This window comes from Takifugu flavidus, chromosome 13 (genome assembly GCF_003711565.1).
Source record: "Takifugu flavidus isolate HTHZ2018 chromosome 13, ASM371156v2, whole genome shotgun sequence".
Taxonomy (NCBI): domain Eukaryota; kingdom Metazoa; phylum Chordata; class Actinopteri; order Tetraodontiformes; family Tetraodontidae; genus Takifugu; species Takifugu flavidus.
Genome location: NC_079532.1, coordinates 3,316,248 through 3,786,641, shown reverse-complemented (window position 1 = coordinate 3,786,641; position 470,394 = coordinate 3,316,248). Strand labels below are relative to the sequence as shown.

At 45.1% G+C, this 470,394-nt stretch overlaps 35 protein-coding genes and 6 long non-coding RNA genes across 75 annotated transcripts; 19 read left to right on the top strand and 22 right to left on the bottom strand.

Moving 5' to 3' along the window:
• Nucleotides 1-221: 221 nt before the first annotated feature.
• On the bottom strand, nt 222-71,980 carry LOC130536350 (neural-cadherin-like). Its single transcript, XM_057052221.1, has 33 exons — nt 70,528-71,980; nt 50,687-50,884; nt 47,828-48,053; nt 46,803-47,007; nt 45,382-45,493; nt 43,663-43,912; nt 39,723-39,865; nt 38,285-38,457; nt 37,078-37,246; nt 36,098-36,268; nt 35,705-35,877; nt 33,479-33,646; nt 32,933-33,182; nt 32,393-32,520; nt 31,242-31,428; nt 30,093-30,236; nt 28,419-28,702; nt 26,479-28,087; nt 25,729-25,822; nt 24,847-25,031; nt 23,791-24,020; nt 23,172-23,449; nt 21,103-21,317; nt 16,967-17,097; nt 16,764-16,891; nt 15,110-15,233; nt 14,140-14,323; nt 13,743-13,909; nt 11,374-11,638; nt 9,919-10,102; nt 8,381-8,631; nt 1,562-1,716; nt 222-1,241 (listed from the first exon to the last, which is right to left on the bottom strand). Exons 1-33 carry the CDS (start codon nt 71,525-71,527, stop codon nt 678-680), a joined length of 8,745 nt encoding a protein of 2,914 aa, XP_056908201.1. The 5' UTR covers nt 71,528-71,980; the 3' UTR covers nt 222-677.
• A 3,888-nt stretch (nt 71,981-75,868) lies between these two features.
• Nucleotides 75,869-95,909, bottom strand: mtss1la (MTSS I-BAR domain containing 2a). 4 transcript variants are annotated; one of them, XM_057051393.1, is made up of 16 exons: nt 95,292-95,909; nt 92,759-92,820; nt 92,599-92,672; nt 83,197-83,281; nt 82,990-83,081; nt 82,815-82,889; nt 82,389-82,397; nt 81,587-81,744; nt 81,385-81,492; nt 81,131-81,228; nt 79,350-79,482; nt 78,754-78,828; nt 78,430-78,588; nt 77,917-78,081; nt 77,662-77,827; nt 75,869-77,304 (listed from the first exon to the last, which is right to left on the bottom strand). In XM_057051393.1, the coding sequence occupies exons 1-16, from the start codon at nt 95,358-95,360 to the stop codon at nt 76,499-76,501; spliced, it is 2,334 nt and encodes a 777-aa protein (XP_056907373.1). In that variant the 5' UTR covers nt 95,361-95,909; the 3' UTR covers nt 75,869-76,498. The 4 variants fall into 4 exon arrangements, with proteins under 4 accessions (XP_056907373.1, XP_056907374.1, XP_056907375.1 ...); XM_057051394.1 differs by lacking the exon at nt 82,389-82,397 and having other exon boundaries at nt 95,292-95,908; XM_057051395.1 differs by lacking the exon at nt 78,430-78,588 and having other exon boundaries at nt 95,292-95,902.
• Nucleotides 95,910-101,665: 5,756 nt separating this feature from the next.
• Nucleotides 101,666-105,538, bottom strand: mapk12a (mitogen-activated protein kinase 12a). The gene is made up of 12 exons (XM_057051398.1): nt 105,077-105,538; nt 104,206-104,335; nt 104,036-104,094; nt 103,820-103,931; nt 103,716-103,745; nt 103,314-103,361; nt 103,114-103,228; nt 102,964-103,035; nt 102,796-102,875; nt 102,640-102,718; nt 102,385-102,558; nt 101,666-102,290 (listed from the first exon to the last, which is right to left on the bottom strand). The coding sequence occupies exons 1-12, from the start codon at nt 105,193-105,195 to the stop codon at nt 102,223-102,225; spliced, it is 1,086 nt and encodes a 361-aa protein (XP_056907378.1). The 5' UTR covers nt 105,196-105,538; the 3' UTR covers nt 101,666-102,222.
• On the top strand, nt 105,113-108,480 carry LOC130535942 (uncharacterized). Its single transcript, XR_008953239.1, has 2 exons — nt 105,113-105,394; nt 105,534-108,480. It is a non-coding gene; the product is annotated as an uncharacterized LOC130535942 (long non-coding RNA).
• Nucleotides 105,823-110,409, bottom strand: selenoo1 (selenoprotein O1). The gene is made up of 9 exons (XM_057051397.1): nt 109,772-110,409; nt 109,308-109,511; nt 109,062-109,239; nt 108,739-108,869; nt 108,014-108,291; nt 107,765-107,933; nt 107,144-107,329; nt 106,778-106,934; nt 105,823-106,662 (listed from the first exon to the last, which is right to left on the bottom strand). Exons 1-9 carry the CDS (start codon nt 110,311-110,313, stop codon nt 106,435-106,437), a joined length of 2,073 nt encoding a protein of 690 aa, XP_056907377.1. The 5' UTR covers nt 110,314-110,409; the 3' UTR covers nt 105,823-106,434.
• A 261-nt stretch (nt 110,410-110,670) lies between these two features.
• On the bottom strand, nt 110,671-116,629 carry trabd (TraB domain containing). Its single transcript, XM_057051366.1, has 10 exons — nt 116,533-116,629; nt 116,019-116,052; nt 115,708-115,762; nt 115,200-115,366; nt 114,572-114,712; nt 114,212-114,322; nt 113,773-113,912; nt 113,405-113,577; nt 112,850-112,946; nt 110,671-112,735 (listed from the first exon to the last, which is right to left on the bottom strand). The coding sequence occupies exons 2-10, from the start codon at nt 116,040-116,042 to the stop codon at nt 112,564-112,566; spliced, it is 1,080 nt and encodes a 359-aa protein (XP_056907346.1). The 5' UTR covers nt 116,043-116,052; nt 116,533-116,629; the 3' UTR covers nt 110,671-112,563.
• A 23-nt stretch (nt 116,630-116,652) lies between these two features.
• Nucleotides 116,653-123,482, bottom strand: panx2 (pannexin 2). The gene is made up of 6 exons (XM_057051364.1): nt 123,349-123,482; nt 121,494-122,172; nt 119,709-120,814; nt 119,416-119,551; nt 119,132-119,317; nt 116,653-118,660 (listed from the first exon to the last, which is right to left on the bottom strand). The coding sequence occupies exons 2-6, from the start codon at nt 121,720-121,722 to the stop codon at nt 118,347-118,349; spliced, it is 1,971 nt and encodes a 656-aa protein (XP_056907344.1). The 5' UTR covers nt 121,723-122,172; nt 123,349-123,482; the 3' UTR covers nt 116,653-118,346.
• A 1,378-nt stretch (nt 123,483-124,860) lies between these two features.
• mlc1 (modulator of VRAC current 1) lies at nt 124,861-128,965 on the bottom strand. Its single transcript, XM_057051365.1, has 12 exons — nt 128,747-128,965; nt 127,942-128,199; nt 127,781-127,870; nt 127,639-127,692; nt 127,464-127,565; nt 127,264-127,365; nt 127,093-127,164; nt 126,908-127,024; nt 126,761-126,817; nt 126,307-126,429; nt 126,010-126,171; nt 124,861-125,913 (listed from the first exon to the last, which is right to left on the bottom strand). Exons 2-12 carry the CDS (start codon nt 128,167-128,169, stop codon nt 125,836-125,838), a joined length of 1,185 nt encoding a protein of 394 aa, XP_056907345.1. The 5' UTR covers nt 128,170-128,199; nt 128,747-128,965; the 3' UTR covers nt 124,861-125,835.
• Nucleotides 128,966-129,574: 609 nt separating this feature from the next.
• On the bottom strand, nt 129,575-175,418 carry btbd11b (BTB (POZ) domain containing 11b). 2 transcript variants are annotated; one of them, XM_057051362.1, is made up of 17 exons: nt 174,326-175,417; nt 146,886-147,038; nt 141,923-142,127; nt 139,456-139,608; nt 138,940-139,105; nt 138,232-138,321; nt 137,030-137,131; nt 136,004-136,097; nt 135,749-135,884; nt 135,220-135,440; nt 134,948-135,126; nt 133,232-133,337; nt 132,861-132,963; nt 132,328-132,409; nt 132,174-132,242; nt 131,954-132,067; nt 129,575-131,781 (listed from the first exon to the last, which is right to left on the bottom strand). In XM_057051362.1, the coding sequence occupies exons 1-17, from the start codon at nt 175,176-175,178 to the stop codon at nt 131,572-131,574; spliced, it is 3,036 nt and encodes a 1,011-aa protein (XP_056907342.1). In that variant the 5' UTR covers nt 175,179-175,417; the 3' UTR covers nt 129,575-131,571. The 2 variants fall into 2 exon arrangements, with proteins under 2 accessions (XP_056907342.1, XP_056907343.1); XM_057051363.1 differs by lacking the exon at nt 137,030-137,131 and having other exon boundaries at nt 174,326-175,418.
• On the top strand, nt 169,125-172,654 carry LOC130535929 (uncharacterized). Of its 3 annotated transcripts, none has more exons than XR_008953238.1 (4): nt 169,125-169,398; nt 170,220-170,370; nt 170,926-171,194; nt 171,844-172,654. It is a non-coding gene; the product is annotated as an uncharacterized LOC130535929 (long non-coding RNA). The 3 variants fall into 3 exon arrangements; XR_008953237.1 differs by having other exon boundaries at nt 170,215-170,370; nt 171,847-172,654; XR_008953236.1 differs by having other exon boundaries at nt 170,215-170,370.
• Nucleotides 175,419-179,268: 3,850 nt separating the features above from the next.
• zgc:153031 lies at nt 179,269-183,869 on the top strand. Of its 2 annotated transcripts, none has more exons than XM_057052141.1 (7): nt 179,269-179,740; nt 180,134-180,183; nt 180,281-180,386; nt 180,496-180,622; nt 180,705-180,820; nt 181,279-181,358; nt 183,669-183,869. In XM_057052141.1, exons 1-7 carry the CDS (start codon nt 179,436-179,438, stop codon nt 183,683-183,685), a joined length of 801 nt encoding a protein of 266 aa, XP_056908121.1. In that variant the 5' UTR covers nt 179,269-179,435; the 3' UTR covers nt 183,686-183,869. The 2 variants fall into 2 exon arrangements, with proteins under 2 accessions (XP_056908121.1, XP_056908120.1); XM_057052140.1 differs by lacking the exon at nt 183,669-183,869 and adding an exon at nt 181,592-181,739 and having other exon boundaries at nt 179,277-179,740.
• A 995-nt stretch (nt 183,870-184,864) lies between these two features.
• On the bottom strand, nt 184,865-186,984 carry mterf2 (mitochondrial transcription termination factor 2). Its single transcript, XM_057052139.1, has 2 exons — nt 186,915-186,984; nt 184,865-186,051 (listed from the first exon to the last, which is right to left on the bottom strand). Exons 1-2 carry the CDS (start codon nt 186,967-186,969, stop codon nt 184,898-184,900), a joined length of 1,209 nt encoding a protein of 402 aa, XP_056908119.1. The 5' UTR covers nt 186,970-186,984; the 3' UTR covers nt 184,865-184,897.
• Nucleotides 186,985-194,196: 7,212 nt separating this feature from the next.
• On the top strand, nt 194,197-204,830 carry si:ch73-62b13.1 (Carbohydrate sulfotransferase 1-like). Of its 2 annotated transcripts, XM_057052137.1 has the most exons (3): nt 194,202-194,470; nt 197,373-197,544; nt 198,021-204,830. In XM_057052137.1, the coding sequence occupies exons 1-3, from the start codon at nt 194,468-194,470 to the stop codon at nt 199,133-199,135; spliced, it is 1,290 nt and encodes a 429-aa protein (XP_056908117.1). In that variant the 5' UTR covers nt 194,202-194,467; the 3' UTR covers nt 199,136-204,830. The 2 variants fall into 2 exon arrangements, with proteins under 2 accessions (XP_056908118.1, XP_056908117.1); XM_057052138.1 differs by lacking the exon at nt 197,373-197,544 and having other exon boundaries at nt 194,197-194,470.
• A 7,175-nt stretch (nt 204,831-212,005) lies between these two features.
• On the top strand, nt 212,006-215,921 carry LOC130536814 (uncharacterized). 2 transcript variants are annotated; one of them, XR_008953474.1, is made up of 4 exons: nt 212,006-213,917; nt 214,346-214,411; nt 214,553-214,605; nt 214,711-215,921. It is a non-coding gene; the product is annotated as an uncharacterized LOC130536814 (long non-coding RNA). The 2 variants fall into 2 exon arrangements; XR_008953472.1 differs by having other exon boundaries at nt 214,553-215,921.
• A 5,752-nt stretch (nt 215,922-221,673) lies between these two features.
• Nucleotides 221,674-232,016, bottom strand: LOC130536348 (uncharacterized). The gene is made up of 3 exons (XM_057052217.1): nt 231,847-232,016; nt 222,235-225,743; nt 221,674-222,040 (listed from the first exon to the last, which is right to left on the bottom strand). The coding sequence occupies exons 2-3, from the start codon at nt 225,720-225,722 to the stop codon at nt 221,965-221,967; spliced, it is 3,564 nt and encodes a 1,187-aa protein (XP_056908197.1). The 5' UTR covers nt 225,723-225,743; nt 231,847-232,016; the 3' UTR covers nt 221,674-221,964.
• Nucleotides 232,017-233,940: 1,924 nt separating this feature from the next.
• On the bottom strand, nt 233,941-241,314 carry slc41a2a (solute carrier family 41 member 2a). 3 transcript variants are annotated; one of them, XM_057052218.1, is made up of 11 exons: nt 241,117-241,285; nt 240,900-241,007; nt 240,593-240,664; nt 240,164-240,308; nt 239,177-239,323; nt 238,339-238,486; nt 237,888-237,967; nt 237,688-237,810; nt 236,870-237,001; nt 236,656-236,804; nt 233,941-235,727 (listed from the first exon to the last, which is right to left on the bottom strand). In XM_057052218.1, exons 1-11 carry the CDS (start codon nt 241,195-241,197, stop codon nt 235,551-235,553), a joined length of 1,362 nt encoding a protein of 453 aa, XP_056908198.1. In that variant the 5' UTR covers nt 241,198-241,285; the 3' UTR covers nt 233,941-235,550. The 3 variants fall into 3 exon arrangements, with proteins under 3 accessions (XP_056908198.1, XP_056908199.1, XP_056908200.1); XM_057052219.1 differs by lacking the exon at nt 237,688-237,810 and having other exon boundaries at nt 241,117-241,314; XM_057052220.1 differs by lacking the exon at nt 241,117-241,285 and having other exon boundaries at nt 240,164-240,333; nt 240,900-240,968.
• Nucleotides 241,315-243,197: 1,883 nt separating this feature from the next.
• Nucleotides 243,198-258,196, top strand: washc4 (WASH complex subunit 4). Its single transcript, XM_057050799.1, has 33 exons — nt 243,198-243,371; nt 243,815-243,954; nt 244,068-244,121; nt 244,195-244,260; nt 246,590-246,635; nt 246,728-246,795; nt 246,929-247,008; nt 247,662-247,704; nt 248,464-248,567; nt 248,742-248,862; nt 249,052-249,169; nt 249,246-249,373; nt 249,476-249,636; nt 249,719-249,845; nt 249,986-250,111; nt 253,605-253,712; nt 253,786-253,932; nt 254,009-254,088; nt 254,220-254,325; nt 254,686-254,802; nt 254,915-255,083; nt 255,227-255,381; nt 255,467-255,541; nt 255,622-255,726; nt 255,796-255,930; nt 256,004-256,112; nt 256,190-256,256; nt 256,334-256,420; nt 256,617-256,764; nt 256,878-256,974; nt 257,058-257,254; nt 257,324-257,420; nt 257,552-258,196. Exons 1-33 carry the CDS (start codon nt 243,311-243,313, stop codon nt 257,611-257,613), a joined length of 3,504 nt encoding a protein of 1,167 aa, XP_056906779.1. The 5' UTR covers nt 243,198-243,310; the 3' UTR covers nt 257,614-258,196.
• On the top strand, nt 251,943-253,498 carry LOC130535670 (uncharacterized). Its single transcript, XR_008953188.1, has 2 exons — nt 251,943-252,187; nt 252,946-253,498. It is a non-coding gene; the product is annotated as an uncharacterized LOC130535670 (long non-coding RNA).
• Nucleotides 258,197-259,134: 938 nt separating the features above from the next.
• Nucleotides 259,135-263,927, bottom strand: cnot2 (CCR4-NOT transcription complex, subunit 2). Of its 3 annotated transcripts, none has more exons than XM_057050805.1 (15): nt 263,775-263,927; nt 262,785-262,912; nt 262,629-262,701; nt 262,391-262,538; nt 262,128-262,310; nt 261,953-262,020; nt 261,713-261,838; nt 261,444-261,568; nt 261,212-261,329; nt 260,825-260,981; nt 260,577-260,638; nt 260,420-260,469; nt 260,224-260,324; nt 259,971-260,115; nt 259,135-259,659 (listed from the first exon to the last, which is right to left on the bottom strand). In XM_057050805.1, exons 2-15 carry the CDS (start codon nt 262,899-262,901, stop codon nt 259,573-259,575), a joined length of 1,560 nt encoding a protein of 519 aa, XP_056906785.1. In that variant the 5' UTR covers nt 262,902-262,912; nt 263,775-263,927; the 3' UTR covers nt 259,135-259,572. The 3 variants fall into 3 exon arrangements, with proteins under 3 accessions (XP_056906785.1, XP_056906786.1, XP_056906787.1); XM_057050806.1 differs by having other exon boundaries at nt 261,959-262,020; XM_057050807.1 differs by lacking the exon at nt 263,775-263,927 and adding an exon at nt 263,347-263,351.
• Nucleotides 263,928-265,230: 1,303 nt separating this feature from the next.
• Nucleotides 265,231-267,615, top strand: lrrc10 (leucine rich repeat containing 10). Its single transcript, XM_057050809.1, has 2 exons — nt 265,231-265,635; nt 265,815-267,615. The coding sequence occupies exon 2, from the start codon at nt 265,959-265,961 to the stop codon at nt 266,787-266,789; it is 831 nt and encodes a 276-aa protein (XP_056906789.1). The 5' UTR covers nt 265,231-265,635; nt 265,815-265,958; the 3' UTR covers nt 266,790-267,615.
• Nucleotides 267,616-267,688: 73 nt separating this feature from the next.
• LOC130535667 (seipin-like) lies at nt 267,689-270,236 on the bottom strand. The gene has a single exon (XM_057050808.1). It carries the CDS (start codon nt 269,997-269,999, stop codon nt 268,734-268,736), a length of 1,266 nt encoding a protein of 421 aa, XP_056906788.1. The 5' UTR covers nt 270,000-270,236; the 3' UTR covers nt 267,689-268,733.
• An 18-nt stretch (nt 270,237-270,254) lies between these two features.
• fnbp4 (formin binding protein 4) lies at nt 270,255-276,559 on the top strand. 3 transcript variants are annotated; one of them, XM_057050804.1, is made up of 17 exons: nt 270,255-270,467; nt 270,907-270,984; nt 271,067-271,197; nt 271,443-271,614; nt 271,944-272,091; nt 272,186-272,291; nt 272,371-272,715; nt 272,815-273,007; nt 273,089-273,219; nt 273,293-273,397; nt 273,649-273,782; nt 274,714-274,880; nt 274,976-275,253; nt 275,380-275,497; nt 275,601-275,776; nt 275,853-276,010; nt 276,099-276,559. In XM_057050804.1, exons 1-17 carry the CDS (start codon nt 270,344-270,346, stop codon nt 276,181-276,183), a joined length of 2,649 nt encoding a protein of 882 aa, XP_056906784.1. In that variant the 5' UTR covers nt 270,255-270,343; the 3' UTR covers nt 276,184-276,559. The 3 variants fall into 3 exon arrangements, with proteins under 3 accessions (XP_056906784.1, XP_056906783.1, XP_056906782.1); XM_057050803.1 differs by having other exon boundaries at nt 275,598-275,776; XM_057050802.1 differs by having other exon boundaries at nt 275,583-275,776.
• Nucleotides 276,560-276,810: 251 nt separating this feature from the next.
• agbl2 (AGBL carboxypeptidase 2) lies at nt 276,811-283,180 on the top strand. Of its 2 annotated transcripts, none has more exons than XM_057050801.1 (21): nt 276,811-277,237; nt 277,632-277,758; nt 278,005-278,178; nt 278,267-278,374; nt 278,481-278,625; nt 278,840-279,095; nt 279,169-279,561; nt 279,674-279,816; nt 279,921-280,080; nt 280,180-280,294; nt 280,373-280,473; nt 280,563-280,669; nt 280,760-280,829; nt 280,944-281,063; nt 281,136-281,219; nt 281,302-281,388; nt 281,627-281,663; nt 281,771-281,923; nt 282,002-282,032; nt 282,103-282,363; nt 282,459-283,180. In XM_057050801.1, exons 1-21 carry the CDS (start codon nt 277,202-277,204, stop codon nt 282,664-282,666), a joined length of 2,916 nt encoding a protein of 971 aa, XP_056906781.1. In that variant the 5' UTR covers nt 276,811-277,201; the 3' UTR covers nt 282,667-283,180. The 2 variants fall into 2 exon arrangements, with proteins under 2 accessions (XP_056906781.1, XP_056906780.1); XM_057050800.1 differs by having other exon boundaries at nt 276,812-277,237; nt 280,168-280,294.
• On the bottom strand, nt 282,821-284,843 carry tmem17 (transmembrane protein 17). 2 transcript variants are annotated; one of them, XM_057050811.1, is made up of 5 exons: nt 284,665-284,843; nt 284,403-284,506; nt 283,851-283,997; nt 283,465-283,605; nt 282,821-283,356 (listed from the first exon to the last, which is right to left on the bottom strand). In XM_057050811.1, the coding sequence occupies exons 1-5, from the start codon at nt 284,771-284,773 to the stop codon at nt 283,276-283,278; spliced, it is 582 nt and encodes a 193-aa protein (XP_056906791.1). In that variant the 5' UTR covers nt 284,774-284,843; the 3' UTR covers nt 282,821-283,275. The 2 variants fall into 2 exon arrangements, with proteins under 2 accessions (XP_056906791.1, XP_056906792.1); XM_057050812.1 differs by having other exon boundaries at nt 283,884-283,997.
• A 928-nt stretch (nt 284,844-285,771) lies between these two features.
• On the top strand, nt 285,772-286,627 carry LOC130536563 (E3 ubiquitin/ISG15 ligase TRIM25-like). The gene is given in 4 exon segments (XM_057052604.1): nt 285,772-285,862; nt 285,865-285,994; nt 286,026-286,333; nt 286,514-286,627. Coding segments are annotated over 4 exon segments (627 nt in total). The 3' UTR covers nt 286,612-286,627.
• Nucleotides 286,628-286,741: 114 nt separating this feature from the next.
• On the bottom strand, nt 286,742-291,558 carry slc15a5 (solute carrier family 15 member 5). The gene is made up of 8 exons (XM_057051874.1): nt 289,301-291,558; nt 288,976-289,198; nt 288,716-288,885; nt 288,160-288,636; nt 287,805-287,993; nt 287,521-287,652; nt 287,130-287,238; nt 286,742-287,037 (listed from the first exon to the last, which is right to left on the bottom strand). Exons 1-8 carry the CDS (start codon nt 289,650-289,652, stop codon nt 286,893-286,895), a joined length of 1,797 nt encoding a protein of 598 aa, XP_056907854.1. The 5' UTR covers nt 289,653-291,558; the 3' UTR covers nt 286,742-286,892.
• An 8-nt stretch (nt 291,559-291,566) lies between these two features.
• Nucleotides 291,567-294,143, top strand: ccdc34 (coiled-coil domain containing 34). Of its 2 annotated transcripts, none has more exons than XM_057051879.1 (6): nt 291,567-291,817; nt 291,906-292,053; nt 292,160-292,267; nt 292,524-292,682; nt 292,797-292,923; nt 293,174-294,143. In XM_057051879.1, the coding sequence occupies exons 1-6, from the start codon at nt 291,567-291,569 to the stop codon at nt 293,371-293,373; spliced, it is 993 nt and encodes a 330-aa protein (XP_056907859.1). In that variant the 3' UTR covers nt 293,374-294,143. The 2 variants fall into 2 exon arrangements, with proteins under 2 accessions (XP_056907859.1, XP_056907858.1); XM_057051878.1 differs by having other exon boundaries at nt 292,797-292,926.
• Nucleotides 293,725-296,318, top strand: LOC130536180 (ras-related protein Rab-19). Its single transcript, XM_057051880.1, has 5 exons — nt 293,725-293,846; nt 294,269-294,356; nt 294,872-295,060; nt 295,437-295,620; nt 295,699-296,318. Exons 1-5 carry the CDS (start codon nt 293,725-293,727, stop codon nt 295,971-295,973), a joined length of 858 nt encoding a protein of 285 aa, XP_056907860.1. The 3' UTR covers nt 295,974-296,318.
• hdhd5 (haloacid dehalogenase like hydrolase domain containing 5) lies at nt 296,143-299,765 on the bottom strand. Of its 2 annotated transcripts, none has more exons than XM_057051876.1 (9): nt 299,606-299,765; nt 299,409-299,533; nt 298,840-299,043; nt 298,652-298,764; nt 298,306-298,399; nt 298,196-298,229; nt 297,955-298,129; nt 297,693-297,881; nt 296,143-297,163 (listed from the first exon to the last, which is right to left on the bottom strand). In XM_057051876.1, exons 2-9 carry the CDS (start codon nt 299,517-299,519, stop codon nt 296,764-296,766), a joined length of 1,320 nt encoding a protein of 439 aa, XP_056907856.1. In that variant the 5' UTR covers nt 299,520-299,533; nt 299,606-299,765; the 3' UTR covers nt 296,143-296,763. The 2 variants fall into 2 exon arrangements, with proteins under 2 accessions (XP_056907856.1, XP_056907857.1); XM_057051877.1 differs by having other exon boundaries at nt 299,409-299,530; nt 299,606-299,751.
• A 171-nt stretch (nt 299,766-299,936) lies between these two features.
• Nucleotides 299,937-304,396, bottom strand: ccdc77 (coiled-coil domain containing 77). Its single transcript, XM_057051875.1, has 12 exons — nt 304,293-304,396; nt 303,128-303,176; nt 302,545-302,731; nt 302,329-302,471; nt 302,156-302,252; nt 301,868-301,958; nt 301,628-301,716; nt 301,394-301,542; nt 301,036-301,267; nt 300,572-300,697; nt 300,336-300,488; nt 299,937-300,217 (listed from the first exon to the last, which is right to left on the bottom strand). Exons 2-12 carry the CDS (start codon nt 303,160-303,162, stop codon nt 300,071-300,073), a joined length of 1,449 nt encoding a protein of 482 aa, XP_056907855.1. The 5' UTR covers nt 303,163-303,176; nt 304,293-304,396; the 3' UTR covers nt 299,937-300,070.
• Nucleotides 304,397-304,650: 254 nt separating this feature from the next.
• ush1c (Usher syndrome 1C) lies at nt 304,651-316,870 on the top strand. Its single transcript, XM_057052501.1, has 20 exons — nt 304,651-304,784; nt 306,358-306,425; nt 307,046-307,189; nt 307,272-307,410; nt 308,113-308,221; nt 308,318-308,342; nt 308,426-308,483; nt 308,564-308,752; nt 308,849-308,908; nt 309,064-309,120; nt 309,317-309,459; nt 309,543-309,608; nt 309,679-309,827; nt 310,014-310,069; nt 314,104-314,145; nt 314,664-314,717; nt 314,800-314,899; nt 315,460-315,569; nt 315,639-315,694; nt 316,511-316,870. Exons 1-20 carry the CDS (start codon nt 304,749-304,751, stop codon nt 316,521-316,523), a joined length of 1,674 nt encoding a protein of 557 aa, XP_056908481.1. The 5' UTR covers nt 304,651-304,748; the 3' UTR covers nt 316,524-316,870.
• LOC130536504 (harmonin-like) lies at nt 310,159-313,223 on the top strand. 2 transcript variants are annotated; one of them, XR_008953364.1, is made up of 4 exons: nt 310,159-310,502; nt 310,680-310,844; nt 311,050-312,548; nt 312,640-313,223. XR_008953364.1 is itself a non-coding variant. In XM_057052502.1 (3 exons), exons 1-3 carry the CDS (start codon nt 310,272-310,274, stop codon nt 312,190-312,192), a joined length of 1,539 nt encoding a protein of 512 aa, XP_056908482.1. In that variant the 5' UTR covers nt 310,159-310,271; the 3' UTR covers nt 312,193-313,223. The 2 variants fall into 2 exon arrangements, 1 of the variants encoding a protein (XP_056908482.1); XM_057052502.1 differs by having other exon boundaries at nt 311,050-313,223.
• LOC130536508 (uncharacterized) lies at nt 314,517-319,539 on the bottom strand. The gene is made up of 3 exons (XR_008953365.1): nt 318,733-319,539; nt 318,232-318,288; nt 314,517-318,145 (listed from the first exon to the last, which is right to left on the bottom strand). It is a non-coding gene; the product is annotated as an uncharacterized LOC130536508 (long non-coding RNA).
• Nucleotides 316,958-343,773, top strand: abcc8 (ATP-binding cassette, sub-family C (CFTR/MRP), member 8). 4 transcript variants are annotated; one of them, XM_057052493.1, is made up of 40 exons: nt 316,958-317,720; nt 319,384-319,546; nt 321,470-321,611; nt 322,134-322,255; nt 322,892-323,058; nt 323,510-323,752; nt 325,390-325,578; nt 326,548-326,712; nt 326,782-326,937; nt 328,385-328,519; nt 328,616-328,778; nt 328,872-328,912; nt 329,097-329,242; nt 330,561-330,675; nt 330,977-331,096; nt 331,656-331,728; nt 331,830-331,935; nt 333,635-333,667; nt 334,342-334,380; nt 334,568-334,666; nt 335,998-336,082; nt 336,171-336,251; nt 336,470-336,607; nt 336,767-336,892; nt 337,028-337,124; nt 337,550-337,576; nt 338,084-338,331; nt 339,248-339,414; nt 339,678-339,905; nt 340,234-340,326; nt 340,423-340,525; nt 340,629-340,742; nt 340,919-341,039; nt 341,286-341,416; nt 341,477-341,555; nt 341,624-341,732; nt 341,990-342,093; nt 342,562-342,695; nt 343,357-343,419; nt 343,492-343,773. In XM_057052493.1, exons 1-40 carry the CDS (start codon nt 317,700-317,702, stop codon nt 343,627-343,629), a joined length of 4,824 nt encoding a protein of 1,607 aa, XP_056908473.1. In that variant the 5' UTR covers nt 316,958-317,699; the 3' UTR covers nt 343,630-343,773. The 4 variants fall into 4 exon arrangements, with proteins under 4 accessions (XP_056908473.1, XP_056908471.1, XP_056908474.1 ...); XM_057052491.1 differs by having other exon boundaries at nt 330,920-331,096; XM_057052494.1 differs by lacking the exon at nt 337,550-337,576.
• A 26-nt stretch (nt 343,774-343,799) lies between these two features.
• kcnj11 (potassium inwardly rectifying channel subfamily J member 11) lies at nt 343,800-346,163 on the top strand. Its single transcript, XM_057052503.1, has one exon. The coding sequence runs from the start codon at nt 344,559-344,561 to the stop codon at nt 345,711-345,713; it is 1,155 nt and encodes a 384-aa protein (XP_056908483.1). The 5' UTR covers nt 343,800-344,558; the 3' UTR covers nt 345,714-346,163.
• A 234-nt stretch (nt 346,164-346,397) lies between these two features.
• On the bottom strand, nt 346,398-381,222 carry mob2a (MOB kinase activator 2a). 5 transcript variants are annotated; one of them, XM_057052508.1, is made up of 5 exons: nt 380,699-381,222; nt 351,171-351,331; nt 350,242-350,335; nt 348,364-348,488; nt 346,398-348,179 (listed from the first exon to the last, which is right to left on the bottom strand). In XM_057052508.1, exons 1-5 carry the CDS (start codon nt 380,713-380,715, stop codon nt 347,866-347,868), a joined length of 711 nt encoding a protein of 236 aa, XP_056908488.1. In that variant the 5' UTR covers nt 380,716-381,222; the 3' UTR covers nt 346,398-347,865. The 5 variants fall into 5 exon arrangements, with proteins under 5 accessions (XP_056908488.1, XP_056908487.1, XP_056908486.1 ...); XM_057052507.1 differs by lacking the exon at nt 380,699-381,222 and adding an exon at nt 369,035-369,292; XM_057052506.1 differs by lacking the exon at nt 380,699-381,222 and adding an exon at nt 366,183-366,460.
• A 1,320-nt stretch (nt 381,223-382,542) lies between these two features.
• On the bottom strand, nt 382,543-387,743 carry LOC130536509 (uncharacterized). Its single transcript, XR_008953366.1, has 2 exons — nt 387,161-387,743; nt 382,543-385,622 (listed from the first exon to the last, which is right to left on the bottom strand). It is a non-coding gene; the product is annotated as an uncharacterized LOC130536509 (long non-coding RNA).
• Nucleotides 387,744-388,133: 390 nt separating this feature from the next.
• Nucleotides 388,134-418,867, bottom strand: dusp8a (dual specificity phosphatase 8a). Of its 5 annotated transcripts, none has more exons than XM_057052496.1 (7): nt 418,582-418,867; nt 413,504-413,899; nt 407,782-407,920; nt 392,313-392,479; nt 392,062-392,221; nt 391,731-391,854; nt 388,134-391,554 (listed from the first exon to the last, which is right to left on the bottom strand). In XM_057052496.1, exons 2-7 carry the CDS (start codon nt 413,738-413,740, stop codon nt 390,381-390,383), a joined length of 2,001 nt encoding a protein of 666 aa, XP_056908476.1. In that variant the 5' UTR covers nt 413,741-413,899; nt 418,582-418,867; the 3' UTR covers nt 388,134-390,380. The 5 variants fall into 5 exon arrangements, with proteins under 5 accessions (XP_056908476.1, XP_056908475.1, XP_056908478.1 ...); XM_057052495.1 differs by lacking the exon at nt 418,582-418,867 and adding an exon at nt 418,281-418,495; XM_057052498.1 differs by lacking the exon at nt 418,582-418,867 and adding an exon at nt 418,087-418,104.
• Nucleotides 418,868-419,756: 889 nt separating this feature from the next.
• Nucleotides 419,757-430,446, bottom strand: ptpn5 (protein tyrosine phosphatase non-receptor type 5). Of its 3 annotated transcripts, XM_057050924.1 has the most exons (15): nt 430,142-430,446; nt 429,580-429,699; nt 426,868-426,978; nt 425,804-426,080; nt 425,573-425,695; nt 425,398-425,493; nt 425,052-425,305; nt 424,736-424,928; nt 424,330-424,414; nt 423,665-423,744; nt 423,367-423,504; nt 423,167-423,277; nt 422,631-422,791; nt 422,432-422,545; nt 419,757-421,898 (listed from the first exon to the last, which is right to left on the bottom strand). In XM_057050924.1, the coding sequence occupies exons 4-15, from the start codon at nt 426,071-426,073 to the stop codon at nt 421,805-421,807; spliced, it is 1,719 nt and encodes a 572-aa protein (XP_056906904.1). In that variant the 5' UTR covers nt 426,074-426,080; nt 426,868-426,978; nt 429,580-429,699; nt 430,142-430,446; the 3' UTR covers nt 419,757-421,804. The 3 variants fall into 3 exon arrangements, with proteins under 3 accessions (XP_056906904.1, XP_056906903.1, XP_056906905.1); XM_057050923.1 differs by lacking the exon at nt 430,142-430,446 and having other exon boundaries at nt 429,580-429,900; XM_057050925.1 differs by lacking the exons at nt 429,580-429,699; nt 430,142-430,446 and adding an exon at nt 429,420-429,441.
• A 4,312-nt stretch (nt 430,447-434,758) lies between these two features.
• LOC130535716 (receptor-type tyrosine-protein phosphatase eta-like) lies at nt 434,759-451,896 on the top strand. Its single transcript, XM_057050920.1, has 29 exons — nt 434,759-434,960; nt 442,109-442,133; nt 442,271-442,447; nt 442,547-442,804; nt 442,974-443,234; nt 443,314-443,574; nt 443,733-444,005; nt 444,121-444,372; nt 444,460-444,723; nt 444,822-445,085; nt 445,195-445,449; nt 445,557-445,817; nt 445,921-446,184; nt 446,330-446,599; nt 446,694-446,957; nt 447,031-447,297; nt 447,381-447,530; nt 447,881-448,079; nt 448,198-448,310; nt 448,386-448,470; nt 448,550-448,594; nt 448,861-448,948; nt 449,034-449,124; nt 449,238-449,314; nt 449,502-449,636; nt 449,709-449,825; nt 450,510-450,670; nt 450,920-451,055; nt 451,126-451,896. The coding sequence occupies exons 1-29, from the start codon at nt 434,895-434,897 to the stop codon at nt 451,276-451,278; spliced, it is 5,232 nt and encodes a 1,743-aa protein (XP_056906900.1). The 5' UTR covers nt 434,759-434,894; the 3' UTR covers nt 451,279-451,896.
• A 1,032-nt stretch (nt 451,897-452,928) lies between these two features.
• Nucleotides 452,929-469,950, top strand: osbpl5 (oxysterol binding protein-like 5). 2 transcript variants are annotated; one of them, XM_057050921.1, is made up of 23 exons: nt 452,929-453,144; nt 457,478-457,539; nt 460,871-461,026; nt 461,211-461,284; nt 462,252-462,332; nt 462,606-462,707; nt 462,928-463,131; nt 463,453-463,537; nt 463,632-463,794; nt 465,202-465,412; nt 465,508-465,692; nt 465,782-465,863; nt 465,966-466,064; nt 466,164-466,260; nt 466,337-466,435; nt 466,685-466,782; nt 466,870-466,959; nt 467,188-467,324; nt 467,466-467,645; nt 467,731-467,854; nt 467,933-468,047; nt 468,134-468,236; nt 468,367-469,950. In XM_057050921.1, exons 3-23 carry the CDS (start codon nt 460,891-460,893, stop codon nt 468,500-468,502), a joined length of 2,601 nt encoding a protein of 866 aa, XP_056906901.1. In that variant the 5' UTR covers nt 452,929-453,144; nt 457,478-457,539; nt 460,871-460,890; the 3' UTR covers nt 468,503-469,950. The 2 variants fall into 2 exon arrangements, with proteins under 2 accessions (XP_056906901.1, XP_056906902.1); XM_057050922.1 differs by lacking the exon at nt 461,211-461,284.
• The last annotated feature ends 444 nt before the right edge of the window (nt 469,951-470,394 follow it).

Here is a 470,394-nt window from a genome sequence, read left to right as displayed (position 1 = left end):
GCTTCCCGCATTATTTTCCATCTAACACCGGCTTTATCACATCTAACACAGGGAAGTTAAATACAAGTCATTTGTCAGTGATAAGAATGATTTTACTGATTTTTTTGGACCATCACGTTTTTTTATTTTAATGATCAAAAAAGTTTGAACTAACAAAGCAAAAAAAATAGATTTTTATGATTCATGGAGCGACCTTGTGTTTGAAAAGATTAGACTTCAAATATTATCAAAGATAATAATTTATTTATTTTTTTAAAGAAATGGTTCTGAAACAAAATCAATTGTGTCACATAAATGATTTCATGAGTCATTACCAGCCCAAAGAATTCACTTATCTCAAAGGAATCTCATTTGCTGTCCTGCCTGCAAACATTTCTCTTACAACTTTTATGAAACTAATCTTCTTACACGCGGGGCCTCCGTAAAAGTGCCGTATGTGAAGTAAATACTGTACAGTGCAATGCCGAGTAAACAATACATCACATCGCATTCATCGGTAAACACGTTGTATATCAAAGAACATTAACGCGCAAAGGTTCGTTGATACAGTACATTTATAGCGGACTTCACGCAGCTCCTCACTCGCAGCTTCTCACATTTAATTATCTCCCTGTGGAATTCTTCACTCTGTTTCTGGAGATGCTGCAACCTGCAGTTCTGTTTCTTCGAGTGCAGCCTCACCCGCTCTTCTCACAGTTCAGCTGCCCTTTGCTCTCCTTCAGTTTATCTCTCTGGCTCTCCGGTGTTTTGGACTCGCCTCTCAGATCGCCGACCACGGCTCGGAGGGTTTTGAAGCGATCCAGGCGCGTGCCCTGGCTTGCCTGAGGCCTGGCCTCTGAACCTTGAGACGCGCTGAGGGAGCTGAGGGAGCGCACCGCCGCCAGCCGCCGCTCCTTACCGGAGGTGCGTCGCGGTGTGGTCATGGTCCCGAGCTGCTCCGGATGCTCCGTGTCCCTGATGACCTCGCAAAGGTAGAGGGCCAAGTCCTGGCTGGAGAAGGAGAGGCTTTTCTGTGAGCGGCGGAAGGTGAGAGGGGAGGGGAGGGTCTCTGTTTCGGAGGGGGGGATGGCCAGACGCAGGGCGATGGCTGAGCTTCCGTTCCAGTTGGTCGCCACCTTCTTGTTGTTCTTCGGAGGCTTAGTCTGCGGGTAGGAGATGATGCTCTGCGGGTAGCTGTACCGGAGTGATTGCGCGGGGCTTGGCTGGAGGGAGCGCTGCAGCTCCACCATATTGAAGGCGTTCTGAGAGAAACGGAGGCGGGAAAAGGAGGACAAAAGCACCCTGTGTAATCTTTTTCTGGAGATAATGAAAAACAACAGTGCACAGCTAAGTTAATGCCCCTGGGGGCAAATGAATCTGCTCCTAGGATTAAGAGTCACCATGATGTTCAAGTTGGAACCGCCATCACATTGATTAGTTGAGTAATTCATTATCTGTTTCCAGGATCCCACCATTATTAGAAGCACCGTTAAAGAGGAATTGACCAATTGTGTCTACTCAGCTAATTACTAACTTTTCTGGATCCCAAGAGGACTGAAGCAAACAGGAAGTGCTGCCTCACCTGGTCCTGCTCGCCGCCACCTTCCTCATCATAGTTGAGCACATTTTCGCGGATATCTTCCCACTCGCCGTGGTGCGCCGACACGTGGTACACACCCTCCTTCAGGCCCTTGTGCCTCCTCCAGCAGGAGTAGAGAAACAGGCCCAGCATCAGCACTGAGGGGTGCACAAGAACACAGCAGGGGCACGCTGATATAATTAAAGAACGATTTTAAAAGAGAAGGGAAAACATCCTGAGGAGCAAATGAATTTGACAATGGAAGAAAGAAGCAATTAGGTAGGAAAATAACAACAACAGCGGCTGCATGTTTTTAATCCGGTGTAAAATAGACAGCCGACGCCCCCGTCAGGTGCTAACAGAACCGTGAATGAATGTTCCAGTGCATAAGATTTGTCATGAAATATCAAACCGTCCGGTTCCGTGTTCTAATTCTCAGACAGGGTCCTCCAGTCTGCTTGGAAAGCTCTGTCCACGTCAGTAACGCTCCATTGGGCCGCCTCGCCCGTCTGTCCGTCTGCTCATTTCCCGCCCTGCCCTCGTGCATCTTCTCCTCTCAGGCGTGCTCCCCTGCAGTTGTTTCCCATGCCTGCGTAATATGCTCATGAGCACCTCGTACGCGAGCGCGGCGCCGGCGTTGGCTGCAGCGCTGAACGCTGATGATACCCATTTATAACCTGTTAGCAGCTGTCATGTTTCTCTGTGTAAAGCCTCATCAAAGCTGAACCAGAACTCACCCCATATTCTGTCCCCGCGCCCGTTCAGCATTTCAGCATTGATTAAAATGTCGCACGTGTGCGCGCCAGAGATTTAAAATAAGGCAATCACGGCGTGATTGAAGCGAAACAACTGAAATTAAATGGCTTTAACAGAAAGACTGCATGAGTGATTTAGGGATTATGGTGATTTCAGCATATGTTGGTGCCTTTCCAGCGCCTCAAAAATAACAGAACAAACTTGCACAATTATGAGTATTTGGATGTAATTTGGAAGGCGTCTGTCCTCCCTCCTTGTGTCCTCTACATACCCCTGCTGTAGGTCTCCCTGTCTTGAGTTCTGGCTTCAATGGATTTCAACAATTTCCCATTTATTTGCTCCGACAACATCTCGTGTTAGTTTTGCAATATTAATAAGGTCATTTTTCATCTTTGAGGCACCGGTTTTCGCAGCATTTGTCCGGATGGGAGGAGAAAGTCTACCTCCGACAGACGAAACATGATCGCGCCATTCTGACCACTCGATCACAGTGATTCCCAATAAATCTAGACTAATAATGGCATTGTGTGTGCTGAGATGCATGCTCCTCGGCTATTAATACTGCTGATTGCTCTAAAACCCCCATATAAATGATTCATAACATTATCCTGTCTAGGTAAATAGATGCATTTACATTTAACCCCCCCTTCAAGAATGACACATTTATGGCAGATTTAATGATCTATTTGGATGTGTAGAGGCTAGAACTGATTAGTTGTTAGAGTTCTGCTTGCTCAGGAAGTTGGCAGATCCGAGGCTTCACTAGTAAATCTTTTTCCTCTCAATCATTCCATCAGTTTTGGAGCTAATGGTCAGCTGAAATGCTATCAAAGCTAGATTGATTTATCAAATCAATCCCAGACTTTTGACCCATTTAACTCTGCCATCAGAAAGCAATAGATTGCATGTGGTCAGTGGAAAGTCAGGAAGTCGCCCAGTAACTTTAGAGTTGCAAAATGAACGCGCTGAGTGGACTGTCGAGGTCCTTCAACTGAGACTGAAAGTCTGTGCTTTAACCACGCCTTAATCGCTTCAGTTCCATTTTTTTTTTCAGAAACTGTCTAAATTACCTGAAAAGACTGAAAAGGGAGATATTAGAAATGATATACTAAACAGGGCTGCAGCCTCTGTTGAGATATTCAGTCCCGACTTGCTGAACCGAGACATTTAGACTGGGTCTCCCCCCCTCTGATAAAGGAAAGGTCGTCCTCTCTTTTATCTCCTGCAGACTCCACAGCTGCACTGCTCAGTTCTTGGGCACCAGCGGCTGGTGCATCCCACAACATCAGCTTACATGAAACACAGCAGCCGAGCCTTTCAACTCCTGCAGTGAGCAGAGTCAACGGCAGGCTCACGCTCTCTGACCTTCACGGCGCCAAGTTTTCAACAGAATTTATGTTTTTGGCAGTTTAGAACAGTTTCTGTCTGATTAACCTCCACGCGTCAGTGAAGCCGATGAGGATTTACCTGTCTGAAGTCCTCCGCTACGGAATTCCCAACCATTTGATCTCAGGTGAACTCATTATTCCCTCTTAAATCTCTTCCTAAGTCTCACTTTTATCCACCTCTCTTTGATGCCATTTTATCAAAGCCACAGGAACCATTTGATTTGCTTTATGTCCTCTCATATACTTTTATTGCTTATGTAATTCCGAAACACTTTGTTTTGGAAGCCTCAGTATAAAAGCCAATATTACTCTGACTTTTATTATTATCAAGGATTGCCGTTGCTTGAAAACCTAATTTGCGCTGCTCTCGGTTTGAACTTGCAGCCTCTGCCACTCGTCTGGGAGCTGGAGAGGAATGCTGCAGGAGCCGAGCAGCAAAGGTCCTAAAGCACACGCATCAATCACGGCTATTGTGTGCTGAATTATACAACATGCAGGACTGACCTTTAAAGTCCATTAATCTCAACCAATATTTTTCTCCCATCTGCCACCCCTCCTTCTGTTCCCCCCTTTCTAACTATCAGTAGTTACTATTGTTGCTATCCCACGATTCTTTATCTCCCTGCTCCCTTTATTGTCCCCCCTAGTCGAAACTTTCCCCCTCTCCTTCCTTTTCTGTCATTACGCTCCCCGTTGCTCCTTTATTCCCCGGTCCCTCTCCAGCCTCGGCTTTTATCCCCCGCAGTAGATGGAATCCATTCCGACGAGATGAGTTTACACAGTACGTTCTAAGTATCAGTTTAATTGGAAATCTTCGGAGAAATGCGAGGTAATCACATTAGTCTGGATTTTTAAAGTAATTGCTTGAAGGAGAATAATGCACCAATAGCTCTTCGGGGTCGCACTAACAGGCAGGTGTTCATAAACAAAGACGGAAAAGCAATTCCCAAAGGCAGATCTCCGCTATAAAAGCGTTGTCTCGATTAAAAAACGTCTATCTATCGCCTATTTAGCGCCCCAGATCATGTGCGCCACTGATGTTCTATTTATATACCCCTCTCATATCAGATATAAGAGCGGTTGTAAGCCCACACCGGCCTGCTCATCAGCCAGCTATGAGTGCGGTACGGTATTGACCACCTGACCTGGGGCGCCTGCACTACGGTGCGCTGGAGTGCCTTCATGGAAAAAAAAAGAAAAAAGGACTCCAGAATCTTGATGAGGCTCAGGCGCTCAGCAGACGTGCGGCTCCTTTTTACTTCCAGAATGATCCGCTCCGAGGTGCTGCCCCAACCTTGCAACACCAGCATCTGATATTCAGAGCTCTCGCCGAGTGACTATAGGGGAAGGGTTCGATGCTCGCTGCAAAGGTGTTAAAGCGCAACCTCTCATGCACACGTAATGAAAAAGAGAGAAACATGAGCACACGCAGACTCGCTGGCTTCATGCCTGCAGCCTCCTCTGACCACAGCTGTGCGTGTGAATGTGTGCAGAGCATTCCAGTCAGATCGATACCACTCAGGATAGAGACCAAACGTTGCCGTCTTTTGTCAGTGCGAGTTGCTGTGGTCTCCTTCGCCCTTTAACTGTTTTTATGAGCAGGCCACAATGATGCTAGCCTCCACCGGATGCTGCATTAGGAATGAGCGGGAGCCAGCGAAAACACCTGAAACCCTTCAACAAGGAGCATCGGCCGAGAAAGAGAAGCCAAACCTTCCTCAAAAACATGCAGGAGGAAATGAGACAGGTGAAAGGGGGTGATGGGGGAGGAATTAGGGGGAGTAAATGATTTATTTATACAGCGTTCAGGGGGGAGTACAAAAGAACAGGCACTTTACAAGATCACTTGGCATCCAGAACCCAAACGCAACTGTTTAAAACTGAATGTAGGATTGGATGATTCATGAAGGCTGGTCAAAAAGACTCTGATCACACAACACCTGCTCTGTCTGTGATGCCCTGAATGGTGGATCATTTCAGTTTTATAGGGTGCTGGAGCAAAGCTCAAGTCCCATTTTAATTTAGCACCCAGCTGGCAAGTACAAGTACTGCATTTATTTATGGTTGTGATTACTGTGTTCATAAGGGGCATCATTAAAGTATAGAACTGTAAATTAAACCACTGACCGCTAGATTCATTCTCTTTTCCCTTTCACGGCAGCCGATCACGGGTCTGCTTCTTCATTATGGTTTTGGTTAGACGGAGAATTAAACCTTTATCACTTTAAATAGCATCATCTGACACTCTTCCCCACAGCCTCAAGTGTTCTAGAGGACAGTCACGGGGGAACTTTTTAAACAATGTCAGAGGTTCTGATCTCTGAATAAAGATGCCTCATCGACAGCGGCAAGCCGGCTACTTCAACGCGCCGGTTCCTTCATTTACTGAGCGTGCCGGCGTCAAATGAATTCTCACGAATGATGCCAAGGCCGATGCGTTATCCTTCTTGAATTGATTATCAAATATTGAAGACTGCTTTATACTTTTCACTGTCAAGCGTCAGAATAATTGATGATCCAATACCAGCCACGTGCCCCGGAGGGAACGTTGAGCCGGTTATGGAGGCCGGGACACTGTATTAGATTGGCTGTGCATTTTATAAGCCCGTCGCTGTCAGAAAGACTCATAAACAGCGATGTGGCACTCCAGAGGGTGCTGAGTGCAGCCGCCACGCCTGCTCTCACACGTATGCATGTGTGACCTAATCACCCTGCAGAGAAAATCCGGAGATAATTAACTCGTCTCGTTCCTGCTTTTCCAGACATTAACAATGAAGTGATGGGACCGTTATAACAGTCAACAATGTGCATTTCCACACGAGGACGGCCGGTCAGGCGCCGCCGTCGGCTTCACAGAACGACACAGCACATATCCTGCTCGCGTCTCTTAATTTAATTAAAATATGGTAATGTGAAAATAAATAGAATAGCCTTGGGGAAATAAACATTCACCATTAGCTCTGTTTGGTTTTAACCTTTGATCCAGTGACATTCAATGATTTTACTGATTAGTTGATTTGCTGGTCCCCCTTCAAATAAATTCAAGATAAATTCTTAGGAAAGTTTAACGACAAAGTCTGAGTCATAATCCATGTTTTAACACATATAAAAGATGGGTGTTGACCACGGTCTTTGAACATCCATCGTGAGACACAAATCCATGCGGTAAATTAGACTTTTAAGAGATTAGCCATCTGTGAAAGGCTGATGATTGGCATTTTATGGTCATATTATATCAAGAATGAACAATTTATAAAAAAAAAACCAAGTTGATCGCAGGAAGCAGGAAAAGTATTGCAATTGTTGTTGGACTTTGTTGAACACCGTACACGCTTTTGTAAATTACCCCGATTCCCCCTGGTGTTTCTGGTATGACGCTCAAAAAGTGTTTTTGTGCCCCCTACTGTTTTCAGAAGTAGCATTTCTATGACAACCTGAAAGGACCAAAGTATAAATTAAAGGCATATGTAATCAGGCCTTCCAACTCATTAAAGTGCTTGATCACACTAAGCGCAGGGTAGCTGTGCTTTACTGTAGAGGTTCTTCCACTCATTGGTGAAGGAAGGGAAGGGAAAATTACCATAACATATACATCTAGACATTTTTTGCACCAATGAGCACTTGGTCCGTGTTAAGATCTTACTTCGAGCTTGATGCTTGGGAAACTCCTTTCTGCAGTGTGTATGTGTGGATCACTTCACGCTTACTCTCTCTGGGGTTTTTTTTTGTGCTTGAAACCCATCCAGAAGGCTAGTGGGTTCTTGTTCCATTTTCCACATCACTCTTTGAGGCTCTGCCCCCGCCACACCCTGCTGCCCAAAAGTAAGGGTTTGATATTTCACAAAAGCGATCACGCAGTCTTAGACATGTCGGACTGAACTCTTTAACATTGAATTGCACTTTCAACCTTGATTAGGAGAGATTGCATCTGGATTGTCAGTGATTGTAATCATTTTAACTAGCTAACCTTAACAGTGAGACAGATGAATGATTAACGCAGACCATAACCTAAATCTAAGTGGTGTTGAAATGTCTACTTAAGAAACAGATCATGATTAACTGTTATGTAGAAGGTTTTCTGGATGTAAGTGACCCCCAATCACAGAACAGAATGGCGAACATTACAAAATATGATTCAGATTGAACAGTGAAGAATATAGATGCATGCAGAAATACAAAAGCAAAGCAGAGGAAAGACATCAGGGGAGCAGAAATGAGTGTATGGAGGGATATAAAATAAGGATGAAAGTAAGGCTGAGAGTGAAATTGACTTCTGAAGTTAAGAGTGTAATATTAGAACAGACAGGGAACGTGAAAGTGGAAAGAAACACAGAAAACCACATAAAGAATATCCGAGAATCTCCCGAGACTTCATTTCTGTGAATCGCAGATTAAGACAACCTGTAGAATTTCCTCTCCCTCTCTGCATCAGCGGATATTGGTTTCATGTCTCTCCCACCTCCCATAGAGAAATCGCATTCTGCTTCAACTCCTGAGATCAATATGGTTACAACTGAGGATATCACAGAGGCAAAAGAGTGGAAAACAACCATGTTGCAGCGAGAGGCGATTAAATAGAGATGCAAAATGAGAGCGGCGAAAGTGTGAGAGGGAGGGTGAGAGATGCTGACGTCGTTCAGTCACCACAGATAGAAAAGGACATAGTCCACATAGCTACCTAGGAAAGCCATCACACAGATGCTGATCGCAAACATGGAGCTGAGGCTCAGGCTGTTGTTGTCCTCGTTATGGAACATCGCCAGCGTCACCTCGCAGTGGCGCCCACGGTAACCCTCGCTGCAGTGGCACGAGTAGCGGGAGGGGGAGTGAGCCACACAGGTGCCGTGGCGGCACGGCCGGCTGGCGCACAGCGTGTACACACACACCTTGCCTTGGGAGGTCTCTTTGGTCATGTGGCCTGGAGGGCACCTGAAACAAAAGAGGAAGTCGTAAAGAGCGAAGACCACCGACATTTGTAAAGCTGCAGGATGAAAGACTTCTACAAAGCCATGGGGCGTGCGCTGACGGCGTAAAGAGATAGCTGTCAGGAATCAGATATGCCCTTTGAGACTGGAAAAAAAAAGAAACTGAGACTTCGGCGTGGTCTCTCTTTAGTATTCCACCAAATATCCCTTGAATATCATCTCTGTCCTCTGTCCACTGAGGCTCTGGCTGTTTGTGTCCTGAGGCTACCCCACATGTACAGAATATGGATATCCAATACCAGTGAAGTGTCTCAGATGGGTACAGAATCTTGGAATCACAGTTTGAACACTTAGTGGTCCTGCAGACTCAAAAGGAGCAGCAGAGACTCCCACTGTCCCTGCGGTCATGCACAATTTTGTGGGGCTGACACACCATTAAACACGGTGTAACTGGGCAGGTTGGATGCATGCGTTTGGAGTGTAGAGGAGTGTGTGTGTGTGTGTGTGTGTCCTCACATTTACAGCTTATTTAGCAGTGAAATCGTCATTCTGCTAGCAAAGTGGGGCAATGTTTGCAAAGTGGGGCCGTCTTTCCGGACTCCACAATTTCAAAGGACTGTTTGAGGGTTTAGACTTAAAGTTGAGATGGATTTAGGGGGGTTAGGGTAAGAAGAGTGTGTCTGTATACATATTTACTCCAGGATCTAAAATATTCCTCCACACTGAATTAGATGTATGAGTTCACTGTTGTAAAACCTGAATAACATTCAAATGCACGATTTAGTACACTTAATCTCCACCAAAAAGTGTCACATTGCATAATAAAATCTTGAACAAAAAATTCAGGTCATTCTAATTATTTGCCATATCATTTAACATGTAGCCTTGGTTTTTCATATGAAACTGTAGAAGCTAAGAGAGGGAGAATAAGAAGGTGTTCAGTAGAGCTCCTGTGAGAGCAGTACAGACATCACCGTACAACTGAAGCTAGTAATGATTCACTGATGGTTGGAGATGTACAGTTAATACAGACACATTTAAGGTCTTGATTTGTTTTAATGGAAGCAGTCTCAAGTATTTCGAAGAGCCATGGTAACTGTAACATGACTCAGTCCAGGAGCCATTATTCACATGGAAAATTCTATCAGATGGCTGTGTTCCTTTGTTTGGGTAAAATGTCAATGATATTGTGCATCTACACGGCTCTATTTTCATCATTTCCTGGATGTTTTGGTATATGTCACATATTTTCCGTGAAGGTGGTTATGCCCACGCTGTGTTTTCACATCACCTGCACTCGTGGTGTCTCCAGAGGTCAACGCAGACCAGCGGAGGGGAGCACTGCTGCTTCCTGCAGGCCTCTGAAGAGCAGCCGCTGGAGACTCCCTGCGAAGTGACCACCTGCAGCCTGTCTGAAGGCTGCTCCTGGCCCAGAGGGACGGAGTGGCCATTAAACCTCAAATCTCTCATACAGCCTGGGTGGAAAATAGAGACAGAAGCTTAAAGCAGGCAACAAAACACACAGCACTCTATTTAACACTCAATTTGAAAGTGCGATGTGCAAATTTTCATTTTATATTCAAGGAGCGTCCGACACTGCCACTGGCAGCAGAGGTGTCCTGCTCAGCCGTGTCTCCCTGCACTCCCAGCACACGGTGAGATGTTCTTATCAGTCCCTCTATTCAATTATTTGTGGGGGGAAAATACAGAAATAACTCTTCTTCCCGTCTGACTCCACAGACACATAAACAGGATTATGTGTTTTGTAGTTTGAAAATCATATATGTGGATATTTCATTATCCAATAAATATCTAAACACACTCTCTAAAGATGCCCCACCTGACAGCTGGAGAGGGAGTTACAGAGTATGGTACTAGAGCAGAAAATAAACCTTCCTTCACCGTACAGGACGTGGTTGTGACTGATTCATGCACTAATACGTTGGCAGCTAATTTAGAGCCTTTCCATCTACTTCTATTCGGTTTAAATAGTTTCAATACCTTTCTGTTTGAAGCCACACATTTGGGGTGTGTCTGATCCCAAGTGCACATAATCCAGCTGTGCTGAGGCTTGTGTGTGCTTTAGTATGCTGTATTATGCCCAGATGTGCGCTGATTTCATCGCTGAGGCGAACAGATGTGCCAGATAACAGCTGCGCTCTACGCTTATTGAGCCCCAGCCACACACGTTCGGAACAGGTCCCGCAGAAATGATGTCTGTGTTGGATGTTAGATAAAAATGCTAACCGTGTCACCGGCGCACAAACTTTGCGCCTGGTGTGAAATGACTACCAGGAACCTCGACCTTGGAAAAGCATTTCAACGACGCGCGTTGAATGTAATTCCCCGACGTGCCACCTGACCAACGCACTTCTACATTCTCATGCATGAAAACACACAAACACCCGGAGGCTATGCTGTCAGCGTGGGCTTCTTTTTCATGTTTTTTTTCCCTCTCTCTTATGGATACTTTGCAGCTCTGGGCAGCGTGAGGTCTGACACATCATTTAAATACAGATAAGTCCCACTGAGTTACGCGTGCTTGGAACTGATGGATTGAAGCACTTGTTATGAACAGGTCCCCTTGTTTGTCCACTTTGTCTTTATGCAAATAACCGAACGTGCTGAACTTTATCAACACGTTTGATTATTTACAGCAATTATTCATGATTTTTAGACCGCGTCCCCGCGTTCATGGGTATTTTTCCGAGTCTCATTCCACAGATGGAGGTTAGCGGGTACCTACCGAGGAAGCTGTGGTTGTGTCCCGAGGGAAAAGAGTTCCCCAGCATCACCATGGTGGGGTCGATGATGATCTCCTGACCCTGTCCGCGGGATGCCATGACCTCTCTCCTCCCCCCGCCACCGTCAAGCCGCAGAGTGAACTCTCTGCCGTACCGGTCCAGCTCCACCTCATGCCAGTCGCCGTCGCTGAGATGCTGGTGCGGGAGGGTCAAGTTGTAGTCTCCATCTCCAAGGTTGTAGAAAACAGCAAGCAGACCCTGAACCACCTGAGAATGCACAGGAGAGCTTTTCAGCTTCAAAAAGCAGGCATTCAAACAAAGTGAAGCAAATAAATGTGTTTGAAGCATTCAAACGTGCATATGAAAGAGTTCGGCGATACTACAGTAAATCCAAACAGTCTGATTAAGTTCCTCATCGTTGTAAGCCCGTCTGGCTTTCAAAGCTTTTGAAAAGCTGCCTTTGAATAAAATTTAATGATGTAGCAAACTTTGCAAAAACTCAGATTGTGCTATATGGTGGAAAAACATCAGATCTTTGGCCAAATGACATTTTAAGAAGTAGGCCAGCTCCCCTGGAAAAGAAATAAAGTGAAGGATTGGGGCAGACGGAAACTGCCATAGCTTAGCTACCACGAAAATAGCGACAATGATGTGTTGTACAAGAAACAACTATTGTCCACAGCATTTATTGGGAGCAAACACAATAGACTCAACCAATGAGCAGCCACTATATCTACAGTATGTATACATCCAAAGGATAATTGGTATCAATGGGGCCAGATCATACACATTCAGCCCAGTATGCATTATCTAGTGGTCTCTCAGCATGGGCACCACACCAAATACAGACAGAGACACACACTGTCAGAGAGAGACAGAGAGACAAAGAGAGAGAGAGAGAGAGAAATAGAGGGAGAGATAGATGTGCAAAGCCAATACATTGACTTACATTCAATGTGGCTTCAGCCCAAACCCAAACCACAGCAGAATAGACTTTAAGCCTCATGAGATAACTAATGTCAAATACTCTCTCTCACACACACACACACACACACATGCACACACACACACAAGCTAAGCATTCCCCTTGACAAAGGACTCAATTTTTCCACTGCATTAAAGAAAGAAAGAAAGAAAGACTGACAGATTTTAATGCATTAAGAAGTTACTGTATAGTCTCAAAACTGCACTTCTCATCAAAAACCCTCCCAGACTGCATCAGATGTTTCCTTCACACACACCATGCTTGGATAGATGGTGCTCATACCCACATAGGCACTGGTAACCTTTGTGTGAGGCGCTGTTAATAATTCAGCATGCACTCTATTTCATATGTAACTTTAAGAAAGAGAAGGGAGAGAAGGCCCTTTAAATTAGCGTTTGTTGTTTGCGGAAGCGCCAGGCTTACGCTCAAGCGTTTGGGAGACCTCAGAGACGGCTGAGCATAAAATGCTTGAGCATGCTGCCAAAGGCAGCCATCAGGTATTTCAAACTATTCACAACAGCTCTCGAAAGGGTTTTTAAAGAGAGGAATCACGGTGAAGGCTAAAGCAAGGGCTGCAGCCTTTTTCCCTTTTTATCTCTTGTCACTTGAGGATGGCAACTATCTCCGTGTGGGACCCAAAACAGACCAAGAAATGACACCACGGATTCTAATGAAGCTGTCAAAGACAAAACAAAGCGAGAGAAAGAAAAAAAAGTCACAATGGGGGATGGGTTCACCCTTCCATTACCTGAAGGGGACAGAGCCGTGGCGGCCATGGCCTCGCGGTAAAACGAGACTAAAGACTTTGTCAACATCCACCTAAGATGGATCTATTCAGTCCTCTGCCAGACAGAAGCCTCAAGTTGTAGTGGAGTTTTGTCAGAGTGCAGCTGAGCTCACCCTTGAAGAAGAGCCATGTGAGTACCTCTTCAGCAGGAAGTGAGCAGCAGGAATACAGACATTATTCTGAGCTTGCCAATGGAAATAAGATGTGTGAAAACCTTCAAGCACAGAGTGGGAGATCTAACCTTCACTTAAGAACACCCTGCCCTCGAATTACACTGCACTAAGCTGCTTTCCTGACACACTGAATTGAGCTGGAAACATTAATTGCAGACAGACATATCCTTGGAAAAAGGGTGTCTAATTTTATTAAATAACAGCTTTCTGCAGCCTTATTGAAAATCCATCTCAGGAACATACATATGCCAATCACCGGCCCCTCTGGAACCGCCCACGTGTCTCCAAGCCGAAAATTAGTCAATCTTGGCCTGACAAGCATCCGCAGTGCTCATTGTTTGGCCCCAGTCAACAACTTGCAGGCTCACAAACAAGACAATCAAAGCTATCAAGGCTGGAGAGAAGTGACCAGCAGGCGTGACTCACCTCCAAACGCAGATATTCGTTTTGCTCCTGAGAGAGGAGGCTGAGGATCACTCCAGCGGGGGCACGTGTCCGCACTCCCACCTGCACCCTCGTCTGTCGTGCAGGCAGCGACCATAAGAGCTGGAACTGGATGTGACTGCGGCCATCAAAGGAGAACTCTGGGGCCGCTTGTCAATCAAAGACAGGGAACGGGTGTTCAATTAATTAAGCTGTCATGTGGGAAGCGTACGAGGATTTGACAGCGAGGCCGTTTCAACCGAGCCCTTTGTGCAAGGGGAGGTTTTGTATGTACCGCGCTGAATGTTGCCCGTAAGGACATCTTTGAATGTGAAATTACGCAACGATGTGATGTAAGAAACCAATGCAAGCTAAGGTAAAGGCTATTTTTAATGAATACCTCGATCGCACTGAGGTCCTGTAAATCCTGGTTGACACAGGCAGCTGTAGGAGCCCCACTGGCTGTGACAGTGCCCCCTCAATCCACAGGGAGGGCGCGGCTCCCCATTGGTGCAGTGGTCATCAATAAGGGTGCAGCCTGGTGCAGTGTTGGAGGCTTCAGCAGGGGAACCAAGGTCATAGAGCTGAGCAAAAGAGAACAGAGAGGACAACACTTAAAAGGAGGTACAATGACTTCTTGCTGTCACTCACTCCAGTAAAGGTGAAAATGATTGCACCTTGGGGGGATGGGGGGGTAGTCTAACCCTGTGATTCTGTTTTGTATATTCAAATGTCACATGAGGCACAAAGCACAGTAATTACTATGTCTGTGCTACTTCTTCTTCCTCAGCAACTGCAGTTTTACCCCTGTAATACCAGGTATTTTACCCCCGTTACAAAAGGGCAGGCACAGTCACCCCTCCTGTATTTTTTAAGGCTCTATTGTGTTTTGTCCGGCTTTTAGAAGAAAAAAAAAATCCTGAGAGAAACATTTCTTTATTTTGTGACATTTCAATGAAGAATGCAGAAGCTGCCTTGATCACTGGTCATTTTCATCACAGCTGTGGTTGCCAATTTTCTGTAAAAATGAGTTAAATAGAAAATAAAAGACATACCAAACAAAATACATCCATGCTGTCTTTTATATTAGAGAGACACAATGTGGGAGAAATCAGTGGAATAAGAGACATTAGCATTCTTCAGGCTTTCAACAGAGTAGCCTTGGGCTTAGATTTTCACTCTCATTGAATGGCTTATTCACATGCCCACAACATATGATACATTATACTAAAAGGGGAGAAACACACACACACACACACACACACACACACACACACACACACACACACACACACAACACACATATATATATATACTGTATATATTAATGCAATCCTCATGACAATGATAAACTCAACATCTCCACATACCTTGCTGTCCACAAGCAGGTTCCTGATGCAGCCAGTGAAGTGTTTGAACTGCAGCTGGGGGTATTCATACGATATATTTTCATTGACCCCCCCAAGTTGTAAAACATGGCTTCCATTCAGATACCTGGAAGCAAAAAGCAACCCTCAGTACACAAGCAAAAAATGCCAGAAAATGAACACAAGTCTGACACTCAGTTCATGTGATCTTCATGAAAGAGGGGAGAAACTTCACCCCCCCCCCCACCTACACTCACTCACTCACACACACACACACACACACACACACACACACACACACACACACACACACACACACCACACACACACACACATTTTCTCAGCAGCAAACAACAGCAAACGTCAGTAGTTATTTTCTAAGCTGCTCACACAATAAGAGTGATTTCCACAACATATTCCCTTTTCTAATGAAGTACCAAATCACCTCAAATTCCAATACTGTATTCACAACGAAATCTATTAAAATACCTGGTGAGCGTTTAAATAGATAACAATGACGCCTTCGCTCACATTGCTATTCGCTGGAAACTCATAGCCTAATTACACAACAAAACAACAAGCTTAGGGGCACTCAGCAGGGGAAAGAAACGCACTCCGCTCAGGCAAAGTATACCCAGCTAAGCACAGTCATTTTCAGCAAGAATAGATGGAATTTTGTATCAAGATTATTCATATTTTCCTCACAGTGGAAAAAACCGTTGTAGTATAATGAGCTAATTGAGCCTAAAATAGTTGAAATCATTAAACATTCAGCTGAGTCTGTTCAAACTTTAGCAACAACTGAGATAATGTTCACCAAAGGAACAGAGATTGTTTACCGGTACAAATGCGAGAGAATACAAATTCATTATAAACCTATAAATTCTTTCTATCTGAGGTTTAAATTCTCTCTAATATCTAATTCTTTATACCACGAGAGTCTATATTTCTTCAGTTTGAACAGCTGTCTTCCTAAAATAAGAACGGGGAAAGCTGGTTTAGCCGTTAGGAACGCAAAAAAACAGAACGCCAAATAATCATTAGCTGCTGCTTGTTCTGTCCTGGCGGGTTGGGGCGAGAAAACACACCGTTTGTATAAAAAATTTAGAGTGCCTGGAGCACTTTGGACAACGCTGTACCAGCAGTAGGAAAAAAACAAAAACCTTCACCAGCGGAATGTTCAATCTAATCAGACAGTGGGACAGAATTGGACTGTCCCCTAATTAGTACCACAGGCAGTACCACAGTACCACTACCATTAGTACCACAGGCAGCATGGCAGCCATACATGCCTTTAAAGCTGCAGGAGACTCGCACGTGTGGCACAAGGTGAAAACGCAAGGGCGGAAAGTTCATTCCATATTCCAGGAGTGTCCAGACAATGCTTGACAGAGCCTATATTGCTTTTAAAGCAGGCTTGAGCTGCAGGACTCAAACACCAAAATACCAGCACAATAAAGACACTTAATATGTTTATTGAAGCACTAACATTAGCTCATTAGACACACCCACGTGCCTCTTCTTGCTCTCTCTAAATAACTGTTTAAATTTGATGCTGCCGTAGGTGGGTTATGCTCACATTTCACACTCAGTAAACAAGCTTCCTGTAATAAGCTACTACATTTTGTTACATCACTAATTTAATAATTGATCTTACTTGTCCCTTTTGGGTGTGACCCCTCTGATTTCACATGAAGAGCGGTCCTCTGTCATTACCCATGAGTCCACACCTTCGGTCTCCATAATAATCGCACTGGAACATCGATCCAGAGTGAAGCGCACTTCCTTTGAACCAGAGAGCGAGAGAAGGTTAATCTTTTGTATTCTTTATGAATGTGTGTGCAATAGAAGTCATCTTACTTTGCTGTTGCTCCTCACATCCAGGCGGTGCCAACGTCGATCAGCCACCCCGATGTTGTTGTTGTTTAACCGGAGGACCAGGGTCCCAGAGCCGTGATTAATTTTCAGACTGGGTGTCCCACCGATTAGTTCTAAAGAAAAGACAAAGAAGAAATGCCAGATTATGTTTCTTTTTTTGCCAGATAATCGACGCCAAATCAATCTAATGGAAACCAGGGGTATTACTCTCTTCTGCTCATGGCGTCTGAAAACAGCACTTCTTCTTTCACTGACACTTGGTGGGTAGACATACATGCCAATGGAAGAAAAGTACGGCCCTGAAAACTCGTGTAGTGTCTATTGACGGACAGAGGGTGGTGCAGATGATTTAAGGGAAGTTTGATCCTCTTGTTTGTGTTCAGCAGCTTTCAGGTTTGCAGGATGCTGTTTTTAAATGTTTGAAGCGTCAGTGCCACAGAATGTTGTTTCCTTTCAAGTATTCTCTGTTCTCTGTCTTCATATTTCATGCATCCACATCAAGCATAAAATGTGGCAGCATGTGGCTGGTGGCAGCACAAACCCCACACGCATGGCGCGTTGGTTCCCTCACATGTGTGTCAGAAAATAAGCTACATATGTTTTGGTGAATTTGGCACGGGTACTAAAAAAACATGCCGTAGGGGGAATCTGCCAGATCCGCTACAGCAGATTTGAATGCAATGCGATGTGGGAACCTGTAAATCTTGCAGGAGATTAGCAAAATCTTGCTGGAATAGCTGTTTATGTTTGATGAAGGAACAAAATTCAAAGTAAACAAAGCAAAAACTGCAGATTCTGCGATGGATCTAACGAACCCAAGACCAAATTAGCAAAAAAATAAAAAATAAAAATCAGCCAGAACACAGACTTCTGCCAGATCCTGCAGGTCAGGCATTATCTTTGAAAAGCCTTTCCATCAGTTCATCCCTGAGTGTTACGCCCCCTATTGGCAATATGATGTAAAAGCATGTGTATTATATTGCAGGTTAATTGTATTTAACGGTTATCTACTGTAATCAATGGTAGATTTTTATGATAAAAGCAGTGGTTTGTAGCACAAAAGACTGATTTTGTGACATTACTGTGTCTGTGGTAAGTCATTCATATTTTTTCTTTTATTATTACTGTACAAAATAAAAAGAAAGCAGAAGAGCAACTTGTGATCAATAATGCACAAATGAAACAAAAACAACATCATCAAAGCAGTCAAAGCTGACAACATTCTGCAATATAAAAGAGTTGAAAAATCCCTACTTTCTCTGTATAATAACTGTTTGTAACTCATGTTAAAAAAAACCAGATTACTACCATATAAACACACTGATAGACTGGAACATTAACAATGACGTTTATGCATCTTTGTGTGCAGCAAAATATTGTGCTTCAGCTGTGAAAAGCAGGAAAAAATTGAACAGTTCCTCCCACTGTATGGGGGGGCTCCTGCCAACACACATGGGTGGAAGGCTGATGGGGGAGGGTCACAGCTGATTAAGCTCACCTTGGCCTACAAACGATGCCTCATTTGCATCTTTCTCCACTCTTTGAGTTGCTTTGTATGGAAGGTTTGATAGATTCTTTTGTTTTCACTTTTGTGTGCTCTCTTACCTGCAACCGTTCAGAACCGCCACTGGGCCGAGCTCTCCCTACATCTCAGATATCCATGAGGGAAACACAGACAATCACAGCCCGGTGTGTCGACACTTGACCCGGTGAACCCATGCCAAGTAATCAGCAGAATGTGAGGATATGAGGTCACACCAGAAGCTTAGACAGGAGCCAGCTCATGTGTCACCGCAATTGATTCATGTACACTGAAGAGATATGATCACATTTCCTGGACAGCTGAAGGAGACAAATATCCACTGTTTGTCTAATAGGAACTGTAACATCTAAACCTTGATGTATTCTTTAGGAATGTGAGTGGAACAGAGGGTGGTAGGCCTGAGCGATGCCGTACAGTGTCTTAAACACCAGGAAATCGATACACCTGTACTCCTTCATGGAGATGCCGCTAATGTGATAAAGTGCTGCCAATGGACATCACGTTGCCCCTGTTACCACAGCTTATGTGAGGAAAGCCCTTGCTTAAATTATTATTCCAGAGAGCAGCTCCGCCTGTTGGTATACGTCGAATTAGCATCACTGACAGGCTTCCAACATATCGATCGGGAGGGGAGAATCAGCAGCAATCCTAAAACTTAGAGGAGAATAATGTTTTGCATCGCTAAAGATCAAGAGAGGCATATTTTCAAAATGGCAATGGTTAAATTCAGATACATAGAATAATTCCTCGATATTCTGTCACTGGTACTGGCAATGCAGGCAAAATAATTGGTGTGGCTTCTAGACACACTTACCCGTATGAATACAAAGATTCAAAGCGCTCTCTTCACATCAGAGCAAGACGTGGACAGTGCAACAAAGGATTATTATGCAATCACCTCAGTTAGCAGTTAAACACACTCATTAAGGGTCCTTCGCTGACGGACTATCACAGTCTGTTACTGCCTATATTACTACAGGAAGCAGGATGACAACAAGGCCTGCACAACTACGTCAAGCACAAGCGTTATTGTAGGGAAATTCCCTCCTTTGGTAACAGCAGTCTTCATTTTCATTATGTTTTATAGACCTAGATTGCGAATCCTAATAGGTGACCAAGTGACAGTTTGAGTTTCTGCCTGAGACACCCAAAGAAATAACATGTTTTCATTTGTTGCGGAAATAAATTTGAACCGCATGCACAGGCAAATATGTGCAAAAACAGGGGTACAATGTACTGGAAAAAGTCATATGAAGCAAAGTGCATAAGACATATATTATTATTTCATGCTGGCTGGAAAGAAGCAACCTGAGGGATATAAGGGGAAAAAAACATTTCATATGAAGACAAGCACACTGTCTGCAGAAAAAAAGAGAATGACGGTGCATTATAAGAGCTGGTTTATTGCTGGGTCCTGGAAATACTCCAGAAAAAAATCAGGGAAAATAATTACACATGCTTGTGAAATAGGAAATAAATATTATCTGAAAGGCCTGCTCACCCAAATTACGGTGCTCAGTAAACTACGGCCTCATTCAGAAATGATGAGACCATTTCTGGCAACCAGGTGCTGCTGCAGGCACCTTCATTTAATTTTGTTTTTCAATAAGGTCAACTTTACTGATAAAATAAATTAAAAAAATTATGAAGTTATGAGCCACAAAAACAAAGGTTACAGATCACCAATTAATTAATGCTCAAAGTTGCATTTTGTGGAAATGAACCATCCCAGTTTACCTGGGGTTTACATATCTGTGCACACAGTAGAAAGAACCTAAGTACCCTAGTCTGGGAGGGTTTACTGCTAAGTTCCAGAACAGCTGGGAAATAAACCAGCACCTGAGAGTCTGAAGCCATCTTAGAGGGGGAAATGGTGGATTACCCGCTCAGGGTTGGAGAATATCTCGGGATTATTGTTCCAAAATGAGGGAGCCGCAAAGAGAGGTTATTGTGTTAAGAAGGTGAGCTGAAGCAGAAGGTGAAGCTCTTAATTTAATGCTCAATCTGTGTTCAAACCCTCAACTGAAGTCCTGAGCTGAGGGCAGTGAGAAAGAGAAAGAAGAGGACAGCAAATATAAGAGGATGAAATGATTTTTCTCTGTGGGGTGACCGGGCTCAGAGATAGGGTAAAGTCTGCCTGGGGATGTGATTAGTGCATGTCCAGCTGGGAGGGGACCCAAAGGTAGGCAAAGACATGCTGGTGGGAAAACATTTTCCTATCTAGCTCTGGAACTTATTGATGTTCTCCTGGAGGAGTTGGGGGAAGACTGGGAAGGACTTCCCTGCTGAAATTGGTTCCCACTGTCCCAAACTCAGCTGAACCAGAGAAGGAGAGATAAGACGATCATATACCATCCTAAATCTTGGTTGCTCAGGCTTTGGAAATGATAACCTTCCACCGGCTCACATGATAATAACTACTTGCAAATCTAACTTATCAATAATTATCAAAGGTGCTCATTTCTTTAGTGGGCATATTCAGGAATTATCGTATATAGCTCCATTAAAAAAAGAAGCTCACAGCACTTGTGAAGGCCCACGGAGACAAAAAACAGGTGTTAAAAAGCACAGTTACCTATGGCCATGTAGTCCTCCGTATCCCCAGGCAGCAGAGTCGCCAATGGACCAGCATACAGCAGCAGCCCGTCATCTCCGTCTGTCATAAACTCCAGTGAAAGATGGCTATCAAAGCACGGCCTTATGGGGGGAAGCCAAGCATAGCCGTTGCCAAGGAAACTAAGCCGAGTCTGCTGACAGTCTGGCCCATCAAACTGTGGGGGGCAGTGGCACCTGTAGCACCATGAGAGACAAAGAAGGGAAGTGAGGGAAAACTGATTTGGAGGGGAAGAAAAAAATCGCTGTTGTGTTTTGGGCTCCCAAGAATCTTTAAACCATCCAATCTCTGAGTGTGCACAGCGACTTTCCTGAGGTGGACGTGAAAGTCTTGGTAATTCCCATGGGCAGGAGTCCAACTTTAATATTCTGGCTGTCTGCAGACAGCAAAAAAACCAACAACCCTCCCAAACAATAAATCATTTTTATCAACGAATGGTTTGTCTTAGCCACAGCCCTGAATATTCAACTTAGATTGAAACCAATTAGGAATGACCATAGCATTTCTCCAGCCTGTTCTTTTCTGTGGCAGCCGGACCCTCTGGAGCCAACCCCCTCAAATCCACACCACATCTCCTTTTGTTAGGACATAATAAATTCTATTTCTCTCTTTTTTCTAAGCATCACATTGCTGATTTTCCAGACTTTCTCTGTCTAATTTGCACCCATCCAACCACTCATTCTTGAAGGAACATGATTTCTCCCCCTCTCCCATTCAGTCATTTGCTTCTTTCTCCTGGTTTCGATTTGCAGAGGACGCCCTTCATTTTTAGTGTGCGCGCCGTATTTTAGAACTTTGAGATAAACACTACCTGCAGGAGACTGAAAGCATGTTTTTCTTGAATGACGCTGCGGTGGAAAATATTGATAATCCCGCAAAATAATACAAGACACGCGGTGATGAAAAGCAGCCCCTTCCATCACTGTGATTGTAAGAATGGAAGGGGCCAGTTGATCCTGCCCCCACCACTGCAGGCGTGTGAGACAAGCTGGCTTTGCTGATAATGTCAAAGCCATCTATTTTCATGCAGTGACTGAGGAAAGCTGGGTGTACTGAGGCTGTTAGGGGCTGTTTTTCCTCATCGCTGTTTATTCTGCAGAGGAGCAACACATGTCAGGAATACTGATCTATACACAGCAGAAAGGGACAGCTTAGGCAGAAGTGAAGCCTCTTGCATACACAAGCACACACCTAACGCTGGACGTTCGTCAGACCCATCAGAGCAGATTGGCAATTCAAATAAAGAAGGGCCAACGTTTTTCTCACTTGAGGCTGACGATATCTGATCAGCGGCTGTCAGAGGTTGCCCGTTAAGCTCCTTCAACAGAGGATAGGACCAAAAAATTGGATTCTTTATGGCTGTTCGTATCACACATGAAGGAACATGCAGCACATATGGAGAGATATTCCTCTCACAGAGCGGGGCCTTTTCCCAGTTGTGAGCAGATCAACTGCAGCGGAGACAATTTAAAAAGATAAAAGTCAACTTGCTTATATCCTCTCTCAACAGACCATGCATATGACGAACTTACTGGTTGAAGTAAATGCTATTAAATGAGATTTTGAGAACTTGTGAGCGCAGAGGGGGGTGAGTTGCACTAATCTCTTTGCCCTATATTTATTTAATCTGGGCATTAGTGTGTGCATGAAATTAAATATGTGCTGTTCCCTCAGTAACACAGACTCACACAGAGACATACCATAAGTATGCGCTTTGTGCCGAATGGTGTTAAAATGACCCAAATTATTTATCAAATTAATGGCTTTTTTGTATTCTGGTATGGTTGGTGACATTCTGCAGCACTTTGTAATATTTTCCAAAATAGCTAGACTATAAATCCAAAGAACGAAACCTCAGCAACTTTGAAAAGATGTACAGTTTGTTGCTACAAAGCCAGCTGCTTCGTATTCAGCTGAAAGAACAAAGAGAAGCCAAAAAAGTTAAGCTGCAGGTGAAAGGGATTCCAACTCAAACTCTGTGTGTTCTCTGAAAGTTGCCCAAACTCCAGGCTAATAAACTGCAGACTCACCTGTACCCATTCTTGATGTCCGTGCAGGTTCCCCCATTAAGGCAAGGGTTACTGGGGTAGGATGCGCAGAGGCGGTGGGTCATGTCCCTGGCAGCACATCCACACACGGCCATGGCCGTCACCTTTACTGAGACCAGGGACAACGCACCTGAGTCCACCAGGCTGGGCGAGTTACTGATGCTCAACTGTGTAACGCAGCCACCAGATGCCCTACAGTCTGCATGCACGCACTCGTCTACATCCACCTGGCTCACGTTCACGCGCAGCAGGGACTGCAGCTACAGTACAGAGAGGGGGGGTGGGGGGTGGAAAACAGAGATGATCAGAGAAAATACAGTCAACAGTTGACATGAATTCATACATGTTTCTTCAGCCACTTATCATATGGATGACAGAGGAATCACAAGCAATGAAAAAAGGAAATATAGCATTGGGATATTTATGGTGGTGAGGAACATGTTGACGGGGCCAGAGTGAACAGACGGAAAGCTGTTGTGAAAAGAAAAGGTCAGATAAAAAGCTGTTATCTAGTTCCCTCCAGCTCCCAAGTGTATCATTTGAAAAATAATATAAAGAGCTGATTTTTATCTACCAGGCGCCATGAGACAAACGTACATACCTTCTTTTTGTGCGCAGCGAGGATGGCGTGCAGCTTCTCTGGGCGCAGGTAGCCATGATCAGCCAGCACGTAGAAGTGCACGTCCACCGTTTTCTCCTCTCTGTCTGCTACGCTGAAAATGTTGACACTCCCTGTCCTGACAGACAAGGTGTCAGACAAGAAGTCCCAGAACGTCTCCAGCTGGCTCTTCCCCTCGACGCGCGAGTCGATAAAATCCCTCGCTGTAAGGCCTTGGGGAGACAAGGAGAGTGCGGCTTAGGCATTAAGCACTGCTGTCTCTTCAGTGGCAACTACACAGTTGATCAAAATCGGCTATAGGCTCTGCTGCCAATATAGGAAGCCTCAGATCTCTAACTGCTGGTCAATTTTGCTTAGTGAATCGTCCATAAGGTGAACAAGTTGAGTGAAGAAATCGTTAATTCTCCGCTCAAAGTGCAGGTGTGTTGAAAAACTGCCCTGTACGTAACATTTCAAAGTGCAGGAGATCAATCACACTCGCGGTTCCACCTACCGATATTATTCAGAGAAGGCGAGCAGTCGTCGTTAATCTCAAAAAAATGATAACGACTTTGAGTCAGAGGCATCTATAAAAACATTTGACTCTGTCCTCTGACTGGCTTTTTAAATGTCAAGGACTTTACCTGACACTTCCAAAATTGACCTTTATAACTCCGAGAGATGCGTGCATAATACACCTGACATGCAAACTTCCAGGGGTTAAAGTAAAAGATAAAGGAGTACCATTTTCAATGGAAATGTAATAAATGCGAGCAGATATTAAAAAAAATATAATCAATCTATCTATTCTATTTCTATTCTAATCTATTTTTGCATTGACAATGTGATATTGGGTCCAATAAAAGGCAAAGGCAAATTGGAAACAATGACCCCTGCTGTTTGAATTGTGAGGGGAAAATGGACGCAGTGAAATAAGTTCAACTCTGTTAAATCTGATATTGCTTTTTCTTGTATATTATTTGGAGGTCAGGTCAGAACACCCAGATAAAGATGTTGAAGTCAAGAGTCATCGGCTGAGTCTGTTATCGCTGAAGTTACCTGTCAAACGCAGTGAGGCAGACGACAGGATGGCCTTTTCTTCCAGATCCCTGACGTGAACTCTGACGCCCGAGATCACATCCGGCCACACCCCGTCAGACACGCCGACCCTCAGCCAGTAGCTGCCTGCCGGAGTGTTCTGCCGGATGGTCAGCACTCCTGAGCTCTGGTTCAGGCTGAAGTACCTGCAGTCGGCAGAAGAGCTGTTATGTGGTAGAGACCAGCTCAAGTGGCAGAAGACAAGAACGAGGAGAAAGCCGAGTGGCTTCTTTCGCTTCTGAGCTCTTCATCAAAGCAAAAAAAAAAAAAAAGAATCAGCAGATGGTACAAAGACAAAGGCGAAACCTTAGACTGCTATAGTATCAAGTGAAGGAAAACAAACAGCCCACACGAAGAATAAAAGGGCACATTCTATGGCTCCTATACAGTTTAGGGGCTCCCATGGTAACAGTGGAAATTTATTCTGTGAATATTACAAATTAGCAGCTGGTATCAGCAAATCAGGGTGCGACTATTAAACAGATGCACAAGGTTGTTGGAGGTAGAAGACACGCGTATGGGCTGATTCAGGAACATCACAGAGGCAGCTGAAGAATGTTTATTTATACTTAAGCTGATAATCGTTGTTGTCTGGCTGGATAAAAGTGGAGAACGACAATTATGTTAGAAGGTGAAGACGGCTGAGATGTGAGCTGTGCATCTTCGCCATGTCTCAGACAGCCTCAGTGCTGAGGCTACACCCGCTTTTAGTTTTCAGATTCGACGCCGTTGGCACTCTTCTAGTCTCTAGTCCTGGCCTCAGCGCTTGTACTTGCTCTGCACATTTTAAGATCCGCACATTCAAAAAAAAAAAGGTTTTTGCATTAAACAGAAACCTCTTACTTGGCGGCACTTGTCTCCAGAGTGTAAGTCTTGTTGTCCCAGTCATCAGGATCTGGAGCATACACCTTCCCCAGTGCAGCATTTCCCACCCTTCCTGTAGCACACACACACACACACACACACACACACACACACACACACACACACACACACACACACACACACATTGATTTTGTCACAGCACAATCTGCTGATGCCATAGCTTATCTTTTTGTCCCCCTCTTCTCCTCATCCTGCATTTTTATATTCTGTGCTACTTACTACTCATAACCACGGAGGCTCACTGCTGGTATGAATATACGCTCGACCCTCCACTTCAGAAAGCGCGAGGCTTAAAGAAGCACTGCTACCTCAATATGGATTATGTTATTATCAACCTGAAATGCTACTGCATCTTGATAAACAATGGCAGCCTGGATAAATCGTTGTACCTTTGCTTTTCACAATTGCCAGCACTGCCATTGAGGATAAATAGGCACAAACAAGAATAGCTGAAAAGATTACTCCGGAGATAATAATACTGCTAATAGGAATAAACCATGGTCTTTATCATTGTGTGATTTTACATTCAGAGATTTAGTTGGGTTTGCAAGGCAGGTTTTTGCTACGGTTCTAAAGGTGGATTAAATAATGGTATTACCAGGAAAACAGCACAGTAGGATCAAATTCCACACTAAGAACATTCAGAAGTTTCCTGTCAATTTTTTTGTCATAAAGGAGTGTATGAGTGTGTGTAAGGGGCAGACTCACCCTTGCGGCTGTGCACATACACGTCCTTTTCCCCTGCCTGATGGGCATTATCATTCTGATCACCGATGGTGATGATGAGCATGTTTGTGGCCGTCACTGGCGGACTGCCGCTGTCAATCATAATCACGGGCAGATGGACTTCGCTCTGTCGTTCCCTGTCGAACATCCTCAGGGCAGTAAGTGTGGCGGAGCCATTGCCGTGGTCCTGTAGGTGGAAGTCAACACAGTAAACCGGGGGCAGGGACAGATAAAAAGGTGGGCCGTTTTCTGGGGAGTCTCTGTCCACGACGTGGAGCAGTGTAGAGCTCCGGTTGAGCCAGACCACTTGAGGAGCCGGGCTGTTCTCCCACAGCAGGGGAGCGTAGGCTGACTCCAGCTCTGGTCCATTGTCATTCATGTCCAGCAGCAGCAAGTGGACCGTGACACTCCCGGTCAGTGCGGGGATGCCCCGGTCTGTCGCCACGACAACCAGTTCATAGCCCGCCACCGCCTCTCTGTCCAGGGGTCTGGCGACTGTGACCAAACCGGCGCGACTCACAGCGAAATGTCCATGTGGGTCAGACTGAGGGAGGATGCTGTATAGAATTTCTCCATTCAGGCCAGAGTCGGTGTCAGTAGCCACCACCTGGATGATGCTCGTTCCCACAGGGGTGTCCTCGGGTAAAGGGGAAAGCAGGTGGGAGCTGGAAGCAAACTCAGGAGCATTATCATTCTCATCCTCTACCTGAATCGTACAGTGGATGACACTGGAGAAGTCCGAGTCCTCCACTTTAATAGTCAGGTTAAAGCCCTGCTCTGCCGGTTTCTCAAAATCCAGCTTCTCTCTCAGCCTCAGAATGCCTGTCTGCTCCTGTCTGTTGCTCACTATGTAGAACCTCTGCTCCAAGTCACCCGCCAACACGCTGAATGTCAGCTGTCCATATGTGCCAGTGTCAGGGTCCACAGCCCTCAACTCCAGAACTGAAGAATCTTTTTCCGTGTTCTCAGACACTCGAGCCCCACACCAGTCCTCTAGGAACTTTGGTGTGTGATCGTTGATGTCGGTTACTGCTATAGTGACTGTTGCTGTGCCTGTCATTCCCCCGCCATCGCTTGCCTCCACTACCACACGGTGTGTGTTGGCAAACTCCCGGTCCAAACCCTCTGCTGCCACAGATATCGTGCCAGTGCTGGAATCAATCGTAAAAAGATCTTCTTTGTGTATGTTGTGTGCATTCTCGGTAATCCGGTAGGTGAGGATCGCGTTCTGGCCTACGGCTGCATCATCCAGGTCTACCGCCGTCATCTCTACAACCAGCATCCCTGGGGCAGAGTTTTCGGCTACGCTGCTGTGGCAGTTATCAGGCGCACACGTGAAAGTGGGGGCATTATCATTGATGTCCCACACGTTAATGATGACATCGGTGAAGCCCGTTAGTCCTTCTCCCTCTTCGTCTGTCGCCATAACAACAAAGCGCCACACAGCACGCTCTTCTCGGTCCATCGTGCGCTGGGCGTACATTTCCCCCGTGATGTCGTTAATCACAAAATGTGACTCCGCCCCCTGGCCGTGAATAGAGTACCGTATGGCCCCCTGGTCTGCATCCTTGTCCGGGTCAGTAGCCGTAACCTGCAGAAATCAAGAAAATTCCTTAACAAAAAGGATATTCTTCCATTAACCCACTCAAATGACCTCCTCCTCTTATCAGTGTTCGGCCATCACACGGGGTCTCTTTGTGGTTGGATTTTCCAGACAGACCATTTAAGTGCAAGCACTTCTCCTAACCACCTAAATTAAACTAATGAACTCTCATCAGGCATGCTTCTTGTATATGGACCCTGAGCCCTGCTGGCTTTAACATTGATTCCCCCCCCCCCCCCCCCCTTCCCCCACACACACACACTCATTGAATACAAACAACAGAAGACAGGATTATACAACATGGTGCAGATGCATTTACCTGCAGTACAAACACAGGTGACCCATCAAGTTCCTCTGTGACTGATCCGTAGTACTCATTCATGGAGAACACGGGCGCTTCGTCATTCTTGTTAACCACGGTGACCACCACGGCCGCGTAGTCCTCCCATTTCCCGTCCGAGGCGAGGACCAGCAGCTTGAACCTCTTCTGCTGCTCGTAGTCCAGTGGCTGTGCAACAAAAATTGTCCCGACCTCTGGCTCGATGTCAAATACCCCACCTTTATTGCCAGATGTAATTTGGTAGCGAAGCTTGGCGTTGGCTCCTGCAGCAGCAGCAAACACAGATTCAGGGGCTATGAATTTAAAATCATTGATTCTATGCAAAGAAAAAAAATAAGGATGCAGATTTCACAATTGGTTGCGACTGGCATCAATTTCCTTTCAACCCATGCACACACAATACTTTCATCTTGTAGTTTTAATTCCACAGCCAATAGAATAACACCCACGGGGGTATTACACCTCATTTCCTTTGAGACCTGTGCATTAGTGAGTTTTAAAGTATCCCTTTCTTGTTTTGATTACTTAATTAAATGGAAACTTTGTACATCTTGTCCTCGAATTTAATCAGATGCTAATTAAAAAAAGAAGTGTAGAAGCAGAAGTAAAGCATGAGAGGGAATAAAAACAGCATACAGTAAAGCAGAAAGCGGCGTCTGTGGGGAATGAATTTTGGGTGGCTGAGAAAGAGCCGGCATTGTAGTTTTGAAAAGAGGATGTTGGTATGTGAACTTATCCACTACGTCTCCAAGGAGACCATTTGATTGAACCTTTTAACGGTGGAATAGATAAGATAATCTCCCGGGATGAAGAGTCTTCACTTTCAATCATCTGTTGGGGTTAAACTAGCCACAATCTCATGTACATACTCTAATCTTCACTATTAACACAAGCTTCACTGACAGAGCGCTCTGCACCTCCCACTGGGATCTGGCAGGCTTATGGCAGCCAGGCCCAGGTCGGGGTTTTTAAACAAGACCGTTTGAGTGGAGCCGCTCAGACATGAGGGCAAAAGTACTGCAACTTTAATGTTGGGGGCTGGTGATAAACCGCAGCTATCCATCATTAGTCCCGCAGCGTGGCCTAAGCTGCACCCACATTCCACGTGAATATTTGATTAACAGACCTAAACATGCCCGATAAAGAGATCTCATGGGGCCGCCGCACAGAGGATGAGCAACCGCTTGATTGGTTAAATCCTGCCCACCTACTGTGTGGGAGCGTGTCAGTCTTTTTGGAACATATGTTCCACAATGCATTACCAGCACTCAGATGACTGCTGCTAAATCTAGCACACTACATTATCTCAGCAAAGGGAAAAGACTACCCACAGGGTCACTTTATGCATAATCATAGAAATAAAGGCCATCCAGAATTTATTTTCTTAAACAAAAAAAGAAAAAGAAAGGTGCAGCCTTGGCACGCGGTTCAGTGTTTGAAACCAGGCTGATTCACTGCCAAAATATTTCTGCAATTTCAAGAAAGAAAGTCTGGCAACAAAGAGCTTGGGAAACTGCTGTGAAGTTTCATAGTGTCTCACAAGAACTTTTATATTGGTTCTGGTTGGCTACATTCTTTCACGTTTTATTTCCAGACGCGGCATCACTGAAACCTTCGGCGGACCTCCTGAGTCTGCTGCCTCATGAAGCGTACCTTCATCCTCGTCGGTGGCGCTAACGGTGACAACAGCCAGGCCAACATCTGCATTCTCATCCACACCCACTTCGTACAGCCGCTGAGCGAAGACCGGCTTGTTGTCGTTGACATCGCTGATGAACACCCTCACATATGCCGTGTCTGCAGGAACGGCACAGGATTAAATGACACACCACACACGGGCATACGGAATTCATCAAGTGCATTATGTGTGTATTCTTCCTCCATCTGTTTATTGGTTCTACAATTCATTGTCACTGCTTAGTAGGAAAGAGGCACTTAAGCCAACGCAATGTGCCAAAAAAAGAGGCAGAAACAAACAATTCTCACAAAGAATTTCTGTAAATTACATAAATTATTCATTTTTCCAAGTGTTTATAGTCTTTCCACGAGTAACTGCCTGCAACAGAGAGAGAAAAACAGTAAGAGGGAGGTTTTGAAAGGGAGTAGATAACGAATCCCACTACCGGGAAGGTTAAATATTCATAAGATAACAAGTGTTTGTGTGTTATCGGTGCCATCTTCATTACACTGTTTACTCTTTTAGCACCAGTAATTATCTGCTCATGTAACAAAAGGCTGAAGCGGTAATTTCCACTTGCTACAAGGTGACAGCAGCGTAAGGTCGATATCTTTGGTTTGGCTCTTCTCGTCGACTTCCTCCTGCAACGTCCCAGAGGTGAGGCAGCAAGACAGGTAACGTCTGCGGAGGAGATGAGCCTCTCTGGACGCAGGAGATTTGCAGCTAAGGCACATTGCAAATGCTAAGTGGGTCTGGCAACTCAGGAAAAAAGGCTTTTCTCCTCCAAAACATCACTAATACGTCCTTGAAAAACATTTGTCCTCCTGAATACATTCAAACAACTTCACATGAAGTTTGAAGATAGCCAGAACGACGGGACAAGCAAACAGATATACGGAGAATTACTTAAACATTTGAAAAAATAAGCAAGAGAGGACTGAAATCAAGCTGATTTAGCTGTTAGGTATATAGGACCACTGGGAATATACCAAAATAAAAGGTTTATCTTAAAGTTATTCTGTCGTAATCCATATTATTTGTCATGCTTCCGACGACCATTAAACCATTATAAAACGTTAATATGCCCTTATTTACGTATTACATAAACACTTAACCTCTCTAACCTGAGTTGGGCTGCTTATTCTTGCCGGGCCGTGCCGATTCCTGTCCGTCTTCTGACTGAACTTCCAGCAAATAGGAGCTCCGAGCCTCCCGATCGAACACAGCTTCAGTGTAGATGATCCCCATTTCCGGGTCAATGCGAAACAGACTATGATCCCCGCTGCTGTCACTCAGGAGCTTGTAAGTAATCTGTAGCGTGCAAAATATATTTAAAACAACATAACACATCCAAGCAACAACCTCGGAAAAACAAGGATTTCTGCACTGAATTCTTGAGGAATTCTTGAGCAAAACTGGATCAATACTGTAATACTCTAACCTGCTGCTACTGTCACAGTCAGGTGCACAGCAGAGTTCCCAGAACCATTTCATCACATCTGAACCACCCTGGTTCAAAACCTCACAGCCGGGTGGGATTGTGATTTGATGTTATACAACTTTACGTCTTGTTACACATGACAACATGAGCAAAAGACTGAAAATGTTATTTCATCATTGAACTTCCTAAAATCTTTAAGAGATGAAGGCAGCAGAGATATATTCCACAGTAAACTGGTGATGTTATTGGTAATTTGGTATCCTGCTGGCATCTGTGAGCTAAACTCTGCCCACGTCGACAACCGAAGTGTTGCTTTCAGGGTGAGTGTGTTTGCACAAGCGACAGGCAGCAGAGGATTGTGGGTTATGTTAATCCATATCTGAAGTCCTTATGTGCAGTCCTTATGTGAATATGGCGATGCACGGTGTGCGTGAGTGTAAGGTGAGTGAGTGGGCGATCGAGGTGACTGAGCAGCAGTGATGGTGGGGGCTGCTGCAGGAACAATGTTAAGGCAACAATAATACATTAGTTGTTTTTTTGTTTTTTTAAAAACATTCACTAAATCCTTCCTTTAATGATTGGTAAAAATTTGGAATTTAACTTTGGATTTTCAAGACTTTTAAAGGCTCTAATGGCTTTTGTTCAGGTCGATATTGGTCCATCCCTGCAGGCAAATTCTAAGTACAAAATACAGTATCGGCGCCTTTTCACCAAATGCATGCATTCATGAGTAAACATTGTGGCAAACCGGATCGATTCTAAATCAAAGTGAGACATAAAAAACTGAAACTGAGCTGATGGGTGAGGTTCAATCCACGGCAGAGGATTACAAACCTGTCCATTAAGACCCAGGTCTTTGTCATGGGCAGACACCTGGAGAACCGACATCCCAATCTGCGCTCCCTCGGTCACCGAGGCCTCGTAGATGGAGGAGGTGAAAAACGGGACGTTGTCGTTGACATCTGGGGGGGAGAAGCAAAGACACAGCAAGTATGTCACTCTGCCGCAGCCTGACTGAATGTGCACGTTTGTGTGAAGAAATAGCAGTTTAAAGAGAGAAAGCTGTTTTCTTAATTAAATGAAATGATTATTATCAAGCGTCACTTAAAGATTTGCTAAGCATCCTATTTGTTAAACATACATATGCAGTATAGGTTAATATAGAAATAAAAGAAACATCATTTATACTTTACATTCAGTGTTGATATTGACAATTTTATTACACAGAGGAAGTATTATAACTGTTTGCTTTTATACACTGTATAATACCATATATATGATAAAATCGTGTCAACAGCACTTTCTGTATTGAAAAAATATTTGATTTTTCTAAACAAACAGAAGCCTCTGGAGTAAATAGAGTGCAAATCAAACCTGTAATGTTGACATAAACGGTGGTGAAGGCTGCGAGAGGCACCGCGGCAACGTTCTGCGCTCTAACTCTCAGAGAGAAAAAGGACGTGGTTTCATAGTCCAGCGGCTCAGACACCAGAATGGACGCCGAGCCATCTTCCCGATTGGGAGAGAGGTAGAACCGGACCGGCATGTTGGTTTCGGGCACCATCCCGTCCTCCAAGTTATAGGTCACTCTGGGGTCGCCCAGCTGAGAGGTGGCCTTGACAGTCTGGACGGGAGGGGGAAGTTACAGCATTTGCACCGATGACTGAGTTTGCTCTAACGACTTAAAAATGAGCAGTAGCTGCTTCAGAACCCGTCCTCCTTCCCAGTGTTTCATGGTACCAACAAATTATTGTCTGGGACAGTTTCTGTTCTGTCATTTTCACAATTTATCATTAATGATTATTATTTTTGCTTGACAATCACGCAGTTATTCTTTTGTACCCAGCTAGTAGCTGATTTACACAGAACTTTCTCAGCTCATGACACACATGAGTAGTTTCAATAAAGTTGTGCACGTACGACTATGGGCGTGTCCCTGGCGGTGTTTTCTGCGATCACCACGCTGTAGTTCTCCTGTTCCCACTCCGGGGGCTGGTTCTTTACATTGGTGATGGTGACCGCCAGCTCCACGGACGTGCTTCTGTTTCCGCCGTCGGTCGCTACGATGTCCCGTGTAATGTAGGTCCTCTGTGGTCACATTAACAGTCCAGTCACAACTAATTCATGATGTCAGGGTGCACATGAAATGTTCCAGGTGTTCAATATAGTTTATTCGTATGAGGCATCCAAACAGAAATTTCAAATACTGAAATGTCGTCATTTCCAGATGGCTGTGTGCAGCTGAAAGCCGCAATAATGTGTGAACTTGGTCGTTTGAACTGACCTCCGTGTGCAGCTGATGTGCAGAGAGATGAGCTCATTGTCAGATGATTGGCAGTAATGACTTTGGAGTTCCTGACTGACCATAAACTTGCAAAAATTCCAGAGAGTATATCATTTAATTAGGCTGAGAGCAGAGGCAGCAGAGTGAGCCCGACGAAAAATGTATTAAGCCATAATTTGAGCTCTGCTTTGCGTTACAACTGGATCAGCAGGATGTGGGGGGCAAATCTGACTCTGAGGAGAACGCCGAGAAGTTTAAACCAACATTTCTCTAAAAACAGACTGTGAAGTACCTCTTTAGACACATTTAATCATTAACAGAAAACTATACTTCAAGCCAGAGTTTTATCAAAGTAGTAGAAACATGCTCATGTAACAATTCAATTATCATCTTCATTATTCTAGCACTGCAGAGCATGGCTGGGTAATTCTATTATGGTGCTGCAGCAGCCGGATGAGAAGAAATCCTACTTAACCACAGAATTACACTTGCTTTTCCCTCAGACGGTCCAGTTTGTGTTTGTGAACAAGTGTAGCTTCTCCAAAGCCTATTGCAAACATAGAGACCTTGTAGCAGCTATGGTAACCGGGGTTTGAAATTAGCATCGATAGTGTCAAAATGGCCATAAAATGAATGGATAGGGGTGAGCAAACCGTGTTCTTCACATTTCACAGCTACGCTCAAGGTCTGCAATGTGATGCATGAAGCAGGCAAATGGAGTTAATGATAAATCTTCTCGTAACGTAGCTTAGATAAACTGTCACCGCGCTCCATATTTAGCTTTCGTTTACCATCGAAAGTCCCGGCCTTAATTCTACTCTTCTGTTCTGAGAAGCCACGGAAGGAAAAATTGAACTTGAACATTTCACAAAGTGCTTTTGCAGCGTGTGTCGAAGAACCACAATGATTGAAATGGCTTTCAAAACCACTTTTAAATATGCAGAGGCTTTGTCCAGCAAGGTTTAGGGCTTAACTCTTTCAATTTTACATTAAGTCGCCGGCAAATCTTCCAAGTGGACTTGTGCGCCATAATGTGCACTGAATAATAAATGACACCGATAGATGCCTCCGTAGTGCTATATCAAACTTTTAGAAAGAAGACAACAACAGAGGAGGAGAAAAATAATTAAACTCAATATCACGATCGCATGAAAATGAATGGTATCCTGCTCAAACTGTTGCGGCTATTTTTCATAAAAATGTATCGGCTTTGACTCCTCCCTGCCGTGCAACAGCACTGTCGTCGTCCTCGTCGGGAGGCTGAATTTATTTCAGTCACGGTCGCCACATTTCCTCGGTACACATTTTCAAAACACTCTCAGCCATTCAGAAAGCATTTCTGCCACTGCATTCATTTTCAAATTGGTCGTTGAAACAAAATTCACTTTCATTTGGTATCTGCCTTCCAGCGGCTCTGTGGCTCACAGTATGATGCAAAAAGGAAGACTGTATAATAAACATGAGATCAAACCCTGATTGTTTTTTCTTAAAACCAGAAGCCACTCTTCAATCGCGACGGTGATGATTTTCATGCCCTTCTGTTGGAAATCCTTTAGCAGTGGAGCTGTGATCAGAACTGTGGGTGTCATCTCCCACCACTGGAACCGCAAGCTTGTTAAAATTTATTTTAATTAATTTGTTTAGCCTGAATTAGTCTCACAGCACGTTGTATCTCACTCGGCACCTCTGGGAGAACTTGCACTTCTGGCTGATGGTGTCAAAAAGATGCATTTTAAGGTGGATAACTCATTAACTTTCCTGACCCGCAGGCTAGTCATGTCATATAGCATGTCTGGGTGTGTGTGTGTGCCCATGTGTGGCTAACAGAGAGGCTGGTAATAACTGTCTGCCCACTGTCTCACCTGTGATATAGGCTGGTTGACGTAGACCCATCCAGTGACAGGGTTGACCCGCAGGTACTCAGGCTGGTCCAGGGACATGGAGTAAGTTATAGCCGCATTAGTGCCGAAGTCATCATCATGAGCTGCCACGCGGAGGAAGCTTGTACCCACCAAAGTGTCCTCTCTCAGGAAGTCTGCAGGCAATACAAATGATGCATGTGCACTCCAGTTGTAAGGCTGTTTTTTTAATTATTTAGATTTTTCCTATTATATCATTTTAATATTTTTCACTGTAACAATCGCGAACATCCTCCATTGAAGCAAATTACTGAGGTGAAGTCAAAACAATGTCCAAAAGTACCCCTCCACTCTTTCATTGTAACTGACAGGACATTGCTCTTCCCCATCACTTACATTCATAGCGCAGATTCTCAAACTTGGGGCTGTTATCATTCTGGTCCAGTATCTGGACGGTGAGCTGACAGATGCCGATGAGCGGCTCCTCGGCCCAATCGGTGGCCGTTACTGTAACCGAGTACTCTCTCTGTCGCTCCCTGTCGAACCTCCGGGCTGTCACAATCGCTCCTGCGAACACGACAGGAGTGCACTCATGAATGCACACATCCGTCCATCAGTCCATCCATCAGTCCGTCCGTCCGTCTGTCCATCCACCCATCCATCCATCCGTGAGTACTTCTCTTTACTTTTCACTGACTGGGGTCATTAAAGTGGAGCTCCGGCCTTTGAATAAACCCTTAAAAGTCATTACTGCTAACAAAAATGGCTAATTTTCTTTAAAAAAAAATCCTTTCATGGGGAGGCCCTGTGTAATCTGGAAATGGTAATTTTACAGTATGCCTTATTTAGTATGTGGGCATTTATTTCCATCCCTGCTCCGTCGCCTCAGGAGCTCTCTCACAACTGTTCCAAAATAGCCTGTTACACTGCACAAAGGGTTTATATTTATTTTTTTATTTTACTTTACGAGATTGCCTCCACTTCCACCTGTGAAACATCTTTCTTGGCTGGTTTGAGTTTCTTTACCCAGAATGTCAGGCGGATTGAGGAGACGAAGCTGCTTATTTCGGTGCTAATGTAAACATAAAAAATTCAATAGTCTTAATTTGAAAGAAAAGGGCATGTAAGACTTATTTTCTCTTTGTTTATTAGATAAAAACCTGATTTTTCACACCAACCTTACATATTGATTCTCACTAATTGTGGTCATATTCAAGGGCATTAAGACTTTCCCAATTTGAAAACAGGGATTTTTTCCTTAGCTGCCAGCCATAGTAGACAGTTCGAGAATTCAGCTGCTATTAAAAATGCAGAGTTGTCTGTCTACAGTAAAAATGTCTACTGGCGAGTCCTCGACAGTCCCTGACCGCCCCTACCTGTGTCTGGGTGAATCCTGAAGGCGGGCATGGCGCTGTCTCTGTGCATTAGGCCATATTTGACTTTTCCGTTGGCTCCCTCATCTGCATCCACCGCGCGCACTTGCAACACAAAAGTCCCCGTTGGCTGGTTTTCAAGCACCAGAGCCTGCTCACAATATTGCTGGCACTGAGATGCGGAGGAAAAGGAGACAAACAAACATGAGGAATAATTTACACTCATGCGGCCGAATGGTGAGTCTATTTCATTAATAAGGAAAGAGGGATCAAAGAAAACTACACTTATTATTTAGAAGGCCACTACAACATATCAAAGTCACAGATATATTGTCACATCCATAAGAATAGTAATTTAAAAACCTAAAAAAACCCATTATTTTCTTTTGAACAGCCAGCAGTGAACGTCTCTGCCAGAAATTCGACCATTCCCCCAATGAAGATGTGCCCCAGTTAAAGAGCTGTTCTCCGGAGCCTCACTTTTAAATCATAAATGCTCGCTGCTCTACCAAAAGCCCATTAAAATGCTTGTTAAACAGAGACATTTAGCTGAAAAAAAAAATTTCAAACAGGAGACCATGCTGGTGTAGATGGTTGTGAGATAGTTTGACTCCTGTAAACATGACCAGGTCCTTCAGCCCACCCGCTGGTATATTTACTGAAGCTCCAGCCATTCTATAATTATGGAGGAAGTCAATTAAGCAGGTACAGTCCATTACGATGATACTGCAATTTTCCCCCCCACAAATTAATTGAAATCCCAACGCAGCGCCTAAAGATAGAGCAAGTGTAAAGACTAATCAGAACTCTGGAGAATGGAGAGAGATGAAGGTCGGTGCAAATTTGAATGCTAAGACAAATATGTAGAGCCTGGGAGGAGAAAAGAAGGAAGACAGCCAGGTAGATGCAAATATATTTTCTATTTATATCAGGCATTTTTGTAGCACATCTTTCCACGGAGGTTCAGCTAGCAAGAACAAGTACGACATTGAAAAAAATTAATATCCTGTATGAAAAATACAGCATGTAATTGGAGGCAGCAAATTATTAGCATAGATTCCACACATATGCTTACAACACAGCTAATGACAAAGGCTCAAGCTAATGAAAAAAATGTTAAAATGATAATGGTAACTGCAGAAAATTGCCAAAGTATCGAAATTCGTCTCAAACAAATTCATCAATTAGCATAAATATAAGTGATCCTCACCTCTTCGAATACCGGTTTGTTGTTGTTGACATCATCCACGCCGACTATGACGCGTGCGGTGGAGAACAGGGGCTGTGGCCCTCCTGACGCGTTGTCATCGGTGGCTGTTACGTTCAAGACATACTCCAGGCCTTGAAGCTTGGGCAGGGGAGTGGAGCGGAGACGAATCAAGCCTGCGAAGAGCGCAGGCCCGTTAAATTAAAAGTTCTAAGAGATGGTCGTTCCCAACGCACTCATCGTTATCGTTCCATTAGTCATTAAGCAGAATGTTACTGCCACCGCGGCCTTGGATGAAGACAGATAGGCCATCAAAAACAGAGAAGACAACCGGCACGCTTAGACCTTCTAGAAATGGAGAAAAGACAGAAAATACAAAAACAAGGATGGTGGATTCTTTAATTATTGAGGAGTGATTTAGGAATTTAATCTTCTCTTCCAAATATATCCAGCTGGACCAAAACCAGTTTAGAAATGATCCGGGCTCAGCGGATGCCTATTACGCGTTCCTGCCCCGGTCCTTTGTCTGCGTTCACGTAACGGCGGAGATCAAAGCGGTGATAAAAGCATGCCACATCTGAATCAACATCTTCCCTGATAACAATGATCCAAAAAACATCAGAGGTTGGGAGATGAACCAATGGCCTGTGATGTGAGGGAACCTTAGTGAAATGAGAGCATCAGGAGGCTTTTCTGTCCCCTTTTTTGTGTTTCTGTTCATCTCTTTCAGTGCTCTTGATTAAAGACAACTCAGCATGCTGACACAGTGCCGGAATATGCTTCCTTTCAATTTTCTTGGCGTCCCAGCGGCTCGCAGCTGAGAGGAGCGCGCCGGCTCCTAATGACAATGCATGACGTTGAGAGCTCTGCACCCATACATTAAAATAAGTGAACTGTGGGGTGTGGGGTGTAATTTGTCCCACTTAAATGTCAACCTTGTTTACAAATGTGACCCAAGGTATTAAATGAGCCAACACTCTTCATAAACACGGATCTGCTAAATGGGAGCGTCCAAAGTGACTATCCACCCCCACCCCCACACCCCCCACCGGCTTAGAGGATAACAGACCTGCGTTTTCTCCCTCTGAGGATACGCAGAGAGGGTGGAAGGAATATAAAAAGATGGGACAAAAGGAAGTGGAGCTGACAGAGTGCAGCCTGAAGATTGTGAGCCGTGATAGAGCAGTTGTTGTGAAATTGAATTGAAAGGGTTGGGTGACAAATGTCACAGCGATTGCCTGGTTTCGGATCACGGGGTAAATAAAAAAGATAAACTGTGCAGTAACCACAACTGGAAAGCAATGAAAAACATGGATGGCATTCCTCTTTGTACTCCTGAAAAAACAAACAAAACAAACATTGTTTTGTGGGCTCTTAAAAACTGCTAAATGTGGCGCTAAAACTTATTACCCAAGCTCAAAATCCAAACCCGAGTAGTTACCTTTTTGGCTATCAATGACGAAGTTTCCCTCTTCGTTCCCAGCTGTGATGGAGTAGATTATACCATCTCCATCTGGGTCCTTGGCAAGGACTGTGGCAACGAGGGTGTTGGGACCAGCGTCCTCGGAGACGAATGTTCGGTATCTGCAGAGAAAGTTCAGTTTAACAAGCCTACGAGATGGACGATCCATACGGACGGCGGAGGCAAAATCGTTAATGCGGTCAAAAGCGTCAGCAGCCTGATTAGACTTATAGATGTGACGCTTGCTTGTCACCATGAGCTGACCTGTCCTCCCAGCTGCCTGGACAGCAGACAAATGATAACGTCTGCTGGGATGCTGAAGCCGCTGAACAAATGGCGCCTCCACAGTGGGCCATTTAATCAGCAGGGCCTTTTAAAATGTCAACAATGATTTGCTCGCTCTGAGATGGCGGGCAGGGAGATGCCCAACGAGACTGATACGCTGCGGTGGCACAGAGACCGGGGGTGGTGATGGACTGTGGACGTTGGAGGACAGGAAGATCAAAAATGGGGGAAAGAGCAGTCGAGGAAGAGGAAAAGGTGACAAAAAATAATGCTGGTGCAGAGTCTGAAGCACAAGATGATGTGCAGGAGAACGGCGGGAAAGAGTGGGAAGGAAAAGGAAGGCTGGTGGAGGAACAGGATGGAACATGGCGGCGGGGGGGGGGGGGGCACGTCCTCTCGGGCTGATTCGTCAGCACAACTCATCTGCTACAAGATATTTTGCGGCATCCTCTTCTAATGTGTAACTCTGCGAGTCTGTGGAGGTGGGTGCGGGAGGATGGGGGGTGTCTGTGGCGAGGAGTCAGAGGTGATTGATGGTTTACAGAAGAACGCTGATGGGTGATTCATCTCCACGAGCTGCGGCGGTCTCTGTGGCAACATGAGTGACCTGTAATCTGTCACCAGACTCAGAGGCCATCACTGGTGGGTACACACTCCCGCTGCTTCTCTTCCTCAAGCATCTGCCTTCATCTCACTCATCTATGAGTACAAGATACTGCTGCATTGCTGTCTGTTCACCACTTGTTTGCATTTTTCCACCTGTCTTACCACGACGTTAGCTTGTGTTTCAATTATTCCAACTCCTCTGCTACAGCGGGACTCTCCCGGTTGTCATGGCAGCTATCTCCGACTCGGTAAGCCCGTGATAAGATGCAAACTCTCTGGCAAAACCACGGAAATTCTAAACATCGCTGTGTTCTAGCAAGAGTATTTGTGCGATTTATTTTTTTGTTTGTTTATCTGCCTATCTGACTGGCTCTCGCTGTCTAGCTGTGCCTGTTTTTGCATTCTCCTCTTACTCAGCCTGCAGCCATGTTTGCTTGTGATTTTCTCTTAAGTGATATCTTTGTCAGTCTGCATCCGCAACTCACACCTGACAACGTAACAAAGGTATGCAGCAGCTTTTCGTGAAGGTCGTTGAACATGATTGACATGACAGCCAGCAGACTTGGTTGGGGGGAATAAATACGGTTGGAGCTGCAGTGACAGCTGCTGCCCACCCACACAGATCTTTGCCCAAAAAAAGGCGGTCAGGGACACACCGAAATCGGACCCATATGTCAGTCTCCAGTCCTTATGGAAAAGCCTAAAATAAAGCTCAGACAGTGCAACGCAAAAGTTCAGGAGTATCCATATTGAAAAAAACAGCAACGAAAAAAAAAAATCACAGTTTTGATGGAGATTTGAGGATTGCTTCTTCCTCTATTCTCCTCAAGTCAAATATCAGTGTCCTAATCTGGTCAGTGCACTGGCAGTCCCAGTATATCTATAATAGTATTCATTTATTCGTGATGGTTATCATCAAACTATATTGTAATATTTTCAAAGCGTGCTGTGAAGAGGGAAGTCATGCACACATCCAACATAAATAAGTCATTCACTAGGGGGCAGTAGAGGCTACATTCTTAGAGGCTCTGGGTTTAGTAGCTGTAGTAGAAGAAGATTTACAAACCAGTGTTAGCTTAGCCGCCAGCATGATGAACATGTTCACTATGACTTTTAGCTTCTTAATGTTTACTTGAGGTAAAATGTCACCACCCAAAAGCACCGAAGAGTTGACTTTATCACCAAGAAACTGCTGATAGTGAATTTCCAGCACATTTTTCTTTTTTTCACTGATCACCCTAGAGAAGAACCCTCTTCGATGGTGTGTGTTAGTCATGTAACAGCCTGCTTAGCAATTTGATACTTTCTTGAGAGAGAAACTGGAAGCTCAAAGATGTAAATTTTGACTGCTGCAGGATTCTGTGGTCCATGAGTGTGTTTGGTGCCAAGGGCAAAGGGTGATGGGGGGAGGGAGGGACAATGGAGATAATGCAAGATATCAGAATGTAAAAAGAATCTAAACTTTGATATTCAAGCAATTTAACTGTTACCGCAGCTAGTATATGTGATATCCAGGTTAGCAGGAGAATTCAATTAGAATCTTAATAGAATGTAACAGAAGAGCTTATTGAAACTGACAGGAATAGTAATAACATCTGCTGGCTCATTAGTTCATATTTTAGCTTTAAGTGCTTAAGTTTTCAGATCCTTTTTCCTCCAAAGAAATAAGACTGTGGATGCTGACAGAAGCTGAAAAGAACAAAAAAAGAAAAAAGAGAGAAAAACTGAGCAGATCAAAGTGAGCATAAATTTTGCACATATGGTAAGATGGCCGCACACAAGAGGGATAGCCTGTGTCAATTACCTCACACAGTTGTGCACTGTGAGTGTCAATTAGACGTTTTTCCCCCCTCCAAACATGTCCTGTCCTTAGCTGTGTTGCAGGCTTCCTAATCAGCAGAGCGAAAGACGGTCATTACCTTTCTGTTTTTCTGGGCATGCAAAGACTTGCTGACCTTCAACGTTACCGAGAAATGCCAATAGAAGCAGGGAAATCTCATCCTGGTGGCCAAAACAAGGAGGAGGGCTTTGCAGAAAATGTATATGTCTAAATGTGATTTAAGGTTGTTTCCTCCCCGAGCTGGACGTGCTGCTGCTGAAAACGTGGCTAAAGGGCAGCTTTGGTATTAATCCCATTTGTTTGTGCTGTCAGGTTATTTTTTTTAAACATGCACTATAGAAAGTGAACCAGCAAAAGGAAAAATCACTGGTGAATTCTCTCTGGGTTGATAATGTGACACATTAATATTAATCCCGTAACGCGATGTCTTTGTACACGTTTTCCATTTCCCACTTTACTACATTTGGATTCCAAGCATCCGCCTCCTCTCTTGCGGGCTCTCTTCTAGTCTTTTGGCTCTAAATCTGATTCCCACATCCAGTGCAATTGCTTAATTTCAGATTGTATAATGCTGTGACCTCAGCGTGCCTCTGTGAAGGTGCTGGCACGGAAATCTTTAAATTCCTGTTTCTCATTTCATCTATTTTACTTCCATGTGAGCAGAGAAGTGCAGAGAAATGCAACTCCTTCAAGGCAACACTTTAACAATTAAAGGACAACTTAACAACACATTTTGCGCCTTTCCTGAAGCTTATGAGCTGATTTGTAAGCGGGCATTGTCGTAGCTACCTACAGTCACAATCCAACTGTCTTGACTGCAGACGGATAGAATTTTTCATCCTTTTTATGGACTCACTGTGGCTGTATTGATGCACGTTGACGCCATGTCATGGCAGGACTCTGGCTATCAAATATTATTGAGGTGTGCAACTGACAGAAAGGCAGGTCTGTGATATGTGATGTAATGACATATGTATCTGTGATGCAACAATCTTGTCAGCTAAAAAAAAAGCTTGAACATTTTCACTACAGCAACAGTGGTAGATGAAAGGTGTTTACGTGGACAAAGCAACACAAAGAAAAAATTGCAAAAAACCCACTGATATCTGTTATCTGTCCTCACTTTTGTCAACAACAATGGCAGAAAAAAGCCAGCAGATCTGAAGGGTGGGTAACGACAGTACTCACACAGGCTGGGAAAACTCGGGGGCCTCGTCGTTGATGTTTGCCATCCTCACGCGAACCGTGGTGGTGCCAGAGTGCGGTTCGTTCCCACCATCTGTTGCCATCACCACAAACTCATAGAGATGGTTGGGCCTTTCGTAGTCCAGGCGGCCCGCGGGGAAGATGGTCCCATGTGGTGAGATGCTGAAGTCCGGGCTCAGGGTGTAATATGTGAGCTCAGCGTTTGACCCAGAGTCACAGTCCGTTGCCAACACTGTAGGGGGTGGTGGGGTGGGGGGGGTTGAGACATCATCACCATCAATTTACAGTTGGCTGAAAAGGAGCCAAGAGTTGATGAATATGTTGTCATTTGTGTAGATCATTATCTGTTTATGGCCTTGCTAACATGTAATAGATCATAGGTTCTGACAGCCACAATTACCAGCAAATAAACTGGTTTGGGCCCCACCAGGAGCAGCAATCATTTGTAAGAAATGAGCGAGCAGAACCCGAGAGGACCCCAGGAAGAAGATTGCTTTGAAATGACCTGATTTATATATAAATATAAATATGTGGAGAAAAAAAAGAAAAAGTTATAGAAAACTCAGAAGAAACGCCGCAGTTATGATTTTAGGTAGGTTTGGCTAAGCTAACTGTCTGCTTCGTACTTCTCTGCAGGCTGGCTGCTTCATTATACTCGCATAATTATTTGTTTTTGGTCAGTTCAGTGTTTTAAAGCCTGTGCACCTCCATCCTTCGTTTATTTGCAGTTTTATTTTTAAAAGGTTTCAAAGACACTTTTTCAAACTGGCCAATTTTCTATCAGCTCCAACACAGTCGCTGTTCCTTTCAACCTTGCTGCCACCAGCGCTGCGTCATTTTACCCGCCAGGCAATTTAAATCTTTTCTGCGGCTGACCTCAGATGATAGAGTTGCAGCTTTTGTTACTCGCCGGTATCAGAGCTGATGGGGTAATGGTAACTTCACACAATAGATGCCTTTACTCCCTGACATTTCTTTAATGAGTTATGTAGCCGGGCAAATTAAGAAACAGAATCTTTTTCCGTCTCTTTTTAATAGATTTTGGGTTATCCGAGGTTTCTGAAGTCGAATATTTGCCGGGCCATTCTCTCTGCGTTGGATAAATAAGAAACTTCCTCATCAGTTGACCTTGTAGAAGTCTCTCGCCTCCCTTTTAAACGTGACACTGCCGAGTCTTTATTTGTCAAAACAGAACCGAGTTTACTTTTCTTTCCCGTCCTCTGGTGCTACGTTTGATTGCATCGGCTGCCATTTTCTCTTGCCCTTGATTACGCTGTGCCAACAGTCGGTGCCACTCCGGGCTGCGTAACCCCATGTTTTCAGATTACATTTGTTCCATTTTTCTCACAAGGGAATCCGGCTCAATCACCCAGCAAGAGATTCACAACAAACAATCTATCGTGTAGTCACCCGTGGGGTTCAGAAATCCCTCAGGTGCTGCAACATTCCACAGAAACTCAAGCCTGAACACAATTATTTTGGCCTTGATTCACTTGGGGTTTTTTTTGTTAACGCGGAGTGCTTGTGAATTTAACAGACACCATTTAGACACCCGTCATTCTGAAACTCATATTAATAATTTGGAACAATAAATTTTATGCTTTTTTTGTGGTTGCAAATTCATTATCAATAATGGTAATGAAAAAGTGGTTTTGTTTGAGGTTTCTTCTTTCCTTGTCGCTTTGGGTGTCAGAATCTCACCCTGCAGAAGGGACGTGGCTGTCGTCACCGTCTCGGGAACGCCGTCCACGCTGTAGATGGACTGGAGGAATTCTGGGACACAATCGTTCTCATCTGTGATCAATACCTGAACCTGTGATGGTGGAGGAAAGAGCCAAACATGGGGACAAAATCAGTTTCGCTTGATTAACCCTCAAAACCATACATTGTCCATTCCGTGACATGAATCTGACCTCAGTTGTACCTTCTCATTTTTTAATATTGTCCCACACGTCTTTGCCTCGTGTCGGAAATAGAACATTTCATGAGAATGTGTGTTTTTCAACAATGGCCCTGAGCCGCCCTCCGCCCTGCACGCTCTCTGTCACCGCTGTGTGTAAAGTGTGAAGTGACAGCTGAGTAATAGTCTTGAAATAGCTGGGATAGGTTCCTACCTCCTTCTCTGCAACACACAGCTGAGCAAAGAGCGATTTTACCTTCTACAGTATAAGTCTGTGGTAAGAATTCAGTGTCAGACGTGATAATTGTGCAACAAAAATCTTTGAATCATTTATTTAAATTCTGAGTTCATGAATACTTCATTATGAGATATTCACTTTCAGATTTTGAAGTTCTCGGCTGCCTCAGACTCAGCGGATCTTTATTTAACTCATGATCATTCTCACTTCTGCAAAGTGGAGCACAGAAAGGAGAGGTGAGAAGTCGTCCTTGTTAACTTTTCAGGCCTTTTCCACTCCCCTCTGCCCATTATAAAGAAGGGATGTCTGTTATAGTCAGCACTGAAATCAGATCAGTGCTGTTAATTCAGACTCTGTCAGCCCGAGCGAGCCACACGTACTTCAACAGTGGTGAAAGCTGGTCAGTCTGACAGCTTTGGGGATGGCCAATGGGAATACGCAATGGAGCAAATGTCAGCAAAAAAGATGTTGTTTTGCACTTCCATTCAGCTCCGTAAGTAAAAGCCTATGTTTCTTGGGGGCCTGGTCTCTTTTCATATGAATTCTTGGCTTATTCAGTCCTCGGTTACATCCTATTGATGTCTTAGTCCATCCATAAAATTGCAGCTTCTTTGTGTATTCTGCACTAGGAATCATCTTCTTGAAGTCAGCTGTGGTCACCACAGCACCGCCTGGAGCTGCGGTCAGTCTCACTTGTTTTTATATTGGGTTTTCCAGAAGTTTTCTGTTAATTTGTGTGTTTAATTAGTTTCTCTTTACTGAGTTCAGGTAGTGATATCTTTACTTCCTGTCTGTTCTTGTCTTCCCTCGGGTGTGTTTCAGCGCCTGCCTGCCGTTTTTCCAGTTTAATTTTCAAATTCTCAATTAAGATGCAGACTGTGTTTGACTTTAAAGAAATAATTTTAAAATGTTGAGAGTCTTGTCCTAAAGATACAGTACTGTAATTAATGCTTGTTGCGGGTGTGACGCTGTCTTTAAACCGACCTCGGCTGCAGCGCTGAGGCTGCTCGAGTCCTCGCTGGCTCGCACCATCAGCAGGTACCGCCGCTGGTCACTCTCATAATCCAGCGTCCTGGTCAGGCTGATCTCCCCCGTCTCCGATCGGATGCTGAAAAGGCTGCTGGGATTGATCACTAGGCTGTAACTGATGGGCTGCTTCTGGAAAGAAATTGCGTACACCACCAGGAAGCTGCAGAACAAAATGGCCAAATCAGTGACTGTATGGCCCAATAATCTCATCCAATAGTCAGAAACTTTATTTTATTGTAATAATGTGTCCATTCTAGAACATATCTGTGTTTTAAAACATGCTGTACATTAATGTGAACATTAACGGGTCAGCCACGACCTCCTAGGAGACCAAACTCAGGAGAATTTGCAGCTCTATACTGGCCTGTTCTATAATGACAGATGATGCGGTGGAAACAGTTGCTCCTCACATCACCTCAGATGTATATAAATTATAAATAAATGAAAATGATGTCTTGTTTATCATCAACATATGCCGCATAATTATGCCCACTCATCTTGAATAAACCCTTCTGATTGTCACAGACATCAGTCTGTGTGCATAAATAAGGACAATATTGAATACAATTACTCCTGCACCCTTCACACACACACATACATACAAACAGATCCTTGTACCTCTGTGAGGATTTTCGTAATCATAGTAAATTCCCGGCTCCTTACTAACTGTAACCATCCCAACTCACTCCCTAAACCGTATCCAATTCTAAACCCTAAAACCATAACTTATCCCTCAAAAAGTCCTTTAAAGGTTTGGTGCCAAGCAAAATGGGCCCACTTCACAATCACGGGCCCACTTTGCTATTAAATTGAGGACTTTGGTACTCAATATGTATCAAATACAAGGACACACACACATCATTGATGACTGTTGCTGCTTAATCAATATCGAGGACCCGCTGTGACAGTCGTGGACTTGTGTCTGTGTCACATTCACGGCTGATTATGTATGTGAGTGTGGATGAGAGCGAGGCACTCACGGCTGTCCTTCAGGTGTGTTCTCTGGTATGGAAATAGCATAGCTGGCATTCGTAAATTGCGGCGCTCTGGCTCCGGCCACCACTGAGAGCATAGCGGGAGTGCTGCGGCCGCCCAGGCCATCCAGGGCCACCACGCTTAACAAGTACTCCCTGTCCCTCTGGAGCTCCAGCCCTGTGCTCACCACCTGGCCCGACTTCTTCTCCACTGAAAAGCAGCCGTCGCCGCCTGCAGGGAGATGTGAGGAAATTATATTCTAGCGACTGTTGCACAAGGTTGAAGAAGAAGGTTGTAATTTTGTCTGAGTTTATTCAGATTTCCTTTATTTGTCCCACAGGGAAATTCTACGGAGCAACAGCAGCAAAAACACACAGAGGAAAAGACATTCAGGAATGCAAGGATAGAAAAAAAAACAATAATAAGTAATACTAATAATAATAAATACATCATACAAAAAATGAAATACGAATAGAAAATATGTTAAAAATATATAATAATCCAAGATAAATGGATAATTTGTCTTTTTGTATACCAGAGAGGAGATTACTTGAAGATTATACATCATTAGAATATATAATATTATTGAAATGGATATATCTCTGTAAACTCAATACAGCATGTTAGTTCACTCATTTAAAGACATTCAAATGGAATTAAAGCAGGTGCTTTAATTAAGCCTCCTGATAGTTGAAGTGCAGCACATCGTTCTTCTTCTCATGCACTCCACTGTGACACACCCATTACCTTAAGGAAGCAAAAGTTTTAAAATGACTTTAATTTGCTTCTGTTTTATGACTCAGCACACTGGTAGTTATCAAATAATCCATTTAAGCAGGTCTGCAGTAATTCAGCCAGTAGATGCTCAAATCAGTGCAAAAACAGTAAAAACACAACACATCAAACAATTTTCAGCTCCACCTGACACAAGCAACTTGACATATTTGGATTGTGGAGGGTTTTTTTTTTACCTTTTCAAACTTGTACTTGGATTTTCCATAGTGCACTTAGTTATGAAAATTGCACCCTCTTTCAAACAAAAGTGAGTAATTACCACACCCACACGTGCTTCCTAATCCGGGAATTCAACACAACACAACTTATTTGTTTGGTGTTCAGTTGTATACATCTGATTTACTGAGTTAGACTGATATATTCTTGACATTATTTATCTTCCAAGATGGGGTTTTGTTCAAGGTTGAGAAAAGGGATATCAAATAAGTCAAAAAAATAATGTCAGTTCTCCAACCTCATTTTATTTCATTATTGTATGCCTAATACATGAGTTGGTAGTCGGTAGGTTTGGTAGTTTGACACCCCCAGAGCTCTATACATGCTTTGAAATAGAGTGGGTAGCTTACTTTTTTTTGAAAATTAATTGAATGATTTTTTGACGGGAACAATAAATTGCACATAGATTTCCATAATTATCAACCGCTACCACAACAAACTTATCCCTTCAAACTTAATTAGCATCACTAAGTCAGCATCTGGCTGAAGATTTATAATCACAGTCAGGCTGAGTTATACTGCAAACAATATTCCAGTAAATCTGACCTTTAAATGAATATTAATCAACTTCATCTTTTCTCTCTACTGGGCATTTCTATACATGTTTAGGAGCATTTTCTTATTAATTCTTGAGAAAATGGTTCAGGAGGTGAAACTGACCTGAGTTTTTGAACCAGGAGTACCTCTTTGAGTTCAGTTGGTCAAAGTTTTCCTGAGAGACCACCTTTCAGTAATGGAACACTCCCACAGACAGATGGTTGCCACAACAAAAATACATCAAAATTCCACCCACAGATATTGCATTAATATCTAAAGGGGCCCAAAATGATAAACACTAATACCCATTTGTCATGACTTTGTGATGCGATGCTTTCACTTTTACAGCGAAGCACGGTGCTGGCGGCATCCTGCTGTGAGAGGGAACAGACGCTGGACCTGAGATTCGTCCTCCGACAAGACAAACCAGAGCTCACAGTCAACACAGGAGCACTTTAAGAACAACTAAATCCTTGAATCCTTGACTAACCTTGAGCAGCCCAGCCAAACCCCTGACTCGAACCCAATCAAGCATCTCTAGAGGGACCTAAAGATTGCTCTCCACAGCATCCCCACTTAACCTGACAGAACCTTGGAAGAATGTCTACCTGTGCAAGGCATGCAAAGCCACAAGCTTTGCACTTTTGGTCTATATAGGGCATCATTAAATGCTATATTAGACTTTCCTAATGATCAGCTGTCAAACTTAAAGTAAAATATTTGAAATTCCACTTTACTGTTCAGAAAATTCCTCAGTATGGTCCCGTCAGGCATGGCTACCTTGTGGTAATAGTGATTTATCTCTCATAAGGGAGCTGTGCAATAGACTAATGTGAGTCAGAGGCAAGTGGGAAGTATTTTGCTAAGTCCCCTTGGCAGGATTAGCTCATACCCTCCCCTCTCTGACATACCAACAAAACCTCCATCCCCTCAACCACCGGGGGGTCGACTTTTCTGGCAGGCATCCAACGGTCCACTGTCTAAGTTTTAGTGTGTGAGCCGATGCTTGTGTGCATGAATCAGAAAGAAGCAGACAGATAGACAAGAGTGCATAAATAAATGTGAGAAGGCCCCTGGCTACGTGTGCGTGTGTGCAGGAGAGCGACGGGGTGACAGAGACAGAAACTAATGGACATCTAAAGAGTGTGTAACTGCATGAATAAATGTGCAAACACCTGCGGCAGTGTGTCTGCGGTGGTTATCCTGCTGTATTTATTGCCAAGGCTCTGAAGTGTAACAAAAACACAGGCTATTTTAATACCACCCTCCTTCTATATATACATTGAAGGTAGAGTATGGACAAAAAAAACACTCACCGTCAGATAAAAAAAATTCCACCTCTCCACTTCTGCCTTCATCTGCATCGTGAGCCTGCAGCTGGTAGACAAACGTTCCTGCAGGGGCCTCGTGGGAAACCACGGCCAGGTAAGGGTACGGCTTCATATCCCACTCGGGGATGTTGTCGTTTACATCAGTGATTTTCAGCCTCACCTTGTTCAGATACCAATCTGGACCTGTGGGATGATGCCGAGAGAGGACGAGAGGGAGAGAGAGACGGAATGCTAGTTAGTGAAAGTGACAGCTGTCTTGTAATGGTGTGTACGGAGGAGAGACAAGGCGGCCAGGGGAGTCTGGAGCCCTGACGAGTCAGAGTGCAGGTACACGGGAGATGAATCTTCTTTAGCAGGCGGCAAATCATAACCCTGCAATATTAGAGTGAATTTCTGTGATTTGTGTTTGTGCAATGTCAAAGCGATCTCAATAGCCTCTGCTAGTTCTAGTCAAAGTCAATTACCGCGCCACGCTTTTGCTTGACAACCTTTTGGCTTCCTCACAGCTTTTGGGCAGTGATATGAGTGGATGTCATTTGGTCGGTTCAGGCTCACAAAGTGACGTCCGTGTACACACGTCCCCATTACCTGATACCAAGATGTCACCCACACTCGCCATCAAATCTGAGACCATAACTATTCACACGCCATCATGGCTCAGAGCAGGTTTCCAGGCGCTCAAGGTTCCCACGGGATGCAGCATCAGCCACGTCTCATCTACCTAGCCTGTGAAAGGCTACCTTGATAGTTCTGCAGGGGCCGTAGGATGACGCCTCGCGGCTGCCGACTTTTTGTCGCCTGTGCACTGCATCACTGGAGTGAATAAGAAGATTCCGGGAATCCAATTATCAACTCAGTAACCCTGAGCCAGGCCAGACAGTGAAAGTGCACACAGCAACACCGACAGAGGAGCTCTGCGCAACTGCGGCACGGTGTCCGACAGAAGTGTGGCGTGATCTTCTGTAGGAGGTGATTGAATGGAATCCTTATCCACATTAAACACAGTGACACATTCTGGAAATAATAAGAACAAACATCAAAATCCCAATGCTGTCAGCCGGGGTCTGAGGCCCACTTTTTTATTTCTTTCTTGTTGCGCAGTAGCAGTAAGTCGCAACGAGCTACGGCAGCAGAGTACTGGCTTTGATATCACGTCAGCGTGGCATGAAGGGGTATCAGAAGTGCTGCCAACCAGTTCAGCGGGCTGCCATCCATGGAGACCATCTGCCTTTTCCCAGACAGGAGGAGCCCCCTGCCAGGGCAACACACACACACAAAAAAATAAAAAATACAGCACAATCGCAACAATTTGACAAACAGCAAGCCGTCCCGCTGCACCCAGTCCAAAAATACATTTGACATCACTGAAGTTACTGTATTGCTTTCTGCCACCGCAACCCCCACCTTCCACCTCCCCCTATCATAAATACACACCAGTGCACACTTAACACAAGGAGGTGAGTTACCCAAGGGCTGAACGTAACTATAGATTTCAAATCCCATTATGTAAAAGCTCCCCTGTGTGTGTCCAAAGGCTATAAATGTACTTTTTAATCCAAGACAAAGGCAGCAGGAGCCGGACGTTTCCCTCCACTGTAGCTGGACGCTGACTCAGCAGATGTGCTGTTTCTGGACTGATTTCTCTATAGAATGATCAAACTAATAAGCACCTCTATTATAAATCATTTTAAAATGTTATAAGGGCTACAAATTAACCAGAATGGAGGGGCATAAAAAATCTGAAGCCGTGAACAGAAGGCCATTTCGTTTTTCCTGAGCCGGCTTACAGTTGAAGGACCCGTTTTGATGGGAAACACAATGTGTTGCACCCCAGACCGGCTCTGGAGCGTGCACAACCGCAACACAATAGCTCTAAAGTGTGTGACACCTCCTAAAAGGATTGTTAGAGGGATCATAACAGAGGGGAGAAGAAGCTAGAGGGGGAGAATTAATCTAGCTTTCTCGCCCAGGCTTTAAAGTTGCTCTGCGGAGGAAAAAAGTTCCGACTCTCGTCTGACGACAGCTCGTTCCGGAATAAATAGCCGCTGCCGCGTTGGGGCAGAGAAACTAATCAATGTTCAGATGCTATCTCCGAAAATGTCAGCAGCAGCAGTTTATGCGGTTTAAGTCAGATCATCCTGCCCTGTAAGACTGAAGAATGCTTCCGTGATGAATAATAAGGAAGGATAAAGCCTCCGTTTTATCGCAGGGAGCTTTAGAAGGCACTTAATCCAAAAAGAAATCAGCATCCCAGCATTTAACATTTAGTTGACTATCAAACCTTAATGGGGAGCAGACACAATCCTTGCTTTTTTCCTGTTTGCGTCTCCCCCATCCGTGTCTCTGTGGTAATGCTAGTGATGATTTTACAAGGCTCCATCTAATTAGCTTGTTACAGAGAGACTAATCAGAAGTGAGGCAGATAATTAGAGCCCATCAGCTCTGGGATGATAATGAATGCACTGTACTGGAGCAGGCGTGTGCCCGTGAGGTGCACGAGGAAGCGAGGGTGCACAAAGGCATGTTCCAGATCTGCCAGCACATGTGATTTCCCTCTGATCTGGTGAGTTAAGAGCAGATTGGACCGTGATAGACACCCCCCGGGAGCATCAGGCTCGACTAACCTGCCTGAAAAAAGAGCTCACACCTCTGGGATGGGGGCTGGAACTCACAGGGCCTGGGTTCAAAAGGTCAAAAGTGGGCTGATGAGAAAATGCAGAGAGCTTAAACATTATTTTACAACACAATCTCAAGAGAATGGCGAGCAGCTGCTAAATGATTTGCATAATTATGCATTGTAGAAAAAGGTGGGCAATATTTTTTTTTGAAGAAGGGGGGGGGCAGTGCGTAGTTGCCCAGGGATCAGTGACTCCACCGAGCACAGTGTGTTTGCATGTGTGTGCATATCACTGCGAGCCATTCTGTTGATGTTTCCTGCTGTTAATCCTCTCCTTGGGGAGCTGCAATAATAAGCTGTTAAGTGGCTTGTCGGTATAGTGGGGAGTGGGGGGGGGGGGGTTGTCTCGAGTGCTCACATGCACATGTATGCTGTCCACAGTACAAGGACAGAGAGTGTGTGTGGGATGGGGATGAGAGGAGATGGAGTGCAGAAGAGGGGCGCGGATGCAGGACCGCAAATATCTACAGAGGGAGAAAGAGTCAGAGAAGAGGAAGAGGCAGGCGATGCAGAGGACGGATGAAAATCAGAGAGAGAAGAGCACAAGAGGAGCACAACAAACAGCAGAGCCAGAACAATGGAAGCACTGAGCATCCACGTTCCTACGGAAGGCATACAATAGCCGAGCACGGAGCGGGGAAATTAAGATAAAGCACACAGCATAATTAATATCAAAGGATGCTCTTATGGAGCCTTTGGTCCTCCCACACCCGAGGAGAGGGGATATTAAGACGCAACATATTTCAATGTGAAATTAAACAAAATGCGTCTGCAAGCAGAAATATCAATGGCCCGTGCGAGCCAAGCAACTTCGAGGGGGCTTTTCCAGCAGCCAGTGGATGGAAAGTGAGAATGGGCTCAATGGGGGAGTAATAAGGTACATTAGCCAAATGTTTGCAGTATTAAGGAGGCTCTATTATAAGCTGCCCTCCCTCCCTCTGCACAATCCCGGCACTTTAAGCAGAACGTGAGGCCATCGGCGGGAGATCAACACGTTAAAAGCACCTGGGACATAAATCTATTAACTCCTCGCTCCGCTCAGGCGCTGACGAGGCAAAGGCGCTCCAGGTGCACGTCTACAGAGCGCTGCCCTGGAGACGCAGACGTCAGCCGCACATGGTTCTCACTCAATGTGTCTGTGCATGTTAAGGGGCAGGACTGATTGGCTCTTTTTGGTTAGTTGCTCAGCAAATAGTCAGAAATTACAGAAAGGTTGGCCACAGATACACACGGTGAGCACTTGTGAGTGTGTGTGTGTGTGTGGGGGGGGGGGGGGTGTATACACACGTCTCTTGTAAAACTCGTTTTTGAAGCACATGAAACGCCAGTGTCAAGAAACCCGCATTTAGATGGTCGTGTGTACTGCTTTAAAGTGTTGCCATCTGTGGCTTAAAACCCAGTGAGGCTGGAGGCACTGCCCACACACACACACACACACACACACACACTTACACGCATGCTCACCCCATTCATATGAGAATCATCAGAGAAATACTGTTTAATACGGAAACGTGGCCTTTTGTGCTCTTCAACTGCAGCCTTTCGCCTCCATCTCAGCGGAGCCCTTAAATGTTGGTCCGGCTGAGATGTGAGAGCTGTGATGTTAGTGTAATTTCAGTCTAATGGCGCATATTCTAAGTGCTCTGCTGCAATGTGAATTAGAGAAGCTGCGAGAAGCTGCCCGGATGCATGCGCGGCGGAAGCAGCGGCGGTAAAACGGGGGCCATTGACCTTCGGCTCCTTCGGCTCAATGCAAAAATAACTGCGACTGTTTTCTTCGGATTCATTGTCCTGAACCAGGGTCACGTAACACACACTTAGAACACACACTTAGAACTAGTCGAGTGCGGCCGCTCATTTAACAGAAACTTTGTTTTCCTTTCCAATGTTTTGGTTTCCCATCATTCCAAGAAACAAAAGGCCACAATCCATAATGATTTCATTAGAGGGTAGCAGACTCAACTAAAAGGCTTTGAATAGAATAATATTACATAGAAGAATATACATTAAGAAGAAAATCTGTCAAGCACAATATAAAAATGCATTATATGTATTGTGCTTGACTGATTTTCTTCTTTTACAAGCTCTAACGTTCTGAGGCAATACGATGCTCAGACGTCATTTAAACCTGAACTGACAGATGAGCAGAGTAGCTAAAAGAATGTTTTTTCTTTTTTAAATGACTCATCTGACCATATTTCTAAAGGGCTCCTGTATTTCTCTATTATATGAAACTCAATCAGAGCACAGAGGTAATTTCTAAGGCAACTAATTAAATGCCTAATCACCATTCAATGGTGTCTGTTTGTGAGGATTGTCGGAGTCTGATGCAGGCAGAAGCGAAGAGAGATTTATCATTTTTAGTCCAGGCCAGTGACGCAGGCGCTGCAAAGTAAAACTCAAACAACTTTACATAAGTATCAAATAAGAAAAAGGATTTATATTGACAGCCCAAAACAGAGGACACAGCATTTAATAAGCATCTTGAAATAATATCTAAACACTGTTGATCAGGCGGGACATTTTTGTCAGTGTGTGTTAGTTAGATCTTTTAAGAGGTTTTATATTCTAGACGGGTCACACAAAAACACACACCATTTAGTCACACTGGCAAACACAACTCGTCCTTAAGAAGCTTCAAAAAAATGAGAAGTTCAACCTCTAAAGTTACAAAACTTTTGATTTTATTTTCATGCACTGTCTGCAAGTTTTTATGCCACCTTGCCGACCCTGAATAACAGCGTCTCAACTGGAGCCATCAGAAACGATGAGGGACTCTAGCGATTGGGGATATTACACCTTTTGCAGCCCTGTTATAAAAATATCTGTTTAGATTTTTAATGTATGAGTTGCACAGTCTTCATTTGAGTCTACATTCAAGTCAGCAGTTGTCAGCCGAGCTACTTCTGGCTTCCATCTTCAGAAAACGCTTGGCTTCCTCCCAGAAACACGCGAGTCATGCTGTCAGAGATCTTTTTAATCATGTATATTTGTTCTCCAGCACAACACGCACGGAGCGTGGCGTGATGAGAGGATCCGCTGCTCGTTACGGTCGGTTACTCGTCAACACGACCAAAGTGCCGCTTTTGGTGTCAAGATGCCGGAAAATGCTGTTGAGCCGCACGATCTGGGACAGAACACGGTGCCTTTGACTAAAGAGGTCGCGGGATTGATCCTTATCACCGACTCTGATGATCAATGGCGTTGGAGCCGATTCAAGGATTCAAGGACAGAGTTGCTGATGGAGTCAAGACACAACTCGCCAGAAACAAACCTCACTCTGACATCTCATTAACCCCAAACACAGAAGATCAATCGAGTAAAACGCGGCATTGTTTTCATAACCAGACCTTGGCAAGTTCAAGATCGCGCGCTACATTCCAGCGCAATCAAATGGAAGTATTTTACATCTCACGCTCAGGAGCAGGACGGAAGCTAATGTGAGGATTGTAACAACCTGGACAAATCTCCTAACTGAAGGAACTCGTGGTAGCCGCTCGTGCACTGGAAGATGTTCTTTGGTGCTCGAGGTGGAGATAAATAAAGGGGCTGCAAACCACGCAGGTGTTTTTATTGCTCAGCTAATTAAACCGCTGTTCAGACCGAGACGACAGGCGGAATTATGAAATAAGTTGAAGCGGCTGAACTAGTGGAGCAGCTCCTCTGGCTCGTCAGAGAAAGTACTCCGTGGGGCAATTAGAGGATCTGCCGTACATACTGTACATTAGGTCCTTACGGACACACTCTTCTAACTGAAAAGGCTGTGATACTGATGCAGATGTTGCTGTTTGCCACTGTCAGTCGCCTGCTAACAACATAACAAGCAACAGAAACACGCTAGCTAACAAGGCTCATTATTCCAGTACCCTCCTATTGTGACTGTATACAGGCCTGCAGCTTAAATAGTTTGGTTCCCTTAACCCACAAATTGGGTTGACAAAATGAGCCATTTTACTCTTTTTGTTTACTAGCATACACTGCTAACAAGGTGGTGCCGTGGGACCCCGCAGCTTTAATCTCTGAACATCTGTTAAAGAAATGGTTAATTATTGTTAATTTTTCATCTCTGATTGTTGTCTTTAAAGCCTGTGATGCATGAAGGAACCTCCAGTAAAATCGAACATGTCACAGTTTAAAAGCAGCAATTATTGATAGCATGTGAATGACTGATGTTGGTGCTTATCACTGAGTCTGCATTGAGTCAATCCGTTGCTAAGCAGACTCTGGACATCACATTACAAGTTCCAGACATTCTGCTGCCTGGCGACTGCTTTCTTTATCTCAAAATGACTGTATGGACTCGGCCGAACATGGAGTTTACCTCTAATCAGTCAAATCAGATCAGCGCCACAGGGAGGTGACAACGTTCAACACACATGACCACATTCTCACACTCAGGTTGGGACCATGCACAGACATTTTTCAACACGCAGGTGAGGTTCAATCATTTGTAAGACCTAATGTATACGCTAATTTTAGCATACAAGTAATCTTAATGGTCATTTTGTCCTCTGATGGAAGTAAATCAGTGCACAGAGGTTCGCCACGGTGACACAATAACAACAAGCTACACATCAGAGAGAAGCTATTACAAAGCAATTAGAGCCAGAGCAGATAGAGCACTCAGCATGAAATGTCTTTGATCCCAAAGAGAAATGGAGAGATGCGATCGCACGCGCCCACGGGAGGCGTATGCGGAGACGAGCGTCAGGGCGAGCTGGAAATTCAGATGGCTGTGCACACGCACGCACGTTACAATCGTGGCTTTTCTCCAGGTGCGAAAATGCAGCGCTGCCACTCAAAGAGCAGGAAAACTGTCTAACTGACAGTTGGGTCCCTCGTGCCAAGGTGAAATATACGACCAAGGCTTGGCAGAATATGAATGGAGGGCGTAACAGTGAGGCCTGGAATCTGGACTCCCAGGAGAGAAAAGTATCTGAAATATGAGACGCCCCAGTCTGTGGAAGACCCAAAGCACTGAGGCAGCGGCAGCTGAAGGGACTTGATTAATGTGCGTTCTTTTATCTGATGCTAATTCACGTGATTCCCCTATAATGTTTAATGAAATGCAACTATACGCGAAGAGGATCGTTTCAAAGGTGAAAACGATGCCTGCTTTTGTATTTTTGCGTCTTCATCTGATGGCCAATGAAAGGAAAACAGCAAACGCAGCCAAATTATCAGCACTTCTTCGCTGAAGGGAAGTTTTTTTGCTTTGAACACACTTTAAAAGCATTTTGCACAAGGTGAAGTAAATAGAACGTCTTTTTTTTAACCATCTGGGCATGGAATCCATTGGAACAGCGACGTTTTTAAGCTTAATATTAGAGTATTTGACAGGTTGAAAATCAGAATTATGGGCTAGCTTGGAATCTTCCCTCTATCACATGCGCTGGTCTTCATATGACAGGAATTACATTAACATAAGATGTATCTGCTGAGCATTAGTATTGATTTGGGTCTTCACTCTGTTGCCAGGTTACAGGCCACAAAAGTTGTAAAACTTATTACAGTTGGGGGCTGTAGGCTTTAAAATCAATATTAAAAATAAGAAAAGGACCTTCATTTTATGCTGTTTTGTGGTGTCTTTGCCACCATATTAGCTCATACTGGTGTCATTGTGCAACGCTGCACTTTTAAAGAGAAAAATCATTCGAAGATGCAATTAAGCTACCGTCGCTCAGATTTTCAGGATGGATGACAGGTCACAAAAGCAGCTGTTTCTTCTCATAGCATGCTGTCTGTGGCTCCTGTCTCTCTACAGTAAAATCATGTAATTTACAGTCAACCTTTTCTCTGCTGGAGCCTGATAATTGTCAATTATGTGCTGTCAGGTGGCCTTAAACATGCAAAGTCTTCATTCTCAACTCTGCTGTTTTCCTCTAGGAAGGTTAGACTAATGGCTTCTGCATCTTTGATTTTCTTAGATATTCTTTTCATACAACCCATGGCAGAAGCGGAATTATGCTTCCCGGGGGTTTCTTTTTGCAGCAAAGATGCACCAGACACACCCTCACGTAGAATAAGAAAGAAACTCAAAGAAAAAAAGAAAATCTGAAACCTTTTGACATGCTCCGCTCACATGTTGCCCTGCTTATCACTCTCAAAGTCAAGAGGGCCAAGCGACCCTACAGTAAATCAATATTAGTCCACCATCATAACAAGGGCACAGAAAGGGTGACTGGCTGTTGATGCAGGACCAGACAGGCTTCAGGTGCCTCTAAAAAAGACACAATATGGCTGTCAATGTTGACCCTGACCATAAAATCTCTTTTATTTAGCGATTTAAACTGTAAAATAGATAAAAGTGTGTCTTTGATAGGCATTCTTTGACATGATTGCTCTTTGGAAATCCAACGCTTCCTAACAGACAGCTTGTTTGTTCTGCACAAACAGGATCTTAAGGCTAAACAGGCGCGTGGAGCTAAAAAAAGGAACTGAGCTCTTCTTCTTATTTGTAAACGTTGCAGCTCTGTTTGCTTTGAGATGCTTTTTTTCCTACCACCCCCCCCCCCCCCCCCAAAAATCAACTTATTTTGTTCTATTCTTCTAAGAAAACAAATCCAGAAATAACCCAGGGATTTTCTGCAGCTTTAAGGAAACTGAGGAAAATCTATAAGCCACAGGGTTCGCTGACACGAGCGTCACTCTTGGAGTTGTGCGTCGTGCGGCTGGGTATGATTCCATCATGCATAATCCCATCTGGCTGCGAGGTGTGATTTTCCTCTGCCGCCGTTTTTGAGACACCGACGTCTGCTGTTCGTCCAGCACGTATAGATCACGTGCATGCAGCTGCATGTGCACATGCTGCCACTGCGCCGGGCAGCAGTGACGCTGCTGGGAGGCCTTCATCTGGATGTTGATGCAAGATGGAAAACTGCAGTGCAATTTGTCCGTGATGTGGAACACCGACGTGAATGAATGTATAAATGTCCCCCACCGGCACCTCAGGGGCACTGTGTGTGTGCATGTGTGTGTGTGTGAGAGTATGTGCTTACAATGCCCCTGCTTGTTGATGTCAGAGTATTGAAGTTAGATTAAATTCTACTTTTTTGTTGTGCACGCAATTATGTGCAGATGTAGGCTTTTTATACGTGTGAAATCGTATGTGCCTGCATGGATGTGACGCCAGTGTGCTGCATAGTTGTGTGGGAGGTGCGTGCGTGTGTGTGCCCGTGCACGTTCGTGCTTAGACTTATATTTGGCTTGGGTTTAATGGAAAGAGTACAGAGTTCCAGGCCTCTTGCTCCAGAAAAAACTGTAATCCTCAATGAATGAAGAGAGGAGAGGAGAGGAGAGGAGAGGAGAGGAGAGGAGAGGAGAGGAGAGGAGAGGAGAGGAGAGGAGAGGAGAGGAGAGGAGAGGAGAGGAGAGGAGAGGAGAGGAGAGGAGAGGAGCGAAATGACGATGGATGCGATGGTGCTTTCATTTTGGCCGTATCAGAAGCTTTCATTTGGTCATTAGTCTCTATCAGCACCTGTCTGTTAGTGTTAGCGTAGGTCACAGCGCTGTCTTCCTCTCCCTTCCTCATTTTCCGTGACTATTTCGGCTTTATGACTCAACGACTGCCGTGATCCGGTTGGGCTGGGAAACAGATGGAAGCATATACATGCTCAGTGTGCAGGGTGGGGTCCAGTTACCACTGAAGCCATGACTGAACGGGCTGCTAATGGGACGTAATGAGCACAACTGACACGCCCTTTCTGTAACTGCTCAGCATAACAATAGTAAAACTGACCAGAGTGAGACGGCGGCGCATGAGCGCCCCACGCTGCTGTGAGCTTGGCACCTTCTTCCTGGGATCTGAATGGTTTGTTAGCAAAGTTTACCACCTGCTGAGCTCCCCAGGAAGCAGGAGTAAATGTCATTTCGACATGTCACGTTAAATGACAAAGCCGTGGCGATGTCACCGAGGCCCGAAATCTGGTTCCGAAGCCATCTTCCTTACTGGAGTGTGAAATTATTTGAGCTCTGTGCTCATTATAGGATTTTAAAAATGCATTATAGTTAGGGCTTTTATGGTGTGCCGCGGCATTAATTCAATTTGCTCCATTCACGCTCTCTTATTATCGCACTCAGTTTGAGCTACAGGAGGAAGCTGCTCAGCACTGTTCCCCCATCCTTATCTCTAAAGAATATAGAGACTACCCGGCTCAATCAGAACCAGCTCCATCAGGGGCTGCTCCATCCATTCAGCCACTTTCCTCCCCTTCTCTTCATTTCTTCAAATGCTGCTTCCTGTGGCGACCTCCATCTCTCCCTCCATCCTCCGTGCCTCTCTAAATTTTCTTCCCGAGCTGGTGATTGATGGGGGTTCCTCTCGAAGCCCTTTCGATCTTTCCATAGCATACAGTATATAAGCGCGCACGCGGCCGCAGTCGGAGGCACAGACACACAGAGTGACAGAGGGAGCTACGCCATCTTAATAGGAAAACAAGGCACGGCATGGAGGTGAGACAACATTAATCTATCACTGAAAACTCAGAGCAGGCCTCTAGCACGAGAGAGAGAAAGGCATTCTGGGAAAACCATATCACTCCGTTATAATAAGTCGAAAACTGCAAATGTGTTCTTGTGGAAGTATAGAGGATTATTACTCGCCACAGCAAGAGCTCCCTGAATGTAAACATCTCACTCCTGCCTGAATTCACACTGGTGGAGCGGCACGTGTCCATTGTGCGAATTTGCACAGATGTGCGTGCACAAAAGATGCTCGACTAGTCACATGCATTAGACTGAAACTCAGCATGTGACTGCAGTCGAGCTTATTGGTAATGGGGAAAGAGGAAGAGGATGAGGATAAAGTCCTCATTTAGATATCTAATCCAGTGAGCAGTCTGCTCTGCGTGGACCATCATCTCCCGTCATTAACGGCCGGCCGGCAAGATTAAACACGATCGCTGTTTATCACCCACTGTGTGCGAGGAAAATCAAGTGTGAACCCCCACCGCATCATTACAGTTCGTCACAATATTCGCTATTAGCGCAACGCTAACAACAGAAATGCCCGATTATAACAGGGTAAAAGAGTGATAATCAAATTTAATGCCCCAAATCTGCGATAATATTAGCATGTGAGCTCACATTAAGGCACTTCATCAGAGGGATTTTGCCTTTTTAAACGGATGCTGATCTGGCGATCCATCCAAACTCAAAGACGAGCCGAACCGTCAGTTGCAGCCTGTTGCCAGTGAGAGATGTTCCTCAGAACCAAGACGCCCAGTCGAGCAATTAAGTATTGAAATGACTCCTTTAAACAGCCGCTGTGGTGGTGTCGGGGCAGGAAGGCCAGCGGCATTTATGACTTTGCATATAGGCTCTGGCCAGACAGCGAGAAAATGATCCAATCCTCCCTGTCTGCCTGGCTTTGAGGGCTCTGGGCTTAAGGTCACGACCCCTCGTGGGAGGCAGCGGTGCGTGTTTGTGCTTAAGCACAACGAGGGTCGACACTGCATCCACAGCAGTGCGTCCCATGGTCCTCAGCACATCATAAACCTGGAGACCATATGGTCAGAATTAAGCTCTGCGCTGTCGAGACAGCGCGAAGGATAGGAAAGTCTTGCACGCTCTCTTCTTCCAGAGAGAACAGCCGCAAATTGGATGCTGGAACACAGAGAAATAAAACATCTCTCTCTCTCTCCCACACACACACACACACACACGGCAGATGAGCGAAAGCCAAGTTTGGAGCTGCCATAACAGAAACGGCCCTGTACAGATGGGATGAACGCAACACGAGCCGAAAACAGGCTCGCCTCAGCACATCACGTAGAAAACGTGGCTCTAGTGTGTCAACCTGTGTGATATTTACATCCTGTTTACACAGCTACCTATATGTCTGCCCTTCTCCTCCCACTAGGTCCCGTTTGGAGAAGCTCCTCTAACAGCAGTTCATGCTCTTCCCCAGGGGCTCATCAGCCTTGAGAGGCACTACATGTTCTCTGAACCTAAGACACCTGTTATTGTAATCAGCCGTCCTCTGCCTGTAATGGACTTGCAGACTTTTAGTCTCCCCGTTTCCTGGAAAAGGCTTAAATAACCCAAGCGAGAGACGTGCACCACCTGGTTCCTCCTCTGAACCGCACTTACCTTCTGAGCCGTCTTTTCAATGAAAGTTGCAAATTGTGGCAGAACAATTAGGCCAATTTGACTGTTTTAAGCAAGAGTTCACGCTGTGTCAGTGCCCGTCAGCTGGCAGCTCGGTCAGCCGTGAGACTGGGCTTTTTCTCCTCACCGTTGAAACGCTTTCCTTGTCGAACCGGTCTCTGCTCCCCGTGTTTATCGCCGTCTCTTCGGGCCGGAGACAGCAGAGACACAACAATTGTTATTTTTAACCTAATTGGACCTCTGGGTACAAGAAGGTTGGGAAATTGAAGAACAAATAGATAAATAAGCACAAACGCTGAATTCCCATGACATGCCCTGGACTTCGTTCCAGCGTTGCCCCGCTGATTGTGGCCTGTGGGCAGGCTGGGCTGAAAGGCTGATTCATTAGAGTGCTTCAGGACAGTTCAACCAGACTCCATCACAAACACCTCTCCAGCACCAGAAACAGGCTGTCACGGCCCGCTCAGTGACGAATATAGTGGCGTGTAAAGGGATGGTTTGTGACTGGAAGCTAAACGGGTCCTGCTTGATCAATAGCGTAAAATCAGTCCATCTTCCCGAGGACGGGCGCTAACCCGCGTGCAGCGGTGAAAGCCCAGAGAAAAGTTAACAGGAAGTGTCAGCGTCTCCACGGCGGCAAACAGAGGAAACATAAGAGTAAAAAATTTCATTAAATTACTCAAACGTTAGACCCCTCGAAGGCTGGCGTGAGCGCATTACGGGGGGGGGGGGGGGGGAGTTGATAAAACGGAAACTTTCCGGTTGGTCGTAGTAAGTTCGTCGTGCAAAATGCCAGTTCGGCTCATTCATCACACAGGAAGACGCCAGAGGCATCCTGGGATTCTGTGCCGGCGGAGGTCAGCGAGACATTTACCTGACAGTGCCTGTCTCCGCGCAATGTCTGGAGATGACAATGTCTGCGGTAATGGGCATCAATAATGTAGACCCTTGGCCAATGAAAGAAGCCCCCGCCCGTCTGCTCCGCTACCTCCTGAGAGTCGCACAATGCGGGGAGTTCACATCGCTCTGCTTTTAATGCGGGATTCAGCACATCATTTATGTTAATATAATAAGAGGACTACCACAGGGGACTTATAATGAAAACACATTAACGCATCTTCATTTATTCATACGCGTTTTTGATAAATGTGTTATATCTCTGAGCCCCCCCCCCCCCCCCCCCCCCACTCCCACGCAGCCAGCCGGGTTCACTCCGTCACCCGAGGGTCTTTGGGACCCACATACTGACTCTGCAGGGAGGCCCAGCGTGACCAAATGGGCAAAATCCCAGTTACAGCCAGGGCTGCTTGATTTTCATGTCGGGAAAAGAAGAAGAAAATAGCTACACATCGAGTTGAGGAAATGAAATTCACCCTGCAAGACCGTTGAATTAAATATGGATGCTTTACATTTGGGTTTATGTTATGAGTTCTCAAGTCTAGCAAACAGGCCACATGAAGCATGCCAGCTTTCCAGACCTTATCTTTGCTAGCTTTAGGTGCGTGTCGGCGACAATGTCCTTCTCACAGGTCACACCTCAACAAAAATGAGTATTTCCTCTCTCTAAACATGGCTGCTCAGTGTCTGGCTACAGCTAAAAGCCCTTTCTCCGTCACATAAATCAAACCGCGGTGGCAGCAGTGATGTGCCGATCTAATCAAGGTCAATACGTGACCAATTTCCACCAAACACATTTTTCTCTCGTTCTCATTATAAAGTCATCACGGCATTTGGTATTTCTCCAATCATTCATACTCATTAAGATGTGTTTTAAGTTTCAGGCCCCTCGGTGATCCCTGGAGAGCATCCGTCATTATCGCTAATGCTAATGCGATGCATTTATGTGCATCTGAGCCACACTTGGAGTTGTTGGCAGAATTATCGCTCTTGCACATCAGGACCACACAAGAACCAGCAAACTGTTAATTGTTCTAAGTTTATCTTCACATCATATGTATTTTTTCATGTTTGGGGACTACTGGTGAAACACCGTGATTTATTTCATTTAGCACCTAATTTAGCTGAAGAATCCCTGAGCAGCAGAGCCGTTCCTCCAGGTTTCATGCATAATTCTGCTTCAGTGTTGTTTTGGCAGATTGCTGCCGTCCCTAAGTATCTTTTTCGCCTTCAGTCTTTGTGTCATTCAAAAGGGCATCCAGGTATTTCTCCCCATCCTCCCTCCATTTGCCCCACACTTTTCACACAAACACAACGGCGCGTTGCCCTTTTCATAGGTTTATGGAAGAGCTCCCCCGCCCTGACCCCCCCACCCCCCATCCACTCTCTGCCCTGCAGCAACCCATTTTGCACTACAGGCTAGCAAACATGCACACCTCATTCTCATCCTGCCACCGCAACAATTCCTCTCTTGTGCCCTCTAACCATGTGACAAATTATTTACTGAGGTGACCTCCTGCGTGTTACGGAGCAACTGGCTGCGTCTGATCTGGCTGCCCTTTGCTTATCTTCAGCAAAGCCTATAGGCGAGCGGGAGACAGAGGAGCGACACATGCACCAGTTCACACACCTCCACCTTTGTCTCACTTAAACTCCTTGATCTCGCCGCCTCTCTTTGACCCGGCTTCCTGCAGCATCACGCCGTCTCCTGACCTTTCGTATCCCTGACGGTAGCGTCTCGCGTTCTTAAACTTCCCTCCCGCCTCTTTAGAAGGGATGCTTTCCAGCATCTGATTAAGCCCATCTTTTAAATGAAGCTGTGGCAAACTAGACCCCCCCCCACACACACACACACACCACACACACACACACATACAAACAGGCCAGCAGAGGCGGCTGCGGCGCTGTTGCTCGGACACGTGCATTTGATATGGGATAAGCCCCAGACAAGAAATAATGCATTAGGGGCGTGAGGGAGCTCCACAGCAGCAGAAAAAACATGTGAGAGTCTCTGTGGTCGAGTCTCTAGAGGGACAATCGGAACACCTAAATGGAGGCCAGGGCACACAATTAGGAACGTGTGATATGTACAAATGCTCGTGCATCTACAGGCTTCAAATCTCTCCAAAGTAAACCAACATGATCACTGCTGGCGATTGTTCTTTGACTAAATGGAATAAATGGCGACGGCTTTTCATCACACTGTTTTCTATTCAAACAAACAAACCCCACGGTCACAAATTAAAAACAAACAGAAAAGAGCAATTCATTTCGCATCACATATGCAAATGTAATGGAAGCGGGGCAAAGAATAAGTGCGGAAATTGGATTAAAGACAGCAGGAGGCGCGCGAGATACTGACTCTGACACAAACTGGAGGGAAAAAAAGGAGTAGGACGGAGAGAAAGAAGGAGAGCAGGAGAATCCCAGAGAGATGAGCAGACGAGGCTGAGGGGAGGTGATTGTGAGGAGCTGAATGCCACCCTGCCCACGGACACCCAGCAGAGAGGGTGGGGGGACACAAAAAAAACCTACTCCGGCTTCCCCCCACTCAACTCACAATGGACTGCAGCACTTCTTCGACCCCCCCCCCCCTCCCCCCACCCCACCACACCCCACCTCCCACCCGTCAAATACCGTTAACGGACTCCCACTCAGGTGCGGCGAAAAAAAACGATTCTTCTGGAGGGACGAGCATAAAAAAAAAAAGAAAAATCTACACTGACATCCTCAGTGGGCCAGCCAAAACAAATCCTCCGCAGGAAGAGCTGGAGAAGTCCCTCAATGCCCCCCTCCCTCTCTGCCAAACCGCACCGCACAACCAGCGTGTGTGAGTCATGAGTCGTGGCCTACTTCCACCGCGTTTTTCCTCCTTGTACTGCTGGTTTGATGCGCGGAGGCTAAGTCAGGGGAAAAGGAAAACAAAAGCCCACTTTGCTTGGAATTCTTTGTGCACGGAATATCATTTTAAAAGGTAAATATCTCTCTAACATCAGAACCTCAGTGGGGGGGGGGACCATGGAGATGAGGGGTGTGCTTTAATGAGAAGAACTGAGTCTACTTACTATAGATGTGTGAGAGGTGGGAGGGGCTATGTCTGCATGACGGGGTGCGCTAATTACAACCCAACAACCCCCCACAGGTGCGACATGAACAATCCCGAGATTGTTGGGAAGTTACGCTACTTAATTGTCTCGTGCGGAAGAAAGTTTTGATTAATTGAGAGAGAAATTACCAAATGGTCGGAAGTCTTAATTGTTGGGGGGGGGATAATTAAAAAAAGTAAATAGAAGAGTAATGAGCGATGGGCCGATGGTAAATAGAAAACTATGGCAGTGTTGCTGCTGAAATGAGCAGGAGAAAATAACCATGGGGGGGGGGGGGGAGGGGGGAGGAATGGTCCAACAGTGACAGCATGTTGGAACAATCCTGAACATGATCGCAGCAGTGACTAATTGAATGGACTCCAGGTGATAGAGGCAGGGGAGTATTAATATAATGAAGTATTTTAATGGTATTCATGACCACGAGGTGAGGCTGCACTTTCCTGCACACGGGCACCTATATTTTTTTATGAATGCATTAAAAAAAATGATGGATCTGCATGGAACTGTCACGCCGCCTCTGACATGATTACTTTTAATATTCATTGGAGAAAAAAGCATGGCTGCGCAGGCTTCGACATATGTCTGGGAGTCACGACGAGGCTGGAAGGATGATACCTGATGAACAGAAAAGGCTCAGGCCCCGTATAGGGTCTAAGCCAGTGGCGCTGTTCCAGCTCTTATCTGCAGAGTGCCACAATAGTTTATCTAAAAATCTTGATGTGTCAAAACAGATTTAATCTGGGTAATAAAGAAAGCTCCTTCTGATAACTCTAATCACGATGTTGCACTTATAGCACACTGTAATTAGCATAAGAAAGCTCTGCTTTCATGGCTAGGGGTGTCTTGAGCCAAAATTAAGCTAATAGTTGAGAGTTAGAGAGAGCAAGAGAGAGAGAGAAGAGCGAGAGAGTCTTTATGCTCCAAGGAAGCAAAGACTGAGACAGTTCTACCTCTCCAGTAGTCAATCATGTTATGGTAAATATTTACACAAAGGCTAAATGGAGTATTTTGTGGTCTTATTAGCATTAGAATGCACCACAATGGACAGAATGAAAAGAAACTCGAAGGGTAATGTTCAACGCTATGATACATTTCTTGGTTCCAGTGCAGCGCCGATTTATTTTAGATGTGATGTGACATTCAGAAGCCCAAAGGTACCATCGTGCCTGTGCACTGGACATTTTCCAGCATGCAAGCACGTGAACAGACATGTGGACCCGTCATTTTTACTGTCTACTTATCAATTAAGGAAATGACACAATCCTGATGCATTATTGGATCTTTGATTGGATTCATATATGAGCCCTGAAGTACAATTGAATTCCATCCATCTTGATTTCTAGTGTCTGTTACAATCAGGATTGTCTCCACAAAACCCTGTAAAATATACATAAAAAAATAATAACATCAACCACTGAAGTGGATTTCTTTAAAGCTGCCTTTGTGGTTGTTGGAAGGACAACTTCAACTCTAGTTTGTCAGTCAGAACCATGAGATTACCATTGTTTTCCCGCAGCTTTTGCGTGTGAATAAAGATGGTTAGGATCTCTGAAAGCCACAAGACAGAAATCCTTTGAACTGCCTCCAGCCTGTCGCCCAGCACGTTTGTCTGCTTGACGTTCAGCAGGTGACTGTCAGCGGCGTGGACAACTCCGCGCTGCAGACGGCTCGCTGCTGAGATGTAAAAGGAGATGCTGCAACACTTGGGGCCCTATTAGAACTGTTGTTATCATACCTGCAGACAATTTTAATGCCATCACGCACAAATTACTGCCTACAAAGTGACGCGCATGCATACAAAGCATCTTACCGGGGCTGCTCTCTCCCACTAATGCCTCTCTAATTTACTACAACAGCCAAGCAAACCTACATGCAGTGAAAGAGTGAAAGAATCCATGTGGGACATGGTGTTAAAACCTCTAAAATAAGAGTAAAAGCGCATAAATGGACTGGCAGAAATGAGTTGGAAATGAGACATGTGGCGCCTACCCTGAGGATTCTGTCTGAGATGCGAGAGAATGATGAAGGCGTCGCCACTTTGATCGGGAAAGGAGAGTTTTCCAGGGGAGAGTGGTGGAATGGAAGTTCTCTGAGTGTCTGTCACGCCAGATCTGCCCAATCAGGCGGCAGGTAAATTTCAAATTAAACACCGCTCGCCGCCTCCCGCCAAGCTCCATTGCGAAGCAGGTCATTCGGGTCGCTCGCCGGCGTGTTGCTGCTGAGGTTGCCGCCGTAGAAAAGCTGCAAAAGGGGATCAAACTAACGACCGGTGCTTCTGATGGGCCGCGATGGGGCGAGACAGTGATTCCTCAAATCCTTGGGGCTAGAGTTAGAACGAGTGATGCAAGGATTAAAAGGGTAATGCCAGTAGATGAAAGAAAAGAATCAGAGGGAGAGTGTGTGTGTGTGTGTTGTGTGTGTGTGTGTGTGTGTGTGTGTGTGTTGGTGGGGGGGGGGGGTGAAGTGGTCTGCCACTCTGCAAGGATTAGTTCTTCACAGTTCCAAAATATGTCAGTCACAGTCACAATTTGATGATGCTCGGGAAAAAATAAACAACATTCATCCCTTTTTCTTTTCCTGGAGTTTATGTTGAACCAAGAGTGAGAGGTTCCAAAATCCCCTGACAGAACGCCTGACTCACGCAGGCTCACGTCTCCTGCAGGAGGCACACCTGTGGAACGATCCCCAACTACACCACAGCTATATGGCCTGCTAACAGGTGATGGATGTGAGGGATGATGGGTGTGTCAGGCCTAGTTGAGGGGCTGCACTCATTGTGTGTGTGTGTGTGTGTGTGTGTGTGTTGTGTGTGTGTGTGTGTGTGTGTGTGTGTGTGTGTGTGTGTGTGAAGGGGGGGGGGGGGTGTCCAGATGGCAACAGAGGGTTTTTTTTTTAACCATGTGGGGCTTTCAACTAAAATAGGGCATTGCTGCTACAATGCTAGTAATTCCCGATAGGGGGGCGTGTGTGTGTGTGTGTGTGTGTGTGTGTGCGCGCGCGCGCGTGTGTGCAGATTAATGGAGGAATACTCTACACACCTCGTTTGTCCTGAATCTTAACAGTCAGCTCCACGAAGGGCTCTGCCTCCCGGTCCAGACTTCTGGTTATGGTGAGCTCGCCGCTGTCGCGCCCCACGGACACCGGGGAGTTCTCTGACTCTGGGTAAATCAACTCGTAGCTGGGTGATTGAAACCGGGAGGGACCGAGGTTCGTGACAACCGAGCCGATCCCGGCGTCTTCGGACACGTTTAGCGAGATCAGGGCAGCGGGGTCAAGTAGCGCCCGCGGTGATCGTCCTCTCCCCCCTGAACCCGCCAGTCCAGAGGGGCTCCTGGACCAGCGCTGTGGCGCAACAGTAAACACGACAGCTTTACTGGTCAGGGGGGGCCATCCGTGGTCTCTGGCGAAGACTGAGAACTGGACTTGAGACGGAAGCCCTAAGATAGAGTCGACCAGCAAGACTTCCCCTGTTTTCGGTACCACATAGAAACTGCCATTTTTTGGCGCGGACGTGTACGTCAACACGGCGTTGTTGCCGCTGTCCGCGTCGTCGGCCTCCAGTCTGTATATCACACTCCGCAGAGCTGTGGTGTCGTTTAAAGTTATGTGGACGCGGTTCGCGACGCCAAAAGTCGGCTCGTGGTCGTTGGTGTCCAGGACGTCCACTTTTACCAACGCGACCGCGGAGACGCCGGACTCTGGCGCGCAGGTCTGGCAGCACAGAGCCACGCTCAGCAGGTATTCCGAGCGAGCCTCCCTGTCCAGAACCTTGGAAGTTTTCAGCAGCAGGTTTCCGTGCTTGTGGTGGGCGAAGGCGCGGAAATCCTCGCTGCCGTTTCCGTGCAGTTTGATGCGCGTCCCGGTGATCGGGCACCATATTTGCGCGTCGATGCGCCTCGCTGGAATGCTCAGACCGTTGACTTTAGAAGCCGCGGGAGAGTTCTCAAAAACATGTCCGTGGAAGAAAGGCAGTCTCTCCTGCATTTGTGATCCAACAGCCGGCGTCAGGAGGCAGCACAACACAAATCCCCAAATCATATTGCTGACAACTTATTCCCCTCCGCGCACCTCTGGTATTTGGTGAAAAATCATTCCAAAATAACTAAAAAAAAAAGCACCCAAGAACAATCTGCGGTGTTGAACGTTCCAGGAATGGGAATTCCTCCTGATTTAAGGGTCTGTCATCCCGGGATATCGGTCTCTTGGCTCCAGACGGTGCGCAGCGCTGTAGGCAGTTGGCTCTGCGAGCCGAGCGTTCAGCACCAGAGCGCCGGACAGCGCTATGCGCGGGGGCGGGGCGGCGCGCGGGGTCGGAGCTCCTCGGTGAACCCCACCCTGTGTGACGGTCAGGAGTGTCTCCGCACCCCCCCGGTCTTTAGCACGCGCAGCGGGACCCGCGCATTCGGTTCCCTAGCGTGGGGAAGAGAAACACGCACACGCTCCTTCTCCACATCGACGCTCTGCTCAGAAAACCAACCCATACTGGCACCAATGAGGCAATCCGAGATGCCTTGCTCACGAGCACCTCCACAGTCGTGCGTGGCACATGCGTTCATCCTGTCCTTGGGTCAACTCCGACTTCTGTTGACTTTGAACACGATCATTATTCAGTCTGTGTAAAGAGGAGGTTTTAAGGCGGCTGAGGTCTACCTGAGCTAACTGCTAACCGCACAAATGGTTCAATTCCCATTACCGCTCTGGCTGCTGGTCCCTAACTATACTGTCATTTCCCAGTCTAGATGTCCAATTCCCCTCCCCATGCAAGCATGATAAGCCACAAAAACGCCCAAAATGACAACGGAACCCCCTACATGGGGAACTTGTGAGTGGGAGACCACTCTCATCCCTGCACGCCTGCATGGATCACTATTCACACGAGTTTAAGGTGCAGAGTGTTCCCTGTGTGTGTAATTGAATCCCAGGCAGTGTTGCTCTGCTCATGCATCTGTATTCAGGATGAAAATTCATCAGAGCTCCTGCTGAAAGATCCTCATCAATTTGAAACTACAATCCATCACTGCAATTTCAGCTGGGCATGCTCTCCACAGTAAACTGGCAATAACTCTGGTAACTGGTGGCGAGCCCCCAGACAATTTCGAATCACAGCCCGCAGCTGGAGCGGCTGATATTAGGTGATTGCTGCGTTCCTTTTAAGTGGCGCAACTTCTGGGCCGTGTCACCGTGAAACATGACACATCCAACACTTCAGAACGTTCTTTTCCCAAACTCTGACCTGAGGGGAAGGGAGATAGGAACATGACTGAGAGGATAATAAACTGAAGTCCCACACAGACTTTGGCAAAAATCTTGATATCATCTTAAATGACAATGGCGGCGTCCGCCAGGACCCTCTGCTCTTAATTCTGCTCTGTAACTTCCCTTTGAACTCGCTAAGTGCTTCATGAATACAAATCAAATTCTGTCTTTTATCACATTGTCTCACATGGTGAAATCCACCATGACTGCCAGCATGGGAGATATCTGTAGCAGAGGCTAATTCAATCACAGAGGCCCAGGCCAGAGTGTGAGGGATAGTTTACGGGGGTGGCGGATGGGGTTGTTACAGCAGTTATCTGCCCAGATGAAACGTCAACATATGCTGCATATAAACAACAAAGCTGCAATGACTTAATTTTTTTTAATTTTTTTAAAAAGAAGACACCATGAAGCTCATCATCGCTCTCCTCCAACAGATAACTGAACGCTTCAGGGCACTGAAAGGGAAGACAGCACAAATGAAGAATGCCTCATGCTTACTCGATGAATAATTGACTATCCGGCCCCTTCAATCACGCAGGGCCGGATGTAGACTCTGCATTTAAAGGTTGCGACCCCCCCCCAAGCATTTGACACATTCTGCTGGCGTGTGTTTGGTGGGAGCGGCGTGCCGGGAATGGAGCATCTATGATCTTAAAGATGCACGTTTTCCTTTATGCTTCCTCCTGTTTCCAGGATGTGATGGATGCTTGGAAGCAGCACTGGAAGGCTTCGGCGTTAACATCAGCCAACAGGCCGTTCGCTCCTCAGAGCAACTCGTGTGTCACCATGACCGACCAGGACGTGCAAGTTCCTTGAAGATAAAGGTGAACGGCAAAGTAAAGCAGACGACTGAGCGTGCAGCGCTCTTCCTCCTCGTCTGTGGGTGCAGCAGTTGTGGAAAAAGCCACTTTCCTCCTCCCCGCCTGACAAAGCTGAGAAGAGCCATTTTTGGATGTGCAGTGTGAAACAACACCTGACGAGAAAAGCGGCATCAGCGTCGTTCCCCATCGCGTTCCCGAGAACTTGGTGGCCCACGAGATATTTCCCTCCATCAAAACCTGAGGGCAGAGAGCACTCAGATGAGCCGGGTGATTATAAAGACGTCTTGTTTCGCGTTCAGCTAATTAGATACTCTGTTACCCCCCTTGCGGCTCCTCTGGTGTCTGTGTGTGTGTGTTGTGCTTGAAATGTGGCTCTTCACTTTGGCAAATATAACCCAATGAAGGCACCATCAGCTTTTAATAATAAAAACAATGGTGCTAAAAGCAAATCCCATTACTGAGCACCATTTAGCCTTTTTTGTTTTGGATGCCACATCTCATAAATGCTGTTTTTCATTTAAGGCTCAGCCTGAGCAGCACGACAACAGGACAAAATTGGACTGATTCATTCACGGTCTGTCGTTCTGAGGGAAGCACAACAAGCATCTTTTGGACACATTTTTAAACTATTTTCTGTGATTAGTGGAGCCTGGGGTTACTATGGTGATGAGCACACTGAAGAACAAGCGCAGATTTGGACAATATCGGGTTATTCGCCCTCAATAATCACATCCTCCCTATCAGAGATCCCACTGGTGCCTTCACAAGATCAAAAGACAGAAGGAGGATGGCATTGAGGGAGGAAGGAAAATGAAAATCAGCTCATCTTCGTTTCTCTCTTGCTTTAACTGAGAGGTGAGATTTTGTGTTCTTTTCTGGCAGCGAGGCTGTTCTCTCTGCATTACGGAGTGAGGAACTGAATTCCCCAGTTCTTTTCTCAGTTAATTATCACGGCAAAGCCCGGCAATTAGGCGAGTTTTCATTACCCGACCAGTTCAGGGCTGTGAAGCGAGGCTGTAAATTCAATAATGTGCTATTTATGAAGCTGGAGAATTTAAGAATGACCCATATGGGGAATATAGACAAAATAATAGACAATAATAGACATTATAACCAAGAGAGGGCATATTTAACTTCATTTTCCACATTTTTGAAGGAAACCTGAGGTAAATAAAGGTAGGATTAATTTAATCTTTGTTTTTTTTTAGGTGTGGGAGACATTTTTTTTACCCCAGTTGAGCCAACATGGATGACTGTATTTGACCTGAATAACTTATTATCACTGGGAGCACCTGTGTTTACACTTTTATTTCCTGCCAAAATGCCTGCTGCCAAAAAGGCTCCATTATCCATGTCTAGACTTTGGAGCCATCTAATCTACATGACCACATCTTATTATGCTGCCATATTTTCTTTGCACATCGCTGGATTCATAGATTAGGCTCATTGTTTTCCCCCTCCTCTATAACCATATATAGAGGAGGAACATAACAACATATACAACACCTATTTTTTTTTCTCTCCCAGAGTTAAGTGACCTCTTAAAAGGAGCAGCTGCAAATCGACTGTTGCAGTGTCTGCCTTATCGAGCTAATAATCACGGTCGGCAGTGATGGAAGATGCTTTAGAGGCACATGAGCAGTTTTCCAGCAGGGCCCGTCATTGATGGCAACATCAGGAGGAGTTCTTCTGCTCCCGGGAGACATTCTACAGCCGCCCTAGAATCAGACCAACAAACGGACGGAAAGACTTTTAGTAATAGTGATAATAATGGAATAGTAATGATTTCATGAGTACATCATGCCTTGGACATTGGTGTCGCTCGTCTGTGATGTTGCAGAGCGTTTTTACCGTCTGTTTCTCTTTATCCTTCATATAATTTAAATCCCGGTCTATCAAATACCTTAACACTGGCAGTAATGTCGATTGATGTCTTCCATTACTGCTCACGCTGACGCTACGTTTTCGGTTAGGCTTCAGCGGAAAGTCTCTGGCGCCCTCCTCCGGCGCCCCTGAGAACAGCAGCGCAGCAGATCCTAAAGCCGAGGACAGTTTCATCTATAGTGCGTTTGAAATTGTTTCAAGTGAGACCAGCGCACAGAGACATATAAAACACCCGAAGAAGATCTATAATGTCATAAAATAATCTTTTTATATAAAGGAAAGTGTAATGAACAAATAAATCTTCGGGGTGGGGGAAGTGGGTACGAAAGCCAGGACAATAAACCTGCGTGTTGGCAACAGTACAATTTACTCTATAAATGTAGGATTTTGTCAGACAGAGAGATTTAAGCCAATCGACAGTAAAAAGCCCGTTTAATTGCAGAATATATTGACAGTACAGTACAGCAATAAAAACACTGCCATATTGCTCTTTTTTTTTTTTACATGACTTACACAGCTGCTGTTCAGCTCCTGAAACAAAACAGTAATACGGTACTTGTACAGTAGGGATGAGGAACACAACATACACACAGGCTCACAGAGCACTTTGCCAATCACTTTACAGGTGGCTGCGGCAGTTAAGAAATGCACAATATTATAATAATTATAAGAACAAGAACAGAGACACAGAGCATTCAATCCCTACGGCAGTGAATTGTCCGTCACTGGATCTAAAGGGACTAACTGGGCAGAAAGAACTGGGAGCAGAGATGCAGAGTCACAAAGCCCACAGACAAAAACAGAATTAAAACCAAAACAAATATGGATTACTATATACGTACGCAGTACATACATGACATGAAATGACTTGACGTTGTCGATGGTCATTAATCTAAACTGGCCTTCTCTCACCACACTTTACATCCTCTTTGTTACATGTACCTGGTCTTTATGAATCACGAGTGCTGTTGAATTTCACTACAAAGCTTCAGTTTTTACATAAGGGCACCACGGCTGCTTCCTCGCAGCCTCGATTGTCCTTGAGCTACCGCAGGATTCTGGGAGCCGACCTGTCGTCAGTCATCGTCTTGCGCAGCCTCACCCCACGCCGTATTAACACCAGCATATCCCTGCCCTCCTTAGTCGCAGCTGATGACTCCAGGGGGTCCAGGGATGCCGCATCTCCCGACTGTGAACCCCCAACGGGGAACTGACCTTCACCGAGGGCGTGGGCATTGGCCGCCAGTTCCCCGATCTTTTCCACCAGGCTGTGGCGGTTGGCGGCAAGCAGAGGGTCCTCCTCGGCGCTTCGGGCGGATGCGCCGGCGCCTTGGTGGGTGTCTACTAGCCTGTCTATTCCTCCTCCTACAAAGCCCCAAGAAGTCTCCGGGAGGCTCCTCCGTTTGGGTGACGCCCTGACGTAGTCACCAGCGGCTGCGTCGTCGCTGTACAGGAACTCCTCACTGCCCACGCAGTGGCGGGACGGGCTGGCGTATCCCGGAGAATCTGGCACCGTGGGGGTCTTCACTGGCACAATGGGGGGTCGGATTGGAATGGGGCCAGATGTGGACGGCGTGCGTCTCACTCCCGTCTTAGAGGATGGTGTTCGGCGTATGGTCGCCGTTCCGGACGAGATGGCTCCGGGGCTGCTTCCGCCTGCCCCGTTGGAGGACCCCTGCAGGGTCTTGCCCGCCGGCAGGCCCGCCGTGCTGGCAGGCCGTTTAGTTTGGATCATGCGCCGATAACTCTGAGCTATATTGCTGTGTCGCGGGATGGTGGAGGACTTGTCAAAGTCTGCCTGTCCATCATTGTCAGCATCCCCGTTGAGAGAGTAGCACTCATAATCAGAACCTGGAAGTGACAGGAAGTCGTAAAGAGTTTATTCTGGAGGAAAGATGATGAAAAATACAGGGGAAAAAAGTGGTACAGGAGTCATTTGCAGCTCATTGTGTATTCCCGTCGACAGCCAAAAACATGGAATAGCAGCTGCACTGTTGCACAGGAGGAAGCATTCCATTTTGGTGCATTTCAACTTTTTTTGATGATCTACAAATGTCTTTTTTGGGACAGAGTTTGATCTTGGATCTTAGCAGCCTGCCCTGTAATTCTAACTCACATGTCTTCCGTGTAGGAAGGGAGTCCTCAGAGGATTGCCGCAAGGTGTCCAGATGCTATAAATGTATTCCAACAACACAGGAGTCTCCCTACCTTGTGATGGGATGGTGTCTTCGGAGCAGGAGGGGGTGTTAGTCTGGGTGCTGTAGCCGCTGGAGTACTGCAGCGAGTCCCTGCTGCTCTTCTGCTGCTCCATACTCAAACCCCGGGTCAGAACCATAGCTAGGGTACTGGCTGCAGGGGAGAGCGGCTCACCATGCTGAGACAGAGAGTAAACACACAAAATAAGAGCGCATTTATACATTCCATTCACCACAGGTCTTGGAACGATTCAATGGTTACTCTCACCTTGGCTGCCATGCTCCCCAGGCCAACTCTCGCTCGGTGGGGATCATCGGGCTGCCCCTGCGGGCTGGGCGGAGCCTCCAGTTCTTTCATCTTATCTACAGACTCCCTCCTACGCTGCAGAGTGCTGGCCAAAGATGTCTCGCAGGAACCTGACTTGGCCCAGTCCTGCAGCAGCAGAAGCAAAACTAAAACTCCCAACTGTGAAATGCTAGTGTTCCTTGGCCAACATTCGCGCGGCACATAAAACACAGAAGCTGCAAATTTGGCTCATGAGCTTATGTAGACTGCATTTTGGCTGCGCGAGCGCTGTTAAATGAAAGGGTTACTCTCAGTTTAGCACATCTTTTTGAGAAAAGACTGGAAACTGAGCTTGATGAGCGGCAGCAAAGCGGTGACTGTGGCATCGACACGCTCATCAATGTGCATGAAGGCATCTCCAAAAAAAAAAAGAAGAAGCAACAAGCAAGTTGAACGAGAGCAAAGCCAAAAGTAAAATTGCAAATGAAAACAAACCTTCCAGCTAGGAACCTTTGATGTGGGTGAGGGGGTGTTGGATCCGGGGGAGTGTTTAAATGTGGGGGACGCAGGAAGTATAACAGAGAGAGGCCTGATGATGGTGCCAGTGTGAGAGAAAGCAGGGCGAAAGGTACCAAAGGATGAGCATGAGCCAAACTGCGGAATGGATAGACAAGTCTGAGTCAGAGTGCTCCACATCCGTGATGAGTTCTCACCAAGTGGAACCTACAGGCCTCTTTAGACCACAGGTAACAATGAGTAATGTAAGTACCAATGCGTGCATGTCTGCGAGTGTGCTTGTGCAGCACACCCTGTACTAACCGCTGTCGGAGAGCTGCACTCGCTGACAGACTGGCAGGTTTCTGAGGCCTCGGAGGAAGCCGAGCTGGTTGATTTCTGGGGAAGGGAAAAATGGGAGAGGAGGAAATGGAGAGAAGTAGACCAAAGAGCCACGGAGAAAGGGGGTGAGAAGAGTTGGAGAAGTGTTGATGAGTTTCAGGCAGGAGGTATTTTCATCTCTGTGGGGACCTATGTAGCCTCGATTGAAAGAAAAAAAAAAAAAAGAAGCTGCCTGTAAGATCATTTATTCTGACAGAAATGTTGCATCAGCTGGCCTGAGCCAGTCTGTTCTCTAAACCGGAATATGTTCAGACAGCGAGAGCCATGAGAGCCCGGTCCAGTGGGGGGCAAAATTCAGCATTGCCAACTGGCAAAGCACTATTGCAGCAAAAAAAGTGGCGCTTGGGCTATCAGGGTCTTACTGAGACAAATAGGTCTGAAATGTTAAAAGGCTAACATGCTAACAGAGCTGTACAATGAATGAATCAATACAGAGAATCATGATAACCCCCCTGGACCAAGAAGCTTAAGTTAATCCCTTATTTTACCCTGATCACATTAACTTTTTACACTTTTACCTGGCTGGTGATGTCAGAAGGCATGGGGGACGGTGGCTTGGAGTGTGTGTTGGCATCCTGGGAGACAAAGCCAGAGTCGTGGGAAGAGACGCTGCTGAGCCGATGGGCTCCGGCAGAGGGCATCTGCAGGAGACTGTCGGGAGGATGGCATGTCAGTATATATCCAACACCTAAGTATTTTCAGCAACAAATTATTTCAGACAGCATGTCAAACGCCATAATAGTCGCTTGGGTGCAAGACTGATTTCATCTGATGTAAAGTGAGATCAGATTACCAGATTATGACCTGTACGGGAGCACTGAGAATTCCCCATATTTTAAGGCATATAATGGCAACTGTTGAGCAGGACCGGTGTACTTTATCTTGTCCAGCAGAGAACAGCGTGGCGACCGTCTTTGCTGCTGGCAGCAGCTGTGACAGGCAGTTAACAACTTTTCAAATTAAAAAGGTTCCCTGTGGGAAAAAAACAGCCAGAGAGAAGTGACTGTTCTCACTCATAAATAAGGCTAACTGTTGCACCCCGCTGGCGTGTGCAAACGGCTCAGATGAAAGGATGTTTGTCAGAGTGCCATCAGTTCCCATCAGCAAGGACAGACCCTCCGCGAGGTCGTGGTGGCAGGCTACGATTGGTCAGTTTTCTGAATTACATTAAAGCAGGAATGGTGCGTTGCTGGGGAGGGGGGAGCTGCCCAACAACGCTTCATGGGGGTGTTTTAGCAGGTTGATGCTGCTCTCTGCTGGACAAAAGTGTTTTGGCATCAGGCGCTCCATTTGCCCACATTATTTATTAATCAGTATTTACCAACGATCCGTAAAAAGGAAATTTCGATAAAAAATTACGATTCATTTTCCTTTGAAATGTCTTTCAAAGAGAATCTTCTAATAAAACAACAGCAGGGTGAAAAACAAGCTTTCAATAAATCTCATTATTGCCCTCTAGGATTGTTGTAATTGTATTTCTGGGCCACTGTGAACACAGAGAATATAAATGAAATATTAATCACAAAAACGACAACATAAAAGCATCTTCGCGTGTTCAAGTAGTGCCATTCTTTGGTTCTGATACGTCACAGGGCATTAAAAAATATTTTCTTTGAATTTTCCTTCTTTGCTTCAAAGCTTAACAGCTGTCCTCACACTCTGTCTCCTGCCACTGTCAGTCTAATTAACTGTATTTCTCTGCTCTTCTATAGCGTTAATTAGCTACACTGCTGCGTAAAATGGGTCTCACCTTGAGCATGTGTTATTCTGCTCCCTCTCTAGAATATATATGAGTGAACATGCCACTAACTCTCCCGACCACCCAACCGAAGTTTAAAGGAAAATGCCAACAGAAACACGACAATCAACCATAAGTTATTCATGTCCCCTTCTCTCTCTCAGTGTGCCTGCTTTGATTGAATATGGGCCAGACGTTTGTCTCTAGAATCAGTTTTCACACACGTTCCTGCTGTCATTTTCACAGCTCAGGACCTAATCTGGCTGTAAGGAGCTTGAGGGCTGCAAATCTGCCAAGAGCGAATGTTAAGAGCCGTGTACTCCGTGATGACGGTCGGCGAGAGTCTGGCTCCACATACACGTGTGTGAGTGTGTGCCTGTATGTGTGCCGACAGTGTAAATGATTGTAGCTGATCATGTCACTGAAAATACGTGGGTAGAAATTAGGACCATGCATTTCTGTACACAAACAGCGTGAATTATAACCACCGTTAGCAAAATATTGCTACCATATGCGATAAATCCTGATAAGTGTGCGTGTGTGTGTGTGACTGGGGAGTACCTGCACATGCTGCTCTTCCTGGAACCAGTGCTGCTGGGGGAGGAAGGAGGGGTCTGGTAGGACCAGCTATAGTCGGAGCCTTTCAGGTCCCGGATCACCTGCAGAGACATGTGACAGTTACAGATGAGGAACTTTGGGCAAGCAGCAGGGAAAACTGAGCAGGATGAATAATTAAATAAGGCCATCCATCTCCACATATTTTTGTAATATTTAGGCATCGTGACTGGCAATATTATCAACCTGAAATGTGTTACCTGCTCACTGGCTGGCGGCAGCTTGTGCGGGTCTTCGGTCAGCACAGTGAGGTCATCAACAATAGCCTGTAAGTGTGTCACCTCTCCCAGCATGGCAATTTCTATGTTCTGGAGGGGCAAACAGGGCAGCTTAAATTAAACTGGGATCACTTAAATTGCAACAAAACAGAATATTTTGTTGTTAAAAGTTAATGTTCCCCACCACCACAGGCTGCAGCATGTTAATAAATGTACAGTAGCGCCCCCTTTCTTCCAGGAGGGCTCTCCGCACAGCCTGCTTCTCCGTCTCCTCCATCAGTAGATACAAGTCACTGACATCCTGCATAGCGCTGTCCAGCTGGGGGCGCAGGTTCCCACGGCCTGCGTGACCAGGGAGAGGCGGAGGAGGACGGGGCGGAGGGGAGCAGAGATACAGGACAGGAATGAGGAGAGACGAGGGGGCACGTTATAATTAGTGAAAGAATGTTTCACGGGGTGCAGGGAGGAGGGTAAAAAAATGAGATGATTGGAACATAATGACAGAACTGTGTGTACTGCAGGTCAATGCACTGATGAACACATAACCCAAATGGTGGGTGTATTTGGTGATGTGAGGACAGAGAACACATGTCATCATTTAGGAACTGAAGTAAGGCAGCTGGTGCTAAAGTGCAGGTCCTGAAAATGGATATAAATCAGCACGATGCACAATCTGAATTCACATAAAGCACAATGAAAGATGACTGCATAGATGATGGAAACGGTCCTCGCACAGACAGACTGCAGTAATTACTGTGTAATTAGAATTGATTGGAACAACCATTTTATACCAAAAGCGAGCACGGCTGAAGCAAAACAAGGTCAGTAGAGGTGGTACAACACAATGTGCAAATTCAGAAGAAAAAAAATGGGACTTCTAGTTTTTATATTCAAAAAATGCAAAGGTTTTTTTTTGACTGGCAGTTTATTCTGAGGATGCTTATGATGGATGAAGAAGATGTAAAGATCAAACACAAACAACATACCTAGAAGCTCTACAGCCATGGAAATAGCCAGAAAGAAAGATGGGAAGGGTGCAGGAACGGGAAAGGAGAGGAGACACAAGAACAGGCACCGTTAGCCGTATCAGATCATTGCATAAGTGTGATTAGCCTTTAGCGCTGGTGTTGCAGTAAATCCTGCATGAGAACGGAAAGTTAAACACAGGCAGCGGTAGGGGTCAAAGGAAGCACAGCCAGGAACGAGAACAGCATCTCTGATTTATAAGAGCAAGACAGGCAAATATTCAAAGCTGGAAAGGAGCCTCTGCAACTGCACCAGCCATTTTGATTTGACTGGGCTGTGATTCCTGAAACGATCCTCTAGATGGCGCCAGTTTGATCGAAACTATCATCCAGTCAGTCCAGTATCACCAAATTCACCAAAGCTGTGTGTCTGAGTCAACGTCTCACCCTTTCTTGCTTTTTTCTGGAGCTTCATGGTGTCCAGTGACTTCCTTTTGATTTCCTGGCGAGAGCGCTTGTATTCTGTTCAGAGAAAGAAAAAGAAAAGATGCAGGCAAGAATTGACTTAAGTGGTTGAGCATTCACAATATGCATTAATAGATAGAGACCGCGCCTTGCTGACCTTTGGCGTGGTCTTTGTCCAGCTGATTGGCTGTCTTCTTCCATTCCTCAATCCTGTCCTGGAGAGGTGTGACCAGGCCTTCCATGAGAGCACTGTGGCAGCACAGCGTGGGCCAAGAGAAATTTAAATGGATGACATAAAAATATATACCTTCAAATTCAAGCATCTCAACAAAGGTGGAGTGGAAGTACAAGAAAATACACTTGCTTGGTGAAGTGGCGCAATTTTGCTTCAATGCTTCGGTGTCGCATGCACATCCTTGTCAGAGCTGAGCCAACATCTCTGGTGGCTCCTTGAGAGAAAAGAAATGTCTGCTTAGAGATTGTCACTTGAGATCAAACATGTCTCTTGTCCTAAAAATTGGATTTCCCACAAGGAGCTGTAAAGAATGCATGTTGAAAAGTCTCTCCTGTCAGGTGCACCGTTCCTGCATTACCCTATACGACCACTAGGTGTAAATGTGCTGGCTGGACAGAGGCTTCAAACGTCATTCTGGCTTAGAGACAACTCAAAAAGTTGAACTCCACTTTTTTTTTTAAATAAATAAAGAGAGGAAATACACACTAGTGCCACCAGAGTGACAAGAACAGCTTGTGCAGCTTGCTTTTCGTATTTTATCCATCTGCTAAAGTGTAATTAAATGGGTTTTTAGCCCCTTTAGCCCTGACTGGATCACTGACTTAATAATAGTTCACAGGCTGGTTGTAATATGTGACAGCCGCGACCCTGTTGTAATCTGGCCCACATAGGGCTAATCTGGGGGTCTCTCTCCACACACAGACATACACAATAACAGTGAATGAAAAGGGACATGACGTGTTTGAGGCTTTGCAGAGATTGAATGTGTTCATATCGTGTTCATATTCTTAAGAAGGATTGAATGTATGTTTGTGTGTGTGCGTGTGTGTGTTGGTGTTAGGGATATAACAGCCCTCAACACCTTGGAGGGAAAAGGAGTCAACCCTGTAAGGGGATATCCCTCTATTCTTCCCTGCCTGCTCTGCCTTTCCTGTTCTGTCTGTTTCCTAAACACGACTCATGTAGGCCAGAAAGGAGGCAAGACCACAGCAGCCCTAACCTGCAACATACAAACTGGAGGCAGAAAGATGGAGTGATGGCATGGAATGAAAGAGAAAGAAGACAAATATAGCAAGCCTGAAACAAGAGACGGGGCGTGGAATGCTCTGAGTAGCCGTCCGGTGAGATCTGTGCCATTTTCCAGTTATCACAAAAAGAAACTAGGCTACATTCCATCAGTCCTCTCCAGTTCAAAGAGTATTTCTGGCGCCAGCCTCGGCAACGGCTGCACCAGTTCAGCAATTTTGGACGCTTTTGTCATGCAGATGCTAGATAGCTTAAGCCTGTTTGGGACAGGATGGGTGGGATATTCGGGGCCTGTTTTGCTTTTCCGATCCAAGGGGAGGGTTAGAGGTCAGAGGTCATCCAGCTGTCGCGCATACGGGTGTTAAAATGTATTAGGATGTAATGCTGTTACCATATGGAAGCTGTACCTGTGAGTTCCATGTAAACAGGCATAGATGGACCGGTGTTATGCCTGTAATGCAACAGCCTACAGGGGTTCATAAGCACAGGAAAACAAGGCCCGAACACACGTGCACAGTCTATGTTTCCTTTACTTCCAACACATGACATGAGAGGCACAGCTGTAAATCAACTGTCACAGGATGCTCGGGGCACCACGGGGGCAGCGAGTGATATGAAGCGTTCAATCACCAGAACAGGCCGTCCCACTGCTGCTGTCCCAGGGACACCTGTCAGTTTCTCTTCCTCTCCCCTCCCTTCCCCTACTCGAGGTGGGGTCAGCTGACAGCTACATCCTGGAGAGGTCCCAAGGTTTTCCTGCTCATGGCCGGGAGTCTGTCTGGCCACAGCCGGATGGACAGAATCAGTGTGATTCACTTCCATGTCCCCTAAATACACACAGGCTTGTGAAAAGATGGGAGGATTCACACGTTTATCCAGGAGCCAAAAAAAGTTGGCTTAAAATTTTCAGGGGCCAGGCAAGTGATTATTTGAGTGGGTTGGACCCTGGGGAGCCGTGTCAAGCTCATATCGGACACTCTCATGGGAATGCATGAACCACAGCAGGGATCGGGAGTGAGCAGAAGTGTTACATAAGCCGGCCGTTTATCTTACGACGCCTGAACTGAACAGAGCGCGTGTGTTTGAGCGTATCAGCACTGCCAGTGGCTGCCGCTGTCCTGTTCGATACCTTCATATTGAATTAAATCAATCACCACAAGATCCACTAGTGGAACACATTACAGGGAATGTCAGAACCCCCAACCACTGGGTTTTACTGGGAACCTTTAAGTAGCCCAATCAACACAGTGTGGTCTGAGCGTTTAGTGAGCGGTCCCATCCAGATCTCTGGTTCTTATTAAAAACGCTGATTCCATGAAGAAGGAGGAGCATTTTTAAAGGCCTGCTTTATAGCGGACTCTCCTGCCAGGAGCCCGGGAGCCAGGAGCCAAACTGCCGCAGGCCTCCTGCCTTAATGTCTTCAACATGGAGGCTCGGCTTAACTATGTCTCCTTTTTAGCATCTCATGCTGCTGTTTGGCTCAGGTTTCTTTTGCACTCGAGACTACCGGCCTGGAGATCCTGCAGTAGCTGGTTCCGTGTGTTAACGGCTATCCTTCAAGCTGAGTCCAGTTCTTTGAAGTCGACTCTCTATCCCTCTGCTTCCTGTGTCAATAAAAGCATGTTTATGTGGGCCACAGAGGTAAAAAGGTACAGAACATCCTCACAATTTCACGTCCAGGAAAACCAAGTCCCTGTTCTTTTTCCTGTTAAGCTCCAGCCCAGCTGCTGCTTAGCCAAGGAAATTCCATCAAAGCACGACAAAACTATTCCTGGGGCCGGCACCTTGGTTACAGAGCTGGTATAGATGGCCCCATCCTCGCGCGTTTAGCCTACTTTGCTTGTTTTTAAGCGCTCCAGAATGTGGACTGGCAGGGACACAGTGGAGGCCACTGACGGCTGAAACAAGCTGCAAGATGAGAAGGGACGATGAAAGAGGGTACACACTGCAAAAGGTGGCCCCGTCTGGGGTTAGAGGAAGTGTCAGCTGCAGGTGCAATAGAGGGCTCTTTACAAATACGTGCATACTTTTTAGGTCCAGTGTAAACAAATGTAAATTAAATCTTATTGGCTCGTGGGCGGCTTCCTGCAAAACTCTCAAGCAGCAGTTTTGCATTTATTGCTCTCCAAACAGGCGCCCGCGTCATGCAGCCATGACTAAAAGAAAAGAGAATGAATGGGGAGGAATTCTCGCCAGCTTTGGTGGTCTTGTTTAGACACCAGTCGAGGAAACGACTCGACGTATAAAACATCATCAAACGCTCCCTTCAAAGTGCAGATGGAGCGCAGCTCGGCGGGAGTTGATGCTATTAAAAATAAGGCAGCGTCCTTTGCATGTCTTGTTAGGGAATAATGTCGTTTGATGGACAGAAGAGTGGATAAAACATCCACGAGCAGATATCGATCGTGGAAGAAGCGGCGCGCAGCGGCAGGAAGACGCTCATTGAGGATGACAGATAGCGTTTTAAGAAACTCTGCAGTCTCTGCGATCAAAAATGTGCGCTGTATCCTCGTGCTCTGAAGTCTTCACTTCACAGGACTCTAAGATGGCGACAAAAAAGCCAAAGTCTTCATCACTTGGTTTCTACTGTTCATTTTAAATGAGGTGTGTGAGAGGAAAATTATGTTTTATTACTGTGGCCTGACTGTTTGAGGGAATTATTGTGCGTTGGGGGAAACTAGGCCAACGTTGTTTGTGTTCTTTAGTATTTTAAGCTTCTTCCCAGCCCTGTTTGTGTTCCCGCCACACTTGAAAGTGAGAAGCAGTTGTCTGTTATAGAAATGCGGTTCATAACGAAACTACTAAATAACTGTATGGAAAATGTATCTGCCACTCAATTCTTCAATGAAACATCAAACTACCAGCTCAATTTCCAGCCAGAGGCCATGTTGAGCTCTTTAAAGCTTCCATGAGTCCATAACCGGAGCTGTTAAATTTACAGCGCAGTAGAAAAGGGCAGCTAAACGTCACATTTAAGAAGCTGGAAATAATCAAAAAAAGCTGAAAAAGTTACACTGGCGAAAACCTGAATCTCATTAAACACCTTGGTCTCACTTCCATGCTGCTGGGATGTCGTTTCCAGCAGCAACAATGCTAATGAAAAGGGGAAAATGGCTCCAGATCAATTGTTTTAGTCGCACCCTCTCAAAACTACAGTCGAGCCATTGTTGTCTGCAGCAACCACAGCAGAAACAGGCACAGACGGGGACATACCCGTATTTCATGGTGTAAACATGTTCTGGAGTGCATTAAGATTGAGAAGGAGGAGGAAGAGAACAAGGAGGAAGCAATATTTTTCTGTTGGAGGGGCTTCCTGTTCAGGAACATAAATGCTGCTAAAAATAAACTAACCGCTGGCCCAGATGTGTTTTATTTGTGCAGAAGGAATGGGAAACAGAGACGGGACAGAAACCATGTCCGACTCGGTTCTGGACAATCCCGAAATACACAGAAATTCCGGGTAAAAGGCAAGCTGCCTCTAAATGTTTACTGCTGCAAGTGCTGTGGGCTCGCTGAATCCGATGACTCAGGCTGTCCCATTTTTACACCCTTCATCTTAGCTGACAGCGTCCTGCCCACTGCTTTGCTCTGCCAAGACTTCCCGCGGCTCAGCTCATTTGCAAACAATCATGCAAACAATGCCAACCCAGCTTCAAAAGCGCCACGTCCCACCTGCAACCTCGGAGCCTGGAGGCACTCCCCCTTCTCCTCGGTGCCGAGCGAGGTGAAACCTTGCTGGGAGGGACCAACGAAAACTTTGTGGAATTCACGTTAAAGCGATATGATGAGAGCCAAACATGATCCACGCTACTGGTGAACAAGGGGAAATACCAATGAAATAAATCTCCCAAATAATCTTGCCAGAATAAAAAAAAAAGCCAGATATGAACTACATTTTAGAAGAATGTAATCTTACCAAGAGCACAAGTCAAATATACGCTACAATAATGTTTCATCCTGCTCATATTTGTGATTCTCATCGTGATTGCTGATATTATTATGTTCATCAGCCCTCCAGCTGAGGCTGATGGGAAGGTCCCAGGTTCTGCAGTTGTTTCTCTCCGAATATTTTTGAGACATTCCACCTCTGAAGGGCACGAACCGAAGTCCCTAAATCCCTCACCGGCTGATCGAAGAGCAGCGTCGCTCAGAACATTTTCATTCACTCCTTTACATCCTCCCTCACATTCCTCCTTCTGGCGCTCTCCTCTGCCTTTTCCCTCCCGTCTCCTGAGTTCACATTCAGGATGTAGCCGAACGCGATGTTCTCCTCCAGGCTGGTGTTTTTCCTTCTCAGCTTGGTATTGGGCCACAGAACAAAAGTTATGCAGACCGATGTTTGCTTTTGCATTATTTTCCCTGTTTTATCGCCAGGCCCTTACATCACTGTTCCAGACATGGTTTTTTTCTCTTTGCTGTTCATCCTAATAGCTGCAAAATTGAGACAGACAGCAGAGAGAGGAATAAGTGCAGTTTGTCAGCATTTGTCAGGGTCCCCTGGCTAATGGGTAGAAGGATACCAAAACCCGTTGAGCAGACAATGAGCAGAATGATGCAGCAGACCGTTATGCATCTATCTGTAACATCTGCGAGCCTGTTTGTTTAAGTCAGGCGTGTGTATGCAGGCCTAACCCTTGTCCTTGGACAACACGGGAATCACACTTTGGCTTGAAATGTCATACTTGATGGATGCCAGTGCCGGTCGCACGGGTACACTCATTATTTGACATGTCTGTAAAAATAGCTATGCTGGGATAGCGCGGGGGGACATTAATCCGCTGATCTCACGCTGCACTAGGCCGAAGTCGCATCCCTCCCATGCCAGGCTCTCCAGATGGTAGGTAGGGATATCCGTCCCATCTGCCAGCCCAGAGAAGCACAAGAGCCAAGCAGCTTACCACCTCGCTCAAACGCTGATCTACTAACGCGCGTCCATTCCTCCAGCGAGCGTGGACGGCATGAGTAAGAGCTAGCCAGACAGAGTGGAACCCGCAGGAACATTATGTCTGTGTGTGGGTGTGATGGCGTCTGCACTCCACAGGCTCTGGCACCCAGATGTGAAGAGGGTTTTTTGTCGTCATTGTTGACGCGCACTCGCGGGGGCATCACAGAGAGGACCAGTGATCCCAGTTTGTTATGAATTGTGAAACTGGGGGTGGCTGGTGAGGAAGAGAAGGGAAGGGTGGCTGTGTCTGTGTGTTACAGAGTGGGGCTAAGAGGATTATCCAAACGCCTCTACTAGCCTGGATACCCAGAGCTGTAGAAATCCCACTGCAGTCACAACCCCCACCTCACCTAAACTACCCTCCACCGGACTCTCCTCAATTGCTGACTATGTCGGGAGCCTGCAGCCTGACGGCCCATTGCCCCCGCACTCTGGGACCTTTGACTTTCATCTTCACCCACCTGAACTGGAATAAATACAGTCAGCTTTCCACCTCAATGCGCCATCCACACCAAACACAGAGCCTACTATTCTCTAGATAAATATATTCTTGTCAAATCCACCTCGCAAAACGGTCAACTCAACAAAACCTGGGGGGTTCTGGAAGCTATAAATAAAAAGAAAACATGCCCCAGGAAAGATGGGCGTTGAGACATGAAACAGCTATCTTTAAAGGGACGAAATCCTCCACATACACTCATCCAGTAGAGACTTGTGGCTTGACTTGTGGTTGGTGGACCTCTATTGAACCCAGATGTGAGCTGCCACTACGCTGGGACAGACATGTCTTTAGACACTGGTGCAGCCTGTAACAACTCCATCAGGCAGGGTGCCAGCACGCCGTGCAGCCGACCCTTCCAGCTGCCCCATAAAAAAAACAGACGCCGACGCCAGGGCTGTGACCGTTAACCCTGCAAACGAACACATGGGCAAAGGGAAGATTAAATATCTTTGCAGACGGAGGTGCAAAGAGGAAGTTAAACAGACCTTTAATACAGCTGTTTGTGTTATGAATGAACACAAAATCGGGACAGAGCAGGAAGTCATTAAATCCAATTTGGTCTATCAGCCCGTCTCCACAGGGCAGCATTGACTGAAGGTCAAACTGTCACCTTCCTTGGGTGACAGGAAACCAGTACAGTCTGCGCCATTTAAATTCTCGCAGCAAAGCAACGCAGCTGTGTGCAAACACGGTCACGACAATTTGTCTCCACTTGAACTGCGTTCTGAGCGTGAGATCCAGCACTGAAGCCTGTCGACGAACAGCCGATCACGGCAGAAACCACCCAGTGGATGTGAAGGTGAATTTCTCCCATTCTGGCTGCTGCAATTAGCTGGCAGACGTCGCATCCACTCATTTTAAGGTATTATCCCTAAAAGGCATGAGCATGCACGTCGTCAAGGAGACGTGGAAAAAAAGCGTTAAGGTTGACGCGCCGGAAAGAATTCTAAACTACTTTTAGCTCTGGAAACATACACACGCACAGATTGTGGAGTGCGTGCATGTTTGAGAGGGTTTAAAGATCGAACAAGGGGTGAGTGCATTAAAGGTAGATTAAAGGAAGCAGTACACAAATGTGATGAAACCTCCAGCTGTGCCAGCAGCTGCAGTTCATCCCCTAACACGAGACCAGGGGCAGTGATGGACAACAGATCATATCATACGGCCTTTTCCTGTGCCGAAATCAGCCCTATATGGCAGTGCGGGAAGCTCTGCAGGCAGGCCGACCCAGACGCTCGCACAGAAAAGGGAAACAGAGGGGAGGGGGATGGAGACTTAGCTAGTCATCCTTGAATTCTGTTTATTGTACGTGCCACCATTTGCTGAGCAGCCCTGACCTTCTGCTGAGTGCAAAATCAAGAGTGAATTTAGGATGTTAGCTGCAGCTGTAAGGAGGTTAAATGCATCTGACCGTACTGCAGCTTCTGCCTTGTGCAGGACTAAAAGGTTGCCCCAGTCCACGGTTCCAGCTCCAATAAATACTGACAATGCTCTGGAGCTAGCAGGACATTAGCTTACAAGCCAGATGGACAGGTTTTATTACTAAAACATTTAAAGTTCTATTAAAGGTATGTAGATCCATAACATTTTTATGACTGACGGAGATATCTGACCCAAATCCCATGGCTTAGGTTGAAATATTTGACCACAAATCCAAACCAAAAGAGTGTGCAGACAATCAAATATAATTTATAGTCCTGCAAACGATACAATTAAGCCATAAGTGACATTAATCTGAACCTTGTTTTTCCATCCCATATGGTTCTCTGCATTATGGGGTCGGTGAAGAATTCTTCCTAAAGTTCATGTCCTTGCTAGAACAGAGTGGGTGGAGGTATCAGTGACACATTTCAGGGGATTTGAGGCATCCAAAGCTACAGAACTCAAACCTCCTCTCACCTCTCTGTTCCATCTACAATATTATTCTGCTCTTTTCCCTTTATTTACTATAAACACTTCTCTTTAAAAACCTGCCTGCCTGCCTGATTTACTGGAGCAGCCAGTCAATGACTTAAGTCGATGGTGCCCATATCAATAAAACTCCCTGTTACCAGACCGGCTTTGGAAGTACGGCAGGGAACCCGTGACTCCTGGGATATTTAGCAGCGAGTGCTCACTGAGGGTTCCACCAGTGCAAACTGTTCAAAACCATGTTGACATGTGACCTCCCAGGTCAGGTGGCCGGCCACCAGCTGTCACCCTTTCAATTTCACCGTGCTCTGTTCGTAGGACGTTCACGCGCATGCAGGCCGGGAGCCTTGGTGCGGCGTGCGTGCTTTTGACCTACATACTGCTCTCGACGATCGGCTGCGTAGAAATCTGTGTTAATCAGCCGCCTCTCTGTCCGACATGTCTACAACCACCACCAGGGTGACTAAGCAGATCAGCAGACCTCATTAAGACTGAAGAAACAATAAGCTCAGATTTTCACTTCTTTGAGCCCCCCCCGCCCCCCCCCCCCGCCGCCTGCATACCCCAGATCTATCCCCCCTAGGACCATCTTTGATGAAGGAATGTGTGACATGGCATTCAAAGAGGTGGAGTTCGGAGGTCGGATTATGCATAAATCGCTTTCACTATGAGACTCAAGCGTTCGTAGCAAAAGAATAAACGGTATAGTGTGAGAGCCCTACAGCTACTGGTCCCCACGTGGGAGGGAAACACCCTTTAAACCATCTCTAAAGACTGCACCTAACTTCTGCATTCGGCTGTTTCTTAAATCTTATGTCGCGTGTCAGCGACAAAATCAACAGATATCTCCTAAATCCCGACAACCTCACGTGATAGTTTGATCCGTGAATGTCTGCGCAGCTTCAAGGATCTTGAGGAAACTTCAGAAGTCAACACGAAATATCACAAGGTAGCAGAGCGTCTGTCCTAGCATCTTTCATGCTACGATGCAAATATGGTTTTGAAACTTGAAAAAACTTTAAACGGAGACAGAAATCTTCAGTGGATCAGCTATTATCGTTTAGAAAGATAAAGGCAGAGTTTTAAAACTATTTTTTTGGCTTCATTTCTAGGAGGCAAGACTGAATTTTAAAGACAAAAGCCTTACCTCTGGAGTTTGTAGCCATGTCCGCCACCTTCTGAAAGGCATCTAAAAAGGCCACTGCTGCCAAAATTGTGGTCCTGGAAACACATCAGCACTTATTCACTGCGCCTGTATCAGTTACACAACTTGTTTTTTTTCCAATGAGCTGAGAATTTGTCCTCACCTGAGTTGAGAGTGCAGTTTCGTGGCCTTGGCACAGAAATCTTCCCACACAGGGTAAGAACTCTGTCGAGGGAACAGAGAATGAAGACAAATAAACTTCTCCAGCAAGGACATTTGGATGTCACAGACACACACAAAGAGACATGATGTTCTCCACAACAGGATACAATCTGGTAGTTTAATAAAATTTCATACACAACTCTGATAAGACACTGAAATTCTGATGCAATTAGCTGAAGCAAAGCTCAACTTTTCCCTCCCTCAGGCTGAAAAACTGGCTGCTGTTTAAACTCTGAGCTCCAACTCGCCTTTAAAAAGGTCACTGCAGCTTCTCATGGCTCAATTATGTGCGCACTTATAATATTATCTTCAGAGATCTTGGGATCTAACGGCCTGTGGTGGGCATGAGCCCTCTGTGTGTGCAGGCTCGTACATCAAGGGGGGTTTATGTGCACGGAGCAGGTAGCAGAGCCTGCCTTTGAAAAACCTGGAAGAGATTTAAGGCTGGATCATCACAGGCCGCCTTGAGCTACTGCATAAGAGCAGAAAACAAACAGAAAGCACATTCAGGGCTTAGATCTCATTAAAGTAGGAGCCTGAATCCAATAACCCCGGTGTAACCTCCCCTTCCTCTCTTCTTCTACACCAGTTATTGTTCCATCCAGGCAGCAACGGCCGTTGAAATTCTCTCTCGAAAGCTTCTGGAAAGCGGCCGTCACGGCCGCCACGAACGTCTCCGAGCCGCCGCGTCTGCCGCCGGACTCCGACAGGTGTCTCATTAGTTTGTGCAGCCTGTGACTCCCGGGGGGAGTCAGGGGATGCTCTGCCAAGCCAGCTGAGGGTGGAGGGTGAAGATGCATGTAAAAGAGGGCTCCATGCGGAGAGGCAAGGGTGGGGACACACACACACACACACACACATAATTCTCTCTTCACCCACACCCAGCAGCTCCCCGGGAGGCCGACGGAGGAGACAAACACAGGAAAGGAAGAGAACCGCGGGGCTCTTCCTCTCTCGCGCCAGGGTGAGGCTGCAGCCAGCATCCTCAGAGATCCAGCGCAGGGATTTTTTTGGGTTGGGGGGGTTGTCGAAAATGGTGGCTGCCGTTCCACAGACGCGGGCTTTGAATGACATCCGCCGCTGACCTAATTCCTCTTCTCTGATCTACTCCAGCTCAGTCACTTCGCTTCCCACCACCTCCTTTGCTCGGTGGTTTACGGCTGCCTGCTCGCGTATCTGTAAAGCCGCTGCAGCCTTTTGAGGGGGTGTTTGGTTCGGCCAAAGCCCCGCGTGGGTGTCATTCGGGTGAACGCTGCAAACAGTGAGATCAGCAGAGGGAAGCTGCACTGGTGCGCCACTGCCGGGGGGGGTAAAGCCGGTCTGACAGGCTCGCACGGCCCAGCCAAGCGGCCAAAATGAGGTCAGATCTCAGACAGCGGACGTGGACACTGTGCTGACTAAGGGCTTCGCTCTCATTCATGTGTGCTGCTTATCAATACACGGGCCGCCTCTTTCTAAAAGACCCCCTCCACCACCCACCCACCCCAGCCCCCACTCTGGCACAATACAAAAGGAAAATATATGAAGTCAAACCAGAGCTGCTCGTAGCCGAGGGCTGGTTTCACTGGGGCCTGACAAGAGAAGGCCCCGGATCAATAGGGAAATCGGGATGATGGAAAGTGACGCTTGATGCTTGACTTGTTCTTCATTATCGGCACCCAGTAGCACCCACGACCCCCTCAATGAGAGTCTGCCATGGGGGCCTGGTGGACATGTTCACACTTTCCATCTGTTGTGGTGAACAACAACAGACCACCCCGGTGCCACTTCCTTCATCAGCCCCCCTCCCCCATCACACGTATACATCACAGGACGCGTGGAAGAGATAAATAAGAACCATTATTACGGTGACAAAGATGCGACACCGGTCGGGGGGGGGGGGGGGGGGGGGTTGCTCGTCCATGTTTCCGACTACGTCTGACATTTCTGCCTAACATCACGGAGCACGACCAGATTCGGGCCCAGGATCTGCCGTCGGGGTGAGGTGCTGCAACCAGAACGCCTCCATGCAGGGATGGACAAGGTGGTTTGGGGTCAAATGATCTCCTACATTTGTCCTCGGTGACATTAAAATGTGTCTCACTGCCCTTTCCCAGCTTGCATAACAGTGATAAGGAAGCCTGAATCAAAATGATGGAAGCACACACGCAGGCACGCACGCAGATCTTAAACCGAATCTACCAGTTTGCCCTATTGCTGGTGCTTCCATGCAGCTCCAGTGCATCGCTGAGGCTGCAGCGCTGCTTGGAGCATCGTTGGATGTCAGCCTGACAGACAAGCTGCACATTATGCAAATAACACAAAGGGAAACATGTTTCATCTCTCGGTCTGACCTGCTGCGGCGTTTGCAGCGGGGGGGTGGGGGGGGGGGACCCGGCGAAAACAGACAAAGGCTATTAAAAAATGCATTCATATTTATATACAGTCGTCTCCTCACCCCCAGATTATTCTGCGGGAATATACATGCGTGTTACCTTCATGTCGTTCACGATGGCCTGGAATAATCCACCTAGCGCTCCGCACTCCTTCTCTACCGTCTCCATGGTGGCAAAAAAAAAAAAAAAACAGCAAAAAGCGTCGCGGGAAGAGGAGAATCTGGCGAAATATCCGTCGGTTCAAACGGCTTCAAGCATCAGATATGGAGATCTGAGTTTGGTTCCTCCGCCCTTTCTTGTCCTCTGTTCGGAGCCAGCAGCGACAGCAGCAGAAAGGATGCCCACACTCAGCAGCCTACGGAGCGCACAGACAAAAAAAAAAAACCCCGAAACGATCTTGTTCTCGTTCGATGGCACCGGGAGCCGCCGCTCACCTCGCTCCGCCGCCGCTACTCGCCTCTGGGGCGCACGGGAGGGATGGAGCAGGGACGCGCTACAGCCGGGGAGCTTGAAGGGCACATGCGGCGCGGACCGTCGTGATCGCGGTGCTAATAGAAATAACAGAGAGAATACAATGTGTTGAGTGGAGGACAGCAGGAACGGGAGCAGGAGGAGGAGGCGGAGGAGGAGGAGGAGGAGGAGGAGGAGGGGGCGCCACGGTCGCAGGTCTGGGACGCGGGGACGCGCTCTGTTATTACTGGCAGAGCAGATGTATCAGGGCTGGAGTCTCAGTAATATGATCCATGGGAATGGAAAGGAGGCCGGCCGGATTTCTTTTTCCCTTCACATGTAGCGGGGACAGGAGGAGGGGTTAAGGAGGACCCCCCCCCCCCTTCTCCCTTCCTCCTCCATCGCTTCCTTCCACCCCCCATGCAAACAAAAGTGAAGACTGTCGATACCCACCAGCAATTCACTGCGAGATTTGAAAGGAGGACTTCTTTTAATGCGGATTCAGACACGCGTGTGATAGATGGTTATGCTTTCGGGCAGCAGATGCGTTTTTAAGACCGACAGGTTTTTATGGCTTGAACTCCGGGACAGAGCGCACAAGAGACGCTAATCCAATTCCGAACGGTGTCCCAACGCTCTCCATAAATAATTAATTGAATTTGGCAAAACATACCGTGAGCTCGGTAACAGATCTAATAGATCACAGGAGCAGAGGACAAAGCTGCTCCATCTTGTAAGGTGCCTTTGTTAGCTTAGCTTATCTTAGCATAGCTTAGCACAAAACTTTGCAATATTCTTGATGTTCAGTCTCAAAATCAATCTATATGGCATCAGCACAGCCCAGGAAATGATGTATTCCGTCAACACTCATTTCAGCTTTAATTGGGTTTAAATGATTTTAAATCACAATTTCAACACACATTTGACGCGCTACAAGATACAACGCAGCAAATGCTACCACTAAGGATACTACATTTCCCAATAAAAATGTTTAAATGATCAAGCCATTCTAGCTGCCCCAGAATAATATAGCAGGCCCGCGGTCGAGCAGCCAAATCGGCACAGTGGGCTCTTTCATTTGGGGCAGACAGAAGCCTTTTGCTGCTCGGATGAAAAGGAAACTCCGACGTTACAATAAACGAACAGTTAAATCAATGTCGGCGACCGGCGGATCATTGTGTGGTCCTTGACGCTGTCAAAGAGAATTAGAGGTCACTGGAGAGTAATGTACAGTAATCGCCTTGCCCCGGTCTGTTATGGGGGGATGGGGGTCACATCATGGCTTTTGTGATAAACATTCTGGCAGCAGCCCCACACATGTGCCCGACCCACATCGGCAGAAGCCCAATTTTGGAGATTTTATAATTTAAAATGTTTGAAACACCGATTTCCAGCTTGGTCATTAGCTTCTTTGTTAGCAATGTAATGCTAAAAGAGCTGTGGCTGTTTCAACTGAACCAACGTGGCCTTGCGAGGCGGCATTCTGGTGAAGATTCTCACCGTTTTTAGACCTTCGTCTAATAACAATCCTAAAATGTCAACATTCTGGTTTCTCAATGCTCGGCCTTGGCAGAAATGTCAGAAATGTTCTTCCATGCATCCCGCCTGGTGCGAGTGCTTGTTTTCATCGCACATTACAGCATCAACGCCACAGCTTTTGCATAAAATGCGGTCCTTGCGAGCAGACGGACCATCTCTGGAGAGATTATTTTTATCAGTGGTGCCTCTTGTACCACATCATTTCCTCCGCTTTCACCCAGCAGAGCAGCCTCACAAAGCAATTACATGATCAGCGTTGTGCCGTGTAATGATATCTTTCCCATTTCAACGTGACTTGTACTGCTGGTATTTATAGAGGCCGGATTCCAGCCTTCTGCCACGACTTTAGGGTCGTGAGCGCGAGTGTGGGAACACAAAGAAACCCGAGAATAACAAAATCAGAGTTTCTGATGAGGCTGCGGTGCCTGGATTAGGAGTTACGAGCGTCCACGTGGACAGGCATGAGGCTGGGATCCCCGTGTTCTCACCACCGCACACAACCTGGCATCTCTCACAAATCAGCTGGAAAGTTGAAAAATATATCCAGCACATATGTTAGAATTCCACCCCACCATCAGCCTCCTCCTGGTGGAAAAGAAGTGTGTGTTCTGCTCTGTTACACCACAGACCCACGTGTGCGCGTGTGTGTCTCCAGGAGCTTTATTTCATTCTTTATTTGGCAGTGAGGGGAAATCAAACATGCTCTTTCTTTTTACCCAGTAAGGCTGTGCAACCAGCAACTGTCGTCCCTAAAGACTTCAAGCTGAGGCGACTCATACGAGTTTGAGGGCTTATGTAACCGACTTTAAGGGCTTCATTGTGTGATTCGAGCGAGCGCTCGGCCTGATTCGTCGGTCGGAGGAAAATGATTTATTACAAACAGCAGGAAACACGACAGAAGAAAATCTGACGTTCACTCAGATGGATAAGTGATTGAAATCTGGATAACATTGTGCTGTCAGCGTCACACAAGCCAGACGCTTTAATGGTGTTTAGTCGGTCTAATCTTTAAACCGATATTGTGAGCTTTTGTTGGGATTTCTGGGCGACCCTGACCAGAAAACCACGGCAGCTCAGCATGTGAAGAGGAAAAACAGGTTGTGTGATATACTGTGACCTTTAACCTCAGAGTCAGGCCTTACCCGTGGTTCAGCTGGCACCCTCATCTCGCAGCTCCTGTTTTTCTTTACAATCTAAAACTATTTTGGGTTCCAGGCCAGGTAAAAGAAGCTGATTGCATTCAGGTGGGGTATTTTTGCCAGAAGAATTTCAAAGAGTGAAACAGAAAGGTTTTCTAAAAGTTCCATTTCAGGAACTTTAATAACCAGGAATTAATTAACCTTAGAAAAGAAAAAGCCTGGTAATCTGTGGTTTGCTTTTCCACAGCACCTCAAAGGTTCAGAAACTTCCTTCAAATCTGATGCATTAAAATCAAATTAAAATCAAAATGCATCAAGGTTTTTCTTTACAGAATCCTGGGTAAATAATCAAAGTTACTGCAATAGAAAAAGGGATATTTTTTGGATATTTGGCTTCTCTATAGTCAAAGCAGGGAGGTAACCCCACAAAGGTCTCCACCAAACATGAAGGGTTACGCTGCTTCATATGGTCCCCACTTTCCTGCAAATAAAGCATCACAGTTTTCAGTTTGAACACTGAGTCTCACAGAAGAAAGGTCAACTGATGTCAGGCTTCCATAATATTTGCTGTGAATGAGTCTAAAGCTTTTTTTTTGCCTTGCCTTGCCGCACTTTTGACCTTTACTGCTGTGGCAGTGAAGAATAGGGGAGGTCTTTCTATTCAGAGTAGAAGTAAACTAAAACTGTGAGTGATTTATTTGTTTTTAAAAAGGTCTTCCCTTTACGGTCTTCCTCAAAGCTACACCAGTATGCAGATGACAGCGTTTTCTATTTTTGTAAGTGCACTTAAAGCTCCCTGGTGTGTCCAAAGTGCTGACGTGAGATCATTTAGCATTTGTTGATTTCTTCATCTGCATGTCCCCGTGTCGGTAGTTAAAATTCCGCAGGCACTCGTATGTTGAAGGATGTCAGAACATGAAACAGCAGGAGGTGAAGACTCTCCGCATCACCGCCTGAACAAAAATATGAAACAAAAACGGAGAAGCACCTGGGTACACGAGGCCCTGCGACTCAGAGCGGGTCCTGCATCCTTCAGCCTGGAAACAGACAGCTGCTGGCTGCCATCACTCGTCTGAGTGGTCCGAATGCCCCCTCGGTGCTGTGATGCCCGTCTGAACGCGACACGGAGCGACCTCGTACCTCAACATGTGGCAGATGGACGTGGGAGTCATCCTGGAAGGGGAGTGGAGCGCCAATGGCGGGCTCTGTCTGCTCTGCAGCTCCACGTAGGTCTTCAAATGGCGCTATGTGGCAAACGAATGAGGTCACATAAACTCAACTGCCCAGTCTAAGATTGGGCTTCTCCCAGGGGTCCTCTGCATCTTTCCCCACATTTATCCCTTCATCTGCAAGTCCTTTCCTTTCATCCACCCAGATCCTTTCAGATCTCTTCATTCCTCTCATTATCACATCCTTAACCTCCTGCTTTACACATGTTAGGTGTTACAAACCCAATTTCTGCACCCCCCCCCCCCCCCCCCGGTGTTTCCGTCCGGTGCATGTCACTAAGATCCAGCCGTAGATCGCAACTCAGACACGTGCGCAAAGAGAACATGATGGAAACGAAGGGCAACGTGACTCTCTTCACTGGGACAGCTTGACCTCCACAGCCAAATGAACTCTGCCCCCCCTCCAGCACCACATATGCACAAATAAAAAGAGGCTCCTTCGTTAAACACAGGCATTCTTTCAATAAAGCAAACAAACAGGAAGCTTGGGAAAAGATTAAGCAACGTTTCCTGTTGAAATTTAAGACATTCCCCATTTCTGCTCTCATCCCGACAGATTTAATTCTCTTCATTTTAAGTGAACAAAGTCCGAGTGATTTATCAATACCACTGACCATTGCGCCTGCAAGTCAGACTCCAGTCACTTTACCGGTGCTAAGAGCCTTCAGCATTGTTTATTTGATCTCAAGCAGCTGATTTTGAACTTGGACGCTCACTGAAATGGACAATTGAGGCAAACATTAAATGGCGTCAGGCTCATTGCTGTACAAAAGATCCATCTTTTGCCCAGAGAGCCAAAATGTAAGTTTGAGTATGACAGCATCAACTCTTCCTATCAGTTATTGCTGATATTCTACTTTAAGACAGAAGAATGACCTGGGTCAGACCAGTGTCCTCCCTCTGGAGCCCATCATTCTGCATGTGTAAGTGTGTGTGTGTGTGCATGCCAGCCGTATCTGTGTGGTCTATACACATGGACTCCGACGTCTGTGTGTGTGAGTGTGTGTGTCAGAAAATATGCTGCTTGAATCCAACACACTCTGAAAATAAACCACAGGGTCAGAAAACAAGCCAATAAGAGGAGTCTTTCATAACTGCGGCACACTGAAGTTGCGAGGTTACGAAAAAAAAAGTTCCCTTCGGCTTTCCTGTCTGCAGTGGGAGCAGAACTGGCTGACACTGGAGGACACACCGAGGACAAGACAGGCACGCAAAGTTGGGTTTGAGAAACCCAGGAAGGAAGCTCTTCCTCAGGAGGGAACAGTCACCCCCCGAGAGTCAAGGATCTGCAGGTCACTTGAGACGAGTCTGTTAAATTCAACACTGGCTAATGGGGAATACATGTGGAGGAATGAGCAGAATCTGAAGGCAAACAGCCATTTTTCAGGAATGTGTAAACACTTGTTAGCTCAACTCGAAGTCAGCGGTACGACTGGAAAAAAGAAAGTGTTTATCGCTCTTAATTGTGCAATAAATCACTGCAGAAGAATGAAGCTGCTGCTGGCATCTCATTAAAAAATCATTATTACATAATGGCGTTTCGCTGTATCACTGGACTCGGACGCGTCTGAAGGTTAAAATTTCTCCGAATGTGTTTTTAAAATAAAATAAAATAAAAAAAAATTAAAAAAAATAATAATAATAATCCTCTGGCGTTTAGGTGCTGCCACCTAGTGTTAGTACGCGTGAATATCACAAATAAAAATATTAAAACAATCGTAATAACGTAACAAAAAACGCATTTTCTATGCGTACGTTCTATGTATTACAATTTGGCCTGTAAAATTACTTTAACGGCACTCGGTAAGTGCTGCATTCTGGGAATTGTAATCTCCAGGGTGTGTTTGCTTGAACAAACGCAAAGACAGATGTTGAATGAAGATGTTCTGGTTTCACAGCCGACACGAAACTGAAGATAACGTGGCTTACTTTGCTCATTCTCTTTGTTTATTGCTGAGCTCAGCAACTTTTTTGTATTGTCTTAAAAGCTGTCGAACAAATCCGTGTAATACACTTGTTGAAATTCAAATATTCTCTAGCACAGCCTGTATTTCATGCATTATCTATCATGAGGGAAAAGCTTAACATGAGTGGGGGGAAAAAAGCATCAACAGGATTTTTTAGGGAAAAAAAACATTTAATGTTTAAAATGTCATGTTTTGTTGTAAATGAGTACAGGAAGGTGTGCGGTCATCCTCCTAAGATATGATTTTTATGTTCAGCAATAATTTTGCTTTGACATTAACTTAAGGCCACTGGGAGGAATCATAAGAGCAGACCAGACATGTGAACACCCCCTTCAACACGTGCACACACACACACTCTACAATCAGCGTGGGGAAAGAACATGTTGGAACACTTTGATTTACAGTCATCCCTAAAATGTTGTTTAGTGCTGAATCGGCCATTAAAATGTGCTTTTCCAACATTTATGGGATTAGGAGCTCAGATGGAAATGTTTATGATTCCGCTGAAATCATTTCTTGATTCTGTTGAATGAACTTATTCATAAAATTTTGTTTCTCCCCAAAGATCATACCTGTGCCAGCATCGCAATGCCAACGAAGGGAGGGATTAAATCCACAATCGAAGAGTTTAGCTTCTCGATCTGAGTGGTTTTTTCCCCCCAGTCCACTTTATAAAACTGCATCTTGCTGCCCGCGGACGGCTGCTTTAGAGCGGCGTTTCTTTGGATTCGGACACAACAGGCTTGAAGGTTAAGATCTCTGTGAATGTGTGACCTGAACAACAAAGAGAACAACAATCATTAAGTCTCATCTTGAGTGTTTTGCTGCTGCTTGTGACCTTTTCTACACCCTCGCGCGCCGTCCTTACGTTTCCACTGGCTCAGAGGCAGGTCAGCGTTGTCTAGCGAGTGGTCGTACAGCTGTGCTTCCGTCTCTTCCTCTGGTTCTCTAAACTCGGTGAAGTAAGGCAGAGCGAGGGCCTCTGCAGCTGTGGCCCTGCTCTCCGGGTCCAGCAGCAACATGCGGTCCAGCACGGACACAGCTGCGGAACCAAGACAAGCGAGTCAAAGGCTGCTGACGGACCTAAAATACATCTTAAATGATGTTCTGATGAGCTTCTGACCTTGGGGGTTTGTAGTGGAAAACACTTTCTGGAGGTCTTTCTTCTCAACTTTTGGAAGACCTTTGATGTAGCGTCTCGCCTACAGATTAATTTAGAACAAATCAAACAGGAATTTCTTCCAGTTCCCTTATGGTGTTTATTTTCCCAACAACTCACATCCTCAGAATCCAGTTTGGTAACAAATTCTTGAGTGGGTGTTCCTGTAATCTTCATGATCTCATTTAATTGATCCAAGTCTTAATGCCCGGGGGTCAAGGGTCACATGTGATTAGACCTTTGCAGAGCATAAAAGCTTCAACTATTTCTGCTGAGGGTAAAGGATACGATCGCTGCCTTTGAAAACAGGTTTTCCCTGCAGCATCTCTGCCATGATGCAGCCCACAGACCAAATATCCACTTAAAAAAGAAAAAGGTGTATTTGTCTTCACAGAGATGAAGAAGACAGTGGAGGCTGCTAAGTGAGCTGCTCCTTACCCGTCTGTGTGTAATGCATCCAGCTCAGGATGACCTCGGGGGCTCTGTACCAACGCGTGACCACGTAACCGGTCATCTCGCTGTCTGCCTGCCGTGCCAAACCAAAGTCCAAGATCTAAAGGGAAGCACTGTGGGTTACGTATGCACGGATGGGTTTACAGATTTTTGAACAAAATGTGGATGCAGGTTTTCTTGGTTACCTTTAGCTCACAGTCTTGGTTGATGGCTAAATTTCCTGGTTTAAGGTCCTGCAAAAATTGATATGAAAAAAAGAGGAAATCTATGAAGCAAAAGGGGATGTAGTGAAACAGGAAGAAGAATAAATTTATCATACACCTAAATCTGCAAAAATGATCTTCCTACCTACAATTGCACAAACTGTATTCTGTTATTTAGGTATTTTCCTTTTTACATAGTCAGTAATAGACTTTCGATGTTTCTTTATACAATTACAACAGGTATTATTTGTAATGATTCCTTAAACATTTGATTTTTACTTGTCAGTTGCCCCAAAGCTACTGTTCGAAATCAGTTAACAGGCTACAGAAATATAGTCAAATGTGCTTTGTGCACTGCACAAGTAAACATAAAAATCAACTCACCCTGTGAATTATACCAGCAGAATGAATATACTGTATAAAAAAAACAAAAAGCTTTTTAAACAACAGAACCATGTGGCAATTAAATGGTATATAACGCTAAATACCTTAAGGCCTTTAAGCATTTGATAAACTAAATACTGAATCTTTTCTTCTGACAGCCTCTGTATCTTCATCAACTTCCCCAGGTCTGTGCCCATGAACGGCATCACTAGATAACTTCAGGAAAAACAAAATAAAACGTTCATTAAGAAACATTCGTTTTCATTTAAGACTGTGGGCTAATAGTGCCCCCCAGTGGCAAATGCATACATTGCACTTACAAGTCATTGAACGCGTCCAGGGAGAGGTCAGCGGTGAAGACATCTAACAGGCCAATCACCTGGAGACAGGAAGAAGGCAGCACACATCCTGTATTTACCTCTTACCATAAAGATCCCGCACGTTAAATATGCCTTTAGGCTGGTATTTGAATCTGATGTCTCCAGCTCACGTTTTCATGTTTCATGTGCTTGAGGAGCCTCAGCTCTCTGTAGGCCCGCTTGGCAAAGAGCTCCGACTGGAACGGTCTGTAGAGTTTCTTAATGGCCACTTTGGATCCGGTTCGGTTGTCCACTGCTGAGCTGAAGGCAAGAACAAACGACATGAACCTCCGTCCACGAAACCCGGGCTAATGAGATCAACGCCTTCACCTTCTCAACACCGAGGGCTTATCCTCAGATCAGAGCTTTACCTTATCAATACCTCGCCCCAAACACCAACATCATCCAACTTAGTTTGGCGATATTTCACTCCGACACGAATTTCTAAATTTATGTTATAATGACTGAAAATGACCTTTGAAACTTTAATGAAAGCATAAATACTCAAGTCATTTGCGTTGAAAGAAGCAAACACACTCGTAATTGAGCTTGAGTGACGTCCTTCCAATATACAACACGTCTATGTGAATTAATACACGACACGCACGCACGCACGCACGGATCCGGTTGTAGTCCACCTCCAGTTGTACTGAAGTGAAGCGTCTTCACACACTATTAATCATTGACCACAGGGACTAGAGTCTGCGTGGAAAACTGCTTATTTTTCTCCATAAACTTGCAGGTGCGCGCACACATTCCCCCCAGGATCACCCACCCCAACCTCGTCCTTCTAAAGAAAATGCAGAAAGCGACAGGAATGTTGCAGCCAAGGTGTCGGCGCGGCTGTCTCCATCATATAAGGAAGTAAAAGCAGCGTGTGTTCGGAGCAGTGCGCCCACTCTTTTGTTCGGCTGCGTGTGTGGCACCATCTGTCCGGTCGAGCTCTTTGTTCTACCCCACACGGACCAGCGATCCACATCCATCCACGCTCTTGTCACTTACCAGACCGTCCCGTACGCGCCGGTCCCCACCTGCCGAAGGTCTCGGTACCGCTCCGGCACTTCCCATTTGGTTTTGTTGATATCCTGACGGTAGTAACCGGGTCTGACGCGCTTTGACATGGTGGAAGTTCACAAATCGTCCCGGAGAGCCGATGGTTTGATTTGTTTCGTGGCTCCCGTCGCTACACACCCATTGTCCCAGATCCCACCTATGCGCGTACGCTCGGTGGCTGCGCAGTTAGGCTGCGTGTCAGCCGCTCAGGGCGCACCCTCAGGTCACCGAGAGCCACCCAGGAACTACACAAGACCACAATTAAAGGTGAGCAGCTGTACAAATACGAGACTGGACAGGTTGAGGACACGTATTTATATGCTGGTTGAACAACGGCCCAAAATCTCCTCGGCTGATTAAAAGAGAACCTTTGAAGATTAAATGTTCCTCGCTGTTCTTTGTGCAGGACTGAAGTAAACACAATTCCAGACTTGCTGGGACATGACTGGATCGTTCAGGCTGAGGTATGCACAAGCCTTAAAGACACTCTTCACACTAACACAACCAAGAAACAAAAGACACCAGCGAGATATAGAGTGACGCAGCCTGCCTTGGATTAGGGTTATGAAATGGTTGTAAAATTATATAACTTGAAAGAAAATAAGCTGACAGGACAATCTACATGATTGAGCAGAAGACAGATAGAAGAATGTAGGTGGAGCCGGGCCGCAGAACCATGGCGAGGACACGTCTGGCACCATCAAAATAACACTGCAGAGTGTTTATTATTATGATGATTACAGCAAGTGAAGAGTCACAAAGCTTTCATTGTCATTTTTAGAGACTGTTTTTACTGGATTAACCTCAAAGTAACTGGTATTCATTAATTCTATTTATAGAAAGATTGTTATTATGCAAATCTCATTTTCCTCTTGATTACAAACACTGGAAATAAAAAAAGGTAGATTATATTTGTCAGCTCTACATGAAGCGGTGAAGTAAACATTTCTATTTCTATTGTAGACTGGAGTAAAATATTGTGCGTGTTTTCTAACTGCGGCTTCACCTTTACTCAGAGACACAGAATGATGGAATATTTCTCTCTTGCTCACAGTCGGTTTGGACGCTGAGGCGACACCACACAGTTCAGAGTCAGACAGGTCACTGGCAGACTTGTTGTCTGAGTCGTCATTATTAGGTAGAACTCGGGGCAAGCAGGAAAAAAGCCGGGGGTCTCTAGTTTCCTGTCCTCCGCTGGCTCCCTGCCTGCAGCAGCTCACCTTCAACATGTGATGTGCACACTCAGGCCACTTCCCTGACGCTGCCTCCCAGAGACTGAAGGTCCTGCGTCATCATCAGGGAAGTAATTACGAAGATCATGTGACACATATCTCACCGGCCCAGGCCGGGGGCTTGCTGTCGTAAGAAACCGGATTTCTGGGTGTAGACGAAGATGCCATCGCTTGCTGTTGCTCTTCGCCTTCATCTCTCTCTCCCTGATTTGCAGCCTCGCCGCTGCCGCCCACCCATGCAGGAAACTCCAGGCCCGGCTGCGAACAGTACGGCTTCTCCAGAACTTTGAGGACCCGCTGGACCTGCAGTGCCGAGTGGAAGCGAATATAACCAAAGTGAAACTGGCAGTGTAGAGAGTGGAACATGAAAGAAAGAAGGAAAGAAATCCAGAAAGAAACCAACAAAGCCAACACTGACCTCAGAGAAGTCTCCATTCTCAGCGGCCTCTATTGCATTCTGGGCAATGTAGTTCCTGAGAATGACACGAGGGTTGGTGCCTTCCATCACCCTCAGCCTCTCCTCCTGCACGGCCTGTGCGTCACTTTGCCCTTCCATCTCCAGAGCCAGACGCTTCCTGCAGCCGCGATAACACAGAAACTCAAACCTGTTTCCTCTTTTTCTCTCCGTCCCCCACACTCTATCATTCGCACTTCCACTCAGCACCCTCCCAAATCCGCTCCGTGCAGGTGCTCCACCCACTACTTTTGCTCTACACAACAGTTTTTTGTCATCACCTTCCTGACATAATTCAAGATTCTGTCCTCGAATCCACCCAAATCTCACCGGTAGCGTACGATCCAGCCCCTCCAGTCCTCAGCCTGTTTGCTCTTTAGCGCCTCCTGGCTGATTTCCATCAGTTCCTTCAGTTTGCGGAGTTTTTCTAACTGCCTGGCGAGCGTCACTCTGTCTGAGATCATCTGGAACAGTGCTGGGTTGCTCTGAGCCATAGACAGAAGCATTGCCAGCTCCCTGTCAACGGCACACAAGATAGTAACAGTCATAATCTTCACCAGCAGATCAGAGAGTGCAGGATTCCAGTGCTTCAAAGGCAGAGGAGCCAGATTGTAACTGTTGCTGGCTACTTTATGGGTGATAATGTTGTGTACAAGCACACATTAAATATGCGCCGTGGCAGGAAATCACAGCAGCTTGTTTCAGCGTGCAAACAAAATACTGTGGTTTAGTCAGCATGTTCCCCTCTGCTGCTAAGTGGCTAACGCAATTAGCAGCATTATAAAACCATGGAACAAACGGCCATTAAATCCAGTATGTGTGACTCAAGGGCAGAGCAGGAGTTTTTTTGGTTTTGTTTTTTTTTAAATTGCATTATCCAAGATTAAAAAAAATTCAAACTCATCGCAGTGTTCCGGTGCAATCACACTGGTCCAACGGTGTGTGGCTCACCGGGGATCCATGGTGGGTTTGTTGGCAGCCTTGAGCTCCTCCAGAGTGGCACACTGCTTCAGCAGGAGCGCTGTGGCCTTCTTGACATGTTCCTCTTCTTCCTCACCTTCTCCCTCAATGGGGCAGGTGATCTGACTCAGGCAGCGGAAGGTGTTGGTGAAGTCAGCTCCTGCCAGCAGAACAGAAAGGGTCTGAACTCAGAGGTTGTGAACGTCAATGTGATATATGATGCGCTGACTCTAATCCCACCTGTGCTGTGCATGGTCTGCAGCAGGTCACTCATCAGGATTTCATCCTCTGGCTCTTCCTTCTTCAGCAAGCCCAGCTTGTTCCTCATGTTTTGGAGGTAGAATCCATTATACAGAGCCAGATACTCGTCCAGGACAGCCTCGGCTCGGTCTGGAGGAAGCTCTGGTGCCAGAGCCTCAGCGAGTTTCACCAGGTTCCACCTGCAGATATCTGGCTGAGCCTGGTAGGAGTACCGGCCAGAGTTGTCAGAGGCACTGCAAATGAAGTCGGGATCGAATCTGAGAGACAATGAGTGGTTTTATAAAGTCTGATGAGTGACAGAGACAAATAAAAAATGGCTGTTTAGATTTATGACATTTCAGAAGCTAGTCTTAACAGGTTGGGAGTGGTTGATATTTATATCATGTTTACTACATTGTACCATCTTTTCATGCAGAGCATCAGTAAAATTCTTTCACGTTCACTGATTTTTGTTGTTTTCCATTTGCATCTTCACAAAAACAAGCATGTGACTTCTGTGACAAGTGCCCTCACTTTTTAGCAGGCTAAGCACCCGTGACTGGTGGGACTCACAGAAAACAATGACCAACTGTAGAAAAGTGGATTCTATAAAATTGCGAGGTCATGCAAGGTCTACAGCGATTGACTCAGTTTGCAACATCACGAGAGCTCAGATTTGTGCATGTGCAGGAGCAACAGGATCACTTCTATAAGGGGTCCCTGACCTGTCCATGAATCCATACGGACCATAGTCCAGAGTAAGTCCCAGAATGCTCATGTTGTCTGTGTTCAAGACTCCATGACAGAAGCCAACACACTGCCACTGAGCCACCAGTCGGGCTGTGCGGACCATCACCTGCAGAGAGGAAGAAGGTTGGAATTAGATGACAGTTACGTTAAGTACAGGTAGAAAATATCTTAGTTTATTCTTGCTGTTAATAACAGATGAGTCCAGAGACCAAACAGCAGCCTAATAAGTTATAAGAGGATCCCGCTGTTCTTGGCACTCGAACAAGCCCATGTCCATGAGTGTCACTTGAGTTCTGACCTCTCTGAAGAAAGCCACATTCCTCTCCATCCTGTCTGGGAAATTCTGCTGGATTTCCGGGTAAAACATCTCTATGACGTAATCTATCATTTGACCACGGATCTCATCGAGCCCACAGCTGGGACCGCGGCGGCCTGTGTATTCATCAGGCGATTTGAAGATCTCAAAGGATCCAAACCTGCTCAGAGAGAGAGAATTAAATACAAACAACCCTAATTGAGGAAAGGAAAAAGCACTATTCCTTACCTCAGGAAGGTGGGAGCAATGCGGAGCACCACTGAGCATTTCTCATGGCGAGGGTGACCGCTGTAGTACACGTCTCGTACTACACTGCTATCAGAGGTCACAACTGACCCTGCCCTGGTCGTGGGAATGCCCAGAAAGAACATGGCTTCACTGCAGAGGAACTCTCTGATGCTGGATCGCAGGACTTTTCTGCCATCTGCTTGTCTATGAAGGACAGAAGAGATTTAAAAGATTATGGATTCTATATGCAGGGACAATGCTATGCTTTTATAATCATGTGCGGTGAAGTCTACAAACGTCTAAGAATTTATGGATGCAAAAAATTGTATTAACACGACTGTGATTCAATGAAAAAAACCGAAACCTGTGTAAATGTAAATATCGATACTGTTCGGTGTAGAATAATATTATTGAATTGTATTATATAGGTTTAAAACTGAACAAAGTACATATTTGAGCTGTACCTGGAATAAGGAGTTAATCCAGCTCCTTTCACCTGTATCTCCCAGCGGCTGCTCGGGTTCTCCCGCAACAATTCAGGATCTTGGTCAGGGGGAACCTTTACCTCTCCCAGGTAGCAGGCCGCTCCATCGCCTAGCTGCCCGGCGAACTGGCCGAACTGGTGTCCGCAGTAGCAATGGGCAGCTGGCTCGGATCCGGGCATAATTTTAGAGCCACTGAGATACTCTGGCCCGAGCGGGTCGTTTAGGACCTCGTCTCCGACGAGTCCCAACAACTCCAGAGCTTTATACGAAACGGCTACGAAGCGTGGTTTGGTCAAAGGCTGCGGCTTCACTCGGGAAAAACACGCTCCCTTTACCTGACGGACACCGGGGTCTTCGGAGGGGTCCAAGGGAAGTTTTTTGAGCGCAACATTGTCGAAGTTCAGTCGCTCCAGAGAGGAACGACTCACCGATATACCCATGTCGTCCATCCCGACGGTACTTAAGAGTCTGACCGTGGAAACACCGGGGAGAAAACTGCGTGACGCCCCTAAATAAGCCATCCAACTAAATCCATCCGTGCGTTTGCACCCTCTGGCGTAGTTTTTATTTTTTTATCATGCTCTCATAATCCACGGACATGCCCAGATAGGCGGTGTTACATTGTTATGGGTCCGACCAGAAACCGAAAGCGGAAACGCCGCAAGAAAAAGCCCAGTCATGCAAGGTTGTGCAATCCAATTTAGCAAGAAAGAAAGAAAGAAAGAAAGAAAGAAAGAAAGAAGAAAGAAAGAAAGAAAGAAAGAAAGAAAGAAAGAAAGAAAGAAAGAAAGAAAGAAAGAAGAAAGAAAGAAAAAGAAAGAAAGAAAGAAAGAAAGAAAGAAAGAAAGAAAGAAAGAAAGAAAGAACTTACAATTGAGGAAAATATAATTCCGCCTTTAATGTAAATTACAGAAGAAACAATTTAACTGGTTCCAACGACACAGGCTCACAATGCTGTGGGGAAAATGTTTTACAACAAAAATACATGTTTAGATGTTTACAGTTATCTTGACAGTTATCTTTAAACGTAATTGTATGTAAATAAACCATTAGAAATTAAGACTGAGTGGGAACTTATTAGTGAGGGAAAGAGAGGTGTGGCGAGAGTACCAGGTTCACAATAGCATTGAAATGGCACAATTGATTTACTCTTGTGCCTTAAGTACCGGTAATCTATTGGATTTAGAAGGCAAATGTCTTCAGTCACCAATAAAATCTTTTAAACAAATTTAGTACCTTAGATATTTTATTCTATTTAAAAATAGAATAAAATAAAAAACACGTGGAAGAGGCTGTGGGATTGTAGCCTTGTAAAGGGAAAACCGGTAAATAGCAACAGTATACAGGATTTATTAAAGAAGAACATTTCAAACATGTCATAGAGCTAGTTGCTGTAGATGCAATAAGTTCATAATGAAGAACTCAAGACAGAAATTAGTTAATCATCAAAGGCAGCAGTGATGGTAGTGTAAGGCTTTACCTCCCAACTCTGACCAATATAAGGTCAGCCACCTTTATGGTTGTGAAAACAATCCTAAACTGTTTTTTTCTTTGATATCATTACAGCCAAGTTTGCCAAATAATTTGAGGGGGAACAAAACACCTTAAATACTATATATTACAAATTTCTCCTAAAGGAAATTTAAAGCGTCAGTGATTTATCAATATATATATACATTATATATATATATATATATATATATATATATATATACATTATACAAGTATAAACAGCTGGTGCAACGATTGACAGGTTTACAATGTTTACAGCGTTTTTAGCCTGGTGCATATTTCTGTTTAAAGGGTTAGAGGTGGAACCAGTTTAAGCCAATAGGTGAGAGGGCCTCAAGGAGGTACAATCCAAAATGCTAAATTTAAAAAAAGGAATGCTTCCCCTGAGACACATAAACCTGCTGTGATCCGTATCAGACCACAAAATACAATGAAGGAGACATCTAATCTTTCAAACTGAACCTGTGACACAAGCTTAGTGGTCAATATTGAGGGAAACATTTTAATTATATGTATATATATATTAAGGATTTTTTTTAAGAAACCTATATTTCTCTTTTGGCATTAAGATGGGCAAGATAAATGTAACACAAAGTAATTGTCCCATTCAACCCAGTTGACCATTAGCCCTTACTGATGCAAAATGAGGCACTTGTCTATTGGTGTGCACTGGTCTAATACCTCTTGTATGTTTTTAAAAACAAAAAAAACGGGACTACCAGCTATTAAAAAGGGGTTTATAATAGTTACGACTGACTGCCCACCTTCTCCCAGGCTGCATGTACAGTGCAAGAGCCTCAAGTGCCAAGACCTGAAATATGCCATTTCTAAAAACCTGCAGTTGGCACAGAAGCAGAACATTTAGAGCGTCAGAAAATGTCTCCCACAAATAACCCAATCATTGCTAGTGCAGCTGATGGAAGATAATGCTTATCAATAAAAATGCCACAAGTCACTTAAAGGAATGGTAAGGGGGTATATGTAGGTATTCAAGTGTGGCTGGAATTTGTAAACATGAAATGCAGAGCCTGCACAAAATATTAAAGTACTGTCATGGCTTCTTTGGCAGCTTGGCCCTGCTATGTCTACAGGGACATCAATGCAACATGGGAGGCACTAAATCCCTCCTGAGGTCCTGAGTGGGCTGGTCAAGCCTTTTATCCAGCCTAAGATGGGCTCCTCTTTTTAAGGCCATTGGTGTTCGGTGCATCATTGAGAACTGTTGCTTTGTTTAATGGCTTGGACAAAATCGGTGGGGGTCAAGCAGGGGGTGGCTTCAGAGTTGCCAGGAAAGACTGGACTGTAGGCATAGACAGCACCACTCTGCCTATACTCCTCCCAGCACGGTAGCAGGTGTATCCCAGTATTCCAACCATGACGCCCTTAATGACAGTGCCCAACACCCAGCTCAGCCGCGAGGGGGGTGCAACGCTGAGGAAGAAGCAGACAGATACAGTTAGCATCTGTGTATTTCATTTAGTACAAAACTGTTCTCTCAGTTTCAGGCCATGCGAATAACCAGTGTCTAGTGTGGTGTCACACTACCTCATAATTTCATTAATGTCGAGATGCTTCTCCCAGTTTTTTTCAATTCCGGGGACGTGGCCAATTCCAACAACTCCAACCACCACCGCAGGCACTTCTAAAGAGCAAAAATATTTTTGGGGATCTGTGTTTATCTTCAATATTCTAATTTGAAATTGCAATTGGTAAAAAATAGAAAAGAAAACCAGAAACCTTTTAGATCTAAGACTGTAAAGGTATATGTTTACCCCTTAATATTTATCTAAAGAAAACACACAAAGAAGAAACTAGAGTGGAATAACTTAGAGAGGAAAAAGCTGAACTAGCACCCCTGTTGTCTGTAAAGTGACATTGCAGATCGATATCAAATGCCTAAAGATTTCCGTGTTCAGATCTGGTTCTATATTGATTTTAAAAAGTAATTTCTCTGGTGGTTCCAAAACCTTTCTAGCTTATCCATCTGGTAATTTTGTGAAACCCCGCATACAGATGGAAAAAAAACACAGACAAACAAATGTCAGCAAAGCTAGAACCTCCATCTTAACGGATGAAATGACAAATAACTGCTATAGTTACTCTGGGAATTATGAGGAGCCTCCACACAACGTGTAGCCTGGCGAAGCGTGTGAGTAAGGTAGATGTCTCTTTCTGCCACGATGGTCTGGTGAAGAGCAGGAAACTCGCCGATCATCTCTGACATGGTCTGTTCCAGCAGGTCCTTCTGTTTACACTTCTCTACGTCCTCTTTACTAAAAGATCACACAGTCCAGCACAGCAGTGGATGGTGGGTCAGAAATATAGAAAATGCATCGCTCTCAAGGCAGGAATGGTAAATTTCAGAATGGCATGAAGCACAGCTCTGTTCTCAAACAGCAAAGGTGTAATGATACAAATGTAAAAGGGGTGTCTTGTTACACAAAAAAGTGACTAAAATGAAAATGTACCTGATTGGGTCTGACAGGAAGCAAAGGCCCCATGCCAGGCGGGCCTTCTGCCACAGACTAAGGGCAGCAATGGCCCTTTTAAATGTCACAGGAATAGGCCTGTCACCAAGGTGAAACTTACAAAATGGCACATGCCCAGCCTACAAAAAAAAATAAAAAAGAACAAACAAGTAATCACAATTCACTTTGTTTTGACATGTGACTGTTCATTTCAGCAGATAACAGCACAGCTAAAAATCACCAATTCTATCAAACTATTCTACAACACAAAAACAGTCTTGAGCTGAGAAGTTTTACGTGATGGCCTTCACACCTTCCATAAAGCTTCTAATTCTGTTTGTGTACAAAAACCTGCTTTGATTTCCAATAAAGGAAACCCACATCTCTTTGGGAGTCGGTCTGTATTTGAAGTTTTACAGTACAACCACTGACAAGTTACCTCCTTGAAGGCCTCTCTGAACTCTCCTCCAGGGGCCATACCCAGCTGCTCTGTGATATGAGCCGAAACTTTGAGCAGGAGGATCTGCATCAGGCCAGACATCACCCCATTCTGACAGAGGATTCAGAGATATGTTCTTTAGTAATTATGACTGTAACATCTTTCTAAAAGGTCATTATGTAGGTCAATGGCATTCATAGATCATGTGGCAGAAATAATCCTTTCTCTATAACAGATTATGCTACTTATCACTTCTTAATCTTTTTTCTACCCCTGTAGAGAACACAGGAGGCTTGATGTGATTTTCAAAACACCAAATCCATTACCCCACTTGTATTTAATTCATAAAACCAGCCAAACCTGTTTGATGGCCTGCTGAACTTTCTCCAGGTTAATGTCTTTGGCTTCCTTCAGCAGAGTATTTTCATCCATCTTCAACATAGACACCCTGTACTGGCACAACTCCACTACCACCACATCTGGCTGTACGGCGCGGATTGTCTGATTGGACAGATAGCATGAGGGCAGAGGTTGGGCAATAAAAGGCAGCATGCCTGCATATCAGAGACTAAGACAGACATAAGGCAAAATGACTAGTAAGAAAAGAAAAGCCTGACAAACCCTCTTACATCTAAAAAAAAAATTATGTTCAATTTGCAATCAGAACAGACACTATGAGGGCAGTCTGTGAAATAAAATTTCAATTAAGAAGGCATTCATGGGCACAGCAGGACCAAAGAATGGTCTACGATGTGGTTTCAAATATATAACCATCCCCTGCTTTCTGATCCAGGTGGTGGTAAAAACTAGAAAAAGGCACAAGGATCCACCAGTAAAATAGATTAGTTAGTAGGCGGTTAGTAAATTAGTGCATCGCCCCATAAAGGTCTTTCATTGAGATGTTGAAACCAGATGTAAACTTGTGTGTTGGAGAAATCCATAATTGTTATTTATTCCCAAGAATTTGATTTTAATGCCATTGACTCACTGTGGCTACGTCGTTTTTGCTGCTGTCACTGAAGTGGGCAGTGCCCACCAGGTAGAGGAGGCTTCCATCAGGTGCAGCAAGACAGGTCACTGTCTCTGGGAGCTTAGGGGATGCCTGGCGCCGCTGAGCTCGCAACTGCCAAAGCAGCTCTATCGTTTCACCATCCGCTAAACAGGAACAACAGACACGGTACTGATTCAGAATAATGCTAATTAAAGTAAAATGTATGTGTACTTGAAGACTGTAAAAAACACAGTTAGTGCATTTGCAGCAAGTTTGATCTGCTCAAATAAAAATCTGCAATTACTTATGGTGCTTGTTTGCTGTGTGTAAAAAACTGCTTTCTCAAACAGAACTACGATTTGAAATCTTAAATTAAAAGACAACAAAAACATCCTCCCTAAAAACAAACAAAGCAAACTGTAAAATACAAAGGGTGTGCTCTTGCGTTTTCCTGACTGAACAGAATATAAATAATATTTTTGAAAGCTGTTCAAAAACAGTTTACAGAGTCCTGGAGGTATGGCGGGATGTTCTTCAGGGTGGTCTTTTGTTGATTCATCCTGTAAGACAGCAAATGGTGACATACATACCAAGACCAAATATATCCTAAACTAAAGATTAAGAGATTACCAGAGTCCACATCTAGCAAAGCGATTGCACACAATTAGGAAAGAAACCTCTCTGTATCAGAACAACATCTGTTGGATTTTGTTCTTTTTAACTAATTATCCATCCATTACCCCGTGAACCAGAGCAGAACATCTGGCAAAATAAAAACATCACTTCCCTAATCAACAAACCAAGTATGATACAAACCTCTGACGTGTTGGCTTGATCCATGTTTGAAGCACTGTAAAAGCACAAAATGCAGATTGAAGATATTAATTAGTACTGAACAAGGTTTCATTCACAGGGACAAACGCTGACGTAGCTTTAAATGCGCCCCAGGTTATTGACTACACGGGGCAAGTGGCGAAAGACTTCATGGCAGGAATGAACCCCCAACATAATCACGCAAATAACGAGTGACAAACGCAGCAATTTCAGCGACATGCTCGAAAGAAAATGAACATATTCTGAACAGGTTTTCAGATTATTGCGTTACTTCCAGCAATGGGACCAACTGTCAACCACCAGCCTTTACTGGCGTTTCGATTTGCTAGCAACCGGACGATAGCAGCTAACTCAAGCTAAAACTGGTTAGCAAGCACTGATAACTTTTTCACAACTATTACGTACACATTATAAGAAGTCATTTCATAGTCGGTGTTACCATTGCCAGGTTTGACATATTCAGTGATGGGTGCACTAGGTGTTAATTAAAACTTACCGGGGGAACCAGTCCGTATGTCAGCCTGCTCTTCGTTAGAACAGCAACACAGTGCTATTTGGAAGAAACTGACAGCTGCGGTGCATTGTGGGACACGTAGTAATCGAGCCTGGCCTGGCGTTTACGTAATGAAAATGTTTTTAATTCTCTTGTCAGTGTAACATTTCACAGAGTACAATCAAAGTCCTATTTTCTTTACATTTCACTACCATAAATACGGTAACATTCTCTATCTCTGTGAAAATCAGGTTTAAAAAAACATAACAAAAAACAAACCTTCATCAGCCTAGAACACACACTAGTGTCCGAAAAACCTTAAAGTGCTTATGTGTTGTGCTTCCGTTTGGCATTTGACCATAATTCATTTTAATCATCATGTGTCATGATGATTAAATTCCTTGTCAACAGACATCAGGAAGCTGTGTTCCATCACAAGTCGAGAAGTGTGCAGTTACAGTATGTCTCCGAAGAAAGAGCCTACCTGTACATTATGCAGAGGTATTTCCTCTAAAATCAGCTGTCATACCTTCTACAGTAATTGTAAAATTAATATGAAGGGACCATTGTCATGCATAAATTCTGGAGGAATTCTGTATGTTTAGTATGCTTATTTAATTAGGCACCCTGTATTTTTTTTCTGTGCTATTGTACAGGCATACATTTATAACTGACATTACAAATCTTCATTTTATTCTTTAAAGATATGTGAAACAAGGCAGAAGTGAAATAACTGATGCAAACCAAGCCAAATCCTACCCGCACCTAAATTTTCCATTGAACAACTTGGTCTTGTCACTGCATTGATGAGACAAAATTAAGTAGAGCAAAAACCCACACACTTTGGCAATTATTTTCTTCACCTTGGAGAAGTTATCATAGTGTTCAAGGAGAAAATGCCCCCATCAATACCTTCTAATGACGCAGATATAGTACCTGCTAAAGAAACCTCACAATACCACCTTCTCGGCACCAAGTCTGTATTGTACATTCTCTTCTTATATATAAGAATTTTTCTCTCTAATCACCTGTGAATACAGCGAAGACAAGCTCTGTCCGAGCTACATAATCCCTAATCAATATTGAACACCCCACAAACACTGATTTATATGTGTTCACAATATGTATACTCTTCTATCAGACAGGATGCTGTGTGCACATACATTATTGCCACAAATATAGTGATTGATTGCATATTAACTGTGCAGATCTCAACAACTGTATTGCACAAGCTACCTCTCTACTGGGCTATTGAATAAAGGTACTAAGTGCTGCCATATATACGTGGAAAAATGCATTTTCTTCAAAGCTGTATTTAGGTCCTCATTACAAAAGAGCTTTATAGTGTATGATCTTGCTTATTCATTTTGTGTTTTCTTTTTTTGAAGCTCACCTCACTCACTTTCATCACAAGCCAATGTTTGGATAGACCCCTTAAAATTCAGCTGTTAGATCCTGCATTCTAGCACCCTGTTGAATAAGATTGCTGGTTTCATTGGAGGGTGTTTAGCTGTACACAATCATCCTGAGACATGAAAGTGACATCACTTCCTACAGTAGGAGTTTGATCTACGTGATCAAAGGTACAAACTTCTATCTGATCATCTTTGAAACACTTCTTTCTGTCAGTCATATTCTATCAATAAGTACAATCATCTGATTGCATCGAACAGTCTTTGCTCTGTCCTCTGCCTTTTCCTCATCCGACAGTGTAAGAGTAGAGGTGGCTGTTGATAAGAGGTGATTGACGTGGCGGTCGTGCACAGGAGGTTGTGTCTCTAGATATAAGAATCTCGGTGGACATCTCTTTTCCTTCTTCAGCATTCCCCAGCAGCAATGAGCTCCCCAGGCCTCTCGGCCAGACTGTTGCTGCGGTTTTCCTCATCCTCTTCCTCCTCAAACAGTGTATGATGTATGCTCAGCAGCTGGTGTGTCGGGGCTATAGTCAGTGGTGGTGGCTGGCACTCAGGGTTTTGTGCTTGGGCAAGGAGATCTCTTGGTGGGGTCGAGGACTTGGGACTCAGGGCGTCCTCGCTGGAGGGAGGGTTTGGGCTTACACCATTAATATAAGTTGTGGTAGGCAGGGTCATCGTCGAAAAGGCAGTGTTGGTCGGAGAGCACACCTTCGTTTCTACAGAGGGAGACACAAACATGCACAAATTGTGATCAAACTGCTGTTTTTTTGACATGTAAAATCCTTTGGTGCATGATGTTTTAGCTGAAGAACCATGGCTTGTAGCTTTCTGGAAAAGTAACATTTAAATCAGACTACAAGACCTAAACCATGTTTTTCCACATAGCTTTATTTTGTTTCCTATAATATCATGTTATCAGCATGATTATAATACAATTACTGCTTGGCGGCTTTAAATTTGTGAAAGGAAATCTCCGAGGCGGAGACATGACCATAGTGAAAGGACAGGGCACACAGTATACTTTATTACAGCTCCAATCACTGATCTATATTTTTTACACATTATTAGTACAATAGTTGTAAAAAGTTTGACTTCTTTTTCTTTTACACCAGTCTTCACCCCTGAAAATGCTGCTATGTTAATTAAAATTTTTTCAACATTTCAACCAAATACGATGTTGAACTCACCTGTAATTGCACCAGACACATGAACAATAGTGTGGGTGTCTGGAAGATAAACAGTGGCCATGTTGTGTTCTGACGGGAGCGGTTCTGTGCTCGTGGCCTCGACTTTGGGCTTACTGATGGTCAGCATGTACGGGTGGACATCCAGAGAGAGGTTACGAGCGTGTTTTTTCTCCATTCCGCTTAGATCTGCAGTTGGACATGAAAGGTTACAGAACATTCAGCAGTGGCCTTTGCGTTTTTACAAAAATATGTGCGTAAAAAATGAAAGTCGCAGTGTTTCATACCTTTGTTTGCAGGATGTTGCGCATTTTTGCTGTCCAGAAGTGGTGCGATGAAACTGTCCGCCACTGTCTTTCGCCTGAGCTGTTTGGGTTTCTCTGGCTTGGTGTTATTTTCCAGGCGTGTCATAGTTAGTGGTTCCTTTGTAATGGAAATAAAACATTAGAATACTTTATTACTTAAACTTGAGTTAAGAGAAGATTTATATTTGTGATATTTCTAATAATGCTCACTTCCAGTTCTGGACGTTATTCTCATTGCTGATTAAAGGTTGATATGATTGTATGCCAGACCTTACCTTGAAAGGTTGTGGAAGAGGATTTGTACTTGGCATCCATTTAATCTTTTTCCTAGGTCGTTTGATGACCAGTGGCTCCCCACCCATCTCTCCCACGCCAAGTTCCATGTTGGGATCGATGGTTTGTATTCCAGAGTCCCTCACGGTGGGGGTAGAGTCATGGGTGGACTGTGCAAGTGCAGCCAACAGCTGCCTGACCACGTTGTCGTACATGAGGTCGCTCTCATTGGTGATAAAATCCAGTCGGTTGAGTGACTTTATGTGGTCTCTATTCTCGTTGCAGAACATGGCCAAGATGTTGATGTCACAGAACTGAGACTTCTGCCAGCGGCGCCTTGTTTTGATTCCAACCTTGTGCAGCTTGTCAAATACAAAGTTGGACTTGCGCACGACAAACAAGTGCAGCAAATTAAGGAGGATAATGAGATTCATGGTGCAGAGCAGAGCGATATCCACAGTGGCCATGATTCGCTGTAGCTGCACAGCCGGCAGTTTACAGTTCACCCTGAGCTTCAGTTCAGCGTAGCTGCTCACATCTGGGGGCTCGCCAAGGGCACAGGTGAACTCATCCTGCCTTTGGCGGGCATAGTAGGCGCTCAGGTAGGATATGGGGATGGAACTGAGGCAGATAATAGCCAAGTGACGTGCCAGGTACAGTTTAGCCAGAAAGTTACTTTGGCCTCGTCGCTCCAAGTATTTCTCGAACAAGTTCTGCTCTGGACTTTTCTCCTTCTCTGCATTCTCTATGATCTCCCTCCTTTCTCGCTCAGTTATCCCAGGTCCTTTAGACTGAATCTGTTTCTCGATCTTTGGTGCTCGACCCTCTGCTGCACGATGGTAGCAATTATCAATCTCTTGAAGAAGGAAATTCAGCTCTGATGTGAGCCGCGTGGATGCCATGAACTCCCACCCTAAAGCAGGGATGTACATAATTCCGGCAAACGCCAGCAGGGCATAAGGCAGGAATTTGTGTTCGAACAGCGAAGGCCAGTGGTGAGACTCCACACCAGGCAAAGCATCCCGCAGATCAGTCCAACAGTAGCCCCTGGCATACAGTGCTTGGTCTCTGGTGAAGTTGTGTGGTGTGTAACAGTATATGGATTCCTCTGAGGAACATAAAAGATACAGTCAGCCAAATAATCATCCATTCTGCTGTAACAGAACAGAGAACAACCCCGAGTTGCTTGCTCCGCTAAAGACCCAATTAAACCAATATAAACCTTTTATTGATTCGCACATAGCTGCTGGAGGCCTTTTTAGTATCAATCGTCTGTGGCAAAAACTAACCATGTTCTTCGAAGGGGAAAAGAATAAATATAGTCGTCTGTCTCAGTTGAACAGCTCCAAACTGTGCCTGACAGTTTTCTGTCTTAGCAAAAATAAAAGCGAATAAAATCCACCTCACATGTCTTTGTTATACCGTTATAAAGCTGCTGTGCATTGTGCTATTATGTTACAGCTTGAAGGTGCTGTCCATGTGCTGAATCACTTAAATATTCAGCAAAACCCAGAATATTACTGGAAACAGCCCAGTGAGTCTATACTGAAAACCATGTTTTAACATTATCTTGTCTTACTGCTCAGTCCCAGATGGTTGGAGCTGCAGTCTGCCGCAGCACTGAACTTACATCTCTCCAATTTATGTCTTTCTCTTCTTCCTGTTACCTCTCTACTGTTGTCTGCAGGATCCCAGTTTAGCCTTTGTCCTCTTTTTTTATTTTTTCAAAGAAACCGTGGAACTTTTTAATTGCCTTGTCTTAGGAACCTTGTGGTTTGACAGCTCACCTGCAAAGTTCCTCGTGAAGACAAGAGTGACCAGCAGGATGGGGATGATGACAGTCCCTATGGTAACAACCCGATCAAAGGGGAGCTCCAATTTGAGCTGCACCATGAGGCTGGCCAGCGCCCCACTCTTCTCATCCTGAGAGGAGCCGGGCAGGATCAGCTCCTTCAGCTTCTCTCCAGCGAGTAGAGCTGTGGCCATGTCTAGGTTTTGATCAAGAATGTGCTGCATCCAGAGCACAAGTGTGCACGCACACTACGACCTCCCTCTGCAGACACGTCTGGCTGTAGTTAAATGCTCCTGAAGAAGCTCCTCGGATTAGAGGAGAACCTTCTTCCAGTTTGTTTTTCTGGTCCACCTGATAGAGCTTAATGGATTATATGACCTGGTCAAATGAGAACATAGATGGACACCTGAACAAATTCAGCCCCTGTCACCAAATATGGCAAAAAGCCAGGCCATGACCCTTTCAGATGTGTCACCAAGAGGAACAAATCCAATATTCAGGAGAACACCAGTGTACTGGGTTCTCTTGCAGACATCACAGTGTTGTGCCTCATGTCTACAGCTCCTGGAATCAGTTCACAAAGTCAGAGGTGCAGATTGATAAAGGAATGGAGGCGGCTGGCTGAAGGGTTGTTACACGAGCTCGGGCCAAGAGAAGTTCACACCAATTTCTTCCTGAAATACAAATGAACACTTAGGACAATTAAAACATTTAGATTCTAAAAATAACACACATATGAGATGTAATGTCTTCACAGAGGAGTGAACATAATTTTCTCTGTGACCACTGATAACCCTGAGAGGGGAGCTAACCTTTGATTGAGTGAAAGTACATTCTCTCGATAGTACATTGAAATTAAAGAAAAAAATAATCTTTTCAGGTATTCCAAACTGAGCAGCAGGGTGTTTCAGAATGTGCCTTTGCAGTGTGTGAGTGTAGTTTATGGCGTAAACATATTTGCCTTTGCACATAGAGGCACTGTTCAAAACAGGTTAAAATCTTTGCATTTATCCCAAGGTTATGTGAATGCCCTTCAAGTGGAGAGTGAATGCATCACCATTTCCAATCTACAGTCACTGCAACCTTCACGCTATCCCCTTATTACCAAGCTGAAATCTTAGAGAAGCCAAGTCCAGTGTCTTGTCGAGGATCAATCGCTAAAGTAGGAGCAAACTTCCCATGATTGCAATTTTAGGGCTTACATGACTTTTGCTATAGTCAGGGAAGGCAGTGTTGTCTGTGGCAACTCATTCAGTTCAACAGATAATACACATCACTGTCTGGAAAGGGGAAACCCTCCGTGTTGTGCAAACAGCATCTAACTTAACAGTGAAAAGGCAGGTCTGAGTTCAGGAGATAATCTGCGTTAATTATAAATTAGATGGCGGCTGAAGTTGACTGTGACTCCAGCGACAGAGAAAACACTCAAGTGTATTCACTGTTTTGTCACTTCTGACTCATCAGTAAGTCACTGAGTACATTTCATGGAAGTGAAGAGATCATTTTGTTCCAGTTAGCTCACGTTGAGGATCTCGCCTCTGTTCTGCGGGACCAGACGGAGTGGAGTCCTCTCAGCGCCGGAGGAGCGCACCGAAAAACCAGACGCGTCAAACTGCACTGACCGTAGTGTGTGTGTGTGTGTGTGTGTGTGTGTGTGTGTGTGTGTGTGTGTGTGTGTGTGCGTGTGTGTGTGTGTGTGTGTGGCAGACAGCCTCCAAGATGCTCCGCACCCGCATCAGCCGTCTACCTGACTGCTGAGAAAAGCAAAGACTGACATCCCAAAAGCCTCACCTCAGCACCCCCGCGCACGCAGTTTATGGATTAAAATGTTATGAAATAATCCCACTCACCATGTCTCGAAGCATCTTCCGGCAAGTTAACAGTTAATCTGCAGTGCGGGCCAGCAGCTCCGGCATGTATCCGCGCACACCGGTTTGGTCCGCCTTCGCACCCTCCTCAGCCCCCAGCACCCCTCTCCTCTCCTCCCCTCTCCCCTCCCTGCCTCTGAAACAAGGGATGGTGAGATAACCCATTAAAATTTCAGGTTCATCACATCACCGCGCTATCATCCTGGTCGCAATGGCGCACGTTTATTTCAGGGAGAGCAGACGATGAAGCTGAAAAATGACGGCTTATTGCGAAAAATCTCGGGTTTTGCATTGGAAGCGTCACAGACGCAGATTAAAGTGTTTGGGGACTCAGATTTGGCTTAGATGGGAGAGTGGACCGGCAAACAGCACACACACCGTTTGATTCACCAGTCTACAACCTAACTGTGAAACACTGGCAGGCTGGATAGGTTACAGCAGCCCGTCTATCATTCTGGTTCCAACCCAGCAGAATCACGTGCAATCGGCGAATGGACGTTATCTCTGCCATTCACAAAGCCAGGGTGTGGCGAACACCCCTTATGGAAATCCAAAAATATAATATTAAGTCTCCTAAAATAACAAAGAGTAGCAAACTCGCAGCAGAATCATAGAAAACACCGAAAAGCTGCAACAACTTATATTTTGCTTCCTTTTTTTTTTACATGCCTAATTACTGAGTATGTGCAAAATATATACAGTTTAACCATCACTCTATACCTTATGATCTAAGTACGTCAATACATGCAAACTGTATATAGGGCATAACACTAATAATTACAATAATAATGATACAAACACGTAAATATATAAATGGTTTTCCATACAATTTTGATGAAATCACTGTATATGTGACATATACACTGCTACATATTACTGCTTTAGAGGCAGTAAAAAAAAAACCTGGTGGTGATGCATATGCAGTATGTGCTGCTTGCAGCAGTCTAGTGTTTCACAAGCCGGTTTCTACCGGTTAAGGAAGTAAGGAAGCTGCCTCTCTCTGTGTCTCTCTCTCTTTTTCCCTCTTTCCCTCCCCCTCTCTCTCCTTTTCTCTCTCCCTCCTTCTCTCTCTCCCTCCCTCCCTCTCTCCCTTTGCTCTTCACGGTTGCAGAGACGTGATGTAGTCCCCTCTTGCATAAACACCTTGTGATTTATTATTCTCGTTTATTCAGTTTTATACTTGTATGAGCTTTTATTTTAGCACAAAATGCTAAAACATAATGCTCTGCAATAAAGTGCCATCTGTATCAAACTGATGTTAAACTGTAATCTAATTCTACTATGATTAAACCCCAGTTAGAGAAGACTGAATGAATGTCTTTTTGAGGTTTTTGTATCAATACTGACTACAAAATATATCCATCACACTATTTAATGTCTCAAATGGAGAAAGTAGAATTTTTAATAAAAGGGGATATTTAATATAACTTCATAAAAATTTCACTATCTAATATTTATATTGACAACAGACTTCACAGTTCCACACAAGAAAGCTTGATAGCAAAGTACTAATATTTTAATTTACTGCCATTTTTGCATTAATAATTCAACATCATCTATGCACTTTTACTTGAATATGGATGCCTAAAGGTTTATTCTTATTATTTCAATAGTAATATGACAGGCAGCCTGGGAGGTAATAGTGAGTCATAAGATACAAAGGAACAAAGAAATGAAACAAAAATAAAACATCATGAACTTGATCATCTTTGTACACATGTCTGACCCTATCAGTGTGCAAGCCAGAATAAAAAAGAAAAGTCACGACTGGAAGTTTTTCCTTCAGGCCCACTGAAAGTGGAAAAATGTCAAATCAGATGAGGTCCTGTAGCATATCTTCATTATTTTAGCCTGCTTGGTGGTGTTTGTACATTTTAAAGCAGATGGCAACAAAAAACTGATTTTCAAAATAAGGACTATTTTATTATTATATGTATAAAGACCATATATGACATATATATGACAAAATGTCAGTCATTTTACAGGAATTAAGTATCAAATTTGTTAGAACACAGTTAATCATTTTAACTATAATGAACTGCTGTATCTGTGCAGAAAATCCTAGAAAGAGACAAAGCAACCTGCCCAAATCTTTTTGTAGATCAGTATGTAGATCATAAAAAAAAATCTTCTGGAAATATAGACAGTGAATGGGGCTATTTAAACTCTACTCCATGGAACAAATTTACTAACACATAAAAAATATTTCTTATTTTTGACGATGCTCTTCGGTGTATAACGGACTTGATTCGTCGCCCATGTCAAATTTATAGTACAAAAACCACAGAAATAAAAGATCAAACACAAATTCTCCGATTATATGTGCAAATATTGATATTTTTTTTCCATCTAATGTAAGTCTGTTCATCCCACCATTTTTGTATCCAATTCATATACCATTGCCCGTGTTTATCCTACTTTCTTCAGTTTCACTATGATCTTCGTCGTCATCATCCTCTGTGCAGGGGCTCATTGGGCCATTTGAACCATGACTGCCTTCCAGTTTCTATCTTTGTCAAAGTCTTGCAGCGTACCGTTGGATATTTGCTGTTGAAGGAAGGAAACACATCAGTTTATGGCATATATGACAAGTTGGTCACTGTTACATCATTTTGTAACTCGTTTATTCGTGTCCTGGCGTACTTCGCAGTAATGTTTGGTCGTGTGCGCCCTGTCGTCGCTGTCGACAGAACCCATCCGGAGCTGACTCTTGTAGGAGGCACAGTGCACCACCGTGGCTGAGGTCAGGACCGCCTGGACCAGCAGTAGCACCATCAGGATCAGCAGCAGGATGTCGTAAGATTGCTGGGTCACACACACACCACACACACACGCACACCACACACACCACCACACACACACACACACACACACACGTGCACAGATTACAGTTTAAAAGGTGCTCCAGGTCTGCTAGATGCCTCCATTGACTGGACTGACCTTGGACGTGGGCACATCGTGGAGGAATATCTCAATGAAGCTGATCACGCTTGAAGAGAGGAAGCCAGAGGCCGAGAAGAGCAGCGGGGACGTCACACTGCTGATGGCGATCAAAACCTCCACCTGACGCGGGCCGGGAAGACAAGTTGAGAACGTCATGACAACATGTGACGAATGGAAGTTATTTCGGCTCAGAGATCCAGGATTATAGGCGGCTGGCATAAATTTAGCCTTTAGATACTCAAATAGACAACAGGTCGTAAGAGTTTTAAGTTTTAAAGAACAATGAATATAAAAAAGACAGCACCGACTCTTCATTACTCTAGACACAAGCAGAAGCTTCTCTTTCATTCAGTTTCATGTATTTATACCCATTTTTGAATACAGTAACGGCCATCGACATTTTCTACAAACCAGAGCACAACTATAATATCAAACTTTGGCTTCTACTCACCAGACATTTGTTGGGGTATTCTGATACAACGTGACTTGCAATAGCACTTGGGAAACACTAGGAAGGGTTAAATGGAAGTATCTTTGTTACGGATCCGATCTTAAATAAGTCGTTATTGTAAAATGACTAGCATAAAAATAAACTTACAGCCACAAGAATCCAGAAAAATGTGACAGACAAGTACGGGCCAGGTAGCAAAGCGTCCATATTCAGTGCAATAATTCCTCCAAATACAGATGAAATTCCAACTATGACCTCGATCACCTAAGAAAGAAAAGTTTCTTGAACGGAGGAACGAAGGAACCTGACAGATTTAGCATCATGGTACTCACAGAATACGCTTTAAGCACTCGCGTGGGGAAGACAGCAGGAGTTACGACCATAGGTCTGTCATATCTCACTGGCTAATGGATGGACAGAATCAGAAAAGGAATAAAACGAAAGAATGAGATGATGGTGGGGGTATTAAGATCTCTCACTCTCCTTCTATATCACACACAGACCTTCCTGTGGCAGCAGCAGTCTTCTGCAGATCGGGCAGACAAGATGACAGTGCTGGCCATCAAAACCTCCAGCAGGATCATTAGGATGAGGTTAAAATTGATCTGAACACAAGGAGACAGAGGCTCAGCTGCTCATGGACAAGTGTGAAAAAAAAGTCACGCAACTAGGGAAAAAATGGGGGGTGGGGGTGGGGGGTTACATTGACGGCAGAAGGGTTCAGGATCAGTTTACATCCAAACCAAACCAGGCAGGTGGTCGTCACGGCAAACGCGGACACGTAGACCACCTGGAAGTCCGACACCTTGGAAAGAAGCAATAGTAGTTATTCCACGTGTCTATTCATTAGCTCCCGATCCAACAAAGCGTCTACTCACTGCGACGTTCCTGTTCTTTGCAATGGCAAAACTGGCTATGGCTGCTGGGAAGCCCTGAGCAGAAGAACACCAAATCAGCCCCAAATGCTGCCTTTGACGTAACAGTCAAATCATTTCAACACCAGTCACGATGGTCACTTACCGCACCTGCTGCACAGCGTAGGTAGTCCATAGCAACAGGAAAAACATTTCCCAGATACAGAGAGAAACCAGAAGTAATGAGCAGGCTGCCCTGTGGACACATGTAGATAGTGACAAACAAGCAGAGCAAGTTAATCCCACCAGTGTTGTGCGTTGACTCACCCCAATGAGGACGCTGTAGAGCCAGGCCCTGCAGCTGAAGCAGGGGTGTTTCAGAGGCTCCGGATGGTCCAGCTGCAGATCACTGGCCCTCACATCCACGGTGTAGCTGTCCCTCTCAGGCCTGTATACTCTCTCTCCCCGCCGGCCCAGTGTCCCTCCGTTCCTCTCCAGCATGGGCATGTGACTATAGGTGAACTCCTCCCTGGCTGACATCTCGCTGCAGTCCATCAGTGTGACGGCTGGTGGGTGTGTATACAGCTGGGGAAGGAGGAGAAAATCGAATTTAAACATTATGAGTATTCAGCTGTCATAGGTTTGCTGTTCTGAGTTCACACAAAAGACTGTAGCTCAACCCAACATTGGTTAGAAGCATGGAATAAATATATGTTGAGTTAATATGAATATATGTTTTTAAAGAAAAGCTGACTAAACAACAAGAGGAGTGTGCAGAATTTGTTATTTCTTTCTTTTTTCTCCACTTGACGTCAAATGTGTAGGTTTGTACTGCGAATCTGCATAACCTTTAATACTCCAAAAGTAAGAAATTTCATGCATGATTTCAGAATAGAGAATTTGGAGACTACTAAAACCAATTTTCTGTACAAATTGTTCCACTTGGGCTGCTGTTAATATCTTATTTAGAAAAACTGGATATCAGAGACTGCAACAATTTTGCTCAGATATTTGTGTAACTTTCATTTGTTCAAATGAATTTACATAATTTCACAGTTCGTCCCAATCAAGCCTCCTTGTTTAATGGTCACTTTAATCTTTTTTCTCCTGATATTTCTCTGCTCTCACCCACCTTTTGTTGGTCTTCTGAAGCCTCCACCAGGTATTTTCCAATAGAAGTCTCCTCTAATCGATGAAATCAAAGCAGCACATGGAGGACAGCCTGTTTTTGTCTGCAACTCTTTCCTCTTCCCATAACCCTCATTCTGCTGCCCTCTCCTCCCCCTCCTATCTCTCTCTCTCTCCCTTTACATGATGTTCCTCAGAAACAACTCTGAAAAGTTTTTTTCTTCTTTTCTTTTTTTTTTTTTGGAGTCCTTCAAAGCGTGGAGCTAAAACACACGGCTGTTGTGCTGCCAGCCTACTTTGTGCCAAAGGGAGAGTGTCTGTGCATGACAACAAGGGGAGGACGGAGGGGCTCGAGCAGGGGGCAGACTTAGTCAGGCAAACATCCTTTTTGCCCTCTCGTTAGCTCATGGACATGCACGCACAAAAAGTAGAGCAGAAGACACTCAGACATGATTTCCTAGTATATGACAAAGTCCAATCTATGAAAAGGAAGCGAGAAAGCCATTTAAACCACACTTGTACGCTGTCAAACCATTGTTTTTGGCCTGAATAATTGAGTGTGTCCCCCTGTGGGGCTCCACTCATGACGTCCCTCTGGCTGCTGTTCACAGCCCAGTAAATTTAGATGCCCAGCAGTGCTTTAAAAATGAGATGCTGGCCTGAATCAGCTAAAGCTGATTATGCCCCGTTTCTTCTTTAAATCACATTTCTCATCACTCCCATTGTGGCGTGAAACATCTTGTTTTTCAATGCTGTGTGTGTGTGTGTGTGTGTGTGTGTGTGTGTGTGTGTGTGTTTGTGTGTAGGCATGCAGATGACGTGTAGGTGCAACTCAAGTTTTCATTCAGTCTTTATTAACACAGTGCAGCAGACTGAGCATAACATTGCTTCAGGCCAGTGGTAACCATGGTGACTACCTAACAATCCCTGTCACCATGTTCCTCACCATTCGAATGTCACACACAAAGACACGCACACAAACACACACAGACACACACACACACACACAGACGCACACACACACACATAAACACAGCAATCCAAATATGATATAAGAAGTATTTTAGGACAGACCTCAGGATAGATTAAAGGGCACTGAAGAGAAAATGATATGACCCAAATCAGAATGCAACACAAAAAAGAACAAATAAACGATGGGGTCAAATAAATACAGAACAAGTTTTACGGCTTCAGTTTAACCACTTATTTAACAAATTCCTGTACATTACAGGCCTCATTTAAACTCATAAACCAAGTGAGCATTGTTTAGACTTAACTAAATATATCTATATAAATATATTTATATTTAGTTTACACATGCACACACACACAAAAAAACACACATTTTCTTCCAGCCTATTTAAGTTTTTCCTTTTCCTTCTAATTTAATTTTCATTTGCCTCTTTTCCATTCGTATAAGAAATTAGGCTTACATTTGATGACTTCTCAGTAATATCTAGATCGACTTGCAGGAAACAAGGTTTGACACCTGGATAGTTCTAACTTGGCCAAGCAGACATTTACTAGTCCTGTAATAAATATGTGTCTGCAGGAATCTTGCATATAAATAGGATTTTAAGTTACATTTTTTACACTGGAAATTAACACATATAACATAGACATGCATCATAAACCTGAATAAACACTGTTTTATGATCTACTGTGCTGTTAGAATCTGAGGATGTACATAGATTAATCTTATCTGCACTTTCCTTCCTTCTTTTTCCTCCTCTGATTTCACGGTTTCACGGTCGCCAATCACAGCCCAGCTGAGATCCAACCATCAGGAGGTCGAGAACAGAACCGCAGGTTCAGAAGTCAACATCAAGCAAGACGCAGACCCAGAATTTTGGCTGTTTTTAAACCAGCCTGGGCTGATTCATCATTTTAATCTTTATAGGGGAAAGATGGACCAAACCACACATACTTTATGTGCACTGAGGGGACGTAGACCCCAAATGGGCTCCAAACCACACACACACACACACACACACACACACACACACACACACACACACGCACACACACACACACACACACACACACACACACACACACACACACAATGTGACAACATCATTTGACACATTTACTGACCCATGCTGATGAGAAAATACCTTTGCCTCGAGTTTTGTGTGTCTACATGTAAAAGCCGCTCCGCCGACATGCAACATTTAAACACAGATGTTCGAAAGATTTACAGCGCTACATAGCATTGAAACACATGTGGATATATACATTAACTTACATTATCAATAGCTTCTGTCTTTTATGAACAAAATTTACACAGTAGTGGATGGAGGAAAAACCTTTGCCCAGCTGCTCGATGTCGTCTCTGGTTTGGCTTTGCAAGGATTCAGCGCAGGAAATGCAGAATGAGCTTCAAAATATAAAAACTCTGTCATTCTGTACACATTAAAGCAAACATTAAAGCAAACAGTGAAAGCACGAGTCGGGTGTTCTTCCTGAGAACCAGGAGACAGAACACGGATGGCTTATATTGCTGTTACTGATGAACATTGAACTATGCTTTTATTCCCCCTTTAGCTCCGCCTCATTCAACATGTAACACACAGGAACGTCCAGCTGAGAACATTAGGAACCTCTTGCATTGAGTTGTTTTGCTTTTTGCAGTGTGGCAGAATGCATTCATCGTATGAACGGTTGTACATCACTGTAACTCATACCAAGGCAGACTGGTAAGCAAACAAGCGACTGATGAGGCAGAGACAGAAACTGTTCACAAGTTTTGCTTTTTCCCTTTGACTGTCAGATGCATGTGGCTCTGAATAGAAACTCGCCGCCGTGGCGATGAAAGAAGTCGGGAGGTCAGACGACGGAACCTTTGGAGGAGGAAAGGTGGATGGATTGGATGCGAAGGGCCAGAGTTTTCTCCAGCTCCTGGAGGATGTCGCTGCCAGGGCTGTCAGGGGGCGCGTCGTACAACAGCTGCTTAAACGGCTCCAGCTCAATCAGGATCACCATGTTCTTCAGGAAGTAGCCCTCGATATAGGAAGCAAGGTCAGGAGCTTCCAAAAACTGAGAAGGAAATATAATCAAGAATATCCATCAGATGGATTTGGTGCATTCTTTCTTAACTAACATACAAAGAGACAGATTTTACTTGGTTGATGCATGTGTATCTTATACATATGTTGGTGCATTTAGCTTATATTATCAATATCTATATTTAGTTGGAGGTATTTTGCACCCTGGTGTGGTTGTAGATCTCCACACATGTCTCTGTGTTGATGTTCTTGGAGCAGACAATCTCACAGTGTCTCTGCAGGGCCTCCAGCTGGAAGAACTTAGCTGCAGACAGAAGCTGGAAAGACACATTTAAATTTAGAATGCAAAGGTTTGAAAAGGACTCTTTCTGATGCACTAGGTGACACTGCGATTCTGAACTGTCTAAATATAAATAACCCGACCTCCATAATGTCAGTGTTCCTGATGTGCAGAGTCTCAGTCCCTCCATAATAAAGATACTGCATCACAAGCTGCAATCCACGGATCAACACAGGATGAATATACAGAGGAGGGTGTGAGACTGTGTAGTTTAAAAGCCATTGAGCTATTTCTCACCTGAAAAATGTGATATTTAACATTGCTGATTTCAATGCACGTGTTTTCCCCACAAGGTCTGTTTGCCAGCAGAGTTTTGAACCTTGAGAGTCAGGAAGACACACAAAAAAAAATTGGGTTGTTTTTTTAGTGTTGAGAAACATGATTCACTTTAAAACACATTTTAAAGAGCATCTTCCTCTGAGAACAGTTTAAGTGCCACATATTGAATAATATGTCCCCCCTCGTTGAACACTGACAGATGATGCTGGAGTGAAATTGACATCTTCACCATTTTTTAAATTAAATGACTGTCTATGCTGGAGCAGAATTGATTTTCCATCTTCTTTAATAATGTACTTAAAGTCCCAGCTCGTGCATTATATCTCACAATCAGAAAAGAACTTCTGGACAATTTTTCTAACCTGATTCAGCCGCACTTTTCCATTAGATTTATAAGCTCTCACCAATCAATAGAAATCCACCAGCTTCATTTAATGTGCATGCGTATGTGTGTGTGTGCGTGTGTGTGTGCGCATTTGAAAAAAATGGACCTATTGGATGCAGTAAAGAGAAGGACTTTGTGGGCATAGAAAGGCTTCCCCTCCACCAGAAATGTGACATCTGACATTTCTTTGTTGTTCAGGAAGTGGGGATCTGAAAGACAGTACAATAATAATGTAACATCATATTAAAAGGTTAATGGGTTAATGAGTGTATAATTCTGCAGCTTTTATAATTATTTTCCCCTTTATGAACACCAGATGGCGGTATAATCAGCCACACCTAAAGAGTTTATTTAAGTCCAAGTAAATAAAGTTGCATTAAAAAAAAAGAAGTGGTGTCTCTGTTGCAGCTGCTTTAATAGTTTTTTTTTAAATTTTTTTATCTCTAAAGTAAATAAAACACCAACAGAGGTCCATACCCAGGCGAGATGTCTGCTTCCTCTTGATCTCTGCCAGTTTGGGGATAGGATAAGGACCGTAGCACTGCGTGAAAATGGCTGCTAGCTGCTGGCTGATCACCTCGTTCTGTCAAAATAAAACATGTGAGGAAAAACTGTTTAGGCAGACAACACTCAGTCAATAGCCAAAGTTCAACATTTGACAAGAACACTGGCACTTACTACAACAATCCTCTCCTACACAACCATCCAAAACATAATTACCCACACAGAGTTGGCTGGCTTCGGCAGGCTTTTGGCTCACGATGTTCCAACAAAACAGGCACTCCTCATAGAGCTTTTTCAACCTTTTTTCTTTAGAGATTATCAAACCAGGTAACTCCTAACTGCAGTCATTTATCTGTGGCAGCGAGGTGAGACCATGTAGCGTTCCCTTGTGTGCAGTCAGGCTGTCATCTCTTACAAAAGCACGAAGCTAACAAAGAGCCATTAAACACCCCCAAATCCACCCAGAGCAAATGAGCAGTTCGCTTCTGTAACCTCACCACCTGCAGCAGATCCGGTGTGTATCCACCAAGACACAAACACCTGTCATGCTATTCTTCTGAGTGCTAATCCCTGCAGCGAGAAGTGCGTGCTCTGTTTACTGCAGGTGCGCGTAGCTCCGTGGTGCTTTAATGCCCCAGTTTCCCTCTCAAGGTTAGGTGACTAATTAAGAATCCCCCTGGACTATATGCCTGGGACAAAAACAAAAACCTGTAATAAACTGAGCTGCGGTGGGCATCTTGGAGAAAACCTGGCTTTTAATTGAATATTTCTGTTGGGTGTGTGTAGGTTTTGGGGGGTGTCACAGTGGCCTCAGAGAAAACTGATGTCTCTGGTCCTGACGGTGGAGTGAGCAGATCCAGTGGCACCTTAAAGCCAAACACAAGGACACAATGACTGCAGTAACTCTTTGAGGGCCAAGGTGTCCTTGTGGGGACATCATCAACACTGTTTTCTTCTGTTTTTTTCCCAACAGCAATGACAGAGAAGCTGGGGCTTGAGAAATCATCACTGATCCGATGAGCAGAACCAGAGGGGAAGGTTGCTCGTCATGAATCATGACATTGAGGAGGTGACTGTCTCCGTGAAGCTGAGAGGGACGCACAACGCACAATAATGAGCTCTGATGAAAGCAAGCACAATCAGGAGCATAGAAGTATTTTCATTGTGCAGTTTACATCCACTCCACAGACTTAAGAAAGTTGCTACACCACACACGGTGGCTTAATATGGACAGACTGGAACAAAAACAGCTAAAGCACCTTCCTCGCAGAGAGGGGAGTATCGATCCTGCTGTCATTTGCAGACTTATGAACATTTTAATTGGCTTTTGTTGCCAGACTTTTATCTGATGTTCTTTTATCTTTCAGCACATCGCACACGGCTCCGTCGTCCCCTGTTAAATGTTTTATGCACAAACGCAGGCCCGAGATGACTCCGTTATCCTGTCTTCCCTCGACATCAGTGACCCTCAACAAGTTCCTGTCGAAGTTACCATTTCCGAGGAACATTGTTTAGGAAATTTCTCTCTTTTTATTCTCCCCTGTGACTCCACACCGACAGCTACGGTGGTGTTACAAACTCCTCAAGTGTTTGACCTTGGCTGTTTTTAAACGGCTGATAACAAAATAGTGACGATTTTTTGAGTCTCTAAATATTGAATTTGTCCAGGTGATGGTGGGAGTCTCGTACCTTGCTGGCCCTGAGGATCTGAAACATGAGGGGAAGGCCGTGCGTGACCAGCTCCTCGGTGTACTCCTCTTCCTCGATGCAGCTGAACTCTTTCAAGAGACCCTGGATCAGAGGTCGTCGGTGCTGACAGAAGCACGTCCGCAGAGACTCCAGCCAAGTGTGCAAAGTCCAGGGGACCCCTGGGAAGTGAGGAACACATAAATGTAAATATAGATATGGTTGAAGCTGGAAATGACAACTGGAAGGGAATGGATATTCGTATTTAAACCGACCGAGGCTCCGTATGTCTATGGTAATGTCCACATGTCCGTGTTCTGAACTGTGGTACATGGCTTCTTTCAGGGCTTTCAGTTTGGCCTTCCCGGTTCGGATCAGGTCGATCTGAGACGGACTTCTCCCCTCCAGCTCCGAACCCTCAGCGAGAATCTCTTCCAGGGATAAGACATCGCCTTTCCCTTTCTCTGTATGAGACAGCAGCTTACGGAACACATTCCTGGAGGAATAAAAGCACAAATAAAGAGGTGGTTTGACTGTTTGATGGATTTTAATGAGGCTTCATTCTGTTGTCCAGTGTCATCAGGTACAGGAAATTAATACCTGCACACGTGTTTGAGTAAATTTACAACTATTGTCACGATTCACAAATGTGCAATTATTTAATGTAGGAAACAAGACAGAGCGCATATCAAGGACCACATCTTTTAGGGCATGCTTTACTTATCACCACCGCCACTTTAAAACAAAAGCCTGTGCTGCTGTTATCATTATCAATCCATGTGCTGTTGCACGTGTGCTACCCACCTGTGTCCGTGAGCTGCTGCCAGGCTGTAGGAGTTCATGTCTCCCTGCGGTGCCGTCGAGATGCCATTACGGTACATGGTTCCCACCATGGGGTCTGCTCCCCGCTCCAGCAGCAAGCTCACCAGTTCAAAGTTACCTGATCGTTATAAAGAGTTTGTAGAAAAGAAAAGGTGGATTTTTCTGTGCAATCGTCTGCAGCTGACAGTCGGGTGCTGCAACCTGTGGCTGTTGTGTTCTCAGACTGTGTCTCTGTACCTGCGGCAGCAGCCAGCTGCAGCGGCGTCTCCGTGTAGTTCTCCATCCCGTCCTGGAGAGATCCCTCCACGTTGGCTTTGGCATCCAGCAGCAACTGCAGTTGTGATGGGGGGAGAGGAAGAATGTGGAGAATCTTTGAATAAATCAAATTGTCTTGAACAAGATCCTGGCCAGTGGATTCCAACAATAGATTCCATAAATGCGCTGCTGGAATAAACCTGACTGGACTAATGTTGCACGGATTTGTGCTATTTGGTTTTTAATGCAGCCCAAACTCTGCTAAAACTAATTTTACAGATTCATTTGACTAGCAAATATCTACACGACTTTGTTTTCAAGTTTAAAAATAGAATTACTCTTGAAATAATTAAAAACAATTATTTCACTGTTGGCACAGCTGATATAGCAGCTAGCAGTGATAGATGATTCAGGGGTTTTCTGGGGTGCAAAATCATGAGCGAATAATCTTCGGAGGCTCCTGAATCTCATAATGTTTTGTCACTTAATAAAATGAAAAATGACTCGCACTTAAAATGTATAGCTTGAAAAATTGGATGTGAAATGCTGCAGAGTTTAACCAGATGCATGGCAGCTGACTGCAGACTGTGATGTCACCTGGCCTAAACATTTTCCATTAGAAGTTAATGATTAAAAAACCAATGGACAGAGCTTTTGGAGGTCAAATAGGATTAGTTAAATGAGTTCAATCACGATTACTGCGATTGAACTGAACTGAACGACTGTTTTTCGACTTTCCACTGGCTAAAACAGGTCGATTCATTTGCGCTAAAGTGCAAATTGCTATTTAGACCTTAAAAAAACAAAAAAACAAAACAACCCAAAACCCTCTAAATGAAATCAGGACATAACAATGACACATCTATTTTGTAAGAGAGGAGAAGCACCATCATTCTGAGTCCAAATTGACAACAACAACAACAACAAAAGGACAACAATGACCAACCATGAGCTGAAGCACAACGAGAGGTCATGATGAGAAAGTCACAGGTGAGGAAGGATCACTACCTGCACCACAGGCACATGTCCGTGTAACACGGCGAAAGTGAGGGGCGTCGCCTGCCTCGTTTCGGGAAAGACTGAGGGGTGCTTGTGCACTGAGTTTGGCACCTGGGGAAGGGACACAGGTAAGGTTGGACATGAGGGAGGGAGAGAAGGCAGGGAGAGAGATAGGAAGCCATTAAAATAACTACATGGCCTAAGGACCTACAAGAGAGGCAGCTGCAGGGGAGAAGAGGGAGGACAAGGGTCTTTACAGGAGAAAGCAGAGTAATTAACCAGGACCTTCAGGGTCTGCAGAGTGCTCTCTCACACCGTTCACCTTCTAACGAACAGCATGGATTGCTCCGTCTGGTTAATGGTTCCACTGTGGCCTCACTCTGAGCTGACCTCCCTACCACTTATGTCGCTACAGGCTGGCCAAAGGGTGCAGCCCACAGAGAATCATCTTCCTCAATGCTTCAGGACCGAGGGGCGCTTATAGTGAGTAATGACTTAAAGTGTGATGCATTTAAGTTACACTCGCACCTGTACCTTCACTGGAATTATAGTTATATACTGTAAATACAGAACTTTATCTCTCAAATAACTTAACTACTTGCTCCAAGACTTCAGTGTTCTTTAGCCTTTGTGATAAAGTAGTATGCACAAATAATTGTTTCTCTAAAATGGTCCTTGTTTTGGTCAACATTGATCAATACTGACTGAAGTATCTCGTTGCGGCCTGAGGCTGCACAGTCACTAAAGGAATCATCTGCATGCACCACGTGTGAACAATCAGGTACAAAAGCAGCGCGCCTTCAATATTCCGGTCGACTATTCTTTGTGTGCGGGCCGTGGGTCATGAGAGCACAAATCAAGCCTGACACAATGGGACATGCAGATGAGGTGACTAATGAAGACTGAGGGGATCATGAGATCATGAGGCCTCGACTGAAAGAGTCTCTCCGAGGACGATGCCTCAGTTCCCTGGGGACGCTTTCTGGAAATCGCATGATCTTGGTCTGCTTATCAGACCACTTATCAGCATCCATAAAAACTGTCAGTGCCTCATGATCTGCAGCTGCACATTTAGGCAAATGGGAGGGAACAAAGTGGGGGAGATGTGGGGGCGATACCATGCAGTTTCTATCACATGCAATACTTTCGATAACACATAAGTAAAAAGTTAAGATCTTTGTGAAAGGAAGAGCAGTAAAAGCTTCACCAACCTCACTGTTGATGTCAGCTCCCGCATCCAGGAGCATCTGCACCATGGCCTCGTCACCGCGGACACAGGCGTACATAAGGGGGGTCATTCCCTGCACGAGACACCGAGCACGTCACCGTAGCAGCATCAGTGTCGGGTCAGAAGTTTAATGAAATGCAAATGCTGATTTCTTCCCCTTTCTTTTTCCACATTTATGCTTATAAATGCATGTATTCCTCACTGACAGGTGAGTGCAGAGATCATTAAAAACCCAATGTGCAAGATCTCTCGGTATCGGATGGAGGGTGGAGAAATTTGACCTTTAACTCGAGTTAACAAAACAACTGCTATGAGCTCTAATCAAACTGAATACCTTGTGAAGCGACTTACTCTCTTGGGAGCTTCACAATCCCACATCTGACAGTAGTGCACCATGTCTGTCCAGACTCAAAATCAATATGTGATTTCTGCTTTGGAAAAAAGCGTGCTACACCTGCAGAGTTTCCCTGGAGGTTCACCAAACTGTAGGTAGTTGTGATACACCGCAGAGCACCTTAGCAGGAAAGCTGGGGGGATAATAGCTGTCGGGCTCAGCTTTAGTGTTCGTGATTGCCTCTTTGGTTACAGGACTGCACTGTATTTGACGGTGAAAGGGGGGAGATGAGCATACAGAGAGGATTTTCTGTTTCACGGGCTGCCTCGGGGAGCTCGTGCTTATGGTGTATCTAACCTGCTCGCTCATGCTGTTGATGCCATCAGGCCCCAGCAGGTTGACAGCCTGCTTCACCAGGTCAGTGCGGCCACAGCTGAGCATACGGAAGCCAAGGTCCTGCAGGAATTTCGCTTCAGTAGAGGCGGCATCCAGTCTCCTCGAGGCACAGACACAGTCATCCGTTCTGAAGGGTGAAGCACGGGATTTACTGCACAAGCAAATACCACTGTACTTTTACCTGAACACCTGGGAAGCCTTCACTTTTTTGACGTCCAATAGCAACTCCAAAGGGAGGAAACATGCAAAAATATGGGAAATATGAAAAATCTCATTTCTTTTGCTCATATTCTGCATTTGTGTAGCGGGTCCATGGAGGTGTCTGCTGGTGTTTTCATGTGTAAATGAAGGAGAGGTTCACACACGCACACACACACACACACACACACACACACACACAGACACACACACACACAGACACACACAAACACACACACACACACAGCATAAAGGCAGACACAAAGCTTACAGCCATACCGAAGCTGGCGGGGCTCACAGTCCACGCCTGGCAGCAGCAGCCTGGCAGCCTGCCGGACATCATCGCTGTCCACTGTGAAGCTGCGTCTGTGCTCTGTGTGAACAACGGCCACACGCACCCACTCCATCAGAGGCGGCAGGACCATGAACGGCCTGTGGAGGGAGATAGATGCATATGTTCACGCTGGCACTGAAGTCCAGGCTCTGTACTCTGTGTTCCCAGCCTGGTGCTCGGAAAATCCATCAAATACTAAAATCCATCAGACTTTGCGCATTTCATTTTGGAGATTCTTTGTTGTTACTGAAGAGCATGAATCTTAGAGGCACAAATCAAGAATATAGACATCTCCTTCTGAGAAACTGAAATAGAACACAGACTGCAGAGCCTAGACTACGTCAGTTTTAAAATGTCTTGGACTGTTCCTCTTTTGCAAAAATAGAAAGGTAATGTTCAGCAGCACAGTGCTGATGGGTTGATTTAATGCCCCAGCTGGTTACACTGATGAAGTCTGTGCATTTAATATCCCGTGAAACCACATAAGATGTTGCACCATTACACCTAATGTTGTTGAGCTTCTTACATCATTATGTGCATTAGCATGCTTGCTATAACTCTCCATGGGGAAAACATTGCATTTCCGATTACGATTTAGCATAACGTTAGAGGTCATGAGAGCATCGGGCCCTCTCCTTTATGAATAAAAAGCGCCATTATTGTGCACCAGCATGCTTTTAACAACAGCCTCTTTAAAGTAAATTAAAGGTTGATGGTTATGTTGAGAGGGAACAAAAGCACCACGATTGCAAAATGCTGCTTCGCAGGAGTGACAGGCACGGCTCTCCGAAATGCAAATAAAATAGCTGACAGCATCTCCTCATCTTCTGGTCTAGCGCTCTTTTCCCCCTCATTGTGTGTCAATGTTGACTGCAGCACAGAAACCATGCGCATGAAGACACATCTGCAATATGAATGCTCCAAAACACACTCTCCACAAACGCACTCTCCACGCCACGCCGCATCAGAGTCCTATAGGTATCATGATGTGATAAATAAAGGCACACGTGCTACATCATATCAATATCAATAAGTGACGATGCAGGGGAAAGGTGCGGCTGCGTGTTTTATATGCACTGTCACACAGTGGTGAGGCGTGTTTTGCCAGTGAAACTCGGTTTACTCCACCGGGATTTACTATTCGATACCTGCATTGACAAAGGGTTTCTTTCAAGCTCAGCCTGCATCCATCACTCACCTTTAATTAAGCACATCAGTGCTACACTCGAATAATGGGAGGATTTTTTAGTCATGTGATCTTCTGAGACCTGTAAACCCTTAGTCCCGATACTGGCTTCAAAGGAGCCTGACCTTCAGCCTTAGGATGTTAGTGCTTCTGCAGACTTCATTTAAGCAGCATGCAACACTTCATCAGGAGGCGCGCAGCCTGTAACGGTGATGCATGGCCTCAAAAAGCTCAGTGGAGGTAGGAGTTCATTGGTTGAAGGTTGAAGGTCACGTTTCCATGTAAAAGTCTTTCAACATTGCAGCACCTTGACCTTCAGCAGTCTCATTAAATATGTTTACAGCTAGAATACACGGGTGTGATTTCAGTGTAAATGGTGATCATAGCTTGAGCAGGCATGAGGTGGTCTGGGAAGCGCATGCTTTTTCCACATCCGGCAAGAGAGAGTGGAGGCTTAGAGGCTGATCGCTCAGGCTCGGATGTCAATATCGTTTTCTGCCTCTGTAGGAAGCTGACAGGACTTTTTCGAAAATAATAAACAGGCTGATGTCAGACAATATGCAGCATGTAAATTAATAATAGCTCAGAAGAGGCAAGAACGTTATAGAAACATTCTTTGCTTTGGATACTTCTGTGGCGAAATAAATAAAAAATGTCCCTAAAAATTCATGTGAGTCATTTTGAAGGAAATAAATCCATGGAAACACTGTCTATTTCTTATGTTCTTCACATTTCACAGACACCGCCACAGCTGCCTGCTGATACTGTCTCTCTCTGTTCAGGGCGGCATTTATAAATACTGACACGAGACGCGTGCGTGTGTGCGCGTTCACCCACCTCCTGCTGCCTCTAGGGTCACCCGAAGACCTCAGACAGGCATCCAGTAAGCTGACAATTCACTTACATAAACCCACACATCTCTTCTAGAGGAAAACATCTGGGGAGCAGAGTGAGCCAGAAACACACTAAAAAGCCTGTTCAGGTCTACAGTTACACAAGTGGGATCTCTGCAGGCCTCTTAAGGAAAATTACCACTGAATTGTGTGTAGTTATGAGCGTAGTCTCACCGAGTCCCAGTGCAACATGTGTAAAATAGGAATTTTCCTTGTTAGCGCCTTAAAGATTTCAAAGCTGAAGGCAAAAGAAGGTTCCTTCTGCAGAAATTTTGGCGATGTAGCTAATATTTTTTGCCCGAACACGTAACCTTCACACGTCGAGATTCTCACCTCTCGTTTTGTAAGGTAACTTTGGAGGGCTCAACGTTGGGGTTCTCCCATTCCATCTGAGGGCAGTGCATGAAGTAACACAACGTGTAGATGGCTTCCGGCTGCCAGTGAATTACGGTGCTCTTCTGGTGCATGGGTGTACCGTTGTTGTGGTTCTTCGTGTACAGAGGCTGTAGGTAGTGCATAGCCCGGGACACCAGGTCACCTGACACACACAAGGCAGAGGAACAGTGAGAAAACAATGGACAGGAGGATAGAAGGCCCAATAATAAGCCCCCAGCTTTTTAAAATGACTTTTAGGAATTGTCCTCATTTCCTCCAACTCCCGTCAGACTGACTTTTCAGGTAAAATTCAGTTGACACGGGCAGAAAACTGGAGGGGCTGTGAAAACAATGAATATTTATGAATCAGAATTAGCTTCTCCCAGCTACTTCCACTGCATAATTTGTCAGCACTTTAAGGTCATCCAGTTGGAAAAATCAAAGCCTGAGAGGTCCTCGCAAATAAAATATTAAGCATTCGCTGAGCGTGCTTGGGCAGAGAGTAAACAAAATCTATCTTGAAATTAATCTCAGTGTCACTTGAAACAACGCACAGAATTCCTTTTAAATCCACATATTCTGCTCATCAAAAATCAATACAGAAAGATTTTTTTTTACAGCCAGGCTGCTGGTCAAGAGCAGCGATCACAGCCGGACCAGATTGTGACTTTGGCGCCTTTGTTATTCAGCAGCTGAGGAGTTTGTTTGAGAAATAGCCCTGCATTATTACAGCCTGGACTAACATCACATTTTGCTGAATGCTGTCAGGTTCCTGTTGCTTCATCTTCCTGTCTAAACCGAGCGCACTGCGAGGCAATGTAATGAAAATCAGGAGCAGGGTCCACACACACACACACACACACACACACACACACACACACACACACACACACACACGCTGAATCCTGTTGCCCTGGTCAAGCCAAACACACATGAACACGAGGACAGCTGGTGTCCAGGTCTGCCAGACCTGCCTGTTTATACCGAGAGGGAAGAAAACAGATACGGAGAGAAACAAAGAGGATTGTTCAGCAGCATCACAATTACAATTACATTATTTGGCCGTCCTTTGAGAACCGCTTTGGCGAGCTAAATACATTTACCTGCAAAAAAAGCATTCAGTTTTTCTGGACTCAGTCCCATGTCAGTCCGATCCCATCTTTGTCTTCATTATACAGGAGTAGTAGTGGGAATATACCGAAGCTTGTGATCGTGCCTGGTTAAGCAGGGTAAGGCGAGCCGAGGTGGTCGACGACCACAGACAGCTCTCATGCCTTATTAATGCCGCCTGTGATATTTTGTCGGGCTGGCTGAGCCGAAAAGGGCGATCCTTGTGAACCATGACACAGCACAACAGCAGCTTAATACGGTGAGATTACCGTCACTTCATCAGGAAATAACAGGTTAGCACCCCCCCACCCCACCCCTTTTCTTTTTCAAACAACCAGGGATGGTTTATTAAGCATGACATTAACAACTTTCATTACAGGACTCACACTATCAATCAATACCTCATCTTGGTGACTAATTTAAGCCAACAGCAGGATGCACTGAGCAGGTCCTGCTGGCGATGATTACTTTCCTGCAGTGCTGCACTGGATGTCTTAAAGCACGTCAATTTGTCCATCGGGGATTTCTTTTTCCAGCTGCATAAATTATCTACTGGAAGATATATAAAGGCAGGTAAATAAACTCTGGTTGGTCCTGATGCAGCTGCAGCTGCCGCCATCGCACTGAACCGTTGCTACAGGGCCGTGATTACATTAAATGGCGGCCCGAGGCCATCCTGACACAACAGTGCAGAGATTTTAATGACATCTTTTTTTCCCTGACAGCAGCTTATTCATGTGGATGACGTAGATGTTGGTTTACGGTTTGTAGGAGCATTTTCAGCTTGACAAATTAAGGAATATAAGATCTCTCAGTAAAAATGTCCCTGTAAATATTGTTCCGTCTCTGGATCCCAGACTGTTTTCTCATAATCACCCACCTCCTGCCGCCCTCTCTGAGTGAAGACAAGCTTCATTTGTTCAGGTTTTAGGTTTCAGTTCCACCTTCCTCATGTTGAAGATATCAATCCCCATCAGCAGCTGCCAGTTTCAGAATGAATGAAGAGGAGATGTATCGGAAAAACAGCAATTTTTGTTGCTGCTGCAACAGAAAATGTTCTTATTATTGAGCTATTAATGTGGCTTTTGGTTAATTCCTGGCTGAACTACTTAGAGAGGATTTATAGTCCTGAGGATGTACTCTGGATCAAAGAACAGAAGAAAACACACAAAAAGGAATATTAGAAAGGTCTCAGACATTTCTTGGAGCCTTTTTACTGTGGTAAAATGGTTTTAAGGTCAAGGAATGAATCTGTTTTACTCAACATAATGTAATGGTGAATTGGATAACATTCACTTTGTAATTCAAACCCATTTAGTTTTCCACTATCTTGTTTATAAATTAGCTGGGAGGGTTTTTGCATGATGTAGAGGCTGCAAAGGTTGCTGCCATTTGACCTTGTGGTTGTGTTACCTTCCAGCTGCATAGGGTTAAACATATCTGGGAATGTTGTCAAACCGTGACTGAGCAATGAAGACGCATCAATAATTACAATAGCTGTGGGACTGTCATTTCAAGTATGGTAATTTGGCATTTTGGTGAAAGAATCAGCAAGGAAATGCACAGAGGTAAATGAGCGGCGATGCTTTAAACCTGATTGTAAAAGTCAGCGTGAAAAACACCTACATAAGAGGCCGACTGTGCCACTCTGACACTATTTCATTCCATTAAGCCCCCTTTTTTCCTTTGACCTTCCCATCTTTCCCTCCTCTGCCTTTTCCAATCATGCTCTGTTTCACTGTGTCATCTTGAAAGGGCAATCACGGACACTTCCTCTGTTCAGGTATTATTGCTTTCTTCCTAGTTTGAGCTGTGTGTCTGTTTGCAGATGTTCAGTTATTTACAGAGCTCCTCTGCTGAGCCCATAACATTACCACAGCATTAAGCTCTGCTATTGTTCAGGGCGTGGGGTCTCGCAGTGTGTTTACGAAGCCATCACATCTGAATGAGTCCTTGCCCCACCTCATCAATACATCACAGGCAGAGGAGATCCCACTTCTCCTGCTTTGACTGCAGGAAAACACACAGTGGTGGGAATCACTGTTTGCTCTGATGATAAATGTTTGCACAGGATATAAATTCATTTCCACCCTTGTCTTGACACAACGATGCTACGACAACCGAACCAGACCCCAGCACAGCTTCAGTTCTACACACCCTTTTAAAAGGAAATAATCTTCGCACACGTGACTAAAATGTGCTATTCTTCCATCACAGCGACTCGCAGCATCTTCAACCTGAAATCAGTATCAGTGTTTGTAAAAAGAAAGATGTCAAGATGCTGTGATGATATGAGGCTGCATTAATGGGAAACATAAAGAGGTTTGTAGCTCAGCGTGCCAGAAAAAGCAGAAAAAGAGCTTAGTGCAACGTGTGTGAGGACCTTTATTTCCCCCAGAGAAGACGAAAAAAAGAATCAGAACAATCCCCATGTAATCTCTTAAATGATGCAGATAAACTATTATGATTATCTGCAGGGGATCTGCTCTATCATTAATAAATAAAGCAGTCTGATGCAAAAAATGGTTTTCAAAAACAGTGCAGCGTGAGTGGAGAGTGTAATTAGCATTTAGGGGCCTGTCGATCTGCTGTGTAAAACGATTTTACATGGATGACTGTAGTTAATGAGAGCCGCACTCTCTGACAGCGCAGTTCGCAGGATTTACATCCGTTTAAATGGACAAATAACAGCAGGATTATGACGCAGCGTTTTACGGATCGCAGGGTGTGAGTGTGTGTGTACCTTATCAAACAACACATTACTGCAGCAATGACAAGGTAACAAAAATGAGTGAAACTGCTGTTTAAACCCCCTCAGAATCTCCTTATTGTGCAGCTCATGGAGTATGTAAAAAAGAAAAAGCTTGTTCATGCTTCATACTGTTGCTCTGCCACATTACTGCCACTGACTTCATATTATACAAGACTGGTTTGTGTTTAAATGAGGTTTAATTACTTATATTACACCGTAAACAGAAAGCAACTGTGCAAGCGTAAGTAAATCAGGGGGCGTATCTGTGTCAATATTCAGATTATTACAAACACCTGATAAGATCAGGATTTGTCTGATAAGCTTGTTGAGTTCTAGCTTTCTCTCTGTCTCTCTCGCTCTCACAAACACAAACACACACACAAGCGCACACACAGCCATGTGGACACAATGGCAGCCCTGAGTTCCAGTAATTCTGTGTTGCAATGACAGGAGCACCTTTTTCCCAGAAGATAGAACCATAAAAATGAAAACTTTGAGGATTTAGACATTTCTTTTTGCAATTAATTTGTTGGGATGGGAACTCAGATGAGTGGTGCACACAGGGTCAAATGATCCGTTAGCATATTTCAAAACAGCCTTTAAAAACTCAAAATGTATCATGGAAGAAATAAACCCAAAAAACATCCTCAGTGATCACTGGAGAGGAGGTTTTCTGTCTTGTGTGCCTTAAACTGGCATCGCTATTCTGACACCGTCATCATTAAATGTGCAGTGACGCTGCTAAAATGCTAATATTCACTTCGGCTTAAATCTTCTCTCTGAAGGTTTAATTGCCGAAGGATTTTTAATCCAAGTAAAAGAATCTGCAGGATACACCAAGTACAGAACAGCGGGTGTCTTTTTGGCATGAAAGGAGTTTAAATTAAAGCAGTGTACTGCAGCCAAAAATAACAGGTGTCGAGCTACTGTTTACTCGAGCAACATGTTCCAGCATTCCTGATTGGATCCTCATCAAAGACACTTTCAGTGTGTTCTGATGGTCACCAGAAGTTAGCTCACGGTCAAAGCCTCCCCCAAATTTTGATCCCCAAGACTCACTGAGTTCTGAGATGCTGCCCACTGTTGTGGCCAGTAAACACTGCTCCACGGAGCGCAGGTCCGACTGACTGTAGGCGTTCCCCTCGCTGCTCTTCCCTGCTCGCTGCTGCTGCTGCTGCTGGAGGACCAGACCCTCGGGCAGGCTGAGCACACCTGGGAGACAAGGAAAGAGGATTCAGCATGGCCACAGAAGCACGTCAAGCACAATTCTTCCTACCTCAGCAGTAGCTGATTAACCCCCGCCGTCGTCAGGCTACAGTTTCACTTCATCAGAGAAATTAGACTCATTGCCTTCCCATTATCAGCTTTCTGATTCGCTATTATGTGTTAAACTGATGTCCTTCGGACCCAAGTGGCTCCACTTCAGCAAATTTACAAACATCACGCAGCTGTTTACCGGGAGCTGGTGAAAGATTTAAAAAGAGATTTTGATTATGTCGGGAAAAGATGGATTATAATCGATGGAGTTTTGTAACAATGGCCTTATACAACAGGGAGAATGCCTCTTGTTTGCTGCTGTGAAAAATCAAGCCCCCCAATGTGGAGTCTGATAATGACTTTGGGTCTGGAGTTAGAACTCTTCCCTTTAGTTTATATCACACTTTCCAATTGCTTTTTCATATTAATTATTCATCAAATGAAAGTGGTGCCACTTTCATTAAACTGAGTGGGGGAAAAGATATTTATAAAGCTGCAGCGCGGTAAACAAGTCCAACAGATCGTGCTCATAGATCAGCAGCTGTGGCACCACCTTGATCGTAGCCGCATCGGTGAACTACTGAGAGCCAGCAGCGAGACGCTGGAACAAAAAGCTCCAGACATCTCCCATCTGGAGTGGCGTGTGGTGTCCAGAGCTGCTGCTTTCAGCCAAAGCTGACATCACGAGCAGATCGGTAATGAGGGACCTTTACATTTCTGCAGGAAAACACCTATAGCGCCGCTCCCAAAGGTCCCCATTTAGTGCGTCATTTTGCGATCATTACATCTAAGACCATTTAAACCAGGAATGTTACCCTGCCCCCTTTCTCACACCCACCTTTTTCCTGCTGCCACAATTATGTACCAGTGTAATTCAGACCCTCAGGACATGGCCAGGGCTGCCGTGACCCACCTTGCTTTAATACGCACCGGCTAAAAACCCCTCAGGGGGTGTTAGAGGCAAATTCCCCACCTGTCTTTTTAACCCATCTGAAAAATGTGAATAAAAAACACCTTTGACTCTTAAGCTTTACCCACTTATCTCCTTAACCTTGGTTCAGGGAACCACCAGGACCAGCTGACAGTGAAGGGCTGGATGCTCTCAGGATGGATGCAGGCAAGGTGACTCACTGGCTCGCTGTGTCCAAGCACACGGCACATTCCACCCTCAGGGAGGAGCTGATGGAGCTCTTACACGCCACCGACTGGGGCTGACGCTCGCTGCGCTTGCACGATGACAACTCTTGTCACTATCACCCGGGCAGCACCGCGGCGCTCCCTGGAATTGTGCATTCGCAGGTCCGCTACTATGAAGCTGCTTGTACGTTTCAAAGCTTTTCCCGTTGGAGCAGCTCGGAATTGTTCCGGTACACATAAGAAAGAGAGATTATTGAGCACCTGGCTGGGCGTGAGGCCCGTTTGCCATATGGCATCCTGGCTATTCAGTGTCACTGAAGAGAAGAGGAGAGAGGGGACTGGATGACGCTCGGGGCATGACACCGCCACTGAAGGAGAAGTAATGAGAATATGAGGTCCCATTAAGATGCCACTCAAAGCACCTCCCTCAGACTCAGCAGAAAAACCTCCCAGCTCGCAACTGAACACACGTTCCACATGTTATAAAAAGTCTAGACGAAACCGCTGCAGCCCGTGCAAATTCCTCCTCACGCTTCAGAAATACGTAAACTATTCAGAAACATTTAGTGGATAAGAAATACTTCAGGCATGAAGGAGCTTTAAGCTTGTGTTGTTCAGGAGTACTTATTTGTTCATAGTTTTCTTTCAAAACATCCCTTTGGCTTTAGCCCTTCATAGAATAATGTTGGGGGAGGGGCCACTGAGCTATACTGAGCTCTGCGTTTGCAATGGCTCTTGGGTAAGTTTTCTTATTTCAGACGCTTGTTTCTCAGGTTATGTGCGTCAGCAGATGAACTCCTGCAATTAAGATGCACGCTCACCCGTCTTGGGGTTGACTGGAGCACTGGGACAGGAATGTTGACCTCGATGTGGCTCCTACCCTGCACTTAAATCTATTTTAGTGAGGCGGACTGAGCTGCGCGCTTTGCCAAATGCACTGCAGCTCCGCAGGAGAGCTGCTTTCAATAGTGAGGGCGCAACTTTGGAAATGATTGAAGTGTGGTACAAACAAATAAAATCACTGCAGGAGTGGAATAAATTCACAATCAGAGAAGAGAGGACAACTGCTGACCATTCAGAAGGACACATTTAAATACTCAATCAATACCTGAGTGAGGTTTTCGTCACATCTTCTTCTCACCATCTAAATAATATCCTCCTTGGGAGGACTTCAGCAATAACAAAGCCCTCAGGACCCCCTTTTAATCTGGACAGCGTATTTAACCTTTGATTTGTTTTGTGAATTTGCTGTTTGATCTACACCTCCTTTGGACATATTGCATTTTATTCTATGGCTTATTTAATAAAAAATGCATTTAAGAGGTTGGGTTTCACCAGCAGCGGAACCATTGTGACTCTGAAGGGTTAACTGTGTCTTTAATGTACACGGGCTGTATGTAGCTCCACTCCTGGCTCCTGCTCTGCTCTGCCAGGCCAGATGGCTACCATATGTACTGTACATCAGAGAGGCACACACGGCCCGATGGTGAGTGGGAAACAGAGCACTGACGCGAGTGCGAGATATGTGTAAATAAGCCTGCTTCTCTCTGAATATTCCTCCATCCTATGCATAAATATAGACACTTGTGTGAAAACTGCTGTTATTTCCAAGTGCTGGTCTGGCTGGTTAGCCTCTGGAGGTAGCTTATGGTCTTGGCCTGGGCTCTCAGGTGACCACACCATATTCTAAGGTCACCACAAGCCTTTAATGATTTCGCCTGGCAGAAAGGGCTCTGCAACAAGGAATCCTGGGAGAAAATGCTCATGCCCAGCTAAAACAGTGAAACAATCTCTATGTTTATGGACCCACTGTTTGACATAGAGATAAATGCATTAAAAGTCATGCTATATATTAAAAATCCACCATGTTGTACACAGATAATTATGCTTGGGACTCTGTTTGGATCCTTAGTTGATCATCTCGACACCAGAGCAAAGAAAAAGATGTATGAGAAATATAGAAGAGCACAAGCCTTCTGATGCGTTCAAGCAAATCTACCACAGGAAATTGGTAGTGTTTTTGTGCCCGCTGTACACAGCTCATCCTCAATAATAACAACCCACACCCGAGGATGAGAGGATCGTCGGAGCACATCCGGCACAATTGTCTTCCTCCAGGACAGCTGATCGCAGTGCGTCCTGATCAGTGCTTCACTTTTGTAATGCGAATGGTGCTTGTGGCCAACTGCTGGATTAAATTTCTTGATTAAAGTCACGCCTCATCATTGACACCAGAGCATATCTGAAAGAGGAGCGATCAGACTATGATCAGGGACCGATTCAGCCAGTCTCGGCCGACAGAGCATTAGCCTTGATTTGTTGAGGGCTTCTGTTTACGGCATCAATCAATCATTTTTTGTAGAGAATACAAAAGGCATTTTAACACAAATCATCTGTGCCATCTGCCTTTTCATGGAGTTTTAACTTGTGCATAATTTTCTCCTCACATTTTTTGCGTTGGCTCAGACAGCGGTGTGATCGACCGGCTGGTTTGCTAACCATTTGCTCATTAGCATTTCCATTTAGCTTTCCTGCAATTTATAGAATGAACCTGGACCCAAGACAGAATTAATTAAATAAGAATGTAAATACGTATTTGTAAGACCCTCCCCTCAATCAATACATTACAGAAACTACCATATGGCAGCATATTTCTAGAATGAAATTTCCTCTCTTACACTGCAGCAATAGCAAGGAATGCTCATTTTAGCATATCCTACATGCACAGGGCTCCATGTATGAAGCCATTATATCCACACATTAATACAGAAGGGCTTTTACAGCAGCCTCACAGCATGTCCACCTGTCATTGACGAGATTGTGAGGAAAAAAAGAATATACTCACACAGCCAAGAATGTCGCTCTAAAATGATGCTAATGATGCTTTGTATTTGCCAGATGTCAACATTAGGCAACAGCTGCTGAAATCTATCTTGTTTGGTGTTTGAGTTAAAGATTAAATCTGTGTTTGTCCAACGTGTTGCAAAGTAATTTGAAATCAATGAAAGCTTTTTGTTCCCTGCTGCAATTCTCCACCTTTTCATTCGAGCTTAAGCCGCAGTGGATTCTACAATAATTAGCTTTATTGTTTGTGCTCCCCCCCATTATTTGGAACCTTTGTCAAAGAAAGCTGCAGATTTTTATTTTACATGTCAGTACACAAACACTCCTGCATGTTCATATTACAGATTTAAAAGAAAAATGTTTTTGACTAAAGATAGATGCACAATAATGATAACAACATTTTCAGTTTAGAAAAAAGTAGGTCTGTTATATTCCACAAGGTTGCAGCTTTTTCACTATTCTTCCTGTCATTTTATCCCATTTCTTCCTTCAAGGGTGTAAGTCTCGGGGTCTAAATCACAGGAATCGAACACTTCATGCAGAATGCTTTCCAGTCGATACAATCAGCAGCAAGGTAAAATCTGGAGCCACTCAGGTATAATCTCTAATCTGTCTGCCGGGATCTTTGGCTTTGAGTTCCTTTTCAATCTTGCAGTGACTCCACACAACCTAATACAGTATCCCCTGAACAACATTTGCATGTATCTCATTATCACTGCAGTAAAATATGAAAAAAATATCATTTGCACTTTCGACAACAGTTGGGCCAAAGGCAGCTTCCTAAGTAATTGCTCATTTAGCTCTGAGGGCAGCGTAGTAATTAACGGATATGACTAATGTCATAAAATGACATTTGCTGCGAGGGGATATTTTCTTCCACTTCATTTGAAATGGGTGACATCATTCCAAGCTGCGTTTACAGTAAGCTCTCAGAGTTTTTAGGACATTTTTAGACAATAAACTCACCACCTCGTAAATATGAAGTATATGAAGAATGCTAGAACGCTAATGTGTGTGTATGTGTGTGTGCACTGACGTGCTTGGAGCTGCTGTATGAAGAGAGCAGCACATTTCTGTATTGATAAGGTTAAAACCAACTGCCATGTGACATTTCCATAAGGAAAAAGTCTTTTTGGATGGCAGTACTGTAAAAGCGTCTGAAGTGTGGAAATATCACGACAGCGTGGCTCTATAATTCCCCGAACCCACCATCCTCTCGCCAAACACACATGTTGGTGCATCTGAATTCATCCCCAAAACAAGTATCTATTAATAGTTCCTGCTTAAGAGCAAGAACTTACAGTGGATAGCATTTGTTGAAGAGGTTCCTCCACATTTATTGCTTTGTTGGAATAGGGCTGTGCTAAGAGCCGGAAATGGATCGGGATACTGGTTTATTATGGTCTTTTGTGGGTTGTTCACCTGCATGGAACAAGTGCTCTCAAGTACAAAAAAAGTAAATGTCAAATGTGGATTTTCTTTGTATTTTCCATGACTTCGGAACTCAGGAGTTTTTAAAGCCTTCAGTACATCCTGTATGCTAACAGTAGATAAAGCAAATACATCACCGCTCTGTTATTCTTACCTCAAAGAATAGCTTAAGTGCTTTAATTACTTTTCTTTTCTGCATGTTGCTCCATTATTCATCCCAGATGTGAGAGCAGAAACTTATGAGACCCAGAGCTCCGAATTTTGGCATAATTGTTCAACTCACCTGGAGTAATCCATCATGACTGCCTGTGCAAAGCGCCTCTGTGCAGCACGCGCTCCGTCTGGAAGCGGGCCTTGCTTGGCAGAGACGGATGACCACTAGGAGCGTATGCTGCCCCCCACCACCACCCCTGCAGCTCATCTTTAGGTGGATGACCCTCCCATTTCCCCGTCACTTTCAGTTAGACTGCTGAACATTGCCTCTCTGACAGCTGGGGATGTTCTGCTAAATGTAACAGTTAAACTTACTGCAACAAAACATCCACTTTAGACGCCTCTCGAATGAACCGTGGCAGCCTGTAGTTACAGTTGTACTGGCAGGATGTCAGTGCAATTTCTAAAACGCCGTCAACATTAAAATATGGGAAATAAATTGAGAGTTGGGGGAAGACAAAATGTTCTCCACAAAAAGGTAGTTGGAGCCACTTGAAGACATCACAGTGCATCTTTTGACAAAACAAGCATTGAGCAATGGTATTTTGGGTGTCTGCCCTCCCCCGTCAGACTGGTGTGGGCAGCAGGTAGGCCCGGTCTCCCTCTGCTCCTCTGGGCCGTCCTCCGCATGTTTTCCCAGCCTTTCGCAGAGGTACACTGGCAGTGCTGTGAGGAGCTCGGAGGGTGGAGGAGGCGACTGGCAGGGAGCCGCCAATTCAAATCCAAATACACAGGCAAGGACGTCTCTCTCTCTCTCTCTCTCTCTCTCACACACACACACACACACACACACACACAGTATCCTTTTTCATCTGTTCCTGCTTCATACAGTCTGTGTGCCAGAAGTATATATTCAAATAGAGCCCCTTTGTTCAAACGGCCAAGCTCAGTGTTCAACTTATTGCTCACTTCCTGACTTTGAGTTCACTTCACAGTTTAAATCATCACAACCAAGGACACTGGGCTCTTTTAATAACCTAAAAAAGTCACTACTCAAGCTGTGTCCGTCATAGATTTCCGACCTCAAGTTCAAGGTCAGATTTAAAAAAGGAATCCCATGAAAAATGCCTCCGATGCTCCAACACTGGAAATTTTCACACACTTTTTCCTTCAGCTATCCATCTTTTTTTTCCCATTTCTCCTCTTCTATTCGATTTCCAAACTTTCTCCATCACAATACAAGAGCTCTAGAACCTCCCTGGTTCTTTACAGTCCATCATCATCATCAGGTCACTCATGCTCAGCTCATTAGTGGTAATTAATGGTGGCCAGATCCCAGGAGGCTCCAGGCGTTATGGTGGCCAAATCCACCCTATCCTCCACCCAGTGGAAGGAGACAAGTTGTTTTTTTCTGCTTGGTTGGCCAGGACTGGAATTAGGCCAGTCGCAGAAAGCTTTAGATTAATAAAACAAAGATGTTTTCAAGTGAGGCAAAACTGTCTGCCTTCCTCCATTCAGGACGACGGTGCTCCGTCTGACATTGAGATGAAACATTTGAGAAGTTTCTGCTTCAAAATCAGGACTGTTCATCCGATTCTGTTAAATCCACGCATAGCATTACTGTAAATGCTGTTCACTATGATTACTACATTTGAAATACTTCAACCCGAATCTTAACTGGATTTCCAAATGCCCTGATTGCTCGTTCCACTGGAGGCCAACATCTATAGACCCTGAAGTCAGTGAGGCGTTCACAGAGTGTTTCAGAACAGATTAGCACAGCAGTGCCGATGTCGGGGCATTACTGGACGCATGATAGGCTGACTGGTGTTGCACAAAAGCTGTTTTACGCCGTAATTATTAATTACAGCGAAGAATCTATTGACTTATACGCCTGGTCCCAGATATGAGGCCTGTGTCAGAGGAGCACAGCAACAACCAGAAGTCTGTCGTGGTTTAATATCACACTGTCAACAATGTGGAGCGAACATTCTGCAGGGGTGTCCCTGTTTTTAGCTCATCGCCATCCTTCACGTGTGGTTCCTTTTTTAGTTGCAAGCACCAACTTCTGTAATTGATTTTCTCTGTTTGTGTCACTTTATGACCCGGGGCCATTAATTGCACTCTCTTCTCTTGGCACAAAAGGCTCCCACAGACCTTATATAACATTGACTCGGCTGCCAGAGCTGCCGGTTTTACAGCCAAGGTCTTGATGGTGGGCCTGAGTATGAACAGGGGGCATATGCCTCAAAACTAAAATCTGCCTTCCAGAGTTTTCCAAAACATTTGGCTGCCTGCGGAGATCAGCATCAAAAGCTGACCGGGGCCGTTGAAGTCGGCGCTATTTTCTTTTAATTTCCTCCAACGACGTCCCCTCTCTTGCTGCACCCCTGGGTGACCCACGTGTGTGTGTTTGTCATTAGCCCATGTTTACACACAATGACAGTGGTGCACGCTGTGTCAGTTATCACCCTGTGAGCTGCTTCCGTGAGTGCGGATGTGGGATTTTTTTCCACCCTCACGAGAGCCCAGGCGCACACGCACAAGGTCGGCAATTGTCCTTTAACTCTTGAATTGCATCACGCCATGTCACATTAACTACCTTTATGAGATACGCAGGCAGAGGCGTGCGGTCTCTAATTCCTCCAGCAATGTCAAAATGAAGGATAAATGACAGCAGCACATCCTTCAGATATGTCAGGGGCCATCAAGCAGATGATTCCAGGGGATAGACAGGATGCATCAGATCAGAGGAGCCTTCAATGATGATGAACAGCAATCGTTACATGTTGAACAGAATTATAGACAGAAGCTGAGTTGAAGAAATAAGTCAACTAAACTGCTTTTAACCTTCAGCTAATGTTGTTCTGCCAAACACGTTCGGTTAGGGAGGTAAATTAGTTGGTAGTGTCAGCAACTGCTTTGCATGATACCCAGATAGCTGTGGCTGTAATTTTCCTCCATTTGCAGAGTGAAGGTCAGATAACATCACTGGCACGGATGTTTGAGGAAGGTGGAGAAGGGAAGGGAGGAGGAGGAGAGCCAGAGATGGAGACAGGTGGAGGAGGGAGAGCTGCAGGAGGAGGTGTTGAGGAAAACTCCAAAAATGTGTTTTCAAACATTCCTTTATTTACATGAACTGGGAATTCTATGCATTTTACTCTACTGTGTAAATGGAGGGGGACCAGGATCAATAGTAAAGATTTTTCTGCTAATCTTGTGGCAGTGAAAGAACGGCAATGTAAAATCAATTGAAATTCCCTTTTTTTTTTTTAAACTACAACTTTAGATGTTCGAGAAAAGTTTCTGCTCTGAGGTCCATCTTGAAACGCTTTTTAGCCAGACGATAATAAATAATGTGGAAACAAGTCAGAGGAGACATGCGAGCGTGTCTAAACCCGGCGACGGACCTGCTCTTTAAACAAATATTAAACGTGTCAGGTTGATATATTGGCTTTCAAATTAAAAACAGTTTCAGGGTTTAAACGCAACATGGGAGGTGTTGTGTGGTCGCCATCTTTATTTGCATATCCTGTTCAGAGCACAAACACGCTTATGAGCAGGCACGCCAAAATGCAAACCACGCCAACGGCAGTTATATATAAGAATAGCCTGTGCGATATTTGCCTGCTCGTTTATCAAATGTGAACGGGCGTGCAACTCTCCGGAGCTGGAATAAATAATGTGAAGACAGAAAACAAGGAGACAGCTCACACAGTCCTGCCAGTCAGCTGGAAAGAGTCCTTGAATAAAAAGGGAGCTGAATTTACTTGAATTTCTACGAGGTCTAGAGTAAACATGACGATACGTGTCTTCAAATCAGACGCACACATGCTGAAGACAGGAGATAAGAAGTGGAGAAGATAAAGAAGGCGGAGAAATATAGCTGGTCAGAGAATTGGGAGACTTCTTGCCTTCTCTGACTGACATCATGTGGACTGAAAAAGAATGCCTGAGTATCCTGGTTAAGCATGCAGGAGAGAGTAAGGCAGGAGGCCTTGGAAGTTTGAGAGACATCTGAGTGTTTGAATAACAAGCCGTGCATCGTATATATGGCACGTCTTATCTGGGCCCGTATATGAAAGCGGTGAGTCACCTTCAGGCCGATACTGTGAACACAGCGAATGCAGCAGATCGGTGCAAATGCACTTTTCAAAGCAGAAGTCACTGAGTTCAAAGTAAAACGCCATTTCCCCTCAATGGAAGTCATGATTGTCAGTGAAGAGCTCATTGCTGCCGATTCGTGTCGCGAGTTAAAGATTTCCTTTTTTAACTCCGTGTCGGCAGACGTCACGGCGCCTCCTGAACTTTTTTCCTCCTGAGGTGATAAATACCTCAGCTGATTCAAAAGGAGGAGAGATGCGTTTAGAGATGAAGATCTATTGTTTGAGGGAATCGTTCATCAATCTTCCCCCTCTGGCGCCGTCCCTCCTTCTGTCCACTAAGCAGAACTGATTATACTGCCATAGAGAAGTGACAAACAGAATGGCAGCATTTTAAAAGAACGTAATGAACGCTATTGACTTTACAGGAGGAAATCTGCTAGAGAGATTAAGACTGACTGGACAAAAACTGGAGGCTTTTTTCACATGTGCAACATGCACAGACACTTTTCAGTAAAGCTACTTCCAACATCTTAGTCAGACAGAAAGGAATAATTCCACTTTTTTTCATTTTGAATTCAAAGATTAAAATATGAGCATTTCCCCTGAAGAAGCCACAATCTCACCTTCCGACTTCCCGTAAAGAGATAAACAAGAGATCCATGAACAGAATGCGGAATAATGACAAATCTTGCTTTTGCGTCTATTTTTAAAAACGCTGAAGTTTTTAAAAAACAAAAATTGGCTTTTAATTACACAGTTAATCATCAAGCTGTGCGACTGGCATGAACGTTAACATGTTCTGCCCACCTCCGATGATCAATAAATTTAATTGATCAAACTAAACTACACTACTGATGCATTAGAGAACAACACTGCAAGGATTGTTAATTAGAATAAATGAGGCTGGTTCCAGTCAATGAAGGCAGCGTGAGCTGATGTCAGCTTCTGGATGAAAACAGCAGCTTGTGGCGCACCGGTGCCGCCACAGCAAGTTTGGAATTTGCCAAAGAATGACTGGAAGGCAATCACATACAGCTCCAGAAGGGGGGTTGGGTGTTGGAGATCTATTTATGTACCAGGTCAGACTGAGGAAAATGCCCAACAGAGTGACTGTTAGGGGGGGGGGGGTTCAGGGGGTTTATGTGTCACATGCAAGTTGACACCTTGAGGCCATGAGGAGACGACACTATAAGACAGTGAAGCAGGTCTCATCCGACATGGGGGCCTCTTCAACAGCAGGTAATCTGACTCAATGCACCAGACAGCAGCAGCCACAATCCATAACAGCCCCCAGCCAATAAACATGTGAAAAAAATACTCACTTCTTTTGTCATATTTCATTTAAATCTACCCGTTTTGCCATAAACCTGGGTTTGTTGTATCTGCACTTCAAATTAAAAGGATTATAATAAAGTTTGCTAAAGGGGAGATAAGAGGAGGGAATGTGGAGTCACAAGACTTTATGAGCTACTGAGCTAATGTATCAGTTTAAGCTTATACATCCTAATGTGTCATTATTCCCCAAACTTGAAGATTAAAATGAAAAAAAGACTGAATGTATACATTAAAAAAAAAAAAAAAAAAAAAAGCTGGGCATTAATGATACAAGTAAGGAAACAACCTAGACAGCTGACAGGAGAAGTAGATTACTCAGAACAGGACAACTTTTGCTGCTTCCTCGTCTGACCTTTTGACACACAAACGATGATGCAGTTGCACTGAAAATGCAGTCTGAAGGTGGAGCGCAGCAGCTGAGGCCCACGGGTGGAAAACATGATAGTGCATCTGCTCCTGGACTGCAGCAGCACGTGAAACACAATCGTTCTCCATCAGTTCTAGAGTGGTACAAAAATAGACCCAGGAACATACCATAACCATAAAGGAAGCAATTAAGGTCACACTGCCTTTGATTATAAGCATCATGGGTTGGCTTTTCATTGATGGGGAGGGGAGATTCTTGGAGGATTCATTAGTTGTGTGAATGTTAGAGTGCTTGACTGATTTGAAGAGAAATTTAATAGTCCTCAGCTGCCATTTGCTGCCTGCCCAGTCAAACACCTCTGATTTCTCACAGCAGTCGGGGTCTGTTGCCACGGAAAAGGGAAAAGGGAAAAGGGAGTGGAAGTCAGTTTCAACAGGAGGGAGATGGAAGAAATACACAGAACTCTGCAATCACAGCAATCATGTGTGTATTTCAAAACATAGATTAGGTGTTCAAAGTTGACTCACCAGATCCCTAATAACAGATACGTATAGCTACAATTTCCACCTAAACTAACCGATGTCCCCATGTAGAAGTACGCACGAAGAATTGGTTCACTAACTGATGATTCAAGTTCATTTTCTTACCTTTTTTCTTTCACATTTTACACCACTGGCCTACATATGGGCACATATGCACTCCAGACTCATCATGACTAGAACATATTTAAGCTTCATAGGTGCATTCAAACAACCAGACATCACAATGAATAGATTTATTCAAACGCAATAATAAGATGCTGCCACCATATCTTTTCCCAAAACCCTCCCATTAAAAAGTGTATTTGCTCTGGTTTGTTACTGATGTCGCATTTCCAGAGGCACCATTAATGACATCAAAGTGAGCGATCTGAACACACAGTAGTAGCTGCTCCGGAGACTAATGGCTGGAGATGACCTTTGTCTGGCCATTCACCTCTCACCTGGGAAATTATCTAATTGCTTTGATTGAACAGCCCAGGAGGGAGCACGTTATCTGATCCCATCACACCTGCAACATCTGAAAGCAATAATGTTGTCAGAGCAGAAGGAATGCAGCCAGACCCAAAGGGCGGCGCAAGTTTGGGTGTTTTAGTACCAACTCTATTTAATAGGTGTGTGTGCTTTTAATCCTGCAGGTGTTCAAAGCTGTAAACATGCAGCCATAACTGTGAATCAGACATTAAACGGAAATGTTGCAAGCAGAGTTAAAACAGGTGACCGTGTTGTGTTACTATGACAACCATAGATACTGCGCATTTGAGCTGGTGGTTCTGTTCAATCTGAAGTCAGTTGCCATCACAAAATGGTTGATTATCCTGAGTAAAGTTCTTTATTAATGGATTTTTGTTTTGTGAACAACATCCGCAGCTTCATTTGCTGTAGTGCAGGGAGATTATTGGAACATTAACGCTGGCGAATTCAGTCGACCCTCAATGAAACACTGATTAAAGTAACATTTTATCTGCCCAGAAACAACACATATTCTGAACGGACACAGACGATGTGATTGTCTGTTTATTATCCGCCCATGGTGTCGCCTCTGCAGTCAACCCAAAAGTTAAAGAAAACTCAGACTCAATAAAAACGTAATAAATGCAGAGTGGGAAAAATCTTGCAAGAGATGATTTTTGATGAATTGACGCTCTCACGTGGGGGACGACTCCGTTTAGCTGTCGTACTGGATTGCTGTATTGTGTCGGGTAGTGTGGAGTCAGCAGAAGCGGAACACGGCTCTTTCATTGTGCAGAAACACTGCAAGGACAGGCTTTCATCGACCTAACGCATCCCGATGGTTGTGTAGCCACTTCAGGAGCGGAATGCTTGACAGTACCAATCGAAGATGGCTGTTTTGTGTTGTCTTTTACTCCCATTGTACTGGTTCTCTCGTTCCCAGTATCAGCTCAACAAAAACAGAAAAAGGTTTCCAAGGTAAAGATGGTTTCCATTTTTCCGTGATCCTGCAGCTCATGAGAGGACCGTGATGGCAGCTATTCAAAGGATTAAAAGATTCCAGTATGTTGATGCTAATCAGTCCTTTTCAGAAACATTCTTCCTCTTCCTTCAGTGATCCTTAATGTGATCCTAATGCATGTTCGGCAGTTTCTTGCATGTGGATCAGGCAATGTTGTTCTCATATTAGACCGTTCTTTATGTGGCTCTTGGCCATCTTTCCTTCATTACCCTGCAAGCCTGAAAACCCCAAAACCAATGTAACCACAGCCCAAACTGGTGGATCTCCTCTGTGCAACATGCCGTCTCATCCAAATAGGTCCGATGAGGCAATGCGGAGCGTGAAGTCATGGAGTAATTTTCATTACCAGAGCGAACACTGAAACTGTAAATGAACACTGTCCCCTGCAGCAAACATCGCTGCCGCGAAGGAGCCTCTCAGAGTCGACAATGCTTCTATTTCCAAGGACAGAAAGGGATAAATAAATCATCTGATTTCATAATCACAAATCAGATAATGTGATGTGACATACTATAAGGGTACTTCAAAGCTGCTCTCCTCTTGATCTGCTTCCACAATGATATCACAGCAGCGGTTTGGGCCCCCAGAGATGAGCTGTTCTGCGCTCTTAAAAACACATCATTACAGCCTGCAGGGCCGTCCAATACCAAATCAAAAGCACATTCGGTCAGTTCGCGCAGCATATAGCGACGTGCAGACAATATTGCAGTAACAGGGGAAAGACTGCAGGCACAGACAAGCTTATGTGTGGCCTCTTTTTCTGCTGAAGTTTCATTTTTGCAAAACAACCAACGGATGTTTTTCACTGCCACTTCAACTGGGTTCCAGCCAGCTGTCGCCAAAACCGTCTTATGGTGCCAGTTTGGGTGATAACAAAACTGGAAACAGAAATAGCTCCGAACTGCTGCTAGTCAATTTTTTTTTAAACTCAAACAACAAAAAATGACACTCAGAGAGTGTAAAACTCTTCTAACTATGTCCTTTCCCCACATCTTGTGTCAACATTTTCTGAAAATTTCTTTCAAATCCATTGATTAAAATCCATTTGAGTTATTTTGCCGAAAGAAAAACAAGCAAACAAACGCCAGCTGTCATATAAAGTGATTAGACTGTCAAATACTCTTTTTGTAACAATATGCTATTTGGTTGTTTTCAATAATCACGAGGAATATAATTAAAACGGTAAAATTTTAGACTGGAGACCAATATTCCAAGCAACTGATCTGTCAACACATGAGCGTCACAACAGCCAGCGGCTCATAATAGCCTGGGGTGTATCTGCATGTAAAACTAGCAGCCAATGGAATTCCTACTGCAATAACACACATCTGCACCTACAATAACATCTAACACCAATAATAGTAGAGGCACTAATACAGGAAATGTTCCTCTGGTTTGGAACCAACCGCCATCCTGGTTCCAATGTCTGTGGTTGTACTGGATGGAGGATGCGATGAAATTTATAATATGTTTCCACCACTTCTTAAATTAAACCTGCACCCCAGAACACTTGTCACCAATTCCGAATCACCCTCACCCAATGAACCCCAAACTGCTCCCTAAGCTACTTTGTGGCTGGCTATAACCCCTGATGAGCAGGTGGCGCCCTGCAAGCATATTCTGAGTGGTTAAAAAGGACCAGAAAGGCACCATTTGCACAAAGAACACAGCAACACATGTGTTGCTGCCATGGGGGAAATTAAATCCAACATTATTGGCATTAAAATCAATTTTAGCACCATATTTGACACATTGAACTGGGGACAAAAAGTGTGACTCTTTATTAACAATATGCTTCACATGGACTTTTATGGATATTTTAATGATTTTCAAGCCAATAAAAACAAACCTATCCTATGAACCCAGTGGGAGCAGAGATCCAGTGCTGACCAGGGGAAAAACGTGACTGCGGAAACCGTAATGAAATCATTGCCGTGCCCAAACGTACCCTAACTGCAACTGCTGTGGCTGGCGAGGGTAAAGGTAAGATCCCATAAAAGTCAATATTGATTGTACCAGCATTATCGGTGCATTAGGGTGATAATGAGAACAATTTCAATCTAACGTGCCAATTTACAAGCTTCAGTTTGCCAGACCTGTGGTTTCAGTACTTTTCTTCATACAATCTGAAAGATGAACTGCACCAATACCACAAACATAATCCAGCCTCTGAGAAAATGAGAACAGCCACAGTGACAGATTAGTCTGCAGCAAGCAGGAGCGCACTGTCATAAACACTTTGCCAGTGTCTGTAATTATTCACATCGCCTGAGACAAAGTTCCCGCTGCCCATGTTTAAATTTTTCTCTGGACCTTTTCAGTGGCGACTCTCTGTGAGGATTTATCACAAAGCTAATTGCATCACATGTCAGCAGCTGACATCTCAGGTCCAACAAACAAAAAAAAATCAGATAAACAATTAAAACATCCGAGTGTCACCTTCAGATAACAGAAGGATTTTCCGGCCCTGAGCTAATCAAAATCGTTCTTGCTCCATCTCATTTGTCTGCTAGCCTTGATGGCAGCGGGGCGGGCGTCGTGCTGGCATGCCTCATTCAGTTGTTTTGCCATTGCAGCGGCTCATGGTTCCCCAACTTCAATTAAATCATCAGGCACCAGCCTCCACACATAACCTTGACGGTGCCTTAAGGATGAGTGTTCCATCCCTCAGATCAGAAACTAAACCTGATTCAGATGCAACATTTAAACACATGTAATATAGTCCAGTTCTGACTCGTGATGTCAAGCACGTGCAGAAAAACCAAGCTGACTGCATTTTCAGGCACCTGACCTCTCATTGTAGTAGGATATTATATCAAAAAGAGCAGCAGTGGAAATGTGCTGCGCTTTCACCCACGTCAGTCACACTGAGGCAGGGATTAAGCAGCCTCATGGGGCAGGCAGTCAGGAAGAGAGTTCCTCCCCACCAACATGTATGACGGCGTGCATTTATTCTATTGTATGTAGGAAAATATGCAGCGTGTCTCCTTCTTGCTCTGTTGTGCTGAAGAGATGCGTGATTAATGACGTAATCAGTAAAAACCAGTAGCTTTAACGTTCAATAACTGGGAGAAAAGGAGCAAAAGAAAGAGAAGCGAGTAAGATTATGGTTGAAATGTTTTAGTCATTTCCCTTTCGCTCATCCTGTTATTCAACAACACCCCCCCACACACACACACACACCTCACCCCAAGCTGCACCGAGATGCCCTCAGCTGCATCAGCCGGGTGGACAGTGTGATGTCTTTGTGATAATCTTCTGGCCCCTTCAGCAAGGTAACACTGGGGTCAACATCATTTGTTTGCTCCAAGCGACGCTCACTCACTCAAATTTAGCTGAAAGCCCGGCGTGTTGGCAGCGACAGAAGTAAAGGGTTATCATTTTTCCTTAAAAGAAAAAAAAAGGGGGTGGTGGGGGGATTTGCCCTGAAACGGCCCCCAGAAAACCGTTGCAGTCAGTAGGAATCATAAGTTAGAATGAAGAACTGGAACAATCAGGAAACACCCTGGTAGGAAAAGTTTGGAGAGGTTTAGAGACACAGTCTTTTGAAAGAACAACCCTTTGATCAAGACATCCAAATGTGAGGAAATGCATTGTATCCTGCAGAGTGACGTGCATTTGGTACAGTCCGAGATTCTGGCTAGATCAGCCAGGCAGGAATGGGGAACTGTAACGTTCCGTCTACAGCAGATGAAATAAATGCCTGAATGATTGCAGCTGTCAGACTGTGGCTGTGGCCTCTTGTATTTGAAATGGATCGGGGCAGCGCTGCCCACGTTTTCAGCTTTTAAATTACCAAAGCAAAATTATGTACCTGTACTACAAAGCCTTTCTTAGGTTGATTTTTGGAGGGAAAGCGGCGTCGTAGCTTTTATGAACAGCCCGAGAGTGCAGCTCACCATTTACCTTCTGCGGAGTAACAAGGGTGGATTGGCAGATCAGACAAGCCCACTTCCAATAGCGAGCCCTCCTCCCATTACTGAGGAAATAAGGTTTTTGATTTCTATATGTGGCCCTGATCCTTTTTTATACCCTTCTTTATAGAAAATACATTAGAATGACACCTAGGTTATTGGCATGCTGGAGTTCCAGCACTAGCCACTGTGTTAGAGTTGGCTGACTTCATCCATGCAAATCCTATGAGGATGGATGATCTTTTATTGTTGCTATTTGATCTTCCTACAGTACCTTTGTGATTATGATCAATGTTCAGAGTGTGTGATTTCCACACTCTGAAGCTATAGAGTAACTACCCAAACAGGGTAGTTATATAAAGTCTTACTATACGAAGACTTTTACTGGGGCCTAAGTAAATCAGTGGTTTTATTTGGAGCTGCAGTATTCACCTCCACGCCTCACCCATCAGTGGTTCAGTATGCTGCTAAAATCCACCCCCCCTCCTGCGCCGAAGCCACTGTCATCCATCTTTCTGAGTTCTGGACTGAAGCATTACTGTGACAGCAGAGCTCTCAGACTCCTCGGATCAAACCACTGACAGGGGAGCAAACAGACCAAATTTGATGCATGCAGCCTCCCTCGCCGACGGATCCCTGATCTCATTGACTTCAGATCCAGGGTCTGCCTGTTCTCTTCTGCCACACTTGCATGTACAGAGAGCACGGCCTTTCCCAAGCTCTGCTGTTTTCACCTTATTTTCATATGCTGCATTTTATCCTCTTCTCTGCTCTCCTCCTGTCTCCATCTGATTACACACAGCACCTAAAACATGCCGCACAAGCGGAGCCGAGCTTGAATTTTAATTTCATTTCAGCGGTAAGTTGCAGGTGTGCAAAAGGTTACAATGACAGAAATTACTTTTGCAATCAGAGATCATCACCAAGACGGAGTCGTTTCAATCTCGCGCGAGCAATGAGCCTGGACACGAGCTCTTCATTTCATCAGGTGTAATAAAGGTTTGATCGTGTTCATGAGGACAGAAAATCGAGTTTCTTTTCCACACTGTGAAGCACGAGATTGATTTTAAAAAAAAAACAGGTTGATTAAAACAAGTTAAACGGGTTTAAACCGGCGATCTTCCAACAAACTTCACCTGACTTGTCATGAAAAGCATGTTGTTTAATTTGGAGGGTTGGTGGGGGCATTCATTTCATCTGCTTGAGAAAAAAACAAACATTTTATGCCTAAAATACAAAAGATTTTGCTGTCTCCTGTATCATCTGATAGCAGGTAGATCCTGTTTCAGTCATTACTTGAACAGACCTCCAGCTGTGAGTCAGACTATATGCATCAGAAGCATGATGTAAACATCCAGACAGGTATAAAAGTGACAGACACATTCTCTCACACCTCCAAGCTGTGAGTCAGAGTGAGCACCGAACTTCCATCTATCGCAGCGGCTTAACAAAAATGCCAGTCGGCGGATAACGACAGGGCTGACTCATTTATGGAGGCCTTTAATCGGCATTGTTCTATGACAGTGGCGTGGGAGTTGGAAATTAGCTTCACTTATCAAAGATAAACAATCATAAATCCTAACTTCTGCTTAAATTTCTTCCGTCGGGGATGTGAGTACGCCTCTCTCAATGTGCCTTGTGTCTGTCTCCCTTCACATTTGGGCTGTTTTTTCCTGCCCAGGTTGATGAAAAATAAAAGGAAAGTGAAGCAGGAATGAGCATATGTTAGTAATAAAACATGTCAGGAACAAAACTGTATACTAGTACCTTCTCCTGGGGTAATCCGTACCATATGCTGCGAGTTCAGCTGTGGGCTGAGCATCAGGGAAGTAGACATGATTTTTACTGCTCAAACACAGTGTGAGATCAACTGAGGTTTAATGTAAAAGTTCTGGAGTTAGATCCGATACACACTGGTCACAACACACAACACAGCTCAATACTTCACACATTTCTGCATTGAAGGCTTCCGTGCTAGGTTTTATATGCCCTGTACACCATTTTAAATGTCGCATGCACATCCCTCCTGCCTTGTTTCCGTAATCCGGCAGTGGCTGACTCAAACTCGGAGGTGAAAAAGTCAGGGAAGGGGAGGTATTATTAGTATAGGACCCAATTCTCCTGATGATCCTGATTATGTCAGGATATATGAGGATTAATGGCCTTAAAGATGAGTGAAATTGGAACTTCCCATCTTTAGGAATTTGTCTCTGCTTTAGACATCTCTGAGAATGTGCAATTTAATATAGAAGTCAGATCCTAACTATGAAGGTGAAGATCAAAATGCATGTGAAGGTTACAGCATGTGTCCAGTTGGTTGGGGAATCAAACGAAGTGACATCAAGCTTTGAGGACTGTCATTAAATGTGGACTTTATCGCAATTTTATCACAAATGATGATCTATTGCTCCACAAAGCTGTCTGCTTGACATCACATGACTTAACACCGCGTGCATTAATGTAGTCTTCGTGAGGGATCTTATTGCTGTGCTTCAGACACATGTGTACCGGTCTACAGCTGAGCCAACCCACCCCCTCAGCCAGGTCTTCCGTACCTGGATTGACAGAACTATTAGGGAGCCTGCCAGACATGTAGGTCGGGACAAGGTTGTCTCATCCTTGCACTTACTCTCCATCAAGACTGACAGAATGTGGACTCATTAAATCAAACACAGCAAATAGAAAAGACAGGCTGAAAAAGTCAGGAGAGAGAATATTTAGGATACGAAAAACAAGGGGGGAACAGAAGAAATCCAGGAAGACAAATGGATTCATTCAGATCTTGATTACTCTTATTGAGACCATCTGAGCATGTTTTCAGGTCAGTGGTTTTGATTGAGGCAGTTGCACAATGGAAAGCGGACAATTGGTGGATAAAGTGGAAGTTTTGCTCTGCAGTGACTCACCAACAGCTCAAAGGCCAGCGCTCTGAGCACTCATGGAAGGTAATGGGATATCACTCCGGTGGAAAAGAATTAGCACTGCATCGGCTGATTCAGGGGCATCCATATGCGTGACTTTTACACATTGAATTTCTCTACAAATCCAAGGCTCGGCAATCAAGAATTGGACCACCGAGACCCATGCCTTTGTTTTCAACCTAATTTGAGCAGCAGAACTCTAAGGCTCCTCTAACTGTCCCATCTCTGTTTAGAGGGCAGCCCGACTGGGAACATGGACAATGTGTTTGGAGACACATCCCTTCCCCTGCCCTGCTAACCCTCTACTTTGGTCCTTTTACCTTAGACAGAACATAAAATTGTTGTTTTATGGACACTGGAAACTAATATGAAGTTGCAAGTTATGTTGTCATGTGTTTTAATATTCTAAACCATATTTCAAACCATGAGAAGTTTGAAAGGGATACTGGAAAACAACAGTGATGGGGCCAAACCAGTGTATACATCCAGAGTATACAATATACAAGGATAATTACAGCATGTCCTCCCGTCAGCGTCTCCGTTTATTCCAAGTGGACACTTCCATGTTGGGAGCAGTGTGTGTTTATTTCTGTTACATGAACTATACTGTATTTGCTCAGTGTTTATAGAGTTAATGGCTCGGTAGTCTTCCTGTGGTAAGAAAACAAGCATAAGATGAAACAAGAGAAGTTCATCTCCCCACAATCACCTCAGAAACCTTGGATATGTTCTTGCCCCGGCATATTACCGTAGCTACGGATTACTGAAACCTGCAGGAGAGCCTGAAAGCCGCTCAGAGGAGCACATTTCTCAGCCAGCTAATCTTCTGTCCAAAAATAAGGGGACAGAAATTACCATCTGTTCTTTCATGCTCTCATGTAATGTGGTCAATTCATCTATCCATCCATCACTACCAATCATTTCTGGTCATGTGCGATGTCAGAGGCTGCTGCTGGCAGCCATGAAGATTTCACCCACACTTAAGGCTACAAATTCCCAGAACCGCCAGCCTAAAGTGGGCAGAGCATGTAGCGTTCTCATAACAAAACTGAAGAAGCAAAACGGACGAAGCAAACTTACTGTACCTTCAAACGAATGCAGAGGAGTCTCACCATGAGGCGGCGGGAGGTTGTAGATATAGTGGTAGAACAATACGCAAGCAGCAGCATTCAAGCCAAAAAAGTTTGCTGTCTTCTCCAACCAAGAGAAAAACACACACAACATGCACATCAAACCACAAATTGCCACGCTTTTGTACCGATAGCACAACAACACGCTGCAGAGGCTGCATCTTGGTAGATTACGCAACTCCAACCCTCTCAGACATGACAGATTATCCCACAACATCTCTGTCTGTCAAATAAGTCATTCTAATTTTTACATTTCTCCTCAGTTTTTACTTTATGCTTTATATTTAGCTTTTACGTTTGCCAGATGCTCTAGTGGCCATCTTGAATTTGAGATTTTCTCTTTTCTTTCGTGTTTTTAGTCATAATACAAAAAATGTCCACCAGGTTGACTGATGTCCAACTATGGCAACGACACCATGAATTCTAAAGAAAGTGGCATTTGCCTGCTGTAGTGATCACTAAGAATGACAGGTTCAGGCTAGCTATTACATTTAGCACCGTTAACTTCTACAGTAAGTTATTTTTTGTTCCTGGCAGCGTGATCGTTTGTGGTTGTAATATTCGGGACTTAATTTCTCAAATGACGGAGTGGGTGATGCGAGTTTCCCGACCCCTGGCTGAGTCGTTAAACGATATTCTGATGCGACAGTATTTTCTTCTGATGATTACCACACACAGCCAGAGGGGGCTGAATGTCACCTCAGATTGTTTTCTCACAAGTAATGAACTCATCAGCGCCGCTGCTGCCGGCAACTCATCTGTGCGTTACTAAGACCAAACAGGTGAGACGCCCGTCTAACCGGATTTGCATGGCGCTGCTGACAACTTGATGGTACTGTTGTTGTTGCTGAAAACCTGCTTTGCTCACAACGGACAGACCTATCAACTGGGAACCCTGACGTGTTCTAACAAGCAGCTTGTTCTGTCAGAGACGACACTTTTCTGACACTTTCTCGGCTCAAAGGTGAAGAGCTCTTGTTTACCAGTATCCTTGACCAGAATGAATGTTATTTAAACTGTATCTCTTCCTTTTCATACAACAGGAATCCAAAGCTGTGAAAACAATGAGGTAGAAACTAATACTGGGCCGGCCTGATCCACTTGCTGGCACTTGTTTACCCAGACTCTGCTTTCTGCTATAATAAGAAATAGAAATTACTTGTCTGGGTCTCATCTGTCACCCACAGCTTCCTTTATGGATTTTGTCGTTTCGATACTTGCCATCTGTGCACGTTTCTCTCCCTCTGCCTTGGCTCCAAAGGCAACATCATGAATTCCTTCCTAACCATGTCTTTGGTGGATTTTTGTCCATTGTGCACTAGATTTTATTTTTTTTGGAGGGTTGCTGCCATTATGGTTTATTCTCACTGTTGGAGAGCCAGCACAAAAAAAAACAGAACGATAAGAGTTATATTTACCTTGATGTAGAAAACAGAAATAATCATCCGTTATTCAGAGTTTTCTGATTGAGACTCCCCCTTTTCATCACCACCATCTCCTTAGTGTTCAGTTTATAGTGTGTTCAGATCTGAGAATTCTTATTGTTGCCATTTAAATTTTAAAAAATGAATGAAAGTGTCCCTTATAGACTAAAACATTTACCTCAAATAGAAGACTGCACATGGCTACGTGGGTTTGTATGAACTTTAAGGGGGTTGCAACAGCCAGCGTTAAATCTGTTTTGCTGTATTGTAAATCAAGCAAGAAAACTTTGATCAGTCAGATATGATTTGTGTGCCATGTGGTGCCTTGTGAGATTTCCATCTTTTCCATCTCTAAGGGTAGAGGTTTATGGTGTGGTTGCTGAGCCACGCAAGAGGTGCAACACCAACACTGGTGAGGCTCAAACAGAACTGCTGCTGCACCACAAGAGCTTCCAGAGGATGTTTGCACATCAGACCTACACCAATCAGATATTCATCACATTCGTTTAAAGGTATATTACATTTATTCTTAAATATTTATTGTGCAGAATTTCATACCAGCCTGTGTAAATCTCTGATTGTATAAAGTCCCTTGATAGGAGCTTGAATATTACTTTATTAATAATTTCGTTTCTCATACCGATAAAATCTAAGCCTATTTGTGAATGGCAAAAATTATGTCCTATAAATGTATTTTTATATTGGATATATGGTGACGAAAGTACTGCAGATTTGCATTTTATACACAGGTTTGTAGACCTGAGTCTAAAGTGCACTTTTTGAACACTGTCTAAACATTTTATCTGGTGTCTGCTGTAAGGTGTATGACGGGGGAAAATGTTCCAAAAAGAAAAGACATCAATTTCTGATTGTGCCAGCAGAGTGCAGAACTAACTATATTCAAAGACCTCTTTCTCCTCCATTAAGTAAAGTACCCTTGGCAGGCGCATTAGATTGTGTGATAGCAGGAGTCCTCAGTCCTCCTGGGTCCTCTGGGTCCATATTCTCAAAGGTATGCTGCTGTGTCAGGGGTTCCCTAGTACAGATATGTTATATCTCCTTTGCAGACATAATGGGGTCTGGAACTGAGTGGTACCACTGCAAACCACAGCCATTTCTGTCCGACTGCCTTCCCCACAGCATGTGTGCACCAGGCACCGGCCTCACACTGCAGTGCTGACTGTTGGATGGGAGACAAAAGGCTTGTAAATGGATTTGGATCTGGAATTAATCAATGTCGGTGAAATCAGCAGAAAAGCGTTTGGAAGACAAGGATCGAACGCCACTACAAACAGTCATCCATAAGCTGACTGGATTTGGTCTCACAACTGTAAAAGTGAGTTTGTGTGTGTGTGTGTGGGGGGGGGGGGGGGGGGGGGGTCAACCAGGTCGTATTCTGCCATTAAAGCGAGAGAGAAGACCACACTTGAGTCACACACCATGCGAGAGAGCACAGAGGGTCGTTTTAAACACAAGCGCACTTTTAGCAAGAGTTTCACAGGGATACACTGCTGAAGTGCCTCTGGCTACGTACCAACTCCCTACCACTAACGCGGCTACTCAAAATAAGCACACTGATGCAAATTATATTTGCAAAAAAACCCAAACCAATTGATGATGATGATTGTGGGATGATAGAAGTGTTGAATTTGAAGTATGTTTATGGAAAAGCATGCGGCAGTTGCTTATTAGGCCAGCTACCTGAGCGTCACAGTGCAACAACATCCATTTGGACTGCAGGGTTTCCATGCAGCAAACCTCCGCACAAGTAATACGTCACAGAGGCCAGAAATCCAAATCACTCAGATCTGAGAGAATCGTCTGTTCAAAGTTAATTAGCTATAAGACATAAAAAGAGTTTTCAAACAGAGAACATCATACTTGTCCAGGGACAAACCTGGCTCCGAGATTAGGATCGTGTTTGGGCTTTTGTCTTTTTTAAATTGCACGTAGAGTAACCCTTTTCCTTCAAATCTGCTCCTGAGGAGATTATGTTTCAGATTAAACATAAAAGAACCACCGGCTGACATTGAAGTTCTCCTGAAGCACAGTTGCACAGGCTGTTCCCCTCTGCACAACTGGCACCATTTTTCTTATAAAGTCTCGGGAAAGTTGATGGAATGATAGCCTGCTTATTTTAAGCAGTTCTCGGCACAGTTTCTTTCAGATTAACTATCCTTCTGTTCACGAGTGCAGGAAGTGGAATCTCCTGCAAATGCCTGTTGGAAAATTCCCTAATAAAAATGTGTTCACAGAGGGAACAATAAAGCTCTTTATATTTGTTACCCAGCAAAGAGGCCCTGCGCACAAAAAAAGGCAGCACAGGTTTTTAAAAAAATCGTAACCCTGTCATATTTGCTTATAGTTTTATTTCAAAAAGGCCACTGACCGTTTTACTCTAAAGTCTTGCACGTTTGGCCAGAGCCATAAAACCAAATGGACCTGGAACTGTGACGTGACCAACTCACAAGGGTCTACTTTCTCTCTGGTCCATTCAGTCAAACAGCTCTTCCTGGGATTTAAATTCATCTCACACCTAAAGTATGATTACAAACAGCCTCCCTGGGTGGTACGGGACCCAGAGCACTGGATATTATGATATCAGAGACACTCATTATTGACACGATCAAAGACTCGTTGTCGTTGTGTCCTGGAAGCAGAGACATTTCGGAAAAAGGAAGTCCAACACGTGGAAGGAAGTGACGGCGAGAGACGCCGCCAACACCTGCTGGAAGCGCGTACGTGCAGAAGGATGTGGGAGGACCTTATGTTGGTGCAGAACCGTGAGAAGCAGCAGGTGACGGCAGACATTATATAATATGGATCCTGCATCAAAGTATTGATTAGGTATTTAAATAATTCAGGATATTGACTTTGATCTCACACCGAGCTCAGCTTTTCAGTGCAAGCTTCAGGAAATCTGCCCCTAAAATGTCAAACTCTTGGTTTGATCTTCTCTGGGGGGGAGGGGGTTCTCCAAAATTATTTAGCTCATTAATAATGTCTAGATTACATCTACAGTTCAAAAGGCAATACATTCACAAAGGCACTGCTTTATTAAAGGTATGACGGTGCAAAAGGGGAGTAAAAAGATGGCTAAAAAGAAATTAACCTGGGGCGTGGTGTAATAAACACATCCATAAAGGCTGCCTGACAAGGCCAGACTACCTGCGGTGTAAAAATCACCTCGGACTGGCAGAGAGCGGATGAATGGAGCAATAAGGAGGGGTGATTTGAAAGGCATTTATGCCTGTATGTCGGTTTGACTATGAGATCATCTACAGACTTAACGAATGTTTTGGTTTCTTTACACTAAAAAAACTACACGAGTAACAACTTATGCTGAAATAGCACAGGAGAAATGTAGCAATAATGCCCTTTTTGAGACAAACTTTTGGAACTTGTAGCGACCTCTAGAGGCCTGTTTTCAACACACAGGCTCTGTAATTGACTCTATATTCTGTTTACAGAATTTATTTGTCCAACATGTTGGAATTTCTGCATGTCCTGACTGGCCATGATGTAATATAATCACCTTTTTGGTTTGTGACTTCTGAAATCAGACTCACCTGATACAGACAGCAGGAGACATGTGGCCATTTTATTCCATACCTGTGGAGCAGGTTAGCCACATCTGTCAAAAGCCAAATGTGAGCTCCAGTAAAACAGCACCATCCACTGATTATGGACACATGTGGTAATCAGAAACGGGCCCAGACTGAAGCCATAAAACCGGATTCACATCGTTTTGCTGGGGTTTTTTTTCTGGCAAGCCTGGTATATTTACCTGAGAGGGGTGGCTTTAAACATAAACATGCAGAAGGATGATGCTTATTCTACCTGTTAGGCACAACAGATGCAAAGGAGATGAATTTGAGAGCCAGAATTTGGTGATTCATTCACTCGGTCACAAAGTAAGTTTCCCTTTTCTCATCCACGCTGCATAAATCCCTTTTCATTCACATTGGCTCTGAATAATGCATGGTACCGCATGCCCCTCACCCCCCAAGGCCTTTCATTACATAAACCTGTTGCAAGTGGGCCACCACAGCACTCTAGTAGCATCAATCACAGCAAGGGGCAAGGCACGTGGCCCGTGATGCATCACAGGTGGAGCGGCGCCGTCTGAATACGACTGCACATGTTTCAAAGCTCAAATGGGATTTTCGAAACACTTACAGGTGAATCTCACACAGGAGAATACTCTCCCCTCTGGGTGAGAGGTAGATTTCATCAGAGAGAACCATTTACACAAAAGAAATCTCAAGCCATCACTTACTGAGCTGGCCTCATAGTATTGCACATTCAAAAAAAGATCCACTGTAAATACATGCAGTAAAATGATGACTAGCCTTAACCCGCCTGATATGAGGCATGATTTCAGAGGTTCTTAAGTTCGTGAATACAGGGAAGAAGAACATCATTTCAAGGGTTTTAATTCAAGGAAGGCTTCTTTTCAGAACTCACCGTTTGCATTCTTGCCACAGATCAGGTGTTGCCAGGGGAGCAGAGAACCCCATACCTCGGCATCACTACTGACGGCCTGCTCCAGGGTCTCCACCGTGAACTTGGGGATCCCGTTATCGCGCTCCAGCGGCGCACTGCGCAGCACCCGCGCGTACACCTCGCGGAAGAGGCTCTCCATGCACGCAGCAAGGTAGATCGCGGCGTGTTCGTGGATCCTGACAGCCACGCGGCTGTCGACCATCCACCTGAAAAACTTCCCCACGTTGAAGATGAGTCCGCAGCGCACCGATTTGCCGCGGCTGAACTTCTCCTCTTCTGTGCTCATGTTGTACATGGACAAGGCACTGAGGGCCGCGCTGATGCAGTTTATGGAGACGGTCCATGACAGGACAATCCTTATGGCACTTTGAATCTCATATTTGGTGCATTTGGCGTAGCGCAGGCTGAGGCGCTGCGCCTCCCTGGCGACCCTCACCAGAGCCCGGCTCACCATCACCGAGAGCCTCAGCAGGACGTCCTGCGGAAGGGTCGGCAACCTCACCTCCTCATCCCTGCTCAGCGCGCACGCCACTTCTCCCAGGCTCCACGGTACATCCTCAAGCTCGGGTAATTTAGCCAAGCGCCCGGTGCTCTCCAGGATCTCGGCGTCTTCGACCAGCACCGTGTTAACAGTGTCCAGGCTGTTGTGTCGACTGTGCATCGAGTCGGTTAGATGCCAGTGATTGGCCCCATGTGCCTCTGAGCAGCACAGCGACGCGCTGGAAGATCTGAAGGAGTCAGCGGCTCCACCATAACCTGAATCTAGCGTCAAATCCTCCAGGGTCCTTGCTGCTGTCTTGCTACTCCTTGCCATAACTACACTTCATGCTGTAAAAGCGCTTGAGAGCTTACAGTCAAAAAAAGTGGGGGGAGGGGAACAGAGACGATGAGAAGTTTGGCGAGTTTTCCCGACGGTTAAATATCATTTAAAAAGGAAAAGTCCCAGAAACGCTGCAGCATGAAGTAAACGAGTTGTGGTTCACTACAGGGTATCAACAGTGATCGGTGCTCCAGCAGCGCAGTGGCTGACAGATAGAGGTGGGGCGACGGGGAACCGAACAGCTGTCCACCAATAAAATGACAGCATGAGGAAGCGAAGCGTTTGGATTGGTCGATTGCTATTGAGGGACAATAAGTCAGCGAAGTGCCTCACAATATTACTTATTAATAAAAAATGCGTCGTAACCACTGCCTGTTTGAGTGGTAATATGTATACATTTGATCTTAGAATGTTTGAATGCAGCACTAAAGGCAAAGCTATCAGTCAGAAAATGTAAATAATATATCACAATATAGGAGTATCTGCTTTTATATAAGCCCGTTAACGGACGGATCCTCCAGAGAGTCGGGCTTCTCAGATATTTTCTCCGAGCCTATGTCTGATCGTAACATGACTCAAGACCATTAATAATAGATTGCATGCATAATATAGCTCTGTCCCTGAAGGAGAACTCTAGAAATGATCGGCATTAGTTTCAAGGTCATAAGACAAAGTCTAACCTGGCTGTTGTTTTTTTTTTTTTAAATGATTGCTCCCCCGCAATCAACCTTTTAATGAAAACCCAGATGGATGCTAGGTCCTTAACCTGTCTGTTTCAAAGCCACGTTTCAGCTGAGATCTGCGTCTCAATCACACACGGCAGGTCGACACACTGCAGTATGTAACACCTGAAGCACCAGTGAACCCTGCTGTCGCACAGTCACACTACTGTCGGGCAAAGTTAAATGGACTTTAAACGCTCCATTTCATTGAGCAGCCTGTTGGTGAATTTCTTAGTAAGACATATCTCTCACCCTCTCTAGTTAAACATCTAAGCAACACAGCAACACAACCCTAACCCCTAAATATCCCCCATGATACGTGATGCAAATTTTAAAAAAACGAGACAAAAAAGATTATGTTTTGTCTATACCTTTCAAACGTTTGACCATCAAAATACAGAGAAACATCTTACTTAACGAACCGTGAACCTCCCTGGAAACGCAACTTTAAGATGAAGACATTGTCTTCTTCTTTAATGGCGCCATCTAGCGGTAGATTGGTGTTACAGCATCCGTTCAACAGCACATGTGGCTCCCATCTATACTTATTTGGGGTTACACGGTGTGATGTGGGGTTACAACTCGTGTGTGGAAAATATTGCAATCTTGGGGGGGGGGTTTACTATGGAAAAATGGGGTGTTCAAAAAGGGCATAAAAACATAACTCTTATATCCACGCTTAGCCCTAAAGTTACTGAAAAGCGATGATGCAGTTCAAGTCAAATATAATGTTCATATGAGGATATTTTTGTGGCACTTAAACCAGACGGGGCCCATTGGTGCCTCGAAGGTTAGTACATTGAAATTAGCTAGAAGTGTTCTGATGATGTTTTGTCTCGACAGAAATATTTGGACTGCACTGGACCAATAAAAGACAAACGTCTTTTACTGCCACCGCAGGTCTGTGTAACAACTACAACTACAATGTAAATACAGGAAAGTCTAGATTATTTAAAAGAAATATGTTTAACATTAAAGCACACAATTTTGATGTGAACCAACAAAGTCGTTCAGTTTAAAAAATAAAACAAAAAACCCTCTTGTCTCTTGAGTTGAGTATTATCAGGAAGAAGCAGATGAACCAAACCTAAGCAGCAAATTTCAGGTGAGGACATCAACGTTTCATTTATAACTCTCCCTAAATCCAAACGCACCATTATAATCAAGTGCTGATCCAGATCACCACAGCTATGTTTATTATCAAACGGTAATAGACCTAAACTGGATAGCTGAACAGTCACTGTTTACACTTCGTGACACCAATTACAGTGTTTTCATACTGAGGAGATCAGAATCAACCAGTTAATTCTGTAAAACACGTGGCTGCGAGGTGTTTCAGTCTGATGTTCCGGTCTTATCATCAGCGATAAAGAGTTGCTGAATACTTATGAGTCCTCGGAATAAATCCGAGCCTCTTTGAATACTGAACATAAAAATATGTGTTCATTTCTGCAGAAATACGTGAGGCGTTTGGCCAGATTAAGCTGCTAATCGCCACGGATTTTAGAAACTGGAAGGTAAAGCTGGATTTCACACTCGGATCTAGCGATGTGCTCAAAGATCAGGCGTGCGTGAGTCGCTCTTTAATCCGTTTTGTTGGGTTCCTCATCTCCTCTCCAGCGCGCGTTACTCTGCAGCTGCGTCGAACCTTTGTGCGTCAGTGCTCCACTGACAGGGTGTCGCATGTGTGCCCGGACACCGTGACCCTCCGAGGCTCAGCGTTTCATGTTCTGGAACAACTTTGAGGAGTGTCAGATGATTCCGTGAGTTCCGTCACATTTAATAGCTTTAGTCCCACGTGGATTGAGGAACGAACTGTTTGGAGTGAATCACTGCCAATTAATACTGACCCAAGGTCTTCAAAAACTGAGCTCAACTTTTGTCCGTTTTGCACAGTTTATTTCTCCTGACATGCAACAGGACATTATAGGATGGAAACCGCGTTTATTTAAAGTTTAATGCTTTCATATTTTCCTTATAAATGGTACAATATGATCAATAATGTGGGATCCTTGCTTGATTCATGCGACTGCCTCTAATACTACTGTCATTTCTGAGATCTTAGATACGATTAAATGTGTCTCAAAGTTCAATGTGAGCCAGATCTGAGGCCTGCCAGTGGATTAGTGTCATTCTATTTTTAAAAAAAGATGAATAAAAATATGAAAAGGCAATTAAATGCCTGTTTTTAAACCCTGCATCACGTCATGGACATGGTTGTGCTGCCTTAGGTCCCTGGGTTTATCTGATGGAAAGAAAAAAAAGGGAAATTTCATAGAAAATGTGACTCGCTTGATTTATATTCCTTCATGTGTGTTGAACACCGGCGTCATCAGTTGATTACAGCTCCGAGCCCTGGAAGGAAATTAATAATGTGAGAGAAGAACCATTTATCTTTATTTTCATAACCTTTGCTGTGGTATTATAGAATTTATACATTGGCGCCTCAACAGAACCTTTGTGTCAGTGTAGAAGCATGGAAAAAGAACTGGAGGCATCTATATTTTATTCTTTATAAATATATACATTATACATTATATACGTTATACATTAGAAACATACTGACTATCCATCAGGTATCAGGCTTTTGGTTTTTTAAAGAAGGTTTCCTTTAACTTTGTAGTTTGTTCTTTGAGCAGGTGATGGATTATAATCAGTTTAGATTGTCAAAAGGTTTAAAATGTGATAAATTTAATTTTCCCATTTGTTATTCAGACAGGACAATGCTTTTTATTCATCAGTAATCAGTGCATCCCAAACTAATCTGCTTTCATTCATTCAGAATAAACTTATTCATACTGATCTGGCTCCACGAGAAAAATATGTAAATGTGAATGTTTCTGCTATAATCTGTTACTAAATAGGATTGCTGGAACTAAAATCTTCCAGAAAACTGTTTTAATCTGTAATTCCATTCTTACTTGTTTATACTTACATGCATACTCGTTTCTTCACTCCTGTCTGCCTGAAATCTCTCAAAATCTATAATCATCCCTGAATGCTTCAATACTCGGAATATTACAGTGTGTTTCTGAGATTTCGGCCTCAAAAACCCCAGTCAACCCCCCACACTCACTTAAGAGGCATGACGACCATCAACTGATAATCCACCATGTGATTCATTAGGGTCTCACAAGCCAAGATGTGACAGCAAAAAGCAAATCGTTGCTCCACGCTGCTGCCTTCATGTGACCCGCCGGGGTCACATAGGCTGCTGAAGCGTTCAAGATGTCTGACAAATCTCGTAATCCACCGAAATGTCTTATTATTTATTTATTTACTGACTCGATATCTCCCCTCTTCCTAGGATGTCAACATTGGAGACAGCCTGGACCACAGCTCATCCCGCTGTTACCATGGAGATCCAGTCTTTCTTAATTAATGCGGCTTGTTCTGCAAACATTGTTTTCCCCCTTCTTTGTCTTTGACTTGTTTTTCTTTCTTTCTTTTTTCACAAATATGTGATATATTTAGGGATGTATCAAAGTTGTCGAAGAAGACTTGTGCTGCGTTTAATGACTCTCTGCAAATGAAGGTGGAGCAAGAGGGAATCCGGCTCTGGGCCCGGCCGTGTGGCTCCAGGGTGACTAAAGATCAACGTGTCCTAACGAAGTCCTGGTCCTGTGGGCGGCGACAGCTCCGCTCACGCTTCCTTAAATCTCCCTTCACACACGCTCGGTCGGTGCGCGTCGCCAGCCCTGATCCGGTCCCGTTGACTCGCTGTCTGCTGGAAATGGAAGCGGCCAAAGGGAACAAGAAACCCGTGCGTGTCATCGCGGCAGTTTGTAACAACAGGGGCATTGGGAAAGACAACCAAATGCCCTGGAGTATACCGTAAGTGCGCGTCACTGAAAACTTTGGACTGGGTAAGAGTTCAGGGCTCTTAGAGATGAAAGTTAAACAAACAAAGCTGCAAGGGACGGGTTTGGCGGTTTTTTTTAATTTATTTCTCGTCAATGACCCAATTTATTTACTACTGCTGAGCAAGTGGTGCGCAGGCTTTCGTATTGTAGCCTCCAAGGATAGAGCACAACTGCAAGGCTGCTGTCTATTATCTATCTCTTAAAGTGTCAGGAACTTCTTGTTCTAGAAAATTATTGAGCCAACGCATCCGTTGCAGACCCAAGAAGAGTTAATGATGATTGCAGCCCAAACCTTTAAAGTAAAGGGCACATATTTTAACAGTCAAAGGGTTTCTGCATCCTTTGATTAAAGTGTCTCTTTCAGGGCTGAGTTCCAGTATTTCCTGAACACTGTGACGAGGGTGTCGAGACCAGGTGATACTGCATCATGTGTCAGAGGTTGCTTCCACTGCATGCTATCAATGCTTTCTCACTTGCATCACTTTTGTTCCATTTTTTCTGTCTCCTTTAGGAAACATGAACATGATGGTCTGGGGGAAACAGTGTTGGGTCTCCCATCCTGACTCCACCTTCCCGTTGCCCAATATTCTGCATGCAGTGCTCAGCAAGACGCTGTTGTGAGTGAACGCAACACATTTTTATCTGGGTTTTATTGTCCATTGTCCAGCGTTTCTCTGGATATGGACCAGCTCAATTCAGCCCTATTGGCTGTTTGTCCTTCCACAGAACTGTCCCAGATCATGCCCACTTTGTGTGTGAAAGCTTGGATGCTGCCGTCCGCTTGGCCTCAGAGCCCCCGCTCGCAGACCTGATTGAGATCATCTGGATTGTTGGAGGAGTGCAGGTTTACAAGGTAAAGGACGGGTTGTTAAGTACTGCGTGTCTTTGCTGTTAAAGTTCTTCTGCTTAATTGTGTCACGTGTGCTTGTTATTAGGAAGCGATGGAGCACCCGTGGTGCGACTTAATCTACCTGACTGACATCATGGCAGAGTTTGAATGCGACGTCTTCTTCCCCGAGTTCGACAAAAAGCTGTTTGAAGTCCAAGACAGGTACGTTCAAAGCTCCTTAACAGACACCTTCAGATGTTAACTTGCTCCTCATCAGAAGAGGAACATAAATCAGATGAGAACGCGAGCCTCTGCTCTCGTCTTCTGACGACAGAGGAATTCTACAACTGTGAATCTCTAGCCGTGTCAGCGAAAGCAGGAAGGGAACTAGGGGAAAAAATGTGTCAAATCACCGGTCTCAGCTGATCATCTTCTTTGATCTCAGTTATGTTTTTACATCTGAGATTGCTATGGAGACAAAAACAACCTGCAGACATTCCATTAAGTTCACTAATATATGTTTAGCTTTGAAGGACACTCTGAAACTGCAGGTTTTTATCCCAACATGACAGATATGAAGACGATTGCGTATCATCAGGTCTCAATGGCATCGGCTTTCTTGAACGCTACTCAACTTCCCTCAAATCCACCAGATCTCTTTTCTTGTGCTCGCAATCTAGTTTTCCAGACGTCCCCAACGGGATCCAAGAGGATAACGGAATCAAGTACAAATGTCAAGTGTACAAGAGAAAGACTGCAGGTAAAGACCAGCAGTGATCATCAGCAGAGCTGTTTAAGACGACATGACTAGAGCTGTGCCACTAGGTTATTTTAAAGCTATTAACTGTTTGAAGTAACTTGTTCCATTGGTACAGTTTTAATGATTAAGTCATTATCATTTTGTGTTTTTTGTTTGTTTGTTTATTATTTGTTTTTGTTCTTTTAATTATAACGTCATCCTTGTCGGGTTTAATCTGATTCTTCTGCCACTAGATGGAGCCAAATCAGAGGAAGAAACGCACAGCATCCTTTAACTTTATCGGGCACATACTGCGGTTATAAAATAAGATTATGTCACCATTTAGTATTGACATCGAACATTAAAACAGTGTTGTTTTTTAAATTAAAATATCTCTGTCTATGCAGTGTTTCGCATGCATGTTTCACAACAAAGAAAAATACTTAAAACTACTCTATAGTGAATTAACAGAAAAATATATTTTTTTGCTGAAATATGACAGCTATTATATAAATCACTTGTCAACTAAACTAAGGTTTATTTTACATTCTACCACTGTATCCTGGCCTGCGTTCGGGTCCTGTTCAACCCCCGTTTCGTAACAGCTGTTCTAGTACACAAGGTCACAAAATACCCTGATAACAATTGCTTCCAAGTCAGAGTAAAGTAGCATATACATTACACTAGGAGATTTATATTTTAAATTATTTTAATCACATATAAACTCTCACACACAGAGACTGTGTCGTGGATTTTCCCCTACGCTAAAACACTCAAACTTATGTCTTCATTAAATCAATATACCTATGCCAGTGCCAATGAATTGAAGTGCGGAGATACCACAACAAAGTCGAATGATGAGTCAGGGTCAGCTGGTTCACGATCCAAACGATGGTTTATTGTCGATTTCACAATCCACCATGCATGAGAAGTAGCCCGGGCTAAGTCTGAAGTCTGACAAGAATCACCCCTCTTTTATACTATTCGGAGTCTGGGGCTACTCCGCCCCGGACTCCTCCTTTCAGTTAGCTTTTTCTACTCATTTTCCACCCTTAAGTACCAATTAACATACTTATCAGAAGTCAGGTATACCTTACAGGGTTTTTTTTAAACAGACACCTCCTTACTCAAACAGACCACGCCTTGGTTACTCCCGTACTTTCCCTTAACCCTTTGATAGCTTTTCCGGACTTTCCATCTCATAGCAGGTATTCAAATAGTGGTACATATACATAGCAATTTACAGCAGGTGTTCAAATAGTGACAGTTAGTGACAGTTGTACATTCAGTAGGTGGTCAAACAGTGACAGTGACACGTAGACATAGCTCGTTCATCAGGTATTGATCACACATTGGCTATGTTGACTTTCTAACTGCTCGTGATTCTATACGTAACTTTAAGCATTTATCTGCCTTAATCATTAACTACGAAGGTCTAATCATTAGATCAAAGGTTAAATATTAAAACCACACATTTTGCCTCTGACGCCTTATGCCCGTTACCCTTCTTCAGGAATGTCCCGAGGCTTGTGAGGAAAAAAAATAGTTTGAACAGGCCATCCTCAACAACAAAGTATATTTTGAATCCATAGCATACATATTCAGAAATATTCTGTCTGTTCTGTGTTTTATTAGCATATCATAAAAAAAATGTGTGGATGAGCACATCCACAGTTATCGCTATTGCAGTTTTATGTGAGTGCTAATTCTATTAAGATTATACATGTGCTGAACTTGATCTGAAAGTAGTAATGGATTAATGATATATGGGAACATAATTTACATTTATCTAAACTCTATTTAGACTTCCTCTTTTAGGTTTTAAATAAGTTTTAAAACTTCATTTTTGTGCCATGGGAGAACACCAGAGCAACAGCAGAAGCCCATTTATCTTCTCTGAACATGTTTTAATACCACTTGCGAAGGGCAATAAGGCCATTAGTCAGTGAGGGGAAGCTCTCCACAGGGTGCACAATCAATTAGCAGAAAAAAATAAATAATAAGCCAGCAAATTGTCTAACCTCACTCACTTAAACGGCATCTAAATGTGAAGCTGCTGGTGGTCTTCTGGTGCTCTGAAATAGACAACACCGACAGGTTGCATGAGAGTGACATAATGGCTCATCAGAGGAACATTAAACAGCTTTTATTTGTCCACGTCTGCCAGGATCTAATCAAACGCCACTACATCACGCTCCTGTGGAGTTTGCTTCCCAAAGTCATTTTAATCAATCCATAGGTGCAAAATGAGACCAGTCCAGCTGTCTGGCAGTCTGTAACCTGCACCATCTGAGCAGAGCCTCCACTTTCTGATTCTATTTCACACCTCAGAACACAGCTGCCCCTGAATGGACTAACTATACCAACGTGCCCCAGCGGTCATCGGCTCATCATCTGCTTCATCTGGAAATCATGGCTTTTAATTGCATGTGTCATCCGTTCCGGTAACTGCCCCCCTTTAGTATGGCGAACATCAACCTCTGTCGTGTTTGAAATAAAAATGGATGATTTATTCTCCCTCTTATTAACCTCTCTCGCTTGTATGTGCAGTTCATCAGACCGAGAACAAGGATGAGCAAAGCAATAGCGACATATTACCTCCCGGGGCCTTGTTGTCTCGTGTGCCTCTTCTTGATTTATTAATCAGAAAATCAAGATGGGGTCAGTAGGGGGGCATCCTGCGCTTTGGTTGACGTTGGGAAAGTAGAGAGTTTAGGCATCCATCCGCTGAGGTCACACTGATTACCTGATGCGCTCAAGCCTCCATCCGCAGCACAGAGGCTATTTCTAAAGCCCTGGGGCCACGTGCAGCGATGCAGATATAGGAAGTGGGAGGTAAAGGTGTATTCCCTGCTATATCTGGATAAACAGTCCCGGCTTCTTTCGATTGTGACCAAAGTCACCTAAAAACACTTAAGATCTAACAGTTTTTCCTGGTTTCTTAGAACTACTGGTGTCATTACCAGGAAACTGACTTAATTAGTTCATTCATCAGTTATATGAAAAGGACCATAATAAAAGCTTTGAGATGGTCGATAACAATTAAAATCAGAGATCCTGTCATGCTTTTCCCCAAAGAGTTGCGGAGCCAAGGACGAGTTATAATAACGAGACACCGCACAGGTTTGAAGTGTCCTCTGTCCCACTGGGGAATGTTAGATGAGTCAGTGCATCTGTCATCTAACCACTGTGGCTTATGTAATTGTGTAAGTTAATTTGCAAATACGCCTTGATGGATTTTTCCACTCCGAGTGCTGTTTATCTTTAAAACCCGAATGTTAAATCATTCCATTTGGTAAATTTATGCATTCTGTCTCAAGAGTCCTGCTGTTTAATAAGTGCAGTTAGTTAATATGCTTTTTATCTCCCTGTATTGGAGATTTTGGCAGAGTGGGAACAAAGTATTGTTTTCTTTGGCTTAGTATGAAAATAAAGCATTTAATTGGCAACATCAATAGCTTTATCTCTTCTGAGGGGTGTCAAATGAGCGCACCACTGAGATTAAAAACTGACAGTCGGAACAGGAACATAGTCAGACAATTTTAATGCAAGTAAAAATGTCAATCATCTCCTTTTAGAGGAGCAACGGGGTTAAAAATAGGTCTCTCTCTACGCAGCTGTAGCTTCCCACAGTTCATCTCAAAGTCCTTCTTTGTGCCATTCAGGACCTCCAGACTACCAGTTCTAACATCATAACGGAGTGATTTCAGCTGCTGGATGCGATATTTAACTATCTGTGAGGTCAGTTCTAAAACAGTAGGAGTCTCCTTGAGTTGGGACACGCTGATGCCGGCATGGAGAAGGCCGTCTATGCGCTCAGAAAGCGTAGCTTCAGGGTAGTAAAGCAATGCCGGGCATTTTAGAACGATGTTTCGCAGCTCGGCCCCAGAGCAGCCTAATGTGTCCTGAGAGTACGCCAGGGTGCGATACATGCCATCTGGGCTCAGCTCAGTGACAAAGCCCCTGAGTTTGGAGAGCAGGTGGAGAAGCTCTGCGCTGCTGAAGCCTCGGTCTCGTAAAAACAGCAGATTCTGCTTTAGCACCTCTGGAGGCTTCAGGAGCACAAACGGATTCTGGCTCAGCAGCTTCTGGAGCCAGATCTTCATGTTGAGCTCGTCTCCCCCGAGCTCCTGGTACGTCTGCTGAAGAGTGTGCACCATCGTCTTGTTCTGCGTGACTGGACGGCTGAAGCTCTGGGGAGCAGTGGCCATGAGCTTCGTGATGATTCTCTTGTTGAGGTTCAGACTCTGGAAGTAAGTGATGTTGTCCTGCTGGTTGTTATGGTGGCTGGAGGAAGTGAAGAAAGAGGCTGGGAATTTCTCTATAATACCAACCAAGTCTTTCTGACTGGAGCACACAGACATCCACAGCTCCCTCTGAGCTTGAATATGCTTCGGATGACAGAGAACTGCCTCAGGGTGACTTGTCAAGATCCGAGCAATGCTGAATTCTGAGGCCCCAATGTCTTTTAGCAGACAAGCGATCTCTTTCGGATAGGCTGGGCTCTGACAAAGAACCCAGCCCTTGAGTTTTCGGACCTTTTGGATGTCCACAGAGAGGTGATAGAGATCCTCCACTATCTGCTGATTTTCTGCCGAGCTCTGGGTTGCACATGTCCTTAGGTTAAAGTGTAAAGGTGTAACACACTGGCACCGGAGGCACAGGGATGCTGCAACCAAGCGCAACATTAAGGCAAAGTCCTGAGGCCGGTTGCCTAAAGTGAAAGAAGAAATTGCAGTAGATGATGACACTGATATTAAATAAATGTTATAACATATCTACACTTCCCTTCATTAAATAATAACCTGAAGCCAAATATCAGTTAAGCAGACTGTTAACCTGGGGGGAAAATATGTGGAAAAGGTCATCAGGAGCAAACCACCACTACAAGTCACTTCAGTTGGCTTCTTTTGAGGGGGAACTTAAATTCCCATTTTAACAGTTAAAGACGGCAATAAAACGTTAATTCAGTAGATATAAACTTGGCTTTTAATGAAGCAAACAATGTCAAACAACGACAGCTCTATTAGGGAAATGCACAGTAAAACAAATTACATTTTGAAAACCATTATTAGAAGAAATAGCGATTCGGGACTATCCGCATCGCCCATAATTTCATAGCTCCCATAAATTTTAAAAGAAATATTTAGGGGGGGAAGATGGCTTAATTAATCTCTGTCACAGAACGGCTCAGAAATATGACTACAGTATTAGACAACACTCCTTTCCGAAGGGAACAAGCAAGCGGTTATAAAACCAGCCGGTCAAGGACATCGTATTTCACAGCTAATAACAGCTGCATCCAGTGCAGACTTGGTGGCTGAGTTGGCATCACAACGTTTTGAAATGATTAAATATTCCTTTCTAGAAAGAAAACGGATTAGTCTTTGGGTTTCAAGCCGTATAGCCATATAAGCCAGACAGAGGAGAGGAAAAATACAGCGAAATTGTCACCATGTATCATGTGATCAAAAGCGATTTAACATGATCATTGGGTTGAGACACCCAGCATCTATTGATATTTGGAGAGCTTTATAATCTCTAAATGGTGAATATTTTTAATAGAAACATAACTACCTTTACCGACGGACAGCGGATGTGACGTCACGGACGTTTCTTCTTCTCTTGTCATGTGAACCGAAAGACGGAACCTTGGTTCGAATCCGATCTGTGGCAAGTTAATTTGAAGCAGCACTTTTTTTCTATTGTATAGAACGTAGTCTTCCAAAATTGTATGCATACATAACTTTTTGACCAATTGGGAGTTTTATAGGCTATAATGATCAATATACTTCTACTTTGTGAATATGACAGAGATCCTAGTGTGAAATCATAATTCCAACCTTCACTCTTTCTGCACCACTATGACAAACCACAGATATTTACAATAGCAATATTCTCAAAATCGGGGCATGGAGACATATAATAAGTTTCCTGTAAGGTCCAAGATACATTTTAAAAAAAGCCTCTCTCTGAGTATACCTAAAGAAAGAGTCCTACCATAGAACATCTGCCACTGAATTTGGCTGTCAGGATAAATCTGAAGATGGTTTTTTCCAACACAATAATGCCAGATTTTACTTCTATTTACAGGGCCAGTGCAACACTGATACCAACATGTGCTTTGCAGAAGACTAGAGATCTTCAGTTGTAACATATGACGTACTGATATCCACTTCCAACCTCTTCACCATCAATGCCATTTCTGAAGAAGTGGGATAAGAATGTTAAATAGTGCCTTAACAGCTTCAATGCTAGCAGGCAAGTACTGCTTTACAGCTCACAGTGGTAGATGTGAGCAATGTGGAGGACCTTTCAAGAGTGTCAAAGAGCATTTTCCCTGGATGAGCGCACCAACTCTGCAGACTGAAATTGACCTGCTGAAAAATGTGGTTTGAAGCAACTGTACACAGTGATGCACTGTGATTGCTACCTTTTAAACTGAAACAGCTGCAAAGGAAAACATTGTCCTCACCAAGAAAGCAGTAATTTTGCTTATACTCAGTCGTTGCAATGCATTTTGATGAAGCTTCTGTTGTTTGGCATATCCAGCTCACTAACAGCAAAACATTAAAACACTAAAAAACATTTTATCCTGGCCAGTAAATAAGTTTATTTTAGATGGGAAAAAAACATTTTTGTTGAGGCACAGTAAGTATCAGATCAAAATATATTCTCAAAACAGGTTTAATATTTACACATGTTGGACTATCAAGAACAACAACCTTTACATGCAGAGAGTCACTTCTAATAGCCTTTCAATGTCCTTTTATCAGCCCATATGTCCAGTAATTAAAAGATTTTGGCAAAAATCTGCATCTTAAGCATCAGTTGGTGAGCCTCCAAACCCTGCAGCATATGGGACTCTGATGAGCGTAATCAGTGCAAGGCTGAACTGAAACAAACACACCGTTTTCTCACAGTTGGTGCTTAATCATGATGCTTGATCACCAACTCGGCAAGCTGTTCCCTCTGCAGATAGGAAGCTTCTGAGTCCACAGCCGGGTTCATTATATTTTATGTACTAGTAAACAGATGACATGCCTGAAAGGAAAAGAGGTTTGAGCTGCACAGTCCTCAGAATGGACAAAAGTTGTTTTCTTTTTAGGTCAGGGGAAAGTGAAAAATGACATAAAGCAAAGTCTGTGCTGGTAAAGTGATATTCTTTTGTAAAGTGCTGCTTTTGCTGCTGTTTACACAGATAGTCTTCCATAAAGGAACTTATTTCAACCCTAACTAAAAATTATCACTACCGTAATCTGACAGAGATTAGATCTGTATACTCTGAGGCATACGTGCATAAAACACATATGGGAGTATGTATAAATTCCCTAAGAGCTTTCAATATGTGCACACACACACGTGTGTGTGTGCGAGCGTGTGCGTGGATAGTGCAGAGCATCAACTGATCATGTAAGACATGAAAGAAGCACACTCAGTCGTGCAGGTCTGCAGCTGATAATAGCCGTGCGCTAATTATCTGATCTGTCCCACCAGCACAAAGGAATGCTGTCAGGGGCAGAGAGGCCCAGCTCCGCGTGACATTTAACTTTGTGGGATTTTTGTTTGTGATGCTCACTGTATCCCTGCGTGTACCAATTATAGATATGTAGGAGATGGCGTTGATATTTTAGTCATATTTGACGATGGGCGTGAGTGTGAAGTGCACAGAAAACAGGGATTTTAAATTCTTGGACACTGTTGTTTTGGCAATGAGCATTTGCATCATATGAAGATCTGTAAAGTCCTGCAGAACATATTCATAAAACATATAGAAATGTATTGTTTGAAATTAAGGAGACATCGTAAGAACCAGTTGATCATACTTGTTTTGGAGAAAGGCAGTTCTTCTTAATTCACCTTTACACACTGTTATCTCTCAGTCAAAAAGTTCAACCAAAGATTGCAAATGAACATGTTAATTAGCTCTGAAACAATGTTACAGGACTGCATCAAAGGCAAAGGAAAATAAGCCGCAATAATAAAAGAAGGTTATTGTGTTTTTGCCTCAGTTTGTGTTTTCCTTTTTCATTTTTACAAGAATAATATTGAAATCTTGAGCTTCGGCTGCCAGATTCTACTACACCCACACATTTAACCTTTGGCAGCTCTGTAGAGTATTTATATCCTGCAGCATTAACCAAAAAAAAAAGAAATGTGCTACATTTGCAGGCCTTATTTTGTGAGCCCATATATGATAAATGAAACAAATTATGTTATATATTTGTGCAATAAATGTAAACTAAGTTCTTTATTTTGGGCTAATGAACTCTGCCTACTGCCATGCTTTGTATTAAAAATAACATCAAACAAGATCACTGATCAAGGGGAAAAGAAGAGAAAAACAATCAGATTTAATCTAAAATTAAAGCAGCCAAATATACTCAGAGACAGTCAGACAGCTGAGTCCAGATGAGCAGCGCAGAGCAGTCAGGTGAGCTGGCGGGGGGGACAGGGGGCCGTGTGGGCTGGTTCGCTCCACGTAGGTCACTTCACAGGTTCGACTGATGGAGACGCAGATGTGCAAGAGGAGCAGCTGCTCCCTCCACTCAGGTGTAATTAGGAACAGGCTCAGTCACACAGAAAGGCCCCAGGAGGCCGAGCGCAGAGGAATCAGCACGCCTCAGAGGAGAACCAGACCCGGCACGCTTCGTTCAGCTTTGAGAGAGTCTTCAAATAGACCAGTTAACTATGTAGGCATCCCACTGAACATCTGCAAATGTGGGAGGGCAAGTTTGAGCTGGGTGGGGTTGAAATACATACATTTATTCAATGTTAAATCTTGTTGTTTCATTGCTGTTTACATATCACTCTTCTGCTTCTGTCTATCTGCTGTGCTCAAATGCTTTGCTGAAATGAAGCAGATTTTTCACTCTTAAGGTCAAGATCAAGACCCACAAGAATGTTTCCTTGAGATGCTGCTTAATGTCTGCATATTTCATATTTCTTTATGTACTATTCCTGGGCAATAAATCAGCATTAATGTTGTCTTGAGGGACAACACTCAGAAACACAGTAAAACTTAAATTCATGATACTGAGAAGTGGAAAATGGTGGCTTACGGTGGTGTATCAGACTGTAAATTCCAGATCGTCATCTAATTCCCAAATCTTGCTCTGCTCCGTGCATCTTTCCTCTGTTGGTCATATTCTGCAGAACAGATTGCAATATGTGACTCGACTCCCAGCTTGAAGATTATCTGCTTTCTGCCTCTCCCACACGGACTCCCTCACCTCTGCAGGAAAGTCCCAGCTGATGGCTGGTAACTCGATCACTTCTCAGACACCCCTCTCTCCCCCTACTTGTGCCATCAGGAGACCATATTCTGTAGAATCAGCATATCACCGCTCCCTGGTCGCTGAGCCCACTGTGGTCCCATCTCCTGTGAGTTCTCAGGCCCATTACTCCCACAAACATGATGGATGCCAGTGATTTGAGTGCAAAACAGTTGGTGAGATGAAAAGACGTGAACTGGCGAGAACGTGTGTGCCGCTACTGCTGCAGAGGAGCCACAGAGAACATGGAGTACACCTCCCATGAACAACACAGATTACACGCCAGAGAACTGGCGTGTCATCAGAGAACTAGCCCAACACGCAAGATTCACAATGAGAATGCAGAGATAAAATGAGCGTTGTGAAGGGAGGCAGCTGCATGCAAAACAGAAAACAATTTGCACACGAGAGGAGATGATGCATCTGGGATCTTACTTTCCTAACAGTTTACAAGCCAGACGTGTAGAAGTGTCTGTTTGTTTCACATTCCCGCAGCAATTATGCGTGTTATTTTCAGAGGGGCAATCCAAGAGAGACCAGAACCAATCAAATGCCCCGGGCAACAAAAAAAAAAAAAAAAGAAAACCTTCCTCGAGAGGCCTACACTAGCTTTGATTGAAGTCTATAACATAGAGACAAGTGGGCGTCAGGCTGGGGGTGGTGATGGTGTGTGTACAACTCCCCTGTGTGACGCGGCTGGCGGAGAGAAGTTGCATCACAGCCAATCATTGGTCGTTTAATACTGCGCTGTGATCAAATTTACTGCCTGATGTTTTTCAAGCATAGAAGCAATTAATCTACCTTGTGTTGCGCAGGTTAGAGGCATCGGGGGATATTTTGGGAGAAGGTGCGTTTATTCCTTCATGCAGGAGCAACATGGAAGGCTCCATTTTTTGGAGGGGGCATAAACAGCCATTCAGCTATGTTGGAGCAACATAGTCAGAGGACAGATTCCGGCAAAAAATCCTGTTGTGTGTGTGTGTGTGAAACATTCCATCTCATCTGCACGCACGATGTTGGCTGATGTGCGGATGAAATTAAAATGCAGGTAATCTCTGTAGGCCAGGCCAGGAAAATGAGACTATCTATATTCGAGAGCCCTGCTGCACAGCCCATCCTCATGCACAGATGGTGTGTGTAAACTTTCCCAAGCTTCCTCCTGTTTTCCTGTCCTTCATCTCTAATGTAATCTCATTCTCTCTCTTTCTCTCTTATTGTCTGGGTCTCCCATCTCTCGTGCCCCATATTTTCCCTTCCTGTCATCATCTTGTGTGTCACTCAATGGGTTTCTCTCTGCCAGCAGCGAAGCACCTCAGCTTGCACAACCGAAATTTAATAAAACAGAGCTTCTGCAAAATTGGATAGCTTGACAGGAACAGCGGGGATGGGTACATGTTAGTGGAAAGCTCCGATCCTAATAAATTCGATACAGTGATGGAGAAGACAAGAAATTTCCTTTAAAATAATCCTGTTGCCCCTTAAAGAAGGCTAAAAGACAGAGAGAGAGAGAGAGAGAGAGAGAGAGAGAGAGAGAGAGAGAGAGAGAGAGAGAGAGAGAGAGAGAGAGAGAATTATGTCCAGTTCCTGTGGTTTCTCCCAGATTTGCACAAACACAAAAGCAGCTCCGGGCTAACGGGATATCAGTGGACATTTAATTTAAATACGTGGTGTAAATCATGAGCAGCAACCTTGAAGATGCTTGTCAGGATGGGCACGTTGGCATAATCACTGACTCACTTTCATTCTCTTATTCTGGTTTGTATTTTGGTTTCTTTTGGTTTTCGCTCACTGCGAGGTGCAGTTTTACAACCAGACTTTTGATTTAACCTGGCAATATTGTCATGTTATCACACAAGTACCACATCAGCACTGCTGATCCCTTTTCAAATCTTGACTCAAACGTTACTTAAACTCTATTTCATAACCTTTTGAAATTGGAATCTCAGGGTCTGATGTTTTCATTTGTCCTTATATGTATCTTTATTTCTGTTATGTAAGGGTGCTTTGCTCACCACAGTTGGAAATTTTCTATGAATACCGGTACACACAACTGACTGACTGTCTCACGAGTAAAACCCCTCAAAATGACAGATTCTCCCAGTCAATATATAAAAGTTCTTAAACTTGGTAAGTCTGCCGATGCTGCAGGGATGAGCAGAGAAACCTGCCATTTGTCACTGAACTGCGTCAACTGAAATCAGATTTCTTTTTTATTGCACTTACAGTATTGCAAGAGAGAGCTGAATAAAGAGGGGAGATTTATTTCCCTCCCTCCTTATCAGAGTCAGACTGCAGTCACAAGCCTTCCTCCTCAGTTTCTATCTGTAGAAATTTCTAAACTGCTTTCACGCGTGACAAACCAGCTGTAACGTACCATTCTAATGGATGCGTTCTAAAATGTGCAGGGTCTGAATTGAAAAAGAAAAACCAACCCATGTGTAGCAGGAAGGTTGTCAAGAGTTGAGATCAGTTCACTCCCCTTAAGATGAAGTACAACTGTCGTGTTCAAGATGAGATATGAGATCATGAATGTGTCGTGGAAGGCTTGTGGATGCGTCAGCCTTTCCTAGAAGTGGAAAATGAAAATGAAAGCCCCATTTCTGTAAAGCACATTTCAGTTAATTCTCTTCGCATTTGGAAATAAAGTGGAAGAAGTCTGACTCTGTCTTATCACCTGCAAGCTTTAACCCTCATCCAGAAGGATGGGAGTGTGTGTTCTCAGCTGCAGAACTGACTGTGTGTGAGCGGCTTGAGTGAAGGGATCCGCGGAGCACAAGACAATCTTGGATCCCTCACAGGTGTTCGGGGCAGCTTGCGTGCTCATAATGTGCAAAGCAAAGCAATAACAACGTGTATCCCTTGTCTGTACACATCCGGGCTCCGCCATTTTTGAGCTAAACTGCTCTAGTGTGTTCACTTCTGCAAACACTGAACCACGGTCAGGGGGGACGCGTGCACATAAACCACCGCTGTTGGAGGTTTCACTCATTTCTTTTCTTGACTGCTCTAACAGCAGGAGAACGTGATGCACCCCCAGACGTTATTAATGTGACTTCAGTCATTGCAAGCATGAGTCTGTCACAGTGGGGGGGGGGGGGGGGTCTGAAAGACTGCAAACAGAACATTCCCGCAATCCCAGAAGTAATAGAGCTGTCACTGGCTGAATCTGACCTCCCGGTAACCCCCACCCCCCGGGAGGGGCAGCGATGGCACATATCCCCTCAGACCCAAGCAGCGGGTGTGAGAGAGGTGGTAGGATGATAGGCACATCTGATAACAGCTCTCGTTCTCACTGGAATGAGGAAAGATAGAGGTCATTGGGCCACTGTCATCTCACCAGCGTGTCTGTGCGTTCGTGCGCGTGAGTTTGGGGGCGTGAGAGTGACAAAAGCACTTTCAGTTGTTGATACTGAGCGAATAAGACCTCACATGTACGAAAATTGGGGGGGGGGGGGGGGGGGGGTTGCACAGACAATTGATGTGTGCGGGGCAAAGCCAGCAAGATCCAATCTAAGCTGTGCGCGTACGTGCAGGTTCGACATTTCCTGACGAGACGTGAAACGTGCCCGCGGCAACGAAGCGTGACGCGCGTCCGGGCAATACTGCATCCAATCAAGAGCCCAGAGCCCCGTCAGTCAGCGTGGTCTCCGGAGGACTGAAGATGCCTCCTCCTCCTCCTCCTCCTCCTCCTCCTCCTCACTCCGCTCCGCGCTGCTTTGCGTCCGCGGCGCATCTGCGGTTCTGAATACGGAGGCAGCGGCGGGCGCAGCTCTGTCTCCACACACTTTCACTAATGCACAGCAGATGACCGGGTAGGCTGAGGATTGAGGAAGATCCATCAGACCCAGCGCGTTGATGGTGAGATAAGAGCTTTCTTTTATTCCCATCCCAGAATAATCTATGGCGCGTTTTTACACACATCCAGCTGTTGTGCTAATGCTCTAATCTGACAGGAGAGTTGTGTATCATCAGGTAACCTGCCAATTACGTCCCCATAGTCACTCATATGCGAGTTTAAATGAGTTGCAGTACTCAGTTTATGGACCTTAACTTGTGATGCCATGCAGGCGGTTATACCTTATTTATTACCTCAACCAGGTTATGTGAGAACCTGCACTTGTTTGTCTTTTAGCAAAATAACTCAAAAAGTTGGGTACGGATTTTAATATAAATGTCAGTAAGTGACGATAATGGGCCAAGGAAGAGCTCGTTAATTTTTGGTGATGTTCCAGGTTCTGGAGGGACTTTGACCTTTAATGATTCACCAAAGCCTCTTGGCTTTGATCACAGAGCGACCCGACATTGTCTTTTAAGGATTTGCAAATTTTTTTCTGCTTCTTGTTTTTGGAAATGACCTTCAGCTTTGCTCAGACTATAATCATGAGAGAATATATGACCATTTTGCTTCTTTATTATTTCAAACTTCAAACTAAATGGATCGTATTACCATATTTTTGTCTTTGTCGAATCTTTTTTTTTTTCTGGCTCCGTTGTATCCAAAAATGCTAATTTTATCATTAGTCACATCTCCAAAATATCACCTGCACAGCCAGAGTTCTTTTTTTTTTAGCATCGTGGACAAAACATACACAGAGAAAACCTTTGTTGTTCATGCGTGTGTGGGAAGAATCACGTAGGACGAGATTCATCTCCTCTCGTAACAGAGGAATGAGCCCGTGTAGCCCAGGGTCATCTGCAGCTGCTCCACTCCGCTTCTGGCACCGTGTGTGCTTGCAAGTGTTGGTTTGATATGGAAGACAGAGAGACGACGCTCCTCCTGGCGTTGCCAAACTGTCCTCTTTGTTTTCCAGTACCGGTGGCCACAGTCCAGCCAATAACCACACTCACTCAGAGGATCTGTCCACAGTTAATAGAAAATCTTTGGCACTATTGCATCTCTTCGTCACTGGCATCTCAAATCCCTCAGTCCCAACCTCATCACTGACTACTAACCTCATTTGTTGCCTTTATTCTCCACCCAGGCAATTGCCTCTTCAGCAGGCGCATATGTCATTATCTTCAGTACTTTAGCTGGGAGCATAAGTCAATGCCTGTGTTCTCTGAATTTACAACACAGACCTGCCAGAGAAGCCGGCAGCGCAATGTGTAATCTTTGCCTGATCCAGCCCCCTCCCCGTGTCACACACACTCTATCCCCTGTAAGCACTGTTATTGTGTGAGGGTTACAAAATGTGAGGCCAGCTGAAGCTCCCAGTCACTTTCCAACTGTTGACAGAGTGCCTATTATACCCGCGGTGAGCACAGGAGGAGCTGTAAGCCATGGAGAACGGAGGGCTTCTAAATCAAATTGCTTTCATTCACTGAAGCGTCTGTCTTCCAGAGGGGGTGTGCATCTCCGATCACGACTGAAAAGGGAACAGATCCTGTGGCTGAGGATGTCAGGATGGTCAAAAGTTTCTCCTGATCCACACCTCAGTCATTTGTGGTCGAGGCAGCTTCTTACTTACGACAAGTCCATCCTGCAGATGCTGTTTTTGCAGGATGCTAGCTCGCTTGCCCCCCGCCCCACCCACCCACAGAGTGAATGTCTTTGCTTTCCCGCCACTTGTGATTAATGGAATATCAAAAGCCGATCTCGGCTCAGTGTGATGTGTCCTGGGGACAGGAGTCTGCCAGGGACACACAAACGTTATTAATGAGCGAGTCACCCGAAGAGGACGAGGGAGTAAACAGGAAGGCATGATTTATTTTTGCCGGTAATGTGATATTTACCTGTGGTTTGATGATGTTTGCCTCCGTGTGCCCACTTTGAGTGATTACCCACCATCATTCTGATGTAAAGCAACAAATGGATGGCAGCATCTCTCCTTTTTTTCTAAAATCCATTTGTGAAAATTGTGTCTTCCCATGCTCGGTCATGCTCAGTGGCAAACAACTAGCAATCGCATAAAAGAAACTTCTTCAGTTGGTTATGTCAAGACAGCTAGCTATATTTATCCAAGCATGTAGCCTTCTAAAGGGCTTACAGGCTTAATTACGCATAAGAGAGGAAAAGTAAAATGAAGTGAAATGTAATTATGCAACACTGTCCTGGATAGCAGCGCAATTGTACAGTGGATCGCCACATCACTGCGTTTCTGAGACACACTAATCTTTGATTATTTCTCTATGGAAATAAAATGCGAGGCCCGTCTCCCACCGCTAAGTAGTTCTTTGTAAGCCTTTTACGATTAAATAGTAAAAGTTACTCTCCGCACTGTTGGAGAGGCATTTTGTCACAGTAACATTTGGAAAGGAAAAGCTAGCTGTTTTCATTTTGTAGCTGATATGGCATCCACCGTACATCCTACAAGCATTTAACTGAGAACGGAAACAAATGGGAGAAGTGTGAAGCAGCTTGTGTGGTTTTGTTGGCATCACACAATTATCCAAACTGGCTCATTGTTACGTTTTAAATAATTTAAACTTAGTTTTAAAGGATCCAAGTATTATAGAAGGGGTAGTTGTTACTATTTTTTTGTAGTTTTTTTAAGTCATTAAAGTTGGAAACTATGTTACAACACTGTTTTGCCCACTTTTTTTTAATCTGCATTGACTCAAATTATTTAAAACAACCAAAAGGAGAATTTAAATAAGCTCTGTCTACAAATGGGTGAGTTACTCTACTCTGTCCTTTCATTATAAACTTTAACTGTGCTTTGCTCATCAGCTGGGAGAGCCGTGAATGCTTGAAGCTGAAAAATGTATTAAAAATGAATTCCCACTGTGCGTGTCTCTGTGGCTCCCCTGGATACATCAGCGTGAAGAATGTAGGGCCACGGGCGGGGGCAAGATGGAGTGCTCCTGGAAGACAGTGCTGTTGCTGGTATGCGCATCTCTGGGGGTCCAGTACACAGCTATCCGCACCCTGAGGGACTCGGTGCCGGGACCCTGTCAGGGAGCCTACCACTGCCAGTCCAGGCACCACAGAGGTACAGCAAAGAAAATCTTCTACGAGTAAAGCAAAATGAACAGCAAATCCTAAAAATGAGGGATATCCTAAGGACTGGGAAGTGTGTGATTTCCTCTAATTGACCTGATCCCCTTTTGCAGCCCAGCTGCAGTTTCTTTCTGCAACTGTGACATCCGTCCTGCAATCAACACCTCGTCAGCAATAATTGCACGTTAGCTTGTTTGCGCTATATTTAGACATCTGTCATTTCATGAACCCTTCCCCCCTCAGAAACCACCAGCAGACAAACTACTCACTCATGCAAGTTTACCTTTTTAATTATTTAAGAATTACTGCCTTGATTCCACAACTTTTTCCTGGTTTAAAATTCCCTCTTATGAGTCAATGTCTTGAAAATGGAGAACGGAACTGGCGTGATTTGTAATTACGTATCCAAAGCTGCTATAATTGAGGTTTCAGATAAATGTGTAAGGCTCTGTCGTTCCTCTCTTTAAGACATCAGGTGGAGGGCCCTGTGCGATGACGGCCTGATGCCCAACGAGTCACCTCGGAAACACATCCTGCTCTTTGCGACCACCCGTAGCGGCTCCTCCTTCACCGGACAGCTTCTCAACCAGCACCCAGAGGTCTTCTACGTGTTTGAGCCCCTCTACCATGTCCAGCAAGCCTTCACTAACTCCAGCAGCAGACTACGCCGCAACCTCGACCGCAGGGCACTTTTGGGAGCTTACAGGGACCTCCTCCTCAATCTGTACACGTGCGACCTCCACTTTATAGAGAATTACATCCGCCCTGAGCCGCAAGAACACGTCACCAGTTCCTTCTTCCGACGGAGCTCCAGCCATGCTCTCTGTTCTCCTCCTGTGTGCATGGACGGGGTAAACGCAGCATCACCTGACTCACCTGATGAAGCTTGGTGCCCTAAGAAGTGCGGGGCCCTCAACCTCACCCTGGCCTCCCTGTCGTGTCTGTCAAAAGAACATATAGCTATAAAAACTGTGAGGGTCCCCGAGGTGGGAGACCTACGCACCCTGACGGAAGATCCACGTCTGGACCTTAAGATCATCCACCTGGTGAGAGATCCTAGAGCCATCCTCGCCTCGCGCATCATGGCATTTTCAGAGCAGTTCCGGCCTTGGAAGATATGGAACTCCACAGGACGGCAGCCACGATATGTGGACTTGTCACAGATCACCAGCACGTGCAAAGATATGACCGCCTCTGCAGAGACAGGACTGCAACGACTGGCGTGGTTGCGGGGACGCTACCTGCTGGTTCGTTATGAGGACCTGGCGTTCAACCCAAAAGACAAGGCTGGGGAGATCTACAGATTTGTGGGGCTGGAAATGGAGAGCAGGGTGCAGGCATGGATAACGAAGAACACCAGGAGCAACGGGTCCTCCCAGTCAGAGTGGAACTACAGGTACTCCACCAACAGGGACTCCAGAGCCACAGCAGAGAGCTGGAGGCTTCGGCTCACTTTTGACATTGTGAAGACGGTGCAGGAGCTGTGCACAGATGCTCTGTCGCTGCTGGGATACAAGAAGGTCCATTCAGCAGCCGAGCTTAGGAACTTGTCGCACAGTTTAGTGGAAATCAGGACTTTTTAGACAGGATCAAACATATTACAGGTGGATCAGATGTTATTTATTCTTTTTAAGTAAAAACTGAGGATAAGTGCTTTAATTTTACTAATGGGACCAAATTTTGTGCACATCACTGGCATAGGCACACTTGAACCCTTTTACTAAAAAAAAACACAATTCATTGTATCACCATGGAAAGAAATACGGATGGTTTCCAGAATATGGAGACAGCTATCCTGTGCTGATCAAGTCATGTTTATAGAGACCAAGAAGTGGAACCACATTACTAAATCTTTAGATTTGACCACCAATCTCCAACAGGGCTGCCAATCATGCTGTAACTTTTATATGGCTTCAAACAATGACTTAAAACCAAATCTGACAACTTACAACAGAAAATTCATCTAGGAAACACATATTTGGAAGGTGTGGGGTCTTATTTACTGCTGCCCACCAGCAGAGTGTTTCCACTGGTTTCTGCAGCGCACAACGTCTTTTCTATTCCACTTGTTTATTGTAAATATGTAGAAATATGTGAAAACATTAATTACTTCTCACCACTGTTTTGTGCTGGATGTGTTTGGCAATTTTTGTCAGTGTGATACTGTTTCTATTTTTTACAATTTTTGAACTAAATCAGGCATGTGTCAGTAACCGCGGTGATAAAAAGCATCTCTGATGCGTTTGTGTGTGCTTTCAATCAACAAATAGCTGGAAGAAATGGAAAATGATGCCCGTTTGCTGTCTTTAAATGTGGATTTTGGTGAGTTTGTTGGCAGTAGCAGATGTGCTGACATCTGAATCGCTTCTGTACCTGAGGAGGAAATGATGAGGAGCGTTCAGAGGAACCAGCTGTCTGCGGTGGAATCCAGTCACAGATTACACGGTCGCAGGTTCTCCAGCTCCGACTTTTGTAATGTGTCTGCGTGTAGGAACAGATAACAGGAATGTGTCAACTCCACCTGGCTTGCCAACTTATTTCCATGTTGTGTTGCTCACTTTAGATAAATAACAGTCGCTTTTTTTCTTAAGGAGAGGAAAAGTACAGAGTCAGTCCGCTGATTGATTGCGCTTTTCAGGCTTATCAAATGTGAGCGCTCGGCTGCATTGAAGGCTCGTCTGAGATATGAGCCATGAAAACAAGTCACTTCAAAGTGAAGGGGAGTGCGCGGGATTACTGGAACGGTCACGCCGCTTGAAGCTGGGGTTCAATTGTAATAATGTATTTCTAAATGCCAAGTTCTCCACAGTTTATTGTGGCCTCCCTATATCTCCTGACACCAGGCTGATCTCAGCACAGCCGAAAGAATTGATCTACACATCCAGCTAAGTAGAAACGGGATTTAGGATTCATGCAGCCGACGCCATCAGTCTTTCTTTTGAACTTAATCTGCACGGCTCCACAAACTGGACGCACGGAAAAGCTTTGTGACAACCGACGAGACGCCCTTCTTTGGTTTTTCCATCCACACCCCGACGCACAAAGCTGCAAGCGGCTCAAGTCAGCCTTCAGTTAATTACCCCTTTTCTCTGCCACTCGATGGCAGCAACCTGTTTGTCTCCTCGGCTGCGCTGACAAATTAAGCTCTTATCAATACCAGTTACAAAAAACCACATTCGCGCTGATGATGGGAAATGCAAAGCAGCGAGCGGCTCGTCAGAGCTGCAGAATTTATCGCCTCCCAAGTAATGTCCAAGTCCCGCTGCGATGCAGTCAGAGGGGTTTAATACATCCGCGGCGTAACCTGCCGGCGACGCCATCACGCAGGCTCAACGGATGAGAACAGCAGATTCCAAATGGAAAAGATGCCGCTGGCATCATTCAGCTGCTGGTATTTTATGTTTCCATTTGATAGTACAGCATTTATCACGCCTGCCAGTCATCCATCCACCTGTTAGCCACCACCTGTTCTGGGGGTCAAATGCGTGGTACATAAAACATGTCCGAGGTCTCAAGAACCAGAACAACACTTTAACTTACGTTAACTAACTTATTTTGCCCCCCCAGTATTGAATGCTTCATTTTCTGCTCCGCATACACAAACAGAAGCGAGATTTGACTTTGAAACCTTCACATATTTCTGACATAATGCATAATAAACAAAATTTCGGTTTCAAAGGGAGGATTGCTGTAGGAGTAGGAAAAAAAACATTACCGCTGGCAAAGAGGATTCAAAGCTGCAGTATGAAAAATCTTGCCTCTGCAGGGCTCCTATCTGCTGTGTGATCGCAGCACTAACAGCTTTTGCTGCGGGGATCAATAAAGAGTCGCATTAATACAGTAGCAACTAATATCATGCTTATTGGATTGAAATGTTTTTTCCCCGCTCATTATGTGGAGTGATAGAAAGTGTTATTGTTGAACTTCAATATTTTTCCACAAACCCTAAAATAGTTGAAATTTTATAGGTTAAAAAAAGTGAATAGGGTTTTTTTGATGACAGTTGTTCCCTTATTATCAGGGACCCGGTGAGATAATGGCAATCAAACAAATGAGTAAACCAAATCTAATCTCAGATGCCTTTTTTAACGTCTTGTCAGTTTCAGACTATCCTAAACCAAGTTGCCGTCTGGTTTATTATAGCTACACCACGGTTGAGAAGCTAATTTAGCCCCACCCTCACAGCCATGTGGCTGTCGGAGAATCAATTTTACAACGTTGGAAAATGTGCTGTTGATCATGAAAATGGACATTTGAATCAGGTGTATTGGTTATTTTGACAGAGCTAATCCATGCAGGTCACCAAGCGCCTGCGTGAGTTAAAGGCCTTAATAATCCACAACGAAAACTGTGGGCTGTGTTTTGATGCCTGTTTTTTTTCCACCCTCTTCCTCCCTACCCCCCCCCCCCCCCCCCCCCCCAACCCCCATCCTGACGCACAGCGGGAAACACTATTAGATTCAGGAAAGGCGTCGGCCATAAATCTCCTTCCATTAAAACTAAAGCTCAAAGGCATCAAGGACCACCTGAACTGGCTCTCAATAATACCGTATGTGATAAGCACATTCTTGACCTTACAGCATCACTGTTGTGTTACAAAATAGGCTGTAAATGACTCCCTCCAGCAACCCCCCCCACACACACACACACACACACACACACACCTCTTTCACCCCATCTGTAATCACCAGCCTAAACCATTTGACGACCGTAATGAGATGTTCGAGCAGTGGAGGGTTGTGAGACGCCCTTGGAGTTTCTCCTCCATCTGCAGGTGTGTCATCCAGGTCCATCGCGCCCAGATTGATTCTTTATGGTCCTCGTCTGGGCCAGCGGCCAGAAAGCGTGCAAATTATGAGCTGTCACACCTAAGCGCACGTTTGGATCAAAACCTGTCCTCCCATCTCCTGGAAGCACACACAAACACTCAGGCACCTGCATGTTCCGGCTGCATAATGTACAATTATGGCCACGGACAAGGTGACATCCAGCAGCAGGCCCGAGCAACCCCCCCCCCCCCCCCCAAAGAGAGCCATTGATTTGATAAAAGGTCAGAGGCTGCTGAGAGAAGAGCACACACATATCCAAAATGCCATTAAAATCAACTTGAAAGTTCTGTTGATGATGAAGAAAATATCAACTGAATAAATCAGATATCCCTATTTGGAGTCTGACTGGCAGCAAAGATACAACATTTATAATTTCTAGTGCTGACAGCAACTCAAGGCTCTGGATCCCGCAGGTGAAGCGCGGCGGCGTGTATCTGAAGGTTTGGCATCTCCCTTGCTTTTGCGGGGATGAGATTAAAGCATCCACCCATCCCATTGAGCACAGCAACTCCTTCTGCCACATGGAAGCGTTTGTCATTCTCCTCAATAAGATCCAAAGATGGCCTTTATGAGGAGATTAAGGAGCATTTAAGATGGAATGAACCACTTGGAGTCACAGTTTCTTTATTACTGGAGCCACGCCAGCCCACAGCAGACATCAGCCTCTGTCACAGCCATCATTCAAATGTTGTTATTTCCTCCACACGCTCAGGCGCGACGCTCACAATCCCACACGCGCCCTCCACGTGCACCTCGCCAGTGATATCAACGATAATTTTTTTTTATGACAGGCATTTATCTGGAGTGTGAGGTATTTATTCTGTTTCTACTGTACATAATAAAGTTTTTTTTTCTCTTTTAGGCCAGATGGAAGAGCCAAAAACTGGGTTGGGCACCTTTATATGAATGCAAAAAGAAAACCAGTGAATCTCAACTGGTATATTTGTTCTTAGACTGGGCCATATATAAAATAATGCAGTGCTGAAAGAGGTTGATCACTGCGTTCAGTATTACTCACCTTATTTGAGACGTGAACACTTGGAATCCCTGGACAAACAGGAAATTGCTTAAAGGTGTGTAATCTAATGCATGTGTGAGGTGAAGTGATAACCCGGGTAATGTTTCAACAATATTTGGTTGGGTGGATCTTCTTCTGGCGGTCTTTGCGGTCTTTGTCTCCCTATCCTCGCCTGCCAGAGCCAGAAACCCTCATCAATAAACTCTAATCAGAGTTTTTATCTACAGAGAAGAGCGGTAATTATATAGATCTTCCAGACGGAAGGTCAAACTGGCTTGTGCACAGTACCAAATAGACATTTTATTGGCTGTATTCTAGACTGAATGGGTGTTTTGTCCCTCTCGCCGTCCATCTGATTTCCCTTCTGCACGCTGAATCACGTGACTAATTCATTCCTGGCCTGCTATAATTGGAAAATTAAATATACATAAATAACTGTAAATGGATGTTTGATGAATAATTGATTTTTTCTTCACAAAGTAAGACCATAAAATGTGATTTTAAGTTAAAGTAGTGTCCATCAGGCTAGAGTTTCTCGCTGTGTTGGGACAGTTGTTTTTCATAAGAGGAAGAAAAGGCCAACTCAAATCAAAGTCTTTCTCCAGCTTTAGGTAGAAAATAATAAAATGATCTTCGCTGATGCCTCTGACCAGGCATGTGGCTGCACTAAACACTTTTACCAAGAATAGAGTCTCTGTTCTCTCTCTTCTTCCTCTTCACAGGTTTTGCATGTGGGTGTTTGTCTTCAGCACCCCCTCCTCTCCTCCACCTCCTCTCCTGTGCTGAGCAGCCAGAAACTGGTCGATTTTGATTCCTACCTCCTGCTTCTGGCACCTGGTTTTAGCACCAAGCAGACTAAAGCACAGTATGAGGCGGGGGTTGGGCTCTTAGGGAGCCAGTGGGAGGAATGTGCGACCACCATCGTATCCGATCGCACTTCACACTTGGCAGATTCCATCCGTGAGCCGAATTCAGTTTTTAGTCATAGCAGCCATCTCGTGGTCGCCTGCGGCATCTCGGGGGTTTCAGGCAAAGTTCGAAACTGCAAACAAGCAGTTTCAGACTCTCAGAGGTTTCATATCTGACATCGTTGCATCTCTGCTCACCTTAACTTTCAGCTTTCAGGGTTAAGATGAAGGTAGAGGCGCAGTGTCAGCGGCTCCTCGGTGAGTTCCCCAGCTTTAATTTTCAGGCTCATCCATAATTCACCAACACACGGCATCAAACAGAGCCACATTAAAGGGCCACATTCTCAAGCTTTTCGTTCCCCTTAAATCCGGACAGATTTTAATCCGCTGAAATTCCGCAGTGTTTAAAAGCATCAACATGGATCAGATGAAGTTTCCCTCACTGGTTTATTTTCTGATAAATGTAATAGTTTGCACATGGATATTTCAATAAACTGACGGGCTGTTATATCTTTTAAAACAAGTGTGATTTCTCTGACATCATCAGATATTATATACAAATATTCTTCTTCCTTTACTATAACAATACTTGCTAAACTATGATTGAAATAGATTTTAATCCTTCTAAGTCATTTAATTTGTCATCATTCAAGACAGCTTTATACAATGTGACGTGGAAATAATGTACGGTCGAGAAAATAAACGTTACAGTGTTAAACTATTGATATCAACTTCATGTTAACATTTTAATTTGTGATATCAGCCGGATGATCTTTGTACATTTACAGTATAGGACACTTGTCTCCAGCATCTATTCAAACTGGTGTACAGTCCACGCAGCAGCACTCCCAGTTTGCCCTTAATTAAATAATGTTGTTTTTGTCCTTCACACATGAGTGAGCCAGTGTAATTATGAGTTATTATATATATTATTATGGCTTCCCGGTTATTAGGAATTCTTGTTGGGGTTTTCTGTCCAGGAAAATTATTCGAAAGCTGTAATTTGTCATTTCTGCTCTAATTAGCCTTGTTCTGAGGAGGAGGGGGGTTGCAATTAATTATATAGAATCTATCTATCTATCTATCTATCTATCTATCTATCTATCTATCTATCTATCTATCTATCTATCTATCTATCTATCTACATTCAGGAAGAATTAAAATATATAAACCACAAAGCTATTTTCGTCACAATTCACCACAGGTAGTTTTTACCATTTCTTCTTCCTGGTCACATGTCCCCTCCTCATCAGTTTCCTAACCAACCCCCACCCCCCACCCCTGTTGTCTCAGTCCCATCAGTCCCTCCAGGCTGAGATGCCTGCTGATGCTAACAAATGAGGAGAGGCCCCGCTGTCAAAGAGTCCATCTGTCTGTGTCGTCCAAATTGAATTTCATAAATGCAATCAAAGGGGGTCTGTTATGAAGGACCCAGAATGGCCTGTGTATTATTTCCGTCAGCAGGCTGAGGGCAAACACTGTTGCCACCAAATGCAGATAGATGTTAGATGTATTGAACAGTTCGCCTGCTGTGCTCCTACCCTCCTCATCAACTGGGAAGAGGAGGTTCCTTATGGCGTTGCTAATGGAGGAACATCTGACGGTCCACCGCATGATTATTTGCTCTGGTTTAGTGTTTAAAAACCCAAAGAGTTAATTTGGCATGCAACCGGCCACTGCTGTTCAAAATGGAAAACAAAACAGGAAAAAGTCCGAAGCACCTGAGGACAGCTGGAGGCTTTAGAACTCCTTTAGAGCCAATTATTAAAGCAAGACCACAGATTTCCCACTGACAGGCTCATGCAAATTCAGCACAATGCTGCTTGTTCTGCTGAAACAGAGGATTCTGGAGAACCTCTAATTAGCTGTTAAATGAGCTGAGCTTTGACCCCTGAAGCTCCCTCAGAAGGATGCTTAATCCTCGTTGAAGCACTTTGAGGAACCATTGATCCAAAAGCCAATGATGCGAGGATTGACCCTCTGATCAAGCTGCAAACTCCAACTTGATTGAACAACATCCATTATAGATCGTGACAATAAGCTTGAGCGTGTCAGTGAAGACCTAAAACCTGGGAATGTTTTTGACAAAGACGATCTATCCGAGCAGATGGCACAGCCAGGAAAAATAGGTCAAAATAAACTAAATTAAAACTTGTTATGATTCGTTTCTTGGACTAACTCTCAAATGGTGCTTCACTACTGAGATGCAGCTGTGTCCCTGGTGCGGTGTTTAAATCCCATCCTCCTCTTCTCTATGCAGTTTTCTTTGTTTTTTTTGGACATGCAGCTGTGCCGGGACCTCTCGCTCCCGCTCTTTAACAGCTGCTTTCTGCGATTGTTTACTACCGTATTTCATTGTTCGAGCAGAGAAGCAGCGTCCTGCAGGCTGAGTCCTGTGTTAACGGAAATGAAGTTTCTAAACTGAAAAACAAGCCTGTTCAGGACGGCAGCAGTCAAGTACTGTTGGTGGACTCCTGATTGATTTCTTCCACTGCCTCCATCAGAGAGCATTCAGAATAAATTGCGGGGAAGCTTAGTGAGAGCTTGTCCGTCAGACACTGTGTTTTGGGTTTCTATATTGTCTGACGTGGTTCTGTTAAAACTTGGAGACTTGGACTTCCAGAGAACTTTACCTGATATATTTGCAGTGTCGTGGTTCACCATAAACCTCCTCGGTGTGTTTTCAGTGTATTTGCACCACTGGTTCCAAGTGGAGGAACCTTCCTGGTTCCTTCACTTGCAATAGCTGGATTTTAATCAGGTGGCAACGTTTCCATCTGAAATATTCTTTTAAAAATAACAGGACAGCTGTTTGTCTTTGGCACCCAGAGCAACGAGTCTGACTCCTGCCAAACTCTGAGATTCTGAATCAGGACAGACAAAACCACTCTCATATTCAACCCCTGATAGATTTCGTTTCCAGAACAATTGATAGTTTGTTGCACCTGCTGTGCCGTGGGATTCCGCCTGGCGAGGAAAGAGCCGGCATATGGCCGCCTTAATTAATGTGAGAGCATCTCGTTGTCTGCATCCCAGCAGACAGTTTAGGTCTGATAGAACCTGCGGACCTCGTGTCTTGTTGGGATTCGCAGGCCTTCATGTTGCGTTCACTGTACTGGATTAATGTGTTGTTTGCTGCTCACCTGAGCCTGGATTCCACCTCCTCAAAGATGTCATCTTGGGCTGAAGGTAAAACAAAAACCCTGCCAGTATTTTGGTACAAAGTTGACTTTGATTGTTTCTCCTGCTGGGCAACAAAAAAGACAACTGGAGGATGAGATTTGTTTTTTACAAGTGACAAGTGATTCATGGCTGTGATGGAAGAGTTGGTTCAGCGCTCAGCAGCATTTAGTGTTTTCGCTCATTTGATGTCTTTTTTTTAACCATCAATAAGTGACCTTTGCTTATATGCATATTTTAAATTGTGCAAATAAAATATTCTCTGTTCCTCCAGTTTTCCATCAATGTAGCATTCATCAGGAGCTTGACAAGTGATTCAAAAAAGTAAAGAAAAAGAATAAGAACTCAAACACTTCTATGCTGGTCCAGTAGCATCACGGACAGGGACAGGAAGAGGATGGACAGACTGGTCAGGAGGGCCAGCTCTGTCCTGGGATGTCCCCTGGACTCGGTGGAGGTGGTGGGAAACGGGAGGATGATGGCTAAGCTGTCATCCATGTTGAACAACACGTCCCACCCCCTACAGGACACCCTGACAGCACTGGGCAGCTCCTTCAGTGAGCGGCTGCTCCACCCTCGCTGTGTGAAGGAGAGGTATCGCAGATCTTTCCTGCCGGCTGCTGTCAGACTGCACAATAAACATAGCGCCCGCTAGCACAATCTGAATGTTATATATTCTGATATGTATATTGTATTCACCCTCTGTACTATGTACAGGTATACAGGGGCCGAGTATCCATTTACCTGGATTATTGTAAATATACATCCTCTTTGTATATTCCAAATCCTATTCTATTCGATTTTATCTTATTTTTCTCTGCATGCTCTTGCTGTTGTTGCACTGTAAACCTGAATCTGAATCTGAATCTGAATCTGAATCTGAATCTGAATCTGAAAGAGCATGTGGTGTATTTATCTCCTTTTTTCTGTTCAGTATGAGGTCTATTTTCTGCTTTAATCAACAGAAAAATGATCAATTCCCACATAACAGACCCCTGGACACTGGCTGCCTCTGAGCAGTTCTTTTTTCATAATTCATAAAAGCCCATTTTAAAAAAGATGTGGATGATAGAAAGAACAATTTTCTTGTTCATCCAGCCTGAAAGATGAATAGCAAGTCTCAGCCACTCAGTATATGAGAAAGCCTTTCCATTATGTAGATATAAATACATTCTCCTTAAGTCCATAAAAGTACTGCATAAATCAGTAAAGCATTTTAGGCTTACATTTATTCATTTATTTAAACTCACTGCCTCCATTTCAATTCAAGTTTATTTATGTAGCATCTGTTAAAATCAAAAGGAGAGGGGAGGGGAGGAGAGGAGAGGAGGAGAGGAGAGGAGAGGAGAGGAGAGGAGAGGAGAGGAGAGGAGAGGAGAGGAGAGGAGGGGAGGGGAGGGGAGGGGAGGGGAGGAGAGGAGAGGAGAGAGAGGAGAGGAGAGAGAGGAGAGGAGAGGAGAGGAGAGGAGAGGAGAGGAGAGGAGAGGAGAGGTTGGGACTGGGGGGGAACCCTGCTGTTCCCCCCCAATTAGAACCGTATAGTCCGTGTGACCACCTGCTGCTTTCGGGAGAAACTTTACAGCTGAAACTGTTTGCTTCAGGAGTTCCACCAGGAGTAACTTCCTGGAACTGCAGAGTTTGATGCTGCAGATAATTGTTGTTTTATTATAAGCAGGAAAGAGCAGGGGCCATATGTTGTTTACATAGATGCTGGAGATTAGAGAGATGGATGGACGGATGGATGGATGGATGGATGATGGATGGATGGATGGATGGATGGATGGATGGATGGATGGATGGATGGATGGATGGATGGATGGATGGATGGATGGATGGATGGATGGATGGATTAAACTGGCCAAACAAGACTTAAAAGCACATTTATATGCGAGCACTTTTACGCAGACACTCAGAATTGCTGTTGATGGCTGCAGACATCAGCGACAGAGTCGGCGGTGAAACAGCATTAGTGTGACATCATGTGCAGGAAAATGAGATTAGGCGATGACGCACGTGACATGCTAATGACATCTCAGCATTTATTTGAGCGATCTACAACCATCCAACCTCCAGAATCCCCAAGGAAGCCTGGACACATTCATTATGATCTCAAAGAGCCAAATTTAGCATCATTTTCTTGTCCTTCTATGTGACACTGTTTCCTCTCATGAAAGCAAACTATTGCACGCGCTGTAGATTTTTATACATCAACAGTTTCAGTGTTTACAACTGCTGCAGAGGAGCTGATATTAGCGGCGTTTTTGTAACTCTCACCCCAACAAGAAGACGTGTTTATGTCTTTATTTGACACTCTGAGGTCCTCTTTGCATAAGCTGAGGTCTGTTGTTATCGCTGTGTTGATCCTCAATTCTTATGAGCACACACACCCCTGAAGATTTTATTTTATTTCACCGAGTCGTCCTTGCCGTGGTGTTAAGTAGCACTTGGATCCTGGAGAACATGTTATGGCTGGGTGAGTGGTTCCAGCCTGCAAAGAACAGAATCTGCAGATTTGTTTCATATTCTCGCACAGTCCAACAGTAATTCGCCTTCTTCCTTTTCAAAAAACAACAACCTGACCTTGGAAAATATCTACTTGTATTTATTTAAATGTTGTGTTTGCTTTCAGGTACAATACACGTGAGAATGCGTGATTTGTCTGAGAACGTGACTGTATTTAAAAAGCAACAGAACCGAGGGTGAAAGTGCAAATCTCTCATGCATAGAGATTTATTTATGTATGTAGGTTACAAGTATAGAATTCTTTCTGTAGGACAACTAGAGTGCAGCAGCAGGAGCAAATAGCTCTCCTTTAAATTTCTGGAATACAGTTAGCATCTTAAAAGTACCATTTCTGTAATATAGCAAGATGAGATGAACCCAGCGTTTAGAAATATAGACATTACAGTACATTACCGCTGTTGTCCAATATATGTAAAATATCACTTCAAAAATAGTGCAGCGGAACTGAAGCGTATATATGCTATATTTCATGTCAAGTGACTGTGGTTGTAAATGCTGGTTGCAAAAGGTGTGCTTGAATTCGGGATTTAAAGGGTTTAATGGCTCCTGTCTGTCTTTCCTTCATTAAAACTTTCCCACGGTGTCACATCCTCCTTAGCTGCATAACTTTACAATCTGCTCAACTGATTCATCGCGGGATTTAGGACCTTTGGCAGCATCATACATCTGCCCCATTAGGGTAAGAAGCATATCATTAAAAGCAGCACCTGCAGGGCTGTGGGGCAGATGTGCATTGAGTATCTCGGCCACCTGGGGGCGCCAATGCTGCAAGCTGCTGTCTTTTTTTAATGGGAATTCAAATCACGCTGGTTTTATCTGCGGCTGTCTAATCCATTATAGATGTTTTAAAATGTTGCATATAAGTGAAATAGCTGTTGTTTCTTGTGACATAATCTTTGGGGGCCACTGATAGGTACAATGCGAAATATTAAGATAGAGTTTGTTTTTGATCCCAAGTGAATGCAATACGCATCTGTATTAGGTGGCTGCTCTACAGATGTGCAGTTTTAATATGAGAGGTCATAACGGCTATTTCATGTTTATTGTAATCACTGATTAATAGAGTTGCATTGTGTAATCATATTAGTCAATGTAGTTGTTTTGGGTTTTTTAGCATATTTTTTTGGAACCATTTAATGCAGTGAATTAGAACTTATTTTAACCGATAGAAAACTGTTAAGCTTTGGGAGTTAAAGTTAGACACAATGCAGTTGTGTGTATGGGTAGAAGTGGGGGTTGACTGCTGGTCATGGGGATAAAATGTGCCAGATGGTTGAGACCTCCTCCCCATTTCCAGCTACCGACTGAAGAAGAACTAATGGGAAAGAATAGAAGGAAATGGGAAATGGGAACATTGGAATAAGCAATTGAAGCAGAGTGTGTGTGAAGTGTTTGTCTTCCTTTGCTTAAGTTACCAATAGACCACTATCTGTCAAGATGTCCAAATGAAAGATTTTGAAGAAACCTGTTTTGTTTTACCAGTAAGTTTAATAGATGGATCTGTGGGGGTCATCTTGAGGGCCAATAATGGGCCAAGCCACATCCCTGTCAAAGCCAATCTTGTTTAAACGCACATATTCTTATAAACAAACAGCTCCTATTCTTGAAAATAAAGAATGAACAGTTGTTTGGATTAAATTAGGACATCTTTTAAATCCTTTGCAGTTTTTAGATTTCAAGATATACTTTCTAATTCAAACAGCAGCGCTTCGGTTTCCTCTTCAAGCTCCTGCGCCGACAGTTCTGCTTTATCCTTAAACCACCTGGAATTGCCCCCCTGCTGTGCACGTCTATTTTTTCTCAGCACAACCCTTTCAGATTAAGCAGCACCAAGCAGCGACCCGCCCTCTGAGCGCCCTCCAAGGATGGCAAACATGGCCGTCTGCTGGTGATTCAAAGCGACCGACACCGGGAGCCTGCTGAGACGACTGTGCTGCCTGCGTGGGCTCTCTTCCAAACCTCCCTCTGTTCCTGTAAGTGGCATCCACTGGGGGGGGGCTGCTACCTCCTCCAGCATCACAGCCTTTGAAACACATCCTACCAGGGGGGATGGACTATTTTGCTCTGTTTGGTGGTGACATCGCACAAAACTGTCAGAGGAGCAGCGAGAGCTCAGCCTCCTGTGGCAACAAATTGGGGTAGATGTGGGTTTTCTGTTTCAGTGTTCATAGTTGTTTTGCTAAACTGTGCTTTTTCCTTGTCTTATGTTAACTTGGAACCCTTTTTCCCCCTCTGACTCCTCTCAGTGGCTGGGTTTCTCTCTGTTTTGTGCTCAACCAATTTCTGCCTGACTCACACCAAACCCTTGGAGACGTCCTGGGTCTCAGCAACATGTTGTTGCTTGATTAAATTTGAGCTTTGTCACTGAAAATGCATAAATATTGAACAAAATTGACAATTCACTGATAGAGTAACTATGGGGGCCAAAGCCAACAGAGAAAATAAATCTGCCACTTCCAGCACTGTTGGCAGAGTCGGCAGGCCTGTCTGTGCTTCTAGGAACCAAAATGGGTCCGGAAACTTTGTTTCTGTTGCCTGTTCAGTGTTTTACCAGAGCAACAAAATGTTTGTAATTTCTAATCCAATCCTGGTCTCAGTAACAAACCCTGTGTGTTTAACTGTTCCCATGGTTTCCATGTTTGTTTTTGCCTCTCATCTCCATGAAAACAGCCACCACAAACACAACCATGACAGAAAATCAATGTCAGAGCTGTAAGAACATTTTTTTTAAAAAGGAAGCAGTGAATGTCGAATCCCTGCAAATGTCTGCATATAATTTGCACCTTATGATACACATCGCCCACACGTGCGTCCAATTCACTCCACACCATCTGCACTCGTCCAGTCCAGCAGTACAATTTCACACTTTTTGGTAATTACTTTTTTTCTGTGAAGCACACAGATCAGGACGGATAAATAATGAGCTAAAGATAAAATAAGTTAAGCTACACCCCTTCCTCTTATGTACGGAAGTGTCCCGCTCACTCTTCCACAAAGCTTTAGTCCCCAGAAGCATATTAATTGGTAAATTTGCATAACTGGAAAAATGAGGAACAAGAGGCCCTTTTCTTTTTTTCCCAACCCTTTGACAGTGAATAAGTTGGCATAATGACAGCGCCTGTGATGTTCCAGCTCATGCATCTGGTTTGATTATTTTTCTGCTCCTCCGGTCAGAAGCAGCAGTGATGATCAGAGACGTCTACTTCAGTGCAGCTCATTATTTAGATCTGCAGCAATCCCAGACTCAGCTCTGCAAATAAACGAGGCTGTGCGTCCATGTCAAATCAGAAAAACTGAAAGAAATTGCCAATAAGAGGACTGACGTAATTGTACATTTTACTCATTATTCAGAAGCTGCAAATATGGAGGAAAGTCAGCAGATAACCGGCAGAAGATCACAACCCAAACTGCGTTACCAGAAACTTTGACAGACCGTTGTCATCCATCTATCATCCTGGTATTCTTGTTACAGAGATGTGCAAAAATCCCAATTTTAATGTTGAATGTTCTGTTGGGGTTCTGGGATGTGTCTGGCTTTGTCCTGCAGGGGGTGGTGTGGAGCACAATTGGTGGCAGCTGGCACTGCAGGCAGGCGCACCTGTAGGAAATTTACATCTCGCCTATTTAAGCAGGTTGTGCTGTTGTGTCTGTTCGTCTTCCTTCGTCGTGTGAGGGTGTTTGTTTGGGTTCCCTCGTCGTGTGTTGGATCTGCGGTTCTGGAGGGCCGCTTCTGTTCCCTAGTTTCCTGTTGCCCTGGAGGGCCGCTTCTGTTCCCGAGTTTCCTGTGGCCCTGGAGGGCCGCTTCTGTTCCCGAGTTTCCTGTGGCCCTGGAGGGCCGCTTCTGTTCCCTATGCTCGGCTGTCCTGGAGGGCTGCCCTCGTCTTTCTTGTGTTGCTCCCCTTCCCCCGTAAATAAAACCGTGACCATTTTACTACTGTCTCCTGGCCTGCGTTCGGGTTCTGTTCAACCCTCGTTCCGTAACATGTTCTTTGCCACGTCATTGGAATTATTTGGGATTTTTGACAAACGTTTGCTTGTGGCTTGTGTTCTGTTAATAAAATGTTACTTGAGACTGTTTTGCTTTAAAATTAGTTAAGTTTTAGGGGATTTTCTTTTCTAGTTTACGAGAGAGGCAGAGTAAAATATTCATATTAAGGGTGTAAAGGGAAGGGAATTGAGAAAATATACAGTACGTATAGTTTTTTGGCAATATCAAGTAATATATATAATTGAAGCATTTTTTTTACATTAGGATTAAAAAAAAAACAGTGCATGTTTACTCTGAGGTGGTGAAACTACTGTAAGGAGTGACTAAAGTGCCCTCTGTCCCTGCAGTACCTGTACCAGCTTGTAGGTGGAGACTCTGCACCGCCTTTTGGCTCCACAGCAGCTTCACACGCAGTAAGTCAGCAACACTGATGGAATGAAACAGTTGTCTGAGCAAATGTCGGAGATTTATTGTTAATATGCATCGATCTTGGTCCAGACATTGAATGAGTGTGGATAAAGGTGTGATCTGTTGTTTTTGTTTCATCTTTTCAGTACTGTGTAGTATATGAGGCCTGTGTATCGATCCCCAGCAGGCCTTGACCTCTGTAAGACCTTAACTTATTTTTCAGCCATCCTGGCACCATCTCAAACATGTTCCATATGTGTCCTGTCACCTGTGTCTTTTTACTTTTTACTTTACCATATAAAAGGGGGTTACCAAAGTAAACACTTCGGAGATCTTCACCATCTGGACCACGAAACCTCCCACAGGCAGACTGCAGCATCCGATTGATACCTGACTGCTCTCTCCAATAAACATCTCTTATAACCAAGTCAGTGTATACGAAGATTCCTTCCTCATCAGCACCTCTCGACTACCATCAGAAGAAATTTACAACAACAGTGATCCTACAGCCAGGATGTTCCCTTGTTAGGTTCAAAATACTTTGTACATATGCTCACATGCTTATTATTACTCACATGCAGAAACTGCCTGTTTTAAGACCTTTCTTCTTTTTGTGACCTTGCTTGCGTAAGAGAGCTATCATGATTGATATTCTGTCCCCTCGAGGTGGCGAAAGACAGATGTACCCGCTGTTGGAAAGTTCCGTTTCCAATTTCTATATGTTCACTTCTGCTTTTGTCTGCGAACACTCCACCCTAATCCGATACCAACATGTTTGTCTGTTAGTATAAATAAACCCTGTTGAAGGACAGCATCTCCGTAGCTCACACTGCAGACGTGTGGTTACCCTTGCAGCAAGCAAAGCAAGAGTCTCTGTCTCATTTCTCTGAAGGCAATGGCACAGGGAGAAATCTAACCCTTTTCTCCCTAACATCCCTGGAGTCCTGGAGCAGAAACACAATTTTCACACACTTATTTTTTTTAAACATGGCAACCATTGGAACAGCTAATGTGCGCGCACACACACAAATTCCTATAAAGACACATTGATTAACACATACACAGATGTTATAGTCTTGTGTAGTATCTGACCCGTTCTATGCAGGCTTTACATCTGTAAGGCCGTAATGTGTTTAACAGCCAGCCTAAGCACCATATTAGGACATGCTCCACATGTGTGTCCGGTGTCTTCTTCCTTTAGGTAATAGGAGCTGCTAAAAGACAACACTGGAGCCTGTGGGCCCCCAGTGATTCTCACTAGGAGGATGTATAGCATGACGCATCTTCAGTATTCCCTTTTTTGGTAATAACTGAACGCTATACCATTGGGTTGACCATATTGTATAGCGTGAGGTCATCAGAAAAGAATGTGTTTACTTGACTGTATAAGAAGGAGGTGACGATGAAGACACCTCGGAGTTCTTCACCAACGGGACCGCGAAACCTCCCTCGGACAAACTGCAGTGTTCGATTGATACCTGACTGTTCTCTCCAATAAACATCTTTGATAACCAAGTCGGTGTCTGCGAAGATTCCTTCCTCATCAACACATCTCGGCTACCACCAGGAGAAGATTCACAACACTTGCTATATTCTTAATCAAATCCTACCTTAGTTTTTTAAAAGCGATCCTTCCATTTTCAAAGATGACAATGTTGTCCTACAGCAGAAATTAAATTTTTATCATCCAATGTTGTACAGACAGTGACAATGTATCAAACTTCTCTAAAACATTTGAGAAATAATTTAAGAGAGATTATGGAGAAATAGGTCGACTGTATCCTCAAGCTTCAGTTTCAATTACAGCTTTACATATATTATCATCTAACTGGCTGCTGGTAGGTCAGTGCCTGTAGTCTGATTTGCTTTTTTGTCTGGTGAACTAAAACTGTCATATGCTTTATGTTTTAGAACAGGCAGATAGGACAGCTTGTTTTAATGACCTTTTGTTCAACTCTCTTGTCTCCTCCCTGGATTCTTTCTGGAGAGGTTTTAAGCACCATCGATGACGCCTTTAGTGTACAGAAATGTAAATCTTTAGTGCATAGTTAGTGCATTTCTGTGAGGATTTTCATGACCTCTTCCCTATGAGATGTAAAGCGTTTCTTATAAATGCCAGTATGACTGCAAAGGACCCCCAAGAGGTGTTGATATCATCTGGTATCATGCAGAGATGTCTGCTACATTTGATTAGAGCAGCAGCACAGCAGAGATCACATCCTTCTAAAATACAACTGGGTTGGCTGGTTGGTTTATTGTTTGCTTGTTTTGTTGTTTGTTTGTGTGGTGAATTTCTTCTGGTGATCGTAGAGAGGTGCTGATGAGGAAGGAATCTTCACAGACACCTTGGTTATAAGAGATGTTTATTGGAGAGAGCAGTCAGGTATCAATCGAACACTGCAGATTGTCCGAGGGAGGTTTCGTGGTCCCGATGGTGAAGATCTCTGAAGTGTTTACTTCGGTAGCCCCTTTTATATGGTAAAGTAAACACACTCTAATGATCTCATGACACTATATGACAAACCACATGGTATAGCACAAGCATGTGAAAGCACATGAGAGTGCATGATAGCACTGGTAAAAAGACTCATGTGGAACCTCTTCAGAAATGAGGAAACAGGGCCTACTGGGGATCAATACACAAGCTTCACAAAACTGTTCATATAGCAATGCTGTAACCGCTTATTATCACCCCTGTGCAGAACCCTGTGACCTGCTTTAACTGATGTTCTATCACCTCGGGATAGCAGGTGTAGGTTGCCCTTGCTGCAAGTAAAGCTTAAAGCTGTTGTCTTTGCCTCAATTGTTTCTCTCAAGTTTTAAGTCATTCGAACCTAACACTTATACAGGAAAAACACAAGACATCCATCATAAGCTGATGACTAGACAAAAGAGCAGGAAACACCACGAGATATCACAAGCTGAAAAATAAGTTGAGGTCTTACATAAGTCCAGGTTTACAAAAAATAGATACACAGCTGGGAAACAAGGTAAGTTCTTACAGAGGTCAAGGTCTGCCGAGAATAGATGCATAGTTTCAGATACTACAGTTACGGTTAAACTACAGTTTGCTGGTCGAAGTGAGAGAAGACGCTGAAGTTGAGAAGATGTTGTAGTATCAGACCTGTGTCTCTATTCTGTGTACCATATGGCTGACGGACTCCAGGCCTTCCTCCTACTTCGATTTTTGGTACTAACTGGACTCTATGCCATTTGTTTGGTTATACTGTGTAATGAGGTCATCAGAGAAGAATGTGTTTACTTGACTGTATAAGAAGGAGCTATCGAAGTAAGCACTTCAGAGATCTTCACCATTTGGACTACGAAACCTCCCTAGGCCAGACTGCAGCGTCCGACTGATCTGATCATGCAGTGGAAAAGTCATATGTATGTAAAAAATATGCTGAGGATGAAGAATCTCCTTTATCCAAGTGGATGATGCTGATGCACAAATGCAGGGAGAACTTCAAGAAGGGGTCTGCTGTGTGAGTGCAATGCTCAGCACCATAGAACTGGTGTGATCAAAGGAGGACAAGTGTTTTTAACATTGATGAAGAGAACTTTGCTCATTTAACAACAGCAACTGATTGCTATTTTAACAACTTCTGCCTAGTTATAATTACACAGTTGATCAAAACTGATTAGTTATTACATATTAGATGAACAAAGGACAATGACGAGAGTCTTATCTGGAGATGTCTTTATCAACAGCGCTGGGAGAAGGCAACGCGGGCACTTGGAATCTCATATATATACAGTTCCGCCTGAGCCCTGACCTCGGTTCCATATGGTTTTTCCTCCCGCATAAATGTTTTTTCTTCTATTTATTCCCCTACTCTGACTAAAATTTCATCTCTACTCCAACATCCAGCCTTACCCTCACACAGGCAGGGGTGAGTTTGTCCTTGCCGGGTGTGAGGATGAAGTTTTGATCACCCGCGCTGTTCGTTCACTAGACTCAGAGTAACCACGCAAACAACAAGAGTCGAGCAGCAGTTCAAGCTTCCTCTGTCAACTCCGTTCATCTCCTGCTCGCTCACCTCTTTTATTGGTGCAAACAGAATGGGTGTCTAAACAGGATCTCGTAACTCATTGTCTTCTGACATCTTTACAAACTTCTCTAATCTTGACCAACAGGATACATCTGGATGCTGAGCTTGGTTGTCAGCAACTTCAGCACCTTTACGAAACACCCTCATGTTCTTCTTTTCTTATCAACATTCCTCAAACACTCAAAATCTACATACAAGAGCATTTAAAGATAATACTAATAACAACAATAACAATAATTCTTCTCACACGGGTCACATTGCTCATGTTTTGACGACACATTTTTTTACCACGCTATCACACATGTCCAAGGCCATGTGGGTGCAGAGGCGTCTTTGACTTCATTCTCAGCATACGCAGAGGCGCACAGGCCTGACCAGCCTAACCTAAGCAGATATCACACATTATTGTTTTGTCCTCCTGCTTACTAAACATGCTGACACACAGACCAACACTCCATTTTCCCACTTTTAATCCTTCTCTTATTACATACGAAACTACTCTCTTCTACTTTTATTAGAATAGCAATAACATAATAATGCAATTAACGATATTTCACCACAGGGAAAGAAGGAGGTGCCTTTCGGCTCAGAAAGCATCTACCTGCGCATTCATGTCCAAAAATGCAACACAGGGTACCAGAAGATTGTTCTTTTTCAAAATTTGTAAACAGCAACCGGGATTAAGCAGCCAACCGATCACTGAACAGAACCTTGTGGCAAGTCTAAACCAAAGAAAAAGGAGTCTATGCTGACCGTTCAGATTAATGAGGTGAAAGTTTTTCTATGTCACCTACACTTAAAAATACTTCAGCTTATGCTTGCATGTAACTCTAAGTTTAACCCTAAGTTTAGGGTTTCTGCTCTGATGATGATCTGGCCAATGTCACATGAGTGCCAGCTGAGGTTATAAATGTACACAACTGTCTCGATAATGTATGAAGTGTGATAACAGTGAATACCAAATACTGTACGAAATCTTTAGCGCCATGTGCTGACCAATTACTGTCCAGGGTTGATAGTAACAGAAACACTAAAGAGGCCTGTACCTGTTATTTAAAAAAACAAAACAAGGAGAAGCATTCAATAGAAATGAATTGTGGGAAAGAAGAGACATGAAAGAAGACAGACATAAGGTTTTCAGCTCTTCCTTGGAACTCTCTTGGGATTGCTCATGTTTCTTCTCTGTTGTTCCATCTTTGTTTTTGAGAATAAACGTTTTGGACTTGACTCCTCTGCTCATTTGGACATTTTTCTGATCATGAAGACTGTTGTGGATTTTCCTCTATGTCTAATTACTTTAACAAACTTACACTTTTCTTAAGTTAGAGTGCCTATGCCAGTGCCAATGGGTTAATGTAGAGTTACCGCAACAAAGTCGAATGATGAGTCAGGGTCAGCTGGTTCACGGTCCAATGATGGTTTATTGATGATTCACAATTCACCATGCATGAGAAGTAGCCCAGGCTAAGTCTGAAAACTAGCAAGAAATCTCCAGCTTTTATATTTAGCTCCTCCTTCTATTTAGCCATTTTTCCCCGTTTTCCACCATTATGTACTTTTTAGTATTCTTATCAGAGGTTAGGTGTACTTTCCCATGTTTTTTTAAACAGACAATGTCCTTTAGCCATTCCCACTTTTTGGAAACCCCCACTTTCAGGCCATGAACAGACAAAGACCTCTTGGTTATCATCACAATCAGGCCTATTAGCACGAAGGTAAACATTAACATGGAAATTTAGTCTGGAAACTGGGAACTAAATGGCACTAATGGCATTGCAACTGTAAAGAAGGAAAACATTAACATGGAAACTTTCCTTTTACCCTTCACTACAAGACCAGGAAATCTCCACACCAATACTTTCAGCTAACACTCATGGAGACATTAACCAGATCCTCATTAGATTAAAACTCTCTTAAAACATAAACTATTAAAAACATAAACTAACACTTTTAATTCCAGGAAAGATGTTGCGTCATTCCTTCCTCCCCTTATAGGCTTTTGCTTTTCCAGATGCCTCTAAGGTTGCAAACTTTTATAAACTGAGACAAAATATGCTTCATAATATTATTTGCATAAATACAGTATATGAATTAAACGTTATAAGATAGACTGCTCTAGCATGAATTTAAGGAACGGAACAATCTTTTTCGGACCTTTTCTACATATGTTGTAATCTTAATTTAAAAGGTGTTATGAATGGGTGTGACGAAGGTCTAAACATTTGCTGTGCTACTAGATCCATTTTCTCCAAGGTTTGACTATTGTCACTGTCGTGGATTTCCCCTACACTAATACACACTAATACACTCTAATACTTTATGTTTACATTAAGTCAATATACTTATGCCAGTGCCAATGAATTGAGGTGCGGGGACACCACAACAAAGTCGAATGATGAGTCAGGGTCAGCTGGTTCACGATCCAAACAATGGTTTATTGTCGATCCACAATTCACCATGCATGAGAAGTAGCCCGGGCTAAGTCTGAAGTCTGACAAGAATCACCCCTCTTTTATACTATTCGGAGTCTGGGGCTACTCCGCCCCGGACTCCTCCATTTGGTTAGCTTTCCTGACTCATTTTCCACCCTTAAGTACCATTTAACATACCTATCAGAGGTCAGGTGTACCCTACAGGGTTTTTTTAAAAACAGACATCTCTTTATTCAAACAGAACTCACGGTACCAGGGTCTTGATCGGGGACCCGGGGAGAGCCCAGTTCCAGAGCCACGACATCCGTGGATTGTTGCGCCCGCTGGTACAGTACGAGCTGCCCGAGTCTGTTAAGGAGGAGAACTATGGACTGACCTGCAGCAGAGTTTGGCTCTACCATCCACAATTCTTTAAATAAAATGCAGCATTTTGGTAGCTCATTGAAAAAATGTGTTTGTCTGCAAGAAAAAGAGTGAGCCAGTGTGTCTGGTGAAAAATGCTTTCTTGTTCATCTGCACAGCAAATCAGAATAAATAACTGCTGCGGAGCATCCGTTTAGGAAGGGCTTCGTTACAATCTTGTTCTCTTGGTGTGGCTTTTCTTGTTGACATCAGCAGTTTTTGTTTGAGTCCAGAATACATGTTAGATGAATCACGTTGATTATTATTCTTAATTTGTTCATAAACCCGGCAATCTATCGATAACCTTTATGTCATCAATCTGAACATCTCTGGGTCCTGTTTAAACTGCAGCCTCTTTCAACTGAAGTAAATGTTCAACAATATTTTTATGTTTTTATTGTAGAAAATATGCACAGCATAACATTCAGCTTGGTATAAAAAGTATAGTTATAAAAAATATATATATACATAACTTTAAGTACACATACCAAACTGACTCCACGAGAGGAGGAAATGTAAACTGAAAAAAGTCACACTGCTTATTTTTGAGACATTTTGAAATGCAATTAAGAAGGTGCGTCAATCTTCGTTAACCCTGACGTTCACATTCAACATGTTACATTCATAAAATGAATCTGTCGCTTTAATGCTGTTCCAGATGTGTCTGACATTTCAACCGGACGAGTGTCCAAGAAGGTCACTGTTGATTGCTTTTGTAGTTTCCAAAACGTCTCCGAGTGGGCCGCACCTGCAACACAGGAGAATAATACAAATTGAAAATTATATATATATTTTTTTTACCTTTTCCAGAGCCAATCCCCACCATTCCATACAGAGCACATTTATATTATATTCTTTATCTTTTGTTTTTATTGGCATGGTCCAATAAACTGGTGCATAATGAAAATTGTCTTTCATTGAAGTGTGAATGGCATAACTTACCTGGACTGATGCTGTTGGTTCCTGCGCTTGGAGACATTTTTGTGTCTCAGGCTGGATTTCAGCAGCTTCAACCTCATCTTCGTCACCGGAGAATCCTTCATCTTCTTTTTAGCCGCGGCTGATAAAGCAGGCTTCTGTGTGTTTTTTGTCGATTGTTTCAGTGGGGTTACTGGAAAACTCTTCCTCCAAATTTCGAAAATCCTGTGTTTGGCTGATTGTTCCTGAACTGGAAGAGGGTCTTCTAAGTGCCTCTTCAAAGAACGGAGGGGCACAGAGATAACATCTGGAGGCTTTGAAATTGCACACACACTGCCATCAGGTGAAAAGTGTCTTTCTCTTTGGCCAGTATTTACAGGCGCCTGTTGTACTGATCCGTACAGCACCAGCTGTGCAGCTTTCTGGTTCTTTAATTGTTTCCTCCGAGCTGGATCCACTGCAACCTCTGCCTCAGCGGGGAGGTTGGATAAGCTTGACTTTATAAGGGAAACAGCGTGTCTCTCCGACTTACATTCATTTTCACTGTTGCCAGTGGTGCAGTTGTGCCGGGGTTCAGTTGTACAGACTCGAGTTTGTTCTTCAGTTTCCACAGATGAGTCTGATGATACATCAGAGAATTTGTTCTCTTCACCTTCCGATATGGGGCTGGATACCTCGACGTCACTGTCAAGACCAGCGGAGCTAACTGACTGGATGCTCACTGAATCAGCAATGGTGTTGATGTCCATTTCAGGGTCCAAAGAAATATCAGCATCGGTGCTGCAGGGATTGTCTTCTTTGTTTTCTATTAAAATGATCACTTCACAATTACATTTTTCTGAACTTTTCATTGTTTCAGTGTCGGAATCATGACTGGTGTCATCTTTAGTTAGGTCGATGACGGCTTCGACCGATTGCTTAGAGCCGCACTGACATTTTTGTAAAGGCAGGTCTGATTCGACTATGTTTCCCACCAGCCTCGAAAGGCAACAAACCTCTTCTATCGGAGAGTCTGGGGTGTCGTCTGTCTCATTGAATAGATCACTGATGTCAGGACTTTCTCTCGCCACGGAAGTACAGGCGTCTTCCACTGGCTCATGATCCCATTCCTGATTCTCAATGCTTGCAACGTCACTGTGGTGCTCTGGACTTTCTGTCTGCTCATAGATCAATTTAGCTTCTTCTGGAGGCAAAACCTGGATTTCAAATGAGAGGAAGGGGTCATCTGAATCACTAGCTTGTGTGTTGTCAGGAGAAGGAGCCTGAATCGGACTAGATTCAACAGAGCAGGGCTGCGTCTCCACGTCAGATGCCGCCAGTTTGGGCTTTGCCTGTGTCCCCACATCATATTCCATCACTTTGGGTTTCACCTTCCTCCCCACATCACATTCTACCAGTTTGGGTTTCACCTTCCTCCCCGCATTACATTCCATCACTTTGGGTTTCAGCGGCTTCCACACATGAAATTTTATCAGTTTGGGTTTCACCTGCCTCCCCACATGAGACGTTGCTTGCTTGGGTTCCACCTGCGTTTTCACATCAGATTCTACCGGTTTGGGTTCAGTCTGTGGCAAGTCTTCCTCAGAAGCTTCACTGAACTTTTGACCAGGGGCACCACTGGCTGTGGCGAGGAGATCCACCTGGCTGTTGAGGCCAGTGCCCCTCAGACATGATGGAAGATCAAACTCTTTATGGATATCATCCAGCTGGAGGTTATTGTTCAACCAGCAGGATCTGTAGGGCGTTTCTGAATACAGGTCATTATCTTTGAGGATGTGATAGTGTTCATGTTGGTTTTCAAAGCCTGGCTTGAACTGTGTTACTACAAAGTCTGTCTTTTTATGTTTTTGCAAGAACATTTGACACTCTGCAACAAAACGTAACAAATCATCAATTGCTGGCCGCGTTCTGAAATTGTCTAAAAAAAGTTGCTGCACTTTAAAAAAACAATCAACTGGCCAATCACGAGACCTTTTTTGAGCATCTTCTTCAACCTGTATTAATTGCTGTAGCTCTTTAATTGTCCAGGAGACTGTCAGACCTGAGGAAATCTCTGAAATGGAGCTCTTCGGATCATCTGAAGACTCACAACTTTGGCTTCTGGACACAGACGGTGGAGACTTTTGTGCATCACTCTGGTCCTCGAACATCTTATCCACAGGTCTGGAGTTGAATTCTTGTGTACATGCTGCTTTATCTACGACTTCTGCGGGGGAATTACAAGAAGTGGTGGCTCCTGATTTATCACTGACAGCTTCAACAGCTTGCTGCTCGCTGAAGACCTGACAGCTTTGAGACAGCGGCTGCACAACGGCGATGGCTCTTGAATTTGTGCAGCCAGGAGGCGTGCTGAGAGAGCAGGTGTCTTCCGTGGCTGATGGAAGAGTGTCCAGAGCGGAAGAGTGTGGCGATGAATTGTTTTGATCAACCACGAGCAAGTTGAGTCGAACATAAGAGCCATTCTCTGATGAAAGTGCCATGTTCTGCTTCAGTGTAATGACAGGGATGGATTCAGTTAATGATTGTACAGGAATATACATTGAAGGTTGACCTGCATTCGAGGTGTTTGTTTCCATGGGCTGGTTCATTTTTGACTGCACTCCTCTGTACAGTGAGGTATTGTTAGTTGGAGAACAGTCGACTTGATTTATTGGATAGGAACTTCTTCGATCCTCTGTCATTCCTAAAAGGATCTTCTCCCTGTCATGCTGCTTGATGGCTTCTTTTGAATGGGACGTGGTGTATGGTGGGGGTGGGTGCTGTTGAGTTCTCTGACCCTGGTGAGAAACCGGCACGCCCTGTTGGCTTTGCCTGATCTTACAATGGCCATCTCTTCTGTGCTTCTGCAATTTGTTGATGTAGCTTTGGATTCTTTGGGAATAATAAATTTGTTGCCAGTTTTCATTTCCCCTGTTACAGTGACTGTAAACATTTTGATTGTTGTGTGTAAGGGAAGACCTATTGTGGCACGTGTCAACCCTCTGTTGCTGAGAAAGCGAGGTAGTTGTTGGTGCACCAGACATCAGAGCTGTCATGCTTGTGTCACCAGTACGTAAAATGTTCACGTCACGGTTGTGCATCGTAACATTGCTTGAGTGGTATTGTGTCGGTGTCTGCTGTACCACACCGTGGGGGTTCAGGTGCACTGGCCCACTTTGCTGCAAGGAGTCAGCATTCGGTTTTTGTACATAAGAATGAGGCGGACGGGAATTTATGAATTGAGAATCCGGGTAAAAATTGCTTTCATTGATGACTTGAAGTCCATTAGGGTTTTGCACCAAAGAACTTTGCTGACTGCTATTTTGCAACTGGTAATAATTACAACTGCTAGTATTTTCAGCAGCTGGCAAGAGAGAAACAGCTCCCGTGTAATGAAAGGTAACTGGCGGTCTGCCTCCATTAACGTAGGTCCGAGGAGATTCCATGCCCATGGCGTCTTTAGTGATGTCTTTAGTGATTTCTTCTTGAAGTAATCTTGTCAAAAGTGGATTTGAATTCCATCCAGACATCATTTGGAAGTGGTGAATAAGGTCCTGAAAAAAAATTGCCGTGAAATCTGAACTCTCAAAAAAGACTTGAAAACATCCAATAACCAAAACTCTGACATTGAAGTTAAACAATTAACTTTCCAGATTTACATACACATTGCAATATTAAACAGCATTACACCAGATGTTTTAAAATACGACTAATTCATTTTGTATCCTGATAGGGCATAAAAGTTCAATAGCATGATGTCAGTGAAAAAATGCATTTTAAATACTTCACACATATTATATTCAAATATCAAACATCAAATATCAGCAGCAAATGAAATCTTGAAACACATTAATAACATTCAAAGTAGCAAATCCCAAGCATTTATGTATGTCTCAAAGGCAAATCTGATATAGCCCAGCAGCAGTCCCAATAGCCTCTGTCTCTCCAAAGGAAATACAGCTGGACTACAGCGCCCAGAAACCACTAGGCAAACCAGTAAGTAGACGTCCTTGCTACAAGCCGGTCAAACAATCAAACATTCCAAAGCATGGGAAAATGCAATCTGAACAAACATTTAAAGCTTCAGAAAGACAGTCAAACACCAAATCCATATCCATTAACAACATCACAATATCAATATTTAAGTTTAGGAGCATGGAGACAATGACAGTTCTACAAGTATACCAAACAAACCCAAGACTTATCCAGAACTTATCATTAGCTTTACCAAGTAGACTCAACAGCACAGCAGTAGCCTACATGACAGCAGATGACAAAGCCACCAGAAAAGTAAGAAACCCAATAAAACTCACCAAGCAGCCGGACACCGGGTAAGAATGTTGCCAGGTCGCTTATACAACTGAAATCTCCCGCTTCCTTTTCAACAAGTCAGAAGCAGTGATATGGGCACAAAGTGCAGACACTACTTAAAGTGACAGCGCTCATTAAACTGGCCTACCTACCAGGTACGTCTTGGCTTTTTAGTCAATGAAACCATTTTATCCCTTAGAGAGAAATAATTAAAGAGAAATTAAAGAGAAGAATTAAAGAAATAATTAAGGAAAATTAAAGATGAAATAGGAGAATTCCACAAAACACAAGAGATACCACAATATCTGTTTTTTTAATATTAAGCATGTTGTGGTTTCTGAAGAATGTGTATTGATCCCCAGCAGGCCTTGACCTCTGAAGATCTTAACTTCTTTTTCAGCCATCCTGGTACCATCTCAAACATGTTCCATATGTGTCCTGTCACCAGTGTCTTCTTGTGCTTGTGATGGAATGCCTTGTTATTCCCCAAGGGGGGAATTGCTGTGAAGAAATTCACCACAGTATCTATTCTCTGCAGGCCTTTACCTCTGTAAGGCCTCAGCTTGTTTTACAGCCAGCCTGGCGCCATATTAGGATATGTTCCACATATGTCCTGTGATGTTTGCATTTCTTTAAGCTCGTGATGGATGTCTTGTTTTTCCTGTAAGAGGAGCTGCTAAGCAGGGATGCTTGGGCCCAGATTGTTCTTCACATGAGAATGTATACCATGAGGCTACTTCCATTTTTGGTAATAACTGGACTCTATGCCATTTGGTTTGCTATTGTGTTATGAGGTCATCAGAGAAGAATGTGTTTACTTGACTGTAAAGGAAGGGGTTATCGAGGTAAGCACTTCGGAGATCTTCATCATTTGGACCACGAAACCTCCCTCGGACAGACTGCAGAGTCCAATAGATACCTGATTGCTCTCTCTCCAATAAACATCTCTTATAATCAAGTCAGTGTATAGTATATACTGACACTGTATATGAAGATTCCTTCCTCATCAACACCTCTCGGGCACCACCAGAAGAAATATAATATGTAGTATCTGAAGCTATGTATCTATTCTCTGCAACTCTGTAAGAATTCAACTTGTATTTCAGCTATGTATCCATTCTGTGAAGGTCGTAGAAATCTGTAAGGCCTTGACTTGTTTTCCAGACAATCTGGCACTATCTCACAGGTGTTTCATGTCTGAGAATTTATGTTTTACAGGGTCATGTTGGATGCCTTCCTCCTTCCTTCTCCTTCCTCCCTTTTAGTAATAATTGGACTCTATATCATTTGGTGGGTTAGACTGTGTTATGAAGCCATCAGAGAAGAATGTGTTTACTTGGATGTATAAAAGAGCGCTACTGGAATAAGTCTGGAGGAGATCTTCACCATCAGGACCACGAGAACTCCCACGGACAAGCTGCAGCATCCTTTTGATGCCTGACTTTTCTCTGCAATAAACATCTCTTCAAACCAAGTTGGTGTCTGAGAAGATTCCTTCCTCATCAACAAATCTCGGTTACCATCAGAAGAAATTCACCATAACTACAATGTATTTTTGACCTTCAATAAATTCTTATTGATCCTTTTAATCTTCAATAACTTATGGTACTCTGTGTATTTTTTTTGGCACCACCACGCAGACAGGTACCTTCTGAACAGGAGGTCTATTTTGCTAAGCTAAGGCTAAGACATTCTGCCAACATTATAAATGGAATAACCTCGGAAAATGTTGGGCCTGAGGGCCTGAAGTACCAAAATGAAGCATCCAAGACACTATACTATGTTTTCCGTTGTTTCCCAAATGGCCAGATCAAAGTTCACCTTCTTCCCACAGATGAGCTTATCAACACCACTCTGCTGTCCAGTTTTATGATGGGTGTTTAACACCTTCAGCCTGACTTCCTCCTGGATTACAACTGTCTAAACTGTCTAAACAACAATCATGTCAAGGAAGGGTACACTTGCTAATGATTCTACCATCTCTAACTTCTAAAGTACTTCTAACAGAAAACAGAAACACATGCAAAAAACACAAAGAACACATGGTAACAAGGTAAACATAATTCTCTTCAGGACTCAGTGCAACTCAAAGATAAGGAAACTTCCACATCATGACGATTAAAGTTGATTATTTAGGATGAATATACGAGGAGTCATAAGCGAAAACTTTATACACACACACACACACACACACACACACACACACACACACACACACACACACACACACAGGGCTTGAACTGTTGTCCGGTTAAGGCTGAGGCTGACGTTCCCCGTCATCATTGAATGACACTGATAGACAGTACATGACTCAAATGCTTGTGCACATCATGCACCGTCAACATAGGTGGACACTCTTCACTTATCACTGAGACAGGTGAGTGCACATGGATACATCAACCACATTGTTGTCAGATTAAAACTTACTTGAAACATAAATCACATGCTATTAAGCTAATGTAGTATCTGGAGCCCGTGCCTCTTGTAATGCAAATTGAGTGCAAAAGAAAGGAAAAGAAATGGAAATTAGGAAGGTTGTGGTGGAGATTGGGTGAGCAAATGAGCCTGTTTCGCACCTCATGCATTCACGGGAAACATCGGCCCCCTGGTGTTCAACGGAGACCTGCGTCGAACAACTGGAGAGGGGGATGTTCTCAGTCATTCAACTTCTGGCGCCAGCAAGAACACATGCTGTGCAGGCACCGAACACACGCTGTGAAGACGTCCTGTGTCTATGCCTTGGAGGCGGGCCTTCAGCTATACAAGATCACAACTGTGCATAGGCAGAGATCTCTCTGCATGCTGGCATAGGTAATAAGAATTAAGAAAAGTGTAACATAGTTCAGTAATCAGACAGAGAGGAAAAGCCACTACACTAGTGTTGTGGTTTTTACTCTATGTCTAATTACTTTAACAAACTTACACTTTTCTTAAGTTAGAATACCTATGCCAGTGCCAATGGGTTGATGTAGAGTTACCGCAACAAAGTCGAATGATGAGTCAGGGTCAGCTGGTTCACGGTCCAATGATGGTTTATTGATGATTCACAATTCACCATGCATGAGAAGTAGCCCGGGCTAAGTCTGAAAACTAGCAAGAAATCTCCATTTACCTGGATTATTGTAAATATACATCCTCTTTGTATATTCCAAATTCTATTCTATTCTACTCTCTTATTTTTCTCTGCGTGCTCTTGCTGTTGTTGCACTGTAAATGTCCAGGTGTGGGACAATAAAGGACCTGAATCTGAATCTAAACATCTCTTATAACCAAGTCAGTGTATACAAAGATTCCTTCCTCATCAACAACTCTTGACCAACACCTGAAGAAATATACCACAACAATGCTGCAACCACAACAATGCTGCAACAGCCACCAGTTCAACAGAATTTCCCTAGACTAGGATTTGCTGGGTTTCAAAGTAAAGGTTGTGAGAAGAATTGTTGTTATCACTATTTTGTTTGCACCAATGAAAGAGGCGAGCAAGCAGCAGACGAGCGGAGCAGACAGAGGAAGCCTGAACTGCTCTTCTCTCCATTGCAAGGCCTCCTGTTTTTTGCGCGGTTGATCTGAGTCTAGTGACGAACAGCACAGGTGACTAAAACTTCACCCTCACAAGGTAGAAAAGGTAAAAGTGAATGTTTAAAAGTGGTGCCCTGCCTTGGGACTTTTTCTGAGAAATAGTTGCCAAAACAGTCAATGTGTTTGAAAAGGAAGAGGATTTCTGCTAGTAGTGTGTAGAAAAATGTACCTTCATGGGGGAAAAAAGAATTACTAATAAGAACAAAATAACTCTAAAAACATTGGTCAGCAAAAACAGCTAAATATTAATCCCTGTGACAAAAGCTGTCACTGACCGGGGTTCCTCTCCCCCGAGTCACTCCTGCTTTTCAAACAACTGGCAACCTTACATAAACCTGGGGTCGGCGTCATTCTGTCACTGATAACTCAGAAGTAATATCAAGCACCATTGCTCTGCCTGGGGCTTTCTTCTTCATGCTTTACCAGCTCTTTACCTGTCCTCCTTTTACTCATTTCTGCAGTGAATTTATCATTTCCTGCCTGGAGGAGACTGACATGGAACTTTCCTCGTCTTCATTATCAAAAATGGTCTGAGTCCAAAATGAGCACAAGATCTTAGAGGAGTCAAGTCAAAAAGGTTATTCACAAAAACAAAAATGAAATAACAGAGAGGAAAAATGAGCAGTCCTAAGTACTAAAACTTTACGCTTGTGTCTGTCTTTTATACCTTAAATTCTGGAGGACCATCCTTCACGCCCCATTTTGCTTATATAACTCTACTTCCTTTGTTTTTATTGGGGATTACTTTAACATAATTTTATCATAAACTCTTTCTATTGGTGTCTGGAATGGTGGTATCCTCCCCTTTGTCTCTTCTTACACCAGTGATTCATTGTTATCGGTGTCCGGTTACATCTCTTTGTTTTTTTTAAAAGCAACAATTTCATCCTTGGGTCAGTGTCGTTGTAGATATTCTCCCCCAAACACCCTCTGATCTGCATGTGGCATTTTAGTGTCTTCTCATGCACATCATACATCAAGACAGTTGTTTCCCAATATATAAACAACTCGGCCTCAAGTGATTGCAACCAGATTTCCCCAGAAACGGAGGCACCTTTCAGGACATGATTTCACATTTTCAGGTCCCCTTAAGTATGATATTTTACATCCTTCACATACCAATAAGCTATTTAAACATTACTAAACCTTTCTTGAGCTAAGGAAAAATACAGATCTCAGCCCTCACAAGAGCATCGTCCAGGCGCGTGGTGTAAACTTTGAACATGCTTAAAAAAAAAAAAAAAAAGAGAAGAAGAAGCTGCAGAGAGAAGCTGCAGGCCGGATGTGTGCGCAAAATGCTCTCAAGATTTTGGTTTGTCAACAATCGTCTGGTACCCCCCACACACACAGACAGACACACAAGCACGCACACACAAGTAAGCAGATTCAGCTCTGCCAATGTAATCACATTATTTACCATTTTCCCTTAAAGCATAAAACCACAACTGTAAAATTCTAACGGGGTTAAACAATAAATGTAAATTATCAAACATGAAACGAAGTGGCATATCGTTCTTACAGGTCACTAGATAAATCACAGAAAAACGACTAAAAACAGCGCTATTGGCGACTATACGGAAGCAGATGCTGCCAATAGGGTTCTTAGATCCAACTTGAATAAAACGAGAGCAGCAGTAAAAACAGGGCAATAAATTTAAAAGGTTTGGTGTTTTGTTATCGTTCATTCCCTCCTTAAATTCGCATTTAACCGTGCCGAAACCAGAATTCCAAGTTTACATTTTTTCTAACAGCGAACTGACTTACTTTTAAATCACGCTCGACCTCCAGCGATCACCTCCGAGAAAAACCGGAGCGTTCCTACAAGGTTAGTAATCCGCATCAGATCATCGTGAGGGGGGGACATTGGGCTCACGCCGACTTCGATCACACGGTTAACTGTGAGACAACTTTTTTGGCCCCGTTTGAAAACGTCATCACTTGACGTCACATAGAGGGCGGAGTCTCCTGTCCTCATCCGAGCAGCTTGAGGCGGACACACGGAGGCGCTGTTTCACGATCAGCAGCTCCCACCCCCGCTGGGAAGACTGGATACTCATTTCTTTCTTTTTAAACAGAAAACTGTCTCTGCTCCCCCTATCAATGAAGAGAATTTTCTGTGTTTTTTGCATATGTTTCTGTTTTATGTTAGAATTAGTTTAATTGTTAGGGATAATATAATCATTCGCAAGTGTAATAAAGTTCAGAATCAGATCAGATGTATTGCCATTGTTCATGTAGTACACAGTATTACACAAGCTAGGAATTTGTCTTGGTGTGACGCTGCAACATTCAACATAGAGAAGACAACACTAGAATAAGATAAATAAAATAAGACATATATATAAATAGTAAGAAATAGTGCAGGTCAATGCAAAGTTAAGCAGTCAGTTGACCCTTCCTTGACATGACTGTTGTTTAGATAAGTGTAATCAGTGGAAACAGTCAGGCTGAAACTGTTAAACGACCCATCTTAAAACTAGGCAGCATAGTTTAGTGGTGTTGATAAGTTTGTCTGCAAGAAGAATGTGAACTTTGAGCTGGCTATCTGGGAAACAGTTAAAAACAACGGAGAACAAGGAATACATTTTGAAATTGGCATTTTTCTCCTTAGAGTCTTCATTCAGAGAACACGCGGATCGGCAGTGACACACTCGAGAATATTGCGATACAACAACAGCAATGCATGTGTGCATACACTCCTGTTCATGTCTCTCTCAATGTCTGTCTTTTACAAAGACTTGTTCTTTGTATGAACAAATTGGAAGACCTTTTAAGTCTTTTGGAGACTGAAGAGAATTGTCTTTATCTTGTTACTATGTGTTCTACCATATGTTCCTGTCTTCTCTTAGAAGTACTTTAGAAGTTAGGTATGGTAGAATCTTTAGCAAGTGTAATAAAAATCAAAGACATTCCTTTGATAGGATTGTTGTTTAGATCTCAGGAGTCAGGCTGGAGGTGTGAAACACCCATTGTTAAACGGGACAGTATTGTGGTGTTGATAAGCGTATTTGCATGAAGAATGTGAACTTTGATCTGGCCATCTGGGAAGACAATGGAGAAGAAGGACTGTACCAACATCAAATGGGACTGGAAGAAGAGGACAAGATCATCCAAGCGGAAGGACTAGATTGGACTGTATGAGCATTGATTATTTGCATCTGTGTTTCTATAAAAGACTGGGCCAAGGGATAGTTAGGTTGTCAGACTTCATGCCCTGGCAATGGACCCTGTTATTGTAGGGTTATGAACTGGCCCGGAGCTCTGTAATATTTGTATCTTGAATTGGTTCTATGGCTAAATACATTTTGAAATTGGCATTTTTCTTCTTGAAGTCTTCATTCAAAGAACACACGGATTAGCAGTGACACACGAGAGGTATTGCGATCCAACAAGACAAGTCTTACTACATGGTTAGGTATAAATCTGGTTCTTATCAGATGATTTAATCTTACATTGGTCAAGAACCTGATTAGCTAAAGCTACACATGACTGATGATGAAGAATATGTGTAAGTATTAAGAGATTTAAGCACTGTCTTCATCCTTTAATCCAGGCTGATGTAAATTGATGGCAATAACGTAATTATGATTCCTTTATCCAGATCAAACCCACTACTTAATTGTCCTAGTAAAATTATAACTTAACTCAAAGCTAAATTATAGTTGTAAATGCAACTAGTATAGTGCCTCGTTACCATGAGGAAAAAACCCCAGATGTAGCTGGGGTTCTGGTTATCTGTGGGAAAGACCCCTGATTATGTATTGGTTTTACGTTCCAGAATGTAGTGACAGGAAGATTTCCTCCTCTTTGTGATCAGAAAAATGCACAAGTCCAAATGAACACAGGAGCTTCCAAGAGTCAAGTTCAAAACGTTTATTCTCAAAAACAGCGATGGGACAACAGAGAAGAAATGTGAGCTATCCCAAGGAAGAACTGAAAAATTTGTGTCTGTGTCTCTCTTTTATTCCTTGAAATCTGGGCGTAGGGGATCACCCCTTATGCCTATTTTTCCTATATATGTTTCGATTGGTGGTGTAGTAAAAGGTAAAGGTTTCTAAAAGCCTGTGTAAGCATGGTCAGGCAGGTCAAGAGATCATCTGATGATTGGTGTCCGCGATCAATGATTATCCAGACTAAATGTCTAATCAATTTTGCTGATCAACCCCTGTATGATTGTAAAAGTTTTCTATTATGCTTACTGGGCAGAAAAATGATGATAAAGGCCTAAAAATGTTGATAATACAGGGGGTTTCAGAGGTTGTCCACGTAAGCAAGAGATTGCCTGTTTAAAAAAAAAAATATGGAAAAGCACATTTAGCCTCTGCTAACGGTGGAAAACGGGAAAAATTGCATAATGAGAAGGAGGAGCCCGGGGAGGAGTAAACCCAGGCTCCAAATTGTATAAAAGCTGGAGATTTCTTGCTAGTTTTCAGACTTAGCCCGGGCTACTTCTCATGCATGGTGAATTGTGAATCATCAATAAACCATCATCTCACAGGAGTGCAGGGGTCACAAGAAAGGAATGTGTTTACTTAACCATATATAAGGGTCTACCGAACAAAGCACTTCGGAGATCTTCACCATCAGGACCACGAAACCTTCCTCGGACAATCTGCAGTGTTCGATTGATGCCTGACTGTTCTCTCCAATAAACATTTCTCATAACCAAGTCGGTGTCTACGAAGATTCCTTTTTCATCAGCACATCTCTACGATCACCAGAAGAAATATACCAAATCTCCTTTTTTCCATTTGTCATTTCTATTAGTGTCGGGAGTGCTTCCCTTTGTTTTTTGTTTAAAAAAAAAACAAAAAACAGGTGCAGGCTTCTTGTCTCTGTAGCTATCACACTTTGACATTGATGGACTACAAGACGCAAATGACGTCATGCAGTATACACCCCTATCACACTTCATACATTATTGAGACGGTTATGTATACATATGACTTCAGGTGATGCTCCTGGAGACATTAACCAGATCTACATTGAAACAACTCTCTTAAAACATAATCTACATATTTTGAGCCCCTATTCTTGATATGACAAATTACACTAACCACTTGTCTTTATGCTGAACAAAAATAGAAATCTTTTAAGCTAAGGGAAAAACACTACAGTAGCTTAGTGTGTGCCTATGTACCAATCTGTTGCAGTTTGACTGCATCTAAATCGTACCATTGTTTAGCCAGTTCTGGGAAAAGACCAAGGTGATTCAAGAAGATGAGGATAAAAGCTCCAAGATTTCTGTACCTCAGTGCACTCTCACCCAGGCTGAATTCTGCATTCTGCACTCTGACCAGTGTCTTTGAGACCTCAAATAAAAATATTCACATTATTGTTTCTCTGATCTGAATCATCTTTATTTCACTCTCACTGGACAGAATTTTCCACAGCAGATGCTTCCAGCTGCAATGAATATTTCTAAATATGTACATCGACATCAGTTAATAGTTGTTTTGAGTGTTACTTCATAGACTTCCGTGATCACCAACCCACCAGAGGATGAGAAAAACAAGAGAGAGGAGAGCAGTCCCTAGTAGGTCTCCAAGGGCTGTGAGATAGGGTATCGAATAACTATCTGGGTCTTTACCCCGCCGCCAAAGACAGTGGACCATACAGTCAGCTACACAAAGGAGGGAAAAGACCTGAAAGACAAACATGGCTGACACAGTAAGGCAGCTAATAACATTTAAATTATACTAAATCTAATGAAAATCACACTCATAATAATCCCAGATAAAAAATAATATTTTTGCACGAGGTCGCCAAAAGAAGAAATAAGTGACCACTGACAGCCGCCATGTTTATAGTCTTATGAAAGGGGAGAAACTCCTAAATCAAATAATGCCAAACATTCTTTGGACTACAATACCCAGCTGACTTAACAAGCCATGTGTGATGATACTTTTTTGTTTGTTTTTATGCTTTTGGGTGCTTTTTTATTTCTTAGGGTTAAAGGGGATCACTTGTAGTGAAGGGTAAAAGGAAAATTTCCATGTTAATGTTTTCCTTCCTTACAGTTGCAATGTTTGCCTTTCCAGACTAAGTTTCCATGTTAACATTTTCCTTCTTTACGGTTGCAATGTTTACCTTTGTGCTAATAGGCCTGATTGTGATAGTAACCAAGAGGTCTTTGTTTGTTCATGGCCTGAAAGTGGGGGTTTCCAAGGAGTGGGAATGGCTAAAGGACATTGTCTGTTTAAAAAAACATGGCAAAGTACACCTAACCTCTGATAAGAATACCAAAAAGTACATAATGGTGGAAAACGGGGAAAAATGGCTAAATAGAAGGAGGAGCCCGGGGAGGAGTAAACCCAGGCTCCAAATTGTATAAAAGCTGGAGATTTCTTGCTAGATTTCCGACTTAACCCGGGCTACTTCTCATGCATGGTGAATTGTCAAATGACAAATAAACCATCATTGGACCGTAAACCAGCTGACCCTGACTCATTATTCAACTTCGTCGTGGCAACTCTGCTTCAACCCATTGGCACTGGCATAGGCATTCTGACTTAGGAAAAGTGTAAGTTTATTAAGTAATCAGACAGAGAGGAAAAGCCACAACACACTCACCTGAATTACAGAGGCAGCCAAAAAGGCAGCTGTCAAGAGAAAACTTGGCATTGTTTTGGCTCCCTTCATCAGGTGTGAAGAATATAAAAAAATCAACTGGCCAGGGATCACCAGGAGGAGCAGAATCTGAGCCGATCGATGATTTAATCCTGTCACAGAATGCTATGTGTTAGATGGTCGTGGTGGAGTGTGTTTGTGTGCCTGAGTGTTTTACCTGAGCCAAAGAAAATGGAGCAAGGGTTGTAGCACTTCCTTCTATCTGCAGGAACTTCTCCAGGCAGATAATTCAGGTGTAATCCAGTAGAAATACGACTCGACTGGATGGAGACAAGGTTTCCACCAATACCTAAATAGAAAAAAAAAAAATCCAATCTCATCCTGTCTGAAGATGAGAGGATATGTGGAGTTGAGGTGAAAGAGGACAACATCGTGATTCTCGGACACTGAAACATGCCTAATATATCATAAGGGTGGGAATGGATGTGTAAAATATCAGCTGTCTGATGGCCCTTTGAAACTCAGACAACTTTGTCAACCTGCGTGCTTCATTGACAGTGCTCTTTGCTGCAAGAAACTTAATACAAGATTATGTTCAACCCTGAGCAAGGCTGTCTTCATCAAGTTGGACTAAATCTTCCTGCATTGCTGCCTAACAGGTGTAGTATATTATTTCCTTGGCTTAGAAAGGTTATGTTATTTTTTAATTAGCTGTGTTATATTAAGAGAAGACCTTGAGACATGAAGTCTACGGGATAACGAAAGTCTCTGCTCTAATGATGATCTGGCAAATGTCATAATGAGTGATTGATGAAGACTTATCTGTACACAACTGTCTCAATGATGTATGAGATGTGATAACAATGAACATAAAACACTGTATGAAGCCATTAATGCCAGGAGGTGACTGTTACGGAAGAACTAACGAAGTCTGCACCTGTTATGTTTAAAAAACCAAAGAGAAGCATCCCTGGCACCAATAAAAATTAATGATGGGAAAGAGCTCTTCCTTGCAACTCCCTCAGGAATGCTCACGTTTTTCTCTGTTGTACCGCATCTCTGTTTTGAGAATAAACTTTTTGGACTTGACTCTTCTAAGCTTCTGGCTGGCTCGCCAACTTGACGGGGAGATTTCATTCTTCTTTATATGACATTTGGCTGAATTTTAGATTAAAAGGTTTGGTACATTCTAAAGAAAAGACTCTAATAAATTTGGAACTCTTAAAAGGACTCACCATTAATGATTGGAGCATAAACTATGATTCCTGCCAGGTTTGGATCTGACACAGTCCTCTCCAGAATGACTCCTCCAATACTTAATGGAACACAAACAAAAATACATTTTTAGATGCTCAGGTTTACCTGCCCAACTAGAACGACTGGGCCTGTTTACATAAACATTAAAATCCAATCATTATCTGGTGTGCTCCAGAAATCTGATAAATGGACTGAAACATTTTAGCCAGTGTTCTAATAACAATCGTTTAGCAGATTTTTATATCAGTCATATCAACAGGTTTAATGATAGTTTGGGTAAACCAGATAGGATTAAAATCAACATAATCATCATTATTAGTAGTGGTGTTGGTAGCCGAGAGGGAAAATCCTAACAATCCAATTTATTATAAGGTAATATAATTTACATTTTTAACCCTATATCTTAATCCCTGTCAGTGAAGTCAGCACCTGCTGATAACCAGAGCTATGATGATTGGTGTCCAACCAGTGTGGAGTAGAGCCTGACTGGCTGGATGTTTTGAAGCAATGACCACCCAAAGAGGAACCAGACACAAACAGAAGAGCGCCACCAGGTACAACACCGAAGGATAGGAATCTGCAGAAGAAATAAGATCATCACTTTTGTGAACTGATGCTCCTTCGGTTGTGAACTCTGCTTCACAATCAGTTAAAACTGGCAGAAATGAGAGTATTTACAGGGGAGTTAGATGCAACTGTGCAGCTGCTGAGGAGGTCAGCTCAGGTGACCCTCTTGTGATTCTCTTTCTTGTGTGTCAACATGAGATGCTGCACAATGCCAGATATGCACTCTGATGGCTGGAGTGAAACAGATGGTCCAACCTGTTCCAGGACACAATTTCCTGACCAGTTGATATGTAACAAAACTGCACGTTTTTGCCAAAATCTTGCTACTATGTTGTAGCCAAAGGCAGAGAGAAGCATTTGGTTGAGATTAGAGAAGAGACGTGGGAACCTTAAAACAGCCTCACATAGCCAGGGCAAAATAATTAAAAGGCTCCAAAACCTTTCCTTGAATCTTTGTTTACAGCCACCACAGAGCCAGTTTGATTCCTTAAGTGAGATTATAGTTTGCCCCTTCAATTTTTGTTTCTATATATGTTCATCTTTTCATTTGAAGAATGTTCATATGGAAATGACTTCACTTAGGAATGAAGGGTTATTGTTGTTCATTACCCTATAATTGTTTTAATTTCCTTTTTAAAAAAAAAAATATATTTTTTTTTTTTGAGAGAGAGTTTGATGTGACAGTCTTCATCATTATTACCTATGTTGGAGTAAGAAAAAAAACTGCAGCCAGCCAGCAAGGCGAGAGTGAGGAGATCCCCAAAGCTGGCTGCCATTGGCGTGGCCATGTTGTCAGGGTTGAAGCCAAAACGTTTGGATCCAAAGACAAATCCCACCATGATGACACCTGGAGAGATATAAAACACACTACATAACAGCATTCTGGTGACTCTCAAATAAGGTGTTGTAAATGTGTTGATGAATTGTTATTTGCCAAAGACCATGAGACCATGCTACATGGACTGTTATTTCAGTTGATCCAAATACATTTAAAAAAAATCCTTTTTGCACTATTTTCATTCCATGACTGTTTCTGCAGTAGGTCAGCATATGTAACTGTAGTATCTGACCCGTTCTATGCAGGCTTTACGTTTGTAAGGCCGTAATGTGTTTAACTGCCAACCTAAGCACAATATCAGGACATCCTCCACATGTGTGTCCGGTGTCCTTCTTCCTTCTACAGGAACCTGTGGGCCCCTGGTGGCTCTCACTAGGAGGATGTATATCATGAAGCATCTCCACTATTCCCTTTTTTGGTCATAACTGAACAACACACCATTGAGTTGACCATACGGTATAGCGTGAGGTCATCAGAAAAGAATGTGTTTACTGGACTCTATAAGAAGTATCGAGGTAGACTCCCCGGAGTTCTTCACCATCGGGACCTCGAGACCTCCCTCGGGCATGCTGCAGCGTCCGATTGATGCCTGACTGTTCTCTCCAATAAACATCTTTGATAACCAAGTCGGTGTCTGCGAAGTTTCCTTCCTCATCAACACATCTCGGCAACCACCAGGAGAAGATTCACAACATAACAGATAGCAGCTCAGTAATATATGTAAAATTTCTTAAATGAAACAAAATCCCAAGAGGATCGAACCATTAGGAGAATAGTTGTGTCCAATAATGCTGAAATGTACCGGTATTTAAATGTGACATTCACTTGTCCCCTCTCAGGTTTTAGTACCTTGAATCAGAGAAGCCAGGAAAGACGAGGAGATACAAGCTGAACACAGGATCACTACATGCTTGAAGGCCATTTTTCCCTCTGTGGTCCAGCCGAAGACAGTTGACAGCACACAGGCTAACAGGCTGAGCATCGTGGCTTGTAACTGTAACAGGAGAGAGAGCACAAGTCTACAACTTCTGTCAAAATGATTTTGGATCCAAGGGAGTTATGACCATAAGGTCATAAATTCACTGGTTGACCATTCAACATTGATAAAAATCACCCCCCTGATACCCCCATCCCGGGGTATGCTTACACTCTTTTAGGAAGAAATATGCATTAATGTTAACAAACTTGTTGCAACAAAGATGGAAAAAGCAACAATTCTTTTCTTTCTTTCTTTTTTAACTGAATTTTGCTTGTAATTTTGCCAATGTAAAAATGTACCTGCTTGACTGCCAGATTACCGATGATCAACTTCCACTTTTCCCCGACGGATTGAAATGTTCCTGCATTCACCTAAAAACATATTTGTTAATGGCTCAGTCAAATAATTTGCCCAAGAAATTCTAACTTAAATCTAACTTATGATATGTGACATCATTTTGTAGTGAAATTGTTTAATCCGTTCATGGAGAATCATGTCTGGTTGCCTGGGCCTGCCTGATATATATATTTTTTTTTTTTTTTTTTTTTTTTTTTGAAGACTCCAACAGAGCATCTTCAGACATTAAGGTGGTAAAAGGAGGCTCACAGCAGTCGAGAGCCTGGAGGCCAGGGTCATTTCCAGGTTCCCTTTCATGCCTAATAATGCCGGGACCAGGATGAGGAGCGCTGCGATCTCTTGGAAAACATCCCAGGTCTACCATGAAAACACAATGCAGAAGAAGAACAAGAAGATGATTACACTTCCATCCTGTCTGTCTCATTGTCATCCTTCTGACCCATCAGCATCCTTTTCTTTATCTCACCTGAAGCACTTCCAGCAGCAGCCCAGCAAACACTGTGCCGAGCCCAGCCAGGAGAAATGGCACCAAAATCTGAACCAGCATGGAGCAGACCGTCTCCGCAGGTGGTCCTTCATCCGCAGTTCTCGCAGTTCTTCTGGGCCTCGATATACCATAGAGTGCGACTGGGAGAAGATAGTCTGTCTCAGTGTACTCTGGCATGTTAGGAGTGCAAATGCCTGCAGGAACGTCGCAATTGGCGCTGGGTAATGTGGATCGGATCGGTCGGCCAGTGTTTTGAGCTGCAGCAACATCCACCGGGAGCCGTTGATTTTGAGATTCTTGAACAATCATGGTGCTAAGTTGTTGAAACGTGCGTCACAATTGGCCTAGTTGGAAATAGACAATGAAAAGCATCAGACTGTCATTAAAACACATGGCAGACCTAAAAAAAATAGTAAAAACTTGTGTGGTAAATTTCTTCTGGTGGTGGTCGAGAGGTGCTGATGAAGAAGGAATCTTCGTATACACCGACTTGGTTTTAAGAGATGTTTATTGGAGAGAACAGTCGGGTATCAATCGGACGCTGCAGCTTGCCCGAGGGAGGATTTTGTGGTCCTGATGGTGAAGATCTCCAAAGTGCTTTGTTCAGTAGACCCTTATTTATGGTCAACACAATCCTTTCTTGTGACCTCATGACACAATATAACCAACCAAATGGTATAGAGTCCAGTCTGAGAGCCCAAGAGCCTGTGGACCCCTGTACTCCTTCACAGCCATTCCCCTTGGCAGATTAACAAGACATTAAATCACGAGCCCAGAAAAACATAGGTGACAGGACACAAATGGAACATGTTGAGATGGTGCCAGGATGGCTGATAAGATCTCTGAAGCTAAGATCCTCAGAGGTCAAAGTCAGGATCTGCTAGGGATCAATACACATTCTTCAGACACCACACTTGCAATGTGCAGGATTATAAACAAGTGCATTTTGGTGCAGCCTAGAAAGTTTTAAACTGTCTCCAATCATCATGACAAACTGAGTGTGTTAATACTGACTCTTAAAATCCTAAATGTTGGGTCCTGCAGAAATAATGGTTCAGGCTGTTTCCCAGATTGCCTCCATCATCATTCTTTGGGCCTGAGTCTCATCACCAACACTGAGGTTGTTGTCTGACAGAGACAACTGTGGTCAGTTTAACATTCCTGACAAATAACCAGGTGATGCAGGAGCCTGAACAATGGAACAAATATGCTCATTATAGAATTGCTGGAAGACAAGTTATATTTAATTCCTTGGTTGATTTTTTTCTTTGCTTGTATGCATGCATGCTTGTATGCATAACCAAAATTTGTTGATGGCAACAATGTTGCCATGGGAACCTGGAAGATTGATGACCACATGTGTTTGCCCTCTGCCTCCTTTCTTAAAAATATTTATTTTTTTGCATGATTAGTTAGCAGAACACTTTATGTTTTGCTCACGTATTATTTGCCTTAAAAAAATAATGATATTCAAACACTGAAGTAATTATAAATTACAATTTTTAAAAAATTCTACGCAAGAGATGCAAATATAATGACCAAGGTACTTTTGACACTTAAAATGTTACATAGAGTGGATGTTCCTATAACCAATGTAAATCCATTCATTACAGCTATTTAAACGTGTTCCCATACATTACTTAAATATTCAGAAGTTAAAAATAACAGGAAAATCCACAGTAACATTGTTAAAAGGCAAATGTTTTAAAAAGGTTAAAAACAACCTACCCTCTGAGAAAAACCATAGATGAAGAAGGCATCTATTCTCGCACTCCACAGTCAGTGTGAGTCTTCCTCTTCGCTGCAGCCTCAGTCATCTGTCAAGAAACTGTCAACACATCACACACACACACACACACACACACACACACACGCACGCACGCACGCACGCACACACACACACACACACCACACACACACACACCAGAACATAGAAAAACATTAGTTTTAAAAATGTATCCTTGTACACTATTTTCTTCCGAGTGTTTACATTTAAATTTTGTTTAAATTTAACAAGATCTTATGTTCCACATGTAAAGTGAGGATAAATAGTTCTTTTCCGCACTCGTTTTCCCATGAGCACTCGCGACAATTCACAAAATCATGAGACCTATCATGGGACCGTGTTGGTACGTCTCTTAGCATCCGTGTTTTGGGTACCTTTGCTGCCAGAATGGCGGTAGAAACGATGACACATGACTGGGAGTTTGATCGTTTTGACGACGGTTCACAGAGTAAGTACAACCATTTGGTCTGACGAGTTGGAAAAATAACTAATATCTCCCTACATTTCAATGCTAGCTTCTGTGGCTAGCTAGACGCTGTAACTCCGGGTACCGTCTATTTACTGGGGTGAATCACCTGTCAGCGTCAAAGGGAAACAAATATTCCTCCAATCGATAATTTTTAAACAATTTAATTATATCTCATTTTTTAATTGTGTTGGTTGTCTTAATGAAACAGGCCTGTAGTTACACTAAAACAAAGTTAAGGCAGCTGACAATAACATATTGTTGGGTCATATCAGCTATATTTACTATAGGTGCACTCATTGTCATTTAATATTGTGTGGCAGTTTGCTCACTGTATAAATGCAAGCGGTCAGGATTTTTCCTGTTTGATTTTTATTTATTTTTTGACATTTTGTTGTGTTTGTGTTTGATGTGATCCTGGACAGAAATACACACAGAGGTTCAGCTGAAGAACTACAGCAAGTTTCTGGAGGAATACACATCCCAGCTCAGAGGCATTGAGGAGGCTCTGGATGACACCATTGGAGATGTCTGGGATTTCACCCTGGACCCCATTGCCCTAAAAGTAACACTTAAAAAACTTAAACTTAAAAAACAGAAAGTTGTTTTTTTCCCCCATTTGTTACTATCATTATATTTGTGGAATTTGATTTTCTAACAATTCCTATTCTCCTTTAGCTTCTCCCTTATGAGCAGTCTTCTATATTGGAATTAATAAAAACAGACAATAAGGTAAATAAATATAAATCCTATAGGTTGAGCTTTTAAATTGTTTTGATACCTGCTATTTTTATACTATCTGCAGGTTTTAAATAAAGTCATAACAGTTTATGCTGCTCTCTGCAGTGAAGTGAAAAAGCTTAAGTATGAGGTAAGCATCTGCCGTGCACGTTCCAACCTGAAACACACGCTCATTATTCAGAGTTTACATATAACTGCACAATTATGTTGAGATTAGTTTTGAATAAGCGGCTGTAACTGAAATGGATTGGAGTGAAGGTCAGCACTACAGAATAGATCAACTGGTTAAAACTGGATAAAAGGTTTGATCTGTTTGATGAGTTGATCTTGTGTAGCTATCTAGTGTATTTCTTTCCTTAGCTTAAAAGTTTATGTTTCTAGTTTAGCTTAAAGGCATAGGGTTAATGTCTCCAATAAGTTTTATCTAACAAGAATGTGGCTAAGAACATGTGATTTATGTTTCATGTAAGTTCTGAGCCAAGAGGAATATGGTTATTGTATCCAAGAGTTTCAGTTCTATACATGTGTGCATTCCACTCAGTGAAATATAATTTAATGGTGTATGATGTACGTAGTCAGTGGCTGATAGCTGCATTGTCATCTTAAAGTGCAGGTGAAAGTCCCCAAATTAGATCTGAGGGGCACTAAGGAATCCAGCACCTGACATATCTTTTTAAAAAACCAAAGTGATGCAGACACCAAAAGAAATGGAACATGGGAGAAGAGGTAGACAGATGGAGAAGCCGTCATTATTTCGGACACCAAGAAAAGGTTTATGATGAGATCGTATCAAAGTAATCCACCAATGGGAACAAACTAAGTAAAATTATATAAGCAAAAGAGGTGTGAGGGGTGGTCCCCTACGCTCAGATTTTAAGGTAGACACAAGCTTTGGGTTTTTAGTTCTTCCTTGGAGCTCCCTTGAGATTGCTCACGTTTCTTCTCTGTTGTACATCGCTGTTTTTTGGGGGGAATAAACGTCTTGGACTTGACTCTTGAACTCTTCTGCTCACTTGCGTTTTTCTGATCACGAAGACGAGGAAATCTCCATGTCAGCCTCAAGACCTAAAATCAGGTGCTGTCCTCAAACAAATGCATATTTCCTTTCAATAAAATATTTAAAAGCAATATTTTTGGCCAAAGTGATGTGGCGTTTTTCACGTCTTCACCATAAGAAAAGTAGGCTGAGTCCAAGTGAGCACAGGAGTTCAGAAGAGTCAAGTCCAAAACCTACAAATGTGAACATCCCCAAGGGGGCACCAAGGAAGTGCTTAAAACCAATGCTTGTGTCTCATTTTTTATACCTTAAAACTCCTTTTGCTCTTGTAAGTTTATTTAATTAATTTCTATTAGTGAATTAATTTGGCACAATAAAAAAATCCAGATTCTTTCAAGGCCCAGAGACTAGTGCAGCATCAAAAGGGACTTGGTACTAATAGTTAAAGTGCCGCTTGACGTCAAAGGTTACAGAAATAAGAGTCGGGTAGATTAAAGATACTGTAAAAATTACATGGAAGAGTCAAGCACATAATTAATGTATTAATAAAACTTTGCAGACTACATGGAAGAGTCAGACACATTATATTAAAGTTGTGTTCTGACACAGATGCTGTAGTGAAGAAAGGTAACGGGCATAAGGCGTCAGAGGCAAAATGTGCGGATGTAATATTTAACCTTTGAGTTAACGATTAGACCTTCGTAGTTAATGATTATGCAGACAAAACGTACTAGCCATTGTCACTGTTTGAGCACCTCCTATATGTATACGTGTCACTACTTGAATGTATGCTTTGAGATGGAAAGTCCGGGGAAGTTATCAGAGGGTTAATGGAAAGTATGGGAGTAGCCAAGGCATGGTCTGTTGAGTCTGTTTAAAAAAAAACATGTAAGGTACACCTGACTTCTGAAGTAGGGAAAAAGGTACTTAACGGTGGAAAATGAGTAAAAATAGCTAACCAGAAGGAAGAGCCCGGGGCGGGGTAGCCCCAGGCTCCAAATAGTATAAAAGAAGGACAATTCTTGTCAGTATTCAGACTTAACCCGGGCTACTTCTCATGCATGGTGAATAGTGGATCGACAATAAACCATCGTTTGGATCGTGAACCAGCTGACCCTGACTCATCATTCGACTTTGTTGTGGTATCCCCGCACTTCAATTCATTGGCACTGGCATAGGTATATTGATTTAATAAAAACATAAGTTTGAGTGTTTTAGCGTAGGGGAAAATCCACTACAATGCATAAATCTGATACTTGAAGCTAAGAAGAAAGACACTACAGAAATGCAACATGCATTTTGCATATGGGTTTGTGTTTAAGCCATCTGTTATAATGGTGTCAGACATATAGAATAGTGCCAACACACTGGTAAAACTGTATTGTTTGATCTGCAGTAACAAAATGAAATTTAATGTGGTTTTATGTTATTTCGCCCCTGATTTATCTTTATCTTATCTCAGGCAGAGACCAAGTTCTACAGTGGTTTATTATACTATGGAGAGGGAGGTAAACCGTTTCTACATGAATTTATTCTAGATTTTAATACATTGTTAATTAATAAATTGATACAAAGATGCAAATGCACATTTGTGTCACAGTGTCTGACACCAGTATTGTTGAAGGAGAGCTGCAGATTCAAATGGGCAGATTCATCTCATTCCTTCAGGTAAAATAATATAACTAATTTTTAAATTTATAGAAATATATATGTGTGTGTGTGTGTGTGTGTGTGTATACACACACTTTGAAGTATTTTAATTACAGATAACATTATAATTTCTTTTGTTTCTCTTGGATAGGAGTTATCATGTTTTGTATCAAGATGTTATGAAGTGGTGGTCAACATTGTTCACCAGCTGGCTGCCCTCTACAATAACAAGTAAGATGCAGTGTCGTCGAATCCTTACTCAAATCCTCAGAAGTGTATTCAGGCAGGCGCACCAACAAAGTTCACCACATAAGTTGAGACCAAACGTACTCTGCCGCGCTGACCCGGAGACTCTCACTCTACTCCAGCGTTGTCTCTTTTTATTAAAATACAGACATGGTTACACAGCAGGAGACATATCTTAGTTACATAGACTGCATCAGCAACACTACTCACACAGGCAGGGGTGAGTTTGTCCTTGCCGGGTCACATTGCTCATGTTTTGACGACACTTTTTTTTTACCATGGTACCGTATCACACATGTCCAAGGCCATGTGGGTGCAGAGGCGTCTTTGACTTCATTCTCAGCATACGCAGAGGCGCACAGGCCTGACCAGCCTAACCTAAGCAGATATCACACATTATTGTTTTGTCCTCCTTACTAAACATGCTGACACACAGACCTGTTCCCTCACTCCACTTTACCACTTTTAATCCTTCTCGTATTACATACGAAACTACTCTCTTCTACTTTTATTAGAATAACAATAACATAATAATGCAATTAACGATATTTCACCACAGCAGCAACTACAACTTCACTTACTCTTAGTAATAACTGAATGCCCACATTAAAAAGCTGTGTGTTTTTCCTCCTGTGTAGGGGTCCACCAAAGGTTATTGAGTCATCTGGTGTCCATTTTCAGGTGAGTGATAACGGGACAGTTCACCCAAACCTGAATAATCCCTTTTAAATTCACACCCACGGCTTCAACCCTGTTCCCTGAAGAGAATTGTGTTTATCTTGTTACCATATGTTCTACCATATGTTTCTGTTTTCTGTTAGAAGTAGTTTAGAAGTTGGTAGAATTGGGATGGTAGAATCGTTAGCAAGTGTAATAAAGATCAGTGACCCTTCCTTGACATGATTGTTGTTTAGACAGTTGGAATCAGGAGGAGACACTCAGACGGGGAGTGTTAAACAGACATTGTAAAACGTGACAGCATAGTTTACTGGTGTTGATAGTTCCTCTGCAAGAACTGTCAACTTTGACCTGGCCATTTGGGGAACAACAGGGAACAAGGACCGGACCAGCGTCCAATGGGACTGAAAGAAGAAGACAAGGTCATCCAAGCGGAAAGACTGGATTGGACTGGATTAGCATCAATAATTTACATCTGTGTTTCTATCTTGAATCTTTGAATGAAGACTTCAAGAAGAAAAATGCCAATTTCAAAATGTATTTAACAAATAGAACCAATTCAAGATACAAATATTACAGAGCTCCAGGCCAGTTCATAACCCTACAATCCTGTAGTGCCATTCAGGTGTCTCTGTTAAATGTGAAAATGGTGCCAGCTACTAGTAGCTGTTGTTAATTATATAAGATGTAATATTAATTGTTATCTTGTCAGCATTATAACTAACTTGGATTTGTATAAACCATTCTGTATTCCCCTTGCAGGTCGTATACGAACACCTTGGGGAGTTGTTGGTTGTGCTTCTTACACTGGATGAAATTATGGAAAATCATGCCACACTGAAGGATCATTGGAAGATGTATAAAAGGTACAGACACACAGAAACCAGCACTGAGTCAAAAGGTTCTCAAAGATTTTGGCATATTTAACATTACTGTAAAACTGACTATTATCTGTAATTGCACAGTGACAGTCATTGTGGTGTTATATTTGAGTATGTTTAAATCTGTTTAAATTTTCTGCTTTAATGCCCAATTATTAGGTTGTTAAAATCTGTGCACCACAACCCTGGAAAGTTCTCTATCCCTGAAGAGAAGCTGAAACCTTTTGAGAAACTTCTGCTTAGGCTTGAGGGACAACTCCTGGATGGCATGATACTGCAGGTGTGTGTGTGGGCGTGTGTGTGTGTGTGTGTGTTTAAGGGGGAAAAAAATTCTAATTTATTGTGTGTGGTGTGTGTGTGTGTGTTTAATTTATTTGTTTGTTGAAGGGAACCCCAGTGATGTGTTTTATTTCTGCAGTTGAGGACTGTTCGCACCATTAACCCTGTGATGCACATCTCTTTTTAACAGGCCTGTTTGGAGCAGAGGTTCGATGCTGAAGTGGTCACTGTCTCAAAAAACGGTGCCTTTGCTGAGGAGTTTGCCTTCAATATTCGCACCATCTTCACTAGTGTTGAGTCAAAAATTGGTCCGTTTCTGTTTTTTGGATTATTTGTTTGATTTTCTTGAGACATTTTTCAAGTAAAGTCCATTTGTACTTGCAGGTGAACCATCGGAGATTGACCAGAGAGATAAATATTCTCTCATCTGCGGTCTGTTTGTGCTTCACTTCCACATTTTCAGGACTGTGGACAAGAAGCTTTACAAATCATTGCTGGATATCTGTAAAAAGGTGGGTTATTGTTTTTGCTGCCTCTCCCCACAGCTCGTCTTTATCAGTCTTTTGTCCAAAGTCATGCCTGTCGCATTGATGAATGTTTTCGTCTTCCTCTAGGTTCCCGCCATCACACTGACTGCAAACATCATCTGGTTTCCTGACACTTTTCTTATCAATAAGGTCCCAGCCGCGGCGAAACTGATGGATAAGAAAAGTCTGCAAAGCATCCGAGCACAGAGAGACGCCTACCTTCTGCAACGATCTCAGACACTGACAAAGTCCGTGGTGCCAGATCACATTCATCTTTAATCTGTCAAAGTAAAATGTTCATTTTCAGAATCAAAACACATCCTTTTTCAGGGACGTTCAGTCTTATTACGTGTTTGTGGCATCGTGGATGATGAAGATGGAGTCCATATTGTCCAAAGAGCATCAAAACGACAAGCTGACAGAAGACCTTAACAGCAGATGTAATGTGTTCGTGCAGGTACTTTTTAAATCAAGATTTTTATGTATTTTTTTTTTTAATCACAACAGTAGAAACTTTATTTAAAAATTCATATGTGGTGTGTAGATGTATAAAATGGCTTCACTAATGGTTCCTTCTGTGTTTTGTGCTCCTCACAGGGTGTCCTGTATGCATATAGCATCGGCACCATTATTAGAACCACAATGAACATGCACATGTCAATGCAGCGGCCCATGACCAAAACGTCTGTCAAAGCTCTGTGTCGCCTGGTGGAATTGCTCAAGGTGTGTGTCAGTGTCTGTCTGTGCTACATGATTTTGGTTGGTCCTCACTACTTCAAAGGACTGTTTGAGGGTTGGTCTTTAAAGTTAAATTGCACACACAGGCTACAAGGAATATGATAAGAATGAAAAATTAAATGGAAGGTAAACCATGTTTTTCCAATGATGCATTGAGTTTGTTTAGTAAAATTATTGCTGTTAGAAAATGTACTTTAGTTGTAAATGCAAATAGTATAGTTTTAGGCGTATGCATCATGTTTATCTGTGACAGTGAGAAAAACTCCAGATGTAGCTGAAGCCATTGTTGTAAATCTTCTCCTGGTGGTAGCCGAGATGTGTTGATGAGGAAGGAATCTTCGCAGACAGCGACTTGGTTATCAAAGATGTTTATTGGAGAGAACAGTCAGGTATCAATCGAACACTGCAGTTTGTCCGAGGGAGGTTTCGCGGTCCCGTTGGTGAAGAACTCCGAGGCGTCTACATCGACACCTCCTTCTTATACAGTCGAGTAAACACATTCTTTACTGATGAGCTCACGCTATACCGTATGGTCAACCCAATGGTCTGGTGTTCAGTTATGACCAAAAAAGGGAATAGTGAAGATGCTTCATGCTATACATCCTCCTAGTGAGAATCACCGGGGGCCCACAGGCTCCAGTGTTGTCTTTTAGCAGCTCCTATTACCTAAAGGAAGAAGACACCGGACACACATGTGGAGGATGTCCTAATATGGTGCTTAGGTTGGCTGTTAAACACATTACGGCCTTACAGATGTAAAGCCTGCATAGAACGGGTCAGATACTACACCATATATAGATTACATGAATGTAAAATGTAGCTTAGTATTGTCGGATCTACAGCAAGATCGTCCAGCCCTACATGTCCTTGCATCTTCATTCATCAGTCAGGACAGATCACACTGGGTTAGATAGTTTATTGGCAAATTACAAAGCTTCAAGTGTAGTGGATTTTCCCCTACGCTAAAACACTCAAACTTATGCTTCTATTAAGTCAATATACCTATGCCAGTGTCAAACGAATCAAAGTGCGGGGATACCACAACAGGGTCGAATGATGAGTCAGGTTCAGCTGGTTCACGATCCAAATGATGATTTATTGCAGATCCACAATTCACCATCCATGAGAAGTAGCCCGGGCTAAGTCTGATCATTGACAAGAATTGCCCTTCTTTTATACTATTTGGAGCCTGGGGCTACCCCGCCCCGGACTCCTCCTTCTGGTTAGCTATTTTTTACTCATTTTCCACCATTAAGTACCGTTTATTACACTTATCAGAAGTCAGGTGTACCTTACATGGTTTTTTTTAATAGGCACCTTCCTGTTCAAACAGGCAGCCTCCCATCTTTTGTTTAACCCTCTGATAACTTTCCCGGACTTCCCATCTCATAGCAAACATTCACTACAGTGACATGTGTACATCAAATAGTGACATGCATACATACAGCAGGTGTTCAAACAGTGATAATGACTCGTATACATTTCTCATACGCTTTACCTGTCTAATCATTATGACTCGTATACATTTCTCATACGCTTTACCTGTCTAATCATTATGACTCGTATACATTTCTCATACGCTTTACCTGTCTAATCATTAACTAAAAGGGTCTATCCATTGCACTCATTAACTACGACGGTCTACTCATTAGATCAAAGGTTAAATACAACAACCACACATTCTGCCTCTGTTGCCTTATGCCTGTTACCCTTTTTCACTACACAAGGTCTCTTCAAGCACAAAGCCTGTCTGTCAGATCGGTTCCCTGAAAGACTAGTTAGGTCTAGGTCGCATTCATCTTATACGGTTCAAGTGTCATTGTCATTAACCCCTCCCAATTAGCTGACATCTGGATGTAATCTATTTAGACAGAGCTTGTTGCCTTGGCCTTCTGTTCAACTTACTGACAATGTAACATTAGCATTGCAAACACAGAATTTCGTGCATCTTGTCATTTAACTCAACCTGTGCCACTTGAGCTATTAATCACATGGGCCACTGTGGTATATTTCTTCTGGTGGTAGTTGAGAGGTGTTGATGAGGAAGTGTAGTAAAAAAGGGTAAAAGGCATAAGGCGTCAGAGGCAAAATGTGTGGTTTTAATATTTACCCTTTGATCTAGTAAGTAGACCTTGTGATTAAGGCAGTTGAGTGGTTAAAATTACATATAGAATCATGAGAAGTTAGAGAGCCAACATAACCTATGTGTGACCCATACTTAGCCTATGCATGAACCATACTTGATGTACGAGCTGTCACTATTGCTGTTTGACTACCGGCTGTATATGCATGTCACTATTTGAACACCAGCGGTAAATTGCTATGTATATGTGTCCCTGTTTGAACACGTGCTGAAGCTAACAAAGGGTTAATAGAAAAGTAGGAGGGTAGCCGAGGTATGGTCTGTTTGAATAAGGAGGCGTCTGTTTAAAAAAAACCCTGTAAGGTACACCTGACTTCTGATAAGTATGTTAAATGGTACTTAAGGGTGGAAAATGGGTTAGAAGTAGCTAACTGAAAGGAGGAGTCCGGGGCGGAGTAGCCCCAGACTCCGAATAGTATAAAAGATGGGTGATTCTTGTTAGACTTCAGACTTAGCCCGGGCTACTTCTCATGCATGGTGAATTGTGGATCGACAATAAACCATCGTTTGGATCGTGAACCAGCTGACCCTGACTCATCATTCGACTTTGTTGTGGTATCCCCGCACTTCAATTCATTGGCACTGGCATAGGTATATTGACTTAATGAAAACATAAGTTTGAGTGTATTAGCGTAGGGGAAAATCCACGACAGAAGGAATCTTCGCATACAAACAGTCAGGTATCAATCAGACGCTGCAGTTTGGCCGAGGGAGGTTTCATGGTCCAAATGGTGAAGATCTCTGAAGTGCTTACTTCAATAGCTCCTTCTTATATGGTCAAGTAAAGACATTCTTCTTTGATATATACGGTAGCCAACCAAATGGTGTATATATAGCCAACCAAATGGTATAGATTCCAGTTATTACCAACAATGGAAGTCCTCATGGTGCACATCCTCATGTGAAGAACAATCAGGAGCCTCTGGGCAACAGCATCCCCCGCTTAGCAGCTGCTCATACAAAAAACAAGACATCCTTTAAGAGCTAATGAAAAGGCAAAGGTCACAGGCCACACATGGAACATATCCTGAGATGGTGCAAGGCTGGCTGAAAAAAAAGTTGAGGTCTTACAGAGGTCAAGGCCTGCAGACAAAAGAGATACAGGCTTCAGATACTACACCACATTCTGACAATGACAATATACTTCCTGTGTGTACCTTCACATAATGATCTGAGATGGAGTCGCCATTTGTCTGATCTGAATCATCTTTATTTCACTCTCACTGGACTTACAAAAAAACATTTCTACAATTCGCAATTTTAAGTATAAATCCTCACAAAGATGGAAGTGTGTGTGTGTTTACATGGTTCTGATGCATGTGTGTTCACCTCCAGGCAGTGGAGCACACATTCCACAGGCGGTCCATGGTTGTAGCAGACTCTGTCTCTCACATCACCCAGCAGCTGCAGTCACAGGCCCTCAACGCCATAGGTGTCGCCAAGGTGAATGACGGCAACTTGTTTCCCATCAGAATAGCTATTTCAATGAAAATCCCAACTGTTTCCTTTCTTTCAGAAAAGGGTGATCTCTGACAAAAAGTACAGCGAACAGCGGCTCGATGTTCTTTCCAGTTTGGTGCTGGCAGAAAACGCTCTTAATGGACCGAGCACAAAGGAGCGGCTGCTGGTGGTGTTCCTGGCACTGTGTGTCGGCACTCAGCTGGTGTGTTCTGCGTTCATCTGTGTCCGCTCCCTCCTATTGTACGCGTTACTTAACATGTGAAACATCTGTCTCGTAGAAAACCTTTAAAGACGAAGAGCTGCTGCCGCTGCAGCTTGTTCTGAAGAAGTTGGAACTGATCAGCGAGTTAAGGGAAAGGTGGGTTGACATCATTCCTGGTGCTGAGAGAAGAACAGACTAAACACCGAGTGTCTCTGCCTCCATATCAAACATTTATTACTAGCAATCGCGCTCTATGCTAACCTGAACTGATTTCCTTTATCTCTCAGGGTCAAGCTGCAGTGCGACTGTAGCTTCCTTTACTGGCACCGAGCTGTGTTTCCCATCTACCTTGATGATGTGTATGACAATGCTGTAGATGCAGCACGAATACATGTGAGTTGTGTTGTGCTGTTTCACCACTGCTGGTTGTTGTGGAGACTGAATATAAAATTGGAGACAAACAGCAGTGAATGGACGGTGGTCTGATTTTTTTTGTTACAGTTAGCAGACACAGGTTGGTGGACAAAAAGCTGTTTTAACAGAAGCTTCTGGGAAAATCTTACTTTTTAGTTACAACCACAAAATGTACATAAACATGATTACTTTCAACTTAAGTTGGCGGTAGAAAAGCGACGGGTGGCGTTCAAGCAAGACTCAAACCTGTACAAAATCATGTTGTTTCCTTCCTACTCAGTATTTTGAAATAACTTTTTTCCCCTCATCCTCTCTTGATTGGCTTTCCCGTGGTCACAGTACATGTTTAGTGCACTGAGGGACAGCGTGCCCTCAATGTTGCATGCCAAACACATGGAGTCATGTGATCAGCTGCTGGAGAGCTATGACAAAGAGATCATGGACGTGTTCAACGAGGTGAGAAGAGACGAAATAAACCAGGGTGTGGTGTCAGAGCGACGCCTCCGTGAAATACCTAATTCAGGTCAAAACTTTGACCTCCCCATTCTTTTTTTTTGACCTGCCACAGCACTTGCTGGACAAGCTGTGTAAGGAGATCGAGAAAGACCTGCGTCTGTCTGTGCACACCCACCTGAAGCTGGACGACAGGAACCCTTTCAAAGTCGGCATGAAGGACCTGGCTCACTTCTTCTCCCTCAAACCGATTCGATTCTTCAACCGCTTTATCCACATCAAAGGTGCTGGTATTTCCTTTTCATTCATGTGGTGTTTGACTGTAATAAGGACGTTTTATCCCTGTGGTCAACACCGAAGGGAACAAGGTCTGCTCTATAATACTGGCAGTGCTGAGGCTGAAGCCATAACCTCTCCTCCCCTGTAGCCTACGTGACCCACTATCTAGACAAGACCTTCTACAACCTGACCACGGTAGCGCTCCACGACTGGGCCACCTACAGTGAGATGAGAAACCTGGCCACGCAGCGCTACGGGCTCCCCATGACGGAGGCACACCTGCCTAGCCAGACCCTGGAGCAGGTTTTGTGTTACTGCTCACCACTGATTAGGTTTTTATTAAGGTGACACATGGTCCGCTAACTGCCTTTTAACACGATCTCCTCAGGGTTTGGATGTACTGGAGATCATGAGGAATATTCACGTCTTTGTCTCACGGTACCTTTATAACCTCAACAACCAGGTGGGTCCTGTTCCTTCGCTGTCTTTATGTTAAACCGAGCATTTGTCTCCGTGTCCTAAACTGCATTTTCTTTCTTGAAGATTTTCATTGAGAAGGCAAGTAACAATAAGCACTTGAACACCATCAACATCCGTCACATCGCCAACTCCATCCGGACCCACGGCACAGGCATAATGAACACCACGGTAAGTGGACAGGAAGGCGTCGGTGCCTTTGCCCCTCAGATCTGACCGCTTGTTGGTTTGTTCCATCAGGTTAATTTTACCTACCAGTTCCTGCGGAAGAAGTTTTACATATTCAGCCAGTTCATGTACGATGAGCACATCAAGTCCAGACTCATCAAGGACATCCGATTCTTCAGAGAAACAAAGGATCAATCTGATCAGAAGGTAGGAGGACCGGGCGGGGTTGATCTGTGTAGTCAGTCCCTGACCTTTTAGCCACCTGTTGTTTTTATTGTAGTATCCATTTGAGCGGGCAGAGAAGTTTAACCGTGGCATCAGGAAGCTGGGCATCACTCCTGATGGACAGAGCTACCTGGACCAGTTCAGACAGCTCATCAGCCATATCGGTGAGGCCGATTTAGATCGAGGTTTTGGCTCACAATCTACCGACAGCACATCTGCATGTTACGCCACCTACTTTCAGGGAACGCCATGGGCTACGTCCGAATGATCCGCTCCGGAGGCCTCCATTGTTGCAGCAGTGCTATCAGGTACTGAGAGCTGTTTTTGCCCTTTGGGCTGTTTATGACATGTTTGCCACTGGAGGTGTTTTTTTCTGTATCTCAAGGTTTGTTCCCGACCTTGAGGACATCGTCAACTTTGAAGAACTGGTGAAGGAGGAAGGATTATCGGAGGAGACACAGAGAGCTGCCAGGTATTAAACAAACTCCACAGACTGGGATTCTTGTTCCAGTGTCTCCTATAGTTGATGTTTGCGGCACATAGTGTGACCTATTTCTGCCAATGTTCAATAGGAAGGTATTTTGTCATTCACCCACAACGCCTGTAGGGGGCGCTACAATACAATGTAAGACAACTATTCTATGCACACATTTTTCTTTTTTCCCCAGTGTTCTAGATTCAGTTTTGGGGGACTTGACCAGCAACTCTGCAGAGGGGACTGAGTATTTCAAGATGCTGGTTGCTGTATTTGCCCCTGAGTTCCGCAGTGCCAAAAACATGCACCTGAGGAACTTCTACATGATTGTACCCCCACTGGTTGGTTCAAGGACACTTCATTTGTTTTTTGTGTTACCACCTGCTCTGTGTTTGTGGGATTTGCATCCCGTGCAGCAGTTTTAAATTGTAAAAATCACAAATCCCTCCTGTAGACGGTGAACTTCGTGGAACATTCCATCAGCTGCAAAGAAAAACTCAACAAGAAGAACAAAACTGGAGCTGCTTTCACAGACGATGGCTTTGCAATGGGTATGTTGCAGTATGAACTGAATGGCCATCACTGGAGCAGCACTCGTGCTCCTTTCTGATGGCTGCACCCCTCGATCTTACAGGTGTGGCCTACATACTGAAGCTGCTGGACCAGTACTTGGAGTTTGACTCATTGCACTGGTTCCAGTCCGTCAGAGATAAGTACAGGAAAGAAATTAACGCCGTGGTGAAGGAGCAGAACATCCAATCCACAAGCCAGGATGAAAAGTTGCTGCAAACGATGAATCTCACTCAGAAGCGGCTGGACATATACCTACAGGTACATTCGGAATCTCAGATGATCCTCAGGCAGATTCTAAAGGCCTACCTCACACCCCTTTCTCCTCAGGAGTTTGAGCTGCTCTACTTCTCACTAAGCAGTGCCCGGATCTTCTTCAGAGCAGACAAGACGGCGGCCGAGGAGTCCCTGGAGAAGAAAGACAAGGGTGAGGAGGAGGCGGCGTGATAACTGATGGCCTCTTTAATTATGTAAAATCCTCATACAGGCTTTTCTTAGCCATGCCAGTAATGAATGATGACCGCTGTGCTTCTACATCCGCCTTTCTGCTCCCAATAGATGAAGCTGCCAGAGGAGGGGCTTCAGCCAGTTCCACACCGGCCGAGCCCGCCACAAAGTGACCCTCACTGTGACCCTCGCCGAGCGTTAGCGTCAGACATGTACAGAAGACCTCCTGCGGCAGAGCTCTCTGGAGCATGCTTAGGTGTGTAATTCAGGGAGAGACAGCCCAGACTCCCCTGACACAGAGACTGATTTAGTTAGAGAAATGCGACGTTCCCCTTTTATCTCCAGAAACGCCAGCTCTGGAGCGATGACGCCGGCTAACACACTCAGACTGGATTTGTAGCATTTATACCAACAGGTGGTGTGAAAGTGAAACTCTTGTCTGCCTTTTGATACTCGTCTGAGCTGAATTATTTTTCTACAGTAGAAGCCTCGGCCGCGTGTCCTCTAATAGAGACTAATTTGCATCTCAGTTTTATTACGTGGTATTTCTTTGTTGCAAAACGCTATCTGTGACTTACTGTTCATGGCCTTCGAATGGTAGCTTTGCTCATATTTTTGTGTAATCCTAGGAGAGCAATGACCATCTGAATGTTTTCACTGTATAATCATCTTGCTACTAAACTTGTTTTTGTCCTTTTCATGAGTTGTCTGAAATGTCCACGTGCCTTTTTCTGGATAAAGTTTCTTCATCCTCGAGTTGGCAGTTACGTTCTTCCTGTTTTTGCTACATTTGAGAGGTAACTTGGTTAGTTCTAGTACAGGGTTTCATTACTTTAACTTTTTAAAAATCCAGATTGAGCTGAATGTTGACGATAAGAATAAAAGCCAGTCGGGATGCTAACGTGTACACGTCATTTAAAGACGACCTTATTCTGGAGGAGCATAACTGACCTTTTGGGGGAGCATAAATCACGCACACACGGGTCCAGGAAAGCCTTTTCTGCTTTAATACAAACATCAGAAGTTGTTCACTTCAGAAAATACAAGAGCGGTCTGGATTTTTTTTTTCTCCTCAAATCGACATCCCCCCCCTCCCCCCCCGTTTCCTACGAAATGCTGCTGATGGCTGCTGTGAACAGCTCGAATTGAAACGTCCTTTTTATTCAAATTATTTTGGACTTGAAGGATGGTCGTATTTCCTTTTTTGGCACAGCATCAGGGCTTTCCATAATGTTTAAAATCTGTAATGTTTTAAGTGCCCATAGTGTCATGTGACACCCTGTCCAGCAGATCCAGAGACGGTACATCCACAAATTGCATCCTTACCTCATAAAAACGAGGTACAAGGCAGGGCAAAGTTTCTTCCAAAATAGATGTCATATATATATATATACATACATATATATATATATAGCAGTCATATATACACATTCATACATAGACTAATGTGATGCAAAGAAAAAAAGTACACAATTCTTACAAAATTGTAACAAAGACTGGAAAGTTGTTTTTCTGTTTAGCCTCTAAAAGAATCGTTTACATTTTTGCCCAAGTTCGGGACAACTGAGAGAAAGACGGGCAGAGGAAAGAGGTCGGCGGTGCGAGAGGAAGGAAAAACTAAACACAGGCAGCAGGAGAGGGGGCACGTGGCAAAACTGAAATCTCATCAGGAGCTCAAAAAAAAAAATCACAAACAAATTTTGTGTTCTTTTATTACTAAATATAGTGCAACAATAAACATTGCATTTCTTTCACCTGCATCTGGAAATGTTACCTTTGCCTTCTCTGGGAATCAACATCATTGAATGTGAGGCATAAAAACCTCACACAGGGTCAGTCTTTACTTTTAGCCAGAAAATGAGCTACAGAGATGTAAACATAACAGACCCTGCTCGAGGAAAAAAAAATAAAAAAACTAAAGAAAAGAAGGGGAACACAGAATAAAAGTAGAACGTGTTGATGTTTTGGGCAGAACGTCGTTTTTGGAAAGGCAGGGCAGTATCGGAGGCAATGACCCCTGCAGTCAAAGAGCCAAATCTTCAAAAAATAAAAACCAACTGTGGACCACAGCGCCCCCTCCTGGATGACAGTGTTGTGTGCAGAACAGCTGCAACCATTGGACTGATCGGGCCTTAGAAGGCCTGCTGGGCTGGGTTGTAGTTAAATGTTGTTGGCACGTGTGGCCTCTCCTCCAGCTTGTCATACTCCAGATGAAATTCCTGCACACACAGTTTGAACAACATTGGAAAGAGCTTCAAGATGCAGGATTACATTTACTTGAGCTTAAAATTTCCTAATATTTTGAGTCATGGTTGTAGTACCAAGACTTGCTATATGGGCCCAGAAATGACAATATCTCCATGGGAATAATGTCAACAGCACATCTGTTTTCAGTGGTGACGGTTGGGTCACAATGCCTCAGAAATCCGAGGCGGGGTTCTACAGTTGTGTTTCCAGGCACCTCATGTGACCTAGAAGAGGTTTCTTCTTTATACCATCTCAAAATTCAGCACCAATGACAAATTCTCACCTTGGCTACTTTCCTCCAGTTATGACAATCAAAGAAGTAGTACGTTCCCCTCTCGTATGTGTTGGTTTTCAGTGTAGGCTCCATGCCGGGCGCCCTCGTTATCCAAACTCGCTCCTCTTTGTGATACCTCCAGTCCCGGTTAAAGCTGCAGGGGGAATTTGCAGGGGGTGGACGTGTGATGGTTAACAGTGAGAAAGTCGGGGAAGCTCAGAAAAGCAAAAAGGTTTCCTCGGGTTAAACGTGGATGACTCACAGCTCTACTGCTGCCAGCAGTTGTAGCAGGTCTCCTCCATTCATGTAATACAGGTAGAACAGCAGGTCTTCTCCATATCGAGCCAGTTTGATCGCTGCCAACTGGGCGGGGTGCGACAGTAATCAATAACCAATTCAGGTCATGGGGCATATTCATTCATTCAAAAAAAAGGCATTTTTCTGCAGTTGGTGGTTACCTTGTCCCGTATGTGGATGTTGGTTAAATATTCGGAGGGAACGTGGAAGTCTGAAAAACCAGGAAGTGTTAATGTTACAGAATGTGTTCCTATAAAAGGTCCACACACAGGCTGAGCAATACTGATGCGACAATCATGAGATATAAAAGAGACAAACCGATGTCTTGAGGCCGACAGGGTGAGGACGCCCACGGCGAGGCGAACTTGGGGTACAGGTTTCTGTCAGGAAGCAAAGTTGTGGTGAGCCTCTGATGTCACTGAACTGATGTCACAGTATTAATAACTGCGTAACTATGGTAACCTGCATTCGCGCCACAAGCAGCTCACGTGAAAATTTCCAGCCGTGCACCGGTTGGCTCGAGAAACCCTCTAATTAAAAAAGGTTAAAGTGAACGTCTCTCTTACTCTGGAGAGTTCAGGTTGAGTCCCAGTGTCGTGAGGTCGCTCCCCAGAGCCAAATGCACCATCCCTGGATCCGTCTCTGCTGCCCGGATAAACGTCAGCAGGCCGATCATGCCGAACTGGTCCGTTACCATCCCAGACGGAATGTTCGTCACCCGGCCTGCAGCGAAACAACTCGCTGAGTAACGAACCACCTTCGAACAATTACTGCGCGATTGCGTCATCGGGGGCACTGATGATGTCATCGTTTCAATCGTCTGAAATAGTCTTCTCTCCAATCACCATTCAGCATCAAATGCAGGGTAGAGCCAGACTGCCTCACCCATCTTGCGTGTATAGGAGGAGAGTCTCAATGGGACTGGAGTGATACGAATGGCGGAGAGGTCTCACCATCAGGCAACACCTGGATCCCTTTCTTCTGGTTGTTGTTCTGTGCTGAGGCAGTTTTGTCTCCGGGGAACTTGGGCCCGTCTGCGCTGGACGTGCTCTTGCTTGTGGAGTTCAAGTTCTACAATTTAAAAAAAAATAAAAAAACACTTTTTAAACATTCTGCTTAATGCATATTGGCAATTACTTTTAAGGGGGTGGGGGGTGCAGTGTGTGTTCGGTGATTGGCGCTTACAGTTTTGCTTTCGTCGTTGTTCAGTGTGGTGTCCTTGTAATTGGGGCCGGGCAGTGCAGGGAAATCCTCGTTGTGGATGGAGAAATCTTGTGTCTGTTCAGCCGACGGTTTTGTCACCATGCCGACTGAAGGACAGCGGAGGAGAAACCGTAAATGGACAAAGCGCTCAATCTCCCATCGTTCGGGTGCATCCGATTTTATTCCCCTTCCGAATGCGACCCGGTTCTGCTGGGGTAAAACAGGACAGGCTTCTGGAACAAATGGCCTACCGTAAGGAGCTCGGCCAGCCAGCGGGTTGAGCACTGGTGTTGGGTTTCCAGTCCCTTCTCGTCGGCTCCTGTCTGCTAATGCGGGGAAGTCTGACAGATCCAGTCCCGTTATATTTTCACTCCCATCTGCACCAACGGCAGGGCGAGAAACTGGTCAGCTTTTACGCCGCCATGGCCGTAGCGGCGGCGAGATGAGATGTGCGAGAATCAAAATAAGTGCACGTTAATCAGCACACTAACCTGTACCATTAAAGATGCTGTTGTTCATCCCAAAAACCTGATTGCGGTTCATACCAAACCCCGACATGCTGCAGAGAGAAAGCAACAACTGAAGGGGACCGTCAAAACAACCTCCTGTGGCGACTGCAGAGGGAACGGCGGCTAAATGGAGGCGTGCGACTGCAGCGAACTCTACCTGTTTATAGTGAAGGGCTGGCGTGCTGGTTGCTGTTTAGGCATACAGATGATACTGGGCGAGCTGCGGTTGGGACTGCCCAACCCCGAGCTGCCCATACTGTTGGTCCTGCCGCTCATCCCGATGCCTTGACCGACCTGAGAGTGATTCAGCATGTTCCTCGAATTCATCGGCAACGTCCCCCTGATCCAACGAGATGGGGAATCAGGATTAAGGTGCGCGTGAAAAGCGAGTACGCAGCGAAATCTGCATTTTCTCCATACCTGCTTGGAGATGGAGGAGTATGAAGGGACATGGTGGGGACCCCCGTTGTAGGGGTGATATGACTTGGTAGCTGCGTGCCTTGAGTTAGATTTCGGTTAAGCTGTGGTGTATTGTTTCCCATGCCCCTCACCGAGAAGCCAAGTGCACCTGCAGAAAGAGACAAACCATTTTTTGCCGACGCTACGTCGTATAATGTCTGACAAAACTGCGATGTGATTGCAACAACCCAGAACTTACTTTGTGGAGCGTACAAACTTGCACCAAGCTGTGACAGCTGACTTGACGACGACGGCGAGGGAGATGAAAGGATCTAGACAGAATTTTTAAGACAGTAAGTATTCCAGAGGAGTCCTCCTTTGTATGATGTTCACCACGAAGGGGGGGGACACTCACGTCTTTGTCCGACCGATGTGGGAACATCGACGGCTGGCTGTAGTACATGTTTTCATCAGGAAAGTCGTTGTCGACTACCTCAACGAACTCTACAAATTTCTTTCTAGCACCAAACATGCCTTTGTCACCTGTAAAAAAGAAAAGAAAAGAAAAACAAAGCCCTTTTAAAATTGTGTACGTTTCTGAAGGGACCTGACAGAATTTCATAGCTTTGATTATATTAACGCTGATTTCCATTGGGGGGGGTGCTAATAACTTGCATTTTTGGTGCTGCCCAACTGTCGAAAAAAAAGTTTTCCTGTCATAATTGCGCCGTATTCATTCTGTAAAATGGTTGTTGAGCCTTTCATTCAACTTCCTGGTAGCAGTATCGTATAAAACTGAAACATGTAAGGTAATGCTTTCAATAGATACACCATTAAATCAGCTAGGAATGTTCTTTACAAGTGGTTATTGGCAGTTTAATCACGTACATAAAAAGGAGTAACATTAGCGACAGGAGTTTTTCCCGTTTAATCTCCATGTGGGTTTATAAACCTTAATTCCTGCAGACTTCCCTGACCTGGTGCTTAAGACCATCAACAACAGATGCACAGCTAACATGCTAGTTAGCCAACACTGGAGCGGCTAACATTAGCAGGCTAGGTGCCCCATAATCGGGCTTTTACCACGTATAACGCCTTCTTTCGAGGCAAAAATTAAACTAAGTGTTTGAACGAGACTAAACGACAACAACTTTAAAGACAGCAGACTGGCCCCTCGGTGCCTCCACACATCTACTGTCAGCTGTCCTTTTCTCCTGCCCAGAGCAGGCTCCCGTTTGCAGCCAGCAGCTGCCAAGGCAGCAGCTACTGTCCGGAGCTAAAGGTTACAGACTGGCGCCGCATCCGAATGGCCAGAAACTTCGCGATTAGTAGCTGTCAACTAAGGCTCGAATCCGCACCGAGCCGAATTAAAAGCGCAGGGAGAAAACCGTGTGTGTATCCTCACCGCATCAATTTGCCTTCTCTTCGTTAGATCCAAGATGGCTGTGTGTATTCTGAATCGAAAGAGGGATAGCCTTTTACCCTCTGACCCCGCAGACTACTTCCGTACACAAAATAATCGAGTCTGGGCTGTTCATCACACCTTAAACCTCGACATTTAGATTTGTATTTGTCTTAATCCACATGAGCACATGTGCTACCCACCTGCCCTTGTTTCCGGGCCCTGCAGACCCTTCAGCTAGTAGTAAAATATGAATTCAATTTAATCACAGGTTGGAGGTGGAAGGCCTTGTGGAGACAAGACTCGTGGTTTTTATATCCCACAATCAAAATACTTCTATTTAATATAAATTAAAATGCGTATTGCATTCTGATACTGGATTCATGGAAAATATATTGTTTGTGTGGATTTAATGGTAGTTATGTTTCAATCTGTTTCCATTGTACTGTAATCCACCACAATGAAGAACAAAGATAAATTCAAATTCTCTAAAGTCGTCTGATTCTGGGGACCATATTCCAGATTCTTTTCAACAGCAGCTAGAGAAAAGGACTCGAGAGCGTATACTTCTGCCTAGTAATTTCCCCACATATTGTACATAGTATATAGGCAGTAGTAATACAAGGTTACATAACATAGGTGGATGCTTTAGGAAGATCAAAGTCTTTCCAGAATCCATGACTTTGCCAAAATGTAATCATCTGTTCCTTGGTCCATTATTAACCTTTCCTGAAAAGTTCATGAAAACCCTTTCATATCATTTTGGGTTATTTTACTAACAAACCCCAGCTGTCGTATATGCTCCTCCCTTGGCGGAGGGAACAAAAGCACAATCACAGAAACCAGATACTCCAGATTATAATATATACACACAGAAAATGTCAACCTTTGGCTATTTGGACTTGAAAACGTGCTGGCCAGCAGCCATAACTTCCAGACTACGCTGGTGTGCCGGAGCGCTGCAGCCAGCGACAAAGCAAAGACTCATGGGATGACCCGGTTCTGCAGCCCTCACAGAGCAGAGGCAGAAAATGTGGGGAAGATGTGGCTCCCTGGTATTCACCGAAACTCTTCTGGCTGATTTTGCAAAAAAAATACAGCACATATATTTTCCACCATAAAATAACGACAAGTTTTATTCCTGTGTTAGGAATAAGTAGCTCCTGCAATCACCGCTGTTGCCTTTCTTTCTGTTTCACAGCATCGACCGTGGCATTGAAGCAGCATGTTTCCACGTTCTTGACCCGGCTGAGGCCCCACAGCAGTCAGCAGATAAGGACAAGTGCAGAAGGCGACCTGTCACGGAGTGGAAAATGAAATACCTTCTCAGCTTTATCTGGCTGGAAAATAGTTCTAATGAAGGAATGCGAGATAGGCCGAACAGTTCGCACCTCGAGCAGGTAGAGAGGCTAAGATACATTTAGACTGAACGCCCCCCCACCCCATCATGGGCTATGATAAAGTCCAGTCAAAAAGAGCGCTAGAATGTGGTCAGCCAGACCCCGGGCGACAGCAGTAACCACATAGTTCCCTTTGTGGAGATTTAAATCCCAAAAAATAGATGCAGAGCCAGGTTAATCGTGCATTTCGTTGCCCTTCTGGCACTCAGCACCTGGGCCCTTCCCGCGCCTCTCTCTCCCATCTCTGTCATCTCGGAGGAGGGTTTAGGTGGGGGGGGGGGAGGCACAAAAAGGGAGGAGAGAGCAGCTCTAGCTGTTGCTATCACCATGAAAGTCAGGGCACAGCTCATGGTACAGTGAGAGGACTGCACTGGGGAATATCTGCCGGGACGGCACGTCCAGCTCATTAGGAGGCAAAAATCTAACTGTAGAAGATGCACAGAGCCCTGGGAACACATGGGAGAGTACGTATGTTTACTGTGTTTTCATGTCGCCGGCGGAGCTTTTATTTATCTTTTAACCTGTTATTCAGCGTGGAAATCCTGCCATTGTCAAATCATCTTTATACGCTGATGTTGAAGTCAACATCATTTCTACAGCCTTAACGTGCAACAAACTTCCTTGCTTTTCCCATTTGCTCAAGATCAATAATCCCCGATGGGCGGTGGAGCAGCATTCGTTTAATGGGACGCCATTCAATTTCCTCAACGAGACCAACATCCCCTCTCAGCCCGCAAACTGATGAAGAGGGCCGGCGGCCTGCGCGTGTCAGAGCCAGTCAGCCAGGATGGGTAACGCCGTGCGAGGCATCATCGCCTTTGTCCCCTCGGAGCGCTGCCAGCGCTTCTTGGTGGGGGACCTGGAGGACATGCCGCTGGACCGGACCCTTGACCTGAGCGGCCGGCAGCTGCGCCGGCTGCCTGTGGCCGCCTGTGTCTTCGACGAGCTGGTGAAGCTCTACCTGAGCAACAACAACCTCAGCAGGTTACCGGCTGAACTCCAGGGCTTGAGGAAGCTGCAGCTCCTGGCCCTGGACTTCAACTGCTTCGAGGAACTACCTGTGGCTGTCTGTCGCCTGCCCCAGCTCAGTATCCTTTACCTGGGTAGCAACAGGCTTTGGCGCCTCCCTGGAGAACTTCGAGACCTCAAGGAACTCAGTACGCTGTGGCTGGAGACCAATTGCTTCCTCAGTTTCCCTAAAGTTGTTTGCGAGCTCTCTAATCTGAAGACGCTTCACCTCGGTTACAACCAGATACAGAGTTTACCGAGAGAGCTGAGCCAGCTGGAAGAGCTGAGGAGCATCTGGCTTGCTGGGAACCAGCTGGCAGAGTTTCCTCCGGTCCTGCTGGATATGCACCTATTGGCTGTCATCGATGTGGATCGGAACAGGATACGCCACTTCCCAGCTCTGTGCCACATGCAGGGGCTGAAGCTGGTCATCTACGACCACAACCCCTGCGTCAACGCCCCGGCGGTGGGAGAGGGAGTCAGGAGAGTCGGGCGCTGGGCGGACAGCTCAGACGACGAGCAGGAGGACGACGGGACAAAGGCAGCCGGTGAGGCTACAGCGGAGGTCGCGGACGCTCTCCCTGGGGAGGGGGAGGAGCAACATATGTAGAGGAGAAGACTGGAAACAGGAGATGATGGTCAAGGTTTAAGGGTTGGTCTGCATCCTGGGCACACGCTGAGACATTCTTGCTAGGGCTACAATGCTAACTCTCCTGCATCCCCCTCGACGTTGACAGGACACAGCCGTGACCTCCACAACAGATTGCTTTGGCGTATTACAGCAGCGAAACCCGACATATTAAGTAGGTTATGAATGCACGTTCACAGGAAGGCTCACAGCCTCCGAATTTGGAATGAGACAGTAGATGTTTGTGTTTACAGTATGTTTATACAATATTAAAGCAACAGAATGTATGACCTTTTTTTAAAAAAAAAGAAGAAAGATTTCATTTCCTTGCACCAAAGAATTTGTCAGAAGTGTTAAAAGCAGTATAACTGGTGACCCATTTGCTTTTGTTTTGGAATTTTGGATTTCATTCTGGATGTAAACAACAATAATGGGTTTGTTGTCTGGGACATATGTTGGGGTTTTCTCACATTATGTTGCAGAAGAGGGGACTTTGGACACCAATCCCTCCCTGCTGAGGTTAAATACAGTGAGGTTTTTAATACCAGTAATGGATGGTGAGAGTCAATTAGTGCATTTCTTATTCAGCCCAATGTATAATTCATCTGGCAGAATTAAGACTGCTAATGGGCCTCAGTGCGCTCAGCTCTGCTCTGTAACTGCAGCCCTGCCGTCTAATTACTTCAGGAAAAAGTGATTATTGTCTTGATTTTCACATTCATTAATAATTCGAAAAGTTAAATAGCATGCATGCATACAGTGATGCTCTTTTTGTCACAGTGGATTGTGAAATACATCCGTTCAACCATGCAGGCGGAGGATTCCATTCCTTTTTATTGATCTGTGATTACTGAAATGACGCAGCTTATTGGCACAAAATGTCAGCAGAAGGTGCTTTATTGTTTCAGACAGAAGTCCACATAGATAGGAAGAAAATAAATACAACTGTGTCGCTAAATAACACTTGCGGTTAGAGCCTCTGGTGCATTTACATGCATAAATAACTGAATCTTTTCCTCCATCACTTTCACTTCTCTATCATAACTAAAGCAGTAACGTCTCCGATTCATCTTTATTTTAACCCATCGTGAATACAAACATCAGCTTTGCTAAACGGCCTTTAGTGACCTCAGGTCTACTCTGCTGCATCTGTTCTGTTTTTCTGTGAAAAGCATAATAAATAGTTTCTACGAGGCTCAAGCGTGGCGTGCACAGATGATTGGAGTGAATGAGCCGTAGCTGTGAAATCCCCCGTCACACACAAGACATCTCTCATTCAGTGATGAAGAAGCGTCTTCATTCCCCTCAAACTGGACCCATTATGTCTATATATTCTATATATATCTTTTTAAAAGTTATTAAAAACAAAGACACTTTTCTTACACAGTAGATGCGGTTAGCGTCACAAGGCTAAAACTGAAATCCTTTAGAGATGCAGAAATTCTGGAAGAGTGCGTTTTAAGGAACATTGAAGCTACATTTGAAGACAGAATCGGTTCAACTTGTGACTGAACTGTAATAAAGCCCATTTACTCGGTTGACATCAGATTATGCAGGCTGGCCATGACGTGAAAAGCCCAACACGTGAAGCAACTCCGGGCGTGTTGATGGTTAGGTTCTAAATTCTAAAAGCAGCAGGTAATACTGATGAAACCACTGATTCAGAATGGAATGCTGTCCCTCCTCCTGCTGAGTGTGCATCCATAAAAAGAAACCTCAAGATGGGACAGAGATAACCATAAACAGACGATAAGAACAAAAGAAATGGAACGGTGCTTTGGTGAGGTTAAGAGTTCCCCATGCGAGACAATAAATACTCGATTCGTAGCTGGTTTGCTAAAACAACGCACATTAGACTATCATGCATTTGTACTTAGGCCTGGACTTACAGATGTATCAATCAAAACGGGACAGATTGCGACAGATTCAGAGGCTCATCCACGGCCCAGGTCTCTGTCGCAGGCACGTCTCATCCGGCTGAGGCGTCTGGCATCCATTTAACCCCTCAGAGCTGTTTGTCTCCACGGGGGTCACAGAGTCACAAGGCGCATCCTGACTTACACCTCCAGATGTATCCGAGGTCATCGTGGGTTCCTTGGATGCGGGCTCGGGCTCTGCTTCACTTCCATGGACATCTGACGGCTCGTTCATAGCTCCGATCACTTTGGGAGAACATAGGTCCTTCTGAGAGTTCTCCTTCTCCATACGCTTCCGAGCCTCCTCTTTCCTCTGCTGGATGCGGGTGTTGTCTCCCATCATTACTCTGACTCTCACCTGATCTGGAGGCCAGAGCCCACCCCATATGAACTGCAGGTAGCTGAAGAGCACAATGACACTAAGGAAAGCAAAATTGGTGGCCACGCCGATCACCGCAGACGTGAGAGGGAAGTTGTACAGGACATATCTTATACCGGTGAAGTAAGCGTGGATGCGGAGTTGAGACGAGTAGATCTGAACCCGTTTGGACTGGATCTCAATGACTGCGCCGACAGTCGGCTGATAGGTATTAGCCTTGTAGTCTGAGTAGAGCTCAACTTCTATAAGCTGCTTCTGTTCAGCCATCCCAGTCAGAAGGAACGGAGAGAACACCAAAGTGGCCAGAGTCTGCAGAAGGCTGGAGCGATAGTGCAGCATGGTGGATCGCCCTACGGACGACACCGTCGCCCCACCTTTGGTATAAGCAGAGAACTTGACCATAAACATACCAAGATGTTCATTCACTGGTGACTCTGGCAACTCCAGCTCCAATGATATTCTATAAGGCTGCCCGTAGGCCATCACCTGATCCCTGTCGTTCTTCATGAAAGAGATGTTGGCTATGGGGAAGGAACAAAGTGCTGACTCTGAAGCATCGCAATCAGACGTGTAGTAGAAGTGCACGGGGGTGGAGAAACTCACGGTGGGCATGTAGGAGTAGTAGAAGCTTCCATACAGAAAGACTGAGACCCAAAGTAGCAAAACCAGGATACACAGAAGGATTGCAGCCTGGAATAATGTCCGCCGCGCTCTGAGGAGCGTCACGGCTGCCACATCGTGCAGCCAATGCAGAACCGGCCCCATCGTACCCATAATAGTGTGCGATCCAACCGAGCCTGTGGTTTTCCTAGCGGTCCTGGTTTGGGCAGTTGTTTCCCCCTCCAGCCTTGATGACTGCTGCCAGTGTGGCGGGTCCTCTTTATGTTCATACGACATCGGTGGGTGGCTCCAGTCTTCAACCGTGTAATTGCTTATCTTCGCTTTTTCCAGATTTCACGAAGGTACAAGTTTCAGTTTATCAAACCAGTAAACGCTTAATTGATCCACGAAACAGGTGAGGTAATCGACAAAAGCAGAATGTCACTGGTAAAAGATAAACTTTGTCCTGCTTTGCTGTATTGGTGAGTGTACGAGCTGTGAAGTGACATTAGCTACCAACCCGGTTAGACGGCCAAAACATGAACTTATGAACCGGAAGTTAAACTACTTCCTGTGCTAGTGTAAAGAGTTGCCGCAATTACCACGGGCAAGTAGCGAGGCCGTCGGCTAGATCAACATTGATGGGGAAAAAAAGTCGTCTCGCCGGGGCAGCGGCCGGTCGGAGAACGATCCTACAGCTTTCGCCTCCTGGGCTTCGAAGTGGAAATGCCGGTGAACGCGATGAGCCGCTATCTGGATCGGATGGTAGGTTATTAGCCTCGCATTAGCTAAATGCTAACGTATAAATAATCGCATCAGAATCATTCCCGCAAATATAGTAACAAAGTATTTATAACATCTTGTACGACTAAATGTCGCCAATACACTTTATAAGCCATTTAAAGCATTTGTGGTGGATTATGTAGTTTTTAAATCCTCCTTTAAAACTATCAGGTTGTTACCATGCTAGTAAATAGCGTGCTAGTGGTCATTGTTAGCATAACTTTACCTTCACGTTTTAGGACTCATTGACTGATTGAGATATGTGAAACGTAACGGAACAACATTGTGAATGGTACTTTAGTCCGTTTCTTGTGTTTATTTCTTATCAGAAGAAAAACACTCATTGAAGTTAACATTACCGTAGGTCAGATTGCTTTTACTTCTGGAATCCTAATCAAAGTCTTTCTTACTTTCCTCCCAGATGAACAAGAAGGTGACGGCAACAAAAGTGTCAAACAAATGCGCCCAAATATGAAGACTCCAGCAGTCAAAGCTACAGGTAAATGGTCTGCCTCCACCTGCCCCACTCACTGAATTTTCAATGAATTGGGAAACATTCTCTTCTTTGTCTTCCCTTGTAGAGGGGCTATCCTTGCTTGGAGCCTATGAAGATAGTGATGAAGAGGAATCTGGGAATGTCCGCACCTCGGCTACAAATTCCCAACACAACCAGTCAGCCGACATTGACAGCACACTGGCCAATTTTATGGCTGTGAGTATAATTTTCAGTACCTTTTTAATAGACTTTCTTGTTGAACTTGGCTGCAGTTTTGAACATTTCACGTGTTTACAATAAGGCTAACAAAAGATCAATTTATTCAACATAATGATGTTTACAGTGTCGATTAAGAATGCTTTCTTACATGCAATTATTCCTAAGCACCATGAGGGTCATTCTTAGGACCGGAGACAAATATATGCAATAAAATGTTTCTGCCAATGTTGTATCCACCACAGGAAATCGATGCAATCACCACTCAGCCTGGTACAGATCAGACACCGTCTCAATCTTCACTGCCACCAACCGACTCCCTCAAACCTCAGAGTAATAGCAAGTCAGCTACCAGTGAAGAACAGAAGCAACAAAGCACAGAGTTTGAGTACAATACTCAGTACTCATTAGCTACAGGTAAGAGCACTATTTTTAAAATCTGCATACATTTCTCCATCTACTGTAAGACCTTCATTTTAGGGTCTCCACTGTTCACTTTAACAAAGCTGTTGCATATTAGTCCTTATGTAAAAGACACGCTAAAGACACCAAAATTCCATTATTTTGGTAATTGGTAAAAAGTTCACAAGACACTTTCTTGCACATTTTTAAGAATGGGTAGTAAATGGGTAATAGTGGGTTACCTCATTGCAGCCTTGTGTAAATATTTTGGAATGTTTTGTAAAGATTTAGAACACAATAAACCCTCTGAATGAAACCTCTACTGGTACTGTGTTTTCTCACAGTTGATGTAGAGATGGGAGACTGGCAGGAGGTGTGGGATGAGAACTCTGGCTGCTACTACTATTGGAACACGCTGACCAATGAGGTCTCCTGGGAGCTGCCGCACTATTTAGCCAATCAGGTGCAAAGTCTGGGACAGTACACCAACAGGTGGGAGAAACAAATGGACAGATTTTTTTTTTTGCACAACTCACGCCATGTATAGTCATGTGAGGAATAATAGAACCTTTGTCATTTTTTTTAGCACCAGTGTCAATGGCAATGGCACAGCACACGCGGGTTATCAAACTGAGGAAACTGTTGCTGCCTCCACTGCCAGCCTGCCAACGGTGAAAGAGAACAAAACAAAGGTAAATTCCCAGCATATGTGAATGTGGTGCACTGTTAAGTGGTTCTTAATTGTAATTATTTTCTCTCACATCTAAAAAGGAATTAACCGAGAGTGTTGTGGGCCTCACAAGTGAAGAAGAGGAGCGCCAGGGCGTGGCTGCATCACTGCTCGGTCCTCTGATACCATCTGAAGTGAAAGAAGCAGAAGAAAAATGGAGAAAAGGGCTCATTAAAAGTTTGGACGAGCCAGAAAAGAGTGTAGATTCTGATGGTGAAGGTGTCGGACCCACTGAAACGCCTGCCGCCGATCTACCAGACCTGAACGCGGACCCTGCCCCTCAGAAAAGTCTGAACACTAAGAAGCTGTCTGGAGAGACGTCACAGGCTGAAGAAGAGGCCGAAGAGGATACGATGGATTTGGAACTGGCACTAGAGAGGAAGAAGGTACACTCTAATTACAACTAGGGTTATTACGGTTGTATTTTAGTCAGGCATTTTCTTTCAATGCTAATTGTTGGAATATATTTATTTCCTGTTTCTCAGGCAGAGCTGCGAGCACTAGAGGAGGGCGATGGAAGCGCCGGAGGGTCCAGTCCTTCCTCTGAGACAAGCCAAGAAGCTTCTGGTCCTCGTGGTGTTCTGCTGAAGAAAAACAGGTGGAAGACTATTTTCCCCAGTGTCGCCAGCCCCGATTCTAATAGTCGCAGCTCAGACCTGGTGGACAACACCGAAACCGGTGAGCCCAAGAATGTGGTTTACTTGATAGAACTTGGTGAAAGTACCATTCTCTTACTTATTTCTGTGGCTCGTTTTTTAGCAAATTCTAAGACCTCCGAGACCATCGGAGAGGGGGAAATTGAGAGCTCGGAGGAGAAAACCGTGTCAAAGCCTGTGGTTAAAGAAGAGGTGGAAATGGCTGACGTCAAAGTGGAAACACCCGAGCTGAAGGTACAGCAATGTTCTGCCTGTAACATGGGTATTGGCTAAGATTTGGATTTGTTTTCATGGTAAACACCTACAGTTTCAGATTGGACAACTGGCAAACACCTTGATCAGCAAGATGGAGTTCCTGGGAATCAACAAAAAAGCCGTCTCAAACTTTCAGCTGCTTCTGCTACAAACAGAGGTAAAGACCTGACGGCTCATTCTGAGAAATGCTCTGCCTCCAACTGTAGCTATTCTAGCTAAGACTTTTAAAATATTAAAATGCTCAGTTTTGTTACATTCCATTTTACACACAGACATGGTAGTATGAAATATTTAAAATCCCCCTCAACAATCTATCACAGCTTGAATCTCACTGTAATTACTCATGTCTCTTTTGTCTTTGTCCCTTCCACCCTTTGGTCTTCTAATTGTCTCTTTTTCTCTATCCAGACTCGGATCGCTGATTGGAGGGAAGGAGCACTAGATGGAATCTATCTGCGCCGACGGCTGCAAGAAGCTGCTGAACACATAAAATATTACGAACTTAACGCCACCCCTAAAGGCTGGTCCTGCCACTGGGACAGGTACGCGCTCCTTACCTTTCACATCTCTAAACACCCGCGTCCCCCAAAAGTCTTACCATGTGACTACAACCCCCACAATTCCAAAGTTGCAGACCTTGTAACATGACTGGGGGAGAAGCTTAACGAGTCCGAGAGGATCAAAATACTTCCCAGACTCTTCAGATGCCCTAGCACTCTGCTTTGCACGTGTTGGTACGGGAGCATCCAGTCTGGGCCAGCCTGCTTCCTGTTAAATAAACCTGCTACTCCGGTACTAGAACTCGGACTCTAAAGCCCTTTGTTGTGAGGGCACCTTGTAGACTCTTATGGGTACGGTCAGTGGAATACGGGGGCTATGGTAGGTTTTGTGGGAGAGCTTTGCACTTTACAGGACTGAACCCTCCCAGAATACAATGGTGACTGTGACGCCTTGGAAGAGGGAAGTGTCACGCATCAAATTAAAGGTGAAGATGGAGCAATGACGGGAATCCAGCAGGTCAGACCTACTCTATTTCATGTCTTCATGTTTATATTTTTTGAAAAATTAATTTCTGATTTAAATCCAGACGAGTATTGTGATTTTTTTGATCTCTGGTGCTGTTTCCTCTGGTGTTTTCCTGTGACTGGTTGGGAATGGTTGTCTTAGTTAGTTCAAATATGACAACCATGGTGTGAGCTGCTGATTACTACTTTCAGGACCTTGAGATGTTTTTAATTCTTTGTGTTTTATGAGAACAAGGTGGGTTCCTTATCCACATCCATAACCACACCTGAATCTGGCCCCATTTTGGGATGGATGAAATTGCCATCCATACCAAGAAGCAAAACCCTGCCCTGTGCCCATTACCTCCATTCTTTTGCCCAATTGTCCCAGGGTGCAATGAAACTAAACCCAGGTTGTGCACCAGCTGTTGAGACTCTTGCCTTCTATCTCTGTTGTGCCACTTTTTAGAGAGCACAGGCGATATTTCTATGTGAACGATCGGACCGGGGCTTCCCAGTGGGAGTTTCCAACCAAGGAGGAAAATTGCGAGGATACAAAGAGCAGCGAGGGTACCGAGACACAGACGCCAGACCAGTCTGACCCAAAAACACCCATGTCTGCGGCTGTAGCAACAGGTCAGTTTCCTTTATTATTAATGTTGCCAAAACTGCTATGTTGTCAGGCATGGCAGGATTTAATGCTGTCTTTTATACATTTTCTCTTTCCTTAGCCCCAGCAGCGCCTCCTCTGCCAGCCACATCGTCCCTCTGGTCCCCATCTCAGCCTCCTCTTCCTGACAGCCCTCCTCCACCTCCCTGCGCCCCCCCGCCTCCGCCGCTCCCCCCAGACTCCCCACCTCCTCCACCCCCTCTTCCAGAAAGCGATGAGGAGATAATGGAAGTGGAGATGGAGATGGATGATGATAATGACACAGAGCCACCAGCTCCAGGGACGGAGGAAGATGCCGGCACAAGGCCCGCTTTACCCCCAGGCGCCATTGGGACAAATGTACGGGAGTTCAGGCTTCTTCTGCATTTTTATTATTTATTCTTGTGTGAATGATTCTCTGTTAATTTTCAACACTAATAATACCCTGTTAATTCTTTTTCTTCTCCTTTTTTATCCACTCTGCAGCTTCTGGAGGCATGGGTCCCCTTGGCGAAGGGTCAGAAACGTCAGAAATCCGGTCAGCAGAACAAAGCTATCATTGGCAGCAGCCCCATTCTCTACACTCAGTCTGCTCTCAATGCAGGTAAAACAATCTCTTCATTGAAATCTTAAGTTCTGGTGGTTTTATTATTCCATATTCATGCGCAAAGGTTTTCCTCTTTCTGAAGCTTCTCTTATGACAGCAGCTGCTTACTGGGGCATACCGGCTGTAGCTGCCCCATTGGTCCCTTGTGAACCACCTCCTCCACCGGTCCCAGCTTTACCTCCTCAGCCCCCACTGCCTCCTCCCCAGCCCCCTGCTGAACCCGCTCCTCCCAAAATGCCTCCTACAGACAAGACCAAGAAAGTAAAGAAGGATAAGGTCAGTGGTGGTCCTGATTCGCTGCTCAAATTTAACACTGCAGGGTTCAAATTCTTTTGACCTCTCTGTCTTTTAGTCGAAGAAGGCAAAAATTAAAATGCCATCCCTCGTGAAGAAGTGGCAGAGCATTCAGAAGGAATTAGACGAAGAAGAGAAATCCAGCTCCAGTGACGAGGACAGAGATCAGCTGAACAAGAGGAGCATCGAAGACTGGAAGCATCAGCAGATCCTCACGTAAGTTTGTCTTCGTATTACGTAGCAATGAAGCCATGCTGTTTTATTTAACTCTTTGGCTTAAAATGATATTTGTTTGTGTTGACAGAGGAAAGGCTTCAAAGAATGCCAACTTTGAAGCACTACCTGAAGATTGGCGAGAACGAATAAAGCGGCGAAAGATGAACACGTGATTTCTGGCATGTCCTCTTAGTTTCCTGGCATTTTTTTTTTAAACTTCACTCCAAAGATGGATCAGATCAGTGTACTTTTTGGGGATTTTTTTTTTTAAAAATGTTTTTGTTTTTTATGAAGCGAGTTTGAGTGTCATTTTGTGGCTTTTGTAGTCTGTAAATGTGCCAAATGTCTGACATTCGCCGACTCACCAACATTTTTGTATGGGCCTCGCAAACATTGACCAACGCTTCGTTGTGAGGGACCGTCTGTTTTACTGACCATTTTTACAATTGTGTACATACAAAAAACGGGTTCAGGAATTGTTTTTGGAGAAGGGACGAAAGACATTGTACATTTTGTAAATAAGTTATTAAATTTTTTTCACAAATTAAACTTGTTTGTAATTTTGTCATGCTTCACCCTCACTTCTGCCTCTATTTAGTGAAGTATTGGTCTTTCTATTTGTTACAGATGTTACATTTATTTAATATACGGTCAGGGCCAGTTTATGCTGTATAATAATGATAGGGTTGAACAACAATGCAACATGCTTTATAAATAATCGAGTTTGTCTGCATGATATTACATTTAACTATTAGCAGGGCTTTTCTCTCGTATTTTGCTGTCTTTTGCACTTATTTATTTCATCAATGATGCCAAAGCTGTATATTGCTGATACGGGGTTGCCCTTGGCAACGGATGTGTTGGTGAGACGTTCCCCTGGCAACATCTCGCGCTTCCACTGATCATTTCCGGGAGAGTTCATCTCGCGCTATGCTAGCCGCTAATTTTGCCACCAATTTTAAAATATACTTTGAAACAAAACTTTTTATGGAAATTAATGTGACTTCGTGAGACAACTTTAATGAGAAAATGCCTTATTATTGTTAGATAAATAGTGGATTTACATGTAAACTGACGCTGTATATAGTAAGGTGGTCAACTGCAGAGCAGCGCAGAAAAAACGCTAATCTATATTTTGGACGTTTCTACATGTTAAGTGCATTTTGAAGAATTTGTGATTTAGCAAACGAGATGTCTTTGAGAAATCACAATCACAGCACCTCACACGTAAGTTTTAATAATCATGACTCTTTTATATATACAGTTAGAGGGATTTACAAAGTACTATGAGAGGACCGGCTGCGTTTTGTTTGTAAGGGCTCTTTCCCCCATAATATAAAGCAGTGATTCTTCATTAAAGTTCTGTAAATTTGTCAGAATCAGAGGTTTATATACCATTATAATTATAATGTTATTTATCTAAAGTTACCCATTAGTAACATCTGTATATTGCATAACAAGTTTGTGACAAAATTCAAATTTCTAAAAGAAAATGATCTGTTCTGTTGTTACAATTTACATTCAAGGCCAAATATGGGATTCTGTGGCTGATCAAACACATCTCCTTGGTTTCCTGATGAGGATAAAGTATTCATGAGCAATGCACTGTATTCCCAATCAGGCAAAAAAATCCCCAGACGCGACCACCTCTGCTCTCAGGAACTGGTTCGATCGTCGCCATTTGAACCAGTCAGACACAAGCGACTCCAACACAGAAAAAGATGAGAGTTCAGGGGAGAGGAAACTATGTAAGTAGTCGTAACTGAGGTAATACGTATATGCATAGTAGTTTAGCTGTTGCTGAGGAGTGGGGGATCATAATGCATAGATATGTTTAACTCCTGTGTATCTGATCGCCTCTGTCACATAAGATCATTATGAATTAAGAAAAGCAAGGTAATAGCATCAATCAGGAGCAACATATTTAGGTCACTAATGTCTTTTAGATAGCAGGCGTGTGTATGTATATATGACAGCGATTGTTGTTTTCTCAGTATCTATAAATCTAAATAAAATGCTGCGGACCAGGCAGCTGCTCATCAACTTTGATGCTGGTCGGCCTGTTGTGAGTCTCAAGGCACCACTGGACCTGATAAACTTCCAGTCCATCATCCGCCCTCGCTGGCCCGTAGAGTGTGAGGTCATCAGTGATGCCATCCATCATATAGGTAATTCAGTATTTTAAGCAAAACCACCAGCCTCAGTAAAAGAAAAAAAGATAAATTTACTTTAATATAAAGGAACCCTGTGTTCCAGAGTGGGATCCATCCGAACCAGAACCTTTCTATCAGCCCACTGGATTGGAGAAGGCATCCATGCCAGCTGGGGAGGAGAAGGGGAAAGTGGTGTATTGTGTTGACCATAGTAAATTCTGACACACGGAGCCTAATTATACAACACATTACAGCATCAAAATGAACAAAATAATTTCTTTTGTAACTTCTGGAACTTTTGTTTCCACTCTTTTAAGCCACAAAATATCCCCATTTCACCTGCTCGCGCATCGGCGGAAGCAGAGGTCCCATAAGGAACGCCACTTTTATCGGTGAAGCAGACTCAACACTCCAGTTTGAGTCTCGTTTTGAAAGCGGGAACCTTCTGAAGGCTGTGCAAGTGTACGTTTTATATACTAATGTATCAGTTTTATTTGTCAGCCATTATATTCCCAGATGCATATAGGCGAAGGCAAGGTTCGCCCCTGAGGCTCATCCATTTTGGGGTGGGACTTGAACTGATGTCTATGCAGTGGTCTAAAAGAAGAAAACCATTATTTTTTCTTACTTCTGCTCCATTTCTGACTCTCTGCTTCTCATTTTTCTTCTCTTGTAGGGGTCTTTATGAGTATGAGCTCACCCTGCGCCCTGACATGTACACTGCAAAACACACACAGTGGTTTTACTTCAGGGTCCGGAACATGAAGGCTGGAGCAAACTACTGCTTCACAATCGTCAACTTGATGAAGAGCAGCAGCTTGTATTCTGTGGGAATGAGACCACTCCTCTATTCTGAGAGGGCAGCCAAAGAAACAAGTGTCGGATGGCGACGCACTGGTTCCAACATCAGATACTTCCGCAGCTGCAATCAGGTAGATGAACCTGCTGTTGCACGGCAGCGCGTGTTGATTGTTAAAAAAAATCTTCTCTTTATGGAACTCTAAGGGCAAAAGCAGTGACACGGTGACCTTGCACTCCCTCACCTGGACTGTCCAGTTCCCGTATGACTCAGACACGTGCTACCTGGCCCACTGTTACCCCTACACCTACTCACACCTGCAGCGTTACCTCAGGGGTGTCGCTTCCAACCCAGCGATCACGTCCTACTGTATGCTGCGTGTGCTGTGTCACAGCCTTGCTGGGAATGCCGTGTATGTGTTGACGGTGACGTCACGGGGGAGCAGTGTAGTGGAGGATAAGACCAAGAGGGCCGTGGTGGTGACGGCCAGAGTGCACCCCGGAGAGACCAATGGGTCTTGGATGATGGAAGGGTTTCTAGAATTCCTGCTGGGAGAGTCAGACGATGCCCGGCTACTCAGAGACACTTTTGTTTTCAAGGTGAGGAAAGTTACCTAAAAAAGCAGCTGTTTGATGAAAGGTGCTTCCAGGAGATTTATTAATTTTGCATTTTTATTCATTCATTTTATTTATTCATTTTATTCTCATTTAGGTGGTGCCCATGCTGAATCCTGATGGTGTGATTGTGGGTAATTACCGCTGCTCTTTGGCAGGCAGAGACCTCAACAGGAATTACAAGACAAGGCTCAGGGATTCCTTTCCCACCGTGTGGCACACCAGGAACATGGTGGAAAGGTAAGGTTGAATGCTTGCAGGTGTGCAAACCTTCATTTATGTTTGCAGCAAGCGGGTTTTAATCTGTTTTTATTGAGTTTCCTGATGTGCTTGGTGCTTTCCAGGCTGGTGAATGAGACAGACGTTGTTCTGTACTGTGACTTTCATGGCCACAACCGTAAAAACAACGTATTCATGTATGGTTGCAACAGCCCAGGAGATAATGCGCTGAAGCTCCAAGAAAGAGTATTTCCTCTAATGATGAGCAAGAATGCCAACAACAAGGTAGAGATTTTGCAGTTGTACATGTGTTCATCATGAGGTTATTGTTGATTCTTTGGAAATTATTATCTACAACACCATCCATCTTAGTTCTCCTTTAAGAGTTGTAAGTTCCGGGTGCAAAAGAGCAAGGAAGGAACGGGGCGCATCACCATGTGGAGACTTGGCGTCAAAAACAGCTACACTATGGAAGCCAGCTTTGGAGGATCGACTTTGGGTAAGTTTGGGGCTTTACCTGCGTGCAGATTTACCAGTCAGTGTCTGCTACATCAGGCTTTGTCACTCCGAATGACAGGTGACAGAAAAGGAAGTCATTTTACCACTCGGGACCTGAAGTCCATTGGCTTTTATTTCTGTGACACCCTGCTGGACTACTGTGACCCTGATCCAACAAAGGTAGGGTTGAAACAAGACCTCTACTGCTTAATACAATTCCCTTAAAGGAAGAAAAGGGTGTTTTATCTATGAGTTTCCTCTTGTTTCAGATCAAATACTGTCTGGCAGAACTGAAAGTTTTGATGCAGAAGCAGGTCAGAGAGAAGCTAGGCATAGATGTAGGATCTGGAGTCACTGTTTCTGATGTGGAAACCAGGTAATACAATCATTTACATGGATTATTACCCACACTGTGGTGGGAATGCAATGTGTTTTTAATCAACTTGGACCATTACTGCTTCTTCAGCACCAGTGGTTCCAATAGCTCAGATTCTAATGGATTACCAGTTCATTTACTGAAGCAACAACAGTCGAATGTAAGCTCATTCATTTCTACCCTTGGATCGACCTGTTTAATTATGTTCATATCCCATTAGATTTATTAGAAGTTTTTGTCTGTGGATGATCAATTTGACTCTTATGCTGAACAGCAAACTCTGAAGAAGAAAAAGAAGCGCTTGAGGACTTTTAAAGAGAGGAACCGGCTTCGACCAGAGAGGCTGAGGAGCACCACACAGCCGACAGCTCTGCAGAGCAACTTCAACAGTGCAGTAAGAGCTCTGTTGTTACACACATGCTGATCGCCTGGTGTAATTTAACCATGACTGATTGCAAATGAACAGACGTTGCAGGAATCCAGCAGTCACCTTGACAACCCTGAGAGAATCCATCAGAAGACTGGAATAAGAAGTGGTAAAAACTCCCAGGTATAATGTAAAAAACCCTGAAAAATAGTTTAAAGGCACACCTTTGAACTGTTTCTCTTGACATTTCTGTCTGTATGTGAAGGTACGTGCAGGTAACCTGCACACCACTCAACGTGGTGATGTCAGTCAGGTGACACTGTGGCGGGGCTGCAAGCCAGCAATGAACAAGGTAAGGAACATCCAGATTTTTTTCAAATGTCCAGACTGAACTTCAAAACAGTCCAATGAGGAAGCTTCGGTCGTATTGAAGAAACACAGTTTGCCAAACTATCGATCAAAAGAAATATTCATTATTGCGGTAAAAGTGTTTTTCAATACAAAGTGTGTTTTATGGCGTTGTATGTCTGTAACTTAGCTAGTCTTTGTTAGTGAAAGTCCACAAGTTTTTTGTGATTCCTTTCTTTTAGGGCAGCTGTTTGGAGGAAATGAAGACAGCATGTAGAGGTTCTATTTTATTTTGCCTTGTAGGAATTATTCCCACACTCTCCAGTGTAATCTAAAACTCAGGCTAAGGTTGATCATTTTCCTTTTTGACTGGTAAATATGGACAGATGACCGAGGTGTGGAGTCAAGAAGCAGATGCTCCGGTCAGATGCAGCACCTGAGCGCGCCCCTTCCACCGTCCGCAAAATTCATTCGAGCCAGTCAGCAGCGGCAGCTTCCCAGCCTCCAACACTCCTTCACCTCCCACAAAAACTGCAGGGGTTTGTTGTTAAACTGAATTTTCACAAAACAGTTCTCACAGAAACTCAGTCTAATTCTTCCTTATCTGCTGATTTCAGGTCAGGCCCCTGCCCTAACAGACCCTCACAGGTAATTAAGTCTCTCACTTATAGCTGAACAGATCCTTTCATGTGTCCTCACCGTGACCCTTCCTTTACAGCTCACCCATGTCCTTGAAGATGATTCCAACAAAGTGCCTGCTGTCCGCTTTAACCACTGACAAATTCGGCATGCAGCGTCGTCTCGGAGACAGAAACACATCAGGGGTCTTTGAACATTACTCGCTTGAGGACTCGCCCACAATCAAGACCAAACTTAATGACAAAGAGCAGGAGAAAGATTCTGCAGGTCTCACTGAATCAAAATCACACACCAGCCTGTTTGTGCCTGTGCTGAGGAGCCGGCCCCCAAGAGCAGCTCTGTTAGTTCCTCATGATGATTCCATGCACTTAAAAAACCCTCAATATTTTGCTTTTTGAGTTTGTCTCATTCCCCCCTCTTTTGAATATCCCCCAGCCTGTGTAAGGACAAAGGGTGCGTCAACGTCTTATTGCCGGTGTTAAAGCCTTCAGTCCTGGACAAGATGGTGCATCCTCGGAGTGTCACACTGAATCAGCTTCAGGGTAATCGCGGCAGGCGTCACCAGTCTGGACGAGAACATCTAGCTATGACTGCTCCACAAGCACCGTCAGGCAGAAGAGCCTCACAGCCAGCGCTACTGTAGGACACGACCGATAATCAGGGGATCACACGCTTCTTTAAGGATAAAAAGATGGATTGTGATTTTAAAAAAAAAAAACCTCTACATTTATGATCAGATGGAAATAATTATCATGTCTGAGTGACCATGCTGAAGAAAGAATTACAGACCCCAAGACTTGGATTATCAAATTACACAAAATCAACACAAAGTCTTTACTGGCTAATAAACGATACATAAGTACACTTTAGTGAGAGCAACAATATTAAAGTACAACTGCACCAAATACAGCATCAATAATATAAAAAAATAAATAGTTTCACTCGCATACTCATCTTCTCAAAGAACATATTATGCAAATGTACTTTGTTGTCAGCATCTATAACAGACTCTGGATGGCAGAACAAAACATCCTGCCACCTGTGGCACAAAGATACTTAAAAAAATACAAAAACCCTTAATCTTATGCGGCATCACATTTGCTAGACTTGTGTTGTATACATCTTTACAGTGAAGATTATATCCCAGCTTTTAGTCAGAAAGAAAAATAAGAAAATGCTTATGAAGTTTTAATATACAAAATGAGAATAAACCCTCTTGGAGAAATGCCTGATCCAATGTGAAGCAGGGATGTTAAAACTCAAACTGTCGGAGGCGGAACTGGCTTTGTGTGTGTCTGACTATTTCCCGGAGAGCCACGAAACCAAAGAAGGTCTGAAAAAATCCCAGGAAAAAAAGATTACGCCTGAAAAGTCTGCATCAATTCAATGACAATGTTTATAAGTGATGGTAAAAATAAAGCAGTGTTTTTCAATGACATACCTGTGTGAGTATGAATAAGGCAAGAACGATGTGGACACCCCTCTCCAGAGGCTGAATGATAAAAGCTTCATAGAACAGCTGGAACAGGATGATTACAAGCTGAAGGATGGTCAGCAACCAAAATCCAGCCAGCTCTGGCACCTTCAATACAGATAGAATAAATAATCAAGTCTACAGTTATAGTTAACACCTATATTATGTGAAATAATTTTCATGTTTTAAAAATCCATGTTGGAGCAAAGTTAGCTGCTACTAAGTGCCAAAATATAAAGCATCCCAAACTGTTTTGCTTTGGTCAATAGTTAAATACATATTTATGTAATATAGCCGAGTGTAGATTTACTATAGTCTCCATAAAGAATGATAAATATACTATTAATGCTCACATAAGATAACTGTTTGTGTGAGTGACGCAACACCTTCTCTTGCAGGTTCCCAGAATAACCGAGAAAGAGTCTGATCGTCTCAATCAGGGTCATCAGGACGAGGATGGTGATGAGGATGAATTTATAGGGGTCGGACAAAGCAGGATACTGGTAAAACAAGAGACAATTAGATAATTACACCAAACTCTAAATCCTAAGAATAGTTAAGACCAGTTTAAACGGATTTTTAAAGACCATGTGAGGGTTCGAGAATTGTATTGCTCAGTATATAAAATAAAAACTTCTGTATATGTCAACTTTGGTAGAGAAATTAACATTGTTTTTAATCATTATTTATAAAACGCACTCTATAAAACCAGCATAAATTCAAAGATTTTGAATAACAGCTACCGTTTTTTTTGCTTTAACAGGATGCAATCAAACTAACCGTATTGCATAAAACGCCCAGTTTCGAATCAGTTGGGCATTAGGCGCATTTTGCATAGTCCGGTTTACCCAACACAAGTCTCATTAATCAAAACAGCATCATTCTCTGCATGTTTTCATCTTTACCTTTACATGAAGCATTACACTTTCACTAATCCACCAAAAGGGGAAGAACCATGTGTTAAAGTACAAAGACATCTGGAGCTTGAGGCTAGAATGAACACGCTTATCTGTAAGAAAAATAGGACAGCGTGGGACACATGAACTGGGTGTACAAGAGAAATATGAACAACCACTGTAAACAATCCTTTTTTAACAGCTCAGTCCAGCTGCCTCCTTCGCTGCTAATGCTAATTTGCTCATTAGCTTGCGTTCTGAATTCAATTACCATGTGGCATTAACGTGTCATTCTCTGGAATAAAAGGGCGAGCTTGGTCGAATAAAACGTTCCGAGAAATATATTCCAAAGGTTTCCTGAAAGTTTCTGGCAGCTCCATCCTACTAAATGCTCCCTGTTACACACCATGGCAATGCCTGATCTGCACCCGGAACTCGATTTGCTTTTTATCATTTCCGCGCATGCGCTGATGTGTTTACGATATGTTTCCCCCCGACTTTATTTATATTGAAACTATATACAAGACAAGACAGAGTAGACGTCAGACAATATTGAAAGATATTTTATCCAAGCAAAGCAATCACAGCAAAAGAAGACACAATCTTGACTTAAGTAACTAAAAGAAGATAAATTGATGTGCAATGAACAATTGATAACTAATATGAAAAGTAAATGTAAATCAATAAACAGACGTAAGATGACATTTCAGATAACAAACAGATGTTAGTAGTTTTAATAGCTTTTATTGGAAAGGGGGCCATGCTACCTTTAACATGCACTGTCACATGCGCGGAATTGGCCTGGTACAGAAATGATTTGGCATCTGCGATTAATTGTTGTGTAAAGTTTGTTCACATGCATAACTATGGTGCAAATATCTATAGGTTTTTTTTTTGTTTTGTTTTTTTAAGGGAGGATGCGCATGCGCAACAGCGATATGGCGCAAATCAGGTACGGACAAGGCAACATCATTAGAGAAGAGACGGAACGCTGTGTTGTGTCCATGGAAACCAATTAACTCTCGCGTTTCGCCGAAGTGTGTGTTTAAAAGTCTCCTTTTTGTTTTCTATTTTGATTATTTGTCTTAAATCCTCTGTAACCCTCATAGGAAGGTTTAGTCACACGTGCCATTAAGTAATTTGTCTTTACTAGGACACAACGACAAAACGTTACAACAATGAATTATTTTAAGAAATATTTAAGAATTATTTTGAAAACTTGCAACTGCAAAAATGTATTTTCTTATTAGAAAGCACATTGGGTTTTAAGATGTTTGTTGTCAACATTGATGGCCAAATTTGGGAGTTTACTGGTTAATACTGTTAAAGTAAAGTTACTCCCATAAAATGGTTTATTGATCATGAAAGGGAAGCAAATATGGCTGCCAGCAGGGCGGGAATAGATCATTTGTGCTGCTCGATATGCTTCGATACATTAAATAACCCTGCAACTCTTCAATGTGGCCACAGCTGAAGTATGTAAATGGTTACTGGGACAAGGAGGACTATGGAGGTTTTTTCAGCTGTCCCCAGTGTGGACGGAGCTTCACAGCCAGACCCTTTTTGAAGAAGAATACAGTGACCTCTGTAAAACCTCTGCTGTATGGCAATCCTGTCCAGATGAGAATGGAGTCAGTCCAGTGGATGTGATTTTTGCACTTTGAAGAAGCTGAAGGCTGTCAAGTTGTGATTGGGGTGCCTGGCCTCATACTGAACCACTCAGCTGCAGCCCCAATATGAGTCTACAGCTTTCAAACGGCACACACTGGTGGAAATGTCTGCATCCCTGCAAGAGAAAAGCTGCACCAAACATGACAAGATGTTGGGAGTGTATTGTTTCAGCGTTGGCCAGTGCATTTGCCTGCTTTGTGTAATGGATAAGCACAAAGGTCATGACACTGTCTCAGTTGCAGCAGAAAGGAAAGACAAAGAAAGAAAGATGATTTACTTTTGCCCAGAATTAGAGCTTCTGAGTGTGCTAGTGCAATTCAATAGGAGATCTGATTCATTTTTTAAGTGGTATTTTGTTCTAGGATTCACCAATCTATAATAGTGTTGTAATACCTGCCATTTAAAGCACTTTAAAATAGAACCCTTTCTGTTAAGAAATATGAGAATATTTGGCAAGAAGAAACAAACATACCAGAAAAGAATTTATGAGAAAGATGAGCAGCTTCAACAAATAAGGCAGAAACTTAAAATCCTGCTTCCTTTTTGATTTAATTGCATTCAAGGTTTTTAACAGTTTTTCTTTAGATGGCCTTATGTAAAGCATAACCGCGTACAGTCTTTTGATTTTTGGAATGCTTCAGGTGTATTTAATAAAGTAAGACAAGCATTGTCCGTGATGTGTCCATAATTTGATTTAATTTATCATATTTACATTCTCCTGTAGGAATAATTAATCAACAAACAAAATAAATGTCCACAGGGCCAAACCTGCATGGGTTTGACAGTAAATGCAACGCCAGCGCTGCTGAGGGCCGATGGCAAAGGTCATCATGAAATCGATTCAATCGAGGCGTTTGTGTAGGAGTTATCCAGAGTGTTGTAGAAGCGCACACCGGGCTGGTGACACAGCAGCTTTTCAGACAGTGGGGGGCCAATGGTCGCAGTTTTGCTCTGCACGCTCAGGTCTACATATCTAGACAACAGCAGAGGAACCTTTGGATTGTCAACATGCTGCATAAACACGACTAATTTCTTTACTTTGAATTAATTACATCTTTACTTTACCTGTGGGATAAATTCAAATATGCTAGAGTATTTAGAGCCATCAGTATGGTTAGAAGAAAGAAGAATCTTTCCAGATTCCCATCATGCAGTGTGTCAGGATAGAAGTTACCTGTAACAGTAGTCATATCAGATGGATCAGGGACGTGGCGTTCTGACAGGTACAATTGAATACTAAAACCTAATTACATTGGGTTACTCTGTTAACCTGATGCACTTTTAGTTATTATGTTTTTAAAATGTTTCCTAATTGCATTGCAGCACATCATCTTTATAGTAACAACTTGTAAACGTTATCAAGTGTGAATAAAAAAATACAGCATTTACCTACAGAATAAGGTTGAAAAGAATTTTTAATAACAGAAATAAATTGAGTGAATGTATGTGAATTTACCTCCAGAGATGAAGTAAACTAGCTGAATGATAAAAGCTCCGAGAAAACAGCCACCTCCGTAGGACAGAGTGAGAAAGTGCAGGGAGATCCCTCTCAGGTGGGTCGGGGTCAGCTGGAAAGATATGAGTGAACCTGCCAGACAGGAAGTGACAACAACAGCACCAGATTGGTTCACTACTTATAGCACTTACTGCAGAAAAATACATCGTTTTTCCTTTTAAGATTTTCAAAGATGCACCATGAGTCCAGCGCTCAATTAAAGAACACGAGTCTCCAATGCTCACATGCAGGTGTGACAAGAGCCTCAGCCAAACCAAGAAGGATGTACTGGGGTGCGAGCTGGAAACACGGCATGGAAGATACTAGCAGGACCTTTCCAGAGAGGGTTTGCTCCACCAGAGCACAGGACTTCCTCCGCAGCTCCGACAAAGCTGCCACCAGTACTGACAGAGTGGCACACACATGGCCTATAGCTGCAAAAGGAGGATGGACAGGGAGGGGTAATGAGAGAGAGGGCTGTGGAACAATTACAGGAGAGGAATGGAGGATACAGGAAAAGAAGAGTGAGAGAGACAAAATCATTTAGACGTGTATGTGCATCATTAGGAGCGTGCAGGTTTGTATGGAGAGAAAACTTACTGATGATTTTGGAAGGAACCAAAGGAGTTTTCTCCATGGAGAGGTAGCAAGTGCTCACCAGCTCCATCAGTGGGGCCAGGAGCAGGAGAGGAAGGATGCTGATCACGTTCATGATGCCGATCGGTAACAGCAGGTCATTCAGGTGAAGGTTTGAGTTCATTGTCTGTATGTAGTAACCAGAGGGGATCTGCAGGAAAAAACATTTTAGCAAAGAAGTGATTCTTGTGGCGTAACCAAGATACCCCCAATGACCCGCCTGTGTAATGCAGACTCTGTACAGCAGCTGAAGGCCGTAGAGAGGAAAGAGTTTGGCCAGAATTTTGACGTTTTCTACGTGTGTTTCGGTGTAATGACCACCGTTATTTTCCTTGGCGCGGTCAAGCCAGGATGCTACATCTCCACTTAGGTGGCGGCGGTGGAGGCAGCACATCTTGAGTGAGTTCAAGAAGACTCCCAGTGTGGTCAGCAATGATCCACCTGGAAAAAAACAAGAAACAACATAAATAAGTCAGTGGTTCGGCTTGATTCTTGATTCAGACATTTAAGTATCCTCTACCTTTCCTAGGTTTATAGGTGAGTTTGTTGCGCATCATGTGGATGGCAAGTAGAGCCAGCAGCACCGAGGTGAAGGGAATAAGAAAGCCCAGATTTTTGGCCACAGACTGCTGGATGTAAGCAATGCCCAGGAAAACCACTGTGGAGTTCAGGTTAACCAACCAGTAGAACCTAAACACAAGGAAATAAAACATTTACATTCAGACCGTCCATAAAGAAGAATTAAAAAATCATCTGCATTCACATCTCAGGTCCACCTACCAGTTAAAGAAAGACATTAGCTGGTGTTGATTGTATCCCTGCAGACTGTAGGCTCCCATGGGACACAGGACAGCCCGAATGCCACCGATGCCCAGTGCAGCAGCCAGAAGGCCGATGTAGAACAACATCTGTTGCTCTCTTGGTTCCAGACGGTGTGTTATGTGATGGGTGTCGATGTAGAAATCTTCAAATGGGAATGCCACCACGGGAAGCATGGCTGTACCTGAAGAACAGAGTAAAAATGGAGCAAGAGTCCAACAAAAGGCTGTTTTAAAGAAGCGTGTGATGAGACACTTTAGTAGATCTGAGAAAGGGGATCAGTTACCAAAGAAATGTAGAAAAGCACACAAGTAGAGCACTTTGGTCCTTCCCAAGCAGGTGTCAGCAAACCAGCCCACCAGAACGGGAGTCAAGGTGCTGGCTCCTACAAAGCAGAGATTGACCGTTGCAGCCAGGTAGTTACTGTAGCCCAGTCTCACAGTGCAGAAGAGAATCATGTTGCACACAATCCCAAAAAAAGTGAATCTTTCACATAGTTCCACAAGCAGGACACAGATGATAACTTGAAGCTTTTTGCGAGACTTCCTCGGCGGGCCCAGGTCAGGAGTGGAGCTCCTGGAGTGTCGACGAGGGGGGATTCTACCTCCTGAAAGTCTCGAAAATTCCCTTGACCCCATGTTAACCGAGCAGATGAGCTGGGTTCTGTGCTGGACGCAGGAATGGAGGACACAGACCTTCTAGGATAGAGCCAGCACAGGCTGCAGCTGGAATTCCTCACTGTGGTGTGAAGCTGCAGACACGTACGATGGACACACCCACCTAAATTGTGCACGTGCTGGCAGCTGATGACCTTTCTGTGTTACTCAGAAGTGCAGAGACCTTACAGATGACACTTTATGTAAAGTTGTATGTTGGAGGCAAGATGACGGAAACAGATTCATCTCAGATGACCAGACACAAACGTGGCAATTTCAGTTTTAGTTATGTGCGTGGCAGGAAGAAATAGGTGTTGTAGTGTTATAGCAAAGAATCTTAAGCTATCTAATTTATTTATTTACTTCTACCAAGGAGGTTATGTGACAACCGATGTTTGGATTTCTTTTGGCATCATAAGTTAAAAGGTTCTGAAAAGCTTTTAATGAAATTTTCAGGAAATGCGAATGAGAATGGGAAGATCTTATTAAACATTGGTCATATTCCAGATTTTGGAGACACCTTTAATCTTCCAGAGCTCATATATGATGATCAAAGCCAAGGGCCCTGACCATAAAACAACCTGCTGCTATGTAACCTTGCGCTAACTCCCAATGTGCTTGTTTTAAGGTTGACCAAGATCCATTAAAGCAAGGCCACTCAGATCTCTCTCTCCACTATAACAAACTTATTAAAGATATTTCAAGTGACTGGAGTATGTTTTGAGTGTAACTCACAATATGTGGGGAAATGACCTGTTTGTTTCCATTTGTGACAGAAAAACTTGGAGTCCTTGACTAAGCATACTGAGCATACTGAAATCATTACACACACACACACACACACACACACACACACACACACACACACACACACACACACACACACACATTATTATTGCAAACACCCACAAAATGTCTCATTGGGATGTTAGAGCAGCCCTTCAGTGTATGACTGCATTTTTTATTGTTTGCTGATAATTAGAGTCATAATGTTAGGTGGGAGTGAGACAGAGTGCAGGAGCAGATCAATTGGGTCATTGCCTATGTTACGGAACAGTCAAACATAGCATTTTGTTTGAAGAATGTACATAAACCAAAAGTGCTGAACAAGATAAAACAGTTATGTGTTTTCAGACCCCGCGAGACAAATGCAAATATAGATTTTACCTTATTTACTTTATTAGTACTTTAATTATTGCTTAAACCTTCAATCAAAATGGTTAAAAACATATTTTCAGTCAAGAAGCATCCAAAACACAGAAAGATTGCTTCTGACAAATCCAAAAAATAAATCACTGGGTTCGCACACAAATAGAATTTAGGAAAAATTACATAATTTTTAAGTCAACTTCCTTGAACTATAGGCAAAATAACGTACTAAAACCTTCTGGTAAAGAACATGATTAAAGTAGCTGGAATCTTCAGGTTAACACTCTTTGTTAGGAAGGCGTCAATCGTCGCCATGGATACGGCGTCGGGCTCAGTTTGGGCCGTGATGTATCATGGGAAAACTATCTCCAGCCAGTAAACAAGCGCGAGGAGGAGACTTTTCTACAGACAGACAAAAAAAGGTACCGTAAATAAAAAAATAAAAAAATAAAACACAGGGGTTCAGACCGTATTTATGCACCATGCAATTAACTAATAAATCAGCGATGTTAAAAGTTTATCTCAGGAATGATAACTTCGGTTAGTGCAGCGACTTTGCTAACATTAGCCAACATTTGCTAACCACAACAGAGCTCTGCTAACTTGATTTAAATTGAATGTTCTCGTATATATTTCTGTAACTGTTGCTCATCGCTGCGAAGTTTTAGGACTGGTCTTATCATTACTTGACAGAAACACACAAATCCATTCGTCAATGTCGTGTTTTTCTGCAGACCTTGGTTAGCTATGCCTGGAGGGGCGGTGCCAAACCGTCTATCTTCCTGCTACAACTCTACCCCTGTCAAAACCAGCCAGAAGCAAGACTTTTCCCCTTCTAATCGTTTGGATAAGGAAGTTTTATCAGACGACGACGAGAGATTTTCTTTCCTGTCTCCAATCTACAATGACAGCTTTGACAGCGACGAAGACCTGGAGCCCAGCGCGTCTCAGAACGTTTCACCTGTCGGGAGCAACAAATCCAGCGTTTCGCCTGTCAGGTGCTGTTAGTGCCTCCTGTTGAATTTAATCAGCCAGCAAACAAAACAAAGCAGCAATTTATAGAACAGTTGGTGATTTTTGTGACAGGTGTGAGCTGCTGAGAACGCCTTCGGATCAAATATTGAGGGGAACCGATGAGCCTGCTGCCTGTTGTCCCAGTCTCAGTGCATGGGAGCTGTGGCTGGTCAGGAAAGCCAAAGAAGACCGCTTTAATATGCAAAAGAAAGCAAAGGAGGCAAGCAATTGTTTGATTGTTTAGACTATTGTTCTTGCGCCTTATTTAAAACAACTTTTTGGATCCTTAAGCCTGTTATTGGTCTATTTTTTCCCGTGTTTCTTAGGAAAGTAAACTTAAAGATAGAAGAGAACAAGAGGAAATGAAGAGAGAAGAGAAGAAGATTGTCATGGAAGAGAAGATTCAGGAATGGTTAAACATGAAGAAAGAACAGGTAGCCCACCACTGTTTTAAACTCATTATTGTGCTTACCCTTGTCAAATATGGCCAGTTTAACTGTTAATTAGGTTATTTCTTGATCCATTTGCCACTTCCCAACAACATCTGTGTAAAAAAGTCTGTTACAGTTCTATTTAAAAAAATGCTGATGACCTTATCTAAAGAAAGTTCTTCCCTTGGATCTGACGCGATTGTTTTAAAAATTGGAATTGATGCATGGTTACAGATTTGCCTTCTTTGTGCAATTGCAGGAAATAAAAAAACAACTTGTGAGGCAGAGTAAGGAGGAGGAGGAGATGCAGAAGCAGCTGGAAAAAGAGAAGGAAAATGAACAGAAAGCCCAACAAAAGTACAAAAGCTGGTTGAAGAAGAAGAACCAGGAAAAAATGGAATTGGAAAAGAAAGAAAAAGTAAGGTGGACCTTAAATCCTATTTATTGCTTTTAACAACAATGCATCTTTGCACTAGAATCTAGTATTTACAGGAGAACCCAACTAGATATGTTTCTTTTTTTTCCTGGGCAGGAAAAAGCTGCCCTGAAGGAGGAGCGGGATCGAGAGCGCCGCAAAAGGGCAGAAGAGAAATTTAAAGAGTGGCTGGCAAAAGCAAATGAAAAAAGCAGAGACACTCCCAAAACACCCTGTGTTTCAACAAGTAGGCACATTTTGCATGTCTAGAAAAAGAATGAGCCGTACAAAAAAATTAACAAATCCCTTTTCACTCACAAACAAGTAACTAAGAAAAAAATGGTTGAATGCTTTAGCAAATCGACTGAGCTATTCGGGTTTCTTTTACATTTGTTTTTGAAAGCCATCTTAATGATGTACAGTTGATGAAATGTACCTACTATTAAAAGTAGAAACAGGTTGGCTTTATTGTGCTTTGCTTCGATTTCTTGCAGACCCATTCGACAGGTCCAGCCCTTCACCCGGCTATTTTAATCCCATTCCCTGGAAGCCCATTCACATCCCTCCTCCAGAAAATCCCAAGGAGGAAACCTGCAGCAGGACGCCCCAGAGACAGCACCGATCCAAACAAAGCCCGAGTGCAGCTTTCAGACTGAGAACGCCTGCAAGGCCGGGCCAGTTCCAGAGGAGATGACGGAGCAGACTGACTCCTGCCTTTGTCGTGAATTCACAGTGACTCACCGAACAGAAGCCATTTTTTCCTAAATGGCAGAAAGATTTCGGGTTCTGGTTCAAGACGAGAGAATTTTGATATGATGTTTTTTAGATGTTTTTGGTCGATTCACGTTCACTTTGATGAATTTAAATCAGAACATATAATCTGAAATATTTAAAGTGCCTCTTTCCTTCGTGCTGTCAGGCACACATGCTTAAACGTTGGTGATTGGAGGGCACAGCCAAAGATAGACCAAGCTTGGTGAAGTGCCACCTCACACGCACACATTGTTCCGTGTCCAGCTGTGTTCTTGTTCTGGTGTGGGCCGAGATGACGACAGAAGCAAGTGAGGGGGTGGGCAGAGAGAGAGAGGGAGGGAGGGAGCCTGAGATTCAGAGCAGTGTTCATTCTGTGGTCACATCCCACTGTGATACAAATACATGCGGCTTGAGGTAAAACGATGTTTTTGTGTTCAGATGTGCGTAAACCTGCTGTGTTCTCTCACTCGGTCAGCTCTGTGTTGTCAGTGATTACTGTGGAATGTCTTGACAGTCAGAAGGAGGGGGGGGGCTATAAAGTAGGGTATTTTGTGAGCGTGTAACAAACGATTCCCCCATTCTGGAGTCCAAAGATCAGCTGTTAAGACAAAGGTGTCAAGTGTTTACAATCATTAAGGCTGTTTGCTTAGGGGTATTTGCACAGTGAGCCTTGTTAGCAAAGCTTGACTTCATTAAAGATGTAGTCCAGTATTTTCTCCACTCTGTGTTAACCAGAACTAAACCTCAGATGTCCCAGTCTGTCAAACTCAATCTCCACATATTTGCTTCATGACTTCACAACCTTGACATTTTTTTCTGCCCCCCACCCCATCCAGCTGCTCTTTCAGCCTCAACGTCAAAAGAGCGCCAGAGATGCAGTGGTGCAAGTGGGCAGGCGGCTGGAGCTCACACCTCTCCAGGCAGGTAAGGGGTGTGGCCAGAGTTGTCCTGAACTTAAGCTCAGATGAAGAGGAGTGGAGAGCAGAAAAAGTGACGGTCCAAAGGGCAGAGCTAAAGACCAGGCTTTAGAAGGGGGGGGGTATGTTGTCATTTAAATACGGAAACACTTTTCTAAGCGCTGTTATTTCTTCAGGATTATGGAACCGTGCAGGATGATTGACTTTTTTCTGGAGTTTTCTGTTTGCCGCGTGTTTCCTGTCAGTGTGTGAGGGCCAGTGGCAGAAGGTGTTGGAGGAGATATTACTGTTCCATCTTATCTCCCCAACATCACATTCAGCTGAATCTCTGTTACATCAACTGCCGTCCTCCCTTTTCCAGGATGTGACCGCTGTTTCTGCAGTATATAGTCAGCAAATAGTCTTTGTTGTTATTGACACGACTTGGTGGAAAACCAGTTCTTTTTAGAGACAGGCTCCCGGCTCAGGCGTTTGAGACTCCGCATATGCGTGTGTGTTTACATTTCTTCCAAAACCATGCAGTCGGCAGCTCCGGAGGTCGAGGACTCTTTCGATTTTCTATTCAAAATCATCTTGGTCGGGGACTCGAATGTGGGGAAGACCTGCGTGGTCCAGAGCTTCAAGTCTGGCATATTCATGGAGAAACAGCAGAACACGATTGGGGTGGATTTCACTGTTCGTACTCTTGACATCGATGGCAAAAAGGTGAAGGTAAGCATTTTTTAAAATTTTTTTTTATTAATCAATCATTTTGTTCCTGTTTCAGCTTATTTGAGTTTTCATCAAACCTGTTTCTGGAGTTTCTAAATTGCATGTTCATCTTCATAATTCAACAAAAACAGGGCCAAATGAGACGCCTCGTGTAAACAGTCATTTGCTTATTTTTAGGTTTGTTCTTTCTTTACAAGAGGAGTGGCGTACATGTGTTAGCTTTATGGGTGTGTTACCGTAATCTGTTAAGTGCTGGGATACCTGCCTCACCATTGACCCAAGTCAAAGGATCAGCGTGTGTGGATGTTCGGATGCGGTTTTCCTGTCATCTTATCGATGTGCTTGATCCGTATCCCTGTGCGGGCACCTGTTGCAGATGCAAGTGTGGGACACAGCGGGGCAGGAGCGATTCCGCACCATCACTCAGAGCTACTACCGCAGCGCCCACGGGGCCATGGTGGCCTACGACATCACACGTCGCCCGACGTTTGAGTCCGTTTCCCACTGGATCAGGGAGGTAGAACATTATGGAGCTGCCAGTGTGGTGCTGATCCTCATTGGTGAGCCAAAACATCAAAATTAGCCAGTGGTTGCAGCCGTTTCCTGAGCATCCACCAATGACATTTGCCTCCCTGCAGGTAATAAGTCAGACCTCCAGGCTCAGAGGCAAGTGTTGTTCGAAGACGCCTGCACACTGGCAGAAAACAACGGCGCTCTGGCTGTCCTCGAAACCTCAGCCAAGGAGGCTCAAAATGTGGAGGCAGCCTTCACCCTCATGGCCCGGGAACTGCTGGCACGCAACGGCACGAATATGGCGGAGGAGTTCCTCCGAGACTCCCCTCAGCTGATGCTGAGCAACAGCTCCCACTCCATCCTGGGCACCGGGGCCTCGGATAAGAAGTGCGGATGCTGATGTGGGACGGTGACACTGGTTTGAGGTAGTTTCTAGGGAAACTGGTGATGTGTGTGTGTATGTGTGAGTTTTTGCATCGTTGAATTGTATTTATATCAATTTTAGCGTGTCACAATACTGTGAAATGGCTGTATTACAATACAGGAAGAATGCTAGACTGGAAGACACGTTTGGTGTTTGACTCCTTTAAATCAGTCTTTCAGTTCATCTGCAGATGTCCAGTTTCAAACTGCATTAAAGGTCTGTTACATATACAGCTATCGGACTGCATTGCTAACAATGTTTCTCTCACAAAGTTACTCAATTACAGAAAATCCTCATCAATAAATTATAAAGAGAGCACCATTTTCGTTTAAGTGGAAACTGATCATTTTAAAAAGTCAAGCAACTATTCTACAATAAAATCATTGGACACTGTACCGATACCGTTCATGTCATCTGAAATATGCCACTGACGACAGAGCAACTAGTTTAGTAAACATCTGAGTGCAAAAGTGTAAAATATAAAGTCCATCTTAATCTGATTGTTGTCTATATAAGGTAGAGAATTAAAACACATTAATTTATGTGTTTCCTTTTCAAAAAAAATCCAGGAATACAGCAGTAGCATGACATCAATCAGAACGTTAAACGTAATCTTGTTCCTTGTACCTAAAGCTTCAGATCATTGCCTTTGCAGGTTGCATGGCACTTCAAAGCCTCCCATTATCAGAGGCATGGATTAGAAGACGTAACCATTAAACTAGGTCTAGTGGACGGCTGTGAGGTAAGGAAACATGGCCCACTCATCCTAATCCAGAGGCCAACCCTCCTCCTGGAACACCAGCTCCACTGCCTCCTTCACGTCCTGCACCACAAAAGACGGCTGTGTCAGACTGGGGTCAAAGCTGAAGTCCCTGTGACCGTGGAAGATGCGCTGCTCGGTGACGGTCTGGGAGGGGTCAGAGGGCAGCTCCTCCTGGTCCCTGCTGTACACCCCCGTGCACACCAGTATGGAGCGGCAGGATTCTGGGCGGGCCACTTCGGCACCATCTGCTGATGTCGCGCTAGGGCCGCCATCAACGGCGTCCGCCTCAGAATCTGCACCCCTCTCGCCACTCTTCGCCTGCATCTGGGCCTTGGTACTATGGGATGTGTGGAGATAGCGATTGTAGAGGTTGGCTCCGTAAATGTCAGCCATGGGGTTATCACTACAAAGGAAAAAAATGATTAATTCAAATGTTTAAAGACTGGAGGGAATTTTATTTTATGTGGAAAAAAAATGAAGGTTGATTTCAAAATTTCCCAGCACGTTGTTGACATATACTTAGTTTTTATCTTATTGTGTGAGATACTCAGGAATTTATTGTTAGAAATCAGATATTGTGCTGTGGGTTATTACAATGTACTTACATTACATTTAAGTGTAAGTTTAAGTGTATATCTTAAAAACATTTGTATTATTAATATTTGTAGACATTTCCCACAATCTGCCTTCTCACCACTTGGTGCTGACAAATCTTACAGGGAGGCTGACAAGTCAGGCTTGATGTTTGAGTTCTGCAAATAGCACACGCCAACATGTAGCCCACCCAAAGGAGCTGTTAGCATCTTGCTAACTTCACTTTTATGGGATCAAAACCTGGATTTGAAAAAGGGTGTGTACGTGCATCGTCCTGTGATTGGAACATGTCGGACTGAGACGCTTAGTTGATCGTGCCGGTAGGTTTGGTAACTCACCCGATAGCGTACAGCCTTTTCACAGGAGTGGTCCAGCCCAGACTCTCCGCCTGCTGTCTGACCAGCAGCTCTGCGTAGTTGTAGGTCACCACACTGGGTTTACCGATCAGAGCCTCGTACCTTAACTCGTGGCCGGTCACCTTCTTGTAAAGATTCTCTAAGCACACTAGGAACATCCCATGTCCAAACCTGTAGCACCAGAATCAGTTGGAGTAAGAGTGAATTATAAAATGTCTTTTATCTCGAATAGCACAGACGGTACCTGGGATTCCTCGCCTCTGCCATCCACAGCAGGTCCATGTTACAGGCCAGGACGGGAATATGAGGGTACCGCGCTGCGTTCCAAATATTGTCTGGGTTCCCATTTGTCATGAGCACATCAGTAATGAGCTGGAGGTTTGTCTCCCATCTGATTGGCTCCCCGAACAAGATAACAGCTGTTGAAGGTACAAACATTACATGAGGCTGATATTAATAGAAATATTGACTGTGGGGAAATTTACCCTCTATTGGCCGTAAGCCCTTTGTGGGTGGTATCTGTAGAGATGATAAGATATCGTAGTTACTGGTAGCAACAACACACACAAAAAGCTTCAATATTATTAGTACTTACACTATCTTTGGGCCTCCTGTTGTGATCTACAACATCCAGTACTGGATATGCTTCTCTGAGCATATCTATAGTGACAACATCCTGGAAGCCCAGACTAGGGTAGGTTAAAGTCTAACACATGGACATAGAGCAGCAAACACACACACACACACACACACACACACACACGAGATTCCAACCAACCCATCTCTCTTGACTTAACTACTTATAGGTTCACTGACAGAGAGGAAAAGGAAAAAAAAGTGAGACAACGATTAAATGCTGACAGCAACGTTGAACATGGACAGAACTGCACAAGTAAACGAAGCACGCACATATTTAAGGTCAAATCTCTGTCATAGGATACTTGTGAGCGACCTCCTCCACAGGACCCTGTCCTGACACCAACACACACATCTTATGGAACTGGGTGAACATACGCAAAGGACTGTGGGACAGCATCACCTGGTCTGGAGACACCTGAAGTAGAGTGTTGGGAATTTAATTTAACTTCACGATAACAGAGGAGGACTTGAAGGCAAAGGACACATTTACCTCCACATCGAGCAGATGTGACAAATGCTCCGCTTTGGCCTGCCTCATGCAGTTCCCAGCATTGGTGACAAACACCACGGGGACCTTGTATTTCCCATTACGGTCCACCAAGTTTCTAAAACACTGCTTGGCTGCAGGGATGGGCGTGCGGCCCCGAACCAGCACACCATCAATGTCAAAGAGGAGACCAAAGGAGTTGGGGCCCTGAGGAGACGACAGGGACAGAGAAAGGAGGAACATGCCGTATGAACCAAAGAGGTTATTTATTAACCAGCCCTCACGCCACAAGCTGATAACTCAAAAATCTCATCATTTCAGACAGAGAACCGGTGGAACTTTAATCCTGAACTATATAAATGAGACACACTGAAGACATAAAGTCGCTTATAAGTGATGAAGAGATTGTGATATTATAATCATATTACACATCATATAACTATTGTGCTGCCAATTGACTTCAGTAACTTCGGCGTTGCCCTTTAAGATTGACAGACGGGACAAACGGTGCCAGAAACCATTCTTTTCCTTTCATTTTTATACAATCAGGTGTGTTTAACCCGTCCACTTACAGGGCTATAATTTCGTGAGCTCCATAGCGGCGCAATGAGCGGTTTTGCTGCAGCTTCACAGCTTGATTTCACCAGCTGCCACCCGGTTTTCCAACGTCTCAATCTCTGCATTTCTCCAGGCACTTCTGTCAAAAAGAGAAGCGGTGAAGGACACGAGCCAGCCGGGTTTCGCTAAAGGCAATAAAAACCCTACTCACCCTGCAACTTTAACGAATGAACAGATGGGTCATTGTACCTCAAACATCTAGAGTCAACACTAAATTCTGCGCTATCTCCTCATGTTGATAGCGTAGCTGCCATCACTCAGTAAACGCTTCCCCTCTGCAAACGGGTCTGACAACCACTGCGCATGCGCACAACTGCCCGGAGCTGAACGCACTTCCGGATACGTCACGTTGTGGATCGATGAATTTCAGCAGAAATGAAAATAGAGATGTGAAGAAATGAAAGTGATAGTGGAATATCATTTGAGAAGATAAACACATTTACACACACACATTATATACTGTATAATCATTGAGGCAATAATTAGAGTTTAATCCATGTATCTTGTTTATTGGAATAAAATAGAAAATATACTAACACATATTTCTGTACTCAACAGGGTTGAAAAAAAAGGACCAAAACAAACAACATGTTTTTAACCCAGGGAAGTCCATTCCTTAGCTGAATCTTAATTCATTTTCCAGTCCATAGATTTTGGCCTTCAGAGCCATCAGTTCCCCCTGAACCTTCTTTGTTCTGGTGTTGGTCTGACGGACCTCATGCAGAACGGCCAAGTCCTGGTTGGGTCCAATATTAAGAGTAGCCTGAAACAATCACATACAAGTGTAGTATCAGCAGTATGGACGGCTGTGAATGTCAAAGTATGTGAATAAGAATAATTATTGGCCAAAACTATCAGCCAAAGGCAGATGTTTTCTTTACCTTGAAGAGTTGCTTTTCTATATCTTTGAATCTCTGTTTGAGGATCTTCAGGTCCGACTTGAAGCCCTCTGCCTCCATGGCCCTCCTCCTCTCCAGCGTCTCGCATCGCTTCGTCATGAGCTGCAGACGCTTGGCCATTTTCTCTGAGCGTTCCTGCACACAGAGAGATCTCTGATCTTTAGTTGGGATAGAGTGTGACTGAGCCTTCCGAGAACACGGCCATCTACTGGTGGTACCTTAAAGAGTTCCCGGCCGGCATCTCTCTCCTCTTTGATTTGGGCCAGTTCGCTTTCCTGAGCGACACACTGCTCTCTGTACATTTCTGCCAAATGGTGAGCTTGTTTCAACTTCTCCTGTGTTATCTGTTGAAATAAATAGAACTGGTGAAGAAAAGATAAAACCACAGTAACCCTCTAATTTCATTTAATTTCAATAGTTACATATGGCTAATAAAATACCTACGCTGCCTATTCCACTGTAATTTAGCTGCAGCTGTACACATTTATCTTTTTAAAAATATGCGCAAAGACTGCCACCTAGTGGACACAATTGATTTCTCCCCGAATGTGCACAGAAAAGCTGCATTGAGATTTACTGAAGGGAATGAGGTTTTATTTCTTTTATAAAATACTTAAAAGTGTAAAGAAAAAAAAACGCTTGAAACTTCATATTTTTTAAAGCACTAGACGCAACAAAATACCTTCGACCCTTCTTTGCGTGCTTGCTGAGACAGTGACAAGGGATGAGCGGCGCTGCTGGGGGGCTCTGCACCGGCGGGCCCGGACCTTCTCATGCAGTTGTGGCAGGAGTCCATTTTCCTCAGCAGCTGATCCTTCTCTGCCATCCAGCTCTTCTCCTGAGCCCGTGAGTCAAACTTCAGCTGTAAGAGATCTTTGGTGCAATCACACAACTGGTTCTCTGTCCGCTGGAGCCTGTGGGGGGTCAAAGAAACCAAACACCAAAGTCAGAATTAAAAATGCTTATTGATAAAATCATCGGTTCCTTCTAGCACTTTGGACGAAAGTGACCACAGAGCCATTTTTTGGAATGCAACCCACCTGTCAGTCAGAGTCCTGATTTGCTCCTGATCCCTGATCCGCCGTGTCTCTGCTTCCTCCGCTTTAATCCGTCGATCCTCCAGGAGCGTCTCTATCTGATCTTTAGCCAGACGAGTTTGTTCCTCCATCTGTACCTGCAGCGCCTCCACCTGACAAACAAGTTTTTCACAACGACCTTCAGAATCATCAAAAGACGCGTGCATGTCAGAGAGGGAGGGGAGGGCTCCAGCTAACCTGCAGCAGCAACGTCTGATTTTCGCTCTTGTATTGCTCAAGGATGTCTCCGTCTCCTCCTTCCATAGATTTCTTTCTCCTGTTTATCTCTTTTGAAATAATGATTAAAGTAAGAGATCATGTGCAAAAGCCAGAAAGAATGTCTTCTCTTTTATTTCCCCTTTACAGAACAGCTCAGATGTCGCTTTAACTTCTTGACAAACAAGAGGAAAACTGTCGATATAAAGAATGTTTTCACACCTCTTCTAGTCCCAGCAGGTTTTAGCTTTGTAGGCCGAAGACTGAGGTGTTCCTCCAGCTGCCTGTCAGTGCCCTTCTGTGCGATTATGACCTGTAACATATCCATTTTATTCATTTGTTTGTGCATTTTCTAATGTATTACAAACCCACCTAAATTCTCTTCTTAAATAACACTTAAATAACATCACATGCAAATATGCCCACAAATCAAAAAGCTACATTCTGGTGGGAGCTCCTTGAGTAGCTGTTGATGGTTTAATATTCTTGTCTATTGAAGACAACAAAAACCTTGTGCGGAGGTTCCCGGTGGAAATATGTGATCTCTCCTTCATCAGGACCGACCACATCAAGGAGGTGCTGGATTTTCTTCCTGTCCTCCAACTCCCTGCACAACAGTACATATAAACGTGTACATTTCAACATATCCCATCTTAAGGTCACGTCATCAACTGCACACGCACCTGATCTTCAGCCGGTCGTTTTCTGCATAAAGCCTGAGAGCTTGTTCTCTTTCTTGAAAAAGGTAGAGCTGCATGTCACTCAGAGCATTCTGCAGCTCCACAATCTCCCCCTCACGCTGCTGTATGTCCCACTGCAGCTTATGCTGAAAGGTGATCGGATTAGAACGGGTCACACACCACACAGGGACCCCTGAAATGCCTTTCACTGCGTCTCACCTGGTCCTCTGTGCTCCTTCTGTGCTGCTCCAGCATCTGCTGCAGCTCCGCGTGTTCCTCGTCAAACTGGGCGATCTTTTGTCGGTAGAAGTCCAGCAGCTCGCGGGACGGGCGCAAGTAAGCCAGTCGCTCGTGGATGGAGGGAAGCGGGGAGTCGGAGTCTTTAGCAGGAGTACGAACATTGGATCTGAAAGGAAAACATTGGTTTAGTGCACAAATAAGCCAAATCACAGATGTAGCTGGAAACATGAAGAAACAGACGGAGAGAGAAAGAAAAAGTGAAGAGATGGTTCGAAACTTAAAGCAGAGCGACAATCAATGTTTGTAAAACAATATTCGTTACGCTCACGTGTAATATTGACATTGCGATATTATACATACAGTAGTAATTCATTTTTATTTCGTGATATCATACAGCATACCTGATGGAGGCATTGGTTTTTAACCATAAAACTAAATCTGTTTGACAAGTGTTGACTATAGGAAATCTCTATCATACTGACTTGCAAATATTTAAATACTAAAAGTTAAAAGGGTTTTTTGTATCAGTGTGTTACAGTGTGCTACATATACAAGAGCTTACCTGCGTGGTGTTACGCCCTTAGTTGGAGAACCCATTCCAGCAACAGTCACTTAAAAAGATACATAGATAGACTTTATTCCAGACTGAAGGTCCAGATAAGAACATGCAGCAAAAGAAGATTTAAAGTAAATAAATAATAACAATAACATAAAAAAAACAGAATGGGGTTTCTAGTTTATAGTGAGATTTATAGTATTTCCAGAGCCGTGACGTGCAGCATGTGACACTGTAAGCTAACTGTTCATCCCAATTAATTTCTGTATCCCCCAAAAAATCTGATTTTCTGAGTTATTCCCACAGTTATTCCCATCTGGGCCTTTCTAACACAACTCAGTATTTGCCACTCAGAGTCTATGAAGTCTCGCTTAATTATAATTTGACCACAGATGTGCAGTAAACGGTGTTGCGCAATAAGTTCTTTACATTATTCAACTTTATATTATGTTACTCTCCATACAAAGTGCACACAAGGAGTTGCAGCCAGTTTTTGCAGATTTCTAACTCTTTAATCATATAAAATGACATAAAATAGCAGATAAAAAGCTCATCTGGCTGATTTCATTGCTCCATGAGTACAAGTGTTTCATGTCATTTCACCTGCATTCTTTGGTGCAGACAAATATTGATGAGGTTTTTTCCTTAGTAGTTACTAATAATTCCTACACATCCATTTATCCGTGCGGGGCTTAGACTTGAAACCATCTTGATTTTAAGCACAAATTTAATATCACTTTTCCTTTTAAACTGAAAAACGTAATAAACTGTCTGGATTTATTAGGACCAAATAAACGGATCGTATTTAAAATTCTGTTTTAGGCCATTTGGGTTAGTTTATATTGCGCACGCTCGTAGGACGCAAAGTCTAATTCACATTTCAGTTACGCTACAGGCGCCATTAGAAGCGGGATGTTTAAAAGCAGGGTTGCTGAGGCTTCACACATTGAGACTATTGACAAACAAACAAAAAACAACAACAACGCGCAGTGACGGAAATATAAGAAAGTATAAAAAATATCTAGTCTTTCATATCAAGTCACTCACAGAGGAAAACATTTTCTATGAGCTACATACTCAGCGAACAGCTTAGTCATAATGTTACATGCATTAAACACACAACGTCTGACAAACATATACATCTTGGAAAACATTTAAACGTCTTGCTCACAGTTTTTCTTTCAGGTAGGCTGCACTCTTGTAATTTCGGATCTTCAAATTCCCGGAAGTTTACCTCTCTTTTCTTCTTCGTTGGACGGGATAAATATTACTGTGCTGCCATCTAGCGGCCGACTAAGATAATGTTAAACTGGGGAACATGAATTTTAAATAACTCAACAATTAATACTTTTGTTTTTACACATTAAAATGACAACCGAACAATGCCCTAAGGTCTAAACTCAAAATAAGGCTAAGGGCATTCGACTTCACACACCAAGCCGAAAGGCACCGGTAGAGCACTCACAAGTTGGTTACCTACGGCCAGAAAAAGAAGTATCTTATTTTGAAAGGCACAATCGGATATCCCTGTTTTCCCGACCTCTAGCTTGATGTCGTGGTCCTCTCAAACTTCACCTGAACCCGGCTCTCACGGTCTGCTGTGTTTTGTTTTTAGCGTCTCTTGGCGATGGAGCGGAAAGTTGCCCGGGAATTTAGACACAAGGTATGGTGAAGTAATCTTTTTATCTCCGAATATTATTCATGCATCTACTAAACAAATCTCTAAAATGCTCTTTGCGCTACCTGGTTGTCGCTCCGGTGTGTCTCCAGTTGTTACGCAGCTGACGCAGGCCCGATCCAAAGCCTGAGGCAAATAAAACAACAGTTCTTAACATTTTCTCCAGAAATAATCTAAATACACCATGTTATAGCTATATGGTTGAATATTACAGGATGAAGTTGCTACATTATTTCTCAGTTGAATTCATTTTTAATTAGATGTCCAGAGTGACACGATTTTCATTGGGGTATTATTATTTTGTTTACTCTCATATATACTGTATAGAAGATATGATTAAACTTTTTTTTTTTAAATATTTGGACCACAGAAGATCCTGTTACTAAAGATTAAAGGGTTTATAGAGATGCGTACACAAATGCAAATGAATTGATGTGTTTTTCTAGTGGCTGTAGATCACCTGATCTGTGTAAGGTAAAAGACTTAGGAGGAAGCTAATTTCACTGGAATTTATATGGAATTTTATGAGTTTCGTCAGATCTGAATACTCTGTTGCTGACGAACCACATGAATATGAGTAAATGGTAACTGGATATGGGTGGTTTTAACCATTGATCATGCTGGGATCGTCCCACAGCCATCTGTGCTGCCTGTGGTTAAACTGGGATCCGAACTACAGCCTCCCCACAAAGAGCATATTAGCATTAGATAACATAGACTGAGTCAGAGCTGAGCGGCTGAGCGGAAGAGATGGGACAATTTATGGTTTAATTAGAAGCCGAGGGATCCACGGATCCACAAGAAGGCTTTGTTTTTATTTGGGACGCTCCTGTTGTTGCTGTGCATTCACAGATGAAATTACTTTTAATGGGTGTTCTGTTATTTTAGTTAAAACCTATTATGATTTTATCCAGAGCTCAATGGGAACAGTTTAGGATTTATATCTGAAAACTGCATTACACAGACTCGTCTCATTGGTTTATGGTACCAAAGTCTGCAGTTAGCTCCATGTTGCAGGAGGGGCTGAGTGTTGCGCAACACTCGCACAAGATACATTTATGACAGCCATAAACGCCATGTCGTGCACGGATGCCTCTGTGCAATGCACCTATTGAACCGTAGGCGATGTGCATATTCCTTCAAGGTTACAAACATCAGGGGAGCCGGTGTTTTAAAGCATCTTTAGTTGCGTGTTTGTGTGTGAATGCCAGGTGTAAATGTTCACCTTCGCCTGTGTCATGAGATGTAAGATGACACCCCCTCCTGGTGCTGTCCCGCCTGAGCGGTGCAGCCGCCGCTCCTCAGAGGCTTGATGGTCAGGGGAGGGTCCCAGTCTGAGGAGGCTGGTAGTCGACGCGGCACAGTTCCGTCTCTAAGCTAAAGTTGACCGAGTTGCGAGCTGGTTCACTTGGAAGGGGAAAGACATGTGTTACATCAGTGATTGGCCAAAGCGCTTCCTCAAAACGGTTCTGCTGCAGCTGAGTCGCCATCAGGTTTGTGTGAGACGCTCACGGCTGTGAGACGGGACGGGGTTCTTCATGCTTGTTCCTCGCTGCAGGTGGAGTCTCTGATTGAAAATGAAGCCGAGAAGGACTACCTGTACGACGTCCTCCGCATGTATCACCAGTGAGTGGCATCTGCCCCCCCTCCTTTTGTCTCTCTGCTTTTTCACACATTTGCATTATTATATTTACTAGTCTGGGGTGTGAGCGCTCTTTGATGCTTCTTTATCAATTATGCCTCCATTTTTACATTCTTGCAGGCTGATGTCTGACACCCTCTAGTTTTTGTGCTCCATCAAGAATTCTGATAGCCTGCCGTCTTAATGAATGAATGAACAGGGGGGGGGCATGTTTCAATGAATCTTTTTACGTGCCGGTTAAGCCTCTGATCAGTTTCCACTGTGCTCCGACAAGCCTGGCCAGTTATCTACAAAAGCCCTTTTTCGTGTTCACCCTCCAAACGGAGCTAAATTGGCTCCGATGAATAATTCAGAGTGGAGGCCCGATGGTCAGATTTAATACCATAGCTGTAGCAGCGCTGCAGTAATTGCTCGTCTGGGCTCCTTTTGTCTTCCATTGAACGTGGTTTCCTAGGAGTCAGCATCATTGGGACTGAGAAGAACTCATCTGGTAAAGTGAGCTGTGAAATCACAAAGTTGCCACTGATGCTGATGGCATGTTCATCTCAAAGGAACACTATTATAATCTTCTATGTGTGTAAATGTGTTCTCTCTGCTCCCCTAGGTCCATGGACCTCCCCGTGCTGGTCGGGGATCTGAAGCTGGTCATCAACGAACCAAAGCGCCTGCCTCTGTTTGATGCCATCCGGCCTCTCATTCCACTTAAACACCAGGTGGAGTACGACCTCCTCACCCCCAGGAGGTCACGGTGAGTTCTGCACATCTAGGATTTTCTTTTCTCTATTCATATCTCCACGCGTCCTCATCCCTGTACGCTGATTTTTGACCAGGAAGCTGAAAGAGGTGCGTTTGGATCGGACGCATCGAGAAGGCCTGGGTCTGAGCGTGCGAGGAGGGCTGGAGTTCGGCTGCGGCCTCTACATATCGAGGATCGTCAAAGATGGCCAGGCTGGAAATGTTGGCCTGCAGGTGACAAATTATGAATATTTTTCTCTTCTCTCTTATTTTTCTGCATAGGTTTTGCTTTTTGTTCAAGTGCCTGTGAGCTACAGGAATGTATAAAACACCAAGTCTATAGTCTTTTTAGTAGTGGTGTCAGATAAATACATAATCTCAAATTTCAGTATTTCCATGCGGCCTTGTGTGTCTGCAATACCATCATGATACAGTAGGTGGTGCTGAAATACCGATATTAAATTGATCAAAACAGCGACAATGAAGTTAAACAGAAAAATAAGGATACAGACTCTAGATTGATTCAGTACTGGTAAATTAGGGTTGTTTCCTTTTCTCTGACTTTAATTTATTCCAATTTTACTTCTTAACGCATATAAAGAATTCTATGCAACAGAACTCCAGTCTGTTTCTAATACTGATTCTATCTTTCAGATTAAATCATTTGTATTCATGGCAGATTTACATTATACGTAGGAGATAAATGTGAAGCTAAGCCAAAAAAAGCAGGCAACAGTCACATGAGGAAGCAACAATCAACCAGATAGTTTTTACTTTCAAATCAAAAAAAAAAAAAAAGGTGTTGGATGGATCAATAAATCTTTTGGCTTTGGCCTTTAATAAGAATTGATGGCATTTGTTATGGGCAGTAAAGGCCCAGTCTGACAGTTTGATTGCGAACATGTCCATTTCATCAAACCCTATGATGATCGATAGGTTGGAGATGAGATTGTACGCATCAACGGATACTCCATCTCCTCCTGTATCCACGAAGAGGTCATCAGTCTCATCAAGACCAAAAAGATTGTGTCCCTCAAAGTCCGCCGTATGTCAAACCCAACCTTAATTTCCTGAGCAGCATTGTTACTGATGACTTTTGCCTCACAGTAATTCCTTAAATATCTGTTTTTAATCGGTACAGATGTGGGGATGATCCCAGCGAAGAGGTAACGTAATAAACGCCGCTGTTTACTTCCTGTTTTAGTGAGTGATGTGAAGCGCGACCGTATCTGCTGTTTTAAACCCACAGCTCACCAGACGAACCCCTCAAATGGCAGTTTGTCGACCAGTTTGTATCAGAGTCGGGGGTACGTAACAGCTCTGTTGTGTTTTCATAAAATCCAGGTGACATCTTCAGACAGTATTTATCTGTCCTGGTTCCTCACAGGAGAAAAAAAGCAGTGTTGCGGGTCTGGCGTCCATTGGAGGCAAAGAAATCAAGGAGAAGAAGGTTTTTCTCAGCCTAGTGGGCACCAGGGGCATGGGCATCAGCATCTCCAGTGGTCCGACCCAGAAGCCTGGGATCTACATCAGCAATGTCAAGCCAGGCTCCCTTTCTGCTGAAGTCGGACTCGAGGTTACAGTTTTTAAAATACACATTTAAAAACGCCATTTAAAATTCAACCGCCTCGTCTGATGTTAAATCGCTTCTGCGTCTCACCCTGAACTCCAGGTTGGTGACCAGATTGTGGAGGTGAATGGTGTGGATTTCACCAGTGTGGACCACAAAGAGGTGTGTTAGTCAAAATGTGTGTTTTTGTGACTACTCAGACTGTTTTATATGTTCTTATTAAACTCACTGAGCAGTAGAACAACAGAATTAATGTTTAAGCATGATGACTACGCATGGTTCACTTCAGACTGAGCATTTTTGATGCTCATTTCCAGGCTGTGAGAGTCCTGAAGAGCAGCAGAAGTCTGACCATTACTGTCCTGACTGGGGCTGTAAGTACACTGTCATGAGAGCTGCAGCTTGTTATGAAGTTTTAACTCTAATTTGGATTATCTAATGTGTTACCTGGTGGCTGTTATTCACATTGCACCATCAGTCGGGCTTTAACCAGGTTCTAAAAGCAGGTTTTGGGTAATTGACAGAAGTCCAGTGGGTACCACAGCTCTTGGGGTGTTTTTCATCTCTCAGGGCAGCGAGCTGTTTATGACGGATGAGGAGCGGCTGGCGCTGGAGGCTCGGAGGGAGCTGGACAGACAGGAGCTGATGCACCAGAAGAAGGTGGCACTGGAGACCAACAAGATCCTCAAAGAGCAGCAGGAAAAGGAGAAGCAGTGAGTGATCCTGGCAGACCACCGGAAGACAATTCTAGCCTTGTTTTAAAAGGTTTTGCAAGTGCATATGTATCATTTGACAGGAGACTTTTGGAGATGTCCAGGAAAACAGCAGAGGAAGAGGAGCGCTACAAGAAAGAGATGGAAAAGTACAGAGTGGCTTTTCTGGTTTTAAATATTCAGTGTCTGATGTGCGTAACTCATCCTGCTTCTTTGAAGGATTGAAGCTCTGGAGAGGAAGCACAACAAGGAGTGGGAGGAGGACTGGGGGGCCAAAGCCCGGCCCAAGAGCCCCCGTTCTCCAAAGAGTCCATCCCCCGTTCCACCAGAGAAGAAAGGTTCCCAAAGCCCAAAGACCAAGAGTTCTCGTAAGGGCCCTGGAAACTGTCTTTGTTTCTCCATTTACTTCTAAACCTGCAGGGTTTTTTTTCACTTTGCCTGTGTGTCGCTTCGTTCGCCTGTTTTTTATGCATGCTCTCTCTTTCTCTCTCTTTCCCCCTCTTTTCCCCTCCCTCTTCCTCATTCTATCACTTCTGTGTGCTGTGATGTTGAAGTGCATGAAGACAGCTCCTTAACGGAGGAAGACAAGGAGGAAGAGCAGGACAGAAGAGTGAGTCGGGGGCCACAGCTTCCGCCAACGCTCTCTCTCTCTCACACACACCACACACACACCACAACACACACAACACACACCACACACACACACACACACACACACACACACACACACACAGAGTGCTGGAGTTCCTTTGACAACCACATTAACAATACAGCCGAGGCCACCAAATAAAAACATCCGATCTGCAGGAAAAATGTTCTTGCATCTGACAAATGGCAGATTGAATCTCTGGTTTCCAAGAAGCAAGAGGCTAAATTCATGTCCGTTGAGCTGCTGTGGTGTGGCTGTAATCTATTTAGATGCTCAGCTTAGTGTGTTGACTGCCCAGGATGGGGGCTCGATTCCCTGTGACCTGTTTTCATCTCTGTCTGTAGCCTTCGGTTGGTTTTATCGATATGAGGGGAAACTGCCATCAATCCGCAAGGTACCGTGCTGCCGTCCTTCAGTGTGGAGTGGTTCACATAGACGAGGATGACGTGCACGCGTTTTAAAAACTGTGTGTTTGCGTGTCGTTGCTGTGTGGTTCGCAGAGGCAGCTTCATCTGCCCTCTCCTTCATTTATATTTATCTTTCAAATTTGACCCACTCGTGTCACCTTTAGAAAGGTGACAAGAAGAAAAAAAAGAAGAAACTCTCCAACACAGACACACTCCAGGAGCAGAGAAAGAACAAGAAGGAGATGGAGTTTGAGCTGAAGCTAGCCAAGGAGAAGGAAGAGATGTACGAACGAGAGAAGCAGCTGAAGATAAACCGGCTGGTCCAGGAGGTACACGAGCAAAAGTTCCACCCTGTCAAGTGGAAATATGGAGACATCTTCAGTTACTTTACCTGAACATTGATCGCAAGTTAGCTGCTAATGAGAATAGCTGATGCAAAGTGATGCACTCTTGCAGCGTTACCGTTACAACGCTGCAGGATTAACCGCATCTGGTTCTGTTGTGTGGTGCTGCCGGACCCTGGTTCTGGCCTAGGTTTCAGAGACGGAGAGAGAAGACCTGGAGGAGTCGGAGAAAGTGCAGCACTGGGTGGAACGTCTCTGCCAGACTCGGCTGGAGCAGATCACCTGTGTGGAGAGTGAATCCCCAGAGGTACAGACGCCTCCGGGGGCATCTCCTTTTGCTTTTATTACCCCAGTGCAGTTAAGTTGTTTTGGAGCCATGTACGTACAAATGTGGGTGAAAGGTCATATCGGATTTGATGGTCTGCTCTTTGGGGGCGGGGGTTTATGGCTTTTATATGAGTGCTGGTTTAATTGTTTTTATTCCTGGTGTGTTGTGATTTTAAAGCTCTCCCCGCCGTGTTCTCCGGCCTCTGATCCCACCGTGAAGCGTTTCCCCGGCGGTCTCCACCTGGCCACCACTGATCTGGATGACATCAACCTGGATGAGTTGGACCAGAGCTTGAGGGGCCCACTGAAGAAGCTGGCCCCCACCCCTCCCAGCATGAACCACCCTCCTCCTCCTCTGCCCCTCCCACCACCTTCGCCCAGGCTGAACCCGACCATACCAAACCAGTCCCCAACCTCCTCCTTTGGGTCTCCACAGCGGCGGGCTCCTTCACCACCTGGGGCCAGGAAACTATCTGCCTCCTCTACCTTGGCGAGCAAGGGACACAAGCTCCGCCCACAGCCTCACCTTAAACCCCCCCAACCACAACCCCTCCGCTCCCCTTCTCCACACTACCCCCCTCCACAGAAGTCCTCGCGGCCTCCTTCATCACCTCAGCCTACCCCGCGGCCTCCTCCCCCACCACCCCCTCCTCCCCCACCTCCCCCTCCTCCTCCTCCTCCCCCACCCCCACAGCACCCTGGAGGCCAGGCGACGCCCCTCAGCAGAGGGTACCGCCAGCACCGCCGCCCCCAGCAGTCGTCCAGCCCACCTGAGCACAAAAGCGAGTGGGAGGCGGGGGGCTATCTCCCCAGGGGAGGGATTTACTCCTCCAACACCAGTGAAATGTCCCACCCCTCTAGTCCGCAGGTCAGACCGTGTCATCACGTGTGGGGGTGCTGTGTTGGAGTGGTGCTGTTACTAAAGAAAGGAAAGTGCATGGCAGGAAGCTACTGCATAGGTGTATGCGTATGTTTTCTGCATGACGCTGCTGTGGTGACGTGTTAAGACTAATTAATTAGGACTAAATTAATTAGGACTTCCACTGACTGTCTGTTTTATTCTGTGGCAGGAGCGAGCGTTTGGTGTTATGGATGTTTGTTCACGGCTCTCTGCAGTCTGGTGGTTTTTGAAGAGCCGTGTGTTGTTGTTTTGGCTTTTGCATTTTCCAGAGGGCCCTGAATGCCTCGCGGCTTTCTGATATTTGCAAAACTGGGAGTGTGTGTGTGTGTGTGGGGGGGTGTGTGTGCGCGTTACACTGATATTTCCTCAGAGCTCTGATGTGTGTCAGTGTTTCTGCCGTGGCTCAGGTAATGAGAAACATCTCCCAGGGCAGTCGCATTTCCAGGTCAAGCTCTCCCCTGGTAAGCCTGCGTTTCGGTAAAATTCTGCCTTATATCTCACGGAAAGGCCGCTCTGTATGAATCCAGCTGGTACCTGGTCTGTCCCCAACAGCAGCTGGCTCCTAGTCCCCCCAACCAGAGGCGTCAGACGGCCCCCGTAATGTCTAAGCCCGTCATGCTGCCCCCCTCCAAAACCCTCCGGCCAGATCCGCATCGATCGGCACTCCGACCTGACGGCCCGGTATGAGAGGAGCCGCCCGAATGAGTTTATTTTACCGCCTTTACTGATTTCAAGTCTGAGTTTTCCAGAAATTCCACCAGTCGGTAGCTGATGGTACACAGTAAAAGATTTAGAAACACAATCTTGCTAAAGACCAAAGTAATATACCCTCTATTTACAGTCATACAGGCAAAATAAAATAAAGTCTTTAAGACAAATCTTAGTCAACACATCCAGCAAAAATATCAAAACCAAGACAGAACCCATTGGTTACCCTGTCGTTGTCTTTATTAGCTAAAACCTGCCACGTAATGTTTGCTGTTGCTTAATGTGATGCTAGTAACCCTCGTGTGTGTATTGCTGTGAACTGGCCTCAGAACTGTGTGTGATGATGCTCTCTATTGTTTCAGCCTGCAGAAATGCTGAAACGAATGGTGCCGTTCAACTCCTCGTTTAAATCAAACACCAAGCGACAAGTAATGCGCACGTTGCCACATTTTCTTGATTTGTAGTTTTTTTCCCCCCTTCCTTCTGACGCTCATGTGTGCACTATCACGGTAAACGTCCACTCGACTGGCTGCAGCCTCAGCGATGCATCCTCCTTTATCGTTTCCAATCTTTGCCGGCTGCATCGCTGCCCATACGTTCAGCCCTGTTGTTAATGGATGGCTGCACTTGTATTGATTTGGTGCAGCAGTGTGACTATATAGTCGCATACATGCATGCATGCGTGTTGCTGCTGCTGGGTTTAACTGAATGGGAACAAAGTGGAAGCCTCGTGTACTGGAAGGCCTTTTAATCTGCCCTCTATCTGGGGTGATGCAGAGCGCAATACTGAGATGAAAGGAGCTGGTGGTTGGAGATAAACCATGTCCGTAATGAATCTGTTAAATGAAACAGCACGCCGCATTTATTGTTTTTGTTTCCAGCCGCGACGAAGAAAAGTAAACATTATACATTGTTACATTTGTATTCCGGTGAGAGTGCGTGCGTAACAACAGGAAATGAATAGAAAGATGAATGTGTTTGTTTTCTGAGTCTGCTCTGCCTTCTTTTATCAGAACTAATGTTCTGTCCCTTTTGCTCTTCTGTTTGAATTATGCTGTCATTGTAAATAGAATGATTAGGAAAGATGTTCTGTGTGATTTAAATCCGAGTATGAAGCTGTAAATTCTGATTACCATGGCGGCAGGAATATAAAACTAACAATCTGTTGTCAAAGGAAACTCTCCAGCACTTCATTCAGAGACACTAACGACACTCCCACGCGTTTCTTTTTCATTTTCTGGCCTCAGTGTTTACACCTTATTGACATATTGACCCCTGTTAATGAACTGCATGTTGCTTCTCTTTCAGGGATTTCAGAAATACGAGGAGGAGTTTGACCCTTACTCAATGGTATTGTATGATATTATTAAGCTGCAACTGTATGAAAATTAGCATCGTCAATTAGTTTTTACTTGAGTGATGTTTAAATTCCTTCTAACCAAAATCAGAAGAGAATCTAGACATTAGCAGGCGTCTGTTTTTAGCTGTGTTAAACCATAATTACCTTTTAAATTAGCATCACTGCTGCAGTTAGCGATCCAGTATGTTATTTTTAGGGATCTATTGTCAGAAAGGGAATATACTGTATTACTAAATGGCCTCCAGGCTGGGTACTGCTATAACCCACACAGTGGACCTCAAAGGAAGATGCAGAAATAATATGATAACTCCACAGTTTCATAGAAAGTGATGCTAATAGCTCCATTTGTCAACAGGCCGAATAGTGATCAATGTTGTTTTATTTGAAAACTCATTACAATTAGCCACAATTTAGTGATACGGAATGCTGCTTTATACGTCTATTGTGATGTGTAAATGCATGTTGGTGTGCAACGGTTGTTCCTCTATTCCACATCTTTTACCATTAGTTCACCTCAGAGCAGATAAATGGGAGAGATGTGCGACTGCTGAGAATCAAAAAGGTACCCTTCACTCTGCTCAATGTAAGAGGATTCTTGGCTCCTCTCAAATGTGACAGACTGCCGGCGTCCATTGTTCTTTAAGGTTGGACAGCTGGACGTCGCTCTGGAGGGGGGTGCGGACTCTCCGTTGGGAAAGCTGGTGGTGTCGTCTGTGTATGAAGGCGGTGCTGCAGATAAACACGGTTAGTTTGGAGGTCCAGCTCGTTGTTAAATGATTCATTTGTCCGCAGCCTCTCAGGACACGTTTGTGTTTTTTAAGGTAAAATTATCAAATGTGAATGGGGGGGGGGAAGAATTACATTTATAAGCTGTGTTCTGAAGAGTCAATCCAAAAATCTACATTCAAAATGTTCAATCAATGTATTGAATCAGTAAAAAATCGTGGCATTGACCCTTTTTAATTATCTTCAGAGCTCAGCTTCTCGACTGCACTCCGCTGCTGACTTTGCCTGATTAACTAGTGATTTTATGTCCTTAATAAGACTTAAGCTCCCCCATTCTTCCACTTACAGCGACCCAGAGAGCATCTATAAGTACTAATTATATTCCAGTAGTTCACCTGAGGAGGCAGCATCCTGGATAAAAATGCAACCACAGTGTTCGCTGAGTAGGACGAGTGTGCCTTTTAAATGTCTCCATGGTAATGGGGGGAGGGGATCAGGCCATTGTGTAGAACATGAGGACTTATCCCTCTGCTGTGAGCGTGTTTGGCGATGAGCACCTCCGACGTGCTTGTGTGCAGGCGGCGTCGTTCCAGGAGACGAGCTCATGGCCGTGAACGGGAAGATCCTGACCGATGCCTCTCTGAGCGAGGGACAGAACTCTCTGGCTCGGGCCTGGAACGGCGGAGGGGTGAGAGAAAGACGCTGAAACGCTCTAATAGCAGCCCGACCCTGACGGCCCGCCCCTTTGTCCCCGCAGGACTGGATCGACGTCGTGATTGCCGTCTCTCCTCCGAAGGAATACGAAGACGAAGTGTAAGCATCGCCGCTGCGGCCTGCTCCATGTGTTCTGTCCGGATCTGTGCTGATTTTGGCCCCGTCACTTGGTAGTATGACAGCGTGGTTTGTGTGTGCAGCCCTAAGTCGGCATCAGTCAGTCCCGCTGTGAACAGAGCGGTGTTTGAGGGCAGTGCCGCTCTATACAGACACGGCTACCTTCTGCACCACTAGCCGCCCGCTCGTCCCGGTAATCGGCTCAGTTTTCGAGCCTCCTCTTCCTCACTGCATGCCTGGCGGGGGAGGTCTGTGTGGCATTTGTTGTTGCCCCTCCCCCCTCCTCACTTTCCAACATGTGACAGTCTCCCTGTCAATCAGAAGGCAGCCGACACTATTTTGGTCTTTTGTCTTCAGTCACCTTTTTACAGGCGCGCAGATTTATGCGTCTGCATCTCATTTGTCATTTCCACATGTGGAGAGAGCAGGCTCTTCCTCCAGGCGCCGTTTCTTTACGACCCGAACACGTGCTCCACAGCAGCACCAGCTCTGCTATTTCAGTGGGGATGGTTATAGCTGATGCTTTCAGCACCATATATCTGAGTCATATACATTGTGCTCATACGTAGCATCATCCCAGAAGTCCTTGGCAGTTGTTGTGATTGAGATTGTTCCTTGAGACTGTTACATGCAAACTGCAGTGAGATGTGATTAATGCGCAGGCAGGACTGGATTTCAAGGTGGAACCTTCCTTTCCCCTGCGTTGGCCGTGTTTACATGCATGCTGTTGTGTTGATTACAGCAGGATTGAGCACGTCTGTCACACTCTTAATTGTTTCTTCTTCGCTCCCCCTGCAGGACCTTCTTCTAGAGTCAAAAGCAGCTTCCTGGCGATGCTGATCCCTTCAGGAGTCACAGTCTTCATTAATCACCATAACACGTTGTCTGAAAACAAACGGGAGCTTGTCTCAGGGTTTTATTGATCACCACTGACTCTTCTGTGACAGCCATCGGGTTACAGCTCCCTCACTCTCTTTGTGCACTGAAGGAGGAGTCACTCGATATTTTCGTGGCTTCCTGTAATACTTATCCTATTCGGCTGTTCGGTGATGACCTCAGAATCACTCATCAATTTAGCAATCACAGCTAATTAGTAGCCAGTTGCAGCTCTGTAATCTTTTCAAAAGCTCAAATAAATGACTTCTCGCACTCATACAAGGTTCTGTTTTACATGGTTTTTACCTGATTTTCTAAAAAAAAAGAAGAAAAAAAGAAAATCCTTGCCTGTGTGTTTATTAACTCTGTTTAACATTAACATCTTTAAAGTATACTCTTGACTTTATGACTAATATAATCTTCAGAGCATCGTTCTTTCCCCCTCTTTTCAGCCTCCATTACTGAAAACATGGAGAGCCACGTAGTTTTGTATAATTCAGTGACCACAGGGGGCAACAGTGCTCCTGGAATATGAATCCATCCGCTGACCGCGGGACCGCCAGCTGTGCGCCCGTTGTCCTCCTAGTAAACACGCACCGGATCAGAATCCTGCACGTTTGAACCCACCCCGTTGAACCAAATGCTGAGGAGGGATTGTGCGTTGTTCAGCCGTGCAGCATCTCAACGCTGGGTTATATAAACGCGCTGTGCTGTAATCCCCGCCCGCGTCATCGGACGTGACCGGCGTCTGCAGCGCGTTCCGGGGTGGCATCGACCGCTTCGGCGTGTCCTGTGGGTCGTACCTGTCGTCTACTCTTCCTGACACAAAGGAGGCCTCTTAAGGGAAGAAAATCCTCCTCCCCCTCCTCCTCCTCCTCCTCCTGCAGCGGTTCCCGGGTTCAGCACCGTGGTCAGCTCCCGCCTCCACCCTGGAAGCGTTGACTCTTGGTCGGATGATCAAACTCAAAGTAGGACAGCAAGGAGTCGGCGGAACACATGAGAGACCACATCTTAGGAGACTCGTACCCCCCCCTTTTGTATTTTTAGCAGCCAGCGAACCGGATGAAGTATTAAAGTTGTTTTGGAGCAGGAGAACCACCGCTGGAGCGCAATGATCTCCCGACACAGGCCGGTAAGTGTTGCTCACCTGGTCCCTCTGATGGGAGCCGTGCGGAGGCTGCAAACAGCTGACACGGTGGGGAATTTCTCATTTACCCACCCTCAATAGATCCCGCGGGGCTCGTAAATATGCAGATTGTTTTAACGACGAGTCAAGTCGTTTTAGGTCACAATTGATGCGCCTCCGTAATGAGACCGTCCATCAGAGGCTGGGATCATGTTGAAACACATGGAGTCGCACTTGGGGAGCGCCACCGTCTCCATTATCAGAGACGAATCCAGCCATAAACACTTCAGAAAGCTCGTCGGAGGTGGCACAGTTCCGAGATTGAAATGTTCCCGGGATTGATTAAACATTTGTGAGTGGCTGCTTCTCTTCTCACAGGGAATCCACTGATGCATCTGGTGTAGAGGCAGAACTCAGCCGGTGATATCAGCCTAGAACACAAAAAGAACACAATTTGATGCAGAGCAAAGGATAAAAATACTCTCATTTTTGCTTCAGGAACAAAATGTTTTCCTACTTTATCACTTGGTTTGTAATTTTCTGTCAGGAAATGAGCCTCTTCACCTGCCGAAGTCTAGAAAAGCAACACAAATGTCCGTTTCCCACTCTTACAAACCATCATCACAGGATAGAAAAACAAAAATGACCGTCAGACAACAAAGAACATTCACAGTTCACAGTTAAAACATAAACATGCTGTAGACATTCGACTGGTTCCGATCCACCCAGCAGTGGCTTTTAAGGTCCAAGTGATATGAATAAAGCTAAATGCAAATCATGTTAACTGGTAAGATAAAACTGCGCGGATCTCTTCCTGTCTCCATGTGTATTAATCTGCCCCCGCGGGGCTCTTCGGTCATAGCTGCCCTTGGCAGCGGCGGGACGCCCCCTGCTGCCCTGGCTGCGGTACATGCATCCCCACGTTAATGTTTTATTGTCTATAATTCTTTATTCATGCACTTATGGAGGCGCCGCGTCTTAAAGGATTCCAAAGTTGTTGCTCATGCGTCACACGTACCGTTAGATATGACGCGCGCATCACTCATACGCGCGTGTATCCTCCCCTCTCCTCTTGCTCTCTCTCCTTCTCTTATCCTTCACCTGTCTCCGTTACCCTCGCCCATCCTACGTCCGAGCTGCGCGGTGCTCCAGCCCTCCCGCACACGCCGCGCTCCCGCTCCTCTCCTCTCCTCTTCCAAGGTCGATGTCGGGAGCTCTGGTCTGCGGAGGGACAGGAATAGCAGGTTCTCTGCAGAATGTCGCGGCTGCTCCCGCTCCTGCGTGCGTGCTTGTGTGTGCGCGAGCGTGACTGAACGCATTCCAGCGGAGCCGCGTGCGAGCGAAGCCAGACTTTTGAAGGATGACTGGGGGCTGCGGGAGGACGAGATGCAGCGTTTTCTCAGCAGCATGGTCCGGAGAGCCGCTTAGAGTGCCGGGGAAGGGCGGGAGCTGCGGCTGCACCGGACTGTGACTGTCTCTGACCCCTTCCCGCCTCTTCCGTCCTCCCCCCTCTCTCTCCCTCCGTCTGCTCTCGGAATCCAAAATTTGGAAGCTGGATTACAAAGGGAATTGGCGAGATGCTCTGAGAGTCTTTGTTTAAACCTCTCTGTTTCTCTGTCTGGTGGTCTTCCTCCTTCCTCTTCCTCTTCTGGACGGTTCTCCCTGGCAGGGTCCCGGCTCCACCATGTCCTTGGCGTTCTGTGGGAACGAGAATAACTCGGTGGCCTACAACGTGGACGCGGGGGTCCTGAACAACGGCTGCTTCCTGGACGCCCTCAACGTGGTGCCACATGTCTTTCTCCTCTTCATCACCTTCCCCATCCTCTTCATCGGTGAGTGTCCCTGGACGGTAAAGTCACACGGCACCCCTCCCATCTCGAAACACACACACATGTACGCGCACTCACACTGCTTTGTCAGCAGAACCTGGGGTTTTATACCAGCTTAACCTTTGGCTGTGATGAAGAGCCGCTGCATGATGTTTGTAAGTGCTTTACTTAAACACTTTAACCTTCACTGTACAAACGGCCCTGGAGGGTTTGGTTACTCCCTCCTGACTCTACAGTCACCAGCAGAAACATGAGTCTGCATGTCAAATCCTTCCCGTTGACCTGTGGCGTCCGGGAGCAGGTGCCACCAAGCCTGGTGTGAGGTTACACCTCCTCTGCCTCTCCTTCCTGTCGGCTTTATCACGCGTGCAGCGCGGCAGGGACCGTCGCGTGTTTCCCTGCAGCAACGCATGTTCGGGCCTCAGTCAGAAGCTGCGTTTCTTTCTCCTGTCAGCCACGCAGGAAACTGGAACCATTTCTTTTTCTCACTGTTTAAATGGTTTGACAGCAGCTCCGTGTTCCTGCTTCAGCAGCTCTTTAATTCAATTTCACACTGACAAGCACTGGCACTTTTTGAAATGGGTTGTCTGTTATCCTGTTATCATTTTAGATAAACGCTGTTGTTCAGAGGATAATTGAACTCTTCTGCATCACAGTGAGGCTGAACAAGATGTGAATGTACTATAGTATCTCCCTGTTATCCCTTAAACTAAGCTTCAGGGTCTGAAGTGTTTGTTATGCAGCGTTGTGACCTGAATCGACTCATAAGATGTAAATATACCAGTGAAATGCTGCAGACACACACACACAAAAAACAGCACACGTTAATAGTGGTAGTTAAATTCCCTCTGGCTCAGAAGGGGGTTAAAAAGAACAGTGCAGATGTGGCCCACATTTACAGCCTAGAATCCCACCCTCCAGTATGTGGTAACGGTTTAACCTACATATTTTTGGAAGACCATATTTCAGCCAGTGTTTTTTGAGGAACGTGTTTCTGATAGCAAGCATTGGGTTTGAATACAGAAACATTTACTTCTGGTTTAATTTGTAGGGAAGCTAAAAGAATGCTGTTATTGACCTGCTCTTGCTCTGGGTACAGTTAAAAGTAAGCAAAGACAAGAAAAGCCTTAAATGGCTCCCTTAAGGGATTTATCTGGAACATCAGAGAAAAAACACAGAAAGGTCCTCACAGGTGCAGTCAGATGCACAATGAGAGCTGAGCTGATTTGCCATTTCACCCATAAATGTTACCTGAGCATTTAAATGGAAGGCGGAGACACGTTGTCATGCCTGTCGACCTTTTGTCAGAGAGCACGTTAGCTCGTTAGCGTACTGCTAAAAAAAAGAAACGCTGTCAGCCTGGTTGCTGCTTGTCTTGTTTTGAGTCACAAAGATCCCGTTTGATCCATTGTCCTTGACCTGTGAGTGGATATCCATGGGAACACAAGCCTTACCGTCAGGCTTGGTAAAAACATATGGTTAGTTAATAACTCAAATGACAGTTATTGCAGAAATTTGAGCAGATGGTTATAGGCTCTGTGTGTGTGTTTGCGTGTGTGTGTGTGGGGGGAATGTAGGACAAATGAGCTGCTATGGCAACAGTGGCATAAACAGTCTCTATGCTGCTCATGTGTGCTGGTGTGTAAAGAGTTAACAGAGTCATGCAGGCTGACAAGATCCTCAGCAGAACATCCCTTCAGTGTGGGGCCTGTTAGTTGCTCTGCTGTATGAAACCTCTTTATCATGGTGCTCAAGGCTGCAGTGGGGCTGCAGAGCACTAAAAACTGTCTCCAGGTCAGTCGTAGGAAAAAAACCAAATAAAAAAAATCCAGTTTTCTTGACTTCATCTCCTCCATGCACAATTTTACTGCCTCTCGGTGCGTGTTGGAATGCTGAAGCTCTGACTTTCTTCATTTCCGGTTTGAGGTTGGGGCAGCCAGAGCTCAAAGGTCCACATCCATCACAGCACCTGGCTCCACTTCCCTGGTCACAACCTGCGCTGGCTGCTGACCTTCGTCCTCCTCTTCGTCCTTGTCTGTGAGATCGCAGAGGGCATCGTCTCTGATGGGTATGTCATTAACCCTGCTCCTGTCTCTGTACAGGTATTATAGTTGTTACAGCCTGGGTAGGGTGTAGGTATTTACGCTGAGCAGTGATCGATGATGTATTATTTTGTTTTCTTAGTTTCTGACGTTTAATTGAGTCCTGATACAGGCGGAGGACGTTTTTGAATGAATGCAAAATAAGCAAATTGGAAGGCTAGAATGTTAGCATGTTTAATTAACGACTTGTATCTCTACAAAGAAACGAGAGAGCAGCTGACAACACAGGAAATCCCAGCATGTGCGCGGTGTCAGCAATATGTCAATAAACCATATTTACTGCTTTTACACTTCATTGAGCAGGTGGACAAGATCAATTCAATTCAATTGCTGCAACTTGCATGTTTAATCTCTTGGTCAGTGGAATGAATTCACATGGTTTATTTTTAACTTTAAAATCATAGCAGATGTTTGTGAAAGGGACGTGTCATTTAGCAGCGAAAACCAACATTTTTCATTTTGCTCTCACCTCCTCTGTGTGTTTGCAGGTTCAGCCAGTCGCTCCATCTGCACCTGTACATGCCTGCCGCTCTGGCCTTCATGGCTGGCATCACGTCCATCATCTATTATCACAACATTGAGACCTCCAACTTCCCCAAACTGCTGTTAGGTACAGTATTCTTAAATCTACCACTGTTCTGGTTCTTGACTTTGTATCTTTAGTGCTTAAAAAGCTCAATAAACATAATAATAGACCAGTTTCAGCTCTTTGTGTGTAATTGTCACATGGGTCAACAGGATGAAGGGTTCCTTCCTTCCATCCGTGTGCAGAACGGTTGAAGGAATCACCATCCACTCGACCTGCGTGGCCTTAGTGCTTCCTTTTCACTAACAATGATGAGTCTCAGGTCAATAAATTATGACCTCATACATGACCATTTCGCTCCAAACACTAACCCTTTCACTTCCTCCATCGCCTGTAATCCTATAATCGTGATCATGCTGCATCTTTCTACCCCCCCCCATGCATTATCACTTCCTCCTCAGTCAGCTCGGTGAACGCACACCTCCCTTCCCCTTCGCCAAGCCGCCTCCAGGCTTCAAGGTCTCTATTCTTCAGTCTCTCTCCCCAGAGGGAAGAAATCAGATCCTAAGCCTGAGGCTCCAAACACAATTAAGCTGACGTTTTAATGTTCATTATTGAGCTGCCAAAGCAGCGGGGGTTAGTTAAATAGCCTTAATAATAATTGTGATATTCTAATCTAAATATTAATGGCGCCGTTCCATCTGTGCAAACTGTCTGCAGTTCTGCTGATCTACTGGGTGCTGGCCTTCATCATGAAGACCATCAAGTTTGCCAAATACACCGAGCATGGCATCGGCCCGCGGCAGCTACGCTACTGCATCACTGTGCTGTTGGTGCTGCTCTACGGGCTCCTGCTCGCTGTGGAGATCAATGTGATCCTGGGCAGGGTCAGTGAGCCTTCTGTCTCTACTTTTATTCTGTGTCCACTTCCTGTCATTTGGTGCTGAAGTTTCTGACAATTACAGATGATGATGATGATGAGAACCTTCTAAAGACACCAAATACTATAACTAAATGAGCACAAAGCAGCAGGGGTCTTTTTTTCCACCACTTGTGCTCTTTTACTCTGATTCTCTTCCTTTGACAGTCTGTAATTGTGAATCTTTACAGAGCGCCTGAAGATTCTGCACCAGATAACCGACAATTAAATTGTAGAGACAGTTGATCTCTCAGCGGCTGTAATCACTCCTTCTAATAACACCATGTTAGACTGTAGGCTTTGTGTCCCCCCCAAGAATGGAGCAATTATCTTCTCTGGGTTGTGTAGATCACGGCTGGATGAATCGGCTCCACGTGTTTTCACATTCTCTGCTTTTATATGCGTCTGCACCTTCACAGCGCTATGTTTGCTTTGCCAACCCGACCGAGGTGAAGCCCCCCGAGGACCTCCAGGACCTCGGTGTACGTTTCCTGCAGCCATTTGTAAACCTGTTGTCCAAAGCCACCTACTGGTGGATGAATACCTTCATCACCTCGGCTCACAGACGCCCCATCGACCTCAAGGTCATCGGCAAACTGCCCATCGCAATGAGAGCCCGCACCAACTACATGAAGCTGCGTGAGGCGTTCGAGGACCAGAAGGTGAGTCCTCTGAACTCAACAACAAAATTCTTTTAATCCAAACTATTAAAGTCATGGATTATCTGGTAGAAGTGTTTGCGTCACAGGCCTGGAATCATCCGGGAATCACATTTTCTTTCCTGTTTTCATAAAAACTTTGGTTTACTGTATGTCCTGAGATGACTCATCTGCAGCTGATCTAGAGCCAGTAAACTGTCGGACGTCACAGCGAAGGAATAAATTACAAGCAAATATCTAAATAGCGAGCTGCCTTTGAGCAGACATGTACAATCACTCCCCCCGAGTCACAGTTGACAGTGAAGTTTTTCCACTTCGTTCCCTGTAAATAAAGGAAGGACGCAGCAGCTGCCATGCAGCGGGAGGACTGTAATTATCACCTTAAACGGTGGGTTTCTTCATCAGTGCTCTGGCTCTTCTCTCGTCCTGACAGCGCGCAGATTCAGGGAACTGGCATCTGTGCTGGCGCTGGTCCACAGCCTGCAGGGACGTGGCATTGAGAAGCTGCCCCATTTATCTTGTTTCCAAACCTGTGAATCTCATTTGAACAGCAGTTAAAAGATTCAAAATTTGAGTTTAAAGGATGTCCTACTGAAGAAGGTCCCTGCAGTTACACGACTGCTTCCCTTTTGGATATTATTTGTTCCCTCTTTACTCTTTCTCACTTACGCAGCACGTGTCAAAGGTCAGAGGTCGGGCGGAAGGGCCTCCTCATAGGGTCAACGTTTTCCAGTGTTTGGAACTCGAGATCCGTCACGGCTGCGTTTGTTGTGAACGGCATCTCTCTTCCTTCCGGACAGGAGCGGGGGATGAGAGAGGATGAGAGATCCCAGTGGTGGTGGTGATGAGGGAGGGGGGGCATGTTTAGTGGAGAGCCCAGAGGCAGCACGTTGTTTCCATTCTACTGTGAACGAGGCGACATCTCGACCCTTGTGGGGGTGAAAGCACTGCTGCGCATCATGGGAAGCTAGTTCCACGCCGCCTGTGTGAGAATGAAACGTCTCTCCCTGACGACCGTCCACAAGGTGGAAAGAAGCGACGTGTGTTTTGTTTGTGTGACGGGGGGGTGGGGGGTCTGTGTGACACACAATAAACATCTCCATGAGAAGGTTCAACTCCAAAAGAAGCGCGAATGCTGAAAGCGCCGTGATGACGTCTGCTCTCACAGCTCTGACATCTGAGAATGAGTCGTGCACACACGCACACACACACACACACACACACACACACACACACACACACACACACACACACACACACACACATTCGCCTCTGAAGCACACCATCAGAACAATCCACTGTATTAATTCCCAGATTGATTTTTTTTCGGTTGATGTTGGCGTTTACTGGTTTCACTGGTTAATCCTCACGCGGTCCCTGTCCTGGTTTTCCAGCATCATTAAGTATTGAGCTGTGGACCACAGATCCTTCCCATGATGCATCATTTTAACCTGACCTAATTCTCCGCCTTTTCTTGTAGCATCGAGCTAACTGCTTCTGGTTGATATAATATTCGTACTTCCTGTAGCAGCCATTGCTGGAATATTAATGGGAAACTGATAGATGGGGTGTGTGCTGTCAGCCCCAGTTTCATGGCTCCCTGTAGACTGAACTCTTTTGTTTTATATATGTTCCATCAGAGGCCTCAGGCTACGGCACCGCTGGGTCCAAAGATGATCTGGCAGGCCTTGAGGAAGGCGTTCGGCAGGCCGCTCATCCTCAGCATCACATTCCGCTTCCTGGCCGACCTGCTGGGCTTCGCCGGCCCTCTCTGCATCTCCGGCATCGTGCACCACATCAGCAGGGATAACCGCACCATTCAGCCGCCGGTGAGCATGAAACTTTAATTCAGGTCTTCTTTACCACTGCTGGTTTGTGTGAGGGAGAAATATGCTGACACTAAGAGGACAGATGGATTTTAAAAGTCCAATGTGATTGAGGGCATTTTGGCTGGTCCTGACAACCTTTAAGGGCCATTTGAGGGTTAAGACTAATGTTAAAGTTAAGGTTAGGGAATGAGGACAAAAATAACCAACTCAAAGAGGATTCAGAAACAGAAAACAGTCTGGGCAGAGTTTCTGCACCGCTGCCAGAGTTCTGATGAGACATTTATGAGGCCGTCTCCGCTGCACCTGCACAATGGTGCACTAATTTAGTCCTCGTCAAATATTTAGGGGCCTTGCCACTTGGGGTCTCAGTTTCCAGACTGTCATAAATCATCCCGTCATGCTTTCATTTCACCGAGAATATCTCATCCTATAATCTGTTACATCGCCCCAGGAGAGTATTTGGGACATCAAAATTCATTTGAAAATACTCAAGAGACGTTTAGAGTAAATGTCCATAACCTGGACGCAACGGGCGTCATTAGTAACACAAGACGCGATGGTTTGTCAGGTAAACACGGAGAGAAAGCAAAGAGGGAAGATCCATGGGTGAGTGGAGGTGGATTTGGAGGTGGATTCGAGGCTCATTTCTTATTGAAGCGAATTGGAATTAAACTGTCCTCAGAGGAGATGCTGTGTTGACGAGCATCTCTGGTTTCAGCCTCACTCGATCGCCTCCAGTCTGAGTTTCCCAGGCGTCTCTCTGACCTCTGGCACTGGACTGGAAATGATCGACTGGATTGGATGTTTTTTTTTAGTCCCATTAGAAAGAGGTTTAGTTAAAAATGCCTTCCGAGCACAAAGTCAGATCCAGGCGTGCAGCGGTCTGGCTGTGTAACCTTCCTCGTGTCCCTCGGGTTAATAACTGATCGATGCCTCTACCTGTATCTGCCCCCTCTCTGCTGCCTCCAGATGTCTCTGCTGGGGATCTATTTCATTTCCTCCAAAGAGTTTTTGGAGAACGCCTACGTGCTGGCCGTGCTGCTCTTCCTCGCCCTGCTCCTGCAGAGGACCTTCCTCCAGGCCTCCTACTACGTCGCCATCGAAACGGGCATCAACCTGCGCGGGGCCATACAGGCACGGCGACATTCTGGGACCTTTTGAATGTCGTGGACATGGATCTTACCGTGATTACTCTTTTCTCAGACTAAAATCTACAACAAGATCATGCGCCTGAGCACCTCTAACATGTCCATGGGGGAGTTAACGGTGGCTCAGATCTGCAACCTGGTCGCTATAGATACCAACCAGCTCATGTGGTTCTTCTTCCTCTGTCCCAACCTGTGGGCCATGCCAGTACAGGTAGGAAACCCTCACCTTGTTAGCATGTTTCAGTTATATGTAGAACACATGACTGAAATCATAGGCCACAATCTGCAGCTGTTTTTTATTCACCATGGTGAGTTTGTTGTATCTGTGTTCTGTTTTGTAATGTCCCCCCCGTCCTCCTGTGTCGATTTCTCCCTCTATGCTCCTTCTCTTCCCTCACCTTACCTCTGCGTCTTTCACCTTCGAGTGTCTTGTTTGCTTTTCCTTTTCTCTTGGTTGGCTGATTTTTGGATGCGACCTGTTTCTCTTAATGTTTTCTCGTTTGAATCGGGATCCGCTTTGGAGGCTCTGATCCTGACAGAACTCTATAAGTGTATATTTATTGTGAGTAAATCCAGTTTTTGCAATCTGAATCCTGTAAGGTAGATGGCAATATGAGAAAAGGGTCAGACAAAGGAGGTAAAGCTGCAGAAAGAGATAAAAGGCTGAGAAAGCGAGGAATTAAAACAAATCCTCACATACTTAAAAGGCTAGAAACACCCAAGCCCACCCCCACCAAAAAAATCCTATTTTGCAATATTGCAATATATATGGATTCTATTGCCTTAAGGCTCGTCATGTATGTTGAATGGAAATTTGTGTTCTTCACAGTCATAAGAGCTACATCTGAGCATGTCGGCCGTAACACGTTAGCATTAGCACACATTTCTTGTATTGTTCACAAATCATCGAGTCTTTTCCCCTCCGGTTTGGATGGCGTGAAGCTCACTGGGCAGCCATGTCTACACAGAGGTGTGAAAGCAGAGGAAATAGCATCAGGTGTTATGGCTCCTGTGGGAACTCGCTGCAGATGTGAACAGTCGATTTCCAGCCTGTATGAAGGTCATGCTGTAATGCCGTGCTATGAAATGAATTTAGCCCAGCATGCTGGATGATCCATGTTGTTATTTGTGTACCAAAATATCAGAGCAACTCTATTGTGGAAAACACCAACTCAAAATCCAAATGAGAGGCTTCTGAAGGGAGTTTGTGGGTCCACGACTCTCATTTAATCACCACAAACAAATCTTGTAATTATTCAAAACAGAAACGTGTTGCTTGTCAATAAAGCATTACAAGAGAGAACAAACTCTTCCCCTATTACCCATCAGCCATCTGGTCCTCAGTGGGGCAGCTAATCTGACAGATGAAGGGGAAGCTGCTTTACTGTCAAATGTCACATTCATCTCCATCTGGTTGTGGGAGTCCAGGGGGATCTCTGAGTCATGCCCGGACTCAGCGTGGAGCGAGGATGGTGGGAGGCAAAGACGGAAGTTTTTCAGGCTTCTCTCCAATCTGGAGCCTTAGAAACCCACCTGGTATTCTCCTTTAAGCCCACTTATCGTCTCCCCGAGGACGCCGTTTCTCACAATGTGACGAGCTCTGTGAAAATCTGCTACTTTCCTCTCCTTGAGGTGAAGCTGTCCTCTGTGGTTCACAGATAATTGTGGGGGTAATCCTTCTCTACTACCTCTTGGGAATCAGTGCCTTGATCGGCGCCACCGTCATCGCAGTGTTAGCACCCGTGCAATACTTTGTGGCCACCAAGCTGTCCCAGACCCAGAAGAGCACTCTGGTGAGTGCGTTCATCCCACAGCCAATCGGTGAGAAACCCTTTAAACAAACGTGTCCTGAATGAGTCGCTGCCGTGTTGCCCTCTTCCCGCCGGCAGGATTACTCCAGCGAGCGTTTGAAGAAGACCAACGAGCTGCTGAGAGGCATCAAGCTGCTGAAGCTCTATGCCTGGGAGCGCATCTTCTGCGACAGCGTGGAGGAGACCAGGGGCAAAGAGCTGACCAGCCTGCAGGCCTTCGCTCTCTACACCTCCATATCCAGTAAGGCCCCGCTCTCCGTGCGAACACGCACAGGTTGGACTCTTTTTATTTGATGCTATCTTCATGCTCCCCCTGTTTGGCTCCTGGTTTCAGTTTTCATGAACGCAGCGATCCCCATCCTCGCAGTGCTGACAGTGAGTTTTTCCACGTTGATTCACGTGTTATGAATAATTAAATATCCACTGCTTCATCACTGACCTCCTGGCGCGTGAAGGACGCAGCTCTGAAGGTCTAAAGTGTCGGAGGCATGCTAGCAGCTCTCTGACCCCTCATAAATCGCTGGCTGCTGACAGGCCGACGCTTCTCCTCACCTTTCAGACGTTCGTGGTCCACGTTCACATCTCCGAGGACGCCGACCTGTCTCCAGCCGTGGCCTTCGCCTCTCTGTCGCTCTTCCACATCCTGGTCACGCCGCTGTTCCTGCTCTCCAGCGTGGTGCGCTCCACCGTCAAGGCTCTAGTGAGGTGAGGACCAAACACGTTATCAGGGGCAAAGCTGTGAAGCCCAGGATGGGATGTTTCTCCTGAGGTGATCAGAGCAACGAAAAGGTTGTTTCGTTAACAGTCAGCAGGCATAATATTTGTTTATGATTATAAAATTAGACTAATCTGATGATACTCCCATTTTAATTTGCCAGGGCCCTTTTTGTCCTGGGAAACGGCTGCATGCTGGCCTCATTAATCCCAGCCTCTGCAGCAGAATGAGGGTAATGTGAGGACCAACACATGCTTCCTGTATATGCTGGGAGGGCTCCATCTGACTGGACTGGGGGAGCAGTTAGTTGGAAGCTCCCTTGATCTTTTTTTGGGAATCTATTTTTGGGAAGGCAGAGTCTGACACAGTTTGAGCTTCCAGGGAACTGAAGAGGTTTTTATCTCTGCACAGGATTTCAGGGCGCTATCTTAACTGCAGAGTCACAGTCTCTTGATTTTCGCTGCTGAGCCGAGGCTAACGGGACATTTTTAGCACTGATGTGAGTGTGGATGTTTGCTCTGGCTGAGCATCATCGTTCTGCATCCTGAATGTCTTCATCAATTAGACGCGCGCATAAGTCACTGGGTAAATGAGAGGAAATTAGCAGTGGTGGAGGGGGAGTATAGCTCTGTTATGTAACAGATTTAGTGGGTTTGTTCTCAACAGAAGATACCTGGTTTAATGACCTGGAGGCAACAGCAGCAACACCAAGATCACTGATGAGGGTCCTCTCTCCTCCTGCCTATCTCCTCCTTCCTCTCTCATCCTTCCTCTCTCCTCCTTCCTCTCTCATCCCTTTTCTCTCCTCTTTCCTCTCTCCTCCTACTATCTCCTCCTTCCTATCTCCTCCTGCCTATCTCCTCCTTCCTATCTCCTCCTACCTATCTCCTCCTCCTATCTCCTCCTACCTATCTCCTCCTACTATCTCCTCCTTCCTCTCTCCTCCTACCTATCTCCTCCTTCCTCTCTCCTCCTGCCTATCTCCTCCTTCCTATCTCCCCCTTCCTATCTCCTCCTACCTATCTCCTCCTACCTATCTCCTCCTTCCTCTCTCCTCCTACCTATCTCCTCCTACCTATCTCCTCCTTCCTCTCTCCTCCTTCCTCTCTCCTCCTACCTATCTTCTCCTTCCTATCTCCTCCTTCCTCTCTCCTCCTACTTATCCCCTCCTACCTATCTTCTCCTTCCTCTCTCCTCCTTCCTCTCTCTCCTCCTACCTCTCTCCTCCTTCTCTCTCCTCCTACCTATCTCTCCTTCCTCTCTCCTCCTCCTCTCTCTCCTCCTTCCTCCCTCCTGTTTCCTCCACAGCGTTCAGAAGCTCAGTGAGTTCTTCTCCAGTGATGAGATTGGAGAGGAGCTGGAGCCCAGAGCCACACTGACCTCTGGCTCCAGCAACCACAACCAAAATAGATACCAGGCTCTGGTGAGCTTACACACACACACACACACACACACACACACACACACACACACACACACAACACACACACACACACACACACACTCAGAGGAATTAGTTTTTTCCTCTCAGTGTCTCTTCTGTCTCCCTGCCGATGTTGTTTTCACTCTGCTGTGACTGTGATTTTCTTGTCTCCACCGTACCGACTGTTTAAACCCTCTCCCACCCTTCTGCCCCTCATGCCTGATGTTGTACTGTCGCCCTCCAGTCATCCTCTAAGCCTTTCCTGTCATCCGCCTTGTACTCTTTGTCCCGCCACCTCCAGCCCCTGAAAGTGGTGAACAGGAAGCGCCCCCCGAGGGATGACTGGAACAACTACAGCTCTCGGGCGGAGCGCGACGGGGACGGCCCCTCTCAGGAGGCTTACCAAGATGTCTGCATCAAGGTGAAAACATGAAATTCACGATATCGGTATGTTTATGGAGCAGGAGCAGAACCAGGCGAGGGTCAGATTATAGTTTGGCTCTTACCCAAAGTGACCAAGGCGACGTTTCTGTGCTCTCGCCAATCAGCATAAATGGAATCGATGTGGCGATGTTTTATTTATGCGGAGGTGGAGGCAGAATTTATGCTGTGTAAACTCATATTTGCAGCCACCCTCACATAATTAATCAGCTGGGAAATGAGCCGATAATAACGAGCTGCATAAATTATACTGCAGGCCAGTTGAGGACGTTAAATATAATTATTGTTTTAGGAGTTTGTGGCATCTGTCTCCTCTGCCCCCTAATGGATGGCTGCAGTAATACAACTACCTTCTCAGTTTTAGGCATCACAGGTGCCAAACTGGGCAAGACAAATGACCTAATTTCCAGAAAATGAAATGTAATCATTAAATAATAATGGTGCATCAATAGATGGAGTTCTTCATCCTAAATCTAGTTCTGGTCATCTTGACTACTCACGGATTCACAGTTGAGTCTCGCCTCCTCTGCTGTCCTCAGATCAGCAGCGGTTATTTCACCTGGACTGATGGGACGCCAACACTTTCAAATGTGGACATTAAAATTCCCTTTGGTGAGCATTCAGGGGGAGAAGGGTGGGTTCCACGGTGCTGGAGCCAGAAGTTTTCCTGCTCTCACCCGGCTCTTTTCTGTGTCTCTCTTTGTGTCTCTCAGGTAAACTGACAATGATTGTTGGTCAGGTGGGTTCTGGAAAATCCTCTCTGTTACTGGCGGCACTGGGAGAGATGCAGAGAATATCAGGGACGGTCACCTGGAACAGGTCAGCGCCCAGAGTGATCTTTTCTTGAACTAACGTCGGGGTTGTTAGCGTCTAAAATGAAAAAAAAAACAACTCCCAAAAAGAGGTTTTTCAGCCTGTTTACGTTTGTATTGAGGTTGAGTTTCTGTTAAAGATGTATTCAAAGCAAGGAAAATTGTGCCCTTGTATAAGGGGAATCCAGTGCAGAGGTCAAAGGTTAATCTGAAGGCAAATTCTTCACTCAGAGGGATCTGATTTACCTCTAAAAGCATCACCTTAATGAGCTCTTCCAGTGATATTTGTTAGTTATATTGCAGTGACAAATTATACCACCATGACATTTTGATGTAATTAACCCCCCCACGTGCACACGCACGCGCACACACACACAAAGAGGGTTCCTAATTCTGCCTGGTGCCAGCGCCCTAGTCGGATCCTGTCCTATATTAGGACGGATCGTCGTTGGACTCTTATCACGTGTCCTGGGGTGAGACGTCCATACTGAGGATGCCACTCAGCGTGTTTCCACCATGTTGGTGACAGAATCAGAGCAATTTGGATTTACGCGCAAATTAAAGTGTGCGAGCAGGATTAACGAATAACAGTATGGATGTTCCGTGAAGGTGACCGTGAAGGTGATGGATCGGTGGTGATTCGTCAAATCTGGATATGAATTATTCTATTAAAGTGGACATGAGATCAACAAAGATGGGGGCTTAATGAATGGTGGGAAGATTACATCAAAATGTGTTCCACAAACATAACCATCCCCCCCCCCACCGATTCTAAATATAACCCGGATGACCTCAGTCGGGTATCGTGTGAATGTGAGTCACAATCTCAAACCTGAACACTGTAACAGATTGAGGTGTGTTGGACCTGTTGTCCAATAGGAAGCCACCACATGTTGCTATCACAACCTTCAGGACGCCTGACACCACCTTTAATTGCAGCTGTTTTGGGTATTTCATCCATGTCCCTCGCGACCTCCTGGCTTCTCCTCCAACTCTTTGGGTGACTCAAAGTGTCGACTGGAGGGGAAATAACCCTCAGCTGTTCAATCAGAGACAAATGCAGCGAGTCATCAGCTCCGGCGTGATTAGCGTGTTTGCGATGACGGCTGAAGGAGGGGGGGTGGCGATTTGTGGCCTGTGAAGTGCCGATTGGGTTGATGGGGATTTTCTCCTTGTGCTGAATTTTAATGGCTGTTAGAGGCCTGCTGCATTTAAAAGAATACCGGACCATTTTTCCTGCTGCAGTGCTCACATGGCGTTGCACAGATTACGTTAGCATGCTAGCGCAGGGCCAGACTTGCTCCACATTTTAAAAACCCTTTTTTCAGACTGCGCTCTACTAACAAAGGTTAACTGTGGTTTAATCCCAAGCCCAGTTATTAAAGCTGCTAACACAGGTCACTGACTCCCAGGCTCTGCTTTTACATAGTCACTTACAGCGGCGTTTATAGGTGTGTTTGAGATGTCAAAGCTGCTCAGATGTCAGTCACACGTTCAGGTCCAGCAGCTGTGCGCTCATCTGCGATGACATTTGAAAACCGTTGACGCTAAAAGGTGGAACTCAGCTGTCACGCAGAGGCCTAGCTAAAAATACCAGACATCGCAGGGCTGCGTTCACCCCTCCAGACAGCCAATCAGACGTTCAACCCTTCGCCGTTCAGTTTCTGTCAAATCTATTTAATGTTGTTTTCATCTGTTTTCTGCAGCCTAAAAAATCTGGAGTCGGATGGAGAAGAGAGGCAAGTAACTCTAAAATCACCACTAAACCGTCACCTAGACCTCCGCGTTGAGGAATGTTGAGGAGGCGATGGGTTGGGTCAGAGGTCAAAGGACACAATCACTTAGAAGGAGTAAAAATGAAACCTGAACCCTTTAAAGGACAAAGAGGACACCTCACAGGCAAATTCTGCTGGTTTTGAACACAGGAGTTTCATAATCGTTAGATCCATCTGTCCCCGATTGTTGACTGAAACGGTGAAACTTTGTGCTATGACACGGTGGAGAACATAATATTCACCGACATCTGCAGAACCAGTTTAGTTTGAGGATCTGCTGGAAATATTGAATGAATATAGTGAAGAAAAAAGAAGGAAAACACATCAGTTTGTGTTAGATTTGTAAAACAACTCCCTGTTTTTTTTTGCTGTCATCGACTAATGTGGCACGATGTCATAGAGAGAGACGCGTGCACGAGGAGCAGCAACATTCTAATCTGAGCACAACGATTCAGACCCCCCCAGAATTTGGGCTGGTTTCCATGTCAGCAAATGACAGGAAGCAAAACAGGGAAGGGGGGCTGTGCACGGTATTTATGGGAAGGCTAAGATCACGTCTTATGATAGATGGTCACAAGTGTGTGTGTGTGTGTGTGTGTGTGTGTGTGTGTAATCTGTGTGTGATGTTTCTTTTGCAGCCCTACAGACAGAGAAGCAGCAGGTGATGGAGACATCAGGTGAGCTTTGACAACAGTGGGTGGTCTCCATGGAAACATGGGGAGGCGGGGGTGCGCGCTGGTCTATTGTGACAGCAGAGCAGTTTTTGTCCTTTGTGTTTGTGTCCTGACAGCAACAACAATAAATACGACACAAATTAACATTTGGATGCCCCCTTTTTTTAACGCTTCTGCCATTTGCCAACAGGCAGAGAAGCGCCGTGGCCTACGCTTCCCAGAAGCCCTGGCTGCTGAACGCCACGGTGGAGGAGAACATCACCTTTGAGCTGCCCATGATCAAACCAAGGTCAGAGCTGAAGATGACAAGAAAGCAGAGAACAATTAAGCAGAAATAAATCTCCATGTGCTACTAGAACCACAGCTGAGGAGGGGGGCTGCACCAGCTGACCTCCTTCCCTCCTCGCTCTTTTGGCTGCTTCAGGCCGTTCTCCTGACATTCCTAGTCCTTAATTACAACACAGAAATCGATGCGATTCCAGATTGAGCTGTTGAGCCTAAATAGAGGTAATCTTGGTTGTGCTTTCTGGGGGTGACTCCGATAAATCAGCGTCAACATTCTGTTAATCTTGCAGCTCAGACGTTGGGAACTGAGCAAAGTTTTATCTTTACGCTGGTTTTATTATCATGACGGAGGCTTTATCTCTGGGTCTAATGGATGTTTATTTAATGGACAGATGTAGTTTGTTGCTGTGGAGGCGTTCTGTTAAAAGCAAGCCAGCCGCTCCTGCTGCCGTTTCTGTCTTTTCCCTCCGTCTCTCTCGCTTCCTCTTGTTTGGTTTTCGGGTGAGAGCAGATCAGCTAATGCACGTTAACCAGTTCAAAGGTTAAAGCTCAACCAACATATTAATTACAGCCCATCACCTAAAAGCTCTGTATACACACTGAACTAAAACCAGTGCTAAAACATTAGCATGTTAGCAGTATCATGTGATAGCGTGCTAGCTTTAGAATGGAACGGCGCAGTGAAACCTCACAGAGTTGCTAGCCTGAACGCTGTGTCCTTCTTCATATTAACTTCAAAATAATCTGTTCCTTCCTTCTTGATCCTGTGACGTGTTAGCTGTTTATAAAAAATGTTAAAAATACAGCAAGCTGACAGATCTGCTGCCAGCTGCAGCTCTATAGCGAGGAGGGATGTGCTGCGAGACAACGAGCCGCGGTTCATTTGTCACTTTAAATGAACCGGGGATGTTCATTTATACCTGAGATGCAAGAGCAGAACAGATGTACTGGTGGCACAGCATAGCCTCCACCTCTCTGGGAGATAAAGTCTGCCAGTTACACCATTTTTCTTACCTTGTTGCGGTCATTTCATCACCACCTGAACACCCCTGCAAGCCTTTAATCGTGTGAGCATGTTTGATTTCATTTTCTTTTAAATGAACAACATGTTCTTCGTGCAAGCCTGAACATTGATGAATAGAGACAAACCTTCAGGGAACCATCTTTCATATTAATTACCCTCTGTGCTGGTGTTGCGGAGCTTTTATTCATGTGATATTCAGTGTTGACAACTGTCCCAGTGTTGGAAACAATCAGCCTGTAGCTTCCTGCTGGCTAACATTAGCAGCTGCTCTCCATCCCCAGCTGGATTCTGTTTCTGTTTTTGTCCCACAGATACAAAGCTGTGATTGAAGCCTGCTCCCTCCAGCCCGACATCGACATCCTTCCACAGGGAGACCAGACAGAGATCGGCGAGCGGGTCGGCAATGCAGCTAAAATGATTTTTTTTGAGACAAGAGGTGCTGTGTTCACATTTACAACGATTTAAATCTCCTTTTTTAATGCAGGGCATCAACCTGTCAGGTGGGCAGAAACAGCGAATCAGCGTAGCCCGAGCCCTGTATCACCAGACCAACATGGTGTTTCTTGTGAGTGCATGGTACACACACTCACACACACGCAGGCATCCATGAAAAAGCCAAATACTCACAGTTCATTAACCAATTAAGTCCAAACAACCTCCCCTAATTACACCAATACAGCAAAATCACCCGTCAGTCAAGAAGATATTTATTACAACTGATATAGTCACCTGGTGTGTGTGACTATTTAAGTCCTGATTCACCAGTTGCATGTATTTGTGCAGGATGACCCATTTTCTGCCTTGGACATCCATCTGAGCGATCACCTGATGCAGGACGGAATCCTAAAACTGCTGAGGGAGGAGAAGAGGACGGTGGTGTTGGTCACGCACAAACTGCAGTACCTACCCCATGCTGACTGGGTAAGACCTGTGTGTGTGTGTGTGTGTGTGTGTGTGTGTGTGTTATTCTACAAACTGCATGATGAGGTCCAGCAAAGCGCAGTTCACCATCAAAGTGGACAGCTAGGGTGGACATCACACCTTCAAACACTGCGCTACGTTGCATTTGTGTGTCCGTAGATCATTGCGATGAAAGATGGCACCATCCAGACTGAGGGGACCCTGAAGGACATCCAGAACTCTGAGCCTGAACTCTTTGAGCAGTGGAAAACTCTGATGCACCGGCAGGACCAGGAGTTTGAAAAGGTGATTAGCGTTAGCAGGCACGGCGACGCTTCCACGCGCCCGTGAATACAAATGAAAGCCCCTGCAGAGCTGCTTGACCTCATCACCCTGAGGTTTAAGATCCGTTATTGTGGCTCACCTCTGTGCCTCCTGCAGGAGACGGTGGCTGCGAGCATGACGAATCTGGAGAGGAAAAACCTGCGGAGGGCCATGTACTCGAGAGAGGCCGTCAGGACTGAAGAGGACGAGGAAGGTGAGAGCGAACGGGAGAAAACAACGCGATTAGGAGCGGCTGAGTGTTCAGGGCTAATAAGACGGCAGCTCATTTCCCTTCAAAGTGTATTTCCTGAACGCCACCAACAGTTAATGAAACATGTGTTTAACTATGTAATTAATTGCCAGTGATTTACTCAGATTTAGCACAGAATCGTCTCGATCGCATGTGCGTTGGTGCTAACATAAACTAGCAGGTCGGGGTGACGAGGCCCAACCGCCTGCAGCCACGATGACATCAGCTTCTCTCCTGTTGCGTCCTGCTGCAGCTAGACGATGAATCGGATCGCTGTGGGTGTGTGTGCAGATGTTTGTGCATAATGTGCAGTGGCACTCTCTGTGTTCTGTGTCTCCCGTGCGCTGGTGACACCCCTGTGTGGACGGGTGCGATGGCTCCAACGCCAGGTGCTGCCGCCATGTTCGACCAAGCAGGTGTGCTCAGAAAGCAACGCAAAAAAGAGACAAAACACCTAATGTGGCGTGTAGCATCGTGCCAGTGCTAGAACGCTGCGGCTGCGTGAGCTTCTCCCGCCATCTTTTGATGTCATCATCCATCCCAGCAACATGTGTCGCTCCTGCTCCTCAAACCCGGCACATGCTAGCATGAGTAGACAATCGGCAGTAGTGTCTTCACCCCCGTCAGCCATTCTTTCCTTTCCTCTCCTGCTTCCCGTCTGACTTCCTGAAGGCGGGGGGGAGCTTGGGGGAGGTGAACTTCCAGCCTCTGTGAGTGCGTCATGGCTCGCAGAGCAACACACCATCCATGGGAATGAGCACCTGTCTGAGGCGGAGGGACGTGAGGTGTTTCTCTGCTTTGACTCCACTGGTTACAGAGGAGAATAAAAAGCCGCAGAGTTACAGCAGAGAAGGAGGCAAAAAGAAATCGAAAGCACTCGGCCCGGCTCAGGTGGCTAAACCTGTCTCTGTTTTCTGCCCCAGAGGAGTCAGTGGAGAGCGAAGACGACGACAACCTGTCCCAGGTGATGCGCCAGCGCGCCACCATCCCCTGGCACTCCTGCGGCACCTACCTGTCCTCCGCCGGGCTCGTCCTGCTCACCCTGCTGCTGCTGTCGCAGCTGCTCAAACACACCCTCATGGTCGCCATCGACTACTGGCTGGCCCACTGGACATCACACGTCATCGCCGCCAAGACCGAAGCCACGGCTCGGAACTGCACGGTGGTTCAGGTAGCTCCACCACATCAGCAGGACGGTCAAATAATCTTAACTTTGATGTTGCGTCACGCTAGAGTGATGTTGTGTAACGCCTCGCTTGAGTGGCGGCTGAGCGGAACGCAGGCCGTTCCAGCTCCAGATGGTGCGTTCACTGACGTGCCCCGAAGCCACCAATCTGTGGTTACGTAAAACCCGGAGGGCGTTTTCGAGTGCGCGATGGATTTGGGTGAGAATCGGCGCTCAGGATGGAGGAGGAACCGCAGAGAGAACGCGAGGCTTCAAACAGCTTCGCTCGCAGCTGCTGTTCGCTGCTTCTCACATTAAAGCTCTAATTCTATATTAACAATAAGGATGTTGTATTGTGGGGGTCCTTGTTTCACCGTTTAGTGTTACACACAGTTATGCAGAGGCAGGAACCCTGCAGTTGTCTCTCTGTGTCTCTCTCTCTCTCTCACACACACACACACACACACACACACAACACACACACACACACACACCACACACACACACACACACACACACACACACGCTCAGAGCAAATGTGCAGTTAAGTGCAGATAGCTTGTCGCTTGACTGGCGTTGACACAGTGTTTGGCCGAGCTTCAGCGAGTATTTGCCGAGTTTATCTAATCCCTCTACTGGCCTCTGATCCGCACCAGGACTCAGAGGTTCCGGGCGGCTGCAGCAGCTCCCTTTTCCTCAGGGGAATTAATTATATTGTGCACTTAGAGACAATTAAGCCCTTTAATATTTCATAATGTGCCTGTTTGCTGATATTAGGGCAAATTACCAGTTATTCTGGGGACGTGAGCTTGGTATTTCATTTGAAACTGGACATTTTTGCTGTAGGTAAATGTTACTGACATTATTAGAGCTTAAGTTAAATCCAGTTTTTATGAGTTGACCGACGCCTGTTTGGCTGCAGGACTGCGGCTTCAGTCACGTCTGGTACCTGTCGGTGTTCAGCGTGCTCTGCTGCCTCGGCATCATCTTGTGCCTGGCCACCTCCGTAGCTGTGGAGTGGACCGGCCTGGAAGTGGCCAAACAGCTCCACCAGAACCTGCTCAACAAGATCATCCTGGCCCCCATGAGGTATAAGGCCAGCACATGTGTGTGTGTGTGTGTGTGTGTGTAATGACATGTGAAAACGGAGCCAGCTGTGTCGCTCTGATAGCGTGTGCTCAAACAGATCATTTAAAAGAGAAAACACTCTTAAAGGTGCTCTTACCCGCCCCATTACTCAGAGCTCCATCTGCTGCCCTTCACACCGACCAGGGAGACGCCACATTTGCCTCTGTGGCGCTGACATGTTTGGTGTAACTCACTCTCCTTTGATGTCTCGCCCCCACCTCCAGGCTGTTTGAGACCACTCCCCTCGGAAGCATCCTCAACAGGTTCTCCGCAGACGTCAACACCATCGACCAGCACATCCCCACCACCCTGGAGTGTCTCGCCCGCTCCACCCTGCTGTGCGTTTCCGCCCTGGGGGTCATCAGCTACGTGACCCCTGTCTTCCTTATTGCCCTGTTGCCCCTGACCATCGCCTGCTACTTCATTCAGAAATACTTCCGGGTGGCCTCCAGGTGAGCGAGAGGTCGGGGGGATGCGGGGGGGGGGGCTGCGAGCGTGACCTCTGTGGATATTAGTAAATGGATCCTTCCCAATCACGCCTCCTTAAACAGATAAACCTTCTCAGGTGATGCTAAGCTTATGCTAACTGCTACTGCTGGTAACATAGGCCTTGTAGCTTCTCGGTGCCATCGCATGTCTTTCCCACCACGGTCCCGTCTCTAATCACCTCTGTCTTGATTTGGTCCCCCAGACTCTCAGTTCTTTTTCATTTGAAAAGCCTCCTTTTGTTCCAGCCTTTAGTGTGACACAATCAAACTGATTTTGGGGGTCTTCTGTCAGGGATCTGCAGCAGCTGGAAGACAGCACCCAGCTCCCGTTACTCTCCCACTTCTCTGAGACGTTGGAGGGTCTCACCACCATAAGAGCCCTCAGGTACAACAACAGTAACGCAGCTCCAGGGTGGAGCCTTGAAGCCCGTCGTGGTCCAAAGGTGGATGTGAATGACTGTTGTTATCTGTCGCCCCGCAGGTACGAGCCCAGGTTCAGGCAGCGGCTGCTGCAGTTCACCGACGCCAACAACATCGCGTCCCTCTTCCTCACAGCCGCCAACCGCTGGCTGGAGGTCCGCATGGTAACGATGCATCTGCAGCCAGGCGGCGTCGGCCGCGCTCCTCTGCCCCATGTTCCGGCCTGGCCGTGCAACTCCTCTGATCTGGTTTTCCGTCTGTCTGCAGGAGTACGTGGGGGCGTGCGTGGTGATGGTGGCAGCCGTGGCCTCCATCACCAACTCGCTCTACAACCAGCTCTCCACGGGGCTGGTGGGGCTGGGCCTGACCTATGCTCTCATGGTGAGCGCTGCTGATTGTGACCAGCGTCCAGAATTATTTACGTTCTATGAAATCCGATACGGTCGAGATCAACCCTTCCCCTGCGATCGATAATTTATGTATGGAAGGACTCGCGCCGCTGACGTGTCACGGGTTCCCGCTGTGGTATTTACCGACTCTCCTTCTTGTCCTATCAGGTGTCCAATTACATGAACTGGATGGTGCGGAACCTGGCAGACATGGAGGTTCAGCTCGCCTCCGTCAAGAGGATTAACAGCCTGCTCAAAACAGAACCAGAGAACTATGAGGGGCTGCTCAGTGAGTGCGACTAATGTAGCGCAATTCAACGGGAAGGGGGGGGGGGGGGTTGTTGACCAGCCATGATACTGGTATAAAAGAAGCCCTGTGGCTGTCTTGTTGTCGTGGTTACATCATAGAACCAGAAATCTTTGAGGAGAAATTTTGAAGCTTTTGAAGTATGTGTTGCTTTACAACAGCCTTCCACCAGGGGGCGATCAAAATGCTGACCTCTGTAGATGAATCGTCTCTTTCTGGGTGTCTCAGCTGTGTCTCAGGTCCCCGACGGTTGGCCCCAACACGGTGAGATCAAGATCCAGAACCTGAGCGTCCGATACGATGCCACGCTGAAGCCCGTGCTCAAAAATGTCAACGCGCACATCAGTCCTGGGCAGAAGGTAACCGATCTGGGATGGATCTGGCGTGAGTGCAGGTGATTCAGACGTGTTTGTTGACAGGTGGGAATCTGCGGCAGGACGGGCAGTGGCAAATCCTCTTTCTCCTTGGCCTTCTTCCGCATGGTGGACATGTTTGAGGGTAAAACATCAGGACCTCTGTCTGTGCTAAATCCTTTCGGCTCTCTAAAACACTGTTTTCCTTCACAGGGAGGATCGTCATTGACGAAATCGACATCGCCAAGCTGCCCCTGCAGACCCTCAGATCCCGCTTGTCTATCATCCTCCAAGACCCCATCCTGTTCAGCGGCACCATCCGGTACTGAGCTCCCACCTACTCAGAGACCCTCAGTAGAACCAGAACTGAGATAACAGAAACATTTCCAGTGGCAAGACTAGTTGGCACAATTCCGAGTCTAATCTGAAGCAGGAGCAGAACTCAGGGTGTGCAGATAAAGACTGCACTGAAAACTTCACACGTTTATTTTTAGGCTTCGCCCCGACTGCCTGGAAAAATCTTTGTCTTGTTGAGAAGAGCAGAGGAGATGCTGACGTGTGTTGGTGTGTGTGTTACAGGTTCAACCTGGACCCAGAAATGAAGGCTACAGATGAGATGCTCTGGGAGGCTCTGGACATCGCTCAGCTTAAACCTGTAGTTAAATCCCTTCCAGGAGGCCTAGGTGATTACATGTGTTCACATGCAATCTTGTCTGTGCTACAAAGTGAGGACCGGACCACACGGTCTGCTCTGCAGGGTCTAAACCTTAAGCAAATAATTATGGAAGGATTTAGTTGGAGATAGGAGAGAACCCAGGAGAGTATAAATTAACTTTTTTGGAATGATTTAAGACAAGCATCGGTTAATCTTGCAATTTTAAAACAAAATTTGGAGAAAATTGCAGCGCTAGCAGCTACTTCACACCTGCGCTGTGAGTTTTGGTAGATGCAGTTATGAGAGGCTCTAATTTATTCCCTGAAAGCAACCGAACGTAAGATCTGCGGAGCTCTTCAGATGAAGTCAAGCATGTGATTCAGGAATTAGCTACACAAGCTTCACATGCACTGAAGGAGCTCCGGAGCAATCGATACATTATGCCTGTATATAATAGTGAAAACACTCTTTGTGTGTGTATTTGTTTTTTTGGCAGATGCCACAGTAACAGAGGGCGGCGAGAACTTCAGCCAGGGTCAGAGACAGTTGTTTTGTCTGGCCAGAGCCTTTGTGAGGAAGAGCAGCATCCTTATCATGGACGAGGCCACAGCTTCAATAGACATGGCAACGGTGTGTGTGTGCGCGCGCGTGTGTGTGTGTGTGCGTGTGTGTGCGAGGGAGAGATGTCAGATGGAAGCATTTAAAGGAAATTGCTATCAGAAAGAAAAGGTAAAGGACATTAGAGTCAGTACAAATGGAAATGACAAGAGGTTTTTAAGGTGAAGCGACATCTCATCCGTCGGCATGGAAACTGTAAGTAAAATGGCCTCTGATATATGAGGATTCACACACACTTACGGTTGTAAAGGTCTGCTCCGTCAGCACGGGAGCACAGAGGCAATAACCGGGTGGACTTACCCCTCTTGGGAAGAAAAGGAAGTTTTGATCGGATGGTTTCCAGCCAAACATGATACTCGATATCTGGGATGCTCCATGTGTAGTGGACCTCCACCACTGCCTGATGATGTAAGCGAGGATAGAAAGAGGAGTGCAGGCCGAGTTGTGCATGAGGCAGCCTGAGGGGAAACAGCAAATGGTTCCTTCTTTCTGAAGAACCTAAAATCAGCCACAAAGAGCCTTGACTTCCTGCTCCTCTTTGTGCCGCGCTTGGCTCCCCTTGAGGGAACGCGCTTCATTCCATCAAGCGAAGTGACAAAGTAGGAGGTCAAGCAGTGTTTCATTCTTGTCTGGACTCTTAGACCTTGATGTTGGTAATAATCTGCCCTGACAGGAGAGCATCCTGCAGAAGGTGGTGATGACGGCCTTCGCAGACCGAACCGTGGTCACTATAGCAGTGAGTAAGGTGGCGCCGCCATGCCTGCACCCCCACCGCCGCCTCCCTCTGACGGTTCTCTCCCTCCCGCAGCACCGCGTCCACACCATCCTGAATGCCGACCTGGTGATTGTGATGAAGCGCGGGATCATCCTGGAGCACGACCGGCCCGAGGCCCTGCTGGACAAGGAGGACAGCGTCTTCACCTCCTTCGTGCGAGCAGACAAGTAGCACAAGACGTCATCAAAGGAAGACATTTCAAAGTGCAATTGTCCGACGGAATATACAAGTATTCGGTTTATTTTGTATTCATGTTGTATTATATTTGTACATTAAAGTTAAACTCTTTGTTAATAAAACATAATTTATCACTGACTGCGGTGGTTTGTCGAGCACTTGTGCAATCGTCATCGCTGGAGGCTCTCAGGTGGAAACAGAGCTGATGGACACAGTGATGCGGTCCAGGAGGCTCGGAGCCAGAAACACCGGCCCCACTCAGACCCTCGGGGGTGTCGGGGCGGATTAAATTGGACTGCAAAGTGAGGAGGATGCCAGAGGAGCACAGCTCCCTCCATGGAGGTGTGAAAAGGAGAAATTTCAATGAAGGGCTGAGTCTGGACCTTAGTTATCTCCTGAGGACTGTTTACTGCAGAGGAAATGATATCTAACCGCCTGTGTACGCGCCTCACTCCCGCAGTCACTTTGGAAATAGCATGAAGGGCATCGCGGAGGTGGTGGAGGGAGGGACCGACATCTCACGTTACCCGGGCAGCGTGACAGTCAGCGCAGAGCCAGTTTTACCACAACAACCTACCTCCTTTAACCAAACCTGACAAACTCAGAGCGCTGTTTCTTCCACCCCCGTCGTGATATGTTTCCACCCGACTGACTTGTGCGAGCAGGACGCCCGGGGAGGGTGAGAACGCGCCGCTGTGGCACAGTTACGGCCGCTGAGTGACGGCGGCAGCTGCGAGCTGCAGGAGAATCTCTCCTCCTGGGGCCCGCGGAGAAGGGCCTGATCTGGATGCGACGTCAGGGGCGCACATGCCTCCAGGAAAACCACACGGGTCTATTTCCTGCGGCCGATCGGCAAGAGCGCGCATCGCGGGGAAGGAGAAAAACATTATCTGCGGGCGGTGGGTCAATAGTATGGGAGTGCTATGTTGTCCAGGAAAGGGCTCATTCCTGAGGAATATCTGCTGACACGATTGGCCGAGGATGTCCTGCAGCCCAAGTTTAAGGCGAAACATGGGAAGGCTCGGTTCGTGGCCAAGAACGGCACCTGCAATGTGGCGCACACGAACATCCGAGAGCAGGGCCGGTTCCTCCAGGACGTCTTCACTACTCTGGTGGATTTAAAATGGCTCCACACGCTCATCATCTTCACCATGTCGTTTCTGTGCAGTTGGCTCCTCTTCGGGATGATCTGGTGGCTCGTCGCCTTCGCGCACGGCGACTTGTTCCAAACAGGAGACGAGTTCGTCCCGTGCGTCACGGAGGTTCACTCGTTCTCCTCCGCGTTCCTTTTCTCTATAGAGGTGCAGGTGACGATCGGCTTCGGCGGACGGATGATCACGGAGGAATGCGTGTCCGCCATCGTCATCCTGATCGTCCAGAACATCGTCGGGCTGGTGATCAACGCCATCATGCTCGGGTGCATCTTCATGAAAACCGCGCAGGCCAACCGGCGCGCGGAGACGCTGATTTTCAGTAAACACGCGGTCATCTCGGTCCGCAACAACAAGCTGTGCTTCATGATCCGCCTCGGCGACCTGAGGAAAAGCATGGTCATTAGCGCCTCCGTGCGGATGCAAGTGGTCAGGAGAACCACCACCGAGGAGGGCGAGGTGGTGCCCCTGGACCAGATCGATATCCATATGGACAACCCGGTGGGCACCAACGGGATCTTCCTGGTGTCCCCGCTCATCATATGTCACGTGATCGACAAGGAAAGCCCCCTGTACGACCTGTCCGCGACCGATCTGCAGCACGAAGACATCGAGGTGATCGTGGTGCTGGAGGGGGTGGTGGAGACCACTGGCATCACCATGCAGGCCAGGACCTCCTACGTGGCGGAGGAGATCTTATGGGGTCAGCGCTTCGTGCCCACGGTGTCCGAGGAGGAGGGCATGTACGCGGTGGATTACTCCAAGTTCGGCAACACCATGAGGGTTCCGACCCCCTTCTGCAGCGCCAAGAAACTGGACGAGGCAGGCGGCATCGCCCGACTGAAGCTGGACGAGGGCGTCACCTTGCGGCCGTATGTGAGAAAGCGGCGAAGCAACACGGTCCGCAGGTCCCGGATGGAGAGTTAAGCGTATCGGCTAGTTTTTTCTGCTTTATGAAAATTGATTAATGTACCCAACTATATTTATTTAATTATGTTACGAATTACCTGTATCCAGTGATCACGTGGTCTCAGGGTCGGTGTGAAAGCGTACAGAATCCTGTTTGAACTCCAGTTTTGAATGTTTTCAAGTTTTCTTGAAAAATGTAAAGATTTAAACCTGACTGCATGTGTCATAAAGCAATAAAGGAGAATGTCCTATAATATCTGCTGTGCATCAAATCTGAGATAAAATGGACAATCAAGACTTTAAAAAAAAATATATACCTTTTAACGCGACACTGGTTTCAGAATTTATTTCCATGTTGTTTTACGCTCGTTCGCTGGTTCCGTTTGGTTTAGAAAAAACAATGAAATTGTTGTGTTCAATCATAATTAATGCTAATAAAACACCAGCAATGCCCTTTTTGGAATACAATTTCTGTGTGACGTAACATGTTTCCCAATGCGCTGAGAGCCTTACTACATTTCCCAGGGTGCACTCCGCTTCCGCACACCCAGAGCGCAACTTCAGCGCTGTTAAAACTGATTTGCCCTGATATCGCCGACGTCTCATGACTAAAATGTGTCCAGCTCCTTTACCTAAAGACATCAAACTCATCTTTCTCTTTTCTACTTAATGATTTACAGACACTAACACAAAAGATAAAACTGGGTGGCATTTCTCTTTTTATTATTAGATTATAATCCGCAGAGCTTAAAATATTAAATTGCTTTTAACTTAGTTAATAATTAAAATACATAAAAATGAGAGCCAGAACTGAAGAAACCCTGCAAAAAAAAAGAATAAATAAAAAAAGGAGAATTATAAACCCAATCCTCCTCCAAACAGAGGCTGTGTCTCTCAGAATCCACTCGTGATTCTTTGTATGGTCGAGTCCAAGCAGAATGGATTTTCTATACACGTGTAATGACGCATTTATTATTATTTACCCACTAATTTTCTCTGATAATCTTTTTATTAAAAACAAATTTGAAAGGGACAAAGAAACCAAAAACAGCAGAGATGTGTAGTTTTGCACTGATGACTAATAGAGAAAGCTCTCCTCCCATCCCCACTTGGTGTCATCGCCGGCTCTCAGAGCCTGCAGACATTACCTCATGTCTTTGTCTTTCTCCGCTGTTGGGATGGGGGGGGGGTGGTTTTGGTAGCTGCTGACGCTGCTTCTGTCATGTGACACAACCAGACTGCTCCAAACTATCCACTCTGTCATCTGATTAAATTATCTAACGTACAATCTTTAGATTATCCTCCCCGCTGTCTCCATGTATGCCGCCCTCTACTGGTAAGACCAGGAACATGTTTGACAGGGGTGCACAGAGCATTTGCGTGACTATACTGAGGTGTGGTCGGACATGGGCAACGTCTGTCACAGGAGGATGGCTGAGCAGTCTGCTGCATGAGGAGGAAAAGATTGGGGAACAAAAAGTGACTTCTCTCTGGCAGCAGTGATGAATTCTCAGGTCCTGAGTAGGAAGCGCTTTTTAATCACCCCCACCGCCGTATAAACAGTGATTGGCTAGTATCTATCCTTTGAGCAGTAACATGGCTCCCTAACTGGCCGAGTGCCGTGCGCACCCAGGAAGGGTCCTGGGAAGTACGAGCAGAGACGCTTTATCTGCACACACCAACAACACTGTACAATAGTAGGTTGAAGCAAAGCCGAGCCCCCTTCCTGTACTGTCTGCTGGTCAGAGGAGACGGAGGGGGTTAGGGGACAGTGGACACCCCGCACCCTTTCACCTCCCTCTTGTCGCGGACAAAATAAAACAAAAATGAGAGTGAAATAAAACCAAAAATAAAACATACACATATGTTTGTTCCTACTTTAAATTGCAGAGAGGATGGGAGGGATTTGCCCCACGGGAGGAACAATCACGCCAATTCCTGCTGGCGTGACAAAACCCCTCCCCGCCACCCAAACTACCCCCCTCAAAAAAAAACCCTCCCCTTCCTTTGCGGCTGGTTGTTCGGTGTCATAGCAAAATAAAAAGAGTACTGAGAGGTCTCTTTAAGTCCTGCTGGCACCGAGGAAGGGGGCAAGGCCGTCTTTTCCTTGTCTCCTCTATCTTTTCTTCCATCACCCCCCTGGGCTGTGGTCTCACCAAGCGCCCCCTGCTCATCTCTCTGTGACGTGGTTCTGTGCAGAGGGGGAAGATGTGGACGCCGGGGCAGACGGGGTGGGTGCGGGCTGCGGGGCGGGGCTGCAGAGGATTTCAGACAGGTCGTCCATGATACAGGTCTCCTTGGGGTCGACCAGGTTGAATTCCCTTATGAAAACGATGAAATGTGCGTACAGAGTGTTCAAGTGGCCCTGCAGGTCCAGAGCCACCGTCTCTTTAAAGTGCGCCCAGTAGAGGTGAGCCAGCACGTGGAACAGGTACCGGCAGATCTTCTTCACCAAGGACTCGAAGGAGTTGGGAAACTCTTTGCCTGAACAGACGGAAGAAAAAAAATTAGAAGCAAAACAAAACTAATAAAGATAATTCAGCAGGATGTCAATCAGTTTTAATTCTAAAGAAACCTTCCGTTGCTCATGCAGCATCGTTTGAGTAATTTACCCCATCCCGCCAGCAGGGGGCAGCAGTACAACACCAAGAGACACACAGACACTCACCATACTTGGTTGGAAAGATCTCCTCATCTGTGACCAGTTTCTGACAAAGACTCATTACAAAGTCGACGTATTGAGGAGCAGTGCACTTTGTTTTCTTCCCCTTCTCGTCATACCAGTAGTATATTCTAGAAAAAAGCAGGATGTTATTGCACAACTGTGAAATGCCTAATCACTCATAGCAAAACTTTTTTTTAAAATAAAGACATGTTTGTGGTTTGTCTTTAGAAGGAAAGAAGAAGAATAACGTCAGGCCGGCTCAACCTGTTCCTAGAGCCAAGGATAAAATGTTCAAGAGAACGTCAGACCGCCGTGGTCCAGATCTAACATTTAGATGTTTGCTTTTTGATTGGCTCAGTGTCCCGCAGCTTCATTATAGGAAGCAATGGGGAGGATATTAGCACGCCCAAGAGGGACAACAGGTCAGATAACTGCAGATGTGGGCACTCGAAGCATCTCGTCAGCGGGCGAAAATGTGACATGGTGATGAAAATGAAAATAATGTCTGTACATCCAGAGGATAGAGCCGTCGAGACAGACATGACAAATCCTGCGGAATGCAAAACGTCGGCATAACTGACCCCGCAGGAGAGGGAACCACTGACCACAGCGCCCGGGCCAGACTCTTACAACACACACTCACACCAGATGAGAAAACTGTGGTCATATAAGGTAGAAAAACGGCTACTGGCAACGGCTGTATTTACATACTGCTTATAAATACGCACTGTGAAAATAGCCATTTTGTTTGTATTTACTGATGCTTTTTTCATATTCTGTCTACTGAAGGCAAAGAGGGAGGGTGTTGGTACACATCCCCCTGCCTCTCTCACATAAAAGCATATCATTGTACCCGCCCGCCCTTAAAAACGGGTCTAAATAGCTACCAAATGGTTTTGCTGCCTCTACCTCATGGAAAGTTTTTCTTCCAAAAATAGTGCCGAGCTCTGTCTTTAGGCAGGGGCTTTGAGGCTGCTGTGACTATGACTTTGTCGCTTCTCACCACAGAGGAGGGCTGCCAGGGCCCTCCAGGGCAGGAAAGGGTGGGGTGCCATTTAGCAGGCGGTGGGGAGAGTTGTGTGGTGTAATGTATGATGTCAGGTCTGAGCCCTGTGTTTTCTTCCCGACGCTTTAGTGCTCTAAACACCTGCGCTTCCTATGTTTCCTCAGAGTGTGTCGGCAGTGGAAAAACCCACTGTTGACGTGAGGCTGAACTCGTGACTTGTTTGTCTCTCACAACAAAGTGTGTCACTCTGAAACGGCTGTTGTTTTTGTGCGGGGGAAAACTGGGAGTGCATCCTGAAGTGTAACTTCTGCGGTTTTCTGGATAATCTGGTTTTTCAGGCTCTGAGTACACACAGGGGAGAAACACAGGGCTTACGCAGGAAGATGGCACCCCGCCCCACGAGCACAGACGAGTCAGGTAAACACTTACAGGCAGTCGCCTCCCCTCTGTGAGCACGGCATGAATAGACCTCCTTGTTACAACCTATTTAAACTTTTAACTACTGCATGGGTACGCCGTAAAACACGCAAACACAAAGCCGCAACATTCCTGCAGACACCTGTGACATCATCAGCGCGGTGACTGATGCCCCCCCTCCTCACGCAACACACGGGCTGTAAATATAAGGTCAGATAAGTGCCAAAGTGTAATAAAACACACCAGGTCAATAACTGTACGTTCCAGCCAAGCCTGTGCTTTAATTGCTGACTCATGAGATTTCTGAGCTGGCTGGTGAACCAAGATCAACAAAGATCTTTTACGGGAACCTGAAGACTCAGGTTGTATGTGAAATAAAAGTGAAAGATGTGTGGATAAAGTTTCCTGGATGGATTTCTGATGCGTCAGTGACGCGGTGGGTGGTAGAGACGACTTACGTGTTGCACGCCGTCATGGCTTGACAGGTTTCCCCGGTGCAGAACTCTGAGATGGTGCTGTACTGCAGGTTGATAAGGTTGAAGAATGTTGTTGCTGTTGCAGAGATGACAGAGAAAGAGCGGCTGTTATCTTAAAACCTCAGTTAAACGGCAGTAATTCAGAGAGAGAACACCGACAGGGACAAGCGTGCCGCACATAGTCCCCCCCCCCAATGGAACGGAGTAGAGGACACACCTACAAGTTCAGCACGATGCTCTGAATCTGTCACTGTGATCGGCGTGACATGCAGTCACGTGTGCAAGGGTAATCCATCAAGTCAAAGGGCTTTTCAATGCGATTTAAGAAGAAGAAACATCAAAGTGGGAGGCGGCTGCAGCTGCTGGAGGGACTAACAGATATTTCTACTGCACAGCCTGCTGTTAGAATTCATTTTCAGGGCTGTATCCAGTGAGCAGAGAAGTATCCGCTCACATTAAGGTATAGGTTAGCGTGCAGCAGGCCTGCAACTTTTGGCCATTGGCCGCAAAGTGAATAAATTCAGAGAAAATCAGCACTGACTGATTCAGGAAGAAACAAAGAAAAAAACAAAAGCCTGTGTTTCCATTCATAAACACCAATCTGGATGTGCAACCAGAACAAAAGCTAAACCATGTTCACGATGAAACCTCTCCAACAGGATTTGAAGACAATGAACAATGATTTTGGATGAAAACACCACCCCGACATCAGCAGATAGGCATCTCCGGCAGCAGCTCGAGAACATCTAATCATGGTTTAACTACACACCAAAATATAAATAAATCTGAGCCAGAGTAATGAAGTGTAAAGAACAGGGTACCATTTAAACAACCGCAGTAATTGCAGTATAAGTGCACGCCCTCCCCGTTCAGAACCGTGAGGACCGTGCATGGACCCCTTTGATACTCACTGTTGCTGGCGAGCCATTCGTTGAGGTCGATCTCTCTGGGGAGCACCACCAACTCCTTCAGATCGAAATCCACCACACGGATCTTCGTGTACTCGAGCTCCAAATACTGCTTCTTCTCTTCCGCTGGAGGCTTCTTCCCGTTTGGCTTCGTCTTCGACTTCCTGCAACACAGAAATGAGGGAAGAGGTTAAAAGGCGTCGAATGATTTGATGGAGGCAATAAAAGAATTGAGTAAAGAGGCCAGTGAGGCAAATAGATCAGCGGTTCATCTGAAGATCTGAAAGTTAATAAAGCACCAAGCTAAAGTTGTTATTTTTACACCACTCAGAACCAGAGCAACAGACCCAAACAAGGAGTCTTCCGTAGCTGTACCTGACCTCTAAATTTGATCTGTTGTTGGGTCAGTAGCCTCCCTTCAGACAGCCCCCAACCCCCCGCTCCCTGTATGCTTACTGCAAGTTTTAGCACGGGGGTGTCAGAGCACACACTTCCTCCTAGACCACAGCCGACCTGTCTCTCAGACAGACAGGTGTGTCTGCAGGACAAAGGAGGGCTGCGGAGCATGCGAGAAACTGCTGCATATCTGAGCAAAGAGCAGGAAACAGAGGGCGAAGTGAAATCAGATGGGGAAGGAAGGAATGAGAAGAGGAGGAAAGATCGACACGGGCCAAGCTGATATCCATGGGAACTAATAAACACTTACAAAACACGACAAGACAGCGGAGCGTGAAAGCTCTTGGCCTGAGCGGCCTTCAAATGCCTTCCTGCAGTTTAATTTCCTTCTTAGAGCAGTATTTTCAGAGGGGGGAGGCCTGTCGTTGTGCGGATGGATACCCTTTACTCTGTAAATGTTAAAGTTCCCCCATCTTTAGCGTCTGCTCCGGTTGATTGAAAGTAGCAGGCAGGAGAAGTGGACAACGTCTCCCAGCAGGCACAGAGAGCTGAAGGTCTGAGGGGCTGATGCTCGTGTCATCGCGTTCACCTCAACAGCTTCTCTTCTGCTGGCTTATTATTCATGGAGGTTTTCAGGCTCATCCTGGGAGGATCATGCCGCCGGCTAACCATTAAACCGGTGACCCTCTTATGGTTCCCGGCTTCTGGGCTCACCTGTCCAAACAGCCCGTGGTTCAGTCCAATCTTTGCCCTCTCTTATCTATGCTGTCATCATTTAATTACCGTTTCTCGTAAATACAAAGCTCCATCTGGGTTAAAGTTTATTATTTGTTTTGTTTCTTATCATCCGCCTTTGCATCTGCCCCCCCCCCCCCCCCCCCCCCCAGACTTCCTTCCCACCAACGAACGCACATTCATGTGGTCCTGGTGGTTCACACTGGGCTGCATGTTCTGTCATGTGAAAGAGCTTTACCAGAGGATCCAACTTCATCCGCAGAAACTATCAGGCCTCGCAACTTTTCAAAGGACTTGCTGAGCCCCCTCGCGCCCCCCCCTCCCGAAAACATCATGTTTCACTGAGCTATTTCCTGCCTCTGTTGCTGCGAAATTTCATAACTTTCCAAACAAAAGCCTCCTCCAGCTTTAAAGAGTGTTTGCGTAGGATGGGAAGTGGAATTCTGCAGCGATGAATCGAGTTTATGGAGACAGAAAACATCCCTTCCCTCAAACGTGCGCACGCACGCACACGTGTGCAGGCACAGCTTTGTCTTTTCTTGGTAAAGTTCAGCCAGAGAAGACTTTGCCATAAAAGGGAGCAGATGCGTCTGTCTCCTCACCAGATCTGGGCAGTCCAGAAGGCAGGAGACCAGACCGGGGCCAGCCACGTGTCTCCGAATAAGTTGGGGGGGGGGGGGGGGGACCAGGGGGCGGCCACAGCCTGCCTGGCACCAACTGGAACCAGACTCGCAACTGAGCGCATCTACCGAGGAGAGGGAAACCCACATTGGCACGCTTGGAGGCTCCACATGGCCTCATGGGTAACCTCAGCAGCAGTGGAGGGTGTGAAGCAGGAAGACAGCAACGACAATAAAGCACAAGGAGGAAATAGACTCGTATATTCAGGTGACGTGGAGGTCAGTGCTGAGCAGAGGCCGTCCCCACAGCTGTTCCACTGCGTCTCTCTAATCCTTTCACTTTTCACAGCGGCACCTCCCCCCTACCCACATGACCATCCTCACCCGCTACCTTTCCTCCCATACGCAGAAAGCCACACGCCGATGGATGTCTAAAGCCCCCTCCGCCACAAAACCCCTCAGTTGGTCCCAACAGCCGCTCACAACCGGACCGAGTTATTCGGAACATCCGCAGAACAGAAAATGTCTGTGGACCAGGAGAAAGGTAAGATTTTGCTGAAGTATTCCAACAGCCTGAGGTGGCAAACATGTTTAAAAACCCCCGTGGAGTGGAAGACATGCGTCACACATTACTCATTTATAACTCAACAAACCCGTCATGAGAAGTTTTCTACAGGCGGCTGAGGTGTTAATTTAAACGAGGGGAGTTAATTTAAGTAAAGAGGATCAGTAGTTTTCCCAGTGCCTGGCCTCCAGATCTAATTCAGGATTCAAAGTGAATTGACTCAGTGACTCTTCCCCCCCCTGAATACACCACAGACAGAGGAGAACGCTCAAGATAAACCACAGCAATCATTCAGGGGCTAAAAAGAGACCGGGGTAAGGACGGGGTAAACCTGAGGTCCGGCCTCATGGTGCGGAACTCTGCTCGGTAAACGCTCAGGCTGCATTTCGCTGCAATTTTGGAGGATGGCGCTAATCAGGAGCGACTTATCAGGTTTAGATAAAGGTAAAGAAACAATATGGAACAGCTGCCACCACCTAATCATCCATATCACTGCTGGTGTGAGAAGCATTGTAAATCACAACTGTAGTCAAGGTACAGCTCTAAAAATGTACACACACACCTAAATCAACAGGTCATCCCACTCTTGTACTATTCTCTCCATCTCCCAGCCTCTTATGGTGCTCGGCTAAACCCCTTTGAGAGGCCCTCAGGCCTGCGGAGTGTGTAGGGACCCCCTGCTGGAGCCATTATGAAGCCTCATCAACATCACAACACACATATTTGACAGGAAAGGCTGGGCCTGCTGCAGGAGCACCAATGTAACCATGTGGATGGACACAGACTGTGCACAAAAGAAAACACCCACCTTGGAGTTTGTTTACGACTGAACGACTTCCTGTATCCAGGAATTAAATTTGGGTCAATACAACCAAACGCACCACGCAATGGGACGGTTGACGTAGTGCGGATATAAGTGCGTTGTGTAGCAATGTTACGGTAAATGTAGCTTGTCCTAAAGCTACATGTTACCTTGGCTAACAAGCAGAGCTGCATCCACAGAAGGAGGCAGTGTATAGAGATTTCTGGATTTTAGGTATTCATTTTGATGGTTTTGAAGGAATACCCAGACCAGAGACCGCGTGGGCTTTCTTCTTTCAGTGCTGTCCATTTATTTGAAGAATAAATGAAAGAATCACTGTGTGAGAACATTGGGTGGGAGGTCAGATCCTGCCATTCCTTCAGGGTTGTGTCAGACATCACTCATTCATGCCAGGCTTAAATTAAAAGGCACAGAAATATTCACACAAGGAGGAAACCAAACGAGGTGCAGTAAAAATGTGTACATCAGCCTTGTTAAACTCGCCAACATGCATCCTTGTTAATGAATTAGGTTTATGGAAACCTAATTGTATCGCTTCCAGGCAAAGAAACTATACAACTCTTTCCTTATTACGCATTTGAATTACCAAATGAAGTTCCAGGGCACAAACCTGCTGCGACCTGCCAAAGGTGTTGCAACAGACATAACAATATTCCGCGGAAAACACTCCTTTGCTGCGTCCATTACGCCTTGCTCACTACCTGTCATTCTAAGATGGAGGATATTCTCCTCCCCATCTTTCTCCACATTTTCTCAAACTACAAAGGGATTGCGAGGCATGCGCCCTACAGGTAGATCACTTGAAAACACACCTGCCTGCAGACTTGAAAGGTAAGAGGAGCCTTTGTTGGGGCATTAGCACGAGGCACCGTCCCCCATGACAGTAATTCCTTACCTTCCAGTGTAAATATGCACAACTGGATGAAGATAAACATGCTGAGCGCATTTTGTCAGGATATATCAAAAGCAAACCTGGGTGACAGATCTAAGTGGGTCATGCATTCTTCCGGGTCATGCTGCCCTTTGTTCTTCAAAAGGACAGATTTAACCCAACCACTTCAAACTGCCTCTAGGTAACCATGCTAGAAATGAAAACAACTTCATAAAGTAGGTTACACTTTTTTTAAAAAAACAACAAAAAAGTGTGATTGTGAAATTCTGGGCCTTGCGGACCTTAATTAATGTGGTCTAAAATGGGAAGGCTACATTTTTAATAAAATCCTTTACATCACTACATTTTTACCAAAAGGAAAAGTCCAGTGGCTGAAAATAATGCCAACCAGATATTGATAAAGTTACTACTCGACATATTTTAAGCTTAACAAGACGCAGAGTCACATTTTTGTGCTCTTGTTGAATCTTGTTGGTTGGAGGAGGAATGAGGCATTCACGGTCCTTATTCCCCACCGCCTGGAAACTTTGACCAGAGGCTTTTAAAGCTCTGTATTTCCTATTATTACAAAGCAGCACATTTATTATAAATTAGTGAAATAATAGTCCATGTCTGCAGCTTTATTTTACACGACGGAAGAACGAATCATCTTTAGGTATCAAATATGTAATGTTAAAAACGTGCAACACATAGGATGATATCGATTTAAAAACCCGACTTTACATAAGTAAAGCGGTAGAAATAAACGAAGAGAAGGCTTACTACGCTTTTATTTCGTATTTCGTAATTAGCGAACTCCACTTTAAAAGTTAGAAGAGAAGCGGGGGTCTTACCTCAGTACTTTTCCGACTGCCTGAAGTACCATTTTGCAACTTAGCCCGTTTTTAGAGTTTCTCTGAGAGTGCATGACCGTCTTATCCCCAGTAAAAGAACAACCTCAGATCATCGTTTAAAAGAGAACACTGTCCTTAGACTTCAGCGGTGAAACACACATGCAGGTTGGTTCCGTCTGACACCGACTTTACCGAAAAACTTGGTCAGGACCGCAAGGGCCCGCCTTCTCCACTCTCTCCACCAATCAGCAACAGGAATCAGGATCAGGGGGCGGGATGTATTGACGTCAACGCCTACTCGCACGGACATGTTACGGCCCACAGGAGTGTAGTTACAATGTAACAACAGGTGGTCAGATGTTAGCAAAGACTACAAAGGCAATAAAAGGTGGCTTTAGCGTGAATGTCACGATTGGGACAGAAGAAGTCCTTTGGTGTGATCACAACAAAGAGTATTACTTTGTGTAGAGTATTACTTCTGACATTTTAGGTTGAAAAAAGTACGTTAATTCAATTTCCCCACGGGGATGAATAAAGTACATCTTAATCTTGATCTTACAAATTTAGCCTAAGTACAAACAGACCCCATCCCGTCTAATTAAAGGTGGTTCTAAAGCTAATCCTAAAAATATATATTCAAATGACTGTTTAGTTTTATTACAAAAATGATGAATTTGACTGCGAAAGGAAAGGCAAATATTGGTTGAAAAAGTCAATTTAAAAAACAGGTATGGGAAAGTGTGCAGGATTTCAGGCTGACGATGGTGACATATAATTGTACACTGTCACAGCATCACCTCCCAGTGTGGGAATTGGTGCAGGGTTAAACACAGTGTGCACGTAGGGGTAGAGAGCCTACATTCTTCCCACCAACTCTGAACTTCACATGATCGTCCAAATGTAGCAGGACTGGTGGCACCGGGGCCTGTTTAAACATGTAAAACCCACTGCAGGAATAAAAGAAAGCCTGTCTGAAAGCCAAAGGCAGTCATAAGAATATGCTGAAGCTTCTCTGCGAGGCAGCGCATCACCCTGGGGAATTGTTGTATTTTAAATGCAGACTAAACTGTAAACACAGGGAGCTGAACAAACAAGAATAAATGAAGACGACATTACTATAATTACTTCCTCTCAACAAACATCCTCTCTTAAATCACCCTTCACACATTTCTCCACCCGTTCTTGGAATGTTTCTACATGTCCCTAATTCCATCCCCTCCTCTTCGATGCCTTTCTTCCCCTCTTTGTTCAACTACAACTTGTGGGGCCTTGGCGGAGCGGCAGATGTGACAAACCCTGGATCAGACATCTGCTGTAACTGAAAGCCACCAGTCTGCGATCTGAAGCTCTGGTATGTGCACTCCTTGGATGTGGGTGGGTAGCGAGGGAGATAAAAAGACATTATGAGGGTGTTGTATGTAAAGAACGGCCTTATATCATGCGCCTGTGTGTGATCTCCGCATGCAAAGGTGTCTGCAGACATAACAGTGGAGCTGTGTGCCGAGCGTTTATGTCCGAGGGATCCAAACACGAGCTGAAAGAATTCAGAGGGACAGAGTGTCTTACTGCCTCCTCTCTGCACCTTCATCCCGCATGATGGACTGCCTTCCTGCTTACAGCTGAGTGGGAGGAGATTCTGGCAAAGAGGGGCCCCAGCACTGTGTGGCTCCTGCTGTGGTAGCATAGCTGAGGAGAGCCAGACCAGAGCGGGGCACTGACTTTTCCCTCGTTGCTAAATATAGCATCGGCCTGCCTGGTCTGGCCCATAAAGACTACAGAGAACAGAGGTTTGGTGAAGGGGGGGTCACACGTGTGAGCCGTGTGTGTGTGTGTGTGCTTGTGGAGGGGGAGATTAACAACTCACAACTTACAAACAGCTATTTTGCAGATCATTGAAAGCCATTTGTTGCCACCATCAAAATTTACTTTAATTGCTGGTAACTATGAGAAGAAGTGTGTGGTCATTGAAGAGCGCCGGGGCCTGACGGGGGCTTCTACCCTCACTGCTGAGTTATTGTGGACAGAATCGGTCAGGCAGAGGCGTCAGAGACCAGCAGCAATGTTAATCTATTGTTGCTGTCCTTAAAGTTGCTAATACGGAGGCACACCTGCAGTGCATGCTAGCTCCAGGCAGAGCGAAGAGGCGGAGGCAGAAGATGGTGGCACTGAGCCACGCAAGTCAAACCCTCTTACGCAACGAGTGACGTGCATGGAAACCAACGGCCGCATTCCTTCCTCTGAAAGACAGAGGTTTCCTTTTTCTGCTCCGCAAATGTCACAAGCGCCATCGTTTTCCTTACACAGACAAGACATGGCATCACCCGCGCGGCACCTGCTCGCGCCGAAGCAGATGTTGCTGCACAAGCTCCAGTTACCCTCACACTGAGCCTTTCAGACACATGTGGGAGGTCATGAATGAGTGGCTCCAAGCCAACGATGAGTTAAAACAGTTGACTTCGGGTTAAACAATCATCCTTTTTTTGGCGGTTGTTCCGAACCTTTAGGAACTGAAAAAAAACTCACGAGGCACGTTAGTCATGACGAGGGAGGGAGCGAAATCAAGGCGCTTCCTGGAAACAATCAGGTCACGGCGGACTTTTCACTGATTCGTTTCATTGATAATCGGATGAAGAAAAAAGATGATGTCAGGCAAAGCGTCTGCGTAGGCCAACAGATAAGAAAGCGATTGGAATCACTACAGCTTTGACGCAATAACCTTTAGAATTTGGATAGTTAGGAGGAGATCTGGGGCAGAAAAATAAAGTCTGAACCTTTCTAAAAACCCAATCCAATCCTGGCTGGGATCCAAATGACGGACAGGTAATCCAGCCAACCGGTTAAAAAGCCCAACTGTTTAAATAAAAGTTGCTCTGCAAGACCTTCGTTTTGCTGTGCATTCTGGGAGTGTGGGAGTAGGGAGTGTGTTTAGGTAAGGACTTAGCCAGTGAAAACACTCGAGGACTTTAGTTCCAGGAGGGGTTCTATGGGCCTAGATGGAGGTCAGTAAGGCCAAGGGACTCTCTGTACACTGTACCCAGTGACCCACTCAGTGAACCCAATGTCCCAATTTAGACAAAAAAAGCTTGTCATCTGCTGCCACAGCCAAAAACACCTGAATATAACTAAAAAATAAATGCTGTGTCAAGATCCTTTAAAAAAAATAACCCTGAGCTATTAATAGACAAGCAAATCATCTCAAGTCACACACCTTGTGAAAGAGAGGGTTGTTTCACAGCTCTGATTTAATACACGTTAACGGAAAAAAGCCACAAAATAATAAGCTATTGCATTCTTGCAAGTTAGCTGAAGACAAGAGAAAGGATTCGCTCCGTTACTGCTATCAATGCTTCCCCAATAAAAAACAGCACTCCGGGAGAGCTGAAACATTGTTTCCCTGAACTAAAAAATGTCCACACAGGTGAGAACATGCTGGTGCCACATGACTCTACACAGGTGCAGGGGTTTCATAAGGGCAGGCTGCTCTCTGCACTCCTTCTCCTTCCCCTCCATCTTAATCTTCATTCTGTTTACCGAAGGCTCGCGACATCATTTTAAAGGTGGATGTGAGCCGATTCCGTAGATCCTAACCTCGCGCACGTGCTTGACAAATGCACAAAGGCCTGAACATGTGGAGCGTGTGTCAGTGGCGAGCGAGGACGTCTGAGCAGATTTAATCTGTGAGACAAAAGCAGACTAGATGCTTTGGTTCATTTAGCATCACTGCGACAGGAATCTGAAACATTCAGAATATCATTTTAGCGCATTAAGCCCTTTTAAGGTTGGGGGTGTCAACGGCTCCTGCTCTTCTCTGACCTTTGCTCCTCTTTCAGGACCTGCAGTGGTTTACACACTCTGTATGTGTGCCATTTCTCTCCCTCCATCTCTCCGTTGCTCTGCATTCCTGCAGGGGAAGGGCTGCTTGTGCTGACATGCCAGTGTTCTCTGTACACACAGCCAGGATAAACAGTGGACAGACATGAAAAGTTGACCCGAGAAGGTCAAGAGCAGCAGATCTAACAACATAACCTTCAGATCGTTCTTTTTAGAGACATTTTGAATGACGTGGTGATTTTTTTTTTCTTCTGTGTGTTAAAAGAGATAAGTCTAGCCAAGTGTATTCCAGAGATAAGAGGTTGTGTCCTGGCTGGATTCAGATTGGAGGAAGAGAAGGATTTAGGAAGACAGGAGATGAGAAATACCAGATGTGCATGAATTGCTGTCTCCATGCATACTTTCAGAGGGATGCCAAAATCATATCAGCTGGAATGGGCTACAGAGAAGGCGAGAAATGAGGAGGAAGTAATGAGAAATATGGATTAAGGAGTTTATACATTCCTGAGGGAATTTTCATACACATTTTCACACACATTCACCTTTGAAGGTTGAAGCTGATCGTTATATAACAGTCGGAATAGCTGACAGAGGCAGTAATAGCAGCGGTAAATAAACTGACGTCAAAGCTGTGGCATGTTGCTGCCTCACACGTGTTCTCTGCATGAACACAATGTTACCTCTCGCCTGCTATTAAATGTAACTGCAGAATTATGCTAATGGCTGCAGGTCGGATCGATACCCCGACAGCCAGAGGCGACGGCGAGACACGAAGGGAGCCGTCGCAGAGCCTTACGGCTAACAAGATTAAGGCTTAAAACCCGTCTCTGCAGAAGTTATGAAGCTCTTGAACAGGCTGGACTGCACGGTTGTCTTAGTTGAGCCAGTTTTCCATTTATAGCAACAATATGCATAAAACCACTTACACAATAGGCACCAATAAATGAAAAACAGTTTATATCTTCAGGCTTCATTCATTTTCAAGCTTGATATAGAAATGCAAATGTTCCTGTCTCATGCCTGCATTGTGACTGGAGGAAAACAAGAAAGGTTCCCAGGGCCAGAAATCAAAAAAACAATAAACTTCTAAAAAGGAAAAGAATGTGGCATTTCCTGGGAAGTCTATGTTAACCTTGCTCTGAGGCCAGGACACACACCCACAACATAATCTTCTAAAAGCAGATAAAATTCAGAACATTTCTGAACCGAACCAAAACATCACCTCCAGATTAATATGCCTGATGTTTGTCTGATGAGGAGCGCCCGCTTGAGAACAATGCTGCCACCTGCTGGCGGAACACAGGTGCACAGTTTTCATAACTGGCGTGGGGCCTCAACAACGACCCTTCCACAAACAGCCCCCACCAATCTTACACAATCTCACACTCCAGCAGAGTTTTCCAGTCCAGGTTTATATCCTGTGTGTGTATACACATGTGCACAAAACACACACAGCACTGGAGCACTACAAACAGCAGGACCCCTCGAGGCCACTAAAACTTCCACCAGTTTATTACCAGCCGCTCTTGTTCGGAAGAGAAAAGAGTGATGAAGCAGCTTTTTTTTTTTTTTTTTTAAATGGACGATGCCAGAGTTTAATGAAAGGTGAGGTTCAGGAGGCAGGAAGTAGGAATTAGTGACGTAAAGAAGACTTAGGAGGGGAGTTGTGGTTAAACACGAGCACAAGTAGTGGACTGTGTGCATCTGTGGGAGGGGGAGAGAGCAGCGTGAGGCGCAGGGGGCCGGACGGGGCGCCAGGAACAGAAAACAGATTATATTTTCTGAAGCAAAACACACTAAAATATGCACGACTACCTAAAGGGGCTTCATGGGACTGGTTTGACCTGTAAATATGCTGCAGAGGCATAATTCAGCGGACTTCCTGAGTGATTTACAGAAGAGCTGATGCTCTGATAAAGGAGGGTGGGCGACTTCTTGTTTGTTTTTGTGCTCCAAGATTGTGCATTCTTGCACCGCTTTGGCTCATTTACCCTAAGTGAGGGCATTTAGTCGCAGATTTCCGTTCTGTTTTCCAGGGAATAGGCAGGAATGTTTTTCTTCCCAGGATAAACGCTCTCACATGGTTCAATGTACAGAATGTTCATTTCCTTCATTGATCGGCAGAGAACGACTGCAGACGCGTCACAGAGAGGGAACAGAGCGCGGAGTGATCCGAAATATGTGGAAAAATGTATGAAAGCTGTTACATAACAAGGTTATGGCTCAGTGTCATCCTCCAGCCAGGTCAAAATCTGAAAATAGAAAGTGGGGAGGTAATGACTTAAGGCAGAAGTCACATCATATTAGTCGGCTTGTCAGCGCACAGCAGCTCTTCTTCAGATTGATTACGCAACCGACGTCAGTCTGCAGGCCGTCTAGTCGAAACGCACAGATGAGAGAAAGACCAAGGCCTAAATGGAGTTTTGTAATATACATTTTAGGTTTTGGGATTCCTTTACAACGTCGGCTGCCGTCTCCACGGTGACCATGCCGAGTCTGCCGCTCCTCACAACACACGCAAGGGTGCATTCAGGGTCATTGAGAGTCCCAGAGGTCAGGAAGTGCTTTATTATACACTGGACCATGTACGATTCTGTTCTCTTTGAAAAGGTGACGGCTGGAGGATGCTGGAAACCAAAACAAGGCTCAAATTGTTGTTTTTTTAAAGGCTTTTCACATGATTAATCTGTGAGGCACTAAAAAGAAAGAAAGGAAAATGAATTCACTGATGGCTGGAGGAGATCTCGCCGCTCAGTGACAGCAGAGGAAACTCTGGGCCTTGTGTGTGGGGCCGATTAAGGCTGGGAGGGGACGAGGGGGGCAAGATGACGCCTGTTTAGCAGACAGATCCTGAGTTCCGCCCAAACACGTTTGTTTTTGAGCTAATTCACAAAGGCAGCAAACCAAGCACGGGTGGCGGCGGAGATTTGTCTCTCAGGGTTAATTAGGGTGGGTGGGGGGGGGGGGGGGGACACTGCGCATGCGGCCGTGCTGAGGGAAAAGGCGATGTCATGGGCTTCTTTGTCACCGCCACTGAGGACAGGAAAGGGCGTAACAGTGGGGCAGAAGGAAAAAAAAGGGCCGCCAATATTGCGGAAATTTCTGGTTCCGGTTGCATCTCGAAAGCATTGTTGGGAAGACAATGTAACCGAAGCAGCCCTCCATCCTATTATTAGTGTGACTGGCAGGGAGGAAATATTAGAACATGTCCTCACTCTGCTTGGGTTGGGGGGGGGGAGCGGAGCGCTGCAATACACTAAACACGTTTGTATAAAATGACCTTTCACTTTTATCCTCCTCGTGCAACCAAACATACGTCGCACGTCTCCGGCAGCACGCCAACGGGCCAATAAGACGGCTGGATGTACAAAGGACGGGGGGGGTCAGATGGATAAGCGTCCTCGGAGCAGCGTCGGGGTGGGCGTGTCTGCATCGGCCCGCTGAGCGGCGCTGATGTTACCTCCGCCCTCCCCCAGAGGTGTCACACTCCGGTCTCTTTATGCGGGGATGACATCAGCGCCTCGACTTTTATCACCGTGAGGTTCAGTGGTGAGTGTGCCAGGAGCTTCAGGGGCGAGCCGCCGTCTGATTGGATGGCGGTGGCCCCCGGCCGAGGGAGACGAGCTACGGCTGTGACATCATCGATGATCTAGTGGTTGTGTGAGTTACGAGGGGCCTGAAACCCATGCGCACTGTTCCAGATGTGCTCTCAATGAGTGGTTGATGTCCTAACTTGTCTGAGCGGCTCCTCCTCAACATCTTCTGTCCTACTGAGCGGTTTAAAAGAACACCTGATGCGTATTTATCATCTGAAGGAGAGCCGACGAGAAGGCTCAGCTCAGGCGGGCACCAGACCTTCTCTCGCTCTCGCCTGGGAGAAACTCGACAAACAGGAAGTCAGACGCCCAGGCACTTCCTGTCTCCCTCCAAATGGGCCTCTTGTTCCCAGCAGCGGCGCGCTACAACGTACGGTGCATTTACAGACCATACAAAGCCTCCAGGTCCAGTGTTTTGGTAGTGAATTCCGTCTCACCCTCTTCCTGCCAACGACTAGTGAACAGATCCAAACACAATGAAACCATTATCCACTTGCCAATTGGGCCACCAAGCAGCGAGAGTATATAATATTTTACTTAATGGGTTCTTCCATGCCTGGAGGGCACCTGCTGCCACACACAGACACGCTAACCCGACTGCACGGCTGTATTTAATGTTTGTCTTCTCATCCACAACAGCCCATTTTAAATGGATAATCTCTCACAGAGGGCACTTTGGTCGGCTAGGGTAAAACATTAGCTCCAAATGAGAAGGAGTGAGCGTGCATATAAGCTGAGTGGGTAAATCTAAATGCGGAGGTGAGGTTAGCGCAGAGTGATCTCTCTGCTTCTCCTGAGACAGCAGGAAAACATACACAGCCATCTTTGCACGACCTTTAAAGCGTTTGCATTTGTCATAACAAAGCAAACCCCCGCTTGATCCAATAGCGTGAACCTAACTTCAATTGCGACATGCTTCAGAAACGTATCCAACTTTTAGCTGTACAGACGCAGTAAAACTCCACAACATGTTAGATACGCCCAAGCTGGGACCTCACGTATGTATAAAAACAAACACACACATAAACCTTGCATTACGTAACAGGACCCATGTGTGTTCTGCCCTCTGCAGAATGATGAGGAGGTGAACACAGAAGGGCAGCACTGACAACAATCTGACCTGATTGGACTTCCATATGAGAAGCTCGCGCAACGCATGCCCTGACAGTCAGACGCCCCAGGTAGGGTGCATCTGCCCTTCATTCCAATCTACAGGCCTCCAGGTTGGAAGCTGGAATGATCTCTTCCATGCTCCCAAGGTGTATACGTCAAACTTCAAGTTTTATTGCTACCCTTAAGAGGAATCTCTGCTGTCTGCAGAGTCATCAACAGAGCAATCTACTTAACCTCTATGCCAGAATGTCTCTGTAGCGCTAAGCTAATGAGCTACACCAAGACTCTTGCTAACCAGACACATGTTCCTCACTCACTTTCAATTTAAATGCAAACAAACTGTTGTATCCAGCTAGTTTGTCCTCCAACATGAGCTACTGTTTATAGCCAAAGCACAGGAGCTCAGGGCACAGAGGGCTGCCTGGGGCCGAGTTGAGGGAGAACCTGTTTGGATAGGCGTGTCTTGAAAACATTCATCAATCGCTCCACATAACATCAGCGCGAGGTCGCCTGATTAGGTAACTGCGATAGCGAGGGAGAAGGAATGCTAAAAATAGACGTAACAGCCCATTTTTGACTTAATGAGGCTGTGAGACATTAGTGCAGGGCCCACCCTTGTCTGAATCCTGACTGGGGAAGAAGGGGGGGGGGTACAAGTCTTGCATTCATCAAGCGTCTGAGTGTATTTTACCGTGACTTACAGTATGTGTAGACACACACACACACACACAACACACACACACACACACCACACACACACAGACACACAGTGGGTTGTTATTCATTCCAGGGGTAGCCCTGAAGTGTAAACATCGTAGAGAATTCTAATCTAATCCAGCTGCACGGTGTGTTACTATTTTACACCCTCCATACTCAAAGAACCAGAAAATTATATTTAGCCTTTACGCGGCAGTTAAAGCGGTTCTAACTTCACCCCACGACCACAAGGAAGGGCGAGCACATCCAGTCTCTTTCCCAGCCTCATCTAAATCATTAAAACTATTCTTTCAGGCTCAATAACCTCTGGATGCCAACTAATAAGTCATTCCCGTTAAACACGCACGTGTCTGCTCCATCTGCAGCGAACCGACGTTAAAAAAAACAAACTGAGGTGAACAGAACGAGAGCAAAGTCTGTAAAGTCAATGCGCTACAGTAAAAAAAACAGAAAACTGATGGCTGCCTCCCCCCGTAGGAACACAGTGTCCAAACAAACAGTGCCGGACAGCCAAAAGGACACAAGGACCCTGAAGAGGAGGGGAAAAAAAGTTTTGGCAAGCCTGGCTGACGGGCTAACTTGGCCTGGTGCCATTTCATTCCAACTGTCTGAAGGAACCATATAACCATCAGTATTACCGCCCTCAGTCCTCCTCCTGCACCATTATCATCCTTAACGCCGTTCCTCCATCCCTCCTCCTCCTCCCTACAAGTCAAAAATACGCCGTGCGTCTGACAACAGCAGAATCTGCCGTCTGCAGCAGCAGCAGTGTCCTCAAATGCCTCCTGCAGCGACAGCAGGAACAAATGCAAGGTCAACACAAGCCCACATAAACCTGAAGAACAGTTAACACCCCCTATACAGGGAAAAAGTGAGAGTAACTTTTTAAACTACCTATAGAAGAAGCAGTCGCAGCACACCAGGACCCCCATCCAGCCGGTGGTGACGAGGCTCTCGCCCGCAGCACCTTTCCTCCGTTTCACCACCTCCGCTCCACAGACCCGTTCACAGGTGCAGCAGCTCCTGCGCCTGGACACGGGCGCCGTGTCATACAGGACGCTCGGGAGCGGAAACAATCACCGAGGAAAACCAATAAACAAACCCCCTGAAAACCAAGAGGCACTTCTCAGAATGTTTCCTCGTCTCCCTCCTTTCCAACTACTGAACTGCCTCACGCTCGCTCACTCACTCTCTCTCTCTCTCTCTCTCTCTGCCTGCCTCTCTCTACCCCCCTCCCTCCATCGTTTGCTTGTTGGCCATCACTTGAAAGGCGTGAAGATTAGCTTGGCAAACAGAGTCATATAAACAAACCACTGACTACTGGGCAGTACCGGTCGGATGGCGGGGAAGGAGATGGACGGATAGGTGGTGCGTGTGTGTGTGTGTGTGCGTGTGTGTGTATGCTAAACAAAGGGGAAACATATCACCTCCATCTAGTGCTGAAGGCTGTGGAAAGTTGAAATCTCGGGACGGTTAATCTGCAGTTCAATGACACGGACAACCTTTTCATATTTGGTGATGTCTGACTGATGGTTAATGGTCAACCGATGGACAAACACCCGCCCCCTCCGACAAAAACAACAAAAAAAATCCACGCAGGAGGATGCAGGCACACGTGCCTGCGCCCCGACTTTTCATTCACAGATATGATGCAGCAGTATAGGATGGGAGGGGGGGAGAGACAGGCCCCTCGGACGAGAGCCAATCACTGCAGAGAACGGCTGAGACGGCGAGGACAAAAAAAAGGAAGAAAAAACAAAAGGTGAAGGTCAAAGTGAAGAAGGGCACCTTTCTGCATCTATTTATCTCAGCTTTCAGGGTGTTTGGGATATTTATTTATGCATTTAATTTGCCAAAACACAAGAACTGCAGTTGACAGGTAGAGAAGTGTGTGTGTGTGTGTGTGTGTGTGTGTGTGTGTGTGTGTGTGTGTGTGTGTGTGTGTGTGTGTGTTGCCGCAAACAGACACCAAAGGCAGAGTTAGCCGTCCGTGATTGAAGGCTGCGATAGCACTAAAGGTGACAGAGAAGCTAACTGCAGCCTAAAACAGCAGAAGGCGAAGAGGGGGGGGGGCATCACCTATAGAGCACAGCGGTTACGTAACAACCGCAAGGGGCCGTTGCTGCTCAGCCGCCGGCCCGCATCTGCTCCGCTCTCTCCCAGATAAGCTGACGATGCCGGAGCCCGGAACAGCGGTTTTACATTCCATGATGTCATCCTGTGACTCCGCCCCCTCCTCCCCGAAGGTTTCGTCACCAGGAGATGCAGCTTGCAGACATTAGCCTTTTTTTCCCCCCATTTAATTACCTCACTCTTCTCACCTGCACACACAGAGCGGGGCGCGGACATGCGCGAGCGTGCACGTTACCATGGATGACAGAGGAAGGCTAATGCGTGATTGGCTGCACACTTCAGAGGGAGAAACACATCTGAGGGAGGAGGCTTTAAAGCATCACTCTTGCCATTTAAGACACAATGCAAGTGCACGTTGAGAACTTTTTAATGCTGTTTTCACACTACCTAAAAATCAGGATGTGGGTTTTAGGTGTCAACTAGGGGCGGAAAGCCAGATGTTGTAGAAACCAGCCAAAGAGGAAAAGGAGGAAAGTCTGAGAAGTGAAACCACCAAATCACCCACCAATCTAGAATCCAAAACCCAAACTCGTGACTTAGAGAGACACCACGACAACCAGAGAGAGGGGAAAGGACCTGCCGGGCAGGGGAAAGCTCGGACTCGTGACCGGGTTCTGAAACGCTGGGACACAACAGAGGCCGCTGCATTTAGTGTCTGGGAAAAGTGGGTTAGAGGGAGAGAGGTTGACACACAGTTCACATGATTCACGCTGCTACACACACACAAGTTGCTAGGTGACGCTGTGGCGAGAGCAGGATATTTCCCCTGTCACAGAGGCGCAGAGCGGGTTGACGGAAAAAGAAGTGAATGTAAACATCAGCTTGCATTTTTCCTGACAGGCATGAAAGTGAACAAAACAAAGAACTGCCCCCCCATCCCGCCCTAAAAGCAAGAATGACTGGTTTCTCCCAGCTACCCTACACCGACATCTTGCCACCATCAGGAGTGGTCTCGTCTTCTACTTCCAGACTATTAAATCCTCAAAAAGAGCCAGAGAGAGACCGCTTCCACTCCACTCCAACCATTCTGCTCTGGTTGCTCTGGTGTTGTGGTCTCTGCTCACCACAAGTGCAACAACTTGACTTGTGTCGCCCGTCTGAAGGGACAAGGATGTGTGTTTTTGTTTTCTGGAATGGGGGTGAAAACGTCAGCATGGACGAAAAAAAAAAAGCCAGCGACGCCTTTGTGCGTGTAAAAATAAACAGGGAAAAAAGATTATTCCTAGTCACAAAACACAAGAAAATAAGAAGTGAATTTAGGAATCAGATCCCTTATAGGCATGAAAGTAATTGTCTAGCATAAAAGGTTACCGTTGATCCAATGCTTAGTTAGATCATGACAATATTAGATTTAATAGACCTGTATTTTTTAATGTTATATTCATTCGACCCGTATATTGGTGTGAATAAATCCCATCGGATTTACTCCCGGTTTTGGAACAATAGCAGCGGTGTGTGATGGAGCTTTTACAGCTTTGGACATTAAAAGTGCAATAAAGGCACAACAAAGTCGCGGCGAGCTGCTCATGAAGGAGGGAAAGCGGAGCGTTTCGGAGCCGAGCCGCGTCTCCTCCCTGCAGCCGCATGGACGCGGAGCTGCGCACGCCTCTTACCTATTCAGCGTGTAAGAGCCGTTCCTCTTAAACCTCATCCTGGACGACAGGAAGCGGATAAAGAAATCCAGAATTGACGGCGGTTCCGCTTTGTGTCGCACCCCGAAAGTAGCAAACGTCGCCGTTTTTTCTCCCTCCGCGTCCTCGGCGCAAACGGGCTCGGAACAATACAGACTTGCTCCCCGCAGTCCGCTCACACTTTTCCTCCCAGACCTCCTGTTCCTCCTCCTCCTCCTCCTCCTCCCCCTCTCTCTCGGGGTTTAGTGAACGTGGGGCAGGGTCGAGCGAGTCGTCACCCTTTGGTTCCCATCAAACCCAGGAGTTCGCGTCGGTGACGTGCGGCGCAAGTTGGAGAAAAGCGCAATGATGAAGGCGCAAAGTCTGGCGGAGCCTTTGTGTCCGCGGCTTGGCTGACGTAACCCGCTTTGGTTTCATGCTCAAACGGGGGAAAGAAAAGAAAAGAGAGAAAATATCCACGCACACACACGAGCCCCTCCCTGCAACGACAGAAGCCACAACAGAACACCGACCATCCAGCCGCTTCCACGGAAATGGGTATCGATTGTCCCTCAACTCTGTCTTTTCTCCTCTCTGAGGATCTAAACGGGTTTATTCCTCCATGTGCTGCACGCAAACCAAGCTCCTGCAGCCCGCCACTGTCACACAGTGGAGGCTAAGAATAGGGCTTAATGCAATTTCAATCCAAAGTCCTCTCCTAAGTGTGTGTTTTTCTACATATCACATGCACGTTACATTTCATGACATGGAGCTGAGAAACGAGCTTGGAGGTCCGGGAATAGCACCTGTCAGTTATTTTAGGTGCTGCTCATGAGGAGAGATTAAGCTACAGGGGCTATAACTGCATTCCTTGTAAACATAATGGCCCCTTTCCCACCAACAGTTCCAGGAAAACTAATTCCTGGTCATCGACGTGGTTTGTGTTCTGGAAAATGTGTTTAAATTTGATGACATATAGGGGAGTCGTCTGGTGGTAGGTCCCTCCCTGAATGTTGTGGTCCATCTTATCTGGTTTGAGATTCAGGAACTTTTCCTGATTTTGGTGGCTGCATTGACGAGCAGAACGCACCACCAATCAGAGCTCTTCGGCACATTAGCCCCGCCCCTCCAGAAATGCCAAAGGTTTTTAAAATCTCAAGGTAAATTAAGAAAATCCTACAGTGGAAAAAGGGGCACTAAAGACTTTTCAGCAGGTTAATGAGCACCAAAACAGCACAGAGATCATCCTCCTCCTCTCCTAATGCTAATTAAACACCTTTAGCCGACCTTTTCCACGTGGGAATTCTGGCGTCCTCTCAGATGACGCCTTGAGTGGCGACGTTAAATGAGTCGCAGGAATGTTAAAGTGCAACGAGCGTGAGAGACGGGGCGGTGGAAAGTGACAGCGAGGAGACGCGGGGATGACAGCGGCGGGGCCTCGCGGCGGAGAGCGTTCTTCATCGCCACGCCTCACGGCCTCCAGCGCGCCCGGGGGACGCCGGCTGGTTCCTTCAGGCGAGTCGGGAGGCTTCTGTTGCATCAAGTCTGGGTTTTCAAGAAAGGGAACAGGGGAGTCGGAGCAGAACACCAGACCGCAAAAAGGAAAAAATGGGAAGAACAGATGTGCGTTACTGAGCCAACTGGGGGAACACAGGCAGAGAGGAAGATGGAGAGCAAAGGTCTCAGACGTCAGTTTTAATCTAAAAACTACCCAGAAAAATATTTTTGGCACACTTGTGTTGATATGTCTGCAGTATGAATAGAGCCAGCAGGGCAGAGAATATTTAAAGCGACCCAAACTTAATTTCAGGGTACGAGACTCCACCTAATTAAAGTCAGAGCTTCCTGATCAAAGCAACAAAGGAAGAAAGAAAGAAAAGCGACAAAACATGTCATTATTTTCTGCGGTGGGTGGTTTTAGTGGGACCGAAGCAGAGAGAAGAGGGATGGAACCAGGGTTCTTCAGCATGACATCATCGGTGAGAGAGAGTGTGTGTGTGTGTGTGTGTGTGTGTGTGTGTGTGATTCCTTTAGTCCCGCAAAAGCACTTAGCGTTGGTTTCAGTGGCTCCGAGCTCGTTTATTTGTGCAGGAGCAGCCTGGCACCAGAAATGCTGATCAATCGCACCACTGCTGCACTGCTCAGTCAGTGACTGCAGAGCTAAACAAGAGCCGGAGGAGGAGGAGAAGAGGAAGACGGTGGAGGACAGAGGTGAGAGAGGAGGAGGAGAGGAAGACGGTGGAGGACAGAGGTGAGGTGAGAGAGGAGGAGAAGAGGAAGACGGTGGAGGACAGAGGTGAGGTGAGAGAGGAGGAGAAGAGGAAGATGATGGAGGACAGAGAGGTGAGGTGAGAGGAGAGGAAGACGGTGGAGGACAGAGATGAGGTGAGAGAGGAGAAGATTCTGCAGAACGAAGGTCCATTCCTTTCCTCACTTCATTAAGCTAATTTGAGCGTGCCCCCCCCCCCTTGTTTTACGGTCCCTGTTATCTATGCATCCCTTGCTCTCTTCTGGGGGCCCTTCTCCATCCCTCTCTTTCTTTTCAGTCCTTTTCTGCAGTTCCCTTCGTGTCAGGGCATACTAATGCAGCAAAACACGCCACTTCATGCCGGCAAAAATGTTAAAAATGCTGACAGACAAGAGTTAAACGTCTTCAAAAAAACAAACCCTCTTCCCGCCAGTCTCAGTGTTCTGGAAGCTTCCAGAACACTGAGACTGCAGCTCCTCCGGATTAAACTGCAGAAACCCTGAACAATGGTGCATTAATGCACACATATATGGACACACACACACACACACACACACACACACACACACACACACTAACTGCAGCAGACGAGCAGGATCTAAAGGTCCCCCGGCATGGCGGTGACACTTCATCGAGAGCAAACATGGACGCCGTCTGTCTCTTTCACACAAACACGCACGCAAGATGTGCGTCGCTATAAGATGCAAAGATAAGGTAGAGGTCAGAGTTGGGTTCAGACCCCACATCATTGCCCTCCCATCCTAAATACAACACTGTGTTTGTGTGTTGGGGCCAGGCTGGGGGAAGCCTATATATAGGCCTGTGTATACATACTGGCGACGCCAGGGGCCGACGGCTCGGCCTGGGTGTCCGACCTTCGCTTACAGCCTATGTGGAGGTGTTGCTGTTAAAGCCTTTACATGCTCTACGTGTTTGCAGTGTATAGTCGGCGTTTCTGTGTTTAGCCGCTATTTATGCTAGTTTTTACGTCTGGATTTGCAGCCACCAGCATCATCTTTCTATATCTAGCCTGCTTTACTAGTTTCTGTTGAGATTCCAGGAAATTAAAGGAGCCCTCGGCCCCGTGCTGCTCGAGGCTGAGGCATTCTGGGAATGTGGGGTCCAGCATCACCCATGGAGAACGGGCTACATACACAACCGTCTTTAAACGCTCCACACAGCAACAACGCGGTGACACAATTCGTTAAACCTCATCAACTAGTCAAATTCATGAGTGATCGGCATCCGTGGGAGTATTCTAAGCAGCTTCATACAGCAGACTGGGTCTAAATCGTCAATTGATCAGGTCTGAGAGTCATACAACAGGCCAGAGATGGGAGCCCGCCGCCTGCGTTGCTATGGCGCCACCTACTGTGAGCCGGAAACATTGCACCAATGGTGGAGGTGGAAGAGCTCGCCAACGTCTCCATCAGAGGTATATTTTGTTGTTACGTAAATAAAGGCTCTGCACCTACAATTAAAAGTCACGGTCTGGCATTGCCTACTGCTGGCAGGTGTTTAGTGAGAGCTGTTATGTCACACTTCCTGTTCCTGGTGGACCAGGTATCAAATGTTCCCCGTTGCATCAATTAATACACACAACAAAGAGGGCAATATTAATCTGTAACCTGATGTAAGTACCCTGACAGCCTGAGGCAGCAGAAGACTCCGCAGCCATGGAAACGTGAGTATGTGCTGCCCCCTCGTGGAATGGGGGAAAACTACAGGATCTAAGCAGGCCCGCAGTGGAGCTCGAGAACGTTGCACAAAAAAGGAAGCAGAAGTAATGCTTTGACAGGAAAGGGATTTGGCATCAATTATAATCATAGTAAGCTACAAGACAAAAGAAAACATCCTTATTTTTCTGCCTAGTGTGTGCCGCAGCGTTGGCGTGACCTGTCCTGATCTGAGCAGTCTGATGTGTTTAAGTGTCAGAATTGAATTATCTCGAGACTTGTGCTTGTAAGGAAGTGCCTTGGAAATCGGGGGCACGTTTTGCAACTTTGGACGTAATTGCTTTCACCCACAGACAGTGAAGGGGACGTGGAGGCCGCGCGGGGAACGCAGCATGTGGCGCGTCACGCCGCTTGCTTCGCCAACGCGAGGCGGGACTTCCTGCGAGCGGCTACGGCAGACTCCCGCTGCTGGTGGAAATGCTGAACAATGAGGAGGAAGGCTGCAGGACGGCACAGCGCCAGACGGTTTCCAAACAGAACCGAGACGTGCGGGTCAAATAATCAACGCACAGCCCAGAGGAACTAGAGTTTAATAAAGTTTAGGGCCAGTGTGAGCGGCGCTGAGCCCAAATGAAAACCACAAGGCCCCAATCCGCCGCCCGGCGCTGCTCTCTGGCTCCGAGCGATGCGCAAACTCAGCCGAGCGCATGAGAACTCCTGACCTGCTGTTCCTCTCCGAGAGGAAACGGATGTGGGGACCGTCTCCGCGCCTCTCTCTCGTTTTCATTCTCTCCGACTCGACAAGCGCGCCAACCTTCACGTCAGCTGGCGAGGAACCGCTTGTGGAGCAGCTCGCCCGTGCAGAGAGCGCACGTGCGGGTCCTCATTATGCCGTTAAACCTTCAGCGTCTTTAATCACCTTTAATCTGACCTCTGGACTTTTATGGGAGCGGCTGTTTGAACATTCAGGTTCACGTCCGGCTCATTTACGAGCACAAGTTGAACAACTTCCTGTCACTCGGGTTGATAAAAATAGCAGTTTTCACACCATTTCCTCTCTTATCTCGCGCTCTGTTAACGATAAGGAACATTGAACCATCTATCGCATCAATTTAAAACACATTTTTCCAAATAATTCGGAATTTATGGCCACGTCTGGAGGCGCCGTGCATTAGTCATGTTAAGCTAACTTCCCGGTTTAACTGTCAGCGACCAGCACGACCTTTTAGGCGTTGCGTAATGGCTGCCGCAGACGACACCGTTGGCCACTTTTCAACCAGCCTCCACACCTCCAGAGGTGAGAAGCAGCAGCAGAAGATAACGAGACAGCCCTTTAAAGACAGGTCAGGAGAGCACGTGCGGCGCGGCGCCGCTCTTCTCCCTCCATCGCTCTTTATGTAGGCTAATCTCTTCCATCACACCTCCTCGCTGCAGCCCGCTCACTTGGCCTCATTTAACCAGCTAACAGCCTGTAATGCTGTAAATCAGCAGCACCTCTAATCTGTCGTCGCCCGTTCTGCTCCGCACGCTCCCCCTGATATATGACGCAGCGGCTCCCAGCATAAGGCCGATTGTGGAGAGATCCTGATGGAGATGTGGGTCAGAGCCGGAGCCACGCTCCTGTAAGGGGACTCCTTCCTTTTATTCCAGGGGCTCTCGCCCCGCTACGCCTTTTCCCCAGATTCATTCCAAACTAATCAGGGGTTAAAGGTCAGCGTTTATCCCTTGTTCCTCTCGATGTCCGAGCTTCTCTGAGCTGCAGCTTCTGGCGCCACCGGGCTGCTTCCTCGCTGCCAACATCTGCCGTTCCACAGAAGACCTTGGTTGATGAGAGGGCTTTCAGAAAGGTCATGTTCACGTGCACAATACAGCTCCTGTGATAAAGTACAGGCCCATATGTGCGAATCACAGCCATACGGCAGGAATGTGAGCACAGGCGTGCGGAGCATATGGCTGCTGGTGCTAACCTGTCTGTAGCATCTTCCTCTCATCTTACCCACCCCATCGCTGCTGCACTATTTCTCCCCTCCACTGCGTCCACGTATCCAGTTACGTGCACAAGGAGGGCGGCGCTGAGATGTACTGGGATTTTACTGGTTTTGCCAGACAGGCGGGCGCTACCTCAGATGGCTAGGCAGACTGTGGTGAATATGCTAGCATACCAATTAGCATAGGTGAACTTCTGCGTGGCGTCTGTGGCCTCCTCCCTTCTCCTGTTTAAACCTGTCCACCACGCCCCAGCGTGCACTCATCGTGTGTCATGTGTCACACCTTTCTCTGCACCCCGGGAAGAAAACTATACCCTTTGAAAAACACACACACACACCACACACACACACACACAACTGGTCACTTCTTCCAGTGGATGGAGGAAAGGAAAACCCTTGCAGATAAAGTTACGGAGTTAAAAGAGGTAAATGAGGCAATCAGGATGCTCAGCATCATGACAATACCCTCTACTTCCTGTTTAAAGCAGCTAAACAGGAAGACCACAATTAAGTCAAAGGTTAAGAGAAGCGTTCTCAAACGTGGCTTCACGATCGCATGGTTCACTTCTCCGACTTCCTGTTCGGATCGCCTTCAGTCCCTCCGCCCTGTGTTTTGAGTTCAATCACATTTAGCGAAGCCACGACACGGACCGATCGCCGCTGCGCTCCCACACAGGTGGGCTGCTGCCAGCTCAGAGATGAATGAGAGCCTGAGGTGGGTGCTTTTAAAACGCCAGCGCTCCACTTCCCCGGCCGTGCTGATCTCTAATCCAATTACGTTCCGAGCAGCCTTCCAGCGCAGCCGCAGCCACCGAGAACAGGCCCAGCCATTTTAAACTGATGCCAGCAGGCCAGCAGGAGCCCCGCAGGCGTTCTCCCCTCATCCATCGCCTAAACCTGTCCTCCAGACACCGATCGGGAGGGACTCTTTTCATCCCTCTTTAGCTTTTCTTCCAGAGAAACATCCCGATGACACGGGCAGGGAATGCGTCCCGACATGAACTCGGAGACGGCACCTCCCACGTGTTCTGAGGGGTGTCCGTAGCCATGAATCAGGGCGGCAACAACAACAGCGCTACTTCCTCCTCCTGCGGGGGGGGGGGGAGTCGCCCTGTTTTGGCTAAAAGTCTTGAGACAGCCTTAGCTGGCAGTGGACCATGAACATGATCCTCCCTGACAGACCAGCAGCAGCTCGCAGGCCTCTGGAGGCCAGCCCGTCTCCTGAATGGACCCATTTAAACTGGGTCCGGCGCGGCCGCTCCGACAGTGTCCTCGTTTGGGTGATGAGTAAACACAGAAGGGTGTAGGGGGGGTGGATGATTGGCTGTGACCTTCCCTGACCTCTGTCCGCCTCTTCCCCCTCCGTCTGGCTGCAGTCGTTACGAAACAGCGCGGTTGCCAGGCGGTAGTTTCAGTTCGCGGCGCTATAATCTGGTGCTGACAGAAAACACCTTTTACCGCCTCATAATAAACACGGGAGCATGTTTGCACGAGCGCTTCTTTAATCGGAACAATTATTCTTTGTGTCCAATCTCTTGTGACAGGGCCCGTTTGGATGAACCGTCCAGACCACCGCCGGCTCCGGCTAAACTAAGCTAAGCTAAGCTAACAAGCGTCTTCATAAACGAGCGGGTATTAAGCTAAAGGGCGTGCACGCATTCAGAGGCAACAATTATCTGCCTGTGCACTTCCAAACTGCCGAGTCATTCCGGTATCTCGTACTGCCGCAGAGGAAAGGATAAGAGGGAAGTGCAACATCTCTAGAGAGAAGCCAGTAGAGCCGAGAAGTCCTCGCTCAGCAGAGCTGTGTGATCTGGCTCTGAGGCTGTTCGCTTCCATAAAAACCGTTGAATGGAGCCTCAGTGATGCACGCTGATATCCCAGAACGCTCCGGAACACAGAACTGCGTCCTCAGACGGTCAGGATTCCCTGCTGGACAAACAGGAGCGGCGTAAACATGTAGCACGGCGACAGTTGCTTTTAAGGCCCCAATTTGTCCCGTTTCCTCAGAAACAAAGGACAAAATGGACCCGTATTTTCTTCAGTGTCTCACAGACGTTTCGGAAGTTGACAGAAACAACCAGAGAGGGGGGAAAAAAGCTGAGGAGCAACTTAGCTTAGCTCGGCAATACGGAAAAAAGGTCACAAACAAAAGCGATGAAAAACCCCCTAAATATAACACAAGATCGCAGGTTTTTACACACAACAAACACACCCCAGCCACAGGCGCTTCACGCGTTACTAGATCCAGACGCGGCTCTGGTGTCACCTTCCTGTGAAACCTGAAGTCACCGACACCTCTGAAGACCGAGCTGTGACGCTCAGCTCTTCATCGTCAAACCTGAAGTCTGAGGACAAGGGTGGTGGACGAGGACAGGCCTGCTTTCAACTGGATCCGTTAGAAGCAGAGTGCAACCACAACTGCCCCTGATTTATTTATTTATTTGTTGTCTTTGGCGAGCTGCCCTCCGAGCGCTCCAGCTCAGACAGCAGTCAAGCACGCAAACGTCTCAACGCATCATTATCTCATCCCAGAGACGGTGGGAGGCAGAGACCAGGACAGGGAGCCAGTGGGGGGGTAGAAAACCCCCAACCACCGCTACCACCGCTGCAACGTTTAAGCTAGCAGAGTCAACCGCCGCCACTGGCGACCCAACAGGAAGCGCCGGGCTCAAATACCGGCCTAATCTCCCCGTTTGTGTAACACCGGCCTCCGCGTCCAGACATGTTTGGGACGCGCCTCCACCACGGGCACGCTCCACGCGCTCCTTGCTCTCGATTAACGAGCTAGCCGAGCACCTCTGGGGTGGGTTCGGCTCACAGTCAGAACGAAAAGCACAGGCGGCAGCAGTTTGTTTCTGCTTCCCAGCAGCTGAACGCTCCTCCGTCACCGCTCATTGGCCACACGCGCGGCAGACACAGACACCTGGGCCGCGGAAACCACGTGCACTTTCGTGCGTGCGTGCAAATATGAAGAAGAGGTGGCGGGGTTGCGTGAGGACAAAGGCGCCGGGTTAAAAACCCACACCAACATAGCGACTGACTGCAGATTTTCCCACAGTGACGCTCGCCAGACCAACATTTCCATATTTTAATCAGGTTAAATAATTCTTTTAAAGAAACGATTGAATAAAGATTAGCGAGACTTCAGTTAATGAGCTGAAAGTTATATTTAGCTTATTATCCTCTCCCTGGATAATTAATCAATGGCTGCTCTAATCTAAACTGCGCTAACGTCATAAACGCCTTTTCAATTCAAGCTTTGACCAATAAACCATGAGGACACAAGTCTCAGGGGTTCAGGAACCGGCTGCAGTAAACTGGATCACAAACCAGTCCCACCAATGTAGAGATTAGAATCTGTCTCAATCTGGCCAAAGGAGCAGAGAGGCTACGGTGGGAGAACGTAGCGTTGAACATCCGTTTCCTTGGCCACGTGATAACAAAGCGCCCACGTAAACCCAAATCCAGACACTAAATTAGCGTCCATTAATCCAGTCCATCCTCCAGCGCTCCCAACTTTACTGCACCAGCGTCAGCAGGACAGTGTTTTATTAGCTAAAACTGAGCTGACGGCACCGTGAAAGTAGCGCCCCCGGTGGTCACCCCCAGGTGATACACGGGGACTCGTAACTCGGGGCGACGGGCGTCTGCTCGGGCGTCAATAACGCTTCTCTTCGCTCTTAATCCTGACAATTTCCTACTGTTGCGCACCCCTTCGGCGGCCGTCGCCTCGCCCTCCGTTTGGCACCAAGCGCTGCATCACTCAAAAGTGAGCGTGGGATTAAACATCTGTCAGAGCCGGTCCGTTCAGCCCGGCGCTGAGGGGGGGGGGCAGGTTTTAGGCACTAACGCCTCGTCTGGTACTGAAGCCTGACAGATGAGCTCACTCACTAAAGCAAAACTGCTCTTTCTAAAACAAACGCTACAACAGAGGCTGCAAATACGTGCGGGATTAGATTCCAGGCATCCTGTAATCCCATAATCTCAGCAGATTCCACTCTTTCGCTCATCAAACTTTCAGGCTTTTTCCCGCCCTCTCCCTCTCCATCACTCCTGGCTCCGGCGTCCTTCGCCCGAGGCCTCCATTCGGGGCGACTGCGTGCTTGGTCAACGCGTTCCTAGCCTCCTCGCCATCAGTGGCGCCCGCCGGACGCCAGTCGGATGCGCTTTGCATGCGAACGGAAGCCAGCGCCGCTTCAACCTGCGGCCAGGCGGCGAGACCCACGACGGGCTCCTCGCAAGCCTCGCCGCAGACCGTAAACACCTCTTCACCCGGCGCGCCCGTCCACCTTCCTCGCTTCGGCTGCTAAATTCCTAACAGACAGCTGACGGCTCAAACCGCCAAAAGAAAAGCTCGACATTACACGTGCGCGACGGAGGTGGAAATGAAAAAGGAAGTGGAGGCCACAACACGTGCTACAGCTGAGGGGACCTGAAAAACAGCACGAAGCCACGTGAGACCTCCTGACGGGCACCGATCTGCTGGGCCACGGCCTTATCTCAGGGCTACAGCGTCACCCGGGCGAGGAACCACCCCTGGATAGCTGGCCCTTACCTCTCCTCTCCTCTCCTCGGCCCCCACGCGCTCGCAAAGTGCAGCTGCCATCCGGCAAAGCCCGGTGAAGTCATTACAGGAAACATCTCCGGCGTGCAGCAGACAGACCTGCACTAGTGGAGGCCATTTGTGGCTTTAAAAGACTTAATGGTGTGTTTGAAACAGGAGATCCTCTGGATGTCCAGAGGTGGACCTTAAAGCTCACCCTGAGAGGAAGTTAAAGACCTTTAAGAACACACAAATGATCTCCCTCCTTTACTTAGAAGCAAATATGACTTACGCCCTGACCAGATAATACGTTTGCAATGTAAATACACACACAGCTTTATAGTGCGCTGCAGGCTGGACGGTTACTGAATCAGAGACCAAAGTCTCTTCTGTAATATGATTTATTTATATAATCTCATTTAACAGCAGTCAATTGCCCTCACACACAGTCAAAGGTGGTAAATGAGCAGCAGGGGAGTCTGACAGGCTCCAAATAAAGACAGAAAACGCATCGCACCGATCCTCTCCAGCCTTTTCCCACTGAACGCTGTACCTGCCGTTATTGGAAATGCATTATTCATCCAATCTGACTCGTCTCAAACAGAGGAGCCGCTTGCGTTAATACTTTATCACTGTCACGTCCAGAATGTAGCATATTAGGTAACGCTGGGTTAGCCTTTGAGCTAACGGAGCGCACCTTGCAAAGGGAATAAAGTGACCCCGGGCACCGCCGCGGTAGCGGGTCTGAAGGGCTGCTAATGTTAGCCCCTTCACTCTAATCAGCCCTATAAATAAGCACCCTGTACGACTAACTGTCCCCGTGTCCCATGACCTAAACGGGACAGTGCCGTCGCTCGCTAAATAGCTGCGAGCCATAAATATGCCCCAATGTACCGCTTGTCCTAAGATAACATTAGGTTAATTTAGCGTTGTTGGGTGAGACCGCTTCCAGTTCTGGTACCGAGCTCTCATAGCAAAGCTAAGCTAAAAGAGGCTAAGCTAAGCACCGCGCTACTCGCTTGTGGCTACGCTGGCGTGTTTAGGTTGGAAGCGGGCATGAACCAAGGCGACAGTGCGGCTGTCTAATGGCGACCGTGGCGGCGTCAAAGGCTGCGCTGTGAATTTGCCGCGACCGGCATCAGAAAGACTGCGCAGCCGAACTGACACGGGAGAACAAGCTGGCTAAGCGAGTTAGCTGTCGGTACTCACCCCATTAACCAATCCATGGCGCTGTTTGTAGCTAGCTTAGCTAACGTTAGCTGGCAGGGGATAAATCCACCAGGAGCTGGAGGCGACCCCCTTGATTATCCAGCCACCACCTTCGCCGCCCCGGTCGTTGTCTGGTCCCCGGCTGCCGTCGATCTTCCCGAGGCCCGCGTCTCTCCCCGCTGCCCGGTCAAACACAAACGCCGCTGGGAAGTTGGAGCGATTGTCCTTGTTTTGATCCTCGGTTAGCTCAGATCATCCAGTGACAGTTTGCACAGATCAGCCTATTAGCCGATGAAAGAAGTGCCTTGGTTGACTTTGAGCCAGACAGACGAGCGGAGCACGGCGAGGAAGATCCGCGGGTCTGCTTTGAATCGGGTGTCCGATGTGCAAGCGGCGCCGAAGCGAGGCTTCTCTGGAAGGATGCGATCAACCCGGTAACCTCCGTCATGAAGCCCCGTTCGGCTAGCTGACCGCCTGAACCTCCACTGGAGCCACTGGCGTGTGAGCGAAGTCTAAATTGGAGTCCGGAAGTAAACACAGAGCCGACCCACTCAGCCTCTCCTGTGCGTAAAGAGCGCGTCACGCAGGGCTGCGTCGGCACGGATGCACTCAGATCATTTCTTTTTTACAAGTCTTTGCGACGATTCCGGCTAAAAGGCGGCTGCGTTTTATTGTCACAATTCCCCGGGGCATTATTTTAATGTATTAAATGTGCAGAGAAGGAGGAGAGGGTTGTTATTAACGGCGATGTACGCGGTGCCAGTCTGACGCTCAGATTCACATTTCAAATCCGTTTTGATGACGAAAACACCAAACGCTGGGATTCATTTACACCAGTCCGAGGGTGCAGATGGGGGCTGTGGGCACAGATCTGCAGTCTGCTGTGTGCCGCTGGATTTGACGGGAATCTAAAGTGACACGGTGCGCACAGAGTGGTGGTTTGGGGGTCAATAGAGGCACCAGTTAATCTGCCCGGGTCTCTGACTTCAGTGGTTTTCATCATAATAAAGCACAGTCCGGAACAGAGTAAGAGCCGCCCGCACCCAGACTCATTCGGAGCATGTCGCCATAAATTCACGCAGGAGGGTATTTGTGCTCATTGACCCATCCTGGGCCAACAGGGCAGTTATAGCTACGGCCAGATATATCACAGGCACCGGCAGGAATATTTATCCGTGTATCTGAACGATTTGCAGACGGGACCTGCTCAACACTGATCAGTTTGTGTGGATCTCGGTCATCGATCCGGGAAATTAACACCCAATGATTTAAAGAGTTGGCTGATATTTGACTGTTCCTAGTTAGGGGCCGTTGTTTTGGGGTTAACTTAATCCTGTTCTTCATAATTCCACATCTGAACCCACCATCTTTAAGAAGCGGTCTCCAGTCTTAGTTTTCCTATTTTATTCAATTTTCTCGTGAAATAAAGGTAGGGACGATGTGCCCGTTCCCTGCGGTTGCTCGGCCTCCTCCTCTGTCTGCCAGAGCATTACCTCCCGGGTTCCCCCTCTCTTCCCATCCCCTGCATTCGTCTTCCTAACCTCGGCTTCTATAAATAACAGCAGCGCACAGGCGATAGAGGCCAACCCGGTAGAGCCCTGTTAACAGGAGGCAGAGGCACCTGATTGGCTCTCCGTCACTCCGGCGCTCTGGCTGCGTCCAATCAGGTCGAAGGAAGGCGGAGTCGGGCGTTTGATTGACAGTTGCGGAGCCGTGGGGCTCCATCCTGATGCAGCGCCGCAAAGAGCCACACGAGGGCGGTGTTTGATATGTGTTCATCACCTTTACTGGTTTCCAAGTCTAATATCTATCAGTTGTACTGTAGACGTAATGAAAACTAACACTTTAGTTAAAACGGTTGTAATTTACATGTTTGAGAGAAAAAAACATTGTTTTGCCTTTAATGTGCACATTCCAAAACACGACAGGCAGCAGGTGTGAAAGCGATTTTACATTTTTTTTAAGTTCACTTGGTATCTGTCTGTTCTTATTTTAGTGTCTAATTATATGTGCTTCAGTTGAACCCCCCCCAAATCAAATTAGGGCAAATTGCATAATTGTTAAATATTAGAAAATATGCCTTTTGAGTATAAAACAGTCATTGTAATCTATCTCCACATGGACAATTGTGTTTTTATGATCATTTAGTTGTAGTTTTTTAGGGGGTTTTGTGTTGGTCTCCAAACATGACATCATTTTAGATGCATTACACTGAAAAAGGCCCCAGATCAGCATTTGTTTCCTCTTCCTCACCTTCTCTGTGGTGCAGATTTCAGGCCCGTGGACTATATTTGCCTCCTGTGAGCTTGTTTTCATGAAGACGGCTGGTGCCAGTGATGCGCTCAGCGGTAAAACGAGATGGGCCTGATTCAGGTGCCGAACCGAGTTAGCCAAGGTCACTTCCTGAAACTCATCTACCTGTCAATACCAACGGTTCCGGAGTCGATAGATTCCACGTCATCGTCGCTGCCGGAGCGGCTATGGGATCAGTTCATCTGACGCCTCCCCACAACATGTCTGTCTCACTCACTCACACACACACACACACACACACACACACACACACACACACACACACACACACAGAAACACACTTTTAGATTGACATAATGACAAAGAGAACGAGGTTTTGGCCTCAGCGTGACTAATATGATTTATTCATCGCTGCCAGCAGCAACTCAAAAAGCCATTAGGAGGCATTAAAATGGAGACACCTCACATTACTCTTGCATGAATAATGAATGTTTAATGGTTGCAATGAGGCACGTGTGTGTGGGTGTCTGTGTCTGTGTCTGTGTGTGTCTGTGTGTGTGTGCTTAAATAAATCAAATCGTAACAGTACAGGGTGTTATTTTCTTTTGCAGATTAAAAGACATTTTGTACCCCCCAACAACAAATGATAGATGGTGATGACAAATTGGATTGTCAGAAAATAAAGTTTCAGATTTGTCACGTGTGTGTGTGTGTGTGTGTGCGACAATCGAACCCCCCAAATCAAAATAGTGCAAACTGCATAATTGTTAAATATGAGAGAAGATGGATTTTGAGTATATAACAGTCATTATAATCTATCTCCACATGGATAATGTGTGTGTCTGTGTGGGCGTACGTGCGTATGTTTGTGTGTGTGTGTGAGTTGAGTTTACTGTGGTTACACTTATGGATCTGAGCTCATCATCAACTTCTCAGTAATGATCAAAAACAAAGTGATGCCGTTACTGAATTTCATACTGTCGGCACCATCAAGTCTGCGTGTGTGTTGTGTGTGTGTGTTGTGTGTGTGTGTGTGTGTTACTGCTGGCTCCACACTGACGCCTGATGTCTTCGGGATGAGTCAGTGTTAGCCACACACATTACTGATGTCTGTCGACCTACCTGACTGCAGCGCTGTGAAAAAAAGAAAGAGAGAGAGAGAGAAAGAAAAAAGACAAAAGAAAAAGAGAAAGAAAGAAATAAAGACAGAGAAAGAAACACCATGCTTGTACCACAAACGAGAAGAAAAACTAGCAATTTTAACAGTTACAAAACTGAGAAAAGTTTCTGGTTTTTTCCTCTGCAGACTGAAAAGCAGAAGATGGTGAAACGCTTCATCATCATCATCCTCAGAACAGTCAAACATCCTCTTTTGTTTTGACTGTTATTTCCGTGCACATCACTCGGCGCAAATATGCTCTTTTTGGTTTTTTTTCCATGTTTGATGTAAATCAGACATGACGTAATTTTCAGCTGGAGGCAACGCTACAAAAATAGCTCACATGTGGCTCTGAGGTCATGAGCAGAGAGGAGAGAAATGATAACAGAGTAGCAGCCACAAACACCCCACTGTGTGTGTGTGTGTGTGTGTGTGTGTGTGTGTGTGTGTGTGTGTGTGTGTGTCTGTGTGTGTACTTGCAATGTGAGGACATTTATGGGAAATGATGACATTTTGGTTGGCCCCCAAAAATTCAGAGGACCGTTTGAAGGTTAAGACATCAACATCAAAGGTTGAGGGTTTAGGTCAGAGTCAGGGTTATGGATTAGGATTAGGATTAGTCAGATAGTTAGGATGGTTAGGTTGAGGGGTTGGGTCATGCATTAAGTCCTCCACAAAGATAGAAGTGTGCATGCTTGTATGTGATATATTGTGAGGACCAACACACATTTCCACGCACATTTCATTGAAAAATATGGACATTTTAGCTGTCCCGCCAACTTTAAAGGATTGGGAGTGGGTTTAAAGGGTGGGCTTTGGTTTAGGTTAGTGTTGTTGTTGTTGTAGGTGGCTGAACATAAGAATCAAGGCTAGGTTAAGCTTGGGAAGGGGGATTAGATACCAGGTCCACATCATAAACCATCCTGTGAATGTTCTCAGTCATCCTGGCCGATGAGAACAAGTTTAAAAAATTCAACTGGGCTTCCTTTAGCTTTGATGATTAAATTCCGCACCATATAGGATCAAAGAATCCCTGAAACCTCCCATGCAACAGTAAGCTCGATTAGCTCCATTCAGGTCCCAACAGGACCATTGAATTAAAAGAAAATAAAAATCGTGTGGTCACTTGTGTTTGGTGTGGCCTTCAAATGATGGTCCACGTTGTTTGCAGTCTCCAGGGAAACGTGCCACATGAGCTCATGTGCCAAAGTCAAAGATGACTGCAGACAAACTTTGGTGTGAGATGAGGCAACGTCTGCCCTGCTGTTAGGCACGCCACATCCACCTGAGATGCTGTCTTCTTCTGTGGTGGTCCCTGGATGTGGTTTCTGAGCTGCAGACGCTGAGATATGTGATACGTCGACTAATAGCAAGAGGGAGTCAGAGAGAAAGAGAGGGAGAGGGTGAGGGGGAGAGAGGGGGGAGAGACAGAGAGAGAGAGGGAGGGAGTGAGGGAGAGAGGGGGGAGAGAGACAGAGACACACAGAGAGAGATAGAGATTTGGTGTTGTACCTTTTGGGAAGAAAGAGACAAATGTCAGCACAAATAACCGCTTAAGTAAGCAACACACACACACACACACACACACACACACACACACACACACACACACACACACACAGGCCGAATGATGCACGCCGGACCTGTGACTGGACCGACCAGAGGACCAATTGATCAGCCGCCACCTCCCTGCTCTGCCTCTAGCAGCAGCAGGTGGCAGCAGTCAGTTACGTAACCTGTCTGTCTGATCAGCGTCTGTTATCATTTATTCCAACACCCTGATGGACCGAGACGATACACATCCTCACATGGTCACAGAGGTGAAAATATGGACCTATTTCTGTCTCCAAAACCTGATTTCATGTCATAATGTTGCTGAAATCTGTAGATGGCTCCTGACATCCACACTAATGTGTTCCTATGTCTTCTGCTGATCCTCCCAGTTTATTGTTTATCCCTCCCCCCATCCGCTGGATGGGGGTAAGCTCTGGACTCTGAGGGTCCACCATGTTCAGGGCTCAAGACTGTATCCTGAACACTGAGCATCATGTTGAATGTATTAATCATGGCGCTAGCAGGACCAAGGCGGCAGATGTCAGATGGCTCCAGTCTTTGTTGTCAGGTCAGGACATGCTGTAATGGGTCACCATGACAACAATAAATAGACAGTAACTGATCATCTAAAGCCTGTACACTGGTAACCAAAACAACATGATCCCAGATAGAAGCAGGTCAGTTCAGGAGCTTCTGGAGAGCTGGTGGGATTATTGCGCCCATTCCGGGCTGGGATGCTCTTCTGGAGGGGCTGTTTCTAACTGCACAACAACAACAACAACAACAACCGCAGCAGCAGCAGAGTTTGGATACTGAGGCTGTTGTTGCTGTGGGCTGGCGCCATCTTCCAGCCCACCAAAGTGGAGTTTCAGCCCCCACTGCATCACAGACTGGGATGAGCGAGAGGACGAGAAGGAGAAGACTAGTAGGACAAGCAGTCAGCCAGGCTCCAGGGTTATATAAGGACAAGAGTTTTCCATGGAACAAAAAAAAGGGGGTGAGAAATGCTGCTTGGAGTCAGTCACCCCTGGTGACGCGTGGAAAAGTGTGGAATGCTGCTGACGCAACTTTCGAGCAGTAAATGTGGGTAATGAGTGTGAGCCGGAGATGGATGTTTGAGGGGGGAAAAAGCAGCGTGGATTAAAGACGGAGAAGAAAGTGGGCCTGTTATGTGAAAACGTGGAAAAACGGATGGGAAGACTGCAACCTGCTGACGTAACACTTCCTAACTGTTTCCATACAGAAGGCCTGGCACCCATCAGCCGGCGGGAGAGGGGCGACACACACTCAGGGATATGCTGCCAATTAAACCTTAAAAATGCATCAGGCCTGGGAAGGTGGCTGCAGATGTGCAGGTTGCCTCCTTTACAGATGCAAAGGTAAGTTGAGGACACGTGAAAACAGGCGCACAGAGGGAGAAGCTGTGTTATGACAAGATTATCTCCCAAGATCAAGGAGAAGAACACACACAGATGATGGGCGGGTGTTAGATTTACCTTTATTATTCCAATAGCGTGGTGGTCCCGCTGCAGAGAATTCTCAAAAGGGTCATAAAAACACACGCACGCACGTGGGTGAGCAGGAGGACCCAGCTGGAGATGCTGGTAATGCCATTATCTTTGCCTGTCTGCTTTTGGACTCTGTCAAACAGTCATTAAAGCAACATTGTGCTTGGTGAAAATAATCAGGGCCATCTGTGTTGTGTGTGTGTGTGTTTGTGTGTGTGTGCTATTCACCTTTGTCTTCACCCCCTGACACCCGTGTACGTCAGTTCTCTGTCAGAGGGGTGTTTGTATGTGCGGAGCTGCTGACATCATGAAACCAAAACTGTCTTTGCAGAATCAATGCCCCCCCCCCCCCCCCCCCACACACACACATCCATCCATTTTAGAGTTGCTGTTATTTTGTGTACTCTGTGTCCTCAGGGGACACAGACCTTTCTTTGTCACACACGTCTCCTGTTTTTCAGGTGGTAAATTAGTCCAATGTAATTTCATTAACGAGGGAGTGGGTATTTTTAACTTTATTCACTTTGGTCCACTGTTTTTTTTTTTTAAATGTGCTATAAAAAATAAACTTAGGATGTACAGTATGCATTGGGTGTTTATCTTCTGTTTTGTCTCAGTGATCCATGAACCTCCAAACAGGGCTGAGGCTCAACGTTTCTAGAGAGAGTGTCTGATAAAAATGAATAGAAATCGGACAGGACGGGACCATGACGCCCACTGTGGGGTGGTTAATATTGAACTTGTCAGATTAACATCGCATTTACATCATAGCTTATTTTTTGAGAGCGTCATTTTAATAATTCATCATCCTGTCAGCAAACTGGAGCAAGTGGACCCCCCCAGACACATACACACACACACACACACACACACACACACACACACACACACACACACACACACACACACACACACACACACACACACACATACAGAAGAACACAGAAGAAGCAGAGAAGGGTTTGTATTTTGTCATGTCTGTATTCTTGTCTCATTTCACAAAACATGTACAGGGGAAGGAAAAGCCTTTCAATAGAACCTGAGGTATTTTTGCGTCAAGCAGCCTAAGGTATCAGGATTTTCTTTTAAAAACTCGTCTAATCACTGTTGCTATTTACATAACAGAATAATAGTAATAATAATAATAATAATAGATAACATTTTAGCAAATGGGACAGCCTGCATCATCCTTCTTACATGTCATAAATAATTCTAACAGTTTTTTTCTTAAAAAAAAGTCAGGAGGGGATGGTTACGGAGGCCTGGGGCAACACGGAAATCACTCTTAAATTACTTCAGCTGCAGCAGCCCAATGTCAGAAATCACCAGGAAAGGAAGATAATAATGGGTGGAAGGGGGGAGGAAAAAAACAACACATTTACATCATAAATAAATAATCCTCTCACACCAGGAGAGCTAAATTTTTCATTTATTTGAGCTCAACTTTTTTTTCTCTCAATGTTATGCTGTTTTCGTTTGGAAATCAAAGCTTTGGAAATAGTAAAAAAAACGAAAAAAAAACGCAAGGGAGCTTTACAGACATGCGTTGTGCTGATGTACCAGCAGCTGTGTGCCCACTGTCGGGCTTGGCTCACTGAAGGATCCCCTGAGAATGAACATAAGGGTGTGTGTGCATGTGTGTAGGGCATTGACACGCGTGGGAACATATCTAAATGCATATAACGCAATGTATGAACGCGTGCTTGTGTGTGTTGTTTTCAGCTTTGGTGGGATGAGCTATGGCGATAATGATCCCTTGCTGGCTCGGAGGTGAGAGTTCTAACTCTGAGCTCTAAGTCTAGCCCTCATTAAACCGCACACGAGCATCGTTAGCATGTCCGTCGTCATCTGCAGGCAAACAAAGGTCTTTTTTTAGCCGACGCTCGAGCCCTCGTGTGTGAGAAACATGAATCCGGACTGTAGAAGAGCCAAAACAGAGATGTGGCTGCCATGGACGTGTCCACTGAGGAAGCCTGTGTCCTCCACATAAGCAACAAAGATTATATTTGTACTAAATAAACTGGCTTTGGGAGTGTCAGGAGTAAATGAAGTTGGTTATCAGAAAGCATAAAGGTGCAAAGAAAATAAAAAATAAAAAAAATCAATCAAACTTCACGCATCTCAAAGAAGGAACAGCACATATTGTTTGTTGATTTTGTCCAATGTGTGTATTTGTGTGTGTTCATAAATACCATACAGCAAATAATAATAATAATCATTCAACATAAGAGGAAAAGAAAAGAAATTCACAAAACATTATATTATTTCTCATTGCCAGAATGAACCAAATACAATAAATTAAAACTCAAAGTGAACAAAACTTCCATTAGAAGTCCATTAAAATTTATATATAGAGTAATGTATGTAATGTATAGAATTTGTCTGTTGTCAGCCTCTCTGGTGCATGCTCGGGTGGTGACCGAAGGGGGTTGGATAAACCAGCTGAAGGGACACAAAAGGACCTTCACCAGCATCCCAAAATTGTCCTCCCATCACGCCGTTAACACTGAAAACAAGGGAGTCAAAGACAAACTGTGCTTCGGGGAGGGGTGGGGGGCGGGGGGGGGGGGGGGGGGGACGCTGCCCGTTAACTCAGCAACAGAGGATCCTTCATTGTTTGGACGCAGTGCCGCCGTTTGCTTACGTCCTGCTAGGGATCTCAGCTACACGGCGGTGCACCGATACTGCTGTTCGTGTTGTGCTGCCGGAAGAGTCAAAGGGAAGAAAGGAGAGGACTGAGGTGTTCTGTCACTTGAGGGGGGGGGCAGCTTTGAAGAAGAGATGGGGCTCAGTTTGAATCACAAGCACGCCATTTCTGACCACAGGCATGCGCTCAGAGGAGATAGTCTGTGTAGGAAGGATGCAACACGACATTTGGGGTTTTTTCTGTTTATTTTTCCGAGCTTCTCCGAGCTCTTCGTACCTGCAGTCACCTGCTTAAATTGACTGTCCTCCGCTTGTCTGTCCATGTAAGAGTTCATGGTAGTTATGGTCTGCTAAGCACCATATCGCAGGTTCTGTCAGTTCGGGGGTGAAAGTCAGCTTGTCTGCTGGACCTCTTCACGACCAATATTGATTTGTCCACTCATTTTTGAGTCTTTAACACTGTCCAAAAGGGGGCACCTCTTAAATGCCCTCTTCCTGTTCTCCCTCCAACAAGGTCCCTTTTCGTCCCCAGACGGGAAGCTAGGATCGCCTCCATTATGTGTCAGGAGACCTCAATGATCTCCATGCTCCCAGAGAAGCTCGACTGCTTGCCAATCTTGCCCAGCTCTTCCCGGGTTCGCGTCTCAGAGATCCCCTCTTCGAACTCCATCTGACAGCTGCGCCGCTTGAACTGCTTGTCCGTCGCTGGTCCGCTGGTGTCTCGGTGGTCTCTCTGTGTCTGTGTCGTTGGGGCAGTTTCCCTCTGAGATTTGTCTTGTAGACGAACCCCTTCGCTGCACCCAAACGCCACGTATGCGGAACTGCTCCCGAACCTCACCGACGTCTCCTCCCTGTCGCCCACGCCGGCTCCGCCCAGTTCCATACCTCCCTCAAAGCCCTCCTCGGCCCCAAAGTGCCAGGGGGCATCTGTGGTCGGGGTGACAGGAGTAACAGGAGTAGTGGCCTGGACAGTGTCTCTGTGTTTGGTCCACATGGCCCCAGAGCCGATGGTTGGCAGGGAGGGCAGCGACAGGAGCAGAGAGCCTTTAAGGTTCTCGTCCAGACCCGGGCTCTTGCCGTCCAGTGACAAGCTGAGTGACTGTGGGGGTTGGTGCAGCTGGGCATGAACTGGGGAACTGGCAGAGCAGTGTTTGGGTTTTCTCCTCGGCCTGGAAGAGGAAGAACCGGACCGTAGGCCTCCAATGCTGCCACCGCTGCCCGGGGAGGGAAATGGCGAGTCTAAGGGGCTGGGGCTGTCCAGAATGGGAGACTGGGAGCAAACGCCGTTGGTGGTGCCCGTTCCCGGGCTGTCGAGCTTGCAGAGCTTTGGGACGTCTTCAGAGTGCGCGGGTGCCAGGCCCAGGCAGTGGGGACTGTTGGGGGTGTAGACCGACTTAATGTCTAGGGAAAAGGAGCGCTTAAGCCTGTTAGTGTCCATGATCCTCTCCGCAGAGAGGTGCAGACCATTAAAGCCTTGCTGGAGTGAGGTGGGCGACGACAGCTTAGGTTCTGGTGGCATATTTGGCTCTGTCGCAGATGAGTCGTGGTTGCTATGGTGACCGTTCATCTCAAAGCCATTGACTCCGTTGACTTCTGAGGTTTGCTTAGCCTTATTTTCAGAGATCTTGTCGTCTGAGTTTAGAGCTTGCAGCACACGGAGCTCCTTCTCAAACTCCAGAAGCTGACCGAGGAAGTTAAAGTTGGGGGATATGGACGGTCTGCGGTCCTTGACGAATCTGGAAGCAAGAGAGGGACGGTGAATATAGACCGGCGCCACAAAAGTGATCAACATTGCTGATACAACACATTTTCTGCCTGATTTGATTCTCAGAACTAGGGGAAGGCTGAGAAAAAGGCCTAGTGATACTGTAACCTTAGCTCAGTGGGAGGTTGGTGGGAGGGCCACGCTCACCTGTAGGCATCATCTGATGACAAGCCCATTGTCTTCATGATGTAAGCAATAGCTATGGTTGCCGAGCGTGAGATTCCAGCCAGACAGTGCACAATGACCCTGCAGTTTGACACCTTCGCTTTGTCTGTGGGAGGACAGGTATGAATACACATCTTTAGTAAAATCTATGCAGACAATCAACATCTGTTCAACGTAAACTAGCATTTCCTGGAAGAACACAAGGAGGGGGGTCATCAGGACGGATGTGGTGTACTTGCTGCTATTGTTATCAAAGCAGCACGTGAGCACAACAACGTTGTATCAAATGACGTTGCTCTCCGCCTCATCTTACCGATGAATTCATTCGTCTTGTCCAGCCAGGGGAGCAATTTCTCACAGTAGTTGTCGTTGACTGGGATGCGCATGAAGTGGCCCTCGCTGATGAAGTCTGGCTTAGGACAGGTGTTGCTGGCGTTGAGCACATAGGTGATTCCGTTTTGAGCCATGAGGTCCTACGGAGACCAGGATCAAGTCAGTTCAGGGTTGTCCCGTTGTGATGGAAGGACAGTGAGGTTTGACCTGGATAAAACACCCAATTTGTACCTTGTTCAGCACATCCTTCTGCGAGCCCAAGTAGAGGTGCGGCAGGATTCGTGTGGGCCCAACGTTAGCCACAGGCAAACAGGGCTGGGACAGGCTCATAGGTAGAGCTGTGGCAGGTTTCCCTTCACACAGGCCGGGAAAACAGGAGGAGAATGCAGCAAAACCTCCTGCAGAGAAAGAAGAGGACAGAACTGGTTAGACACACTATTCTTTTTTATAACAGCCATACTCGTGCTGGGAACTGCAAAGACCTTATTGTGAACATTAGCAGACTGACACTCTATAGCCTCTCTGAGGCCACAATGTCTGGGGTTTGGGTCTGCTTCCAGCAACAGGAGCAAAGACAGAGGCCGTCTGTGCACGCTAGGTTAACTTCTGGGCAGCCAGGAATGTGTATGTGTGGCCCTTTAAGAGGCAGGCGGCTCCGCTTTAGGCGTGTGTGTCTCTCTGTTTCCTGCATGAGCTCATGTCCTGTAGCAGACCATTGCGTCAGGCTGCGGGAATGAAAGAGGCCACAGGTGCAGGGCCAGGACAGAGGCCCAGTAACCCCCCGAGCCACCCCAACAACCACACAAACACACAAAATAAGGACAGAATCACATCAGCAATATGTTGTCAATATTCAGTCTCAGTTGTGTAACTGCAAGGCGAGCGCCAAAGTGGGCGGGGTTAGGAATGTGTGTATTAAGGAGTGGGTAATGACCTCACCAGGGAGTGTACAGAAGAGAGCAGAGTACTTCAGGAAACCCTTAGCCCCAGAAAGGATATTAGAAACTGATCTAGGTTCAGCCCTGCCTAACCCAATCTGGGACGAACAGCAAATACATGCACACACACTTGCACGCAGACACAGGCGTGCACACACACACAGGCACTTAGAGCAGTGAGAGTGAGTGAGACATGACATCACTGTTCTAAAGTAGCACACGCAGCACAGCGCAGGCAGGACACGGCTTCCCATTGTAACACACACCCAACTGCATGTAGCAACTGCTGGCTGACTGTCCCTTAAACACACACGAGATCTTAAAAGCTGTAAAATATAAACTGCAAATGTTCGGAGGACAGCAACTGCTCTGGGCTGCAGAAGACGGCACACGCTCATGACCAAATCTATTGTGAGCACGCTGTCTCTTTAAGAGCGGAGTGCAGAGGATCTGTCTGGATCCAACTATTAATGGCAACTGGAGGAGCAATGACATCAGCACTCCACATGGGGGGTAGAGTGGAGGAAGGAGAAAGAAGGATAGATGGAAGAACAGGCGTCAGATAACTTTGAGGATATAAAAAGGCAGCTGAAGCTAGCTGCCGCGCTTCGGTGTGTGGCGGATGACATCATCACCATAAACATCCATTTGTAGGTCAGAATTTGGCACTGGATTGTGGTTTCACTGTAGAATTTCCGCCACAGCATCTTTCTAGTGGTCCTATAAAAGGGTGGCGCTCCGCTGTCACTAATTACTAAAGCATGTGGAGGAAGGGAAGTTCTTTGAAGGGTTACTTCCTGGTTCCTCGGTTCCCAAGCTCCTTCTGAAGGAGACACATGTGCCAAAATAATGACATGACATATAGCATTTGTCAAAGTGGACTTGTGCGAGGAAGCAGCATGTTCCTGGAGACGCTTAGATCAACAGGAAAAGCCTGACATCGCACCGCGACAATCTTCCTGTTTCTGCAAGAACATTGTTAGAGAGTTGTTAGAAGGACAGAAGACAGGACGTTCCACAGTGGAGACAGCGATTTTGTTTAAGGTTTACATGGATGAAAGGAAGTGAGCATAACTGGAAAAATATCCAGTCCAAATATATCCATGGGCACAGCCACAATTACTGCAGCTGATGTCATGAGTGAGTAAGGGGGTCACTGGTATCACGGGAGACTGAAGTCAGAGATAACAGATCGGGACATCAAGAGTGCCTCCGCCTGATCTGGAGCTGCTATTGCATTAAAGCAACATTACATCAGCCCAAATGCAATTGCCAACACCTTCTTCGCAGCCATAGCTGACATAAATGGAGATAAGGCATTATTTGTGACCTCACCAACACTTCAGACGGTCAAGTGTGGTGATGCTAATGACAGCCGACTGTCACGAGGGGGCATAAGTGGGACAACAAGTCCAAAGGACAGTCAGACTGAACATCAAATAACCCAACGAGACAAGGCTTCACGTTTCCCAAAGGACCACAATGACACATCTGGCCATTCCTATCTGTGAACACAAGGCACACACATACACACACACAAGCGGTCACAGTGACATCACTGAAAATACCCTGTGACACACAGCAGCCCGGCTGTCTCTGAAGATGACGACATCAGAAAGTCAACAGGGACGGATGAGTTCACCTCAGCGGGATCGACGGTGGAGATAAACGCTCAAGTTTCATCCAACACTGTAGTTTAATATGAAAAGAAACAGAAGTGTACTTTTGGATTTTTTTTTTGGAGGGGGGGACAGGATGCGTCATGCATCTGTAACTCTAACTGGAAAATATGCATAGACAGGATGTGACTAACCTAATTATGAACACATAGTCTGAATTTTGAGAAAAAAAAATGTTCGGGAAACAGGCCGCCGAGTTGCCATCGGCGAGGCTTGGCGGCGGAGGCTTCCTTTTTCCGTTTCCCTCTGTCTCCTTCATCACTTATGCAACTGCTTATTTTCCTCTCCTGCTCGGTCAGAGTGGAGTCCTTCGTCGGTTTTGTTTTCAGGCAGCGACTGACGACTCCTCGCCGGTATAACCTGAGTTTGGGAGGTGGGGTGGGTGGGTGATTCGACACAAACGTTAGTGGAAGTGGAATCCTGGAGATATTGACCGGGCAGCCAGAGACACACAACACCTGCCGGCTCTGGCCTGTTACATCACTGCTGCTGGTACAATCGACTGCCTCGTCAATACAACCCTCCCCTCTGTTCATTCGCTCGCGGTTGCCCTCTTTAACTCATCTGTAAATGGAAACACAGGCACACACAGGCACACACAGACACACACAGCCTGGGGGGCATTGATCTGCCTGAATGAGTACCCTGCACCTCTCTATCACTCTCTTCTGAGCTTCATATCGAAGGAGACATGACGCCATGCTCTGTGGCCCTCCAGCTGTCCCCTCCACTATGAAGGGACATTAGCATCTCAATGGCAACCCCCCTCCTGCACCCCCCCCCACTGCCATCCTTCAGTCTCCCAACATGACATCATTGCACAATATCCCCCTCAGCTCCACAAAGGCAGAGGCAATGGCAGGGTGCGTGTGTGCATTTTCTTTCTTTAGCAGTGGGGAGCGCTAGAGTGGGCCGCGTCTGTCAGTTGTAGATTGACGGAGCATAGATGAGGTAGAGGGATGAGGTCATCCCTTTTCACGCGGGGCTTCAGGATGATGATGGCAATAGCCGACAATGACTGCATGATGAAACACGCCTGCCCGTTTAACAGCGAAGCCGTTCATTACCGTCACCACTTAGCCTATCTGCGTTGACAGCAGCTTATTTTAGTATTTTATTAGCGCTCTCTCCCTGTGTAAATCCTCCTCTAATCTCACCCACATTCACTCTTCAACTGAGCAGAAAGGTCTGAAAATATCCAGCGACAGGCACGATTCTATTTTCATCTACTGGGGTGTGATTTTTTGTTTTTTTATTTTGCTAATCTGATCCGAGCATGCGAGTTTGACACATGAAGCACGTGCACCTGCACACAAAGAAACACACCTACAGTAACAGTGTGAACCAGAGCAGGTGCTGAGCGCTGCTGTGCAAACTGCCTCCAGCCGGCTCTCTGATAAACGTTCACATATGCCTGCAAAGACTGCAGAGCATTACCCAACATTTGAGTTCCTCTGATCACACCAAGCTTCCTTAAATTCATGCACAGATCATAATTCATGCCATGGTGGCATATGAAAAGAATTTCCTCTCTATTACCTCAGTCTGTGAGAAAGGAGATTTTTTTAAACACCTGCAGAGCCACACAAAGAACAGAGCTGATAAGAGTTGAGAGGAAAAGCTTCTATACTTTTACATAAATGTGGCTTCAGGCTGAGAGGACACATTTCCTCGGTCTTGGCTGAGTAAAAAGGCGTCTCTTCAACATGTCAGTGAAACAACATATCTGCTAATGTGTCTTAACAGTAAATATAATGACTAATCCCGTGCATGTATTTAAAATAATTTAATGTGTGGGCATTTAGAGAAATACTTCAATGCTGTGCCAATGCAACTGCAGTGCAGAAAACATCAGCAGGGGCTTTCCTCCTCATGCATAAGATATAACGCTACCCCTCTGGGCTCGTCCTTTCAATACATTAAAGCATCAGTCTTTGTATAACGCGGCAATAACCTACATCCTAAACCTTAACCTCCTGATCAACACGAAGGGGAGATATAACAAACTTATTAACGCAAAAACACAGCCATGTCATGTGGATACACACCTCGCAGCTCTCTGCCTTCCTTCATTCGGCGGACCCTGATCTTCAACCTCATGTTTGTTTCCTGTAGGTCTGGCCAAAAACAGTCCTCCGCTGGGGCAATCATCACATCCAGAGGCATTCCCCAGGTCACACTCATGCACACGCTAATGCACAGGTGGAAATGTTCTGGTGATCCCCCCCTTTTTTTAGGGATGAAACGAGCCTCCGCCACACAAGAAATGTCCAAAAAAGCCTTCCAAACACAAACAGTTTCCACGGAGGACTGATTAAGATGAGTCCCCGCGCTGTGTGTAGGTAAAACTCCTACTTGTGATCAATTCTGGTGAAAGTCAGTGGGTTCCAGATCCCAGGTGGTGACCAAGAACCACAACAGATAGTCCAGAATACCTCAGGTCCACCAGAATCCCACAAAAAGAGCGCAAAAATTCCTCAAAAGGTTCGGCATCAATGCACGAGTCTGGTATTTCTGTGAAAACAGACACCCGTGCAGAAAAAGAGGAAAGGTGACGCGGGCGTCTGTATGTATATAACCCAGATGTAATCTGCCTGCAGCTGGTTCACAGAGCGTCTGTGTGTGTCTCTCTGACTGCACTCTCTGTCTCTGAGTCCACCGCCAGAAGAGCAGCCCACTATTGTTTTGCTGCTACGATTCCCTCCGCTCTCATTGGCTCAGCTGCGAGCCGAGGCTCCTCCCCCTTAGTCCCTCCTCCCCTGTCTCTCTGCAAAAAGGATGACGGAGCTGCGATCTCTCGTCGCGCACGGAGGGTGAATGAGCTCACTTGCCGTGAGCTGCTACCTCCCCTTGCACCCGCCTTCTCTTGTGGAGCCTGAGCTCCATCATAACTAACGTCTGAGGCATGTAACCACATTCCTTACTCATCCACCAAATATGCAGCCAACACAGGGGCCGAGCTGTGGAGCAGGACCCTATCAGAGGAGGACGGTGAAAATCTATATATATATGTATAACTCTGACCTGTCAGTTGATTTTATTTTATTTGCAATAGTCCTAGAAGAGAGGAAAACCCCTCATTTGTAGAGGGTGTAATGATGAGCACGTTTGTGTGGTTGCATAAGGTCCATGGTCGTCACACTTTGATGTAATAATACAGATCGACAGGCACCGTTTTGAAGTTCCTTCCAGCCTGTTTCACATTAGGCCGTGAAGACTGCTTTTATTAAAGTATCTGCAAATTTAACAAAGACGTACATCAAAACAAGAAGGAGCCAAATCGCTCCGTTAGTTTGATTGCCTTAAATGTACAACAGCTGCAGAGGGATTAGGATTGTCAATGTGCTGAAAGCTGATTTCTCAGTGAAGGTAAGGGAATGTGTGACTTCACTGGGTTTCCTGCACTGGTTCATGTCTAACGAACTCGTGTTTGGACACAAGGTTCTGGTGCCGGAGGAGAAAAAAGGCAGAGTAGCTGGAAATGAGGCAAAAATGGAAAGAGGAAAACAAAGCAAGCTTCTAACATGCATGTGACAGGTTATAAACAAACCTGTAGGAACAAACCAGCACTAAATACGACATGTATGTTACTGCAGGTATGGCTGTAGAAAACAATGTAAAACCCAGTCCTGTGGGGCACTTTAACCTTTAAGCATACATAATACTGCATCAACAATGACACATTAGCATTTTGCGCCATTAATGATACAAAAAAAAAGCATCAGCACATTTCCATGTGGCTGTTTGAGATATGATTACATTCAGACCTAGTCAGATGGTTCTCAAGTGCATTAGGTCATCGGCCATGGTGAGCACATCTCCAAAATGAGGTAAATAAGCTTATACAAGCTGTCTCGTTAGGGGAGCAGCTGCATGTTGAGTGACTGACATCATCTGATGGCTGCAGACCCCCGGACGACCACACTCGGGGGAGAACAGCCTTACGTCACCCTTTTGTTCAACCAGGGGTTACAGAGGGAAGGAGAGGGAGAGGAAATAGGTCACTTAGCGATGACGGGCTTTGTCAAATGGGGCAGACGCGTTATAACAGAGGGCAAGAACAAACGCACGTGTGCGCCGTCACATACATGAAAATCAACAAAAGCTGCCGTTGTGTGCGCCTGGCTGGAACAGATGTGGTAGACTGCAGCGTCTCGCTGGGGTCACGCACACTTCACACACGCTAATTGTCCAAACACCGGTTTGCATTAACACCTCACCTGGTTTCCCCATGAGGCTCAATGCAGTAAAAACTTGCACTGAAACGTACAAACAAACAGCAAATTGACAAACCACAGAAGCCAGTGATGTCTGCATGCTCACTTTTCTAAAGCAAACAGTGTGCTTTTGCTCTCTCTAGACTACCCCCCCCCCCCCCCCCCATCTACCTCTAGTCAGTAGGGTAACGTTGCTCAGAATAGAAGGTGTGTTAATTAGACGATCACAGCCAAGTCGCTATAAATGACATCCAGGTCTGTTTTTTATTGACTGCACATATGGGCCCCGCTCAGACAGAAATAGTTAGGAAGGTCACTGTGAGAGCCCCCACCGCTGACAACTCTTAGATTTAGAGCATGCTTTTTTTATGACCCAAGAGCTTGTTACTGAGACAACACACAGTTTACACACACACACACACACAGACACACACATAGAAGGGGGCTTGAAGACCGGATGAGCATGGCTCAGCTTTTCTGTGCTGGAAACCGCAGGCTTTGCTGTGAATGGTGCAAACACCAGTTGGAAATTAACACGACACAGGGAAACTTTTTGAGGCTGATCTTAACCACATTTGAGGAAATGTGCCCCAAATTTAAAATCCAACAGTTATATCAAAACAATACAAATAAAATCATCATTAGCTGCACCACAACAATCAAAATAATTAGACTGTAAACTGAAATCTTTGCTCTGGGAAGAAGACTTAAATAAGTAAATAATAATCTTTTAAGAATATATTAGTAATATGATATAATGGAGGTTTAATTAATTTGTCATTTCTTTTGTTGGAGCTGTGGACTGTCCCTCCCTAGTGAGACAGGCAGCAACAGGAGTGATATGGTACACCCCAGATCATCTGTCAGGATGTCACAGGAAAAAGGGACGTCATTCCCCGGATAGGGCAGGTTAATGTGATGAAGACTCTGAGTTAATGTGACTTGATCTCCACAGGGACTTCCGTGCATGTGTTGAAAGTGTGCATGCAGAGGAGATGAGGAATGAGAAAGATAGAGGGAACACAGAAGTATTTGCTAAAATATGCAAAAACACATGTGTCCATGTGTATGTATACGGGGGTCTGCGTGCATGTCCTCGGTGTTGATCGAGCTGGTTATCAGGGGATTAGTAACAGGGCTGCTCTGGCAGTGATGTAATGCCTACTGGAGAACACAGCTGCCATGCTTGGGGGGTGAGGTAGTCACCAAGGAGAGAGAGGGGAGGATGGAGGGTGTAATTGATGATGGGGGTGGTGCTGAATGAGGTGGGGGGATTGAAATTAGGTAGCTGGGGGTTCTTGCAGGGAACCAGCAGGTGGTAGAGCAGACGCCAAAAATACTGACCGGAAAAAAGTCAGGTGAAGGTGAGATATGAAAAGTGTCAACTGTACCAGCTTCTGATAATATGGTAAGATAGCAAAAGGGTCAAATATAGGCAAAAAGAGGAGCTGAGGGCAGAGGGGTGTGTCGATGTAAAAGCCAGATGAGGGAAGGACGTGTGAGATTAAGGGAGCAGTGGGGCACTATATTTGTTGGTGTGTGTGCTCATGCATGAGGTAGTTTCATCTTTATCTGCAGCTTGGAGGAAGGCCTGCTGACATCAGTCAAGCAGTGGACCCCCTGCCCTCGGAGCAACTTAACCCCCTGAAGGAGGCTCAGTATGGGGATTGTATCAGCAAATCTACTACACACAGATTTTACTGTTTGTATACATGCCCCAGCAAGCACTAATACAAAACACACACACACACACAAACAGAAGTGTGTAAGACATCAAAAGCAAAGAGGGGGGGGCTTTAAAACTAGTCGCCTTCTTAAAATCAAATTAAACAACACAAAACTCAGTAGATCTGTGTGTGTGTGTGTGTGTGTGTGTGTGTGTGTGTGTGTGTGTGTGTAAGAGAGCAAAAGGGTGAATAAAGGGCTAAATATGCACCAGAGTCATTCGTGTTCATCTTCTTCCTAAAAAGATGAAGAATGCATGTGTGTAGAAGCAAAGTACACACTGCTCTGATCTGATTTCCCTGGGGGGGACGTTGCCTACATGGACTCATGTGAGCGAAACAGATTGGTATTTCATTCTGAATGCTAATGGGAATGTGGGCGTTTCTTAGCAGGAAAACACCACGGTCATTGCATGTTGGGTGCATCTGTGTATGAACTGTGTTGTTGTGAGAGGGCAGACAGCATATCAGGTTGTTTTTATGTCCCTCTGCCACCAGCAGTCTGATAGGCAGGGCTCAGATCAACATTAATTAGCTCTTGCTGGGGCAGTGGGGAGCCTGAGCGGTGCTGCAAGCCACACCATCTGGTCATACACTCCAGTGTCATCCTGTTCATTGTCAAACTGGTGTAGAATAGCATTAGACTGTACTTTGGTGTTCCTCTGCAGTCCAATACCTTCATTCTCTTTCAATTTTCTACTACACGGACTTTAATACTAGGAGGTTCCACACATTAGTGAATGCTAATCAGTTGATCCAGACAGAAGGACAGGTCACAGCATGGAGACTGGATTTGGGTGTACAGGACGTGGTGACAGCAGCTATAGTGAAGCAGCGTTGGCTTTCCTTCCAGTTTAGGCCCTGGAGATGCTGTGTCTGTTTCACACCCACACCATTGCACTGACATCACTCCATGAGCAGAAGAAGAACAATAGAGAACACATGACATAATGCTGCGAGAGGAAACAGAAAAGCTGTTTTTGTGCACACACAGCCAGAGCTTTCATGCGATGGCTGGACAGATGGGGTGGATTTGGTTTAACTTCACTTAAATAAAACTAAAGAGCATCCGCAAAAAAACAAAGTGATGTTCGCTGAGTTCTCTGGGCGTCTCTCACTTTCACCGTGGGGATTTCTGATGTCCCTTTATCAGAAACAGGAAATAGTTACACAACAAAAGGGAAGTGGCCTCTGAATAAGCTGCATTCATCTCCACATGTGTGTTTGTGTTTATATGAATGAGCAGGGGTGGAAAAACTTCAAGCGGGCCAGAGAAGGATGCAAACAGCTGCATTCTTTAATCTGGAACTACAAAATTAGTCTTCACCAGGAAGCCGCCCGAGAGGTTCTGCCTCTAAGTTTGCATAGGGTAAGCTTGTCTGGATGGTAATAAGACCTCTACTTCATGCCTCATACCAGGATAAGCATGAAGAAATTTCCCGTCACACCTAGATTGAAACAGTAAAAAAAAAAAAAAGATAATGCATGCCAGAGATATAAACCATCAAAGAAGGAAGCTGATAATCAGGGAATCTATCTATGTTCTAAGAAATGACGCAGTGACGGAGCAACTGAAGCATGATTGGAATCTGGTGCAGGCAGGCCAGGTCTGGGTAGGATCAGTTTGCATAATTTCGAGCTACTCCTTTCCCTCTTCTCCTTGCCCTTGGAAATTTCCACTGCACATGTGTGTCAGAGTCCTCAGGATTAAGTTCTGTGGCAAACTGATGGCGCAGCAACCAAACTGCAGCGCACTTGGCCCAAATTCAGCAGGAGGTTTGAGTTATGAAGTGCTGATGGGGGTGTAGCGAGGCCTGGGTTAGTGAGCTGTACAACTTCAGCTCCTGTTGACCCGATGTGTTGACACTGCCTAGGTAACCGTTTAAACAAACTATTTTTATTCTGCCCCGGATGAATGCATGGCAGTTGCGATGGATGGATAAATGGATGAAGCAGAAAAAAGATGGTGGTATTTAGGCCAAGCAGACCCGCAGATGTATTCATAAAGAAGCCGCATCCTGTATGAAGAATGAGGTAAAGAGGTTTCAATTTAGTTTTGAGTAAAAGAAAAGCAGAATGAGAATGTGTAGGAAACACAAATGAAAGACTTGATGTTACACTCGATTTTAACATGTTTGCTTGTCATTCCATAGGAATGAGGCTGGCTCAGGGAGCCAAGGCCACTCCGAGTCCTAATAATCCAAATATTCCACTAAAACTTGTTCTGGGAGAACGTTTTTTTTCAAGCTAGGGGGGAATTTTTTGAGGCATTTTCAGTTGAGGACTGCATGTTATATTTAGGACATTTAAGTAATGCTTGTCCCTTCTTCAAACTCGGGAAAGTTTTTCTCCTGATTTCCTCCCACAGACCAAAAACATTGGTTGATCTGAGACTCTAAAGTGCCCCTATAGGCAATAGTGTGTAAGTCAAGTGAAGTGTAAGTGTGTATTTCCTATAATAAAAGGCTGCCTTTTTTCTCTCAGCTCAATGATGATGTGTGTTTTTATGCACATCTTTATCATGCGCATCATGGTTGTGTAAATGTCATCATTTATTGGTCTTTTTTTTATTACAGACACTTGGTTTTGCTTGTGTTTGCAGTTGTGTGTGGCCTCTCCAAAGGGAGTGAGGCAGTCCAAGTGATGGAGGAGAAGGGGAAGAGGAGCAGGAGGCGAGCAGAGCAACATCACGTCATTATAGAAACATTTGGCATTGGCTCACATTAACACACAGGCCAGTTTTTGTTCTCCTGTTTTTAAGGGAAAGAAAAGGAAAATGACATCAAGCCCATCATGTGAGGCCGAAGAGACAGATGAGGGAGGGAGGGGTGAGAACACTGGCAGAGAGGGAGCCTGGTTACATAAAACTCAGGTCAGGCCTCCTTTGGGCATGTATGTGTCAGTCTGTCCATGTGTATGTGCAACTGACTGCTTGCAGGAGTTGTTGAGGACTTGGCATTACTTCACTCAGGTGCGAGATTATGACATGGATGCAGAATGGCTGCAGACAAATGGAGCATTATGTCACAGTGCAGCTCCACAGCTTCTCAGAGTCTGTAACACATTTCAGAGCGAGGAGGTGATGTCATAGATATTTCTATGGGCCATTTTCTTTGACCTTTGTGCTCCCTCGGTGCTGGTTAGGGTGGGGCTTGTGTGTGTGTGTGTGTGTGTGTGTGTGTGTGCACGAGTATGTGTTTGTTTATCCACAGGCCGGGGTGAGAGCACAGCGGCCACTGGCGCCAGATGTGATGACCGCAGGAGTCTGGACCTAAAAATAGTGTACTGTTCTCAGCACCGTGAAAGAGAAGACAAGAGAGAGACGGAGCAGAAAGAGGAGGAAATATAGGGGAAACTGGAGGAGAGGTGGAGAGGAAGGCGAGGTCATTGAGAATAACAAGTCAGAGCTCTCGAGGGAAGGTGAGCTCACCTCCTGATGGCACCGCTGCGTCCTTCTCAATGAAATCATTGATCCGCTCAGTCTCCCAATGGTGTCATGGGGAGGGGTCAGATGGCGAGGGAGCAGATGAGGGAGCGAAAGGGGTGAGATGGCACAGAAAGGTCAGGTCAGGAGGTTAAGAGGGGCGAAAGAAAGGAGGGGGCGATGAAGGCAGTGGAGAAAGAACATAACAGGGGGACAGTACACTGTGGACAAAGCATAACTTACCTGAACACACCTTGAGGGAAAAGTGATTTTAAAAAATTCTGTTGTATTTTATCCATCTAATACAAATGTAGCTAAACAGTTTCAATCCTTGTGCATCGGTTTATTTTAGTGCCACGTGTGTTGCTAGGGAACTATTTTACTTTGGCTGATTCCATATAAGAAAATGTTTTTAAAGCTAAGACGGACTGAAGAGGGCGCTGTTGGCAGCGAGGTGCTTTGCAGCCTTCAAGTTAACAAGAGTAAAGAAAATGAGATTAATGGCATCAGCAGTTTCCTCGTCCAAAAGTAGTGATCAATGTTTGGTGGAGAATCTGACGCAAACCTGCCCAAACACTGTCCAGGTGTGTGTGTCTGTGTGTGTGAAGGAAAAGAAAAAAGAAGAATAAATTATGAAGTGAAACATGAACCCAGCACGGGTCAGCGCATCAGTGAATGAGCTAACCGACCACACACACACTTTACAGGGAGCATTACCTCATCTTTTCATTCTGTTTTGTCTGCGTCTTCTGTCTCTCACTTACACACTGTACCACTGATTTCCGCACATGCACGGGCCCAGAACCGACACAAACAGACATAGGTATTCTAACTCGCTGGAATGTCTCTGTGAGGAACCACATTGTGAGATTTGGCCTCCCACAATTACATCAGACACACAAGCACACACATAAATGCATGTGGGGGCTGCCATCTCGTTGTATAACAGCAGGGATGAATGAGACATAACTGAATTGACCTTAATGCCTTCTGTTGTCTGTACAGTCACACCCTAACCTGAGCTCACTACAGCCCCGGGCTACGCAGCGGGTCCTCAACTGTCTTCAGCCAGTGAAAGATGCACCTTTCATCCACTAATACCTCTCATTAGTATGTCATCGCTCCATCCCATCCTGTGTACTTTTATCTTTCAACTGGGAGGTTGACAGCGTGGGAGTGCGGAGAAAAAACCCACTGTCATACTATATGCCAATAAGGTTTAAAATGCATACAGACACCAGCATCAAGCACACATCGCAACACGTTTTGGTGTTGAGTTGACACACAGAGCAGAGTTGGCACCAGCTAAAATACCAGCTAGCTGCATACAAAAAGGCACTGTTGTTTTTGGTTTGCTTGAGTGCTGGAGATTGGTGGGAAACATGCAAACTTTAGTCCCGTTGGGGTCACAGCTGGCTCCAACCGGCAGTATTCCCCATGGCAGGAAAAATATATATTACAGAGAAACACGCACACACAGCACTGAAAAAGGCAAGACACCCCAGTCTGAGCTCCAACTGGGTGAGATCATTACTGTGGTTAGAAAAAAATACAGCTCGTCCTCAGAGACAAACATGTTTCTCACAAACACGTTCATACAGCAGGGGGAAGAAAAATCCCACCAACACCAGGGTGAACGCGCAGCACCGTGCACATGAGCATCAGAAATACATTTGCCATAAACATGCAATATCTGCATATTTTGATTATGAGACATGCTTTGATGACACCACCAACAACGCATGTAGGAAGTGTAGGAAGTGTTTAGGTAGGAACTTATGTTGCGGGAAATATCCGATGTCCCTCATATGTCCGATCTTGCCTGGAATAAAAGTCAATGAAATATGAAAAAACAAAGAGGGGCCAGTCTCCAGGACCCTGCACTAATCTTCTGGCAGGAGCTCTGCATAAGTAACAGTTAAGGCAGAAAATCCTTTTCCCTATAGACACTGAGCCCGGTAATTATTCTTGTACTCACTTCATCCCCATCCCATTTATGGATTATTTTCTTCCCATCTTTTTATCTGACCCTCCCTCTGGCCCCTGTTCTCTTGCACAAGCTCTTGCTTGATTTACAGCCGCGTGAGCCTTGTGTGCATGCGCGCGCGTGTGTGCGTGCGGTCTGCATATGTAAGGCTAAATCAGATATGAAGTCATCGCAGGAATTATTAGCGTAATAAATCAGGGGGGGACAGGGGGAGAGGAAGGTAGAGGGACGGTGAGGAAAAAGAATATATTTTCCCAAGCATACACTGGTGTATTTCAACTTCTCACCACGTTTTTTGATTTATTCATTTTGGTTTCATTCCTTTTTTCTTGATCTCAAGAGTAAAACGTGCTGGATTTTCAAGACTGAAAAGCCTTGAAAAAAAGTCCCTGAAGTCTGAATTTCCATGACAACTAGTACATAAATAATCCACCCTAAGCATTTTGCTTCAATTAGAACCATTTTCCTTCATTAAAAATGAATGAAATTCGCAATCTCGTACTCTGTCGTGGAAACTCTGCACCTCTGACGCACAAACAGATCTGAGCATCAATGTGTGCAGCTGTGAATGCATTAATGCATGCATACACTGCCCCCCTACAGTTCCACCCACATACATGCATAAACCCAAAGCATGCACACAGAGGCTGCCAGCTCCACTGACCCCAATAATACAACCACCCAAACAACAGCTACCACCATTGGCTGAAGCCTTCTGGGTAATGTTCTCTGCCACTGTTGTCGTGGAAACAGCAGAGCAGCGTAGAGTCGGAATAAGTACAACTGCGACAGCGAGAACGGCCTGAAGAGGCTGATGAAAAGGATGAAGGGGGGGGGGAATCGCTGACGAGCAGTCTTTCACGGAGAGGGGTATGATGTCGGATCAAACAGGCTGGGGAGGAAAATCCTTGCTTTTCAGTGACAGGCGACTGATGTGTGTGAGTGTATGATGAGATATTAAGCATGTAGTGTGCATGTGCATACTGCAGATGTGTGCGTGCTCTAGCACAGCATATGTGCAGTGCAGCTCAGTATGATTAATTGTGCAGCCCGGGTTCTTTGAGGCAGCCCTCTGTCTCTATGAATGACTCATGAAAAAGGACTAATCCCCCAGCAGTGACAGAACTGAGAGGAGGCAAAGTATAAAGATGAGGGGATGGAGCAAAAGGAGAGCGGAGATTTGCCTGAACGGCAATCCTGACTGATGCAGATTATGCTCTTCCTGTTTCGACACATTAGGGATGGATTCATAAGCCTCCATTGGTGGATGGCATTTTAAAAAGCCACCTCAAATGAAATGAGATTATTAACTCAATGAAGCCATTAACAGTCTGGCTTAAGATGAAATGAAAGTCTTGCTGTGCTTTAGTGGACCCCATGGCAGGATATTAGCTTTGGTAAATAAGACCAGGGAAAGAAGTTAAGTTAAGTTAAAAATCAGAGGGTTTGTACTGATGAAGCATACTTCTGTAGTTCCCTCTCTATGGTATCTGCCATTTGCCATCAGTTACAAAAACCTAGGAATAATTAAAATAAGGTGAGTGCTTCTGCTCATCACTGACATCTACTGACAACATTCTGAAATTACAACCAGCTAAAGACGTGGATGTGGTGATGCACCTGCTGTGTGAATGTAAGAACAGGAGCAACACTGCATACCAAAGACACACACACAGACACAGACACACACACAGACACACACACACACACACACACACACACACACATTACCAGTGAGCAGGGAGACTCTGTGGAAGGTGCTCTCCAACTTTCCCATGAGAATCTGCACGAAGCCATCTTTGGACAGTTGTCCCACTTCTTTGGAATTCTGGTCATAAACCACCACTTCCTGCTTCCTGCCCAGCTCCACCTGTGTAGAGAGCAAGAATGAGGAGAGAACAGGAGATTTCTAATGTACAACACCAAAAAGGTAAGTGTTTGGAATTATCAGGATTTGGTTTTGGGCTGCCTGAAATGAGAAACGTTTTCCATGACAATACCTGGAAACCTACCTAAAAATAAAATATGTTACAGAGAATTTTATGTGAAATATCATAACACATGGAATGTGCGCATGTTTGCAGGACAGTGGCACAGCCTACACGTGCATCTCAGCCCGAGCTGTGTTGCTCACCATGTTGTCAGGCAGGCTTTGGTCACATGACCATTAGGCAGCGGCTGCTGCAGCTATGAATCACTACATCATTGAACCAACACTGGCCAGGAGAGGAGAGGAGGAAGCAGGGTGAGCGGAGGAAAGGAATGAAGAGGGTGGGGGCAGCAGAGACGATGCAGGAGGAAAAATAAAGAGGGGAACGTGGGGAGCTGTGACAACTCAAACGACTGCTGTGCCCTTATCTATGTGATATGCGTTTAATTTTATGCATTCATATTATGCATTGGCATTTCAATTCATCCGAGTGATCCACTTCATACCTGTGGCATGTGTTCCTCTCTGCATTCCAATCTATTAAATCCACTACAGCCTCCATCTTCAGTAACCCTGGCTAATTTTGGCTACTAATCCTAATGGGATCAGACTTAATTTAGGTGCTTTATCTGGGATTATAGGCCTTTGCATTACCTATATGCACAAATTTGCAAACCCAACCATGCATACACACTGCAAAAAACAGTTGAGTAAAAATAGTGTTGTCATCTTGGCCCAAGTGCCAATATCTTGTCCATATTGTACATGACATAGTCTTCATGATAGCACTTACATCACTAATAACAATGCCCTGACCGAAGCATTAATAATAAACTGGCCGTATCTGGTTAAAAAGGAGCAGTTACTGTTAATTTTGTCACAATTATTCAGAGACGCCCCACTCCTCCCACAATGATGCACTTCCTGGCTTCTGCAGCTGACAGACGTATATGGAAGCGGCACAAACAATGCCAGTTCTGGTCGTTTCTGTGTCAAATTAAAAGCAAAACCCCAGTTTGTGAGGCACAGGGGGTTTGCTGCAGTGGTAGCGGTCAAGAACTGGAGGGAGAGTGGGGCTAGCTGTCAGACTGCATTATAGGTCCCTCATCCCTCTGCAGTGCTACAGCACTGCACACACAACCGAGGATCATGCGCTGTGACGCATGAGTACTGCAGGTAAACAAACAAAGCAGAACGAATGAGAAGAGTTGGCAAGGAAGGAGTGGTTATTACTATTCAAACAGAGCAGAAAGATTGCATTAGCATTAAAGAGACTTACGGTAGACATAAAGAGCTATACATAGCTGCGCTTTGGCCACACAACATATATGTACAGAAAATGGAAAGTCCAAAGTAGTACAGTAAGTGTTTGTGTAAGCCAGTCCCATATGGTTACCCTTGACCTCAGCACTGCCACTGACAAGGTCAGAGCTGAGTGGGACAGTATTTGTGCGTGAACTGGCCTGTGACGCAGCATCAGCAGTAAACAGTCTAAAAATGGCTGTACATTCCTGAAGCGCGGTCTGGGTCCCTTTACCGAGTCTTCTCCGAGGAGACACAATCGTATAAAGTACCCCGATGAACATTTAATATTCTCTCATTTTCTCCAGTAAGCTGAATCCAAACCCTGCACATAAACACTAGTGTACAACCAGTCTATGCTAAAGGAAAAAACTAGCGCAAGCCATTAACTTCTCACAGTTTAAGACTCTGCCACCCAGGGTGTGTGACACACATCACTCACCACCGTAAAGAAACCACCCCCAGGAATGGATGATGTCATTGACTGGCACCAGCAGCTGCCACTTCCCTGTGTATGCAGGTGTGCCATGTCAGTTTGTGATGTTCTATCATTATGAGGACCAAATATACACAAAATAATAACTGGGCCTTCGTTACAGACTTACATTTGCAAATGATAAGTTTATAATTAGTGGTAAATGACTTATCTTCTGTGTTTTCATACATATGTGGGGTCCAATCACTCATACTGTAGAATCCTGTCTCCACCAAAATGGGGAAAAGAACTTGAAACACTGAACTTCTGAGTGAAGATTAAATTTAATGGTATGAACTGAAGAGGGCAAGTCAAGGCTTTGGTTAAAGATGAATGAATGACAACAAGATTAATGGAGGTCCCGAGCAGAGGCCTCACAAGGATACCTATTAAATCCATCTGTGTTTGTGTGCAAGATGGCAAAAGGGTATGTGCATGTGTGAGTGTGAGGTCATCACAATATCATGACTACTGATAACATCACAAATGTGGTCACAAGATCTGTTCAGACCATCTGTCTCTCAATGAGACTGAGGCGCGCAGGCAGGCACGCACACACACACACACACACACACACACACACACACACATTCATAAAATTATTTGTACTACTTCAGGAATTCATAAGAAAATAATCTGAACTTGAAATCAAAGTACCCAGTGTGCCTAGGTTCAACATCTTTACAGCGTACAAAGATTCATAGCGTGACCTAATCTGAGTAAACACATGAGTCCAACCATGAAGAAAAACCACCTCCAACCACGATGTCTTTGTTTGAACTTGGCAGAAGTCTGAAAAATCTGAAGGAAACGGAAGAAAAATTCCCAGTTTACTCTCTGAGTAATCAAGGAAACAGTCCACATGGTGACTCATCAGGTTCTCGGTCCTGCTGCTGTCAAAGCTCTTGACACATGAATCGCTGTCCAGCCTGGTTTCCTTCATTTGGAAATACCGAACAGCGATTACAGGAAATGTGTGTGTAAAAAACACGATTATGAATCCAGTAAAACCACCGGTGTCCCAAATCTAAACAAAAGAAAAAGTTCTGTCATCTGAAGCTTATTCTTCAAATTTTTTGGATGTACGGTAACACCAACAGGAGGATATATGCAGCGTTTAGTGTGTACACACTGATGTGTAGAGCGGATCTTCTTAACAACATTAATGCATTAGTCGGTCACATGCAGGCTTCTTCTGTGCCAGTCAGCCGGCCACTTACACAAATCAGGAAATGAAGATCAGAGATTACAGGGACATCACCTGGCTGTCCATCACCAGACCACCCCACCAAACAGACAGGCTGGACTGCTGCTTGATATCATTATAGATATAGATCATTATAGATCCATACTGGATTGGGATTGATCGTTATTCGCGACTGTTTTGTAATGTAGAACGCTGTCGGTCCAGATTTGGCCTCCATTCCTGCTTACAGAAAGAAGGATGCTTCCCCACCAGGGCTGCTGGTAGTGAAAACCTCTGGTCCATCTGTCAAGTCTGCCTGAGCGTCTGTCCCATCCACAGCAGCGGGGATTAAGCGCGCTTAAGCCAAGAAACCAGCCGCCTGCCCCAGAGGCCTGTCAAACAAAAAAGCCGGAGGAGACCCGGGCTAAGCGCCGTCCCCTCTCAGCTGAGGTCCAACATCATCTAACCTACCGCATCCGTCAGCCAATGACCTACATCGAGGCAGACCATTATAAAAGAGGTTATGAAGGGATGGGGATGGAAGGGGAAGAGAAAGAGGACACCATTTTCATTGCTGTTCTACTGGTCATGGATGTTCATTCAGCTCAGTTAACTGAAGCGATGAGCGCTTCTATGAAAGACGGTGAGCGCAGCGCCACGGGGGACGCTGGCTATTAGTACTCAATGGGATGTGAGGCGCAAGGAGAAGGCGGAGGCAGCAGCCCGTCCATGAATACCCTCAGTGCTGCTCTCCTGCTTCCTGTATTCACTTCCTCAACAAAGAACCACAATGGTGTCCTTTGCTGTCTTGGCTGGCTGAAGCAAATCCTGGTGATGCTCAGAGCCATGTGGGGGGTAGAGGATGGTTTGTCTGTGTTAGGGGGGAGAGGGTGGGGGGGTGGAAGCTGGCTTTAACCGCACACAGCAAGGCTGCACGTGCCCAGCCCACAGCCTGCCAATGGCTGCACAAAAGGGATGATGTCATGCTTAGCCAATAACAAAAGTGTTTGGGTCCGTTGAGCCCTCCTCTCTCGCGCTGCTAGTTCCAGCTTTATCCTGCCTAGCATTAATCACAAGCCTTATCCTCTTTACTCAGGGTGGGGAAAGGATAATAACAAACCAGGCACAGAGCAGTTCTGGAAGAGGAGAAGGAATACGTCAGGACTAGACCCTTAAGCAATATGCTGGAAACAGACGGACAGACACGCACAGCCATCATGACAATGAAAGAGCGAGAATTCTGGAGGATGCATGACTCTACATGGTGCCACAGTGTGAGCCCGGCCAACCACAGGGCCCCACACAGAGATGGACCCACTGGAACCAGAACAGAGAGGAGTAATGAAACCATAATTCACAATGACTAATTCACTGCTCCTTAATCCGTTGATCACAAAGAATAACAGATCATGCATCGCACGGCCCTAAATAAAACTGCTTTTGTGCACAATTGGTTGAGATGAATCACAATGTGCAGGATCTCCTTCGGGCTGCGGCATCTATTTAGCATGCAGGTACATGCAACTGGAATGCATGAATATAAAGACGATTTTGATCCCTAACCAGCTTAGACAGAGAAGCAGCCACAAGTTTACGTCGCGAGAAAAATCTGAAATAAACACTTTTTTTTTTTTTTAAATGGTGGAACAAATTAAAGTGTAAGAAGAAAACTACGATTTGTCTTTTAAAAGGAGAAGGGGAACATATTTGGTGATTCAGAAATTCAAGCAAATTGGTCCAGTCTGTTTCCTAATGTGCTGGGAGGGAGCCAAAGCCCGCGCATCTATTGCTGGGTAGGTCAAACAGACTCTGATGTGATGCAGGTCATAATCTCCATCTGGCTCCTGATGACCAAGAACAAGCAAGAACCCCGAATGTGTCACACCTACGGAAACAAAACGTCACCTGTTCTGCATCACCGGCTTCGGTGAGTCAGTACTCGGCTCCCTGGATCATGGAAAAGAACTAAAAATAAGAGGACGGAAGAGGAGTTTTAGCTGCCATCTCCTCAATCTTGAGAACATGTTTATGCAGTTGCTTCCAAGACATCCCTCAGATAAAACACCATAAACCCCCCCCACGCCAACCCACCGGGGTGTCCCCTCTCAGAGTTCCTTCAATTTCACAAGGTGACTAAAAATACAAGAGACGCGTGCCATCGGTGGACAGGCCGCGGGGGGGAAAAAAAAGACTGTCATATTCGTAGGAGAAGTCATGGAAAGTGCGAGGATCCGATTTCATGGCCACTGATAAGCAACAAACCTATAGTAGGCCATCTTACTGCCAGATATAGCACCCAAAGATGTAGCGCAAGCTAAGGTCTAGAACAGCGAAGGCCAGTTTACCACAGCTGTACTCAGGTCAGGAGATTTAAACTGTTTTTATCATCAGTGGGCGACGAAAAGAAATAAATGAACTCAAATTCGTGAATATGATCCAGAGGTCAATGAAATGACAACTCTGTGTAAGGTTAGCTTAGTTTGGTTGTGTAGAGAGGAAAGCTCTTCTGTTTACATACACCATAATCCACCGGCCAGCGTTCTAATCACGTCTGACTCACCTTGACCTTGCCGTTGGGCTGCAGCAGTTCAGTGACCGACACCTTGTCCTGCTGCAGGCGCCTCTTCACCAGTTTGGAGCAGCAGACATTGATCGCGCCCTGCACATGCGAGGCGTTGTATTCGGAAAACGTCCTGCTGTCGATCACCAGCAAACGACCCGCTCCTCTCTGGATGAGGCTCGCCAGGCGCTTGATGTCCATGGCGCTCCGTTTCGTCGGCCCTTTCTCTCCCGCCATGTTGTAGGAGGAGGCAGAGCTTTCGCCGTAGGCCGATGGTAGGAAGATGGCAGATGAAAGGAGGAGAGGTGGAGGAAGAGACAGGAAGGAGGAGATGAAGGAGGAGAGGTCACAGGAGGAGGGCTAAGACAGGAGCAGGTGCTGAGAGATCCATGGTGCCTGAAAACATAGAGACAGAGGAAGTAAAGGCTCACATTCCCAGTCAAATTCCTCTGGCACAATAGTTTCATGGATAAATTATTGTTCATAATTTGATACTATAGACGGAGCTCTGATGAGAAATCACGGATCAAAGGCACGTCAACCACATCTTACATAGAGGAGGACACAAATAACACCTTTTTACACCGACCTACAGCCATTGATCCCTCAGAACCATCGATCGGGTGCAAATTATATTTCTGTGTGATCTTTTATTGGCAGACTTTGAACACCCTGGATATTTAAAATAGACTAAGTGCCAAGCAAAAAATAATACAGCTATTTTAAGACTAAAAAGCCGCCTGAACTGTCCACTGGGATTCATCAGTGCGGCGTAACGCGTCCGCGCTTCAGTCAAAAGTTAGCCCTGCACAGCCAATAACCACAGCAGCCTGTGGTGGTCCGTATAAATGCCTCTGACAGTTGGTTGTTGTTGATCTGGGGGTCTCTTTCCCGGCAGCTCATGAAACAGGAAACTGAGGGCATGAGATAAATTAAGACGGGGGAATTTCAGAGAGCAGGTCTGAACACAGCCAGTGTGATATCCTGTGTGAGTGAATGTGTGGATGTACGTGTGTGTTACAGTCGACAAACCGCCTCGTACTTCCTTTGGCCACCGATCACGCTGCTCTCGGTCCTGCTCATGATCTGGTCAATGTCCGTGGACGTGTGTGGAAAACATGAGCAGTGCATGTAGATGAAACGCCCCTCCCTGGTTAACCAGGTACCAAATGAGAAGGTCAGGATGAGACTACGGTCGCCTTGTTTTATTCATCTACAGGCACGTGCTGTCATGAAAAATAAATAGACCCCCCTTCTCATTTACCCCTATATCTAAACAGGGACTGAGCTGAAAGGGAGAGTCCAGCAGACAGAAATGTGGACACAGATAGCAGAGAGATAAACCAAAAACTAACAGCTTCAGAGAGAAAGAAAGAGAGGGGGGGGAATTACAGGGGGTGTAAAGATAAAAAACAGCTACATGAGGCAGAAAGTTATATACACCAGATGCAGAGAAAATAGCTTTGATCTGTGAAGACACTGGAAGGCATCCAGTCAGCTCTGCAACTTCTCACCTCTGATCTGACAGAGCCGATGTGACGGTCATGGGAAGAAAAGGATGGCCACCTCCCACCTATCTAGCCATGCAACTCATCTGATTCTAGGCAAAAGTGGGCTGAAACTGCAGAGCTGGAGTGACGCTGCGAGACGGCGCGTGAGTTCTGCCTAGTAACACACCTGATGCAAGCGCTGCATCATGGGAGCAGGGTGGTGACGGAGACAGCAGACAATGTAAAGCTCATAAATGCATGTGCAGACACTCATGCATGGCAACAAGGGGAAAAAATAACAAAATATAACCCAACAATGATAACCCAGTCACTGTCATCAGTGTCAAAGATGCAAATATGTGACAACGATCACAGCCTACGTCACTGTATCTGCAAGTCCAACACACCCCCATCACATTATTCCATACCTGATAAGCTCCAGCCCAGCAGCTAACAACGCTGCCTCCGCTCGTGTGCATCTTATCCTCAATTTCTTTAACTCTGCTGCTGAGCTCAACACCTGATGCTGCACATGCCAGTGAATTCTACCACCCACCAAGCATCTCGCGTTTTTTTTCCCCTCTCAATCCCTCCTTCCCCGTCAATCACTGTCCTCCTTCCTCTCGTGCAGCGAGTGGGGACAGCAGGGGAGAAGTGTGCAGGTTTGCATGTGCAACAGCAGCCAGAGGGAGAGAACAACGATCCAGACAGTTGTCCTACTGTAACCCACCACAGAGCGTGCGTGGAACCAGGAGAGGAATAAAAGGTTAAAAAAAAAAATTACAGAAATTTTTGAAAATAAATATGCAGCCACAACATGACGGATGAATGCCTCCATAAAGTTTAATTAGACAGCTTAACAAACACAACCCAGCCTTTTATAAATAACACTCTTTCATCTTCCATCTTGTATCCAGGCAAGAACAATAATAAAGAGCTAAGATAAAACAAGGAAGCTCTTCAAAATAAAAAGCCTGAAGCTTGCTGCAGAGGAGAGAAAGCAGAGAAGCAGAGACGGCGCTCACGGGCCTGGACCAGATTCTGCTGTTGCCATAGAAACAGCCTAGTTGGGGTGACTAGGGGGCAAATGGAGGGTGACAGTGATGGGATGCTACAAGACGCTGCATCAGGATAGGGACAGAGCTGACGCGTGTACTCACTGACATCACTATTATCACGAAAGATGAAATTTTAATTTTTGGTAAAATCACTATTTACTTTTACCATTTAATATTTGCTACTTTTTTTTGGATGGAAAATTATCATTTTGTAGTTACAGTATTTGTCATGAGCTGTTGCGACACCATATCGATAAATGAAATGGCAATACTGAATAATATTGAACATTTTTAACGCATTACAGATGCAAAAAAGTAAATGTTTTCAATATATTTTAAATATCTGGCAATACACCAGTATATCATATATCAATATGGATAAGAAACTATGATCATTTTCAGTGTGCATCTGTTGTTGATTAAGTAAACGATATTAATTATCTAAATGAAGTCATGAAAAAAAATCCTGTCGTCAAACCAACTCCAACACATTCACCAAAAAGCATTTTAAATCTATATTTGAAGTGTCAAAGTAAGTGAGACCTTAGATTGCAGAAGCCCAGAGAACAAGGCTTTGGTTAAAGATGGTTTCTGACCAAGTTGAAGGTTTGAGTGTGTGAATTAACCCACGGTGTTTGTCAAGCATGAACATTTTCAGGTTGTGCATCATTTATGGAATGCTGCGTGATGGCTTTACTGTAAACACATATTAGACCTAATGACAGGAAAGAAGGAAGTAATCGTATCATTGGCATCACGTCTAACCTGCCTCTGAAGAGCAGCTCTGTCTAACAATTAAATCGCTGTTTGGGTTTTTGTAACACGATGAAAATGTGAAAAAGGACTGAGAGAGCCATCTGTAACAGCTGAGAAATGACCTGATATTGAGGGAAACACTTATTCCAGTATGAGCATCAATAAACCAAAGGTGAGGAAGTAACTTCATCCCAATAAAATGGATAAACCAAACATCCAAGCCATTTATACAACGCCATGAGCCAAGCACAATGGCCCAGATCAATGATACTGTATGCTCCAACATAGACAGAGGCAAACACAAAGAGAGCAACTGGAGGGCAACCAGCTCTGATGTAATACCATCCAGGTTATTCATTAACTCCCCACATAACGTCACCTGTGGCCGCAGACTCCACCAGACCAATATGAAGCCGCCTCGTGCACGGGCGCGCACACGACAGCGAGAGGTTCATTGTCTGTTGACACCACAAACAATTACGTCAGAGCATTTCGGGAGCTGGAAATTTGCATGTCACCGTTTTAGGCGAACGTGCCATTTTGCTCTCTGAAGTGCAACCACATCAAGAGAGGCTTTGCAGGTAGTGTGGGGAAAAGAATCCACATGGAGGATTACCAGGTCACCGCTGGGATGGAACAGGCAGTGAATACTCTAACTGCTTAGAAATACCCACATTCAAAGAATGTTACAATTATTTACAGCCAAATTCCAACACTTGAATATTTAGAAATCACCTCGTTTCTGACAACAATCATTTAAACCTATTTATACTATTTTATGCATTTTTTTAAATGGCTAGGTCTTCAACCGAGTGTCTAATCCTATTGAAAATGCTGGAACACTGTACAGCATTTTAGCAGCTGCATGGAAACAAGCAGAAGACATCCCTGAACAGCAGTGTGTTGAAAATATCAAGGTGATTATAATTGTTAAAATTGGTGAGTGCTAATGCCTTTACACAACGTAAACAACCCAACCAAGCATAGCCTCCTAGTGTTCTTTATTGCATGCTGTCCGGGGCTGCTACGGGTCCCAGGATAATTTCAATAACATTATAGACAAGGATATTAATAACAACGATGCCTGACCGTAATCTGGCTACCATAAGCCTATAGTGTAATATGGGAAATATTAAATTGGATAAATGAAGATGGGACATCGAAGCCTGTCTGATAACCTTAATAACAATGACGGAGGTGAGAGTCCGTAACGCGCTGTTACAAAACGACCTAGATACAAAGTGTGACTACAACACAAGGCGGACTTTATCAACCTTACACATTTTAAATGCAGATCATATTCATATTCGAGAATCCGGGTCCACTGCGCTTTGTTCGAGTGGGAAACCTGCCCTGTTTTGTTGTGACGCGTGGATATATCCGCATGCGAAAACGAGCCGATGCATTGATCGGACAGTGCGGTGACTCTCCGCCGCAGCGCGAAAAATAATGAGAAAATAAAACTCTGCCTACCTTTAAATGGACGGAAGCTCCGGCGATCGGATGTGTATAGAAATAAAACAATCGATAACTTCAACCTGGACGGGTTTATTTTCCAATACGCGGCCGCGCACTTGGAAAGGGGGGGAGGGGGGGGCAGTGCGCCGCTGACAGACGCGCCGCCGCATCAGCGGTAGGAGGAGGATGAGGAGGAGGAGGAAGGGGCGCGATCACAGACAACGAACCGGGGCTGCAAACTTAAGATAGCCCGGTTGGTAGCTTCTAACAGCAAATTAGGATGTCACTGATAAACAAACACTGACTGAACATTCACCTCGGTCTCCACGCGGCTCCTGGCTCTCGTTCGGCTAGCCTCCATAAGGGGACAGCGGCCGCGTCTTCATGAGGTCGCCCGCTGATTACCTGGCTGTGTGGCCGGGGATGGTGGAGCTGACAGCGGTGACAGCGCCAGACAGGAACAAACGAGACATGAAAAGGCTGGTGAGAGGCGACCAGCCGCGTCTTCTGTCGTCTACGCGCGCCGTAGGTAACAGGCTCGCTTAGGAGCAGATTAGCGTTGCTAGGCTAACTGGTTAGTGCGTGTTGGGGAGGGGCGGGTGGGGGGTGAATTACAGGAGGTGTACTTTAGCACTTTCTTGAACTAAAGCGATGAGGTCATGGTTCAGTCGGGTGGGGGGTGAAGGGGAAGGAAGGTGGTGGTGGGGGGGGGGGGGGGGGGGGGTTTTAGGTTGACGTCATCGCCAGCCAATCAGGGCTTGATGCTCGGAGGATGGTTGACGTCAGCGTCCCGAGCCTCTGGTTAAAGGAACAGTCCGTATTTTTTAAAGGAGACGCGCTCAGGGAGACGCTCCACGGGGTTGTTCTCAGATGAAGCGCCAGTTAGGCAAAGACAGGAGGACAAAAAAAACCAATAAAAAAAACCAAGGGGTGGATCACATACGTCACAGCACATCAGAACCACATGAGATAAACCTATCCAATAATTCCACATTAATCTAATCATTTTACATGCATTTTATTTGTTTACATGCAAACCGGCTTTTGGGCCGAATGATGAAACTGGTCAACAGTTTAATTAGTCGCGATATCATTTTATGATACAACCTTTAATCGGTATGTGAAGGTTGCAGGAGACAAATCCATGACGTCACACGATCAAACTCGCAGTGTGAAAACCATTGTAAACCTATTCTGTTTGCAGATCATACATCAACATATATCACATGCTCAAAAACTACCAAAATCCACCAAATAATTATGCTGTTGTGCTTTTTCGAAACCTTTGTTTTCCCTCCATGCACCCTGAATGAGAAACGATGGAAATTATTTCAGTTTACGATTAAGATGCGTATACTGACCCTGAGTGGTGTGCGACTGGAATTGCACATAGATGCAAGTGATTTTTATTTTAATTTTAAACTGCATTCACATGAAATTAAGCGAATAAACGTTCCGTAAAAAGCAAGACCGAGAGATAACAACACAGAGTCATGAAAATCTACCTTTATTTGGATGCAAAACTCACAACTTAAAGCAATACTGTAGCAGAGACAAGGAATACTGATTGCTGGTTGTGTTGTATGTCTGACTGTCTTCCCAATTTTGACCAACGACCAGAGAACCAGAAAGCGTTGAAAACTAGCACTGGAGATAAAGCTTTTCATTCAGTTACACTGGAAATTACCAGAGGATCGAAACTCAAACACCATAGTTTACTCCTTAACAAATTCCAGGCCTACACTAGTAAATGGAAACTCGGGCAGTTTGTTTTGCTAGTTGATTTGATGTTTATGGATTGGTCCAGGCTCATACATTCAATCTCATCCTCTGATAATATTCATTGTGGTTAGATGCATTAAATGGAAAATAATACGATAGAAAATCGTTCATTACTGGTTTAGCTGCCTTACACATACAGGAGCAATTATTTCTCACGTTATCAACTGGGAGTGGCCTCGATGGAGTAAAGGGGTTAAAAAAAACAAACATCCCAAGATAAAAATGATACACACAAAGCAAAGCATATTAAAGCATAGCCAAAAGGTTTTTTTTTAAAAAAAAGTAATAATACTGGAGACAACAACATGATATATTCATATTTCTTCACTATAAGGTAACTAAGGTAGTTGTGACATTGTCTTTTGTCAGGTCTTGCAATATAAACTGATGGTTTGATCCACAGTATGAGCTACATTCCATCGTGGTGTAAACATAAATATATACAAGGCATCTACTCGAAAGGATTGTATCAAAATGTTCTAAAAATATCTCTGGTTGGTTTCACAAAAGCAAACTGTATCAAAAGCATTGGCCGTGAGCAAGCAGTAGAACAGGCTTCAACCCCTTTTCTAAACAGGAAGCAGGACAACCAAACACATTGCTTTGATCTGGGACCCTATGGGGACCCGTACAACTCATGCAATCCATTAAACTCAACACAATTAAAACACAATACGGGGAAATCAAAGGGAGATTTACAGCTGAATATCAGAGACAACCTCGGTCGGTCTAGTTGTGCTTCGTGTAGTTTAGGCCCCGGACCCCTTCCGGAATCGACCGCACGTACTCGAGTTCGGCACGGAGGCGTCGCAGAGCGGGTCGCAAAACCGCTCTAAATTGTTTTACTTCGCATCGGATGGTTTTTGATTTGACCTTGGTGGCGCTGGCTCTGTGAGGCCTCGGCGTACGTGGAGTTCTTACTGTAAACATCACTGAGGACTGCACAGGCAGCAGGGTTAAAAAAAAAAACAGAACAAAACACAGATGCTATTGATTAATCGGAAATTCCAATTCGATTTAATCAATAACCTATGTGTAATACATTCTTATGTTCCATTGCACATGCCTTTAATTAAAACTTAGCACCATGCAACTGGAAGATGAAGTGGCTCCTGACAGCGACGGGCTCCATTTATTTTACATTAAAAGTGATAATCACTGAGTGGAGACTTTAGTGAACTCATATTTCATGTCAAGCTTAAAATCTAATATCGCCCTGGTATCTGAGCTCTTCTCTGGGTTTAAATTATGCTGGCACCAATAAAAGCACCCTTACTGATGCCAATTTAAGGAGGCTAAACTCATTTTCCTCAGTCTGGCGCTCCGCGTCACTGCAGATTATTCAATTCTTTTTCACCTCTAGTTTAACCTTTCTGTAACTGTACACAGGATACGGGAGGGAGCTATTTCAGACCTGGTGCTGACTGAGATTTCGATGACTCATGTACAGTATTGAAAGAAGATCCCCAGCGGTGCAAACGATATGGTGGCAGAGGTGCAGGTTCAGTTTATTTTAGGCCTGACCGGATCAGAGATAATAGCAGGTGTGGTCTAAAGGTTTGGGGCCTTCTTTGCTTCCCGCCGTTTGTGCTGCCCTTGGATGTACAATACACACGTCTCTGGATTTACCTGTCGGGTGATGGGATTGACGTGATTTAAACGTGTTAAAGGGTGAAACTGAGATGACGCTAGGTTACGTGGTGCGTGCCGCCAGAGGCGGTGTACAGTGGTGTGTCTCGGTCCGGGTGTGGCTGAGTCTACTCCTCGGCGGTGTGAGATATCTGCTTCTCGTACAGGCTGAGAACGTGATGCACAAACTGGTACTGCTCGCACGTCTGGATCATCCCACCCCTGGTGAAACACACGCGAAATACTGAAAATCAGCCACAGATGTTTGCTTTATCACGAGAAACGTGGTCTTCATTGAAGCTATACAGTCATGTTGGAAGTAACAATGCTTTCTTCAAATGTATCCTAAAATTTTTTAAATGTATAAAAAGTGGTCCCTCCTGGCTGACAATGCAACCGGTCACTGTTACAGCAGTTACAACAATGATCAGGAGCCTTTTAGGAATTAAACGCCTCTGTTCAACTTTGGCTGTGTTGCTCAGTGGCTCAAGTGGCTTTCTCAGTGGTTTGACGCAATGGATGCGAATGATCAACCACATCGTCTTATGCGCCTAAAGAGCATCCCCAGTCAGCATCAATCTTCCAGCCTGTCTTGTATTAGTTGGCTGTGGGCACATTTATGGATCCTTTATGCCTTTATGCTGGCTTAAACATTCACGATGATTTCATTAACCACAACAAACAGCCTTGGTTTGCACATTTGTTAGTGTGTAGATCAATTTAAATAGACTTAATGATGCTGAAGTTTACATCACCTGTCCAGACGGAGTTGACACATTGTCCTCAGGATGTCCGCCACGCCCTCAGTCCTCAGCTGCTTGCAAAGGATGGAGGTGGCGATGAAGCAGCCAGTTCGACCAATACCAGCACTGCAGACGGAGATCGGGACAGTTAAAAGGCAGAGATGAGAATGCCAGATTATCCGTGGATGCAGTGATTCCACACAAACTGTACCTGCAGTGAACAACTGTAGGACCGGCCAAGGGTGGGGCCTCATCCCGGGCCCTTTCCACTTGCTGCACCAGCTCCAGGAGAGGCGGGGCCTTGTCTGGAGTCTTCTGATCAGGCCACGAGGTGTACCAGTAATGATGGAGACTGCGCTCCTCTCCGTCGCACTAGCGCACACACAGATATCGACACATGGCATGGACCTGGCAGTTTCTAAATTCTTCCTCTGCCATCACCTAACCCTTCACCTGCAGGTCTCCTAATTAATCCACCAGCTAGACCCCATAAATAGGAGGAACTGAGGTTTATACACACTTATATGATGATTCCCTGGGGGGTTGGTAATCAGGCAGCAGTTAATAAGATGTGATGTTTGTTTTGAAGCTAATATCACGCACTGACCCACAAATAAACAGCGAGCGCCCATCATGAAGTCACAATAGACTGAAAAAGCCTTGTTGCAGCATCAGAAGCAGACAGTGTATTTATATATTAGTCCAGAAAAGACATATTAGCATTCATAAATGTTATATGTGGCTTACGTTTAAGGTAAACACCCTCAGACTGTAGTCATCCTCCTGGGTAACAGTGACGACAGTGATCTCGATACCCTCGTGGGTCACAGTGTCCTCGGGCCAGTATTCTGCACATTTCTAAAGCAAACAACAACACATTCCCGTGTGTGTTTTCACTCATCCGGCATCATCATCATCATCATCATCATGCTTTCAGCCGCACTGACCTCGTTTTTCTCCTCCAGGTTGGTGATCATCACGATAATCGGGCTCCTTTCCTGCCAAACCATCCTCCAGAAGTCCCCCATCGTGTTGACGGTGGGTCCCTGGGTTGCGATGTAGGCACGGTCCTCGTCCCCATAACCCTGAACCATAGGACATGCTATCACTGCGAGGACACTCGGTCCAACAACACATTACTTCATTTGTTTACTGCAGCCTTAGTGAAGCCGTAACCATGACAATTATGACCTCATGACACAAACAGGCATGCATGCACGCACACTCACAAACACACACACCTACTTTAAGATAATTAGCATTGATGTATGTAGACAGGAAATCCTCTTCATCATGTGACTTCAGGATCACTCGGCTGTGCGTGTCTGGAGGTAGATATACAAGGTTAAGATGAGACCTGCTGCAATGGTGCACAAGAAGATGGTGCAAGTTTGTGTCCATCTCACTTTTCCTTTTATAACAGGTATACCAGACCCATTTAACATCACATACAACACATTTATAATGGTTTATTTTGTTCATTTTTAGTCCCATTTTCATCAAAGGTACTGTTGTCACGTTGGGCCTAAGTGGTAAATATTCCTGAATTAGAAATAAGCTGCTTTTACTTTCATCGCACTAGTTTTTATTAATTTCCTCATAAAGTACAGCCAGTACAGTTTAAATGTAATATGGGATGTGATCTGGAACTGTTCAATGTGTTTAAACCTTTTAAAAACAGCTTTTTGAAGCTCCTTCCTTGTGTCCAGGTGATAACACCATTTAAGAGACATTACTTCCTGGCTGAGTCACATGACTGTCACCTGATCATCACACCAGGATGTTAAGTATATGTCGGTAAAAGACTTAATGAGCTAGGGTCAAACAAAAAGCCGCACCATAGGCAGCACCATATGTTCTTATAAGAGAAGCATGTCAGAGAAACAGTGTTCAACAGTTGTGTTACTTACTGGGTAAGATGGTTTTATAGCGGTTCTTTCTCACCAGGCCTGGGTAGTTGTATTCCTTCGGGTCAACAAAGTTCATGGGAGTTTCCTGTTGATGGACGCAAAACATAGGCGAGTCAACGATTGGCATATGGAGGGTGAGAGATAGAGAGATACGTATATAGGGCGAGAGAGAGAGAGAAGCAGAGAGAGAGAGAGCTGTCGTGGTCTGAATATAATATCCAGGGTGACATCACTCTCTGTCCACTGGTGCTGCCTAATTGAATGTGGGTGATCTTAGCTGGATGCTCTTTATGTCTGGCAGACATGTTGTCATCTGTTCTTGAAATATCAGCCTTTCCGCCCCCCCCCCCCGCCCGGCAATTGATCTAAAGCATGCAGGTGGGCGGGCTGCCATTGATGCACTCACATAGAACTCGGACTGCAGGCTTTGGTCGTCCATGGCCCGCGTGTGGAGCATGATGGGGGTCAAGACGTGTGTCCCCTGGCGGAGATACTCTTGGGCTGATTGGTCTCTGGGGGACAACTGGGCTCCGTAGCCGTATGGCTCGGTGCAGCCCGGAGTACACATGTCCAAGGTCAGGGACACATTGGAGCCCCTCCTGTGGTTACACGCATGCACAACGTACAATTTCATCATTTGAATATTACATGATCATATCAGAATTCAGGAAATGAAACTGTCTAGGATTAACGCCAGTGGCGAATGATGTCATCGCTCTGACCTCTCCTGAAGGCCTACAGCTGTGACAGTGAGGGTGGCGGCGTCGCCCTCTGTCCTGGTGTCTGTCCCCATTTCAAACACAGGGGTCTGGGGGGCAGCGTCTGTATCCAGAAGATCCTCCTGCGCGTCTGTCCACTCTGACAGGGTGAAAGAGGGCTGGCGGCTCACGGACTGGCGCCGATCGCCCATGTCCTGCGACGCCATTCCCGAGCACAGACCAGAATTGTGGCGCCATTTGTACACCATGTGCACCACCTGTGGAGGACACAAATTAGCCTCCATTTCACAGTAACAAATAAATAAATAACTGAAAATTTGGAAGCCGCTTGAGCCATTCCATGTTTTACCATGACAACGCAGATGGCCACACCCATCCCCGCTATTCCGTGGATGATCCAGTTGTGCTGTTTGGTGTTTAGAACTTCCCTCATCAGCACCACCGACTGAGGATACAGCAGGAGAAATGGCTGGTTAAACACAGCCAACACTAAATTCAGATTATCAGCATCAGCCTCTGCTTACATCCATTCCAAAAATGGGGTGGCAGGGTAAGATGAAGCCCAGGTAGAAGTCAATGACCTGCAGGGCCTTGTAGACGGAAGAGACTGGTCCATTTCCTTCCAGCACGAAAAAGACCCAATAGCCCTGCAGAGAGGAGGAGAATCGATCTGACTCCAAACTTCTGCAAATCCATCGTGCTGCCCAGATGATCGACGCGTTTTAACTCCTTTTACACGCTGTCTGTTCACGTACCGTGACTTGGGAGATGACAAACACTGCGGCCCAGCAGTGGATCTGGACCACCAGCGCGTATACCTTGTGCATAAACACTTCTTCCCCCTGTGGGCTCTGGCCCCCTGCGGGCCCGTCTTTACATTTTGGAAACTGGTCGTTTTTAGGGACGCCGTCCCCGAGCTTTTCGATCTTCGCAGGCTCGTCCAGCCAGACGGGGTCCTCGTCGGGCCGCAGGAAGATGGAGTCCTCAGTGTGGGAACGGGTGGAGCTGCTCAGCCGACGGGTCATGATCCCCCTGATGATTGAAGTTCAGATTCTCCCCTCAAAAAGTACATCCTTCACAACCCTGCTGTTACATCGTCAAATACAACTAAAATATAAACTGATGACCAGGTTGTGTCAGTGAGTGTGTGCGTGACACAGGGAGCAATGTTAATTCCATGGATCTATTCAGATGTATACCTAAGCAGCTTCGAGTGGCTCTCATCTCCGGATCCTCTTGTCTCCCTCAGATTAGACTCAAATTGTGTGTGCGTGTGTGTGTGTGCGCGCGTGTGCATGTGCGTGTTTGTGTGTGTGTAAAAAAGAGAGAGAGAAGCTCTATTGTGGAGAGATGAGTCAGGGGTAGTGTGTTTACAGCCCTGTCCGTCGCCTTGGCAACAGAGTGGCTCTCATCCCTCTCATCCATCCTGAGCATTATGATATACTGACACACACAGGCACCTACACACACCCACATACACACACAGGCACAAATGCACACTCCATCAGTCAGCAGTGTATTCAAAATCCTTTTACGCCTGACACTTTTGTCCTTCAACCATTAATAAAGGTGTTTTGGACATTTGGCTGATCACCGCCACGTGGTCCGTGGCGAGGATGTGTGAATGCGGGGGCCCGCAAGAGTGGCGGGGGGCTGTTTTGCGCACATATCACTTTTGTGTGAACGTGTTGCTGATGGCTAAATTTGTCGTGAGCGCTTGGGAGCCAGATTTCATCAATGACTGCTGACCAACAATGCGTAGGACAATGGTTTTCCTGGTCAGCCCAGTTAGCGGTGTGATGCTGATCATATGACTCACCTATAATAGACGGCAGGGAACTGGAAACGGGGGGTTAGATCACATGATCAAGCTAAATCCTGCACCCTGTGGCAAGCAGCTGTTGCTGGCCATTATGAGGCAGAGGCAAATCTGGAACACACAATGCAGCAAATGTTGCTTCTTGTAAAACACCAAAATAAAACAATCATTAATCAATCAAATCAAAAACATGCAAAATGTTGCTAATACTGAGGCAAAACAGCAATTTGTGACTCAAGTGGTCCCTCTGAAAGGGCTTCGGTAATCTGCTTCGGTGAAATGATGAATCAGAGTAACACCCCTGTCAGCTCCCAGCTGTGCTTACATGAGCGGAGGATGGTGGTGTAAGGTGACACAATAAACTGTCGCTGCTTCTCCACCACCCTTCCTCTGCTGCCCAGTGACGAGTCCACCGCACCTCCACCGCTGACAGATGCCCTCAGAAATACATTCAGACTGCTCAGATTAGTATGCATCTGAGCTCAGGAGAATGGAGTCAGCCATGTGCGTGTGCACATGTGCGTGCTTGTGTGTGTGTGTGTGTGTGTGTGTGTGTGTGTGTTTCTTTGTTGGCTCTGACTTCTCTTCGGTCTTGCTTTACTTGCTGCTACAGTGGTGGTTTTAAAGTGATGACGCCAGTTAGCCTGGCCTGTAGTCATGGCAACATGCATACATACAATGTACGCACATAGAAAGTACACACACACACACACACACGCACACACACACACACACACACACACACGCACACACACACACACACACACACACCGGTATGCACACACACATATAATTGGCTTCGGTGCTAAACAATAGATCGACAGGTGAGCGAGCGGATGGAGGGATGAATGGGAGGAAATCGCATAAGTTTGTCTTAAGCACTGACGCAGTGAGGTTGTGTTTTGTAACCATGGCAACCAGATACCGTTTTTACACAAACACAGACACACACACACACCTGTGCATAGACTGTAGAAACAAAAGCACAAACAAACCTGAATTGACAATAAACCTTTGTGTATCCAAAAAATCACTCTGCTTTTATCATTTGGGGTGAAAATATTTGTTTTTTAGTCACTTTCTTTGGTGGAAGCTGGGCTGTTTGACTTGTGTGTGTCTGGTAAATTGATCTCTGTGACTTGTGTGTTGCCCAACAAACAACATGAATAAAGAGCCTGTCTCACCTTTGAAATAAAGCATTTTTATGGTTTCTACACCTGCATTTATTTTTCAACATTCCCTATATTCTATTCATTGTAATGGTGAAACTCACTTTAAATTTGATAAATTCTTAGCATGGCACAGATTAGGATCTATTCTTAAAGTAGAATTTATCTATATTAATAATAGACAAAAAGTAAAACTCTCCTGGCTATAATTACAGCAGCACTTAATTGTGGACTTCCAAGAACATGTCAAATACTAGCGAAATAACAGTAAAAAAATAAAAAAAATTCAATGGTAAAAGTGTTTTTCTCATCACATTATCATCATTGTGGTTCACATTCAAGAAAATGGACTGAAATGAGCAAAGAAATTTTCTTTAAATAACATGGAAGATAGAAAAAGTGATGAAGAAAGCCTAAATGATTACAGATGGAAAAATAGCTGAACTCGAGTGACTCAGACACCCGTCAGTCGTCAGAATGATAAGATTTGCAGGTTTCCATTGATCAATTTAAGGCGTCCACCAGCCACCAGGGTCTGAACGGACCCTTTTGTAAGCACATGGCCTCTATGTGACAGACAGAGAGGTATTTACTTGGAATCATTTATCCTTTCTGGTGACAGCTGGCGCTTTAATGGACGTTCCTGACGCTCCAAGTCTCTCCATCTGGAAAGCAATGTGCTTAAATCTCTAGTCCCTATATTCCAAAGGATTTGCTGTGCTCCGTTTGATGTAACGTCCACATCGTAACAGCAAAAATCAGACAAAAGTCATCCTTTTGCTGTTTCCAGGTGGATGAAGAGTGTGAAAGAGCAGCCGTGCTGTTGCAGTGCTGGATGAGGCGGAGATAGAGCTTTGTGGATGTGATGACGGGATGGTAATGTGAGAGATACATCCAGGGGGGAGCTTCCCCATCACGCTTCCGTCAAAAAGGACCTTTACACCGCAGACGCAGCACTGTTTCAGTGGGAAACCACACAAACCATTTTGTAAAGACTAATGTTTCAACGTGTCGAGGGGACGGCATCTGTATTCTCGGGGGGCAAGAGGGATTGTGATCACGCTGCATCACCATGCCAGCGTCGGAATGTCATTGTCTGACCGTCATTCATGCCAGAAGAACATGCCATTCATATCACGTACGCGTCCACGGTGAGCCGGAGCGACCACACGGCGCAGCACCGGATGGGCTAGTCATGAATCACCCGGGAAGGTGGACTGTTGCAGCTCTGTGTGGTGACTCCCACACCGTCACTTAGACATGACGGAGGAAATCAAGCTCCGGATGCTAATAAATGAGAGAGGAAGTGTCCGGGGACCAACCTGTTGGCGAATCCTCCGTCCCCCGATGTTGTGAAATGGGTGACACATAACAGATCCCTACCTTTTTACAGCCTGGGTATTAGCAGCCGGGAACCGCTGGGTTGGTTGTGTTTATGGGGAATTGGTATTCACCACATGTCGCACTGTGGGCGTGTGTGTGCTGGGGTGAGGAGGAGGGGGAGAGAAGTGGAGGCTCGTATACAGCAGGGATGTCCTCTTACCTGGATGAGCCCGTCTTCACATCACCATCCGCCGTTGCGGCGCTCTGCTTCCCCCCTGAGCCTGAAGACCAGGAGAAAGATCCCAGGAACCGCGCCGGTCCCCCTTCACTGCTCCTCCGTCTGGGATAAGAAAGAGAGTACGAAACCTCAGAGGGGGTGAGGGTGTTTGTGAGGCAGGGTATCTGAATGCATCTGCGTGTGAGAGAGATAAAGGTCCGGAAGTCTTATGGCTTCTCTTTTGTTTGTATCCTGGAGGAGAGAGAGAGAGAGAGAGAGAGAGAGAGAGAGAGAGATCCACAGGCGGCAGAGTCGTTGAGGTATATGCAGCAAGAGGCTGTACGGTAGCCTTGGCAACAGAGCCAGGATGAGGGAGAGCGAGCGAGCGAGGGAGGGAGCTAAAGAGAGGCATGCATGCGCGTTTGTGTGTATGTTTCTCACATAGTGGGGACATAATTATGCAGTCACCTTTAAACAGCCCCCTACACACACTCCAACACAGACACACACATACACAGGCATACACTCATGGAAAACTGTTCACTTTCAGGGTCACATGACTCACCTGGAACGCGTTATATTTGAAGCAGTGGCAACAAACTCATAAAGATGCCAAAAAGGAGACCGATTTTGGCAGGTGATGCAGCCCAGTCTGCCAAGGTTATGAAACCTCCTTCATCTTCATCATCGTTGCTTTGTGTTACAGCACATCTCCACAAATAAGTGAAGCCGCTGTGAAATTCTCCAGAAGCGCCTCCGTCTGCGGTGCTGAAACATCGATTATAACGCATCACTGAGACCCCCTCACCACCAAACTTCCCGCTCCTTCCTCCTCTTTGTCACCTCCTCTCCATCCCAGTCAGGGTTACACACCACCCACCACTCTCTCTCTCTCTCTCTCGCTCATGAAAAGGCATCGCTCCACTCTTTTCCATGCATCTATTTCTCCTGCGTTCCCCCACCCCTCCTCCTCCCCACATAATTTCTCCTCCTCTTCCTCCCTCCTTCCTGCGTCGCCATATGTCAGCCCTCTCTCTGAGCTGACAACCCTGCTGTCATACTTGATCCCCCATAGATGGTCAGACTCAAGGTAAAATAATCCCAGTTATAGATGATCTGACTTGTTTTGGTGTGATGGATGGTTTAAGTCACTGAAAACTCAACTTGTTGTGGAATAAAGCCTTCCAGGACTTTCTGATTTTTTTGAATTCCTGGGAAATGTGGGTTTTGTTGAACAATTTCTGCAAGCTTCTCTGTTTTTTAAATTTTATTATTATATTTCCTAGGAAATAGGATTTTGTTCTAGTTTTGTTGTGCAACTGCATCGTATAATGGCAATAAATCATTGATTCCTTTCCTTTCCTTTCCTTTCCTTTCCTTTCCTTTCCTTCCTTTCCTTTCCTTTCCTTTCCTTTCCTTTCCTTTCCTTTCCTTTCCTTTCCTTTCCTAGCACATGTTCCACATGCATTCTTCCTCCCAATGAATTAACACAGCTCATAATAATTTATCAACATATACACAACACGTGCACATTCAGTCCGAACTCATGTTTGTGGTGCTGAAATCAGTCGCAGTATTCCCCTCTCACGATTCAGATGATTGCTGTCGAAGTCCCTGCATTTTTCTGTCCTTTCTCCAGCATTTATGACCCTCTTCACTCCTCTTCTCTCCATCCATAAGTCTCTCCCACACACTCACCTTTGCTCAGTTCCAATCAGCTAAATGAACTCTTCTGTCATTTATCGTCCCAGTGTTCAACCAACACACACACACACGCACACGCACACACACACACACACACACACACTGATACCTGGCAGCCTTGAGTTGTCTGGCTTTTCAAGCTATTACATCACTTCCACTCCACCCTGACATTTTTCTGATGCTTTTATCTTTTGCAGCTGTGCTTTGTTTTTTGCAGATACTTGATGGTGGAAATGCAACAGTAAATAATTTTTCACACTTGGTCAAAATCAAAACTGATCAACACTTTGAGTCAATGATCCGGTCTGGACCAACGGTGATAAATAGAGCCCCCTAGCGGTCACAGTTGCTCAGCACAGGTTTATTTCTGCTGCGTTTGATATTCAGAGTGGTGGATTTTAAAGATTGCAAGATCAGCCCGCCAATCCACAAAGATAACACAGAACACTTTTACTGCACATTTATACTGAAAAGAATCAGAAAAGCAAATCTATCTGTACGATTCTGTACTCCCTGAAGCACGTTTGAAGTGACCAGATTTCATAATTTTGGCAAATCTTTTGTTTTGGAGCTGCAGAAGTGGGATGGAACCATCCAGGCAGGATAAATGCCTCTGTGATGTCTCATCTCCCCCCCCCCCCCCCCCCCACTCGAGACCCTTGTTGTTGCCAGTGTCACCACTGTTATGATCCCATGAGGAATGAAACTTCAGCCATTTTTAAACACTAGATTAGGGCTGTGTCCTCAAACGCTCGTATCTGCACCCGGACAGCAAAAATGTGAACGCCTGTGTGTCAGTTACAGCAGTAATTATGATAAAGGGCCCAATATAAACAGACAAATAAGCACCTTTGATGAAGTGGCTGAGTCACAACAGGGAGGTCTTTGATTTTCCCTGGAAACTACATCAGTTACTCAAACTGTAGTTTGACTGAAAAGATTTTAGCTTAGCGTTCCAAACCGCAAAACTTTTTTTCACTGCTGTTTCTTTGGTGTCTTCTTTTTCCTGGATGTCCCATTCTTTGATAAAACATTCTCGCTCCATTTGGTCTGTAGCGAAGCTCGGTCAGGTGCTTCCCATAGGTCAAACACCTCAAGTACAGTAGATTATGGCTCACAGAGTTGGCTTCACTCTGGTGACTCTTCTGTCCTGCTAACCTATTCTGGAGGTTAGTCAGAAGTCACAAGTGTAGTTATAGTATTGTGAAAAATTCTGCCATTTGAACCACAGCCGCAGAGTTCTCGCTCAGGTTTCAAGAGTCCAGCGTAGGAGCCTGACATCTTCACTCTCGGTGTGGGTTAGTCAAGGCCGTGACCTCTTGATTATAACGCAACTAGGGCTCATTTTCTGACCGTTTTCAGAACTGATGCTCTGATGCATGTCCCCTTTAGAGTAATGCTCAGACTGTTAGGCTAAATGCTTACAACGAAGAAAGCCTTGGCTAACAATGTTTAATGCTATAACACAATAGACCAGGGGGTTGTCCTAGAGAGAGAATGGCAGTCAAAAACTAGAGGGCAGAAAAAGACCTGGGAGTCTTTTTGAGAGCCTAGATTTACAACAGGGGATGAACAACAACCTGGTGAAGATTGGAGAGGAGGTCCAGACTTTCATGCTGCCCTGTGAACGCACAGGTTTGTTTGACAGACAGCTATAATCATCCCACCTCCTTCTGCGCCACTCTGCCTCTACAGCAGCTTCTCTTCTAGGAATAATTAGGCACCACTTCAGTTAATCTTGCTGTTATGGAAACTAAAAACAAATTTTGGGATGTTTTGCTTCATACTAAAAGAGGAAGCAGACTATTTTTGAGCCCCGAGAGAGCCGATCTCACGAGTTAACGCCCTTTCACCCAAGTGTGAACCATCAAAACCCACCTTCAAACTTACCCCCTGCGTGTCTGAAAAAATACGACCAACAACAACACCTCCACTAAAATGTGACGAGCATCGGTCTTATATAGCTTTTACACATTTTAGGCCATCATTAATATACCATCACTATCCAATTTCTGGATTAATCTGATTATTCAAGTGTTAATATACATCATCATCTGATAGGCCTGATCAGATAACAGCAGTTATCAAATTAGAACTCAGATTAACACACTCGGACTTCTGGTGTCAAGCGTGGAGTCTATTTTGCAAGTCTGTCCAAGAGGAGGCAACAGACGGAGCGTCTCTCCTTTATCAGGTGGGTAAAGGAGCTTTTGACACCAGTGTAGGACATTAGAAACAACCCTACATTAGGTAAGATGGCCGCTCCAGCCCATGCAAAAATATAGCACGTGTTAGCTTCTTCTTCGTCTTCTTCACCCCAAACTCATGAGGCTAAATGGAGACTCTAAATGACACCTTTCAGTGTGTGTGTGTCAGCATCATCAACCCGTCAGACACAAACGTTAAACATGCTTTAACAAGACAGTCCCTCAACCAGAGATATCTATAACACAACATGTGGCCACAGTCCCCAGAGGGTTGCATAACGCTTCCTCCCAAGCGAGTCTGACCAGCTCGCACTGTAACATGTCAATCCAGAGACGTGCCGGAGCTAAAAATGTCCCCGTCTCTCTGTTGCACAATTAATGGGAGCATCCTTGACAAAGTTCTTTTCTCCTTTTTTTAAAGTGAATTTGAAAGAGCAAACCTTGCTCGCACAGGTTTTCATTATTCTCTATCTAAATGTGAGAAGGTTGAATGGTGATGAAGTTTTCCTGGCGTTAACTTCCTGTCGCGACTCTGGTGAAGCTGATAAAAAAATAAGGTCTATTAATAAGCACGTAGTGCATGTGGCAACATTTTTCTGTTTTTGAAAAGGAAAGAAAAGTGCAACTGAAACCCGACATGGTTCTCACCCAGCGGTTAGAGTGTGTCCATTATGTCTGATCCTGGAGGCCATTTCAGCAGATCCCACAAAGAGTTTGTCAGTTCTCCGCACAGGAGCCTGAAACGATCCCAGCGTGACCCCAGAGGAAGCAACATGATCAAATCATCAGATTTCTCTTATTCGGAGACATCTCCAGAGATTTTTGGATAACCTCTGGACAAAAGGGACACGAGTTTGTGGAATATCAGTGGAGCATTCAAAGTTTTGGCGTGTTTGTTTTGCGAAAAGTTACGAAAGATTATGCTGCGTGTTTGCGCGCGCGCGCGTGTGTGTGTGGGGGTTGTCACATGATAAACCCATTCGTCTTCTGATGAGAGGCATCCTCAGGCCGGTCCAACTTGGGGAAATTTCGAACACGAACCGCCGTGCGCGACGCGCATTCCTTGCAGCCTGCGCGGCCGAGTTATGGCAGGAATGCGGGGTTGACTCTTATTCTTTTTTTTTTTTTTTTTCTTGGATAGCCGGACGGCCTTTTTCTCAGAAGTCCGCGCCCCGAGTGGAGCTCGTTGGAGCGGAGCGGCTGAAGTGATGAGGAGAGGAGTGGCACGTTTCGCTTCTGACGCGCTTCGGTCGCCGCTCCTCCCCCGTCAAGCGCAGGAGGGGGAAAGTTTCCCCTTCGTCTGATGGAGCGACAGTTGATCGGAAACTGCAGAGAGAAGAAACAAAGCCTTAACTTCATGAGCATAAATAAGTTTGGCCATGAGAGCGTCCAGCTAGAAGGGGCACGATGAAGCCGCTGCTGCGCGTCGGCGTCCCGCTGTGGTCTCTGCTGATCTCCAGCTCTCTGCTTAAGGTACGACCCCTCCAGAAGTCACATTCTACTTACACTTTACACCGGAGACATTTAAAATGTTTGTTCACTGGATGAAGGACTGGTTTGAAAGGGAAAGTCGGGGTTTTCTGAGGTGGGCGCGACTGCACCTGTTGGGCACGGAAACATTCTGAAAGTTAAAAAAAAAAGTGAGGAAAAATAGAAAATGATGGGTGACATACAGGAGGTTTTTTTTCCCAGGAATATCCAGAAAATGATGAATGAAACATTTCCCATTTTGGTCAGGAACGTCAGAATCCAGCGAACATCCAGCAGCCAGAACCCACCTGTCCGGGATCCACTGGGTCCAGAGAGTGAGAGAGACAGGAGGGGATAGAGGTTGAGACTGGCATGTGGGGATGTGTGTGGTCAACACAAAGGGGTCGGGAATGCAGCTTAGTGTCTCTGTCTCCCCTGCAGCTGCAGTTTAAGACGACTTTAGCGTCCATCAGGCTGCAACTTAGATATGATTTGAGCGCCCCCCCCCCCCCCCCCCAAAAAAAAAGGGAAAATCTGTGAAATAATGAGAGGAAGAGGCCGACAAACTCCACTCACGTTCCACTCACCGGTCTCACATGGCGAACCTGTTTTTCTTTTTAACAGAATTCAGCAGGTCATTATTCACACCCCCACCGAGATGAGCTATAATTGCACAAAAGGTGTGACAATTTAATCGGAAAGTGCATAGTCTAAAATTCAGAAGAACCATTCACCCTCTTCTGGTGGCGTCTTTATCTGCTGCTAACCACGACCCTTGAGTAGGAGAATATTCTGTTTACTGCTTTAGTTTCACATCCTGCAGAGATTAAACTGAAATCTATAGCTGCATATCCAACTATCTATCTTCAACTATCTATCTATATACATCTATTGGCGGATCTATAGATATATCTACAGATAGATAGATGTAGACATTGACTTCCTTATGGTTAATGAAAAGGTTTGAACACCAGAACAGTGTTCAAAAAGAGAGGAAGTTTCAGAGAGGAAGTGAAAAGGCAGCGGCCCGTGAATGCTGTCGAGCAGCTTCTTTGGGGAAAAAGAGTCATGCTGAGACTAGATGCATGCGATTGCGGCAACATTGCAGCTGTTTCGTGACTGGGAAGGTAAATTTAAACTGTGAAAAGTCACACTGGTGAACCATTACCGCGACGTGTTAATTATCAGTGATGAAACCGGGAAGAGGAATCGATGCTGACTCGGCGTTTTGTCGGTGAAATCAGATGAGCACCTGCCACTTTTGGGTTCTCGACCTCAGGTCTCCAGGATGTTATGGTTTTGTCTTCTTATTTCATATGCAAGAGAGGAAGATCATATCATGTCAATATTGGCCAACACAATAGAGACTCGTTAAGGAAAATGTGGTTTTAACTCCAATGGAATATTCAAAGTTCCTCCTGTTAATGTTGAATACAATTTGTTGCTGTCGGAGTTGTCGGCTCACTGCGCACGTCTCCAAGTCCCTTAAAAATAATTAGTTTAATATGAAATTTCCACTTGAATTGTGAACTGTGGCCGAAGGTCAGTATGCTAGCATTAGCATGCACTTCCGTGTTATAGTATATATATTATATATGACCACAGACATTATGGGCGAAGCTGTTTCTCAGATTTTAGGAAGAATCCGATGTTTGTATCAGTGTGGACTTTTGAGAACAAAGGTTTACTACAGGTACCAAGGAAGTTGATGGTTTTCAAAAAGGGAAGTATTGCTGTTTGCTTCTCTGAATGGAAATTTATTAGATATTCACAGTACACAAGCCGCCACAAAACAAAACTTTATTGTTCAGTTTCGTAAACCAAATTCATTCTAACTATCATATTACTTCAATTATCCTCTGGTAGAGTGGATCATTTACAAAACATCGTGGTAAAACAGCTGTCTGTTATACCCATTTTTGCTGAACCGCTAACGTCATAGCAGTCTTGTTGGCTGATTGTTCCACATCCCTGCTGCTGCTGTATCGTGCCGACTTTGTCACATTTGAATGCAAAAATAAACAGGACAACACTCAGCCGTGTATCAACATACCGCATCCCCCCCCCCCCCCCCTTCCCGACCCAGTTATCTGTGGGGCGAAACTTGGGACCGGGTCATGTGATGTTCACAAACAGTTCGAAGAAACGGCCCATCTGTAGGCTGACCGTGATGCACTTTGTTTTTGCATTGCAGATATGCCGTGACGTACGTCAAATCGGGAAAAAACTCCCATTCTTCTCCGAATTAAAACTCAAAAGCCACCAGTCGAGTCATCCTTTGTGGAATGCCGCCCCCTCCGCCCACTCCTGACAAGCCTGTGTCAAGACAGTCCAGTTTCAAATTAACAGCCCCAAACATGTTGCCTTCGACCTGGTTTTGCATAGCATGTGCACAAGGGATTACAAAGAGTCACAGTTCCCAGTGCATGTAAATGAGACACAGACTTGTCTCTCGTCCTCAAAGGCCTCATTGTCGGCAGATTGCCCTCACTCACCGCTGGGCGAATCACAAGCAACTGCTGGCTAGCATAGCAAGCAATGTCCACTACCGCCTGTGGCTGGTCACGACAAAGCTACACAGACTCAAGCTTTGAGTGGTTTTACAGCTTTGAATGGAAAAGAGAATACATTTGCCCTGGTTGTCCTTCCTCATGCATCAGTCACACTCATGCAATCAGCCTAAATAGCATTAGCATGTTCAAACGCATGCACATTTTCCGCACGTTGCAGGGTGAGCAGCAACAGGAGCGGGATTTACTGTGCGAGACCATTGTTTCACAGCGGGTATCTGCAGTCATCAGCTCACTTAAGCCGGCACAGCATTGGAGACTGTTGTGCGTTGCTCATTTCCATAGTCTCTGATGTGGTGTGTGATAGCGGCAGCAGGACTGTGGCGTGGGAGGCTGATGGGCTACTGTACCTGGAGACCAGCGCAGTCATACAGTAGCTAACGGCCTTCAGCATTTCCTGTTTCCTCGGTATGTCACAGGAGAGAGACGGTTGTGTTTTGTTTATGGATTTCTGGGCTAATTTTCGTCAGCAGAGTGGGAGAATAAAACCCCAGACAATTACTCATGTTTGGTACAAAACATAATGATTAAAATTTGTACTTCAAGCTTGTTTGTATTAAAGACCTTTTTGTTGGCAGATCGTATGTATAGGCAGCTACAGTGCTAACTGTTAATCGTGTATGTACAGACAGTCTGGGATTGTATAATAGCTGCTAGCTTATTTGACTACAAAAGCAGGAGATCATCATTGCAGAACACCTCTGTCCCCAAATAACTTGTTAGAGGGTGGAAAATATTACTATCAGCGGAGGAAGACAGTGAGTTCCCATATCAAGACCCATGCAGAGGTGGTTAGCGCTCAAAACAAGCCTTTGCCTGTGTAAAAACCCTAACCGTAACCCACGATGCACTGCAGCAGGAAGTAAGAAATGCTGACGTAAGAAATGCCCTGGCACAATTTCTCAGTAAGAAAATGACTTCATTGATGTGTGTTTAGGCACCATCCATCCATCCATCCATCCATCCATCCATCCATCCATCCATCCATCCATCCATCCATCCATCCATCCATCCATCCATCCATCCATCCATCCATCCATCCATCCATCCATCTTTATTAGCATTCCAGTGGTGCTGGAGTCCTTTCTGGCAGTCACGAGAACATTAAGGATTGTTCCCTGACAGGCAGTCAGGGAACATACAGTCCGTGAAGTGTTGATTTATCAGCAGCTGGCACGTGGCTCCCATCTTCCTTTATATGACTGGAATGGCTTCAGAAGTCTGAAAGACGGTGCGTTGATTAACTCAGGAGTCCTTGATGGTCCCCGCACATGTTATCAGTCCGAGGGTGGGCTCCGGAAATGCCAGGAAGTTATGTTAGAACAGAAACAAAGAGTGAGTCCATCACCCAGTTCCGAGGCAATGAACTGAACATAGAAGGAGAAGGAGGTGCTCAGAATTGCATAAGAACTCAAAAATGGAGCAGAGGATAGAGTTATTCACTTTATATATGACCTTTTCCCACCTGAACAAATCCAGCATGTACAAAAGTAGGAACTTTGAATGATTCTATATTGACCAGGCAGCAAAATAAGCATGCACGAATGAGCTGAATCAAAGACCTGCATTGCAATGATATGTCACTTAAACATTCTTTAATGGCGATAAAGATACCTTGAGACCGATGTAATATATCTTTCTATTGTAGATATGCTGATTTGTGTTTAGTCCTCTCCAGAAAAAGATCCAAATTTTGAACGCAGTCTGATTTAAAGGAAGAAAGCGGGAGCGATGTAATGCCAAGAGCGGAGATGCGATGTTCCAGATGGAATGATTTGCACACAGGAAGAGCGAACCTTACATTACACCATATGAATGGACTCCAACCATGTCATGCACGAATTATGAGAAGATTAGCCAAGATTTCGAGATTCAACATTTTAGCCCTATGGCCACATAACAGCTTTCGACTAGCTGTCCGCTATAGTGACCAATATGTGTGAATGGACTAAAAGAAATCCGATAAGGGGACTGAAGCAGGTCACCCAGGATGTATTGAGCATCACATTTCTGATATTTATGGAACGGCGCCTGATCTAGTTATTCCAATTATTCGGATCGTAGGAATTGTAATGTGATAATCTAATGCGCTGCGTTTACATGCACGTGAGAAACGCGACAGTCAAAAACCTCCGGATTCCATGCTTCAGTCCGATTATGGGACTTCATCCAGAGTAGTGACGCTGGGCAGAAGAGAAGAAACTTTGTAAACTTTCCGCAGCTGCACGCCACATTTGCTGGCTTCCTCTTCCCACCCACGTGGTGACTCCATCGTTACCGTTTTCTAGTTTGGGGGAGAAATTCAGGTGTGTTAACTTGATTTGTCATCATCTAATTATGGCTGTTATCTGGCACATCGCATCTATATTCCGATAACTCCAGAAATCGGATCAGGAGCAGATTTTCCTGGTCCCCCGTCAGGTGGGGAGGTGGGCTGGTCCTTGAGCAAACAGCCTTAAGGTGGCACTGATTGTTTTGTGGCGTGGGTGTTATTGTGGAGGAAGGAACTGCTGGGCGTTATCAGAGGAGCGAGCTGTTGGGAATAAAGGCGACTGGGACGGAGGCGGGCTTGATGTAATGTTTATATAGTAGCCAGTACAGACATTTCCTCCTCCTCCTCCTGCAGACGGGCCCAATGAGAGGGCACAGATACAGCACACGGGGTCAGAGGGGTCGCTGGCCGAGTCGCGGCCAAGTATGTTTCACAATCAACGTAATATATTCGTCCTCAAGCGTAAGAAAATAGATAAATAGATAACAATAAATCGCAGTCCTTATCTGAAGTGGAGAGGTTCGAGACTGGGGACTTGAGTTATTTCTGTTCTTTGAGTCAATGCCAAGGCGTAATGGCTCGAGACTTTGTTTTGTTTATTTACTCAGGAGAAATGAAGTGATCCTCAGGAAGAGAGCCAAAGTAAATAAAACATTTGAGAAGCCGCAGTCCTAGCAGCTGAAGTCAACATCAATATTCTTATAAAAGCACAAAATTGGGAGAAAGGGGAATCTTATTGTGACACCCTGGTATGTGAGCGTTGACGCTAACGTGTGGAGGATAAAGAGGCCGTGGGGTTGGACAGTTTCACACCTGGAACCGGCTGTTTGGCTGCAGCAGATTACAAAAATCTGTAAATTTTGACTTTTTTAGCACTTAAAAAGACTTTTGGGTCCTCTCACAGCTGCATATTTCCCTGAAAGTTGCAGCGATTTAAAACCCTTTTTAATTGGTGATGTATTCTTTGAGGAAGTAGGAAGCATGTGGATATCTAAAGAACAGAATGTCCCCCTTTTTTTAGCTTGTGATGTAATGCAGGCGTAAAGATGTTTTCCAGAAATAATTAAGACAATGGAATGAGAAATAAAAAGCAGCTCAAATGATTTGTGGCACTTTAAAGATTGTTCTGGTCCCCCATCTTCAGAATCCCGCTCATCACTTTAAAATGCTTTTCCACTCACATAAAAATGTGCACGAGATTGCCTGAATGTGCAGTGTAGCACGTAAACAGGCAGATCCTCAGGAGTCTCAAACCTGTGGGGCTCTCCTCTGTGCTGTGGAAGGGTTTCATTAGGCGGGGAAAAAAGAGTGGGCTGGAATTCCCTCGAGGAGTGAAAGGAAGGGAAGGGTTTCTGTCCACTGGGACGGGGGTTCAAAGCGACCGGAGTTCTTCACTTTGGGGAATTTTAGGTGGGCAAGACTGAGAAAAATCAGTCGTTTTGGGTGTTTTCACACACAGAGCCGAGAGACAGAGAGTAGAGAAATGCCACAAAAGTGAATCAGCTGGTGAGATGCTGTTCCCATGTCAGAAATTATCTATGCAAATCCCAGTTAGACTGACGCTCGGGCCAAACAAGGTGGCCGAACGGCGCTCAAAACGACCTTCACATGGCTGTTGATCGGAACGCCTGCTCGGCCCAACCTTAGCAGCCATTCCCAGGTGGAGCCTGACGTCCGATGTGGTTAATCGTTGATGTAGACTCGGCTGGGGAAGGGGAATTTGTGCGATGATGCCATGGGTTTAATGGTTAGCCATGCGATAAAGCCGCACACAGGCGGCGTGTCAGCGAGCGACGATGGATGTTAAAAGTTTGGCTAATGAGTAATGTGGGATCTAAGCCTCACGATACAGAGGATGACCAAGGTCCAGCGCCGTCGATGGAGGCCGCAGAGAGCGCATATGAGAGATGGCAGAGGCTGACGTTTTTATGAGTAGATAAACGACATAATTCTGCTCATTGCATCTCCTGAGGCCACAGGTTTTATAACGAGGACGAAACCCTCATTTTCAACAAATATCACCAGCGTAACTTTTCAGTTCACTTAATAAATAAACCTGTTAACTACAGGTTAAACATGCCCAGTTTTGACCCCATTTCCTCAAATACACTTGGCAAAAATTTAAATATTAGAAGAACACAGAGGCTTTCACAGAGCTGAAAAAGTGGTTAATCGTTGCTAAATGTTGATGCTAAATTTACTGACTTCCTGTTGCTGAGTTTATATATGTTGCGTTTAATTATATATAAAACTCACTGCTGACCTCTACTGGTGTAAAAAACACATTGTTTTCTCTCCCCCATCACCAGATATGCCAGGCACAGTGTGACAGCAGTAAGTTCACTTTGTCTTCTATACTTCCATTCTGTCAATACATTTTTGTATATGAATTTAATCTGATCTTCGATATTATTTATTGGCATAGTTATTTGGTGCTTTTTTTGTGAAATTCTCTCTGTTACAACTACCAGATGACTGCAACAGCACTCAGACAGGGGCTTGGACCACAGCAGCAATGCCAACACTAACAGCTGCAGAAACAGCAACACAAACTGGAACAATGGCATCAGCAATACCGACCACGGTAGGAACATTCACTCCTGGACCAGCCTCTGAAAACGGGACCACGTCTCTCCACACAACGATGCGTAAGTCCGATGAAGTCATATGTTCTACCGGCTTTTGGTTGGACAGCGAACCTCGAAATGCACCCCTGATATTTCAGGATTGCCCCCTTTTTTAACCAGAACCAGAAGCAGTCACAAATCTCCAAGTGACTCACTTCACGACGTCGTCGGCGACTCTCAACTGGACCAAACCCGCAGGGGGGCAGTCTTTCAAAGTCCAGTGGACCGATGGAATCAACAACTGGACTGAAAATACGACGGCGCTGTCTCACACCATCCACAGCCTGACACCTGGGGTCCAGTACAACGTAACCGTCTCTGCTGTGGCGGCTGATGGTTGGACTGAAGGAAAAGGACAGACTGTGTCACTGCATACAAGTGAGAGTTCAGGGTTCTGCTGCAGGAGAGAGATTCATGTTTTTAAAGGCGTTTTTTAAAGGCGCATTGTCTGCGGTGACAAGTAATTGCCTCTTTCGATAGCTTACACGTACCCGTATGGGCCTCTGTCGTGGCATCGTGACCCTTGTATCGTCCCTTACGTTTGCAGAACCGGCTGTGGTCGGGAACCTGACCGTCACCAATGTCATGACCTCGTCCCTGTCTCTGAGCTGGGCAGAACCAGAGGGAAACGCCACCTTGTACACAATCCGCGTGGCTGGAGAAGGAGAGAACATAGAAAACACCACCACTGAAACCTCCTTCGTCATTAAAAAGCTGACACCTGGATCCCAGTACAACATCAGTGTAGCCGCAGTTGCAGTACATCCCTCAAATGAAGGAGAAAGAGCCTCCACGAGTACCTTCACACGTAAGTTCAGGTCGATTGGACCTACAGTTAGGTCTACACTGTCCACTTATAAGCACTATATAATGCCTTCACTGCATAGGACCCGAGAAGCCTGGAAACATCGAGTTGACGGAGCGAGGGACTGTCAGCCTGAGCATCCGCTGGCCATTGCCGAGAGGGAAGTTTCAGCACTTTCTGGTCGACGTCAACGAGACGGGTTCGGGAAGTGTTTATAAGAATGCAACGACGGCGAACGCGGCCAGCATTACTGGTTTAGGTCCCGGGAGGAGCTATGCTATCACGGTGACGTCTGTAGCTGGAAGCTTCGAGGAGACTTCTGAACAGTATGAGTTTGCCACCAGTAAGTTCCCCATTCTGGGCTGGGAGCTGTTGGATGTTAGCTAATAACTGTTAAATTTGCTGTATGAATGGCAACAAATAAATCAACCGTCTGCTCTGTTTTACCTGGTTTATTCAAGGAACAGTCATGGTAAATGCATACTTACCTGTTATTCCCAGGCCCGACCCCTCCTGGTTCCATCATGGTCAGTCTGAAGACAAACTCTTCGCTCCTTCTGGAGTGGGCAACTCCTGCTCTGATGGAAGGGGCGCAAACCCTCAGTTACAATGTCACGTATCAATCAGACGGCAAGGAAATGCAAACCATCACCACTTCTGTCAACCGTACAGAACTGTTCAATCTGTCCTCTGGAACTCTTTACAATATAACTTTAATAACAGTCGGAATCCAAAATTTGCACAGCACAGCTGTTCATTATTCAGATTTTACCCGTAAGTAACTTTCTAAAAAACAAACAAACACACGCACACCAAAGGATACATATTCATATCTACAGGCAATAATCTATTTTTCTTTCTTTCTTCTTTCCTGCTGTATTTTTTTTAGGACCAAACCCTGTTTTAAATCTTGTGGCTATTCCTAAATCTATCTCCTCCCTGGAGGTGAAGTGGTCCTACCCACAGGGAGCCCAGGCAAGCTACACATACTTTGTTTCATTACCACAGTTTAACACAACAGTTAGCACCAACAGCACTGAGATCCACAACTTGGATCCAGGAACCTGTTACAATATCACAGTGAAGACCGTCGTAGCGCCACAAAGTGAATCTACGGAGGAGAAGACGCATGCTTGCACAAGTAAGACCTGAGATTCTCAACACGTACATATACTTTCTTCCATCGTGGTCTCTACACTTCTAGAACGCTCCGCTCTTCTTTCCACAGTGCCCCGAGCAGTGAGCAACCTCACGGTGAAGGCCGTGAATATGACGGCCATTCAGCTGACTTGGCTCAGACAACCAGACTACAAAGGCCACTACTCCTACCTGGTGGTTGCACGACAGGCCGGCACCAAGGTTCAGAATGACACAACCGCCTATGAGAACTACACCTTCTCCAATCTGACCCCGGGAGCCTTGTACTATTTTGAGGTGTTCACGGTCGCGGACGGGGTCCGGTCCGAAGTAACGATGATATCGATCGACACGAGTAAGACGAGACTTTTTGTTGCTGACTAAAGTTCAGGCTCGAAACGGCGCGGCGGGCAGTTGAACTTTCGTAACATCTGGTGCGACATGTTTCTACAGAACCTGCTCCGGCCACTAATGTCACAGTCACAGGAAGCACCACCAACCTCTCTGTGAGCTGGAGAGCTCCGCCCGAGCAGGTGGTCTCCTACGCCGTCCTCGTCTTCCGAGACAATCAGCTGCAAGTGTCCAACAAGAGCCTGGACAACAGGACCACAAACACAGTGGTTACAGACCTTGTACCAGGGGTTTATTACTGTGTGGTGGTCGTCACCAAGAGTAAAACCCAGGAAACCAACAGTTCGGAAGTTTGCAGAGCAACTGGTGAGTTGGAGCTGAGTCGTGATTGAGAACCTGTCGTCGTTTCTTATGAAGCTGCATCCGTTTTATGCAATTATTTACTGAGGAAAGGTCTTTTTTCTCACTTTCTCAGTTCCAAATCCTCCTGGATCCATCGTTGTAATGTCTAAGACTATCAACTCCATCAATATTTCATGGCCGCTCCCACAATACATGGACCACAAACAGTATAACTTCACTGTATCCAGCGTTATTGGCAATTTTATCACCGAAAACAGCTGGTTCCTCTTGGACAATCTACAGTCTGGAACTCTTTACAACATCTCTGTTGCTACAGTGGGAGTGTGTAACTATAAAAGCACACCTGTGGTTGCTAGTAGCTACACCAGTAAGTTTGATTAACAGAGGAGGAATTTATGATCCTTTTACCTGGATTTAACTGTATAGTTTTGATTATTAACAGCGCAAATGTTCGTATGTGTCTCATTTTCTCAGAACCGCATCCCGTGCACAACCTGACAGCGACAGAAGTCACCACAAACACTGTGACCCTGACGTGGGAGCAGCTGGAGAGCAAACCCAGCTACTTGTATCTGGTGCAGCCAGCCAATGACTCCGTTTTTTGGTCTACGACGGTCAATATTACCACAGTCACTATCACTGGACTCACCCCAGGGAGTAGATACAACTTCACTGTCACCTCACAGACGGCGGATGGTACTCAGGCCCTTCAGGTCTCACGGTCCTTCTACACACGTACGTGTGTTTGACATGCTAAGGCTGACCCCAAACTCAATGAGAAAAACATTGTAAATATGGGGGATTGTTGTTAATGAGTGTCATTGATCCGCTTTAACAGATCCTGACAGGGTTCATCCCAGCGTCTCCACCGTCTCCAACAGCTCACTCCTGGTGTCATGGAGAACACCTCAGGGCGGAGTGGAGCATTATCTCGTTCGCTTAAACAGCAGTTTCTCACAGGATGAGCAGTTGGTGACCCTGAACAACACCTCCACAAACCATGTGTTTGGGGACCTGTCCGCCGGACGGCTTTACTCCGTCCAGGTAACCGTGTGCAGTGGACCCTGCAACGCCTCCTCTGGAATTGTGTCCAATGCCACGTGTAAGTCTGGTTATTTTCTGTAGGTTTGGTGGTGGACGCACTATCCTTTCTTTCTTTCTAATGTTGCAGAAGTAATGATTGGCATACTTATCAATGAATTTAGATTTTTAAGTAATAACTTTGTGATGTCACTCTGCCCCCGCAGTCCCGAACCCTCCCGGACCTTTACACATCCCGGCCAAGACAAACAACTCCATTGACGTAAAGTGGCAAGAAGCTCCTCTGATGACCAAGGGATCATTCCACTATCGCGTGTCCATCACCGCACCTGAGGGAGGAGTCAATGTCCCCGGAACCATCACCAACCATACCTTTACTTCCCTGCTCTCCGGGACGTCCTACAACCTAACTGTCCTAACAGTGGGCGCCTTGGGCTTTGAGAGCGAGAAGGTCCAGATCTATACGGTCAACACCAGTAAGAGCTTTGTTCCTGTGTCACAACAAAAATGTTTTAGCTAAATTGTGGATTTGGATTTTCACCTCCCGCCTCTCTTCTCTCGCACAACCAGGACCTTTCAGCGTGAACAATCTGAGTCTTTCTTCAGTGGGATTGAATCAGACCACATTGGTGTGGGATCATCCTGATGAGTACAAGGAGAGCTACCGTTACAATGTGACGTGGAAAAGCTCTGAGAACGTCTCCAGTGTCCAGACTCGGGAAAAGACATACAATATCTCTGACCTGGTTCCTGGCAGTCGGTATCAATTCTTCGTCACCACAGAGACTTTTGATGGAACCCAGGCTGATTCCCAGTCGATTTCCAACTGCACAGGTTTGGTCATCACAGAGATCATCGATCCTTTTGACTTTATGGTCATCGTATTGAAACTTTTATCTCACCACAGATGCCAGCCCGGTGTCCTGGCTACAATGCAACAGTCCAAACACACCAGACGCCACTCTCCTCGTGTCCTGGGCCAGTCCCAGAGGCCAGTACGATGCCTTCGAGGTCAACGTAAATGACGATAAAATCAACAGGTCCATCAACACCTGCTGTAGCCACAACGTGTCCAACCTTCAACATCACACCGTCTATCACCTGACAGTGAGGACTCAGAGCTGTGGACGACCCAGCATCTCTGTGTCTCGGAAGTGCAGGACCGGCATCACCAGTAGGACTTTAAACATCCCTAATGATAGATTTTTTTCCTCATTCAGGTCTTTATCTGTCTCTCTGTTCTGTTTCTCTTCAAAGATCCACCAAGTCTCCAGGGCAATGAGAAGCTGGTGCAGGTGAGCGAGAAGACAGACAAAAAGTTCTCCATCCAGATTGACTCCCGTTTGCTGAACGACACCAATGGGCCGATCACACATGTTGGTGCGCTGTTGACCCATGATACCCCTGGTAAGATTCCCCCCTAGTTTATTCTAACTCTATTGAATCATCCTTATGCTCTTCCTGAATCCCATCACCAGGGTCAGGTTAGGGGCGTCCCAATTCTCTGTAAGGTGAAGGAGAAGGACTATGCAGCCTTTGAAACCAACACAAACCAAACCCTTACCAAGCCCTTTGTTTCTGCTGATGTAGCAGCTGGCTATGGCGTTAGATGACATAGGGGTAGTTAAATGTTTTCCTTTCTCCCCTTTATTACACTGCTTTGGGGGTTAGATAAAGGGGAAGTGGTAAAAAGAAATGGAATTCAGCCTTACAGTCTGCAGTGGTGTCAGTAATGTTCAACTGTATTTTGTTTTCAGATAACTCCGCTGACTGGAGGATGTATTTGGGGAAGACTTATGCTGAGTGGAAAGAGTCGAAAGCTCAAGCGTACCTGGCAACAGTGATGAGCATCTCCGACTTGCGCGGTGCACAGACCAATTATACCTTACATGTGGGCGACGAATCCAAATGGGAGAATTACACTAACGGTCCCCTCGATCCTGGGGGAATATACCAGTAAGAGATTACAACTGTGGGGCTCATTTGTGTGTTTAAGTCAGTCGGGACAGTCTGCATCTGTTACAAATAAGATGAATATGTTCATCTGTTGAACGTCTGCGTTTGATCCGCGCAGTTTTGCTGTTGTGGTTTTCACTGATCTGGTCCTGGAGAACAATGTGGTGAATGGGGTAGCATCCTTGGTTTCCTCGACAAGCTTCTCTCAAGTGGACCTCATTGGAAACGCGGGTACAATGCACAGATGTCTTTAAACCCACTGTTGTTGTGAATAAATCTTAACCATGTTTTTAAAAACTCATTTAGCGATTGGCATTGCTATTGGAGTGACACTGGGGTTTGTTTTGGTGTTCTTCATCATCCTGATAGGCTTCATCATCTACTGGAGGAGGTGTGTGACTGACGCCGCTCCTGAACTTTGATATAATGATGCCGATATGCAGCTAAACCCGTTATTTATATACCTGCAGGTTATCCAGTAAAGAAGAGGTGGACATTCAGATTCATTCCATGAGGTGACATTTCTAATTTAACAACAGTAAAACAAACACAACAAACTTCTTTAACTGTAGCCCACTGTAGCTTTTTTTCTTGTTTGTTTTTTTTGGCAGAGCCAAAGTGTAAGTATAAATGCATTAAATTACACTAATACACATGTGCAGGGATTAAAGGAAAGGGTAGCCGAGATGTACAGAAAAGACCGTATCGAGTCTTTGACATAAAATAAAATAATTAATCAAGAGGACAGCACAATGACCTCTGAACTATGGTGTGCATGCAGAAGCATGGCGGTCCGGATGGAGGACTATGAGGTTTACTACAGGAAGCAGAAAGCCGACTCCAACTGTGGCTTTGCTGAAGAATTTGAGGTGAATCCCTGACTTAAACCTCATTCGACTTCATCAATGGCCATTTGTAGCATCGTCATTTTATTTCCTACTCTTAAATCTAAAGGACCTGAAGCCTGTTGGCACGGATCAGCCAAAAGGCGTCGCCCTGACCTTGGAGAATAAGCCCAAGAACCGCTACAACAACGTGCTCCCCTGTGAGTTAACTGAGCTTCTTCAGTCCACCTCATTCGCAGCAGCCCGCCTCATTCGTCGCCCGTCATGCTGTAGATCACCGTTTTCATTACATTCACCTTGTTTGTCGCCTCAGATGACTCTTCTAGAGTGAAACTCTCAATTATCCATGGCAATCCATATGATGACTACATCAATGCTAACTACATTCCGGTGCGTACTGACACTCCTCAGAGCTGCTCGCAGTCATTGCTTCATCATCAGTAAATATCATAACAACTGCTTTTCCTGTTGCTTTCCATCAGGCTCATTCAGCAAATTCAAATGTCATTTTCAACATTGTTGTGTGAGACCCTCCTGGGGGGGGGGAGAATGATGGCTGTGCTGTTTTATTTGGCAGGGTTACAACTCCAAGAAGGAGTTCATTGCAGCTCAGGGTCCTCTGCCCTCTACGGTCAAAGATTTCTGGAGAATGATCTGGGAGAAGAATGTGCAGACTCTGGTCATGCTGACACGCTGCAACGAGCAAGGACGAGTGAGTGGCAGCACAAACACAACATCTCAACGACAGAGCTCTTCCATGTGTGAACTCAAAATGTTGTTTCAGATCAAATGTGAGCAGTACTGGGACTTTGGCACGAAGCACTTTGAAAACATCAATGTGACAGCAGTTTCTGACATACCACTGGAAGACTGGACCATCAGGGACTTTGATATTAAAAATGTAAGTGGTCATTTGCTAAGGAAAATCCCTCTGGGTGGCGCAGTGCGTTTTCTGGCCGCCAGGTGGCATCGTTTCGTGGAAGCTGCAGCTAATTTCTGCTGAAAAATATCAATGAACTGTTTGAGTATTCTTCCCACAAATTGCCGTTTCGATGCCACAGCTATTTTGGAAAGCAGAGTGAATGTAAAACAGGATAATCCAAACATGTGTGGCATCTTTTTAACTTCTGAGTTCACATCTTTGTTTTGCTTGAGCTGATTATTGATTATAGACTATAAAAACAAATATGTTATGTTATTTTACATCCTTTATTATAATTGCAATGTGTTTTATTATCCTGTTTTCTTCATTATCTTTATATTGGCAGAGAAAATATATGACTTTCTAGACAAATCATTGTTGTTAGTCCTTCACATAGAATTTAGGTATATCAAGGCCCAAACATCCCGTTCTCAGTCCATCTGTCTGCAGCTTTCCTCTTCATCCCAAAGTCCTGGAGGCATCTGAACAGTGTGAATTCAGCCAATCAGACATGTGCAACACCGTTGACCCCCTTCCAAAGTAGATCAGATGCCCAAAATGCCCAGAAGCGTTTTCCTGGTTTACGTGTTGTCTAGGCCACAGCATGTCTGCAGTTTGATAACAACCACGGCCTCCCGAAACTGATATGTGGATGTTGCTCAGGTGAAAACAGCAGAGACCCGCTCAGTGCGTCAGTTCCACTTCACGGCCTGGCCAGATCACGGGGTACCAGAAACCACCGAGCTCCTGATCAACTTCAGACATCTGGTCAGAGAGCATATGGACCAGTACTCCAGACACTCTCCTACTGTGGTACACTGCAGGTCTGCTGCACACACGCACGCACACATGCACGCAGATAGGTATAATGCATTGAAACCACATCTTAACTCTCAGAAAGTCCTTTTAAGTTGTGAGGACAAGCCAAAATGTCCTCACTTCCCAAAAATGTCCTCACTTTGCTAGTAGATTGCAGATATTGATAGCCTGTAGCGAATACAGTAACAAACACACACACATGCACACCTTTAATTCAGATAAAATGTTAAATGTTGGTGTTTCTGTCCCGTCAGTGCTGGTGTCGGGCGCACGGGGACCTTCATAGCCATGGACCGTCTGATTTTCCAGATCGAAAGGGAAAACATTGTGGACATTTATGGCATTGTCCACGACCTGCGCATGCACCGGTCCCTCATGGTGCAGACAGAGGTGGGTCACAGACAGCGCTTATCTCACGACACCAGTGCTCGGTGGGCTAATGCGCTTGGCTTTTCCGCAGGATCAATACGTGTTCCTAAACCAGTGCGCCTTGGACATCATCAGGTCCAGAACCGGAACCAATGTGGATCTCATTTACCAGAACACGGCAGCTCTTTCCATTTACGAGAACATAGAACCACACAAGAATTACTACAGGTACCCGGACGCGTAGACCCAAGAAACCGCTCAAGTCTTCTTGTGCCAACGTCTGTGAAGGGAACGCAGGTTGTGCTGTATAAACTCTGTAAACCTGCTTTGGTTGCGTATATATATAAATATTGTCCATTCAAACTTTTATTCTGTGGTATTTATTTCTTGAATATTTGCTAGAGGAAGTGGTTGATTGACTTTTTGACCAAATCTATGTTACTTTTGAAATGTCACTGTGTATAAACTGTTCATTAATGCTGTTGTTTTGTGTTGGTTCTCCCTGTTTACTACTGGACTCGGATATTTTGCTCAGGTAATATGTTGGATGCAGTAAATTTATTACAGTTATGTCTTAAAATCTATTTTTTTAGAAGCATTGAATTGCCTTGCTCATAAGTGCTGGGGTAGAAACGATGTGCCTTCACCGATATGCAGCCGTCTGTGTTCTGCATCCTCCATTATCATGTTATAGGACTCCAGCTCAGACTGTCACACCTCTTTTTGCACCCAGCCAACATAAACTGTGCCATACTTTTGTAATTCTGGTCTTGTTGTTGGTTCTAGTCACTTTAGTATTCGTATGCACTGTAGCAAATAATGCACTTAATGTGTCCATCTTCCTACCCCGTCTATATATTTTTTTTAAAATAACTTATAGACTCTTTGGCCAGTGTAGAGTTTAAATGGGACATTTTTCCTATTTGACCCATGATTGAGTGTAATAGATTCATTGTTGATACTTGTGATTGAAGCATGAAGAGCTCAGGAAATGTGTGCACGTGCTGTCTCTGTCAGTCTCTTTTTCCTTTGTAAACTCAACTCTGGGGCTGTTTTTTTCCTTTTCTGAACAAAAGGATCTCCATTTGTGACTGGATTTGACTTCCGTGTTCTGTCTGCAGAGTCCAAACTGAACCAGGACAGGTTAAATTAACACAGATAGCATCATTCACCATGATTTCTGACATCGCTTTGGATTAAATTGCTCAGACCAGTGACAAAACAAGGAGAAAACAGCTCCTCACTTCCTGCTGTATATGACAATTTCTGTAGTTCATTGAGGAGCACTGTCTTTATTTTCAGCTTCAGGATCACAATCTTCTGTGAGCAAAGTTCTTTTTTTAATGATGTGTGTTTGGAAGGTCTGTTAATATTTTTATGACTGTTTAATTGTATCATTATGCACTTAATAATTGTATGTACTGGCATTTTTATGATAATAACATGTATTCTTAAAGGTCTTGGGGTTCTTGCGATGTATTTTCTATCTCTGTAATAAACAATAGGATTAAATATTAAATCTTACCCCAATTTTATATTCTCCTCTTATTAAAAAGCTTTGAGACTTCCAATCAAAAGCATGCAATATGTGTGTTATGATATAAAACATGGTTTGAAAGGATTAAGCTGTGATTTTTTTTGTCTTTTATAAGCTCCAAAATTCATGGTACAACCAAGACAGTGTCACCTCTGCATTATATAAATAAACTTTATGGTTGCAGTGTGCCAAGTGCACACTCAGACAGATTAATAAATAATACAATCAGCACTCCAGACCTCCTTTTGGGGATTTAGTGGAATAGTTCAATTTTAGTTCCGTCATTATTATTATAATTATTATTGGACGGGGTGTAATTCTGCCCTGTGGCCACGGGGGCGCTAGACCCCCGGCGGCAGCCATCATCCAGATGAAGCTCTGCAGGAGGATCCAGTCCTCTCCATACTCTCCATGTTGAAGCGGAGCAACTTCTCCAGCCGACTCCCACCGCCTGCCTCACTCTGTTCGGTGCCCCCCCACGCCCCAGCTGTCTCACTCAGCCCCTCAGGATGACGCTGGACCGGCCAGCAGGCTCTGGAACAGCTGTATGAGCGCCTCGCACGCAGACGCACGGTGAGTTCGGTCCCATTAAACCGCTGTTACTACGCAGCCAGCGAGGATAACTTGCTCGTTTAGCCTCTGTCCTCTTTCCCCAACTAACGTGTGTTTTACATGCTAACTTGGGCTAGCTAGCGAACGTCCGGTAGCCGTGGCGATCATGTAAACAGAAAGGACGACATTTTCTCCTTTTCTGGGCGTCGGACGTGCCCGCTGAGCATCACAACGTGGCGGGATTTGGGCGAATGTGCCCGGCGACGGCGGCATTGACGTCCCCGGGGTCCGTGTCTGTGGTGTCGGATGGCTGGGTCGTGGCTAACCTTCCATGCTAGCTGCGTAAAGCAACCCCCACCCTACCCCCCCCCCGCCCCGAGCATGTTAGCAGACCATTCCCCATGTGGCTGTCACTTGTTTGCATGGCAACCATGAGCCAAGCCCGCGTCTAGGGCGGTGGTGACAGGCGAGCAAAGGCACCTTAGTAGCTGTTTTTATAACCCCCCTTACACGTTCATTGATGTGCGAGTCTTGGGTGTCCTAATGCATTTGTAAATCGGAGGCTGTCGCATATGTATTTGTATTTACCAACAGTCATCCAAGCTGTAGATTTCCGGTTTTTTGTGATACTTTCAGACTGTCAGTTACTCAATCGCGACATGTTGCCATTGGAAAGTGTTGTGAACACGACGCAGCAGAGCCCTGCGCCACATAAATAATAATAAGCAAAGATGCAACCTCTCATTGTGTTCTTTTTTTATGCAGGGAACATTAATAGCCTTCCATTATTGTGCTCATAGTGCACTGTAATATTACATGCACAAGATGACAATCAAAATGTCTTTTTTATTCATTAAAATGAATGTCTACAGGGCTTTGGTTACCAGGAAGCAGTGAAGACTTCGTTTCTAGCTGCCCTCTATAACCACACTCACTCACACACACACCCACCCACACACACACACACACACATATCTAGGTCAAACTTGTGTGCAACGGTCACCTGATGCATTTTATTTCTCCCTGAGATGTTTACTACCCATGATAATGCAACATTGTGTTGCTCGACATAGCAGGAGGGGGGAAAAAAGAGTTAAATCAGGGCAAGAGCGACAGAGGAAATAATTACCAGAGTGCCTGAAGCCACATGGCAGGTCATGTTGGGAAAAAACTGCACTATAGTCACAACAGAAAACCAAAATTTGTGGCTTTTTAAAAAGAAAATTCTATTCAAATTTCTTTCTGACGCTCTAAAATGCCTATATTTGCTTTTCTGTCCTGTTTTGGAGTTATGGAGGTATAAAATCCAAGATTTCTGTGTCTCTGCCGGACAGACATGAGTCGAGAATTCATTCTGTGATGGATGTGGGCCTGTGTGAAGTGTCCTTAATGGGCACGTGTGCGTTGAAGGCTCATTCGCGGGGTGCTGCCAGTGGAGAAAGGCCTATTTTTATTTCTGGCTTCACTGAGGCCTTTGTGTGACCGTCTACCTTTGCACTAATCGGGCGGCGTCGGTTAATGGTGTTGGAGCCTAAGCCTATCAACCGGAACCCCGGGCCGAGCTTCCCTGTGACCGACAGACGGGGAGCGGGTTGTTTTGAACGAGATGAGGATGGTGGGAATGTGCCGAGCAGATTCTGTGGGTGGTTCGTGGTGTTGTTCTAGCAGGAAGAAAAGCAACAGATGTCCCAGCTTCCCTGCCGTGCTGCGAGGAATCCTCACTTCCAGCACGCTGGAGGGAAGTTACCCAGGGCGCCACGGTGGCCGGGGCCTCTCAAGGCTCTCCGCTCTGTAATTGTAAAATCATTGGTTCGCCGTCAGCTGTAGGCCGCTATTTTAGGCCACCTTTGTGCTTGAGCTTGAGTCAGGAAGTAATAGTTTGGACTGTTTTAAATGACTAATTGGGTCTTTCTGTTTGGGCTTTATTTGCAACATAAATTGGTTGATTTTCTTCTTTTTTTCACCTGTGCACGGAAATAATGCAGTGCAAGTGTACGTCAGCCGTGATGCCAGCCCCCAACCCCCCCCCCCGTGTGTGCGGAACTACGCCCTCAAAATGGCATCAACAACATAAATGTTGGCCGGAACAGGTGGCAGGGTCGCGCACGGGTCAGAACCAGTAACCTCAGGGCACAAGCCCCTGGGTTTGAGTTCTGGGTCGGGTCAAAGACACAAGCGTTAACCTAATTGGAGACGCTGTGTGTGTGTAAGAGAGAATTCATGCCCGTTGCTTGTTGAGCGCTGCGAAAAGGCTGCGGGCATCCCACCCCCTCCTCCCCCGGCCCTGATCAGGAAGAAGCAGATGGATGGAAGGAAGCAGAATGTCTGTTTTCAATAAAAGGGAGTCCAGATCTGATCTGCAGGCTTGGAACCAGAGCTTCACAGAATATCTGTCTCAAGCTAACCTTAATGCGGATTCTCTTCGCTCGCTCTCTCTCGCTCGCCCTATAGGGAGGCGCCCCGCCTCCCCCAGAACGTCCCCAGTTAACCGTCTCATCTCCTCCATTCCTGATATTGAGACTTCCAATCAAAAAAAGCTAGGTTCTGTTTCGTGGAGAGAAGGGGTGGGGGTGGGGGTGGAGAGAAGGGGTGGGGGTGGGGGTGGGGGGAAGGTTCGAGGAACAGTCAGAAATTAGCGTGTAAACTTGCAGCGGGAGCTGCGGCTGACGTGACCGGGAGGACACGAGTTCACTCGTATTGTCAACTGGTGACTGGACTGGCCTTGTGCTCCGTGGATCGGAACAGATCAGAGGAGGAATCGGAGAGAGCGGACCATCATAAACGTAACCTCATAAAGAAATAATAATATAAAATATAACAACAACCATTTGAGACACACTGAAAAGGACAGTTGAATTAAAAACATGACAAACACGGCACTGTTTTTATAAATGGAACCAAAAAAAACCCCTTTTTATTAAAAACGATTAATACAGTTGCAGCATTTGTTTATTTAATCAGGCTGATGTTGTGGAGATAATCGGTGTATTTGCCAGGGTGGAGTCAGTAATATAACCGCCACAATCGCTCCGTTTCAGCACTGGAAACATCGAGACATTTCCAGGATATTGTGCTTTGGGTGTATCGGTGCCACATTTCTGCCGCCCTGGGGAGTCTAGCGGGCCTGTTCTAGCTGATGTCCTCAGCCATTCAGCCAGTCAAACAGTTGCTTTTCCTTCATAAGATGTCCGCCTGCGTCTCATTCATTGATGTGTTTTGGTAACCAGGTACATTAGAAATGTCAAACACATGTGCTCTGTTCAGATTTTCAGTCTGAACTGAAACTTCCTTTAAAATATCTCAGATGTTACAACAAATTTAGCTCTGGGTTCGACCTCCTGACCTCCTGACTGGTTCCAGGGCTCCTTGGTGGATGGTTTCTGTATTTATAGAGTTTTCTTTTTACAGAGGCGTTGATGGCCGAAAATTTCTCTCCACTACCAGCGCCTCTGCAATCAATATCCACCTCGCACTCCTCTGGCTTATTGTATAGAGGTGTTGCTTATGTAAATAATCCACCTCACTGTCCTTAACCTCGATGCTGACTTAACGATGTTGATTTAAGTCTTTAGATATTATTTGCTCACTGTAAACAAGTCAGATAAAACACTTCCCTGAATGCACGTCGGCGGTGTTGCATTCATGTAAAAGATCATGTGGAAAGTGATGTTTTTAAGGTGTCATTTTATGCTCACAACTCCCTGGTGTTGTCAATATCTGCAAAAAATATAGTTTTCCCCTGGTCTGCAGGATTAAAAGACACAAAACATAGGGTAAAATTCATTTTGAATATAATTTATATATTATATATATTATAATAATGCAGTTTGGGTCACTTTAACCCAATAAAAGACCCAAATCTTTCATTAAAACATATTTTCGAGGGGACTTGAGCTGTATTTAGACATGCAGGCTTGTTGTATGAAGAACAAAAGCAACTCTGGGGTCATTTTCCATCTTTCTCCATCTGCAGTTGTGACTCGTGACATCTTCTATCAGGCAGTTATGCTGAATACATAAAACAAACGCAGGTAGATCTGCAGCGCTGCTTTTTATCTAATTTGACACACCGATGCTGCTCGGCCTTGCGTTGCCTGCAGGAAATCTCCACTCCACTATAACTTTGGCGTCGCCATTGCCGTTTTTGATCAAAAGCTAGATTACTGGATCTAGCAGCTCAGACCGTTATTGAAGGCTGAGTCTGGTTTGAGGTGCGGCCGTATTTTTGTGTTCCTGTCGAACTTACTGGCAGAATTCTGACATTCCGATTTCATTTTATGTTCGGTTTGGTTTGACTTGCATTGAGTTTAAGCTTCTTGATACTTAAACTCCTTTAACATCTGCTCTTCTGCAGGTGAGACAGGCTGTTCAAACTGGAGAATCTGGATGCAGTGTCTCCTGGAGCTGAGGTGAAAGGTGAGCTACAACACTCTACGGAGCCTTTCTTTACTCCAATGAGTTTGCCCTGGTGCGGTTGGTTTGCCCTCAGCTGGAGGGAAAATACCCCACCCCCTTCCCCTTGCTACTTGACTGCAGCCTGAGTGCTAAAGATAAGGCTTCGATAAGGAGAGTTATTGTTCATTTCACCAAAAATAAAACCTGTCCTAAGGTTGAGCTAATGATTTCTTTAATAGCTGGGCTAAAACAGTAGCATCATCTGATCCTGTGATGTTTTAAATACATCAAACCTGGTGTTGTAGGCGCACAAACACCCAGGACAAGTTCGGACCTCTGATGTACGTTTGCTATGGCTGTTTATGGCTCTGGGGGGGCAGCTTGCTTTGCGGGAAGGGTGGAGATTGTGGTCGCAGCCTTCTGTTTTAGCTTTTGGTAGTAATGGATCTTTGCAGCTGTTTTTTATTTTAGTAATTGGGGCACAAGGGTTTATGTGAAAGGAAAGTTTCTGTAAAAAGAGTCATTGAAAAACTGTAATTTCCTTAAAATATAACTTCAGCCCACGCAAGACCCGGAATAGCTCGACTAAACCACACGTCCGCCCACCCAGTGACTCAAAGTTAGCTCAGTGTGTAGCTCCAGACTTGCATCAGACCCAGTTCTCTTTGTGTCCCCTTATTAGAGTTGTTACAGCTTTTCTTAGGGCCACTTGAGTTTTTGCGGGATCTGGTCTCGTCACACTTGAAATGAGGATGAGCATTCTTCTTTCTCAATGGAAAACTCTCCTGCTGCTCCACTCTATTAGGCTCCAACTGTCTCTCCTGGTGCTAAAATAACAGGTTTGAACTGTTTACTGGATCAATACTCAGCATTTGTTCAACACAAACACAGCCAGAGCTCATGTGTAAAGCAGCAGTAGGATGTAGGGTTACTCCCCTTTAATAATCACTGTGTATGATTTTACTAATATTAGGCACTATAATAATTATAAAAAGAATTATTCCTTTTTAAATTTATTTTGCTCAAAGGTTAAAAAGCTTAGAATTTAAATACCCCCAGCAGGTGATTCTTCACCTCCGTGTTGTCTGGGTTATTCTAAATTGTGAGTTTGACACACTCCACCTAAAGAGCTTTTCCAGAAATAAAATCCGAGTTAAATTATAAATGGCCAAAGCGGGACAAAGAGGAGGGAAGGAGCCTGTTTTCTTTAGTGGGAACATCTCTGTGCTTCCCTGCCACAGTCGGACCTGAAAGAGGAAAGTAAATAAAGGAACAAATTGATGAAGGTGAATCTCCCTTAAGACTTACTAATATGTCACGTGTGCTGATCTGTTGTGGTAAATAACCACACATGTTCTCACACTGCATCAACCCAGCCGTGCATGTTTGTGGGTCCCCACCCTTCGCATTTAACCCCTCACAGTGCTGCTGTCGGGGCTCGTGCCGCGCTTCTATACATCCCATTGGTCCAGATGTAGGTCACACGGCCGTCCATCGCTCCTGTTGTCACAGAGACGGAGGGTTAATGGAGATGCGGCAGCTTAAAGGGGGGCATATGGTGTGATGAAAGCACAGAGAGGGTGTCTGAGTTTAATCTCTGCCCTCGCATTAGCAACAGCTGGCTCGATGTACGCTGTCAGTGTTTCAGGGATCTCACACAAGCACATGTTGCAGAAAGTGTGCAAACACATGCACTCTGGCCGTCTACCGCCGAGGTTCCCGCATGCTTATGAACCTTGATTTTTAATGGCCACGTCGCATTCAAACCTGTTCCTGCTGTCAGTGTCGTGAGGAATATTGTCAACGGTTAAATCTGCACCTTTACTTTCATGTCTGAGTTTCAGAATGATGCTAGTTAAACCAGCCGAGCATGCTAACAGTTTTCATGTTGCAGCATGTCTATGTTCCAGTCCACCTGCTTCCCTGTCAGAGGGAAAACAGAGGTTGGGCTAATAGTTGCTAACAAGAACTAGCCTGTCCCCTTTGAGGTAACTGTGGGTCACCTGTTTTGTTGTGGTTAGTAAGGTGTGATTTCACAGTACAAGGTTAATGTTTGATGCGAGTGTGTGCTACTGGCTGCTGCTAACTTACTGTTATCGTTCACACGAGATGTCAATATCACCGGGTAAATATTGGCTGCATCCTGGCTGCATAACTGTGGTGGTAGAAGCTGATGTTGGTCCAGACTGGCAACATTTATGCTTTGAGTTTGAGATTTTGCACCATTCCACCGTGCATGGTAGCATAATGGTGAAAGACTGGAATGACTGTTTAGGGTGTGAGAAAGTCTTTTAATTCCTCCTTTTGTCCAAGGCAGTTTTGTGTCAGCTGGGCTGTTTTTCTTCTCTTTTGAACTACCTTGGATACCGTAACTATGACCTGGATGATTGAGAATCTACACAGACATCCTCCTTTTGTGATCATTTTTTTCTTGCTATTCCCACTTCTACAAACATTCTGTTGTGTTGTTTATTGGAGGCTGTTGCCGTTTAATTTCGTATTTGAATGTTTCATACAGGCACTCAGATTATTTGAATGGGATTTCACGTAATCATTTTGGAAGAATCTCATTAGATTAAGTGTAATCCCCCACTAAAAATACACAAACTGGCATTAAATGAAAACAACGGAACGCATTCAAAGGTCAAAGGTCACACCCTCATTCACACAAACACACCGGGGGTTAGCTAGGTTTTTTCTGAGCACAGGGCAGCCTTCGTGTCTGCCTGCTCACATCTTAGGCTGCCTCAGGGCCCGTAAGAAGGATTAACTCTGCCTGGGAGACGGTGACTGTCCAGTTTGGCAGCCTGTTGTGAACTATACTGTATGTTGCGTCCATGCAGCTTGCATTGCTCGCTGGGTTCTGCTGAGCCACACCTGTGCATGTGTGCACAGCAGCCACCAAACACTAATAATAGAGCGGCAATCAGAGCAGCTTCTTTAGAGAGGAGCACATTTACCTGGTTGTTGTCATGTCTCTCCTTTCATAGAGGTTTCAGGAGAAAGGAAGGCTGTTGACTTATGTGGGAGATGAATCAGTCTGTGAATGAATTTTCACAGGCTCATGGAGGCTGACGTGTCCCTTTCGGCCCCCGCTCATTAGAACCGGGATCAGCATCTCTCTGGAAACAAACCTTTGGTGGCGATCAATCGATTCATCCAGCCGTCGATACAGTGCAGCCGAGTGGGGTCAGAGAGAGAGGAAGAGTTGTAGGGCGGTGTAGAACTTCCATGCACGTGTTCATCCAATTTAATGTCCATTTGAGGTTAAATCTCCTGATCTGTCTAAATATCTTTTTCCTGTTTCCTCCTGTTTCTAAAGCCGCTTCAATTGATACGTTTCTCCCTGCAGAGGACGAGCAGGTTGTCAGAATGAAGGAGGAGAACTTGTTCCATCGGAGGTTCTCTCTCTGCCCCAACGCCACCTCTCCTCCCAAGATCGACCCTCCCACCTTAACCCGGAACCTGTCTTATGGTGGAGACAACGACCTCTGCAACCTCAGCCCAGGTGAGAGTTGACAAAGACAAAAGAAAGTTGTGAATGTGAGATTTAGCTGCCTGTTTGGGGGGAAGGGGTCCTGCCGCCCAGCTCCTCTGCTGCTGCTCACCAGCCGCCTCGCTTCTCTTGTCTGTTAGCAGGTTGATTCATCGGCTTCATTTGTTTGTAACTTTGTGTTGTGGGTTCCCACCAGGCAGTGAAACAGACAGGAACAGTCTCTCCATGCTGAGTCATGAACTCAGTCCTGCCCAGTCACCAGGCAGTAAGGTAAGAAAACTGTTCCTGATTGGGCAACTCCTCAGCAGCTCAGTCTGACTGACTCCGTTTGTTGAGTTAAAGGTTGTTTCAAACGTTACTTTCATGAAACGTTTTACAGTGATGTGATTTTTCTCTTTTGAGCCACTGTCTGAACCCATAAAAGTCCACTAACTCACTGAGCAGCAGAGTGTGATAGATCGTGGCCATGGTGGGAACTGTTTCTTTGCTCCACAAGCCTTTTATTTAGCAGCTCAGACCATTATTGTTCCACTGCTGCCTCTCTCATAAAGGCTAATTGTGTGTTGTGTGTGTTTTTTTTTTAAAGCAGGCCTTATTTACATATTTGGAACCAAGATAGTGAAGAAATAAACAAGAATTGAAATTGGGCCAGTAGACAACAGCAACACTGAAACTCTGGTCCTGCAGCATTAATTCAAAGCCCAGTTCACGTTAATAGGACTGATGTCATCTCGTCTCGTCACAACTGCCGCTCCTCCGTGTTAGCTCTGCTGTGTCCGCCGTGATGTCCCCGTCCCAGCTGCTGATTAGGAAACGTCTTGTGTCTGACTGTCACTCATGTGCTTGGAAAAACAACGCGCAGTCAGAGGGAAGCAAAACCACTGCAGACTGCTGAGCAGAGAGAATCGTTGATGTATTTTCCCACAGTCTGTGTGAAACGCTTAAAGAACTCTTTTGTCTTTTCAGTTGTCGCCGACTTTTAATAGATGTAATTTTAGTTCTCTGTCCTCCTGGATGCCCCCTTTGGCACTCTTCAGGGCTTGCATGCTCAACTGGGAAGAGACCCAGTAGACCCAGGAAGGGATTACATGGTAGAACAGCTGGAGAGATTATACTTTATATCCCATCTGGGAGCTGGAAGGGGGGGGGGTACTGGAAGGCGTTGGGAGCAAGGGGTTTATTTTAAAACATTCTTCATCAACACTGATGACCTTGTTGTCTTCCCTCCCTCCTCCAGTCTGAGACCAGGATGTTTAATGGTGTTGAGAAGGACTGCCCCTCCCCCACAGAGAAGCTGGCTCGCAAGGAGTCACTCAAGGTACTCGAACCCTCCTGCACGAGAGCACCATGAAAATGTTTTTCTTTCATCCATTCATGTAAGTTAGCTCCTTATTCTCACTGTCTAAGTCCAGTGGGGCTAATTAAACAAGCTGCAATACTGAGATAGTAATTTACGAAGATCCTCCTCCACGTTCTAAATGATTATTAGAATACTGTATTAGTATTAGTAGACTTTGTTTCCACCTAGTGTTGGTAGTTGATCAACAGACTGATGAGTCACTCCTGTGTTCCTTTTGTTTTTATTCATCAGCTCCAGAAGCAGAATTACAGGCAGGAAAAGAAACGGGCAGCAAAAGAACTGTTCAGTGCTCTTAAGGACCCCAGTGTTGTCATCATGTCCAACTGGCTGAAGGTGTCACACACACACACACACACAAACGCACACACAGGAGGCTTTTGAGTCACGAAATCTTCATGATGTAATCATCAACTGTCGTTTGTAAAATTGTCATAAAATGGCCGCAATTGTACTTGTAAAATGACCTTAATTGTACTTACTATTCTGAACTTTGTCCTTTCTGCTTATTCTGACACATTTTCCTCCCCCCCTCTTTTTTTTTTTTTTTTTTTAGATCCGTAGCTCTTTAAAGAGTTGGACTAAGCTGTGGTGTGCCCTGAAGCCAGGAGTGCTTCTCATCTATAAGACTCCCAAATCAGACCACTGGGTTGGCACCATCTTACTTAATGCCTGCAAGCTGATTGAGAGACCCTCTAAGAAGGACGGCTTCTGTTTTAAGCTCTACCACCCACTGGACAAATCTATCTGGGCTGTCAAGGTCTGATATATTTGCACGAGTACTGTGATTATTAAACGCCCAGTAAAGCCAGTTAATTGAAGACCCGAATGAACCCTTTTGAATAGTGCACATAAGTGCCCCCTGGCGGCGATAATAGAGCATTATAAATACGCAATTATTATTTCAATTTTCTTTATATTTTCAAGTTCATTAATCTTTTTTTAACCTTAGTTCTAAATCTCTTGATGATAATTCTCTATCAATGGTTCTACTGTGCTCCTGCTCCCAGTGAGGGCCATTTTTTCAGATGATACAATATGACTAAATTGGCACAGCTCACTCTCCCATCCATATGCTCAGGGACCCAAAGGAGAGAATGTTGGCTCCATCACCCAGCCTTTACCCAGCAACTATCTAATCTTTCGGGCAGCGTCTGAGTCTGATGGTAAAGTTTAATGTGCCGTCATTAACATATACTATAGAGGAAGCAGTTGAAGCAACACTTTACTCATCTGAAACATTTGCCTCCCTCTTTCCAGGCCGATGCTGGATGGATGCCTTGGAGCTAGCTCTCAGCTGCTCTAGTCTCTACAAGCTGACGGCCAAAACTGGGAGAGAAGCAGATATCAGCATGTCTTCAGAGTCTTCCCATATTCTCCACCTGCTGCAGTCGACTACACTCGGCGACATGGAGCCATTACAGTAAGTGATGCATGTGCTCACACTGTAACCTGTCTACATCTGAACGATCCCATATTGCAAGTGTGCTGAAGTCTGACATTGTGACAATGTTGGATTTTAACAGTATTCTGCTGTTTTTCATTATATAACATTCACAGCAGTCAAAAGATGGAAGTGGAATAAGTAAAACAGAAGTGATTCCAGGAACAGGTTGCATATTTTGAAGTAGAGGAATTTTTTCACTTTTATTTCCCTTTTAACAATTTAAACATTGTGAGGACATTGTGAGGGTGCTGTGTTCAGAACTATGTGGCCATTACTCTGTGACTAAAGCCCCTTGTCTTTGATCACAGAGCAACTTACTATGTTATATAAACCTGGATTACTACTGCCTAAACAGGTAAAGGTATATACTATACTATAAGTGTCACAATATGTGGGGAAATGATCTGCCTGGCGCAAGTGTGAGCTCCCAAGTGCTTTCTTTTCTGTTACGTCCTGCATCAGACAAGCGTTACGCCCCACCCATCTCACTTGTGCCCTGCTGCTCTCCTGGCCAATTACAACCCTCTGTGCTGTCACATGACTAAAAGAGAAGCAGGAAACTGGAATAGTATGTGAAACATAAACCTTTCAGAAAGAGACGTCAAGCGGTACACCAACCAACACACTGACACACACACACACACACACACACACACACACACAAAGAAATCAGAGGATTAAAAGCACAGAGGAGCTAAGGACACTGGTGCTGTTCACCGAAGAAGCGTTTTTCTGTATGCTGAGGTAAGAAAAGCCTCTGAGTTTTGGTTGATAAGTAATAACACTGTCAGTGAGTCACCGGAACACTGCAGGAATGTGATTTTTCTGGTCGGTGCCTTCAGGTGTTTTGAGAATTGAGTTCAACTTCTTCTGATTTTGGATCTGTGAAGTGATTTCTTTCTATTTATTGTTTGTGAATGTGGTTTTTAGAACATATGGCCCACAGTGGTTGAGTTACACCTTCCTGAGACTGCGTGAATGATGAGATGTGGTATCAAGTCCTTGCTCTGTCTTCTTTTTGTGTTTGTGTGCTGTTGACACTTGGAAAACACATAGGTCAGCACATTTGCTCCGCAGCCAGTCAGACTGGAGGTGAAAAGGTGGTGGAGAATAATGGTGTCAGATGACCGAAGACAGCCAAACCCTGCAGTTCATTTGAATACAATGGGCTCATTCGTGTCAGCTGTGGAGGATACTATCCAAACTTTACACATGTATAATTTAAAAGACCACCTGCATAAACAATATTGCTTGTTTTAAACATACATAACCATATTTCTTAGCTGTTAAACTGCCGCAACAGCCCCTCATTAGTCCGTGATGATCACACACTTAATCACACAGTTCTGACCGGGCTCATCACGTCTCATCTGTTCATTTTAGATTAAATGACTCTCTGCTACTGGGCAATCATCACATGGAGCAAGACGGCTTTTCAGACAGATCTGAGCGTGAGGCTCACGATGAATGGGACACCACGGCCAACGAAAACGGTGGCAGGCTGACAGAGGAAAGCGATGTGGACCAAACAGACGAGTCTCCCGGGCCTCAGGCCACGCCGTATGTAGAACAGGGCACCGAGGAGATGGCGGAGGTGAGGGGCTACATTCATACCGCATCAGGGTTATGTGATTGTTGTTAAATGTGTCGTTCTGGTTTTGAAATGCACAATTTAATGTGTTGCTTCAGGCTGGGGAGGCTTCTCAGGTGGAGACCGTATCCGAGGAGAACAAGGGTCTGATCTGGGGCCTTCTGAAGCAGCTGCGGCCTGGTATGGACCTGTCCAAAGTGGTGCTGCCTACCTTCATCCTGGAGCCACGCTCTTTCCTCGACAAACTGTCAGACTACTACTACCACGCCAATCTGCTCTCACAGTCAGTATCTCTGCATCGCCGTCCCGGTTGAGGTCATTTTTGTCCTGTTCAGATGTCCTCTGAGTCATCTGTTGTGTACTTTGTCCCAGAGCTGTGCAAGAAGAGAGTGCCTATGGTCGGATCAAGCAGGTCTTAAGATGGTATTTGTCTGGTTTCTACAAGAAGCCCAAGGTAAATATTATGTGTATTACAGCAGTACCATGAGACTTCCTGTTAGCACTGTGGCCCCAAACCTGATGTAGGGATAATGACTCTAACGTCGCATTTTTCCAGGGTTTGAAGAAACCTTACAATCCCATCCTGGGGGAAACCTTTCGCTGCTGCTGGCTCCATCCTCAGACCGACAGCTGTACTTTCTACATAGCTGAACAGGTGAACCTTTGCACACATGTGTAAAGTAGCCACAATGTAAAAGGAATAATTCCCAAGCTTCTCCCTCTCTTTGCTCTTCCGATGCTTCTTCGCTGTCAGGTTTCTCATCATCCACCCATCTCAGCCTTCCATGTCTGCAATAGGAAAGACGGGTTCTCCATCAGTGGGAGCATCTTGGCCAAGTCCAAGTTCTACGGTAATTAGCGCACAGCTGAACTTCTACACGAACCTCCCCAAAATGATCTACAAGTCCTCCATCTTTGCTTTTTCAGGAAACTCACTGTCAGCGATTCTAGATGGCAAAGCCAGGCTGCTGTTCCTGAACAGGGATGAGGAATATGTCATCACGATGCCCTACGCACACTGCAAAGGTAAACAACGCCTTCTCCTCAGTGTGAGCGTGTGGTTTGTGCATCCCGTGATGGACTTGTGACCCGTGTGTCAGCTGTAACACCCTCTGCAGTGTAACGTCTGCTGCAACCTCTAATAGCCATGTTATGTCCAAGGCGGGGTTGGATCAGACTTTACCAAAATGCAATATGATAATACAGGCTTATTTGACGGGGGTAGTTTCTACTGATGCCACGTACCATCGATGAAATGTTCCGTCTGTCCTGTAGGAATCCTCTACGGCACTATGACCCTGGAGCTGGGTGGGAAGGTCACTATAGAATGTGAGAAAACCAAATGTTTCTTAGAGCTGGAGTTTAAACTGAAGGTATTGTTTTTGCTTGTTTCATAGTTACGTAAGTGCTGAGTGGTTGACATGTGATGTAACCGGTGTCCCTCTCTTCATCCTCTGCAGCCTTTCCTCGGAGGAGCCTGCTCTGTGAATCAGATCAGTGGGAAGATTTTTATGGGGGAGGAGCTCTTGGCGACCGTTGATGGACATTGGGTGAGAACTTTGTTCCTTTTTGTGCAGGACTGAGGCTTTTAAAGCTGTCGTCTGCTTCCTCCTTCGCTCTCAGTGTTCAGTGTGGTTCCCTAATGTTTACAGACTGAAACCAGTCCTCTTCCCAGTTCTCTGTTCTCACTGTTGGCCTGAGAGCCTGCCATTATATATTGGACCTCTTTTGGAGGTCTCATGAGGTTTAACACTCCACTGCTCTTCTTCTCTATGCAGGACAGCGAAGTGTTTGTGCATGAAAAGCAATCGGGGCAGCAGGAGACATTGTGGAACCCAACCCCAGATGTTCGCAGAAGCCGCCTGAAGAGACAAGTGGTCCAAATAGATCAGCAGGGAGAGTTTGAATCTGAAAGGTAAGCTACAGGATTGCTCTCTTTTTTGATTCTTGACATCTACTGGCTATACAACTATGATCGTTTCTTTGTAATTCTTTCAGTCCAACTTCAAACACTTTATGATTAACTTTTCAAAATCTTTTAATCTTCATCTGACAGACTGTGGCAGCATGTGACCAGTGCTATCAAAGATCGGGACCAGCTGAGGGCCACCCAGGAGAAGTTTGTGCTGGAAGAGGCTCAAAGGAAAGAGGCCAAGGAGAGAGGAGAGAAACCCTGGACCCCACATCTTTTCCACCAGGACCCTGTCACGTCTGATTGGACCTACAGGCACATTGAGTACGAACCCTATTGTACTAGAAACCACTCCTTGGCTTTAACCAAAATGAGGGATAGTCAACATGCCTGTTGTCTGGTTTGCCAGCTTCCGGCCGTGGGACCCCGAGCACTGTCTCGTCCAGTTTGAGAAGGATGGAATCATCCAGACGCAGGAAAAAAGCCAAAAACAACACAGCAGCCTCTCCTTCAGCTGGGCCAGCCAAGAGAAGGTCAGATAATTAAGCAGAATTTTAACATCCACATGCAGGACTTTCATCTAAATTAGGGACACTTTTGTCTCCTCGCAGGCTGAGATGAATGGAAAACACAGGAAGGTCAGCAGTCAGCCGTCCAGCTGCAGCCAGAACACCGAGAGCAGCAGCACAACCCCAGAACCCACCAACGAGTCCTCGGATAATGAAGGTGACCCAAACCCTCCCCCTAACACACGCAGGCACACTTTAAAAAATAATTATATATAAAATGACACCTCATATTTGTCTGAGCAGGTTTAATAAAGCACTGCTCACGGTGCAATAAAGAAGTGAAGGACATTGCGCAGATCGAAGCCTCCATCACGTCTATAAAGAAAACACAGCTGGACATCCAGAGGTGAAATTTACAGCCTAAAACTCTTGTTGAGTCTGTGTAATAACATGCAAATGCCAGTCTGCACACCCTTGATCATAAGATCATAAAATAAGAGAGGTCTGACAACTCCTATTCTTCCTCCTCTCTGTAGGAACCTGGCAGCTCTCAGTCGACAGCTGGCTCGTCAGAGGGCGGCAGAAGACGGCGTGACATTAACGAGCCGTCACTGGCTCATCTTCTGTGTTTTGCTACTGTCACAGCTGCTCCTCAACTACATCTTCACATGAGCCCAGCAGCTAGAAGGGCCCAGTTTCTCCCCCAGCACTGATCTAGAGGCATCTCCTTCCAAAAAAGCACAGACTACCATTAAAGATCTCCAATTGGTGTTTAAAGGAAAACTTTGCCAACTTTGTTTCCTCTACGAGGGTAGGAACACGATATTCTAGCAATAAACACAGCCACCGCCTGTCAGTCATCTGCAGAGAGGAACAGCACCCCCTTGTGTAGCCAGACTGAAACTGCAGCACCGGCACCCACGCACTTTGGACAGAAAATGAGGGATGGAAGATGATTGTGGCTTAAAAAATGTTTGGGATCAGATTAATGTAAAAAAAAAGAAGATATGTATGAAGAATGATTTTGTTAAATGAAATGACAGGGAGGATGTTTCCCCATTCCTTAGTGTCTTTTTATATTTCTCTGCAATACCGTCTCTGTTAGCGTGCCTGTATGTGTGTTAGCATCCACAGTTCAGTCGGCCCTATGGGCACAGACACAGCGCTGCTTGGACTTCTACTCCCCCTTCCACTCAAGAATCTTTGGGCCTTAATGCTAAAGCCAAAAAAAAGAAGAAGAAAAGACAGGAGTACCTTCCAACAGTGCATTTCATACTTTTGTTTGCTCAAACGACTTTACCAAAACAGTATTTATGATCTGTAAAGACAAAAATTGCTTGTTTACAGGCAGAAATTGTTTGTAGCGACACATGTTTGGAAGGATGAGGGGACGGAGGCAGCGCAGAGAGCCGGCGTGTCTTTTTTTTTTTACAGTATGTTTTTGTGCCTGTCGTACTGAAGCAGAGTAGGTTCTAGCATTAGCGCACCACTGCTTTGGTCTGGATCATGACACTAGTGTACAATCAATTTCATCGTCTAACTGGAGATGAAGGAAACCACAGAGGGAAACAGGTGAATTCTTTGGACCTTCCAACGGTTTTGTCTGTGTGTCTCAGTCAACACGATGTTCAAGTGACTTTTAAGATGTAAACACTTAGTAATGATGTTTTTCTGGTTTGTACATATTTGTACGGAGGTCTTCGTTTCACAGAGAGATTTTAGAATGTATTTATTGGTCAATTAAGTTTTCCCCAGATCAAATTTAGAGGATTGAGAGCCAGGGGTGACAATCACTCTCCCGGGGCTTCAGGGTTCGTTATGTGGGTGTGTGCGTCTGAGCACGCTGGGTTCCGATGTGCTTCGAAACCTTGCTTTGATTTTGTCTGTAGTTTTTGTCATGAGCAACAACGTTGCACCCAGTGGGAGAGACCCGAGTAGCACAAGGACAGATACACTGATGCTTGTATTCACGTTTTAACTTCTCTGTTCTTTTCATTACTCTTTTCTACTTGACTGCCATGTTGTGAGGTCTACATGCCACTTTTTTTTGTCATAAACATTTTGCTTTTATCCATAACTGTTTGTGTACTGTAGCACTTCAGTAAAACACTTTAACCTTGCACTGCCTTAAAACTATTTTTTATTTTTTTAAATCACCCGGTTTAAAACGTGTTACGCACGTTGACCACTAGGTGGCGGTGTTGTCGTGGCGAAGTGTCTGGATTCTCCCGGCTGGTGATGTGCACGGTGTAAATAATTAGTTTCTCAGTAACCCAAACACAGCTCCTCACAGTGCTGCTGGCGACATCGCTGCACATGCCGCAGGGAGCTCAGTGCGAGGCTCACAGGAGAACCTGAGCAGGTGAAAATCTCCCTGTAGACGCCACATGGATCAACATCTTTGCCACACACACAGATTTAAGCCCCTGTCAGGGTCATTGGATCATTGTAACGCTGCTGCAGACTCACTTCGCTCTGCCGGTTGTTACTTTACATCCTGCAGTGTTCCAAAAGAAGGACGGCATGAAGATGAGGATGAAGGTTATGTCAGGAATTCCCAATGC

Coding starts and splice junctions, on each gene's coding strand:
- washc4 (XM_057050799.1), top strand. CDS start 243,311: ATGGCGGTAGAAACGATGACACATGACTGGGAGTTTGATCGTTTTGAC. Junction 250,112..253,604: donor GCCTGGTGGAATTGCTCAAG/GTGTGTGTCAGT, acceptor GTTCACCTCCAG/GCAGTGGAGCACACATTCCA. Junction 254,326..254,685: donor TAGATGCAGCACGAATACAT/GTGAGTTGTGTT, acceptor CCGTGGTCACAG/TACATGTTTAGTGCACTGAG.
- ush1c (XM_057052501.1), top strand. CDS start 304,749: ATGGAGCGGAAAGTTGCCCGGGAATTTAGACACAAG. Junction 309,460..309,542: donor CAGCAGGAAAAGGAGAAGCA/GTGAGTGATCCT, acceptor ATCATTTGACAG/GAGACTTTTGGAGATGTCCA. Junction 314,718..314,799: donor GACTGCTGAGAATCAAAAAG/GTACCCTTCACT, acceptor TTGTTCTTTAAG/GTTGGACAGCTGGACGTCGC.
- osbpl5 (XM_057050921.1), top strand. CDS start 460,891: ATGAAGGAGGAGAACTTGTTCCATCGGAGGTTCTCTCTCTGCCCCAAC. Junction 462,708..462,927: donor TCATGTCCAACTGGCTGAAG/GTGTCACACACA, acceptor TTTTTTTTTTAG/ATCCGTAGCTCTTTAAAGAG. Junction 463,132..463,452: donor AATCTATCTGGGCTGTCAAG/GTCTGATATATT, acceptor CCATATGCTCAG/GGACCCAAAGGAGAGAATGT.
- slc41a2a (XM_057052218.1), bottom strand. CDS start 241,197: ATGCTGGTTCAGATTTTGGTGCCATTTCTCCTGGCTGGGCTCGGCACA. Junction 237,968..238,338: donor ATAGCTCTGGTTATCAGCAG/GTGCTGACTTCA, acceptor TGTTCCATTAAG/TATTGGAGGAGTCATTCTGG. Junction 235,728..236,655: donor TGGCTGCCTCTGTAATTCAG/GTGAGTGTGTTG, acceptor TTTGTCTTTCAG/GTCTTTTCCCTCCTTTGTGT.
- dusp8a (XM_057052496.1), bottom strand. CDS start 413,740: ATGGCGGGAGAGAAAGGGCCGACGAAACGGAGCGCCATGGACATCAAG. Junction 391,855..392,061: donor CAAGACGAATGAATTCATCG/GTAAGATGAGGC, acceptor GTCCTCCCACAG/ACAAAGCGAAGGTGTCAAAC. Junction 391,555..391,730: donor TCATCAGATGATGCCTACAG/GTGAGCGTGGCC, acceptor TCTTGCTTCCAG/ATTCGTCAAGGACCGCAGAC.
- ccdc77 (XM_057051875.1), bottom strand. CDS start 303,162: ATGGGTTCTCCAACTAAGGGCGTAACACCACGCAG. Junction 302,253..302,328: donor AACGACCGGCTGAAGATCAG/GTGCGTGTGCAG, acceptor ACTGTTGTGCAG/GGAGTTGGAGGACAGGAAGA. Junction 301,543..301,627: donor ATCAGACGTTGCTGCTGCAG/GTTAGCTGGAGC, acceptor CTTGTTTGTCAG/GTGGAGGCGCTGCAGGTACA.
- LOC130536348 (XM_057052217.1), bottom strand. CDS start 225,722: ATGATGTCTGGATGGAATTCAAATCCACTTTTGACAAGATTACTTCAA. Junction 222,041..222,234: donor AACCAACAGCATCAGTCCAG/GTAAGTTATGCC, acceptor CCTGTGTTGCAG/GTGCGGCCCACTCGGAGACG.
- abcc8 (XM_057052491.1), top strand. CDS start 317,700: ATGATCTCCCGACACAGGCCG. Junction 328,520..328,615: donor AGACCCAGAAGAGCACTCTG/GTGAGTGCGTTC, acceptor TCCCGCCGGCAG/GATTACTCCAGCGAGCGTTT. Junction 336,083..336,170: donor AGACAGAGATCGGCGAGCGG/GTCGGCAATGCA, acceptor TTTTTAATGCAG/GGCATCAACCTGTCAGGTGG.
- LOC130535667 (XM_057050808.1), bottom strand. CDS start 269,999: ATGTCGTATGAACATAAAGAGGACCCGCCACACTGGCAGCAGTCATCA.
- mterf2 (XM_057052139.1), bottom strand. CDS start 186,969: ATGACAAGAGAAGAAGAAACGTCCGTGACGTCACATCCGCTGTCCGTC. Junction 186,052..186,914: donor TCCGCTGTCCGTCGGTAAAG/GTAGTTATGTTT, acceptor CTTTCACTTTAG/GCAACCGGCCTCAGGACTTT.
- slc15a5 (XM_057051874.1), bottom strand. CDS start 289,652: ATGGGGTCAAGGGAATTTTCGAGACTTTCAGGAGGTAGAATCCCCCCT. Junction 289,199..289,300: donor TGCTTTTCTACATTTCTTTG/GTAACTGATCCC, acceptor TCTGTTCTTCAG/GTACAGCCATGCTTCCCGTG. Junction 288,886..288,975: donor CTAATGTCTTTCTTTAACTG/GTAGGTGGACCT, acceptor CCTTGTGTTTAG/GTTCTACTGGTTGGTTAACC.
- btbd11b (XM_057051362.1), bottom strand. CDS start 175,178: ATGGCAAGGAGTAGCAAGACAGCAGCAAGGACCCTGGAGGATTTGACG. Junction 133,338..134,947: donor AGATCCTCAGGGCCAGCAAG/GTACGAGACTCC, acceptor TTATTTTGACAG/AACGAGGTGATCAGCCAGCA. Junction 132,068..132,173: donor GGAACACTGACATTATGGAG/GTCGGGTTATTT, acceptor GTGTCTTTCCAG/CTTCTGTCTGCAGCTAAGTT.
- ptpn5 (XM_057050924.1), bottom strand. CDS start 426,073: ATGACCCGTCGGCTGAGCAGCTCCACCCGTTCCCACACTGAGGACTCC. Junction 425,494..425,572: donor ACCCCATTTTTGGAATGGAT/GTAAGCAGAGGC, acceptor CTGTATCCTCAG/TCGGTGGTGCTGATGAGGGA. Junction 423,278..423,366: donor ACCTGGAGGAGAAAAACGAG/GTCAGTGCGGCT, acceptor TGTTTGCTTTAG/AAATGTGCAGAATACTGGCC.
- cnot2 (XM_057050805.1), bottom strand. CDS start 262,901: ATGTTTGGTGCTAGAAAGAAATTTGTAGAGTTCGTTGAGGTAGTCGAC. Junction 261,569..261,712: donor GGCTGGCCGAGCTCCTTACG/GTAGGCCATTTG, acceptor GCTGTCCTTCAG/TCGGCATGGTGACAAAACCG. Junction 259,660..259,970: donor ACTGGAGGAAAGTAGCCAAG/GTGAGAATTTGT, acceptor CTGTGTGTGCAG/GAATTTCATCTGGAGTATGA.
- si:ch73-62b13.1 (XM_057052137.1), top strand. Junction 197,545..198,020: donor CCAGTCCAGGCACCACAGAG/GTACAGCAAAGA, acceptor CCTCTCTTTAAG/ACATCAGGTGGAGGGCCCTG.
- lrrc10 (XM_057050809.1), top strand. CDS start 265,959: ATGGGTAACGCCGTGCGAGGCATCATCGCCTTTGTCCCCTCGGAGCGC.
- agbl2 (XM_057050800.1), top strand. CDS start 277,202: ATGTCTTTGAGAAATCACAATCACAGCACCTCACAC. Junction 277,238..277,631: donor ACAATCACAGCACCTCACAC/GTAAGTTTTAAT, acceptor ATTCCCAATCAG/GCAAAAAAATCCCCAGACGC. Junction 282,364..282,458: donor CGGCCCCCAAGAGCAGCTCT/GTTAGTTCCTCA, acceptor AATATCCCCCAG/CCTGTGTAAGGACAAAGGGT.
- tmem17 (XM_057050811.1), bottom strand. CDS start 284,773: ATGGAGCTGCCAGAAACTTTCAGGAAACCTTTGGAATATATTTCTCGG. Junction 284,507..284,664: donor TGACACGTTAATGCCACATG/GTAATTGAATTC, acceptor TTTTTCTTACAG/ATAAGCGTGTTCATTCTAGC. Junction 283,357..283,464: donor CCTTATTCATACTCACACAG/GTATGTCATTGA, acceptor GGATTTTTTCAG/ACCTTCTTTGGTTTCGTGGC.
- mapk12a (XM_057051398.1), bottom strand. CDS start 105,195: ATGTCAAAGCGCGTCAGACCCGGTTACTACCGTCAGGATATCAACAAA. Junction 104,095..104,205: donor AGCACATGAAACATGAAAAC/GTGAGCTGGAGA, acceptor TCCTGTCTCCAG/GTGATTGGCCTGTTAGATGT. Junction 103,362..103,715: donor CTGCTGGTATAATTCACAGG/GTGAGTTGATTT, acceptor CAATTTTTGCAG/GACCTTAAACCAGGAAATTT.
- LOC130536180 (XM_057051880.1), top strand. CDS start 293,725: ATGACGACAGAAGCAAGTGAGGGGGTGGGCAGAGAGAGAGAGGGAGGG. Junction 295,061..295,436: donor TCGATGGCAAAAAGGTGAAG/GTAAGCATTTTT, acceptor CACCTGTTGCAG/ATGCAAGTGTGGGACACAGC. Junction 295,621..295,698: donor TGTGGTGCTGATCCTCATTG/GTGAGCCAAAAC, acceptor GCCTCCCTGCAG/GTAATAAGTCAGACCTCCAG.
- fnbp4 (XM_057050802.1), top strand. CDS start 270,344: ATGGGGAAAAAAAGTCGTCTCGCCGGGGCAGCGGCCGGTCGGAGAACG. Junction 273,220..273,292: donor TGGAAACACCCGAGCTGAAG/GTACAGCAATGT, acceptor AAACACCTACAG/TTTCAGATTGGACAACTGGC. Junction 276,011..276,098: donor AAGCATCAGCAGATCCTCAC/GTAAGTTTGTCT, acceptor TTGTGTTGACAG/AGGAAAGGCTTCAAAGAATG.
- panx2 (XM_057051364.1), bottom strand. CDS start 121,722: ATGCAGCACATTCTTGATCAAAACCTAGACATGGCCACAGCTCTACTC. Junction 119,552..119,708: donor CTCTTCCACAACCTTTCAAG/GTAAGGTCTGGC, acceptor TCCATTACAAAG/GAACCACTAACTATGACACG. Junction 118,661..119,131: donor TGTGTCTGGTGCAATTACAG/GTGAGTTCAACA, acceptor CTCCCTCTGTAG/AAACGAAGGTGTGCTCTCCG.
- mlc1 (XM_057051365.1), bottom strand. CDS start 128,169: ATGGACTGCAGCGAGATGTCAGCCAGGGAGGAGTTCACCTATAGTCAC. Junction 127,566..127,638: donor CAAAGAACAGGAACGTCGCA/GTGAGTAGACGC, acceptor CTTCTTTCCAAG/GTGTCGGACTTCCAGGTGGT. Junction 127,366..127,463: donor TGAACCCTTCTGCCGTCAAT/GTAACCCCCCAC, acceptor CCTTGTGTTCAG/ATCAATTTTAACCTCATCCT.
- ccdc34 (XM_057051878.1), top strand. CDS start 291,567: ATGCCTGGAGGGGCGGTGCCAAACCGTCTATCTTCCTGCTACAACTCT. Junction 292,268..292,523: donor TAAACATGAAGAAAGAACAG/GTAGCCCACCAC, acceptor GTGCAATTGCAG/GAAATAAAAAAACAACTTGT. Junction 292,927..293,173: donor AACACCCTGTGTTTCAACAA/GTAGGCACATTT, acceptor GATTTCTTGCAG/ACCCATTCGACAGGTCCAGC.
- hdhd5 (XM_057051876.1), bottom strand. CDS start 299,519: ATGCAGAGATTGAGACGTTGGAAAACCGGGTGGCAGCTGGTGAAATCA. Junction 298,765..298,839: donor CACATCTGCTCGATGTGGAG/GTAAATGTGTCC, acceptor ACTCTACTTCAG/GTGTCTCCAGACCAGGTGAT. Junction 298,230..298,305: donor ACAGGAGGCCCAAAGATAGT/GTAAGTACTAAT, acceptor TCATCTCTACAG/ATACCACCCACAAAGGGCTT.
- trabd (XM_057051366.1), bottom strand. CDS start 116,042: ATGGATCAAGCCAACACGTCAGAG. Junction 114,323..114,571: donor TTCAGCAGGCCATCAAACAG/GTTTGGCTGGTT, acceptor ATCCTCTGTCAG/AATGGGGTGATGTCTGGCCT. Junction 112,947..113,404: donor GGCTCCTCATAATTCCCAGA/GTAACTATAGCA, acceptor TTTGCTCTTTAG/AAGTGCCTGCGGTGGTGGTT.
- LOC130536350 (XM_057052221.1), bottom strand. CDS start 71,527: ATGATTTGGGGATTTGTGTTGTGCTGCCTCCTGACGCCGGCTGTTGGA. Junction 39,866..43,662: donor CCCGAGTTTTCCCAGCCTGT/GTGAGTACTGTC, acceptor CTTTCTCTGCAG/ATACCGAACATTCGTCTCCG. Junction 33,647..35,704: donor TCAACCAGCCTATATCACAG/GTGAGACAGTGG, acceptor ATGTGACCACAG/AGGACCTACATTACACGGGA.
- kcnj11 (XM_057052503.1), top strand. CDS start 344,559: ATGTTGTCCAGGAAAGGGCTCATTCCTGAGGAATATCTGCTGACACGA.
- mtss1la (XM_057051393.1), bottom strand. CDS start 95,360: ATGGAGACGGTAGAGAAGGAGTGCGGAGCGCTAGGTGGATTATTCCAG. Junction 79,483..81,130: donor AGGAAGAGCAGCATGTGCAG/GTACTCCCCAGT, acceptor TCCTCCCGACAG/TCTCCTGCAGATGCCCTCTG. Junction 77,305..77,661: donor AGACACCATCCCATCACAAG/GTAGGGAGACTC, acceptor TGTCACTTCCAG/GTTCTGATTATGAGTGCTAC.
- zgc:153031 (XM_057052140.1), top strand. CDS start 179,436: ATGAAGGTGGAGCAAGAGGGAATCCGGCTCTGGGCCCGGCCGTGTGGC. Junction 180,821..181,278: donor CTGTTTGAAGTCCAAGACAG/GTACGTTCAAAG, acceptor CTCGCAATCTAG/TTTTCCAGACGTCCCCAACG. Junction 181,359..181,591: donor GTACAAGAGAAAGACTGCAG/GTAAAGACCAGC, acceptor TTCTGCCACTAG/ATGGAGCCAAATCAGAGGAA.
- mob2a (XM_057052505.1), bottom strand. CDS start 356,105: ATGCACTCTCAGAGAAACTCTAAAAACGGGCTAAGTTGCAAAATGGTA. Junction 350,336..351,170: donor CGAATGGCTCGCCAGCAACA/GTGAGTATCAAA, acceptor TCTCTGCAACAG/CAACAACATTCTTCAACCTT. Junction 348,489..350,241: donor GCCATGACGGCGTGCAACAC/GTAAGTCGTCTC, acceptor GCTTTTTTCTAG/AATATACTACTGGTATGACG.
- LOC130535716 (XM_057050920.1), top strand. CDS start 434,895: ATGAAGCCGCTGCTGCGCGTCGGCGTCCCGCTGTGGTCTCTGCTGATC. Junction 442,134..442,270: donor CCAGGCACAGTGTGACAGCA/GTAAGTTCACTT, acceptor TACAACTACCAG/ATGACTGCAACAGCACTCAG. Junction 448,949..449,033: donor GCTTTGCTGAAGAATTTGAG/GTGAATCCCTGA, acceptor TTAAATCTAAAG/GACCTGAAGCCTGTTGGCAC.
- LOC130536504 (XM_057052502.1), top strand. CDS start 310,272: ATGTTCTTGCATCTGACAAATGGCAGATTGAATCTCTGGTTTCCAAGA. Junction 310,503..310,679: donor AACTGCCATCAATCCGCAAG/GTACCGTGCTGC, acceptor TGTCACCTTTAG/AAAGGTGACAAGAAGAAAAA. Junction 310,845..311,049: donor TAAACCGGCTGGTCCAGGAG/GTACACGAGCAA, acceptor GTTCTGGCCTAG/GTTTCAGAGACGGAGAGAGA.